At 33.8% G+C, this 524742-nt stretch overlaps 3 protein-coding genes across 3 annotated transcripts; 1 reads left to right on the top strand and 2 right to left on the bottom strand.

The window, feature by feature from the left end:
* Positions 1 to 139981: 139981 nt before the first annotated feature.
* On the bottom strand, positions 139982 to 457958 carry Zip48C (Zinc/iron regulated transporter-related protein 48C). Its single transcript, XM_085959740.1, has 8 exons — positions 457691 to 457958; positions 452085 to 452319; positions 446460 to 446692; positions 444833 to 445011; positions 239002 to 239100; positions 226454 to 226612; positions 140161 to 141379; positions 139982 to 140110 (listed from the first exon to the last, which is right to left on the bottom strand). Exons 1-7 carry the CDS (start codon positions 457796 to 457798, stop codon positions 141301 to 141303), a joined length of 1092 nt encoding a protein of 363 aa, XP_085815866.1. The 5' UTR covers positions 457799 to 457958; the 3' UTR covers positions 139982 to 140110; positions 140161 to 141300.
* A 7466-nt stretch (positions 457959 to 465424) lies between these two features.
* Positions 465425 to 478665, top strand: LOC147063278 (uncharacterized). The gene is made up of 3 exons (XM_085959516.1): positions 465425 to 465664; positions 468741 to 468915; positions 473146 to 478665. The coding sequence occupies exons 1-3, from the start codon at positions 465645 to 465647 to the stop codon at positions 473281 to 473283; spliced, it is 333 nt and encodes a 110-aa protein (XP_085815642.1). The 5' UTR covers positions 465425 to 465644; the 3' UTR covers positions 473284 to 478665.
* A 3615-nt stretch (positions 478666 to 482280) lies between these two features.
* On the bottom strand, positions 482281 to 495542 carry meng (serine/threonine-protein kinase meng-po). Its single transcript, XM_085959453.1, has 2 exons — positions 495101 to 495542; positions 482281 to 483753 (listed from the first exon to the last, which is right to left on the bottom strand). Exon 2 carries the CDS (start codon positions 483723 to 483725, stop codon positions 482430 to 482432), a length of 1296 nt encoding a protein of 431 aa, XP_085815579.1. The 5' UTR covers positions 483726 to 483753; positions 495101 to 495542; the 3' UTR covers positions 482281 to 482429.
* Positions 495543 to 524742: the final 29200 nt, after the last annotated feature.

Here is a 524742-nt window from a genome sequence, read left to right as displayed (position 1 = left end):
ATTAGTGAAAAGTTGAAGTATCGACAATGCTCCATCAGTAACGTAGAAATCTTCTCTACTGTATAAGACTATTAGTTCATTTTTAAGTTTAAATTTGTCAATAATGTCGTATAATGTGGTTACCGTATTAAAATCTGTAGTTGGAAAATTTGTATGATAATCCCGGAACTTTTCACTAAAAAACAATTTGGCTATTACTAAATGACCTTTATATTCGAAACGATCTTTCGCTTGGTTCACTATAATGTCGCATACTTCATTGCATATTACAGAATGAGGTAAATCATTGGGACGACGTTTTTTCGATGGTTGAATTTGTGACATATGATTATTTTGACGAATACATTGTATAGCACGCGTAAAGTGTTCAATGTCCATATTTATCTCCAACACGTCCTTTGACCTCGATTGAAGTTGTTTAAAAAGTATATCACAGTTTGGCATAATTTTGGCAAAGAAATCTAACCAATAGTTAAAATTGTCTTCGTTTAAATACCGTAACAACATTCCAGCTTGATTAATGGTATCGGCGTCCAAATTTTCAGATTCTAAAATGTGTTCCATGCACTCTTTTAACTGATCGCGATAAGTATGCACAACAGTAACTGTTCTTATATTGAAATTCCACCTCGTTGTTGGTGCTGCTGGTATTTTTCTATGAACTATTTCTCTCAAGATATCAGTTCGCTTCGCAGACCTCGAAAAAAAAATTGGAAACGCTCGTAAATTAGCAAAAAAGTTTCGGACTATGGTGTTAGCTGAAACACTTCTTTCCATTATCAAATTCAATTGATGTGCATAACAATGTATGAAGTGTGCGTGTGGATACGAAGCTTTTATCAAAGCCTGTACACCACCTAATCGGCCACTCATCACGGATGCGCCGTCATAACTCTGGCCAATTAGTTGTGCTTGTTTAATGTCGAGAACTTCTAGTTCTTTCAAAATTTCAGATGCAATACCTGCCGCAGTGTGGTTTTTCGGCGTCATAAATTTCCAGAATCGTTCATGTATCTGTCCGCGTAGTTCATACCTTATGACCAAAACAAGTTGTTCTGTAGTAGATATGTCCGTTGTTTCATCTGCTTGTATAGCTACAAACTTGCTTTGTGATATTTCATTTTTAATTTCGTTACGGCACACCTCTAGAATCGAATCTAAAATGTCATTTTGAATCGTTTTTGACGTACCCTTAAAAACACTATTGCTCTCCAAATGCTGTTTCATGGCTATGTCAATTTCCGAGACAAAGTCAATAAGCCCTCGGTAAACACCTGGATTATTTGAATCTGCAGATTCATCATGTCCTCTAAGAGCTAATTCAAATGCACCACAGAACTTCACACAGTCAATCAATCTGGATAAAATATAACGATTTTTGTCAACACGTTCGTTAAATTGTTTCACAGATAAACGGTACCCTGCATCCAATTGTGAACGTATATCTATTTCTCCCAAGACTGCAAGTTGCATTTCATTTAAAATATGTTTTTCTGAACCACTGTGTTTTTTGATTTTTACTGACAGGTGGACCAAGTCTTGAATCCCATGGACCGTCCAGTTAACATCTCCGCCGAACAACAGACACGGAAAACAAAATAGGGTATTAAGAATATTACATCCGCAAAGCCATTGTGTTTTTGAGTACATTTGCACATTAAATTTCCGATTAACAATCTTCGATTTCACTGTACACTTTTGAATTAAATTTATACATGGCAAAGGACGGCCTGCCACTTTAATATCAATTCGTTTGGAAAAATCGTGACGATTGTCCTTAATATATGCAACTGAATACACGGTACTCATTTCATTGTAAATACTATTAAATCTATATTATAAACCCAACTGTCGAACGATCAACCCATAGACTATATCAACCAAACTAACAGTCGTGAATATGATTATATTTTTGACACAATATGCATCGACATGAAGTTCGTCATTTCATTATAATAATTAGGCTTCCAACTGTACCTCGACGCGTCGCCTGAGTTATATGTAGGAATATTCATATTGGTTTGTGAGGTTTGTGTATAAAGTCCAAATGACTAGCTTATGTGTGTGTGCTTTCGGCCGGTGCACTGTACTTGAAATGAAAAGAATATGAAAAACATCGTTTCCAACGAAGACTCATGTAGTCTTATAGAACTTTGGTGATTTTGATTCTACAAGCTTTATTTATTTTGTCGCTGTGGTTGTCCGCTATAAATGTATGCGTGAAAAATGTGCGTAAATTCAAGGAACACTTCGAATAATGCTCCTGCATCGATGGAATTATTACGTGTGTATTGGTCGCGTCTCATCGACATTGTTTTTTCGACATTTGTGTGTATGGGTGGCTGAGGCGAAGTGTTGAAACGCTTGCGTCACCATTGTTCGAAAACGCGCGGAATTTAAAATGAGTGATTTCGCATAAGTTTTCGATATCGCATTTTTCTGAATACATGGGGGTTTTATATTACCTATATATTTTTATTTAATCTATGACGGGAGTGCACTGCACACTTTGCTCCTTTACTAGAGCCGTCCCTGCGTGCAACCTGTCGATTGTCACTTGAATGCCCTCGATTGAGTTGTCGAATAAGACAGCGTCATAAGCGTATTCCAGGTCGCATAGCTTCACCGTGGGGGTAACAGGTATGCCTCGGTCAAGTGGTATTGACTTCCGTAGTATGAAGTCAAAGAGGATGATGAAGAGAAACGGAGCAAGGACACAGCTCTGTCTGACTCCGGTCGTAACCACGGACCATTCCGTGACAGTGTCACATATTCTGACATAGCACTCGCTATTCTCGTGCAGGCATTTGATTATGGCAATGATCTTAGGAGGGATTCCGTGTGCTCCCAGTATCCTCCAGAGGGAGGAGCGGTGCGGACTTTCGAAGGCCTCCTCATAATCCACAAAGCAGCAGGTCAACGGACTGTTCAGCTCATGGCGCTGCTGGAGAAGACATCGAAGGTTGTGGATTTGGTCTGCACACGCTCGTCCAGGTAGAAACCCGGCCTGGTTTTTCCTGAGAACGTGCATTATTGGGTTATTGAGAATTGGTTTCTCCAACAGCGATTCGTTGCTGTGTTTTACATTGGAAAAAAACTAAACTCCTTGACATCAGATGCTGTATAACATAGGGGCGGCAGGCTATATGAAAGTATGGTGAAAAAGTATGGTGAGGCAGGCTGTTTTGCAATTTGCGGCAGAATTTCCACTTTAACATTATATTATATGGGTACGTTATAATGACCAAAGTAAATTCTCCGTGGTGCCCTGAATTTTTTTTATCAAGTCGCTGTTTCTCGTAAGTTGTCGGCTATTGTTGGCTTGCTTCATTCAGTTGTATGAGAAAGCCGATTCCTTGCCCCTCTTTTTATTTAATACCTATATGGGTATAACCATGTTTGATAATTGAAGACTTAGTTGTAATAATATGTATTTCTTTTTACTTTAAACAAATAAAAAGTTGGATAGACCATTCTCGGCGAAGTAGAGTTAAAACATCATAGGAGCAGGATAAGTCATACCTTTGTATAATCAGCATAATCAAATGAATCTAACCATTAAAACTATAGGTAATAATACTTGCTCACAGTGAAAGAATGGCAAAATTTCTCCATCTTCAATCGTAGGTCACGAATAAGAATCCCTTGTCCCTCAACATTAATTTAGATGTTGGTTTTATTTCAGTGTATGTTTGAAACCAGATCATGGACCAAAGCCGTAAGGTGGGTCAATAAGTTCTTAGAAAAGCCGACAGGTGGCGCGACTAGTACTGTAAGCGGTTTGTTTTCATGCAGCGGCACTACCGATTCAGTATGCTGCGAAGTTTCAATCAGATTGGTCGGGTTGTTGTGTGTTTCTCGTACATTAAAAAAAAAATTTGCTTGTTTACAAAAATGGAGAAAATTGAGTTTAGAGCTGTTATTAAACATTTTAATATAAAAGGGTTAACAGCAAAGGAAATAAAAAATGAGTTGGATTTAGTTCACGGCATATCTGCTCCTTCACTTGCAACTATTTATAACTGGTTAAATGAATTTAAACGTGGTCGTACATCAACAAAGGATGAACCACGCTCAGGACGTCCTGTAGAGGTGACTACACCAGAAATGATCAATAAAATCCACGATATGGTGTTAAGTGACCGAAGATTAAAGTTGAGTGAGATAATTGAGGTTACAGGGATCTCAAAAGGTAGCGTCATTTCTATTTTACATGACAAATTGGGCATGAAAAAAATTTCTGCAAGATGGGTGCCGCGTTTGCTCACAGTCGACAATAAACGCAATAGGGTGGTGGCCTCTAAAGCCCTGTTGTCGCTCATGCAACGCAATCCGGATGAATTTTTTCGTCGCTTTGTGACTGTAGATGAAACATGGATACACCACTATACTCCCGAGACGAAAGAACAGTCAAAGCAGTGGATTGCGAAAGGCGAACCATGTCCAAAGAAGGCGAAAACCGTAAAATCAGCTGGTAAGCTTATGGCTACTGTATTTTGGGATGCACGTGGAATTATTTTCGTTGACTATTTGGAAAAAGGAAAAACAATAACAGGGGATTATTATGCATCTTTATTGGACCAGCTAAAAAACAAAATTGAAGAAAAACGGCCTCATTTAAACAGGAAAAAAATCCTCTTTCATCAGGACAATGCCCGTGTTCACACATGTTTACGATCAATGGCTAAAATTGAAGAATTGAAGTTCGAATTGGTCGACCACCCACCGTATTCGCCAGATTTAGCCCCCAGTGACTTTTTCCTTTTCCCAAACTTAAAAAAATGGCTAAGTGGACAACGTTTTTTTTCAAATGAAGAAGTCATCGATCGGACAAATGCTTATTTTGAGGACCTTCCGAAAACTTATTTTTCTGACGGTTTAAAAAAAATTGAGAAACGTCTAACCAAGTGTATTGAGCTCCAAGGAGATTATGTTGAGAAATAAAAAAAAATACAAAAATAAAAACTGTTTTAATGCTTTTTTCTAAGGAATTATTGACCCACCCTCGTACCTACCCTTAATTATGAAAGGAAATGCTGTTCAATACTGTTAACTGAATACTGATTTGGGATCAAAAACAAAATCGTTCCAATGGAAAACCTTCTCTATTAAATGGTCTCCAAACAAGAAAGTGTTACGAAAGAAAAGTACACACTTTAAATTAGCCCCATTCGTAATGTGGATTAATGTGTAGCAATTTTTTAACTATTTTCACTAATTGCATCTATCAGAAAGTGCAAGCATTTCACTGAGACATTCAATTCCACACATTATTATTAGGTATATATTTTGTTTATACTCAATACATGAAGATAGTAAATCAATATATTAGTGTAAACTTAAAATAGCATAATAAAACGATACTCGTCGCGAATGGGAATATGAAACAGAAACAGGCTATACTAAAATGATTGGATGAAAGATGAATCGTTGAATGGCTTCTTAGTGTGGAATTGAAACCTAAGTATTATTGTTGTTTTAGGTAAGTTGACAGATACGGTAGAACGTGTCCAGGTTTCCAAAATATTTAGATGAACGTTTAGAAATATATCAAACAGGAATGGAAATGTGAAGATAAAGTTTGCGGCAATAGAAGCCGTCATATTATTTTAATTGAATATTAACTTGCAAAATATAAATATAATAACCATACAAAAACGTATCAAAAATGACACGGTAAAATTTAATAAGATTGCACATTGTTTTATATTTATAATAATATTATTAGTCAAACGGTTTGATCGAAAATGATTTTTTAATGTTATTTTTGTGATTTTTCAAGGGACAAGGACTGCTTGACGTTCGGGCTGCCACGGAGGCTGTCAGGAGCTTTAATGCGGGCCTGACAACAATGCATACATACACACCAACACAACGACCGAAATTTTCGCCCAATTTTTATGCGATAATTTTTTATCCAAATGAAAATGCCGCGATACCATCGGCGGGGGGTGAGCGCGGCGGGCGGGGGAAGGCGTAAAAGTGCGCGGAAAATCGCGGAAAATTCGCGAAAATGCCACCGCAAAATTGTGAGGTCGGCAGGCGATAGTACGCGCGCGCGTCGGCGAGCACATTTGAGAGTGTATTAGTTTAAACAAAATGGCGCGGGTGTTTCCCCTCTCGTCTCCAGCGTCTTGTTTCCCCGCGTCGACGGTCCGCGACGCCTTTTCCGACGCAGCCTCAGAGTTATTCAAGAAAATTAGGGCGTCTTCGCTTTTCCGCCAATAGAAAAGGTTTTCAGAAACCTTTCTCATTATTCTAAAAAAATAGTACCAACTTAGACCGCTGTTGTAGGTATTCTGTGAAACACGTGGATGGCTATTTCATAGCACATGGAAATAATTTTCAAAATAAAAGTATACTTAGGTAATATGTAGGTACTTTTATATAGGTATTTTACTTTCTTGTTTACAATATTAAAAGTTATGTAATGTTAAAAATCCGTACATCTGAATATTTTATAGTTCCTCAATTATTAACCTCTGTTCTTTCTAGGTTACGTTACTTACAGCCAGTGACGGCTCATGGATATTAGTATATCTGGGGTTGATGCGGTTGATTAAAAATAAAAATAAAGTTTATTTGGACTATATTTTACTATCAACATCAAAAATATTAAAATTAAACATTACTTGTGTTATTATTTCATTATAAAATTGATTATTCTGTCTTTTTTTCCTTGAAAAAAGATCTATCATCTTTTAGTTGCTCTCGACAGCCCCTCCTTCGCCCATTCGAGCATATTCCATCGAAAATGGTACTGCATAAAATCACATGATGTGTCAATTTCTGATATTAGTATCGCGGTGTATGATAATTATTGGATGTATCGGTGCGCGGGCGAGCTTAACACGCTTAAAATAATATTGATATTTTCATATAATATTATACATACATTTATGTATATTATAATATTACATTTTTCTCAATTTGCTTAGGGGTGCTGCAGTTCCGCAGTGCATATGGACGAGCCGCCACTGCTTACAGCGCTTGAAATATACAAGTTTGTGAACCGGAGCGCTAAATAATTTTCCGAAAATATTAAAGTGTGCGAGTTATTATGCTATAGGTATACATTAAATACCTACATAACTACCTTCGACGAATAAATGCAATAACAGTCTATAAACAGCTGATACGGACTACTACTAAATATATGTGTAGGTAACATTCCTCAACGCCGCAGGCGAGAAAAAAATATGTTTGACGACATATGTTGTCAAAAATTGTATTATTTTTCCTTACTTTATCTACTACATACCTATAAGCAGTACATGGTTTGTCTGCCCCCGGGGTGACGCCTCGTACTTATAAATGGTAGATATACAGTATCAGTCATGGCCCCCACATACTGAAGCGGGCCCCCAGGCTAGAATATTTGGCGGGGCCCCTCCTACCTATCGCTAAAGATAACGGTAGTGTGACGCTCGACAGTAGCGTTTTCCAAATGGTGTACGCGGTAAAATTAATGTTTCATAGTATATTTCAATATATCCATTTGAATTACTTATAACTTATGGAGTTCTGGATTAGGTATTGATACGCAATTGAAAATTGTATCGTACAACTCCATAAAACCCATAGCTTACGGGCCGCACAAAATTGTGTTTTTGCTAATTACTTTTCAAATGCAAATTAACACGTTAATTACAAAATTAATTAAAAGGGCCCGTAAGCATTGTAGTAAATTTATTATTTAATAAAATATTATTATTTAGTAAAATTAAAGTAAGTATTTAGTAGTAAAGCAAATTTGTGATGTGTGTTCATCTCACTTATCTGGTCGACTCGCCTCGCCGGGCCCCTCCTGAGCTCGGGCCCCCAGGCTAGAGCCCTGTCACCCCCCCCCCTTGTGGGGGCCATGGTATCAGTACATTACGGTACAGTAAATTAGTAATATAGGTACAATATCTACAGACATTGAAGATGTTATAAGGCAAATCCTGGAATTCCAAATTCAAATCCTATGGAATGGTATAAAACTATGGTTTAGAGTTTATTAGAACTTTGTATCAATACCTACACAACAAAACTTTATTATTGTTTGTAGAAATAGGTGTGCAGGACATGTTAGTTTCTTATTAATTTTTTTTAAATGTAAATTAATGTAACGATTGATATATTATAATAATCTCTTAACAGGAACGTCATTTAAAAATTTGCACGAGACGGAGCGGTAGTCTCGAGAATTTCACGAGCCGGAGCTGTGCTCGAGCGCTAGTTACTTAGGTAGGTACCTGCCGTACTAGAGTCAACATAATATAAGCTTATAAGGATTACAACTTGAGACTCTTGAGAGGGTTAAAGTATTTATTTAAAAAAAATCCATGTGGAAACTTTATTCGGTTTTGTCAGTAGGTATATAATTCTAGCAGACAGTATAATTACCTACCCCCTAAAAAGTGCTGGAATTACTTGATAGAATAATATGACACATTATAAAGATTCCGAGGATATCGACGTCTCACCCTCACGCAGCTTAGGAGAGAACGACACCTATTCAGCCCCAAGGTAATAATTCCCATTACATCTCTGATGGATTCCTTATAACACCAATGCAATACCTAACTGATGATAATATCTAGGTACTTATATATTGTCTACAAAATTCTTGAAAGTTTAAATTCAAAATCGGTGAATAACAAAAGTTTCGACAGTGTGTGACATGGACGGACATGACATCTCATAATGTTCAGATTAGATATAGAAATCGGGCGAAGAAGCGAATAGTCATGCAATGTCCTCGATAATATAATCTGATAATTTGGAACTTATTCAGTTTAAAAATAATCAAAGTACACTGAAGTACAGCCAATAACTCGTCAATTATTGTACCTATTACGAATATGTTAAAAAAGTTGATAAAACAAGTTTATATTATGACACACCTACGAGATGTACGGGGTGGAAGCTATGACCGCTAAGCAATCTTCAGTATCTCAGAAAGTAGGTAAATATGTTAGGTTTATAGGATATCATTCCATAGAGCAGGCATCTTTAAGTTCTAGGAGTCTGTGGTTTTGGATGAATATCCTCAATCAAAACTGGGAGTGATCCACCACACTCTCCCATTGTCATTCTTCAACATACAAATAAACCAAGAATAAATTACCTTTTACTATCATAAAGAAATACCTACTCAATTTCCTATCCGTTTTGACAATGAAACGTTTTTTCCGGCACGTATTGTACTCATCACCGGCGTCGCGGGTCGACCAGTTAAGTGAGATAAACATACAACAAATTTGGAAATAGGAAAAAAGTCGCTAATTTATTTTAAAGATTGGTCTGCTGTAATGAATGATTATCATGGTCTCCAGGATGTCTCTAAAATGATATGCACATATCCCACGGTTATACTGGAAGTGAATATACTTAGCTTCTAAGAGTATCGAAGAATACGTAAAACCATCAGAGAGTCTCCTCCCGGCGCCAGTTTCGAATAACAAAGATGGAAAACCTTCAATAAACTATACTAGACAATATGCACTTGGGATGTCATGGCGCGAATTAGTTATTTATGGCGTTCCAAAAGTAGGTACGTCAGCAAAAGGTATCCCATTATTATTTTTAGCAGGATAGATAAATTTGAATACTAATTATAGGATTCGCAACTGAACAAAGATCATCGAAATAGTGGAGAATATCGGATTGATTAATTGATGAGAATATGGGCAATACTCCAGATGACAGATGGATTAAAAGTTTATTGGAGGAAACCTTTTTAAGAGTATGGTCCACACGAAAGACGGGGGGCTACCTATGTATTTCTTGCTTTCTAAACGTTAATTAAAAACTTATTTAACTATATAGAGATATTTAAAAAATATTTTGTTTTAGGATATCTAGTACAAAAATTTCTTAGATACAATAATAAAACAACATAGTAGGTATCAATGGCACCGATCTAATTATAAAGTTTTTTCTTAGTGGGAAATGTAGGGTGCGTCTTTAATGTATGATTTCCCAGTGACCGGAATAAATGGATGTCAATACGATTCAGGCTAGGTAGATTTATTATCCGTGATATATGAAACATGACTCCTTCAATGGTTTTTCTGAGCCAATGATGACTCATTTTTATAGGTACTAGAAAATTCATTAAATAAAAAGAAGATTTTATGAATGAATTTCTCAGAAGATGACAATAAAATATACGTTCAAAGATTACATTTAACATCTATACAATATACCCAATTTGTAATAGTAATAACATTTTATCATATTTTAAAGCATTTCTATCTTAGTTAGTAAGAAATAATTAATAAGAATAAAGTCATTGCTGATTTATCAATAACACATATTTGCATAGTCATCAAAGGTCATATTATTATCATGTATATTATATTATATCAAATGGAAGCTGGTCATACTTGTAATCTATAAGTTTTAAGAAAAACTGTGATTCATATTAACATTTTTGGTGACTTATTCACTAAGTATTTATCTTATTTTTAAATGAATCAGTTTTCTTCTAAACGTCTTAATTTAGAACTAATTTCGATATTGACACAATCAGGAAATGTTTGACATACCTATCTACATTATGTACCAGACCATTAGCAACGTACCTATCTATTGAAAATTCTTAGAATATACAATGTACGTAGATAGCATAGCATAGCTACGTATGTACCATTTTTGCAAGGTAATTCACGGGGAAGTCAACATTAATGGGACATGGCCAGGGAACTCAGAGATAATGGGAACTGAAATACCTAACGGGTAAGGAGTAGCAGGTAACCGATCTCGAGTAAGGAAGAAACCGGGATAAATTTAAACACTTGTCAAGAATATGTCATACGTCGAATACTGACAACTGCTCTCGGTTTATGGATTGACGCTCATTTAATATTGGTGTATTACACACACTATTTCACGTGCATAAGGCCTGTTTCATTTTCATAGGACACTCATACATTCAAAACCCTGCATCAAAATGTAGTGTATTGAATTTGTGGTAGGTATAACATGCTACGGATGTGTCGAGTGCGGGGAAATATAGGATAAACTTAAACACGTGTTAAAGAATGTGTTATTTTCAATAGCTACGTCAGTATGGTAATAGTATGCATTAAAGTTTGTCACGTAAATATAACGTGGTGTAAAGTTTTTCTTATACTTGGATTAATAACGCCTGCCCATCATAATGTGCCTTGGCTTGGTTCGAAACTTTGGTCCATGGTGATGGCTTTTACATTTCTATTTATCAATATGTTCTGTGGTAAATCACCATTTCCACTTGATTTAGAATTTAGATGATAGACAGGTAAATATTTCCAATTAATATTATTATTACCTATCCAATAGGCACAGTTATTTGCGTGAGCGAACATTAACAATTACAAATTTAAGACGCTCACAGCATGAAGTGATAAATATAATGAATACTGCGAAGTAGGTAATGTTAGATGGTGAGAGATAAATATAAAATATATCAGTTATGAAAAAAATATACTTTCTATGCTTAAATTATTTAATTTTCAATAAAATGGACATACTCGAAATATCTTACAATTTCAAGGTTTTATTAATGATGCCATTTGATGTTGAATAATAATTGTTCCTTTTTTATAATCAAGTAAAATGGATATTTTTTTAATGTCACACAAAATTGAAAAACGAATTATTGTGAAATTAACCTGAAGCTGTGAAATTAAATTTCATTGAGGTAAAAAAAATCATTTTCACCAAAAATCAAAAGTTTTAAATTGAAATGAAAATTTGTACAAAAATAATATTCAAACGCCATCATCTAAGAAGAACCAGGTTTTTTGAGTTGTTTCCACAAAAAACTATTGAAGAATGTTAATCAGTCTATTCTCAAATTATCTATTGAAGTCAAATATGATTGATAAAATTCTTGCACGTTACTTGGCGTTCCTATATTATTATAACACCCCTAGTCGAAAACTATGACAATTCAGAAAATATAATTCTGAGATAATTGCATTCAAAGATGCAAACTCTCTGAACTGGGTAAATCCAAAATGTATGTACCTACCTACTAATAACTAAACCAATTTTCACTCTCAACGTGTGTCAGTATTTGTATATTTTAATCAAATAATAAAATTCATCTAGAATATTATGTATTTCAGTAGATATTCTCTTTGAGCTGTCAGTCAAAAATTAAATTCTTTTGAGTAATTTTGAGATTCATTCCTCAGGCACATTAGTATTATAAATTTAAACTTGTGACAGCCGTAGTAAATAATGATATTCTCAACCTTTTTTCATTATTAACACTAAATGTATTTTTTTGAATTGTCATAGTATGAAACGGGGAACTCGGAAATAATCTGTTTTGTGGTCTGAAACTAGGGGTACGGACTATAATATTATGTGTTGCATGTATAATAAATTAGTATAATACATTGATTTTGTGGTGTACCTATTGTTATTCTTTTCGCAAATTATAAACGTTTACCTCCTCTTTAAACTGATTCGGTTGAAGATAGCTATTGCCCTCAGAATTGGCATTATGTACCTACTATACTGGGCCCGTGAGCCCATACAGCTTATTTAGTAACATTCCTTAATAATAACATAATATTGCATATATATAGGTATGACAGGTAAATGTTTTACCTTGATCCATTAGATCAGTGCTTCTCAAACTTTTTCATACCATGGCCTTCTAAATCAGAAAAAATGAATCCAAGGCTTCCCCTCCCCAAAAATTTTAAGTCTTTATTGATCAACAGTACTTTATTTAAGGTTAATTATTATTAGAGGTACATTTTTATTAAAAATAATAGAACATTTCATTTACCTACTTAAAGCAAAAATTAAAAAAAAATAACTTCAAATTTATTACAGCTACAGCCTACAAAAACAATTTAATGAGAGAGGGGTGATTGCATATTTTTACACAATAAATCAATATCCGGTACAATGTTTGAAATGCTAATTCGCAGGGTTTGCTTCAGTCTCCAATGAAAGACACGACCTGTGTTTATTTTTTATTACCAGTAATGATGAAAATGCTATTTCGCACAGGTAGGTACGTTGTCGTAAAATGAATTATGATTAACAATGCTGCTTTTGAGATTGACGGATATTCATGCTGTCGCCTTATCCAAAATTCTGCAAGACTTCTTTCATTAAATTCGAATTCAAGGGAATTATCTGATCTAATGTCAACCAGTTCTACTTGAGCTGCTCACGTAATATGATCATATTTTAAGGATTTATCAAATGGTGTTCTTATGCAAGTGTACTTTTGGTATTCATTTATAATGAAAAATCGTTGTGATTCGACAATGTATATCACTTTTAATTGAAGTCGAGAGTGATATTTCATTGGTGGTAAGACACTCTCAATCAAGCATGAAAACATGTCAGTGCATCCTCGATTAATAACTTTTTACCACGAGGAAAGTTTTTTAGAAAGTTGAAGTTTGATATTCAGAATTAAAATGTTGATATCTTTTCTCTGAAGAGAAAGATTCAATTCATTTACTAATCCGCCAAATATGAAGCAAAACACATCCATTTTTCATCACTAAAGTGGGAAGAAAGATCTGATATTTTGTCATGAAGAAAGAGGCGAAGTTCATTACTAAGTTCTAAAATTCTTATCCATATCGGATAAAGTATTGTGATCTTGTAAAAATTCGACCTCGAGATTTTGACTGATTTGTATCAGGTATCGTCCAATAATCACAGTTTTCAAGTACAGAAATATTTCGCGGCTCCCTAGCAGGAGCTCCACGGCCCCAGTTTGAGAAGTACTGAATTAGATAATAGGTACCATTAGAATAGAAAGTTTACTAGTAGGACTTAATGTTGATTGGTTAACATATATCTTTTACATTAGGTAAGTAATAACTCTAACTTATGTTTTTTTTTTTAACGAAGCTGTTTAATATAATACACAATTGTACATATAGGTGAGTATATGAGGGTAGATGTCACGTTAAAAATTATTTATATTACAATGGGGTTAAGCTAAACTAGTCATTTGAAGGCGTCTCTCAAAAAAGTGTAGGTACGAGGGTGGGTCAATAATTCCTTAGAAAAAAGCATTAAAACAGTTTTTATTTTTGTATTTTTTTTTTATTTCTCAACATAATCTCCTTGGAGCTCAATACACTTGGTTAGACGTTTCTCATTTTTTTTAAACCGTCAGAAAAATAAGTTTTCGGAAGGTCCTCAAAATAAGCATTTGTCCGATCGATGACTTCTTCATTTGAAAAAAAACGTTGTCCACTTAGCCATTTTTTTAAGTTTGGGAAAAGGAAAAAGTCACTGGGGGCTAAATCTGGCGAATACGGTGGGTGGTCGACCAATTCGAACTTCAATTCTTCAATTTTAGCCATTGATCGTAAACATGTGTGAACACGGGCATTGTCCTGATGAAAGAGGATTTTTTTCCTGTTTAAATGAGGCCGTTTTTCTTCAATTTTGTTTTTTAGCTGGTCCAATAAAGATGCATAATAATCCCCTGTTATTGTTTTTCCTTTTTCCAAATAGTCAACGAAAATAATTCCACGTGCATCCCAAAATACAGTAGCCATAACCTTACCAGCTGATTTTACGGTTTTCGCCTTCTTTGGACATGGTTCGCCTTTCGCAATCCACTGCTTTGACTGTTCTTTCGTCTCGGGAGTATAGTGGTGTATCCATGTTTCATCTACAGTCACAAAGCGACGAAAAAATTCATCCGGATTGCGTTGCATGAGCGACAACAGGGCTTTAGAGGCCACCACCCTATTGCGTTTATTGTCGACTGTGAGCAAACGCGGCACCCATCTTGCAGAAACTTTTTTCATGCCCAATTTGTCATGTAAAATAGAAATGACGCTACCTTTTGAGATCCCTGTAACCTCAATTATCTCACTCAACTTTAATCTTCGGTCACTTAACACCATATCGTGGATTTTATTGATCATTTCTGGTGTAGTCACCTCTACAGGACGTCCTGAGCGTGGTTCATCCTTTGTTGATGTACGACCACGTTTAAATTCATTTAACCAGTTATAAATAGTTGCAAGTGAAGGAGCAGATATGCCGTGAACTAAATCCAACTCATTTTTTATTTCCTTTGCTGTTAACCCTTTTATATTAAAATGTTTAATAACAGCTCTAAACTCAATTTTCCATTTTTCCGCGCGCTAGTGATTTCTCTACGCTTACACCCTTAAAATGACGCCTCGTAGAGGCTCTACGCGGCGAGAGAAATTAATTTTGTCTGAACGTTGAACGTCTGAACTCTGTTACGTGTATAATTGTATCTCAATATTCTATCGTTAAGTAAGTAAGATTTTGCGTCATCGGGTAGGTAAGACATTTCGAAAATCTATTGATTTTTTTTATTAAGATTTATCTATTTGGAAAAACTGAAACACAAACAATAAAAATGCTGAAATGATGTTGTATTAACACACGGTTTTTACGGCGAATAGTTTTTAGCCAGATCCTTGCAGTAGATCAAATGCCTATTTATTAAAAAAAAACATTTTTTTTTATCAGCTGCGGGTTCAAACTCGTGGCCTACGGTTTCGTATTTATACAAAGACGGTCACCGCTCTACGCACTAGGCCAACGTGGGTCCGAAAAAAAACAACTGTTATAAAATGTGCATTCGTTGAATAAATTAATATTGTTTTTACATATTATTATTTTATTGTTATTTGTATGATTAAAATTCAGTATAGGTAATAATTTTTCTCGAACGCTATAGAAATGTTTACACTGTATAAAACATAATATATCTTGCTAGAAAATAAAAATGTGTGTTGCTTGATTTTTAAATATTTATATCGAATTGAGCTTTGATGCGGTCACAATACATACTTGACAGAGGTGTGTCATAAGAAAATTAATACTGTAAAGCAGTGATAGAGGTCATTTTTAAGCTAAGTGGTGTAATGCATAATATGAATAGTGTGATAATTTTAAAATTCTTGTACAATGTCGAACCGTAAATCTACATTTCAACTATTTCATATAGGTAGTTGCTATAGTTATACGCTGAGAATTTTCTGATATTCGATGAAATTTGGAACAAAAACATAATAATATGTATTATGAATCGTCGAAAAAATTCTAAAATTAAAACTTAATTATTATTTGTAAATTGAAAGACTTTAACTTTGTGAGAAATTCAAATAATTTTAGAACGAACTTAGTTAGAAGTTAGCCATGTCAGTAAATCGAAACAAGAAAGGTTTAAATAATAAATTAGGAATATATTATTAATATTATTAATTAGCTAGGTTGCTAAAATAAATGATTAGATTATTATTATATTATCTTCATCCTTTTATTGAGGAAGATCCTTTACAAATATATCGGCAAATTTGAAAGTGGCAAACGTATCGTGGCGAAAATTTACTTTAGATTAGACTAGCTTTCAACAGGCAAGATTTTCCAGCATATTTAATATTGAAATTGGGGAAGAATATTTCTTACTTTGCGTCTGTCATCTAATAATTTTAAGTGTTTTTTGTACACATGTTCAATAATAACGAACACGCAAATATTCGCTAAGCTATATTTTTAAAATACTTCATTGTTTTATTGATAAGTCATACGAAAAGCTTTTGCAAATTTTCACGAAATCGCGGCACGAGTTTCCTGAAGCCTGGTTATGTACCTATTAATTTCAATTCTTTGAAGGCTTTTAAAGAAAAGTTATTTTAAGATTTTTTAAATATAGATTCATCCTCAATTATGTTAAGATCACGTTGTTATCATAAACATGTCCCCGTGGCCGTGACCTACTAGTCCAGTCAATCTGTACTTTATGGTTGCAAAAGGTCGGGTAGAAGATTTTTTTTTATTATTTGTATATATGGTAATGAGTGACAAGAAAACGAATTTTGCCAATTCGGATGACTTCGGCACAACTTTTGGCGGGCAAAAAACCGCAAAATTTCGGGTGTTTTTTTGGTTTTTCGCTTATATCTCAAAAACGGTTGGTCGTAGAAAAATATTGTTTTACACAGAATTAAAGCTTATTACATTTCTTAAAAATATTTAAATAACACGTTTTTTTTCTATCTTTAACCGTTTATGAGATATTTGCTGTTGAAAACACGCGTTTTAGTAAAAATCAAACTTTAATGAGAAGAAATACTAATCTAAACTTAAGATCTTACAAATAAAGTATATTCATAGTTTTAGTAATGATTGCAAAACAAATGTTAATATGTACAGAATAATAATATTCACCAAACATCTTAATTTTTTAACCGTTTCTGTCGCTTTGGTGAGGTGGAGTAGGCAAAGGTTGTACGTCGTCAAAGTCTTGCAATGCAGCTCCCACGTCGGGATCATTATCCTACAAAACTATATATATATTCCATTAATTTGAAAAGAATGGTGAGATATTATATATATATTAATTTCATATCATCCATTACCTGTTCATTACTGGGAAGTTCTGCTTGAGTATAAAAGTCATCTTCCTCCAATCCAGAAATATCTGCTACATTTTCACAATTTACTCCACTGCACTTCTTGCAAATTGACGAACAGTTCATCCCTGATTTTCGACAGGTACATGCTTTACTGCACCCCTTCTTCCATGCACAAGAAAGTACTTTCAGTATCTTTTCAGGCGCTGGATCTTTAATGATCTCCACGGGTATTAGGCCATTACTGGTTCGCTGCCACCCACAATCTTCTGGTTTTTTAACATTGCCAAGCCAAGTTTGTATTTGGTAGTAGGATCTCAGCGAATGGTGTCGCACTGCGTCTCGAGTTGGTGGTAGTCTTGATAGATCAAATTTAATCTGTTTGGCCGATTTCATGAATAGCCGATAACGCAGTGTCCAGTGTTTCCTCAGGTCTACAGGCATCACTGTACAACCTCATAAGTACCTGTTCTCCTGCTACAGCTATTTCATCAGTGCTGGCATCTGGATTGTTGAATACTGTGACCACTTCCTTCAACTGAATATTCTTCTCCAAAATACCACACAATTTAATCTTTCCATGGCCAAATAGAGAGGATGTTGTATCACACCCACTGAACGCGTGTGTGAAAAGAATGGTACGTGCGTCATATTTAAACGATTTTTTCGAGAAGAACACATCTGGTTTACTTCCCTTTCCAGGTTTTCGAAAGAATAAGTTATCCAAGAATTGTCCTCTTGCCGACATCTGTACTAGAAGGTCAATATCTTCACCTATCATTACTACGCTTTTAAATTCATTTGCTTTTGAAATGGCAGTAGTTACAATTAAAACATCGGCATCCTCTTCTGCCTGGTTCACTTTTATGCCAACCCGTGAGAAATGTGTTTTAAGTAGTGTTATCAAGCGATTTTTATTACTTCCGTTGCTCAAAAAAAGTTCCTGGTCCACCTGATTGACAGTGTTTCCTAGAAACATAATTTCAGGGCATGGTTTTAAATTTATACGGCGTAACCTTTCTACAAACTTTGTCCCACTGGATGGATATCCGTCAAATACAACTTCAATTTGTAACTTATAATGTTTTGTCAAATAATCCGAATACATCTTCGCAATGTCATCATAGCATGAATTTCGGGGCCAAACTACTTTATGTAGGAGATGTCCTCCGTCAACCACAATAAACTGATTGTTAATGTTGGTGCTGTGAGTCTCAATGCTGGTGAAAGTAGAAATTAGAATGTGGCCCTTTCTACCACTCCCACTAACCCTCCCCCCACCCCCACGCACAATCTGGAACATTGCGCCCACTGACAATAAAGTTTAGTTTGTAAACCCAAACTAATTAACTAATTAAAAACCCCAAATATATTTTTTAATAGGTAACTAATCTTTTATTATTATATAAGTAGGTAGGTGCCCTAATAATTTCAATTCTTAACAATTTTAATATTACTGACCATATTTTGAATCAGAAAGATATTCTTAAACCAATAAAAGGTAATTATAGGATAATTTCAAATAACAATAACAAAATATTTAATATCAATAGCATATTAACTGAAAAAACCCAGCGAAATTAATGGACTTTATCTAACTAGTCACTCCATTACCTGTGGCCCAAATTCCATGAATGTAATAAACCCACCATTACCTACCCAACCTATTTATTAAATGTAAAAATAAAATAATAATATTGAAATATAAGGTAATGAACTTTGTTTTTCGTCTCCTGAACATTTCACATATTGTCGCTTTGGACAATAATAATCCTAGAGCGACGATATACTGTTTTTAACAGCAAGTATCTCATAAACCGTCAGAGATAGAAAAAATCTTACTAGATAAACATTTTAGGAAATCTAATAAGCTTTAATTTTGTATATAACAATATTTTTGCTACGACCAACCGTTTTTGAGATATAACTGAAAAACCAAAAAAATACCCGAAATTTTGCGGTTTTTTGCCCGCCAAAAGTTGTGCCGAAGTCATCCGAATTGGCAAAACTCGTTTTCATGTCATTCATTACCATATATACAAACAGAAAAAAAATCTTCTACCCGACCTTTTGCAACCATAACGTATTTTTCGGTCTAATTTGACTGGACTATACGCAACAGAAGACATATTTAATTATTTTGGTCAAAGCTTTCGAGTTTCATTGAATATTTAAGAAAGCAGCATATTATGGTAGTAGAGTAGATAAACGGATAAAAATTACACAAATTAATAACCAAATAATCATCATAAACAATTCATTCACTACAATAAATGGATAGAACTCAATGTCTTTTTATTTTTTGACGAATAATTAGTCTTCGAAATCGGTCTAGTCGACTAGACCGGAAAGTTTTTGATGCGAAACCGTTTGGAGAAATGCGAGATCCAAGGTTGAAGGGTTGTCCAGGACGCATGATAGAACAGAAACCCGGATTTGAAAAATATAGCGGAGGACATACTGAATTGGGAACGATCATTTGAAGAGGCCCGCACTAGGCTGTTGGGCCACGAGTGATATAATGTGATTTATGCACATCGTTTGTATTCAATAACTATTAAAAATAGTCTACAACGATACCAGGAGTCCCAATGGTTTTCTATCAGGAAAATATTACATATTAGGTAATTGAGTCGTCAAGTCACAAAACCCGCTTTGGCGACATTTTCTACTTTAAAAACAAATCATGAATAAGCGGATTTTTCAAAATTTCCAAAGCGGAATTTGCGACCCAACGACTCAATGTTCAAAAAGGGATTGGCATGCACATTTTTTAAGCAATGAAACCATATTACTTAATTATAAACTGCGTGTTATCTTGAAAGTCCAATATCTCTAGTTCATTCATTCATTCAGCAATTCCTCTAAATATGTATGTAGGACGTAGGTAATCATTACATCGTGTATATATGTTAAAATGTAATAAACGTTAATTTATGAAATTAACTAGTAAATTTACGAAACTATTAGCTTTTATTATGAATTATATGACTGGAAAATATGATACAATATTAGGAAAGTTCTATTAGTATTTTCACCATTTGGCGATTAGTTCAATTAGTTGATTTATAAGTTTTTAAGATAGGGTCTATCAAAGTTCACTCTATGTGCTTCCATCTACTTTTATTTTGCTACTTATTTTATTTATTTTCTTATTTTATTACTTATTCTCTGTTTTATTTTATACACTTATTTTATGTCATGTCGTGAACGCTTTGAATTTATAATTTGTTATGTTCATTATATGTAAAATAAATAGGTTTGATTCGATTTGACAAAAGGGAAATTTCCGAAGTTACGATAGGTACTCTTGTTTCAATTTAAAAAGTAATTTTTATAACTTTACCTATACCCACCCAGTCACTGATAAAAAATATCTATAGTATAAGATTTCAATACATTATAATAATATATTATATAATTTTGTTAAATATATAATTTATGTTTTTTATTATTATTTTATTATCAATATTTCGTAATGAGAACATGTAGCTTTGGACGCCTGATCTATGCGGAATATATAACTTACAGATAAGGTAGATTGAATTCAGAACCTACGTGAATAACAGAAAAAAAATAATTGATATTAACTAGTAAATACTTATACAAAATTTATTAAGATAAAACAGGAAACCACATTCTACCAGGATTATCCAATCGTGTGGTAGATACATTACTTAAATAAATATTGGGTTGACGGATATTTTTTTAATTCAATACAATAACTAGTCGTATCAACTCAATACAATTCATCAAATTTTAATGATCTATTCGTTTTCATGTGATATCAAATCCATCCACTTTACAAGATAATCTGAAGATTGTAAAAATGGAAAGCGTCTAGTCTAGCTTAGGGTAGATAGGAGATCGCAAATGAATGAACCACACATCAATTCATAAAACATAACATAACCAAAGCAGGTAGTAACAAGGTTCGTTGACCCGCCGCCGAATTTTCATTGAGTTCCGTATTGTGGCGGGCGGGCGAGGGCCATCGCGAACGGTGCGATCCGAAGCCCGCCGCGATCGATTCGCGCAGACGCGATGACGATAATTATTATTGCCAAACCAGAGGGGCCCCAGAATGCGATTCGCGAACCGACGAGAACTCACAGCGGCCAATATCTCATAGACTTTGTTTCGGTGTGTGGGTACATTGTGCGCAGCTGGCCTCTAAGGAGTGATCGCTGTAAAAACGACCAGAAAAACGCTGTCAATTTATCAAAAAAAAAAAAAAATATATAGATTTTGCATTCTTATAACGAATAAATTGCTGGGACGAGTTATTTATAATACCATCTACAAATTTAAAAAAAAAATACATAAGTGGGTAGTTAAAAGATAAAGTCCACTCACAGGGGGTGAGTAAGCCTTCGTTAGATTCTTGCAAACATGTTTTAATTATTTGTGTACATTTATTTTTGTAATATATAGCTAAATCAATATATATTTCGGTATAATATATCATAAGTATGCCATATTATCAATTGCTACGGGCGAAAATATAATACTGCCCTCTACGCCGGTGCTACGCCAAAACAAAATTGTTACTTATGTAGTACTAGGATTATTAGATATTACCTTTTTTGTATGTTCGCATTATAATACGAAGTCTCCAGAGAATATGATGTCCTGAGGATCAAGTGTGTACATTTGACATACAAGTAAAAAAATAACGGAAAGCATTTATAAGAAATTAAACAGAATTTTATAATATTTTAACTGCTTTAAAATATTATAGGTTATAACATCTACGCATTATATTCCTAACATTGACTTGCACTCTATAACGGCTGTAAGTATATAAAATATTATTATTTTCATAGCAACGTATCTAATGCGATTGATTGTTTTACTTGACTTATGGGGGCAAATGTACCGATTATACGAGTAGCATATGTGACTAATATTAGAATTACCCATATATAGGTATTCTATTTTCTGGTACTGTCATTTATAAGGCCATAATATCGGAAGAAAAATATCAATCCTTGCAAATATCGACATTTAAAAAAAACAATATTCATGACATAATATCATTTATAATATAATATTTATATAGGAATGGGTAATTTAAGGCTTAACATATTAATTACATACGTACATTAAAAAAAATAGGATTGGTCTAATTTGAACCCATTTCACGATACATTTCGTTATGTATTTAAAACAAAGGTACCGAAGTCACATATTTAAATACTTACTAATATGCAGTTCATTTTAATCCTCAGCGTTTTAACTTATTATTATTTTTACACACAATTACGTAAATAAAACAGGTTGATAGAGGAAGTTACTGGTATCATTAATATTTGGTTTAAAAACGAAACAAAAAAGTTTGTGAAAATTTAATATAAATTAAACGCACTAGTTTCACCGCTAATTTATTTGTGATCAGTTCTAAAACTGTCGGAATATACGTGCTTTTATCTATCAATTAATTTATCACTATTTATCACTCAATATTTATCAATCAAAGTGCAGAATTAGCCTACCATTTTAACTTGGGATTAAGGGCAATAACTGTGTTCAGTCAAATTGCTACGGATATTGATATATTCCACTTGCGTGAGGTGAGTTTACGTGGACGTTGTTTTATATATGATAAAATATGGTCTGCTTAGCTCATTCGGTGTATAGGCGAATGTTTATACAGTTATCGCAGTTGCATTGGCATTGGTTGCTAGAATTGAAACAGACATATTAGCAAATGCTACTAACACACCTATGTACCAGCCATGATGCTACTATTGAATGATTTAACTTGAACTCATGTAAATTCAGTCAAAGCACATTTGAGAGCATGGCGACCTCAATCTTGGGTAAGTGTTCCTGAGACATGCCCAGTCATAACAAAATATGCTTCACATCAAACGTAGGATCCCGTGATACGCCTGGTTAAGACCGAGTGTGGTGAAAATAATTTACCTATAAGTACTTCCATGTACTTTTTTACCCTTTATTTGTTTCTTTCTCATGTTGTGATCGCATTAAGTTTATAATTTGTTATGTTCACCATAACGATACCTACTCTAGTTATATAGGGAATACAACTCTAAATACCTCGTTCTAAGATAATATCGATTGAAAAAATTGCACAAATATCAATGTTAAAAGCCTTGATTTTTTAAATAAACTTGTTATTATTTTATTTAGTTCAAATGAACTTAGGAATGCAAAATGAAATTTTACAGTTTAACAAATAATTAACTCAGAAATTCCTGTTTATAATTGAATTAATGATTCATCCCAGAAAGGGTTATTCGATTTTTTGAAACGTTAAAGAGATTTTTGATTATTTTTTTTATTGAATTAAGTTTTTATTGAATTTTATATTATAAGATCTTTCTATATTGAATGATATTATTAACTCAAAACCTTAAAATTTAGAATTAATTCCCTATCTATAGAACTAGGTTATCGATAATATGTAAATAAATAAATTTAATTAGAATGATTTCGAAGAAAAAAAATGTAGCGCTCATTTAAAATGAAATCCATAAGAAAGTTTGGCGCGATTGACCGTCCAGAGCAGCCCAGCCTATGAGCAGAATTATATTTTTGCAAAATTTGACTACCTGCCAGAGGCCTCATAGTAGCTGCCGCCAGTTCCCCGTGCGCCCCACCGCCCCACCGCCCCTCCCCAAGCCCGAGCGGCGCTGAATCGCAAACTCAAGCGAATTTATTGTACTATTATAATATGCCAAACACGCCTCCGTGGCTCTGAGAGAGGAAAGCGTTGTCGTACACCCGCACTTAGCTAATACCACACTTAATACACAACAAAATATAAAAGAAACAAAGGAAAATGCGACAGTCTAGACTTAATAGATGCTACGTCTGCGAAATCTGAATTTAGTCATAATCTATCCGAATTTGGCCAAGCAGGAAGAAAAGCTTATACGTTTTTGAAAATAGAATGACATAACGTTACATACTACATTATTAAAAGACTGTCATATAATTTTTGAGTTACGATTTCAATAAAATTGCAATTACTCAGTGGCGCGTTTAGTGATGAAGACACCCGACGTAGGTAAAATAAAAAATAATGATTTTTATACAATAAAAAAATAACAATTTAACGTTATACGAAATCTACCTACAATAAAGGTAAGTAATGAGTATACAATATTCGCAATTTTTGATTTAATTTACTGTCTCTTAGCAACGCATGATTTGCCAATCATTTTTTTTCTATGAAATCTAAATTAATATTAAGATTTAAAAATGTAAACAATTTGATTTTGATATAATTTAATATTTTATTTATAACTGTTTGGAGGCCTCCTTCTAAATTTTCTGACGAATCGGTTGCGTCATTTGCATCACAGTAAACTGCGGCTGCTATTACTACATCTAAATATATCACCTTTCTGTGATTATTCGTTATTATTTTACAATAAAAAAGAAATTTATTGTTTATACTGTTTTAAATTAATCTACTCTTCGTTGAACATTGCCTGCTAAAAAGTTACATCTAACAGCAAGACCTTCATTTTTTTGCAAGAAAGGTAATTATGTAGTTAGTACCTATTAACTCTTTCTTCATACAATTTCATGGTACCTATGGATTGCAGCTGATAACTCCTCTAGCTTTCCCGTATGAGGATAATTTTAAAATTCATCAAAAATTTAGATATTCGAGGATCTGAATTTGATGATTATAATGAGCTTTAAATTCTGACTGTTTTTCTCTTCCAAATTTGCCTTGATTTGCATCATATGTGCATCCATGTCATCGGCATTGAGTTGAGTTTTTAATTTTGTGGGCAATTATTCTATTTTCTGTTGAGTTCAATAAATTGTCTAAATATGCTGAAATAAATTGAGATAAATCCGTCGGCTGCTCCATCAGGACATATCTAGTAATGTATGTCAAAAGTTCGTGTAATCCCCAAGGAAGTGAAACGAAATCATTGATTCCGTTCAACAACAATAATATGTTATATTGTGTTTATCTTTTGTACACAACAACGAAATGTATATAAATAAAAATAGTGCAAGACTAACATTTTTGCAATGTGCTATTATTGTACTAGGTTAGGCTTGGTTAGAAAAAGATAGAACAACAAAAACCTTAATTAAACTGTATGAAAATCATTATGTATGCAGGTAATATGCCTTTAATAAGTATGTATAAGAAAATACAGCTATGGTCAGTAGAGAACACTAGTGATAATCGAATATAGCATTGTATATTGAATATCTACATAATTTTACGTACCAAATCCGAAACAAACAAGAAAAAAAATATTTACACCGAATGAAGGCTTTAACCCATAATTAATATAGATTTTCCTATGATGTGATACAACGTATCCCTATTGTCACTAGTGACTAGTGAGTACCGTGTATTGATATTATATTCAGAAATTTTTTTTGACAAAGCTCTGATGGGATCAAAGTAAATGAATCCCTTCTCAATGACCTTGCTGATTGCAGACAGTCAGGAAGGTTTGTAAATACTAAATCTTTTGTAGGTAAGTGGTTTGTAAATGTAAGTAATTAATGTGGTCACGATTTGGGCATGAATATTATTAAATGCACCATTTTTGGAAAAGTTAACATTTATTTAGTTGCTTGTATAACTGGATCCGGAAATACACAATTATTGTGGACCAGTCATGGGATTACGCCCTAACAGAGGCAAATCAACACAGATGCTAAATAGGTACATTGGAGTACTATTGGAGAGACATTCTATTAAGACCATTAAGTATTCAATTATGTTGCACGATGGATGATAATTGAGACCATACCATTGAAGTAGAAAGCAGCGTATCTATTCTATACACAAGGCTGCTATCGGCTGCTATCGACGTTTAGTGCTAGTTATTGCTTATTCTTCGAATACAATACTGTAAACTGTTTGCAGAAAATAATTTGATTTAAAATGGTAACACATTAATTAATTTGAACGAAATATTCAATCGAAAATCGATATTTACTGCGAACTGGTTAGGTAGGTACTGCATTACTTTCGAAGATAAGCAATAACTAGCACTACCACCGTAACTCGCTATGCAGTGCCCCAGCCTGACTATAGTCGGCCATGGCTTGGGTAGGTATTCGAAAAACGCAAAATTATCAGTCAACGCAAAAAAAATATTTATTTTTCGTCTAAAATTCGTTTATTTAGAATTACTTATTGCGTACTTCATCACACCGTTTCACAAGCAGCGAATATTATCGTGCGATGAAAAGTCGCGCGGCCATTATTCGCTAACGTGTAGTTAAATGGAAAATAGTCGCACAGTGATATTCGCTACGTCACGGTAACAAATGATGCATACTACTTTAATTTTTATTGCATGCGTTTTAAATGAGATTCTATTTCGTTTTTGTGTTGCCTGGGGTAACACCTGGTTACCTATTGGGTTCAGAAACTAATAAGGCTTTTATATGTGGTGAATACCATGTGGTATATATTTATATTAAATCATTATAAATTATCAATAAATAAACGCTGAATATTTTAAAAATATCGCATTATAGTATTCGCTTTCAGAAATTACTAATTTAATTTGACACCATAGGTTTTCCCTCGGATATATAGCTTTGTAACATTCCACAGTGAGTTGTCTGAAAATGTTCTATCTATGCAATATGAGTAATTGAAATACTTGGTATTCGAATTTCTTCGACTCTGTCTGAAGATTTGTGAGCATACCGCAATTGGAAACTTCTTACAAAATGCCGTACCTACATTTCTGTAATATTATCGCCTCGTCTTCATAAAACTGCACTTATTTACAATCTTAAGTCATTCATTCAACAAAATACACAGAAATATATTATTAAAATAATGATAAAAAAAAATGTCTTTTGACCGATTTTAATATGAATTTGATATTTGCTTACAATAATAGAATGCACATTCCACAGTCTACGATAGAGTCGAATGCGATTAAAATAACTATAAAAACGCATTCTAGACTGCGTTATGCCGTTTTGCAATTTTAAAGCAAATAAGTAATTTTCGATTTCCCAAGCTTGTATTATGCTAGTCTGTACTATTTACCATCGTAACAATAGATTTTTAACACGTGTGATTCGATGTATTATTGTAATTGTGATTGACCAAATCAGAGCCGGTTTGATTTTATTAAACAAATAACATAATCTTCGATTTCAGACAATGTTCAGATCAGAGAAACCCGAAAACGTCAGTCGACCGTCACCCTTGCGAATACGAACAGGCATTCCATTCAAAAAGTTGCCTGTTTTTTTCAGGCCGAGAGAGCATTTCCCGCTTTCAGTCAATAAGTAAAAAAATCAATTTTATTGTCACATGAATGTGCTTTGTCAAATGTGTAATTAATTAATACCGAAATAAATGTGTTTGTTTGCAAATAAAGTGCCGGTTGTCAATCAACTACCCCTCGAATCGAGATTGTGTCCATTGTTGTCCATGTTCCTACCATTCCCAGTATCATAGTCCTGCAATCGAAAATGTTTCCGTCAAAGTCTTGAGACTTATTTTAAGTGCTGTACTTAGCAATTACAAATTATTGTCTCTTCAGAGACAGAAATTTTCCCTTCCCTTTCTACATTTGAAAGCGAATATTCAAAATACTAAAGCATATATAGTATTGGTGATATCCATACCTTTTCACGCGTATACCGTGACGTAAAAGTGAGAGGCGCTGTTCAAAATTGTACTGGGGGGTCCCAGGAAGAACTTCCCAAGATTGGCTGAAAGTGGCGTGCATCACAAGATTTCTAGTTGAGCTATCATTACTCCTTCCGTCGAGTCTAAAGGAAAAGAGACCTTCACAATGTAGAAACCAGCTCGCAATAGCCAATCGGTTCAACTGAAGTTTGGATAGAGTTTAGTAGCTCTTCTCTTTCAACATAGATATGGGAACACTCCTGGCCGATGCGGTATTGGTCAATGGTCTCAGATCATTAAATCAAAACAGAAAAATTTCCCTCTACAAGCTTACAAATTTATCAACCATGGTACATGTTCAAACACGCGCGTCAATATAATTTTACTCCCTACTTTAATTATAGTTTGTCAATTTATGGCTACGGCCGTATGTTGTAGCTTAACTACTAGGGAATGACAAAAGAAATGGCGTATTTCAAAAAAACACTACCTTATTCTTAGGTCAATAATTATTATAAAGCAATCATTATTCATAAGATGTTTATCACACTTGAATGGTCAAAGACATAGCTTATAATAAATATCTTTAGAATCATCTTCAAATGTGTTAATCTTGCCGATTTTTTGAATAATAAAATGCCTAATTCTTGTCAAATTTGGGATCACAGAGATTATCAATATAATTTTTTATCGTGAATATTTTTCAAAAATTATCTCATAATAAATTATACTAATGGTTTCATAAATGCGTTTAAAAATTAATAAACGTAAAAAATCTTAACACCACTGCACAGTTATGTACCGAAATATGACTATATTCTAAAACATTAGAGCGAGAGGTTTAAAAGAATACTATTTTATGTAACAAAAATACTTTATGCAGTCATCAAATGTTTAAAATAACTATAAAGGATAATAAGGCTTCAAAATTATATAAATAGATTATCTACAACCTTTAAGGAGTGTCCAGGATCATGGTTTGAAAATACAATAAAAACTCAATTTTGACCTTCGACGAGCATGTCCCCCCTTAAGATTTATTTTTTATGACAAGAAGTCTATTTTAGATTTCTTTCTCATAAACCGAACACATAACATGTCATTTTCAGCGCAATTTTGATGGGTTTTACTTAGCATAATCACTAATAATAAGTATATACTCGTACGTACAGTGATGTATGTTTTTGAATATAATTTTAAGGGGTTAGTAATGATGAGAAGTCACTGAGTTTTACATGCTCAAAATAACTTTTAAATCCAAAAAACAGATATTACTTACTGCTTTATATCGTACACATTTTGTGAATTACGTTTTTAAATTGAATGACCACCCCTTTGACAATTTTATGAATCCGATAGTGGTATGATAACAAGTATAACCATTATAGGAAAACATCTGTTGTAAAATATTTTTATACCTACGTGATTGATACCAAGTAAGCGATTAATCTCTTGATGGGTTGTGTGAATTAACTTAAAATCTCTGACTTTATCATATAGGTACGCGTGATGTTTTCCAACATTTGATAGGTATGAGAGAAATGGGCAGACGAAGAGTTAGTTATTGAATATTGGCGGGGTAAACGTAAACACTAACCAAATAAGGCATCTTCTTTGCACCGGCGAGTCGAAACACTTGGATAAACAGTCACCTGAAAAAAATAAAACGAATGCAATTCAGACTAATTTTATTGTTGTTAATTTGCATACTACGATATTTTTACAAAAAAGAACAATAGGTACTAATCGTATGTAAGTACACATAAGTTTTAAGCAGGGTTTGTAATCTCGAGATCTCAGAAACCCATGCGTTTTATCAATCTCAAAATCGTATGATTGAAAATGCTGAAATCCGGGACCGTCGGAATTATTTTTTTATATGATTCTTAAAAATAATGTTTTTGAGAACTGAAGAAGCACAATGGCTTAAAAATAAAGTTGTTTCTGTTAGTATTACGATATTTAAGTTATTTATGTCAGCAGCTATTACCTACGGTCTACGGTTACGGTAAGTTACAGTAGAGTAGACCGTTCCTATGATGGGTTTATAGCCTGAAACAGACAGCTGCAGAAATAACTAAAAAAATAAATTCTTTCAAAACTATTATAATGAAGTTCTACCACGAAAACGCTAATTCAGTAATTAATGAAGAAGTAGGTATAATTGAAAGACGTAATTAAAATAAAAATATACATTTTAGAAAAACACCATATTGTAAGTTTATAATAGAAAGCACTTCCAAGAAATACATACCTACTCCGTTAAGAGTCAAGAAGCTTTCGGGAAAGATTCGAAAGAAAATTCGTCATAAGAATAACGTCATAATAAAATAATACAAGAGTTATCTTTTTTCTATTACCATGAAAACGAACACTAGATTATTTTTGAATATTATTAATTCAAATATATCTAACAAAATTTGTTTATTGTTCATTTAATGGTATTGTACTACGAAGTAGTGGGATGTTTGCGACATGGCAAAAGAAAAACTTTGGAAAAACGTACGACGGGGATGTAAGAAAATGGTTGATCGAGGGTTTTCCGATGCTAATTAATATATGAGGAAGTATATTTTTAATAATAACGAAAAATACAGACAGCTAACAAGTATTATTTTGGAATCTGTAATTATTTGAAAATGGTTTGCTGATATTTGAAAGATAGATTCTGAAAGCGATATCTAGTGCTCAAAATGAAGATGAAATATAGAGTAGATACGCAACTTTACTATGAAATCTGAGAAACATTTGAGGAATCCAAGATAATCATATGGATAAAAATTCCCTGATTAATATTAGATGATTTTGATTATCTCCGACGGATGAGACTGGAATCAACCAGCCCGTAAAGTTTATATTATGAAACTGTTTTATAGGTTGTTAGGAGACCAGAGTTACAGAGATTGCATGGCGTAACTCAGAATGTGCAATTAATTGGACGGGATATCGGTTTGCATGAGGTTGTTTATAAAGATGGGGATGACAAATATTTCAATCAAAATAGTTATCACCGAAAGTTAAACGTTGTTGTACTACTATACGTCAGACCATGGCGTCATATGGGATATGCGAGTAATGCTTTTTTAGTAGATCCCTCGAATATGAGAATTTCTTGCCTTCAGCGCTGGCAATTAAAACTCACTCCAATATTTAGTGAACATGCAGATCAGCTGATTATCATTGCATTTGTCTCTTTAAAATAGTCAGTGATGTCCCGTGGGGGTACGCAGGTCATACGTTGCATAAAGACGGTGAATGTATGAACGAAATAGTACACATTTTGAGAGCAGTAACAACTATCCATTCGCTTAGTTAGAAACTATCGACATCTTAGTTCAAAAATTGAATTAAAGCATAATAATTACAAGATAAATATACCACGTTTTTAAATTTTCTGTTGAATCATATAAATTTGACAATTCTATGTATTAATAAATACTTGATTTTGTACTTGATAGAAATACTGAATAAATACCTATAGAATACTGAAATGTCATTTTGAAATTTCATATTGATGTCCATAGTAACGCACGTATATATTAATAATTTAATTGGTAGGATCCCCTTAGCAACAAATAATAGTGTTTTAATTTTTACGATTTTTTTCCGAAAAAATTACTTTCCATACAAAACAGAATTAACTGAAAATGAATTCAATTCTGCTTAAAAATGGCTAAAAGCATTAAAATGCATTGTACTCATGTTCTGATATATTTCAAAAGTTTCAAATGTTCTAGTCGGGAAGTTAGTTAAAAATCTTCAATCGTCAAGTACAAATCTTGGACAAACAATAAAAAATTTGTACTGGACAAACAAGAATACGAGCTAATAAAAACGTGGCAAAAAATCCTGACAACTTAACTTTAGTTGTTTCATAATACGTGTAAATTGTATTATAATAAATATTGTAATTTCAATTTATCACACAGGAAAATTGTTCACAATAATGTCTCCAAACTTGTCATTGCCACAGACTTTCACCTACTTAAAACCACAACTGTTTGAGAGTAGGTTTTACGGAAATGCTATAATTCTGAATAGATGATAACATGTGTAGTTTTGTTAATTTAAAGATTTTTGGTGTACGTAGGTATTTCTCGATTAAGGAAAGCCGAAAATAAATAATAAAATAGGTAAGTGGAGAGGCAGATACCTAACAAATTTGCTGACAATCTAAAAATTAAAGGAGACGGCCGCGCGACTTAAAAACCTCGGCCTATAGCGTCGTGGATCCCAGATTCGAATCCTGGGCCTGGCAAATATACATAATATTGTTTTTCAATTTGTGTTTGAGTAAGTAGCTAACATCCATTTTTCGTAAAAACAGAAATTTGTACGTACAAACATGAACTCTAAGGCCAAGAAGAAATAATGGGAACTGAAATACCTAACGGGTGTGGAGTAAACAGGCAACCGATCTCGAGTGTGGAAAAATATGGATAAACTTAAACACGTCTAAAGAATACGCTTGTCTTTCATTCTGACAAAAGCTCTCGGTTTATGCACAGACGCTTCTTGAATATTAGCATATTTGAAAGTTGCAACACACAATATTGCACTCTATAATGTATGGTTCACTTTCGTAGGACACTCACAGATTCAAAACCCTGCTTCAAACTGTAGTGTTCTTAACCGGTGCACCGCCAACTTGTTGCAAGCGCACTGCGAAAAAAATCATAAAAGCATAAAAATCCGCGAAATAGTGAAAACTAAAAAAGTCCTTCGCGAAATTATGAAAGCCGAAGAAAAATCTAATGTGATTTCGATTTTCGCGAATTGGAATTTATTGGAAGAAAAGATTGCATATTACTTTCCTTCCTTAAATATAAAAAAAATATGACTGGATACGAAATCCATTTGCTACGATTGATACATCGAGTTGTGAATTTTCGTACCACGAAGAAGAAGAATTATTGGTCACCTTGTCAACGGATCGTACATCTGAAATAACTATGGAGGAATTTTGTATTTCTGTCCCATACGAATATCCAGCTCTCTACATGAGGGCACTGAAAATCTTGTTACAGTTTTCAACATCATATTTGTGTGAACTCAGTTTCTCAACAATAACTGATATAAAAACTATAAAACGAGAAAGACTTAGGTACGAATTTAGATGAAGAACTGGGGGTAGCTATATCAAATTATTCGACCTAATATTTCTGAAATCTGCAAAATGCGTCAAGCTCGGGTATCACATTAATTGATTGTCACATCAAATAAATTCCATTTTGTTGACGGTAATTTTAGTTACAGTTTTTCCATATATGTAAATATCGTTTCTTTAATAATCCTTTTCTTTGATTGTTATGTTAATCTGTTTAATTTATAATAAAAGTTATGCCCGCGTATTTTTCTTTGTTTTCTGACCGTTTGATTTTGGTGCAACACAATTTTTTCTTATTATCGAAAGTGCATCGTGACTTCGAAAAGGTTAAGATCCACTGGTATAGCATATCTGAATTACGAATACATACATACAAAATATATCTAGTAACTACATGGTAACAATTATTTACATTAACATGCAGACAAAAAAGTTTGGGGGTGGCTATTTGAGACTGCATAAGGCCAGAACTTTACCTAGGGACGTCACTAATAGAAAATATATTCTTTCTAAAACCGGAGTTTATAATATAATAAAATCAATATATACCTAGGTATGTAGGTAGGTATGTATGTTGTTTCCAATCTCCGGAATAGAGAAGATCAATAAAAAAAACAAAAATACCAAAGACTGTTGGTTTTTGATAAAAAAGAAACTTAATTTTAGCAATAATTAATGAATATAAACAATATTCAAATGAATGGGTCCGAAATTATTATTCCTTATTTAAAATACTATTATTCCTGTATTGCTTGATAAATTTGGTCGTATTTTTGAATGAATTCTGTGATAAGGACGATTAACGCTATCACAAGTGAGCATATCCTGTCGAAAATGATTTCGAGGTGGGAACACACCAGCTATGAGCACTTTTAATTTTATTACAGCTACTTCCCACACATAACATTATAATTACAAGTTAAAACTCAATTTGATAGTGTATTTGGCGTAGGTATCTAGGTACCTACCTACATTCGATAATGATAATAATTAAAAACACTAAATTACATAAGACCCATGCGTATATGTAACGTATACGCAATGTAAATTAATGATAACTCAGCCCGTATCTGTAAACTTGTATGTATGCAGTTCGCCGTATATTAAAGACCGTCCAACCTCTTTGGGTCGTATAGTAATGACATAAAATTCATGTCTAAATAAAACACGATTCTTGTCGGTTTACACTTTACCGGATGAAAACAGCCGATAAACTAAATTATTAAATTTGTTAGGTTAGGTTAGGTTGGGTTTTCATTCTTGAATAATTCATGAATTTTGCTAAAATCAGCTATGAAAATTGAATTAATGTTCATATTGAATCTAATAAAATTGTAGACCATATAATAAACGGTTCATCTCTTTCCAATAAGAAAAACCTCACGGCGAACTGTGCCACGGTGAAATGTTTTACGTACAATTTACATGTAACCAACTCAGCTATTATTGTTAATATGTATTGATATATTGTGTGTTCCTAATAATATTAATTTAGTAATAAGGGAACATCAACTATTGTCTGTTCTCTCAAAGTTGCAGGCGATTTTATTTTATGCAGATGACGCAATCGATTCATCAGAGGATTTAAAAGGGGGCCTCGAAACAGTTCAAATTAGTAATACGATTATCAAACTATACAAACATCTTAAAAATATGAGTAGGTACCTATTTCTCACAAAATGTGTATAAAATATTACCCAAATCATAAAAAAATCCCTGCAACTAGCATCAACAGACCTATAATATCACCAGTCAAACAGATACGTAAGTGCACTCGAAAAATAAGCCACCGGTGTTATCACTGTCATCTTTAATATCAATGGGATGTGGAAGATGCACATTGTTATTTCTACTAGGTACGTTGGTGGTTGTAATTTATGGATTTTATTTTATTTTTTATCGTGGGAGGCCTCCAAATAAGTCAGTGCATCGAGGCTCTGAGTCCTTAAATACGCCACTACCATTGGTAATCTCAATCGGTGTTCAAATCAGTTCTGATATTGATATATTCCACTTGCGTGGGTATATGATAGGGTCTACTCTGCTTGGCTTACTTGGTGCACAGACATATTATACTTTTTTGTACGTGCCTATTTGCTCTTCATGTTATGTTCTTTTTTGTTTAAATATCGTTACAATTTTTAATAGTTGTTTAGGTACGAGTGTGTCATGGAGTGAACGTCTAAAATCGTCGAAAATTTCGTCATAGTTTCGTCATAAAATTTTGTCATAGCAGTGTATAAGAGATTTTTAAAGTGTTCACCCAGGCGCCCCGGGACACAGGTGACTATTCTATAATTTTAATTATTATAGGCAATCTTCGTTGAATTATGTACCTATCTGTATGTTCGCTGGTTTTTTTTTCTTCAAACGACAAAGAAAATTGATAAAGCGTACAGCTCTTCACTTATTGCAAACATTAAACTTTAGGCGGTAACTGTAATAAAAAATCAAATATCAACCAAAGCTCAATAAAAAAATAAAAGTGTCTTATCTAGTCTGTGTAGTGAAAAACACGCTAATCCATTCCACTAATTTATATATTTTTAAAGCATCATGAAATTTTTTAGGTACCCACACTAAGGTCGCTGTGAAATCAAATAGTTTGAAAAACACTGTACTAAAGTCTAATGATATTTAATCCCTTGTGCCCAGAATGGTGAGATGTATCAAATTTAATCGGTAAATTACCAATTTTATACCAAAGCGGAGCGATTTGGCTTCCATTTGTCAACGGTTTTTTTTTATAATGAGGAATGATTACTAGCCACTGTGTTAACACATCACTTTTTATTTAGTTAAATATAAAAGTAAGCAAGGTAATAGTTTTATGCATTGGTCCGTGGCGGTCAATTATTCGGATACGCGAGTAATCGGTTACTAGGCAAATCAGACTATAATTATTGTAAAATTAACACACAGCGACAAATGGGGGAACTGAAAAGCTAAATGCCACGTGTTTTTTTTTAATTCGCACTGTTAGTGAAACACATTGTAGTCGGCACGTAGGTTATGGTTATACGGTTGGCAATACTGCTCTGAAGAATATGACATTCGGTTTTTCAAATCTTTTTTCTTTTGTTTTAGTATAGTATTTGTTTTCTGTTCTGTTGACACTATTTTGACATATTAAAAGTATTCAAATATAATTTAAAAAACTATCTCAGCCTAATAAAAGCATATCATTTTAGTTTTTAAATCACAATACGTATAAATTATCGTTAGGCGAAATGCTAGTCGACGAAAATCATATTCGTTCACAATTATCTTCTATTATCAAATGGGTGAGATTGTTTTCAGTCATATTGTACACGCACTATCTACATGTGATGTTACCACCCGTATGTCGGTAGGGCGCGCCGTCAAGGAGACATTATTATAAACGAAATACTTACAAAACATAACAAACCCAATGACTTCAATTATTTCCAACGCCCGTGGAACGGTAACCTTTTTGCATAATTACAGTTATTCGAAAAAACGGGTATTTTGTTGTCAGTGTTGTTTTAAAAAATGTGCCAGCCTCACGCAGAATTAATTGTCCGGAACATCACCACATCACGTAATGGTTGGTAATTAATTCCTAAATGCCGTGTTTTTGTTTGTTGCTTCTGTAACGAAATTAACCCGGGTAAGTAAGTAAATTTAGTTCGTTTAACTACAATTAATGGCGCCAAAGAAAGTGTTGTGACTTGTAACAATGTCGTGCATACGTTTAAAAATAAATCAACTCGAGGGTTAATTTTAAGTGCAAGCAATATTTAAATCATGTATAAAATGGAAGGAAAACAAGGGACAGGAAAAACTTCGCCTTATTGGTGAATAGGTATACCTGTTTAATATAAATACCTTCGTAAAATTCAGAGATATGGCAGTCAAAATGTAGGTACCTAGTCGTATTAAATGCATACATATATGTATTTTTGTGTGAGTATTAAATACCTTAGTAATTTTAATAAAACAATTTTCCAAACAAAATATCACTTAGTTTTGTTCAAATCAAATTTAGTTTTTATATGCGTCGTTTCATTGAGTAGAGATTTGCACAACCTGACATTGAGATCAGGCCACACCGCCACATGTCATCATGTGGAGAAGCAATTCGCTGCTCTACGATAAATGTGATGGTACAAAGACCTAAATTTAAACGACACGGAATACACCTGCGAAGCGCCAAGAGCTCAAATGTGCCCTGGTATTGGAGAGGACGGAAGAGCTCAGTAAAATAATTGTAAAGGTAATAATAAAATTGTAAAATAAAAACTCGGTAAAACTATAAAGAATCTCATCAAGAAACTCCAGACTATCCAGAATATAAGTATTCCTCCGCATGATCACGTAGCCCCCCCCCCCCCTCTCTAAGTCAGAGGCTCAATCATCCACAGACACCTAGAAATAGAAACCATCGAAGAGCATATCTTACAACTAGCCACGAAATTCTACTCCTCCATGATAACATAATCGATCAAAAATCTAAATGATTGCGACGAAAACGTCACCACAGAGTAGATACAACAGACCTAGAGCAGTTTTTAAGAAAAAAACCCATAGCCTCCTCAACAAATAAAAAACTGTAGATCTAATAACAGATTTCTCTGATTACAGATTAAATTTGCGTGCAATAAGCCTATTCACCAATAAGGCGAAGAAACATCACAAAGAGAGAAGGCATTCGAGATGCGGCTATATAGACGTATCATCAAAATTTCTCTGATTAAGGGCGGACGTGCTCAGCGTGGGTCAAAATGGAGCTTTTTTCTATTTTCAAAGCCTGATCCTGGAGATTTCTTAAGCGTTGTAGATAATCTATTTATATAATTTTGAAGCCTTATTATCATTTATATTTATTTTAAACATTTTATGAATGCATAAAGTATTTTTATTACATAAAATAGTATTCTTTTAAACCTCTCGCCCTAATGTTTTAGAATATAGTCATATTTCAGTACATAAATGTGCAGTGGTGTTAAGATTTTTTACATTTATTAATCTTTAAACGCATTTATAAAACCATCAGTATAATTTATGTCGACATTATTATAGTGAAATATTTACGATAAAAAATTATATTGATAATCTCTGTGATCCCAAATTTGACAAGAATTAGGCTTTTTATTATTCAAAAAATGGGCAAGATACACATTTGAAGATAATTCTAAATATACTGATTATAAGCTATGTCTTTGACCATTCAAGTGTGATAAACATCTTACGAATAATGATTTCTTTATAATAATTATTGACCTAAGAATAAGGTAGTGTTTTTTTGAAATACGCCATTTCTTTTGGCATTCCCCAGTGGTTAAGCTACAACATACGGCCGTAGCCATAAATTGACAAACTATAATTGAAGTAGGGAGTAAAATGATGTTAACGCGCGTGTACCATTAAAAAAAACCAACAAGCAAAAATAGCCCTAGAAAAAAATTTAAAGAAAATACACGTTGTATCAAGAAAATGTTTACGTCTAGGAAACGAATTGGCAGACGCGTAGTCCTCATAAATAGTGCCTGATAAGCCATACACGAGGAAACAATTTTGATCCAGAAGATGAAGATCATGTAATTGATTGGTACAAATAACCACCAGGATCGGAAACTACTCCACGTGAGAATATGGGAAAACGTTTGAAACGCAGAAGTGACCTACTAGCTTTAAGAAAGTGAACTGCGAGCATCCCTTAAGAGCGTACATAAGTGAAACGGCTAATAATAATTTTCAACTGTATGTAGAATGAAATTACGGCCGCGTTGTCATTCGGAAAGCAATAGTCGAGGCGTCTGCATGTCGATTCATTTTGTCATGGCGTCGGATGAAAATATTCTTAAATCGTGTAAAGATGAATAAAAAACTTTACGTATGTACTTAAAAAAGAAAACATGTCAATTAATATACTATTATTATTACGAATATAATAATAAACATAACATAAAAAGGACGCATGTTGAACTTTTATGACAAATTATATTTTGTTCGGCTTCCGTCAATTGCACCTGCGACCAGCAATCCGCGCATCGCCTAGCCACGATCTTTTTAGTTAGACCATGCCTAAACTGAGGTATAGCCTTAAAGAAAGATAATCGGAAAATACATATTTATACTATATCTGACTCGGAATATTACCCGTTCTATACGGATGATTTACGTTTCCAACTATTTTTCCAACTCTTAATATATCACCAACGATGGCCGGACGGCTTAAGCGTCGGCCTATCGCGTCGTGGGTCTGGCAAGTACAATTATTATCGTTTTTCAATTTATGTAGGTATGAGTCAGAGTATGGACCTGATAGGTTGACATCCATTTTTCGTAAAAACAAAATCTGATAATACAAACCTCCACTCTGTGGAGGCCCATATGATCTTATTAGGATCGGACATGGTCGTAAAATAATATATCTGTAAATTATTATGAATATTGAATTTTCCAATTTCCTGGTTTCCGTGAAAGCATTTATTTCGCATTTTGTTATCGGTATGCATTATCAAGCGGAAATGTGTAGCTAATTTCTGCGTTCTGGCCTTCCCCGATTTAATCTTTAAAAGGATGTGCGACGTGTGTAGGAAGTCTCTTTATCATCACTAATTTCTAACATTCGTATAGTGTAATACTACGAGGTTTTCTTTTATAAGAAATTTCGCAACGAGAGAGCCATAATGAATATTTTATCAATACCCCTTGTTGTCGATTTTTCATACAATTTTCTACTCGTAAATTACTATCAAATTTACTTCAATTGGGATATACATATTCATATAAGTAAGTAGGTATATATAAATATATATAATGTGAAATATAGCCCATAGTATTAATTGCAGCGTATTGTTACTGCCTACAGGTGGTAAATATAAAATTAATAAATGTCAGTTTAGTGAGTTTAGTCTGACAAACATTTCAAAGATCCCTTATTTATAGGCTTACCATAAGTCCCCGTTCGAAGTCGCAACGGACTATAATATTATATGTGTCGCTACATTTCAAAATCAGCGAAGTCCACAATAGATAAGTAGTAGAACAACAGCTTTTTGTTTTCTCAAATACACAGTCAAAGGGGGAAAGATTATTTCGAGTATAGAATATTGTTGCTCGGTTTTAAATTTAGCACTCATCTATATCAACCCTCTGAGAATTGAAAGGAACAAAGTATTTGAATGTTGAATCTAAGTCGAGTTATTAACTATGTCTTCTGTCTACTACCCATGGATCGGATAATATTCTCCACCTTAAGTTTGATAATAATAATACGTATGGTTAAAAAAAACGCTATGACTTTGGTCCATTTTTGGATAGAAAAGTCTTTCATTTTTATTTGAAGAAAAGAAAAAAGATCTTCACACCTGAATCGGATAGGAAAAAACAGGTACACAAAATATGATAAATATACGTACTTACTAATAAAAATAAACGATACTACTCGAGAATCGCAGTGTTCACTCCGTACCTCCATCGTTTTTGGAGTTAAGGATTATAGTTTAATTTTAATAATAAAAATCAACCCTGTATCATAATATGGTCGTACTCTCCCAATAAAATGCGTATTTCTTGTCACACTTCGAAAATAAGCTAATTCCCGTACGAGTTCACACACTTGTCAGATTTAAGTGTGTGCATAACTAAATATATGCAGGTGGTTGTGACGCTTTATTTGCAGACGTTGTATGCCATAGTGTGATGTGGTTCACGAGACAGTGTTTCAATGTAGTGGTAGTGTTTCGCGAATGGTTACAATTTTTTGTATTGTGTCTACGTGAGTTTGTGTGCGTTCAAATAATACTAATGCATATTAATGTATTAATTGCGTTCTTTAAATTTTGTCTGGCGTGATTGACTACTTAATCTTGCACTTAATATAATGCATACCTAAATAAATGCATTTATACATAATCTAACCTAACTTGTCCCACGATAAATATAGCTTTATCTAGTTTAACATGTTTTAAAATTCTTACCACTATATGAAAGGATCGGGGAGTTTCGATTCCCATAAAAATGATGCTTGTGTAAACATTAGTGTTCTCGATATTTCTATACGGAATCGAGTCGTAGACCCTGAAGGCAAGGGAACGGAAGGCAATTGATGCCTTTTAGATGTGGTGTTGGCGACGAATGCTTCGTATTTCTTGGACGGAGCGCAGGACGAACCAGTCAATCATCCAGAGACTGAAGATAAAGGAACGGCTCTCGACAATATGTCTGAGAAGAATTCTGCAGTTTTTTGGACATATTATTATCAGGCGCGGACCGGACAACCTGGAGAGACTGGTAGTTTTGGGTGGCCTCCAGGGAAGGCGAAGCAGAGGAAGAGCATCTGCGCGCTGGAGCGACCAAGTGAAAGAGCTGACTGGGGGGGCACCATCCATTCTGCCCTGAGTGAAGCGGAAAATCGAGAAAGATGGAAAGTCTTGGTCGCTCAAAGGATGGCGAAATTCAAATGTGGTCACGATCCTCAGCCATGAGTGCACGACCAAGAAGAAGAAAATTCTTGCATCCCTTACAGGTGCGTATCGGTACTCTGAATATGCACAAAATAAAACCCCCCCTTTAGATATAAGGCCCCCCAAATTGAATTAAATCATAACATATTCAGCAAACATAATATATAGCCATTCACTAAATACCTATGTCATGGTTTCTAACTCATTTCATAAAAATCCACGAGAAAGCTTATACGATTCGTCACAGTAAGAGGCAAGCTTTTTAATTATCGATTTTATTCAAAAATGTATACACATAATATTTTGAATGTAGTATTCGTTGAAAAGGCTGAAAATATAACCCATTAGAAAAATTCAATGTGACTTGGGTGAGATTCGTACACTCGTATTTCGCTTATCGGGCTAGTGCTGTAACCAATTAAGCTACAGATTCGAATCGATATTCCACTCGGTCTAAGATTTTACTAATAGATAATAAACAGCTTTATTTCTCCCATACATTCCCAGAGAGCATTTTCTGACACAACAAAGAAGGGTGCCGAAATACTTATTTGATGTTATACAACCTTTTCCTTTATTGTACTATGTATTTAGTTTACAAATCATTACAAAATATTTATTAATTAAGTAAGTATACCTACATTAAAAAAAACGTTACATTAGAAATACTATAAGACAGTATTATATTGTCATTTGCTGTTTTTGAGTAAGTGTGAAGTTGCATTTTACTTCAAAATTTAAATACATAATATACACTTTTCTATAATATGACAACCAATTTGTGATGTAAATAAAATCCTCACAAGAAAATAGATCTTGATTTTTCTTGATATCATAACTATAGTCTTTCAATCCATCACCATGTAGGTATCCTACATAATAAAAATAACAATATCGCACCCTTGCCTGTACAAATTAATGTAACCCAATATTTTTTACTCAGTCCGCTTTCTTATCTATTATACCTATCTGGCTCATAAAAACACCACATTTTAAAAAGAGCTTAATACTATGAAACTAAGTATATTCATTAAAATGTCAAAGTTTTTAGTAAATCGTATCGATTAATATTTTATGAAGTAGTTTAATGTTCACTACGTTAAAGATTACATCGGTGATTCTCCAATACCTGATATGAGCATATTTTGGCGGTTTTGATTGATGTAAGTAACTACATGTTCGTTTGCTACGTACCTATGTGATGTGGCATATGTAGATAATGTTCAATATATTGTATTTGCTTATAAATTTAAAAACAACATGATAAAGTTCTTTATGGTCAGTCATTAAGTTGACAAATAATTGATGTTCAAAGTGTAGGTACCTAGTTTATACATATTAAGAAACCACTTTTACTTTAGAGTTTTATTGATCCCGTAGAAAATATAGTTATGTACACAGTGTATGAATTAAAGAAATTTACAGTAGAAAATTATTCTACCCTTTGATAATAAAAGGTAGGGTAAGGTTGCTATGATTGGACCACTTAACTTTGTGATGGTGTAACTCATCAAATATTATTGATAAAATAAAACAAATTGTTGATTTCAATGTATTATTTACTTTATTATGTATACACTTAGCATCAGTCCAATAAAATTAACCATTTTCGAGATTTAACAGGAAAACCAAATTATGGTTTGTTGCCGTCTTTGGACCTCATGCTCCTTGATTGGACCACTAGGTTTCCATCATTGGACTTTGAAAAAATAATAATAATTTACACACGTGGTCCAATCAAGGTGCTATATAATAATATTTTATAAAAATGAAACAAAAGTACATTTTAATAATAGTAGGTATCGTATATTATAATAGCATTAATAATACGTGTAGATAATTATTATTTATGTTTTGCATAAAGGACAAATATATATTTTTTACACCTTTACTAACGCAAGCGCAGTCTTCGTAGATCCAGGCTTGACACATTAGGCATTGTATCATATCCTCTACGGAACACTGGAGGCAGATTTTGTAAAACCATTTCTTAATATCTTTATTGCATTTTTGATTTGAAGTCTTTTTGACTTTTTCGCCTTTTGTTTCGGCGTCTTGACAATTGCTTGCTCCAAAGTCCTTTTATCTGGTGACGATGTCAATTCTGTTGTGCGTTGTGTTTTTCGACTTCTTTCTCGTAATTTTTGTACAATCTTTTTAGCGCCTGGAGATATATCACCTATGTGAAACTCAACACTGGTGCCTGGAGTTAGTTCTGGTGAACATATATTAGTTGGATCTTTACTAGACACCACAACTGGCTCCAACATAGCAACTATTTCTGTTGAATTAATATTATTGTGTACTGGCAGAATATGTGCCGTTTCTTCAACTGCCGATAGTTTTGAATTTGTAGATAAGGGATCTTCTTCATTCTGCGATGCTGGTGCAGGCAATACTGCAGGAACATTCTCCGATTCTTCATGGGCTGTCACAAATTCATAGTCAGCAAATACATCTTTATTCAGAGGGTAAATGCCTGTCTTCAGAAAGCCATTTGCAGCCGTACGGACAGAAGCAGCCCTAGAATAGGCTTTTCCAAAGGGCATAGATACCTACTTGAAATGTCGTCACACATCTCTCGGGGTTTTGACAAAGAAATTTTTTGGTTTCATCTATGTAATAACTACTCAGTGGCCTAAAAAATGACACATCAAGTGGCTGTAGTTTGTGGGATCTATGTGCAATATTGAACCAGGTGGTACTCCATCTTTCAATTCATCTTTTGCTCTCTTCCGTTTAAATATGATAAGCGGGGGAACGAATAGGCCAGCAGAATTGGCACAACATACAGCTGTCGTCATTGTGCCACGTTCTCCACTAGTAATTGCTCCAACTTGGTGCTTACCCTTCAATGCCAAAAAAATTCTAAGTTTTCTCTGCACGTTGGAGAGACCTGTTTCTTCTTTGCCTTTTTGATTGCTTCCATCTAGTCTTCGTTTCAGTGTCGCTTTAGGAACTCCAAACATTCGACTTGCCTCGTTCAAACCTACTTCTTTTTTCCTTAATACCTGTAATGCCAATGACATGCTGGGCTCATTCCAGGTATAGTAATTCCCTCTCTTCTCCATTATGGAATGCAAAAAGAATATAATGTGAAAAATGTTATAAAATCGTTCCCATGATTGGACCGGTCCAATGGTAGAGGTTACCCATGGTCCAATGATAGCAACTACGGGTGCTGTCACAAAAACAAGTTTCACAAAAAACCCAAAGTATTAGCGTAACAACCATTATCATAGTTGCAAATAGTAATAAATTACCCAATATAATTGATGTAAGTACAACCAAATATAGTTAATGGAATCATACTTACATTCGTTTTAGTTTTACTTGATTGTTATATTTTAAGCACGATGAACACACCAACGAACGTAACTCATTTACCATGTCCAAGACGAGACTGAAACAAGAGAGGCGCGGAAGAGGTATGGAAAGCTTGCTTTGTGAGGTCACTGATGGTTTCTAGCGTCTTTTATTTCTGATATACGTACGTGGTCCAATGAAAGCACTGGTCCAATGATCGCAACCTTCCCCTAATTTATTCGCCAAAGCTTACGATTAATTAAAATCACTACGATGTATCTTGTAAGGAGAATATAATATAATTACATGTTTACTATAGAATAATTAAAATTTGCAAATGACGTCGCGTGATTGTTGCATTTTACATATCATTATAACTCTGATATATGAGTAGAGATGAGCATGAAATATTATAACTAATTGAGTAAGTAATAAAAACTGCTAACTTCATGGTTATAATCATGGGATTTCTACATCCACTCAATTAATACATTTGATGCAGCAATACTTCCACGAGAGTTATCGTTGTTATATTACATTCAAAAACCTTTTATTTAATTATAATAATCACGAAAAAGAGCTTGACAACAGGTCTATATGATTCTTACTTTTTCTATTTCGTAGCACATTTATTTATGCTAGTTGTATATTGTAACAATTATTTACACTGACAGGAATGACTTTGACTACTTCGGATAACTTTACACCATTTTTGAATTGAGGTAATCACTGAATTTGTCCATTAGGTACAACATACCTCGATTTTCTATGTGACTACACATGTTTCCAGATTGCCTACATTAATACTTATAATAAAACTAAATAATTAATAATATATCAGTTGCCTAGCGCATTTAGCCTGTTGTTCATATAATATATAATAATTATTACACTTACAATTATTACACAGACATTGGTATACCTACTTGAATATCTTTCCGTAACAACGCAAACTTTTAAAAGGTTCCCAAAAGATTCAGCATTTAGTTGATGGTTATTTATGATAGTTTATCTTAAAATGAGTTCATCACTTGGTATTTACCACGTTTAAAGATTGTTAATTATGACATGTGAAGCTCGGGATATAAGTGAATCACGTGCCATAAAACAACCTTTATGTATGTGAATAAGTATTATGTCTTATATTTACGTAATAAACTAATATTTTTATTTTGTTTTCAGAATGTACCAAGTACGTATAATTGACGTACAGATTGCATCGAGCTTTGGTTTCCTCAACAGCTTTTAAGCACACCTATTCTAACCACTAATCCTGATAGATATCTACAACACGTAGATAGATATATTGTATACCTATACTGCTATACTTATAATCATTACTACGTCATAGAAACACAAGGAAAACTGGAGAATTGTAAGTATGAACTGTAGAGCTTTTGAATAAATTAATTTTTAACAGTGCTTATTTAATACCCGGATTTTTGTCTATTTTAGATTTTAAATAAGCACATTACATACAATGTAGTTAAATGTTTTTTTCTGGAATAATGTTATGTTGTTTAAATATAATATAATTAGTAATTACCTATTGATGAATTATGAATTGTTAGACAGTATACAAAATAAATATTGACTTCGTTTAATTAGTCATGTACGTATCACTGAGACATATCTCGTTAAGGTGGCTATATTAATCATATTGATGTAAAAGAAAGGTCTACGCCTACGCCGTAGATCCTCTACGTTTCCACTATATGCATCAACGTTGCGTGTTTGTCTCTACAGAACTACACTGACTTCAGACAATGATAGAATATTGTAATGAAATAGTATATTGATGTATTATAACTTAAAAAATATATGTACCTAGATACAATGTAGGTAATTGATTATCAACTATATTACATAATATACTGGTAGGTAATGGTTATTTTTCTGTGGTATAATCAAGAATACCAGAGATGTGTTAAAAAAAGATTAATACAGTCTATATTTAAGATAAATTGGATGATTACGTAGAAAATTATATTATGGCTAAGTAAATAACCGACAATTAAATTATTAAGAATTTCTTCTGTCTTCTTCAATCATTTAAAATATTTTAAAGATGTACAGTTCATTAGATTTGACACCGCGCTCTGTTTTCATAATATGATTAATATGTATGTACATTAGGAATTTATAGTAATTTCTGTTGATCGGAAAAATAAACTGAACCTATAACTAGAATTTAATACGTTTTTTCTTTGTAGGTATATTACATAATGGTAAGTTGAAATCCGCTATCTAATGCTGCAAGCCCTCGGTACTTGTTTTTTTATATACATTAGAAGTTTGTTTTGTTTTCACGTAGACAATATTGTACCTAGTTTTCTTTTACAGATTACCAAAACTGCTGTTAACTATATATTTTTAATAGTATGGTTCATTTGAATCAGCGGGGATGAATAATATTACAAGATGGTTAGATATTGAAGTATTATTAATGATATTATTTGATTGGTTAGTGTTAGCAGTAGTTTCATTATAACTACTAATATATAAAGTATAAGCAAATGTGTGTATTAGTACTTATTATACTAAGCAGTTGAATTATTCTAAAAAAAGGCAAAGAAAATGCTATAAGCTGCGGAATCTACTCAAAAGTTGTTGAATTCCAGTGCAAGTAGTATGAACGAGTTGAAAATCTTCAATGTGTTTGTAGGTTAGTATCATGTTAATTTGTTAACAATAGATGAGCTCTGAATCGATTGTAACATCTGATGATAATCAAAGCCTTCTAAGGATGAGCTAATAAATCGATCAATTTTGATATCGAAAATGTAAACATCTTTTGGTTGTAAAAAATACATTGGCAGTGCAAACCCCCTAATATAAGGTGGTAAAAACCTAATATATAATTATTACATAAATTTAATGAACATCCTTCATTAAAATAATAACGTTTTTCTTTATTCCAGTTGATATATACCTAATATAATATGTTCTTGCGTATATTACGTCAATACATTTTCCACTATAAGCTTTCAAATTTGCCAATCTGGTCCAAGTAAATTTTACCTGTGCTAGAACAAAAACTAACCTATATTGTACCTAAACACAGAAAGCTCTTTACCATTTATTAGCTTATTTTTCTGCTGCACTATTAATAAAATAATAAATATGAAAAGGTACCACTAATTCAATTCAATAACATTATTCCAAATTCTGAAGTTCACTCTATACTTACACAATTATTAAGGTTCTTGATATTGCTACTCCCTACGACAAATTTGATTTAAAATACATAATATGTAAGTATTAATATTTCATAATTGATTATTAGTAGATACTATTATCATATGAATTCTATAAATTTATATTAATATTATAAGATAATTATATAATATACTTATTATTATATATTTTACATCTAGGTATATGGTTAAGAGTTTGGATTGATTCTACAACCACTTCGAGGACTATGCAAGATTAAAATGACCGTCCCTAATAATTATTGGTCTCTGTAAATTTATAATCCATTAACATTTTAATCACCTGTGCCATAGACTAGTATTTTTCAAACTTCTTTGGCTTGTGGACCACTTTTGAGTCTAATAATTAAACACGTGTTAAAGAATAGGTATGTTGTTTTTAATATTTCCGTCTGTATCATAATATGCATTAAAGTTTGCTTCGTAAATAAAAGGCGCATTCAATATGTTTTTTGATGGACTTTGTATTTGTTGTGCTTAATGGCCTATAATTTAATTATAAACCAAAACAGCCGTGAAAGTCTCGGGCTATGGCAAATTAATCTGTTCTGTGGATGTAGACAGGTCTGGTATGGTAGATGCTTGCTCGATGGCATGCTATTTAATTTCTCGACGGTTGTGAGTATGGTTTTTGGTAAATAGTGGTTTGTCTAAGAGAAAATTTTTTTGATTTGTTAGTGAATTTTTAGTTTTATTTTAATGTTTGCGGCATGGCCTAATTGTTTATTTTGAATTACACTCAAAACATTGTGTTACATATTATTATTATGTAGAGAGAATTTAGAAATTATTGTTAAATGAAATGAAATTAAGACGTCCATATACGATGGCTCGGACTGACAAAAGAAGGAACATACGGGTTATTTCTATTAGTAATTTTACCAGACAAGAGGTACAATTGTAGAAAATAAGAAAATCGCCATACATCACTTCAAACTGGTGTTACACCAGAAGAAGATAGTTGACTTCTGTCAACCTTTGTCAGTAGTCGATATATTTTTTTAAAACGATATTTATAATTAAACAATACTTTATACGGGGTTACGTTAGAATCGCTAAATTAATATAAAGTTATATTATATTTTTTTTCTATTTTGTCCATGTATGTACGTAGAGGCGTAGAGGGTGTTGCTCTCTTTCAAGGGGTTGTCATCAGGATACATACACCATTACACAATTATCTGAACAAAAAAAGTAGATAATCTTTCCGGAAAACGTTATAGATAACTGACAAAAATTCTGTAAGAATCGCCCATATTGCAATGTAGGTAGAGTTTAGTTTAAAATAAAAATATAATAACCTATAGGTATCTACAGATTATTGCAGTTATTGATCATTATGATTGAATCGTATCATTCAGATGAAGTTAATCACTTTCACGATCAGATCAAAAATGACGTGTTGTTCGTGGAGCATTGCAAACAGTAAGAAACCTGGGTGCCCATGAACACCATCTATTTGATGTATGTATACCCTTCTATACCCCGAGGCGACTGTCTTCTATATTTACTACGGTGAAAGGGTCGAAAGCACCGTTTGGTGGTATATGTAAGCGCAGACGCTAATGTTCCAATTTTATTATATTCAATAGGCAGTATAGGCACATTATAATTTGATATAGATTACTATCAAATCACTGAAAATAATGCTTGATACTTACGAGTGCCTACTTGCTAACCTACTTTTGAATCATTCAGAATTTTATATAAATATATAAGTAATTACCTAAGATATTATTGCGGTTTCATCTGTCTTTCCCTTATATTCAGTTCGTTTTTATTTACGTAAGTACTTATTTAAAATATTTTATTTATACATATATTTGATCTCAATGCTATACAGCTATATCTCACGATGGACTGTGATACAACTAACTGCATATTATATCTATACCTACAATATTCTGAGCGATCGTCAATTGTTGGTATCGTGTAGGTCTAATTATAATTAATTGTGTAAAGAAAAATATTTAGGTAGGTATAGTAATCTAAAATTAGAATATTTGGTGTTTAAGTATAGAATGAATACTTACTTATAAGTTTATTTTGTTGAAATTTCTTAAAAGCAATTGAAACGCGGATAAAAATGATCATTGAACAAGCAAAACTCAGCTATTGTAATCGGTTGTATAATCGTCTAAATAGCTTTGCTTGTGTTAGTGAGGCTGAATATTTGCTCTGCGCGGGTGGGTGTCGACGAGCGAACGGCAGGGGGGGCCGAGGGGGCGAGGGGCCCACGCGGGGTGGCAGACTCATTCTCATTCTTGGTTCTCCACTACACTATTTCACCTTCCATTGAGATCCACCAACAGTTTGGTCACAACGAGACGTTGTCTGCAATGACTGCAAAAGTTTGGCTCGTTTCGAAGAAGAAAATTCGAGGCAACGTCAACAACCGTAATTATACTTTTCTAATAGAGAAATGAAAGATAATAGGTATATTTTTTTATTGAGTGTCATTTCTGTAAAAAAAAATTAATTCATCGTGTCTTACTGTCCAAAACATGTATTCATTTATTTTTTCAAATGAATCATTTTTACGCGCGGTATACTGAATCCCGCTAAAGTGTAACGTAAAAGTTGCGAATAATGAATGTCTCTCGAATATTGACGTTCCTAGGCAAAGTGTCGCCCTTAAGCAGTCTTACAATGCCATCCCCTTTCATTTTTAGTTTTCAAATTCATTAGGTACCTACTTACCAATGTTATTATATATTTTTCGGCTATATTACAACAGTGAGATAAAGTGAAATAAATCTTTTTTGAGACAAGTATGCAAATATGTTGGTGAAAGCTATCCCTACCTACATAATGAATCATTAAGATTTTAAAAAAAATTGTAACCCCCATTTAAAGGATGAATACCAATGTTGCATTTATTAAAAAATGACCTGTAACTTCAGAGAAAAAAATCGGTGTGTATACTTATGTACGCGCATTAGAAGTTATACTTCTTTGGCGTATCAAAAAAAAATAAGCCGTTACCTGAGTCTATTAATATTACAGTGGATTAGGTTGATGAAAACGTACGCGATTCATCTGTGTTTCATATAACACATGATAAATTTAATTTAATTATTGTATTTAACCAAAACTCATCTTTGCCATACAGCGGTTATAATCAATTCAGAAGTGCCCATGATGAATTAATAAAAAATCAAATTTTAATATATTTTTTGAATTATTTACCAACTCAACATCCACAAAATTTATTTATTTTTTGTATTGATATATAATTTTACTCATAAATAATACTTACATAAATATAGCCTCAAATCTTGATACGCAATCTTTATAATGAAAAATAAATATACACTCCAATATAAATAAAGGTTTATGAATATAAATTAACAGTGTAGAATGTTAGTCTCCAGAAATTTGTTTATATACATATTTATTATAGCACAATATTGGTTATGTTGACAACACGTCCTGTTTACTTGGTTGTATTGAACGACTAACTAAATGACACTATGCCCATGCACATGTACCCTTGAGACCGAAATGAATATAATTATAATAATAAATTGTGTTGCATCGGCGCGCGCCACTTTCGACACACGCCAAACGTGTTACATCGACCCGCGCAACTTCGTCATACGCCAAAAATACACTCTGATCTGTTTTCCCAAACGCGCCAAAAGAAGTATAACTTCAACAATATGACTGAAATAACCCTTAACAAATCTTACCATTATCAATTATCATATATTATAAGCCGGAGAAATCATAAAATAAACATACAGTCAACGATTTGATTTGTATGAAACAAACATTAAAGTTCAATTTTCTCGAAACTAGTATATTTGACTTATCCTACTGTTACTTTCAGGTAGCGACAGACAAATACATAAAAAATCTTTAAATTTAAGCATTTCCATAAAACCTACTTACTCTAAAAGAGTGTTGATTTCAGGTAGGTACGTGAAAATCTGTATCTCTGATAGGTTTGGAGGCACCTACGTGAAAAAATCCTGTGTGTTAAACAGCTATTGTAATATGTATTATAATTGGTATTAAATACAATAATCGACAGTTATGTTGTCAGGATTTTATATGCTTCCATTATTTCTTAAACTAAAATGTCGATAATTCCTAATATTAATAGAAAAATATTAGTTCGTTCGCCGCCCTTTATAATGTGCCCGACCCTATCCATGACCTACCCACGAGAAGTCACTGTTCTCAAACGACGACAACTCACGAAACGGACCACAAATATTTTTGAAATGTGGCGAATATCAAAATAATTAATATACTGTATTAACAATACATTGAATGCTTGTTTTTTATAATTAGTAGTACTTACGGCCTGCATTCGGGGACGAACTGTCAGTGTTTTCAAGGCAATTCTGTCATGTTCAGCCTACTGTCTGAGTGTCCGTCTACAACTCTACAGTCTACACGTCTGGCGAGTGGTGAGTGGTGACTGCGCAGTCAGTACTTTTTTGAGCATGCACCGCGTGCATACAATTCGGGGTGACGAACCTCTCTCGAATGAGGAAACCACACTTGGACTCCGAGGATGCCAGACGTTGCAAAACCGGTCCTTATTCTCACGCCTCGCCGAATGCATGGGTGGGATATAACTACGGACTAATGAAGATAGGTCATTTTGATCAACGGACTCTTTTGCCTCTACAGAATAATTTATTCCTACCCAAACTTCAGAATGTATTAATAACTTTTATCATTCATGTATCTAATACACATCATATTATTCCCCCACATACATAATAATATATATAATTCAAGTCTTATAACCGTGTACGGCATGAATATGTTGTAAGTCTTCTCTGGACAGCTAAGTAGGTATTTGTACGCTTGGCTTTATGTGGTTAAAACAGGAATGTTTTTAAATTGTAGTTTGCCGAGAATTTAAAAACGTTTTACTAAAATTTAAAAAACATCCAGAAACATATCTGATTTACCACATAAAGTCAAGTGTACAAATATCTTCACTGAGAATTTATGTTTTTAGACTTTCAACGGATAATACCTATTAGGTATGTTATACGTTCGTACGCCTCACATGCATAGAGCGGCGATTTTATTCGACGCAGATGACGCAATCGATTCGTCCGTAGATTTTAAAGGAGCCTCAAAACAGTTCAAAAATAATTAATTTCCATTGAAATCTTAAAAAGAACTTATTTCTCACAAATTGATTATAAAATATTACCAAGAGGCCATCAAAGGGGCCCACAATATAACCAATCAAATATAAAGGTACGTACTTGTAGGTACCTATCTCCACAAAAAATAACCACAATATTTGTATACTAAGTAGGTACCTATGTCATCACTGTCATCCGCAATAATAATTGGATATTTTTCGATAAAGTGTGTGTTTTATGATTTTTCTTTTATTTTTTTATTATATAGGTACATCAGTCTGTTCGTCCTTAAACCCGCCACTGCATGCGTGGGTCGTATATAACTAACCTCCACGAATTATCGAAGATGGGTCATTTTGATCAACGTAATCCAGGTTTGCCAACATAACGTTTTTCTTCCCAGATCTAGTATTTTTGAATACCTAGGCATATATTATCTGACTTATAAAAAATACGCATTTGGCGTTAAATATAGCATTTTTAACACTGCAAATGGCTTAAGAGTACGATCTTCTGATTATTTTAAACCAACATGCTGGCATTTATGTACCTACCTCATACCTTAATAAAATACAATAATTATATAAATATTACAATTATTTTTTAGTTGTACCTATCCAAGTAGGTAGTTCTATAATGTTTGTTCTCGTGAAAACAATGATCACACCCATGAATTAATATATTATGAATAAAAAAGTGCTAGTTTCTGGATATAGGTATTATTTGATTGTTAAGAAAATCTACCATTTTTTTCTATCGAATGGCATATTTTCTTACCCTGTCTAGTATATTTTCGTCAACGATAACTTTATTGGCAACACTGGACTGCATATTGATGCAGATCGTCGTGTTTTTTTTTTAAATCTATTCTTATCATAGAGAAACATAAAACAATGGAGTTGAAGTATGTACCGGCTTGGTATTAGGAATAATTAAAAATGAAGTCAGTTTAAATAATTACAAGATAAAAAGAATTTTTTATATACAATGTTTTTAAATTTTCTGTTGAATCATATAAACTTGACTTGACTAGCTTAAATGATCAAAAAAACTTGTACTTGATAGAAATAATACTGAATGTCATATTTATTTCCATAGTAACGCACGTATATATTAATAATTTAGTTGCTAGGACCCCAAACCCCTCCCCTAGCAACCAATAATGGTGTCGAAATAACTTTTCATACAAAACAGAATTAACTGAAAACGAAATCAATTCTACTTAAAGATGGCTAAAAGTATTAAAAAATGCATTGGCATCGTGTTCTGATATATTCTAAAAGTTTCAAATGTCTAGCTAGTCGGGAAGTTAGTTAAAAATCGATTGCAAGATTTGTACCGGACAAACAACCACCGGACAAATAATAATACGAGCTAAGAAAAACGTTGTAAAATAGAGCGCAGATTGTGCACCTATACCAAATTACCTAAGTCTAAGTCTTTTACAGTTTACACCACACTACATAATATAATAATAATTGTTTGTTGTCTAAGATTAATCCATGTCAAATAATAAATACTTATACCTACTCTTATACACAATTATGTACCTACCTACTTATTGTAAAGGGGACGTATTGGTCCACTCAATGTAGCTGTATAATGTTAGATAAACTTCAGGAACAATTAGTTGGCTACTTAGGTACCTACTATACTTTCATGTACATAAGTAAATCTCAATATGTTAAAAATTTTAGGTACCTATATAGGTAACATTTATTTCTAATAACAGATTTAAGCCCCAATTAAAATGAATTAAGTATTTAGTTATTTTCTGTTTTACGAATAAATATTGCGACAAGGCTAACTAACCATTGTCATATATGAAAAACAATCAAAAAATATAAGTAAGGTCCGGTATGTCATAGATATTTTGATAAATTTTAGTTGAAGGCCACTTTTAGCTTTCTCTGGTAATCTTATATAATATGATATACTTAGATTCTTACCGATGTAGGTATCTAGGTACCAATTTATTCAATGGATACTTTATTTTTTATTTACCTAACTACAAACTTATATAATATAATTTAAAAAAGGATTCCTTATTGACGTTGAGATGATGTTATGTCAACGGATTCTATTAAAATAAATAATAATTGCTAATCATTTTTTATATCATCGACTGACGGAAATTGCATTATATGCGCATAAGTTTTCTCAGTCATATAGGTAACTACTTAGGTATCTAACCTACCTAGGTACATAATATATGCATTATTTTTTTATTATTAGGTAAAATTGAAAATGTTGAGACTAGCCTAATAACAATTGACTTTTATGGATGTAAATAGGATACGATATCTCAAAAAGTATTAGAATGAACACGTTATATAAATATTTTAATACAGAAAGGGTTCACTTTTCGTCTGTATTCGGATGTACCTATTAATAATTATACGAAATAATTGAATCAGTTTGATCGGTTTGATGTCGTTCACAAGGGTGCTTTTACTCTGTCCAATAATCTGTTAAATGTTATAAATTACATTTTAACAAAAATACGTCGCTAATAAGCAACACAAAAATTGCGTTGCCTTTTTGAGTGAGGCTGAAACAAGGTTTAATTCTCGAGTGTGGAGAAATATGGAATAAACTTTAACTGGTGTTACAGAAAATGTTATCTATGTGTCATAATAAAGTTTATATTTTTTTTGTTTTATGACCATAATAACCATGACCGTTATGAACCAAATTTCGCATCAATTTTTTTTTTGCTTCCCAGTTCTATTTAGTAATCTGTTTGTGGTTGTTAGTTGTTAGTATCATACAACTTTAAGACTAGGCAGACAACACGTTGAACGTAATATGATTTCTAGAATTAAATTAATCAGTTGATACCTATATTTCTACAATGCCAAGTGAATAATATGATGTGTTCATACAAATACGCAAGAAAAAATAAAATATGCCTTGGCGTAAGTTTGTCGTTGGTGAAATATAAAAAAGATATCCTAATTTGGTGACGTTCTTTCAATATTATGCGATGTGACGTCGATATCAGCGACTCTCAAACTTATCAAAGAGTAGATACAATTAATAATAATAAAAAAACAACACATTACAAAACGGTGCTTTTTAAATTTTGGACAGGATGGACGGAAAAATTAAGTGCCTACTTAGATACAACATACCTGACACTATTTATACTAATTAATCTAGTCAATTAAATTATGTACAAATTACTCAGTAGGTACCTAATATTTACATACATATGTGGAATATAGTGGGAATAAGTATTTACCAATGTATTTTCGACATCATCACTACAAGTAAAAGTCACCGCATGCCGCGTATTGTAGGTAGGTAGATACCTATCAACATTGGTGAAAAGTAGTTGCTCTACTACTAGTTAAACATCTCCAAGGGACACAACATAGGTATAGAAAGGATACCTAATATTTATAAAAAGTATGCATTCCTAGAAACTAAATACCTAGGTAGGTACCTACCTAAGGTTTCACAATATTTTGTACTGTGATAAAAATTTTGATAAGGTGCGTTGTATTGTTGAAAATGTTACAATTTATATAAAAAAAAATAAAGTTTGAATGAAAAATTCGTTCCGAGCCGCATTTTCACAGTCATCTTTTTGATAATACATACACGGATAGCAAAGCGTGTGATGGTGTGCGCGCCCGCGATAAAGCAACACCACACACCAACACATTCGCGCGGGCGTAAGCAATAAACGGCGCACGCACACACTCAAGCTATTTGCACCACACACAGGCGAAAGAGGAAGCGCGCAAAAAATCGCGGCGCAATTCGCGGGCTATTTTGGCGGCCGCCACAGAGAAAATGTAATTTTCACAAAACCCATCAAAATTCTGTAAACTTTTAAAATCCCATCACATGCCTGATAAAATTATCTACAAAACTGTGTTTTTTTAATTTTGATATTGCCATTTTAAAGTACTAAAAAAAAATAATACGCATCAATTAAATGTCCCATGGCCAATGCGCAATAACAGAATTTTCAATTTTTAAACACATTCCAGACAAATATAGTGAACAAAATATATTTAGTAATATACCTCAATAATATTTAAATGATTTTAGAAAAAGTTTTCATTAAATTTCTGTTTTATTTAATACGAAATAAATCATTTTTTGGGATGAGAAATACTGACATCGGCATACGACTTGAGATGTATTTTTACAAAATATCCCTAAAATCAATTTTATAAAAAGATAAAGTTATTTTTTATATTTTTAAATATTCGACCATTAAATTATTCATCATTTAACGTTATAAAAAATAAATATTTTCAAGAAATTACTGCCCATAAAAAATATTTTTCCTACGTGTTTGGAGCCGAAAATCATTACAAATAGCTACTTCCTGCACTTCCTAAAAGTGCTAAGGGTGTGACGAATTCATAAAAAATCATAATAATTTTCTAGATATCTCTTTCCATAACAATGAACATAACTATGAATAATATAAATTATAAAGGTGTTTTGCCATGATTTGGTGTACGTGAGCCTTAGGTCTTTATTGATTTTTAATTACATAGATGTAAAAAATAGAGTAGGTACCTAGGTAAATACCTGAGTTTATTTATTTTGAACGGGAAGTGAAAAATTAAATTAGTTATGAGGAGGAGAATTAGTCAAAAAGACCGTCTTCACAATAAAAAAAGTTAAACAATATCCTATTATACCCTACATAGGTTATTAGGTACCTACATCCTAACAACCTATGGGTAGGATGCAATTTCAGCAGAATACCTACCAAATCCACAGGGAATATTAATATTATTTTTTCTATCTCATTTTAAAACACATATATTATTAGGTAGGTACCTACTTAGGTATCTCTTGCAAAATAGCACTGATTCTGGGTTGGTTTTGAATTAGGTAGTTATCTATCTAAGTTATGTTATCTGGATACCTTCCTAAACTTTAGCTATTAGGTAGTTTGTACCCACCTACATATTATTTGTTAGATTATCTTGTAGTTACAAAGTAACAGCTGACGAAATGGGTTGAAGAAGCTCTTCCTACTAGATGCAGCTTAAATATAAAGTAGGTAGGTACCTACTTAGGTAAGTGAAACTGAAAATGGAGTTATAGACCGTTTGTAGGATAAATAGATAGGTACAAATTATTGCGTATTATAGCAATCGTACCTAACTATTTTCCCCAGCAACTATCTGTCAAACATCAACAATCAATAAAAGTTTAGATTCGTTGACACTGTAAAACAGAATAATTTGTAGGTATGATGATGCACGGTGATGATAAGTTAACATGAGAAGCATGGTAGGTATCTAGATATCATGACCAAGATACATCTGTTGAGCAAAACCGTTGTTATTCAAACAAGTGTCCATGTTTTTGTACCTATTCCACCGAAGATGGAAAACATTTATGACGTACCTACAGATATTATATATATATATACCTACCTATATTGGTCTGGATTAGGCTTTAGAGATGAATCTTGGTTTCTAATTAAATATTAGGTAATTTAATGTTTTTTTTTTTAAATAATTACACAATGAATAAAAATAGCCTTATTTGTACCTATAATTAGGTAATTGTTATATTTCTATGTTGTTTTAAGTGCTTAATTTAAAGTTTGTTTTCGAAAAGATATCAAGAATCGAGATGAAAGCTTAGGTAGCCTCCTACTAAAAGACTTTAGTCAAGGAGGTAGGTACCTAAGTTGGGAGGTAGGTATGTAGGTCATGGCTCCACATCCTGAAGCGGGCCCACAGGCCACGATATTTGACGGGCCGCCAACCTATCGCTAAGGTTAAGGGCAGTGTAATGTTCTATAGTAGCGTTTCCCAAATGATATTCCGCGGAATTCCGTGTATTTTTTTAATGTGAAAGTGAAAATGAAGGGTAGGTATTCCTTGTATTTTTAGCGATTTTTGGAATTTTAAATAAATCAGCTTGAATAATTGTCAGCACTCGGCATCATATTATGAAGCAGTGATCGCGGCCCTTTTTTGTGATAGCCAAGTTACATGTGACCCTTCGCCATGTTGAATAAATAATCATTTTTATAAGTCAGGAAACACACTAAAATTAATTAACAAATTTACGATATGTTTATCTCACTTAACTGGTTGACCTGCTACGCCGGGCCCCTCCTAAGCCCGGGCCCCCAGGCTAGAGCCCTGTCAGACCCCTCTTTGTGGGGGCCATGATATAGGTACTAACAATACCTATTATAGTCCATAAGCTATGCAATTTTCATCATTATTGGTTGAGTAAATTTTGAGTTAGGTTGGCTTATAACCTTACAAATGGACAGACAGACATCATCATCATCACCATTAAGTAGCGGTCTAACAATCCAGTGCGAATCCTAACCCCCTTCAACAACATCCTCCATCTCCATTTATACTGGGCCAGGTGTTTGCAGCGGCCGCTCTAGCGTCCTTGTTGACATCGTCCAACCACCTGAGTCAGGGTCTTTGTTTGTCTGCGATCATCCGGTCTGGTATCCATGCGTTTGGACAATGTCCATTCTTGCCACATGGCCAATTTAACGAATTCGGAGACACATTCTTATTGGAAGAGGTTGTAGAAAACCAGGTTATATCGTAGGTGTGTTATGTAGATGCTTATATTCAAATAGATACTAAGTAAGTACCAATCAACAATTTCGTAAGTGAATTAGGTACACCTTATCACACTGACGATTGGCTAGACGGAATTATAATATTCTTTAATCCTTTTTGCAAATATTTGAAACATACTATAATAATAATATACCTACCTAGGAACTGGTAATATAAAATAATGAAGTTATTATGTAAGAAGATTTGCTCTAAATAATCGCCTAGTACGGAGTCTTCGCCACTGGTGTCTAGTCATATTGTCCGCGTATTAGGGGCGTTTTGGCACTGCTTGGTACGGGGCAACTTTTGCCTATTAACGTTATCTAACGATAACAGTGTAAACACACATTAATAAATTAACGATTAGGCACTCAATGTAGGACATGTGCGCAAACATTACGATGGGCGTATTTGTTTACTTTTACGAAGAGAATCCGATGCATTTTTGTTAGTAGGTAGGTATCTAGGTAATGTAGGTAGGTACCTATAACTGTGGCGAATACTGACTGTTGGGCTTAGCATTAGGTGAACGATTAGTAAACGAAAATAATAAAAACACACACTCAAGAGAGAGTCACTGTGTTATATACCAGTGGCGAAAGGTGTTATATACCAGTGTGAAAGGCCATAAATAGTAGGTACACACTAAACATTTTTCAGTTTTCATTGAAAGAAGACTAGGTAAGACGTATGTACAATTTACAGAAAATTCAATTAAACCCTGCGAAAATCAAGCCATAATAGATAATAGGTAGTCAGAAATACTGGTATATCTATAAAATATCTAAAATTATGCAATTAAATCATACATAACTTGGATATTTTATAGATAAAATAATATTTGTTATCTATTATAGTTTGGTTAGGCAGGGATTAATGAATTTGCATGAATGAACCAGCAATACCTATGTGTAATATTATGTAATACTACTACTACCTACTTATTAATCCAACGAAAACAAATAAGTATGGATGAAAAAGTGTGCACAATTTTGTCGTATCGCCCAAAGTATACAAAAACTATATTGGTTTGGTTTATGCAAGGTTTAATAATTAATTCGTAATTTACGTTTCTAGTCCTTAATACGTGACAACCACGCAGGGGTCCTCAGATTTTACAAAATGCTAAGGGTTCCGCCACCCAAAAATGTTGGGAATCATTGTGCTTAAGTGAGTAGTTAGAATTGTAGTTAGAATTTTTATACATACACATATGAAAATATGATGAAAATGCTTACTAAGGGTAGTAAATTATTAATACTTATTATTCAAATATATGTAGATACTAAAATCGTTTTGAACGTAATGCTAATTAATTTTCTCTATTACAATCTCTTTAGATTCAAGTTGAATTGAAACTTACTCAAAATATAAAATGTTTAACAAACAGTTTTTTTCAGGCAATGATTGAACTACATAGTTGCAGCGCTCGGAATGGAGCAGAACGCCCTGGACTCATAAAACCATTGCAGGTAGGTGTATATTGGTATATTAAATTATAGTTTAGGAAAGTGACCAGCCGCGATGTAACACATAATTTTTATAATCTATATTGCATTCGGGTTGCGGATTTGATTAAAATAAAATAAAAATATTTCCAATTTACTAAAAATCAGAGCTTTGAATAAAGTAGCATGTGTCTTATCTGTATCTATCTCAAAGGCTGTTTGAGACTTTCACGGTTGTTTGTCATCGTAATTGATTTTTGGGTTTTCACCGCATGGACTTCTTCCTTCTTTCCTTGACGTTTCGGGCTAGTTGCAGTGCAGTACGATTTCGTAGACTTATATTATTATATATTTTGATGTCACAAACAACTGATTCGGGCGAATGTGGTGATGAAAATGTTTTATAATGTACATTATGTAAAACTGAGATATTTTTGTATTACAGTTATTATATCGAATATTGTACATATTTTTTGAAAAAATATTGAGCGTTCCGGTTTGTAAAACTTTCTATTTCGAGCACTGCATAGTTGTACAGTTATAACGTGAGAAACTTGCGATACATCATTTAAAAATCTACTAATAAATTGTTGGGTCTGTAATCGTAACTAATAATTTTCTGAGCATTAGCACTACGTAATAAACCCCACACTTAGGAGAAATATGAATACAGAATATTTAAAAATATAAATGCTGGACTGGCCGTCTTTTCCATTCTTGCCTGCATCATTACATAGATTAGAACCTGCCTATTAAATTTCGTAACCTTCAACAATAAGCCATTTCCACATTAAACAATGTTTATATCAGCTAGCTCGCTACCTACAATTAAGTTAGCGGTAGCCACCCAAAGACCACGTGTAAATAATCCGTACTTACCACGTGTGTATAATTATTTTACCGCTCGAAAAAGATTAGCACGTGTGACTAGCTGGCGAGGTACTTCAAAAAGTTCACAGATGCTTTAAGAAGATTTTTTCTGGGTGTCTTTTTTTATAAATCTATATTCATACGCATAGGGGGGCTTAGGTACTCTCGCGATGTTTTTCTTGTATCCTCATAAGCTAAATCCGGGGGAATTTCCTCCGTATCAACGGTTTTCAAATGTTTTCCAATTAAATTGAACTAATCAATTTTACCAGTTGTGACAGATTTATTTATTTGCCTTGCTTATTCACATACGGCTTGTTTAAGTTGTGTCATATTTTGAGTAGGGCGTAAACTGTAAATTAATGCAGAGAACCCTAAATTATTCGCAGGCGGTACCTTCTACATTCTATACAAATCCCTGATGATAAAAGAGAACTTTAGTTTAGAGAGTTAGATCGGGGTAGAGAAAGAGAGTCGCAAACACGGCCTCTTTATTATAGAAATTAGATTAAGTTTATAGCTGTCGATCGGGCTAATCTTCAACCAGCAGCAAATAGGTATACTCCAAAATCTACAAACTGTATTTAGGATCGACCACTAGTAGAAAAGGCGGATGTGAAGCAGAAATAAGAAGGCGCCCTCAGATTGCGAACAATGTGACGACACGTCTCACTATATGAAAGGATCGAGGAATTTCAACTGCCACAAAAATTATGATTGTGCAAACATTAGTGTTATTTAGTTGTGTCCTAAAATATTACTAATATTGTATGTGCGTATCGTTTACGTGACAAACATTAATGTAGATACCTATAGGTACTATGCTACAGCAATAGCGAAGGGTGGAGGTAGGCTGTTAAAATACGTCATAAATAGTTCACATTAAACTTTGTTAGTCATACGTACTTATTTGTTTTTATTGAACTAAGACTAGGTTCCATTTACAGATGGTATTGGTTAGTTTTTAAAAATCAATTGAATCCTGCCTCAAAATTGTGCACATTTTTTCATTCAAACTTATTTGTTTTCATTGGATTAAGAATACATTAGTATTACCTACATAAATATACACAAATTGTAGGTTCACTTTTAAAAAATCATTAATCCCTGCCTATACCAAACTATAATAGATAAAACAATATTATTCTATCTATATGATATCAAAAGTTATATAAATTCTGTAAATTGTTGTCTTATTTTAATGAAAACAAATACGTATGACTGAGAAAGTTTAGTTTGCACCATTTATGGCAGATCTTAACACTCTTAACAGCCTACCTCCACCCTTCGCCACGGTGCTACAGTGATGTAAATATTGAAAATATCATATTCTTTAACACGTGTTTAAGAGTATCCCATATTTCTCCACACTCGATATTTAAACCTTGTTACTACTTACTGTACTACATCCAGAAGGTAATGTACTTCCCATTATTCACAAATCATCTGAAAAACAATAATGTCACCTCACGCGTACCGTACTGCATCGGCACCCGCATGACTCAGTAGTGAACGTTTTTTTTTATCATTTTCTACATGCCTACACATTTTCGACTCATGTTTTTGTGTCTAGCGGTTGGCACTCTGTATTTTCCATAAGAATGTTGTCTACTAACTATGGTCTGCAGGTTGGGTTTTATTCAAAATATTATCTATAGGTGCCTATAGGATAGGTAATATCGCAATTAATTTTAACGTACGCATACGTAGAAACTGTTAAATTAATTGAAATTAGCATGAATAATGAAGAATAATTCTAATTACTAGTGCATTAGAGCTGGCACTCTCCATCATTGAATTTACAGAGATGGTGATCGTTCAAAATATTTTGCAAAATGACGAAACTATAGACTAAATTTGTCGCCGTGACAGCGTGACAGTACGCGACGTGCATGATAATATAATCACACCTTAAGAGTTTCTCACTAGGATTTATTTTTACCACGTTTTTATTAGCTCGTATTCTTGTTTGTCCAGTACAAATTTTTTCTTGTTTGTCCAAGATTTGTATCGGACGATTGAAGATTTTAAACTAACTTCCCGACTAGCTAGACATTTGAAACTTGTAGAATATATCAGAACACGATGACTTTTAGCCATCTTTAAGCAGAATTGAATTGATTTTCAGTTAATTCTGTTTTGTATGGACAGTTATTTCGGAAAAAATCATAAAAAGCAAAACATTATTGGTTGCTAAGGGGGTCCTAGCAACTAAATTATTAATATATACGTGCGTTACTAAGGAAATCAATATGAAATGTCAAAATGACATTTCAGTACCTATTCTATATTTATTCAGTATTTCTATCAAGTACAAAAAAATGTATTTATTAATACATATAATTTATATGATTGAACAAGTTTATATGATTCAACAGAAAATATAAAATCGTGGTATATAAAAAGTTCTTTTTATCTTGTAATTATTTTAATTAAAGCCAGCGAGAAGATAAGTCAACGCTTTTATACTGTGGGATACACCACCTCGTACTCGTCGTTGAAATAAATAGTTATTAATTATTATGTACCCATTTAAAATAAATAGAAAATTTTTTAAATATAAATAAAATAAAAGAATGGTAGGTAGGTAGGTATATGACACGTCCGGGTAGGTATAAAATATACGAAAATGGGTAAGTATGTAGGTACATACTTAGGTATATTTTTAATGTGAAAAGTTTAAGATATTATGCTCGTTCGGTAGCTAAGTTGAAATCTGCTGGGGGGAGTCCCGAAATAGTCTCACGTGGAAAGAGGCGCTCTACTGACCCTCCGCATGTCCCTCTTCATACCTCGTGTCCTCACACTACAATTCTTCTTCCGGTGCCGAAAGCGCATGTGCATACAAAACATGTTTTTTTTATTCTCTTTTAAAATTCTTATACTGAAATGTATTACTGACATGCTGACGTCTGGAAATAAAAATGTAGCCAACCGAAATGCGATAACGCGGACTGGTTTCAGTTTTAAGTTTATTTTGATTTTGGGTATGTAGGTACCTATACACTATGCAGGTAGGTAGGTACATACCGGTCTTAGGCAGTCAAGAGGACCTCGTTCCAGCGCTTTAGTCCCCAATTTTCCCATGAATATGAACGTATAAATAAATCGTATATTTGCAGAAAGTGTGTAGGTAACTACAAAGAATGCAGTATTCGAGCACTTGGTGTAAACACTGAGTAAACTATCAATTGTAATTTACGATACCTTCCTTCGTTGGTAACGTAGCCGGAGCAGAATGCGTTTTTTACACATATCGATAACTTACTTGTTATGTTGGTTAGTGGAATCCATGTTTTAACTCCGTCTAATAATAAACACCCACATGCATAATATATAAGAATACCTACTTATATATACATATATAACGCCAGTCTGAATATTAACATAATTTGACTTTTTGAGAGCGAACGGACTGCTTCGGTCTCTTTTGACAACATATAAAATTACATCAACAGGGGTCATCTTGTTAAAAAAGCTACTTCCACTGTGCCTGGCCAAGTCTGTAAATATAACGCTGAAGAAAATGCTGTAACTTTTAGTATGCCATTGACATAGTCGTAGTGGTGTTTGTACATTTAGACAAAATGAAAAAAAAGTAGGTACTTTCAGGATTGCCGTTTCTTGGAATTGGCTTAAATTCCCTGAAGAACTATTCAATTTTACTACCAAGACTTACCTACTTATATATAGAAACAATTTACTACATAAGTATTATATATTATATTATGTACTTATACGGTATATTATATCTTCTTTTATTGCAAGCTTTAAATATTTAAAAGATTTAAATGTTATTTAGGTAGCAACCTAAAAAATAAACGAAGCCTGTAACCAACTGTTTAAAAGAATACTAGTTTACGGTTGACATCTTCATTAATTTGTACAACGAAATTATAACATTTCTACCCCACACGCAAAAGCTTACCCACGTGCTTTAAGCTCCAATGAATTGAGACAGTACAAGTAATGGTCCAACGCATATGCTATGGGTATCTAAATAAATAAAGGTATTCCAAAAAAGTCACGATTGTCACGTAAATGTATTCAAATTTATGGCTACCACCATGAGGGTATCAAAATGTTCTACGTTGATGGCTGTTGGCTATTTGTTTAAGAGGGAGTTGATAAAAAGACGTCCGCCATACACACGTACCTAGTACCTATTCGTAAGGCTTCGGCCAATAACGTGCCCTTGCTTGGTGCACACGGTGCCTTGCTTGTTGGCTACGTGCTAGGTGACATATCCTAGTGAACGAACGCACACTATTCTATCGCAATGGCCACACTGCACGCTTCGCGCCTCGCTACGTGATTATGAGTCACCTCGTGAGTCTCCCGGCGAACAAACGTGTTGGTTATTTTTATTGTGTCACCTAGTGATTTTGCCATTGTCTATGGATTTTTCAAGATGGCGGAAGTTTCTTCAGTATGACAAACGTCAAACACCGTATATTTTTACGTTATAAGGCGATAGCAGGTAACCGACTCGAGTAAGGAAGAATCCGGGTTAAACTTACACACGTGTCAAGAATACGTTTTACGTCGAATACTGAATACTGCTCTCGGTTTATGCATTTACGCTCATTTAATGTTCGTGTATTACACACACTATTGCACGTGCATAATGCGTGCTTCATTTTCGTAGGATGCTCACACATTCAAAATCCTGCATCAACATGCGGCGTATTGCGTATTGAATATAGCCTATCGGTATTCTATTTATTATCCTGTTCTCTGCATGGCATGAATGCGTCCAACAACTTCGAATTTTAGAATTTTAGAAATTTTTAAACTTAAATTCTCTGTGAGAAGTAGCTTTCTGGTTAGTTTTGAGAGCACTCCCAAATGTCAAATGATTTTGTACCTAAGCACGTAGCCTGCAATGTGGCAGTAGTGTTTTTAGTAGACAAGCATATCACCTAGCTCAGGACTAGCGAAGCACCTGCCTATGTGGCCGAAGCCTAAAGATTAGAAATGACCAGTAAACAACATTTAAAGAGTTTTGTTTTAATTTACTAGGGTTTACAATTCCGATCCAGCTTAATTTCTTGAACTCTTTCTAATTGCAATCCGATCGACACTAACAAAAATCTTATAAGATTTTTATTGTTGCATTATTTAGTTCTTAAAAGTTAAAAATATTCATTGTTAAAGCCAAAATAACGTTGTTTATCAACAAAGTATTCGTATTTTTGTAGATACGTTTTTCTTGCCAGCTAGCTTGCAAAAATGCATCTAGCTTATGGCGTTTTTATTAGCGTTTTTTGATGCCTTCACAAACTTTAAGTGTTCTGAAAATAAGCTAGCTCCTAGACATTTAATTTATATATTCAGATAGGCAAAAAGGGTAAGTATTGAAAATTTATTTTCACAAAATCTAGCGTTTTTTGCTGTCATATAGCTTTGTTTTCGTACCCGATCTGGCATGTTATTGTCAACGGCAGTCGGCAACACTGATAGTTATGGGAAAGCAAGGAAGAATAAAAAATCTTCAAATTTATTTTATTAACATGTACCTATAATTATTGAGATATTTCATATTGTGTACCCACCAATAAAGTCTTCAAATAATTCGGGTTATAATTTACTTGAGTACAAGCTGGTAGCCAGGCGGGAACAGCGGCAATTTTTATGGCCGATTTCGATCAAATTCATGAATTCAGGAATGATAACATAACCTCATCTAATCTACAAGAATCTTTACTTGTTACAGCTGTTAACAGCCATCAAACATAGGTCAAACGTGTTCGATATTTGGATTTAATACATATTGTAATATGATAAAATGAAGATTCACATACATATGTATTTCAAAAATGATAAAATTCGTCCTTTAAATTAGATTCTACGCAAACGAAAAAAAGCGAAACAAAATTTTTCTGCTCTTCAACTGGCTATGTATTTTTAATTCCATCACACGTGCACTAAGAGCACCCCTTGGCATCCCTGACAGGGGGTGAGTTTATTTTTAAACTTGGCAATACTTTCGTTGCTAAAGCGTTTAGCAATCTCTAAAGGTCAACAGCACGACAGTAACACTAATAGTATTTTCATCACAAAAATTTAAACCGGGGGGCCTAGTCACTTTTGTAGGTTTTGCAAAACGAACAAGATGTATAAAAGTGCATCATAATAAAGGTATCTACATATTTAATTAAACAAAGTTTTTTTTTTAATAATATTTTGCGAACCGTTTTTACTGTATTCTTAGTTAGTGTGGTATGCTAAGAATACATAGGATATCTACTAGCTTAGTATATTTTAGAATTGTGTATTCATCATAAAGAATAGTACCTACATATTTATGTATCTACACAGTATGATAACACGTCATAACATAATAATCTAGTTCATCTATCTATCATATAGATTAGTAAGTATACGTGAAATAAATGTTTGATAATATATCTACCTAACGTTAGGTGAATTACAGGTAGTTTACACTAGAATGAAAATGAAGCACATTACTATAAAAGTTTTCTTTCTTAAAATAATTATTATTAAATTTACGAGAAATATAAATAATCTATGTTAGGTAGGTACACAATATTTTCATTACAACATTACAAAATAGCTAGGTACGTAGGTACATACTAGAATTGTTTTATTTTTGCCATTTGTATGTACCTAGGTAGGTATATACCGTGTGCATAAAGCTTGAAGTGGCAAACCAGAGTCACAAAAAACTTTCGATTTGGAGCTTTATAAATGAGGGGTCTAGTTGCCAAGTCAGTTACTTACATAAACTTTAATTCTGAGGTAATCACAAAAGTCTACCTTTCATACTAAGGATGGTAAAGAGAATAAATCTACGTATTTACTTGTATTAATACATTAAAATAATTAGAAATGCAAATAGCGATATAGAAAACCCTCAAAAACGTAATTAAGTATTGGAAAAGCATACCTATTTTGTTATTCGTGAAATAATAATAAGTATAGTGATTAATATACAATGACGTCCCGTGTTAGTAGGCAAGTTATGCGTTGCACAATGGCGGCGAATGAAGGAACGAATATGTACACATATTATGTAGCAGTCATACCATGTCAGCATTACAGTGTTCATGTTTTGTTATCAAAACAAATCGAAGTTGCGATGGGCCGTTGTCAGCAGATTTCTCAATCATAACCTAGATCGCCAATGACTATTATGATTTATTAAATTGCAACCTAGATAAACAATGACTATTATAATGTACCTATTGAATATTCAATTGTATATATAGCAAAGGAAGATGATGGAAACAGTCATTCCTCACTCGTTACTCGTCACTCGATCATAACATCTTGGTACATCGCAGTCATGGTCAGTAATACCAGTACTCTCCGTCATAACTTCTTCCCTGTCATTTTAACCATTGTATTTTTTATTATTGTCTTAGTAAATATTTGATACTAAAAATAATTACAAGATAAAAAGAACTTTTTATATACGTTTTTAAATTTCCTGTTGAATCATATATACTTGACTTGACTAGCTTAAACGATCAAAAAAATTTGTATTTGATAGAAATAATACTGAAATGTCATTTTGACATTTCATATATAGATTACCATAGTAACGCACGTAGTTAGTTGCTAGGACCCCAGACCCCTAGCAACCAATAATAGTGGATTGGATTACGGATTTCTTCCGAAATAAATTTTCATGCAAAACAGAATTAACTGAAAATGAATTTGATTCTACTTGAGATGGCTAACAGTATTAAAAGAATGCATTGACATCGTGTTCTGATATATTCTAAAAGTTTCAAATGTCTAGCTAGTCGGGAAGTTAGTAAAAAATCGATTGCAAGATTTGTACTGGATAAACAACCACCGGACAAATAAGACTACGACGTAATAAAAACGTTGTAATGAAAGGAGACGGCAATTTTATTAATGAAAGAGCAGGATTTGGTAATTAATATTAAAATGGCACAAACTGAAAGAACGAGGTTAATAAAACTGCAGATGTTAAAAAATAGAAAAAGTGGAGATAATTGAATTTGCAACTAAAACCCCGAAATGAAAGATAATAATATTGTATAATATTATTTTTATTTAAATTCAGATAGGGCACGGAGATAGATTTTATGAGAAGGCAGTTTCTTTAATTTTACATGTCTTTTTTGATATCGATGTTTATTATCATGAGTAAGCAAAATTTTTAAGATATTATAATATTTTTTATTTCATATTCCAGCGTTCCTAAAACTTCTTAATCACCGAACACTTTTATTGTTATCTATCTATCTATCGTCAGGTAAGTCGAGCATAAAATCTTACATAAAATATTTGGTGGTACGATGCATTCATTCATTCTAAGAATTCTGCGTAATCAAGTTTAAATAATTTAATTTTAATTCAGTGTGTTAAACTATAGATATAGGTACTATCGTAAATCGTCCGGTGCTGGAATTTAGAACTAAGCTCACCACACAATAAAAAGTATTGAATGCTATATCAAATTTTAGCATGTGGCGCCCTCACTCAGCGGATAACTTATACTGGTAAGCAAGGCATTGCTTATACTTTTTTTTTATTTCGACGAATAATTCACAAGGTTTTAGAATGTAACATTCTTTATTGAACACAGGTACCTGTGAGAAATACATAACCAATAGAAAGAATCTTTTTGAAAAAGATTTGAACCCGCGCCCCAGGGATGTGTCTCATGACCGCTAAGCTATTTGTTTCCAATTTAATTGCGACGAAGTTAACTAATACTTTTCAAAAAGATTTTCCAACTGGTTATAGATATAGAGTTTTTTCCAACTGGTTATAGATATAGAGGTGTTTTCAAATTATGTCTGATAATGTCTTAAATTAGTATTACGTACAAGACAGTATGCGAAAGTGTTTTATGATTTTATAAATGACTAATTAAGTAACATCGCAAATAAGTAATGAAATTAAAAAATAAAATAACCCATGATTTATTTTCAAACAATGCTTCCGACGAGAAAATATAGATGTTCTTAAATCGTTATCAAGTTTTTCAACACTAAAAGTTTGTATTACTCCGCCAATTACCTAACTTAATGGTGCAGAAAATGATGACGTGTCAACATTAAAATGTTCAAGTTGTTGGTAGGAATCATTGTTTGGGAAGCCCTGTAATATGGACGCTTCACTTCTTACTATGTAGTGACTGAAAATGTAGACTAATTATAATATAACTTATACATGTAAATTACTTCATAAATTACTTTAAAGTTTACTGACGTCGAAAGCAACAATGAATAATTAATTAATAAAACAGTTGACACGCTTTGGTGAGCTGGGAGTTGGTAGCTAGCAACGCGGTAGCCACGTTGTTAAAACTTCAACTACTATAATAACTACGGTGACAACACTTCCTTTGTTATAAATAAATATCTCTTTATTACAAATATTGTTCTTCATATTTATTTTATCTGAATTCAGCTATCTTTTTATTTATTTTGTAATTGAAAGTACCATTAAATTTCAGTCTTAGAACCATTATTTCTTGAAATACAACGATGTTACCTAACCGATTTTTTTTTACGGTACATGTTCAAACACGCGCGTTAACATCATTTTACTCCCTACTTCAATTATAGTTTGTAAATTTATGGCTACGGGCATATGTTGTAGCTTATTAATTAGTATCTTTAAAATTATCTTCAAATGTGTTAATCTTGCCCATTTTTTGAATAATAAAATGCCTAATTCTTGTCAAATTTGGGATCACAGAGATAATCAATATAATTTTTATCGTAAATATTTCACTATAATAATGTCGACTTAAATTATACTGATGGTTTTATAAATGCGTTTAAAAATTAATAAATGTAAATAATCTTAACACCACTGCACATTTATGTACTGAAATATGACTATATTCTAAAGCATTGGAGCGAGAGGTCTAAAAGAATGCTATTTTATGTAATAAAAATACTTGCAGTAAATGCAGTCATCAAATGTTTAAAATAAATATAAAGGATAATAAGGCTTCAAAATTATATAAATAGATTATCTACAAAGTTTAAGGAATGTCCAGCATCATGCTATGAAAATAGAACAAAAGCTCCATTTTGACCTACGCTGAGCATGTCCCCCCTTAAGCATTCTTTATTTTTATTGCATAATTTGGATTACATAAAAAAAATATGCATTAGTAATATCCATCGAATGCTGGTCCGAGTAGGTATCTAGGTACATAAATCGGATTCCACCCTATGTGCTTTGCAAATTTAGCCACATTCACCATACCTAATCGTGGCAAAATTAATCGTTGACTATGCGGCCGAGATGAGATTTCCGATGTTGAAATGTTCTGGAATCCATATTTTCAAAACATTTCTTCTAATAAATAAGTATATAATGCGTTAAGAATTATGAACATACGTATATGAAATTCAAGGAAAGTAATTTTATTCAAGTTATACAACAGTTATCTGAAGCTGATATTGAATTAAGTATACAATTATTAATTATACCATGTATTTGCGTACATTATGGATGTTTCGAGTGCTACAGTAAAATAAGCTTTTTTTTTTACACAGAAAGCTAAACAAAGCTAATGTCTTCACATTAATCCACAACTTCGGTTACCTTAATTTAAAGAGAAATCTCTCATCTAACGCATCAATATTTTGATACATTTCCTGTGTTGATAAAGATAGGGGAAGCGCGGAACCATTAAGCCACAGAAGACATCCTCCTTGTTCTCTTAGCGTAAAACTAAAAATAGCCCCCCCTCGAATTCTCTCGTCGACAGCTACCCAAAACTTTTCGTTTTGCTGCCGGGAAGACCCCCTTCTGGACCCGGATATGAACAGTTTTTTACTGCAATATTAAATCGAGAAAAATAAAACATGATTATTTCCTGTAAGTTGGTAATATTTGTTTAAATTTATGTGGTGCTTTAATTTTTATGGCTAATAAAAAGTATAAAAACAGTTTTATGGCCATATAATCCTTAGAATGTATGAAAAACAGAATATGTATGTCTAGGCACACTCCCGATATATTTGTATTGTGAATTTAATTCAATTAATACTCAATTTACATTTGAATTAAGTACCGATGGCAATTGATTAGTTAATCTCATTTTTTTTCTTCTATAAAACATACATATTTTCCATTTTCTTATTACTCCCTGATTAGAAATATGACTCCTTTTAAATTATATAGCCACAGAATAGATTGATAATATAGAAACGCGAAAGCCAGTCGTCATAGGCCAAGGTATTTTTGGTTAATAATTTAATGAGAGGCAAGCCAATAAAGGCAAGAAATACAAAGCCCCTGGATGTCCTCAAATTATACCAATATTGATTGCGCGCTGCATTTACGTGTCAAACTTCAATGCATCTACGAGTGTACAACTTCAAACTATACGGGACCTATACAATCGATAGATACACTCTTAAGCTTAATTCGAACTAATGAGATTATAAAAGTTCAAAATATAAGAATAAAAGCTTCATCAGTAAATTAATCGTAATGTGATGGCAATTTGTAGATACCTACATAGTTTTAAATTGTAAATTTTACTATAAGAAAAATACTTAAATAACAATGGTAAACAATATTAAAATTAATGAGCTTTTAATAAATAATGTACATTAATGTTGACATGTTATTTGAATAGGTATATCACGTACCTATATGTTGTATAAATCGATGAAACACTGCTTGTAAATATCAAATAATAATAAATGAGAAAATCGCTACCTCTTATTGACGTCTGACTTGTTTTGGTTACTTATTTACTTATATACGTGATTATCATAAATATTTGAAATGAGAAGGTTCATTGTATGAGCCAATTGGTTATTCGTGTAACCTGTAACACTACGCAATACGTTTTTATAAGACACAACAAATACTTAATCCTAATATTATGTTAACCTTGCTAGTCTGCAATGTGAAATATATTATACCTCATTTAGTCATTTCTCTTGGTAAACTTTTTTCAATTTCATTGTGATAATATTGTAAAAGCTCCACCTTTCATATGATAAGAATTGTCTTCGAGATCATGATATTGATAGCTATTGAATGACATGATTGAGTTAGTACACCATACACGTCTTTAAAAGTAACCGATTCTAAGAAAAAATCGAATTATTAGGGACAGGTGTGGTCATCCTGAAACAAGTTAATATGTACCTATATCGGTGTAATCGGTGTAATGTAACTGACAACAGTTACGTCACGTGGGGGTATGTAGCGCATGTGTTATTTAGGGGTGGTAAATATCCATATATTTAAAAATATTGATTTCGCGGAAGAGTATGTGTATGTATTTTTGTGTGGAATTTTATCTGTTTAAGATTATAAAATATGTAGGTATGCGCCTAACAATTTTGCACATAATTTGAGACTAAAAACGAAAGGGGGTGACCTTCTAAGTCTGATAAAGGGTAGAACCTTGGTTGACTAGTAGGTAGTAAGTCACGGAATAAATAATCGAAATGTAGTGCTGATAATGCATGATAATATACGATTACATTTAACTTGAATATAAACATTCGTACAAAAGAAAATTTGCCAAAACCATCAGGCTGATTAACAAAATGCAAAATACTTGGTTGGACCAATTACGGTCGCCCACATCCCAATATTTTCTTCCTACCTATGATCCAAATTATTGTCGTAAGTCTAGGCGCTCAACGTAGTCACCGGCCATCCGTCGACCGTGATTGATAAAGTTAGTTATTCGTAGACAACGACCGGGTCTACCCTGCTACAGTGTGACCGTCGTCCAAGCAATAATTTCATTCGAGTCTCCTTACGAACTCAGTCAATTAGACCACATATCAAGTTATCAAGCCGTGTTACCGGCACAGGGTTTCTCGTCATGCATATTCATAACTTTAACAATGAGAGTGACACTCAACCATTCGCCTACTAGGACGTGAGGGCATGAGCTCATCAAACGAGTATCCTTTCGAGTATCATCATTAACCCCATATCCCCAGTGTACTGTGCGAGTGATGAATAGAAAACAGAACCATTTGCATACTAGTGCGTGAGTGCATGACCTGGGCCCTGCTCTAGCCGTAAAGCCAAACAACATCAAGGTTAGTGCCTGGATCGACGCCCGTTTAAACCACCCTCCCCCAGCATCCATACCCACAATCATCCCAAATAATTACAGTCCAACATAAAAAGCGCCGCCAATACTGAATATCAATTATTTCAAACATTTTCATCTAGGTATACTTTGTTGATGCGGTATTTAATATGCAATATTAAGGTATTTGAAACATGACAATTGAAAACAATGGAGCACTTATGGAAAAGATATACAAAGTTTTTGATATTAAATACATCTTAATTGAAGCAGGACTGCAAACAAAGATGGTCGCCACCCACAACACTTAATTCGTAAAAGGTAATCGCCTACTTACTTACCTACTCCAAACGCGAAATAAATGTATACAGAAAAATTATATTTATCGAAAGATATTTGTTTCAAAAGATTTTCATGATTATTGTGTACGAACACACGTACCATAAAATTTTCATCTTTAAACACAGGATGATACGATGCTTCGTTGTTTCGATTTTATATAGTTTAACAATGAGATGTAGTGGAAACATTTGCATCAGTGTTTATTTAAATCGTTCATGTTGCAAACTCGATAATTTCACGAAAGGTGTACTATTCACTATTTCGATTCTAAAATATAGTAATACTATTTGTTAGTATCAGTGGGGGGACATGCTCGTCGAAGGTCAAAATTGAGTTTTTATTGTATTTTCAAACCATGATCCTGGACACTCCTTAAACGTTGTAGATAATCTATTTATATAATTTTGAAGCCTTATTATCCTTTATAGTTATTTTAAACATTTGATGACTGCATAAAGTATTTTTGTTACATAAAATAGTATTCTTTTAAACCTCTCGCTCTAATGTTTTAGAATATAGTCATATTTCGGTACATAACTGTGCAGTGGTGTTAAGTTTTTTTACATTTATTAATTTTTAAACGCATTTATAAAACCATTAGTATAATTTATTACGAGATTATTTTTGTAAAATATTCACGATAAAAATTTATATTGATAATCTCTGTGATCCCAAATTTGACAAGAATTAGGCATTTTATTATTCAAAAAATCGGCAAGATTAACACATTTGAAGATAATTCTAAAGATACTTATTATAAGCTATGTTTTTGACCATTCAAGTGTGATAAACATCTTATGAATAATGATTGCTTTATAATAATTATTGACCTAAGAATAAGGTATTGTTTTTTTGAAATACGCCATTTCTTTTGTCGTTCCCCAGTGGTTAAGCTACAACATACGGCCGTAGCCATAAATTGACAAACTATAATTAAAGTAGGGAGTAAAATTATGTTAACGCGCGTGTTTGAACATGTACCTAATCGATTTATTTTTTATTTTTTTTTAAACGGTACATGTTCAAACACGCGCGTCAATATCATTTTACTCCCTACTTCAATTATAGTTTGTCAATTTATGGCTACGGCCGTATGTTGTAGCTTAACCACTGGGGAATGACAAAAGAAATGGCGTATTTCAAAAAAACACTACCTTATTCTTAGGTCAATAATTATTATAAAGCAATCATTATTCATAAGATGTTTATCACACTTGAATGGTCAAAGACATAGCTTATAATAAGTATCTTTAGAATCATCTTCAAATGTGTTAATCTTGCCGATTTTTTGAATAATAAAATGCCTAATTCTTGTGAAATTTGGGATCACAGAGATTATCAATATAAATTTTTATCGTGAATATTTTACAAAAATTATCTGATAATAAATTATACTAGTGGTTTTATAAATGCGTTTAAAAATTAATAAATGTAAAAAATCTTAACACCACTGCACAGTTATGTACCGAAATATGACTATATTCTAAAACATTAGAGCGAGAGGTTTAAAAGAATACTATTTTATGTAACAAAAATACTTTATGCAGTCATCAAATGTTTAAAATAACTATAAAGGATAATAAGGCTTCAAAATTATATAAATAGATTATCTACAACGTTTAAAGAGTGTCCAGGATCATGGTTTGAAAATACAATAAAAACTCAATTTTGACCTTCGACGAGCATGTCCCCCCTTAAAAATGTCGCTTTTTTCTCGGTCTCGGTCTCTCCCAGAGAAAAATTAAAGTATCTTATAATGAAAAATATAATTCGGTGTTGTTTGGTCATAACCTGTTAACTGGAAAATGTTGAATTTACAGGAGAGCAATTTTAAACTTTGAATTGCCCCTGTAAATGTCAGTTTATTTTTTTTTGTCTTACATTGAGAATATATTTTAAAATAAATAAATACATAAATGAAGGAGAATCATATGACAACAATTAGATTTTCAATAACTGGGAAAATAATGTCACTTAACAGTGATCAAAATATGATAAGGTGTTTGGTCATGTTTTGACAAAACTAACCGCTGTGTTTGTTCATCATATTATTACCATAGCGTTTCGAGCATTTTCAAATGAAATACAGATAGAGTAATGACCAAATGGAAGACAATACTCTAGTGACCCAATTTTTATTTTTTAACATAAAATGCCCAAACAACACTGCGATATTTATAATTGGATAAAGAGCACATAAATATATGTGTTCCACTAAGGTCCGTGACACAAAATTGGAAACTTAGATGGTAGTGCTAATTATTGCTTATATTATAATAATGCGGAACTATCACAAAAGAAACCAATCGATAAGGAGGCAGACTATGTAATGTGATAGAGCTCGCTAATCAAAAGAAGTGGCAATGAGTTGGACATGTCGCTCGACGACTGTACAGATGCCGTCATACATTGGTACCCAAGGGACACTAAAGAGCCACAAGGATGTCATAAAAAATAGACGAAATCATAAAGTTCGGTGGATGTACGTGGTAGCGAAGAACATGGAATTTAGAAGAGTGGAAGGAACTAGGTGAGGCTTTCTTTTATCCAGCAGTGGAACGACCCCGGCTGATGACATGTTGATGATGATATTCGTTGGAATAATATCAATACTAGATGACATAGATCAGTGGTTCCCAAAGTTGACTGGGCTCCGACCCATATAACAAAAATTTCTAATATTGGGACCCACCTCTTAGCTGTCTTAGAGAAAAGAGGGCATAAATATTGGTAATGCTCAGATTCTCTGGTGGCGAGTCGTGGAACTACTTAATGCTGTCTTATTTGTAATAATTGAAATAAAAAAAATATTTTTTATAAGTGTTACCAATATGGACTGTTGAAATAAGAAACACAACTTAAATAAAAAAAAAATATTACTTAAATACCTACACCTGCAAGGTTTTTTTTACAAAGTTATTTCAATGGGAAGGATGTATTTGTTTCTTATTTTTTTTCATTACAGTTTTAGCATCAACTTCAACTTTAGTTACTTTTAATCGCAGTGAGTTTGATAATATATGCAATTTATTTCGGTATTTAGTTTTAATGTTCCGACCTCACATAGATATGAGGTAGTAAAGAGGAGAAGGACTTGCATAGCTTCATCGAACAGGCAAGGATAATTATCAGCAACTGAGAGCCAGAATTTAGTTAACTCTTTACGATTGAAACTTTTTTGCAGTGACGTATATTCTGATAAATCAATGAGTTCTTCACTTGCTTTTGTTGACATACTAGTTGGTAAGTCGTCTTGAAATGGGTTACAAATCCAACGCAACGAATCAAACTTTTTCATCTCTTCCCCAAAATAGTCGTCAAAGTTATTTGGTAACAGTGATAAATGGCTGGAAATTTCAGACAGTAGGTACGTTCATCTTAGGCTGCACTTGGTTTTCAATAATAAAAGTTTCAAGTGTTTCAAAACAATCATACTTGCCATTCTCAATACAACTTTTCCACAACATAAGCTTTTTCCAGCTGCCATCTGTAGTGCATTGGCAATTCAAATTATTATTATTTTATCACAATATTTTCCGTAACTTAAGTTTGTTTCAATTTTTAGGACTTATAAATAGCTGAATGAAATATCAAATTTATCACTTCCTATTTTTTTTAATTCATGTATACAGTGGCGAGGGCCCACTCAATATTCGCTCGCGACCCACTGGTGGGTCGCGACCCATAGTTTGGGAAACCATAACATAGATTATTAGTACCTATTAATTGATGTCACAATATTTTTGCTACGTTCACAAAAAATACTACTTACTAAGTACTAAAAAAAATTTTTTTTTTTTAGTTAAGTATAATTAGTATACATGTCCCATGTCTGGGACATGTATTCCGGATACCGCCAAAGAGTGCGGCACTTCGTACCCTTGTGGTACAGCCTCAAGGGTTCCGTCGCCGTGGCCGGCTCTCCCTCACCCTGCAGCGATGCTACAAAAGCGACCTACGTGCTGCATGTCTGACATGGCGAGAGGCGCAGGAGTTGGCGATGGACCGAGGGAAGTGGCGCCAACTTGTGCTTGCCCTATGCCCCAATGTTGGGACGTGACAGGGTGAAAGAAGAAGATGAAGAATAATTAGTATGGTTTTACAATTCGGACATAGATTCTTTATGTTTAAAACGCAATTCAATAAAATAATAACATATCTATCTACTGATATGTTAACATACCTATTTTAGAAATGTATTTGAATTGAATATGTAAATCCTGAGTCACTTGTCACATTATGTACGGCCTATATGCTAAATCTGGAGTAAACAGGCGAGAAAAATATCGTCGCCCCAAAAGCAAAAGGGCACATGTGCAATTTTGACGGTTTTGAGTTATGAATGCAGTTTTATTCGTAATTTTTTTCTCTACATTATGGGCAAAACAGTATTTGTGAAGCAAAACCCATGAATTCACAATTGAGCAAAGAAAATAAAGGTTACTTGTGTATTTGTAAACTGATCTTCATTAATTGTATAGGAAAAAGGAAACATGTACACGATTTTAGGAACTATGTGCAATGTTTACAAAAATAATATAGGAAAAAGGTAACAAGTGTAATTATTTAATAGTGAGTAAGGGCCTTTGTACAAAAAAAATAGTTTCGTTGCAGAAAAAAGGCACTTGTGAAATTTGTGAAAAATTTAAAAACATGTTGGCAGCGGACAAAGAGGCCCAAATAAATATTTTGGAAGATCACAATAAGCGTAAAGTGGACGCTCGCAAATCAAAAGATGAAAATAAAGCTATTCATAAATGCATATAGGAAAAAGGTTACATGTGACTTAAAACCTCTTAAAAATAAAAAAATTGAAAAATTATAAAAAAAATAAAAATTGTATTTCAATTTTGTGTAATTAGGTCATATGTGTTCCAAATTTCATTTCAAAATATTAAGTAATAACCTCTCCACGATTTTTTTTCACTCCAAAAACACTCAAAATGCGTTTTTCTCAAAACTCAATTTATGCACAAGTGCCTTTTTGCTTTCGGGGCGACGATATATAACGTCCGAGTATACCTAAATGTTTTTTAATTATAGCTCTAAGAAGAGACAGTCGTTGGGCTAATCTAGTTATCCAGCATAACTAATTTAAGAAGTACAAAACGTCCGAAAGTTAGACTCGGAGGTCGGTGGATCGATGATATAAGTCTTTATGGAAGTATGCAGCTACGTAGGTAATGCACACGACCGAGAGGCATTCAGCAGTGGATTGATTCGTGCTGATGATAGGTAAGTAAAGCTTAAGTCATGGCAAAAATCCTCATTTACTGTATTCGTGGATGAATAATTAATTTCACTGAAACATCTAGTTTTTAATTTTAATACTATCGACTGAAGGCACTTGATGGAATTTGAATTTAAATCCATTAGAATCTAGTTTTTACCTCTGAGGTGAGGGTTGCGGAAGTTTTTTTGTGATTGTTTATTTGTTTACAGCTATATTCCCAATCACGAGATTTTTTTGTAGAAATTTTCTCAATTATGTTTTTTCATTTTTATTACAATAATATCAAAATCGATGCTTTTGATATCAGAGCAATTTTGGTAAAGTCTTGAGGGTTCAACCGATACCCAGTGACGTCCCTAGACAAGGCTAGGCTCCTTTGGCACATCAGAAAACAGACTGACTGACCTACTGACAGTAAGTAAATCAGTATGTGGAAAGTAATCTTAAAAATTAGTAAAATTCTCTATAAGTATATCCTTTATGTCACCAAAAGAAAGATCTTCACAATCTTTCAAAAACACAAATTGCTGTAGTATGGAAGGATTGATCTAACTGAAAATTATGTTCCCTGGCTGAAACGACACCTATATTCTTATCTTGCAATTATTTGGCGAATGCATTCACATACTCCCTAAAGATGTCAGTTATTAATTATTCAAGATGAACAACGCGTAAGAAATTGTGAACTTATTTATAAGGACATGTTTTTGATCCAACCATGAAAATTCTAAGTTCCACTGCATGTTTAACAACTACTGCTTATGGATCATACTCTGGCCAAAGCCGCAAAGTCATTAATTAACATGACCATGGTCTATCTAAATGTTAATCGAGTCTTTATTAACCCCCGAGATTTAAATTTTGACTCTACTTGGAGTAATCTACCCCGTTCCCCGCCCACTGTTTATGCCCACATATTTCGGTACATAACTGTGCAGTGGTGCTAAGATTTTTTACATTTATTAATTTTTAAACGCATTTATGAAACCAGTAGTATAATTTATTACCAGATAATTTTTGTAAAATATTCACGATAAAAAATTATATTGATAATCTCTGTGATCCCAAATTTGACAAGAATTAGGCATTTTATTATTCAAAAAATCGGCAAGATTAACACATTTGAAGATGATTCTAAAGATACTTATTATAAGCTATGTCTTTGACCATTCAAGTGTGATAAACATCTTATGAATAATGATTGCTTTATAATAATTATTGACCTAAGAATAAGGTAGTGTTTTTTTGAAATACGCCATTTCTTTTGTCATTCCCTAGTGGTTAAGCTACAACATACGGCCGTAGCCATAAATTGACAAACTACAATTAAAGTAGGGAGTAAAATTATGTTAACGCGCGTGTTTGAACATGTACCTAACCGAATTTTTTTAAAAATTTTTTTAAACGGTACATGTTCAAACACGCGCGTCAATATCATTTTACTCCCTACTTTAATTATAGTTTGTCAATCTATGGCTAGCTATTATATATTATTATATATATTATAGCTAGTATGTTGTAGCTTAACCACTGGGGAATGACAAAAGAAATGGCGTATTTCAAAAAAACACTACCTTATTCTTAGGTCAATAATTATTATAAAGCAATCATTATTCATAAGATGTTTATCACACTTGAATGGTCAAAGACATAGCTTATAATAAATATCTTTAGAATCATCTTCAAATGTGTTAATCTTGCCGATTTTTTGAATAATAAAATGCCTAATTCTTGTCAAATTTGGGATCACAGAGATTATCAATATAATTTTTTATCGTGAATATTTTACAAAAATTATCTGGTAATAAATTATACTACTGGTTTCATAAATGCGTTTAAAAATTAATAAATGTAAAAAATCTTAGCACCACTGCACAGTTATGTACCGAAATATGACTATATTCTAAAACATTAGAGCGAGAGGTTTAAAAGAATACTATTTTATGTAACAAAAATACTTTATGCAGTCATCAAATGTTTAAAATAACTATAAAGGATAATAAGGCTTCAAAATTATATAAATATATTATCTACAACGTTTAAGGAGTGTCCAGGATCATGGTTTGAAAATACAATAAAAACTCAATTTTGACCTACGACGAGCACGTGGGCCGTTAATGATTAATACGAAATTTCTATATATTTAGTACCAAGTAAAAGTAGCTTTACTACCAGAAAATATGATGTCAATTAATTTATTCTATAAATAGAGATAACTGAAACAATTTAATTTAGTTTAAAATGTCTTGATAAAGATATATATATAAGTATATACATATTTATGTATTGATTAGAAAAATATATTTGTGAAGGTGTACAAAAAATTGCCTTATCAAACGGTATTAGACAATGATTAAAAATTTGATAGATTTGGTGGAACACCAAACAGTATTACACATAGAACACACAAAATAGTATTTTCGTCGATATCTATTTCGGTTGACAATACACACGTGCGGAATGAAATGCAATTGTTATTTATTGATAAAATGGATACGAGTGGTAAAATAATTATTTTACCAAATATATCAATTAATATAAAATATGTTAATTGTGCAGAAAAATTGTTGCGGACCGAAGATTGATTCCTTCCAGATAAAATGCCTGTTATCCACAGGGTTGTCACACCATCAATCTAGATATATTTATATGTAACTTACTATTTGAGTAAAAATGAATCACTCAAGATATTCTACGTATTGACACTTCGATATTATATATCTACTTCATTATAAGCTACATTAAAATATTTTTGTTGGAGTTAAGTTAAAATTTATTTTCGGAAGCTTTTATTTTTCTTTATGTTGAAATGGCTTTATTCAATGTTACCATTGGAAAGATAGAATAGGTAACGTTAAAAATATTTACTATTTCATGAAGTTACTATTTTTAATTGGACTATGGGATTTATACACTATTAATACTTATTTCTTTTATGGGTTCCTGGTAAACTAGGTCAATTTAATTGATTTACTTTTGAAAAGAAAATTTCTTTGAAATTTATTTAATTATTATTCTTATCTTTAAATAATTTGCCTAGTATACATGAAGAGCCTAGTTTCAAAAGCCCCTAAAACGGTTTAAAAAAAAAATTGAGTTAGATATGTATTTAGATGGATATTTTTGTTATCTATATGATGGCCAAAGATTGAACTTTAAAAAACGCTAAAAACCGTCAATACGTATGATCAAAAATTGGGGTAAATTTCAAAACCAGCTAAAATGGTTGGGTGTGCTTTTTAAATACCCCCAAAAAAATAATTAAAACAAATTAAAAAATAAATACTTACATAAAGTTCACAGATTTAATAGATATGATTTTTTCTCATTTTTCTCAAAACTACCTAAAATCGTTTTTATCATTTTTCTCAGAACTACCTAAAATTGTTTTAGGGGCTTTTGAAACTAGCGCGTCACATGTAATATCTGTATTATTGTATATTCTTTACCAGAATGTCCCTTTGAAGCGAACGAAACTGGTCACGACTATTCAAATGAGTGAAGATTTTTTTATACTAGATATTGTATCAGTATAAAATGAAGAAAATTAATTTTTAATATGCTGTATTAGAGATAGGGTCCGTCCACATAACAGATTAATGAGATAGAAATCTAAAGCCAGTCGCTATAGAGTACAGACCGAGATTTTGTAGCCAGCTTTTGTTTATAGCTTAATGACGGTCAGCATGAAATACTAGAAATACAAAGTCTTCGTGATGAAATTCTGTGCCTCAAAGATGCTGATGGACTGAAATGTGTCTTAGCATCGGGGAGGATTGAAAACCTCGACTAAATTGGAGGGAGAATCTGTCCAATGGATTCTAACTTAAATAACAGCGAGTGGAAGTTAAAGCTTCACCTTACAAAATCTAATATATAAGATCAAACCAGCATGATGCAAACAAATGTCTTACTGTTTTGCAAATAATATTGGCTCCACGAAACATGTTACGAGATTTCTTTATCAGAAAAAACAATATCTAAAAAAGATGTGCATTCTTCATAGGTTTCATTAAGTTTTTAAAAAATCAATGAAACGATATAAAACATTTTGGAAATATCACTATTGCAATATTTTTATTGTTAAAAGGCAGCTTATAGCTTAAGATTTTGTCGCAAGGGAGCATATAAATATATATGTTTACTATTTGAAAAACTACACCAACCATATTATATATTTTTTAAAGTAAATTGTGAAGATTCCACAAAAAAAAACATTTTTTACTTTCGTTGAAATCACTTCCAGCATATGAAATGACTTTCATTAAGTAGTAAAATAGTTATCTGTTTTGTTATAATATCTGCAGAAGCATCATCGTAATGGTTGAGATGTCTTCATATACACATATAATTTTTCATTTTCTTATACGTACTATCTGTTTTTCTCTTTTAAGCAATTTTTAATAGCTCTCCCACTGCATTTACTGTTCGATTTAATTATGGTTTTTGTGTCAGCCTGTTATTGGGACCATTATTTAATATTTTATTTTATATCTCACACTAATCTCACCTAAATAAATAAATATAAATAAATATAAGTATATATATATATATATATAACTATCATTGTGTTGCAGAATGTAATATTTTTTTTTTTCATTTCATTTCATAAATTAATAAACATAAACGATATAAAAGTTTTAATGATAAATGTTTATTATTTAAAACTAATTTCGAAGGAAATTATTAGAGAATTGAAAATATTTTTTCAGACGTTCTATTTTAAAAATTAATGGCATTCATAAAGTAAATGTTAGTGTTGAGAATTACGTATTTGGGGTAAGATGCGACGGTTGGCAACCCTAAATCGCACATTGGAGCATCATGTCCATTCTTTAGTGTAGGTGCTTCATATAGCATAATATAACAGTACTCCTCGACTTGCCGGCTGCGTGTATGTGTGTTTTATATGCACATAAAACGGTGATGCTTCCAACCCTTCGTGGCCCCTTCGTGGCCCCTGCATAACCCGTTTAGAATTATGCCGTGCTATGTGCGAGGCTCACTTCGCAGTCGCATTATATTATACTCGGAGCGAATGGCGACTAACCACCGACGTGCTCGGATCGTGCGCCGGCTTGAAATCGCGAGCCGCAGAAAATGGCAGGGACACGCAGGCGGAAATCGGCGCGGGACGCTGCGGTGCTGGGCTGACAGTCGCCGCCGCGGAAAATGCTAACGGGGCATTTTGACGGTGGCCCTTTGGATCATGCGCCACTCTACGAAACTTACTCAAAGACAATAACTATTCGTAAGGGTGGTATTAATGGAAATTCATAAATAATAAATTCACCAATGTATAGGTACATTTAACTAAGTATTTAGTTTATAATCTAGTTCTAGGTAGTAGGTAGGTAATCTCCATAATATATATTTTTATTTGTTATAACCGAAGACGTGAGAATTAAAGGAACCTAAGTGGAAAGGTAACCAAGTCGAGTAAATCGGTTACTATTATAAAATGTATATACCCATTCTTTTCAACATTCTATAAATGAGGTCTGGTTCTTCAATGACAATTATATTATTCATATTCCAAGAAAACCGATAGATATTTATTTATGTTTTTTTAGTAGTAATTATAAGGGATACAAGTCAGGCCAAAAGATGTCATTTGGACACATTAGTATGAATATAATAACTCACCATTTAAAATACCATAGTTTGTAATCCAATGTTAGATACTTGTAATTTTGCATATGAAGCAGGAAAACGGTAATGGGTATCTATATGGTGATGTAAAAACTACCACTAAATCATTTTTAATGTTATAATATGACGTATCATTTCAATAAATCCTCAATCACTCAATTACTGACACTAATACAGATTAACTGAAACCTTAAATAGGAAAAGTTTTGAAATACTTAGTAAAATTGTATTTATATATTATTTTTCATTTAAATATAGTTGTATTTAAGGATTGCTATAAATAAATATTATTTAATATAACTACACATTGGCTCTGTAGATTCAGATTATAAATACTAATTGTAATATGTACATAGCTTTAAGTACATATTGACTGGTTTGTTAAAGTCACATAAATTCTTAATGTATTACTTAGTTATTTTGAATGGTTTTAGTTTAAATATTTAATATCCGGTAGCAAAGCTTTTAATTAAATATTTTGGTTATTATATTTTTAAAACACAGTCCGAACAATTTAAAATGGTACCTATATATAAAAAGATACATTTATGTAATAAACTTTTATTTAAAGATTTAGGTACCTGACATCAAACGTATCTATATAATAATAATAAAAAGCTCATTTTGTAAGTGTTATCGACAAAGAAAATTGGTTTAAGAAAACCCTTCCTTATTGGTACCTAATTACTTTCACAAAAAGTTAATATCGTAAGATTATTATTTAACGATTTGGATTAACCATTATATTAACTCTAATAATTACTTAAATACGTGATAATATGTTGTACAAGTTTCTCCCATCAGTAGCAAAGTTAAAATACATATTTTCATATTTCTTAGGAAATTATAATAACGTTGATGCCACGTTTTGACTAAGTACATATAGCTATGTCAAATACTTACGTTGAAAAGAACATTCTTTATCAATAGGTATTGGGTGAAACCTAACTATTTGAAAGTAAAGCTGAAAAAAGAGTATGTACTAAAACCAATGATTAAATTAACTGAAACTTATTTCACATTGCAAATTCATACGTAGCAACTTCAACTGTTATCGTCCGCATCCACCAACCACGCAAGCATTTGAAAACAATTGTTTATGATTCACTGAAATAATCAAGTGCATAAAATATAAAATGTAAAAATAATAATTGGCAAGATTAACCCTAGTTATGAATGAATGGTATCTTTATAATCAATTAATTGCAACATAGTTTCAACATTCATTTAGACGACGAAGCACGGTCGACTTGTACTGAAATCAAATCATTCATATTGTTATGTAAATGTAGTCTGTTTAAAGACAAACTGCATCAATCCACCGATTCCCTAAGCCGCATGATAATTATCATGTACACGTGGTTTGTCGAATGTGTAAATTAGTACCTAAATAAAGGTGTTTGGTCGCATTCCACGGTAAATGAAGTAGGTACCTATTATCAATTACCCAACCCTCGAATCGAAGTCATATCGAGTTTCCTGCCATTTACTGTCATAGAATAAACACTAATGTCACAATACATAGATATACATACAATGAAATACGTGGAGCAATCATTATTTAAAAAAAATGAAATGAATAAAGATCATAATATGATTTACTTTATGGAAACAATTACTGTCAAAGATAGCAGCTAAAGAATAGATTATAATACTTGTATATCTAATATTAATACTATCGAAGATACTTGATAGAATTTGAATTTAAATTTTAATGGATTTAAGTTTTCTACTATTCCATTTGAGTCGTTTTTTTGCGACCCGGGTTTCGCCTTTCGGCATCTTCGGGCACTATTCACTACTCACCAAAAGGCAAATATACACTGACAACGAATACAATAAAATTAACTCTAACTTATATAACAAATCACTACAATAAAGTAGGTAAAAACTTTATCACCTACTTATTACTACTTAGTCAAGAATCACAATAAAAAAAGTATATAACAAACAAATTATGAATAGTTGAATTGTTTGTAGAAAAACCCCTTACCTTTTCAATAATAATACACAATTTTTCTACGGTTATCAGATCAACTAGACTAAATCGTTGCGGAATTTGCATTAATTTCATAAGACATGATCTAGTTATAATATAGTTCAGGTTTTTTTTTGTAAGTTTTTTTGAGGATGTCAGTATTATTTGTTGAGATTTACTGGAATAATAATAAAACTATTATCATTGTCTCCGCGCACTGTTCCTTGTGTGTCGGGCAGACAAAGTTCGCATCCTATTCGCCCAGTTCCAGTTGCCGCATCTGTTCATTTAACATTATTATAAAGACGAATTAAGCTTAAGAGGTCCTGGGAAGGAGAAAAAGAGATGCTATAAATACACTTGTTAATATGCAAACGAGTCACTTGGTCATTAGTGTACTGAATTTGTGCTATAAAGGCTGTCTACTTAGGTACCCACTGTCAAAGATATTAAATCTGGGAGCGCATAGTTATATTGTAACAATTGTAACGACTTGGAATATTTAAACACATTTAGGTATATATTAATGAATAAGAATAATATAATATCATTTAATATAAGGTTGGAATATTTTGATTTAATAATTGAAGACACTACTTAGTGGATGAAGGTGTTATGTTACATTTTATGACAAAGTCTTTTTATTGCGTGGATGAAGGTGTTATGTACCCATCTTTCATATGGATATATCAAACATCTTAAAATAATGGTCTGGCATTACGGCAAGGGATGAAGGGATTATGTTACTTTATTTTTTTTAGTTTTAGTTTTATTTTGTTATTTTCTCTAGTGGATGTAGGTGTCATGTACACGTTTTTATAAATAAATTACACATTTGAAGATTTTAACAAAAACTATATCTGACGTTAGTAAAACTGTGTGATCCTTAGTTACCACTTGAATACATCACTAGTTAAATTATCCTCAACTGAAAAAAAATACATCAAAAAAACTTTGACCTCAATTTACTCAAAACTTTGATTTTGTAACATAACTCCTTCATCCACTTGTGTCTTCCATTATGTTAATTCAGAGCTCCCGAAAATGGCCAAAGACACGGTTACATGTAAATTGTACGTATTAAATTTCATCATAGCACGCACAGTTCGTCGTGAGTTTTCTTACGAGATGAAAAAATTTCGCGTTGTTCGTCAAGGATTTTCATAGCAAATTTTGGCAAAATTCGTGAATTTAAGAATGAAAACCTAACCTAACAAATAATCCAGTATAAAATCGGCTATTTTCAATTTTTTTAGCCCCTGGCTTCCTGTAAACCGTCAATAACCGTGTTTTATTTAGACATGGATTTTATCTCAGAACTATAATATGATCCAAAGAGGTTAGACGGATTTTAATATACGACCATATAAATTTCCGATACAACATTTCACGGTGATACGGCGAACTGCATACGTAGAAATTTCCGGACTCGCAAAGAAACAACCCTCATTATGCTTAACGATGGGTTAAATTAAAACTGTGTATCCATTTAAAATATATTAATACCTTTGATATATATCAGTTAGTACAGCGGTGGATTATAGTTGGTAATAGAATGAACATCGGTTAAAGTTATTTTGAGGAATCACATCTATTAATGTAGCGAGTTTATTTATTTAGTATAACATTTTAAATTGAATGTTTTTTTTTAAATATTCTTGATACAGTGCTAATTTTCTTTGAAACATTACCTAAGTAAGATACAGCATATAAATAAAAAAAAGATAATTTTGTTTCATTCATTTAGTTTGTTTTTATTGAATTAATTTGACATAGGTTTATCTTGTGTCAAGAAATTTCATTGATATGTTTTTTTTAAATCAACGCTGGTACATATAATAATTTTAATTATACAAAAAATACTAAAACAACAATGTAACTACCAAGATAACGGATTATACAAATACAATGAATTAAGTACAATTTATTTTACTGAACGCTATTTATTACGCAGAATAATGAATGGTGTGTTTAATTGTAAGAAAAAAACTAGTTTATTGAGAAAAAGTTGAAACTACAATATGCATGACTATGTTTTTATATAGTAAAGTCAATTAAAATAAATATTCAAGGTAAATTTAACGTCAAAAATGTCATAGAATCCGCTAAAACGGCTAATTGTTTAATTTCAACAGATGTTGCAGTAGGATTGAGATGAATGTATTGAATACATTGGGGATGCGGTGACATTCGTTATGTTGTGAATTGACCCAGGCCTTTGATGATAATAACACAAAACAAGAAAAAGCAGAAGATTAAAATAGTATTATTATTTATGACATTCATATTTTGTGAAATCTCTAGAAAACTCTACACATGCATATTCAGTAGTTTAAGTACGAGAGGGCAGCAATGATATTTTTATCATTACCAAAGAATAGTCAAGTGTTTCATTTTTCTTAATTAATAAAACATGCGTAAACCTTTCGTTATATTTTGTTTTACTCAATATGATAAATAATTATTTGCAATTCTCGTAGAAGCTTCAAGAAATCCTGATTGGCATTAACTATTTTACTGAGAAGAGTAAAGTTGTAATGTCTTCTCACAGTGTCTAAAACATGTTATGAGATTGAGTTAATTGGCTATGAATTATACAAAGTATTGTTGAAATAGATATTTTAATATTTTATCCAATATGTACATATCGTTGATAAGACTACTGCAAATGTCAAAATTGAAAATTAAATAATAATAAATTTTAAATGACCCCGTGACAGTTTCAACTTCCAAACAAATATATTATATGGGACAACCACAAGGAGGTTTTTCAAAGGCTATATTGCATTGACGGAAGGCGCTATAGTATAATATTAGAATATTTGGATATGGAGCCAAACCGAATAAACATCGTCTCGACAAATAGAAATTAAAATAAAAACAATTGTAATAATATTTAATCAGCTTGTTTCAGAACAGAGTGGTAAAAAAACCTCATGTTTAAAAAATATACAATTAATTAGGACCACTTTTATTGCTACGTACGAAACGTAGTACCCAATTACCCACTACGTGTATGTGAGAAACTGTGTTTACCTATCTACTGTGGGACACTGAGTGACTAAAGCACCCTTAGATTTTATATTTCCGAAATTTAGTGAAAGGTTCAAAAATTTTCCAAGAAGATAGAATAAATATAATAATTAACGAATTAGTCATAGATATTGTGAAATCGATATTGCTGTATGGTTCCAATAAATGAATCATAAAGGAGACGAAAGAAAGCTTTTGTAAGTATTTGAAAATTCAATCAGGCAGTTTTTAAAACATTAAGATGTGTGAAAAAAGAAAATGATGCAATAAATAGTCCTCAAATGTTCAAAAAGAAGTGTAAGTATGATGATGCCACATTGAAACTATATGTGCATCCTTATTAACTGTTAATGATGTCTCCTTTCAGACAGACAGAAAGCTCAATATTAACACTCCTGGAAAACGATTATCCAATAAAACTTGAATGTCGATTGTAGGTATGTAATTTTCCACAAATAACTACAATTTTATTAACAAAGTTAGAGAGAAAAGTAAGATATAAAAGTAAATTGAATTGATAAGTTTAATTTTTGGGTTGATCAGAAAAAAAGCTTTGAATGAGTGCTTTTTGGGGATAACTTAAAAGTTTTTCTGTGGCTTATTATGCCATAATAATAGGATATCTTGCGTGTAGTATCTAACCAACAAGTTTTGATTTTAATTGTAGACATTTAATTAATTTAACGAATGAAAATTATAAAAAAATATTAATTTTAATTATTAATAGATTAACTATGGCGAATATGGTAAATGATGTTTTATGTAACACTGTATTATATTTAGCATAATTCAATGGAAATAATACTCGTAAATAAAAGTTGACAGTTTCTAAAAACCAGTAATAATTAAATGTTCTGAAGATTGGTTACAAACAGCTGATAATATTAAATTTATAACATAAAGTTGTGTAAATAATACAAATTGGTTTGAAATTTAAGTAGGTACCTACATTATTTTAAATTAAAATATTTACAAAAACTATTCCCACATCGAATTGATAAACATCGGGAGTTATTGCTATCCATTCAATTGTAAAATGTTGTAAGCATCATAAGTAATCATAGGGGTAGAGAGTATAATGTTTTAATTTAAATTCACCCGTAAGCAATTAACGTAATATTGTGGTCCGAAACGGCCCTACCAAATTTAATAACATAATATCATTTTTGCTGGAAAGAACACAATGTTTGACTACGTACACGATTATCGTAATAACAATAATTTATAAAATGCTTTATTATATGATACAGAATGGGAAGCTTTATTGCCCAAATAATATAAAAGGGGGTTTCCGTTGTAAGTACTTACTTACAAGTAAAATTTTTGATTGTGTCAGAATTACTGTAGGGGAGATCTCGTCTAACTGGTTGTAGTTAACTTCTCGGCGTATTTATTAGACGACATTCAAATATTTTTTGAATTATCTTGTTATTATGTGAATACTCTTGTAAGCTGACTTCTACTTGTTAAGTGATTTTATGGTACCTACCAGTGGCGAAGGGTCACTTTTGGAAAGAGGTAGGCTGTGGAGATCTGATAAAAAGAGCACACTTGTAAGGTATACTTACGAGACACACTAGTAAATGACAACGACACACTAATTCAATGAAACTTCAAAAACTCATTGACGACATAAAAATGAGCGATGTGTTTAAATTACGAATTTTTCAAAACATGTAGGTATACCCATCAAAAATCATTAGATAAAATTTATTTTTATTTATAAAAACAATCTATACTTACTTACTTACGATTAAACGCCGTTGAAATTATTTTTTTAATTATCTAATTATTAATGATTTTGGACAAAGTGCGCAGGCGTGACAACATTATTATGCGCGAATGTTTTAGGCTCTGCGATAGGAGCTTACCTTATTTCGTACAAATCAGCAGACTTGCTGCGGTTACGAGACGTAAAGTCCATACGAAAAAAATCAGAATTATTTCACACATAATCGGAGATTTATTTACGTCGAGACATCGCGGCGTTTATTATTTATTTACGGCGCGCTGTGGTATATTTTTTAATACCTTTGCAGTTGTTTTGTAAACTGTGTAATACTGTAATACATTCCTACATATACGACATCTCTCGTTGGCAAAATAAATTATTTTTATATAACATAAAATAATGAAGTGATTAAGTATATAAATAGGTCAATATGCAATTAAAAAATAGGCTTTAAATAATCGCCTAGTATGGAGTCTTTGCCACTGGTACTTGCACACCTATTATAGAAAAGAATTAGTTCAATAGAATTTTTAAAATAAAATTACGTTGATGCTGTATTTTGGTAGGTAGTATTTATATTAAAATAAATACCTATATATATATCAGTATATTTCGGAGTTCTGATATGTTATTATTACATATATTGTTATCCCTGTAGATACTATCTCCTATCAATGAATTGTTACCATGAGAGCGATCTTCAACTATTTATCGTCTACTACCTAGAAAAAGTATTACATACTATAGATATTTTCTTTAATAATGAGGTGTAAAATGCTGAAGAATTGCAGTTATCTAATTTTGTAACTACCAAGAACTTCTCGCTCCTTTCCCATTAATTTGAGAACAACACCTGTAAGTCCAACGTAATTTGAGGATATTTCAATACTACAGCCAGTTACATTTCAAAGGCTTCAAAACTAACCGTCAAATTATTTTCATGTTTATTATTCTTATTAATAAAATTGTAATACATATAACATGCATAATTGATAAATATATAACCACTAGAAAAAATATTTTTGAAAAAAATACGACAAACAGCAGGAATCGATCCTGCCCCCCCTGAGATTCGCGCCCATGTGCCCTGACCACTAAGCTATTACGTGTCCTATTTAATTGCGACAAAGTTGTTTACTTAGTAATGTTTACAATACTCTCTGAAGCATTTTCTAAATTGCGTTACATTATCTAGGTTTAATAAAAGAATTTTAGATTCTTTAATCTTGTGAATTATTCATTTAAAAAAATAGTTTATGTAATACAGCTAGCAGATATCGTATTCATGTAAGCAAAAGGCAATATGTATCTACGTAATATCTAGCTATAGATTCATTATTCTTCTTCTTTATCGTAGGAATCACATAATTGAGGATCGTGATTATGAGATAGTTTTTTTCCACAGCTTGGCTCCATGCCTCTTCGTATGACGCAGGGCTTGTGTCAGTGGAAAATCCGTGACACTCTTTATGACTAATAAGGTCCTCAAAATCTCTTCATAATAGTCTTCGATCTACTGATTACCACGTTTTGTTCATATTTTATTTGATTGCAGTATGCAGTCTTATACCTACAAAATAATAAATGCAACTTATTAATTCCCATTAATGGATAAATTAAAGTTAAACGTACCAAGAAAATATAATACTTTAAGAACTTGGCTAATTGTATACTTTTAAGGAAATGGTTTTCTCCTAATACCGAAGAAAAAAATATAAAAGAAATTATGTAAACTTTTCTGTGGTAATAATTTCTTGGCCGGAGAGAAAAAATCATTTCAATTGTTTCGATTAAATTTTATCTTATTTTTTTCAGGTTATTTTAAATCAGAATCGAATATCTTCTTGTATAATTGTAGGTATATCATATCCGTATCCTGTCCTGTATCGTATCCTGATGTTTTATGATATTTTGAAAGGGCTTTTTTACAAATCGTGGCAAAAGGCCAGGTACAAGGCGATCTTACACAGTGATGTCCCTACACAAAATGCCGCCCCATTTTTTATACTTACAGTATTTTTTATCATCCTTTCATGACTCCAATATCTAAGAAATGTGTTGTATGGATACATTACTAACAAAATATAATATACCACTAAATCTAATTTAAATGCCATACTTCAATATACAATATTGCGTGTCCACAGTTTCAGATACATTTAAATATACTTACAACTGACAACTTTCAATACTTGCGATACTGGCAAAAATATTTGGATAAATTAATTAGGTCAGTATGTACCTACCTATAATTTACAAATAATTCGCAAATATGCACGTGTCATTGCTAATCATCAAGGATGTGACGTCCAAAGACAACGGAAGTAAACTAGACATCGCAAACCCGACAAAAAAAATCGGGTCTGTAAAACCTTTTATGTTAATTAATACATTTTGTTTCCAACCAGTGAGTTCAATCTTTTAATGGAAAGATATTCCCGTTATTACTAAGTTTAGATACCTATTTCTACAAAAACCTAATGATTGTCCTCGATTTGCCGCCCTTCGAGTAACTGCCGCCCCCAAGCGATGCTCAATCTGCCTACCCCCACGGGACGTCAATAATCTTACACTACCGAGGGAAAGTTTTACATCCTATATTTTTTTACTTCAGAAAACTCTGTACAGAGAGCAAATACATAACTAATAAAGTTAAAAGTAAAAATAAACAAGTCATAATATATTATACTAGCTGAGCCAGCTGTCGATGATGATAAGATGGATAGAAATATGTATAATACCACAAATTCGTTATACCAATAGTAGTAGAATCAGGTTGCGGAACTCTTCATCCAGCAGTGGATTGATCCTGGTTAATGATGATGATGATTATGATGACGATATGAATATGTAGATAAATAACATGAGAAATTCAATACTGTCAAGAATACAATCAACGTAGAGAGGCCTTCATCCAGCAGTGGATTTATTGAGGCTCGTGATAATAATGGCATTATATATAGATAGGTAGATAATAATATAATATCACTGATTTTGATAAATATAGCAATTCATGTGTAAGTAAGGAGTCGAATAAGGCTGAGGAGGCCTTCATCCAGCAGTGGATAGGTCAAGATTGATGATGATAGGGACGATAAAAATAGGTAGATATTATACAATATGACTCATTTTGATAACTATAACAATTCGTATTAATTTCTTTCATTGTTTGCAATGGCAACGTTGTTAGTTTAATATGACTATATTGTGATCTATGGAAATTAGTAGCCTAGGTAATTATTCAATAAAAAAAAGTGCGTAACAGCCACAAAGAAGTATTTAAAAAAATCAAATTTGGAATATCATGTTATCTATGAAATGGCGGACAGTGGCGCACGCTGCTGTCAAAAGATATTATACGTAGTGAATTGTATCAAGATTATGGTTTTTTCACCGGAAAAAAGTGCGCCAATGCCTACATTACGATATTTGAATAAAAATAATCGAATTCGTTTGTCAAATAAAGGATTAGAAGGTCTTAAGCGACGAAGACGTCATTCTGTGAGGCGTAAATAGTTAAATATGGCGATTGTATACGGTGTGTAAGAAAATATCGGATATAAACGTCACGTACATGTAAAATCATGGAAAATTTCTGAAATGTGTTCAATTCAATCGGTAGATGAATCGGTAGCGCACATTTTGAAGTGAAGATGTAAAAATAACAATAAAATGTCGCTTAAATGAGCTGTTAGTGCGTTTTCCAAAATCTCTTATGATAATAATATATAGGAGATAAATCGATAGTATTAGAAGCAATAATAATAAAGTTACATACAACATGTGAGTTTGTTACAATTGCTTCCAATAGCCTCAATTTTTAAAACTAAATTGTTTTTAGTACGAGAGTGATTATTTTTCAATTATAACGATAGTAATATGAAATTATCTCACTTAACGAATTGAATAAATGAAGAAAAACTTAGGTTTTTTCTTCGAAAATTATTTATTGTAAAATTGATCTTATTCGCCATTGCTGGTAATAAAATATTAATTGGTTCCTCACTCTTTTATGAACATCGCATATACGGCGATTTTAAAAACGTGAGTACTATTTTAGCACAAGTATTTCTTATTCAATAAATTTACAGGATTTAAGAATGAAGATTTGTAATACATAGTTAGGAATACTTCTGAAATAGACATACTACATTTTTATAACATTATTTATCTAATCAATTTTTTGCGGTGGCCGGTTGCCGGTGACGTATATTTACTTTACTCTATAGTCTATTCAGTGTCATATCAGCTGAAAATACCCAGCGACGCAGACGAAACCGAACACCATATTAAAAAAAAATATATTTAGATATGGAACAATGCGTCTAGATGTTTTGATTTTATTTCAGCCCTAGTTTTATGGTTTTATGTTTACATTATTGATTTGAATATAGTATGTGAAAATCGTACTTTATTGTGTTGTCGATTGTCGTTGTGTTTTCTCAAAGCCTATGTGATCATTTCACTTACCTATATTATTGTACAACTGTTTCACTACCCTACTATCATTGGGGCCCCATGGCCTGTTGTAGTGTTAAAAGTAATATTATAATATATTATGTAGGTACATCACATAGGCATTTATATACTTTCATAAATGTGTATGATTTCCTCCAAGCGCCAAGGCACATGGCAACGTAGACGGCGCTACGTCAACGCAGGTCATATTGGATTCCTAATGTATATACCTAATTGGAATCAAGCAAGACCATTCTAATTGGATGCATTGCCGTGTGTCTTGGCCCTAAGACGAAGCCAGTTATGATGGTTATTTGGATTTAAGTATTATAGCCGGATTGTCCACATGGGGGAGAAAATTCTTGGTATTTGTCATGTCGATCTACAAAGACAGAGATGGCGAGGAAGTGCTTCTACTAGGTCTAGATAAAATGATAAAATCAAGGTTGCCATGTGTTTGTCACTGACAGGCTTCGAGAAGTCACTAGGTATATAGGTATACTAGGTAATTAGGTATAGTTCTGTTATGAGGAATACAGCGGAAAACACATTTTGAAAATACCCGATATACTGGATTATTTGTTAGTTTGGGTTAGTTTAGGTTAGGTTGGGTTAGGTTAGTGTTACATTCCCAAATGGTCCCCATTTAGGGATGTCTCTGTGAATTTGGAGAGGCCCTAATCGGTACCAAGCCAACAAATAGTAAGGGTTGATTACGAAAATAAATAATAATAAAGCCGGCGATGCTGTAAATCCCGGCCGTTTAAAAATATCTGTAACATCGCCATTGTCGCCGTTTTCGATAACGCTTCTCGCTGGGAGCAAAAACATAAAATGGCGGACAATACGCGGCAGACGGCCATGCAGTAAACATTGTTAACTCGCGCTACGCATAAAATAAATTATAAAAAATGTAACCATTAGTATATATTAACGTAAATAAATCTCGTCGTTTCCACCGCAATTCCGGTGTGTTATTTGTCCACCTCCAAGTCCCGAATCCAGATGAATAATCATACACAAATAAAAGTGACAGCGTGTTTTCACTTTCGTAAATGGAGGAAGATGGCATTAGTTTAGGTTATGTTTGGTTAGGTTAACCTAATAAATAATTCAGTATATCGGCTATTTTCAAAATGTGTTTTCCGCTGTATTCCTCATAACCAAACTGTACCAATTACTACTATGAAAAAGAACGATATTAAAAATGATGGAGAAAACGGAGCAACAATTATTGATAAATATTTTAATAAATAATATAATATATAAGAAAGTCCAGTATCGATAAAAAAATAGATGTTTCGGTAGCGTTAACTCTTGTATATCGCCCCTACACGTGTTATCGTGAGATCTGTTCACGAAATAATCGTAAGTGCACGGTTAATAAATTTACGACGTATGTGCGCATGCGCATCCCCCGTGTCCGAGAGTTTATTATTCCCTTCTCGCTTGAATTATGTCCTATTTGGACATTTTTTATTTCAATTAGGCCATAGGTTTTATATTCCATATAATTTATCAGGCCCTTTACTGGCCATACATTCGAGGGCGATGATGACTCTCCTTTGTGTTTTAATTTATTATTAATGTCCCTCTCCGTAAAGCGATGCGTTTCTTTTCACGGAAATTCGGGAGCACTCGGTGCGAGAGAAATATTACTATACCACGTGTTTCGAGAGTTAATTAATTCGCCTTTCTTTGTATTTTATATTAGATATTAATTATTAATACAATATTTTTTAACACTCAATATAAAACAATCTAAGATTTTTGTTGTATTTAAAAGACAAAACTACAAATATATATTATATTAATCATTATAAAGTGTGTAGTAATAATAAATTATTCAAAAATGGCAACTTTAATGGCAACGTTACTATGGAAATCAATATGAAATGTCAAAATGACATTTCAGTATTCTATCAAGTACAAAAAAAAGTATTTATTAGTACCTACATATAATTGTCAAGTTTATATGCTTCAACAGGAAATTTAAAAACGTGGTATATAAAAAGTTCTTTTTATCTTCTAATTATTTTATGTTAAATAATGTTTTAAAAGATTCATCCTTTTGCAATTCTAAGAGTTATTCTTTATGCTGCAAGGCCATATCAGAAAGCAATTTCTAACAAATATGAATGATTTGTGCATTGCCCCCCTGTGGGTCGTCGGGTCCCACGTTGGGAAACGCTGTTAACCACAATATCGTTCCGAATTGAAATAAATAATAATAAAAAAACAGCGTCTTCTGTTCTACTATTGATGTGCGGAGTGACAGCGAAGCAGTAACCCGGTCATCTTTGCTTTGAAATTTACCATTATTTTACCTATTCACCATTAGGATTCAAATATTCTGATGTTTAATGCATCGACACAATTTTGGAGTAGGTCGCTTCTCATTTTGATACACTTAGTTGCTGGCTGCTTTGAATGTAACCTTCAAGCGAATTTCATTGTCATTATTATTTGTCTTCTAGTACGAATAAAGGAATGCTTCATGACTTAGCAAAGTATTTATTGAAGTCTTAGATGTCTTCGATAACTTCTTCATTGATCGAATACAACACTCCAATTTTAGGTAAATAATCAAAATTATTCAAAATTTTATCGACAATCATTCTTTTGGGACTCTTTCGCTCGGATATCTATAGCCTAAGTGTATTTGTGATTTAGAACTATTTGGCTTTCAATCAACGACGTCTGACTATTTCTATGATATAAAATAAAGCTTTTTTTATTTTCATTACGATTACGTAAAGGGCAGCGCTCGAAATGGAAAAATTTACGAACTGGAGCGTTCGATAATTTTACAAAAATATTAACATAGGTAGTTAAGGCGGCTCTCGTGGTGCAGTGGGTAAGGCGCTGGCCTTCCACCCGAGAGTTCTGGGTTCGTTTCCCGGTCATGACAAAAACATTTATGTGTTTTTCTCAAAGCCTGGGTGTTTGTGATTGTTCAAAATTACTAACAACCACCTAGTACGAAAAAGCAAGGACATGGTTATTAATAATTCTAAAAAAAAACATAGGTAGTTATCTAATTTTATGTGTTTTCCAAAAAAAAGTGTGTTTGATTTTTTGTTATACTTATGGCCTTTCTAGCTCAAACGGTCAAATTAATTCTTCCACGAGATGAAGCGATAATTTTGTAGATTTTATGAACGGAATGGCGCTTTAGTGCATTTCGAACCTTGGTATAGTGGCCAAATAACAGCGGTGGAGTGGTGAGGTGAGATGACGTACAGGTGGAGGCTTAGCCCCCACATCCTGAAGCGGGCTCCCAGGCTAGGATCTTTGGAGGGGGCCCCTACCTATCGCTAAGGATAGCGGCAGTGTGACGCTGTACAGTAGCGTTTTCCAAGTGGTGTACGCGGTAAAATTAGTGTGAATTATATACATATATATACGTATACCTACATATATTTTTGTATCCATTTGAATTATGTCGGATCGAGTTATATCGAGTTGTCGAGTATTGTATCGTACAACGTACAACCACATAATTTTCAGGAGACTTTTTATTACTATTAAAGCAAATTTGTGATGTGTGTTTATCCCACTTATCTTGTCACCAGGCTAGAGCCCTATCAGCCCCCCCCCCCCCCATGGGCGACCACCTAGCTCAAACAGTTATCAGTTTTATTTATTTGAAAAAAAACAAATCTAGTCGGCCTATTTCGTCATTCTGTATGTCTATCTAATTTTTATTCCCGTATTTCACACGGACGAAGTCGCAGGCTAGGGGCCTGGGGACCTGTGCTTACGGGGGGCGCGGCGTGAGAGATCGACCAGCCAAGTGAGATAAACACACATCACAAGCATGCACTAATAGTAAAAAAATGTCGAATGCTGCGCTGTTTCACTTCACGAATAGTAACATTTAATAATATGTGGTTTTGCCATACTTACAATTTTTGATTATTGTCTATATTTGACATGTCGATAATTGTGCATATCAACATAAAAGTGGGTGTATTAAAAATACAAAAAATCGCCAAAAATTCCCTTAATTTTACCTCGAACACCATTTGGAATATGCAACTGTAGACAGTCACATTGCCTTTAACTTTAGCGATAAGTAGGGGGCCCGCCAAAGATCCTAGCCTGGGGGCTCGTTTCGGGATGTGGGGGCCATGATCTAGGTTCATGCGGAGGAACGTCTTTTCTCACACCGTGCGCATGAAAAAGATGGGGTATATTGTTTTTAACTGACCGGCTGACTAGTTGTTTATTTTTTTGTGTAGAAGTACGTATCTGTTTGAGGCCCTTTTGATGTTACTTGTAGGGATTTTTTTATGTTTTGGGTTATATTTTATGATTTTATGGGTTATATAGAAATACGCACATATAAGATTTTTGCATAATTTAGTTATTATATAAAAGATTTAAATTATTTTAAGTTAAGGTACCCTTTTAAATCTTTAACAAATCGGTTGCGTTATCTGCGTCAAAGAAAATCGCCACTGATTCGACTTGTATTAAAATATAAAATACTTTAAACATATAAGTAGTATACTTAATTCATCTGATTATTTTAGAGGCTTAATAATTACCTAACTGGCGACTCTCGTGGTGCAGTGCGTAATGCGCTGACCTTCCATCCGGGAGCTCTGGGTTCGACCAGGTGAGGACATAATATATTTCTGATTTTCTCAAAGCCTAGGTGTTTGTGATTAGTCAAAATTACTAACAACCACCTTGTACGAAAAAGCAAGGACATGGTTATTAATAATTTAAAAAAAAATAATTATCTAACTTTATATATTATCCATTTTACTGTTATTATTAGTGACTTATTACATTGTATATTGCATATAAATTAACCGTAGATATGTAGTGGTATTGTTAGTTTATTTACCTTCGGATGTTAGGTATATTCCAAATTGTTTACCGCATGTAATTTCTGTTCTGGAGTAGCCGGCAGGGTTCCGCATCACTGTCCTGATAATAACTTAATATTTCCGATAACGCACCACTGCATTTCAAAAAGTGCATCGCCACAAGCGCACCAATTGTTTTTTGAAGATTACGAACATTACAGCACACTAAAGTTTACTGTTTTATTTAGTTTGTATCACGGAAACGTTTTAGGAATTCACGGGTTAAGCCGACCACGACCAAACCGGTAAACAAAATGTATTTGTATCACTTTTATGTCTTTAATTGCATTTTATATTACTTATATAGTTTCTAGTAATATTTTTTGTAATAGTAGTGAGAAAAGGTTTAATTTAATAAACTGATTTAATCAGTATAATATTATTATTAATTGGTTGCTTTGTATAAAAATGTATGTAGTCTTTTGTTTTTAACTGTTATTTCAAAGCAGTCAGTAGTTTTAGAGAGTATTATATAAATATTTGATTGACCACGTGGAATTGTCATCACATTATACGCACCACGATGAGGGCCGAGCGGTCAACCCAACCCAACTTTAAATTGTTTAAAAAATTGTTTTAATTTTTTCAGTACTAAATGTAAATAGCATTATTTTATATAGGTTCAACTGTAGTTGGTAGTAATCACAATTTTTTTTTTAAAGAAAATATTAAAAATAATATATTGTTTGAAAATGGTTGACGATCATACAATTTAAGTCATTTATTATTAGTTCGTGTATTGTTAAAACTTTTAAAAACTATTAAATGTAAAATAAAAATGTTTTCTATCATACAATTAAATTACTGACTGTGTATTTTATATTATTATTAAGTAGATACCCAATAGTGTATTGTGAGTGGTTTAGTGTCACATATTATCATTATTAAAAATAAAACAGTGGTGGCGTATTATTATCTAAAGTATTATAACAAAATTATGGGGTTTTTCTTAATTCACAGAAACACCGAACTCGCACGATTGTCCGTTACAAATGGAGAGAAAAATGGCACCCAAAGTGCATACAGCTCGAGTTATGTTGATTGCCGAGTTACTTATGACGTAATATCGTCGAAGTGCGCTGGATGCATTTTGTAGGCTGTTCGTCCGGCCGTCGGACCAATACTGCGCATGCGCCGGGCCAGTGCAACGCGATGCACAATTCGCCAGAATGGGACGAATGCACGGGGAGATGAGAGACGGCGACATCCCATTCATGAATAGAATGCGCTAGGCTAGCGTATTACACGGAACGTAATATCCACTCGACGACGGTGTGGATGTATTCGTGATTTCTTCTTGTGGTGTTGGTGTGTGGTTTGTTGGTGTTTGTGAGTGTGTTTACGCTATTTTCAGAGATGCATTCGGATGCAGTGACGGTACTGGGTGGGATACAATAATTGTCACAGATTGGTTGGGAAATAGAAAATAAATGTAGCCACGCTTGTCAGATATATTTACGGGAAATAAGAAGATAACCCAATATTACTGCTGATGAATAGGTACACTAAATCGATGGAATTTAAAAAGCTCAATTAGTTAGATATAATTAGTTTATAGATAAGCAATTAGATTGTATTATGTATTTTCCTAAACATTTATAAACGTAACATACGCTCAAAATATAAAACCTATCATCTTTGAAAATATCCGTTGTTGAGTATAATATGTTCCACAACAATTTATAATTTTACCCGTTTAACTAGACATTTTAAAATACTTCTATGTTTAAAACACAGACTTTGGTATAAATAACTGATAAATAAAAAATTGCGAGATAAATTATTTTATATTTTTCACAACAATCAATATTTATGTGTGATTGAATCCCATAGAAATATTTTTTTTAAATCATCTTATCAATAATTATTTTGAATAAATGTGCCCTAGCGGATGTAAGCGCTAACTAAACAACTTACGATTTCGGAATAAAAAGCCAGACAGTGATCGGCGCCACGAGACTGAAGTCATACAAAACAAATCTGGAAAATGGATCTAATTAATTCATAATATAGTTGAATCCAGGCGGCGCTGGTTATGGTTATATGGTTTTAAACCTTACTAAATAAAATAAAATGTCTAAATGCTGACGATAGATGACTCTCAATTGGATGGATTTTTTAGTATATTTATTTTTAAATTATTTACTTGAAGATCTATTTTTCTTAGAAGGTAGGCTTTAAATAATCGCCTACTATGGAGCCTTCGCCACTGGGATATATATAATACTTATATATATATAATACAAAAATAAAAACATAACATTACATGCTGTACTTACTTAGTTGGTTTACATAATTTATAAAACTATACACAAATATTATTTTCTGATAGGAACACATTAAATGCGTGTGTTATGTGTGTGTTACTTAGCATTCAAGGAAAATTCGTTTATACCCAAAAGTGTTACATTATTAAATATGGAGCTTTCTGTGCCGTACCGTGTCAAAATCGTTGGCGCGAGTTCCAGTTCAACGTAAGCCGGCTCTCACATCTAAACTCGCCTCGTCTGCGCCTCCTTCTAAGAACATCGTTCCGATGTTGCATATGAATACCAAACACATCTATCTAGCGACAGTCGCGCGTAACCTCTCGAAAGGTATATATATTTGGATGCGGCAAGCCGTTATAGGAATGACCGATTCGTACCTAGGTGTTTGTAAGCGTCCTGGCGTCTTCCACTCGCAACCCGAGACGCATGCGATTTGTTGATAGCAACACTAGATGTTTTTTTCAAACTAAAAAGTCGCATTCGACCAATCTTCGGAGCTCCATTTGGGTACGTGTGTTTTGTGAATAATGATGGCGTCAGATCGACGTATTCGACACGTTGCAGATGAGGCAAGTTTTCATGTGTGAGCCGGCTACGATTACTGTGTAACAAACTTTCAGGCTTATAGATCATCTTACACAGTTTGTATGATTTTTTTGAAAATTTTAAGTTTCATTTTCATATGTTTATATTCCATCTTTATATAAAAAGGGTCTGTCAGGATTTTGGGGGGGGGGGATCTTCACGTTACATTTAAAAATAATATATGGTTGTGCGATATTATATGACGAGATATGATAATTATTATTAAAATGATTACACGATAATTCTCGTGTAGAATTTTATTTTACAGTTATTTTAAGTGTATTTCCCAAATAATAAAAATAACCATTTTCATCCAATGTGGCGAGGGGTCGCATGCTACTTGGCCACCACAAAGCACAAAAGGAGTTTGCGATCACCATTAAGGAAACGCTGCTCTAGAGTCTAGAGTATCACACGATCTTAATATAATTTTCACGACAAACGGGAAATTGTGTATTTCTTTGTGTTGGTCAAAAACGAGTGCTATTTAATTCGTAACGTCGTATGCCCAAATTACATTGCCAGATTCTCAGCCCGACGATCTGCCACGATGAGCCCTGATCGTGAAAAATCACCATTGAGTCGTTCCTGGAGTCGTGACCGAATTGGAAAAATTCATATTTTTGCTTACGATTCACCCGACAATCACGTTGAAGATGACCGAGAACGTAGGAAAATATCCGAATTAACCTTGAGCTTCTGAGTGTGGCTGCACGTGGCGCGTCCTGTCTTGTATTTGACATAACAACACAAATTTGAGTTATCATAATGAAGGAAGACAACACAAAATACAATACAATACAAAAATAATATCATTGTAAATACAATCAGCCACTCGTTTGTTGTTTAAATGTCATCTCCAATACTTTTCATTAGCATTTAAAGTAACAACATTTAGGGAAGGAAAACTGTTTTGTGCTGCGTATATAATGAACTAATCAAATCAAGCGTTAAAACGACCGAGTTGGTAAGTAACTGAATAGTTCCGTGTAATTGCTATTTAAAGTTGACGATTGTTGAATCTGGTTGGGTCTGCGAGACTGCTAGTGTAGTTAGGCCATTAGTGTCCTCAGCCAAATAAAATACGTTTGTTTGTTATTTTGAAAAATACCAATGAGAGAGTGTGGTAGATCAGTGCTCCGTAACCTTTTCTCACCCACGGCACACTAAAGGTCTTCCCAGAATTCCGCGACACACCACATGTAAAACTATTTATACACCAAAACATAGAGTATGGACTCTAGGCCAGAATCTTAGGCGCCCCCCTACCTATCGCTTAGGTTAAAGACAGTGTGATACTTTAAAATAGCATTTTTCAAATGGTGTTCGAGGTAAAATTAATGGTATTGATTGTATGTTTAGCGATTTCTTGTATTTATTAATACATCCACTTGAATTATGGTTAGTTGTCGGTTAAGAATAATTATTTGCCGAGTATTGACATAATAATAAATTGTATCCTACAATCGTATGTTTAAAATATTAATGCCAGTGAAGTGAAACACCACCGCAGGCGACTTTTTTTGCTATTAGAGCAAATTTGTAATTTGTGTTTATCTCACTTATCTGCTTGACCTGCCACGCAGCCCCCCCTGAGCTTGGGCCCCCAGGCTAAAGCCCCCCACCTTGTGGAGGATATGCACCAAAATTACATTACATACTTATTTGATAAATAATTAAATATACATAACACATGACGAAGAACCAAATGTACATATTCCCATGTATTTGTATTATAATTAAAATAACTAATTAATATGATAACTAATTGCTTGTTTTCATTGGTGGTCTGGTAGGTCCTTTGGTACATTCGTAGACCTCCTTTTAATTTATCAGATCACGTCAATATATTTTCATTCTGACTTTGCATTGTTTTTATTAAGTTCATGCAGGTGCTCAAATGTATTACCAGCCATGTATGCAAATTTATTTGGCTATTAAGTAAGTATTGTTCATACCTATAATATACAAAATTATTTGTGTTATTTTAAGCAATGCTCCGCGGCACACCTAGCATCGTCTCGCGGTACACCGGTTGCGAAGCACTGTGGTAGATCACTAAGTTGCCTGCGAGAGTCAATATTTTAGCATAATAAAAGTATTTATGAAGTTATTTTTAAAACGCATTACGAGTCCTGAATCTTTGTGATTAAGTAGTTTTATGAAATTATCAAGTTAATTGATAGTGGATATTGTATAATATGTTCAATTATTTCACAATTAAATGAGAGGAAATCCCGTCTTCAGTTATAAAGAAGATGCACATCCGATGCGATAGCCCAGTCGGAGTGGTTGCTGCAGTGGACTGCCAACCATTAATCGCCAACCAGCAGTATTACTATATCATTACAAATAATTGTTTTTTTTTAACAAACAATACGTATATAAATACTAAAATGAGATTTAAGGATATACGATTATTTTAATTTTAAATAAGTACATAATTTTGAAAACCCTCGAAAAATATCCTACACAAATACTGGACCGAGAGGAATTTCAACTCACATCTTATTATTACATAGTATTTTATGGTTAAAATTATTATTAAAATTTAGTTTATTAAGTTTTCTATGTCATGAAGAGATTTTTGACCAATGAATAGTTTTAATAAAAAAATCGATTTTTATAAAACTATAAATGTGTAGTAGTTATAACTTGAAATCTTTTTTATATCAATTATCCTTTAACAAATTCACATTTTATAACATTTTTTTTAATTGTAAGTTTGTCTTTGACTTAAAATAAAAATCGGTGTGTGTACTTATATACGCGCGTTAGAAGTTATACTTCTTTGGCGTAACAAAACAAATTTTTGATAACCTAGATTCTTCGACTAGCTCTGGTGTGGTGATTTAGAATCAGGTTCACAAAATAAATGAAAGTGCTTTTTTGGTTCATAGAATTATCCAAATTATTTTTCTTATTGGTAGGAAGTTGAAATGGAGTGCCGCTGGTTTAAAATTATCTTGTTGCTTCATTCCGTATTTTTTAATATTATTTACTATTACTATTTTAATTATCTTGTTAAATTACATCTCATAATAAGGGCCGCTTATTAGAGGTCCGCTGGTTTAAAATTATTGTATTGCTTTATTCGGTAATTATTAATATTATTTAATATTACTATTTTAATTATCTTGTCAAATTACACACTCAGAAAAATGGTGGCTTATTGGAGCGCCGCTGGTTAAAATTAATTTATTGCTTCATTCCGTAATTATTAATATTATTTAATATTACTATTTTAATTATCTTGTTAAATTACACAGTAAGAAAAAGGCCTCTTACCTACTTGAGCACCACTGCTTTAAAATTATTTTACTGCTTCATTCTGTAATTATTATTATTACTCTTTTAATTATTTTGTTAAATTACACACTCAGAAAAAGGGCCGCTTATTGGAGCGTCGCTGATTGAAAATTATTTTATTGCTTCATTTCGTAATAATTAATATTATTTAATGTTACTATTTTAATTATCTTGTTACACACTCAGAAAAAGCGCCGCTTATTGGAGCGCCGCTGGCTTAAAATTATTTTATTAAGTACTTCATTCCGTAATTATTAATTAGGAAAGTTAACAGAAAAAATTTGAATCCGCAACACAAAGATAAATATTTCAAAGTATTACGCAACCCGAATGCAATATAAATTATAAATAATTACAAGATGAAAAGAACTTTTTATATACAACGTTTGTAAATTTTCTGTTGAATCATATTTGACTAGCTTAAACAATTTAAAAAAAATTGTACTTGATAGAAATAATACTGAAATGTCATTTTGACATTTCATATTGATTTCCATAATAACGCACGTATATATTAATAATTCAGTTGCTAAGATTCCAGACCCCTAGCAACCAATAATAGTAGATTGGATTACGGATTTCTCCCGAAATAACTTTTCATACAAAACAGAATTAACTGAAAATGAATTCAATTCTACTTAAAGTTGGCTAAAAGTATTAAAAAATGCATTGGCATCGTGTTCTGATACATTCTAAAAGTTTTAAATGTCTAGCTAGTCGGGAAGTTAGTTAAAAATCGATTGCAAGATTTGTAATGGATAAACAACCACCGGACAAATAAGAATACGACCTAATAAAAATGTTGGAAAATTTCGTGTTACATCGCGGCCGATCACACGCGAAAAATACACTCTGATCTGTTTTCCCAAACGCGCCAAAAGAAGTATAACTTCAAAAATTATTTTCTTTTTAATGTTTTCAGATACATTATCTACAATATAAAAAACGATATTTGTTTGTTTGTTCGTGTTTTATGCGCTGCCATACCGTTCATCCGATTGCGATAAAACTTTGTCAACTTATTGCTTGCACCATTTTGGTCAGTGGTTGTATGCACACCCGTGAAGGTTTCTGAATTAGAAAAATCATCACCTTCTTCTTCTTCTTCATTATATTTTCTTTTATTCGTATGGTTCCTATACCATTCAGTCGATTGCAACGAAACTTTCGTCATTTATTGTACGCACACCCGCAAAGGTTTCTAAATTAGAAAAACCATCTTCTTCTTCTTCTTCATTATATCTTCTTTTATTCGTATAGTTCTTATACCATACATCCGATTGCAATGAAATTTTGATCAAGTGTTGTGCTCACGCCCGCAAAGGTTTCTGAATTGGCACAACTATTTTCTTCTTCTTTTTCTTCTATTCGTATGAGTTCTTATACCATTCATCCGATTGCGATGAAATTTTGACCAGTTGTTGTGCGCACGCCCGCGAAGGTTTCTGAATTAGTACAATCATCTTCTTCTACTTATATTCGTATGCGTTCCTATACCGTTCATCCGATTGCGATGAAACTTTGGTGAGTTGTCGTGCGCATGGCCATGAAGGTTTCTGAATTAGAAAATCATCTTCTTCTTCTATTCATATGCGTTCCTATACCATTCATCCGATTGCGATTAAAATTTTGTCAGTTGTTGTGCACACACCTGCGAAGGTTTCTGAATTACTACAACCATCTTTTTCCTTTTCTATTCGTTTGCGTTCCTATACCATTCATCCGATTGCAATGAAACTTTGGTAAGTTGTCGTGCGCATGCCCACAAAGATTTCTGAATTAGAAAATCATCTTCTTCTATTCGTATGCGTTCCTATACCATTCATCCGATTGCGATGAAACTTTTGTCAGTTGTTGTGCGCACGCCCGCGTTTCTAAATTAGTATTATATGAAATACAAAGTTTATTAATTGTTTGTTCCATCCAATTTTGTTTTTTTTTTACAACATATTAATAACATTAATAACGTTTGCATATTTTGGATTCGATTTTAATTTAGTGTTCTTTTGTTTGACCTTTACTCCTATTTTTTTTTTCTTTATTTGGAAGCAATTGAGCTCTTCTCTGAATGGAAGGCTATTCTGCTTTACAATAGTTTACAAAAGTATACATACATTTTTTTAACGACAGGCATAAATAGTTACATTATTAATGATACAGAATGACATTTACGTTACATTTTTGGAGAAATTCATGTACAATTTTCATAACTGAACTATTTGGTTTTGCCAGGAACGAATTAATCGTAAAAGGAGGGTATAAACTGCATTTTCCCAACTTATTCAATAACACTTCTCTCTCCTGGTCATAGGAATCACATTGCCAGACAATGTGGTTAAGATCTTGAGTGGGATGTCCACACTGACACTGAGGGCTATCTACCACTTTAATTTTGTACAATGATTCGTTGAGACTGTAATGCCCTGTCCTGTTTCTAGCTATTGTCACTATTACATCTCGCTTTATTTTACAATGTTTACTAAACCAAGTTTTAGGAGATCTACTATAAAAGTTTTGATAGTAGTGTGTTCCCTTTTCTTTCCCAAGATTTTCTAAATATTTACCGTTATTTTCGCTCATTGTTTGTTTAAACTGGGCTTTAAAATCTGTGTATGGAATTCTTATATTTTCTGATGGGTATTGTACAGATTTTTTTGCCAATTGATCAGCAATTTCATTGCCATTAATTCCTTTATGTGCTGGAATCCAGTATATCTGTATATTTGTACCGTGTTCGTTACTATTGCTAAATTTGGAAATGTTGGTTCTAATATTAAGAATGTAGTCATTAGTTTTGTCATAGAATCAGACTTAAGGAGTCAGTGAAAATGTTCTTTACTCCTATTAGAATTATTTTCATATTGCCATATTGTATTACACAGATATTTTGATATTAAAAAAATAATTACCTTTTATTATTTTTTAAATATCTAAGATAAATATAACCACGAAGCGACCCTATGCGAAGCCGGGTACTTCAGCTAGTTATTAATAATTAATAGAGTATAAATTGAAAATGATCAAAAAATGTCTCAAATTGCAAGCTTCGTATTTGTTCGCTATGTGCCTCTAGTAGGTAGACGATTCGCCTTAAGCCGGCGCTCCATTAGCACGCAAGTCTGACGATTTACAGTCTTCGGACTTTATTTTCGCGTGGATCTGCGGACTTTTTAATCTTCAGACCTGGCTCGTTGGATTTCAAACATGTTTGATATGTTACCCTCCGAGTTGCGTAAGTAAGTAATTTTTTTAAACATTTTCATTGATTAATTTGTTAATTTAATCATTAGAAAATGAGAGATTTATCAATTATTTTTTTATTTGTATTTATGAAATTCATAAAAGAAAACGTAAAACTTGTGTTGTTTTCACTGCCATATTATTTTATGCAAGTTTACATATAAATAACACAAAATTATAGTATTATCGGAAGACATTATGATAATCGCAACTTTTGTCTTTTGACATTTCGACTTTTTTATTCGTTCGTTGATCAGTAGCAGAGCATAGACAAATCGGACGATTTATTGTCCTCGGACTTTTGGCTCGCCAATGGAGCGCTGCACATGTTACAAAAAATATGTTATTAATAATATTATGTAAATAGTTATTATCTATTTTCATAATTTTCAAAAACATTAGAAAGCAAAATTGGTAAGCATTGGTAATGATATAACGTCGATAGAAAATGTTTCGGATCGCTGAATCTTGGTATGAAACATCTGTGATAGATATTTAATTGAGGATCATAAAGGAATCGCTAAGAAACGAGGCAGGATGTGTGGTCGCTTCAACATTTATTTCAATGAGAAACTACTACACTAAGTAAATAGGTAGGTACCTACTGCGTTAGTTATTTTCATACAAAAGTATACTGTAATAACCAGGAAGTTAGAAGTGTAGGTACCTACCTACATGCAAGGGTTAATTTATTTAAAATCTATAAAATTTATACCGTGAGACGTTCTATTAAGACCCGGCGTGATGCGGGGCGGATGGTTTTGGGGTTCATTAAATGCAATGTCCCAGCCACATGAAGCACCTATTTCATTACCCTATCCGACACTTCCGTTAGTAACGCGGTTGTACTAGTGAACTCCTAACCCCCGTTTCAGACGGGACACCGGTGTCGCGCTCGTATATAATATAGTATGCCTTTGTATTATGTTAATGAACGCCCCAGAGCTGATGAGTCAACGCATAATTTCGCGTTATAAATTAGAACATAAAACTGGCTGCGGTAATAAAAACAAGTGTATCGGCGGCTTGAGAATGTAGCGGCCGACGGAAAAGTGTACCTGACAAGCGTTGACTCATTAGCTCTGGGGCGTTCATAAAAAACTAAATACATAGCGCGTCACTAAAAATGTTTACATCTCTAGGTGCATTGACCAGCCGCGCAGCCCTCGCTATGGGTGCCTGGTGAGCCTGAATGACGCGAGGAAACAGTTTTCACCAAAATAGCTCATGACCACGCTTGTAATTGATGGGTGCATAGAAATTTAAATTTTCCAGAATATCGGGATAGGAAACTATACCTACCACGTGAGAGCAGAGAAAAATTCTTTAAAAGCAGAAGTGGCATACGAGCTTCCAGAGAATGAAAGGCGAGCATGCCTTGAAGAATGCTAGTCGGAAAATGCTCGTTTGAGGAACTGGCAAAAGGAAAATAATATGTACCTATATACATTAAAATATATATGTATTCTTATATGTCGTGATCTTATGGCCTTGGTAAGATGCCAGTGATGTCCCGTGAGGGTAGGGAGGTCATGCGTTGTATAGAGGTGGCATATTATAAAGAAACGAATACATCTATCACAACTTTGAAAGCAGTAGCGATTGTCAATGAATCAGACAAAGTGGTTGCTTTATTAGAAAGTATCGATATCTTAGTTTAAAAAATAATCGAAAAATAAAAAATTCTGTTAACGCAACTGATGTTGTTTTGTAATGCTCGTTGTAATACAATGGTGGTATATCGCACACAAAAATACCTTGAGGGCACCTCTTAAGTTAAAACCTTCACGTACCTACCTACCTGTCAAGTTTGCATGGTTACATCCTGAAGCGGGCTCCCAGGCCTCAATGTTTCTGGTGTTCCCCAAATAGTATTCCGTGTTAAATTAACGGTATTATGTGTATATTTTAGCGATTTTTCGTATTTTTAAATAAATCGACATGAATTATTGAGTTGAGGCTTGGCCCTCACATCCTTTGGCAGGCCTCCTACCAGGCGCTACATTGGCGAACCAAAAGTCCGAGGACAATAAGCTACTGACCAACGGACGATCAATGAACGAGTAAAAAAGTCAAGCTGTCAAAAGTTGTGATTATCGTAATGTCTTCCGATTATCCCAAAATATTGTGTTATTTAGACGTAGATTTGCATAAAATAATATAGCAGTGAAAACAACAGATTTTTTGTTTTCTTTTGAGAATTTCATAAATTCAAATAAAAAAATAATTGATAAATCTCTGTTTTTCTAATATTATGTTAATTAAAAAATTGATCAATAAAAATGTTTAGAACAGTTACAGGTTTTTTTAGGTCTGAATTTACTTAGTGATTGACAGACGAATTCTGGCAACTCAGAGTGTAAATATCAAACATGTTTAAAATCCAATGAAGCTAGTCTGTATACTTAGAAGTCCGCAGATTTGGGGTCACTTCACGTGAAAAACAAAGTCGGAAGACTGTAAATCGTCTGACTTGGTTGCCATGGAGCACAGGCATACCTAACGTTAAGGGGGGACATGCTCAGCGTAGGTCAAAATGGAGCTTTTGTTCTATTTTCAAAGCATGATCCTGGATATACCTTAAACGTTGTAGATAATCTATTTATATAATTTTGAAGCCTTATTATCCTTTATATTTATTTTAAACATTATTTGATGACTGCAAAAATTATTTTTATTACATAAAATAGTGTTCTTTTAAACCTCTCGCTCTAATGTTTTAGAATATAGTCATATTTCAGTACATAAATGTGCAGTGGTGTTAAGATTTTTTACATTTATTAATTTTTATACGCATTTATAAAACCATCACTATAATTTATATCGACATTATTATAGTGAAACTAGCTGACCCGGCAAACGTTGTTCTGCCATATAAATTATTTCTAGTGAATATTTTGGTTGTTAAATAAAAAATAACGAATGTATCGTAAGTGTGTGGGGATGGGATATATGACAGAAAGAAAAATAGAGCTGTAGACGATGACCGCCGATAAAAACAAAAAAACATCAACCATTCATTTTCTCAATTCAAAATGAGTAATGATGTTCATAATGAATGAATTACCTGTGACAGGATCTCGTTGTTTAATGTTTATGCAATATCCGTCTTGTCCCTTACAGAAAATTCCTTCCGGATATTGGAGAGCGTCGTATGAACGGTGTGTGTCAGCGATGAACTCCAGATTATTGTTTCTTCTTCGAATCACGATTTCTCGCGTCGATGTGCGGTCGCCAACCATGATTCCAGCAATATCGTCAACAACAGGCGCATTGAATTGACGCACATGCTCTCCAGCTGGTGTTTTATCAGGATTGATGACAATAGCGTGATTGTCACTTTGCAATTCGTGCATGTGTGCTTTGAAGAATTTCAATAATTCATTGTGCTCATTCAACAGGGCGTCCAGTTTGCCGACGATGCGCCTGGCATTAGGCGAATTGAGGCTATTGTAGCCGCAACGTGCATCCACATGATTGATGTCCTCACCGCCCATGAAGTAGATTTGTAAAAAAATATGTGGTTCGTTTGACATTAGCAGCAATGAGCCTACTTTGTGGTATACTTGGCCTTTGATTTTGAACGTAGAATGGAATTGTTGACCATTTGCCGCAGTATTGTGAACTATTTCTGTTGCTCCGAACGAAGTCATTTGGAAGCATGAATTGAATGTGCGAATGGACCTCAGGAACAGGTTTGAATCTGGAACCGTGCCGATGAGCAAGCCGTTCAATGGTTCTGGTGGTATCTCAATTTCTGCTAGTTGCACTTTTCCTGATGCGCAACACATCCCAGCTGACTCATGTTTGAATTTGAGCGCATGACAATGGGGACATTCTTTGTCCATAGCACCAATCAGCACTTTCGGATGAGCGGAATATTCAATATCTGGCTCGTACTCGAATGCGAGACAAAGGAACGAAGCGGATGTAAATGTTCGATGTACTTGTTGGCGTTGTCGGCCATTTGCTCTGCGTGTGTTAACTACGAACCGGCGCGCTTGGCTCCGTTCCAATTGTCGTTGATGATTTCGTTCAGCTCGTGCCTCTTGTGATTGGGATGCACGCAATTGCGACATGCTTACACGCACGTTTTTGTTATCTTGTTGGATTTGTTCGTCTGTTCTTTCTGCTCTACTATTTCGCATGTTTGTTGCTTTATTCGTTCGACGGCCCAAATGGCCCCCTTGCGTCTTGCTGGCATTGTGCACTGTAATACACGCACATAAAAATAAATAAATTAAAATAAATCGTACAAAATTTTGCACGCACTGCGTTGTGATATGCCGAATGAAATGTCAAAATGACGCGACGCTTCTCTTGAATTCTTCTCGGACGTAGTGCCATCTGTCATTCAACAACATAAATAATTTCGTTCTGTTTGAAATACGAACGACGGTTAAATTTGTTCATACAAAAATAATAAAATCGCGATTAAAAAATGGAAGGGTGGGGGTAGGAGGGTGAAAATTTTGGGTTGAAGGAAATTTTTTATGCCAAATAATAAAAAAAATACAAAAAAAAATTGTCAAAAAAATAAAAGAAAATTTTTCTGGATAGAGATACCCTAATCATCTAGCGGTATGAAATATACTTGTTGACCTATTCTCATACCTAACAAATATACATTAAAAAAATCATAAAAATCGGTCGAGCCATTTCGGAGGAGTTCGACCACAAACATCGTAACACGAGATTTTTATATACTCGTATATAGAGATATTGAGCCTTTGGACATCTCTCGTGTTGAGGGTCCACGTCTCGCAGCCATACGTAAGCCGGGGTAGCACACATTGGTCGAACACCCTACGCTTAAGACACAATGGTAGGTCACTCTTGAAGATACTATTTAGAAGATATATTTTAGAAGATATCAAATCACGCAGGTAGAGGCTAGAATCAATAGATTTGGAAGAGCGGGATATCTAAGAAAGAAACACAACAATTATAATCGTCTGTCAAGTATGTATGCATAGTGGACCTCCGAAGTATGAAGCTGAAATTTTGCAGGAATGAATCTCCCCAACCTCATATCGAACAAAGATCCCAGCAATCCGAGTGGAGTCCTGATCATTTTGATGTTTATTTTGCTTAGCTCGACTTGTATGTTTAATGAATTGAAATATAAAAATGAATTTTAGGTTATCAACAGATATCCTACCTATGATTATAATGTTGAAACCCGGCCTGGGCAAACTTTTTGGATGAAGGGCCACATTAGTAATGTAAAATGAACGGCGGGCCGCAAGTTAAATACTAGTTTTAGATATAAATTATTTTTATTATCGTGGAAAAGTTATTTCAACATAAAAAAATAAATGATTCTCATTAGAGAAGATTAAGCCAACAATTTAAGTTTAATAAACTGTTTTATATTTTTCATCATTTTTTAAATTTCAGGTGTTAATTTTGTAGTTGAGATTCTTTTAATTGCTTGTAAATGTTCATCGGTGATGCTGTATCCTTAAAAGTTTTTATTGATATTCATAATTGAAAATGTTTGTTCACATTTTTATATAGGTCGATCCAAAAATAACCAAAATATTTCGAGTAGAATCTTTAAGTTGTTCGAATTCATGTCCGAATTAAGAGTGTTGTAAAATTTTTAGACTTCTTCCCGACCGTGTAATTCATACGTATTCAAATTTTATTTTTAAAAAGGCGTTAAAATGTAGAAAAAAAATACCTTTTTCATAAATATGATAAAAGCTTGCGGGTTCCACAGAAATATATGGTAGGCAGCATACGGCCCGCGGGCCGTAGTTTGCTTAAGGCCTCGACCAACAATCGATTAAAGCCAATAAATTAAAGAATCGAATCTCATATAAAAAATAATACAGCAATTTACATTGTGTTTGTTATTGAACTAGCATATAAATGGAAATTGGAGCAACCTGAGAGGAATGAAAATGTTTCTTGGACGCGAAAAAGAACCACATATCGACTGCTTAATCTGCAAACCAGCTAACTACACTTTTGACCAGAAATGAGATTTTGATGGTATTTTGTTATAAAGCATGTTTTTTTCTATGCTCAAACAAAATTTCAAACTCCTAAACCTATAAATAAATGCGTTATCATTCTTCACACAAAACATCCAACCGCGGGTGCCAAATTTCCAATATCGTACATGGAACATCTTCGCTCTTTATATTAATTTTCTTTATATATAAAAAGGAAACTAAAATAGTGTATTAATTCATAGTGCAGCTTATTTGTAAAAAAATAATTTACATGTGTATTTTTGGAATTGTTAAATTCCGCTCGATAGTTAAATTATTAAGTTTTTTCTCCTTCCCAATTTTCCCAAAAGGAGTTAGACGGTTTGCAGATTAAGCAGTCGATACGTCTGTATTGCTTTGATAAGATAATAAAAATACAAGACATTTCAAAAAAATAAATAAAGTAAGTAGGTACTCGATTGAGTGTGTAAAAATGTTGACCCCCAAATTATATCGATATATTATTATTACTATGAATAAACTACGCCATTTTCTCACAAACACTTCAAAATAATACAACATTATCATCAGTACCGCAGCATTGATAATCTTCTGCTTGTGTAAATATTTTTTATTTTTTTCGATTTAAATAGTACAACTACTATATTATATTATAGTATTGTATTAAAAGGTTACTCATGACGCCAGTCTATTCCACAAAATAATATGTTTATTCATCTTATCAGTAATCATAGAAAGAGTTTTTGTAGTACAATTGTGCGATATAACATGACTCCATGCAGGAATACTCAAAAGGTAGCCCGCGGGATACTGTCTGGTCCATCGAGCAGTAGGTACGCAGTGGTTCTATTAAGACGATACATCAGTGAAACGTCAAATAATTTTCAACTATAGGCGTGACGAAATTTTGGACTCGCTGGCATTCGGAGAACGAACGTCGAGGTGTGAATACGTCAATTTGTTTCGTGATGGCGACGGGGGTAGTTACCCATTTACTTAAAAAAAAACATGTCAATGAATATATTGTTATTGTTACTAATAGAACGATAAACAGAACATTAAATGGACGCATGTTGGATTTATGAGACATTATCGCGCATCGCCTAGCCACGATCTTTTCAGACCATGTCTCAACTGAGGTATAGCCTTAATGGACAGAACGGTGACAAAACATAACACCGATAAACATAACCATGACATTTCAGGAAAAACATTAAATATTGAAATTGTCGTATCTCTATATGTTGATAGATTTTTAATAACACAGGTTTAAAATTTTTCCCTGCATTTCTCTAATTGCTAGAATGTCTCAATTAAACGGAACTCAACTCGGTGTTGCCGGCAAGCTAGGTATATCTCGCCTTAAATGTTCAAAAGCTTGTGTGAATAAGTAAAACGAAATACCTCGTGGAGTTGTGCATGATTATCAAAATCAAGCAGATAAATTGAGGTTTTTACGCCGAATGCCCAACATGCAGTGATTATAATATTAAAAGTATTTTAAATAAATAAATACGACAAAAATGAATGTTTTGTTTTCCACTGGCTGTTCTGTTTTGTTCGGTTACCGTACCCAGCGAGGGTTACATTTAAATTGCACCTACGTAGTTTTGCAAATACAATGATTGCCATTAGCTACACTACAATATAAAACACATATTCACTGAAGGAAACTAGGAAGAATAATAAATGTGTCTAGGTACGTACTGTGACATGCGGGGAACTTATTATCAGTTCTGTGGTGACATGATTTCGATTCGAGGGGTATGTAATTGATATTAAGTAAGTACTTCATTTACGGTCGGATCCGATCAGTCACATCTATGTCGTACTAATTGACACATTCGACAAAGCACATTTATATCATAATTATACAACTAATTGAAAGAGGCTCCCTGGAAACAAGCTTGGAGAAGTTACACTTTGAACAAAATGCCTGGTCGTATTAGCATAGGCGAAGGACACTAATTTCTTCTCAGGTATTCGAATTCGGAAGCTTATATATGTCACTCGTTTTCGCCAGGGGACAGTGTATCTTGCTAAAAATGCACGAATGTGAAACTAAAATCAAACTGTAATCTAAAATCACGATTGCAATAAAACATCGGTATTCGGTTTACTCGTGTTACTAATATATTAATACAATACATAGTTACAATATGCAGGTACTTAAAAACCGCTCTTTGGCTCCGGATTATACGGAGAGGAATCGCAAGACAGTGGGGTGGATTTTTTTTGGTAGGGGCCAGGGGGTTGCTTCACAAGTAACACGTTTTTGGTGAACTGATTTATTGAGGCACAATACAAATTACAAATATGGGTATAGTAGGTATCTGTTTGATTACATAGTGCGTGTGCGGGAAAAAAGTATCTGGTGAAGAACGCGTCTCCTTCGTTCTACAGGAAGGCCGGAACTGAATTCAAACACTGTTCAGTTCAAATGAAGGTGACTAATAGACTCTGAGAATCGTTAACCGTGGTAACTACCGAAAGAATTCCGAATGATTTCAATGTCAAAAAGTAGACGAACAACGCGTCATTTGGATTCAAAGATATACCTACTGCCATCTGTTACTGTACAAAAGCTCACGGCTATCATGTATTCGGCGAACTGCATACGTACAAATTACCGAACACACGCAGAGAGAAGATTTTACTCCCTGGCTCCAACGAGGTGATTAAGGTTATATCTAAAACATGCTATCATCTGAGAACGTCGTATTAAGTCTCTTCTATTTAATTTACTTCCATTTTTTTTAAACGTACGTAATCAAATTTGATGATATTTTATCTTTAATAAGATTATAGGTGATGCAACAGGCTGGCGAAGACCCTAGACTTCTTCAGGTGTTGTCCCCATTCGGGTCTATCATCCAATCTGAGTTTCCGATTGCTCGCACATTCTGGGAAATGCCACTCAGCCACCACAACTTCGGTCTCTCACAGGTGTAAACTAATTTTGAGACCCATGGTTAAAGTAGCTGATAATAAAAAGATTAATCTTAAACACAGTACTAATCTGGAACACATAGAATATTATAATCACTTTACACTTTCAGAGGATCTTGAAGCTTGCGTCTTTCATTTTTTGAAGATAAAGAAAGCTCTACTGATAAAGTTTAACTGAAACAAATCACTGATAATATGGAGGTATCCTTAAGTTATAAATTATTTCAATGTAATGCCCCGGCTAAACGGCAGCGACTTGCCTATACGGTATAATAAAATACGGAACACTTTTATAGCGCTTTTCGGTTTGCGTGAGCTACAGTTTTCCCGTCCATACACACGGGCTTACCGATACAATCCGTTGCGCAGGTAAGCTTGCGGTAAAGCACGAGCGTGTAGCCGGCGCAGTAAACACATAACATATATGAGAGCTTTGAGAATATGTATATAACTTTAGAATTAACGAATAGATAAGAGACCGGGCCAAGAAGCCTCTCATCTGAGCTGAGAGTGAAAAGCCGACGTTGGATCTGGTTCGGTCACGTGCTACGGACTCCAGAAGAGAACTTCAACCTGGCTTGCCTATTCTTAAAACCAACTAGATTTAGGCATCCTAAATATTATCTACAAAATGCATGTGGCTGAGCTATGGAATGCTGGCATGACCTGGAACGACGCAAGAAGCCTGGCAAACGACAGCGATTCTTGGAAGCACGCTGTGGTGTCCACAATACCTATACTCCAATTACTGGGCGGACATGGTTAAAGCATGGCCCCCACAAGGGGGGGGGGGCTGACAGGGCTCTAGCCTGGGTGTCCGAGCTATAGAAATTTGTTTTAACAGTAAAAAAAAGTCACATGCGGCGTTATTATACTTCATGACCATTATTAACATTTTAAAGAATATGATTGTGGGATGTAATTTTTAATTAAGTGTCGATAAAAATAGAAAAAAAATCGCTAATACACTGAATAGGTATCCTTAATTTGACCTGAAACATAATTTGAAAAACGCTAATGTAGTATGCCACACTTCCTTTAACCATAGCGATAAGTAGGGGGCACGCCAACGATCCTAGCATGAGGGCCCGCTTCAGGATGTGGAGGCCATGGGTTAAGGTATGTTATAAACTTAGTTTAATATTTTACTTATTTATATAAATATTGACTTATTCGTAATCCCCAGAGTAAGAAATAAGACGTGTACCGGTGTATAAGTAAAGAATATTGCACGTAAAAGTTTTCCGACTACCTGTGTATTTTGTTATATTTCAGTTATACAAGTAAGTAAACGATTATTATTATGTATGTTGTGTAGCCCTGTTCTATTGTATGCATTTCCTGCTTCTTATCATTGAGTCGTCGCTTCTAACTGGTAATCATATTTGAACATAGATAATGAAATAGGTAAAAAGATAACTGAAGTTTTTTTGAAAAAATTCACATCGCGTGTTGTCGATTTGAACAAGGAACTTTTCCCATGTTATGTTATGAGTAATGAAAATAAATAACAGTAACCTATCTTGTTAGGCCATAATATCCCAGAATAATATGTATTTATTTAATTTTATTAAACTCACACTGATTATTTACTTCGCTACAGCCAAATTCTTTAAACAAATTGACTTTTTATAGTGTTTGTTAGAGTATCGAGTGCGATTGGACTTGTGCCCGTGTATGGCTGTCAGTGACATCACTAGGCAATGTGCCGACCAAGGAACACACGATTCATGGGAACTGGGTGTGGTATAAACAGGCTACGGTTGTCGAGTGTTGAAAAATATGGGATAAACTTAAACACGTGTTAAATAATAATATAACAGTTGTATGGTAATAATATGCGTTAATGTTTGTCACATAGATGTAACGGTATTAAATATTGAGATATATATTAGATAAGTATCAGAATTGATGAGTAAGAAGAAAAGTCAAAAAAATATTTAATTTTTATACTTATTTAGTTTTCATAAAATACCTACAACTATATTTTTTTAATTTTTCGAAATGATAATATAATAATGATAATGATACCTAAATATAAATGGGTATAACTTGAAATTCTTTTTATTTATATCAAATCGAGCTTCAATATTGGGACCATACCTAAATAAGATTTTTATAATTACATAAAAAGGATTTCAAGTTATAGGTACACATTTATATTTTTATAAAAATCGATGTTTTTTTAAAATAAATACAAAAATTATTAAAACTATGACTTACCTACACAAACGTCAAAACATAGAAAACTTAATAAACTTAATTTTAATAATAAATATGACTATAAAATATATGTAAGTACTTAATAATAAGATGGGGTCCTTTGACAAATTCACATTTTATAACATTTTTTACAATAATTGTAAGTTTATCTTTAACTTAATGTTTTCAGATATGTAGATCATTATTAATTAATACAGTTTAAATTGTAAATTATCGAAAATATGTCTCAAATTGCAAGCTTCGCATTTTTCCGCTAGGTGCCTCTGGTAGGTAGAGGTATCGCCTTAAATAAAATAAAACTCTTTTACTTTCACATCATTATATATATAACAATATTATTTAATCCATTAAACCTATGTATTTGCAAGTTTAAACGTACACAATATTAATAATAAATGTCTTAAGGGGGGACATGCTCAGCGTAGGTCAAAATGGAACTTTTATTGCATTTTCAAACCATGATGCTGGACATTCCTTAAACGTTGTAGATAATCTATTTATATAATTTTGAAGTCTTGTTATCCTTTATATTTATTTTAAACATTTGATGACTGCAAAAATTATTTTTATTACATAAAATAGTGTTCTTTTAAACCTCTCGCTCTAATGTTTTAGAATATAGTCATATTTCAGTACATGAATGTGCAGCGGTGTTAGGATTTTTTACATTTATTAATTTTTAAACGCATTTATAAAACCATTAGTATAATTTACGACGAGATAATTTTTGTAAAATATTCACGATAAAAAATTATATTGATAATCTCTGTGATCCCAAATTTGACAAGAATTAGGCATTTTATTATTCAAAAAATGGGCAAGATTAACACATTTGAAGATAATTCCAATGATAATAATTAGAAGCTATGTCTTTGAACATTCAACTGTGATAAACATCCTACGAATAATGATTGCTTTATAATAATTATTGACTTAAGTATAAGGTAGTGTTTTTTTGAAATACGCCATTTCTTTTGTTATTCCCCAGTGGTTAAGCTACAACATACGGCCGTATCCATAAATGGACAAACTAAAATTGAAGTAGGGAGTAAGATCATGTTAACGCGCGTGTTTGAACTTGTACCGTTTTAAAAAAAAATCGGTTAGGTACATGTTCAAACACGCGCGTTAACATGATAAGACAAGGGCTCTCATGTATAGTATGTTTGTATATTTATATAAAAGGGATAAAAACTTTTTTCTCTCCATTACCAGCAAACCACATACCTACACATAAAATTTCAAATCTGCACATTTAAAAATCAAGCTTACTCGCCCAGCAAACCACAGATGAAGGAGATAGAGGGCATAGCCCAGGTGCTCCAAACAAATGTAAAAAGCAATACACCAACGAACGAACGTATGGATTCTGTAGGTACTGGCGATGCAATTTAAGTTGCCGATGGTGGCCTCCTAAAGATAGATGTCTGTCTTAGGGACGTACGCATCCAAGTATGGTTCTGCATCGCGCTCATAGGCACAATCTCTATAAAATGGTGATGATGCACAAACCGTGGCCCAAAATAACATGTACCTATTTCATCACCAAAATTTTCATCAAATACGACAAAATTCTAACTTCCTATATAAGTACTAAGTTCTATCGTGCTAATACATATGTACGTAATGCAGAGTGGAGAGTAATAATTGGAGTAGGTAGTTGATATGTAGGTACATGTTAAATTAAAAATAATAAAATATATGTCTCGTCTATATAATATATCATTATTTTTCAACATTCTTTAGAGTACTTATACGTTTTATAACTTTGCATGTTTTTCCACTCTTTACTAAACCTACTGATACGGCTCTGTCTTATTACCTCGCATAAAATTAGATCGATCAAATGATATTTACCTGTATTCATATAATATGTAGTAATACATAAATATACAGATAATGTAAAAAAATATTTTTAGAACATATTACATCATTTTCATCCTAGAGTCGGAGTGCGAAGTTATGAAGCATAAATAATATACTCTACCCCCTGTGGTCCGTGAAAATTATAAAATAGATAAATTGGCTCTTATTCCAAATAGGTTGTGCACAACTGCTATAGAATAACGTTTTTTCAACATCTTTGGTCCATAATATTTGAATTTCTAATTTTAATAACTTATTGCAACAAAATAGAAATGCGTAAGTAAGTATAGAGGTAGATGATAAAAAATTCTAAATTCAAATAAGTATTTTATACTGTTGTTTACCCATCACATATTATATTTTAAAATTTAACTGTGGGAATGCGTTTCTTATGACCTAATATTATCTGTAGTTACTAAATTACTTCATTTTGCCGTTGATCGTTAATAGATACTTGTAGGTTTGTGCTGCGTTCCTACCCGTTACCAAACGATAATGGAGAAAATACAAATTAAGTTTTTAGTGAAATTCCACGATATTGTCGTCTTGTGGTCTAGAAAATGTTGTTTTTGTGTGTGTCGGACAACCGCCTAAATTCCACAGTGGCACTGCACGCGCCGAGCGGGATGAAAAGAATAGGAAAGAAAGAGACGAGAACATAGAAAGGGCGCCAGTGCAATGCACTCTATGCAACCAGTGACTGACAATCTTATGAACAAAACGGTACAAAATAATTAGACAAAAAAACTAATAATTAATAAAGTATATTTAGGCTGTAGAGTGTAGACCATACTATATCCCGAGCTCTCTCTCTTCAGTCGGTCACACTCAGCCTCTCTCTTGACATTATCCGCCCATCACTGGATGAGTATTCGTATGATGGGTAGAGTATAGGTGGGCATTGATTTATAAATTTTTGAAATAGAGTCTACGTAGTTCATTCGGTGTACTGCATTGTATCTAATTTATAATTTTTGTACCTATTTATATAAAGTAAATATCTACTGTTTAATAACCTAATACTGAATAATTTTCTTTTTTATACATAGGAACTGTTTAATACTATTTTTGGCATGACGTGAACGTCTTAAATTAATAATTTGTAAAGTTCACTATATTATATAAAATAAATAAAATTTGATTGATTGATTGATCTCATCTGGGGGTGGCCCAGGGGTTCCTTGATAAACTTTATGGGGAGCTCTAGATCCATCGTATTTAACAACGTGTCCGGCCCATCTGAGGCACCGTCAAGACAAGACATCGACTATATTGGGCTTAAATTGTTCAGAGCTCAGCATACGCACGGATGTGCCACATTTGCTTTCCTTTAAGCGGTCCAAGTATTCTTTGTATTTATTTTATTTTCTAATACTTGGATAGCATTCTCTTGTTTCTCCGTTAGGCTCCAGATTGCACTGTCACGTTGTAAACCCGGAATTTTGTATTTTTGACAATAGTTTAAACTCGAACTCTTCAGTGCGAAGAACGCTGTATTTCCACTCTTCGGTCTGAGTTCCATGTTCATCTCTTTCTTTTGGGAGACGTTGGATGGACGGCAAGTACCTACTTAAAAACTTGGTAACCGCAGCAGTAGCGGAAACATAAAATAAAAAAATCCCCGCTGAATTTGAAGTAATCCATTGATTGATTCACCTTAAATACCAACAGCATCGCATGTTTTATAAAATCACATGTTAAATACTGACAGCATACAGTATGTTTTTTGTTAATTGCGACAGCGACGATATAGCATAATATTATAAAGTATTCTTATATCCAAATTCAGATATTGTGATAAAAAAAACTACCCCCTTAGGTAATTGTTATAATGAGGGGTTGATGGATATTTTGCTATATGGGGAATTAATTCTTTTACAATTTAATATTTATGTGGAAGACCTTATATTATCAATAAATTGATTAGGAGCTTTTGATTTCATAACCTAGTTATATAACTGTACAAATGACTAAGTAGTTTTATCAAGTTAATTAACTAGTTTTGGTGAATCTGGTTAAGCTTTCTCACCCTTGTCTAAATCCTCGTACCTGTTAAAATTGACAAAAGCTTTCTCTCAAGATATTCTGCCTGTTGCATTCCATTCCCGAAGTTCTTATTAGTAAACTTTGGTTGTGAAACAAAAGAAAGCAAAGCAACTAAAGCGATTCGATGCAATGGTGTAAGTTTGGGAGGCTCTGTCCTACAGCATAGTTGACTATTAAGTGTTCACGTTGAACTGAAATACCATCTCATATTGACTAATGCACCTAAATGCAAGTTCAATTGTTAGCATCATCATAGTCTAACTAGGCATCACCAAAAGTAAACTGTGTAACATCTTTCATCAGATCTGCTTATTCAGTTATAATAATATTGCAAGAAGACTATAATTGAATGCAGATATTCGATATCAATACGTATTATAAAATGTAATTGTGTATGTAAAAAACCTTCAAAAAGGCTTTAGCTTCCTCTAAAAATACACACGTAAAAATAAATTTACATCTTTACGTGTAGGTAGAAAATTTATTAAAAACATTTAAATTGTGAAATATACAGAGTTGAGGTACTATTAACTTTAGGACGTTTGAAACCAGCCGCGGGATTGTACCCGCTGACCTACAGTTTACATAGACGACCGCCGGCTCCATCAATTCTGCAACCATGGGTGTTTAATATCACGATATTAATTACCTCATATAACTGCAAGCAATGGCCCCACAAGGGGGGGCTGACAGGGCCCTAGCCTGGGGGCACGGGCTCAGGAGGGGCCCGGCGAGGCGAGTCGACCTGATAAGTGAGATAAACACACATCACAAATTTTCTTCACTGGTAAACAAGTCGCATGCGGCGCTATTTTCCTTCAATACTATTATTATTTAAAATTATGTGGTTGTACGACACAATTTTTAATTGTGTGTCAATACTCGACAACTCAAACGGATGTACAAAAAAAACACTAAATACACACATTAATTTTACCACGTACACCATTTGGTACTGCAGAGCGTCATACTGCTTTTATCCCTAGCGTTAGGTAGGGGGGCCGTTTCAGAATGTGGGGTCATGAATGCAACATCCCAACTATTTAAGTATATGTAGGTATACGTACACCCACGTTGGCCGCTTGGCTTAAGCGTCGGTCTATAGCGCCGTGGGTCCCGGGTTCGAATCCTGCGTCTGGCAAGTACACATATCGTTTTTCAATTTGTGTATGCGTTAGAGTATGGACCTAATAGGTTGAGCAAGTGGCTGACATCCATTTCTCGTAAAAACAAAATCTGTTAATATACAAACCTCCACTCCGTGGAGGCCCGTATGATCCTATTAGGATCGGAAATAGTCGAAGAAGAAGAAGAAGAAGAAGAAGGTATACGTAGCCACGGACAGCAGAATACGTCCAAAGACATGAGTAACCTCGATCAAAATCTTTATTCAGAGTTTAATTTTAATCTGTATTGAATACAGTGACTAATGTGTATTGATTGCACTTTGTTGTGTTTGTACCATTAAATTTTACTGTAGACACGTTAGCAGACTATGACAACAATGCTGTCTGTAATGTAAGTGGAGTCTTCTTCAATCACATTCATCTGTTTATACGAAAAAATGGTTTTTATGACACAGGTGTAATTTGCAATCGCCCTTTTATTTTTCAAGTCCATTAGAAGTTAGTGAATAATTTAAAATAACATTTCTAAATCAGAATAAGGTAAGACATACAAAATCACAATAATTAAATTTATTTATTTTATTGTGTTATCTGTAATCTGAATTATTCATAGTGGAAATGCATTGTATTATTAATTTAAATAAAACGCAAATTTTATTGTAACTACTGATTCCACTTTTATTATAGGTATACCTTGACTTTAAAATGCCCCTCTGAGGCGGACGATACTAGTCCAGTTATATTTAATAAAATTGGAATCAGTACGTTGAAATTTGGGTTTTATTGAAATTAATAATAGGTAAGTATAGATAAATTAAAAATATATTTACATAATATCGCTCATGATAAAACAATACCTTGTATACCACACAACACAATGTTTACTTGAGATGAAAAAAAAACTCTATATTATAGTTAATACATCAAATTTCGTATTTTACAACGTTTTTCTTGGGTCGTATTCTTATTTGTCCGGTACAAATCTTGCAATCGATTTTAACTAACTTCCCGACTAGCTAGACATTTGAAACTTTTAGAATATATCAGAACACGAAGACAATGCATTATTTTAATACTTTTAGCCATCTTTAAGTAGAATTGAATTCATGTTCAGTTAATTCTGTTTTGTATGATAAGTTATTTCGGAAGAAATCCGTAATCCAATCCACTATTATTGGTTGCTAAGTGAGTGGTCCTAGCAAAAAAATTATTAATATATACGTGCGTTACTATGGAAATCAAAATGACATTTATTTTTTCTATATTATTTGTTTGTTTGTTTTTTATTAACTTCATATCAAGTACAAGTTTGAGCATAATAATTGAACAGAAAATTTAAAAACGTTGTAAGTATATAATTATAAAAAGTTCTCTTTATCTTGTAATTATTTTATTTCACTTCCTATGTATTTTAAATAGGTAACTAGTTGAGGTATTATTTTGTTGTACCTATCTACTTACACTATGCGACGTAATAAATAAATACATTTTGAGATCAAAATGCAGCTTCCCAAACTAAACATGCTCCACAGTTGCCTCCCGTTGCAAGAAATCCGGCTGCACCGCCGACAAAAATGCAGTTTTACAGTCGGATTCGTAATAGTACCTAGTCGTTATTCCGATCGAGCGCAGCACTTTGTACTCTCAGGAATGTTTGGTTAAACATTTCGAACGGGAATTTATTCAGAGCTGGCCGATCGCTCATTACTTCACTCACGAAATCTTTCGCTGTGGACGCCACTGTAGTTTTTAATAATTAATCTAGAAACATGATATATGAGTCGTCTAATTTCAAAAAGCGATAAGTCCGCATTTGGTCAAAATCGCGAAAAAAATACGCACGTATTCTTTGTATAATTTTACACAATATGTTCCTTCTTCTTGTTCCACGGTGCTACATCCCGGGTTGGGATTTGGCCTCCTCCACAACCGCTCTTCACTCACTTCTCCAGTTACCGTGTATTCCTATATGAAGCCAGTCCATTTCTACGGCGTCAGCTCATCTCCTTCTTGGACGGCCTCTGGGTCTCTTCCGTTGGGGTAGCCACTTCGTCATGATCCTTGGCGCTCTAGCTTCAGGCATTCTCTCCACATTTACACAATATGTATTGATCTATAAATTTCAAAACGCGACAAAACCCTACGAAAAAAAATATTCTAAGTCTCGATTTATTACAAAAAGCGCCAAGTCCGTGTTTCATATTATTTAAAGCTTGATTGATTTCGCGCGTGTTTAAGTCATCCAATAAGGGAACGTTCAATATTGGAAATGGCGTCTCCCATGCTGTAGCATCCGGTAAACTCATGACAGTGCCACGGAAATATGTGCCTTATGCAGGATAAATTAAAAAGTGAGGTTCAAGTAGCGCTACGTACAATTTTATTTTACCTATATTTATTACATTCAAGAGTTTATCGGCTGAAACAAATTGCCATTTGGTTCTAATTTCGACATAGAATACAACGGAAAAAATAATCTCATGTTAAAACAAATAATTGAAGCTTGACACATAAAAACGTTATTTCCCGCAAATATCGAATTGTGGACTTGTCGCTTTTTGTAATTAGACGCCTCATATTATGTATGTTAATTTTATTAATATCCCTACTCGACGGTAACTCCCTCATGGCTGAGGATTGTGAACAGAGAACTCATAAATAATGGGAACTGAAATACCTAACGGGTTTGGAGTAACAGGCAACCGATCTCGAGTGTGGAAGAATATGGGATACACTTAAAACACGTGTCAAGAATATGCTTGTCCTTCGTTCTGACAACTGCTCTCGGTTTATGCACTGACGCTCATTCAATATTGGTGTATTTGAAGGTGGCAACACACACTATTGATTGTCCATAATGTGTGTTTCATTTTCATAGGACACTCACACATTCAAAACCCTGCTCCAAAATGTAGTGTATTGGGGTATATATAGCCTAATAAAACGCACACTTAATTCCATTTACGAATTATTATTTTTTATTTATTTCCAGTACCAATTTATATAAATTACATTCATCCCAATATAATTATCAATAATATCTTTTTTTAAATTATTAAACATTTCATTATTAATAACATAATATAACCCCATCTGGCACTTTGTACTTAATAAAGAAAAAATATTAATAACTCTAACTACCTACTTACTCACTAGTGATGACAATTATTTTATGAATTAAAAAAGAGAACGCGATAATAATAATAATTATCAGGTATTAATTGACAGCTAAAGCATATTAACAATAATTCATAAGAGAAATTAACATGTTTTTTTTTTTTTTTTTTTTTTTAAATATTTATTAAAAAGATCATACTGTTATTTTAACTGGTAACGTTAAAAGCATGCGCACATGTACGACGAAACAGTCGTAGAACTGTCGCAGAGTTTTATGACGCTGTGTCGTTGTCGACCGGTAATCGATAATCGTAGTCGTCCTACGCGTTTTCATACATTCTAACAATAGACCATCAACGCAATCGACGAACAACACAAGTGTACGATTTGTCGTACATATAGACAGCATATAAATTTAATAATAATGGCAATACAATACTTTCGAATTTAGAATTAGGTACATTTATATTTTAGCTAAAAATGCAGTAAAATAAATTTGAGAATGTTTGGGTTATCACGTCCAGTCAAATTAGGGTATTACTTGGAAATAATTCACTTAGAAGGGAAATTGCGTACGTATAGTGCTGGTGCCTAATAAACATAAGAAAAATCAACAATCGTACATGCTGTACGCCGCCATCTTGAAAAAGAGAGGACAATTTATATGTTTTCACACTTTATCTCATCAACGACGGAAAGTATCGAAGATGCTTCAAATAAGAAAATTAAAAAATAATCTTAAATAAGATTTTCATTTATTATTTCCAGGTAAGGGGTTATTTTGACTGAAGTATTAGAAAAAATCGGAAAAATAAACCTCAACATTTAATTATTATTAAATTAAAAGAATTATTATAACAATATACTTACAGTCACAAGAATAAATTACATTTTTCTATTACAATAAGCCTGAAAAAAAGTGTACTTACACATTTTTAAGCTAGTGACTGTAAACAATTAGGACATACAAAAATAATTGCTTAGGTAGGAGAGTTTTTTAAAATTATAATTTAATCAATTAGGGAAAATTAAATAAAGTTATAAGATGAATTAAATAACTCGTCTATCTGGTCAACATGTAACTGTATGAATAACCTTTTAGGTTTATTATAATTTTCCTATTTTGACGATTTCAATTTTAGTTAGATAATATTAAATTTAAGTAGGGATTACTAAGGAATAAAAAAACCGAATCAAACAATAAGTCGAAAATAATCAAAACTTATTATCAGTCTTCTAAAAACGATTGCTTATAAAATATATTAAATTCATTTTTTTTTCTAAATATATAAGTATATATATATCTACCTTATTTTTTTAAAATTTGTTTCTAAACAGTTCAAATAAAGAGACATTAAGTTTATAGATACAGTCTCTTCTTTGACTTATTCGATATAACTTATTACATTATTGTGATATCAATTTTACATCTCACGTCAGTCATAAGATTTTCTAGTATATAGTCGTAATTAATCATATTAAGGGGTCAACATATGAAGTATTGGATCCATAAGAGAACCAATATTTCAACATCTTATACTTCGACCCCTAAGTAAGAATTAATACGAATATAATAAGTCTTTTTTTAGAAAATAATATGTTTAATAATTGTAACCATAATACATTAATTTTGTAATATATTTTACATATAATATATACATATGATTAAATTATATTATCAATATAAATCTTATTCTTGCAACACTCTCTCTAGTGAAAAATAACACTTAATTAAATATAAAATTAACATATTAATTATATTATCATTCTTTTTAGAATGTACTTACATAATATGTATTATTTATACCACAAAGTTAAAGGAATTCTTCTGAGTAAATTATACTAGTATACACGACATTACATACGTGTGTACATTACATATTATATTGAATGGCGTTCTGAAGAAAGGAGTCATCTCACAAGTTGTATCAAGATATCGCATTTTTGATATTATCGTGTTCAACGCTCATGGATAACGCAGCATCAAATTCTAACAAAAATATGATTGCGTTATACGGATTCGTACGACGAAATAGATTTTTTTTTTTAAATCATTTATTTAATTTAGTAAACAAAGTCTCTACAAACGATTCGCATCGACCGGATGAATATTATTTTATATTTTAATTTAAATAATTTTGCCATTAGGTACTACATTAGGAATGTTTATTTTGTAATGGATACAAAGATTTAAAAAAATTGTTTAAGGTTTAAGCTCGGAAAGTTACAAAATTCTAAAGATAACACCGTAAAAACCAAATGTTATTTTCATAGCAAAACAAAGTGTTTTTATTGTTTTGTAATGTTGTGTATATAATAATGTAATGCACAAAGGATTCAATTATACAAAAAAAATATTGACTGTAATATAATTTATGTGCTAAAATGAACAAATTAATTACGCAAACATTTTAAAGTACGATAACGTAGTCGGATGGGTTGGATTATTTCTGCATAACACCCGTCAGTTTGACAAAGCGTCGCCAAACTGATTCGAGGAACTTACAAAAATATACATGTAAATGCATAATATCTCTTGCCGATATTGTATATATATATATACATATATATATATATAATATAATATATTACAAAGTTACCAATTGTAGTAAATTGTACAGCATAAACGGTGAAAAACTATCATAAGTTTATTATGAGATCATTTTTATTCCGAATTATATTTTAAAATAACATCATGTTTAATGTCATTCAATAAACTTTATTGAATAAAGAGTGTTACATTTTCAAATCTTGTAAGTTATTCGTCGAATAAAAACAACAACTGACCATGTCCGATCCCAATATGGAGAATTGTATTAACACATTTTTGTTTTTACTAGAAATGGATGTTAGTTACTTATTCTAGCTCAACCTATTAGGTCCATATTCTGACTCCAAACGCAAATTGAAAAACAATATGTGTATTATATTAATAATATAAATACTATCGACTGAATGTACTTGATGGAATTTGAATTTAAATTCTAATGGATTCAAGCTCAGTACTATTCCATTAATAATATGCTATCGAGTGTATTGTTATTAATAAGATAGGTTTTTTACTGACACTTCAACTATTTATAATTTGTTTATTGTATTTTTTGTAACCTTTGGCTTGATAGGTAGGTAATGGAGTTTTTAGCTACTTTATTGTATTGATTTATTATATAAGCTAGAGTAAAGAGAGTTCGTTGTCAGTGTGTGTTTACCTTTGGTGAGTGTACACGACGCCTGAAGATGCCGAAAGGCGAAACCCGGGTCGCAAAAAAACGACTTAAATGGAATAGTACAGAGCTTGAATCCATTAGAATATGTGTATTTGTCAGACCCAGGATTCCAACCTTGGAACCACGATATCATAAGCCAATTCGTGAGCGTAAATAATTAGCAATTGCAAGTACGTAATACAATTAAAATTTGGAGACATCCTGACACCGGTTAGTCTTTAAGGTTATTGATACTTTGATTTAAAACACGAAAGTCGACTGCCAAAATTAACGCAATTTGTAAAGCGCTTAATAAATGTAAAAGCTAGTTCATTTTCTCGTGTTTAGACAGGACGGACGCAAAAGGTAAAAAACATTGACGCGAACCTGTGGGTGCGGTATTCTTTTCAAAAGATTTGATATATGTAGAAGGTATACATATTATAATATATGAAGTGTTTTCAAATTATGTACGTTCAAAAGAAAGTTTTTAACATACACAATTTAAAAGCACTTCTGAGAAATATATAACCACTAGAAAGCTTTTTTTTATATGTAGGGATATAATATAAATATAGTATTTTATACCTACTTAAACTTAATTTAAAAAAAATGAAAACCATCATTGGAAAAATAATGTACTATTATTACCTAACTATACCTACCTACCTACTATATACATTTTCAAGATATCCTCCCACCATTTTGTTAGATTTAAGAAATAAAAGATTAAAAAAAAAACTAAATCATTATTTTCGCTCCTACGCTTCTAAGCTAGGCTCCTTAACTGATCTTTCACGAGGAATTGTTGTTAGCCATTCGCCCAATACATGCGGGCCTTCCTTGTAATGGATAACATCATGCATTTTACATTACTTACTTATAATTTATAAAGAAAAATAAGAAACAGTAGGCACTGGCTGAGTTTGTTAATAGGGATAATGCCGAAGTTTGGACAATACCTCGAGGGAGCCTTATGAACCTTTAGTAGGTATGACATTTTTAAAGTGGTTGTTTTAATAGCACATCAAAAGTTGGCGAATTATTTATAGCCGCGTTTTGGTTATATACATATGCAATACTTACACGATGTTTGTGATTGTTCATTTAAATATTATAAATAATAATTATTATAGTTTGTGGTTTTTCTATGTGCAATAAATAATTGACGCGGGCTGTCCTTTCATATGCTAGATTTGTAATATGAGGTTTTGTGTCTTTTAATAGTTGAGTACCTTGGTATCAAAGTGGGACAAACGTCACCTCCCACTAAATTCATGTTTTAATTGATTATGGTAGTGCATTCACTTTTCAAAAAATCCACCAAAAGTATCAAAAACTGTAAAAGTTTTCATAGAGATTTTTGAGTTTAAAGATGGCATGTTATATGAAAAACGGACACTTTTCTCTCCGAGTCTCCTGTAAATGGCTTATGTCCCACTTTGATACTAAGCTACTCAATTATGATTCAGGTAAAACTTGTATAAAATTGTTCGTAAAATTTATTCGTAACAAAATATTTTTTCAGGGTTTATAGGGTAACTCACACAACGTGAGTGATCTAAGATCCTGTTGAAATGTTTGTAGCGACTGACAGATGTGGGCAATAATTGAATAAGAAAGTTTGTTTTTAATGAGTCTGCAAGTGATTTAAATGTTAGCAATGGGTTCCATTTTAAGCTTCACTTTATTAAATTAAGGCAGAGCTAAATAATTATTATTACTTAATCAATAGAATAGTGAAGCAATTTAACCTTTAATATCCGCAAAAGCGGTTTATTCTAGTGCGTAATAATTACAGAGGGTGGATTTGATCATTGCTGCGGTTTATATTCCTGACGTCACTCATAACAAACCTATTACACCGCTTTCTCTCACTCGGCACAGCTGATTACCTAAGATTATTAGGAGCCTAACAATTTTGATTTATATACTATTTGGGGTCTTGTTATCTTTTGTCTATCGTCTTTGGCACATCGATAAGATTATATTTAAATTGTACGTAAACCATTTCACCGCGGCACAATTTGCCGTGAGCTTTCTTATCGGAAAGAGATGACCGTATACTATATCCAATTTTATTAGATTCAATATGAACATTAATTTTGCTGATTTTGTCATAATTCATGAATTCATGAATTCAAGGATGAAAACCTAACCTAACCTAACAAATAATTCAGATAATCCAGTATATCGGCTATTTTCAAAATTTATTTGCTGCTGGCTTCCTGTAAAGTGTAAACCGACAAGAACCGTGTTTTATTTATAAGTACATGAATTTTATGTCAATACTATACGACCCAAAGAGGTTGGACGGTCGTTAATATACGGCCATATATTTCCGATACAACATTTCACGGTGAAGTGTGATACGGCGAACTGCATACGTACAAGTTTCCGGACACGCGTCGACAAGTATCGTCGCTAATTTGTATTTACGTAGTGTCATGGAAAGTAAGATAATTATTTCGTCATTTCTTGAGTCAGTAGCACAATTGGTAGATTTCCAGCATATCCATGCACTTAGGTCAAATTAACAAAAAAGCCACATTAGTGCCATTGGATTCATTGGGACGATAAGTTTTTTGCAATGATAGGTATATTCCTACAATTTATCGAACACGCGGCAGATTTCTCGAACTCAACTATTTGAATAGAAAAAAAACAGACGGAATTACAACAACGAAGAAATATTCTCGACAAGAGTCTGCGAATGGGTTTTAGTTTAAGGAATGTATTTATCAGTAAGTCCCAGTGGCGAAGGGTGGAGGTAGACTGGATCCGTCAAAAATAGTGGAGACTAAACTTTGTCAGTCATTCGCATTTATTTTCATTGAAATAAGACTACAATTTATCTCGATGGTGTTGGATAGTTTTTGAAATTCAATTAAACCCTGCGAAACCAAGCCATAATAATTAATACTCGTCTATCTATAAAATATCTAAAACTATGCAATTAAAATTAAATGATACATAACTTTGGATATTTTATAAAGATAAAAATATTTTTTTAATTCTTATAGGTTGGTGTAATATGTATTCTTAATTCAACGAAAACAAATAAGTAACACTAAAACAGTAAACACTGAAACTGTGTACAAAATTTTGTAATATCGCCCAAAGTATACAAAAATTATTATGGTTTAGTTTAGGCAGGGTTGATTAAATAATTGTACTCTTAGTTCGATAAAAACAAATACGTATGACTAACAAAGTATGCACTATTTATGGCTGATATTAACAGCCTACCTCCACCCTTCGCTAATGGTAGGTACATACCTATATCGAGTATGACTGGCAACGCAGCGAAATTATTACAACTAATATCCTATTCGCATCATAATGATAGTTAATAATGACCAATTGTACGACACGCATCTGAATTGTAATGTGCAATGTAATGTCATCCGCTTCTTTTGAGAGAGGACAATGCAATTGTAGACCGTTATCCAACAATCATAATAATAAAACATGGACATTATTATTATATTGCGGACGCATTCCTAACTACAGTGCATCCAATATGGAACTAGAACATTATTTAGTTATTGTTATTGGTTATTATACAATAAGTTAGCATTCGCAAAATAAAATGTAGATAATATCTTTATTGTCTTACAAATAAGTAATTAAGACTTATTCAGACAAATGCGTGATCTTATTATTTATATGGATTTTTTTTAGAATTATTAATAACCATGTCCATTCTTTTTCGTACAGAGTGGTTGTCAGTAATTTTAAACAATCACAAACAAGAAGGCTTTGAGAAAATAACATAAATATTGTGTCTTCACTAGGAATCGAACCCAGAACTCTCGAGTGGAAGGCCAACGCCTACCGAACTGCATCATGAGAGCCGCCAATAGGGATTTTGTTAAACTTAACTTAACTAAACAAAATTGTTTAATTTTTTTCCCATTTCACAGTTTTCTTTAAATACTTGAATGAATAAATCAAAATTACAATATTATTTATAATCGGTGCATTTGAAACGGTCGACTCGTTTTTTGCACCTTTTTACTCAAATTCATTGTTGAACACGTGTTGTATCTCAACATACACCACTGCAATGTGTTGAAAGTAGAAAAGGACACAAATCTTACAAAAACCAAATTCCACTTGGCAATCAATATATTATATTTACTACGTTTAAAAGATATTAATATAATGGACTTTACACACATCCACATACGCCACTGCATTACATATTACGATTGCAATTAAGGTTTTTTCGTATTATTGAATAATATGAATTATTACTGTACAGTGACGTGGCAAAAAAAGTTAACTTACTACAGCAAATGTTGATGTATAAGTGAGACGGTACCTTTATCTATATGAGTGGTACCTATTATTGATCAGAATGAAAATAAAACTTTGTAGTAGTGAATGTAAATTATACTAAAAAGCTCATTATTTCCCATTTACTACACTGATCACCGCCTAAAACTATGGTTTTCGAAAACAAATTAATCCTTATTTTAAATGCAATACTAATCACATAATGAATAATTACGATCTTTTAGATAATTGACGGAAGTTTTAAAAAAATAATTCATAGAAAAAAATCATTTACTTATAAATAAATTCATACAATATGTCATAATTGTTAATTTTATTTTATGTGGAACTCATTGTAGCTACTCAAATTAATAATACATTATTATTACTATTATAAACTAAATAATTTTTTCTACAAGTATAGATAATAAAAGCAGGGCTTCGAACCGGAACTGAACCGAAAACCGGAACCAAACCGCAAATAATAATCGGTTTTTCGATTCGGTACATGTTAAAACATGCGCGTTAACGTGACCTTACTCCCCACTTCAGTTGTCATGGCGCATCTCGACATAATTTTTAATATATTATTTTAAAAAGTTATGGCTATGGCCGTGCGCGGTGCAGAATTTTACTTATTTTTAATACAAATAAAAACACTTAAAAATAAATCACTCGCTGCTGAAGCGAAAACCGAAAACCGGAATCTAACCGATATATTTTTTTTACTTGAACCGCAACGAAAACAATAACGGTTCGAAGCCCTGAATAAAATTGATATCTATACTTATTGTATGAATTGCGACAAACCGAAACGTATTATAGATTTTTGGAGGAAATACACATACCACATTATTCATCGCAAAATGAGTTTGATAAATATACAGAAAACTAAAGAATTTTCAAATAAATCGTTCGAAATGTTTCTTTTATACTAAAATGCCAGATTCCACTTTTCAACATCAGGGCTGTAAAACAACTAAATTGTTCAAAACACTATAATATAAGTACCCACAAGTTTATCAAACTTATATTATATTAGGTACGACGTCACATCGATACAAATGTGTTTGCGTTTGCTTTTGTGGGATGGTTCTTTTCGGTATAACATCATCTAATTAATATGGCGACTTATTCTTTTACTTTGTGAATTATAATAATATAGATTGCCGCCAATCGATTATTTGGTGCCAGTGGCATGTAAGTAGGTATAGGAGTTTGCTATTGCGTTAAGGATAAGGAGGCGTGACCTTACGCCAGTCCATGGAGATTTTGAAAGAATCTTTCAGCATATTACTTCTTTGTAAATTGTACACTGATACCAACGTACTATGTACATAGTATATTCCATTGTAATGATATTTTTCAAACCTTTATGACAACCAAAAACAGAGCAGCAAAGATTTCTTTGTTTGATCGTAGTTACAGACAGAGATGTCAAAAAATTATAGATACCATTAGTTCAACATGGTACCGATAATACATTTTGATAGTTTTTAACTAACTACGAAAATAGCTGGTCACCTCTGATAGCTATTGATAGTTTTTAACTAACTACGAAAATAGCTGGTCACCTCTGATAGCTATAGAGATAACTCTGATTTGGTCATTGTTGGGAAAATGAAATTTAAACTTTACGTAATTAACATAAATTTAGGCTATAATTATTATTTAAAATATTGTGTTTGTCTAATTGGGAACAATAAAATAATGTTCAATTGTATGAACAAATATCGTAGATATACATATTAGTTTATTTATTAATTGCGTTTATGGTTTTAAAGTTATCTAATATTTGCAAACAGAAAATTAATACAGTTCCCATTAGCTTCTGACTTTGACTTTATCATCTTGTAGTCAAGGAAATGTAGAATCATATTCAATAGCTATCTCAAAAACAGTGAAAATCAAGTTATCTAGTTGTAATATTGAGGTGACGAGCTGCATTAATCCGTTGAAAAAATATCAATAAGTATTCAATAACATTGACATTATATTATTTAAATCAAATCAAACAGAATAATATTAACTTATAAGACATAAACAAATCTAAATAATCCAACACAGATAATTATTACCATGACACTATTGTAGTAACATAGTGAAAAAAGTTGCGAAAGAATCATTTTTTATAATAATTTGAGTAAAAAAATAATGTTATTTTACTAAAGCTTTCTGAGTAAGCATATTTTATTTGAAACGCCTACTGGCCACATAAGTTAAAAGTAATAATATATTTATGAATACTTGGAAATAATTATATAACAACCCACGTTCCAAGATTGCAAGAGATTGACAGTAGGTACTGCCAATAAAATTGTTATCAATGACTATCAATTCGGTACAATATACATTTACTTGTAGGTACGCCGCCAAGGTTAAGATGCATTGTGAGCTTTTATAAGCTCACAATGCTAATTATTGCGAAACATGATACATTTACATTTTACATCGTCAATACATAGTACACCAACAAAGCGTTTTGGTGGAATAAATAATTTATAAGATGTAAATGAATTTTCACAAAGAAAATTGGACGTGTTAGGTATCTACGTTAAAATCCCAATTTTATCTACAATTTAATCAAAATATTATTGTTGTTTTACACAGGCAGTCAAGGATAACAATGTGAAAGGCAATTATCGGCTGGGTGGGGTTGGTCTCTGGGTTATCGTCAGGTTCTGGTGTCAGGCGATTTCCTTGGCTCCAACCGATTATCCCAGGCCGACGTCCAAGCACATCATGACTACGAAGCCCACTATGCAGCCGAAAGTCGCCAATTTTCCGTTGCCACTGGAACAAAAGAGATAGTATATAAATTAAATATACATACATTTAAAGATTATTTTTTTAAACACCCATTACTGGACGACAATCTTTTTCCTGTCTATCCTTGCTCTGTAAAGGGATAGAGTCAGGGAACACAGAATTAATGGGAACTGAAATACCTAACGGGTATATATGGGATGAACTAAACACCTGTCAAGAATACGACATTCTAAGCTTGTTCTTCATTCTGACAACTGCTCTCGGTTTATGCACTGACGCCCTTTCAATATTTGTGTAATTGAATGTTGCAACACACACTATTACTGGACGACAATCTTTTTCCTGTCTATCTTTGCTCTCTAAAGGGATAGAGTCAGGGAACACAGAATTAATGGGAACTGAAATACCTAACGGGTATATATGGGATAAACTTAAACACCTGTCAAGACGTTCTAAGCTTGTTCTTCATTCTGACAACTGCTCTCGGTTTATGCACTGACGCCCATTCAATATGTGTGTAATTGAATGTTGCAACAGACACTATTGCACGTCTATAATGTGTGTTTCATGTTCGTAGGACACTGACACATTCAAAACCTTGCTTCAAAATGTAGAGTATTGAGCCTATCTGAATTCTATTTATTAATCTAATAGTGCTGAGCTCGAACTAGTGAATAGATTCTGTTGACCACCATGATAATTTTACCTAAACATGACCCCGATTAGTTTTTTATAAATTTCAAATCTTGTGGGAATTTGAATTAATAATTCAAAATACTAATAGATTAGAGTTGACACTCTCTATAATTGAATTTAGAGATGTTGTGATCGTTCAAAATATTCTGCAAAATGACGAAACCATAGACTATATAACCATACGTTTCAAATTTCCAATGCTATAATTGCAATATGTATAGATACATAGCAATGTAGCATACATTCGCCGTAAATGCTCGTATATCGGGATATTTGCCTGACTCTACTATGCATTGAATTTAGTGGAAAACACTGGAGTTGTAAGTAAGTAAGTAAGTAAGTGTGTAAGTTGGAATAAGTTAAGTTAATATTTAAAAAAAATATATGAAGCTTTATCTATAAATCCATAACGCAGTAAAATTAAATCAAATCGTGAAAGAAGAATAAGTAATAAATAGAATACGTAGCATTCATGTATTGATAATTATTATTTTGCACTTGGTACCTACCCACTTTTTTGTTAATGACATAAATTAATTGATTAATTATTATTGGCAGGAGAATTCTCGATATAACTGCCTTACAATTAATATTAAAGTAAAAGTACAATAAAGAGCGTGCAAGACGATAATAAGCTAAATTCAAAATATAATATTTAGATTTAAACACTGTCATAGATAATGAGAGTAAACAAACATATTGCGATTTACAAGAAGAGTCCGATTGGTCGAGCTGTTTTCATTCAGTCAGCGATAATTAAACAACAACTATTAAATAATTAATATCAATGAAAATGACTCGCTTAATATTATCTCAATTCAGCATGTAAACGACCATAAATTAATAAAATAATTGGTTTTATAGTTTGCCAATAACTCACGGCGTGTGGAATGAAGAACCAAGATTTTAGGTACCTAACCGACCGTGTTAAAGGACATACGGATACACGACACCGTGTTGACAGGAATATTATGTCAGTTTGTGTTTTAAACCTATCGGATTGACAAAGATGTCTGGAAGAGGTCAGGTGTCACATCGGGATATTACGTCACAGGACAGTGATACTACTAATTTAATTAGAAGAAGGTTACCATACTTAAAGAATTAAGAAGGGACATGCTCAGCGTAGGTCAAAATGGAGCTTTTATTCTATTTTCAAAGCATGATCCTGGACATTCCTTAAACGTTGTAGATAATCCATTTATATAATTTTGAAGTCTTATTATCCTTTATATATTTTATTTTAAACATTTGATGACTGCATACAGTATTTTTATTACATACAATAGTATTCTTTTAAACCTCTCGCTCTAATGTTTAAGAATATAGTCATATTTCAGTACATGCTGCAGTGGTGTTAAGATTTTTTACAATTATTATTAATTTTTAAACGCATTTATAAAACCATTAGTATAATTTATGTCGACATTATTGTAGTGAAATATTTACGACAACAAATTGTATTGATAATCTCTGTGATCCCAAATTTGACAAGAATTAGGCATTTTATTATTCAAAAAATGGGCAAGATTTGAAGATAATTCTAAAGATACTAATTATAAGCTATGTCTTTAACCATTTAAGTGTGATAAATATCCTACGAATAATGATTGCTTTATAATAGTTATTGACCTAAGAATAAGGTAGTGTTTTTTTGAAATAAGCCATTTCTTTTGGCATTCCCCAGTGGTTAAGCTACAACATACGGCCGTAGCCATAAATTGACAAACTATAATTGAAGTAGGGACCCCACAGGATTATAATATTATCAGTGATAGCATTGTGGAAAAGGCGTCCATTCACGATTTCATTCAATTTCACTTATAAACAAAAAATATTCTCTTGCACTTTACTCACAAGTTAGTTCCGAATAATATGTATTAATACCCTTCTAACAGCTTCTTCAAATGAGCTGGTGGGTTCAACAATGACGATTTTTGAAATTGGCATTGGGGCACACCACAGAACAGATAATAAATAGAATACCGATAGGCTATAATCAATCTTGAAGCAGATTTTGAATTTATGAGTGTCCTACGAAAATGAAGCACGCACTATGCACGTGCAATAGGGTGTGTAAGTTTAACCCGAATTCTTCCTTACTCGAGTCGGTTACCTGCTATCGCCTTACCCGTTATGTATTTCAGTTCCCATTATTTCTGAGTTCCCTGGGGCACACAAATAGTACCCACGTGTGTGTTATATTATTTAGATTATTAAAAACATAGAAAATGTAGTAGGTATTCAACAGTCCGCGCGAACATTATAGCAACTTAGAAAACACAATACTTATTACTTTTATAATATATAATTGAAATACTCATATGGGTGAGATCGGTAATCGCTGGACTGATAAAACAGGTGAGTGCCGTTCAACGGAGTACGTGAGACAAAAAATAAGCATAGACACACGAAGAGGTAACAAAGTCACTGTTTTTGAGTACTTTTGAGATATCTTAAGGACTGAAAGAGATATTTTATATACCAGAGGAAACCAAAAATATCAAAAGTGTTAATAAATATTAGTTTATATATATGTAGTTCCACCATTTAATTGTATGTACCTACACATTTTCTCATTGTTATTTTGATTGAATCCTTTATTATAATTATTTGTTTATCTATTTATTAATTCCTCATGTAATGTATTTATGTAATATATGATTTCTATATACAGTAATACCCCGACTTACACGAACATGGAGTTACGCGGTTATCGATTTTTTCGTTTGTCAAAGCACATGACAATTGTCGGCTTGACAGAATGTCTCAGCTCAATTGAAAAGGGCTTAAATTTTTTAGAAAAAATAAACTCCAACGAAGAACACCCCATTATAAAAAAATACAAAGCAAGGAATAAACTCTCTACGAATAAATTCTACGTCAGAAAAAGAAAGCATTGTGTCGAATTTGTTAGATTTTATGAAGCCATCGAAAGAACTTTTTTACGTAACTCAATAATTTTTTAAATATTTTGTACATATTAATATGTAACTATTAATATGAACTGAAATTTTATTAAATATTTTTCTTTTAAACTAGTGTTTTTGTTAGTCCTTGGTCCCAATTAAACAAAATTGATATGTATTTATATGCAAAGTTGTAACCCCGACTTACGCGAATTCGACTTAAGCGATTTTCGTTGGACGCACCATCGTGTAACTTCGTGGTATTACTGTATTTAAATATTGAAATATTATGCACTGAGTTCACTTTATTTTGAGTGGCTGTTCACTGCTTCACTGAGTCTTATTATTTAATTATACTGTATCACATAATATATTGTACTAGACTTGGACACGATAATTTGGTGACAGCAGCCGGACGGGTGGTCTCAGCATCAAAATTTTCCGCAGACGTCAGTATACCTATGTACCATTGCTATTTCAGTTTACAATGTTATCGTATTGTAAACGTTGGACTTAATTTGTGGGGTAGGATGAATTTCTATATCAGAACATTGACTCGATATGCCGATACATTTCTGTAACAACCGTAGGAATAAGTAGTAGTCATGATTTTAGATTATCATAAGTCATAACTTCTAAACTAAATTAAATAATTTATTATTTATTTCACAAAATAGAAAAAAACGTTATAATAAGTCAAAAAACTATATCATATAAAAACTAACATAACAAAGATTAAATCATTCCCCTAAAAGGTGCTTCTCGTATACCTAGTTACCTACTTATTCACGGTTGGTACGTATAGTATAGTGATAGTATACCCAATCGGTTTTAAATAAAAGTTTACATGAAATAATACGACAGACATCAGTCGCGTATAAACGTCATAGACACACCTGACACTTCGGTATACCTAGAACTTATGATTTCTCGACTTTTTTTCATTTCTCGAGATTCGAGATTTCTCGAAAACTTGAAATATTTGTTTTCTCAACAATTAGAAATTTTTAATTAACTATTTCTTTTATTCAACGAATAATTCACAAAATTTAAGAATGTACCATTCTAATTAATGAACAACGTTTTTGAAAAACACTTAAAAAACTTTTTTCAAAAAGATTTTTTCTATTGGTTATAATATATTTTCTCAGAAGTGTTTTGAAAAATTATGTAGGTATGTTCAATAATTAAAAAATTGTTTTAGATTTCGAGAGAAGTTTTTAGCTGTTCCGACCGATTTTTTTACCGAGATATTTAAGAAATTCCGTTCAGAATTAAATTCCGAGTTTTTTTCTTATGCCAGAACCATTTTTGTAGGCAAATATTTAAATTTAGGTTGCTGTCGGTAGCGTAGTCTAGTAACATTTTCTCGATATTTGAAAATATCGAGATTCGAGAATGCCTTTTATGATTATTTCTCGAGAATTTTCGATTGTAACCTCTCAAGGTACACAAAAAAGATTTTTACATTACAGCGAGAGAGAAAAAATCTCAACGTGCAACATACAGAAAACACGACTGAAATTATTTACTTACGTGGAAATCTATTTTTCCAAGTCCTGGAACAGAGAGCATTTCAACAAAATACCCTGTCAAACTCGAAAGGAACTGAATGGAGTAGGTTTCAAAAAGAAGACCCACAGCACCTTTGCTCATGAATCAAGACTCTGAGGACGATCTTTAGCAGTTTCCATTTATTCATCAATATTTTGGAACGCTATCATAAGAAGTGACGGCATAAAAACGAATTACAACGTTTTATTCCTTGTCCATTGATATTTAAGTAAATTTGAGATCACGCAAGCGCCTTGGGACACTTTAAAATTTTGTATATAATTATGTATAATAATGGAAGAGGTGGGGTAGACGTGAGGAGAAGGGGTTATTATCATAGCTGACCCTCCATGATAACCTCAGCTTCGCTATTTATGAATGGAAGAGCAGCGCACGCATGCTCCAAATGTTTGGTCTACTGATTTAATTAAAGACGTAATCTACCCACTTATCAGGAGCTAAAGTTCAGAACACAAAATTTCCAAAGATGAATGAAAAATTAATTAATTCACAATATTACGTTAAAACGAATTTTATTGTTGGTACATTGGGAGGGGTGTTATAATAAGTGTACCTAGGTCCGAGTAATGAATAACTTTACATTAGCGGAAACTCACGTTTAGTATTTTACACAAAGGGATTAAGCTTTGAAGATTAAAGATTTAAGTTGATTGAAGGAAAAAATATTTAATTATATATTACATAAGCTGTCTCGCTCTACGACGCACGTAAGTTTACATGCTAAATAGTTTGCGTCTTTGTCGCACGATCGCATAAATAAACCAGCAACGTTGCATTCCTCGCATACGCACTGTACTTAATCGCATCGTCAAGTATATGTATATATTTCACACACACGCTTCTTAACCCATTCGTTAATAAAACACACACACAATATACCGCCTTTATCGAAAAAGATACCTACCAATATATATTAGTATTCAAATCGACGCGGTATTTAACTTTGAATAATGTTACCCTATATTGTTTTGCTTATGATGATATCCATCGACAAAATGCTGATGGGTGGCACTGCCTTCTGTTTTTAAAAATAGTTTCAGTACGTTTCTTTTTAATCAAATTGGTAGAAAGTCTAAATTTCTTATATTTTCCCTATAAATTTGTTGGTTGTACATACAGTAATAAAATCGCATCCGGCGCCATTTTGTTTAGTATGTATATTAAACCTCAAGGCCCGAACAAAAACGATGCATAAGTGCGAGTGAGAAAGTATTTGGCACCCTTATAATCTCTGCGACACGCGCTAGAGTAAGATAAAAGGTTTACAGATGTGTGAGACGATTTGCTGTGGTGTCGCCGCCAAATATTAGTTTGTTGCATAGCTAAGCGTCGATAACCTGCGAGCGCGTGTTGCTAAAATTGATATTTATTGTGTTAAACATAAAGTCAGTGGTAAATTTTTTTGGTTAATTAAGTAGAAAAGATGGTTCTGTGTGTGGTATTAAAATGTGGTAACCGTACTGACACGCAAGAAGATGGTATTACGTTTCATAGGTAAGTTGGTCATGTTCGTGATAATTTATTTGTATATTATTATATATTTTAATAACAGTGCCCTAGTGTTTCTTTAAAATAACTTAAATTATGGATATCTTTACCAATGGTTGCATTTTTACCGCCTAAAAATACTATATAACGTACAAAAATATAAAACTATATTTTAATTCTGAGCGTCTAGTGCGAGCACTTTGGACGAGCACTAGCGAAATGGTCTATGGTCTCAAACATTTGTGTACGAATGCGTTCGCTCGCCCACAAACCAAACGCACGGCACGCAGCTTCATTTAGCAATGCAATGGGTGGCGTCTAGATGTATCTATAGTCTAAGTTAAACCTACATTAAAATGTGTTAAGAAAAACATTGTGTTAAATGATATTAAGATTTTTTTATTCAACGAATAATTCACAAGATTTAAGAATTTAACTTCTAATTATTGAACATACATAATTTTGTAAATACTAATGAGTATTATAATCAATATAATAAATCTTTTTTGAAACCCGAGAGATGCAGGTTCGATCCTGCTGGGTGTCTTACTTTTTTCAAAAAAAGATTTTTTCTATTGGTCATATAAATTATCTTCTTAGAAGTGTGAAAAATTATGTATGTTCATAAGAAAGTTTCAACAGCCAAGAATATTGAAACGCGTTACATTGATCCGAAATTGTTTCCGAATATTTACGTAGGTTCAGTAAATATGTCCATGTATTTTTTTACATCCAGACCCGGATGGAAAATATTGTTCTCAGTCTGAACTAGCCTTAAGTCTTCAAAGCTATTTCGATCGATGATAGATTGCAACGTCCTTTGATACCGTTTATTCATCGGCTATCTCCAGCGACCTACAGGATGTTACACAACCCTCAAATGGACCGAGACGAAACGATGTGCGCCGAAGTAAATAAGACAAGTATAAACATAATGAATCAATAATAGACAGTGACATGGTTTCGAAAATATCACCGCGTACGCAAATCGACATTATCTACTCGTCTGACGTTATTGGTGATACTTTATCTAGAAAACTGTCACATCTTTGAACTCCATACTTTGTTATGACACGAATTTCCGCAACGAATCAGAGAAAATGGCAACTACACTGGCCCGCCCGAAGAGACTCAGCCGCCTGGTTACATGTAAATTGTACGTAAAACATTTCACCGTGGCATAGTTTGCCGTGAGCTTCCTCACGGCATGACCTCAGAGATGACCGTATACTATACGGTCTCCAATTTTATTAGATTCAATATTAACATTAATTCAATTTTCATGGTTGATTTTGGCAAAACTCATGAATTCAAAAATGAAACCTAACGTAACCTAACCTCACCCAACCTAAAAAATAATCCAATATATCGGCTATTTTCAAAATTTGTTTGCTGCTGGCTTCCTGTAAAGTGTAAACCGACAAGAACCTTGTTTTATTTAGACATGAATTTTATGTCAGTACTATACGAGCCAAAGAGGCTGGACGGTCTTATACGGCTATATATTTCAGATACAACATTTCACGATGAAGTGTGATACGGCGAACTGCATACGTACTTTCCGGACATGCAGTCGCCTACGTGCGAAATCAAAGCCACCCCATGCATTTTTTTCAATTTAGATAGATACCTACGAATAAATAAGAACCAGTGGCGAAGACTCCATACTAAGCGATTATTTAAAGCATACCTGCTTGCTTGCTTAGGGTATGTGCTTCAAAATTTGGGGCGCCGGATGGTATTTACGAACCGATCCCCTTTATATGTAGTATCTATCTCTGGTGAAAGCTTGATTGTTGTTGGTGAGGCCCGGCCTCGGTGGCTTCGCGACCGAGCGAGGCCGGGTTGTTGATCTGGATGATTAGGTCTGGATGAAATTAAAAGCAAAACAAACTTTCTCGCAGGCGTCCGTCGATTTCTTCGTGCACCTTTCGTTGTTTTGGTTCGTCTTCTTAAGAAAAATATTTTTTAATTGCATATTAACATATTTATATAATCTTTTGATTATTTTATATTTTATAAAAATAATTTAATGTGCCAACATTTGTAGGTATATGTAGGAATGTGTTATACATATTACAAAATAATCTGCTAACCGATACCTTAGTTTGAAAAGGTTATAACTGACATTTTGATGTGAAAAGGTTCCATTAGCCATATTCTATCATATATTATGTTCATTTCAGAGTTGTTTTTTTTCTGAGTTGATATTGTCAAATATGGGAATTAGCAGTATGCCGGAGATATACATGTCTTTTTACATTGAAGATATGACCATTCCAAATTTCAAACGGTCATAGCTCAAAACATGGTCAAGTGCAATTAGAAACTTTTCAAAGTAAGGTAACGAAATGTTAAAAAAAATATACCACAGTGCGCCATCTGTCGTAAATAAATAAATGTCGGATTATTTCTCAAGGAATTGCGATATTTTTTCGTACGGACTTTACATCACGTAATTGTATCCGAATTGTATGAAATATCGTAGGCTCCTATCGCAGAACCTAAAACCTTCGCGCATAATATTGTTATTATCATGACTGCACTTTGTCCAAAATAATTAATAATTAGATAATTAAAAAATAATCTACGGCGTTTAGAAATTTTATCTAATGATTTTTATGTGTAGGTACTTATAAATGTTATGAAAAATACGTTATTTAAACTCATCGCTCAATTTTGTGTCGTCAGTGAGGTTTTGAAGTTTCATTGAATTAATGTGTACCTGTTCATGAGGAGTAGGTAATATCGTATTATCTTCTTATTTCTCGTAAGTATACCTGACAAGTGTGGTCTTTTCTCAGATCTCCACAGCCGACCTCTTTTTAAAAGTCACCCTTCGCCACTGATACTAAACCATCTCTGAAAAGATAGTTAAGATCAGCGGCGATTTTGTTTGATGCAGATGACCAATCGATTCGTCAGAAGACTTGTAAGGGGGGCATCTCGAAATAGATCAAACCAACCTTACTATCATTAAATTGTAGGTACCTACCAATATCGTAAAAAAGTGTATATTTTTCTTGAATTGATTAATTAAAGGTACCAAAGCATAACAAAACCCCTGTAATTAACAACAAAGGGGCCTTTAATATAACCACTACTTGTACACACAACTACTTATAATATTATGTACAAGCAATGTTATCTTCAATAATAACCACTTCTAGTTGCAACTGTGATTCATTGAATAACACACATTGGTATTTAACTATATTTTTATCTGGGGAGAGGGGGATGAAAATCAGCCGGTGTCTAGGACTAAAGCCTGTTAGTGGTTCAGTAGAATGTGACTAAACACTAATCAGCCGTTATTCGGGAAAAAAGTATTTAATTGACAACAAGTAAAACAAACACAATGAACTGCGTGCAAGACATGGCTTCATTAGCGGTAAAGTGTTTATTAACATTTATCTGACAGCCATCATAATAATTGCGTAATTTAACCAGACATCCAAACAGAGTTATTTGTGTAGTTTTTTAATTTCTGATAAAACAAAATTATTTTGAGATTATCTACGCCAACACGAAATACTATAGCATATTATAATATCAATTAAATAATATATACGGAAGATGAAGACGACGTAGGTATAGCCACGCATAAAGAACTATTAAATTGTTTAAAATATAATATTATATTCTGTTGTTTTTATACTTTTATCAATGCTTGTCAATTAAAAAGTTTTTAGTAATTATAGGGCAACTGGAATTTAAAAAATATCAACAATTTTGATCGAAGAAATCAACATTGCCCAGTTAATAGCAACTTTTGCACCTGTCATTTCATTTCAATAGATGGATGGCTTTCGTCGTTAGTTCGATTTGACGTAACGTGACATTCTATGCATATGAGCCTATGTAATTAAAAAATAAACAACATCGAAGTGTAATCAATTGTAGAAAAAATAATTACATACCGTGGACGCGATGTGGCGCTACATGAACTATTATTAACTACGTATTTGTTAAGCTACAGCTGCTAAAGAGTTATATGGCGATTCTTTCAACAAATCGATTGGATAGACATAATAAAACATGTTTAAAAACTACCGTCAAATTATAACATTTTTTGCCGGCTTCTAAATTCAACCGTCCCCTTCCAATGCATATTTCACACCTATGGACAATGCGGGCCTGCGCTCACAATGGATTTATCAGTTATCTACATATGCAACCGAATTAGGGCGCTTATCATAAAAGAAAATACGTAATTAAAAAAAAATACAGTTTGTCTGGAAATTTATAACTTACTAGTTTATATGAGATAGTTTAAAGACAATTGTACACGCAGAGATTGTCAACTATTCTGTCTTCAAAAAAATAATAGTTAAGTTTGGAATGTCAAATTATACCTAGATAATAATTAAAAATATCAAATTATTCGAAGAAGAAATATGAAAACAAATAATGCTGCACTTGAAACAATTTAAACACAAGATGGGTAGTTAATATCTTCAGAGCAGGAATACTGAGATTGACAGATGCATCGGATTTAGCAACCACAGTAATTTAGATCGTCCCAGAAGGAGATAGACGGTCGACGGACAACACCAAGAGGGTTGCAGAGAGGATGAGTGCAACCGACTGGAAAGAGAGATAGCTTGGCATAGTGATACTTGGAAGACGATGGTGCAATGGATCATATACTTGACTGGTCTGGATTGATAGTTACAGTAAGTTTGTTGCAAAAATGTGACTTCGTAATAATTACGCATGAGAAATAGAGTCAGATTGCAATTATTCATAATGTCTTATAATTCGTTTGACATGGCTTTTAAAAAAAACCTCTCAATATTTGATAACTAAACGTAAATACCTATTTGGTTACTTACTCCTCTCGGAAACATCTAGGACAGGGTTGGCAGAACATAGCACACATATAGCTTTATCGCTTTTTTCAATTACGCCATAAATTTCGGTCCACCAATTTCGAAACTGTCAAACTGCCAAAATTACTACTACAAGCTCCACCACTTTTTGTTTCTTATTTGATGCAGCCATTTTTTGTTGGTAGAAATGAAATTGTCTGTAAACGTATAAATGAGTTTGGTTCTTCAAGCACAAATTAACACCAGAATTGCTCCGATCAGATTAGACATTTTCTTGCTACAGTGGTCTCAAGTCATTGTAAATCGATAAAAATTAGAGGTTCGCGGCGCAGCATCCCCCGCCGCCCGATGACGTTAGCGCATTAATAATTTATGTGACGCATAAAGCCTAAGGAACGAACTTTGCAAATATATATTTATTTTAAACGTAATGCTTATTCTTGAAGAGTATTTGTGTGTTAATTTTTATACAATGCGATATATCGTTTATTATTATTATTATTACAGGTATGTTTTTCTCTTCAAACGCGTGCCATGCAAGATTATCAGTGGCATAGGTTCGCGACCACTGATCTAGGATCTTTTAAAAACAATATTTTGTTTTAATCATTCGATTAGACGTCTTATATAAGAAGTCCTGCGATTTTTTATGTGTTTCACTGAAATTTCTCCTAATTAAAGCAGTCCAAAAGAGAAAAAAAATGCTATTTTCTTCAGAATTTCTTTTGGTAAGCAAAAAAATTTGGAAAAAGAACGGTGACTACGCCGACTGGCGGTCAGTAGACATAACATTCGTCGGTTTTTTCTATTATGCTAAAATTACGCCACACATTAATAAGGACGGATTTGTCATGAGACATATTTATGTATGTACCTACAGCATAGAAAAAAAACATCGACGACACTTTCATCTGGCGATTTATGCCAAGTGACGTCACCGCAGTCTGTCCACCGAATTCCAGACACTTTTGTATTTATGAATCAATCCAGAAAAAAACTCCCCAGAAAAGAAAGAATAACCCCAGGATTAGATGAGTGGAGAATTATAATATTATTTTTCATGAAAAAAATTAGTATTTTGTTTTCAATCACTTATTTTGAATGTCACGACAGTGTGAGACGTATTATCAACATTCATTTATAAAAAAAATAATGGGTGGGGGTAGGTTACTGTTGTCCATCAAAATTTATGCGAATCCAACCTTTGTACCATATCAGTCATAGACGCCGTAGTGATTCTAATTTCACACGGAACTCCCTTATTGCGCGCTCTTGTTGTTTTTCCAACGTTGATCCATTTAATAATTCACCTGCTTCATTTAAACGCGCTATATTGAACATTTCGTACAATCGACACTCGACACTAATCGAAATGCAAATGCATGTCTTTTCTTTTTCACTGTTTTCTCTCACATTACTCATAAGTCATAAGTCATTATGTATATATATGTGTTTCGTTTATATCGTTTATCGATTACGATTCTGAAAAAAATACAACTTCCCACTTGTTTTGTAATTGAGACTCGGCAAACGAATCAAAATTATTAGGGGTGTTTTAAAAAATTTATTAATAGACGATTTTAAAAGTTTTGAATGGTTAGACATTCCCGTGATGTTATAATAAAACTATACCACAGAAACAACGATAATATAATTTATATTGATACTTTCCTCAAAAGATCCTGCAAAGAGGGCTGGGAATTCTTTCATGATAATTGAGAGGCATTTGGATACGTGCACAAATGGTACATAGTTGCATAAGAAAAAAACACAAAAATTAGCTTATATCAATAAGTACAGGAGTTTGTTTTATTAGCTAATATAATTTGGTGACAATTTACACCCGAAAGGCGTGCGATACTCTAACTTTGCTTTACTACTCGCTTTATTTTAAAATCAATAACCCGCGCCCACAGAACAGATAAATTCTGAATTCCTTGCCTGTGCCAGACTGTTGGAGCTGTCACTTTCTTGAAGTCGGAATCCCATAAACTTGACTTCGTATGACTGCAAGAGTAAAGTTGTACAAAACAATCACAAGAAAATGGCGCTCATTTTTCCAAAATTGCTTCCCATAAAATTTTAATTAGGTATTTTAATATATATGTAAGTTATGTGTCAAATTATATGTTTTGAGGGATGCTGAATCGAAAGTGGCTTTAAAACGTTGTTGGATGTCCATAGGGCGAGATATCGAACATGGCGATCAAAATGGCCGCCATAGTGTTTGTTATTCTTCTTCAGCTAACGTTTTTACTAAGCATTGAATGTTTTTTTATAAATGTTAAGTTAGGACAGTCCTATAAGTAAAAAAATAACTATAATAAAACGATTATACCACCCATAATTATTAATTTAATACTCGTGTTGCTATAGATAGAATTTACTTTATATGTAACTATTTCATAATTCGTGTTATTAGTAAGCAATTAAGTGCTTTGCAAAACTGAAACAAAAGTCTTAAATAATTACGAATTGTAAACAGAAATAAAGTAAATATAGTTCATGTTTTGAATATTTTCCCAGGGTAAAGCAAACTTGTATTAAGTACTGATTATCTATACAAACACAAGTACTAACAACGAAATACTTACAGTACCTACATATTATTATAAATGTTAGTAAAAAGGCGTCAATATTTTGTGCTAAAATTTTCCATTTAATTTTAATTCTTTATTGCAAAAATAGATAATCTGGCGATGGATTTCACGTCATGTTGTGTGGATTTTTAATCAGACCGTTCGAGTAGACTCACCGCAGTGACTCGAAACATTTTTTTCATGGAGGAAAATTTAAGAGGTTTTATGAAATCTTTGAGGAAATTCTATTTGAAAAATGTTTATGATTCATCCCTTTTAATATATTTAACGGTTTTTCAAAAAAACTATTTTGATAAATGTTTTCTTATATTAATGAAAATAAATTGAAAAAATTAAGTCTGTTTATTATCAGTAAATATTTTTTTATCGTACAGCAACTAACTACCTTTGGACAAAAATAGTGCAAAATCGATAAAGCAAATAAACTTTTTAGATATACAAATAAAGGTAATAAACAAGATAAGAAGAATCAATCCAACCTTCTTTCAAATTTACCGCAGCGAAACAATTTAGTTTGCTCAGAAAATTTTAACTGTCAAAATGTTTGATCGATTCAGGTGTTTATCATTTTATCGGAGGGCCATGTCATGTTTTAAGCGGCACGGAGTACCAGTTTGGAGACGTTATTTAAATCAATATTTAAACCATCCCACACAATGCGATCGAAATGAAATAATCAATATTATAAAATTATTATTTTTTATTCGGTATCGAATAAGCACGAGATTTAAAAATGCTAGATTATTATCAATAATGAAAATACACAGAACCTAGAGTTGGGTTTCGGGAATTCTCGAGAAATTTTCTAGATTTTCCATCCCGAATCTCGAGAATTGAAATTTTTAACATTTCGGGAAATCCCGGATCTCGAGACTCTTTTCTCGGGATTTCTTTATTATCAAATATTGATTGAAAAAAAAACGATTATCTATATGAAAAAAGTGGATAGAAAACACAAAACGTTCAAGGACTGATATATTGATTGATTTCTTGATATATTGATTTCCATTGTAACGCACGTATATATTAATAATTTAGTTTGCTAGGACCCCAGCAACAAATAATAGTGTCGAAATAACTTTTCATACAAAACAGAATTAACTGAAAATGAATTCAATTCTACTTAAATATGGCTAAAAGTATTAAAAAATGCATTGGCATCGTGTTCTGATATATTATAAAAGTTTCAAATGTCTAGCTAGTCGGGAAATTAGTTAAAAATCGATTGCAAGATTTTTACCGGACACAGAACCACCGGACAAATAAGAATACGAGCTAAGAAAAACGTTGTTAAATACCATAATTTTGAAAATCGGAAAAAGCTCTTGAATCTGATAAAAAAAGGAAAGAAAAGGACATAAAAAAGAGAGAAGCTCATATTTATATTTGAAATAGAAATAGATACTGCGATTATGATGGAAAAATACATTCGTTAATTAATACCGAAAAATCTCGCGAGTGGATAAAATTTGACGTTTTCGTAGATCTACGAGTATCCCAAGTTTACGATATTGGGATTAATTCAAATCCAAAACACGCGCCTGAAAAGTGTGTTCATGAATTGACCCAATTATATATTGCGTCCACACGGCGGTCCATCTTTTCCGAGAGTATTTTTAAAATCGCGGCGCACCGGAAGTCGAATTAAAAAATACGCATCTACCGGATCTATAAAAAATGTCTGAATGAATAGCGACACATGCACGGATGGAAATATCCGTTGACACATCAAACAAGTATGATTTCCAGACGGAAAACCGAAGGGAAATGTGTGGGGCACGTGTGGGAATGATCAAGACAACGTAATAAATATGGCCGCAAGGTAACGGATACAATGAACGTATCTACGTCACTCACATTGATGAATATTTTTTTGAAGTGATGTCACCGCACGGTTTGCTGAAGTTTGAGTAATATGTACGTATATCAACTAGATCTGGGAAATGTGAACAAGGGGCACTTTACGAGAGAACCATTTTTTCCAATTCCAAGTTTCAATTTTATTTTTTAAGTAGATATTCAATATTTTATTTTACATAATTGTGTTTGGTTGAAGGTAAAATTTTTATTGAGCTTGAGATTTACGAAATATTTGTTTTATGCAATATAATACGAGGGTGGGTCAATAAGTCCTTAGAAAAGCCGACAAGTGGCGCGACTAGTACTGTAAGCGGTTTGTTTTCATGCAGCGGCACTACCGATTCAGTATGCTGAGAAGTTTCAATCAGATTGGTCGGGTTGTTGTGTGTTTCTCGTACATTTAAAAAAAAAATTGCTTGTGGAAAATGGAAAAATGGAAAATGGAGAAAATTGAGTTTAGAGCTGTTATTAAACATTTTAATATAAAAGGGTTAACAGCAAAGGAAATAAAAAATGAGTTGGATTTAGTTTACTGCATATCTGATCCTTCACTTGCAACTATTTATAACTGGTTAAATGAATTTAAACGTGGTCGTACATCAACAAAGGATGAACCACGCTCAGGACGTCCTGTAGAGGTGACTACACCAGAAATGATCAATAAAATCCACGATATGGTATTAAGTGACCGAAGATTAAAGTTGAGTGAGATAATTGAGGTTACAGGGATCTCAAAAGGTAGCGTCATTTCTATTTTACATGACAAATTGGGCATGAAAAATATTTCTGCAAGATGGGTGCCGCGTTTGCTCACAGTCGACAATAAACGCAATAGGGTGGTGGCCTCTAAAGCCCTGTTGTCGCTCATGCAACGCAAACCGGATGAATTTTTTCGTCGCTTTGTGACTGTAGATGAAACATGGATACACCACTATACTCCCGAGATGAAAGAACAGTCAAAGCAGTGGATTGCGAAGACAAACCATGTCCAAAGAAGGCGAAAACCGTAAAATCAGCTGGTAAGGTTATGGCTACTGTATTTTGGGATGCACGTGAAATTATTTTCGTTGACTATTTGGAAAAAGGAAAAACAATAACAGGGGATTATTATGCATCTTTATTGGACCAGCTAAAAAACGAAATTGAAGAAAAACGGCCTCATTTAAACAGGAAAAAAATCCTCTTTCATCAGGACAATGCCCGTGTTCACACATGTTTACGATCAATGGCTAAAATTGAAGAATTGAAGTTCGAATTGGTCGACCACCCACCGTATTCGCCAGATTTAGCCCCCCAGTGACTTTTTCCTTTTCCCAAACTTAAAAAAATGGCTAAGTGGACAACGTTTTTTTTCAAATGAAGAAGTCATCGATCGGACAAATGCTTATTTTGAGGACCTTCCGAAAACTTATTTATCTGACGGTTTAAAAAAAATTGAGAAACGTCTAACCAAGTGTATTGAGCTCCAAGGAGATTATGTTGAGAAATAAAAAAAAAATACAAAAATAAAAACTGTTTTAATGCTTTTTTCTAAGGAATTATTGACCCACCCTCGTATCTACACCGTGGACACCAACACAATTGATTGTGATTTTATTAAAACATGCAACGAAGCATTTAAAAATAAATATTTTGTTTTCTTCAGTAGAAATTCGTATTATAGATGAAGTTGACTACTATAATAATAGACTTTTTAGGTTGGTTGAGCTTTTTTAGTGGACTGTAATTATTTTGTGGGAAGATGAGGAGGTCAGATCTAGGGGTGGGGGCGATGTAACAGAGTGCCAGACACTGACATTTGTGATGATGTATGATGGCTCCGTGGTCTGGTTTCAAATCTCACTCGCGCTGTATTGTTGCTTTGGGTCACCCAATTCGTACACTCACGCACCTTGTGTCAGTTTTACGGATTATACGTGAGGGTGTATGAATGATGATGATAGATTCTGAATGAGTCTGTATTTATTGAGTCAAACACTTAAGCGACGGAAAGCTATTAAAAGCCCGCTCACGCCCGCTATCGAGATGCAACTCAATGTTCTTTGTAACACCGTCTCTCATGACCCGTAATTGCTTATTGATTGTCTGGTGACAATAACACTGGGTTTTAGGAAGTGGGTGAGGAGACAAGGTGTGGAATGGGAACATAAATGGCCCAACCATAGGTGTTTGTAAAGCTTGTAACAGATACACACATTTTCGAGTAATATTTGCATATATTGACGTTATGAATATAGAATATAATAATTGCAGAAATACGGGACATTTACGTGACAATTTTTAAAATATAATGTTTGTGACTTTCACGGTTGTTTGTTAACGTAATACATTTTTGGGGTTTCACCGCGTGTTCTTCATTATTTACATATTATGCATTATTATATTTTTTTTAAATCTTTCAATCATATTCATATTATGTGATGCATCTTGTATTGAACCAAAATGCAGCGAAAGTAATGTCATCTCCTTCACGATACTTCGACAGAATGGATCTTACACTACTGGCAAAGAATATTTATCTGCGATTTGTTGTATTTGATTCTGGGACATTGTACGTCCCGAATATTATCCAGGACAGTCCCATTCAATGCAGGACGGTTGGTGTCTCAAATCGTAACCGAATATCGAAATTCACGGGATTTTAGGACTTTTCATAAAAGGATGGGACATAATACAAATATCAATATCACCATCATTGACATATTATACTAAATGAAATTCAAACCCAAGTGAACAAAAATAGGATTGAAGCCATATTTTGGTACATGAATGTCCACGGTTATGGCAGTTTTTAATTTAATTTATTTGTTATCTAACACTATATCGATAAAAAGTGAAATATTGTCGGTAAACTTCAGTTTGCAATTAAGTGGTAATTTTTGAGAAATTTTGCGTTCTATATTTTCCATGATATATTTATTTGACGATGGTTCAGTATATTATTATTACAACGTTTTTATTATGTCGTATTCTTATTTGTCCGGTGGTTGTTCATCCAGTACAAATCTTGCAATCGATGTTTAACTAATTTCCCGACTAGCTAGACATTTAAAACTTTTAGAATATATCAGAACACGATGCCAATGCATTCTTATAATACTTTTAGAAATCTTTAAGTAGAATTGAATTCATCTTCAGTTAATTCTGTTTTGTATGAAAAGTATTTCGGAAGAAATCCGTATTCCAATCCACTAGTATTGGTTGCTAGGGTCTGGGGTCCTGGCAACTAAATTATTAATATATACGTGCGTTACTATGGGAATCAAAATGACATTTCAGTATTCTATATTTGTTTGTTTTTATTTATTTCATATCAAGTACAAGTTTGAGCATATTGAGCACAATTATTCAACAGAAAATTTAAAAACGTTGTATATAAAAAGTTCTTTTTATCTTGTAATTATTATTTTATCTATGATCCATTCTTTATTATTCTCAATCCTACAATCACAACATAGTTGATTTGAATGTAATTTGACGGTTCAACTCGTAACATCAATGACTTTTAGGAAGGAAGCGAATGACCGAGTTCGTAATAATTTCAGTAAACTCTAGTTGCTGAAATATCTTCAATATTAGATCCGACACATTTCCAATAATTTTCTCATTGAACTGTTCTTAATGTATACGTGGAAACAGCGAGTACGTAAGTAACGCATTGTATTTATAAATCGTGATATTATTTGTATGAGTGAAAATGTTAATGTAAAAATGACAACACGAGAAAATGCCGGCGTCGAACAGAGTGGGCGTCGATGACAAACGGCGTCTGGGCGCCCCCTCCACGGACGCTTTTATTATGTATTTCAAACAGTCTAGCACCGTAGTGGAGAACCTATGGTTCAAGATCAGGGATGGTGACAATATTATTTAAATATGAAATCAATTGATATGTTGTTATTAAGAAAACTGATTTAAGTATAAATTTACATTTTTGTCATCAGCTTTGTAGGTACTTACACACTGCGATATATGGGGTTGGTTGTATGGAATTTGATTACGAAAACTTTTAATATTCATAGTGGTATATGTTCCACCTATGATACACCGTCACCAATTAATTAATGTCTAGAGATACACGACCGAGTATATTCAGGCCATGGCAATGAATTTCCAATTACGATGGTTGTTGCCTGTTGCAATAAGATTTCGATAGGATATTTCATTCGAAAGTATGAGCAATAACTAGTACTACCTATTGATGTTTAGAGAATCATGTCACGGCCTAGCTATAGTGGACCATGGATATAATATATTATGCGGTCTACTAGTTACAGAATGAGCCGTTGTCTCCCGATAACTTATGGAATATAATTGGAAGGATATAAGCTCTCGTAGATGTTGGACATAAGATTTTTTACAGTGGTAGAGATGAAGTTTTCACTGATATGTTCAGGAAACTTTTAATCTTAAATTATTTTAGTCGACTACAGTGTTGGAATATTATCAGTATGAATGACGGCAGCTGTGAAAAAAGAGTGAGCCTAATCTTACAATGTGTTATGGAAGTGAACAAAGGTACAGTTAATCTATAGTAATAATACATTTGGGGTGTCTGTCTATCCTTTTGTTTGATTATAACTCAATAACTAACTACTGGAAAGATATCGATGCAAGTTGCAAGGCTTATAAATTATATTCTTCAAACCAATTTCGACTGTCATCTATATTCTCGACATCTCAAATGAAATATCTCGAAAGTAAGTTATTTGAAAAAATATTAGGTGACGCGCGGGCGGAGAAGCGTGAGCCAAATAATCGAACAATTAATAACACGAATTTTTGGAATCAGTTTACTTTTTCTTTCCGTATGAAGCCGTGGGCTATCTTTAGTATTAGTAATGAATAAGTAACTGCAAGTTATTTTGCAATTCATATTATATATACAGAACTCGCTCTTCCTAAGAACTTTAGATATGAGGCTCGCGTGCAGGTTGACAATCGCTGTTTTGCGACATTCCTGGGTTGCAACTCTGGCACATTTCTCCCGCGTCATTCCCAGACGAGCGTCATCAGGAATCGGGGCACATTTCTTCACGTTTCCTCTCGGCGATGATATAATAACTATAATAGAACTTGTAAATCACGAGTGTGTTTTGTTCGACGATTCCAGACGCCGAAGCCGGAAGAGAAACTTTAGCAATACGCAAAGTAATCTTCTTCTTTATCCGCTGTCGAGCGAAGGTTAGAAGACTTTGTTTTAATCTTTGTCTTATTCATTACCTCTGACGTTAACGTTCACCTTTCAGAGCTTATATATATATATATATATATATATATACAAGTATAATATGTTTATTATACCAAGTTGGATCGTAACAATGGACGTCAGTCATCGTGGGCATATATATATAGGGGTCCCCCCCGTTCATCGCGACCCCAGCGAGTGCGGATTCGTTATATCGCGATCTTTTTTAAAAACTAGAAATTGTGGAAAGGGGAAATTATCCACCAAATTTAATTTTTAATGTGGATGCGACGGGACTCTATTGGAAACGAATGCCAACACGTACGTTTATGTCCATAGATGAGAAGACTGCTTCTGGATTTAAAGCATCTAAGGATGATCGTCTAACTCTTCTTCTCTCAACTCATTGAAGAAACTGACGTAGGTGATAGAGATGTTATGGGAGTTTGGTGGAAACAATTAAATATTATGAAAGCTATCAGAAACATTGACGAAGCATGGAATGAAGTCACTCAGTCGCGTATGCAGGGTGTTTGGAAAAGATTGTTCAGTGAAATTGTTGAAGTTCACTGCCATTATGAAAATGATATTCAAAATATCGTCGAAGAGATTAGTCTTATAGCCATATCCGGAGACATCGAAGGTGTTGATGTAGATGATTTCAAACTTTGTTTTAAAATCACATTGCGAACCATTAACTAATGAAATGCTGCAGGAAATGGACTGCCATACGTCCCTAAAAAATGACGTCTCCCAACCTGTTCCCGTGCGAAAGTTAAGTGTTAACACCATTGAAAAGGCCCTTTCTCTTCACAATCAATGTATGGAATTGTTAGAAGAGAACGCTGAAGATTACGTGCGAATGAGTGCTGTAAGACGTGGCTGCAATACATTACTTGACAGTATGTAATCGTAAATTTTGCACAATAAACGTAGAGAGACCAAACAAGGAAATCCCCCCCCGTTGATCGCGAAATTTCGCTTATCGCGACCATATCCAGAGCGTACCTTGTACTTAGGTCCAACCGTGAAGATATTCGCCAATGCCAATTTGTTTACGATGACGATCATCAATCTTGCCCTCTAATTATTAGATATAGTATCTCGTATTTGTTATGGCGAAATTTGTGGTCGAAATAAGCAATTTTAGTGCACTCGGTGTACAACTGATCACACAGGAATCTCGCACACTCTAATGCACGTTATTTACAAAGGGTCATGGAAAGGGGTGCCGGACGAAATCCCGAAGGCCGAAATCCCGAATGCTGAAATCCCGAATGGCCATAATCCCGAAAGCCGAAATCCCGAAATCCCGAACACCAATAATTGCGCAATTATTGCAAGAGGCAAAATCCATCTGCTTTACAAAATTGTTTCCTGCACAAAATTGCGCAATCTACAAAAACCCATTTTTCGCAAAAAATGGGTTTGTCTCTCTCGCAAAAAATTGCGCAATTCGAGATTGCGCAATCATTGATGTTTGTATTTTTTTATTTTTCGGGATTTCGGCCATTCGGGATTTCGGTATTCGGGATTTCGGCTTTCAGGATTTCGGCTTCCGGGATTTAGGCTTTCGGGATTTCAGCATTCGGGATTTCGGCCTTCGGGATCTCGGCCTTCGGGATTTCGAACCAAATCCCATGGAAAGTTCTTCCTGGGATGCTCCCAGCAAAACTTGCTTGGTGCTTTTATTAGATATCTCACGGTCTAAGACATAAAGGATGTGGAGATGTGGCGGGTGATTAAAGGAAAGCATGTAGCACTTGAAATTGCACGTCTACGCTGCTACGTTTTACATGACATTTCACTGTTGGTGACTATCTCGGTCAGGACACTCGAAGCATTATTTTGACTCTGTGAGTGTTAGATTCTTGTTTTTGAAAATACGTAATTTAAAAAAACCTCAGATATGTACATACTACATCATAAAACCTTGTTCCAAGATAATGGCGTTTGAATTTTTTGCAGTAATTGTCATTTTAATTTTAAAGTCTTGATTTCGTTCAAAGCGTATGATTTTTTATATTTAATTTAGTGGAATTCATCAACGCACAATGAAAATTGTAGAGTTTAGTAAGGAATTAACCAATAAATTTGATTATATAACGGAATTACTAATTAATCTCAGAAAGGGTTATTCGATTTTATGACACATTGAACATTGACTGACATTTTTGACTATTTTTTTGCTGAATTATAAAGAGAAGACTTTTTTACATCGAATGGCATTCTTAACTCAAAACCTTTAAATTTTGAGTTGTTCCCCTATTGAACTGTGGTACGTACATACTCAAAAACTGGCTCTGATTCGGGGACGTCGGGTTCGATCTCGGTGAGGTCAAAAATCATTTATGTGACTATCGTTCACTTCTATTACCTACTGCAATACTCTGTTTCACTACACTACAATTGTGCCGTTGGGTTGTTCAGTCCATGTTTCAATGCACAGAACAGATTAATAATATAGAAATGTAGAGCAGGGTAAGTACTTTATGATATTCAAGACATAAAATATACGTAAAACAAATCGCGACGACTGTCATCAAACATTGAATGCCGACCTATTAAAAATAACATCAATTTTTTTTAACCGTATACGGAAACTTGTACGTATGCAGTTCGCCGTATCACACTTCACCGTGAAATTTTGTATCGGAAATATATAGCCGTATATTAAAGACCGTCCAACCTCTTTGGGTCGTATAGTACTGACATATAATTCATGTCTAAATAAAACACGGTTCTTGGCGGTTTACACTTTACAGGAAGCCAGCAGCAAACAAATTCTGAAAATAACCGATATTCTGGATTATTTGTTAGGTTAGGTTAGGTTAGGTTTTCATTCTTGAATTCATGAATTTTGCCAAAATTAGCTATGGAAATTGAATTAATGTTCATATTGAATCTTAAAAAATTGGAGACCGTATAGTATACGGTCATCTCTTTCCGATAACAAAGCTCGCGGCGAACTGTGGCACGGTGAAATGTTTTACGTACAACTTACATGCAACCTTCTTTAACAGGTCATGTTAAAGTTTATTCCATATTCCACACTCGAGATCCGTAGCCTGTTATATGCCAGTTCCCATTGATTTTGTGTTCCCTGGTTCGACGCGAAGACTTACTCAAGCCTTCCATAAAATCGATGAGCTTGTGCGGCCAGGTTTCCACGATAGTCAATTACTTAATAAGTATCACAATATAATAAGCCAAATATAAATTCCTACGCGTCATTCACAACCTTGGAAAGTACTTTCGGGACCTATAAACCATCTCAATATTAAGCGGTAATTTCAAGAATCTTTCACGATTCCGAGACGGTCAAGCCAGGGAACTTAGAAACAATGGGAACTGAAATACCTAACGGGTAAGGAGAAGCAGGCAACCGATCTCGAGTAAGGAAGAATACGGGATAAATTTTAACACGTGTCAAGAATACGTCATACGTCGAATACTGACAATTGCTCTCGGTTTATGCATTGACGCTCTTTAATATTGGTGTATTACACATACTATTGCACGTATATAATGCGTGGTTCATTTTCGTAGGACACTCACACATTTACTGTATTAGTATATGGCATATCGGAATTATCATATTTATTATATGTTCTATGGTCAAAGCTGTCATAATACGGATATTGCCGAATAACATAATTTATATCTTAATTGTCGTATAATTACAACGTTTTTATTAGCTCGTATTCTTATTTGTCCGGTGGTTGTTTGTCCGGTACTAATCTTGCAATCGATTTTTAACTAACTTCCCGACTAACTAGATATTTGAAACTTTTAGAATATATCAGAACACGATGCCAATACATTATTTTAATTACCCATCGCCATAATCGATTAGCCTTCTTTAAGTAGAATTGAATTCATTTTCAGTTAATTCTGTTTTGTATGAAAAAATATTTCGGAAGAAATCCGTAATCCAATCCACTATTATTGGTTGCTATGGGTCTGGGTTCCTAGCAACTAAATTATTAATATATACGTGCGTTACTATGGAAATCAATATGGAATGTCAAAATAACATTTCAGTATTATTTCTATCAAGTACAAATTTTCGTTTAAGCTAGTCAAGTCAAGTTTATATGATTCAACAGAAAATTTACAAACGTTGTATATAAAAATTTCTTTTTATCTTGTAATTATTATACTTAAGTTGGTTTTTACGTACAATTTTACGCCAGTAAAATTTTATAACGTTTTTAAGAGCCAATAAACACCCGAAGTTGTTGAAGGAAAAAGTATGTACCTTCGATTAGGCATTGAATTAACCCCGCTGGAGAGACCAGAATTTTTACAGCGAAGCAGTCGCTCGACGCCTGTCCATTTCGCAATGCGAGGAGGCGACCCAATGCGTCGCGACGCTCGCCAAAGATTCCCAGACGAAATAATTATTTTCGACTTCTATTTCTGGGAGGACGCTTCCGTCTGTGGGTCGAGGGAAGTCACATCGCACCGTGGTGAGGGGGAAGAGACCCGGCACGGGGAAGAGGAGTGAGTTTGTCTGCGACAATTTTGTCAAATCGGCGACGTAATATTTCATAATATTGAAAATAGCTATTCTGCGAGTGCATAAATTTCTTTGTCAAACAGGTACAAAAAGATCAATGGTCCGTAATATCAGCAGTTTTATACAATATGTAAGAAAGTATGTATGTAAATACTCTCAGTAATTAGCCACCCCAAAAACCAGACAAGTGTCCAATTAGTGAAAGCGGCGGATTCTAATAGTGCATATATGCAAAATATGGTAAAAATTAAAACAGGTAGGTATTTCGTAAAAATACTTTTTTTGAGAATTTTGTAATAGCAAATTACGGTTTTATTTATAATCAAATCAAGTATTTACTAAATTATACATGTTTATAAACTAAGTTTATTAACTAAATATTAAACAGTAAATCACTTGACACAACCAGTTGTTCAGTGAGGCAGATATTATTGAATGGCTTAGGATTCCTATAATCAAAAGCTTCAGTTAATGTGTTCCGGTTGCATTGGAGCATGGCATAATTGTGATGCGGTCCTTGGGCACTTTCCTCCCACCAGGGAGTACCAACATTACTTTCTTCGCGATGAACGTACGTTTTATGAAGGAGGAGTTTCCAAATTAAACCCGTCTCATCTGCGTTGTATGTATACTTGTAGGCACGCGGCGGATTACTGAATTTGACAATCGAATACCGGCGTATTATAGAGCTTGATTTTGTGCTTTCAACTAGTAAAAATAACGGCGGATTATAGTAGTTGTAGGATAATCGAGCGGCGGATTACTGAGAGTAGGTACTGTATATGATAAAAAGTATGATATTTCTTCTACTTCTTCGTCGGGTCTTCATGAATAAGGATCGTGACCCAGGTGATTTGTACGTATCCCAAAGTTTTACCAGGTTGTCATCTTCTCTGCGGGATATAAGACTAAAAAACTGAAGAGTCACGTCGAGTGATTACGAAGGTACGCTTCACGTGGATGCCCCGTCCGAGACCTTTGTGACACAGCCGCATAGATTACGTCGCCGTGGCTGACCATACCTCACCCTGGCGCCATGCTACAGCAGCGATCTACGCACTACAGGTGTCACATGGCAGGAGGCGAGGGATATTCATCAGAATCCGCTATGGTATATTTTATGCAATTACAGAAATCTCATGATTACAAGATTACAACTGAATTCATGCAAAGAGAGAAAACGACATAGATACGAGGCGGAATAAATAATTACATATATTTTAAGTCAACCAGTAAATGCTTGAAAAAACTTATTGAATGAAAATAAACGATATGACACAGATGTTTGTATTATTATTTAACATTCAACACAACGGAGAATAAATAATTTCATTGATGAAAAAATAATTAATGAATTCAATAATATTGAACGATAAGTGTAGTTTTGGATTTCGTATCAGCGGGTTCAAAGTACAGAACAAAAACATGTTAAGGGCCCACGTACGTGTAAATGTAAAAAAATGTAATTTACGGGTTTCTTTGGGAGTTAAATCTGTACAATCTGTAGACTATATTGGAAAGATGTCATGACATCTCGTCTTCTACTGTCATATAAACTAACATTTTCTTGACCATGTAAAATATATTAATACCATAAAAGTGTTAAGTATCAATGTAAATATTTTATTTTAAAATTGAGAATAACGCCATATTTTGGTGACACGAGTACGACATCCGCTGGGTGATAGATAAACTATCGTTCTTTTTAAAACCGAAAGAGTGTCAAGACCGCGACCTGAGACAAAAAAATAGATTAAAAATAAATTATTATATATTGGGGTTTTTAAAGCAAACGGATAAATCATTTTAATATCAAAATATTGTTTTTGAGAAGTTATATATTATTTTAAATAATGGCGTGGCAAGGTGAATGTTTTGCCTAATAGAGGCGCCCTACTGATATAATAAGACAGTGGCGAGGGGTGGAGGTAGGCTGTTAACATTCGTCATAAATAGTGCATACCTACTTAACTTTGTCAGACATAGGTACTCATTTTGTTTTCATTGAACTCATAATACAATTTGCAGATGGTGCTGGTCAGTTTTTAAAATTTAATTAAACCCTTCCTGAACCAAGCCAATATTGAGGTCCGGTGATGAACAACTGGCCTGCAGCTAATTATTAGGATCGTTAGTGTCCGTTTCTGTCATCCGCGCTCACTTGTCTTTTATAGGTACATGCCGCTTCAGAATATTAAAGCAAATATTGGTTGGTTGCACTAATTCAAGAATGCCACAATTTTCAACCAACTGACTTTCCCTTAGGTATGCTTACATATTGCAGCTTAAAGTTTAGAAGGGATCTTTGTTTAGATACATAATTTTGACTTATAAGCGGCTTAAATGGAAACTCTGCCATTCTTGGTGGTATTGGCTTGTATGCCTCTGATAATTATCTTAGGAATCGAGGGCATCCGTTGTTTGTTCTCCCAAGGTGCAGAACTAATCTGCCATTAGTAATGTCAATTGGGAAAGCAATAACTACATTGATATATTCCACTTACGGGAGAGTGAATTTAAGTGGACGTTGTTTTATGAGTTTTTAAGATATATGGTCTATCAACCTAGTTCACTCTGTGTGCTTCCATCGTACTTTAATTTTTCATATTTTATTATTGTTTTATTTACTTACATTACCCTGTATTTTTTATTTGAAAAATTGTTAACACTTACTTGATGTCATGTCGTGAACGCTTTGAATTTAAGTATAATTTGTCATGTTAATTGAATGTAAAATAAATAAATTTAAATTTGAATTTCGAATGCCCATAGGAGTGGGGCCAACTCGTTGAGAAGATATATTTTTTTTCCATTCCTGTGGGGACTCATCCCTCCTCCCTTATGTGGGTGGTTTAATGTTAACACCTATCACAACGTGAAAGAGAATATTGGTTACACAAAATTAAGTACCTATATATTAGTCGAAAGAAACTACCATAATTTCTCTCGGGAATTCCAATTTGTGAAATACGTAACTGTTAGTAAATAATGATGACTATGTACCTACTGTTGTAAATAATGTCAAACATTCAATATAATGACAAAGAGAAACCTGCAACAAACCATGTTAGGAGTTAATAAAGTATATACGTAATATATTATATAGGTATCTTAGATTATTAATAACAATAAACTGCAAAAGGACTCTGATTGTTTTAGAAAGCACCTACCTTTAAGTAATAATAATATGCAACATCACAATGGCATATCAATCAATTATTACGATAGTATCATAGTCACGGTTAGTTTTAATATAGGTACGTACTATACACATATTATACATAATATGCAAGAACATTATCAGCTTTTATTGTGCAGGGTCATCAAAAAAAAAACTACCACAAATATATTAAATTTCTAATTGACTTAAGTTTTATAATATTTCATTTAAGTATTTTTTTACCTGTCTATTAGTGGCAGTCGCATTCATATAGGTATGGTTCACATATTATAAATATTTTACGATTAAAATAAACGTTAAATAACCATTCAGTATTGAGATATATGAACATATCTATCTTATCATTCATTCAAGTATAGATCTCCAGTAAGCGAGGCCCTGTGTAGCAAGCGTAGTGGACTAACACACCATTTGACTCAACTTTGAACTCGGGACATTCAGAACGAAAGTCTTATCTTTGACCAGCCCTATTACATGGGTAGGTAAGATACGAGGGTGGGTCAATAAGACCTTAGAAAAGCCGACAGGTGGCGCGACTAGTACTGCAAGCGGTTTGTTTTCATGCAGCGGCACTACCGATTCAGTATGCTGCGAAGTTTCAATCAGATTGGTCGGGTTGTTGTGTTTCTCGCACATTTAAAAAATAAATTTGCTTGTGGAAAATGGAAAATGGAGAAAATTGAGTTTAGAGTTGTTATTAAACATTTTAATATAAAAGGGTTAACAGCAAAGGAAATAAAAAATGAGTTGGATTTAGTTCACGGCATATCTGCTCCTTCACTTGCAACTATTTATAACTGGTTAAATGAATTTAAACGTGGTCGTACATCAACAAAGGATGAACCACGCTCAGGACGTCCTGTAGAGGTGACTACACCAGAAATGATCAATAAAATCCACGATATGGTGTTAAGTGACCGAAGATTAAAGTTGAGTGAGATAATTGAGGTTACAGGGATCTCAAAAGGTAGCGTCATTTCTATTTTACATGACAAATTGGGCATGAAAAATATTTCTGCAAGATGGGTGCCGCGTTTGCTCACAGTCGACAATAAACGCAGTAGGGTGGTGGCCTCTAAAGCCCTGTTGTCGCTCATGCAACGCAAACCGGATGAATTTTTTCGTCGCTTTGTGACTGTAGATGAAACATGGATACACCACTATACTCCCGAGACGAAAGAACAGTCAAAGCAGTGGATTGCGAAGGCAAACCATGTCCAAAGAAGGCGAAAACCAATTGAAGAAAAACGGCCTCATTTAAACAGGAAAAAAATCCTCTTTCATCAGGACAATGCCCGTGTTCACACATGTTTACGATCAATGGCTAAAATTGAAGAATTGAAGTTCGAATTGGTCGACCACCCACCGTATTCGCCAGATTTAGCCCCCAGTGACTTTTTCCTTTTCCCAAACTTAAAAAAATGGCTAAGTGGACAACGTTTTTTTCAAATGAAGAAGTCATCGATCGGACAAATGCTTATTTTGAGGACCTTCCGAAAACTTATTTTTCTGACGGTTTAAAAAAAATTAGAAACGTCTAACCAAGTGTACCAAGAGCTCCAAGGAAATTATGTTGAGAAATAAAAAAAAAATACAAAAATAAAACCTGTTTTAATGCTTTTTTCTAAGGAATTATTGACCCACCCTCGTAATACATTTAGTTTAGATAATTCTGAGTGGCGGAGGAGCGAAGCGGTACAAGTAACATCTAAGTAAAAAGTGAGTTAAGCGTGGTTTTCACATTGCCACAATTAGTGACCTATTTTTGTTTTGTTCATAAGACAAAATTATAGAAATACCACTTTTCAACAAACGGTTTTTGAAGTTTGATTAGCTGGTAACAAAGATATGTGAAGATATCTTTATATGTCATTGATTTTGATGCTAATATGGGTCCACTTTTTATATTTCTATGTATATATATTAGTTGTTGTGTATTTGCATACCATATTAACGTACCTAAATATTAATGGCTTGTTTTATTTCTTGTCGCCTAAAATACGATAACGGAAATGTGTTTTTTTTATACATCTTTACATAATATTACTGTGGAGAGAAGGATGATCAATGGTGGTGTGCGCTTTCCATGTAGTACAACACCATCAAAAGAGTGATAAGACTATTAATTAATTGATGGTTCAAGTAATCAGAACATCACATAATCGCTCAAGAAAGGGGAAGGAATCAAAACCTTCAATTTCAAAGATCGCTTTCATTAGACATGAGGGAAATGATAAAAAGAAATGTATTGATAATTGATTGAATAATATAGTGTTATCAAAGAATAATGAAAATAGTATTTAGTATTGAAATGAAATTCGCATATTCAAAATTGAGCTCAATTCATTGTCAGACATTCTCTTGTGAGTGCTTAACATTATGTGATTTTTAGAATTAGCTAAATTCAATATCAAATCGTTTAAAAAAAAAAACTACTAATTAAAGAAGGGAATATTTTGCGATAGTGTACAAATTCAGTCAGACTTTTTTCAAACACCGTTAAATCCATTTCAAACAATCGCGACATCGCAAAGATAGACGCCATCTTGGTGAATGCCATACATTATTAAGTTGATCAGAAAGACGACGTGTTTGCCTTCGCTGATAGCAAACATAAAAAAATAAGAATGAGGAATGAAAATAACGGATTTTCTCACTTTGTCAAAAAGTGGTTTTGACTAAATTTGAAAACGTCCCCCTGGATCCATTGTCATCTCAGCACTTCAATTATTGACCGATGATGTGCAGTGACATACACAAATCAATTTAAATTGGTCAAGTATTTAATTACAATATTATTCGCGTTTTTTCTTCAATAAATCGAATCCTACCGATCGAATGACTGCGTGTTATTTTTAACTGAATCAGATTTCCTTATGACTAATGTTAATTGATAACGCTCAAATGTTGAATCATTAACAACGCCTCAATCATTTGCATATATATCTAGAATACATAAGAAAAAAATACATATTATTATTATCAGTGATTATTATTGATTTTCGAAGAAAGTTGACTTAAGCTAATTTTTAAAAAATATAAAATACACCTATTAACACGTATATTTATTATTATACATTTATCGATACGAATTAAAATAATTTTTAATTTTTAGTATTGGTAAAACACGTCGTTTTAGACAGGTTTATATTAAAATGAGATAATTTTAATGTAGGTTAGGTACTATAGGTAAAAGCAACGAACGACTATAAATAAAAAAACCTACTCTACTGCTATATATTTACGAAATAAAATACAAGTTTATTTAATATGAAATAGGTATTCCTTCTTATCTTGCCATCGCCTATCTGTGGTTGACCACCATCAAGGTGATCTTCCCTTTATCGTATGCTCCCTAAACACTATTACGAATCATGGAGATTATTAATCCAAGAAATTCGAGTACCTATTCTTTCTTCTGTTACAAACACCACCGTTGATCTATACTTCGGTAATTTCAGAATGCTGTAATTTGTCCTCTCATAGTTTGGCCGGGTTGCTTCAGTAATCTAGTTTTTATGCTGCAGAGAACTTCTCGGTTCTCGGTATTCTCTCTCATCTGGAAATGGGACACTTCCTTAGCAAACTTAACCGAGACCTGAGACTGTGTATACCTAGTTCACTGTTATGTCATTTCATTTGTTTCTGACATAGCTATATCTGGAAATGTCACGGGGAGTTGAAACCTTCGAGATGTGGCTGTATAGACGTATACAGATATCCAGATGATTACTCGGCCTGACAAGATTGCGATAATGTTGACGTCCATCCAATTAATAGAAAATATAATTGATTCGATATCGAAAATATAATTTTATCGAATATAGAAGTTTGTGATTTAATAAACATTAATCCGAAGATGTATTATTGGTATTAAATAAGGCATAGTGTAATAAAAGGTGTGACATTGATACATGGGTTTAAGAATAAGCACTTTCGAATAGGTTTTCGGAAGCATTTTTTTCGAATTAACTCAATTTTTATTTTATTTTTCTTTTGTCAAATATACTTAATGCACATCATTAAGTATATTTGACAAAGATAATTCATGTCAAATATACTTAATGGTGTGGCACATTGGATCATTTAACGGGTATTGCCAAAAGCACAAATTATTACATTTCTAGAAAAGTTCCTATTGTGTTGTGTGATTTTTCTGCACTTTTTGTTGGTGCCATCTTCTATCGAAGGTTGGCGACTTAATTGTAGTACACCACGAGTGTTGCCATCTTTTTCAATGTTGACTATAGTACAAAGGTGTAAAAAAAATCGGTGTTTATACTTATGTACGCGCGTTAGAAGTTATACTTCTTTCACGTAACAAAACAAAAAAAAACTTGTGATAACCTAGATTCTTCGACTAGCTCTTAATTATCTTGTTAAATTACACACTCAAGAAAAAGGACCGCTTCTTGAAACGCCGTTGGTTTATTTTTATACACTTTAACTTATATTACTAATTAATTATTTATCGTTGTTTCTATTTTTAAAGTAACAACTGCCACTATGACGTTTAATAGTTTGTTTACGTAAGGAATTGCAAATGGCCGACAGTAATAAATTCGACAATAAAAAATCTGTATAATCGTCACGATTGGAGTATGATACTGTGGCGTAATGGTAGTGCGTACGGCTGATAACCAAACAATCGGTGGTTCGAATCCAATCGAGTGCGTTTATTTTTGTGTGAAAAAATATATTATGTGTTACATGTTACACGCCAAAAATACATCTGATCTGATTTTCCAAACGCGTTTAAAGAAGTAGGTATAACTTCAAAAATATAGTATTTTTGAAAAAAAACTACAGTACATGAACATTTTTCGTTTAGAATTCTTCAAAATTATAGTATTTTGACAAATTTTGCGTAATCAAAATTATAGTAGGTATTGTACTATAATTATAGTAAGGTTAGCAACACTGTGGTGACCACTCTATTCTGGGCCAGCCGTACCAGAAAGCCTTGAATATTGAGTCACTTACGGAAGTTGAGTAGATAAGAGAATTTCCTTCTCCTATACTACTTTTGCGACCCTCTCCCTACATCACACGCTGGAGTTAATAATAATTCTCATTGCGGAAAACATAACACTTAATGGTATTACTGAAGATTATCCATCTTAATGTCTTCATATACCTATTAAGTTATACTGGGAAGAAGTATGATGGTATGCTATTAATCCAGTTACAATCGGTAACTCCTCAAATTGGCCGTAAGAAATTAACGTATGAAGTAGGTATTGAAATGAGGTACATATTTAGTAGGCTGAATGCCTAATACTTACTACATTGTAAATAGTACAACATAATAAATGTCCCCACAGATGTTTTGATTTGGTCAGATAAGACATAAAATCAGATCGTATGTATGTAGGAGTGTCGGGTGATATCAGATGGCAGCGACATTCGAGATCCTGACCAAAACTAACCCGCTGTAGTGTTGTCGGCTGGTTCGGGATCAGTACTAACTTACGTTATATATATTCATTTTTGGTCAAAATTTTTCTTTTTCTACCGTTACGTTTTAGTTTTTCGATAAAATATGAGGCATATTCGTACGGTGTGACCGAGCGGTTAACGCGTCGGATTATAATATAGTGGAACCCAGTGTCGAATCCTGGAACTGGCAAATACACGTATCGATTTTCAATTTGTGTTTGGAGTCAGAGTATGGATCTAATAAGTTGAGCAAGTGGCGAACATCTATTTCTCGTAAAAACAAAAATCTGTTAATACAAACCTCCACTCTGTGGAGACCCATATTATGATCTTCTTAGGATTGGACATGGTTAAAAAAATGTGTGCGTTCTGCCTAGGAAGTAAAAATCAACTGACAAAATCTCTGTCTAGTTTGATTTGGTTAAGCTGACTATCGGGCCAGCTAAATTAAAGCGTCTGTAAGACCTGTAAATTTATAATATTGCATTGAAATTAGCATAATTAAATTAAAATACTTCCTATGAGTAGGTACCAAAGCTTGAAATATAACCGAAACCGAAGTATGGAACTCTGGCTCCTTACCAATTTTGAACCGGAATAGGAACCTTTGATTCCGTATCATAAAAACCCCGATCCGAAAGTGGAATCTTTAATAATATTATATTGATAATATGAATTCACCAAGGGTACTCGATGGAATTTAAATTTAAATTATAATGGATTTAAGGCGATACATCAGTGGAACGGCAAATAATTTTCAACTATAGGCGCGACGAAATTTTGGACTCGCTCACTACTCGCTGGCATTCTGAGAGAGAGCGTCGAGCTGGGCGCACGTCAATTTGTTTCGTGATGGCGACGGGCGTATTAATTCTTTAATCGTGTAAAGATGACTAAAAACGTTACCCATTTACTTTAAAAAGAAAATATGTCAATGAATATATTATTATTGTTACTAATAGAACAATAAACAGAACATTAAATGGATGCATGTTGGATTTATATGACAAATTATATTTCGTTTGGCATGCGTCATTTGCACCCGCGACCCGAAATCCGCGCATCGCCTAGCCACGATCTTGTTAGACCGTGCCTCAACTGAGGTATAGCCTTAAGTTTTGAACTATTTCATTTGAGTCGTCTCAAATAGAATAGTACAAAACTTAAATCCATTATAATATTATATTGTATTGTATTTATGTATTCGTCTATGCATGTAATATTGACGTTATTTCGATTAAATGTAATTTGACGTTCCATGCATGCTCCTCCTAGTACCTACTGTGTAGGAGTCTAGCTACAATAGTGTGAGTTACGAAACATGCCATCATACTGACAGATAAAGAATAATGACGAACCAAATAATATCGTATGTAGCCTAGGTACTTACAACTTTGTAGTAACAGTTCCGAGAGATGCTAAAGTTTATTTATGTTACTTCTGTTCAATTGATGACAAATATTAGTCAACAAATTTACCTAACATTCGTCACTAAATATTCATCACTAAGAAGACAAATTCGTCGTTGAAACTAGAAAAATGTGTAACTCCGTTTTAATCGAAAATTGACTTTTAATGCCAACTAGTGGTCATTGTTTAATATCTACCCGTATTGCAAATGATGCAATTTCAAAAAAATGTAACATTGTTAAATCATGGAAGATTTAGCTGCATAACCATTTATTTGTGTACGAAAACATAATGTTTTTTGTCTCTCCTGTAAAGTAGCGTTTTTGGAGTTACACAATTTTCTAGTTTCATCGACGTAATGCATGGCTAATTATCCTTTGCATTGCTTGAAAATTGAATCTCACCGGGCTCACTCATACAGGGTCGATTGGTCGAATTAATTTATTTGAACAGAAGGAAATTGTAGGATGTGCAAAAAATGTAACGTCTTACTTATTTTTAATTAAATTATATTTTATTTAAGATTCTTGATAGATTGGTGAGATCTTGGCACCATGCATAAATTAAAATACGAATTGTTAATATCATTTAAAAATCCGTATCAAGGAAATAGTCAAACCGCTTATCAACACCGCATTTTTTTTCACTGACAATGTAGGTAATTTTCAGAACTTGGCAACCCAAATTCAGCATCAAATCGCTTAAAAACGTAGTATGGGACTAATTTACAATCAGTGTCAAATCCATTTCAGCCAAGCACGTCATCGTAAAGGCAGACGTCATTTTGCTAAATATCCATACATTATGAATGTGATCAATCAAAGAGACGATGTGTTTGTTTTGTTGCTAGTAAAAACTAACCTTTTAGGAAGTAGGAGTCAAAATATCAGATTTTCTCACCTTGTCAAAAAGTATTTCAAAACTGATAAAAAAATCCGGCAGGTTAAAATCCAGTCCACAAAATGATTTTTTATAGTGTGTATTTTGTAGGTATATGATGGCATGAGATGTTTTCAAATTATGTATGTTCAATATTTAAAAAATACTTAAATTTTGATGTTAATACAGAATGTATTAATACGTATGAATCGCAATTGCAAGTTAAAGTTTTATATTAGTTATTGCAATACACAATCCCCTGAAGTCAATATTAAAGTAACTATCCGATAATAAATTGATTAGTTAGCAATAAGATCTATAAAACATGTTCTTGGATTTGCAATACTGCAAGCACGTGACGAGTCAATATCGCAAGGCGCCTGGCGTCGCAATTAGCGATGTACAATTTACTCGATATATTTAATAACCGGATATTCGAAAAGTTTTAAATTAAAATCCCATTATCCGTTTGATACGGATAGGAATATTTAGAAAAAAACTTTTTCCACGTTTACATTTTAAATCACTTAAATCATTGTTTTTCTCTTGGTCTACAAGAAAATATCTTAAAAGCATGAAGAAACGAATAGTTGTGTATTGAACGATATTTTCAAAGACCTGATTATAAATGGCGCTCTTACACACTCTCACACTTATATTTAAAATAAATAACCATTATCTTTTAAAAATACTTACGCGACAAATGGTTTCAGCTGTTTTCGAATTTTGTCTGAATGATATAATATGAAGAATATAACTATTTAAGTGAAAACATCAGTAAAGTTTAAAAAACGTTGAAGAAAGGGCACGGGAAAATAAATCAAACAAAATTTGAATCCTTTGAAAGAGAGATATATAATATATTTATTTGGTTCCATGACAAAACAATGACAAAACAAAACATAACAAAACAGAACAAGACAAAACAAGACAATAATTATTATTTGAAACATCATAATGATGAAATATTTACCGAAACACATTCTGAATTATATAAACTTTAAAAGTTATTTGTGATTCAGGGACGATTGAATGATTTACTCTCAAGTGTATAGGTAGTACGTTCCCACTGACTACAGTTATGCAAAAACCATTATTGTTCATGATTACAAAATATAATAATATGTATTAGATATTTAAAGTGATTAATAATAAATTTAGTTAAGTACCTAATATATTTTATCGTTGATATGCGTCTTTGTTGAGATAACGAATTGGCGGATTGTAGATATGGGTACATTTAAAATGCGCATTGAAGTGGTTTTGCTAGCAGTTGGCAATGATATTTTTTTTGGCAAAGGTATGTTCACTTCGTCTACAGATATCCATAACGCTTTTCAATAAATTTTACTATTCGGATGAACCGAATAATCGAAAATCAATCTAGTCACCCGATTACTAGTTAGCAGTTATCCGGTTATTCGGTAATCAGTTTGTCATACAAAAGCACAACCAACAAGTTGCATGTTGCAAATTATCACGTGCCGTGATAGGTAATGCATATTATTATGATTATTACGCAACTGAATGAGAATGCATTACAACTCCTGTAGATACAGACATATAGCTGCAACCTGCATTATACAGCTGGTTTCAACTATAGATGCCTGCTAAGCATAGATTCATTTGTCATTTCACTTTTCGAGATACTATATTTATGTTATTTTCATAATTAGTATTGAAAGAAAAAGTATGTATGGAAACAATGTATGTACGGACCCGTCAATGACACGGTTGGGGTGGGGTCCGATCCGCATATTATATAGTTAATCGAATTGGGTCGCCTTAGACGACTGGGCCATGCACACAGGATGGACGAGTCACGGATTACAAAGAAACTGACATTTGGGAAACCGGTAGGCAAACGAAGACCTGACAGACCTCCTACAAAATTGATGGATAATGTCGGATTAGATTCAATGACCTTATGCGTTTTAAACTGGAGGGAAGTAGCTTGGGATAGATTTGGATGGAGGCAGATGCTGGAGGAGACCATAACCCATATGGGGTTTTAGCGCTAGGAAGAAGAAGATGAAAAAAGTTTGATATATGAAAATGCTGTATCACCATAACAAGCTCTTGAGATATTTTTAGGTCATCTCTTAGGCCGGTATTAGACTATAATAGGATATTTTATCAAATGTTTTATTTATTATGATTTCTTTTATAAAACACGATAATGCATAATATTACACTGCGTAAAATATTTTATAAAAGTTAAGTAGGTATAAAAAATAATAATGGATGTTTGTTGGCATGTACGTCTATGTTTTCAGTCGTTTGTTCCTATTTGTGTATAATCTGGATGGCGATTATTATATATAGGATTTCATGTTTTTCGTGTTCTACAATAAATAATTTTGTTGGTTAATTTCTTGCCGTCTTCCATTTTTAAGTGAGTAATAAGTTGTCAAAAGAATAGTGACCCAGAGTTGCCAAGTTTACGGACATTTCAATACCTACAACCTACATCTACATCTACTGATATTAAAGGTCACATTTGTGTGATTTTTTAAAAGATACTTTTTAAGTAGGTTGGTTTGACTCCCAAATGAATAACTAAGAATTTGGTGCGTGAATGAAATGAACCCTGGTTTTATTATCTCCACCCAAATAGATATTAATTTAATTATTACAGATAAGTTTACAGATTATAATTTCGATGGGCGAAATCACGATTATGCGTTCTGATGGATTTACGAGATCGATCGGGCGAAGTGAACGACAACCTTACGGTTAAATCTTTGATAACTGACCGACGATGTTGCTTTCTTCTACTGAGTGTTTTATACAGATTCGATACAATAGAAAAATGCTGCCATCACTACTTGAATATTTTGATAATCATGCTTATTAGGTTTATTGTGTAATGCCTGATTCTTTTTGTAAATTATAAATAATTGATTTTAATTTGAACAATTATGCAGTTTTTAATAATTGAGCAAGATTGATTTTATCCTAATAACTTTTGTGCATATCATAGCTAACTTAAATAGCATTATTTATTAATTTGCGATATTATTGATTAATTGAATTATTGAATTATTTTTGCTAAATTAGCTTTCTGTTGAAATTTGATTGACTGGCATAAATCGCTTGTTTTGCAATTTTAACAATATTATGTAGCAAGATACATCGTAATTATAAATTAATGGTTTCCTGCCAAGTCATGATGGATGGTAGGGTATTGACCCTACACACTATTTACCATAGGTACATTAAAAACCAGATCTAAAATCTTTTATGCAAGACATATTTTTATAAATTAATATAGACTATAAAAGATTTTATAAAATATTTCACGTAACAGATATATTTTTGTCACAGATCTTTGATTGTCTAATACCGGCTTAATGCATTGTTCACTGTTCAGACAAAGAATACAATATAATATTCTTTGTGAGTTTACTGCCAAAAGTTGGTAAGTATCGAAAACATGTTATGGAGTAATTGCAATTTTAAGTTTGACATGCCCTCTAAAATCAGGCATGCTGCTTATTTCCTTGTGCTCTGTTCTACATATCGGATGACCATGATTTTTTTTCTAGTATACGTATTTATATATAGACACATAATCCGTCGTTAACTCTAAATACATAAATTATCAACTTACCAACTTTTGGAAGCTACTAATGGATTACTACCAACGCCTCGAAGTTTTACAGGGGTTTTCCGGTTCCAAAATAAATACCTACGCGGTTCTCGGGTTTCAAGGTTCTGTTCCGGTTGCATTTCCAGCTCTGGTGTTACTCGTAATACCATTGTCGGAATCTTACGTGAAACGGTATCTAGCCAATAATTCACGTGGCAGTGATCCAGGCGGTAATTTAATGATACTACATTGATTGGAAATTATGCAAGAATGTTGCGAATATGAGTCATCGCTATGTGCTTCATATATTAATTCTATTGGCGCAATGAACATCGTTAATTTGATATATTGCCAACGATCAGGATGCTTTTTTTACAATGGCTACTGTGTATAATGGCGCAGAGTGCCTGAGGTAAACGATGACCTAAGTCCTATACGAAAATGTCTAAATGTGAACTGTATAAAATCATAATATTCTATCCAAATAACTAATCAAAGTGTAGGATTTGTGATTTGTTGATAATCTAAAAAGTGGCCATGAATATTTTAATAATTTATTTAAAAATCACATTTAATAACACACACACAAATTACTTGTTCTGCAATAAAAATATCAATTTATATTAAAAAAAAAAGCAGATCAAAGCAGGGACCGGTCATAGTGAGTGCGAGGCCTGTTAGTATATTATTTTCTTATTCAAAGATGACGGGAGTTGATGATCAGTGTGAATACATAATTTACTTAGATACTTGAAAATACTTTTCAAAAAAATATTCTTAGATATAATATCTACTAGTGGCGAAGGGTGAAGGCAGGCTGTTAATATTCCACACAAATAGTGCACACTAAACTTAGACGTTCATACTTAATTGTTTTCATTGAAAATTTCACTAAAAATAGAATATGCAGACGGTGCAGGTTAGTTTTCAAAATCCAATTAAGCCCCGCCTAATCCAAACTATAATAGTCAGGGTATGCTATGGGTGATCCAACAAAAATAGTGCACACTTTTTCAATCATACTTATATTTGATTTCGTTGAATCAAGAATACATAATATTACAGATGGTGTTGGTTAGTAGTTTAAAATTCATTAAGCTCTGCCTAAACCAAACCATAATCGATAAAAAATATTTCTATCGATAAAATATCTAAAATTATATTTAATTATATTTAATGGCATAATTTTAAATATTTTATAGATAGAAGAATATTTTTTATCGATTATTTACTATGGCTTGGATAAGGCAGGGATTAATTGAATTTTAAAAACTAAAAAACATTATCTACACATTGTAATCTTAGTTCAATGAAAACTACTACGTTTGATTGACAAAGTTTAGTGTGCTTATATCGGATCTTAAAACCTACTTCCACCCTTTGCCACTGATTTCTAATTATATTATACCGGAAATATTGATAATATAACAAAACTTATGCCGTGCTACTCGTAGTGTTTGAATTTCTCTTACATTAAGGGTTCATGTTTCACATGCATGCATGAGCACTGGTAGCACTTACGCTTCACACACACTGGAAGGTCACCTTTGAAGATATTCCATGCCAGTTCGGTTATGCGAGTAAAATTGATATTTGTTGTCCGAGATATACGTAGTTGTTGACCCGTTTGATTTGAGTGCCATTGCTGAGGATTGCGTTAAGTTCAGCAAGTATTACTAGCTACTGCATCCTATTATGGAGGTCTCTTAGGTTTTTCGCAGATAATGTTGTCTTCAAAACACAGGTAACTGAAGTATTCGCTGTTACAATATACAAATATAATATATGACAACTAGTATCATTTCTTCGATATTTTAAGTAAAATTAAACATTACATGTGTAAAATTCATAACACTCAGCATTAAATAAGTGGCACACTTTAATATGTATATTTTGCTTTGACAACTAAGCAATACAAAACAATAGAGCGATAATATTCGTCAGCATTTCCTCATTCATAGCTTGATCAGTAGGGTCAATGTGCGACAATATATCTTGTAATATACGTACTGCATTTGTATAAATTTGAAGGACAATGCATGAACCCTCACTCACTCATCGAGTCCGCCACGAGTCCTTCACTCGACGTACTTAACCACCACTCCAATCGAATCATGTCTCTCAGTTCATTAATATCATCAACACAAACAGATCTCGATCACATCTCCTACCAGTGTAACTCTCTGCACTCTGCATCAAGACAATAAACATCGACACCGCTGCCTCAATCCACTTACCTGCCTCCACATCATCCACTGCCAGTGGTGACCCCGACGTGATCCGCTCCGACCTTCACCATCGCCATCGAGAAATATTTGGAGACTGTTATTTGTTGCATTTTAGTGAAACATCCTCTTAATGCAGATTTATTCAATTTATAATGCATTAAAGATTACAATGTATTCGTCACAGATGCTAATTTTGTTAACATGATATCAGTTTCGCAGAACGCAGTCTAATATCATTCAGTTAAAGATTTAGCGTGGGCTTTACGCCGTACAAAATACCATAGGCAAAGTGACAGGACAGGTAAGTATGCTACCAATTAATTTTCGCGGAAAACCTGTTACCTGGCGCATTCTAAACCAGTGTCCATTGATAATACAGAAGCGTGAATCATTCGGATGGATTGCAGCATTTTTCGACGAATACCATTCAGAAAAATAAACTTAAACTATAGATATATAAATCACTTATTATCCTACTTAGCCGAAAGATCAATCTATCAAGTCTCATAGACATCCTTGAGAATTTCGCAGAAAATCTGCGAGCATTTATAATGGAGCCTATGAATTTGGTAAGTACCTACCTATATATTTCTTAAACGTTTGACATTTTCAAAGTGATGCAATTATTGTCAAGCTCAAATTACACCGGTAGACTCAAAGCCGATCGTGTGTCGCCTCGATCGCCCTTGCGATTTGTCATACTGAATCGTTCCATGACACTATCATAATATGCAAGGTGGTTTGATTTCACCCCCATATGTTGTTGTGATCGCCTTGAATTTATAATTTGTAAAGTCAACTAAATATACAAAATAAATGTTTCAATTTGGCAGACACCGATTGAGACACCCATGCATGCAAAAATCGTACAGAATCCACTGTCAGTTTTGACTATACTGCACAATAATGTTATAAACCTCGAAACCAATGCGCCGTCACCTCATTCTTTGCATAGCGCCTAGGTTGAAAAATGAAGAGGCTCAATTGCCTTACGAAATGTCAATAGCTATGAACGCGTCAAACCTACGCGAAGTTAGCTAAAAACGCATCTTACATCCTACAAATGGCGAATACTGTTCATCGGACGACTGTAAACGATGGATCCATGAAAAGTATTATTACATAGTACACTGAACTCCGTTTTTACACGGTTTTTACACGATTTCGAAATAACACGGTGCAAAGCCATCAACTCAGAATGCATATTGGAGACCAATTGGGCCAGAATGTGTTAAAACATAGTGAATAATATTTGTTACCTTTGATTTTTTAAAGGATTTTAGTGTATACTTTTTTACACGTTTTTTTAACACGGTATCGCGTGGAACGTATCTACCGTGTAAATGGGGAGTTCAGTGTATACATAGAGCGATGCGTGAGAAATTCGTACAGGGAACCGATCGATTGTTAACTTTTCTGAATTGTTTTTTGATTTTTTTTATAATTTCTTCAAGTTATTTTCATACATTTTTGAGTTACGATTACAGCACAATAATTTGGATACTATAACTCGTTACAAATTACTATCTGCTTTATAGATGTCGCTAGTTTATTGTGTTGTATAATCTCAATAGATTATTAGGATATAACAATAAATCTATTCGCACTATTTTTGGTAATTATGTTATCCTATGCTTAAAGAATCCTCGTAAATGTTTTTTTTCATTATAAGGCAAATGTTAAAAAACTTGGCGATGATCTACGGAACTACAACTTTTGATTATATTAATGAACTGAGAGATTTGTTTCGAGTGGAATAATGGTTGACTATGTCTAGTGAAGGACTCGTGACAATAGTAGTGCGTCTCGTGACGGACTCTATGAGTGAGTGAGGATTCATGCATTGCCCTTCCAATTTATACAAATGCAGTCCACACATTACAAGAGATATTGTCGCAATTAACAAATCGTAACATACCCTACTGATCTAGTTATGATTGAGGAAATGCTGACAATTATTATTGCTCTATTGTTTTGTTTTGACAACAAAATATACATATTAAAGTGTGTCACTCATTTTGCTCAGTGGTATGATTACTACAGTATTATTTAATAAAAATAATTTTCCTTTTAATCTGACGTTATCCGTTCATTTCCTTAAATTTTGTATGCGTGGGAAGTATCTATCCAATAAAAATAATTTATTTAATGCTGTGCTTAAGGCTATACCTCAGTTGAGGCATGTTCTAAAAAGACGCATGCCAAACGAAATATAATTTGTCATATAAATCCAAAATGCGTGCATTAATGTTCTGTTTATTGTTCTATTAGTAACAATAATAATATATTCATTCACATGTTTTCTTTTTCAAGTAAATGGGTAACGTTTTTTAGTCATTTTACACGATTTAAGAATTTATACCCCCGTCGCCACCACGCAACAAATTGACGTGTTCACAGCTCGACTTTCGCTCTCCGATTGCCAGCGAGTCCAAAATTTCGTCGCACCTATAGTTGAAAATTATTTGCCGTTTCACTGAAGTACCGTCTTAAGTGAATACACGGATGTATTGAGCATATCAATATACGACGTATTCGAAAGAGAATGCCTCATTGGTGTTAAAAAACGCATTGGGAAGTTTGATTTATAAACATCAACGTGAAATGGGTCAAAATAATTTACGTATGGTCAGTAAAGTTTTCTTAGGCTCTAACTCAATATGTTAGTGCTCGGCCGTAGTGATTTGGCAGGCGCGGCGCGGCGGCGTCTTGCGAAACTCAAACGTATAACCGTATGTATTATGCCCCAAAAAAGACACTGTCTACGAACATTTCACACACGGTTATACGTTTGAGTTTCGCAAGACGCCGCCGCGCGACCACTACGTTCTTGCACTTAGTTGTATGGTCGTTAAGGATTATTATGAAATCTCTTCGTGCCACGTTTATGTGTTTTATACTAACGAAATTGTTATTTTTTCCGACCCTTTTCTATGAAATTATGATAATATCATGACGTTTATTATTTTCCAATAATCCTACATTTTTTCTACAAGAAATGTTGGCTTAATATAGTGTGGGTATCACACGTCATGACAATCTTACTTCCCGTTGTGAAATTCCTATACATGACTACATATAATGATATGCAAAAGAGAGGTCAAATTATTTACGTCGGTTCAGATAAACAATTGATTATTTTGTGACATTTCTCAGATAGCTGAATGACCTTTACGCCAAAAATTAAACCCTTATATTGAACAAATCAGTTCATTCAGAATATTATGTACATAGAATGTTGTATTAGGCGCTGTTTTAATACAAAATATCATTAAGTATATACAAATACTAAGCCCGGTCGCACATTTAAAATCGTCACGACTAGGATATGGTCATAAATCAAAATCAGGCGCACTGTTGCAACTGTCTTCCGAGCGCAGAAGCGAGGATATGTACGAACACGAGCCCCTCCATCTCGTGTGTAGCAACAATACCCACACCCACAATCTGGGATACAATATACGGGTGGCGAAGGGGGTGGAGGTGGGCTGTTAAGATCCGCCATAAATAGTGCACCCTAAACTTTGTCAGTAATACGTATTTGTTTTCATTGAAATAATACTACAATTTACAGGCGATGTTGGTTAGTTTTTAAAATTCAATTAAACCCTGCGAAAACCAAGCAATTATAGATAATAGTCAAAAAATACTCGTCTATCTATAAAATATCTAAAATTATGCAATTAAGTCATAGATAACTTTGAATATTTTATAGATAGAATAATATTTTGTATCTATTACATTATGGTTTAGGCAGGGCTAAATGAATTAAAAAAAATGAACCAACAATATGTGTAATGATAATAATATGTATTCTTAATCCAACGAAAACAAGTAAGTATGAATGGAAAAGTGTGCACAATTTTGTCCTATCGGCCAAAGTATACTAAAACTATTATGGTTTGGTTTAGGCAGGGTTTAATTAATTTTTAAAAACTAACCAATACCATCTGTAAATTGTAGTACAGGTTCAATAAAAACAAATACGTATTACTGACAAAGTTTAGGGTGCACTATTTATGGCGGATCTTAGCAGCGTACCTCCACCCTTCGCTACTGCAATACACCTACGGCAGGAAAACACGAATGATTTCACAAATGAGTCGCCTAGAGTCATAACTCACATTTTGCAATTTGTCATTTTTAGTCAAATATACCAAGTGATTCTAAAGGCATTAATCTATACAAAGAAAAATAGTTGGCTTTCAAAAGTCACTTTAAACCAAAGTTGATTGTTGGTGTCATAACTCACATTTTTCAATGAATAATGTCAGTTTTTCCATCGAGGCCTTTCTAACCAATCAGGGAGCTCTATTTATCATAGTGTGCTGTGTGTTTGCAGTCTTAAGACTATGCAATATAGTAAAAAAAAATGTAAATCGACTCACTCACTCAGTAATATTCAAAGGAGTTCAATACTTTTCTTTTAATTACAAATAACAGTGCTCTGGTGGTGGAAACTCAATTTTTGGAATTGAGTTATGTTATGAGTGTTATGACTCTAGGCCAGTACTCCATAACCGGTGTGCCGCGAGACGATGCTAAGTGTGCCGCGGAGCATTGCTTCAAAAAAAAAAAAACACAAATATTTTTTTATTAAACACAATGTTTACTAAATAGCCAAATTTGCGTACATGGCTGGTAATAAATATATTTGAGCACCTGCATGAACTTAAAACAATGCAAGGTCAGAATGAAAATATATTGACGTGATCTGATAAATTAGAAAGATTTAAGACAAGGATCTCTACAAATGTACCAAAGGACCAATGAAAACAAGCAATTAATTTTGGATCCTCTAAAAAACATTTAACTTTGCTTCGAAAGAAATTTCATCATTACTTTCATACAATCAATACGATTGGATTCGAAACCCTTTTGCAACCAATGCCAAAAATTCTATAGAACTATAGAGGTATTTTCTGGATTTCGGTTATTAAAGAATACCCTCGTATTTCTAACAAAGCTACCAAACTAAGTAAGGCTAAAAACTTGTACGATCATTGAAACAAGCTATTTATTGATAATACCAATACGTGGGAATAATAATGTACATTTGGTTCTTCGTCGTGTGTTATGTTTATTTAATTATTTATCAAATAAGTACGTATGTAATGTAATTTTGGTGCCCTGGGGTGCCAAGCTCAGGGGGAGGTGGCGTGGCAGGTCAAGCAGATAAGTGAGGTAAACACAAATTACAAATTTGTCTAATTGCAAAAAAACATACGATTGTGTGATACAATTTATTATTATTGTGTCAATACTCGACAAATAATTATTGTTCACCGACAACTAACCGTAGTTCAAGTGGATGAATTTATAAATACAAAAAATCGCTAAACACAGAATCAATGCGATTTATTTTACTTCGAACATCATTTGAAAAACGCTATTTTAAAGTATCACACTGTCTTTAACCATAGCGATAGGTAGGGGGGCGCCGAAGTTTCTGGCCTGGGGTTCATGTTTTGGTGTATACATTGTTTTACGTGTGGTGTGCCGCGGAATTTTGGGAAGACCTTTTGTGTGTCGTGGGTGAGAAAAGGTTGCGGAGCACTGCTCTAGGCAACTCAAATGTTATAGACTTAATTTAAAGGAAAGCTAATTTACTTATTTAAAAAAATTAACGGTTTATAGTAGATATGTACCTACTCTATTACTTAATATATAGGTAATAAAAGTTGTGTTAAATTATAATATATATATATATATATATATATATATATATATATATATATATATATATACTAGCTGATCCGGCAAACGTTGTTCTGCCATATAAATTATTTCTAGTGAATATTTTGGTTGTTAAATAAAAAATAACGAATGTATCGTAAGTGTGTGGGGATGGGATATATGACAGAAAGAGGAATAGAGCGCTGTAGACGATGACCGCTGATAAAAACAAAAAAACATCAACCATTCATTTTCTCAATTCAAAATGAGTAATGATGTTCATAATGAATGAATTACCTGTGACAGGATCTCATTGTTTAATGTTTATGCAATATCCGTCTTGTCCCTTCCAGAAAATTAGCGGATATTGGAGAGCGTCGTATGAACGGTGTGTGTCAGCGATGAACTCCAGATTATTGTTTCTTCTTCGAATCACGATTTCTCGCGTCGATGTGCGGTCGCCAACCATGATTCCAGCAATGTCGTCAACAACAGGCGCATTGAATCGAAGCACGTGCTCTCCAGCTGGTTTTTTTTATCAGGATTGATGACAATAGCGTGATTGTCACTTTGCAATTCGTGCATGTGTGCTTTGAAGAATTTCAATAATTCATTGTGCTCATTCAACAGGGCGTCCAGTTCGCCGACGATGCACCTGGCATTAGGCGAATTGAGGCTATTGTAGCCGCAACGTGCATCCACATGATTGATGTCCTCACCGCCCATGAAGTAGATTTGTAAAAATTTATGTGGTTCGTTTGGCATTGGCAGCAATGAGCCTACTTTGTGGTATACTTGGCCTTTGATTTTGAACGTAGAATGGAATTGTTGACCATTTGCCGCAGTATTGTGAACTATTCATGTTGCTCCGAACGAAGTCTTTTGGAAGCATGAATTGAATGTGCGAATGGACTTCGTGAACAGGTTTGAATCTGGAACCGTGCCGATGAGCAAGCCGTTCAATGGTTCTGGTGGTATCTCAATTTCTGGTAGTTGCACTTTTCCTGATGCGCAACACATCCCGGCTGACTCATGTTTAATTTGAGCACATGACAATGGGGACATTCTTTGTCCATAGCACCAATCAGTACTTTCGGATGAGCGGAATATTCAATATCTGGCTCGTACTCGAATGCGAGACGAAGGAACGAAGCGGATGTAAATGTTCGATGTACTTGTTGGCGTTGTCAGTCATTTGCTCTGCGTGTGTTAACTACGAACCGGCGCGCTTGGCTCCGTTCCAATTGTCGTTGTTGATTTCGTTCAGCTCGTGCCTCTTGTGATTGGGATGCACGCAATTGCGACATGCTTACACGCACGTTTTTGTTATCTTGTTGGATTTGTTCGTCTGTTCTTTCTGCTCTACTATTTCGCATGTTTGTTGCTTTATTCGTTCGACGGCCCAAATGGCCCCCTTTGCGTCTTGATGGCATTGTGCACTGTAATACACGCACATAAAAATAGATAAATTAAAATAAATCGTACAAAATTTTGCACGCACTGCGTTGTGATATGCCGAATGAAATGTCAAAATGACGCGACGCTTCTCTTGAATTCTTCTCGGACGTAGCGCCATCTGTCATTCAACAACATAAATAATTTCGTTCTGTTTGAAATATGAACGACGGTTAAATTTTGTTCATACAAAAATAATAAAATCATGATTAAAAAATGGGAGGGTGGGGGTAGGAGGGTGAAAATTTGGGATTATATGTATTTTTTGATGCAAAATAATAAAAAAAATACAAAAAGAAATTTTCAAAAAAATAGAAGAAAAAAATTTCTGGATAGAGATACCCTAATCACTTAGCGGTATGAAATATACTTGTTGACCTATTCTCATACCTAACAAATATACATAAAAAAAATCATAAAAATCGGTCGAGCCATTTCGGAGGAGTTCGACCACAAACATCGTGACACGAGATTTTTATATATTATATAGAGATAATATAGGTAATTGATATATTATTAGATATTTGCAGGGCATTTAAGGGGGGACATGCTCGTCGAAGGTCAAAATTGAGTTTTTATTGTATTTTCAAACCATGATCCTGGACACTCCTTAAACGCTGTAGATAATCTATTTATATAATTTTGAAGCCTTATTATCCTTTATAGTTATTTTAAACATTTGATGACTGCATGAAGTATTTTTGTTACATAAAATAGTATTCTTTTAAACCTCTCGCTCTAATGTTTTAGAATATAGTCATATTTCGGTACAGAACTGTGCAGTGGTGTTAAGATTTTTTACATTTATTAATTTTTAAACGCATTTATAAAATCATTAGTATAATTTATTACGAGATAATTTTTGTAAAATATTCACGATAAAAAATTATTTTGATAATCTCTGTGATCCCAAATTTGACAAGAATTAGGCATTTTTTTATTCAAAAAATCGGCAAGATTAACACATTTGAAGATGATTCTAAAGATAATTATTATAAGCTATGTCTTTGACCATTCAAGTGTGATAAAAATCTTATGAATAATGATTGCTTTATAATAATTATTGACCTAAGAATAAGGTAGTGTTTTTTTGAAATACGCCATTTCTTTTGTCATTCCCTAGTGGTTAAGCTACAACATACGGCCGTAGCCATAAAATGACAAACTATAATTAAAGTAGGGAGTAAAATTATGTTAACGCGCGTGTTTGAACATGTACCTAACCAAATTTTTTTTTATTTTTTTTTTTAAACGGTACATGTTCAAACACGCGCGTCAATATCATTTTACTCCCTACTTCAATTATAGTTTGTCAATTTATGGCTACGGCCATTTGTTGTAGCTTAACCACTGGGGAATGACAAAAGAAATGGCGTATTTCAAAAAAACACTACCTTATTCTTAGGTCAATAATTATTATAAAGCAATCATTATTCATAAGATGTTTATCACACTTGAATGGTCAAAGATATAGCTTATAATAAATATCTTTAGAATCATCTTGAAATGTGTTAATCTTGCCGATTTTTTGAATAATAAAATGCCTAATTCTTGTCAAATTTGGGATCACAGAGATTATCAATATAATTTTGTATCGTGAATATTTTACAAAAATAATCTCGTAATAAATTATGCTAATGGTTTTATAAATGCGTTTAAAAATTAATAAATGTAAAAAATCTTAACACCACTGCACAGTTATGTACCGAAATATGACTATATTCTAAAACATTAGAGCGAGAGGTTTAAAAGAATACTATTTTATGTAACAAAAATACTTCATGCAGTCATCAAATGTTTAAAATAACTATAAAGGATAATAAGGCTTCAAAATTATATAAATAGATCATGTACAACGTTTAAGGAGTGTCCAGGATCATGGTTTGAATATACAATAAAAACTCAATTTTGACCTTCGACGAGCATGTCCCCCCTTAAAGAAGAATAATAATATGTTAAATGGATGAATTTAAACGTTCTTCTATCAATGTTTCACGTGATTGTGAAACAGTTTAAGGTAGATACATTAATAAGCGAAGTCAAATCACTCATGGGATCATTTCCATGGAACTATTTTGATTCATTTCCCGACTGTTGATATGCAAATTGTCCGTTTATTTGTTCAATATGCCAAATAACATACTCATAAATTGAATCTATACAGAGTTTTCTTGGAACCATATTATTATTATGCTATCTTGACTTGTCGACAAATACTGAAAAGTGAGAAATTATTAATCTAAAAAAGTTAGGTATGTAGATTTAGTTGCATTTCGTAGAAAGAGTAAGTAAGAAAAATTACGAATTCCAATGCAGTCAATTAATTACAATAAAAAATAAGAGCTGACATATTTAATTGAGTTAGAATTTACTTTAAATAATTAATTAAATATTATCAATTTGATGTTGCCACTGTGTTGCTATGGTAAATAGGTAAATGACAAACACCATAATGCTTCAAACACCATAATGCTAAAGGATTCAGTGTACCTACCTACTAAGTGGTAATTCATTTTTTTTTGAAATTAATATTATAAGTACCTATACATAACAATAATTTTGTATCAATTCTATGGACCAGAGTGTTGGGCATTACCAATAAAGATGAGAAAGAGTCGGCCATATTTAAAAAAAAAAAAATATTACGATCCATGCCCTTGCATTTCCGTACAAGATGGATATGACATAGAGATAATTGTATACAGTTGATTACGTATTTGCGATAGATTAAAATAGGTAAGTACTTAAGTATTTAAATTTTTGCTAGGTTTGAATTTTGTGTGAAGAATAAAAGGAAGACATTGAGAAAATCTTAGGGCGATTGGATCGATAGGGCCTAATCGAACATCGCGCAGTAGACGTAATGTCAAACGTAATAACAAAAAATAATTTAAAATACAAGAAAAAGGTTGATTGTAAAATTTAATCATGCATTTGGTAATACGGCATTTTAAACGAGAGGCCCTTGTCAAGTGCCGTCTACTCTACTCTTTGCCACTGGCAAAATGTCATTGGTACAGCTTGGGAAAATTACATATGCAAAAATACGCATTTGATAATACTTTAATTCGCGGAGATTTCCTTGCATGTGGCCTATTTTATAATAATTTTAATTAATGCATTGTCATCAACAGTCAGCGCGAAAGATTTCTTCGGAAATGCAGTGACGTAGTAGTTGAAACAAACAATAAGTATAGTGCTTTAAAAATAACAACACAATAAATTATTTTTTCAATCCGACAGCTAATAATTAGATAATGGAGTGAGTGACGCAGATGCACATGGAGATTGTGCCATGTGATACGAGGTGACGTATCTCGCGACGATAACAAGCTTTTGATGCATCGTACCGCGTGACATTGTACTTCTTAAATTAAATGGTATTACAGGCCGAGGGTCCTCAACCTTTTTCTACAAGCGATATAGATAATGCTTAACAACAATCACAGTGATACACACAAGTGCAAGCCATTCACAGCAAGTGTCATAAGATTTTCCTAGGACGCTCCCAACATAACTTCGCTACCAACGTCCATTACGCCCAGGGAACGCGAATATAAGGGAAGTGAGATACTTTCTGGAATTAGCTGTAAGAAGGTAAGATTATCGAATGTGGTAAACTTAACACGTGTTAGAGAATGTGGTATTTTCAATATCTACGTCTGTATCATAATATGAATGAAAGTTTGTCACGTAAACGAAACGCGCATTTCAGATTGGTAATATTTGAGGATGTTCAGCGGATTTTTTATTTCTTGCGTTTTATGACTGAATTAGGAATTTATATTTTATAATCTGTCCTATGGTTATGGCGCAACACCATTAAAGTAGTTTGCGTGCCAAAGTCCTTAAGACGGTACTTCAGTGAAACGGCAAATAATTTTCAACTATAGGTGCGACGAAATTTCGGACTGGCTGTGAACACGTCAATTTGTTTTGTGATGGCGGCGGGGGAATTAATTCTTAAATCGTGTAAAGATGACTAAAAAACGTTACCCATTTACTCGAAAAAGAAAACATGTCAATGAATATATTATTATGATTAGTAATAGAACAATAAACATAACATTAAATGGACGCATGTTGACTTTTATGACAAATTATGTTTTGTTCTCCACGCGTCATTTGCACAATCTTCGCGTCGCGTAGTCACGGTCGTTTTAGACCGTGCCCCAGCTGTATAGCCTTAAAAAACGCGGCGTATCCATAAGGACATTTATAAAAATAGTTAATTGAATTGGAAAAATAACGTTGGTAGTATGGTTGCGTTTATATGATGGAATTATGTGTTTGAAACCTGCATACAATACAAGTTATGTGCCTAAAAATATATTTAACAATAATTAATATTGTAGGACAAATTTTGATAAAAATAATTTTTGATTCGCAATTCTTTTCACACACGGTTGACTCACGATTTACCCAGTTAATAATTCATAATATTAATGAAAATGAAAAAAAAACCAATGCTATTATCATATAATTAACTCACACAACTCCACTGTACTGCGCCGATATGAAGTGAGACAATAGTAAAAATAATATAATAATAGTGGACCGACCACTCAACCCTTCTAAATAGGAGAAAAAAGAATGAAAATGCATTAAAACCAGGGCTTTTTTGTAATGTAACGCGGTGGAACGGCGTTCCGGTACCTTTTTTCATGGTATTTTTAACGTTTCAAAAGCAATTGGACGAAACAATGTTCGCGCTTACATAGTGCAAGTTAATTTTCCTGAATCATCTCATATGAAAAGACAAAGGTATCTGAAAAACTATCGCGTTTGATATATGCATTGAATTCTATTACCATTTCTTCAAGGGAATGTGAACGCGAATTTTCGCAAATGAATCTAATTATTACCCCAATACGCGCTTCGTTGAAGACCAAAACAGTTTCGGGACCTTTGTTCATCAAATTCATCGGACCACCTTTGACACTTTTTGGTCCTTCAAAATACGTTGATCGGTGGTTACTCAGTGGAAGACATTCGGCCATAAACTCTTATACTAATCGGAAACCGAAAAGGAATCAAGACGATTTGCCAGACGAAAATTGGACTGAACTTTGGAAATCACCATGGCCCCCACAAAGGGTGGATGACAGGCCTCTAGCTTGGGGAATTGACCAGATAAGTGAGATAAACTCACATTACAAATTTGCTCTAATCGTAAAAAAAAACTGCCTGCGGCGCTAATTTCCTTCAAACATATTAACATTTCAAAATATATGGTTGTGTAATTGCATTTTTTGATTAATGTTTGTTGATACACTGAATGCCCTTAATTTTACCTCGAACACCATTTGAAAAACGCTAATATAGAATGACACACTGCCTTTAACGTTAGTGATAGGTAGAGGCCTGCCAAAGATCCTGGACTGGGGGCCCACTTCGGGATGTGGGGGCCATGTAAATCACTATATACTTTTATGCAAATATATGATGTTTTTACAATTTTATTTTTTTAAACTTTAGTTGTTTATTTGTATACCTATATGTATTTGTTTGTTTATTTTTTTTATGCCCTCCTTGGCATAGGAAAAGTTGCTTTAAATGATATTTGATTAAGTATAATTTTCTTTAGCAGGTAAGAAGTTTGGCAAGAAATTAGTTCCGGCACCTTTGTTTTTTTTTTTTAAAGCCCTGATTAAAACAATGTATTATTACTAGCATTCACTGCGGTAACTTTAATCATTCGAAAAACGAAGATTATGGAAAAGTTTCGAACCCCCAATTGTCATTAATATTATTTCGCCTCCTGCTAAAACGACCCCGTTAATTAGATAGAAAACTTCCTAAATTTACTATCATATTCTGCAGTATATAAGTGTGCCTTATACGTGAATAGTTAATACGCTGGATGCATACGGCTATACCGCTATATTATGGTAAGTAATAAAAAAATGATCTTTAACATAAACAATTACGGTTTAATATGATTGAAAAATCTTTCGCAGCACCAGATGCAATGAGTCATTCAATTACATAAAACTATTGAGATGACTCACCGAATGATTCAAATGAGTCATTTATGATTCAATCAAACAACCGAATGAATATTAATCAATGAACTAAAGTGAATAATAATATGTATATTATTTCTTTAGATCATGACCAGTTTCGTTACCATATAAAAATTAAATTAAAAATGAAAGTTTTATCAAAATTAATAAAGTATTGAAGATATCCAATACGAACAACCGAAAATGTACCGAAACAAATTTTTAAAACCTACCCACCTAGTTTTTACAAAAAAAAATGTAAAATAAAAAAATATTTTTTTCTTAAAGTGGAGATCGCAAGGGTTGTACGCGTGCGTCTCGTTTGATGAATGAAAAAGTTGAGATGTTATTTTACGTGATGAAGTATTGGTGCCCACACCCACACACGGGGAAAATAAAAAAAATACACACCCAATGTTTGTATTAATCCATTCAACATTCGTCTGCATCCTGCTTCTCCGTTTTACATACAATGCGATAAATATTTCTTTTAATGAGAGAATATCTCTCACGCACACTATAACATACAACACACACAAAGGCATTAAAAGATTTACAAGCCTTTGCGAAATAATAAAGAAAATGTATAAATTTACATTTAAACATTTTCTTGTACAGCGTTGCGATTTTTTGTTAATCCAGTCGCTAGCCTACTATTGGTTTGTGACACAGACCAATTCAAATAACTTCAATAATTAGCGGGAAACGAGCATTACATGTACACATGCTTACCACATGCGATTGCGTTTGGTTTAGAATCAAACTTTCTGTTGGGATGTTATAATATTCAGCTATTTATCTTATTAATAGTGATTTTACATGGCACTTATACACCGTAATGCTTTATTTCACGTTTTTGTTATGTTCCATATCCACAAAATGCACAATGTTTTTCGTTTTTGTGGATATGGAACAAATTATGGATATGGAACAAACCAAGATAATATTTTTTCCTATTTTTGTATTACAACGTGCGTAATATTTCATTGTTACTGTGTTTTCATCAATAATAATAAATACATTATAGGTCATTATATTTATTATTTAATGCGATAAGAAAAATTGTTACAATAAAACATTAAAATAATCTTGGTAGGTAAGTAATTATTGAAAAAGGACATAATAGAAATTTCTAATAATAATACAATATCATCGAAAAAAATAAGAAATATAAAGGGAAATAAGGCAATTTAACGAATTATACAAAGGTTTTTAGAAAAAAAATTCTCATTAATTATTGCTTACAGTGCAAATAATGCTTTGAAAAAATCCTTATCATTTTGTGACTTAATGTTAACGATTTTCTTGTTTCCTGTAGGAACATACTTTTTTAAAATAGGAATTTGAGGTAAAATATTGCAATTACTATTTTGTATACGAAGTGGAACCCATTTTTTTCTAGAGCTACTGGAAGGGGTAATTATATTACGACGAATCAAATTAATTTCAATGAAGTGATCATTGAAATCCTTTCGCCATTTCACATTGGACAGAAGAGATCGTTTTTCGTATTGTAAATGCTTTAATTTTGTGATTTGAATATTGGTAAAATCATAAGAGGCTGCAATGACTTGGTAGTCGAAAAAATCAGCCTCCAACATCAGCTGTAAAACTTAAAAAAAACATTTTTTTCCTATGAAATTTTCAATATATCTAAGTACCTACCGAATCAATGAAAATGGAGAATAAACCTCCCAATTTCTTAGGAAACGTTTAATTACGCTATGAGCAGTATCTAACTTTTGTAATGTTCCATGCCCAGGTTCAGAAAACTTTTGTTCAATTACGTTTTTACGGAATTTTTTTTTTGAGGTACCTACCTACACATTTATCCGATCACAAAATTATATACTTAATTTATGGTTGGAATGTCACGAATGATCTGTGTCAGTATTTTGATCAATGCACTTGCCAAAACATTTCCAGATCTGCCATTTAGGAATTCGTGCCAAATACAATAATTGTATACAGTTTTATTTATATTGCAATAAGCTGTAAAATTAAAGACATTCAAAAAAATTTGATACGTTTGCCTTTGGAAGAGAAAAAAACATTTTCTAAATCAAATGTTATCAGAAATTCTAGAGGAGATGGAGAAAAATCCATTATTTACTTTAAAACTTATATTTATAATAATACAATACAAATCACAAACAAATTAAAGCCAGTTAAACATTATGCATGACCTAACTAAATGTAACTATGACTAAATAAACTGACGAATTTGCGTATTGTTTTGTTCTTTGTCCACATTCTTCCAGGTAAAATGCGCAATGCCATTGGTCGAAAAGGATATGGAACAAACCAATACAACTTATAATATAGCGTAGCGAATTATTAGTATTGGTTTGTTCTATATCCGGATATGGAACAAACCAATCCAATCTTTTGTGTTATTTTTATGGATTTGGAACAAAAATATACTTACAACTAGTTTATTTCAATATTTTTTGGTCTTTTTTCACTGGATATGTAACATAACAATACTCAATGATCGTTTTACGTAAAAAAGTTTTTTTTGATAAAAGTGGTCTGTGTCACAAACCAATACTAAGCTAGCGCAGTGGAGAAGATATCCGCCAATTTATTATATTGATAATATTGTCACATAACTAAGTAGACAAGTACTTTTATTACACTTTAGTTCTTGACCAGAATCATCAGTTCTCGACGATGAAGCGCTTGACGTGTCAAGCTCTAGATTCAGCCCGAGAGTGCGACATTCCACACCCTTGTGGCACAGCTTCACGAGCCTTCCTCACCCTGCAGCGATGGTACAAAAGCGATCTAAGCGCTGCAGGTTTCACATGGCTATATTCGCGGAGACGTGATGTTGAACCGAAGTAAATGGCACGACCTTGTGCTTTTGTGCTTGCTATAATATGCTCCGATGGAATGTGATAGTGTGAAGTAGGCAAGTAAGATACTATTTGAAATAATCAAATAGGTACTTATTATTTTTTTCTATTTATACATAAACAGGTATAAATGCAATCTTCAATCATATTCCTGGACTAAATGCAGCTAGTCCACATGTTATATAATATTAAAACAGTAAAAGGATAATATAGAGTTGCACTTGAGCATTTGAGTAGAACGCCCGTGTCGAATAGAAAGTAAAAATGTTGTTACCAGAATTTAATATAAATAAGTGAAATCTGAAAGAAAGATTATTAGGTGAAAACAGACAGCCGAGATTTACAGTGTATATTATATTATTTAGTGCATACATACTGCACAAATTAATATATTATTAATATTAACAGTGAGCAAGAGTGAAATAAAGATTTATTTTTTAAATTATTGTTGCACGGGAGCAATTAGTGTGCCAAACGTGATGAAGCGAGGGATTGTCCACACTGTTATTTGTTCACACTGTTACGCGATTTCAAAGTCCGCGTGAAAGGCAAAAATATTAAAATGGATAACACTACTGTGGACGTGAATGAAACCAAAAAAACGAAGAAGAAAAGAAACAATGATGAAGAGGAAGTGATTGGAGAAAAAGAAGAAGAATGGCAGACTGTGACCTCTGGAAAAAAACCCAGAAGAGACTCTGGGGACGCTTCAAAGAGAAACGAAAACATCGTCATGATAGCGACGGGAAATAAAATACCATTAAAGTTGAAAATAGCGCAGATGCTCCATAAGGCAGGAGTTAAAGTACAGAAAATTTACAACAAAAATTTAAAGATGTACATCCAAGTAGAAGACGAAAAAGAAGCAGATAAAGTGAAACAAGCTGGGGAACTCAAAGATCTCGGTTTTGTGATTAAAGAGAGTGACTCCTGCTCTTATGGAGTAATAAGAAAAGTCGACATTGATATGGATCTCCAAGAACTGCAAATGGAAATCAAAAGTGATGCAAAAGTAACCAACCTTAAAAGGTTGACAAGAAAAAGTGACACAGGAAAGCTTACGAAGACCTCGTCAGTCAGTATTAAATTTGGGGAGAAAATATTGCCGAGAACAATTCACATTTATGGCGTCTCGTTTGCTGTAGAACCGTATGTATTCAGGGTAATGCAATGCTACAAATGCTGGCGATATGGGCACATTGCGAACAATTGCCGCAGTAAAGTAGAAACGTGCCCCAAGTGCGGTGAAAACCACAAAACTTGCGAAAAAAAATGAGGAAATTACGTGCATTAATTGCAAAGGTAACCACGCGGCAAACAGCCAAAAATGCCCAAAGTGGCAAGAAGAAAAGAATTGCAAAGAAGCAATGATAAAAATGAACATACCTTTCAAGGAAGCAAAAAAAATATGTTAAGTAACAGCTATGCTGACATATTAAAACAAAAAAAAATCGTGGGAAGAGATGAAAGTGAAATAATTCAAAAAATAAAGGAAAACAAAAAGAAAGAAGAAGAGGTGGTGGGAGAAGCTCAACAATAACAGCAACAGGTAGTAGCGTAAAGCCTACAAAAAATAAGAAAAACTCAAAGGGGAAGACAAAGGTTAATGCGATGGGAGAAATTATGAAAGTCTTGCTGAAAGGGGGAGACTGGCAGCAGATCATTAAACAACTAATAATTAAAGCAGTGGACTGGGTATGCAAAAACTTCAAATAAGGAAATTTAGGAGAAATTCTAGGGGAGGTTCTGCAACAAAATGGATAATAAAAACAAATTAGGATTTTACAATGGAATGCCAGAAGTATGAAGCAAAAAAAAAATGATATTGAACTTTACTCAATAAGACAAAAAATAGCAATAGCATTAATCTCAGAGACTTGGCTGAGGTCTGAATTAGACGGATTAGGGGATGGATACGGAGGAGAGCGATTCTGGTGCATAAAACACTGGCGTCTAAAGATGAAAGAAAGAAAGACGGAAGAGCTAAGCAAAATAATTATAAAGCTATTTAACAGAATAGGAGTGTCCCTTCTAGAAGAGAAGAGGCGATATGACAGCGAGTCGCAGTCAAAGCCTCGGTAAAATCACAAAAAAAAGGATAATATAGCTTATATTTTGTTTCTCCACTAGGTGGTAAGACCGACTAAGGATGTACGAATAAATATCTAAATTATTTTTAATTACATCTATAATACAGGAACGTACCTCATAAAAGTACTATCTCCACAAAATTAGCGATGGCCGAGGCCCGAGCGGCTAACGCGTTGTGGGTCCCAGGTTCAAATCCTAGGTCTGTCGAATGCGCATATTGGTTGTCAATGAGTGTCTGGAGTCAGAGTATGACCTTAATAGGTAGGTAAGTCTGTTAATACAAACCTCCACTCCGTGGAGGACTGGAGGTCTTCTATGGTCTTCTTAGGATCGTATATGGTCTAAAAAATATTATATGAAGTCAACTAAGAGTGGCGTATTCTAAAACCTTCAAATAAATCTTTTTCACGCATTGCAAAATGTAACCACTACAATATTTATAATAATATGCACGTATAATTTAATCAATGACTATTTTACGCTGAGTAATACGAATGAAAGAAACGTTATTTTTTTTGTTTTGTTTATCTGTTGATTTGCAGAAGACCCATGTGTATTTCCGGCTTCATTTTTGGAAAATGTAAAATTATAATATATAAAATGGTTGTGACTTGTGGTAGATAGTTTTTCTTCTTAGTATATCACTACATTTTTTGCAAGTCGAGCATGCATTCGAAGTGCTGAAACCCGAGACAGTACGGAGTATAATTATTATTAAATAACAATAGTCGAGTCAGAGCTTATTGTTTGTCGAGAAAATATGTACGTTACTGAGGTCAAGCAATGCGACGCCTAGTTAGAGCTTATAAAAAGCTCGCGACGTGACCACAAACAGCCGGGAGCGCCGTAAAAAGTTCACGTTACGATTATCACTTCTTTATGAGCTATGCTTTCTTCGCGTTTGGCTTTGTCACATCGTTAGGGATAGGGTTGCTAGATATACTAAGTACATAATAAGTAAGTAAATTCGAGGTTTGACCGTTATGCTGTCAAAAGGTTCGGTTTTACTGAATAAATCGAATGGAGGCCTGGTGTCGGTTAAAAAAGTTAATATAAGTACTTATTTGTAGGTATATAATGGAAATTTAATTTTAATTCAAAACTAGAAAAACATAGTTTTTTAGATAATATGCTTATTGATATTCAGAATACGCAAGCACGAGCAAAAATTGCTTGAATGTGAACTGACTAATTTTTAAAATCGAATCATGGAATTTTATTATGAACCAGGAATGTTTTGATATGTAATAGTAATATTTATACAAAATAAAAACAGTTTTATATTTGTCAATTATTAGAGAATGAGGTATTTATTCGTTGCTAAAGGATATTTATGCTTCCATCCCCCTTTGGATACGGGTATATGCCTGCACTATAGATAGATAATATAGGATGGTGACAATGGAAAAAAATAGTTGCTGAATGAGGCTGTAAAAAATAAATTATAGTAATAACATAACTAATTAGTCATTTTAATAAAATCATTTAATATTTTGAATTCGTGCTCTTCGATGTAATATTTTATTTTTCAAATAAAAATAAATGTTGTATAGGTTTAATAAATATTTTCCGCCATTTCGCCTGATGTTAATTATCCTTATCCCGGTGGGGTGACTAACCACCAACCCCTTGAGGATTATGGTCATATGTAGTACCTATATATTAAAAAAAATATATTTATCTAACTACATAAGGATATATGGAATAGATTTTGCCTACTGCCAATACTAGTGATTACTTTCTGAAGAGTGATTGATATTATATGATTTTCAGATTAAAAATCAAAACAAAAATCTACTAAATATAGGACTAATTTCAAACAAACACGTCATCGTAATGGCACACGTAATTTTGCTAAATGCCATATATTACTACTACGAGTTTGTTTTATTGGTATAAGTATAAGACATAAACTTTTTAGGAAGGAGTTAAAAACATCGCATTTTCTCATCAAATTTGAAAATTGCCTTTTGATATAGCCTAACTAGCTAACGTGGGTCAACTATCTGCCAGTGGCGAATACTCCATACTAGGCGATTATTTAAAGCCTACCTTCTTAAGATAAATAATTTTATTTTCATGTTGACGTATTTATATAATCACAAATAATAATATATTCAATATGCCCAAAGACATCTATCGTATAATTGTCATAATTTTACGATCTTTTCCCATATTTCAATAAGCGCCATCTTTGGCATCTCTCGAAAGTTTAAAAAAATAAAACACACCGCGTTTCGCTTCACATATTGTATAGGATTATTTTCCCGTGAACCGACGGGTTTTTCAATATGAAGTTTTTTTCTCATTATTTCAAAATGTCTGGCGTCCCGCATACAAATGTACAAGCTGTTTCGTTAGCGCTTACGTCACTAGAGCACATTTATTCAAAATAATTAATAAGAAGATAATTTAAAAAATAATATCTATGGGATTCAATCACATAAATATATATTGATTGTTGTTAAAAAAATAAAATAATTTATCTCGTGATTTTTATTTATTTATTAATTCACTCATTAGACAATTCAGATATCTGATATTGTACCTACCTAAGACTGTGTTTTAAATATAGAAGTATTTTAAAATGTCTAGTTTTACGGGTTAAATTTAAAATTGTTATGGAACATAATATATATATACAACAACGGATATTTTCATAGATGATAGGTAATATATTTTGAGCGTATGTTACGTTTATATTATTGCTTATTTTTATGAAATAATTATAACAAACCAATTAAGCTTTTGAAATTTCTTCGTTTTAGCGTACCTATTCATCAGTAGTAATATTGGGTTATCTTCTTATTTCCCGCAAATATATCTGACAAGCATGGTTACTCTCACAGCCTACCTCTTTCAAAAAGTCACCCTTCGCCACTGCTATCTGCACTATACTATGTTGAAGTATTCTAGAAACATAGAACGCAAACAGCATGTCGCTATTTTTTGTTTTTATTAAAAAATAATATGACTCTTGCTGCTAACGTTCTGAAGTATTTTTTTAATACTTACCTATTCAACCATACTAAAAAAATATTGTGGAATGGTATTATAAGTTTTAACACAAAACTTTCCTATTACTCCCTCTAGAAAAGTTTGGGGCAGTTTTAGAATCATATCTATTCGGAAAAATAATAATAAAAAAATAAAAATAAACTTGAAACCACATCCATGGTAATTCTTTCCAAAACTGTTCATAAGTTTAAGCGAATGGGTCGAGTGCTGATATCCAAGCAGATATTTTGCTAACAAACGGGCGCATCTAAGGTATTCAGCCACTTTGGTGGCAGCCCTGGCGAGTTTGCGAATAATTCTCGGAAGACTTTCGCGAGGTATGCTAGGAATGCGGCGTCAGGTGTGAGGTCGACAACCATCCACAGCTTTACTATTAGTGATGTGACCGAGCACTCACTAGACAACGGGACAACAATGGAAGATGATAAATTCCTATGCAGTGTGGATCATAAACTTCACTAAACTCACGGTTAATTTTGTTATCGATATCTGCCTATAAGTAAACGGCACTACAATTTAATGACACTTATTCAAGAATTCGCGTCAGAAATAATTATGTATATACTTACCAGATACCTAATGTTGGAGGGAATCGAGGCTCGAGAAGAAAAATATAGAGGCGGTGTATTAAGTGCATTCAGGTACCTACTGGTATTATTTGCTTATGTGTATAAACTGTGACTATAAAACCGTAATATGTGACACGTAAGAAGAGCGGATCTTTGGTATGTTACTATTGTTGGAATATTCTTTGCGAAACCAAGCCATAATAAATAATAGCCAAAAATACTCGTCTATAAAATATCTAAAATGATGCAATTAAATCATACATAACCATGGATATTTTATGTGCAATATGTAGGTACGTAATATTAATCTAACGAAAACAAATAAGTATGAATGAAACTGCATGAAAATGAAATGCACAATTGTATATATATGTATACCAAAACTATTATGGTTCAGTTCACAGGCAGGGTTTAATTGATTTTTAAAATATAACCAACACGATCTGTAAATTGTAGTCTTTTCTTTCTTTAGTTCAATAAAAACAAATACGAATGACTAACAAAGCTTAATGTGCACTATGTATGGCGGATAATAACAGCCTACGTCCATCCTTCGCTACTGACGTATACTATTGTAAGATTGTTTATTAAAAAAAAGGAAACACCTCCGGTTTTAATATTTATTCAGACTTCACAGAGATTGATCAACTGTAAAAGAGAATATGGAAATAGATTAACAAGATAAGATGACTCGCTCGACCCAATGAGCAGACGAACTTGCCAAATGATTAGTTCACTTCAGATGTGTATCGCATTACTAGATAACCACACTTAGAACAAAAAACGGATCTCAATAGTGTAAGGTGCGTAGTCTCAAAATAGAGGACCTGTATGATCAAAAGGGTCAGAGCTAATCAGACTAAACTGAAGCTGAGAGATTGTGAGTGAAGATTACGAAGTGAACTTTGGGTTCAATTCTACTCCGTCTGCATAACGCTTGCGACTTCCAGGCAAGAGGGCAGTGCTTCTCTTTTTGGAGTCATAGTGTCACCGACAGGTTTTTCTGCCCCTGAGGGGGGCGCTCCCATAAGGAGTAGTGCTCCCCAGCCGCTCGGTCTGACCCTGGTAGTCAATGTGCCACCGATGGAATGATGACGACCCTTGGCAAGGCTGAACAAAATATTTCATATGTTAAGTCCCGCAGTTTGCTCTGACAGGTCCCACGGCTTCTCAGAGTGGACTGTGGATGGTTAAGTCGGTCACAGACCATGTAAATATAGGTAATAAGGTAAAGGGTTATAAGATTAAAATGTTAATTAAATATACGTCTAGGTAAGGGGGTAATTAAATTAAATTAGATATAAAATATGATTTGGATGTAAGATAAATAGGTAATATAAATTGTAATATAATAGGTAAATGTAAAAAAAATATGTAATGCAAAGGATAACGAAGTAATAAAGGGGGACTATAGATGGGCGTTAATGGTATATAGTAATTAAGGAATTAATGTAATTTAAGTAATATTAATATTAATCATATTATGTACATCGATATCACTATATGTTTGGTTGATAGACTGACATCCGTCAACCTTATATAAATGTGTAGCATATGGCGGTATCGGTTTTGAATTGGTAAGAAATACGACCACCCCTAACAGATAAAAAGGCAAGATTATTAAATCCAAAGGCAGTCTGTTTTGTGGGTTCCGGGCGAGGCCTTGTTGCCTCGGGACCCTTACGATCTCGTCTGCATAACTAATTAGAAATAATTAAGTTAATGTTAAATAATTAGTTAATAATAATCAAGTTAATTTTTAAATAATAATATTCGAATTAATTTTTAATTAATCAGTAATAAATGTGGTTATTTTTGTGACTTCGGATATTAGTTGACTCTTGTTTATTGAGTCTTCGAACTGTGAACTTCGAATATTAATTGATTTGACTTTTCTTTTTTCTTACTAATTGTGGTGTATGGATAATAACAATAAATCGAGTTTCTTTTAATTATTATAAACTTTGGGACTTTCGATACCAATGTGAATGATACTTTTGGACTATAATCCTTGATGAAGGAATGCCATAAGGCCAAACATATTCTAATAACAATAAAATACGAGTTCTGAAGATTTCATCTGGTGTTTAATTGACTTTGTGCCCCGTGACTTCTTGGTTACTCCACGTCCATGAGGTTCCTGCCTGTTCCTCCACATTAATGAACCTCCACTTCCAAGTGCCTGAGCTAGTCAGGAAGTCGGAGGCCTTCAATAGCCACTACAATATCCTTTTTACGTAATTACTTAGCATATTATGTACGGCAAAATTATATATGTATTTTATATCATTTAAACATATATTTCTTTAATGGTGTAAACGTGTAGGTGGAAAGTCATTGTAGGTATTATTTAAAATAAAACACAATAGGTAGGTAAAAACATATCACGTCACCGTAAAGTACGATATATTTGATAGAAAACAAGACATACTTAACGCACTCAATAGACTTAATGTAAACGCAGTGGAGCAATAGCAACCATAAGAATAATCACATCACCCGGCATAATTACACTATGTAGTACTTAGTCCACATAGTTCATCTGCTGCTGCAATAGGACATTGTCAACCGATACAAAATATACAACATTACAGACTTAGCTGTAAGTATAAAGAATAACAATTCAACAGACTGACTTTTAATGTTTCTGGAAAAAACAATATATTTGCAAAAATTAAGTTTAACTCAAATATGTTTTTATATAATATACACAACACATCGTTAAGTAAGTCCCAGTTTGATGTAAATACTATTTTTGTATGGAGGAAAGAAACAATAACCAGTAAAGTTTAAAGACAACTTGAATGAAAATTAGAGGTCCCAGATGTCATTTTGTGCTTCAATTTCAAACCTTACCAGATGGAGAATTATCTGTATAAAATTGGAGTAATCACCATTGTTGGGTTACCTAATAAATTAATGAATAAATACATAAAATGAGTTCATGCAATAGGACAGGAAATAACATGCGGCCGCCTCAGTTTTCCACCTGATTCACCATAATCTTGCTGCCTACATTATGCGAATATTCATAATATTAGCCAATCACTTTCGACTCAGTTACGCGACAAATGTCACTTCATTCAGAGGAAATATATTGTTTGTGTCGTTTGTTTTCGAATATTTTCACAAACAATGCAGCATATTTTTGTTTCTTGGGATTTATAATATTGGTTCAGTATCATGTTATTGGCTGACTGGCTGACGATGACTGAGAGCGAGTCCTACACGAGATACACAAACTGGTATACTTGTATGATAAAATCAGTTGTGCTCCAAGCTTGGTTTAACTATTAATTTCTCTCATTTCAAAATATATTAATAAAAGTATCATTTTTCGAATCATAAAGCACGGTCTTCGCATTACACGTAGACAGCTATACACATCATCATCATCATCAACGTTAATAACGGCATTCGAAGAATAAATAAAATCGCGATCAGTGCCACGTTATTACTATGGCGGGAAGCTGACGGAATTCGCTGCCTCATTTAAATTCTGAGGCAATTGCAGGATTTCGAATTCCACGACTAGGTGTGACTAGAATATGAATAAAAGAACTTAGAAATTATTATATTATTACTTATGTCAGGTGGCGCCTACATACAATTTTCTACCGCTTCTTCAAGCGTATATACATACCAGTAGCGAAGGGTGAAGGTAGGCTGTTAAGAGCCGCCATAAATCAAACGTATTTGTTTTTATTGAGAACTAAGACTATAATTTACAGGTGGTGGTTAGTTTTTAAAAATCAATTAAACCCTGCCTAAACCAAACCATAATAGGTTTGATAAACTTTGGGCGATAAGACAAAATTTTGCACACTTTTTCATTCATACTTATTTGTTTTCATTGGAGAATACATCTTACACATATTCGTAATTCATTGCCCTGCTTAAACCAAAGATAAAAAATATTATACTATATATCACATATCTATATAGGTATATATATATATATATATGTAATTAAATATATTATTTAATTACATAATTTTAGATATTTTGTAGATGAGTATTTTTTGACTATTATTTATTATGACTTGGTTTCGCAGGGCTTAATTGAATTTTAAAAACTAACCATCACCGTCTGTAAATTGTCTTATTTCAATGAAAACAAATACGTATGACTGACAAAGATTAGTGTGTACTATTTATGGCCGATCTTAATAGTCCACCTCCACCCTTCGCCACTGATACATACATTATTCGATATTTTTATAAGCCTTTCGTCGGTTTTGTTATCAAACAGCCTTCACTTGTGTCCTATACCAGACATGTCCAACTTCAAGAATGAAGGCTGTGATCTACTATCTAGTAGAAAAGCTGGCAGTGGTCTACTACACCCTGCCATTGTCATTCTTCAACTCGAACAAAAGTATTATTAAGTAATATAATGCGTTTATTCAAGTTGAAATTAAATATTATTTAACTGAGGACATTTAAACGAAACACAAACGAAGCACTCATTACCAACTAAACTAATATAATATGTAATATAAGTGGAACAATCACATATACCAAGACTTTAGATAAATATGTTGTAACCTCATCGGGAATCGAACCCAGAGCCCAGATTAAAGGCCAGCGCCTTACGCACTCGACTACGACGGAAGGAAGGAAGACTTCTACAACACCGGAAGTCGAGAGGAAGGTTTACTGCATGGAGGAAATGCGCGGTGGCCTGTATCGGCGGCGGTCCTCGTTTTAGTTTGTTCGGCGCAGCACTTTTTTATATACTTACGTAAGATCCAATCACCCAGACCTCCAACCTGGCCTCGGTCGGTCGCGAACCCGCCGAAGCCAGGTCCTCCCTGTTTCATAATCATGCTTCACTCCAGATAGTAACTTCATATAAAGGGGATAGACGTCAAATATCGTCTAGGCGGCCCAAAAGAGTAAGCACATTATCCTAAGTAAGTAAGTACTGGACTACGAAGGCTGACTCCTTGCTGTGATTACACTCATTGTCACTATTATTCCACTATGCAAAGAGTCTACTCAACTGTGTTACGTTAAGAAAAATCGACGCTTCGGTTTATATTGCATGGATTCTCTCATTGCTTCATTCCTGCGGCAGCCTTAACTCAAAATCAAACTCAATCACCAGCATGTAGTCAAAACTGTCTAAATAATTACGTAGGTACTTAGAAATTTTTACACTTTCATAGTTTTAAGTTTTCGTATTACTATACTGCCCAGATACAATGAGTAGATTTAACTCACCATAAAATATGAAAATAATTAATTTGCTTTAACCAAAAATATAAAATAAAATAATAAAAATTAAGACTATAGACTGAGGGTAGGTACTACAGTGGAGTATGTATCTACAAATTCTATGCATATGCTAATGTCTTCTTACGATATTTGAATGTATTAATTTGGTAAATGTATAAACGGCAAAGTAACTAACAATATTTGGTGTCAGTTGTACATTTGTCATTGGTGAGGGTCCATAGTGGCTGAAGATGCCGAAAGGCAAAACCCGAGTCACAAAAAGTACAAAAACTTTGAGCAATTACAATATAAGATAAGGGGTTGGGTTGCAGATTTCATCGTTCGGATCTTAAAATTTGATGATTATGATGAAATCCAACCATCTTTGAAAATATAAGAAAATTGTAAATCAATTAATAAATAATATTTTAAGTCATTGCAAACATTTTTATTTCAATATCTACATTTATAATGCTTTTTTATTTAATGTAAATGTTGAACGAAAAAAAACAGAATTCAATAAAAATAACACACCCCCATATTGCATTAGATTGATAATGATATAATTATCAAAGAAACAACGCTAATCTATGGAAACGATTATAAAATTGCGACGGGTTAGTCGAATGCTTCCCAAACAGTTTGTACTGGGCTTGGTACTGGTTAGTAAAAAAAATATTCAAAATTATGTATGTTCAATAATTAGAATGATACATTCTTAAATCTTGTGAATTATTCGTTGAATAAAAGAATTAGTTAATTATAAATTATTAGCAAGTTCAAGTAAGTTACACCATAAAAAATATTGGAGAAATCCACGACGTCGGTTAGTAATTGAAGTAATAGGTATCTACTTTGATTTAATAAAGAAAAACCGATTGCCAAAGTAGCTTGATTTAGAAGAACGCTGATGAATGGGTATTAAAAATGCCAATAGTCAAAATTTGTCGCAATTAGTACGTCACCTTGTAGCATATAGGTAATGCACGGACGGAGCGTAAACCCAGGAGATGCAGGGTTCGATTCCCTGCCGGGGTGGCTTACTTTTTTTTCAAAAAGATTTTTTCTATTGGTTATAATATATTTTCTCAGAAAGTGTTTCCCAAAATTATGCATGTTCAATAATTAGAATGGTACATTCTTAAATCTTGTGAATTATTCGTTGAATAAAAGAAATAGCTAATTATAAATGTTATTATTTTGGTGTCTCGTAAATCTTAATTAGTTTAAAAGTATGTCGCTATCTATATGTTTTGTTTTAACTATACCTTTTTTTAATTTTAATCTAAGATTGTTATCGCATTTAATTCCCTTTTGTAAAATAAGTGTTTTTAAAAACTTGTTTATTTGATTTAATGTTTCTGTTCTCTTTTTCATTCCCCCTGTTGATTTTTTAGGCACCACAGTTTGAAAAGCTCATCTCGTCGAAGGGAGGAAGTATTAACGGTTTTGTCTGCTAATACTTCCTTTCATTTTTATTCGCATTATTTCCCACACATGTTTTATAACATAAAGCTACAATCCCACTGTGGATAAAAATTAAATTAAATTCTACAGAGCGAAAATAGTTTACTTTTATGATAGGTAAGTAAACGCTCAGTATTTCAAAAATATGTTATACCTACTTACATATTTCTTAAAAACAGCATAGTAAGTTAATAATAATGGGGAAAAAATCTTACTACCATCAATTCTACCATTATGACTAGATCATCGTTAACGGCCCACATGCTCAGCGTAGGTCGAAATGGAGCTTTTATGAAATTTTCTGAACCTAACCCCGGACATTCCTTAAACGTTGTAGATAATCAATTTATATAATTTTAAAGCCTTATTATCCTTTATATTTATTTTAAACATTTGATGACTATATAAAGTATTTTTATTACATAAAATAGTATTCTTTTAAACCTCTCGCTCTAATGTTTTAGAATATAGTCATATTTCGGTACATCCATGTGCAGTGGTGTTAATATTTTTTAGATTTACTAATTTTTAAACGGATTTACAAAACCATTAGTAAAATTAATGTAAACATTATATAGAGACATATTTACGATAAAAAATTATATTTAATAATCTTTGTGATCCCAAATTTGAGAAAAATTAGGCATTTTATTATTAAAAAATTGGCACGATTAACACATTTGAAGATAATTCTAAAGATACTGATTATAAGCTATGTTTTTGACCATTCAAATGTGATAGACAGCCTGCGAATAATGTTTGCTTTATAATAATTATTAACCTAAGAATAAGGCAGTATTTTTTTGAAATACGCCATTTCTATTGGCATTTCCCAGTGGTTAAGCTACAACATACAGCCGTAGCCATAAATTGACAAACTATAACTGAAGTGGGGAGTAAGATCATGTTAACGCGCATGTTTGAATATGTACTATTTTTAAGTTTTTTTTTCGGCTAGGTACTTGTACAATCATGTTCATGGACGTACTGAAATATTACTATATTCTAAAACATTAGATCCAGAGGTTTAAAAGAATACTATTTTATATAATAAAAATACTTTATATAGTCATGAAATATTTAAAATAAATATAAAGGATAATAAGGCTTAAAAATTATATAAATTGATTATCTACAACGTTTAAGGAATGTCCGGGGTTATGTTCTGAAAATTTCATAAAAGCTCCATTTTGACCTACGCTGAGCATGTGGGCCGTTAACGATGATCTAGTCATAATGGTAGAATTGATGGTAGTAAGATTTTTTCCCCATTATTATTAATCATTCAAGACATAATCATTATTTTTATATTTTATAATGCAGTTATATTGTAGAGTATTCGAATTCATTTAATCAGTTAATACAACCTCCATATCCTCTTAGATCGAACGTGGTGATAATATAATGTAGTGTAATAAAGTAGAAAGAATAATGCGTGCCCCCCCCCCCCCCCCCTCTTCATGAGGTCGGTTGATCGGGAGTAGGGATTCCAATCCCGGGATCCTGAGCTATTTTCGATAGCTCTGAATCCCGGTATTGATAAACATAATCCCGAAGTTTTCGGGATTGATTTTTTTATCAATTTTTATGGAAAATAAAATGAAAACGAAAATATAACAGAAAAAATACTTTTAATAACAAATAATTACATTAGAAATAAACTGAGTTTGAATGAAGTTTGATTTATACCCATGTGTAAGTTGCCGATTCATTTTATTTTTTCACATAAATTAATAAAAATGAGAAAAATTGGAAAAAATAATGCTTCGCACTATCAACAAAGTAATTTCACTATGATCTCATACGTATTACGGCAGTTTCATATTTGGCTGACTAATTAGATTTATGAAGCGGAAAGGCCATAAGTACACCATGATTAGCTTTACTATTTTAAATCTCTCTAACCCATTCATTAAGTCTTTACTATCAGAAACAGCAATCTCATATTAAATTCACATTATTATTTACTACATTAAACTTATGTATTTCAAAGATTGAAAGTGTTCAATACCTATTAACAATAAATGTCTTAAATAGTATAAATTAAACTAGATTTATTTTTGATTAATTTTATCAATGTTATTTGTAAATATAAAATTTTTATATTAACAATGGAAAAAATGCCAATCCCGGGATTGCCAAATTATAATCCCGAAATCCCGGGATCAGAATTTTGGCTCGGGGTTGGATTCCCTAATCGGGAGTTAACTGTGATTTGTCATCAAGCGTTTTTTTAAAAATGTATAAATTTTATTCCACCTACCAGAATATTGAATACGAGTATCTAGATATGGTTATTCTAGATATAATCCTATCAGATACCGTGAATGTCTCAAGCATTGCTATCAGATAAGTGAACGTTTCCCATGGAAATCTTAAGATATTAAGGCTAAGTTGTAGGTACCTCTGACAAACAGTTTAGAAAAAGAATTCAACACGATAACAAACCGCTATATTTATTACGAAATATTTCTAGTCTATTTAATTACAGGTCTAAATACAAACGGTTCTTTTCCAATGCATTTTTCCGAGAATTTGCCCAATTAGGGATTGTACCTACGGAATCACCTGGTATTATTAAATTTCATCGTTTGTTTAAATCAAGTCGTCGGTATTACAATCATGAGGAACATTTACAATAAAGGGCTGATCAGTATCGAAGAACATTATCTGATCTTGTCTAATGAAGCGTGAATACGGATTGATAGTTTGTTCTAATGGCGTCATTACAAATTTAATGATACTGTTTTAATACAATTTTCACGTGTACCTATTTACAAATAATTCGCCTTGTTATATACATAATCGTTCGCTTTGGGATTTCTTCATTTAAAATACATGTACTTACATAATTTTGAAAACACTTCTGAGAACATTAATATTACCAATAGAAAAAAATCTTTTTTGAAAAACATGCATGTTTTAGGTTTCGCGCCCACGCACATATACCACTATGCTAAAGGCGCCATACTTAATTGCGACAAATTTTAACTAATGGCTCTTTATACTCTCTGAAACGCTTTCCAAATTGAGCTACTGTTGGCGATCGGGTTTTGTATTTTAAATCAAAGTAGGTATTACTTTAATTACTAACTGACGTCACGGATCACTTCAAGATTTTTTGTTGTAACTTACTTGAACTTGCTAATAACTGTTAACTAACTATTTTTATAATCCAACGAATAATTCAGAAGATTTAAGAATGTAACATTCTAATTATTGAACATACCTACATATTTTTTAAAACACTTCTGAGAAAATAGTACTGACATACGCAATTTGAAAACACCTCATGCGTATACCTACTAGAAAAAATCTTTTTAAAAAAGACGACATCGGGGGGAGTTGCACCCGAATTCGAGCCACTCGCGTCCTACCTAATTACAACGAAATTAGCTAGTATACATTCGTCTGGAAATGCTTAATTTTAATCTTAATAAATAGCGTTAATTTTGACAATCGGCTTTTGTGATTTGAATTAAGGTACCAATAATACTTAATTACCTACTTTGATTAATATGCGACGTCAGGATCTCTCTACATTTTAGTTTTAACGTACTTGTACTTGATAATAATTACATTAGCTAGGTCATCTTTAGATATTATTCAACGAATACCTAATTCACAAATTTTGAGAACGTAATGTTACAAAAACGATGTGAACTAGTTTAGAACGACTTGTAAACTAATATATTGTTATATCTATTTAAACAACCATTTGTATTAAAAACATTATTATACTAATTAATAACATATCTTTAAAGACAATCCAAATTCCTTAACCTCTCAGAATATACCTGAGTATCTACCGAATATAATGGTATTAACTAATATCTTTGAATGAAAGACATGGTAGAAATAAAATACGTAATTATTATTGCCAGCAGAGCCAGCTGTCTCGCTAAAACCTGAAGCAAGCTTGGCATCCTAAACACACAGTGGTGGATTTTAAGATTATGAAAGATATATAATTAAATATTGATAATCATTGACTTGTGGTGCCTGATTACTTTCTGTAGTAAACTATTTAGGATGACGCTAGAGTTTCATTTCTTTGGGACAGATATTTGGCTGATTTGTACATAAAATAATGTGAAAAATACAGTACCTAGTTTATTTTCAATAGCGGCTATGCAGACAAAGAATAAGAAGGTACACCATGTAATGATGCAGTACCTACTTGACGCGACGCGTAAAAAAAATTGTACGGCGCGACGGTATCTCGAAACGAATTGACAATTAATATTATAATCATCCATTGATAGTCAAGTTTTCGTCAAAATATAACAAAAGATGTTAATGTCTCCAGGTATCGTCAGGGTTAATAGCAGTGGCGAAGGCTCCATAGAAGGCGATTATTTGAAGCCTACTTCTAAGAAAAATACATGGAAAGTATTTAAATTTAAATAAATAAAAAAAATGTGCGGGTACCAATCTACCGTCAGAATAATTAATTAATATTTAAAAAAAAATTAAATGAGAGCCAGCCATCTATCATCAGAATTTAGAATAAATAAAAAATAAGTGTCAAAGCAGCGCCTCTAGTGAGCATTGAAATATCGATTATTTCGTAATGATTTTCGCGTGATTTTTGTATGAACTTTTTTATCATAATTTCAAGATACAAGATACGTACATACAAATCTGTAAGCTATTGACCCGAAGCCCGATTGTTTTAAATATATAAGTATTTTAAAATGTCTAATTTAAGGGTTAAATTATAAATTGTTATGGAGCAGATACACAACAATGGATTTTTTCAAAGATGACAATATATTTTAAGCGTATACGTTTACCAATGTTTAGAAAAATACATAATTTAAGCTCATTGCTTAATTTTTGTGTCATATTCATCAGTAGTAATATCGTATTCTCCTGTAAGTAGGTATATCTGACAAGTGTGCTGTCTCCACAGCCAACCTCTTTCCAAAAGTCATCCTTCGCCACTGGTTAATAGTAATACATATACCCTGTCGCCATAAGAGTCGGATATAGTAAAATTTAGATAAGCTATGTATATTAAGTAAATTAATTCCTAACGAATTTTTTTATTGTATCAGCTACAACTGTTACTCGTCAGAGTTTCGCAGACGCGCCGGCCCGTCATCCCAGTTGGCGAAATCCAGTTTGCTTTTACACAATATGAAAATTAACAATGCAATGAGCGCCAGATGCTCAGCCATTCTATCCGTATTTCTTATTGTTATTAACAAATCAAGTTTCATTTATGCGCCTGTCTGGAGACTATGATCGGACAGAGGTCGGCAATACGCGGCGTCCGGCCCAGCAGTGGTGCGCGAGCGAGTGGGTGTTCATTGAAGTCAATGCCCCCACCAAACTACACTCGGTCTTAAACGGGCAATTAACGTGACCCTATGTTTGGATGGTTTGGTAGCATCAGTATTTTTTATGGCTGGGAATGTCTCTGCGATCTATTCTATACGCAAGGCTATTTTCAGCGGCTATCGAGGGTAGTTATAGTATAGTTATGTATTTAGGCTGTTAATTTTTACAATAAGTGAACCGTTTGAACTACCACTAACTTTAATAACTTTTCTAAATGCAACAAACCTGCCTTTGTTGGGCTGAAGATGGGCCCAATAGCTGGTTGAACCGACTTGAGAGGCTATTCCCTTTTCTTAGACATTTTAGGACATTCCCGGAGGATGTAATATGTAATGTATTTCTCCGTCACATGGGTATAGACTGTATAGAGTGTGCGTGTCGTTGTTCGGTAAAAAAAATACATTTTCCGTAGTTATCTACAGAATTTTTGATGCTTTCGATTATGTTGGGTTTCCCAAACTTCTCGTAGACTTCATGGTTGTGACGGATGTGCCACACTACATCTTCATTCTGGCTCCAAACACGATCGTATTACGTCACGACTATCAGAAGACTATTTTCCAAATTTCCAAAGTATTGATTGAGACATTCGCGGTTATAATAATTATGTTAACATTTTTGATATTTACGGTCTAGAGAGAAATAGTTACATGTAAATTGTTGAGCATCGCACGCGACAGTAATTTCCAAGTTATTAGATTCGATAAGAACATTTATTTGATATGTACGACTTGATACTTACGAGCACTTACTAGAATTGTATATAAATCACACGACATGATCGTGTTTCCAATTTATTTACATAACTATTTTCTACTGTCTTTCCGTTGTATTCTGTTGGTTTTTATTATATGGCCAACATATTTGTTATAAATCCATTTCTCCAATTCTACGTTAGAATTTTTATCTCGATTTGCGGCGTGGCGTCTCTTCACTTAAATTGTTCGGCAGTTTAGTTATTAGCCTGTGTTACTTATTACAAATTGTATTTTTGCTTCTACGTACTCATCTTTCCCATGGGCACTCTTAACTTAAAGTCATGTAGATTCAGTCAACGAACATTTGAGTGCATTGCGATCTCAGTCTCGGGTAACTGCTTCTGCAACATTCACAGTCATAAAAAGTGATGTTTCACACCCAAACGTAGGGTCCCGTGATACGCCTAATTAAGAGCGGGTGTGGTTTGGTGGGGTCATTTTGACTTTAATGTCCCGATTGAAAATCGAGAATTTTTCTGCAGGTTCATTTCCACTTTCTTTGCTGTATTTATAATTTTTGGAGGCCTCTAAAATGTACACATATGGCGAGGATTTGTCGAATCTTCGAGAATCTCATAAAGACTTTCTCGAGAATTATCGACCATAACCTCTAATTATGGACAATAGCGGTAAAATGATTTAACTTCAAGGGTAACTGAGCACATACATAGGCATTTATTTACCTTTACCAACATTAACAATGCAAACAAAATGAATGTTTTGTATTGAAAATGAGATAAGATCCGCGACATCCGTTATTGTTTAGCGGTATAGGTCTCACGCACACGTGTGTTATTTAAACGGTGTGAATATTTTAGATACCTATCATACCACATCAAACATTACACACTCCGTATTATTATTATTAGTGTGAATACAATTATACAAGTATTTAATCATTTAAAACCACCTTAGATATTACTTATACCAAATAATAAAAATCTTTTTAAAATACGACGCCCGACTGGACCCGAACCCGTATCCATTAGATACGCGCTAATGTGATTTACCAATTGAGCCATGTGCGTCCAATCTTATTACAACGAAGTAGTTTTTACATCTTTAAGTGCTTAACAAATTGCATTAATTTTGGCTATTGACTTTTGACCACAAATTACTTCATATTTTACCTCCGTTTAGGCCATTTCAACGACTTTTTTGGTGCAGATAAATGGCCGCGGATTGTTTTTGATAAATTTAGTCTAACACAGGTGCATAGAACAAAGAAAACTCCTCATCTCTGACGACGACGTATTTACGATAAGTAAAAATTAAATATCGACTCAATGAGCTTGTTTCCGCCATGTTATCGTTTTACTTCTCAGTTCCAGAATTAAGGGGACTTAATTATAAGGACAGTTTTTGAAAAATTGTTTTCTATTAACATCTTTAATACCATCAGGCCTCCGCTAGCTTCTTCCTCGATATTCGCTGCCGCATACATCCACTGAAATTGATAAGCTCGTCGATCGAGCGGGTATTAATTAGGTTGTACGTATTGCCGATTATTACGAATTAAGGGGGGACATGCTCGTCGATGGTCAAAATTGAGTTTTTATTGTATTTTCAAACCATGATCCTGGACACTCCTTAAACGTTGTAGATAATCTATTTATATAATTTTGAAGCCTTATTATCCTTTATAGTTATTTTAAATATTTGATGACTGCATAAAGTATTTTTGTTACATAAAATAGTATTATTTTAAACCTCTCGCTCTAATGTTTTAGAATATAGTCATATTTCGGTACATAACTGTGCAGTGGTGTTAAGATTTTTTACATTTATTAATTTTTAAACGCATTTATAAAACTATTAGCATAATTTATTACGAGATAATTTTTGTAAAATATTCACGATAAAAAATTATATTGATAATCTCTGTGATCCCAAATTTGACAAGAATTAGGCATTTTATTATTCAAAAAATCGGCAAGATTTACGCATTTGAAGATGATTCTAAAGATATTTATTATAAGCTATGTCTTTGACCATTCAAGTGTGATAAACATCTTATGAATAATGATTGCTTTATAATAATTATTGACCTAAGAATAAGGTAGTGTTTTTTTGAAATACGCCATTTCTTTTGTCATTTCCCAGTGGTTAAGCTACAACATACGGCCGTAGCCATAAATTGACAAACTATAATTGAAGTAGGGAGTAAAATGATATTAACGCGCGTGTTAACATAATTTTACTCCCTACTTTAATTATAGTTTGTCAATTTATGGCTACGGCCGCATGTTGTAGCTTAACCACTAGGGAATGACAAAAGAAATGGCGTATTTCAAAAAAACACTACCTTATTCTTAGGTCAATAATTATTATAAAGCAATCATTATTCATAAGATGTTTATCACAATTGAATGGTCAAAGACATAGCTTACAATAAGTATCTTTAGAATCATCTTCAAATGTGTTAATCTTGCCGATTTTTTGAATAATAAAACGCCTAATTCTTGTCAAATTTGGGATCACAGAGATTATTAATATAATTTTTTATCGTGAATATTTTACAAAAATTATCTCGTAATAAATTATGCTAATGGTTTTATAAATGCGTTTAAAAATTAATAAATGTAAAAAATCTTAACACCACTGCACAGTTATGTACCGAAATATGACTATATTCTAAAACATTAGAGCGAGAGGTTTAAAAGAATACTATTTTATGTAACAAAAATACTTCATGCAGTCATCAAATGTTTAAAATAACTATAAAGGATAATAAGGCTTCAAAAGTATATAAATAGATCATCTACAACGTTTAAGGAGTGTCCAGGATCATGGTTTGAATATACAATAAAAACTCAATTTTGACCATCGACGAGCATGTACCCCCTTAAGAGAAGTATCATTAATTTATACAGTAGGTATGTTATTTCTTTTCGAACACTGTCACAAAAGTACTCAAAGTCACTGCAGTAAAATACTGTCGTAACTAAGATATGACACCAAAAGCTATATAAAAAAAAACAAAAACCAACATGTTTTAATAAAATACTGTTTTAACATGTCTTTTCTATAAAAATATATCATTCTCAGTAATTATTATACAGTCAGACTCTACTTGTATTTACAGAAAAATTTTGAAAAATTTTAAACTTCAAATGGTTCCCAAGCAAAATGGCATTTTTCAACGTTTACAGTATTTTACTGGGGTGCGATTTGTAAGCTTAACGTTTTATAATTGAAGACACAAGTGGATGAAAGAGTTATGTTACAAAATCAAAGTTTTGAGTAAATTGAGGTCAAAGTTTTTTTGATGTATTTTTTCAGTTGAGGATAATTTAACTAGTGATGTATTCAAGTGGTAACTAAGGATCACACAATTTTACCAACGTTAGAAATAGTTTGTTAAAATCTTCAAATGTGTAATTTATTTATAAAAATGTGTATATGACACCTTCATCCACTAAAGAAAATAACAAAATATAACTAAAACTTAAAAAAATAAAGTAACATAGTCCCTTCATCCCTTGCCGTAATGCCAGACCAATGAACATTTTAAGATGTTTGATACATCCATTTATGAAATATGGGTACATAACACCTTCATCCACGCAATAAAAAGACTTTGTCATAAAATGTAACATAACACCTTCATCCACTTGTGTCTTCAATTGTAATGCAAATTGTTGCCGATTTACTTTGAAAATATGCCGATAGGTGGCACGTCAATTAGATAATAAATCGACTGCCGATTACAGGAGACAACGAATGCACGAGTATTGGTTAGTCAACACCAGTGATTCCCTCTCTAACATTCCTTGCTCTGATTGTCCCATTTTCTATAAACTGAAGGAATCCTGCCTGGCCTACAAATATTAAAATCCGAATGGGAAATTTATAATAAATATATATAGGTACGCCGACATCTAATATGCTACAACATTTTTAGTGTCAAAACAAAAATACTGTATTATTAAATTTTTGAGTGATTCAAAAACGCACTTAACAATAAATATTATAATGATCAATAATTTGTGTGTTGTAATTATACATAATTAATTATATTATGTTAATACCCACGGTGGCCGCGCGGCTTAAGCGTTGGACTGTCACGCCGTGGGTCCCGGGTTCGAATCCTGGGTCTGGCAAGTACACATATTGTTTTACAATTTGTATGTGAGTCTATGGAGGGTGAGGGTATAGACCTAATAGGTTGAGTAAGTGGCTGACATCCATTTCTCGTAAAAAACAAAATCTGTTAATACAAACCTCTACTCTGTGGAGGCCCATATGATCCTATTAGAATCGGACATGGTCAAAAAAAAAATATAATGTTATCGTGTAAATTTTAAACGTTTGACAGAAATGAATTGAACAGTGCGTAGTAGGTGATGACTGATGACGTTCATTACTGACAACTGACATCGTCGATTTTCATTTCAAGCTGACTAATGAGTTAGTTAAAAGTTGTTACTAATGAAATACAAACTACTGTTACAGATATACCATCATAAATCTTCCGGTGATCTAATTTAGAACTAAGCTCATCATCACAGTATAAAAAGTATTAAATGACATGTCAAATGTTAGTATGTGGCGCCCTCACTCAGTGGACAACTTATTAAGGAATTTATTCTCTAAAAAATCGCCTAGTAAGGAGTCCTCAACACTGATTTCAAATATCTCCACTTATAAGGCGTGGTATTTATGGCATTCTTAACTATATTCTGTATTCATATTTCTAATGATCAGTAAATCAAATAATCAGAAATATGCACCGGATGTCGTATAAGATAAGTGCTTGTTCAGAACACTCATAAATCAACATAACCAAAAAGGAAATATGATTAACGTCATATAATCGAGTCTTGTGGTATCAAAGGCGGAATTATCCCATATATTATTTGTGGGATAGTTCGATATTTGTTACCAGACACGACTCCGTTTATCCGTGTTTAAAGTTAACGTCAGCAATATAGCGTATTGTGTTTTTGGAAATTACTACGTACGATTCCAACGGGTCCACGTATATCCGGCCATGACACGTGCATAGCGGATTTAATTAAACACATTACTACGAAAGCAGTCATTAATATGTACATATCGCCATGTTTGGCGCGGAGCAGTGACGTCGGCCACAGTGCAGTGCTCGCGGTGCGGAGGGGGGAGGGGCACGAGATGAAAAGCACCGAAATCGGAGTGGTGTGAAAGAAAGTCGGAAAAGTGGGTCAGATTCCGTGCGCATTCCGCTCTCGCATTCCGACCTCCCCGCCCGCGGCCTTTTTTATTTCACTTCTCGCCGACCTGCCCCCCCACTCCATATAACCGTGGCCTTCTGCCGCCCGCCTATGGAGACGATGGCAATGTTATTATAGGAAGCCTCATGTTATTTTGACAACAGTTCAGATACGATGAAACAAAATAATTTCTTTCACAGCACGGAGAAAACTGAAGATGAAACAAAATAGCTAAATCCTAATGAGCAGAATATTAGTCTGTTTAAGTTTGCCATGTTAATTCTCGGTTATTTTTTGTTTTTCACACAGGTAATGATTTTTTAGTACTGAAAAAAAACTATCATTATTTTACATTTAGTAAAAAAAAATTAGGAAGCTTAACCAGGTAAAAGTTCAAGTTACATTACTTCACCAGATTCAACTTCCCAAGGCCTTCACAGAGCGGAAGTAGTTTTTTTTTTACGAGAAATGGATGTTAGCCACATGCTTAGCCTTTCAGATTCATACTCTAGCTAGGTATTAACACACACTGAGAAATAATATATTTGCCAGACCCGAAATTCGATATTATAAACCGACGCGTTACCGCTTGGCAAAAAGTTTAATAATTGTCGTGTACATAATAATATATTCTTTCCTGAAATTCCGGATATCAAAGTTGATGATCGACGATGTGACCTTGGGATAGTCTATTAATAGCGTCACTATTATTATGACGAAATGAAATAATGACGCAGTTATTTCAGATAAAAGCCATGCGTTCAATTCCCGGAATGGCGACGTATGGTCACCAGTGACGTCATTCGTGTTTGAACATGTTCGAATTATGTACTGGACAGTATTCACTTTGGCATACAATGGACGATCGAATAGAACAGTGTGTTAACATCAAATTTGGTGGGGATATCTAAAAAAGCACTACCAAAACGTTTGATTGACATATTGAAAGTGGCGTATGGTGAAGATAATATGAAAAAAACTAGTTGCATAAGGCATTAACTTCAGAAGTGGACAGCCAACACAACAATGGCTAACGTTAATTAATAAATAATATCAGAGTGCGAATGAAATGAGATTGGTAGTTGAAGAATAATTGCCGATTAATCGAGAAAAAGTTGGGCTAATAATATGATAACTTAACTGAATAATTCGCCAATTCACAGTGCGTGCACTTTTTGGCCCAAAAAGCGATTACAAATTTAACCAACCCCTTTATTCATTTAACATACCTCCTTCCAAGATTAAAAGCTGCGCTGGAGGTTTTTCAGTACAACTAATATCAAAGAAAATGAGCTTTAGTTCTGCTTTCAAAAATGGAAACGCCGTCTAAGTCAGTGTATATATATTTTAATATAATTATGCACAAGGGGAGTAGGTAGCGACTTTGAAGGCGACAATAGTCGTTAGTAGGAAGTTCTACACGTATTTTAAAGGAGCATTCCGAGATTATTTAGAATTTCCTGTGAATAAGTGAATGTTTGATTTTTATATAGGGCAATATTATTTCCTTATTATTTATGAACTTCTCTACCGATACATTAAAGTATTATCTAACATTATTGGAGCCTGAAAGCTCATTTGTAGGTACGGTATTTGTGTGGTATTATAGTTGTTACAATAACCTAAACAAGAGCGAGATAGACAGTTTTGACAGTTTAGAGCAGACGGTTAAGGCTACACTTCAGTTGAGGCATGGTCTAAAAAGATCGTGGCTAGCCGATGCGCGGATTGTGCAAATGACGCGTGCCGAACGAAATATAATTTGTCATAAAAATCCAACATGCGTCCATTTAATGTTATGTTTATTGTTATATTCCTAATAATAATAGTATATTCATGGACTTGTTTTCCTTTTTAAGTACATACGTAGAGTTTTTTAGACATATTTACACGATTTAAGAATATTATCATCCGACGCCATGACAAAACAAATCGACGTGCGGACACCTCAACTATCTGTCTCCGATCGGCGACTAGTGAGAAATTTCGTCGAACCTACTGTTGAAAATTATTTGCCGTTTCACTCTCTTAACTTATTGTAAGAATTAGCCGCCTCAATACATAAATATGACAATCCACCTTGTGTATAGAATATACGCACTGGAATCAATATCGTATTAAAATAAAGTGCGCACAGCCGCACAATCGGCCATTTCTGTCTCTGTCTACACTGTCATTGCTCGCTTATCGCTGGTCACCGCGTTTGACGTTTGTTCATACAATCAACACAATAAAAATGGCAGACGAGAGACTTCTCCTTAAGGCCATGCATTAGTTGAGGCACGGTCTAAAAAGATCGTTGCTAGGCGATGTGCGGATTGCGGGTCGCGGGTGAAAATGACGCATGTCAAACGAAATATTATTTCTCATATAAATCCAACATACGTCCATTTTATGTTCTGTTTATTATTCTATTAGTATCAATAATAATATATTCATTGACATGTTTGCTTTTTAAAGTAAATGGGTAAAGTTTTTAGTCATCTTTACACGATTTTAGAATTAATTGGCCCGTCGCCATCACCCAGCAAAGTGACGTGCGTCCGACTCCACGTTCTCTCAAGGAATGCGAAGCAAGTACAAATTTTCGTCGCGCGTACAGTTGAACATTATTTGGCGTTTCACTGATGCGTCACCTTAAATGTCTCCGGTATCAATACATAATAATCGCTGTTTCCGCGTCTGATGACATATTTGCGCAATGGCGTCGTCTAGCCAGAGTATATTTTGACGTTTTGGGAGATTACGCGCGAATGCGGCGAATGTCGATGTCGCTAGAGATGTGCGAGGTTGTATCATGCAACACTGACCGGCGGAAGTTTTGATTTATGGCCGTCAAGCACACAAGGCGAGTTGTGATGTGCGAGCCGGCTTATGTGGCAGAAAAAGATGCCGTATTTAGTCTGCAGAATCTTCGTGTCAAACAGTGGTGTGGTCGCGAAAAGGTGTCTCATTCCCATCCATAGCAAAGAATTCAAAGGATTCGTATTTCCATGTCGACGTATTTTTATTGGATTGAAATATTACATAATATGTTGACAAACCTGGTGTTGGCTTCCGGAATAATGTCATCGGTCACGACGTAGATCATGGCTCCCGCGGCGAAGGCGAGGGCGTACGGTAGGACGGGCTGAGCTGCCGCTACGGCCACTGCACCGAGAACCCCAAAAACTGGCTCCACCATACCACTGAGCTGGCCGAACCTGGTGGATAATAAACATTACAAGATAAATTAATTAAATCCATTGTTCTGAGGTTAAGTTCCATACACCCTTTAAAAAACCTTCCGAAAAAATATAAGAGATAATCATTGTAGACTTAACATGAAATTGATACAGACAGTGGCTGGCAGAAGCTTAAACGAAAACTAACAACAGCTGGTGATATGAAGAAGGCCAATTGCGATAGGTACACGAAGCACAAAATAAGGCTCTTTGAGCTTGGACTTGCAAGCCGTCCGACATGTCCATGCGGAGGGGAAATACAGGATGCCAACCACATCCTATGGGAGTGTCTGAGTATGTGCTCCTAACGGGAGGAAATGCTCAGGTGAAACGTAATACCATCTTCTTGCTTATCAGTACGGCTACCACATTTTAATACAGCACACAGAACCATCTTTTCTACTTAATTAATAAAAATAGTTACCACTGACTTTATGTTTTACATAAAAAATATCAATTATAGCGATACGCGCTCGCAGGTTATCGACGCTTAGTTAAGCAACAAACTAAGATTTGCTACTAAGGCCAATTATCTTGCTTTTTGCGGCGTCTTACTGCGGGTGTGAAGATCTCTCCACATAAATTTTGGTGTCCAACGTAACTTCATTTTCTTTTTAGTAATTTCCATGTGGTTTTTCACTCCCCGGCACTTTGCATTAGAGTAAACTCAGTAAACTCAGCCAGAGCTCATTCTGAGCGTAGCAAGTCTTGGGCATTTTCTCCCAGGACTCTCCCAGTCCAATTGATTCAGATGCTTCACATCACCAATTGAAGGGTCCTGTTATACTCTCGATTAAGACCGAGGGTGGTGCGGAGCGGGTTTGGTGGAGGGCCTATAACTTCAATGTTGTGAAGACCTGGGATCACTTGCTGAGTAGAATAAAATTGTTCTACAGTACCATAAAAAATTATGAAAGTGATAGGGCATGCGATAGCCGTGTCAGTAAAATCGTAAGTATTTAGTTGGCCGTATCACAGTTCACCGTGAGATGTATCGGAAACCGATGGCCGTATTGCATTAAGATCATATACATGTCTAAATAAAATACTTAAAAATATGTAATAAAAACCACCGGAATATAAAGAAAAAACAAAAGAAAAAATATATGTAAATAAATTATAGATACAATACTTATACTTATATGACGTACGACTCAAATGTAGATTGGCAAGTAGGTGCTCGTAAGTAGCATCGAGTCGTATCTATCAAACACCCGATTATATTGTTATTGAATCTAATAAAAATGCAACTGCCTGCAATGCAGTATTTTTTAAATCTCAATGCTATACGGCCATCTCTTTCCGGTACGGCGAAATTTAATACGTACAATTAATTATTTACATGTAACCTACAATAGCAGCCATTAAAAGTGAGAATATATTACTTTTTGAAGACAGCCGGAAAAACTTATGCCACAGCCTGTCCGCACGAAGGGAATGTCACAGAAGTCTGGAAAAATTCCCGAGAATTATGATGAAACGTGCTATAAATTAATTTATAATAAATATTTATTAGCATGATCTATCTATAATTAACATATCAGGAGCACTCGGAATAAAATTTCAGCGATTAAGTAGTATGTTTCAGAATTCATATTAAGTCCTGAGGACAGCTTCGGTGTTCGAGCTATCTATAATAATATTGTGTATCCAACTACTTGCCTCCAAGTACATACTTGCCCTATACCGGATAGTAGAGGTCGTAGGACGGCCTTGCGGATACAACAAACACCAACACAATAAATGAACTTTTAAGAACCAACGATGGTAAAGCTTCGTAGAAGTAGTGAGGAGATAGTCGATTTTGATCCACAACTTTTTGGATATGAAGTAATAAATTAGTGGCAATCAACCTTTCTTGACCGATAGCCGCTAGAAAGAAACCGGATTTTTGAAAACTGTATATTTACATTCTGAAGGCAATTTCAGTTTGGTGCAAGTGCCACTTTTCTATGCAAAAAATGCAGACGTAGTATGAAAATTAGTGTTTTTTTTTGCAACCATTTTCAAACGTTTAGACTCCGCCTTTATATATGAAGGTTTTTTTCAACATCTTTAATCAGATCTGTGTATATTTTCCCTGTAAAATGCTGAATAGCACTAGTAAGGCTGTACCCACTGCGGCTCTCGTGGTGCAGTGGGTAAGGCGCTGGCCTTCCACCCGAGAGTTCTGGGTTCGATTCCCGGTCATGACAAAAAACATTTACGTGTTTTTCTCAAAGCCTGGGTGTTTGTGATTATTCAAAATTACTAACAACCACCTTGTACGAAAAAGCAAGGACATGGTTATTAATAATTCTAAAAAAAAAAAAAAGGCTCTACCCACGCGTGGTGGAAGACAATCACTTTACCATCCCTATACTGAATAGTGAATTCTAGCCGACAAAAAATACCACTCTCATTGTCGAGAATTGTTTATTTATTTATAATGTGCACTAAAGACTCCTTACAAGGTAATAAATATTATTTATTTATTTACTTATTTATTTATTTTATTACCACGTTCGATCCTAAGAAGATTATTCCATTCCTTCCTTCATCTACCGCCCTCTTAGAATGTCCTGCCCTAAGCAATACACGACATGCCTACCGGCATGGTATATTACCGATAGTAGGACTAGTAAACAATACTCAGCACGTACGGTGGTACCTACCAGTAGTAGGCATTAGAGAAGAAGGCAGAGATTGACTAAACATAGGGAAGTGAAGATGTTTCCTGGAGGTGACCAAGATACACAACAGTGGATTGAAGTAACGACAATAATTATTAGGTACTTTGCAGTGGCGTGAGGTCCATAGATGTTGTAGCTGAGGAGCACCCCCAGAAATATTCGATACATTACTATCAATAATAGTAACATATTGCCACTAGATATTTAAAGATATATGTAACTTGCATAAGTACCAACAATGAAATGGCGTAAAAGCCGATATAGTTATCGTTTCGAAAACAATACTTTGTAAAATCTAATTCAGTAAATTATCTTCGACAATGCTTATAACTCTCTCCAAAAAATATTTATTTTATAAATTATTTGTTTTTTCACCATTCCATATTCCCAATAGTCGATAATGCAGAGATTTATCATATGACAACTCTCTCCGATGTTCCACTAGTTGGTGAGGTGACCAGCAATCTCTGAAGGTAAGATATGTAACATAGAAAGATAAGAAGAAAGGAAAACTATAAACATACCACACAAGTATGAAGTTAAGTAGTTTTGACAGAACACATGACGTAGTTAGAGTGACGCCGAGCAAGAAAAAACTATACAATAGGCTTCATGTAAGAACAGATGTGTCGTTCGTGCGCATTACAAGAAATCGCAACCTGCGCAGGTTCAGGGTTCGAAGAAAAACGACCGTATTTTGAAATCGTATAAGGGATGGGACCCCGCCAAGCCCGCGAGCTGCAGGTTGACAATATCCGCTATACATAGATACCCACACAATCTTATAATCACCATCACGATTACGCAAGCCGAGTCCGCTTCGTGCGGCGTCGGAATGCGGTCGGCGATCTTCCAAAAATGAGATCTGCCGCGGATTAGTACTCCAAGGGCTTATCCACATGCCTATATAACTATTTACTAGATAGCAGTGTTTTGTGTATACAAATACATAAAATAGTCAAGCTGCGGCCCGCGGGCACGGGTAATTGAAATTTATTTATTTACATGGAGCGGACGTTACAGATAAAACATCCACAGCATAAAATAAAAAAATATAAAGAAAATATTATACAAAAATAATTATAAGTACTTACAATTAATTAATCAAAAACTACCTAGTAAACAGTACTTACCTAGTTAACAATAAAAATGGCACACCGACAAAACCGCCCAGAAATTGCCGCCAAATCAATTCCGCCCGTACCAGTGCTCGTCAATACCGCCCGGACAAATCCGCCTAGACAAAACCGCCCGCAAAAAATTAAAAAAAAAAACATAAAACAAGTGCTTTTTTGGTATTTCGAATTGCGTATCGATAGAAAATAACATACTTACGATAATCAGTAATTACTTAAAATCATCAGCTTTTAACACTTAGAACTAAAAACAAAAAAAAAAATGTCGATAATACGTGTTCAATCCGATGAAGCTGCATAGCTGATACCTGAGTTCCCTAATGGAATACCTACAATACCTACTATTTTTTATGCCTTTATTTTTATATAAGTATCTTTATTCGTATGTTTTATATATTAATTTGTGTATCTAAAATATAATATTATGTAAAAATAAAAATTGTCTCATTTCTAAATTATTTTGGCGGAAATGTCCGGGCGGTTTTGGTTCGGGCGGTTTTGCCGGGACTCCCACATGAACACGGACTCTTATTGTGAGACAAATCTGAAAATTCATATGAAAGCAGGCAAGATTACGCGATGTGATCGAGGTCGCTAAGCAGATGAAATGGCGAGTGGACAATAATTGTTGGACAAATACCGTCATACAGTGGTACACAAGGGGCACTAAGCGACCGAAGGAATGTCCTAAAATTCGCTGGATAGACGAAATAAGATGTCGATACTATTTTATAAATAACTGACAGTATCGTCTGGTTTTTGAAAAACCGTCACTGCCCTCACAAGTTGTAACATTTGTATTCGTTCCCCCACTATCCGCCTTTATGCAACGCGTGACCTGCCTACCCCCATGTGACGTCACTGGGTTACTATAAAATAAAGTGTATGTAATTTTAAATTTTAATGACAATATATTATTAGAACGTTAGGTACTTAAGTGTAATTTTTTAAACTATAGTTTCGGTTCAAACTTTAAACTGTTAAGGGGGGACATGCTCGTCGAAGGTCAAAATTGAGTTTTTATTGTATTTTCAAACCATGATCCTGGACACTCCTTAAACGTTGTAGATAATCTATTTATATAATTTTGAAGCCTTATTATCCTTTATAGTTATTTTAAACATTTGATGACTGCATGAAGTATTTTTGTTACATAAAATAGTATTCTTTTAAACCTCTCGCTCTAATGTTTTAGAATATAGTCATATTTCGGTACAGAACTGTGCAGTGGTGTTAAGATTTTTTACATTTACTAATTTTTAAACGCATTTATAAAACCATTAGTATAATTTATTACGAGATAATTTTTGTAAAATATTCACGATAAAAAATTATTTTGATAATCTCTGTGATCCCAAATTTGACAAGAATTAGGCATTTTATTATTCAAAAAATCGGCAAGATTAACACATTTGAAGATGATTCTAAAGATACTTATTATAAGCTATGTCTTTGACCATTCAAGTGTGATAAAAATCTTATGAATAATGATTGCTTTATAATAATTATTGACCTAAGAATAAGGTAGTGTTTTTTTGAAATACGCCATTTCTTTTGTCATTCCCTAGTAGTTAAGCTACAACATACGGCCGTAGCCATAAAATGACAAACTATAATTAAAGTAGGGAGTAAAATGATGTTAACGCGCGTGTTTGAACATGTACCTAACCGATTTATTTTTTATTTTTTTTTTAAACGGTACATGTTCAAACACGCGCGTCAATATCATTTTACTCCCTACTTCAATTATAGTTTTTCAATTTATGGCTACGGCCGTATGTTGTAGCTTAACCACTGGGGAATGACAAAAGAAATGGCGTATTTCAAAAAAACACTACCTTATTCTTAGGTCAATAATTATTATAAAGCAATCATTATTCATAAGATGTTTATCACACTTGAATGGTCAAAGACATAGCTTATAATAAATATCTTTACAATTATCTTGAAATGTGTTAATCTTGCCGATTTTTTGAATAATAAAATGCCTAATTCTTGTCAAATTCGGGATCACAGAGATTATCAATATAATTTTTTATCGTGAATATTTTACAAAAATTATCTCGTAATAAATTATGCTAATGGTTTTTCAAATGCGTTTAAAAATTAATAAATGTAAAAAATCTTAACACCACTGCACAGTTATGTACCGAAATATGACTATATTCTAAAACATTAGAGCGAGAGGTTTAAAAGAATACTATTTTATGTAACAAAAATACTTTATGCAGTCATCAAATGTTTAAAATAACTATAAAGGATAATAAGGCTTCAAAATTATATAAATAGATTATCTACAACGTTTAAGGAGTGTCCAGGATCATGGTTTGAAAATACAATAAAAACTCAATTTTGACCTTCGACGAGCATGTCCCCCCTTAAGGGTAATACTAGGGAAGAGCTTTACATACCACTGATGGGTATCTAAAAATAGAAGAAATCGATTGCCACACTCTAATCGATTTTATCCGACCTATACGCGTGCCCGTGTAAACACTTGTAAAGGTATGACGTAAATCTTTAATCAAATGTTATTTTAATCTACGTATTGCCCTCCAATACTCGCCTAGGCCACGCAGCCGCGCTACCATTCAACGCCCTGATAAGCCTTATATATTATAATAGATGAGATTGATCTAACGTTTCATATATACTGTATCCTGTATCTCGAAAAAAACTATGATTCTATTTAGGTATTCAGTTTCATGATATAAGTACCTAAATTAGTATACACTGGCGCCATGGCACGGTAAAAACGGCTTGCAGTTGTTGTGGTAAGTATTATTTTGCTAGAATTGAATTGAAACTAGTAATGGGACAGAGTCACTTAAATTTTGAACATAAATCTTCAGGTCAATTACATTTCGTGTCTCGTTCTTACTGATTAGGTCATTCGAGTTACGAATAATAAAAAATCTTTTTGACCGCAGTACTCTCTGTACCCTCCGACTCGCTCCTGTCTTTGCGTCGTTCACGAAATACTCTATGACTCGCTCCTACCTTCATTGGCTGAATGGAAACTTTATTTGAATCAGTCATGACGCATGTTTCACGGGTAGCCTCTGAGTCTAACTCAAATGTCTCATGACTGTCGTACACGAACGACACGTATACATATAATTGAAACAGACGTTGCAGCAAACAATTCCAATACACCCACGAATCACCAATAGTGCCACTGTAGAATGATTTACGTGGGTACCTAAATATATATATATATTTTACCGAGGCTTCGACTGCGACTCGCTGTCATATCGCCTCTTCTCGTTTAGAAGAGGATCCGCCGATCAGGCCCTAAATCCAATTCTGTTAAAGAACTTTACAATTATGCCAAGTTCTTCCGTCCTACCCACCGCCAGGTCACCTTTCAATTCGTCGACATTCTTAAAGATACCCGCAATTCGCAGCTGTACTCTGTGTCGTTCATATTTAGGGCATTATACTGCTATATGTACAATGTCCTTCAAAACATCACATTCGTCGCAGAGTTACGAATTACTTTTACCCATTGTGTGTCATGTTCTTAGCCTCAGTATCAACTTAAGCTCAGTTCTCTTCAAAGGAGATTCTACAAACCAGGACACCGAAAGTGGGGATGGTAAAATGGAATAACTCCATTTCCCCTTTTCTAGGGATGCCCTGAGGTGAAAATCTATCCACATGCTTTGGAATATTTTCTTTATGGCCTCATTCCAGTCCAGGTATTCCGGTACCCACTAATATGGCATCCCTGATTGGCCAGCTTCCTTTGCCAGATCATCCGCCCTACAAAAGGTTGCTATCTGTAGTTGGTATTTATCCTAATGGTACATGACGTTATGGTTATCAACGATTCTTTCAAAATCTTCTTGACAGAGGACATTTTCCTTTCTTAAAACATATGTGATTAGGAAATTAATGACGAGATTTAAACAAAAAACAGGGAAATAAGCAAAAATACATTGATATAGATGGCAATTATTTTGTATAATTCCATTTATATGCACAATTTTGTTTTTGTAAGTCGACAGATACTTCGGTTGGCACATACTTATAAAGATTTTCTTAGTCAGACCTGATTTTGAAAGTAAAATATTCAATTGGCTGCTTGGTAAAAATATAACCCTTTATTTGTTGCACAAGAAAATCTGATGTCTATTATTTTACCCAGAAACTATATAGGTACTAAATTATCAATCAAGAACGTGTGAAATTACATCTATGTTTTTACTAGTAATTCACATTATGAGCGTGCCGTATAGTCAAAAAATTGGACAACATGTCATACTAATCCTCCACGATTGAATATTCTGACAGAGATTGCATTTTCGCATTCCAACTTAGGGCATTCGAAGGAAGGAAAAAACTGGGCACCCTGATATCCAACCTTCCACGAGAGGAACGTTTAAAAAAAGAAAATAATTTCTAGCAATGTAGCTCTATGATGAAGTATTGAAACAGAATGGAAAGAATTTTTGCAGGAGTGGTAGACCAAAAGTCTCACGCAGTTGAATACCTCACAAATGAACGATAAACTGTTGAAAATATTATAATTTTACATTTAATAACCGTGTCAAAAATAATAATTGTATTCACGGATAGAGGAGGTTGCCTTTTTGTCTGTACTATCATTCGCAAAGCGATTGCAAACAATAGGCGATAAAATGAAATGTTTTTATGTCAGCTATCATACTTATTGGATGCAGTGGTGCAACCGGGAGATGGGATGGGGGCAGTAATGCATATACACATTTTAATATTAATGTTTTCGTACCACTAATTCTACTAATACTAAGTAAATTCTAACTAAGTCATATACCTATTAACCAAAATCGCAATAAACGTGTGAAATTGTGCAAAAAGATATGCTCAGGCTTTATTACTCTAAAGATGGCGCTGACCTAACCTAATCGATATTTCAGGATTTTGATGTAACACTAGGTATATTTTTAATCTGTAAGAAAAGCTCTCAAAGCAGAACCTAAACGGATCCCATGAAGTACCTATTAGGCTATGCGAATAATCTGGTCGTGCTCGGGAAAAAAGAAGCACATTATACGAAACAGTTTCACTCCTCTAGAGTCTAGACTCTAGAGTGCTAGAGGATGCGGCGAAGTGAATATATTTAATGGTTACTATTGAGAAAACCAAGTACTTAAGAGTGGCGAGGAAGACACCCATGAAATATTTGATGGGTAACTGGACATTCGAAAGCACCGTTATGTTAACCAACATCTTCCAAAAGATCGAGATGAACCGCAAACTCGCCAGCAGATTGAAGAATGGAAATGCAGCTTTCTTCGCACCGAAAAGTCTATTCAAATCGAAGATACTTTAAATATAACGTGACCATGAAACCAATCGCTCTGTGTGGGTGTGAAACCGGGGCTTAACGGAGAAACAAGAGAAGGTTTTGGAAAGAAAACAAAATTCTCCCAAGAATACTTGAACCAGTTGAAAAAAAAACTCACCATTCAGCTCTACCAACAATTTAAGCCCAATATAGTAAATATATTGAGGGCGCGAAGACTATCGAGCTCTACATAAAGATTATGAAGGACCCGCTGGGCCGCCTTCAGATGAGATGGGCGGATAAAGTCAAGAGGGATAGAGCTCGGGATAGATACCTGGATGACAGTCGTGCATTCAGCCGTCGAACTGAACCTGTAGCGCCAGGTTAAGTAGGTATCCAAAAACATACTATATTTGTTTGAAATATGTGTATAATCATTATAATGTACTTATTTATTTTGACAGCTGCCATTTACGTCCCAGCGTTGGCTGATGATAAAAATGCGAAAGAACCAGAATAGTGGTAGAGAAGAAGAAGCAGGGAGCTGAAATTTGGCAGGAATGTACCTCTCAACCTACTTATTGAGTAACACAACGATGCGAGTGTCGCGAGGTCTTTAATGGGGCGGTTCAGGACCTTAGAACCTTATATAAAAATAATTTAATTAGCAAAATAAACATATCTATTACATGACATTTAAAAAATGTTGCTTTCTTGACCTATCATACTGTTACTGTAGTCTTTTGCTTTACAAGTTATTTGAACTTATCAGTGCTTTCAAAATGTCAAAGTTAAATTTTACACCGACGGGGATGTAGGAGGTATTTGACCAAATATTAAAAAATAAAATAAAATTGGAAAATAACGTGATCCCACCCCATTTTCCCATTGGTTACGCCATTGTTTTGATAATAATTATTTTCCCATATAATCTGAGCACGATTATTGCTATCGCGGATAGTGTTTGACAGTTGGCTTCTTCTAACGTTGTGAAGCGGTATGGGGACAGGCGCTGCGACATACCATGAGACAGGGGGCCTCGCCTTATTCACACGGCCGCGGAGCGCACGCGATCCTCGGTTGGCGTTCCCACTCGAATTAGCATAGTAGAATTTTACCTTTCGTCACATTTATTACACGTTTAATTCATTTTTATGATCTCCACTTTGATATTAAAAGACGAAATCACAATATATATATTTTAATATAATGCGTGTAATACGCCTACGATACCCGAACAGGTAGTGTGTCGGACTCTAGTGTCGTGGGTCCCGGGTTCGTATCCTGGGTCTGACAAAAATCACATGCTGTTTTTCATTGATAGATTGAGCAAATGGCTATCATCCATTTATCGTAAAAACAAAAATATGTTAGTACAACCTCCACTTTGTGGAGGTCCATGTGATGTGATTTTCTCCGGATTGGACATGGTTAAAAATGTGTCTTAGTAAAATACGCATCTTTTAAGAATTTTGTATACTTTGATAATTGTATGATTGATTGGAACTGTTTCGAGGCCCTCTCTTTAATCGTATGATGAAACAATTGTGCCATTTGCGTAATAGTTTAACGCATTTTAATAGGTACATGCTTAGTTATGACGGATTGCTTACTAGAGATAGCAATCGCGAAGTGAATCCGAGATATCGGATTAAAATTTTAGTTGATGTAAATTTTGCACTTTGCTTCACCTTTTGGCATCGTCATGTAAAAGCAAAATCCTTAGATTGTATTATGAATAAAAATCGTTTCCAATTATTGTTAATTGATTGTTCGGCACTATTGTGTAGTTATATTATACCATTATAACTAGGTAGTATCGGAACACGTGTGCATATGTACACCTTTTATATTACGTAAGGGGCCCATTTTTTTACTACCCCAGACGCCGAAACACTTAAATATTGAAAATTCCCACCCCCATCACTCAATTTTGACGTGGAATTATATCACATTACTTTTCCTACAACACGTTACCTCCCTTTCTACTCCACATCGCACAGTATTGGTACTACACAAACTCAATTAATATGGTCGATACCCATACTTGAAAAAGCTCACCAGATGAGTGAAACACGTGTCGTGGAAATAATATATATGATTCGAATACCAAGTGATAACACAATTTATAAATGATTAATAATATTAATATTAGCGACCGAATGTACCTACTTGATGGAATTTAAATTCTAATGGATTTAAGTTTTGTAGTATACATTTATTATAAATTGTATTGTTTGTATTAAATTTGTATATTTGTATTTATTTACTTTATATTTTATACAAGCTTTCAACTTTCATAGTTTTTTTTAAATTATTTAGTTATTTTGTGCGGTATTTTTACATCAAAAGATTAAAAATAGAAATTTTAAATTATAAAATAGATATTAAACGCAGGGAGACTAAAGAGAGAGGGAATATGGAAATAAAATTGATAGAATATAATATCAACTATTTAATCAGCTTAATATATAAAATGCAGTAGCTTCGTTGGCTCACATACCTACAGTTGGGTTTCGGGAATTTCCCGACTGGAATTCTCGAGAAATTTCCGAGATTTTCCATCCTGAATCTCGAGAATCGAAATTTTTAACATTTCGGGAAATCCCGGATCTCGAGAATCTTTTTTGGGATTCGGGATTTCTTTATTATCAAATATTAATTGAAAAAACGATTATCTATATGAAAAAAGTGGACAGAAAACACAAAACGTTCAAGGACTGGTCGGGGCATTTAACACAATTATGCCAACGTTGACTCAAAATGAGCGCAATTTTTGCAACATCAGGGTTTCTGTCATCTGTGTTTTTTGAAATTCTATTTGGATTAGTAAAGTTTTGAATTATTTTTGTTTTCTTACTTCTATTTTGTTCGTCTTCTTACAGAAATAAAAAAAAAATCATATTTTTTTGGAATATGTCTGTTTTTACACTGATTTTAGGATTTTTACAGGTTTTTTTTCAATTTCCCGATTTCTCGAGAATTCTTTTCTAGAAATCCTGAATCTCGAGAATTCAAAATATCATCATTTCGGGAAATCCCGAATCTCGAATCGAAGATTGAGATTTTCTCGGGATACACATACCTACATATATTTTAAAAATCCGTACCAAGTTCTAAGTTCCATGCGTTCGGTCGATGATTTCAAAAAAAAAAAAATAGTTTTCAATTGCAAAAGTGGAATCACCGAATTGAAATTCACTGCCCTTTTAATGGAAATTATGCTCAATTGCAATTTAAAAATCTCCAGATTGTAAGATAACTTATCGATAGTGTTTGAAAACTTACCAAAAGCTCTTCCATACTGAAAATCCCGCTGCGTGTAGGGGTAAACTTACAGCAAGGCCTTCAGGAAAATTCTGAATGCCAATCCCAATCGCCAGATTTCTGTAAAAAAAAATATATGCTTTTAGTAAAGTTTGCTAATAAACGATCAGGAATCGTCTCGAACGCATCTGTACGTGAAGAATGTTTTGAGATGCATACGCGATGGAATACAAAGAAACATGCACATTTGTAGCAGAAAATTAAAAATGTTCTACTGATTTCATAGGTATGTTTGTTTATTGTATTAACAGTGAAAGTAACATGTAGAATATTTACAAACAATTCAGATTGTAATACTTTACATAGTAATAAAGTTTTCACGATCTTTCAATGTATTACTTTGGTATAGGTACCTATAGTCTGTGTCAGTTGTGGTTTTGCAATTGGTGAGCGTGTGTATTGCCCGAAGATGACAAACAGCGAAACCTAGAGATTTTTTGTTTATAATTTGGAAAACTTTTATAAAATATTTTGAATGTGTCATAATATCGAATAGCCAACCCTTTCTGGATTTAATAATTCTATACGGAAATATCTGAACTGATTTATACTTATTTAATTGTAATATTTTATTGAGCGTTGCTAAATTTCATTAGGCTAAATTAAAAAAAGCACATTTGACCCACCCCAACAAATCAATGTTTTAATAGTAATATATTTTTTAGGTTGTCAACGCGTGTTTTTTCTCCTTCTTTTCTCGACGTTTCTGGCTCGTTGCATGCAGTGACAACCCCAAAAATTTATTACGCTATCAAACAATCGTGATAGTCTAAAAAATTACAAATATTTAAAAATTAAGATCATTATCTTAAAACAATATTTTTGAATTGATTCTGTATTGAACAATTGTACAGATACCCATTGTCATTTTAAATGCTTTCAAAATAATATAGGCGGATGGATATCAAGCTGGGAACATAACATTAATGTGAAATGGTTTATTCTACAGGGTGGGGGTTATAACAGAGTGCGGATCTCTAAGATCTCGAAGGGTATGTTATTTTCAATAGTTATGAATGTATCATAATATACATTAATGATTAAAGTTTGTCACGTAAACAAAACGCGCATTCAATATTTAAGGACAGTAGGCGCTTTTTATGTTCGTTGAGTTTTATAGCTTAAAGGTTCTAACGTAATAAAGCGAAAATTTCTTATTAATTTGTCCTAAGTAATGGCAAAACACTGTAACTGTAATGTTTAAATTTCGTGTCAGAATTTTCACAAGCAGGTTTAATTGTGCAAACAAATGATCGAACCGACAGATAAGACGATCGAGAAGGTTCCATAGAAAAATCTAGGCGCCAGCAATTACCACGAGGGGTGACCATAAATGGTGATCGAGCGGCGGTTCACAGTGGAGAAGAGACCGCGATTGCCCACGCCACTAAATTGTGTTTAACACCTTTTTTCTGATGCCCATAATCAGAGTGTATTCAGATTGCGTGACGGGACGAAGTGACAGACGGTCACTTGTTTTTTTTCGTACTAACCTTATTCACTTGGGCTCATATATAATATATCATATTATATTTATTTACATCTGTGTTAAAACCGTCAATTGCTTTTTCACATATTTTCCGTGTATCCAAATCAGTGCTCAGTGCAACCATGAATCCGCGTGAATTCGCAAAAGCTTTAGAAAAAATACAAATTAATTAAAATAGAGTAAAAATAATAGGTTTAAGGGGGGACATGCTCGTCGAAGGTCAAAATTGAGTTTTTATTGTATTTTCAAACCATGATCCTGGACACTCCTTAAACGTTGTAGATGATCTATTTAAATAATTTCGAAGCCTTATTATCCTTTATAGTTATTTTAAACATTTGATGACTGCATGAAGTATTTTTGTTACATAAAATAGTATTCTTTTAAACCTCTCGCTCTAATGTTTTAGAATATAGTCATATTTCGGTACATAACTGTGCAGTGGTGTTAAAATTTTTTACATTTATTAATTTTTAAACGCATTTTTAAAACCATTAGCATAATTTATTACGAGATAATTTTTGTAAAATATTCACGATAAAAAATTATATTGATAATCTCTGTGATCCCAAATTTGACAAGAATTAGGCATTTTATTATTCAAAAAATCGGCAAGATTAACACATTTGAAGATGATTCTAAAGTTATTTATTAAAGGCTATGTTTTTGACCATTCAATTGTGATAACATAAACATAAACATTATTCTTATTAATATAATATGCCCTAAGTCATACCAAAGCATCAAGTATTTCGTCATTTAATCTGGATCTAATTTTGGTACCCAGGCAGCCTGTGATTTTTTGTCGATTCGTCATATTTTCAAATTTCAATTGTTATTTTTTTAAAGGAGAGATAATAAAACGTTTTTATTAATGACAAGTGCATTAAAAATCATGGTGGAATCACTTTGTTAAAAGTCCGAAGCATAGTTTTTTCCAATTTTTCTCATTTTTATAAATTTATGTGAAAAAATAAGATGAATTGGCAAGACATGAGTGATAAATCAAAATTCATTTAAACTCAGTTTATTTCTAATGTAGTTATATGTTATTATATATATCGTGTCGCCGAGTTGCCGTGTGCCCTTCTTAGAATTTTGGGTTCGCTAAAATTCGACTACAATGACGACTTATACGATTGTGCGATATCGGATTGAGCCGGCATTTAGTTTAGCCTCGTGGTCCAGTGCGTAAGTTACTCGGATATCACCCGGGGGCTCCGGGTTCGGTTCCCGGCAAGGTCATAACATATTATGTATGTGGTTTTCTCAAAGCCTGAGTGTTCATGTGATCGTTTCACTTATATTACTACGCTACTGTCATCGGGCATCATAGCCTGTTGTAATATTAAAAATATTATATACCTATGAATATATATTATATGCACCTATATATTTTATAATTCTGCAGGGCTCGAAATGGACCGGAGCGCACCGTGAAATCGGTAAAGTTATCGCTCCGTCTCGTGGAAAAAAAATTGACCGTCCGAGCTAGATAGGCTACATAATAGGAAATCTAACACAATTATTTTTATGAAACACACATAAAATTTGATAACTATGTAAATATCTTTAGAAAACCGTCGAGGGCTCCGGTTCGTTAACTTTTCCATTTCGAGCGCTGTAATTCTTACAGTTAACCCAATTTAGGCAGCCACATAAAATATGTGGAATAAAATTTTAATATAATGAGTTTTTAAATGTTATATAACGCCTAGTTATAAGTCAGTTACGGCCTAATTCCTGATGGAGGATCAATATAGTGGATATTAGTACAACGAACGTATAGTTGCTGCTTTAAAACTTTGCACTCCGGCTATATGATGACAATGATGTAATATATTCTAAAAATATATTTTTTTACATATTATTTATTCATTACTAAATATATTAATATAAGTGAATATCATTTGATCTAATTTTATACGAGGTAATCAGGCAAAGAGGTGTATCAGCAGCGGCGGCTTCTCTAATACCATGCATGTGCGCTGCACTCCTTTTTCCTAAACATCACTTAATGTGCATCAATGCTATTCATAAGTCATCACTCGTTTATCGCAATTTAATCCAAGTAAATTTGTGGCAAAAGCATGTACCCACTGAACAGTCATCCAAATCGAGCGCTCGTGTGAGCGCCCTAATATCGATATTAGTTTGCCATTCATATTACATTGTGTAATAACAGTTCAACCCGACACGTGAAAGACATAAACAAGTCATATTTACTCAAAATTTTATCGCTGCTTCGGACGCAGCACAGCGTTCACAAAATTCGATACAAAAAAAAAAACAGTATACCATGTTCTTTTACCAAGTGAGTGAATTATTGTAACATGATGTCATATTTTTAACGTCTGAGTTTTATTGTATTTTGTAGACGAGGCGAGTAAGAGACTGACGCGTTGTCGAGTCGAAAAATACGTACCTACCTATTCAAAACAATCGATAGTTATATATATATATTTTTTTTTTTTTTTTTAAATATTATTTTCTTGAAATATTATTTACCTCCAATAAAATTCAGTATGATTTCTATCATTGCCATCTATAATCGGGTTTAAATGTTTTGTCACGTTACCTATTTCGATAATTTTGTTCAAAAAAATAAATTTTGAATAAAAGATTCAAAATAATACATATAATTATTGTTTAATCAGTGAAGTGTATGTGTTTTAAAATGATGTCGGTAAACGTAGACTTTATCAAAAATAATAAGAATTCTTTCGAAGAAAGAGTCAGAATAAAAAAAGGATGGTCCTATGACATCTGTGGAAAGTGTAAGGTGTTTTTCAATCCTTTAAAGAATTAAATCGTCTTTAAGAAATACCATGAATCAGGACAGACTTAACTGTCTATCTGTGTTAAGCATCGATAAAAAACTTTTACAAACAGTTTCAGACTTTAATGACAAGTGATTGAGGTGTTTGCTAAACAGAAACAACGCCGAATTGATATTATTTTTAAATGAGGTAAGAAAATTTTTAGTGCACCGCAAATGAAACCAATTTTGGAAACCACCGGCCGCCACTGTGTATCAGTGTAGTAAAAAGTGCAAAAATGTGCAAAATTACAAAACGTATAGGTACTCTACAAACGGTGAAATGACGGCGACATATTATGGGTTGCCCTGTAATAACAATCAGAGCGTTTTGTTTGTTCGCGTTGAAAAATTGAAAATGTAAAGTTGATGAAATAGTTCCTAATGAAATTATATAATATTATGTAGATTGACTATATAGCTGGACATATAGTTTTATGTAATATATATTTCACCAAGAATTGACAGTTAGAATTATTAAATTGAACTGAGATACTGGTTTTGTACATCCGAAGTTGTGCCATCATCCATCACCGCGTTAAGTAGATTCTTAGTTTTGGTGCGCGTAACAGATTCAAGAAAAATGTCCCACGGTCAATATTCAATCGAGATTCCACCTGGCAATAAAATCTGACCGCAAGCGTATTATCAAATCATAAACATCAAAAGACGTCAAGACATAGATCTATATGCCGGGCGCTGTCGGCGAACCGAAAACAGCCAATGGTTGTAATCTGCGATATATAAATAATTATCGATCGATTTGGCAATGTTTACAGAATAATTTAAAATCGGGGCATTTATAGCGACGTCAGACCAGGTCGAGAAAAAATAAAATCGGCGGGCCCTTTGACCGGAAACCTTTTTGAAAATATGTAGGGTCTTCCAATTATGAATAATTATTATGCACGTTCTGAATTTCGAAACGCCAATGAAAATAAATACAAACAATATCAATACTACAACTATCAACTACAAATATTCCCATCGTCATAGCAAGAAAATAACGTTATGAAACTGTGATAGGTTTATATTCAATGTATATTTACAAGAACAATTATTATTTGACACATCGTATGATTTCATTCATTCATACATTTCGGTCGGCGGGGGATGTCTATTGTCTACATAGGCAGTCAACATTTTTATACCATAAATATAAATGGCGTGCGGTGTTTTTTGAGGTTGGGCATTCGCTTCAAGAGAATAGAGGTATTTTTGTAGTAAAAGTGTCATATTTTTCATCATTTTCAAAAAACAAATGAATGTAGTATCTAATTAAATTATACGTTCACGACGTTCTTAATATAATTTTAATAACAAAGGTAAAAGACCGACTAAATAGCAAAGTGTCACACCACACTACATGTGCTCCCCTAGGGGGCAGTAAGTACCCAGCAATTATAATAACATAAAATTTATTTATTGACTTTATAAAAACTTATATTATCATATTATGAATATATTGGAATGCGTGATGCAAACGCCACATCTAAGCACCGCACTCTACTGATAAATATACCACAATAGCGTGAGGTTTGATAGTTTTGGCACGAGACGAGACAAGGACGAAGTGGCGCTGAGCGAGAGAAAGCGATGCAATATTGTCGGTATGAATACATTCAACGATAGCAATGGTAACAATATTCACATTAGCCTTGACTAATATCCACACACGCACAGGATATCGTATCTGCGCACATAAATGTTTAAATAATTATACAGTAATTCATATGTTTCAAGGTACTGAAGGAAATTAAATTAAAAAATTAGTTGTCTTCGAGCGCAAAATACTCCGCAAAATCTTTGGACCCACATTGGAAAATAGGAACTACAGAATAAAAATGAACCACGAGTTGGATGAGCTGATTGAACAGCAAACAATCATAAGATACTGTAAGTCCCAAAGACTACGATGGGCGGGACATGTGGAGAGAATGCCTGAAGTTAGAGCGCCAAGGACCATGACGAAGTGGCTACCGCAACGGAAGAGACCCAGAGGCCGTCCAAGAAGGAGATGGGCTGACGCTGTAGAAGTAGACTGGCTTCATATAGGAAGACCCGGTAACTGGAGAAGTGTGGCGAGAGACCGGAGTGAGTGGAGAGCGGTAGTGAAGGAGGCCAAATCCCACCATGGGATGTAGCGCCGCGGAAGAAGAAGACTGAAGGAATATTCATTGACATGTTTATCGAACGTCCCTTACCCTACTTGATTACCCGAATTCCAGAACCATTTTATTCCACTAAATTTGTTGACCTTGAAATGGCGGAATTAAAAATGCAGTAAATATGGAGTTCAGATATTAATTTTAACAACATTTTAAACTGAAATCTATGTTTTTTAATAACATTAAGAAAATTGCGGGTTTCTCTAGTAACTATGACAATTAATATTTAAACCTTAAGTATATTTGGCGGTGATGGTGTTGTGAATGAGAGACTGGTTGGAGGTAGCTCGAGTGAATTGAGGAGAATTTATTTACTGGATAAACAAAAACAATGACTGTTACGACAGTTATTATTACAAGCTATTATTGAAGTATGTCACATTTACAGAATGTTCTGATCATAGATGAAGTGCTACACGATAATTGGGTAGTTCGCTGACTATAGCGTTGCTGCAATCCCGTAGTGTTTGCTGACACAGCCTGCGGTTGTTGACCCCCCTATATTCCCTTCATAATTATGACCAAATTACATTCATTGACTACTATATATTTTAGACAGCAAATACAAAATACTTGTGATCATCACTATTGTTGTATTGTAATACTCATTCCCGTTGTAATACATAATTTGTAATGGCGGTTTATTGCACAGGCAAAGTTTCACAACCGTACCTAAAACTTTCACTGTTTTAAAGTAGATTTCGTGGAAAACCCCTAGTTTTCATTAGATGGTGTGTAAGCAAATTTAAAGATTTTTTTGTGTATTTGTCTGTTTAAGATTGCCGAAAATAAATAATATAATTGGTAAGTAGGTAAGTGAATAACGAATTTGCAAAGAATTTGAAACACTAAAAAAATATATGGACATAATTTAAAGTCTGATTAAGGGCGGTATTTTGCCTACGGACGCCACTGGGCATAACAGCCTGTAAACATAGCACATTCAGTCAAGCGATTTAGCCGGTATGCAATCGGGCCCTGTGGCATAAATTTGTATACAGCGTCTGTCTGATATTTCTCATCAAACATAACTGTTATTTTATTGCTCCATACAATTATGTAAATGTTGCCATTCAATTGTAATCATGCAAATTCAATAATGACAAAGTATACAAAAATTTGTTTACGGTTGTTCGCATTTCTCATTAGTTCGCCGTACGATATGTGCCTACGTTGTCAAATTCATCACCATTCAGAGATAATCTATCTGTCCCTAATTCATACACTGCCAAATGAAAGCTTAACAATAAAAGAATTTTGATTATATAAAGTGGGATTCATGCAAACATTTAACAGGCATTTCAGAACATTTTTTTTTTAACTGAAGTTGTAACTAAAGTTAAATTTCTCCGTGTAGGCTACGGTCTTTTATTTTCGATTTTATAATAATAATATGACGTTAAAAAATCTTTTAATAAAGTTGTAACAGATCCAAGATGTTTTCATCTCTCAGTGCGGCATTGGCAAATATATCTCAGAGTAAGAGTGTGATATTCATCATTGAAATCAAAGTGGTGGTTTACTGTGACGTTTTTCTTTGATAAGTATTTGTATTTACGATTTATAATATGGCAGAAAAAATTGTATAAAAAATTGTAACAAATGCAAGGCGATTATAATATTTTGTCAAATATAAGCAGGTATTTCAAAAGTAGGTACAAGTGTGGTATTGCTATTATAAAAAATAATGTGGCATGTGAAATAATTAATTGACACTAATTTAATCGTAAGCTTCAGTAACTTTCTTCAACTTCAGTACAATCTGTCAACATTCAATTTTACTAATTTAACAACACTAAAATCGATCTGAAATCGCAATCAAATGGTGTTGTGTAAAGTTTATAGTATAATTTCTTCTTCTCTCTTCTTGGTCGTTCCCTCACGCTGAGTATTGTGACAATCCTGAAATTTAGTTATCGTCTGAACGACCAGGCCTTTCCATCCCTCATGGTTATCTGCATCTCTTATGGCAGAGTGAAGGCTGCCCCCAACAAACGTCTACATTTGGTCGCTATAGTGTAGCGATGCTCTTCCACTGCTTTTTTACACATTTTCATTTGCGGGCACCATACTAATTTGTATGAAACATATTAATTAGAGACTGTTCTTAACTACACAGTCTCCCAATCTTATTAGAGTAGACACCAGTGGCAAAGGGTGGAGGTAGGCTGTTATGATCAGCCATAAATAGTTCACACTAAACTCTACTTTGTCAGTCATACGTATTTGTTTTCATTAAAAAATAAGACTACAATTTACAGATGGTGTTGGTAAGGTTATAAATTCAATCAAACCCTGCGAAACCAAGCCATAATAGATAATAGTCAAAAAATACTTTATTTAATTAATTATGCTAATTATGCAATTAAATCATACATAACTTTGAATATTTTATAGATAGAATAATATTTTTATATATTATAGTTTGGTTTAGGCAGGGCTAAATGAATTTAAAAAAAATGAACCAACAATATGTGTAATATGTATTATTAATCTAACGATAACACATAAGTATGGATGAAAAAGTGTGCACAATTTTGTCGTATCGCCCAAAATACAAAAACTATTCGATTTGGTTTTGGCAGGGTTTCATTGATTTTTAAAAACTAACCAATAACATCTGTAAATTGTAGTCTCAGTTCAATAAAAACAAATACGTATGACTAACAAAGTTTTATGTGCAGTATTTATGGCGGATCTTAACAGCCTACCTCCACCCTTCGCTACTGGTAGACACACCTACCTATCGTCTATTATTCTATTTATATTATTCTATTTATATTACTATTATTATCGTCTACCTTATTCTTAGGTCAATAATTATTATATAGCAATTATTATTCGTAGGACGTTTATCATACTTGAATGGTCAAATACATAGCTTATAATTAGTATCTTTAGAATTATCTTCAAATGTGTTAATCTTGCCGATTTTTTGAATAATAAAATGCCTAATTCTTGTCAAATTTGGGATCACAGAGATTATCAATATAATTTTTTATCGTAAATATTTTACTAAAATTATCTCGTCATAAATTATACTAATGGTTTTATAAATGCGTTTAAAAATTAATAAATGTAAAAAATCTTAACACCACTGCACAGGTATGTACCGAAATATTACTATATTCTAAAACATTAGAACGAGAGGTTTAAAAGAATACTATTTTATGTAATAAAAATACTTTATGCAGTCATCAAATGTTTAAAATAAATATAAAGGATAATCAGGCTTCATATATAAATAGATTATCTACAACGTTTAAGGTATGTCCAGGATCATGCTTTGAAAATAGAACAAAAGCTCTATTTTGACCACCGCTGAGCATGTCCCCCCTTAAGTGGATACTGCAAAATGCATTCAGCATAGGTTGGTTATAAGCAAAGATATACTACTAGATGAGGAGTTCCCATACAAGTGTCATTTTAAAAATGTACCACAAAAGAAGATATTACGAATATCGTCTTATAATATTTCCTTGTAGATATAATACGTTAAGACCGTTAACATGGATTCCCGAATTTCACCCGTATTGCCCTGGCTGTAAAACTAAATTTGCGTTCTTGGAATAGTGACCCTAAGGGTGCTGCAACTCAAAGCTTGCAAGCTACCAAAAATTCATGTCAGAGCCGACAGAGCAAGTCGTCATGCGCTGACTATTAGTTGGAGTAAGATGCAAGCTAGATCGGGCTTACTCATGATTATTGCCAGGTCGTTTTCGAGACAAATATTAAGTGAGCTTATATCGAGTTAAGTCCGCTGATGTTTAAACAGTAAGTTTTAACACTGGTCGAGTCGCTGAAAATCGGGCGTCATTTTAAGAAGGATATGATTCATCCAGTAGTATATCAATGGTTATAAGTTGGGAGCGGATTTATATGCAACAAAAAACATGATTATATGCATGCACTTAAAATCAATAAAATATGCACTAAAACCGAAGAAATGTGCAGTTAGTTATTTTTTGTGGAAAAAAATTGTAAATACCCACTTTACCCAATATTACAGACAAAAAATCGAATAACTAGTTAATAATTTTTCAACAAAATATGATAACAGAACAAAAAACACAAACAATGAATATAAAGTTAATCAATTACAATTTTCAAAATACTTTTTTCACAAGTACAAATAATTGAATAATAAATGCAATGTAAACCAAACATAACTTTAAAAACAAAAACGATACACTTAACTATTCCTAAATAGTATTTTCTGTTTTTTGCCCGAAAAAATTCAATATCTCTGGCATTAAATTTTTCCGCATCGGTATCTGTCAGTATTTTGTTGATCGGGCAAACTTTAAATAAAAGTGTCTAAAAACGTCTCAAATATGCATTTATATGCACAATAAAATTTCATTTTTGGATTCTGTGTCTTTCAAAACAGATTTCTGTGCAACTCTCATAGCTGTGCATACACCCTCACAAAACATGCACTAGCATATAAATCCGGGCCCTAGTTATAAGTATATCTCGTTGAAGAAATCGCCAATCGGTCCATTAAATTATCGATTAGAATATAGCAGTCGACACGCTTTTCTGTATAATATGTAACTGCATATTTCGCCAATATATTATGAGAAAAATAATACGGAATGCCACAAATCTAGCTGTAGGTACTAGCAATGCATAAGGAATTTCTTGTGTATGATATTCTAGCGACAGATAACATACTGACACGTAGGTAGCTCTATGTGGGTTAAGTCAAACTATTCAGACAGAATGTCTATCTGGTACAAACTTTGAATGTTATGAGTTATGACCAGTGACGTCCCTAGACAAAATGCCGCCCCATTTTTATACAGTATTTTTTATCATTCTTTCACGACTCCAATATCGGGTCTAGGACGATTTGGCACCGCGAACTGGCCTCCGGCGATTGGCCTCCGGTAATTGGCCGCCGGTACAATCGGACGCCGACCCAATTCGACGCCGACCCAATTGGCCTCCTGGCGCGATTCACGATTGCGCAATTATTGGTGTTTGTATTTTACATTTTTTTATATTTCCACAAAAAATGGGTTCTTGTTTCTCTTGCACAAATTGCGCAATTATTGATGTTTGTATTTTTTTTATTTTTCGGGATTTCGGCCATTCGGGATTTCGGCCATTCGGGATTTCAGCATTCGGGATTTCGGCCTTCGGGATTTCGTCCGGCACCCAGTACCTAAGTAGTTTATCAATCAAACTACTGAAACATTTATACATAGCAGATAACTTACTTAATATTTTGTTTGTAATTTCATACTATCTTAAAATACGCACTTATGCATAATAATATACATGTTTAAGCTTTATTATAATACTAAGTCGATAAAACGCTGAAATATAATGTTATTTTCATTCTAACATCTAACATTATTTTTAATATTTGTTGTAAATATAAATAAGTACCCATGTATAGACAATAAATTAATTGATTATGCACATCTTTAAGTTTTAGCGAGGGAAGAATTATTTTCTTTTAATAAACATCATAAGGCATAATAATTATTCTCAATCTATATTAAAAATGTGTCAAGCGCGAAATGTATAAGGTACAACTACTGAGAAGATAGAAGCATATTAAACTGACTTGCTTATTTACTCCAACAAATCGTAACGTACGTCTATTCCTTTGCGCATTTAATTCAACTGTGCGGCGTCCAATCCTCCCGGAGGCCAATTGGGTCGGCGTCGAATTGGGTCGGCGTCCAATTGGGCCGGCGTCCGATTGTACCGGCGGCCAATTACCGGAGGCCAATCGGCAAAGGCCAGTTCGCGGTGCCAAATCGTCCCATTCCCCCAATATCTAAGAAATGTGTTGTATGTATGGATACATTACTAAGAAAATATATACCACTACATCTTATTTAAATGCCATACTTCAATAGACAATATTGTGTGTTCATGGTTTCAGATACATTTAAATATACCTACACCTGACAACTTTCAAAACTCGCGAATGTCTGGAAAAAAACATTTGGATAAATTAATTAGGTCAGTGTGTACCTACTTATAATTCAAATATATAGTCATCAATGGTGTGACGTCCAAGGACAACGGAAGTAAACTAGACATCGCGAACCCAACAAAAAAATTCAGGCCTGTTAAACCTTTTATGTTAATTAATATATTTTGATCCAACCAGTGACCTCAATCTTTTAATGGAAAGATATTTCCGTTATTACTGAGTTTAGATAGGTACCTATTTCTATATACCTACACCTAATGATTGTCCTCGATTTGCCGCCCTTCAAGTAAATGCCGCCTCCAAACGTCGCTCAATCTGCCTACCCCCACGGGACGTCACTGGTTATGACGTTATAGTTAACGATTTTGGTAGTGAAATATTGGCACGTTTTATATAGTGGGGTTGGTGCTAAAAGTCGGTATGTCGATATGTTGGGTATTTTGAGTTAATGGTCAGCCATGTGTACTTAAGTACATAATATATGCCTAAAATGGACCTGATCCCACCACGCTAAGGCAATTTTTCAGTACCTAAGTCATATTTCATGTGGTTTTCGTGAGATTTCAATTGGATTTGACCGGAAGAGAGGAATAGAGACAGGTGGAATTAGGTGGCCTCCAGGGAAGGCGAAGCAGAGGAAGAGCGACCAAGTGAAGGAGCTGACTGGGCACTATTCATTCTGCCCTGAGTGAAGCGGAAGATTGAGAAGGATGGAAAGTCTTAGTCGTTCAAAGGATGTCAAAATTAAAAAGTGGTCACGATCCTCAGCCATGAGGGTACGACCAAGAAGAAGAAGAAGTCATATTATTGATAAAAGTTTGAAAAGTCGACACTTACAAATATCTTTAGGTTCAAAATGTTGAAACATAAAAAATAGTTGTCTGTACAGCAAAGGGTTTGTAAAATCAATAAATTACATACGGTATTCTTATAGGCGACTCGGTGTCAAAATATAGTATTTTGATTAAAAAAACGTTATGCCAAAAGTTTGTAATTATACTTACAATTTTGTTGTTATATAATAAAAACCTATTTTCCAATGTATTTTGCAATCTACGTGAAACATAAATTACTATTTCCATTATATTAAATAAAACGGTTAATCTAACTTTTCTAAATTGACTACACTGACAACGGAACCAATATAGGGGGTACAGTGATACGACCGCGTTACAAACACTCGTGTTCGTGAGCGGACACGGCAGTCCTCGGTGAATGGAGTAATCATGAAGACACTTCACGTGGTTGGGACATGTGTTCCGGATGGCCTACCGTGGGCTTTGATCTGTATTCACATTGGGGCTTTAGGAAGTGAATGACCGACGCACTGAATGATTTTGAGCCCCCCCACGATAAAAATATATAAAAACTCCCAAAAATCTATTTTAACTTTCAATGTATCTCTTTCCTAGAAACACATTCTTTAACTAGTTTAACTAAACATGATTATTATTGATAATTATATTAGTGGTTATGTCTTTTTAAGATTTTTGTATAATTTTGTAATTATTGAATGACTGAATGGAACTCTTTCGAATCGATTGCGTCATTTGCGTCAAAGGAAATCGTCACTGTAGTAAAAAAGTAGTCGATTTTAGATATAAACTAATTTTGCATCCAACTAATTATTCTAATAATTGCCTACAATTTTATTGATTACATCATTTTTCTTCTATTAGATTAGAATATAGATATAGAAACTGTTTCACTAGTCGAATCCACACAGTTGAAAATCCAGACAGTCCTCGAACCACACAAACCATCGCAGGAAACCATCCATCATTGATTAATGAATGGTAAAGGACTTGGGAGATTCGCACGTGACTTGAGACTCCTACCGAGACATTGCATTCATTCAAGTGAGCCGAATGCATTCATTACATCAGACGCCTTCGCTTATCACGGATTAGTCTTCCGGCCTGATAGTTAACTCGAATCAGACGTTCGAATCACCCTCGTAGAGTCATTGGTAATAATAATGCTAATGAATCGTCATTCGGATGATTTGAATCGGATAATCCTAAACATTCTGTTAAAAAATTTGCACATGTTCGAATTATAATTTTATTGGACTATTACCGATAGTTAATTGTGAAGCGATAATGAATGCAGCAACCCTAGTAATTACATGATTCATTCACAACACAATTTGAGACTATATTTGTTGTGTACCTAAATGTTTTATGTGTAATTTTGTGTGTTGAATAAAAAAAACAATCGATTAAATAATGTTAAAGATGTATGGGTGATATCTATCTATATATAATATTACCTTCAGGCTATACCTACTTCAGCTGATGCATGGTCTAAAAAGATCGTGACTAGGCGATGCGCGGATAGTGCAAATGACGCGAGCCGAACGAAATATAATAATTTGTCATAAAAATTTAACATGCGTCCTTTTAATGTTATGTTTATTATTATATTCGTAATAATAATAATAGTATATTATTTTTCAAGTACGTGCAGAACGTTTTTTAGTCATCTTTACACGATTTAAGAATATATTCCTCCGACGCCATCACAAAACAAATTGACGTGCTCACACCTCGACTATCAGTCTCCGATTGGCGACGACTGCGAAATTTCGTTCCACATACTGTTGAAAATTATTTGCCGTTTCACTTATGTGTGCTCTTAAACAGTTGTCTAAATGCATCTGTAACGCATGAGAGAAAACATATTTTGTAAATATGTATGAGACAGCGATCACTGCTAACCTTTTAATTACCACATTTAAATAACACGTTAATTATATATAATGGCCAATTACTCCAAACGCGCCAGTCGCGGTGTTAGCACTAAATGAGTTCCCATTCGCTGCGGACCAGTTATTACAACATTTAAATAACACGTTAATTATATATAATGGGCAATTACTCCAAACGCGCCAGTCGCGGTGTTAGCACTAAATGAGTTCCCATTCACTTCGGACCAGTTATTACCACATTTAAATAACACGTTAATTATATATAATGGCCAATTACTCCAAACGCGCCAGTCACGGTGTTAGCACTAAATAAGTTCCCATTCAGTGCGGATCAGTTAATTACCACATTTAATTAACATGCTAATAGTATCTAATGGCAACGCACCAGTTGCGTTGAACGCACGGTATGGGTTAAGGGAGAAAACATATTAAAATGTGTATGATGAGAAAACACACAGGTAAACGTAAACACAAATAAAAGAATCGTTTATTTTAACCGGGTCGTGAAAGATATGAAACTCTCATAATAGGAGCATAATAGTTTGACAGATGCTCATTTATGTGCATATACTGCATGCTATATTATAGGAAAATATTAAACGACATTGCAAGATTGCATTGATAGATTGACGGAAATATATAAATAGGTACGTATGGTGCCTGGTAGTTAGTGGTGATGGTTAATCAAAATATTTTTTGTTGCAGAGCTAAGCCACATTCAAGAACGTTGACATGTGGCATTGCCACCCGGTACTTACGATACTACAGTATTATAATATCAAGTACGCATATTTTTGATTCGATTTAAATTTACTTTTCTTTTGTTAGGCGTTTACTTCTGTTTGAATTATTTTTATTTATGGCATATTGAATGCCTAGGGCACGGTTGGCGAACCATTTTACGTACGCGTGCCAAAATTTCCCAAATATTATTTTTTGACTGACGTGCCGAGCAGTTTTTCGAGTATTTAGTTCGAGCAAGAAAACAATGAAAAAAATAGTTATAAGACTTCTATTTAAAAAGTTATAAGTAATTGAACTATTGAGTATTACTATAATACCTACCTAGTTTGGTTCTTTACGCACAAATTGACGCCAAAATTGCTCGGATCAGATAAGGCATCCTCTCTGCAACGCGACTGCCCCCGCCGCCTGATAAGGTCAGTGCTATAATATTATTGTGTGTGACGCATAAAATCTAAGGACCGATATATGCAATTTAAATTAATGATAATGGTTATTCTTGAAGAGTACTATCTGCCTGTTATTTTTTATACCATGCATGTATACATGAATTTTGTCGTTTCCGTTTGTACATCGATTGATAAATATTATTGGTAAAAATATTATTCAAAACCGAAGAAAATACGCATTTTAATGTTATATAATATCTACTTATATAATATTTAGATATTTGTAAAACTTTTTTTGTAGAAAAACATATTTTTAAATTTTTTTTTTTCTCTTCAACATTTCAAAACATTCGCGTGACATGCAAAATCATCTTGCATGCCACTTGTGGCACGCGTGCCATAGGTTCGCCATCCCTGGCCTAGGGACTAGATACATTTATTTTGATATTGAAATTTTTATTAAGTACGCTAAATGTATACTTATGTATGTTCAATCAAATACTGTTAGATTCGTTCAAAGTCTTTTTAACATAGCATTTTAGATACGTTAACTTTTATCAACAATTTAATTTTTTAGTGTGTCATATTATATTCAACTCGTTTTGTGAGGGGGGGAGTGGTAAAATATATCCCGTAAACGAAATAGTTATAAAAAGGTACGAGTACCTATATCAGTGGTTATGATCTCGCGATCCGAGATCCGCCTCGGCACTTAGGTATTCCTATAATAAATTATTGCGATGTCATCATTTAGCAGCTTTATTTCTGCGAAAACTTCACAGACAAGGGATTTCCCGAATCAGAATTCATTGTTTCAAATGTAGTCAACAAACAATTTTCAATAAGTTACCGTGGTAGGTAGGTACGTATCAATAAAATAAATTATATTTATATGTAAAATGAATTATAGTAATAGGACATATTAGTGCCTACTACGGATATACGGAGAAACATAGTGCACTTAACAAAGTGTTCGAAATATCAACTGTCAATTCATGGTAGAACTCCATTGTATTGTTGTTTTAATTTAATAAAACGGATTTTTTTCGTAGTACTTATTCCACTTTTAATCAATAGATTAGGACAGGTTTCGTCTGCCTCAGAGGGACATTTTCAATTGAATACATTTTTTTAAAAACAATATTTATCAAACAAAATCCAAAGCGACGGACATAATATAACAATAGGTACATAAATTATCCGTCCAATAATACCTTCCCAATAACAAATTAATTTAAAATTAATGAGATGGGATATTAATATTTCATACTATACCTATCAGGGGCATTAAACAAATTATTTTATATATAATATATATATTTATATAGGTACGTATTACAATTTGGTGAATATTAAAATTCATATTTACGTTTAGCTACTGCTAGATAATCAAAAATAAATTTGCCAGACCCAGGATTCGAACCTTGAACCTAAGACATTATAAGCGTGCCAAAAAATATAATACCTAATTATGTATTATCAGATTGGAAGGAAATATAGCGCAGTTATCATATCTGGCATACTCCTATATAAAAAAACAATGCCAATTTAATTTTACCAATGATTGTTAACAGAATGGTTATGGGTTAAAACTAGTGAGAGCAACATAATATGTAGGTACCTTTTGACTGATTTTACATAACTATTAAATTAATATGTTTTGTGTTTTTACAATGTAAAAAATCTGCGACTATTTTTAAATCTTATCGTTGTCTTATTGTATAATATAAATACGCGCATGTCCAATTAATTATTTTATCTGTCTCTGTGGGTTTAGTGGTCAACATTGGTTTATGTCAAATGCATACATACGGTGCATGCGCGTTCAACACATGGCGTAGGGCAGCTTTCTTATAATGAAAAATATAATCTCTATTACTTATGGTCGTTCTTGGACATCAAAAAAGCATAAACATTCTTGTAAATTGGGAGGAATGCTTAGCACAGTTTAGAAAGTGGCTATTATGCGGCTGCATTCTGATCCGAGAGGCGAACGGAGAACATCCGTATCATCGACCCGGTACGCAAACAAACTCTCCTCTCGCGTGGCTCAAATGTCACCTCGCTCGTCAGACAAATCACTTTGTACGCGAAACACATGTACATTAGGGGTGGGACACATGAAATGAGAATCGATACTTACTGTTATCGATATTATCGATATTGAATACCAGTTTTCAGATGCTCTGTCATGAAAAAACAGATGATATTATCATATTACAAAACGTTTAACGGCACTGTACTACATCAAATGAAGATATCAGGGTGCCACGACAGTACGATTGTAGTATTAGACAGTTTAAATGGTAAAATTACGTAACATGTTTTGTAACTTGGCGACGTGCTTTATCCCTTCATCATAATGCTCCCTCCTTGTATACCCAGGAAGCCGAGAGCCTTTGTGTGTTTAATGTAGAAGTGAATGATCATTTTTTCCTTGCTCTGTGGTTTGGACTTAATAGATAAATAATATTTAGCTCAATACTTTTTGTATATTTTTATTACGCCATGTTATTGAATAAACGAAAGCAGCGCTGCCAATACCGTGTTTTCAATTTATAATAGCCCGTGCGTCCAAAAATTATACCAACTTCCTTGGCAAAGAAGTACCATCACTCCGTCCTATTCCTCCCTCTTTCGGAGTACTGGGTGTATGAGGTAACAATACAAAAGTATTATTGAATTGGTAGTTTTAACAATACAATAATAGGTGTAAATCGAAAAATGTGTTAGTGTGGAAATACTCGATAGTCATTTTAGTTAGAGTTGACAACAGGGATGAAACCGCATTATCATGCATAAGATTACATACATGTGACACCCCGGAAGTCCGGGTAGGGAGGGGAGTCGGGGCCGCACAGCCCGATCCGACCTCCGCACTCAACTCTCCGGTCGACCTGACGTTAATGACGCCCTCAGTAGCGCGCCGTCGGTCGATACGTGTGAGTCACACGACAAGCTTCCACCCTTCGACTAGCTCAGTGATGTAAATTGTTCAGGGCGGTCAATCGAAGCTGGGTTTTGGGTTGGTAGAGCACGTTCAGTGTAAGGTAGTCTTGACAGTTGGGTAAATATATGATGTCGGGATGATAAAAGTGATGAACGCACCAATTAATCGACGCAAAGGTCAACGGTTTTTATTATTAATTATGGTTCACAAAAAGTTACATACACAACACAACACACAGGACACAACTATTAAGTTTTACACAGTTTATAAAGTTACAGGCACATTCGAGATTAAAGGTTGGTCTTAAGTTTGCAGAATATTAATTAAATTTTCACGAGTAGGTTCATTTATATTTTTATTCGCAGTGATCACACGGCTACACTATTATTTATGGAAGAGTTATCTAAGTTAATTTCTCGATTTTTAAATTATCTAGACACCTCTGGGCGCCTTGTGTCGCCAGCAAATCGCGATTCGCGTCACTTAACCGCTACAAGAAGTCGGTACGTAGTAAACACGTGTTGACTAACCGGATCGATTCCTGCCGATACAGAAATCGTTTTAAAAAGTAGATAAACAGCAACAAATTATATTCTTCGCGAAGTCGATTTTAAGCGGGACACGAAGTCCATCACGGATCAAAAGGCTTCGGCTTACTGCCTGGCAGCTCGCACCACTGGCTATGTCCCCTTTTCAGCCTTATCGCTGTCCCTCTCGATCTACCCCTGAACGCTCACCCCCTCTCTGTCATTCTCGCCCGTGGCAGAATGCTTGGCCTTTACTTGGGTTTTACCTTAAGGGTCGTCCAAGTTACCTTTTTGCCAGGTAGTCGAGCGATTTCGGAGGAATCGAGCCCAAAAGAAACAACATTAGGTATGGTTTTTGAAATATTCGTATTACGACTATAAATATTAATCCTGCGTGACCAACCTTTATCTCGCCCATCTGGTAATTTGAACATTTTTAGTTAATAAATACAGAGCATTTTATTCATCGAGCGGCGATAGATGGACATTTGGCTTGGCGGACTATAAGAAACATGAATGTGGCATCCATATCTTCGCTCGTACTTTACCCTAAAGGGGTCCTCCATACACGTAGAAACGTGGTGGTATCACATGTACAAGTTACTGTCAACGAGTTGTTTTTGTTAATTGTATCTTCACATCCCAGGCGAGTAAATACTCGTATAAGTGTATATTATATAGGTATTTTTATTCTATGACAAAACCTGGCCTACTTACAAACTATTTGATTTTTTAGACAAGTAAAAATAAAACGGTATTTTCATTATAAGTAAATACGGGCATTTATAAATATACGTGCCCACAGTAGACAAAATTTGTTTCTAGTAGTTCTTCACTCAATAAATGGTCGTGTTATGGATCCAAAGCATGAATTTTATAAGATGGCAAAACTTGATGTCCATTTCTTTGGCAAATTGAATTATATCCCTCGGACTCGTCTCAGTAAGATCTACAAGGTCATGATATCGAAATATGGTATGTTTATGTCTAATAAGTTGGGAGAAAAAGCTGTGTCAATATGCCCATTTTTTAATGAATATCGAAGCTCTTTTGAACAACTTAGCGAAATCAATATAAATGTCAAAATGACATTTCAGTATTATTTCTATCAAGTACAAATTTTTTTGATCGTTTAAGCTAGTCAAGTCAAGTGTATATTATTCAACAGAAAATTTAAAAACGTTGTAAATAAAAAGTTCTTTTATCTTGTAATTATTTTAATATTGATTAAAAACTAGACGCTTTTTAGTAATAATATGCTACAAAATATACACAATAATATATTATAGGTATTCTCAAAATAATGTAAAATAATCAAAACAAAATAATATAATAATAACCTAACCTAACCTAACCTAAATAAAACTGCACAAAGAATGTTATCAACATCAACACACTGAAAGTATTGATTCCGAATATTAACGACTGGCAACCCCTACTAAATTGTACACATTTGAATTTCAATACATCTCGCAGATAATTGTAATTATGCACACCGTTAAACTAAAAAAAAATGCACGAACTCATGACTGACATATTGTCACCTGGGTAGGTCTCCATTGTTTGTCGCTTACTGATTTCGCGCAGGTTTTTCCTATGTATGCAAACACATCGGCTGTTATGATAACATCACGAATTGGCCATTATTTCAAATTCATATAAGTCATCGATATTAATTCCACAGCCTATGGCGGGTCCTGGCCTACTCAAGTAGCCAGACACCAGCCTCAGTAGCAGTGGCGAAGGATGGAGGTAGGTTGGATTCGACATAAAATAGTGCACACAAAATGTTATCCGTCTTACTCATTTGTTTTCATTGAAATAAGAATATAGTTTGCAGATGGTGATCATTTTTTTTAAATTCAATTAAACCCTGCCTAAACCAAACCATAATAGTTAGGTATGCCATGGGCGATCCGACAAAATTAGTGCACACTTTTTCAGTCATACTTATTTGTTTTTGTTGAATTAAGAATATAAGTATTACGGTGATGGTTAGTATTTTTTAAATTAATTAAGCCCTAAACCATAATCGCTAAAAAATATTCTTCTATCTATAAAATATCTAAAATTATGTATGGTTTAATGGGATAGTTTTAAATATTTTATAGATTAAACGATTTTTTTTTACTATTATCTACTATGGCTTGGATTAAGCAGGTTTTAATTGAATTAAAAAAAAAACTAACAAAACACTATCTACACATAGTAGTCTTAGTTTAATGAAACCAAATACGTTTGACTGACAAAGATTAATATGCACTATCTGTGTGGGATTTTAACAATCCACCTGCACCCTTCGCTAATGCTCTCTCTACATAATATACAGTCTATGGAAACTATTTCAATACCAACGGGCCCATCCATAACTTTCGAAAGCCTCAGACACAAACATACCTATTACAAAAATTCGAGATTTTTTTGACCGAGTGGGATTCGAATACATGGCTCTATCTTTCCAAGCGAGAGCTCTAACCATTAAGTTACCGATTCAATTACTAATCCTGATGATATTATATCTAATAACTACGTATATTTGAGGTGTTTTCAGTTAACTTACGTCAATAAATCGACCATTTTGGTAATTTAAATCAACGCACATCTTTTCATTTCATACATATTGTGTTTTAAATCCCACTCGGTCCAAAAATCTCGAAGACTTTTAATAGACCTACCTATGCAGATACATTTCTGAGGTTTTAAAAAATATATATTTTCAATAAAGATTCTTACATCTAGTGAATTATTGATTGAAGAAAAGGATAGTTACGTTAAGTATATAAGTAGTAAAATTTGTATTACTGCAAGTCTACCGAATAAATAATACAAGTATGTATTTTAAAAAACGCCCACAATGGCCTAGCAGTTACGCGTCAGGCTTATAATGTTGTGAATCCCGGATCTGGAAAATGTACATGTTGAATTTTAATGTGTGTTTGGACCCAGAGTATGGTTTTACCTAATAGGTTGAGCAAGCGACTAACATCCATGTAAAAATAAAAATGAATCTGTTAACACAAGCTTCACTCACGGTGGAGGGCCCCCCATGATCCTCTTAGGATCGGATATGGTTTAAAAAAATCATTTTTATAAAATTAGCATAAGTATATTTAGTAATTTCCGTTATAATAGACAAGCGTTAATAGCGTCAAAAAGGTATTTCTAATCGATTAATGAATTTATATCTTTGTTTCAAAATGCACATTTATTTAGGGTAAGTTGATAGAACAAAGAAAGATTAGGTGTCCATAAAAATCACAAGGCTATAAATATTATATATATATAAAATTAAAGTATTATAATGAGTCAATAAGGACGTGCTATACATATAATGCACGCAATGTTTGATCTCGTCCGCCGATCGGTTATAGTGGGTTAAACATTATACCAGGGTTTCCCAAACTATGTTCCGCCGAACCTGAATAGGTGTTCCGCGACCGTTTGGAAAGGTTTTTCACATTTAAAGATCTTCTACTAAGTAGAAGTAAAATAAGTAAAACTAAAATAATTAAAGAATCTACTTCATATTGAAAGGCGAGTGATGATCAATCTCCACTGATGTTTATGACGTCAAGTATCAAGATAGGTCATGGCTCCCAAAAGTGGAGGGGGGCTAACAGACCTCGAGCCTGGGTGCCTGGGTTTACGGGGGGCCCGGCGTGAGAGATCGACCAGCAAAGTGATATAAACACACATCACAAACATGCACCAATAGTAAAAAAATGTCTTACATAAGCTTACTAACATTTAATAATATGTGGTTTTACCATACTTACAATTTTTGATTATTGTCGATATTTGACATGTCCATAATTGTACATACCAACATAAAAGTGGGTGTATTAAAAATACAAAAAATCGCTAAAAATACCGTTAAATTTACCTCGAACACCATTTGGAATATGCAACTATAGATCGTCACATTGCCTTTAACCTTAGCGGTAAGTAGGGGGCCCACGAAAGATTCTAGCCTGGGGGCCCGCTTCGGGATGTGGGGGCCATGATCTAGGTACAGACGGAGGACCATCTTTTCTCACACCGTGCGCATGAAAAAGATGGGGTATATAGTTTTTAACTGACCGGCTGACAAGTCTTGTCAGTTTAACGACAGTTGCCAAAAAAAAAACCAAACGGTTAGCTGCGCTGATAAATAACACACAAAATAAACTATGTGTTCCGTTAAAATTTCCAGGTTTGCGAAGTGTTCCATTGCAGAAAAGGTTTGGGAAACCCTGCATTATACTATGCTGAAAGATTAGACTCCAATGAACCCGCAATGTTCTAATCTAATCCAACCGTAGCAATTCGTACAGTTTCTCGAACTAATTCTAAATCAGTAAAATATTTGCATGGAAGTACCTCGTTTATTTAATGTTCCTACAAGCATTAAGATTAGTGTAAGCATCTGCCGAAAATATAAAATTCAAAAATTAAATATACATAATTATGAATATCCTAAGAAATATATTCCAAAATATTCCGGGAAAAAAACTTGCACCGAATTTGATTTTAATCTGCATCCATCGCGGTCTAATTAAGAGCTTTATCGTCGATAATAATATTATCATCAAGGACACAACATTACTATGAACTGGCTGACCTCACCGGATGTGTTAAAACAGGGTACAGATCTCGATGACTTAACTGTATTCGGTGTCAGTGTGTATTTTCACCGAAAGGCGAAACTCGGGTAGCAAAAAACGACTCAAATGGAGTAGTGCAAAACTTACATCCATTAGAATTAAAATTAAAATTATATAAAGTACACTCGGTCGATAGTCTTATTAAAGTGAACAAATCGATCCAAATCGTTATTAAATGCGTGGAATAAATATTATAAATTATGTTTTGTTAATTAATACTTTATGTATTTATATAAGAGAAATTGTGTTCGGGTCTTGTGGTGTAATATGGCCATTGGCCAGTGATACATGAGGAAGTAGCACGCGCACAAGACTGTTTGCGAAAATAGTCCTTCAAAATCGGTTTTTTTCTCGAGTCATTATTAATTCGCGATCGAGTGTATTGCGCTGCAGATATTACGCGGCATATCTGATACTGGCCCGCACACGTTTCGCATTGCTTCCGCGTGCGATGACATACAGGTCGGCGGAAAATCGACGCCCTGTTTTGGAAAATCGGCGTCTGGGAAAACAGCGCGACGCCACGACGTCTCTGATCGCATTTAGAAAGTTATTAAATATGCAGACTCATTTTAATTCCGATTGAGCTTTTCTTTCGTTTATACATTTTTTCTATCTAGGGAAACAAAGAAAGTTACGATCTATTAACTGATTTTAAAAATACACGAATTTTAATATTTTTACTATTTTAATTATTGCAGCTTTGTATAGTATATCTATAAGTTTTATAAAAACTAAAGATGTCTGGGCCATTTTTGCAAATTAGGTCATGCGGATTGATAAAACCGCGACAAAGCACACATAATGGAGGGATCCTTTTGTCGTTTCACATATTTTACAGTGGGACAGGCCATATCTCTAGGAAGGAAAGCATCCAACCATTTGGACTAGACTAGAAGAAAAAAGGATAATCGGAGATCTAGACTGTATTGTATAGTAACATGTTACCCGAGGTTACGGAAGTTGATGGTGCTTGATATGGGAATGAAAACGTTTCTTGGAGACGACCAATATCCTCATTGGATTGTTGTTCCAGTGATGATGAGATTGATATAAGTACATTATAATTTTATTAATATAAAACTATGAATTATGTGTGAAATGCATTATTTATTCAATGATAAATTCAAATTATGTTAAATGTATCCGAAAGCATTCAAATTGTACTTTTACATAGTTTTTTTATGTCTATTAATTATGGGTTGTGATTGAGGTTCAATAATTTATGAAAATCCTATATTTCAAAACATCGAGATTTTTATTTTTCTTTTCTTTTCTTAAAAATATCCAAAAAAATGTACTCGAGAATTCTCAAGAAAACACAAGCTCTAATTAGACTCAATTTTTAGCCACTTTAAATTAAAATATCAAGAATAGACTGACTGTATTTTATATTTAAATTTTATTGACACACGTTGGTGATTTCTAGAATATGTTAGTTCGCTTCCTTTCGTCTCGCAACTGATTTTAAAGATCTTACCGATCAAAAAGTATGCAGAGTTATGGATACAATGCCTCTATAAATTGGAAGTTGGTCTCCTTTTGGACAAGTCCACTAAATTAAACCGCCTTGTTAACTTGACATTGATTAACTAAGTGAATTTGCCGATTAGCAATCACAGCGCGCGTCTTCCGGCTGGGTATGTATATAGACAGCTTGCAGCACCAGAAAAAAAAACAAAATAAAAAAACCGACAGTTTATAATCGCCGAAAGGTTAACGTATGCACACATACATGCACACACCTGCACGCAGGGACAGCTATTCGATACAGGCTAAGTGGACACCGGCTCTGGTGCGGCAAGAACCATGGAGCGCCATCGTGTCAAAGTTATAGGTACCTTTCATCTTTATAACAGTCATTTTCTAATTAATGAAAGTGAGCACAGCAAACATGTAATCTCTAAAACACTACAATTTAACGCATACAATATGAGCAATAATAATTTATATCTATCTATTGTAATCCAAAAGTGGAATAATTCTACGGTAATGGCTACATGATAATTATCATCATTGATTCAATATATAATGAGAATTTTAGCCACTTTCAAAAGCTAAACATTTTTATAATGTATTCAATTATATAATAGAAATTATTGTCATCCATTCACTAAACCAATGAAGTTCATGTTAAGGATTCAAACACAACATTCAAAAGTGCAACTTAATTTTTTTTCAACATTTTGAGAGTTTACTGTTTAATTACGAATACTGCAACCTAAAACACTAACAATTATAAGTATATTGTTCGTTTGTATTGTTTACAAATCCTACTACTCGTATTAATAGATACACTATAATTTTATAATCTAGATTCTCAATTGATGTTACTCTCAGTTTTGGTGTTAAGCGTCATATAACTAGGGTGCGTTTATTATAACTCCATAACTAACATTAAATTGAATAAAAATATGATTAAAAAAATATATATATTTAACAGAAATAAGGGTTCCATGACAAAACACAACAGTGACAAAACAGAACATGACAAAACAGAACAAGACAAAACAGAACAGTGACAAAACAGAACAGCCAGGGGAAAAATGAAACATTAATTTATGTGGATTCTATTTATGAATATATAGAAGGTATTTGAAAAAATATTGTTTCAATCCAATACATAATAATATATTCATTTCGTAATCGATTCCAATCTTTAAAATTTGATTCTCACGAGACAAAACAGGACGCACGACACATGTGCACATGCTAGCAATGGGAATATGAAAGCGTAGGTATCCATATTTTTTTATGAATCTGCTCACAGTAGTTAGATACAATTGATTAGTTAGTGGCTAGCACTGAGTTAACAGGGCGCTGAAATGTCTTGAGACAGCCCTGCACCAACGTCATGACATACAGGTTAATAAATAAATAAATAAATAAATACAAGAGAGACAGAGTGGCGAGGTGGTGTGTGGTAGAAAAAAAAATCGAATAATACATAGGTATATAATATATATATATATATTGTATACATAAATAATATATGTATATGCGAGAAGAAAGCGGCGTCGGCACTGGCAGACAGCGAGGCTCCGTCGGGGTGACGGTGATTTGCAAGCGAGCCGAGACAGCTAGGCGAGATCATATATATATTATATGGAGGCCGAATCACATATATCTACATATATATGAGAATTGAATCTTGTTGAATGAATTGCAATACGCGATAGATTCATTTTTAAGCATAATTATTTTTTGTATTTGGAGCGGACAATGTGAGAGACACAGGTCGTTAAAATGTTATCATCATCATCGGATCTATAATACGATGTGGATTATGATTGTTAGCCGTTTGCTCTACCTATTATGTCCATGATCTGGATCCAAACACAGGTTGAATTCATATGATTTTAACTGCTGCAGGATTCTAGCCAACACGGTGTGTATAAAGAAGAGGACACTTCGCCACAATACGCACATCAAAAAATGTTATTACTCACTTAAAATTAATCGCATCACAATTGGATTGCGTTTTGCATTGCGGACTGTATTTCGCAGTTTGTATATTATAATGTATTTACTAAGTAGAAGTAGTAGGGCAGTAACACATCTCTATATAAACAGTGAGTGGCAACCACCTATGATTGTGGTTAGTCGTTGTGTCTTGCGCGAGCTAAAGTTGATACTTAACGCAATTTATTTGCAAGTTGGTACTGTACAACGTTCTTCAAGAAAGAATCGGAAAGGATTGCGGACACCAATGTAGATCCTATCGTATTCCTGAATTGATCAAGTGATCAATTAATTGTGCGGGTATTTTTTTTTTTAAATCTTTTCCATTTAAACTGGCAATCATGAGCTGTATCTCCAACACATCGCCTCCAAAACTCACTTGGTTAACTAACTGAAGAAAAATCATCTTTGACATTAGATTCATGCAATTGAAATATGGACCATAAATTTAGCTAATAGAAAATGGATCGATGACTTTAAGATATTATGTGGTATGCTAAGGATGTCCTGTACTGCCAGGCGTACCAATAAATCCATCCTTGAAGAACTAATATTATAACAAGGTAAAGCAAATATCATTTTCCATTATGTTGCAATCGATCGTTCCTACAAAAGTTTTTTTTTTTAATAATTTAACAAGTTATCAGAAAAACCATGGGCTAATCTATAACCATCTATGTATGTGTATTTGTGACTGGCCTTCAGGCGATTTGGTCGCAAGGCCGCCAGATATTCTGCGGACGACGGGGGCAAGTCTTTTGGTGAAACGGTCATAATATATTTTTTGATTTCAATAGATATATACCTGTCCGCTTTTTATGCGTGGAATATTTACATATTTTACAGGCGGGAGGAGTGTGGGGAAGGCGAGGTGCGTGGTTGGCCATTTATGTATTTTTTCTCTCTCATCTTAATCAATCGGCTGGCGATTCTGAGAAACGGTCCTATCGAAATCGAAATCGCACGAGAAATCGCCGGAGTCTTCCACATGCGACGATTGACCCCGTCGTACCCAACCCTATCCAAATAAAACACAATATGCAAACAATCAAATACCAACATTGATGATATAATTGGATGCATTATTCGAAAAGTAAAAGGACTCTCATAGGGAATGGGACAACTGGACGCCAGGACAATTGGACGCCGCACTGTCGTAGACACGTATACAGAACGTAGACGAGGAATTTTAATCAATTTCTATCTACTACTTAGTTGTTTTAATTCATTTTACTCTTAACATAGTGTTTTTTTTTTATTGCGGATTGAGAATTATTAGAATTTACTTAAGGGGGGACATGCTCGTCGTAGGTCAAAATTAAGTTTTTATTGTATTTTCAAACCATGATCCTGGACACTCCTTAAACGTTGTAGATAATCTATTTATATAATTTTGAAGCCTTATTATCCCTCATATTTATTTTAAACATTTGATGACTGCATAAAGTATTTTTGTTACATAAAATAGTATTCTTTTAAACCTCTCGCTCTAATGTTTTAGAATATAGTCATATTTCGGTACATAACTGTGCAGTGGTGTTAAGATTTTTTAAATTTATTAATTTTTAAACGCATTTATAAAACGATTAGTATAATTTATGACGAGATAATTTTTGTAAAATATTCACGATAAAAAATTATATTGATAATCTCTGTGATCCTAAATTTGACAAGAATAAGGCATTTTATTATTCAAAAATCGGCAAGATTAACACATTTGAAGATAATTCTAAAGATACTCATTATAAGCTATATTGTTGTCCATTCAAGTGTGATAAACATCCTACGAATAATGATTGCTTTATAATAATTATTGACCTAAGAATAAGGTAGTGTTTTTTTGAAATACGCCATTTCTTTTGGCATTCCCCAGTGGTTAAGCTACAACATACGGCCGTAGCCATAAATTGACAAACTATAATTAAAGAAGGGAGTAAAATTATGTTAACGCGCGTGTTTGAACATGTACCTAACAGATTTTTTTAAATTTTTTTTTAAACGGTACATGTTCAAACACGCGCGTTAATATCATTTTACTCCCTACTTTAATTTAAGTTTGTCAATTTATGACTACGGCCGTATGTTGTAGTTTAACCGCTGGGAAATGACAAAAGAAATGGTGTATTTCTAAAAAACACTACCTTATTCTTAGGTCAATAATTATTATAAAACAATCATTATTCATAAGATGTTTATCACGCTTGAATGGTCAAAGACATAGCTTATAATTAGTATCTTTAGAATCATCTTCAAATGTGTTAATCTTGCCGATTTTTTGAATAATAAAATGCCTAATTCTTGTCAAATTTGGGATCACAGAGATTATCAATATAATTTTTTATCGTGAATATTTTACAAAAATTATCTCGTCATAAATTATACTAATGGTTTTATAAATGCGTTTAAAAATTAATAAATGTAAAAAATCCTAACACCACTGCACAGTTATGTACCGAAATATGACTATATTCTAAAACATTAGAGCGAGAGGTTTAAAAGAATACTATTTTATGTAACAAAAATACTTTATGCAGTCATCAAATGTTTAAAATAAATATGAGGGATAATAAGGCTTCAAAATTATATAAATAGATTATCTACAACGTTTAAGGAGTGTCCAGGATCATGGTTTGAAAATACAATAAAAACTCAATTTTGACCTATGACGAGCATGTGGGCCGTTAAGGCTTTATATAAAATAAAAAAACTCTTTTTTCGTTGGAACTTAAACATATGCACGATTTAATCATTATTTACGTCTGCATATTTAAATTCTTCCCAACTATGAAATCATAATATGATTATTTAAATATAAATATTATTTTCTTTTATTTTGTTAACTGTCAATTCATGGTGGAACTGCATTGTATTGTTGTTTTTATTTAATAAAACGCAATTTTTTTTTATAGTACTTATTCCACTTTAATTAATAAAGTGGAATAAGTACTATAAAAAAAATAAAAAAAAATAAAAAAATTGCGTTTTATTAAATAAAAACAACAATAAATATTATTATTAAATATATTTTTAAAAGTACCTATAAGTACCTAACGTCTATTTATTTCCGAATTGCGTGGCGTCCAGTTGTTCCGGCGCCAAATCGTAGGTACTAGACCCCTCTGATAGGTAAGAATTATTAGTATTCCAGGGTCCAAACATTCAAAATTGAATGTTTCGCAAACAAATATACAAATACAGATTAACATACCTAACATGTAGTACAAAAAATAACTGAATATTTCAAACCTGCGTTAGTTTTAATATAATAAAATTAAATGCCGTCTACGGTTGACCGACAAATATTTTTGTAAACATATAAATGACAGTATCAGTAGGTTTATTCTATACAAAATGCGGCTATCGGAAGTTATCGACGGTAGTTTATCATATTTATGTATTGAGGTATTATAATTGTTATAATATGTTAGTCGCCCTGTGTATAGAATATACCCACATAAATCAAAATATTGATCCACTGAAAATAGTTTTCGCAAAAAACTAGTAACTTATTAAATTATTTGCTATGATAAATCGACGCTGGATGATTCAATACAAAATTGTACTTAAACGCTTTTCTGTCTTAGATTAATAATTATTTCGACTGTTGCCTGGTGAATATTGATAAAACATACTACGAAGTTTTTTTTTTTTTTCGACCATGTCCGATCCTGATAAGATCATATGGGCCTCCACAGAGTGGAGGTTTGTATTGACGGATTTTGTTTTTTTACGAGAAATGGATGTCAGCCACTTGCTCAACCTATTAGGTCCATACCCTGACACACACAAATTGAAAAACAATATGTGTACTTGCCAGACCCAGGATTTGAACCTGGGACTAGTAGCTGTAGTTTGCTGCTACTGCTTATAGAGCTGACTGTTTATAGAGACATTTAAACGAGTCAACGAGAAACAGAATTTGGCAGTTCATCTTTAGAAGTTGATGCAGAATTATTTATTACAATGCGATGGATTCATTCATGATGTCACTTACTCCAAAAGTAACAAGTATCTATTATTTATCGCTTCGTCTACGTGATGTATATTCTCGGTCATTCCCTAATAACTGAAGAACATGACCATTCTAAAATACGGTTATTTTTTGGACGAGCAATGATCTCCACCCCTCTCAGTCATCTGCTTCTCAAGTGCGAAGTTACGAGTACTCCCAGTGAGCTCCCTCACTCGGTCACTCTAGCACATTGACGCACTTCCTCTAATCCACCATAACTGAAGGCAACACAAAACCACCAGCTTCTATAATAGAAACGATATGCCCTTAGAAACATTTTATTCACCAGTTTCTGGATGACTGACCGGTTCAAAAATTTGGGGAAAATATATTGTAGTAGGTACTTAAGTAAGTACCTACTGTCACTGTCATGATGAGGAATCGATAAGGCGCTTTTATATTATTGAATTATTGATTAGGACGATGATTTGACCTAAATATTCCCGATTAATTTCTGTAAATTTTAAAATGTTGTTTTGCCACAGATTCGAGAGAAAACCAACAGGCATCAGTTACATGTAAATTGTACGTAAAACATTTCACCGTGGCACAGACACCGTGAAATTTCTTATCGGAAAGCGATGACCGTATACTATATTACGGTCTCCAATTTTATTAGATTCATTATGAACAATTAATTCAATTTTCATAGCTGATTTTGCCAAAATTCATGAATTCAAAAATGAAAACCTAACCTATCGTAACGTAACCCAACCTAACAAATAATCCAGTATAGCGGTTATTTTCAAAATTTGATTGCTGCTGGCTTCCTGTAATGTGTAAACCGACAAGAGCCGTGTTTTATTAAGAGATGAATTTTATGTCAGTACGATGCGACCCAAAGAGGTTGGATGGTCTTTAATATACGGCCATATATTTCCGATACATTTCACGGAGAAGTATGATACGGGGAACTGCGTACGTATATGTTTCCGGACACGATCGCAATGAGCTCGCAAATACTTGCCTGATTTTATTTAGACTATATTTTACCACGCTGAAATGAACTATGTACAATTTATATTGTTTGGAGGCTAGGAGGAATATCCAATCCCCCCCCGTCTGTAATTAACTTAAATTTATAAATTTATACGTTTGTCATTTTACCAAAATGTACTATCGTCGATTAAAGGTAATCCTCTGACGTCGAAAGGTTACACTGTGTAATCCAAATAGATTTATAACGATTAAGAGTGATAATCTCTAAAAGTAAATCGTAAAAATTGATCAATATAATTTGGCAGAGTGGTTATGAGTAAAACGTCATGAATTTATTGTGCAGGTGCAAAGGTGTTGATCGGTGAGTGTTGAACGTTAAAAGAAGACAAAAACCCAATGCGGCAGACAGGCTAGCTTGTTCGCATTTTTGCAACTAACTTGTATACGCAAATTAACGTATGTACGTACATACATATGATTACCGAAGCCTAGAGGTACCTACCTATATTATGGGTGGCCTACGAAATGGATACCACTTTAAAATTTATGAAAGATTTTTAAAAGGAAAAAAGATTAACTTCTGGCTACAATATTAATACTATCATTTAATCATAATGTAAGGTTAATTCATACATTTAGCATTTATTTGGTTGAATCAAATTATGCAAAAGTTTTAATTATATTAATTGAAGCTAAACTCATTAAAAATACCGAATACATAATATCAATATAAAACTATTTTTTATAGAATACCAATGTGTGAGACTAAAAGGCTAAAATTAAGTATCCCGATAGTGAAATCATACAAAACAAAATAAATAAATTAGAATTTTAACTCAATTTTCATTATCTATGGATAATCGATAATATTAGTGTGCAATTAGCTTATTTGATGGCACCATAAAGGTTGATTTGTTTTTTATTAACTATATAATGTTTGTGGACGTATTAAATAGGTTAAATTTATAATTGTATGTATTATCATGTTTCTTTAATATTTACACATGCTGTCTTTTCTACTTTCTTGTTATATTAGTTGTTATTTGTAATTAAGATATTTTTATATATTTGTATTTATTATGTATTATGGCGCATTGGCCTATCACTGTAATGCCGTAATACTCTTTTTCTAAATAAATAAATAAATTAAATTGTAAGTATTACATTTATAGAATTTATTTCCGTGTGGGAGATTTAAGGTTTTATAAAATAACATAAATATTACCTAGTAAATATTGCTACATTCATAACAATAACAAATATACAAAAAATGAAATTCGGTGATAAACGGAAAAAAATGTCATTCGTATTGTTCCCCATTTCAAAATCGCCATAGCGAGAAAGATTGTACACGCGTAATTCTATTTATTTTAAAAATTCCTGCCACGCGGCACAAATGTCAAAATAAGTACGGGACAAAAATCAACCGCGATGAACGAGGGTTACGTGATCATATACCGATTGCAGCATGAAATATGTTTTCTAAGGTCTCACAATCACGGGTTGTGGTCACAGATCGTCAGCAGATACCTATAATAGACGCAAGGGAAAATCGTAATATATCCTGAAACAGTCGTGAGAGACGCAGAATACCATAAACAATAAAATTAGGAACAAATCAAACGAATTAATAATGAAGTCAATAAAATATTTAATTAAAACAAACACAGCGAATTTGATCCAATATTAACCTTGTTCATACTACATTTACATGTTTGATTTCCTGCTGCATTGCATCAACACTGATATCGTATTAGTACATAACAACACCATGAAAGTCATGCAAATCTTTTGTTCAATATGACAAGAATGACAGAAATTCAATAAATTAATAAGGTCTACCCAAAGTCTTTGGATTATAAATAGAAGAAGCCTTTATACGTTATTAATTATGTGATGACATTTGAAATTATTTAGTAAATGCATCTAGTTGGTAAACTCCACTATAATATTAACATCGCTCAGTTGCCATTCTGATTTTCTTATTTACACAAAATGGCTGCCGTTTATTAGTCCATTGTGATTACTTACTTAAGCGGTGTTATAAACGGTTTTACACACATTTTACAGGATTTTTCAGCTAAATAATGAAGCGTTAGTATTAGTTGCTTATCTACGTCAGATGGATTGTCTTTTTATACGCCTTTCAAAATGGTAAATAAATGTCATAGTAGTAGTGTGAAGTTCTCTGCAAATTAACCTGCAATGCGAAGTAATTTGTATTTAATTTAATCAGTTGATCAGTGGTCCCTTTTTGCTTTAGTTTCGTACAATTTAGACTCTATCTCTATAGAAGGTTTTTCTCAATATCTTTGTGTACCTATACGTACCCAACGAAAAACATAGAGTTAAACTAGTGTAGCATTAACACGGTAATATAAACCTATTATACAGTAAGTTGTATAAAAACTCCACTTCCACTATTTTTAATGATTTTAGCAGACTTGAATTTTGAAAATAAAATAAAATAATGAAAACTGCAGAATAAAATTATTAATCGAAATCAACGCTAATTGAGACGTATTTTGATTTATGTTGTACGTACTGGATTTAAGGTCATCATGGAGATCATTGGTACTACACCGAAACACCCCCCCCCCCCCCACCCACATATTGGCAGGTAAGTATTCCCGGATACAAATTTAAGGCCTGAGATTAGGAAAGTAGTATTTTATCAATTCCGAGATTAGATAAAAAATAGATGAGCTAATTTTTTTTTATGATTTAAAAATATGTTTTTTCTAATCCCCGTAATAACGCCAAAGACAGAAGATGTATGGTCCATTCTAAAATATCCGTATACTTTGGCGGAAATATTAAAAATAATATTTTACTAATTCCAAAAGTGGGATAACAGGGATTTAGGTAAATGTTTTCAATCCTGGGATTTCAGAATTAGGATCGCCATCCCCAACACTTAAATAAGTAGGTATAATAATTCTAATAATAATATTTTGTCTGTACTACTTTCTTTTCGTAGTAGTACCTACTTTCGTTCATCACATTTTAATTTTTAATTACATTATTCATTTTTCCCTTACAACAGCATTGGAAATTTATGAAAGTAAATACGTTACGTGTACTTTATTCCAATGTAGTGATTTCAAACCAGTTTACGTGAGTCCCGGAGTTCCACGAGAATATGCAAAAGCTTGCAAACAGTATGATTATACAAATAAAACATATATGAACACTTACACTTGCAACATTAATTAAACTCTAAATATAAACAGGAAATACACGTTCTTGTAATATTTTATTGGAAAACCTGAGTTTATTATTAATTATGTAGTGGTTATACTAACATATGTGACAGATAATTTCGAACATCCTTAGAAGCAAGCCTACCTACATAATTATTAGACATATATCATAAAATCATCTTTAACCGAGTATGATTCTAACGCATGGCGACAGAGAGCTTCACAAATATAGCCCAAGAGTTTCCTAAGTGTTTCTGGTGTTCTGTGTTGTATTATGAATGTAGAGAAAAGGGAAGCTGGCCAATCAGGGATGCTATATATCAGTGGATACCATAAAATCTGGACAGGAATGAGGTCATAAAGAAAATGTGCCAAAGCATGTGGATAGATTTTCACCATAGGGCATCCCTAGAAAAATGGAAATGGAGTAAGTCCATTCTACCATTCACACGGTTGGTGCCCTGGTTTATAGTCTTCTTTGGAAGAGATATGAGCTCAAGCTGATACTGAGGCTAAGAACAGGTCATACAATGGGTAAAAGATTTGATGTCGTTGTGGGAAGAAGCCATTCGCAGCTCTGCGATGAATGTGATGTTTTGGAAGACATTGTACATATAGCAGTACAATGCCCAAAATATGAACGACACACAGTACAGCAGCAAATTGTGGATATCTTTGAGAATATCGATGAATTGAAAGGTGCCCTGGTGGTGTGTAAGAAGGAAGAGCTTACTTAGCAAAATTGTAAAGTTCTTTAACAGAATTCGAGTGAGGACGTGATCGGCGGATCCCCTTCTAGAAGAGAAGAGGAGATATGACAGCGAGTCGCAGTCGAAACCTCGGTAAAATCATGAAAAAGCGTTACCCAAATATTTATTGATTGAAAACATATTATTATGGACATAACAAATTATTAATCCAAAACTATCGACCAACACTCGGAAACAGTTCTGACATAAAAGAGTATGTATAGAACCATCCAGGTAATTAACATGTGTATATAAATTCACCCAAAACACCGTAATTGGAAACCGTACAACGTGGCATCAGGAAAAAATGGTTTAAGATCGGAAGTAACCAACGAGCTCCAAAAGAATGAAAAGTGAGCCTCGATGAAAGACTGTAGGAAAATAGCCATTTGAATACCGAAAGAAAAATAGTCATAAATTATTAGCAAGTGCACCTACGTTAAGACTAAAATTTGGAGAGATCCGCCCGTCGGTTAGGAATTTCGCCGTAATTAATGCACGTTGGAAGGAATCCAATGGACGATGGTCTGAGTCTTGCCCGGTGTCACATTTTTTTAAAGACTTTTTCTAATATGCATATTGAGGAGGTGTTATATTTATGTTAAAATGAAGACATCAAAGAAATTTCTTCCGGACGTTCCTAGGAACAAAAAATGTTGGTAAACACTTATCCAAATGTAATGCCAAAACTAACTCCGCGGCACGGTTAGGTTATATATTATATTATAATATGTTTGTTAATATATTATGCGAACAGGTTTCGATGAAAAATGCCAAGAATGTCCGGTGTAGCGCTATGCACTCCGCAGCTATACATAACACGAGGCAGGTTTATCGATGAGCTCCGATTCATCAAAGAAACCGATAATTTATTTGTTCAACAGCATTTGCATTTCGTTTTTTTAACACCACTAACGGGAACAAACCCAATTTCAAATTAGCATACTAAATGTTGCCTGCGTATTCGAGGTATTTATACTACATGCATATTGTAAAGATGATAGCGAAAAGTAGGTACATTCTCCAAAGTATAAGAAAAAAATATGTAAATGCTTTTTAATTATTATGAACTTGTGAACATGCCTTATGTAACATAAAATAAAGATATGTAGGTATGTCCTCCAATAAACTTGGTACATAATCTCGTCATCATTTTTTTACCACTACAAAAGAAAATGTCTTGCGTATGTAAAAGCATTATTTCTATAGTTAGTAACTAACAGTGGCGGATCGTACATATGCACTGCGGTACTGCAGCACCCTCAAGCAAATTGAGACAAATGTAATATTATAATATACATGAATTTATGTATATTGTATGAAAGTATCAATAATATTAAGCGTGTAATCAGCTCGCCCGCGCATCGATACATCCAATGTCCAATAATATTATCATACAGCGCGGTAGTTACTTGATTTTGCACAGTACCGATTTCGATAGAATATTCTCGAGTGGGCGACGGAGTGGCGGACTGTCCGTTTTCAGTATTTCTCCGTTTCTGCGTCGCGCATGAGCACGCGCGCAAGTGCGAGGAAATAAATATAGCTATAATGATTTATTAACATTGTTAAAAATTATTTCTGCAAGCAATTTATGCAAAGTTTTTTTATTTTAATTATTAATATAATTAATTATTTATATTTAATTTTGATGTTAATAGTAAAATATAATCCAAATAAACATTTATTTTTAATCAACCGCAGCACCCCCAAATATCTTATCCACGAGCCGCCACTGGTAACACTAATCCAGCCATCTAAACAGCCAGCATGTTTTCTAAAACCTTACTAAAAACTCTTTTTCGTGTTGAAATGAATGAATGACAAAATGCTCCCCATTATTTTAAGAAACCACTATAATATATTATTATAATATACACGTATAATTTAATTAATAATTATAGTCTCAGTGCGTAATGCGAAAATGGTAGCAACGCTATTTTCATTGGTTTTGTTCATCTGTTAACGACTTCAAAATAACGTGTTATAAATTGGAACTACCCAATAATTCCATCCAAAACAACCCGCCCCGCATGACATTCGGTCTTAATCAAGCATATCACGAGGTTCTACGTTTGATGTAAAGCATCAGCAGGCATTTACGCCTGGAAATATCTCAGTAGCAGATGCCCAATGCTGAGGACACCATGCACTCACGTGTACTTTGACTGAGTTTACTGAGACTTAGATTTAGAAAAAAAAATTAACTCAGGAGAAATCCCGTGTGCATTTCAGGCTTTGATATATGAAAATCAGTGAGCGCTCCGGGACTTTTTAATTTATCACTAGGTACACCACTGTACTCATTAAATAAGAAATTATTTGATGAAAATGAAAAATTATATTTAAAATAAAACTCAACCTATGCCTAACAATTTTGTATGTCGTGATTAGAAGGATGCGTATGTAGATAAACAGTCAATATTTGATAATATAACGTATTTTTAAGTTTCATTGTTTTTTTTTATAAATACGTGGTGAATAGGTATGACGAATAGGAACAGTTAAAGAAAAAAAAGATTCAAAGTGTTACGATTGCCAAAATACTACTGTTTGTAATGCAATATGTCATATTAAATAAATGTTTTATATTAAAATTTTCAGTTTTTCCTTTCTATTTTATAGGGTGTTCGTATTCACCCGTTTCGCTGGTAAATAGGAACAGACCATTTTGGAAAATATCGATAGCGAGTGAATAATGAGCGTTCCCATTCACCATACTATACTGCTGAATTGAAAGCACAATTTTTGGCATGCGAATTAAGTTTTTCAGTCATCTAGCATAAGATTTAAATTAAATATGAAATCTGAAAACGTTCATATTCATCTCGTTTTACTGTAGTTAGTGTAGTTACTTATTATAAATAGTTAACAAGCACAAAACAGGTATTTACTTACATAAGTATGTAACTAATTATTATTTTAAGAAGTGAAATGCAATGGCCCTTCAAAGTTTTTTTTTATATTTACAAACAATACGAGAGAAATTTAAAAAAAAATCTTACGTGCGTATGTTTTTGTGTAAAAAGAAAATAGAATAACTATCCTTCTGGCACTGGCCCACGAATTAAATAAATATTAAAAAGATAAACACGTAGCAGTGGAGAATGCACCATTAAATCAACAAAAAGGGAATGTTGTAATTATTATTGAAGTGAAAGGCGCGCCGATTGATAAGGCCTGCGTGGACATAGTGCATATTTTCGACCGACATATTATTATCACTGATGGAATGTGTGTTTAGTGCAGCGGCAACCAACTTTTATAACAAATGAGCCAATAGTGACAAAGTGAAGACTTAATCATAAATACGAGCATTCTAAGGTAAACAGCTTCTGTTAACGGTTATTTATGTAGGTATCGACCAATCATTTAATTAGGGTATACAGGTAATATTATTTATTTTATAAATTGGTACAATACTTGTGGACGTTTTACGGTGGCCAGTGGCGGGTTTAGGGATGTGGAAGTGCAACGCACTGCCTGGTTTTTAGGCCCCTCACAATAAAAAATATAATAAAAACCATAAATTATAATATATATTTTTTTTATTTAATTTAATTTATCAGATGTTCGAGTGGTTACACAACGTTTTATTATAGTGGTTATAATATTATAATACAGCATGCTCAATTTGTGACAAATAAGCATCTTTTTATGATTTTGGTATATATAATTAAATAATTGTATGACTAATTTGAAGTTTCGAGGCCCCCTTTTTAATCTTCTGACGAATTGTTTGCTTCATCTGCATCGTCGTTGTCGATTTGGAACTACGGCATAGCAGTTTGTCTCACTATAACACGGCACTAAATTTGTAATTTGACGCCTTTTAACTATTTGCTGTGGATGGGTTATAATTCTAGACAATTGTACGCATGAGAATGGCGGGATCAGTGTGCAACCAAATGGATGTTGCCGCTATATTTCGCGAGGAACTGTGTAGGTTGTTTAACAAGTACGTACTATCTGTGGTCATGTATGGCTGTAGGATGTGACGTTTGTCAAAAATTAGTGTCATGGAATTAAATTGTTGAGAATCGTAGTCTCCATCGGACCTCAGCGTGGTACGAAGGTACCACGAACGCTTGGGTATAATGACATGAATGGTATAATGACAAATTGGCGGCGGCTCTCTTGGTGCAGTGCGTAAGGCGCTTGCTTTCCACCCGTGAGTCTTGGATTCGATTCCAGGTCAGGACATAATATTTATGTGTTTTTCTCAAAGCCTGGGTGTTTGTGATTGTTCAAAATTACTAACAACCACCTTGTACGAAAAATCAAGGACATGGTTATTAATAATCCTAAAAAAATGACAAACTGACGCTTATGACACAGCCCCACGCTTCCTACATCGTGATCGACCATCCCTCACAATCTAGCATTGATGAAGATCTGCGGGTTTTCCGTCTATTACCCGTGTAGCTAGAAACTTGAAATTCGGTACACCGGTGCTGAAAATTGGGGGCAGTCCAGTACTTCAAACATATGTTCCCTTACAGAAAAAAACTAACTAGAATTTAATATAAATGCCACAACTTTACGTCATATTTACTCAATACTTATGCAATAAGTAAAGAAAAGTCCTCACCTGTGACGGTGACGTATTTACAATCTGAATCTTAATATACCTTATTTAGACTTAACATAGTATCAAATCAATGTAGCTTGTAAAGTAAAAACTGCGTATGGCTCGCGGGCCGCAGCTTTATTTCGCCGATTTGGTATTTCCTGTCGCAAGATTTACAGAATTGGTGTCACTACCGATAGTATATCTATCTATATATAACTTCACGTATATATATATGGTATATATAGTATACTATATAATGCGGACAGGTGTTCTACTGAGGAATGCATAACATTCTCGATGGAATGCGGTCTCTTCTTCTCTCGATTCTATTCATTTGAATATTATTTGTAATTATTATTACATTACCTTGCATATAAACTGACGGATACGTCTGCACTGAGGAAGTGAGCTCCGGTCAAGTTGCGACCGTCGCATGACACTATCAAAATATCACGACAAGCCTTAATGAAAACCTTTCAAATATTATATCGATTACTATCAAATTATTTTTAATGTATAAATGAAATAAAATATGTATGCCTGTGTATCGAATTTGAAATCTCTAGATAGGTACTAGGTATACGGGAAATATGCGATAAAACCGTTGGCAGTTTAAAATTAGTAAAACAAACAACAACGGTGAGACACTTGAGTAGGTAGGTACAGGTAAGGTCAAATCATAGAGATGCTAGGTGAATGAAAATCAAATTACAGCATTCGCCAGGGAAATAAAATGATTACCTATTATAGTAATCTAAGAAAGTGAGGAATTATCATTATACTTTTTTTTTCAAAAAAAATCATATATTATATAATAAAATTATATATATGTTCTTACCTACACTTTTTAAATTGAAGTTGAATTGATTTTTAAATGATGTTTGACTGGCGACTTCGGATATATCATAGGAAGATAACGGTTTGCCAATCTTAGTTTTCATTGGCATTTGTATCCGAATTTCGCATGTAGATATCTACATGATGTTTTCCGCACCCCCTATACCACACCATGTCAAGGCTGTTGTACAAATGATTCACAGAAAATTCACACCTTCACGTCGTATTATAAAGACGCGTCCATACTATGGTGGCTATATAATGTTTCAAATTTTATGTGATGAAAAATTATACCTACGTAAAAAACGGCAATTAATGTCTTTGAGTCTCACTTCAAGTGTGGGAATATGTGGAATGAAGTCAAGTAAATGGCCACGTGAAAACGGATCGCTACACACGTGTATTGATATGATATGATATGATATGATTGGAATTTGGCTATTGCAAAACAGCAGACACGAGAATTTGTTTACCAAACGAAAAAAGATATTATGTAGACATGCATTCACTTCGAATGTTTACAAAAAACTATAATAAACAAAACAAATGAAAATCTTTAAATAAACAACAATGGCATCATTACTTTGGACTATTTTAAATTAGGGAAATATCAACTCAGTTTTTGAGAAATGTGCATCTTTTTTCAATTTTCGGAGGCCCTCTTTTAAATTTTCTTTCGAATCAATTGCGTCATGTTGCGTTAGAGAAATGCGCCTCTGGTCCTCAGTTGATTTTGATATTATATATTTTTGAATGTATTTTAACTTATTCTAAAACCGTAACAACCGATTCAACTTTTTATCATTAAGGTTGACGAAAAAATCTTATTTTTTAAAGTAAATGAGTCGCGGTATGAGATCAGTGATAATGTTTTAAAAACTACGGTATTTGTAAATTTCGTACAGTTTCGTTATTTTTATAATATTGAGTGCGCTGTCTCGTATAATTTTTTTTTTGCTTACAAAAGGTTTGAGGATAGCCTGAAGGGTGTGTTTACGTGTTGTAATTACTACGTTTTTACTTCAATTTACGTAATTCACCTAGACATAGTATTTTTTTAACACAAAAGTTTTTGTGATTTAACAAGCCTAAGCGGAATTACAGGCAACACTACTTCGTTAGAGATGAAGATTATAATTTTTGATCGTCTTAAAAAGGGAGGTTCAGCATTTTTTGATATTTTTCGTTTAAATGAAGAACTATTCAACAATTTTAATATAGGTACAGCTGTTATGGGTATGGCATAATTTTAAACATTTTATAGATAAACAACTGTTTTTTGATAGTAGTATTCCCTAACTTGTCATTCCAGGAAAGATCAACGGTAAGCGTAGCAGAGGACGGCACCGCATTTCGTGGCTTAAGAACCTCCGTGATTGGTACGAGTGCAGCTCCACCGAACTGTTCCGGGTAGCAGACGACAAAGCTACGATCGCCTTGATGATGGCCGACCTCCGCTAGGGGATGGCACAATAAGAAGAATATATTATGGCTTGGTTACGCAGGGTTTAATTGAATTTCAGAAACTAACCAACACTATCTGCATATTGTAGTCTAAGTTCAATGAAAACAAATACGTATGACTGACAAACTTTAGTGTGCACTATGTATGTCGGATCTTGACGGCCTATTTTGTTTAGTATTATTGTTGTCTTTTTAATTAATGAATACAGGCAGGCGACTACCATTCAGTGTTGCCATGTCTACTGAAATTTCAGTAGATCTACTGATATTTTTTGCCAATATACTGAATTTTTGATTTTTTTTCGAAATTCAAGAAATCTACTGATATTTGTGTTTCTCCATAATTGTAAGTTTACTGATGATTATTTTAATAATAAACTTGAAATGATTTACGCACGATCTTTTTTAATGTGTTACACTTCTAAATTGACGAAGAAAGCATTGTAACTCTACCCAAGAGCGCCATTTTACCCATTAATATCATAATTGTTTACAATAAATTAATATTATTAGTTATTTTTATCCTTATTAGTCTTAAATTATATCTAATATACTACATTTTCCAAAATCTACTGATATTTTATGAAATCTACTGAATTTTTTGTCAAAATCTACTGAAATTTTAAATTTTGACTTGGCAACACTGCTACCATTATTCATTATAGAAGCAACCGTCAAACTGACAGGATTGTTATAGCGAATATATCACTGGTTTCGTCGGATAGGGATGACGATTATCGGAATGACATGAAACAAAACTTGAACGCCGTTGACACAATATAATACATAGGCATTTGTTGTCAATTTTGAAATATATTTCTGTTAAAATGTGCGGTTTTTACACGTACAGACATTTTTTCGATGTTTGCACTTTTTTCGATACGCGAAAGGAAAGGTATTGACTTTGTTCTTAGAATAAGTAAATTTCCCACCAAATAGCTTGATTTCGTACCCCGTCTGGCATGTTTTTGTCAATGACAGTTGACAACAATGCTAAGAAGCATTTTTTTAATAGTTGTTACAGTACTGCGGCCTGTTGCAATATGTAGTTCCGCCACTGAGTCTGACGAGAACGGATGAAAATACTTTGAACGATTACGCGGCCTCAAGCCTCGGGTCAAATATTATTAAGGTGACGATTATCTGCATAGCTGCAGCCATTGGTAATCAACGGACTGCGATGAATGAAGAAACCGATGACTCGTTAAGCAAACCTACATTATACATTATTAATTATTACAATGTCGAAGGCCGGCCAGCGTAATCCATAAATTCCAGCGTCCACCGATATTCGTGCGACAATATACAATAAGAACGATTGTGTTATTTGTTTGTTTGTGTACATTTTTGCAATCAGCTGTGGAATGTCACCTGGCCGGTGCTCGCCGGCATTGCCCAAATGGATCGGTTTATTAGTGACACACGAGACATTTATTTGTAACGAAACATTTACAGCTAAATATACACGACTTAACGACGTCTTTACTCCAAAAATGAGATAATACCTGCCGTTCACCATCATCATCGGCCAGAATTTAACCACTGATGGATGAAGGTCTCTCCAAGCTGATTCCACTTTTATCGGTCCTGTGCGTTGCGTTGCCACGTACTTCCGAAGAACTTTATCTTTTCATCGATCCAGCGGCCTCTAGGTCTACCTTGCGGACGTTTTGTACCTCTTGGATGCCACTGGATGACTAAATTTGTTCAAGGATTGTCCCTTCTTCGAGCTACGTGCTAGCCCATTTCCATTTGAGGTTTTTTGCGAACTCTATTACATCGCAAACCCATGCCTGTCTCCTTATCCACTCATTCCTATTTTTGTCACTTCGCGTTATGCCCAGTATTCACCTCTCCATAGCACGTTGTGCTACTAAGTTTCTGGATCTCTCTTTTACTTATGGTCCATGTTTCACACGCACACACTGGTTGAAAACTTTGCGCTTTAGGCACAGTGGGAGGTTACTTTTGAAAAATTTATTCAGGCGGCCAAAAGCACTCCAGCCTGGTTTTATTTTGCGAACAATTTCATCAAATATACATCCATCTATAGACACTTGTTGTCCCAGATAGATGTAGTTTTTCACCTGTTCGAGCTGAATGCCATTGATGAGGATCTCTTTTTGGCTCGCAAAGCAGTTGAACATGACTTTCGTCTTTGTTACATTTATGCAATCTGCTTTGGAGGTCTTCTGAGTCTTGCGAAAAACTATTTGAATTTGAATCCCTTTGTCATTCCAGTCAAGTTGCCTGATCGCAGGCGTTCGATTCCATCTGCCGTTAATATTCATTAAATACTTTTGAGATTTAAAAAAAAACATTACCGTAGCATACCAGAAGAATTAGATCCACTATCTATTTTACTGTGGTATCAAAATTAAACCAATCATGCACATCATCTGAGGACACTTTGGCACCACTTTGATAGGCGACTCTCGTAAGTTACGCCACGCCATACGACAGAATTGGATGTGGCGGATGGTGGAAATAAAGCATCGTGTGGAAGACCTAAACAAAAACGAACCATAAGTGCGAGTGAGAAAGCATTCCGCACGCTTATATCTCCGCAATATGCGTTAGAGTAAGATAGAATTTCTATGGCTGAATTAAATATGTTATGTACACGACGCCGGTAAATATTGCTTTAGATGACCACAGTCATTTAAAAACTGCGAGCAGGTGTTGCTGAAATTTATTGTTTTTGTGTTAAATATAAAGTTACTGGTAATTATTTTTAGTTAATTAAAAATATGGTTAACAATGTTGTGTTAAAATTTGGCAGCCGTACTGAGAAGCAACATGATGGTATAACGTTTCTTAGTTAAGTTAATACTAATAAAATTGAGGTGTTACTGTGCGTTATACGCAAGAAACACGAGTTCATTTTTCCGAACAATACCCACTCTCTTTATATTATTACTCTGAGATTGTGTGGTATTCTGGAAAATTCAATTTCAATTTATTTATTTTTAACATATTGTGGACATTACAAATTATAAGTTTACGACGTTCAAAACATGACATTTAGAAACAAAGAAATATAAAACAGTATTATATAAAAAAAGAGATAGATCAGTATAGAGATAGATAGTATGTTATTAAGCACAAAAAGATAACAGCACTGCTTCCCGTAAATAATTGACAACTATTTGTCGTACAATTGTAGACAGTTGACGTGGCGTAACACACTTTCAACCTAAGTCCTAAAATATGTGCAAAACTATTCGGTGTTAAAACCAGAATTTAAAATATTGAAGTCAAATGGATGATGAAGTGATCAAATGTATACATAGGTATTATAGTATGCTTCGTGTCTGAAAACTTGTACGAACAGTTCGGCGTATCACACTTCACCGTGAAATGTTGTATCGGAAATACATGGCCGTATATTAAAACCGTCTAGCCTCCTTGTGTCGTATAGTACTGACATAAAATTCATGTCTCAATAAAACACGGTACTTGTCAGTTTACACTTTACAGGAAGCCAGCAGCAAACAAATTTTTAAAATAGCCAATATACTGGATTATTTGTTGGGTTAGGTTAGGTTGGGTTTTCATTCTTGAATACATGAATTTTGCCAAAATCAGCTATGAAAATTGAATTAATGTTCATAATAAAATTGGAGACCGTAGGTATAGTATACGGTTATCTCTTTCCAATAAGAAAGCTCACGGCGAACTGTGCCACGATGAGATGTTTTACGTACAATTTATATGTAACCAGTATGCTTATGATGCGTCTTCAATAACACAGTTCAAAGGCTTATTAAGTAATTAATTTATTAATTAATAAAGTCCTTGCGTTTTTTGTATGGTCATCGCTATAAACATATACTTGACTTATATCTGAACTTTCCGAGCGAACTTTGACCCATTTTGAAATGGCACTATTGCATTAAGCCTCGTGCATTTGCAATATTACAATTTTCTTGAATGAAAATTTATGTCTTAGGTAAAGTGATCAATTACCCAACCGGTTAAATAAATACCGACAGATTGCATTCCTCAGTGCATACCCGAAGACACATTATTTACCTGCTCTGTCAACCAACTATGTGTACAGATAGGTGTTTGAGAGAATAAATAATAATTTAATTACCAATTGATTGGAATGTCTCACAGAGCAAACAATTTTCGCAATACGCTCTGGCGCCGATAATTCATTAATCAATTTCGCAATGATGCGTCACAGAGCATCTACACAATGCGTGTTTTTATTGCCATTACTAAAATAATTGTACAAACAATTCATATTTTTTAATCAGACGAATACTTAACCGGTTGAAAGAAAACTAGATAGCGCAACTAAAATTCAAATTAAATAAAAATATTTTTTCAAAATACTGTACCGCATAAGACGGCTATCACATCTAAACTCGCCTCGTCTTCCGCACAGCCATAAATAATCAAACCTTCCAATATCGTCGATCCTGTGTTGCTAATGAAGATCGCGCAGATTTACCTAGCGACAGTCGCACGTAACATACGAAACGTATAGATATTTGGATGCGGCCATCGGCGAGCTGGTATAGGAATGACCAATTCGTATGTGTTTGTAAGAATCCTGGCATCTACGACTCGCAGCCCGAGAAGCATGCAATTTGACGATTGCGACGGTAGATGTTTTTTTTTCAAACTAAAAAGTCGCAGTCGACCAATCTGCGGAGCTCCATTTGCGAACGTGTGTTTTATGAATAACGATGACGTCACATCGATGTATTCGAAACGTTGCAGGGAAGACGAGTTTTGATGTGAGAGCCGGCTAATGTCCTTTACGCACTGTCGACCAGTCTTAGGCAACCATGGTTACCAGCATCCAGAAAATAAGCAAACAAAGACGAGATACGAGACAGAGGTTAGAAGATGAGAGATATTGAAAGCATTGAGGACGTCAATCACAGGCCAGGATAAGAATATGAGACCGTGCACCACGCCAGCAGAAAAAATATTGGTAAGGAACTTTGGGTTAAGTTAATTGATGGTTGCTCGTGTAGTAAGGAACGCGTGATAAGAAACATGCTATCCCATTGGTTGACCTCAACTCGGTCGCCGACAATTTTCGAAAATCCTGATAGCAGCTTAATAATTTCAATTAAGTAATTAGTAACAAAATGTGTTTAGTGTAAAAATAACAGATTTAATATCATTGGAGAATTAAATGATAAATACATCCGAACAGAGTTGCGTTGATGCAAATTTTATAACGTAGGTAGATATTTTCATTGCTACCTGTACAGTAGAATATGCATTTGCAATTTCTACGGCGGAATACCTGCAAATGATACCGCAGTTATACCTACATATAGGAATGCATTTAGTAACAAATAATATAATATTTTACAATAATGGTTAGTTTTATTGGGTAATATCGAACGTTCAATTAAAATAAATGACGTGCTGAGTATTGAAGTAGTACAAGCGCTTCGGTAATCAAACTGAGGAAATCGACTTGAAAGCTAAATATGGGATTATAAATTCTACATAACTGTTTTAAACATTCTGTAAATTAAGTATTGTTCTCAAACAAACCAATACTACTGGGTAGTAGGTACTATAAGATAATATATTGATTCTTTATGTTTATTAGTGTTTTTTTGGGTAGGTTTATTGTATATATTAAATAATAATATTATATAAACTTTAGGTTTTTAGATCATGGAAGATAATCCAATGTTGGGAATTCTTCCTTCTTCTTCTTCTTTCGACCATGTCCGATCCTAATAGGATCATATGGGCCTCCACAGAGTAGAGGTTTGTATTTACAGATTTTGTTTTTTTACGAGAAATGGATGTCAGCCACTTGCTCAACCTATTAGGTCCATACCCTGACACCCACAAATTGAAAAACAATATGTGTACTTGCCAGACCCAGGATTCGAACCTGGGACCCACGGTGTTATAGTCCAAAACGCTTAGGCCGCACGGCCACCGTGTTAGGAATAACTAAGGATAATTCTATTTACTGGCACTTGTACTCCTTTAATATACAGCTCCTCATCAATAGTGATGAAATAAAGGTAAATCATAAAATATGGTAGATATGTTATTGAAATAGTAATAAGACTAATAAGCCAATAAGTACGCATGCATTTGAGGTGATGGAATAATAGCAGTGGTTATTAACCTGGTTTACAGGTGCATTCACTTATTGTTTCAAATGTATTCCAATGAGCAACAGAGAAATAAACATGTATTATTTTATTCTAAAGAATGAAACTAGAAGGATGATTAAATTTATGATTACACATGGGTACGATATACTGCATTTACTACATTTAACGATAATTAACTCCATATCCCAGAGCAAGAACAAGTGAGTTGGCTAAAGTCATAACTCACATACTTATTAAAAAAATCGAGTTTTGAAAGAATCGCAAAAAAGAGAAAGATAAGTATTCATCTCCCTTGAATATTAATGAGTCGATTTACATTATTTAAAAAAAAATACATATAATACTCCTAAGGCTGCAGACACACAGCATACTATGAGAAATAGAGCTCCCTGATTGGTTAGAAAAGCCTTGATGACAGAACTCACATTATTGACTGAAAAATGTGAGTTATGACACCAACAGTTAACTTTGTCAACGATTTTCACATGGTTTAAAGTGACTTTTGATCGCCAACTATTTTTCTTTACATCATTTTTACGTCTTTAGAATCATTTGGTATATTTAACTAAAAAATAGCAAAATTGCAAGTGAGTGTTATGGACTCAAGTATAGAGGAGAATCGGTAGCGACCATATCCTATGCGTTTTAATACTATTGCCAATAGTAGGTAGGTATAACATATATTATTATCCGGACTAATTAGGAACAAAAAACTCCAGAATCCAGATAATAAATTCGGACAGTAATATAATGACAATATTGTGATAGTTAACAAAAATAATTTGGAATATTTTAGACGTAAATTGCGGGAAATAAAAACGTAAAACAGGGAATTAAAAAGTACGTACTAAAATGATACTACACACAAACAGCGGGAAAATTTGAATTATGGGAATGTAAAATCGAGGTACCATTGTATTTAACCCATTTTCATCACAATATAGCTCACTAGACATGTCAAAAAGTATCTATACCAAAGTGATTTTGGTCCGATACGATACTCCTTCTGTCTCATGCGAAATTTATAAAAAAATAACGTTACCTTATTATTTTGATAACAAAAGCACCGGTATTTCTTCCAATACCTTTCTTTCGATACGATATCAGTACCGGTTTATGGCTATACTTTTACTTACGATTTGCCATCCCTATACATAGATAAATGAAGCAAATATTATTAGTAAATAAGACGTTAGATACGGTCTATTAAAATATTGATATGGAAGGAAACGCCTGTCCTAATAATTCAACCTCTTTAGATAACACTGATGCAATCGAAGCTAGTTCAATTTCCGGTGACTATTAATTTTTATAAGTACTATAAATAAATAATATTTCGTGCATCAAAATAAGTGCATTGGTCGAGTGCTGAAATGGAATTCGAAAGATTCCGTGTTATCGGTCAATAACTTCGTTGGAGGAATGCAAACGGTAATAGGTAGGTATTATTAATAGTCTTCTATTATAATATGCAATTATTTCAATGAAAACATACAATTGTTTATAATTTAAAGAGATTCGTGATTTTATTAATAGGTAGGTATCTACTTTTACAACAAAAATCTCTTCTAACCACAGCCACCGGTGGAAACAGACGCACTTCTTTGAGATTTCACATAATGTTATAAATAAGATTGTTGGAAACCACCTTATCATCATCATCATCGGCAGTACAATCAATCCATTAAATTCGCGGATTAAACCGAAACTGACTTCTAACTGGCAGCTGACATAATTTTTGTAAATTTGATTTGTAGGTTTATTTGGGTTTTGTGTCAGTACAAATTTGATTAGTTTTTGTTGCCTACTCAATTGAATGTTAGCGTTCCAAAATTCTGAGAAGATCACACAGCACCTCAGCTAGAGACGGCTTCAGGTAAAAGTGAAATCGGGAGAGGGTAATGATTAGATTATATTATTATGTTCTCACTAACCGCCTACCAGAGAGTCGGGGAGGACTCGCTCGGCTCTTATTCTATTGTATTACGATGTAATCGTCCATTTTAAATAAATATCTATTTGTCGCAGATCGCCCTAGCATTAACAGTGGGTCTTGGCCACAACTAAGAAACATCTCCACTCCCCTGTGTCTAGCGCAATCTCTCTCGGCCGACAATTACAAAGCGATGGATACGTTTATATGACTACGATAAGCTGAACACGTTTAGTGGAAGAATCCAGTTATTCAGGGGTATCCAGATTGTAGACTGAAATAATGTGAAAAATATGTAGAAACTTAGAGAAACATCTTCAGGATGATTTTACCCAGCTTCCAAAGCATCCAATGATGATGAATATTGTTGCATACAGTACAGCATTCTAAATAATGTCTTGATTCCGGACCAGCACATAGAATGGGGCCAAGTGTAATACAGCGCTTATATGTGTTGGTCCATCGGTATACCGCGATCGGCGTGGTGTGCGTGAGGACGTGTTTCGGCGTGTTGGTAGAGGGCAGAGGCATGCAGCTCTCGGTAGTCAATCGGAGGTACCGCATCCGCCGCGGACCGGCATTCCTGTCGGCAGGCCAGCCCAACTGGGGGTCGCGGCACCAGTAGATCCACTTCCGATTTGGAACAGGAAATCTTCGAAATATATATTTAGTTAACCACATGCTAAATAATTTTTCATAACGACATGTCATTTCCTTTGAACATAATTATATAGCCGAGAAAGTAGAATTATTTATTAAATAGATACAAATAAAATTGGAACCTGTGTCAGAAGCTTTGAATGTTAAAATTGACCTAGAGTTTATTGTATAACATTTTAAACATTTTACTGTTAATTCAGCTATTGTACTTCTTCCTTCGGACCGAACATTGTTCATTATGAAGGACACACTTAAGGCACGAGTGGAAGTATCTGATATCTTTAAAAGAATACTCCACAACATATATTCGAAATGAAGATATTATGTTAGAATTATTGAAAAGTAAAATTATACGAATAGGTTAGGTATATGTTTAGCATTAAAATGTAGTTTAAGAAGTTCTCTCGAATAATACGTAGATATTGAGATATTTCGTAGTTTTAATATACGTACATTATATTATTTATATCGAATCTAGTTGTGTGTGGTATGGTCTTTAATATTGACGCTCGATTCATGAACTTGGGCTCCGCTTGGACTAGGGTCCGATTTCAATAAACTCTCTCAGTCTACTCACCGATAAACACAGTAATGGGGTTTCCTAAAGATATCGACGGCTAATAGAGTTAATTATTTATCTCCCCCAGAGGCAACTTGTTTGATTCACCCACAAATTAAATGTGTTTGAAAGTATCATTGCTGTATATATTAACTTGTGGCTTTAAAAAGCAGCTGAAATAAATAAAATAGTACATTATGACTAGGGATTCCAATCCCGAAACTTTCGGGATTGATTTTTTTATCAATTTTTATGGAAAATAAAATAAAAACCAAAATATAACAGAAAAATACTATTAATAACATATAACTACATTAGAAATAAACTGAGTTTGAATGAAGTTTGATTTATTACCCACGTGTAAGTTGCCAAGTCATTTTATTTTTTGACACAAATCAATAAAAATGAGAAAGATAGAACAAACAATGCTTCGCACTTTTAATAAAGTAATTCCACCATGATCTCATACGTTTTACGGCAGTTTCATATTTGCTGACTAATTAGTTTTATGAAGCGGAAAGGCCATACACCATGATTTACTTTACTATTTTAAATCTCGCTAACTCATTCAGAAATAGAATAAATAAATCAAGAAACATTTAGTTAGACGTTTCAGCCATTTATACCTACGCTGTCTTCTTTTTGTAGAAAGTAAACCATTGAGCACTACCAGAAAATGCTATTCTGAGATTACTTCGGGCATATTATTCAGAATAATGTTTATTTTACTTAAATCTATAATTTTTTTCAACACAATATGCAATTTTTCATTTTAATAGAAATTGTACATTTGTTATCTTTTCATAAACTGTTTTTCTTTCACATTATTATTTATATTACAATATTATTTAATCCATTAAACCTATGTACATATTTCCAAGATTGAACGTACACAATATTAACAATAAATGTCTTATACTAGATTTATTTTTGACCGAGTTTATCAATGTTATTTGCATATATAAAAATTTAATATTAACTATGGAAAAAATGGCAATCCCGGGATTGTCAAATTATAATTCCGGGATCAAAATTTTGGCTCGGGATTGGATTCCCTAGTTATGACACTTTTATTACAAATAAAAGTTTTGGCCATTTCTCATTTCTCTACGCTTTATTATAATATCAAGAAAATATACGTAGTATTTAAATTTAAGTAACACATGTTTATTGGATCAGGCGCCCGTAAGTTGATGTCTCCTGCAAAATGCTGGGAAAGCGGGCCGATAACCCTCTCTCTCCCCCCTTCCACAGCCTCCCCCGCCACGTCTTGCCCCCACCCCTGTCGGCTTAATCGAACGCTCATGAATGAAACTGCAGCCGCGGCCGGAGTGCACCTGATCCGCTATATCAGTGCTCGACAACAGTCGTTGTTTGGAAGATTTGTAAATGTTTAAAAATATCGAGAGTTAAAAATAGTTATAGAACGTAAAAAATAAACTGCTATTAACTATCTGTGTGGTTCGTTCTAATATGACCGTCGAACATTGCAAAATGTATGCTGTCTCGGGTGGGCTATTCATAACAGCTGATTATTTTGTCATTTATAAATACATTAAACGATAATTTAGAGATAACTCTAATGCTTATTAGCTTATGGCTTATTGTATACAGACCCATGGAATAAATTTCCCGGTCTTACATAAAAAATTGTTTCGTCTGGATTATGGTCATAAATAAAAACGGAGCAATGTTGCAATTCTTTTCCGTACGCACATGCTAGAGCTAGACCATGCCGGGAAACTGACGTCACAAGGCTAGCCGACACGAATGAAAACTCAGCTCTGCACATGCGCCAATGCGATATTTCGCTATTCTACCTGGGCCCCATGTCGAGTGAAATTTGTACACGCGATTGTATTTACCAAAGATGTCGTACCGCCGCTATGTGCGGCAGTATAGTAAGTATTGTAAATGACAACAAAATCACATCGACTAATTTGACGTGTTGCAGAGGAGACGAGTTTCTATGTGCGACTGGGCATATAGTTTTTAGAAAATAACTCAACATGATATAATGGCAGATAAGATGAACCGGATTTGAATGAAGTAAATGTGTTGCATAATATTCTATGGTATGATATGCAAACCCAGAATTAACGTTTCGGATTTACTGTTTAGATTGATGCATTAAAGATGCAGTGCTGGCGGAGGATGCACCACATTCCATGAATGGACAGGCGTACAAAAGTCTATATATTGGAAGATCTTCGCATCAAAGAATATCTCTCGGTCAACTGCGGGAGACGCATTCTTCAATTCTTCGGTCAAGTGGCAAGAAGAGATTCGAGCAGCAGATAAAAGTGATCCATGTGGTGTCAAAGGGACGAAGTTGCGAAAAAGCGCGCCTTCCAGATGGAGCGATAACATCAAAAAGTGACAGAGTCAACAAAAACTGAAGCAACAAGATCAGCACAGAATCGCTCCAGACGGAAGGAGATTGTTGGCAACGAGCAAACCGTTGGATCATTTTGAGTATTGTTTATTTATGTAAGATTTTACAGCACAGAAACACATATATTCACGTAAGTCGTAAACAATGTTTACTAACCTGTTTGAAAGTAAAGTTAACAGTATAAATTAATACGGTTTCCATGTAGTGGGTTTGAATAGTCCTAGACTGCTTGAGAATGATGATCACACCTTTTTATACCAGTTTACTAGTCTTACAACTGAAATAGTTATCGATTAATAAATCGACCTGTAGAATTTTATATAATTTATATTATCATTCAATACTGTTACAATACAATACAAGTAACTGGTACTAACTAAACTAAATTAATTAATATGGACTTTAGTCTGAGATATTCATTTCGTCAACAGCAATAGCTAAAAGTTTATAAACTTAGTCTCATCTGGTACTATTATATCACAACGACAAAGTATTTATATTCTAGCGTCTTTAACTAGCACATATATTATTTTCATAAACAATTTATTTACGCAGCTCTGTGTTCAATGGTTTGAGTGAACTGCAATAAAGCGCGGCTCTTTTAAAAATCTTACGCGACAGGGGCCAATGAAATTGGAATGCAAGTAACTTCAAGAAGTAATAAAACTGCTCTAACTATATTATATTTCTTATTGTGATTATACCCGCCATATTATGACAATAAAAGTTTGCAGAGTAATTTTCACCGCCATGAATACGGGAACATAATTTATTTATTTGAATAAATATAATCATCAACGGAAATAAAACTGGTACCTACGGTAGATTTTTCGACCCACTGAGTCGCAACCCCATTCTGATAGGCAGGATGCGCACTATCACAAGTTATAATATAATGAATGAAAAATCATTTCTAATTGGCCTTCACACGCGGTAGGCGAGGTGGTAATGCGTATAAGATTAAAAAAACATTTATAGGTAGTATAATACATACGGAAGCCAACTATCGGAAGTCGTAAAACATTATGCAAATCAAAATAGGAAAATATGATATGAAATTAAAAAAGGCACTAATCGACAATTTGCACTCCAACGGTATAAGTCTTTTTAACAAACTTTTATACTAGGTTGTCATCAATTCGCTAAATCCAGTGAGTTAATCCCCATTGGTATGCACCCGAGCGCATTTACGACGGCGATTTGAAGAAATAATTATTCTAGACAATCTTAATTCAATGCGCTGATGCACGATCACAATTACAGATTCGTATGTTATTCTTCAGACAACAATATCGACTGTAGACAAAAAAGGAGTTAACCATCAGTTTTATCAAAATAGGTTATTTGGAAAATAACATTGAACACAAGGATGTTGGCTGCAAATGTCGAATTAGTATCGAAATTCAGCTTATTATCTATTTTTAAAATAAAGAAGTAAAAGTAGTGGAAAAAAAGACTAAGATTTATTAGATAGTGGAAGAAGAGACTAGGAGAATAGAAGACTAAGAAGAAAAGAATTGATTTTTTCTTAATTATCTCAATAATAAATATCAGATTGGGAACATAAAACACCAAAATAATTATCGTTATGCACTTAAGGTTTAACTTAGACCGAAAACCGTACCGACAAGTTTTTGTGCCTATTATAAAATTTTATTTGTGTGTGGTAAGTCCTTTAAAAGTTAAATATAAACAGCTCCTCCCTCATCGCTACGGTGAATTTTAGTTTTTTTCCTTTATTTTAGGTGGGGCAGTTTCTTTTTAATAATGTATCGCTTTTTTATCCACATTTTTCCATTACAAGAAAATCTGAATGTTCGTTGATTTTTTGTTTCGTTGATCGTTGATTTTTTTCGTGCAGATAGAGACACGGGGGAAAGATTACTAGAACTTCATAATCAGACACGAACACTTTTAACCAGTAGCTTGAAATAGGTTTAAAAATGAATCCTCCAAAGATCTAAACAAAAAAAGATTAAAAAAGATCTAAACACACAAAAAGACAACATCTAGCGCAGTTACAAAGATTCAAAATTATTAATTGATTAATAAAATAACATTATTGTAACGAAGCGGATTAAATTTATGTAGAAACAGAGTAAAATCGTAGTGTACCATATGCATATTTTATATAAATGTTACGAAATTATTTAATCCATCTTGGCCACATAGCAAGGCGATTGTCTGCAATATGGATGGCACTCAAATTAGAGTTCTCATTATCAAACATCCATCATCAGGTATATGACTCCGAGGCTATAACAAGGCGCTATCACGTAATAACAGGCACTGCATCCCTGACGTCGTGTTCTCGCAAATATCGTAAATTTTACAAGCTGTCTGTACCTACAAATGTATTATTAATTCGACATTACTCTCAGAAAAGCCGCTCACTTTACGACAGACATTTCTTTTCCATTTTATTGCCTGTCGACTGATCCGGTTGGGTAATAACAATAAAATTGTAGAAATAAAGATTATAACAGGAAACCGAGTTTTAAAACTATAGTTAAATAAAAAAAACATACTTACTTAATTAATACCTAATATTTTGTGGAACTATGACACAAGTCGGAAGTTATTGGGATATTATCAAAATCAGTGTCTGCACCTATAAATCCTTATGCCTCTAATAAATGGAATGGAAATAATCATATCTCGTTCCTCAAGATTTCGAGAGTCTTGTTACTCATCAAATTATGTGTGAAATGTTCGAGAACATGAGAATTTTAACAACAAAATAGACATCTCACCTGGTATGTAATATTTACGAATTAAATAACTGTTCACAAGTAAATTTAAGATGTATGTCACAGTTTAAAACTGATGTTTAACAACTGAAACATTCTTTAAAAAAATACATATTATAATTGTCTTGGATGAAATGATTATAAACAAAGCTATTTCACTCAATTTCATTTAGATTCAGAGGGAAGATTATAAATTGACATTTCCTTAGATCTAAAAAGGTCTCATATTTTCTTTGTGGGGGATTTTTCTTTCTTTCGGTAAGGCAAAAGAGTGTAAAGGTAGATTGAAAAGTTAGCTAATTTTTTATACGCTACAATTCAAAAAGTAAAATCACTGCTGGCAAGTATCAATCTTACTTCTCGACTCATATACACCTTCGCATTTGCTGCAGCAATGGAAAACAATTAGTTCCGTGACGTCATAAAGCATTTTTATCTGAAGAAGTTATAGGTCGCGCCGATTAAAGCCAAGTTGAATGAAGTTCACAGCGACTCACCTGCACCTCTGCAATCACAGGGCTGTAGATAGTATATTTTAATAAGGCTATATTATGCGTAATTAGATAGTTTGAAATGAAAATGGCCAAATTTGGCGTACAAAAACGATATCTTCTACCACTGGCAATAACAAAAATGCATGGATCGGTTTTAAATCCACTATATTCCCCGGACTTACCTCTGTGACACTTTTTTTTTCTTCAGATAACCAAATATCTGACTCCTGACCATCACACCAGTCAATTTGTGACTGGACACGGTGGGTGCGCTGGCAAGCTCTTTGAGCTTGGGACTTGTAAGCCGTCCGACATGTCCATGCGGAGGGGAAATTCAGGATGCCAACCACATCCTCTGGGAATGTTTTAGAATGTGCTCCGAACGGGATGAGTTGCTCAGGTCGATCCAACCAGCTGTTGGGCCCATCGGGTCGCCCGACTTAGTTGCTACTAAAGCCAATTATCTTGCATTAAAAAAAAATTGCGTCGTCTTACTGCGGGCGTGAAGATCTCTTCACATAATTTTTGCTGTCCGTATGATTAGCTTCATTATTTTTGTTATATTATATACACTAGAATCATTTTTATTTTTATAATTTCCCTGTGCTCTTCTCTCCCCGGCACATTAGAAAGTAATTTTAAACTCAGTCAGAGCTCACTTTGAGCGTAGCAACATTAGTCCTGGGTATCTTCTCCTAGGGCATTCCCGGCCTAAAACTGAACTAGATGCTACAAATCGCCAATGTAGGGCCATGTGATACGCTCGATTAAGACCGGGTGTGGTGCGTGGCGGGTTTTGGTTTGGAGGGATTAACTTCAATGTGACACTTTTTCCAATTAACGAATCTAAAAATTTGGCTTGGTGAGAAGAAATTTTCGTCAACTTATAAATAACGGAATTAAAAAAAGAAAAAATCGTTTGATCTGTCCTAGTGTGGAACCACAAAAGGAGACAATGTTGAAAAATAAAATAGTTTTCCTTGCCTATTTACCAAACTTTTCAAACTACCGTCGTACAGCGAACTTAATATGACACATAACTAAGCACCAATATGTCATCTTCACAATGATTATATTATATTATATAATGTCTTTATACTCATGTCTGATAGTGTATATTGTATTCAGAATATTTGATTAAATGCATATTACATTATAAATAGCATTATTGAGTTATTAATCATATGCTTCGCATAATCTCACATTTTATCATGAGTAAGCAGCAGTGCCTATTTTTTGAAAAGTGCAATCTCCGGCCTTGCATTTTCGATGAATGAATAATGCACTAAGATGATGCGATGCGTTCACTTTGGATTATGAAGGATAGAATTTGCATAATCATTACTTTACCGAGATACGATCAATAATATTGTAGCACGTTTGAATATATTCAAGAATGGCCCAAGCGTAAACGCGAAGCGGCGGGTCGTTCAGTTTACAACGGACTCGGTCGGATTCAGCCACTTGATATCACTCCCATGGGTACTTTTTGGTAGAAAAAAAGCCGTTTCACACGGGACACCTGTGTGGCGCCACCGGCGTGGCGAGATTCCGCAACATAACGAATGAGCGGGATGAGACGGGGACACACGAGTGTCGTGTTCATTTATATGTAAATGCGGAATCTCGCCACGCCTGTGGCGCCAGACAGGTGTCCCGTGTGAAACGGGTCTAAGTCTCAGTACACTCAAACAACTTCAGTCTTGGGTATCTGCTCCTGAGACATTCACATGCATAAAAATACTGCTGATGCATTACGCCAAACGTAGAGCCCCGTGATAAGTTCGATTAATACCGAGTGTGGTGCGGGGCGGTTGGCTGTTGCATTTTCGTGAGGCCAAAGATCTTTTTCAAGATTCTACGCTTAAATACATGTAACTTCTGGGAATCATTGACTGCAAATCTTTACGTCTATGTAGGTACCTACGATGAAATATTTTATTAAGGCCATGCATTAGTTGAGGCACGGTCTAAAAAGATCGTTGCTAGGCGATGCGCGGACTGCGGGTCGCGGGTGCAAATGACACCTGTCAAACGAAATATTATTTTTCATATAAATCCAACATACGTTCATTTTATGTTCTGTTTATTGTTCTATTACTAACAATAATAATATATTCATTGACATGTTTTCTTTTTAAAGTAAATGGGTAACGTTTTTAGTCATCTTTACACGATTTTAGAATTAATTGACCCGTCGCCATCACGCAGCAAAGTGACGTGCTTACGACTCGAGATTCTCTCAGTGAATGGCAGCGAGTCCAAAATTTCGTCGCGCCTACAGTTGGAAATTATTTGGCGTTTCACTGATGCGTCACCTTAAGTCGATCACTGCTTTCCATGTGTACAATGCAGGGTTGGATTTAAACTTGAAAGAGCCCTGGGCACTATTAAAAATCGGGGGAAGAAGACAGTGGACACTTTGTTACATGACAATTATTATTTTACCTCGAAAAATTTATTGATATTGACAAGCGGTCAAACGAGCATTCCAAACAAAATGACATGCATCGTGTAATCCGACTGTCGTCCGCGTCTCCTGAATGACGTCGCGTGTGATGGGGAACCGGTTCTGAGCCCGACGCGGTATGCCGGGCGGATTCTGGCACCGTCCATCCTAATCTGAGCGCGGTCGCATATTATGTCGGCCGGCGACTGGCCGACATGGCACCGCGCGGGGGGTCCGCGGCGGCGCGCTTTCAGACACCTCGTTGCCGTAACTCATCTTGTCTAATCTGCATCTCTGGTCTCTTGTAGACTCCTCACGTCATGACAGCGCGTGTAGTTTCACCCAAAACTTATTGCTACTTGCAGCTGAAGTGTGGCTGTATCAAACTAATATCGAATGTTTTCTGGCAGTAGGGGTTAAGTCACAGAACATCAAATGAATACAATGTAAACGGTCGGTTGGGTGTGGTCAAGCTATTTGCAGTATGACTACAATATGCCACGAGGCCTGAAACAGTGTCAATAAATTAGTTCATCAAAACATTGTTCATCCGGAAGCAACTCTCTCCCCAAACAAAAACATTCCACTCCTCTCTCCTGCGATTCCTCCACACAACTCTTGACACAACGCTGGCTGTGACACATAATTATTGTGGTTGTGCATCTCTTGTCTACGTCTACAATAATCGCAAAGAATCGTTTCGATTCGCAGGCGTATTGGCATAGCTTACTAATGGGTTATCAAATAAGAGATAGTTATATATATTTTTTCAAGTTGCTCTAAAGCAATATTTCGGTGCACCAAATGGTCATTCGTTATTGTGTAACAGTATTTTATACGCCGTCAAATGCAAATCTTTACTAAGTATTACATGTATAATACCATAATAATGTCCAAGTTCTCAAGAACGATGAGTAATTAATTGTTCTGGATTTTCATCTACATTTTGATTCACAACATCGATATTTTCAGCAGCACGTTTACGTTTTTGACGGGTTGGATACTTAACATCAAAAACATTACCATTTGACCATTGCCTCTGTAGGGCGATTATTTTGACCATAAATTTCTCGTAATGTCCGAAATATACGCTGTACAACTGTCTGTCTTTCCATGATGATTTTCCAAACAATATTGAACACAAATGTAAATTTCATTTTGATGGGAATCAGCAAAAAAATGGCTGCTATGTTTTAAAAATAGTATTAGTTTGATAACCCTTTACGATGCTTCTTTCAACCCTCGCAAACTGAACTACACCTGCGAATGGTTTTTGGGGAGATGAGCCGAAAATACGATGTTTTTTTGCGATAGATGCCAAAATGGCGTCAATTCATTGTGGATCAACGATCAATCGTTAGCCACCGTTTCCCACGATAAACAATTCTCTAATTGTCGCGTGCGGGGATTTGTTATGAATGAACAGTTATGCAATTTGCGAAAATAGCTCTGTTAAATCAGCGGCTGAATTGCATAACCTTGCATTTAATGGAAACATCGATTACGCAGATGCATAATAAATAACAGTGAGATTAAATGCCTCGCTAACCATGAGATACGTACTGGCGAAGACTTGCGAACCACGATATACGATTAGCGCCACAAATAATGCAAATCGATTAATTCATTCGTATTTCAATCAAGAACAACGAGAGATAAATAGATGTCTATATTATGATTTCACTAGTGACAGGCCAATTCTATGAAATTATTCTACAGCAGTCCTAGCGATTAAAAAGCTATGAAAAAGACTAGCGTCATCTAGTAACAATGTAAATGACATTTCATGTATTATAATATACATAATATATACTGTGTGTATTGTGAGAGAGAGAGACAGGGAGGTAGACGCGTTTGTATTATGTGGGTATACATACCCATTATTTACTTGATTTCGGGTTTATGTCCCAGATTTTTATTGATTTTATTTTTGATTTTTTAATAACAATTTCATTGACGTATACAGGCGGACCTCGACTTACGAACGTTCGACTTTCGCACAATTCGCTATTTCGCACATTTCAAAAACGTCGCGCTGGCCGTGGGGTTAAGATATCCCCTTCTCGCTCGCTCACAAGCAAGTGCATTTCTTGCGTCACTTGCATCCTGCTCACACCCGTCACTTTGCTTGTGAGCTAGCTAGGATAGGTTTAGTCTTGCGCAGGAGCGCGTGCAGGCGTTGTCGTGTTGTGCGTTTTGCGTTTTGCTAATTTTCTTCATTTGAAATATTTCACCCTAAAAATTTATAAACATGAGTGAGAAACGAAAAAACTGCAGTGTTGATACGAACAAAAAGAAATCAAGGACATATAAACTTCACATGACGTTCTGATTGCGGTGAATCTTTTGCTTCAATCGGACGTTCGTATGATACAAATAGGTCTACTACGATATGTTCAATTTTGAAAAATAAAAATGAACTTAAGGAATACGTTCAAAATTGTGGAAATATATTATCTTTAAAGGTTGTTTCCAAAAGACACGGCATAGTTATGGATGGAATGGAAAAATATTTGTCATCATGGATCGACGACCAACATCAAAAAGATGTCCCTCTGAATATTTCAATTATTCAAGCGAAGGCTCTTAGTTTGTACGAAGATTGGAAGGCTAGAAAAAGAAGATTCTAACACGATTTTTCAAGCAAGTAACGGTTGGTTTATATTAAATTCACTGGAGAATCGGCTGATGCGGATAAAGATGCTGCAAAAGAATTTATTTCCTCACTATCCAAAATTATTGAAGATGGAGAATATTCCTCTAGCCAAATATTTAATGTAGATGACACAGGTTTATTTTGGAAAAAATGCCTAGTCGTACATTCTTATCTAAGGAAGAATCAGTTGCCCCTGGGCATAAACCATCTAAAAACCGATTGACATTGCTTCTTGGTGGAAACTTGGCTGGTGATTTAAAATTGATGCCAATGTTAATTTATCAACCAGAAAATCCCAGAGCATTGAAAGGGAAGGATAAAGAATTGCTTCCAGTAATCAAATAAAAAAGCCTGGGTTTACTGCGTTAATATTAAAAGATTGGTTCACTTTACATTTCGTGCTAGCAGTTAAGCAATATTGTAAAGTTAATGATTTACCATTTAAAATAAGAAAAAGAAGAGTGGCAAACAGTTAACTCTTGATAACTTTTTAATGGAAACACCCGCATACCCCACTTAAACATGTCTCTTAAACATCTTATATTTACTTGATAAATACATATTTCAAAATACACACAATTTAATTTTTTTTTACTTCCCTCTACTTTCGAACATTCAACATTCGCACATCTTTTCAGGAACCAATTATGTGCGAAAGTCGAGGTCCTCCTGTATCTATCTTGTGCAGTGACGCCAACTGCCAAATATGCCAGTTAAGGTAGGACATTAAGCTAGATGGCAGAAAAATACGTTATAAATTTGAACATTGTTTTGCGGGAACAAAATATAGGTATTAAAGGATATTAATTGTTTCGCAACCAATGAATAGCGTCATACAACCAAAACATAATAACGTAAGAAATATGAAATTTAGTCTTTACTTACATAATATCGCATGTTACATTTTAATTTATTAGTAAGACAAAATATGTATCTACAAGAGGTTAGCATGGTGAGTTTTAAGCAAATTGGTGTAATATTCTAGCTTTTTTTGATACATTTTAAGCTGTTCGCGGTGTCGAAAAACTCTAGATTTAACGCCAGATGCGTATTATGCAAGCTAGACATAATATAACTGGCAAGAAAATAGAAAACTAGCAACGCTGATATTGTAGGTAGAGTTGGGTATTTCCTGAGAAAATCTCAATCTCGAGATTCGGGATTTCCCGAAATGTTGAAATTTTGAATTCTCGAGAAATCTCGAGATATCGGGAAATTTAAAAAACAACATGTAAAAATCCTAAAATCAGTGTAAAAACAGACAAATTCCTAAAAAAATATGATTTTTTTATTTATGTAAGAAGACAAACAAATAGACGTAGAAAAACCAAAATAATTCAAAACATTAATTATTAAAATAGAATTTCAAAAAACACGGATTGTCAATCTCTTCGTCTGACAATCGCGTTCGCTTTTGAGACACAAAATTCCCTGATGTTGAAAAATTGCGCTCATTTTGAGTCGACGTTGGCTTAATTGTGTTAAATGCCCCGATCAGTCTTTGGACGTTTTGTGTTTCCTGTTCACTTTTTTCATATAGAAAAATTCTTTTTTCAATTAATATTTGATATTAAAGATATCCCGAATCCCGAGAAAAGATTCTCGAGATCTGGGATTTCCCAAAATGTTAAAAATTTCAATTCTAGAAATTCGGGATGGAAAATCTCGAAAATTTCTCGAGAATTCCCGTCGGGAAATTCCCGAAACCCAACTCTAGGCGTAAGTGGTGCAACATTTTACTCGCCCTAGGCTTCGATTTTTGAAGTACCTACCTAAGTATTTAAGTAGAGAAGAGTAGGTATTGAGCAATGGCGAAGCTTAAGAAGAAGCGAAATTCCCGAAACCCAACTCTAATTGTAGGTAGGTACATATTATTAAGTAGCGTGAATTCACAAATACGATCATCGTAATATTACTACAAGTCTGTATTGTTAGAAATCTTTTCCTCCTCCTATAGAGATAGACGGTCTTCATCAAAGTTATGAGGTAATATTACCTGAGTAGGTACCTATATGCCTCCGGAGTATTTTAACGAGAAGGTAATACAACGTATGATGATATGATAAATAATAATTAAATCTCTAAGCTACGGATCAGAATAAATAATAATCAAGTAATAGGGGCATAATTTATATTTGGGTATATTTTTAATGATATCTAATTTTGTCCGACTGTAGTAATTAGTGTCATAATATAAATATTTCAATAACTCCTTCACTTCATTAGCATAGTCAGAATTCTGATGACTTTCTTCATATTATAAATTATAATTAGGAACTTCGTGTAATAATTGTCTATTTTTACCATCAGCTTAATGTCATACACTGCCATACAGTGTTTCCAATTCCCGTTGATAAAAATATGCTAGACGGGATGAAGAAACATGCTACTTGCAGGAAAATGCCAGATTTTCGGGAAATAAAATCAAACATCTATGTATGTGTACTCGTTGACGACGAACAAAAACATTTAATATACGAATAAATCAGGGCTGTTCGCATCCCTATTATGTTTAAATGTTCGGTTCCAGTAGAAAAAAAAATCATGGGTTCGGTTTCGGTTAAAAACCATTTTAACGTATTATTTTTTGCAATAACAATAACCACAATGTTAAGGGGTTCTCAGGGTTCCATGTTTAGTTCCCGTTGAATTTCCATCTCTCGTTTTAATTTACGTGAAAACGAATAGATGTTAGCTAATCGCAATGTCAACAAATGCTACATTTAAAATGTAACATGGAGACTGCGATTTTGGCAAGTGAGGTCAACTAAAAATTCTAGATCTAGCAGGAAGCCGCTAGCGTGGCAACGATGGACATGCCTACTGCAAGAAATCAATAGGTAAATCTAATCATAAAAAAACGACATTAATATATAATTATTAAAATCAGTAATTCATCACTTAGGCAAAGTTGTGAGGTTCGGACATATAAATTCTAAAATATCTTTAATATTTTTTTAAGTATCGATTAGTCGGATATTTACAGATACATTACCCGGATACGCACGGTTTAAAAAAATCTTAAACCGTGCCTAATTAAAAAATTGGATATAAACTACTAAGATATTTCATTAATAATCTGTTCGGGAGCTTTTTTGTGGGGAACGCGTAATGTATAGTTATAGCGGAACAACGTACCGAAATAATATTATGCAAGTGAAATTTAATTTCTAGCATTTAATTTTTTGAATTTCAATTCTAGCTTTTAATTTTTAGCATGGTACCATGGTGGCCTCTACAATATCTGTATGCATCTCAAAAACATGGTGGATTTTTAATTATTTACTAGCTACACGAACAACTCCATACAAGAGCAAATGTGGTGTGGTGTGAGATTTGCTATTTGCAAATGAAAAATAAAATTGGTAACGTGGAAATTTCAAGTTCCGTTTTAGCATGCCCACTAATTCACAAGCATTTTTGTTAGACGGGAAATCTTGGGAGACGCTGAACACGGTTGCCCGCTGAGGGGATCCAACCGAGCGGAGATGTTTGCCAGGGTCCGTCCACACATGGGCCCGATTGGCCACGCCGACTTGATATTTAATATCGAAATAAAATATTTACTGACATCGCAACAAAATAACCATATTTTTGAGGTTTGAGATTTAAAAAAAAAATCATTTCAAAAGGTCAAACATTCAAATAATTAGATAACGATCATTGGCTGATGGACATGGCTTTTTTTACTGATATTTGTGAACAATTTATTTAATATTGAACTTCAGGGAAAAAATAAAGATATAGCAGAAAAATTTAGTTCTATAAATGCCTTCAAAGCGAAAATACAGTTCTGGATAAGTAAATATTTTTCCGAAAAATTCTCTTGTACATTTTCCAAGAATGAAAAAAATGATTGTCGAAAATATTTTTAACGTATCATTATTTATTACTCATCTTAAGACGCTGTTACAGCAATTTGAAAAGAGATTCCAGCAATTTTCCATTAACGAACCGATGGCTACATTTATTTGAAATCCTTTCAATACAGACATAGACATTACTAAAAATGCTAAGACACACCAAAAATTGAAGAAGTAATTTTAGATATTCAAAGCGATATTACCTTAAAAAGTCGAACGATTTTAAGAATGTTTTGGACGAATTTTTAGAAATCCGATGTACGCCCGCTACTATTGTCCTAAATCTCAAATGCGCCCGCTACCGCAAAAGGTTAAAAACCCCTGCTGTAGGGTAATTAAAAATTAATGAAATATGTGGGCACTTGGAAAATCTACAAGCAGGTCCACAAAACCGTTATAAGACGCATATTGACATATGGATCGGAATGCTGGACTCTATCAAAATGAACTATGATCCCCATAGCGTACCAACTTCCTAAAGTCACTCTTCTCGACTGCTTCATATAAGGTACCTATATCTAATCGAAATTAGTATTGCAGGACAAGCAGACAATTTGTCATAATACACAACAGGTTACGTCAGCGATTTCCAAACTGGGAGGCGCGAAAAGTTTAAAACAATTAATGTAGCCACAGGTTTGCAGTTTGCAAATGCATAGTTTATAAAACGGCCGCTAGTTATAAACTACATAAAAAAACAGTCCTATAAAGGTTGTTTGCAAACCTGTCTGAAAATATAGAGACTCATTTTATAATATCTCAGTTCAATACCATTGTGAAGCGCGCTGGCTATCTCGTGAAAAATTAAATAAAAGGGTCAAATCATAATGTTGGAATTTGAGGAAAATTTGTTTAGGAACGATAATTTTGTTGTTAAACTTTCTATTCGGTTGAAATTTGAAAAAAAATGAGTGAATAAATCAATGCAAGGACCACTAATGCATTCACTGATTTAAAAAGACAAAGTGAAGGCATTCATAAAAAATTGGAGCTTTGGAAAAAATAAATTCGCCATGTTTCCACTTTTAAATGATTTCTGCGCCAGATATATTGAAGCAAACAAAAATCTATTTACTGAGTTCTTGGATAGTTCGCTAATGCACTTTTCAGATTATTTCATTAATAGTAAAAAAAGTCGCCTGCGACACTGCTTTGTTTCAGGGCTCTTAAATATTTTAAATATGTGGTTGTGCGTTGCGATTTTATGTAATACCTATATGATGATTGATATACTTAAATGATAACCCCCGTGTATAAATTAGGAAACACTACATTAGAGCACCATAGTGCCCTTAACCTCAGCGATAGGTAGGTGGGCCCGGCAAAGATCCTGGCCCGGGGGCCCGCTTCAGGATGTGGGGCCCATGATAGAATCCATTTGTCAATGAACGACGATAAATTTGGCTTGATTACTATTGAAGAGTCAAGAGTAAGAGGAACGAATGGGTTAGGAAGCAGACAAGAGTACGCGATGTAATAGACGTTGCCAAACAGCTGAAATGGAGATGGGCGGGGCACATTGCTCGCCGAAAGGACGGCCGCTGGACAAATGCCGTCATCCAGTGGTACCCAAGGGGTACGAAACGGCCACAGGGTCGCCCTAAAAGCCGCTGGATTGACGAACTGGTAAAGTTCGGCGGAAATACGTGGCAGCGAACGACACAGGACCGAGAGAGTTGGAGAAAGCTTGGGGAGGCCTTCATCCAGCAGTGGATTGACCCCGGCTGATGATGATGATGACTATTGAAATTGATTGTGCTTATAAACAAGCACATTCATCGCATGAAAAACAAATTAATTAAAAAATGAATACAAAATAAGTATCTACTTGTTTATTTTTTTTTCATTTTTATATTAGTACATTGTTGACCACTTAAAAAGGTGTCTGTATTATTTATTAAAATAAAGGGGGGGGAGGCGCCAAGATTAGATTTTTTAAAGGGAGGCGTAGTAACGTAAAGTTTGGAAACCACTGGGTTACGTTAAAATAAAAAAAATCTACCCATATCGTTACTGAAATCAGTGCTGGGCCAAGTTATTATATACCTTGAAAGAGTGAAATAAATAAGTGAGTATCTGCACAGAGGCAGTAGCGCCTCTCGTTTTCACCCCTCCTCTTTTCCTCATCCCCTTGCATGCGGAATACTTGCGCAGTGACTCACCTGGGACTAGTGCGCAAGTACCTTTACACTTTACAATGCATTGCCGTGAACTTATCAACTTTGCGGTAAGTACTTACTCTGTATCTACAGTCCGACATCTTCTGACTTGTGCACTTACTATACGATTTTAATTCGTTAATTCACTCGTAAGCCAGCAGAATGTAGAAGACAACATTAAAATACGTAAAGATACAAAACCATACACTCAATCATGTTTGTTTGAAAAGTTCAGGTAGGTACTGGTGAAACCTTTATTTTTTTTGAAATACACCATTTCTGTTATTAAACCTCTCTATCTAATGTTTTAGAATATAGTCATATTTCGGTACATCCAGTGGTGTTAAGATTTTTTAGTTTTATTAATTTTTAAACGCATTTACAAAACTATTAGTAAAATTAATGTTAACATTATATAGTGGAATATTTACTATAAAAAAATATACTTTATAATCTCTGTCATCCCAAATATGACAAGAATTAGGCATTTTATTATTCAAAAAATGGGCACGTTTAACACATTTGAAGGCATTTCTAAAGATACTGATTATAAGTTATGTCTTTGACCATTCAAATGTGATAAACATCCTACGAATAATGATTGTTTTATAATAATTATTGACCTAAGAATAAGGTAGTATTTTTTTTGAAATACACCATTTCTGTTGGCATTTCCCAGTGGTTAAGCTACAACATACGGCCGTAGCCATTGACAAACGATAAATAGATTATCTACAACATTTAAGGAATGTTCAGGCTAATGCTTTGAAAATACCATAAATCTCCATTTTGACCTACGTTGGGGATGTGGGCCGTTAAGAAAAAGTAAAGGGTGGGAAGTTTAAAAGCTGAGCCCGGTACCACCGCTACCAGGGTATATTTCACATTTTTAGAGAGCGATAAATACATACAATTCACAATGTTTACATATTAACCTTATAAATAAAAAATATATTTTTATTTCGTTCATTGTAAAACAACCAGAATTTAATTAGTCCAAATAATTTGATATTGAGCAGGGCCAGCAATTTTTACAAATATACTAACTTTAAATAGTCGTGAAAAAGTGCCCATTATTTATGTTTTTCGATTTTTAGAAGCAGTATAGTAAAACTATACTTATTACATATATTTTTATCACATATCTTCATTTTGACAAAAATCTAAGTTACATTAATACATTGTATGAGGGAATTGTAGTCATTAGATCGTAATGAACTTTGGTGACATCGTTGATGGAATCGATAATTCTAGCCGAACGCCCCGATTTTCCTCATGCCCTTTTACTATCTAGCTCCTCAATAATTTCCATTTCAGTTAAAATGAAACCTGATTCCAAAACCCATCTCGCTTTCATTAGCTTGGTGAATGACAGACAGTCCTCTAGGATCGTTAAACTTTAGAAGCCTTCGCATTCACGGCAAATAATACAGATTTAATTCTAACGTAAAGCATGATATATGTACCTACATTGCATATGTTCGCAGCATGTGTCCTTGACAGTGGCGAAGAGTGACTTTTGGAAAGAGGTAGGCTGTGGAGATCTGATAAAAAGAGCACACTTGTCAGGTATACTTACGAGAATAGTACGATATTTACTACTAATGAATAGGTACACACTAGTAAATGACGACACACTAATGACTAAGTCAATGAAACTTCAAAAACTCATTGACGACATAAAAATGAGCGATGTGTTTAAATTACGTATTTTTCAAAACATGAATAACCAGCAAAAATCATTAGATAAAATTTATTTTTATTTATAAAAACAATCTATACTTACTTATTTATTAATATTCCATTATTTTTTTTAATTATCTAATTATTAGTGATTTTGGACAAAGTGCGCAGTCGTGACAACATTATTATGCGCGAATGTTTTAGGCTCTGCGATAGGAGCTTACCTTATTTCGTACAAATCAGCAGAGTTGCTGCGGTTACGAGACATACGAAAAAAAATCAGAATTATTTCACACATAATCGGAGATTTATTTATGTCGAGACGTCGCGGCGTTTATTATTTATTTACGGCGCGCTGTGATATATTTTTTAATACCTTTGCAGTTGTTTTGTAAACTGTGTAATACTGTAAGTAATACATTCCTACATATACGACATCTCCCGTTGGCAAAATAAATTATTTTTATATTACATAATATAATGAAGTGATTAAGTATATAAATATGTCAATATGCAATTAAAAAATGTTTTTCTTAAGAAGGTAGGCTTTAAATAATCGCCTAGTATGGAGTCTTCGCCACTGGTCCTTGAAGTCCAGCATGTTTTTGTGGGGGAGTTGGCCGTATGGGGCTTCTACTATCGGGTCTATTACAAAATGATACTTTCTTACCTCAGGTGCCTGCTACTCACGATGCTAAATGGCCAGGTATAGAGATATAGTAAGACCAGTAATATATCACTTTATTCAACATTTCCAGAAAAAGAGTATGTTAGTGATTTGGTGCGGTCACTATTTGGTGAGCACTACCATCCGAAATGGTAATTTTAAGTCCCGTTTACATGGTTCACTTTTGACGACCATCGCGGAGGAATCATCCGCAGTGACCCCCGTGTAAACGCACATTCGTCAACGAATCATCGCTACGCATGCGCACTGCGGACGTGAGTACTGTCATAATATTTACATAGGTACGTAAACTGTCATTTTGAATAATTTAAAACAAACTGGTTAAATAGATGTTCCTGCATCCTCCGTCTTGCAAAATCACTAGGTGACGATAAAATTAACCAACACGTTTGTTCGCTGGGAGACTCACTAGGTGACTAATAACCACGTGGCATGGCGCGAAGCGTGCAGTGTGGCCATTGCGATAGTATAGTGTGCGTCCGTTCGCTAGGATATGTCACCTAGCACGTAGCCACCAAGCCAGGCACCTACCTATGTGGCCTTAGCCTAAACGTCCAATGACGAATTTAGGCGCGAGACAAGTGAGATGTGTTTACCTCAGCTTCTCAAACTCAAAGGTGGCCTACGTGAAAAGTATAAAAATTGTAATATAATTCCACATAGCAGAATATCCCAACGGTCTAGTTACGCCTGCCATTCTTTAATATCTAAGTACACTTGGAGTACAGTAACTAGCATTGCAATGCGATCTGTAAATACCTGCACACTCTGAGTTGTCGCCTGAATGTACTTGCGGAACAACGATCCAAACAACTAGAATAATATTCCTCTAATAATTTGTGACATCATAGTATCTCGAGTAAATTTTAAAGAAGCCTTTCAAAACCTACCTGTGAGATTGACCTTACGTATACTATAACCATTATTTTCGGAAATGTCGTAATTATTTATTTTTTGTCAATATTGAAATGAGTTTCTGGGAAAATGTGGTGTGATTATTTTTGCACTTTTTTTCGATAGGAAAAAAGGTAGTACTTATTAAAATTTTATTTTCACAAAATCTAGCGTTTTTTCCTGCCAAATAGTTTATTTTCGTACACCGTATGGCATGTTTTTGTCAATGACAGTTAACAATACTGATTCTCATTCGCTAAAATTTAGCTGAATGATGTCGTAAGCGTCAACCGTCCTATAAATATTAAAAATGTATGAAATAGCTACCACCACACAACGTTGAGAAAACTAAAAAGCGAGACGTTTACCACCATTCAGGCATTCAATATAGATGTGGCCCGGTGTAAATTTTATTTATTATTTCTCTATTCTTTACTCATCATTTTACCTACGTCCAACACTCTTCGCCATTACAAAATACACTTTGGTTATTTAAATATTATGCACAATTTATTAGATACCCACCAGATACATAGATATCCTAGCACATGTGTTGCGTGGAGAGATGCAACTTGATTCCTCCGGAGCCACTTTCCCACACTTCTCTAATTGCTGCGCTGCTGCATCGACGACCGGCCTCGTGATTGACGAATAAAATCAAAACACTTTACGCAATCGCATTCCTCGAACATCATCAATACACAATAATCAAAATAAAGTTTTAAATACATGTCACGTGCCGCGGCCCGACAGTTTCTGACAACTGTCAATAAAATATCGAAAAAATATTAATTTGATAAGTTGTTAATTACACTATTTTTTATTCAACAAGACTCAAGAATATGACATTCATTATTGAAGATCCTGAAAGTTGTATTAAAAGATTTCTTTTTCGAGAAATGAACATTCATTCCACTTTGTCAACCAATTGGAAACCCAAATGTGAATTTGTCCGACCTGGGATTCGACCCCGGGACATTACAAGTCTATTAGTAATCAATATATTATAAGGAATTAATTTATTAGTTAAGAAATTAGTTTTGTTGAATTTAAAGTTTTCTTATTTATTATGCAAGTGAGTTAAGTGAACGTAAAACGTAAAACAGGAGTTGCTACGAGGGTGGGTCAATAAGTCCTTAGAAAAGCCGACAGGTGGCGCGACTAGTACTGTAAGCGGTTTGTTTTCATGCAGCGGCACTACCGATTCAGTATGCTGCGAAGTTTCAATCAGATTGGTCGGGTTGTTGTGTGTTTCTCGTACATTTAAAAAAAAAATTTGCTTGTGGAAAATGGAAAAATGGAAAATGGAGAAAATTGAGTTTAGAGCTGTTATTAAACATTTTAATATAAAAGGGTTAACAGCAAAGGAAATAAAAAATGAGTTGGATTTAGTTCACGGCATATCTGCTCCTTCACTTGCAACTATTTATTACTGGTTAAATGAATTTAAACGTGGTCGTACATCAACAAAGGATGAACCACGCTCAGGACGTCCTGTAGAGGTGACTACACCAGAAATGATCAATAAAATCCACGATATGGTGTTAAGTGACCGAAGATTAAAGTTGAGTGAGATAATTGAGGTTACAGGGATCTCAAAAGGTAGCGTCATTTCTATTTTACATGACAAATTGGGCATGAAAAAAATTTCTGCAAGATGGGTGCCGCGTTTGCTCACAGTCGACAATAAACGCAATAGGGTGGTGGCCTCTAAAGCCCTGCTGTCGCTCATGCAACGCAATCCGGATGAATTTTTTCGTCGCTTTGTGACTGTAGATGAAACATGGATACACCACTATACTCCCGAGACGAAAGAACAGTCAAAGCAGTGGATTGCGAAAGGCGAACCATGTCCAAAGAAGGCGAAAACCGTAAAATCAGCTGGTAAGGTTATGGCTACTGTATTTTGGGATGCACGTGGAATTATTTTCGTTGACTATTTGGAAAAAGGAAAAACAATAACAGGGGATTATTATGCATCTTTATTGGACCAGCTAAAAAACAAAATTGAAGAAAAACGGCCTCATTTAAACAGGAAAAAAATCCTCTTTCATCAGGACAATGCCCGTGTTCACACATGTTTACGATCAATGGCTAAAATTGAAGAATTGAAGTTCGAATTGGTCGACCACCCACCGTATTCGCCAGATTTAGCCCCCAGTGACTTTTTCCTTTTCCCAGACTTAAAAAAATGGCTAAGTGGACAACGTTTTTTTTTCAAATGAAGAAGTCATCGATCGGACAAATGCTTATTTTGAGGACCTTCCGAAAACTTATTTTTCTGACGGTTTAAAAAAAATTGAGAAACGTCTAACCAAGTGTATTGAGCTCCAAGGAGATTATGTTGAGAAATAAAAAAAAATACAAAAATAAAAACTGTTTTAATGCTTTTTTCTAAGGAATTATTGACCCACCCTCGTATTATATTACACGAAATAGTGTTGGTCACGTGAATAACGAAAACCATGTTGCTGTTATTTGTCGGAAACGAACGAGAACTTGTACCTACCTAAACTGGGTGTAAAAAAGAGACGAAAGCAATTAGTCACAATTAATTTCCAAGTGATTATGTGAAAATGTATTGATATTTAGCATCCGTCGATTCGTTTTTTTTTACTAAATATATTATAATAATCATTTTCTGATTTTGCTGTTGCGAAATTTTCGGTACTGTTCTGTTGAAATATCAAAACATGTGCTTAAGGGTCCACATGCCCAACGTAGGTCAAAATTCAGGTTTTATGGTATTTTCAGAGCATAAGGCCTACCGCGCATGGACGATTACATTACCGGCCGGTAGCATTCGGACAATCGTTGGTTAGCTCGCGCATGATCCAAATTATTATCGGCCAGTATGTTTGAGCCCGCATGGCGTGATATAGATCGGAGGCAATGCGCGCGCACTGAAGATATGTGTCCGCACCGAAAAATGGCGGACGCAATATAAGAAACGTCAAAATGGATTTTGTAGAGCTTATATTATATAATATATAGAGGTTTTGTATAGATTATCAAACTGTTTTAAAATGTGGGTGTATATATTTTAATTTATGAAGAAAGAAACTGAAAAAATTGGACTGGTACGCGCATGCAAAGCCAATAGGTACGCATCGATGAACTGTCAAGTCAAATGTGGATCTCATAACGGTTCGATGTATGCGTGCGCCCTATACGACCGCGTCACTTGTGCGTGCATGTATGAGTGCACTCTCGGCCGGCCATGACTTGTCATGCGCGGGCTCTCATTTAAAAACATTGCCAATGGGACCCCGGCCGGTTCAAATCGGTGTAAAATGTTGTGTCTGAACACAGATTTTCAATTCGACCGTTCGCTCTCGATCGTCCATGTGCGGGGTTGCATTGCAATACGATGGTTACAACTCCTCGATTGTTGACCGTACGATAGTAAATCGTTCATGCGCGGTAGGCCTAACCCTGGACATGCCTTAAACGTTGTAGATAATCTATTTATATAATTTTGAAGCCTTATTATCCTTAATATTTATTTTAAACATTTGATGACTGCATAAGTATTTTTATTACATAAAATAGTATTCTTTTAAACCTATCGATCTAATGTTTAGAATATAGTCATATTTCAGTACTCAGTACAGTACAGTGTTAAGATTTTTTAGGTTTATTAATTTTTAAACGTATTAACAAAATCATTAGTAAAATTAATGTTAACATTATATAGTGAAATATTTACTATAAAAAAATATATTTTATAATCTCTGTGATCCCAAATATGACAAGAATTAGGCATTTTATTATTCAAAAAATGGGCACGATTAACACATTTGAAGACAATTCTAAAGATACAGATTATAAACTATGTCTTTGACCATTCAACTGTGATAAATATCCTACGAATAATGATTGTTTTATAATAATTATTAACCTAAGAATAAGGTAGTATTTTTTTTTTGAAATACACATTTTCTGTTGGCATTTCCCAATGGTTAAGCTACAACATACGACCGTAGCCATAAATTGACAAACGATAAACAGATTATCTACAACGTTTAAGGAATGTTCAGGCTAATGCTTTGAAAATACTATAAAGCTCCATTTTGATCTACGTTGGGCATGTGGGCCGTTAAGAAAAAGTAAAGGGTGGGAAGTTTAAAAGATGAGCCCGGCACCACCGCTACCAGGGTATATTTCACATTTTTAGAGAGTGATAAATACATACAATTCCAACAAAACACCTTTAAATCTACATAAGAAAGTACTTATTAAAAGTGAAATTATTCTCTTTTCGGCATATTATGAAGGCGGTATGAGGCGGTCTTCGTCCTCCATTACCAATATAGGATTCTGTAATTGTTCGTAATTTCAATATTTAATTTGATATTACGCCCAACTACTAAGTTGAGTTTTATTCTGGTTGTTTATTGTTTTGATAGTTGTATGTCTATTGCGGACAAACACACTATGTAAGGAACGATTATTCAATTGACAGATTATTTGTGAACCGCTTGATTGAAAGGTTTGATATCGACTACTCATTATATCTAATACAATATAATATGATAAGTTCGAGTGATGAGTATTTCATTATTGACTGAGATCGTTAGTTCTACTTTATGTCGATATATGTTACTATAATTCAAACATAGGGAAACAATATACAAAGTAATTTCATATTATCCGTCGCTAAGATTTTTGGGTTATTATTATATTAATTAACATAGCCTCAATCTTATTAATTTATTGAATTTGTAATATTGAATTAATAACTGGCTAGTATGTATGTAGTTATAACATACTAGACAGTAAGGCAACTTATACCGTAAAATAATTTAAAGGTAGGTACTCCATTATATTTTTTATGCGTTCCGATTTTAATGATTATCAGAATCAATTCTTTTCTATGGTATGGAAGTATGGACGCTAAACCAAGAGATGTCACGGAGACTTAAAGCTTTTGAGATGTGGCTGTATAGACGCATCCTCAAAATTCCTTGGACTGACCGGGTGACAAATGTTGAAGTTCTCAATTGAATGGGGAAGGACCGAGAAGTTATACGTAGTATCAAAACCAGGTAACTACAGTACCTCGGCCAAATTATGAGAGGACAAAATTACAGCGTTCCCCAACTTGTCATTCAAGGAAAGATCAACGGTAAGCGTAGCAAAGGACGGCACCGCATTTCGTGGATTAAGAACCTCCGTGATGGGTACGAGTGCAGCTCCACTGAACTGTTCCGGGTAGCAAACGACAAAGATAAGATCGCCTGATGGTGGCCGACCTCCGCTAGGGGATGGCACATAAGAAGAAGAAAAACAAATAGTTTCATTTTATTATAACAGAATGTATAAATTATAATAAATGATAATCGCTGGGAAATATCGATTTAATTGAAAGTTGTATGATATACGTGAGTCACCAATTAACATTTGGAAAAGTGATAAAAACCATATAAATCGGCCCCAAAAAAGCTTTTCAAAACTTTTTAATTAAAACATATTAAACGCGTTTCTTAATTTTTTTAAATTTTCGATAAATAATAAGGTAGGTACTTATAGTTAGTTGGACGTTTTTATGCGAGAACAAGTGTTTTCAATAAAAAACGTGAAAGTATTTTATAAATATCTTAATTAAGAGTAATTATGTACTAATTAATTATCGTGAGACGTATTAATTCACATGATTGTTTATCACTGCTTACAAAGTATTGCAAAAGTTAACGTTGAAACAATCCTAGAATGTTTATAAAACCAATGTCTCTATCATGATTATCATAACAATTAAATAGTCATCTAAAACTGTAGAACACACAGTCGAAACATATTCACAGATGGTTACTTGAAGATACCTCGCGAAAAAATCTTTTGTATAGAATTTCATACACATATAATTATAATTTATTACGGATTAGTTGAAGGTGTGTTGCCATTAGGGATTGTAGTACCGGTTATTCTGAAAACCGGAAGCCCGCATTTACCGCATCGATGCCGATATACCGATTTTAAAAATCTAAAATATCAGTTTTTCTGTGTTAAAAAAGAGAGAAATTAAATATATGCCTATCTCAAATGATTTGTGCAGACAAGTTGATGACGCCGTTTTAGGATACCGTGAAACATTGTTTTTAACGAATACCGGTATTGATAGTTGATAACGATAATCAATATATAATATCAAACCGGTATTTATATTTTCATTCGGTATTGTATTCGTTTACTTAGTGGTGGTAATTCATGATACTTTATTTATACAATGAATTTATCACGTGGACGCGGCATTCAATACATATAAACAATATTTCGCGCCCTCGCAACTAAACTGCCACAATCCAAAAAACGTCAAACAGAGAAAATCAGCTTTGAAGTTTTTACCTTTCGCATTTTTGTACTGTGTTTTTAAAAATCTTAAATTAAGTTTTGACTTGAATTTGATGACTTAGAGATATGAAAGAAGGTACATATACTATGAACGATAGACAATGAAAGTTAGTAATTAACTCAAAACACGTAAATTTGGTCTTGTGGCCGTTTAGTTGCGAGGGTTCGATTTTACGGCACTTATCCAGTATGATTGACTAGCAAAATTTATGTTTGGTTTTATGTAATATCACAATTATTATAAATATTGATATTGAATGGGGTAGAATGAGATTGATTTAAGAAGATGGGAATTTTTAATGGGAGACTCGAGATGAGTGGAAAAGGGAAAATTGCAAATTTTTTTCTTTTCTTTTAAACACCAAAACATGTCATGATGTCCAACGATAGAAGTATAGCAGTAGCAGTAAAACAATCACAAACACAATTGACAAAAAATATAGGAAGAAAACTAACATTTTGATATCCATAATTGATAAATCTCATCATCATCACCTCTCTTGTCTGTGTTAACGTTTAGAGCAGTGGTTTCCAAACTTTATGTTACTACAACTCCCTTTAAAAAAAAATCTAATGTTGGCAGGGGAAAAAGGAAAATTGCAATTTTTTTTCGTTTCTTTTAAACACCAAAACATGTCATGATGTTCAACGATAGAAGTATAGCAGTAGCAGTAAAACAATCACAAACACAATTGATAAAAAATATAGGAAGAAAACTAACATTTTGATATCCATAATTGATAAATCTCATCATCATCACCTCTCTTGTCTGTGTTAACGTTTAGAGCAGTGGTTTTCAAACTTTATGTTACTACGACTCCCTTTAAAAAAAAATCTAATGTTGGCAGTGGAAAAAGGAAAATTGCAAATTTTTTTCTTTTCTTTTAAACACCAAAACATGTGATGATGTCCAACGATAGAAGTATAGCAGTAGCAGTAAAACAATCACAAACACAATTGACAAAAAATATAGGAAGAAAACTAACATTTCGATATCCATAATTGATAAATCTCATCATCATCACCTCTCTTGTCTGTGTTAACGTTTAGAGCAGTGGTTTCCAAACTTTATGTTACTACAACTCCCTTTTAAAAAAAATCTAATGTTGGCGCCTCATCTAGCGCAGAAATTTAAAAGTGGAAACATGGAGAACTTATTTTTTTTGTAATTTTGATTTCCAAAGCTCCAGTATTTTATGAATGCCTTCACTTTGTTTTTTTAAATAAGTGAATGCATTAGTGGTCCTTGAGTTGATTTAATCACTCATTTTTTTTAATTCCAACCAAATAGACATGTTTAACAACAAAATTATCGTTCCTAAACAAATTTGCCTCAAATTTCAACATTATGATTTGACCCTTTTATTTTATTTTTCACGCGATAGCTAGCGCGCTTCACAATAGTATATAAGTGGGGTATTATAAAATTAGTCTGCATATTCTCAGACAGGTTTGCAAACAATCTTTTGTAGGACTGTTTTTATATGTAGTTTATAACTAGCGGCCGTTATATAAACTATGCATTTGCAAACTGCAACAAACATTTGCAGCCTGCGGCTACATTAATTGTGTTAAACTTTTCGCGCCTCCCTTTGCAACACTACGCGCCTCCCAGTTTGGAAATCGCTGGTTTGGAGAGAGATCGACAGTTTTGACAATTTAGACGGATAAATTATTATTATAACAATTATAATATTTCAATATATAAATACGATAAGCTACTCTCGATAGCTGCTGATAGCAGCCTTATGTATAGAATAGATGTGCACGTCATATATACACGTGTCGTTAAAATAAAAGTTAACACAGCCAAGAGAACTGCTGTTAAAACATAGCACTTTTTGACAGTTCAGACCATGGTCCCCACATCCTGAAGCGGGCCCCCATGCCAGGATCTTTGGCGGGCCCACCTACCTTATCACTAAGGTTAAGGGCAGTGTGATGCTCTATATCAGTGTTTCCTAAATTCTACACGGCAATTATCATTTAAGTACATCGATCATCATATTACATCAAATTGCATCGCACAACCACATATTTAAGATATTTAAAAGTCCTGTAGTAAAGTAACGCCGCAGGCGACTTTTTTAACTATTAGAGTGAATTTGCGATGTGTGTTAATCTCCACGCCGGGCCCCTCCTTTGCCCGGGTCCTTAGGCTACAGCCCTGCCAGTCCCCCCCTTGTGGGGGCCACGGTTCAGACGGTTAACTTATTGTAACAATTAACCACCGCAATACATAAATATGATAAACTACCCTCGATAGCCGCATTGTGAATATTACAATAGACCCAATAGAGATGTATTGAAACACAACTCACGATACGAGTGTCGTATTGAAAGTATGGAAACAAATGTCTCAATACGGGACGTCCCGTCAACAACAATTCGGAAAACGTTCTTTGATGGCTATATGGCGCTAAGGAGTGCCATCTTTTTTAAAATAAATTTCCTGTGACGACTACTTTCACTTCCTGTCCGCTTTTTGCTCAAAGCAATCCATTAAAAGTAACTATTGCACTCGCATGGTCACAGTATAAAATACAATAATATTGTACCTACTAGTATTCTGAACGAAGGTTATAAAATATAGACCTCTATGCCAGGTTATATTAAATTTACGAGTACTAGGGTGTGGAGGCCACGGATAATATGATCCTTCCGCACAGAAAACGGTATCGGAAGCTAAATAACATTTTTTTTTTAAATATTGTTGTATCATTTGTCATTTAACACATTTTACACTAATTATTAAGGAGAGCACCTCAGTCACCTGCGCTTTGCAGATGATATTGTTGTACTCTCACAGGACCCGAAAGTCCTCCAAGGTAGAATGCAAGAACTCACGGATGTCAGTCAAACGGTCGGTCTAAAGATAAATGTCTCAAAGACAAAAGTGATGAGTAACTGTTTTTCGGATTCTGCGATTATCTGTATTTCTGGCACCCAACTCGAGCAAGTCAGCAGCTACGTCTATTTCGGACAGCAGGTGTCCATAGACGGAAGCATGCACGATGAAATTGCTCGAAGAACAAAGCTGGGATGGAGTGCTTTCGGACGTCTGAATAGTGTCTTCAAGAGTGACCTACCATTATGTCTTAAGCGTAGGGTGTTCAACCAATGTGTGCTACCCGTGCTCACATATGGCTGCGAGACGTGGACCCTCAACACGAGAGATGTCCAAAGGCTAAGAGTCACACAGCGAGGCATGGAGAGGTGCATGTTGGGCATCACGCGAAAGGACCGCAAGAGAAACGAATGGGTTAGGAAGCAGACAAGAGTACGCGATGTAATAGACGTTGCCAAACAGCTGAAATGGAGATGGGCGGGGCACATTGCTCGCCGAAAGGACGGCCGCTGGACAAATGCCGTCATCCAATGGTACCCAAGGGGTACGAAACGGCCACAGGGTCGCCCTAAAAGCCGCTGGGTTGATGAACTGGTAAAGTTCGGCGGAAATACGTGGCAGCGAACGACACTGGACCGAGAGAGTTGGAGAAAGCTTGGGGAGGCCTTCATCCAGAAGTGGATTGACCCCGGCTGATGATGATTAAGGCTATACTTCAGCTGAGGCATGGTCTAAAAAGATCGTGACTAGGCGATGCGCGGATTGTGCAAATGACGCGAGCCAAACGAAATATAATTTGTCATAAAAATTCAACATGCGTCCTTTTAATGTTATATTTATTATTATATTCGTAATAATAATAGTATATTAATTGACATGTTTTCTTTTTCAAGTATGTGTGGAACGTTTTTTAATCATCTTTACACGATTTAAGAATATATTCCTCCGACGCCATCACAAAACAAATTGACGTGCTCACACCTCGACTGCCAGTCTCCGATTGGCGACGACTGCGAAATTTCGTTCCACATACTGTTGAAAATTATTTGCCGTTTCACTTATGCACGCTCTTAATTGCGTTGGCAGTTACTCAGTATAATCCATTTTACAAAATTAATATAAAACTGTACCTAAATATACCTCGGCCACACGCTGGTAGGACAAAAGTACAGCATTCCCCTAATTGTCACTCAAGAAAAATCAATATTAAACGTAGCAGATGTTTATGGCTTAAGAACCTTGGTTGGTACGAGTAAAGCTCCGCCGAGCTGTTCCGGGTAGCAGGTGATAATCCAAAGATCTCTATAATAATGGCCGACTTTCATTAGGGAATGGCGCAATAAGAAGGAGAATATAAAACACATTAAATTCTACGGGTTCGTTTATTTGGCGGTAGATATTTTACACTTATCTATCTTATCTATACACCCACGATGGCCGCGTGGTTTAAGCGCTGGCCTCTCGTGTCGAGGGTCCCAGGTTCGAATCCTGGGTCTGGAAAGTACACATATTGTTTTTCAATTTGTGTATGAATCAGAGTAAGGACCTAATAGGTTGAGCAAATGGCTGACATCCATTTCTCGTAAAAATAAAAATCTGTTAATACAAACCTCCACTCTGTGGAGGCCCACATGATCCTATTAGGATCGGACATGGTTGAAAGAAAAGAAAATATTGTGGTTGTCAAAGCATTATCATGATTATTATCTTCACACGATACGTGCACAGTGTACACTATAAACGAAATACATGCCGTATACAAGAATAAAAAATTACGTGTTGAATACGAAATGATACAATTTATTTACTTGTATTAACAATATTAAAATATGTATATACGAGTATTATAAAATTACCATCAACTAAAACGTAAAGTTTCGATGTTTAGTTGATAAAACTGGTGCATTAACATTTCAATTTAAATAGGAAGATATTGGAAAAGTGTTTTACTTATTGAAGGAAGCCATGGAGATATAATAATTATAATATGCTGGTATTACGAAATGAGTTAGGAGAGGGCGTCGTCGAGCATTCGTTCGACGACGGCTGATGTAAATGGTATTTATGTATATCTTACCTTCATTCTTCAATTGACGTATGTGGAGATATGATCATAATAAGCCCGGAAATTTAACAGCATAGCATTTACCTGTGAATAAAACAAAAAAAACATTTTTTATTGAATTTGGAATAAAAAAAAAGGTTTTTTCTAACACTTATGTGTGTTTAAAATTATATATTGTGATGCAAGTAGGGCGGTATAAAAATCAAAGATGTTGAGGAAAACCTGCCCGTATATAGTTAGAGCCTAAAGTATGAAAGTGATAGCAAAAAGGGATCTTTGGGAATACTGCACTAATGTTCATATAAACATGTTCACATTGGTGTTTTTTTTCATTAAAAAATGACACCTATGTCAACCTGGAACATATTTCAACGATATTTAGAGGAGAAGGCTCCACCTTAAAGAAGATTCAATATATTCGATAATAATAATAATATTAACGATTTCATGATACAATGGCCTAAATTCTGCCACATATTTAAGGAATTTCAACAAATGAAATGAGAAAATATGTGTTTTAACAATAGGTAGATAGATACTTACATAATGTCGTAGATGTAAAGAATATGCACGTATCTCTTTAATTTTTTAAAGAAATATATTAACTTTACAATGTTTACATTATTTCGTTCGTTGTAAAACAACCAGAATTTAATTAGTCGAAATAATTTGATATTGAGCAGGGCCAGTAATTTTTACAAATAGACTAACTTTAAATAGTCGTGAAAAAGTGCCCATTATTTATGTTTTTCGATTTTTAGAAGCAGTATAGTAAAACTATACTTATTAAATATATTTTTATCACATATCTTCATTTTGACAAAAATCTAAGTTACATTAATACATTGTATGAGGGAAGTGTAGTCATTAGATCTTAATGAACTTTGGTGATATCGTTGATGGATTCGATAATTCCAGCCAAACGCCCCGATTTTCCTCATGCCCTTTTACTATCTGGCTCCTCAATTAATTCCATTTCAGTTAAAATGGCTATGGTATACACCGATAGTATTGTGAAGAAGTCTACGCTATACCGGATGCATTCGTCGATAAAAATAGAAAGCAACAATAAAAGCGCGATGCGACTTCGGCCCGAGACAGGGATGTTCAAATGCACACCGTGCAATTTTTACTAAATATATTTACACAATGCAACAATCATGTACCGGTTCAGGGACAATAGTTTTCAATGCACGGAATCGTGCATGGCAATACGTAGGTAATTATGATTTTTTTTTAAATATGTCAAGTATGTAAGTATGCACATATTAATATTTTTTTTGAAAGAGGTAAATAAGTAGGTACCTAATTATGTTTGTGAAAAGTACTACCATCGCCTGCCGGAGGTCGGCTACTGTCAGAGAAATCTTTGCTCTACAATCTGCTACTGGGAACAGTTCGGTGGAGCTGCACTCCCAATTACGGAAGTTCTTAAGCCACAAAATGCGGTGTCGTCTTTTGCTACGATTACCATTGTATTTTTTTTGTGTAATACGTTAGAGAATGCTGTACTTTTGGCTACTCATTTGGCCTAGGCCCTAGGTAGTATGCTGATTTTAATGCGACACAGAACTTTTCGGTTCTCTCCCATTCCTCATTTTGATAGTTAAAGAGTTTTGTAGTTTGTGTTATGTCATTTATGATTGATATTGTAGAAATAAACAATAGAAATATTGAATTATGCGTTTTTTTAGGTTGTCCCGTTTTTGCTCTTATATCCCGATTTTTTTCACGTGGTAAAAATCCCGATTTTGTAAAATAATTATCTGGCAACGCTGATGCCGACCTTAAGACGGTTTCTCTCTCGAGACTCGTTGAAATAGCTTTGATAAGATTCGTGCAATGACATTATTAATGGACAACGCACTCAATACAGTAGCTAGCAAGTAAATTTGCGCATAGCGACATTTGCACATGCATAGGTAGACGTCACGCAATTTACATTATGCGATATCACGCATCGTGAATTTATATTAATATGACCTTTATTGTAATGGCGTTAGAACAGTGTTTCTAGTGTCAATGTTCATTTGAGCGAACCCGTTTCAACCGAACCATTCGACAGACCCGACAAAAAGCATCGGGAATTTGTAGCAATATCACCTTTATTGTAATGGCGTTAGAACAGATTATGCCATTTGGCAGACCCGACAAAAAAGTGAGTGTCATTTTTTTCCAGATGCTTCGTCTATATATTAATGTCGTTGGATTCGTGTTTCAAGCATTTCATATTAAGTATGGGTCGCAAAACTTGGGTTGAATACGCAGGCAAGAAAGGTAGATGCCTCACAAACAATGCTAATGATTCAAAGCGCAGATAGAGAAGAAGAAAGACCACAGGAAACGAAGTTGTGCATTTTGTTTTCTACTCGGCCCGTAATTACCGGGATCAATGGTATTAATAGTTCTCGTAATTATTGACGTGACAATAGGCGAGGAAGTGATGCTATTATCACGTCATAAATAAGACACACTCGTCAGGTTAGCGCACTCATTGAAGGGAATTATGCAAAAGGGGAACGGACACATTATATAAACATACAAAAATAATTAGGAACCTACATTAGTGTTTCTAAATATGTGAAAATCGTCTCAAAATGGGTGGGGGTAACCCTTTGAGACATTATTTCTATCGGCGTACCCTGTTTCGGACGAAAGTAATTGATTATAATTGGGTAATAAGTAATAACTAATGTGTAACACGTATAATTCGGATATAATTTACTCATGTAAATCCAAATGTTGTACCTATAACCCGAATAATCTAAAGAACGATCATTTGAAAACATCTTATGCATACGTATATGTACGTAATTGCATACATACTAGAAAACATCTTTTTGTAGAAAAAATACGACACCTCGCGCCAGTGTGCCTCTCTAATTAAGCTATTGGCATCCTGCTCAATTACGACGATTTTAACTAGTACTTAGTTGTTACACGAAATGATTATCGACTTGCGTTATAATGTTGGTTATGGAATCCAGCGGATACAGGTTCAAGTCCCGTCGGGTATCGTATTTCTTTCTACAAAAAGATTTTGTCTAGTGTGTAGGTATATTATATGCGTGTATTATATTGTATTATATAGGTATATTATATGTGTGTAGGTATATTAACTAACTTCCCGATAGCTAGACATTTGAAACTTTTAGAATATATCAGAAAACGATGCCAATGCATTTTTTTAATACTTTTAGCCATCTTCAAGTAGAATTGAATTCATTTTCAGTTAATTCTGTTAATATGTATAATTCTGAAAAGTTATTTCGACACCATTATTGGTTGCTAGGGGTCTGGGGTCCTAGCAACGAAATTATTAATATATACGTGCGTTACTATGGAAATTAATATGACATTTCAGTATTATTTCTATCAAGTACATTTTTTTTTTTGATCGTTTAAGCTAGTCAACTCAAGTTTATATGATTCAACAGAATATTTAATAACGTTGTATATAAAAAGTTCTTTTTATCTTGTAATTATTTAGACATATATTTTTAATGTCGTTTACTTACTTCCGACACGATAAATTCAATAGGGTACTTACCTATCGATTCTGAAATTATTCTGATTATCGAAAATGAAAGAAAAATCCGAAGACACGCTGCGAGAGAGAGTGTAAGTACTTAATGTGTGTAACTCTTGAAAAATTACGTCCAAAACTAAAGTTAATAGCTTTTCCGCAGAAAATAAATATGCTACGGCCTGCGATTTTATTATACAGGTGCAGTATTACGGAATATAGCGGAAGTCGGGGACATAGATTTATACCTGAAAGTGCGGGGGTCCTTAAGCGTCGATGACATTGAGCTACTTTACAAGCTACAACCCGGCGAATTTACAATCTGCTTATAAACTCGCCCCGTGTCATCATCGAACTAGCTAACAAGCAGATTGTAAACAATCTACCGAGAAAAGTTGAAAGCCGGGCTACTTTACTCGCTACTCGCATGGCGTGTGGGCCGATCTGCGTCTGCGTAGTCGAGCGATAGTGGCGAACCTGCCGGTAAAAAAATGAACAACTCGATACGTCCTGTCAAATTGTACCAAAAATAACGGTTTCAACTCGCTAGCTTGTTGGCTCCTGAGCGAGTGGAAAGTTTTGTGTGTCATCATCACAATCGCACTAGCTGACTCGCCCGCTTTTAAGCTCGCCGACTAGCAGCTTGTAAAGTATCTCAATGTCATCGACGCTTTAGTTACCCGATCACCGTAATGACTTCCGTAGCCAAATACGACTACAGTGGATTTTTCGTTACATTTGTGGCATGATTCATTTTTGATAACCACCTATTTTCAAAAAAAAAAAAATACCGGCATTTTAGATTTCTAAAACCGGTACCTATTTCAGTATTGATTAATACCGGGATACCGGTATTGCAATCCGTAGGCCATAGTTGGTAACCAAGTTTACTTTGTTAGTAGGTACATAGTTATTTGTGCACACTTATCCAGAATCTCATACTAATAATTACATAATTATGCATGTAAGTACTAAGTAGTTAAATACACATTACGTGCAACAAAATAGTAATGACATTCTTGCAACAATGTTGCAAGTTTGCTTTGAGAATAATTCATCATATTATTATGCGAATGCAAGACGGACATAATATACTACTTAATGACAAATGTCTTCGAGACGTATCGCCATCAAGGCATCACTTCCACGTTCATCTGCATCCTGTTCCTTCTTGCTAATCTTTCAAGATTATCTTCCGAGACATCGTGCGAGTATTTACATTAAAAAAAAAAAAAAAACAGTTGAATTTATCGCGGGGACAAGTTTGCCAACTGTCAGAATCAGTGGCTTTGATATTAATATAAGGGTCATAGTAATGCCTAATATCAGTGGAGAAGGGTGACCTTTAGAAAGAGGTAGGCTGTGGAGATCTGAGAAAAAGAGTACATTCACTTGTCAGGTATACTTAGGAAGACGATAATACGATATTACTACTAATTCAATGAAATTTCAAAAACTCACTGAACAGAAATATGGTAAGCTGTGCGATTAGAGCCTGCCATTTTTCATACATTTCGATAGACGGACTGAGGTTACGTGACGTAAAGTCCATACAAAAAAATATCACAATTCCTTGACAATTAATCTGACATTTAGACAAACGGCGCGCTGTTGTATATTTTTTAAACCTTTGCAGATTGTTTTGTAATCTGTATAATACATTCCTACATAAACGACATCTGTCGTTGTCAAATTAAATTATTTTTATAGAATATAAAATATTCATGTGATTATATAAAAATATGTCAATATGCATTTAAAAAATATTTTTCTTAAGAAGGTAGGCTTTAAATAATCGCCTAGTGTGGAGTCTTAATACTGACTAGTGTGGAGTCTTAATACGAGACTGCCTAATATAACAGATAGCCGATACGAAACTGTCAATTTTGCTAGGTATTGCTGATACTTTGATTGCAAATAAATGGTTAACTGTCCGTATAAAGTGATAAATGTGGCATATTAAAATAAATGGTAATAATTTGACCGAAATATGCAATCGAAAATCTTCATGTATTGTGAACAGTGTACACTGTACAGGATTGCATTCGAAAATAGTTGGTCAATAATTAGCACCAACACCGTATTTCGCAATTCAGTACCACGGCCTAAATATAGTCGGTCTATAATTTACGCGCACGCGATTAAAAATGCGAAATAATATGGTACTTACCTTACAAGGAATAGCAGGAAACTCTCGATATTATTTAAGTTCGAGGGATATGTAATTGATAATAGGTACTTCGTTATTAATGGAAACATAAATTTCCTTTCATACTTATTTACATTAAAGTACATTTGCATGATAATTATATTATTGAATTGATTGTTAACTTATTGGCGGTGCTTGTGATTACAACGCGCCCTCTCGGCCCGAAATCCAATGAGCCGGGGAAGTTTAATTTTTAATGGAGTCTTGTTCTCGTTACAAAGGGCGAAGGAAAACTTCTGAGATCTGATAACAACTAATCTTCAGTGGTATTTTGAATGTTATTCATTGTCCTGTTAACAAACAAAAATCAAACTGGCTCTGCTTTGGTAAATAATTAATCATGATTAGACAATAATTACAATACATCCATTTAGATCTTAGGCCAGTTTCAGACGGGACACCGGTGTCGCGCTCGTATATAATAAGGAGGCCTTTGTATTCGAATAAAGGGGCCTTTCTATTATGTTTATGAACGCCCAGAGCTAATGAGTCAACGCATAATTTCGCGTTATAAATTAGAACATAAAAATACTGGCTGCGGTAATAAAAACGAGTGTGTCGGCGGCCTGAGAATGTAGCGGCCGACGAAAAAGTGTACCGGAAACGCGTTGACTCATCAGCTCTGGGCGTTCATAAACATAATACAAAGGCCCATTTATTCGAATACAAAGGCTTCCTATAGTATATCGAGCGCGACACTGGTGTCCCGTCTGAAACGGGCCTTACGATATATTATTTTATTACGATGGTAACACTAGTTGTCTGTCCACGAAATAGTAGACCCATATGACAATGAGCAGACTAGCTAACGAAGGACCATTAATTATTATTGTTCATCGCATGGAGCGTCATTATAACGCGTTAAATACCTACATACTCAATGTATTTTATAGAATCTTGAGTAATATTTAATAAATAAAGCGAGGTTTACATGTGTCATAGATTGCGTTTATGGTCGCAGTTTCGACTCCTGTAAAAAGGAGTTCATTGTTCGTCACAAGAATTTCGCAAAAATATTAAATTACAAACGAGTGAAAAAAAAAACAACAGGCAAATACGTGAGACGGTATTATTGCAGTTATGCACTGAAATGTTTTCAGCTGCATAAGGAATTGAAATGCACTACGAGAGTTTATGTAATATTATTATTCGAAGACTGTATGATGTTATGTTCCCGTGAGAGTATGAAATTTGATACAGGAGGACCTCGACTTTCGCACATAATTGGTTCCTGAAAAGGTGTGCGAATGTTGAATGTTCGAAAGTAGAGGGAAGTAAAAAAAAAATGAAATTGTGTGTATTTTGAAATATTTATTTATCAAGTAAATATAAGATGTTTAAGAGACATGTTTAAGTGGGGTATGCGGGTGTTTCTTCTTCTTCTTCTTATTTTAAATAAAATATTTTAAATGGTAAATCATTAACTTTACAATATTGCTTAACTGCTGGCACGAAATGTAAAGTGAACCAATCTTTTAATATTAACGCAGTAAACCAAGGCTTTTTTTATTTGATTACTGGAAGCAATTCTTTATCCTTTCCTTTCAATGCTCTGGGATTTTCTGGTTGATAAATTAACATTGGCATCAATTTTAAATCACCAGCCAAGTTTCCACCAAGAAGCAATGTCAATCGGTTTTTAGAAGGTTTATGCCCAGGGGCAACTGATTCTTCATTAGATAAGAATGTACGACTAGGCATTTTTTCCAAAATAAACCTGTGTCATCTACATTAAATATTTGGCTAGAGGAATATTCTCTTTCTTCAATAATTTTGGATAATGAGGAAATAAATTCTTTTGCAGCATCTTTATCCGCATCAGCCGATTCTCCAGTGAATTTAATATAAACCAACCGTTACTTGCTTGAAAAATCGTGTTAGAAGCTTCTTTTTCTAGCCTTCCAATCTTTGTGCAAACTAAGAGCCTTCGCTTGAATAATTGAAATATTCAGAGGGATATCTTTTTGATGTTGGTCGTCGATCCATGATGACTGAATTTATCGGTGAAGGTTTCAGATTAATATCAAGATTGGAAAAAAGTTGGATTTTTTTGATGAAGATTGTATGGGGACCTCATGTTTGGACCACTAGAAGAAACAAATTCAGTGAAGTTAAAACGAACAATATATAATCTGTGTAAGTTTCACTAGACAGACAGACGTTATAATTTTATTAAATATTATAGATAATAGTTAATATCTACATATAAATTCTAGCCTAACCTAGGTTCCTACTTGTATTATATTTTAGTGGGATTTGTTTGTAGGGGTGACCAGTGAATCATTTTTAATATCTGTTTACATATTTTATTTGATTATAGTGTATAATGTTTATTTGGATCGAGTGTGCGTGGTTATGTAATTGTGTGTTGTCCACAGCGGACTGACTTGAGCCAGGATGCCATTTAAATAAATTTTTGTCAGCCTTATCCTAGTGGTGGTTGATAATAAATGCGAAAGAATTAAAAGAAGACATATGTAGGTATTCTTGTGAAACTGCGTAGAGCTTGTCCAGATGACGCGTGTATCGCGGGTGCAAGTGGGTAGCTAAATGAGGTCACCTGTACCTCGACCGCGCGCGAGAAGTAAGACGCGGCGATTACACGTGGACCACTCAATGAGGTCACATGTACATGGAGTACGCGCGAGTCAAATCGCGCCATCTGGACAAGGCCTTACAGCCGGATGCTGCATTTTCGCATATCAAACCGAATAGCATCAGCCATTGCATAGATTTTTGGGCTAAAATTCACAAAGGATATTATGATGCCCAAAGGCGTGATCACGTGATATGATTCCAGCGCCATTCGGGTCGCGTTTGTTTTAGTGGTCGCTTTAAATTTATATCAAATGGATCGCGCGAGCCCCGAATAGACCATCACTACTTTTAAGCAGACATATAGGTACTATATTGCTAGATACTTTCCATATGTCTGCGAAATGATGAATGGGGAAAAGGAAACTGTGACGTCACATACTCCTCTGTGAATACATAATAAAATAACGTATGCATGCGTACTGCAATACTAAGTTACGCACAGTAAACACCGTTCCACTAAATGATTCCAGTCATTCATTTTTGACCATTTAGAATCATTATAGATGAGTCAATAAATAAAAATATAAAGCCTTTCATAATGATTTTTAATATGAAATAAAATGCTACTTTTTGTGTGATAAAATAAAATACTTAGTTTTTATATAGTTGATATGAATATTTTATTATTAACTACCAACGGAATCATTCCGTGAAACGAAATGTAACGACGATAGTGAGTATTGTTTTAATAATATGCACATGCGACGTGTAGCAAACAGTAAACGCATTTCGGGAAGTGATTCGAGAAGCATAATAAAATAACACGCGATGGCCGCATACAAAAGGTTAATTTCGGTCAGTGACGTGCGTACAGAGTATGACGAGAGGGTGTAGTAAAAAAACATAATTAAAAACTAATGCAATCAAAGTTGCGATCGAAACTCGCACAAGATCTTTGGCCCTGTCTATACGGATAGCATTTGGCGAGCGATGTCGCTACAATCATACAGAGCTCTATAATCTCTTTACGGGCTCTGATATCGTCAGATTTATCGAAACCTACCGGAAAATCAAGTACAACAATGAGCTAACTCAAGGGCTGGATGGTTTATAGCAGGCATGTCCAATGCGGAGATCTTGATCGATCGCATTGTAGGCCCATAGGAATTGAGTCGCGAAAATGTAAAAGAGTGTACATTCAGTTACGACATAGGTAATATGGTAATAAATATAATTCAATTGAGATTGTGAAGAGCAAGTATTTACCTTTTCTATTTTACCACGTTTTTATTAGCTCATATTCTTGTTTGTCCAAGATTTGTATTGGACTATTGAAGATTTTTAACTAACTTCCCGACTAGACATTTGAAACTTTTAGAATTTATTAGAACACGACGACAATGCATTCTTTTAATACTTTTAGCCATCTTTAAGCAGAATTGAATTCATTTTCAGTTGATTCTGTTTTGTATGGAAAGTTATTTCGGAAAAAAATCGTAAAAAGTAAAACACTATTATTGGTTGCTAAGGGGGTCCTAGCAACTAAATTATTAATATATTCGTGCGTTACTGTGGAAATCAATATGAAATGTCAAAATGACATTTCAGTATTCTATATTTATTCAGTATTTCTATCAAGTACAAAAAAAAGTATTTATTAATACATAGAATTGTCAAGTTTATATAATTCAACAGAAAATTAAAAACGTGGTATATAAAAAGTTGTTTTTATCTGGTAATTATAACCATTTCTGGCGTGGTCGCCTTATTTGGTCGACCACTGCGATGTTCGTCTTGGCAGCTCGTCCGAGCTCGTTTAAACTCAGCCACCCAATATGTTACTATTGTAAACAAAGGAGCAGACACCCCCACAGTAGAATCTAGCGCCGCTTTGATATTGGTTGGACTGAAGCCTTTCAAATGAAAGTATTGTATCACATAACTATGAACAATTTTTTCATTGTTTACAAATTCACTGAGAGCGTTCAATGTTGATGGCTGACAAATAATTACTGAACAACGTAGCGTCGTCAAACTTCAAACTTAGGCTTTATAAGGTTGGTACTTTCTATCATGGTCATTATTTTCAAACAACAACTGCTATCTATACGTCGGGTCGGGTACTTCTGGGACTACCGGTAGGTATACTATACATCAAAGACCAGACAAGTATATTCAGCTTTTGATACATTACCGATTGAGTTAATATGGTTTTACTGTTGAAAAAAGATAACTTTATAATTTAAAAAAAAAAAAAATGTTTATAATAAATACAGTTGCATTGACGTTTGTAAATAGTTTTTCCTCTACGCAAAATCTACTGAAATATGCGATATTGAACATGGCTCGGTGAAGGGTTACAAATGCCTCAAAAGAGTCAGTCTCGACTTAGCCGCAGATTACGGTGTCCATGAAGGCCGCTAATTACCATCAACAGGTTGTGTATGCCGTGCTACGGATTGTTTGAATGATCAAGTAAGTTGTAAAAAGACGAAAGTGGAAGAAGAATAAAAATATCCTCTGGATTTATTAATATTATCTGTTAGTTTTTATATTGGTATTATTGTAAATAAATAATATATCGACGCCCCTGGACAATTGCGTTGCAATAAGTCAAAATAAATATGACAGCAGGAAAATGTGAAGCGATAGCCAAATTTGACTTGTCGGTAGTTAACAAGGTACATATTTACTACGTACGATAATTACATTGTCACCGACGGTGAAATACCTCGTATGTGACAGAGGGAAAATGGACGAAACGTAAACTATGCAACTCATAAAATTTCGAAGAAAAAATTAGTCACTGCATAATATCGAGTGCTCATTCTTCTTTTATTCTTTGATTAAGTCTGCTCCTCAGTTGGAACATATGGACACTACGTGTCTCCTCCAAGAATCCGTCTCGCTCTCCAGTATTTTTGCATCTTCACAAGTCAGTAGCGAAGGGTGGAGGTAGGCTGTTAAGATCCGCCATAAATAGTGCACATTAAGCTTTTTGCTTAAGCAATTTGTTAGTAATACATATTTGTTTTTGAAGTTATACTTCTTTTGGCGCGTTTGGAAAAATAGATCAGAGTGTATTTTTGGCGTGTGACGAAGTTGCGCGCGCCGATAAAACACATAAATTTATTATTATGATTATATTCATTTCGGTCTCAAGGGTACATGCGCATGCACATAGTGACATTTAGTTAGTCGTTCAATACAACCATGTAAAGAGCACGTGTTGTAAACATAACCAATAATATGTCATAATAAATATATATGTTTATAAACAAATTTCTGGAGACTAACATTCGACACTGTTAATTTATATTCATACAACTTTATTTATATTCGAGTGTATATTTATTTTTCATTGTAAAGATTTGAGGCTATATTTATGTAAGTGTTATTTATGAGTAAAATTATATATCAATAAATAAATAAATTTTGTGAATGTTGACTTAGTGAATAATTCAAAAAATATAGTAAAATTTGATTTTTCATTAATTCATCATGGGAACTTCTGAATCGATTATAACCGCTGTATGGCAAAGATGAGTTTTGGTCCAATACAATAATTAAGTTACAATTATCATGTGCTACACGAGACACAGATGAATAGCGTACGTTTTCATCAACCTAATACGCTGTAATATTAATAGACTCAGGTAACGGCTTATTTTGTTTTGTTACGCCAAAAAATATGACTTATAACGAGCGATGTACGCGCGTTAGAAGTCATACTTGTAGTCTAACACCGATTTTTATTGAACTAAGACTACAATTTACAGATGGTATTGGTTGGTTTTTAAAAATTAATTAAACCATGTCTAAACCAAACCAAAATTGTTTTGGTATACTTTGGGCGATACTACAAAATTGTGCACACTCATTCATACTAATTTGTTTTCGTTGGATTAAGAATACATATTACACATTAGTTAATTTTTTTTAAATTCATTAAGCCCTGCCTAAACCAAACTATAATAGACAAAAAATATTATTCTACCTATAAAATATCCAAAGCTATGTATGATTTAATTGCATAATTTTAGATATTTTATAGTTAGACGAGTATTTTTTTTACGATTATTCATTGTGGCTTGGTCCCGCAGGGTTTAATTGAATTTCAAAAACTAACCAACGCCATCTATAAATTATTGTAGTCTTAATTCAATGAAAACAAATACATATGACTGACAAAGTGTAGTGTGCACTATTTATGGCGGATCTTAACGGCATACCTCCACTCTTCGCCACTATCACAAATCATGCCAACAGCATGTAGCCCCACCGTATACACCCGTCGATGGTATATTGAGGGCTTTTAGGACGCCGGATTCCGGCTTGCTTCAAGAATAGGCAGGCAATGTTGATATTCTTTAGAAGTATCCGTAGCACGTGGGCGAATCGTTGGACTTCTTCTTCACTCTCAATGCTATGAGAGGTTACGTGGTCTGCTCTCTTATCTCATTGTGACTCCTAAAATTATGCAAATCACACCTAATATCTGCCGTAAGCTTCTAGTTTCAAAGATCTGTATACCGTTGCTCTGAGCTTTCGTATGGTACTTACACCTCACTATCATAACCCAGTAACGTCAAAATGCAAGCATCGAATGGACGTGATTTGGTTTTAATCAACGACAGGGTAGGTAGTGCACATATTATGATTCGATGTCCAGTTTTTACTGAATTTGAGTTATTATACACAAACCGGTCATTTTATGTAGGTATATATCATAAATCTACTACTATATTATAGCATATGCTATAAAAACATTGTACGTCTAAATAGGGTAGGTATTTATTCATATAATATGTAATTATAAAACCACTGATGGCTGTAACAAGAAAAAAATGTCTTCAAAACGCAAGCTTTATAGTGGAACAACTTAATCTTGTTGTCTAATTGCGCAGATTGCGTTTTCTTCTACTGCGCAAAAATAACGTAGGGTAAATTTAATTATTGTTACCGGTACCCTCGCTCGGCGTCGCTCATTTCTGTCAAAAGTATCCAACGCCAGGCTTATATGGTATGTTAATAGTTTGGAGAAACGCAAAAAATGTAGCATTTGTACAGCATATTTTCCGTATAATTAATTTCATATTATGAATCAAAGTATAATTCTCTTGAAAGATTCGAGGTCTAAATATTTTTTATTTTTTACGTTTTTAATAGGTCGTATTCTTATTTGTCCGGTGGTTGTTTATCCAGTACAAGTCTTGCAATCGATTTTTAACGAACTTCCCGACTAGCTAGACATTTGAAACTTTTGGAATATATCAGAACACGGTGCCAATGCATTTTTTAATACTTTTAGCCATCTTTAAGTAGAATTGAATTCATGTTCAGTTAATTCTGTTTTGTATGAAAAATTATTTCGGAAGAAATCCGTAATCCAATCTACTATTATTGGTTGCTAGGGGTCCGGGGTCCTAGCAACTAAATTATTAATATATACGTGCGTTACTATGGAAATCAAAATGAATGTCAAAATGACATTTCAGTATTATTTCTATCAAATACAAATTTTTTTGATCGTTTAAGCTAGTCAAGTCAAGTTTATGTGATTCAACAGAAAATTTAAAAACGTATATAAAAAGTTCTTTTTATCTTAATATTTATTTCAATAAATATCTTAATAATTATTTTAGAAATATCCCCGAGTTATCAATTAATATAAAGTATAAGACAGTGGTCAAAGTGCTACGCTCAGTCAAATTCAACACGCCGCTTCTTAACATGTTCAGTAGCGAATCTCGCGGACGTTGTTGGGAATCACTGATGTAATGTAAATATAACAACACTACTATACAAATTGTGAGTTACGCAGTATTTCAATGCTGAATGTGATACAACGCGTATGGCATTTGGACCTTTTTGGTAAGGTATGGCACATGGCAGTGACTTATTTATCTAGTCACTGGTGTGACATCACTTCTCGCCGTCATATACGTAGAAGAGTAGGCACTAGCTGGCTAGAGTAATCGTCGCCATTCATGTTATTAAGGCACTTCCGTTTGGTATGAAATAATTGACGGCTATGAATGAATGAAATACCTATGTTCCATGAGCGACGCATTTGTTCTGCTAAAAACTGCGGAACATCACTACCACTAAAATACAACACATCGGTATTTCATTCAATATATCTACAGAACAGCGTTTCCCAATTAAATGTAGTCAAGGAACCGTAATATTTTGTTATGGACATCTATAATCAAGCCCCTAATATTTGTAACGTAGAACAAGCATTAAAAAGAACGTTACATTTTGCCTCTAGTTTTTCTTCAACTTTTCTCATTTGCAAAGTGGATAATTGAAATGCACGAACAAGTTAAAATATCGGACAAGTTCATGCACTTGTGCGCACAGCGCGTGTAACCAAGTTACTACTTAGTACTTCATTTACGTTAGTACTACGATGTAATAATATGCAGTATTTCAAGCGATTTTTAAGTGCCACGTGGCTACAAACAAATTTCTTTAGGTTGTTCAGAGATTTTATGGGATTTTTTAATACCTACATTATATTATTAATATTAATTAAGCAATAAGCGTGCATATTTATTTAGGTCAACCAACATGATCAGTAACAGAGGATAAATAATTATAATATAGAAAAAAATGTGATCCCAAAATATAAGAGAATCTGCATAGAGAAAATCAGTTGGATAGTAGGTAGGTACATAATAATTATCTAAAGTGATTCTTTAGTGGGTAGATTTTTGAGCTATGTATTCCTCATCACGCTTGAGGTACTGCATATTGGGGTCACAATCACGTCGGGGTCACCAAATGACGGGATGCTTTGGTGATTAGACTCCAGAGTCAAAAATCCCTCTTTATGATGCATGTACCTACTGTATGTTGAATTATGTAGGTAGGTGGTCGTCAAACGGCTACGGGATACAATCAGGGTTATATAGTTATTCTGTAAGGGAAGGATGAAATGGTTAATTGGATTAATTGTTGTTTACAAACGGAAGTAGGGATTAAAATTTAGGACTGATACACTAAGAAATTAATATTGGGTTTTAATTTATTTACGTCCTGTCTGATGGCTTGGCCTTCTGATGGAAAGTGATAAATGTCTGATCAAGCTGACATTTTGCAATTAGCTAATGCGTTTTTGTGTTCTATTTATGCTGTTGAAATTCACACTATGCAAGTGGTGACAAGATCTTTAAGATCTATAATAAGTCTTATGACAGGTGTCGCCAAATATCCACGCAGTCTGAAGTAAAGAGTCTCATTTTTTTTCGGGAAGCATGGTTGTATGACGAGATGTCATATTAATATTATGGCACCGATGCGTCATAATAATAATGCATCACTCACGTGCAAAGCAGGAATCGAACAATTATTAATTGACGAATGGACGAAGGTGTCATTGAACACCGAAATTTGGAATTGAAAACACACCGCACATATTAAATTTTGATTTCATTCATAACTCATAACGTCATAACATAATCATCATTCAAAATGCTGTTACTGTAAAATAATATACTACCAGGGAGCGGCAAAGGCTCACTAGTCATTAGTCACTACAGTCATTCATTACTAAACTATTAAATACAATGAAAAATGATTTTTATTAAGAGCATTTAACAAAATATACAAGTAAAATAAATATTATAAGCTTAATATTTAAAATGTTATGTTGCTCTTTCGGTGGATCATTCTAAAGTTTAGTTAACTTATATTTGGAAAACATATTGGAATGGTCCATTCGTATTTGGAAATTTGTCTATTCAATTTAAATGTAAAATAATTGTAACGGTTATCCATTTAATTCGTATCATGATTGGTTTACTTAGCGGACTAAGGCGGGTAGCTTCTAGGAACACCTGACAGTTAATGTCCACATCTGAACCGTACCTGGTAGCTGGTACTGGTCCGACAATGTTTTATATAAGTATGCGGAATTTCACGATTATTGATAGTGTGGAGGAATTAAACGATGCATGTAGGGATCACTATAGTATCTATTAGAACTGACTGTCTGCCTTTTAATTTCATGTCACATATCGTAACAGGTATAGGTGGGCGGAATACATGTCTCTTAGACGGGGTGGGGTGACTGCTGGATGAATGCGACAATCCAGTGGTACCTATCCGAGGAATATAACACCAATCCAAGATACTCTGGATTGTCGAATTATTAAGCTGGTAGTGAATAATACACCGAGAATAGCGGAGAGAGCTTTGTGAGGCTTTCATTTAGCAGTGTATTGAAACAGGTCAATGATGACGAAAGTAATATAGTATTGTCCTGTGAACCGAGTGACTAACCAATGTCTTAACCAGAGAACACAAAAATAAGGGAGGTATGTTACCTTCTAGATGTGCTGTGAGAAGGTACGATTATTGACTGTGAATAAATATGTATTACGCCAAGTCTGTATAATAATATGCATTAAAGTTTGTTACATAAAGAAAACGCGCATTCAATATTATTTGTAATATCTGAAGACACTCTGCGGGCATTGTATTTTGTGAATTTATGGTCTGGCCGTCACTACGTTATAAACCAAAATTGCCATCAGTCTTCTTAGATTTTTTGAAGAGATTTCTTATTATTATGTTCTGTAGTTTCAAAGCACTTTTTGTTTAGTGGGGGCCTTGTAGTGGTGTTGATTTCGTATCATTATAGTCAGCGCTGTTAACTGTCGTTGACAAAAACATGCCAGACGGGTACGACCAAAGCTATTTGGAAGGAAAAAACGCTAGATTTTGTCAAAATAAAATTGCAAGTCAATTTACTCATTCTACCAAGAACGAAGTCAATACCTTTCCTTTCGCATATCGAAAAAAAGTGCAAACATCGAAAAAATGTAGAAAAACCGCACAATTTAACAGAAATATATTTCAAAATTGACAACAAATGCCTATATTGTGTCAACAGCGTTCAAGTTTCGTTTCATGTAATTTCGATAATCGTCAAACTGATGTCACATACCTAAGCACACATTAAATTATATGACACCATTTCACTATAAGGCCACGAATGCTCATATTGTTTCAGCATTAAATTATGTTGTTTTATTTCTCACGCTACTAAAATAGGTACCGACTTATCTGCATTAAGTAGGTATCTATCTGATTTCATGCTAAATATCTAGCGTATTTTCAGCACGTTTAAAGCAGAGGCATAGAGGCTAGTAAAAACGCCACAAGCTAGATGCGTTTTTAGCAAGCTAGTAGATGCTAATTGAAAAATACTAGATCTGGCAAGAAAAATGCTAAATTGACAACGCTGATAATAGTTCTTTTTTCATGCAGCTTGCTGCGGACCAACAAAGTTCTCAATGCTATCTTTCTTGTGTAATTCATGAAATCAATCTCACTCGCGTACCCCAGAATCTCGTGTCCGGAGTCCGTGTACGTACGCAGTTCGCCGTATCACACTTCACCGTGAAATGTTGTATCAGAAATATATGGCCGTATATTAAAGAAAGACCTCAAACCTTTTTCGGTCGTATAATATTGACATAAAATTCATGTCTAAATAAAACACGATTCTTGTCGGTTTACACTTTACAAGTTTACAGGAAGCCAGCAGCAAACAAATTTTGAAAATATCCAATATACTGGATTATTTGTTAGGTTAGGTTAGGTTTTCATTCTTGAATTCATGAATTTTGCCAAAATAATCTATGAAAATTGAATTAATGTTCGTATTGAATCTAATTAAATTGAGGACCGTATAGTATACAGCAGGGAACTCAGAAATAATGGAAAGAGAAATACCTAACGGGTAAGGAGTAGCAGATAACCGATCTCGAGTAAGGAAGAATCCGGGATAAACTTAAACATGTGTCAAGAATACGTCATACGTCGAATACTGACAACGACTCTCGGTTTATGCATTAACGCTCATTGAATATTGGTTTATTACACACACTATTTATTACACGTGCATAATGCGTGTTTCATTTTCGTAGGACACTCACACATTCAAAACCCTGCATCAAAATGTTGTGTATTGAATATAGTTATATATATAGTTATATTGTCTGTTCTGTGGTATACAGTCATCTCTTTCCGATAAGAAAGTTCACGGCAAACTATGCTACGGTGAAATGTTTTACGTACAATTTACATGTAACCCCAGAATATACCTATACAGACTTTGTGTGAACGGTCGCTCATAGGGTAATTTAATTTCGAGTCTAATTTATAATGTGCATAATTTGTTTAAAATAAATACATAAATTGGGTTGAAAACAGAGAAAACCGTGCTGATGAAACAGCAGCTTTATATTATTTTGAGCGTATGTAAAAAACATAAAATACAGAAACAAAATAAACATTTACGCCATTCGTCAAAAAATAAAACGTAATTTTCCGCTCAGTAAGTAAGTACCAACTATAGGCATATTTCTTATCTCCAGTTGTATGAGTGAATGCACATGCAGGCAGGTAGGTGTTCACAAACCCCGAGGGTCCACATTCCTACACGCGTCTTGCCAGGGACTCCCCCTCGCCCCCGCCCTTACCGCCGCTGCCCTCCCGCGAGACCAAAGCCACCTCCGGTAAAGTGGAAGACGAAGCCTCCGAGGTTCGATTGATATTTTGAAACTTAACTGTTACGTGGACCAACTTGGCACCTAGTCTTTTGAGATTGGAAAACCGTTTAGCTATCTACCCGTTTGAAAATATAATAAGTAGGTATTTACTTAGGTAAAGATAATAATAATTATGTTCGTCTGGAATATTTGTGTATGTACGAGTATAGCATGTTAAAAATCTTTAATTAAATTCATATTAATTTATTTGAATCAGCGAAGATTACGATAAAACATGATGATACTATACGTACATTTATATAAAACTATAAATATACAAGATGATAGACATTGCTACAAAATCATATAAAAGAAAAGAAGTACACAGAGAAAATTAATTAGACCATATTCTAAGATATTAATTGATATTTACATTATTTACTAGGTAGAATTCCATTATAAAGATCAAAACTTGATAATGGTGTGATAACCGAAATAGGTATCGACTAATAATACATATATTATGTTTAATTTATATTATGATTTTTATCCACGTCCACCTAAATTTGCTCTCACGCGAGTGGAATGTATGAATGCAAAATACAGTGTATCTATGGCATGGCCCCCATATCCCGAAGGAGACCTTCAGGTTAGGATCTTTGGCGGCCCCCCCTACATATCGCTAAGGTTAAAGGCAGTGTGACGATCTACAGTTGCATATTATTGCAAATGGTGTTCGAGATAAAATTAAGAGTATTTTTAGCGATTTTTCGTATTTTTAATACACCCACTGTTATGTTGTTATGCACAATTATTATGAACTCGTCGAATATCGACAATAATGAAAAGTTGCATCGCACAACCAAATATTATTAAATGTTAGTATGTTTGAAGTGAAACAGCGCCGCAGGTGACATTTTTTACTATTAGTGATATTTTGTGATGTGTGTTTATCTCACTTGGCTGGTCGATCTGCCACGCCAGGCCCCCTTTAAGCCTGGGCTTCCAGGCTAGAGCCCTGTCAGCCTCCCCCCCCTTGTGGAGGCCATGATCTATGGTGAACAAGATTGTCGTTATCTATAATAAGATTACCTACATTGTGAGTTGAAAATTTACGTTTTATATTTTTCAAAATTAGTTCTCAAGTACAAAAATATATACAGTGAACCTATAACCCTGGATACGAGTACGCAAAATACGTCGTCATAGGTAGAATTGGATATTTCCCGAGAAAATCTCAATCTCGAGATTCGGGATTTCCCGAAATGATGAAATTTTGAATTCTCGAGATTCGGGATTTCCAGAAAAGAATTCTCGAGATATCGAGAAATTTAAAAAAAAATCTGTAAAAATCCTAAAATCAGTGTAAAACAGACAAATACCAAAAATAAATATATTTAATTTACGAAGAGAAACATAATAGAAGTAGGAAAACAGAAATAATTCAAAACATTACTTAAAATATAATTTCAAAAAACACAGAATGTCCATCGCTGTGTCTGACAATCGCGTAGGCTTTTGAGACACAAAATTCGCTGATGTTACGAAAATTGCGCTCATTTTGAGTGGACGATGGCTTAATAATTGTTTTAAATGCCCCCCCCCCCCATCAGTCTTTGAACGTTTTGTATTTTCTGTCCACTTTTTTCATATAGAACATCGTTTTAACAATTAATATTTGATAATAAAGAAATCCCGAATCCCGAGAAAAGATTCTCGAGATCTGAGATTTCCCGAAATGTTAAAAATTTCAATTCTCGAGAATTCCCCTCTCTCAACTCTAGTCATAGGTGAGGACTTTTATTTGCCAAGTCAAGTTCATTTTAAGTCAAGCCATTTTTGACAAAAATCAGAAGTAGAACGGTTACAGTTAAATGGTAATTAAATTAAATTCCGCAAATTAGTGGTTTTGAAGATATGGTAATTAAATTAAATTCCGCAAATTAGTGGTTTTGAAGATAGATCCTTTAGAAATTAGTTGATCATTTACTAAATGTTGCTGTTTACGTATTTTACATTTTATAAATTCACAGCCACAGTAATTATGATTTTCAAACTAATACCTTGTAATTATAAATATTTCGGTAACAGTATTCACGTAATTATTTGAAACACTTGTAAAATCCCATTATAAAACACTATATTAAAAAATAATTTAATAGTTTTTTGATTAGGAAAGAATTGACATTGCGATAAGTACTAATATTTTAACTATGTACCACAAAAAATATATTTCGTGATAAATACAGATTCTAAACAGAGTCAATCGTAAACTCCAATAGAAAGTTATTAAGACTATATTTTACTACCAGTATAATAATGTTAAGTAAACATTAAAATAAATTAAATGTTTAAAGCACGCTTGAAATTTTAAAAGTGCTATAACTATAGACATCTCGTTATGTTATTAATATTTTTTATGTGATCATGAAATATTAATATCTAGACTGAGAAAAGAAAGCATAATGTGATGGACATCGTTCCTATAAAAACTACAGGTTGTCCATTATTATTAAATCGATGGAAAGCCCATCCAAGGATGTACAGAAAACTTCGAGATACTTATATGCATGTTAATAATTAGGAATTTTAGGAATATAAAAATATGGCCGAAAGTCCTCCTATAAAGTTGGTACCTAATCACATCGTATTTTTTTTACCACTGCCAGGGAAAATTTATAGCGTACTATGTAAAAAGTATTATTTCCACAACAATAAATGATTAATTAATTATGTCGTACAAATGACCAGAATTTCTTCTAAAATCTTCCAATCAGTCATTTTCATTCTTTGAAAAATGTACCCCGTTATTACAGGGAATCAAAACTTGGATATTTTAATTCATTACTTACTATTTTTTCAGTGCGAAATGCGAATGACAGAAACGTTATTTTCTTTTATTTTGTTCATCTGTCATTGACTTCAAAATAATGTTTTTCGTAGAAGACCTGTGTGTATTTCATGCTTCATTTTTTGAAACATTTTATAATATAAAAAAGATAGTATTTTTTGTATGATTTATGTTCTTGAATTTAGTACTTTTATAATCATTGTAGAGTTTGTATTTTTTGTATATTGGCCAATCAGTGCTATTATGTAATACTGTTTTCTGAATAAATAAAAATATACATATATAATTCTCAGTGCGGCCCTGTGATGGCAGTGCAGCGGCGTCTACTGCAAAGCCGAGCCGACAATGGAGAAAGACTAAACAAAACGCTCAAGTAGACTGTTAGGAAGGCAGCATGGCCCGCCGGAGCCTCCTTGGACCCCATCAGATTTATTGACCAAACACAGCCTACATCATTTTGGGTAAATACTTTCACATTCCACGACGGCGAGTACATATTGGCCACTGCATACGGCATGCATTCAACCAAGTGAGTACATCGACTTTCCAACAGAGTAACTCACATATTTAAGTATGTACAAAAATATTTTGAAAGGTGATATATTCATTTGGTTGATTAGGACAGTGCTTCCATACCCTTTTTATATCACGGCACACTTTACAGAATATAAATTTTTAGCGGCAATGTAAACGCCTATTATTGTCAGCGTATAGTTATTTTACGTATTATACATGAATAAATATCATTTGTGACCCTTTGTAATAAATGTAAATAATTACAAGATAAAAAAAAAACTTTTTATATGCAACGTTTTTAAATTTTCTGTTGAATTATTATGCTCAATATGCTCAAACTTGTACTTGATATGAAGTAAATAAAAAACAAACAAACAAACAACTATAGAATACTGAAATGTCATTATGATTTACATAGTAACGCACGTATATATTAATAATTTAGTTGCTAGGACCACCCACTTAGCAACCAATAATAGTGGATTGGATTACGGATTTCTTCCGAAATAACTCTTCATACAAAACATAATTAACTAAAAATGAATTCAATTCTACTTAAAGATACCAGCTAAAAGTAAGAATGCATAGGCATCGTGTTCTGATATATTCTAAAAGTTTCAAATGTCTAGCTAGTCGGGAAGTTAGTTAAAAATCGATTGCAAGATTTGTACCGGACAAACAACCACCGGACAAATAAGAATACGAGCTAATAAAAACGTTGTAAAATCATATAATCGTATGAAAATTGCATGGCGACCTCCATTAAACAAAATTATTAATTTAAAGTGATAGGTAATCAACTACATATTCTTATTTTATTGAGATATTTGAGCGTGTATATAACACGTCATTTATTTGTATAATGTTTGAGACTTTTTTGAGGGTTGGTTTCTTTTTTATCGTAATGGATTGTTGGGTTTTCACCGCGTGTACTTATTCCTTCTTTCCTCGACGTTTCCTACACTGCACTTCATCATAACATAATATATCTCTTGATAATGGCCTCTGCAACGAGCCCGAAACACCGAGGAAAGAAGGAAGAAGTACACTCGGTGGAAACCCAACTATCTATTATATTTATTTGTGCCTGGAAGAGCTTGGAAGAGCTCATAATTCATGTACAACGAATTACAAAAGATTGAAACTCTTGAACGTGACCATCGACGATAAAGATTACTAAAAGAAATATGTAGTGACAATGACAACTGATTGGTGTGACAAATGGCGTATACAAATCAATCCTTCCAAAAGCACAGCTTGCATCTTTTCCAAACGATTAAACAGAAAACACTCTCTAAACGTTAAAAAACTTGTCATGAACGCACACCCCATCCCATGGGATAAATCCGTCAAATATTTAGGCCTCACCATCGACAAAAGACTCACTTTTTTCCCACACACTAATATCAAAAAACGCCAAGCCAAGGTAATAAACGCACGACTTCAACCCATGATGGGTAACAAAAGTAGACTGTCTACGCGAGCAAAACTTCTGCTATACACCGCAATCACTAGACCCATAATGACATACGCTTGCCCCATCTGGGCCTATTCAAACCCGAATCACTTGAAAACTCTACAGATAATACAAAACAATACACTGCGTAGAATTACAAACGCACCCTGGTTCGTGCGCAATTCTACGCTACACAGAGATCTCAAATTAGAATCCATCCACGACCACGTCATGAAATTATCAGAAAAGTTTTACAAATCCATGACAGGCCACCCTAACCCGACCATTCTAAATTTAACAACCGATAAAAGCGACACAGATGACGTCTTTAGGAGACCGAGGGCGATCCTGGACGACAAACCACCATAGTTCCCCTACCATCCTAACCACAGACTCCCACAGCCCGAGCGACCAAACCTCTGTTCGAAACGATGTTCGACCCCTCCCAGAGGATAATAAAAAGATGAAAGGCAACCTTCCGCCCGTCGCTATTGCGCGGACGGAGGGAACTTTCCTCCCCTGACTTTTAGGGGGATATAAAGTATAAAAGATCAAATACTGCTCGGGTGATTCAATCGAGCATCGGTGGAGAAAAGAAAAAATCACTGAATCTGCAATTAAGCCAAAGCTTACATATCAAATGAATCCAGAGATGAAGGAGATAGGGGGCCCAGCCCCGGAGCTCCACTTTAATGTAAAAAGCTATACACAAATAATAAATAATAATAATAATGACAACTGGTAGAATAATGTTTATCACATTTTATCTGTTCGTTAGACTAAAATTGATCCTTTAAACAGAATTCAGACAAATGACTATGTCTGAATTGGACTTCTTCAAAACTAGTAGCAAAATTTTAACGTAAAACCATATTGCGACACGTCAGTTGGGAAGGTCTAGTTTAGAAAATACAAAATATAATAATGTATATGGAACATTCAAGTACCTACTGACGATAATAATATTATTGATGGAGAAAATAGCAACATAACAAAAGGTTTGGCTATAAAAAGAGGGGGCCCTTATAAAATATTATATGGGGTGGTGGGGAGTGGAGAATTAGGTACTATAATACCGCTTATACCAAGATTCAAAACTCTCCACCTTCATAAAACTCCAGAGGCTAAACTAGGCAGGTCATGTCCAGCACATGCCTGATTCACGGATACCGAAGAAGATCCTCGAAAGAAACCCAGGGGGGAAAGGCCAGTGGGAAAGCCACGCACACAATGGGGTGGCAACATTACAAAAGATGCCAACCAGCTGCTAAAAATCATGAACTGGAAAAGACGTGCAGAGGACCGTTCCGGCTGGAAGATGGCGGTGGAGGAGGCCAGGGCTTGACTTGAGCTGTAGCGCCATCGAAGGAGAAGAAGGTAGTAAGAGCAAAATTAATATGTTGTATGTTAGCATATTGGAAATGAAATGTGGTGGCTTGTTTATAGGAGCCATCTTTGTTTTGATGTGAATGACATACGCATTAGATATTATTTATGATTGTTCATCTAAATATCTTGGCAATATATGCAGTGTATGTAATGTTAAATTCGTAAACTTGTAAAAATAATATGCACAGTAAATAAGAATAGATTTAAATACACGTTACATAAAATTACATAAGATAAATGAGAAATATTACGAAAATAATATATAACTAATAAATAAGTAATTTTATATATAATATGTTCTTGATACATTATGTAAACAAAACGACAATGTAATACAGACAGTAGGATACAATAAGTTCCAGATAGATTCTGTACCACAAAAAGTTTATAAATTGCTAGATTGCTAAATTGCTGTTGAATATGTCAATAGAATAAGTATACGAAGGAGGCGATTTTGATTAAATTAAATCGTTTTTTCACAAAGAATATTCTTGGAATATTGTATACACGTATAATTAGATTTCATGTTTCGATTAATTTACATAAATACCTAGCTGTAAAAATGTATTTTGAGTCTGTTGAAAAGGTTCGATTTCGTTAAGTATTAAATTGTGTAGATATATTTTTTTAATTTTAATTAATATAATGTCATGCCATCGAAAATTGATAGGAAAAACCATTGAAGATATTACAATAAGGATAATAGATTCTCGGGATAGAGTAAGTAATAGGTACAGGGCATTTAAGATTAATGAAACTTACCATAAAACATATTATATTTTAGGTTATACATGTAGGTACTGTCTAACGTACATAGATATAATATTACGTAGTTCATTAAATTTATTATTTGGCAACTTGGTTGACATGATAAGAACTTTGGATATGTACCTACTACACGGTCAATGCTGCAGGGTTAACTTGGCGCTTATGCGTAGCACGTGGCGATATACTGATGAAATGGAGCGATCTTGTACTTTCCCTACGCTTCGAGGTTATTTAATAGTTTGGGTTGAAGTAGTAGTTTAATAGTAAGTACATAATTAGAGAGATCAAACGATGAAAGCCTGTAAAAAATATAAAAAAACAATGCCTGAGAGTATGGAAAGTCGTTAATTTACACATGAATATTTCAGTGTTCAAATGGAAAAACCTGAGATATGTAGGTATTTTGTTAATTATGCAGGATAGCTATTTTAAATTGAGAGATTTTTTTGAATCTTTCAGGTGAATATTATGCCTTTTGATAAAACTATGTACTAATTATTGTGTATTTCAAAAGTTTCCAAATTTTAGAGATACCATGTTCCTAATTATAAGGTGAGATTAAATAACATGACATATGAGGTAATTGGATAATAAAATACTTAAAAAATGAATGCATAATGTTTTATGAATGCATATTATTATATATTATATACAAATTCAATTTGTGTGTGAGTCAGGGTATGGACCTAATATCCTAATAGGTTGAGCAAATGGCTGACATCCATTTCTCGTAAAAACATCATCTGTTAATACAAACCTCTACTCTGTGGAGGCCCATATGATTATATTAGGATCGGACATGGTCGGAAAAAATACAATAACTTGATGTTAACAAACAAAATATCAATATTAGAAAGCAAAACCGTAGGTACCTATACCTACAACTAGATATTATGTTTTGCATATAAATTTTTCCGAATCTTAAATAAGTAAAGATTCCATAATAAGATATTCCATGAATCAACTTCTGATTACGTTTAAAAAACAAAATTTGAAGATGTAATAAAATGCCAATGTTCATGACTGCCAGTACTAGGGGTCGTAAAAGATATTGGTTTTGTCATCATATTGATCTGAACGCGAGAAATTTGAATATATTGATAGGTATGTCAATTTCGTAAAAATATCGAGGTACTGATGTCATAACTAAACAGTTAAAAAATGGTTAATGATGTTAATAGTTTCCAACAATAAATACCTTAACTGTATTTTTTTAATAGTTGGTGTAGTCATGTAGGTACTCAGTGAGTAAGAGGCATCGCTTTCTATAAGTAAAGTACTTAAGCGGAGATAGATAATTTAACTTTGTAGCTTAGTTATGGCCTGATAACCGAAATAACTATCGACTAATAAATCAACCCGTAGAATTTATTATAATTTATAGTTTCATTTTATAACGTAGAATTCTAACAAATAAACGTTGACTCAATCAATAAATATTATTGCCGTTTCGTTTTTTTTTTGACGAGGCATAAACTTAACACAAAATAAAATATTATATGATGGTTAAACGAGTAACCGACTACCCGGTTAATAATATAATATTATGTAACTTGACATGTAGACAACATGTCACAGGTACTACTACATAAAATAAGAAATCAAAAAGAAAGGTTAATATAAATATATAAGATTCGCAGAGCCAATTCTGATAGCAAAGGCCCGTGGATTTCGCGTGGCGGCTACGCGGTGGTAAAGTCGAGGAATGCGGTCGCCTCAGGTCTCGAGCGGCCGGCCGGTTGCCCTACTATGGAATTTACTCCCATTCTTTAGTAGACTTCTTATATCGAAGATTATTGGGAAGTTTAAGCAAATAATTTTAGAAAAATAAACGTATCCTTAGACACTTCTTCTTAATGTGCCATCCCCTAGCGGAGGTCGGCCACCATCAAGGCGATCTTAGCTTTGTCGTCTGTTACCCGGAACAGTTCAGTGGAGCTGCACTCGTACCAATCACGGAGGTTCTTAAGCCACGAAATGCGGCGCCGTCCTCTGCTACGCTTACCATTGATTTTTCACTACTGTGCTTTTGTCCTCTCATACTGTGGCCTAGGTACTATAGTTTCCTGGTTTTGATACTACGTAGAACTTCTCGCTCTTTCCCCATTCGATTGAGAACTTCAACATTTGTCACCCGGTCAGTCCAAGGAATTTTTAGGATGCGTCTATACAGCCACATCTCGAAAGCTTCCAGCTTAGACACTGGGAGTGTTATATTTATCGAATTGCACGATTGAGATTGTATTAAACCAGGGGGGGGGGCAAACTTTTTGGCTGGAGGGCCAAATTCAAGAATTCAAAATGAGCGGAAAAGTAAAATACCATTTTTAGATGTACACTATTTATTTTCACGAAAAATAAACATTACAAAAAATAAATGAGAAGAATGAAACTTGTACATTTTTTAACATTTTTTTTAAATTCAGGTGTTAACTACAAGTTGATATTCTCAAAACTGCTTGCACATGGACATCGGATACATTTGATCATAAAGAATTTATATTCAGGTTCATGATCGAAAATGTTTGTTCACATATATAGGTTGATCCAGAAATAACGAACATTTTTCTTGCATAATCTTTACGTTGGTCGAATTTGTCTGAATTAAGGGCATTGCAAAATTTGAAGCAATTCTCTTAAATCAGTGTCACACTGCAGATCAATAATCTCAAGTTGTAGCTCTGTCGGTACACTATCAATATCTATTGAAAATGGTTCGCGTAATATTACTAAACAAATTTTAATCTATTGTTAATATTTTTCAAAAAAAATATAAAAAACCTATTCGTCATCAGAAGTACAATTAATGATATCGGGCCGCACAAAAATACCCGGCAAGCCACATGCGGCCCGCGGGCCGCAGTTTGCCCCCCCTGTATTAAACTAATTATTTATTGAAGGATTTGAAATGTACAAGAGTGCACCGGGACAGAGGCGTAATATTTCAACTCCACAATTGTTAGTAGGTAATGACATAATGTAGTAAAAATAGCAATTTTTGGTTGGGATTTATTTACGACTAAATTAACATTTTTCACTTCGTTTTTGTCTCAAAATATGTATCCAGATATTTCTGCAATTATTTTTCCATGTGGCAAGTTTGAAGATGCTCTAATCGGCAGGACACTCTTAATGGTGACCCCTACTCGATCGTACGTTTAAGCGAAAGAGAATATGGGTCCCTTGATCTACTCATACTGGAATTATTCTAAAGTGATTGAAAACGATTCGTAGTTGTATTGGTATTCTTGCTATAATTGAAACAGAGTGTTACAAACAATACCAATAGGTACAACTGCGAACTGTTGCTTCCACTTAGGATGATTCTAGAATACTTTTAACCATACAAACGACGGAAAGCAGGGTTCGTAGGAGACACAATGAGAGAAGAAACATGTCTGTTTAGTTTTAAACTCTGCGAATGAATATACTATACAATATTTGCTAATATAGTATGCATAATAATATTGAACACGCATAACTTGTTACTACTCGTAGATGTTGTGATCGAAAAAACTCATCTCGAGAATTAATCAGGAATATTTAGCCAAAAGGTCTTGACATTTATTTTGAACGGATTTTTGGGTAAAAGTGTTTCATTATGAACGAAATTTTTGTTAAATTTCTGAAGAAATAAAAAAAAACAATCTCGAATTACCTATCGAAAAAAATATTCTTCATATCAAGAATTCTCGAAGCTCGAGGCATGAAAAAAGTCACTAAAGCACATGCTCTACTTGGAACAGTCTCAGACAGCTGGATGCAACGAGAGGGCAGATAATCTCATGTTCCACAGATGCCTCGGTACCATATTCGCAGTTTGAAGGATCATCGTAGTATACCTACCCACTTTTCATACTGTTTTTAGTTCTGTGGCGTGGCGCCTCTATAGAGTGATTTGTTGACCAATCTTACGAGGGAGACTGTTAAGGTTATACCTCAGTTGAGGCATGGTCTAAAAAGATCGTGGCTGGCGATGCGCGGATTGCGGGTCGCGGGTGCAAATGACGCATGCCGAACGAAATATAATTTGTCATATAAATCCAACATGCGTCCATGTAATGTTCTATTAGTAACAATAATAATATATTCATTGACATGTTTTCTTTTTCAAGTAAATGGGTAACGTTTTTAGTCATCTTTACACGATTTAAGAATTAATTAATACCCCCGTCGCCATCACGAAACAAATTGACGTATTGACACCTCGACATTCGCTCTCCGAATGCTAGTGAGTCCAAAATTTCGTCGCGCCTATAGTTGAAAATTATTTGCGTTTCACTGATGTATCGTCTTAAAAAAGAAAAATTGTTATGAAAATCCTTAATGAAGGACGAATAAGAGTGTAATGTACATCATATTCTGAATGGTATATATTTATTTTATATGATTCAAGTACGAGAGAAAGTAATTATTTTTGAAGGCTTCGACGGAAAGGCCAGCAGGCAGCGGGAGGGCACTGCGCCCCTGGGCACGGGAGGTAAAAGCGGAGGTATCGAATTCCTCCGCTGTGCGAGGTGGCAGCCCCCCGCGCCCTCCCTGCACTCGCTCTCACTCCGCCGGAGCGGCATTCTGCGGACTGTTCCTGGAAAAGGTGCCCGACTCGCCCCAAAACAAACACAATATGCCGTCGGCGGTGGACAGACACGAATCAGGCGGATTCTACTGCCCAGTGCCCAAACCTAACGAGGCGACATGTAATTTTCACAATGATGGGATTCAGGGCCAGATTTACGAATGAAAGGGCCCTGGGCTAATTCATATTATGGGCCCTCAGAAATAAAATAAAACGGATGTAAGTATTCTATTCTTTTACAAAAAGACTTGCAGATATTTTACGACTTTCAACCACGAAAGTTTTGGCTGACTTATGCAAAATTAAAATATCATAATATCTGAATGCAACGATGAATTCTGATATACAAATTTGTGCATATTAAACATTTCCAATGTTTGCAATAATTGCATGTAGTATAATAATAGTGGATGCCGGACGAAATCCCGAAGGCCGAAATCCCGAATGCTGAAATCCCGAATGGCCAAAATCCCAAAGGCCTAAATCCCGAAAGCTGAAATCCCGAATACCGAAATCACGAACGCTGAAATCCCGAATGGCCGGAATCCCGAATCCCGAATCCCGAAAAATAAGAAAATACGCAAAAATAATACAAAACAATACAAAATAATACAATACAAAAAAATACGTTGTAAATTGTTGTAAATAATTGCGCAATTTTACAAGAAAGACAAAACCCATGTTTTGTGGAAATATAAAAAAATAAAAAATACAAACACCAATAATTGCGCTCGTAAATCCTCCTGCAAAAAAATTGCGCAATCTGCAAAACCCATTTTCCATAAAATGTCTCTTATAAAAATTGCGCAATTGTTGATGTTTATATTTTTTAATTTTTGGTTTTTTATATTTCCAGAAAAAATGGGCTTTTGCCTCTTTTGTAAAAATTGCGCAAATCAAGATTGCGCAAATCAAGATTGCGCAATTATTGGTGTTTGTATTTTATTTTTCGGGATTTCGGCCTTTGGGATTCCGGTCATTCGGGATTTCGGTATTCGGAATTTCGGCTTTCGGGATTTCGGCTTTCGGGGTTTCGGCTTTCGGGATTTAGGCTTTCAGGATTTCGGCCATTCGAGATTTCGGTATTCGGAATTTCGGCTTTCGGGATTTCGGCTTTCGGGGTTTCGGCTTTTGAGATTTAGGCTTTCGGGATTTCAGCCTTCGGGATTCCGGCCTTCGGGATTTCGACCCAAACCCAATAATAGTATGTATATTTTATTGAAAGTAACTAGCTACATACTAAAAATCGAGGTTTTGGACCGTGCAGATAGATGCATTGCGCTGGGACGACAACTTTGTTTAAGGCTATACCTCAGTTGAGGCACGGTCTAAAAAGATCGTGGCTAGGCGATGTGCGGATTGCGGGTCGCGGGTGCAAGTGACGCATGCCAAACGAAATATAATTTGTCATATAAATCCAAAATGCGTCCATTAATGTTCTGTTTATTGTTCTATTAGTAACAATAATATTATATTCACTCACATGTTTTCTTTTTAAAGTAAATGGGTAACGTTTTTAGTCATCTTTACACGATTTAAGAATTAATACCTCCGTCGCCATCACGAAACTAATTGACGTGTTCCCAGCTCGACGTTGTCAGCGAGTCCAAAATTTCGTCGAGCCTATAGTTGAAAATTATTTGCCGTTTCACTGATGTATCACCTTAATAAATGTTTTATAATTTTATTTTTCGGACCAGACCAGGCCGTTTTTTATTTTTTTGGAAATTTAGCTTTTCAAAAAAAATGATCGGCGTTATATGGCGAAAGAGAAAATATGTCATCTAGTCTCGACATAAAAGAAACGAAAACAAGAATCCTTCACACTTTAGTGAACTCCATTTACAACCATGGTTTTGTGAAGTTCTCTCTGGGACGCTCCCAGCATAACTATAATGAACGTATATCGTCAAGGTATGCCTAAAAGGGTGTGAAGACCTAGTGGCGGGTGTTTCGTTTCAAAACTTTGACGGTTTTCTACTGTTCTTAGGATGGGGTATGGGAAAACCTGGAACCTGGAACGATGCAAGAACACTCGCTATCGACACGGACTCTTGGAGACGCAGCGTGGTGTTCATATGCTCCAACTATGGGGCGGATATAGCCAAATAACAGGAAGAAGAAAAACATATTATTATTATTTTTTATTTTTCTGACTCGTGATGTCTTTGAGATGTGAGCATGTACTTTACATAAGTGTAGAAGAAAGTTCGCCATCCCTGTATTGGTTAGTCTATTCGAGAGATTGTCTACATTTCCAAGAGGAAGTAATTTATTTGAGAATATCATGTAAATTTTGGACAAAAACACCCTAAAGCCAGCCAAGTTGATACATGATTAAATAATAATCATTTCGTGTGATCTTTTCTTTGTATAGGTAAGTATGTATTTAAATAATTTGCACTTAGATGGAAGTAAAGGATACATATGTGAAAGATTACAAGAGTCTGATTAGTGATTAGAAAGGACGATTATTATTTTACCGACTGTTATTACAAGCAGGTAGTAAAACTTGATTGAACTGCCGCTCGATTAAGTTCGAAGGGAAGGTTCGTTGGACTAATGCGGTTTTGAATTCGCGAGGCGGCGTCTTAGTTTCTTCTCGTCCCTATTATGTCTCAGCGAGATGCAAGCGCGAATTCCGGAGCTAGCTCAGAGTGGAATTTACGCTTGGACCTTTCATAATATAACAGAGGTGTACTTTTTCAGGCCACGTTTTAGAGCACAGAATCCCAACCTTTTTAGCGCGATCAAGTAACTTGCAAACCCCCGCCATATTGAGTGGATTATTAATCCTCACATTTGCTTTCACGTTGTCTATGTTTACATGTTAATTCACAATCATCGCATACTCTTTTAAATTATTTTTTTTAAATCAATCATCGTATTTTTGTTCACTTAAGTAGTCCCCGTTTCTTTACTGTCAAACGTCATACTAGTATAAATACGAGTACATTATGTGAATGCACAATCATCACATAATATTCTTTCTCGTTGCTCTTTTCCATTTGTGTTAACAATCATCGCATTTTTATTCACTTTACCAGTACCTGTTTCTTTATTGTTAAGCATGTGGTGACTGAAAAGCACTTGATTCAATACTACTTCTATTGATTAAACATTCAATTTGGTTTCAATTTACCGGCATATATTTCAATACTGTTAAATATTACAACTTGTCTAGTCTCTTGTAGACTATTTTAGTCTTTTGTACTGGTAACTGACAGTTTTTGTTAGTATTATTATATTATAGTACCTATATTATTTTTATATTAAAAGTGTTAGTTCCCACATTCAGCAAAATTCTTGCTCAACTAGGTCAGTGGTCGGCAAACTCATTAGTCAAAAGAGCCAAATATCAACAAAATAGCAATTGAGATTTCTTTTGAGAGCCAAATTTTTAAAACTTAAAATGCCGCCCCTGGGGAGCGGCAAAATGTCAGCCCATTTTTTTATACAGTATTTTGTATCATCCGTGCACGATGTCGTTTCTCGTCACCATGGATGTCGAAAGCCAACGGAAGTAAACTAGGCATCGCGAACTCGACAAAAAAATTACAATCCAGTTAAATCTTTTATGTAAATTAATACATTTTGTTTCCAACCAATGACCTGTATTTTTTATTAGAAAGATATCTTCGTTATTACTAAGTTTAGGTAGCTATTTCTATATTTACAAAATGATTCTTCTCGATTTGCCACCCTTCGAATAACTGCCACTCCCAAGTGACGCTCAATCTGCCTACCCCCACCGGACGTCACTGAGTACACGGTACATGGTACACTGTTTATTAACTTTATAAATCTTAATTAAAGTTTAAAGTCTTAATTAAACTATAGGTAGGTACACTGAATAAAACTTGATATCAGACTTAATAATGATCTTATTTGTTGTTAAAGATTAAATTGTTAGTAAGATATCTATAAAAATAAATTATGACAATAACTGACATACACTCAATGTAAACAATGGCCTTGCATCTCCTTGGAAAGTTTTAGTAAGTCAGGATTGTAGGTTGTAGATTTTAATTTTAGGCACGATTCCAGGTTCTCATCAATAAGACGACTTCTGAATTTACTCTTGATAAGGTTCATGCTTGAAAAAGATTGTTCGCATGAATATGTAGAATCGAAAAAGGAAAGAACAGCAAACGCTAGTTTTTTCAACTGATCAAAACTGTCAGGTATACTATTCCAGGTGTTAAAAATCATCATATCTTCCTTCTCCAGTGGGTCTATTACCTATCGAACACTAACTTGATAAATAGTATCAAACTTAGGGTAGGTTTGTATCAAAATATTAGCACTTATTGTAACAATTACACGGAGCTGGTTGTTATTGTTGCAATAAGTGCGATATTTTAACAGCAGCAAGATAGGTGCTGGTAAAATATAGCACTTATTGCAACAATAAAAACCAACTTCGTGTAATTGTTACAATAAGTGCTAATATTTTGATACAAACCTACCCTAAGTTTGATAATATTTATCACTTTATCACTTTAGCGGTCGATACGCATAGAATAGACCCACAGGTCTTTCAAAGCAGACCACTTGTGCTGTGAACTAAGTTCAGATGTGTTTTTCTCCAATATTTCCATATCCGCATAAAGACGTTCAAATTTAGAGCTCCATAAATCTTTGTTTTTTAAATCCAGCAATTGCATTTTAAAGTTGGGAAAGCAAAGGGGGGACATGCTCGTCGAAGGTCAAAATTGAGTTTTTATTGTATTTTCAAACCATGATCCTGGACACTCCTTAAACGTTATAGATAATCTATTTATATAATTTTGAAGCCTTATTATTCTTTATAGTTATTTTAAACATTTGATGACTGCATAAAGTATTTTTGTTACATAAAATAGTATTCTTTTAAACCTCTCGCTCTAATGTTTTAGAATATAGTCATATTTCGGTACATAACTGTGCAGTGCCAATTAAAAATTAATTGGCACTGCACAGTTATGTTGCCAATTAATTAAAACCATTAGTATAATTTATTACGAGATAATTTTTGTAAAATATTCACGATAAAAAATTATATTGATAATCTCTGTGATCCCAAATTTGACAAGAATTAGGCATTTTATTATTCAAAAAATCGGCAAGATTAACACATTTGAAGATGATTCTAAAGATACTTATTATAATCTATGTCTTTGACCATTCAAGTGTGATAAACATCTTATGAATAATGATTGCTTTATAATAATTATTGACCTAAGAATAAGGTAGTGTTTTTTTGAAATACGCCATTTCTTTTGTCATTCCCCAGTGGTTAAGCTACAACATACGGCCGTAGCCATAAATTGACAAACTATAATTGAAGTAGGGAGTAAAATGATATTGACGCGCGTATTTGAACATGTAGCTAGTAGAACAAGGCTTCAAAATTAAATAAATAGATTATCTACAACGTTTAAGGAGTGTCCAGGATCATGGTTTGAAAATACAATAAAAACTCATTTTTCACCTACGACGAGCACGTGGGCCGTTAAAGGGAGATAAAATTAATTCTGTTACAGTAGCATTAAGAGGTTTTTTAACAAAGGCTAATGTCGCTTTGCTGATTCTGAATTCCTGAAACCTGTTGAGAAAAGCTTTCCTCATATTTAAAATTGTCGTTTTGAAATAGCAAATGTCAATATCAGAATTACTTTCTTGGCGATGTTTCAGCAGGCTTGGAAAGTGAATCAAAGTTTCTCTTTCAAAATCTTGAGCAAAAAGGAATAAGTAATTTGTTTTCGAATGAAATAACTTCTTCTAACATCGAAAAAATTGTGTTTCCTTTCCCCCGTAGTTTACGATTAAGCTGATTTAGATGAGACGTAACGTCTACCATGAAATAATTTTTTTGAATCCACTGATCGTCCGTTAGTTCTGGATAGTGAATACCCTTCTCAAAGAGAAATGTTTTAATTTCTGTTATTATTCCTTATGGAAGCGAAACGTTTCCTCTTGACAACCAACGTACCTTATTATGCAACAGAAGATCTGCGTACTCACTTTCCATTTCAACTAAAAATTCTTTAAACGGTCGATGATAAAGAGCTTTAGCTATAATGAAGTTGATAATCTTAATCACGAATTCCATAACTTTGCAAATTTCTTTTAGAAATGTCTGCGCACAAAGCGCTTCTTGATGAACGATGCAATGGTAAGCAAGTATCTCGTGATTATTTTTTTCTTTCATAATAACAACAAACCCTTTTTATGCCGGTCATACTTTTCGCCCCGTCTGTTGAAATTGACACAATCTTATCGGGTGGAATATGATGTTTTTCCATGCACTCAATTACAGCATTTGCAATATCCTCTCCACGTGTTTGACCTTAGAGTGGCAATAATCCTAAAAGCTCTTCTTTAGGACCTGTAGATGAAATAAATCGTACAAAAAGTGAAACTTGCGCTGTATCATTTATGTCGCAAGACTCGTCAACTGCTATTGATAAAGTTGAAACCAATTTAAAATCTTCGGCTTGCTGGTTGGTTATATCTGAAGACATTTTGGCTATTCTATCTTTGACTGTTTTAGAAGACAATGGTAACTCTTTAATTTTTTTAGAATATCTGCTTTGTTATTAAAATCCCGAAATAACTTTTCGGATGCATGTATAAAACAGCTTTTTATGTATTCGCCGTCTGTGTATGGTCTTCCTCTCTTAGCAATCTCTTGACTTACCACAAAACTTGCAATATTAACATTGTTGGGCGATTGTATCCAGTGATTAAATACATAACTTAATTTTTCTTGACTCTTCTGAAGTTCCGCGACTGCTTTCTTCCTTGCATCACCGACAGGATATTTAGTGCTAAATGACACGTGTTTAGTTGTAAAGTGTCTCTCCAAATTTGACTTCTTGTTATGCGCCAATTTTTCCTGACAAATAAGACAGGTCAGAAGTCCATTTATGTTATGAATAAACGCAAAAGTCTCGGTCCATTCAACTTTAAATTTACGGCTTTCTTCATCCGTTTTTCTTTGCTTCTTCTTTGTAGCCATGTCAAATAGGGCAAAAGTCACCAACACAAAATAATTATAATTTTTAAATTAATTACAAAAATACCTGTAGGATTTGCAGTTTGGTGGAAAAAATAGGTAACTTTATGCTCTGAGTAGGAACTTTTCCTCTGCCACGTACCCGTCACCCGACTGATCGACACCCCGCGTCCGCACGTGGTCATTTGTCTCGAGAGCCACACTCAAGGGGCCAAAGAGCCACATGTGGCTCGCGAGCCGCGGTTTGCCGACCACTGAACTAGGTTAATCGAATTTCATACAAATTAATATACATGCATTTTACATAAAATGAAGTTCATATCCGAGATGAGATGCGTGGAAAAGCCGCGGGTGAATTCCACATCCATATCGAATCATTTTGATATTGAAAGTAACTATCATTCTCTGAAGGTAGTAAATGACTTGTTATCTAATTATTGGTGGCGTGCATGAATTGATTAACGAGATTCCACCGTCTCTATCTACACCTGGCGAAACCACTACCAAGGCAATTGACTAGGAAGAATCAGCTGTGGAAGGCCCTGTTGAGCTTGACCTAACCTATTTTGAATTGAAATAGGTATGGGATCACAAATAATACTGAAAAAAACTAGGTTCATACCTAATTGGTAATTTCATATATTTTTAATATTTATATATGAGGTGCTCTGCCATGTCTCATATTTGGTATGAACAGATATAAAATATTATATTTGTTAAGTATGTTTAACTTTTAACCATACCGACATAGTATATATAGTTGTACTGGACATGAATAATAAATAATCAAGAAACATCATATTCTATAATGCTTTTATAGATTATGAAAGTGAAGCTGACAAAAGTAATTAAGACTAATTATTAAAATAGCTGTAAATCATGTCACATTGCGAAATTATTTGTAGCAAAATTATTCTCAAATAGAGTCTGAGATTAACTGAAATAAAGACTCAAAAGTATTTGTTAAAGAATCGAAAATAACAGTATGTACGTAAGTAAGTAACCAAGGCAAGACGTCAACTGCAGGCTGTATTTTTTTTATTTGCAAAAAAAATATTCAATGCTGGCATTCAACAATATTAGATTTATATTATAAGTTTCATTTATTATCTATTATAGTAATTATAGTTCAACCTATCGGGCCTAAATATACTTCGTAAAATCTAAATAATCATTAATGCTGAATTTACTTCAAAGTTTATTCCACCAATATAGCGTGAACTTTAGTAGAGGGAGTATTACTTATACATTTTCAATAGCACACCGCATTTGCTGACATTACTGGAAAACAATTCGTGTGACAGAATTGTCATTCCTTTTTTTTGTGAATTGGTGCATTGAAACATGGCGGAAATATTTTATAACCACCATATTTATATTCGGCAGTTAACGTTATAGTAATATATACAATTTTGGTGGCTTTCTTCTGAAATATTATACATGATTATAATTATATAAGTATACTTGATTACCTTTCTACTTACAATAATTGACGGGGCCTGTCGTCTAGTTGCCTAGTTTCAACAGCCCCCAAAACGGTTTTTGAAAATTTTTGAGTTAGATAATAATATGTATTTAAATGGATATTTTTGTTACCTATCTGATGGTCAAAGATTGAACTTGAAAAAATGCCAAAAACGGTCAATAAGTATGATCAAAAATTAGGGTAAATTTCAAAACATGCTAAAATGGTTGGGTGTGCTTTTCAAATACCCCTAAAATGGAAAGCCAAAATACTCTTTAGAATGTAACGAATTAAAAAATAAATACAAAGTTCACAGATTTAATAGATATGATTTTTTCTCAAAACTACTTAAAATCGTTTTTCTCAGAACTACCTCAAATCGTTTTAGGGGATTTTGAAACTAGGCGCTTCATATTTAGATTATTTAAATGTTTTGATCCGGTACAAGTGAAGAATGGAAAAAGATCATTAATAAAAAAAAAACATTTATTCGTAACAAATGAAAGCATCAGGGATATTCTTATACTTATATATTATAGAGGTTTTGTTTATTAGAGAAGGTTTTCTCCGTGTTTGGTTCCACTACTGTTGCGAATAATATGTCACAGCTCATTGAACTTGGCATGCGACAATACTGAACTCCATCTTGGGTCATATTTTGTACGAGCTACATTACCATAATTGACAGGACTGTCTTCTCTTAACAAATCTCCAATGGACGCATCCAGTGTTAAAATGTATGCAAGTATGCACTAAAGATCTCCCTACCTAAGGATGCCGGTCATTCTGGGTGACGTTGTTGAATCAAATAAAATCAGTATTTTCGATACTTATCAGTTATCTAGCCTCTTTCGAATAGTTCGTCTAATAACATGTTCAATATCTTTGTTCAGACTTTCAATCATTAGAGTAAATTCAAGTTTTGTTGTGTACTGAACTTATCTTTTATATTTTTATTTTAGGTCACGATGTGTTTTCAAATGACAATTTGCACTTCTTCTGTCAATATAATATACCTAGGTATTGTTTTATTTTATTATAATTTTACTGTCTTTTTTACTAATATCATTTTATGAAGTTATGTTGGTATGTCATTCTCTTGTACCTTCAACTTTATAAATGGTATACTATATTCTATTGCCTAATCCTGATTCAGTGAATAAATGAAAATTGTACACAAACTGGTCACTGGTCGCTGCTCGCTAGTTTTTTCGAATATTTAATATAATGTTCTGACAGGTTATTACATTTCGCCGTAGCACAGTTTGCCGTGAGCTTTCTTATCGGAAAGAAATGACCGAATACTACACGGTCATCTCTATAGCGCCGATTAAAAAAATACGCATTGTTTGTAAAGCATTGCAGACAATAATGTTTCAATTTTATTAGTTCCTAAACTAACTTAAACTAACAAATAATACACTATATCGGTAATTTTCAAAATTTGTTTGCCGCTGGCATCCTGTAAACCGACAAGAACCGTGTTTTATTTAGACATGGATTTTATGTCAGTACTATACGACCCAAAGAGCTTGGACGGTTTTTAATATACGACCATGTATTTTCTATACAACATTTCACGGTGAAGTGTGATACAGCAAACTGCATACGTAAAAATTTGCGGATACGGTTCTGACACCTATCCATACTCGTCTACATAATTATGTTTCTCAATGCGAATGGAAAACATTGTTCTTGTGAAGATGTTCTGGGTCTGAAATAGGCTTATGGTGCATGCGCCGTTCAAAATAAACAGACGCTGTGACGTTAGCATATTTATTATAGTTTTTTCAACTTAAAATTCATATATCTGGGTTTAATCTCCATGGAAAAAAGTCTCGTTCAAAGTGATCGTTATATCTATAGCTACCTTTATACGGCGCTGCTGTCCTTAGAAGGCTTAGAGGCTGCTGTATCCGTGATTATATGTATCTTTCAAATTATTGTCTTATCAGTACGAGTTATGTATATACATTTAATGTAATATCAGCTCAACATTATATTGTATATATCGATAAAACTTTCAATTGAAAGTTTGAAATTGAATCATAATTTTGAGAAAAAAAAATGCAGCAATTTGCAATTTTCGAACTGAGGGTTTATAAGGGAACACAGCTAAAAAAGATAAGGCATCATAATGACACCAAAATCTTTCTCAAAAAGTTTAAAAAGATTCAAGTTTAGACACCAAACATACTCCGAATAAGCGTGCGATTGATGCCACCAAACTGAGAAAACAGGCTGGAAATATGCAGTAAAACAATTGGCAGATAAAAGCTAATCATCGACAATAGTAGACATGAGAAGTGGATCGAGTCTGGCTGGTAACTAAATTAGAATGAGTTTATGTACCACTTACGGAATCACTAAGTAAATCGTACTCGATTTACATGTTTAGGGCATGGCGCCAGCTAACAAATAATAGAAACGGTTCGCTGAAGAGCTTTTAAACACAACACAGCAAAAATACAACAGTAATGTACCGAAATTGGACGTAAAAATGTCAGAAAGTAGTGTTGATTTCTCTGGACACCGCCGATTAATAACACCGGTGTCCATGGGCCAAAATTGCCTGTTTTTTGGTTTATGAATCGTACCATCTTTACGTCGAGGTAAAGCATGTGTATTTAATACAGTTTGAAAAAAACTGATAAATCTAGATTAGAATAGCCGACAAGTCAATAAATATGATAGCTATCGACATATTTTCCAATATTAATTTCCGATTTAAGGAATAATTTAACTGTGAATTTTAATACATTTTCAGCATTTCATTTGTTTAGTAGGTCAACCAAACGAATGTTCCTATATTAGAGGGCAGGCACCTATGTCCTATAGTACTTTTGATATAAGCATAATATAATATAGTGGAGTCCCGATTTTCCATGCCTGGGGTTCACGTTTTCCCGCTATTCAGATGTTGTTTCTGTGCTCCCGTTTCATTTTAGTATATTTAATTCCCAGTTTTACGTTTTTATTTCCCGCAATTTACAACTGAAACAGTACCTACTGACAATATTTTAATTGTTTTAATTTAAAAATACATTTCACCGTCGGACTTTCTTCGGCAAACCTATAATATACCTTGGATTTGCAGGTAGATTTCTTTTTTGAGTATGCATATATCCCGTGTCCGGAAATTTGTACGTGTGCAGTTCGCCGTATCACACTTCACCGATAAATGTTGTATCGGAAATATATGGTCGTACCCTCCAACCTATGTGGGTCATATAGTACTGAGATAAAATTCATGTTTAAATAAAACACGGTTCTTGTCGGTTTACAGGAAGCCAGTGACATACAAATTTAGAAAATAGCCGATATACTGGATTATTTGTTAGGTTAGGTTAATACTAAAGCTCACGGCGAACAGTGCTACGGTGAAATGTAATACGTACAATTTACATGTAACCCATATATCCACCTAGTGTGCTTCGGAGAAAAAAAATATTATAAAATGGTGAAACATCGTATCTATATTTTTCTTCGGCAAACCTAAAAAAAGTCTAGACTTCTCTTGTAGTAATTTTTATTTGCCATTTACACACGATAGTTGAGATGTTTTTCTCAATTTTTAGCAAATAATGCATTTCTTGGAAAATAAATTATTTTTCACCCTGTCTGGTAGGGGAAGGGAGGGAGACATGATCCCCTGGGAGACTTGTTCACCCACCAAGAACTCGTTATTGTGTAAAAAACTTCTTTCAATATTGTACTATATTTTAATTGGTAGTGTCGGCAACACTGCTCATACTCTGATAATGCGCAATAAAATAATGACGAGACAATAAAACTTAATTAAAATAAAACATATTAATTATGCAAAACGTTGAGGGCACCTGTTGGTGGCGCTAGTGCTGTCTGTCTGCTATTTCGCATGGAGCGTGACGTTCGCGGAGGGGGTGAGACTGAAATATAACTAGCGAGACGCACCAGACCGTGACGCAGGTCGCAGACGCGGTCGCATCGATTCGCAAATCGCCAGTCGCAAGGACTTCGGCGCATCCCAACACTGATTTGTTAAATGTTTTTTTATTTATTCCTAAGTAGACAAAATTTATATTTCTAATTTTTCATCTTATTATCTCAATTGGTGTAAAGATAGATTATAATTATTTATATTCGAGAGAGACTTTTCTAGGTATTCCTATTCTGTTGATATATGCCGCAGAGAAGATGACAACCTGTATAAATTCTAAATATTTAGTCAACACAAACATGTACCCTCCAAGCCAACCCACCCCATACCACACTCGGTCTAATTCGAGCATACCACGAGGCTTCTGGGTTTGATGTGAAGCATTAGCAATTGTTTTCTGAGTTTACCGAGGTAAATTTAACAAAAAAATTGTAAAAGGAATTTAATTCTAAATATTAAACAAAGCCAAATTAATATGGAAGTACAAAAACCATGTAAAGAGATTTTCACGCCCGCAGTACCTATGACGCCGCAATTTTTTAAATTCAAGAAAATTGGGCTTAACTCGATGGGCGCAATAGCTGGTTGGACCAACTTGAGCATATCTTCCCAGCACATTCTCGGACATTCTGAGGATGTGATTTGCATCCTGTAGTTCTCCGCCTTCGGACATGTTGGTCGGGTGACAATTCTAAGCTGAAAGAGCTTGTCAGTGAATCCACCATGGCCTGACAAAAACTGACTGTTGTAGTGGCCAGGAGTCAATTTGGTTATCTCCAATCGCCATCAGAATACCAGGATTGGAAAGCAACCACGTAAACAACGTAGAACTTTTTAGTAACAAACAGTATTGTTCGAAGTCCTCAAAAATCAGTGAACAGAATACAAGAGGATTGGGTTCACAAAAAATGTAACTACAACCCGAGAGCTAAAATGGGTTATCCGAACAGTGAATTTTTGCTCAGTCGCGACATGTGAACAAAATATTTATTTTTATACTTATATTATATTTTTTTAGATTTCTGACAACTATTGACAAATTATATACTAAACCACAACTCTTCCTCCACAGCCCTGCCGCCATCAATGGTTATGATAAGAATACTGATGGGTTCCATTTATAATAATCGAATGTCTTTGATTCATACCTACCCATCCCTATTATTCGCATGTAGATAACTCAAAACTAGTGCGATACGATAGTCTTCACGGATGAACTGTCCTCTCCCTAATGAAAAAAAATATGTTGTCCACCGACCCGCAGCAATTCGACGCCCTCCGGTTTTTTAATATCATTTTTTTTATTATCATTTATTTATTATGCTCATAACGAATCGCGACCGTTAAACTTAATAATCAACATTGACGGATGCAATTTGTCTGCCTTGTCATCGGCAATTTATTTTATTTTCAATTTATTATATCCCCATTCTAAATCAACAACTCAATTTACCTCCGAAGCTATATTTTATATCGGTTGTTTTTTATTACATAACATTATGCAACGTAATCACATGAGGGACGCGGTGGCCAACCTTTGATTATTAGTCTGAATCACTAAATTATCCAGGTTATTTCACCGGGATAGTAAAATATTTTGATACTTTATTTTGAATAAAAAACATTTGTCTGAATATTTACTTAATAATCTGAAGAAGAAAAACTCGTAGGTACGTTTGGGGATGAATGAGGTGTGTGAAGATTAAGTCGTTGTTGCTTGAATTTTGTGAGGGCAGAGTTTATTTATCCTTACAAGAATAAATACATTCGATAATAAAGATGACAGCGTGACGTCATAATCGCGGGTACGGGTTTACTGGTGAGATCGATGTGATCGGAAGATTGATTATATCAATGAACTGAGAGACTGGACTCGAGCGGAATGACGGCTGACTATGTCGAGTGATCGGATTTTTGACGACAGTAGTGCGTCGCGTGACGGAATCGATGAGTGAGCGAGGATTTATGGATTGCCCTTCTTAGTTATACAAAAGCAATCCATATATTACAAGAGACATTGTCGCAATTAACAAATAATAACTGACCCCACTGATCTAGTTATGGTTGAGGAAATGGTGACGATCGTTTTCGCTCTATTGTTTTATTTTGACAACAAAACATACATAAAGTGTGTGACCCATCTAATGCTGAGTGGTATGATTCCTACTTGTGGATGTGTATACAACCGATGAGTGTGATTGTTGAGTTAGTATTCATTGTGGAAAAGGCAAAAGGTTGAGGTTACGCGGGTTTTGTTCATGAATTTTCAATGCTAGTAGTACCTACTATTATAATTACACCTTAAAGGGCTTAAAATGTGAAAATCTGCAGGTATCATATCCCTTAAAGAAATTTGGGAGCTAAACTAAAACATGGGAATCGAAACGACAATTTACCGAATATATTGTATTACGTCATTCGGCGAGTGGACAACCGTTGGTTAAATGCCGTCATACAGTGGTACCCAAGGTGCACTTAACGCCCACAGCAACGCCCTAAAACCCCCTGGATAGACGAGCTCATAAAGTTCGGTGGATGTACGTGGCAGCAAAGAACCAGGGACCGAGAAGAGTGGAGAGAGATAGGGGAGGCCTTCATCAAGCAGTGGATCGACCCCGGCTGATTAGATGAAAATGAAATAAAATACATAATGCACATGTTAATTTTAAAAAGTCCTATAAGTGCTATAACATTAGTATACCAATATATGACTATTCTTAATTTTAAAACGACGACGTATGCGATAATACTATCGTAATATGGTATATGTGAGCATGAAAACGATTTTTAGGGTGAGAAGACAGGGCATCATTATGACATAATATAAGTACTTACGGTTTATAATATCGTGGGTCATATATTCAAATCCTTGGTCTGGCAAATACACATGTTGTTTTTCAATGTGTGAGTATGGACTTTATAAGTGGTTAACATTCATTTCTCGTAAAAACAAAAATCAATACAAAATCTCCACTCTGTGGATCGGACATCGTCCAAAAAAATAAAAAAAATAAGATTGTTTAGACATACTCGTAGCTCACATAGATAATCAGTACATATTCTTAATTTTCTACCACGTGCGGCATATGCCCTTAAAATACTTATCTATTCCTGGGCGCATGCGGCTATGTACAAAAGCCTACTGTATCTAGGCCGCGGCACTGTGAATTTAGATTGTAGTGCCAGCATCTTGAGATTGCTTACTTCAAATGCAATATGGCAAACTGTTTGTTGAAAATAATGATTATTACCACATTGAAAAGCATTGGTACGTTCATTAATATGAAAGAAAAATGCATAGAAATTCTGCATCTACTGCGAATATGACGTCATTTCATGGGATTCTAAGTTAACACTGTTACTACTACTACTAAGTTAACACAGCACTACTGTTGTAAATCGCAATTCAGTGCTTCAGCCTCTTTTCCATGCACCTACATATTGATTGACTTAAAATGTAGTTAACTTGTTGAAAATAGTATGATCTTTATAATATAAATTATTATAATCTATTATTTTCATTAATTTGACTATAATATTTTATAAGATGATATTCTGTTGGGGTATGTATTATTTTATTCTACATACGTTATTGATAATCCTTCAATTACACAGAACATCATTTTAATTATTTTATCATTTATTTATTATATTGTATCATCAGTTTATTTAAATTTATGCAAGGCGATAATATACGTGATATTATAAAAGATATTTTTCTTTGTCATAAAAAAGATTAATACTTGTCTTGTAGACTAGTCGTATGACAGATAGGTACGCGACGCTGGCTTTAGATACCTTTCTACATTGAACATTGATACAATGTAATACATTTGCGATGTGGCGCGAACGCGGGTCGTTTGATTATTTATTCTATTCGAGGGTAATTGTTCGTTCACCCTCTTGCATAAGAATTGCTTCATTAACACTTAGCACGTAATGAGTCTGATAAATTAATTAATATACAAAAAAGGCCCAGACGGGACATTCTCTGGCTGCTAGTCACGCCACTGTCTAGAGCCCTCGACGGTACAGCTTTGTGGCTACGTGGTTGTAGAGTATGCATGCAACGCTGCCTTAGTTTTTTAGTCCATTATCAAGACTGAGTACAAAAATAAATGATATATCTGTGTTTAATGTTATCCACTAGTAACGAAATGTCACAATTTCATAATATGGGTTTTAAACCATTATTTTCTGTCTAATATATCTAAAATAAACGTAGTTTGTTGTCGTTATTTTTGTACAAGGACAACAGCTATTCATTAATTAGAATTACTTCTTCGATTGCAATAATTTAATTAAAAAAAAGAACTTTTTATAAACGTTTTTAAATTTTCTGTTGAATCATATAAACTTGATTTGACTAGCTTAAACGATCAAAAAAAAATTGTACTTGATAGAACTAATACTGAAATGTCATTTTGACATTTCATGTTGATTTCCATAGTAACGCACGTATATATTAATAATTTAGTTGCTAGGACCCCAGACCCCTAGCAACCAATAATAGTGGATTGGATTACGGATTTCCGAAATAACAAGAATTAACGGAAAATGAATTCAATTCTACTTAAAGATGGCTAAAAGTATTAAAAAATGCATTGGCATCGTGTTCTGATATATTCTAAAAGTTTCAAATGTCTAGATAGCCGGAAAATTAGTTAAAAAATCGATTGTAAGATTTGTATTGGATAAACAACCACCGGACAAATAAGAATACGACCTAATAAAAACATTGTAAAAATGCTATCGACCTAACTACTTGATGTAAGTAATTAAATTTAAATTATAATTGATTTAAGTTTGGAATAATTTATTATATAAGCGTAGTATATTAATCATTACATACATTGTATTAATATAATTATATAAGCGAGAATTAACTGTATTCGTTGTCAGTGTGCATTTGCTATTGGTGGTATTAGATATCGAAAGGTGAAACCCGGGTCGCAAAAAAATACTCAGATGGAATAAGTAAAGTAGTACAAATCAATTATAATTGTATTTTGTTGTAATTTTCAATTCAATGTACAATCAAACGCATGAAAAAATATGACTCGAAGTGTAGGGTAGGTAGACTTATTTGGCACAATTCCCGTAAAAAATACTCATGTAACTTAAACATGTAAACAAAACATTTTTGAAAATCTTTTCTCTCTTTTAAGATTTTGACATTTGATATTTCATTTAAAAACAAATTTTGACAATTTTGTACTATCCAAGAAGGAAGAAAGATACAATGAAGGTCTCCACTACTTCTTTGTATCCCTACAAGTATGTTATGTTTAGCTGTCTTTTATGTTCGGTGAACATAAACAGTTTATTTATGATCCTATATGTTCAAGGGCTCGTATAACGTGTAACGACCACAAAAGAACCCAATGAACGAGAAAGCACGCAAGGAAGATTTCGCATAGTAATAAATGTCGTCAAACCATTTTTAACAGTTAATATTTATACAATCTTCTATCTCAGAGACCAAAAATTGCGGTATTTTATAATTAACGAGTTTCTTAAAAGACTAAAAAATTAAAAAGGTACATGAAATATGTAGGTGGTACTTATAATTATATCGTGCAGCCATATATTTTAAATATATATTAATTCATTTTAAACTTTTGTTACTTTAAATGGAAAACATTTGAAAGAAAAGTGTGTGAAAATAATTTTAGTAGTTAAGGGGGGAAATGTGTTAATCGGCAAGATTAACACATTTGAAGATAATTCTAAAGATACTCATTAAAAGCTATGTCTTTGACCATTCAAGTGTGATAAACATCCTACGAATAATGATTGCTTTATAATAATTATTGACCTAAGAATAAGGTAGTGTTTTTTTGAAATACGCCATTTCTTTTGGCATTCCCCAGTGGTTAAGCTACAACATACGGCCGTAGCCATAAATTGACAAACTATAATTAAAGTAGGGAGTAAAATGATGTTAACGCGCGTGTTTACACAAAAATACTTTATGCAGTCATCAAATGTTTAAAATAACTATAAAGGATAATAAGGCTTCAAAATTAAATAAATAGATTATCTACAACGTTTAAGGAGTGTCCAGGATCATGGTTTGAAAATACAATAAAAACTCAATTTTGACCTACGACGAGCATGTGGGCCGTTAAGAGTAATTAACGATCTCTAGAAACCACTCGTGCTCTATGTGCATTATAATTTTTTAATTTAATTTCCTTTATTTACCTGCATAGGTCATCCCTAAATCAGTTGTTTGCCATTTATGTCCTAGCAATAAAAATAATTTTACGGATATGTGTGGTTTTGGCTCCCAATGCTTCATTTCTCTACGCGGCGATAGACATCGTAAAATGTTTGAACGTCATAGAAAGGAATTTGTACCACTTTCGAATCGGGCCCAGCTAGTCCATTCCGAATTCGGAGAATTCATTTTTCTAGTAATTTACATGTCTCTCACAAATTATTTATGTTGTGAATGTGTATGTAGAAGTGGAATGGTGTCGGCATGGCCTGCGCATTCTTCAAACTCGTAGCGAAATAGCGACATCAACTAAGTCCTCAGACACAGCCTTACTGGAAGAATATTAATTAATAGAGAATTCAGAGCCCCCTCTTTCTATACAATATTTATATGGAGGTTTATAAGTAACAAATTAAAAAGAACCAGAATGCATTGACGTAGTTAGTGACAGTTTAACAAAATATGGTATAAACGTTTCCAAAATAGACATTGATGAAAAACCGCCTTCCATGTAGTGTAGATTGTAGATATACAGCTTAGGTATTATAGGTAGGTAGTGTTACAATCGTAATAATACATCGGTAAAACGTGTGAACGACTTTGATTTTTTATTTGAAATTCGCGCCGTTTTAACAGACTTTTCGAATTGACATACCTGAGAAGAGAGAGATTCAGTGTTGTACTTCGCTATTCCTATCAAGAACAAGATTCCATTCAATATGTAGCTTTACCACGCTTGTTTTTTTGGGCTGAGAGACCGAGTTGTAATCTCGAGCTCCGCCAATAAGTTAACAATCAATTCAATAACCATGTATAATTATTATATAAATGTGCTTTAATGTAAAATAGTATCAAAATAAATTTGTCTGGTTCTGACTACTTGTATGGAAGTATGGTAAGCAGGAGTGTGCTTGGTGTCTAAGGTATTACTCTAATGCATCAGTACCTACATTCTACCTATAAAATATATTTTACAAATCGGTCTTAAATAACCTAATATAGATATACATTATTATTGAACATACATAATTTTGAAAAACAAGGCCAATAGTTAAAATTTGTCGCAATTAGTACGTCACCTTGTAGCATAGAGGTAATGCACGGACGGGGCGTAAACCCAGGAGATGCAGGGTTCGATCCCTGCCGGGGTGGCTTATTTTTTCAAAAAGATTTTTTGTATTGGTTATAATATATTTTCTCAGAAAGTGTTTTTCAAAATTATGTATGTTCAATAATTAGAATGGTACATACATTCTTAAATCTTGTGAATTATTCGTTGAATAAAAGAAATAGTTAATTACATTATTATTGTTTGACTTGACAATGGTTCTGCAGTGAAAAGCTGTTCTGATTATTGAAATTAAGGCATACATCAACTCTATTACTTTATCTTTCTCCAGTGGCGCACCCAGGATTTAATATTGGGGGGGGGCCCAAGGAGGAAAATGTAAATTAGTCCCATAGGCTCTTTTTCTTTTTCACAGCCTAATATCTCGTTGTCTATTGCACTCGGTGTACCTACACCATGGTCCCCACATCCTGAAACGGGCCCTCAGACTAGGATATTTGGCGGGCCCCCTATCTACCGCTAAGATTAAAGGCAGTGTGAAACACTACATTAACGTTTTTCAAATTGTGTTTTAGTTCAAATTAAGGGTACTACACCACTCCGGAATTCGGGTGGACATCGAGAATTTTTTGATAGTTCTATTAGGGATTGGGTTTCTAAAAAAACCTGACATTAGTGTTTCGAAATTTTTGTGTTAGAAATTAAAATCTAAGAAATTGTTCTAAAAAGGGTGCTGGAGAATTACAAATCATTTTTTTGCCAGTGTTTTTATTTGTCTAAGCCCAAAGGTTTATTGGCTTTCTTTCAATTTCAATGTTTTTAAGGGGGGGCAAGGCCCCTTGCCCCCCCCCCCATGGGTGCGCCACTGTCTTTCTCTATGATCTAACTTGAAGCTGTTTAATTGTTGAGACAGTAAAGTTCTGCGTACGTACGTGGCAATGCAGTGCACACTGAACATGTCTGCGAGGTATAGAATTAGCTTCGGTAGGATTTCATTCAGTAGTGGATTGGTCCAGGTTGATTTATATATATTTATTAAGATTATGTGCGGGTAAACATTATATTTATTTAATCGTACATTATAGACTCTCAACTGTGTATATTATATATGAATTTACTTGTGACTAAACACAAAACACAATCATCGGATGTTTTCTAACCTAATTTAAACAATTTCTTTTCATCTCTAATATTATATATAAGGCTAGAGAATTTGACGGTATTTCCATAAGCTGCCTGTTGGGTTATTTTGTCGAGTTCGTCTGCAGTCTGCGCTTTGATTGTGTGGGTTAACAGTTAACCGCATCTCGTCGATAGCATTCTTCCTCTTCTTCTTCTTCTTGGACGGTCTTTGATCTCTTCCGGCGCATCTTTTAACTGTCGGCCAGCCATAACTCCCGCCGTATCGTGCGAGGAGCATCTCCACAGTTATCTAATATTATTTTTAATACATTATTTCGTATGGATGTTGAGTTAAATTATAGTTATATTCTTAGACTATAGATACATCTAGACGCCACCCATTGCATTGCTAAATGAAGCTGTGTGCCGTGCGTTTGGTTCGTGGGCGAGCGAACGCATTCGTATACAAATGTTCGAGACCATAGACCATTTCGCTAGTGCTCAGAATTAAAATATATTTTTCTATTTTTTTTACGTTATATAGTATTTTTAATCGGTCAAAATGCAACCATTAGGTAAAAATATCAATAATCTAAGTTATTTTAAGGAAAGACGGTCACTTGATATTAAAATATATAATAATATACAAATAAATTATCACTAACATGTATCAACTTACCTATGAAACGTAATACCATCTTCTTGCTTATCAATACGGCTACCACATTTTAATACAGCACACATAACCATCTTTTCTACTTAATTAACTAAAAAAATTTACCACTGACTTTATGTTTAACACAAAAAATATCAATTTTTGGAACACGCGCTCGCAGGTTATCGACGCTTAGTTAAGCAAAAAACTAAGATTTGGCGGCTACGCCGACAACAAAATCTTCTACACATCCGTAAACCTTTTATCTTACTCTAGCGCGTGTCGCAGAGATTTTAAAGGAGCCGAATACTTTCTCAGTCGCACTTATGCATCGTTTTTGGTTATATTCCATAATATACCTACTAAATAAGCTGGTTGGCAGAATAATGACAATTTCTTCAAATTAAAAAAAAAACATAACTTTAAAACATTGTTTTCACGAGAATATTTTTTCACAAAAAAAATATTATGTTTCTGTTCAACTAATAAATATACCTGAGTCATACACTAGAAAATAATGTAGATACGAAACATGGTACTAGCTTCAAAATATCGCACGTTATTTTTATTCAATTGTTAAGACATACGGTACAAAATATCAGCATGTTGGTTTTCAAACAAATCTGATATTATAAGATCGAAAAACGCTAGATACATATTTTGCAAGCCAGATGCTTATTCAAAAATGCTAGTAGGTACTGCTAGAACTTCGAATAGTTGGTTACACTTCATACCTATAATGAAAGCAGATGCGCTTATCGACACCTTAGAGATAAGTAAAGATGAGGTGTGGAGAATCACAACATGTAAAGAAGAATTGTACCACATGCACCAGGATTCAAAACTTCCGACGGTAAGCTGGTTAAGTCATCTCAAGAGCATGTTAAAGTCACGCATACAAAAAACGGTCGTCGTTAGGAACCCAGAAGAAAGGCGACCATTCGGGAGGACAGGGTGAAATCTACGCCAGAGTTATTCGCAACGTAAATACTGGATAGGACCCGCAGGTGACGACAGAAGGAGGAATGCGCTGGAGAAAATCAGGCTCAAGGTCAGCAAATTGACAAATTATTGACAAAGTACGAGTGTGATGTTTACTACAAATGCGAAATGACTTGCAGCTAATCTAATTATTTCAGATTCACTTAGGATATCAAAATATAATAGCAATTTATTATTATGCGGTTTGATTGTAAATCTGTACGACACTTTCATAATAATCCTTAGCTGCTAAATTAAGAGGGCGAATGGGTACTTTGGTGAAATAATATTTATTTAACGGCCCACATGCTCAGCGTACGTCAAAATGGAGCTTTTATGCTATTTTCAAAGCATGATCCTGGACATTCATTAAACGTTGTAGATAATCTATTCGTCGTTTGTCAATTTATGGGCTACGGCCGTATGTTGTACCTTAACCACTGGGAAATGCCAACAGAAATGGTGTATTAAAAAAAAACACTACCTTATTCTTAGGTCAATAATTATTATAAAGCAAACATTATTCGTAGAATGTTTATCACATGTGAATGGTCAAAGACATAGCTTATAATCAGTATCTTTAAAAGTATCTTTACATGTGTAAATCTTGCCCATTTTTTAATAACAAAATGCCTAATTCTTGTCAAATTTGGGATCACAGAGATTATCAATATAATTTTTTATTGTAAATATTTCACTATAATAATGTCGACATAAATTTTACCAATGGTTTTATAAATGCTTTTAAAAATTAATAAATATAAAAATCTTAACACCACTTCACATGGACGTACTGAAATATGACTATATTCTAAAACATTAGAGCGAGCGGTTTAAAAGAATACTATTTTATGCAATAAAAATACTTTATGCAGTCATCAAATGTTTAAAATAAATATAAAGGATAATATGGATTCAAAATTATGTAAATAGATTATCTACAACGTTTAAGGAATGTCCAGGATCATGCTTTGAAAATAGCATAAAAGCTCCATTTTGACGTACGCTGAGCATGTCCTCCCTTAAGAGGTTTGATTGTTTAGAGTCAGTGGCCCAAAGTGCATCACCAACTAAATAATTACATGACAAAGTTAAAATATTTTAACTAAACAACGCAATAAAATTTAAATTAATAAAATTAAATTAAATTCTGGTAATTGCTGTCATGTAAATGTATAATTTGCCCTTTTGGATAAGCAAACTCGAATATTAATTAACCGACAGTTAAGAGATTAACTCTTCGAAAGCCCCTCTCGATGCATCTGTTAAATTCGGCCCCGTTTTGGTAATAACACCCCGCGACCCGTGCGCGGTTGGTGCGCAGCAACTCAAAGATTGATATAGCCAATCATTTTTTATGATTCACATCAAGGCCCGCGCCTATTCACGCTTAACCCGACGATAATTTATTGTGAGGGGAGAAAGAAAGGAAGGTGGCGTTACAGGCAAATCACGTGGCGCCTCCACATACATATTCTTGCATGTACAATGACCATGGGTACTGACACCTCTGTTTATGACAGGCAACAGTATGTAAGAATCCAGCCACTCTCACTCGTGGAGTCAATTCGCGTCGCATTTGGGATACGATGCGTATTCCAGATGCACAGAGTTCGTTCACCTAATTATTTAGTATGCGGCATCAAGAAGCGTTTTTCATCCATATTTTTCTCATACACACGCGTTGTACAAGGGGAGGAATAATATTTAGACACGTTCTAAACACTTCCAATACTTCGACCTGCACACGCGTTGTGCAAACAAAATATTATAAACCAAAGTTAAAATTTTACTGTGTCAATAAATAAATCAGTTTACCATAATCGGTGTTCACACTGACCATACTAAAAACATTCCACACACTCTCCTACCGTGATTCCACCTCGTAATCGCCCGGAGCCACGAAGGCGGTTTATTAGAATTAATTGATTTGTGCTGAACGGCGATGTAGTGCTAGAAAGTCCCGGGTTGTTTTAAAATGTGGAGAACGAAGTTAGCCACGTGGTCAGTGTATCAACGTACGATGGTTCTGAATGATCAAATTGGGTAGATGCGCTTGAAGGAACAGAGACTATTTTTCCCATAATCACTTCAGAAGTATATGAATAGGATATAAGTATTTAAATTTTCGATGTGTTTCCCAAGTTAAAACTAGCAAATACACAGCTTTTATATAAAAATGATTCATTCGCATGCGTAGATTATAATTATATAAAGTTAGTTTAAAAAAATCATTATTGTAAACTAAACGAGGAAGATGGTGCTGCAGCATATAACGTGGCACCTGCAGAATTTTATATCACGAGTATAGATATACATAATTAATTAGTATACCTGCAGTTTTTTTCGCCCCGCCAAGAATGAGAAGGGTCACTTTATATGCTCAAGTCTTGCGATTCACCTTGAATGGTGTGAGGTCATATTCAACCCCTGTTATTAAATTACACATAAAAAATATGTATACACAATAATTTATATTGCCTACTTTATGAGAAAGACTATTTAATGTTTATATATAATGGTTTAAAAGTATCCAGAGGATCATGAGCTTTATAATATACCGCATCTAATTTAAACCAAAATGGAAAGTTGATATTTTATTGAAAAAAAATCCGATTAATACGGGACCGTTGACAGCCCTAGTTACAGACAGGTATATCGACTATCAAAATGTATTGCCAATTTTATGAGTAGGACTTTGAAAATGTCACAGATCCAGTTAATTCTTAATATATTACCCTTGCACAGTGGCATGACATCAATAATGTGATAATTATTGTTATTCTACCTTTTTAACATACTTGTGGTCGGGCCGAAGGTGCCAGTTTGCGGCTCTTAAGTGCCGAGGTGGTGACACCACCTGTCTCTTTATTTCTTTGCTTAAAGCGTTTCATCCTGACCGAAGATTTAATTTTTTTTTTAAATATTATTAAATATTAAATGGTCAGACGATAATCAAGGTTGGCACTCAAACGACTATTGCACATTGACCGGTCAATATTATTACCAACGGTTTTAATAAAAAAAAAAAGAGCAAATTACCATTTTCGCTCCAAAGTATATGATTATATTAATAGACTTTCTACGATGATTGGTTGATAGCCACTAGCCCAAGTAATTGTCTCTTTACTATAGTTCAGGCACAGATAATGTTAAGAGCGAGTACGGTCACAAATATTCTCAGCTTTTTTACAGAATCTATGCACTCACGATGTATTGGTCAGTGTCGGTTTTTAAATATTTGTCGTGGGTTCGAATGGCGCGTCTGATGAATTCACACATTTTTGAATGTATTTGTATATTCTAAAATGACTTGCAACCATTATTGTGATACTAATGGTGATACTGTGATACTCTGGAGTCCGCCATTTCCGCCGAATACGCCCCCCACAAGAGCTTCCATCGCCTTTTTGCAACACGTGGAAAATCAACGAAGATAATGCAATATTTAACTTTAATTATCTGAAAAAGTAAACCGACGACATCCATGCTTTTTACATTGCTATTTAGAACCCGTTTATAACGGAAACTATTAGTGACGGTTTCAGAAAGATAGCGCCAAATAACAAAAAACGAGGACAATTAATTTATTTATCATTAGAGTTATTGGTTTCAATTTAACAACAGAAGTACAAATTAATGTATAAGATATCATTGCCTACAATTTAATTTAATTTTAATTGAACAAAAGTTGCATTATTTTATTTACATGTAAAAGTTTCAGCCCTGAATAATCAATATGATACCTACAGCTACTTTGCGGCTTGACAGTTAACTTAACGACCGCTGTTAATTGATTGCTCTTCTTACGTCGTAAATTCTAAATATTTAATGATTTTTCCTGTTTAATGATTTTTTTTGCAACAGATAAATTTAAAAAAAAACTACTTGATTTTCTATATACATAAAATATATGTTAATTTCTAGAATATTGTTTTGGTATTAAATAAACCCATCGTCATGTCCGTATTAATATTATATTATGTATTTATTTACATTAAAATGAAATGGATAATAATAATATTAGACTAAAACTTGTCAGTAGATTCCAATAAACCAATACAATAATGATTTGCATTTTTTGTTTCAAAAGTTCTATATCCAAATACGTAAGTTATCCGAGCTTTGCAAAAAATATTGTCTTTGCGTAGGACCCGGAAGACTTTCAGAACAGGATGCACGAGCTTTCAAATGAAAGCTGCAAAGTATGTTAAAAGATACATTTCCAAAGATAAAAGTAATGATAAAATGCTTTGCCGAACTAAAAGAGTTTTAATCATCTATCTATGGCACTCAAGTCTAGTGGGTCCACAACTACGCCAATCGCAGACAACAAAAATGTCAATTGACGGTGATTTATAATTTATATATGACGAGATTTCTCGCAGAATCAAACTGATATGGAACGCATTTGGGCGTTTGAATATTATTTTTAAAGTGATCTCCCATTGGCTCTTAAGCGTAAAGTCTTCAACCAATGTAATGTGTCAATATTCACGTAGTGCGAAACATTAATGCAAGAGAATAAAATAAACGAGTAACATAAAGTGACATGGAAATGTGCTTATTGGGCATAACGCGGAAAGACCACAAATAAATCTATGAGTAAGGAATAAGACAAGAGTACATACGCGATGTGATAAAGATCGCCAAGCGCCTGGAGCGCTCGCCAGTGGACAACCGCTGGATAAATACCGTCATACAGTGGTAGGTACCTGAGATCTACTAATGAGTAATCGACCACAGAGACGCCCTAAAACCCATTGGAACTCATAAAATTCACCGAATGTACATGGCAGCGCAGATCTAGGGACCGGGAAGAGTGGAAGGAGCTAGGTGAAGTCTTCATCCAACAGTAGATCGATTCCGACTGATGATGATGATTTCATTATATTAACCATAAGACTTACAATTAAGATATATTTTCCATCCACCTCCGGAAAGGCAGTCTCCCACTATGAATGAAGTTTGGAAAAAAGTTTCAATTTTTCTTGTTTCTACGCTTAAAAATTGTTTTGCAAAGAAAGCTGTTCCAGACATGAACAGGGTAGAACAAATGACAGAACATTGTATTTTGTTCCGGTTTGAAGCAATAATTTTTGTAATTAGTAATTACCAAAAAGTAGTGATCGCCCGTGAATATTAATGATTGACATATCAATTTGCATTATTTTTTTATTATAATATTAAGTGCCCACATGCTCAGCGTAAAAGCTCCATTATGACCTACGCCAAGCATGTGGGCTGTTAATATACATAAAACTCTTTCTGCCTGCTTCCTGAGATGTGAAATTCGCATTGTGAAAAGACAGTAGGAGAAATACTGATTCCCGATTGCTTGGAAAGAACTTAGTGTCAGGACAGAATTCACCAAATTGTGATTGATATATGGAAATGATTTTTAAATGGTTTCAAATGATTTTTTTTAAATATACATAGATCACTTGGAATTATTCATTAATTCAAAAATGAGTAAATGAGAGTAATGTACCGTCGCCATTTTTTTTAAGAAAATTCCGCTATAGGTATTATTCCGAAATTCCGCCCAAAATGAAATATTTGAGGAGTTGCGTCCAGAACGAAATTCAAGAGCTTTTATAGGTCGTCCGTCAAGAAAAATCCTGGATATTTAAGGGATTTTATCCAGATTGACAGCCGAGAGCTTTTTTATATAATTTTAATATTTGTAATATACACGTATTCTCCACAAAATACGAAACAGCAATAGGTAATAATTGATTGTTTAATGTGTGTGTAATATCTGGATTAATGAATTTTTGTTCTGGTCAACAGATATACAACTGTAAAGGACTAAATTTATTATGAAATTGCCGTTCGCTTGGTTGCTCCTTTACACGGTGCCTAAATATTTACGTTATTCCTGTGCAATATACAATCTTCCAGACATTGACGATCACTCCGGTAAGCCGCGACGCCATGGCCCGGGGTTATAAAATAAGCTTTTCTTCTCACCTTCGACAGGCACAATTCTCACCGATGTGCGTACGGGGATTCCCAAATAATTCAGAGGTGTCCCACAAATAAATCTTCCCGATTTATTACACGCTCATTATTCATGCTGTCAACATTTCGATGGGAGAGCACCTAGCCGCCGGTAATGAATGGGGAAGGTAGGTGTAGTACATAGAAGAATGCGGTGTGAAAAAAACTCTCACTCGATTGACTTAGTGGGTTTACATGGCAATCGATTTGAATGTCCGAAGCACCTATTAGTACACGTGAAAACTGGCCAGTACACTCGGCTTACAAGTCGCATGACAACTTCATATTTTCGTGTCCGGACAATTGCGTGCGTGTAGACTAGACTAACACCTCGTTTACACGTGCATGTATTTACTGTTGAGAGTAAGAAAATGTATGGGTAAACATGTATTATCCTGCAATTGGCAAGATTGGATGCATGAATCAAAATAAATTTGAAAGCTTCTGAATTTTCATACGACAGTAGGCTTTTTTCGATCTGCGCCTGCGAGGTAGAACGATAGTGGCGAACCTGCCGGCAAAAAAACAAACTACGAACGAATTTTCAGGTTGACCGATTTTCGCTACCTATCAAATAATACGAAATAGTACCGTAAAATGCGTCTTGCTCACTCTTAAAGAATGTATTAGAGAGACAGTCAGCACTTTTACGTGTAAAAAGTTATAACACGATAGTTTAAAATACGCACTATTGCCACCAATCCATGCACATGTACAGGCGCTATAATATAGGTTACTAGTGACAAAATTTATTAACAATTGAAAACCAATATTTTTTTTTAAACTACATATCCTATCCAGACGTGTAGGTACACAAGAGGGGGGATGGGATATCGAACTTCAACCCCCCCCTCCCAGGAATGAAAAAAGAATAATTACCCGGGTGATTTGGCTCAAGGGGTTGACCCACTCCTCTCGGGATTCTACGATACGCAAGGTCTGTGTCAGTGGAAGGGACCTGTGGCACTCGTGAATAGGTGCAACAATCTGGGGCAACTGTTATTCAGAAGCAACATGTTTAAAGCATAAAACAGCGCTAACGACATAAGCGGACGTTCGAACCTAATAATTCGGAGTGTCTGGGTATGGGGAATGTACCCGGGAAATTTCGGGTGTCCACTGTTGAAGCGATAAGAAGTTTTAGAGTAGATGTTAAATGTACCCCCATACAATTTTTCTGTGTGCGCGCTTGATTAGAAGGTACATTTATGAAGGCAATTTTATTCCTCAGATGCTGCATCCGTTGTTAATACAATGAGTATAATAAGTAAAATAATAACAATAATACTTATTGGTTGGGCCATTTATGTTTCCATTCCACTCCTTATCTCTTCACCCAACTCCTAATCCCCATTGTTATTGTCACCAGACAATCAATAAGCAATTACGGGTCATGAGAGACGGTGTTACAAAGGACATGGAGTTGCATCTCGATAGCGGGCTTCTAATAGCTTTCCGCCGCTTAAGTGATACAGACTCATTCATAATCTATCATCATCATTCATACACCCTCAAATATAATCCATAAAACTGTGTCACAAAGTGCGTTAGTGTACGAACCGGGTGACCCAAAACAACAATGTCGCGCGAGTGACAGTTGAAACCAGACCACGGAGCCATCAAACATTATCACTAAGGTCAGTGTTTGGCATTCTGTTTCATCACCCCCACCCCTAGATCTGACCTCCTCATCTTCCCTTAAAATAATTACAGTCTACTTAAAAAGCTCAACCACTTATAGTTAAATAGAGTTTGCGCCTTAGGTAAGCAATAACGTTAATTTAAAAACAAATTGATCAGGCCAGCAAATGAGAAATTTACGATGTTGGGTGACTTTTCAAGGAATTTGTATTTCATTACTTCTAAATCATGGGTGACCAACCTTTTCAGCAGCCGGGCCAGATTCTAAAAATGAGATTTCCTACCGGGCCCCACAACCGATTTTTTTATTATACAAAACAAAAAAGAAATATATATTATATATTAATAAAATAAAACAAAAATGAGAATCAAACATATTTATTAGATTAGACTTTTTTTAAATAATAAGAATTAAACAAAATAGGTTATATAAAAATAATAAATTTTAGTGATAAGTTTGATTTTGTGTGGCAGAACAAAGTGCATCAATATCGATATTGGGTGAGGTTGTTCCTACACGCAAACAGTTTTCCAAATGCACATCAGTGATTCGTGTTCTCACTCGGGATTTGATATGCTTCATCCGACTAAAAAGCTGTTCATACGTGTAAGTGTTTCCAAATAGCGAAGTCATTATTAGAGTATGTTTGTAAAATGCAGGATATTTCTCCTTGTCCAAATATGTTTGGACTCTTTCAAACCAGCCTGATGGAATTTCTCCTTTAACTGTTCATCGCAACATATTTCACAATGTTCCATTTGTAAATTTCCCGGTCATAAATTCACGTCTACGGAGAATGGCATTGCAAATGCAGCAAAAACCACACCGTGCTTTTTAAAATCTTGAGCCAATATCGAATCTCAATTTGCGAAATTAGCACATCTAGCGGCAGCATTTCATATTATTTTTATTTTCTCACTGCTCTACGGGCCACAAGTTGACACCCAGCGGGCCGCATCTGTCCCGCGGGCCGCAGGTTGGCCACCCATGTTCGAAATCGAGCTTTTGAATTTTCCTCGGAAGCTTCCGATAATGTTTCGTGATTGTCGTATTTTATTAGTGTGTTTAATATACATACACGCATTCTAATGAGTAATGTATTTACACATATGTTTTATAGTTGTACGCAACTACTTTACGTCATTAAATATCTTCGTTTAATCTCAATGTAGGTATATACAAAAGATTGTCATCGCTGTATGTAAATGTTTAAACTCAAGACAAAGTGCAGTGCTACTGTACTACTGTGTAGATATTATATCGATGCAATACGAAACATGCAGTATAAAACAATTGTATGATAAAATAATATATTCTTAAGTATTTCAAGTAACCAAAACATAAAAATATGTGCTTTCTATAAAATGTCGCCACATCACACCACAAGAAAAACAATAGAAGTTTAGAAAGAGTTATTCTTGGTCATTTAAATGTCATGTTTCAGAGACATGTAGCCCACCAAGATCATGCGATTTACTAGCCCCATATAGCTTTCTATGGAGTTAATCGAAAGGCAGAATTTATAGTTACATGGAAATTGTACGTAAAACATTTCACCGTAGCACAGTTCGCCGTGAGCTTTCTTATCGGAAAGAGATGAACAAATTATACTAAATGGTCTCCAATTTTATTTGATTCAATATGAAGATTAATCAATTTTCATAGCTGATTTTGGCAAAATTCATGAATTCATGAATAGATGAATTCAAATTCTAACCTAACCTAACCTAACCTAACCTAACCTAACCTAACAAATCCAGTTATTTTAAAAATTTGTTTGCTGCTGGCTTTCTGTAAAGCCGTGTAAACCGACAAGGACCGTGTTTTATTTAGACAAGAATTGTATGTCAGTGCTATACGACTCAAAGAGGTTGGACAGTCTTTAATATACGGCCATATATTTCCGATACAACATTTCACGGTGAAGTGTTATACAGCGAACTGCATACGTACAAGTTTCCGGACACGACAATTTGTGTGAACATGCCACGGATATTGGACTGGACACTGGATTATACACGACATCTGTAAAGAAATCTAATTTATGGACCAAAATGGTTAAGGCACTGACGGAAAATGCCATAAAAGGCTCAACTTTGCACAGTCGAAATTCACGAGAGAAAAATGTGAGAATTAAGTAGATACATAAACATATTTTAAAAAAATCCAGTGCTTTTTTAAATTATTTGAGGCTAATCAGACGAAGATATTTGTTTTGGTGACGAGTATAATAACACGACCTCCCTAACTAACAGCAGCGACATATCCAGGATACAGCAGATCATCGAACCATACGCTTGGAGCAACTAGCAACGAGCAACAACTTCAAAGAAATTTAACTGTACTACAGCAGCGTATGCGAATTCATCGAAGTGCACGGATCTACCTTCAGGCATGTGATGGTTTTACTGAAGTTCAACAGAACATATTCCGTACCATCAGAATTAATAAATATATTTTCTCTGTTGACTTATGATGACAAATTTTATTCAGTTATTTGCCCAGCTTAGACCTAAGAATTTTTCATCTAACAAAAAGGCGCGTGGAGTGGGAAAACTTAATTGTTTATTTTTTGTATTTACTATATTGGTTTTATGCTATTTGATGTTCAATATAATTAGTCTTACTGGTAAACAATACAAGTTTAATTTGGCTATTGGAAAAGTTCTACAATTGCATACAGTTTAAAGACTGAAAAATAAGAATATGCGAGAATTGGCCAGTGCAATGCGAGCTAGTGGCGGCAGGTTATATGAAAGTATGGTGAAGCAGGCAAGTGTGGTGAAAAAGTATGGTGAGGCAGGCTGGTAATCAATTTGCGGCAAAGTTTACACGTTAACATTATATTATAAGGGTACTTTATAATGGCCAAAGTAAATCCTCCATAATGCCCTGCATTTTTTTTTATCGCGTCGCTATTTCTCGTAAGTTGTCGTCAATTGTTGGCCTGCTTCATTCAGTTGTATGAGAAAGCCGATTTCTGGCTCTTTATTTATTTAATACCTCTATGAATGCGAGGGTGCGAGTTGCTTCTTCATAAGAAACCATGACACGTCTGAAAAAAATGCGATAATTGATTCTTACGCAATTATTGACCCCAATATAGGCACCCGTCGGTGTAATACTTCTAGAATATTTCCAATCACAATGACAGTAAAGCCAAAAAATATTAGTGACACCACGCAATGTGCAAATAAGTGGGAGTGATATTAAAAAGTATGTTTTTATAGAAGTGTCTGGTCTACCGTAAGCGTGTTTGACTGACTCAACGACAAGTGTGATGATGATGAAGCCTTTTATGGAGACAGTCGTTCAATAGAGATTATTAATATGCAGTTATATGTGTAGTTGGATGCACAATATTCGTGTCAAACGTAGGTACAATAAATACAAACACATATTGAACACATTTGAACCGCACTACATGTATTATAATGTATCTGGATTATAATGTATTATTATAACCATTCTCGTATGTGCAATGATAGATAAATATATTATCTGACTCAATAGCAGAAAGGTAAATAAACTGTTTATTTATAGTGACCGTTTGTGATAATGGCGACATCTTATAAAACACACGAGATTCGAAGAGTCAATAAACACTAACAAACCATAGAATTGAATTAAGAAATAAACAATAGATGTCACAATCTGTCGGTATAGCAGTATTCTACAATACCTACTTATCGCTTACAGTGTTTACACCTTACAAATCCATTCTCTAACAATATAAAATTAAATCTTCTGTAACCAAATAAAAACAGTACAGATTACATATAAATAAAACTAATTTAAATTTCCTTTCTAAACTAAGCATGTTACAACAAATCCAAACATAAACATGGGGCTGTCATTTTCAGCTATTTTACTTTATAATCTAAAGTTATTAGTTCATAATATTACAGGAATACCAACCCAGGATCGACTGGTAACACATTTGAGAGACAGTAGACGAATTAAAATTATATCCAAGATCTCTTCAAAATTAAATCATCGAAGGAGTTAGTAGAATAATTATATCGGCATATAAAAGATACTAAGGTTTACAGAAACAATTTAGATCTTGACTTATCTTAAACAAAATCAAAAACTTTCACTAGACCCGTAATAATTATACACTGATAATGAATGCATTAGAAGACACAGAATACAATATTCATTGAAAGGGAAAGATTTAAGTTTTTTTGGATATGTGTGTAAAGATACAAATGATGCGATGGAAATCAAATCATCAAAGGTGTGTATTGTACAATGAAACGGATAAAGTGAAGCAACGAAAGACACAGAAGAGTTACTTCCTCAAGGAATAATATGGAAGGTCAGGAAACCTAAACTGGGATGGTTAGATTGTAGACAACGCAATTCTTAGGACTAAGGCAGTGGAAAGAGATTACAGCAGACATAGGTACAGAACTGGAGATATTTTCTGAACGGAGTCAAGACTAAACCAGTTGATTTTATTTACGGTGGCAATATTCGCATAAATACTAACAATGGAAAATAAGTATGATGTTGAATGTTGAATATGTATAGAAATACTTACCCTTTAAACTTGTTATAAAGAAATGATCCTCCTATTGACGAAAACGGATGAATGGCTTACCTGAAAAGAAAAAAAGAAAAAACGAATTAAAACACATTTCAATTGATCATTTTTTTAATTTTTAACCATTTTTGGTTAAAATGACCAATTACACTGAATTTTCAATAAATTTATTTAAGCATCTACGTAAATACAAAAAATTACAAGGAACACCATCTCCTTTTATAAAAAAATAGCCTAAATGAAAAAAGGGACCGCTAGGATCACTCATTATCATTTATTATTATTACATATGGATATACAAACTCCAAACACGGTCCAGGAGATGTACCTATATATAGTCTAAGGTCCAGGATTCTCTTTATTTTTTGCATACAGATGTGGTCTTCATCAGGGATTGAGTTCAAAGAGGTGAGAGAAATTGCTGAAAACAGTGATAACCAATTCCTATAAGGATATGTTAATTAACGTTTACACTGATATGACCATTTCATTCTAATTCTTGGAGAGGAAATAGTGATTTAACCACTTTTAAAATTAACTTTAGTGGGAACATGATTTATTATACCCATACCAGTGTTGATTTAATTTAAAAATACCTATGCATCGTTATTTTAAATAGCTACTGAAGATTCACCGTTAGTTAATCTTATTTTTAAATTTAGAATATTATTGACGCGTTGCCCTATTTTGAGGCCCCGAAATCATTTACGTAGATACCGACTTAGGTCTTTTCAGTTTAGCAATTTTCTTGTATGCAGAGACTAGAGAGGTACGTTATAATGTGATAAAAAATATACAATTCTCGTATTAAATATATATGTATCTTGATTGTTATTACGAGGTAAGGTTAACACCGATTTAAACGTAAAAGTTGTAATGCAATGTTATGTAAGGTGGCCAACAATCGGAGCGGCCGACACCGCCATGTTGGCGTGACGTCATGCCGCAAGCCAGACGGGGTCACTGACCTCTAACACAACTAGTGGTGGGCCAGTGCCGATACACTTTTCGGTACGGAGTATTTGTTAGTATTTGCTAGATTGACTTTTCGCAAAGACAGGACTATTCATAGAAGTATAGAACATTGAATAAGTGTAATAAATACAGTTTACATTTATAGAGTTATTAGGAATATTATACAAGCGGAGGGAGTACTTAGCTTATGAGTTAAACAACAGTTGATAAATAAGAAAATCATTAGGTTTAGTTTAGATTAGAAGACACATTTTGAAAATAGCCGATAAACTGGATTATTTGTTAGTTTGGGTTAGTTTAGTTTAGGTTAGGTTAGGTTAGGTTTGGTTAGGTTTAGGTTAACCTAACAAATAATCCAGTTTATCGGCCATTTTCAAAATGTGTTTTCCGCTGTATTCCTGATAACCGAACAGTACCAAAACAATCAAATATAAACTATGTCTGTTATGTGAATCTTTTGGTTTCTTCGTGTGCATCGACAGATGGGTTATTTCTCCCCCCCCCCATATCAGATTAAAATCAACAATATGTCAGTGATGCTCAATACCTATCTTCAATGTGACTAAGTATAAAATATTCAACTTGATGATAAGCTTGTATTAATTATTAAAAAGTAATAATTCAATTTGGTGTATCGTATTCTTTTATAGAAAACTTACACTGAGTTAGACCAATGTTGCATTTTTACTTAAAACAAGTAGGTACTTGTATCCAGAAGCATACGGGTTTTCAAAAAATTGTCATCAAACTTTGGCAAATGGGATCTCCTGACCAATATGACAGAAGTATAAACATTGTTTCTATCGTCAAAATGGTTTTAACGATTCAATTGCTAAATTGAAGGTGACATTACATGACGGAAAAAGAAAAATATTCAACGACAACCAGAGTCAGAAATGGAACCGGAACGGAACTCCGAGAACCCTTTCATTATTTTGAAACCGGAACCCTCGATTGGGAAATCTTCAGAAGCTCCAACCGGAACTGCAGCTGCTTAAGTTTAGTGTCAGAGTTCCAGGTAGACAAATAAATATGTCCTTTTAAAGAACCGGAACTGAACGCCATTCGTTAATTCCACTAAAAACGAAAACAAAACTAAATTATTTATAAAGATTGGAGGTTTGATACAACCATGAAGCAACCGACACGTAAACATTGTATGTTAACTTTTCGGTTAAATTAGATTTAAGAAAGCAAACATTCTTTATTGCCCATTTACAATTTGCAACAATATAAGAAACAAAAATATTAGAAAAACATTTGTGCCGAATGTGACCTTTTTATCCATATTTATCGAATTTCGTGCGATGAGCTTTACCGATACATTACTTGTCACGCGGAAGTTTCTAGCGACCATATTTTGTAATTTTAGTATAGGATAAAAAATTGATGTCATTTAGATTTGATAGTTTTCACTAATAGTAAAGGAGTATCAAATAACCATTTTAATATATAGGTCATTCCAATTTTATTTTATTATTGTAATAATATTTAGTTTGTACCTATTGGATACATTGTCGATACTTTTAGGGGCCTTCACATCACTAATCGCGGCCTAAATAATTTATATAAGCGATCAAAGAAGCATCTGGATTGGAAAATCACGCAAAATCTATTTTCAATGATTAGGTAGTAGGTAGGTACCTCTATTGATGAACAACGAAAGTTGATGCATATTTTAAGATGTACCTACTGAATACAACTGCAGGAAGGAAACAAGTGATATTTTATTGGCAGCGGTCTCGTCAGCAGGGCTTAATACACTTATAAGATTAAGTACAGGTATAATTATTATTCGTTATAACACTACAGCAGGCCAAGAGGCCGAATGACGATAGTGTATTTAGTAATATAAGTGATACAATTACAAACACCCAAGTTTTGAGAAGATCACAAATATATTGTGATATCACCGGAAATCGAGCCCGGATCTCCCGCATGAAAAGCCAGCGCCTTACGCACTGCACATCATGGCCTATAGCAAAACGGTGGCTGCAGATAGATTATTTACCTGTGCAAGTCTTGGATCATGTGGTATGCAAAAGGCATTTGACAACCCCGCTAAAGTCCTGCACCCGATTAGAATCTCCAATTGGATATTTTAATCGGATATGTAGGTAGGTACAGACCTACAAACTTATCTAAAGAATGGATGGGGGAGCCATTGTCGAAAACTACCCAATCAAGACTCGCAACTGGGAAGAATTTGGCATTCGAATGACGTTTTCAAAATGGCGTCTATATGGTAGTACGTAGTTCCATTTTTGACCGTTCTATAGATACGTTTGTAGGACTGTAGGTACGTATTAAAATATGCTGCAGTACCTTAACACAGTCATGACGCTGTGTTAAAAACATCACGTTAACTTCCCGGGATAATTAACTGTCTGAATACGACATTTATCATATTTATCACTATTTTATTGATGTTGGAGTTAAGTCATATGTTAGAATAGCGCCCTGCTGGTATACGGATGAATCCCACTCCACAAACTGCCTCACATCAGCCAACAGACCAGAAAGTATTGCGGTTGCGAATATGCCACAAAGTGACATCTGCCGATATGAGGGCTTGACACAGTCCTCAGCGAGGCCCGTTTTCTTCTTTATTAACTGATAAATTGCCTGCTGAAGCCGTGGTTAAATGGAAGACTCAGGCATATCAAATAAAATTACCCGAGGCTGCTTTCTTCCTGCGATTTATGAGTTTCCTCAAAAATACCCAAGGTACCAATGAGGTGGCTAGCCTCGTCTTCACAGCGGAGGTGGACAATAATGTCTATCTGTATCTAACATTCCTTATTGGTGTGATATGTAGGTACCCCCAGAGTGATAAGTATATGGTTTACTTCATGAGGACATTAGTGGTATCTGAGCTTTGAACCTGCCACTTTGGGGCGCATGCATGTTCGAGTCCCGGTCAGTATAAATATTTTTTTTTTTAATATGCATGTTTCTGAGGCATTCCAAATTATGTATGATAAAGGTTTAAGTGGGCAACATGGCCACACTGCGAAATTCGAAGAAAATCATAATAGGTAGTTTGATTTTTTCCGCGGCGCGCTGAATAATAACGAAAGCTCGAATATCGCTCGGTCATTTCCGGTCACATCTGTTCGGAATGCGCCACTCGTTAAAAAGAGGTTGCAAAACGTAATACAATATGGTATTATTATTATTATAATGTAAGCGGTAAAAGAAATAACCAAATCAAATAACGTTAAAATCGAAGCCCTGTGATTGTATCCGATACAGTAGTATCGGCAGTCACTGAATGTTCGCCTCAATCGTCAAACTTTTTTAAAGAAAGCTTTCGCCACAACATTGGAATTAAAAACTATTCCGAAAGTTCTACATCTATTATATAATTATCACGGTTATAGAACAAGACTAACTAAAGTGTACCTTCTTTAAATTTCCAGTTAACATTACTTTTTTGTTTCGTTGTTAGAAAGTGTAGTGTTAATTAAAACAATACACATTGATTCTTACGAAATTAAACAATTTTAAAATGGTTCGGAAAAGATTTGTCCATTTAGATTTAGACGAAGCTTTCAGGTGATAACCAGTTCAAAATGTCAATGAAAATTACGACGACCAAATGCACCATCATCGGCCTGAATCCATCCACTGGTGGATGAAGGCCTCTTCAAGCTGCTTCGCATTGCGTTGCCACGTACTTCCGCAGAACCTTATCATTTCATCGATCCAGCGGCCTCTAGGTCTACCTTGCGGACGTTTTGTACTTCTTGGACACCACTCGATGACTATATTTGTCCAACGATTGTCTCTTCTTCGAGCTATGTGTCCAGCCCATCTCCATTTAAGGCTTTTAATAAACTCTATTACATCGCAAACCCTTGTCTGCTTCTTTATCCACTCATTCCTCTTTTTGGCCTTTCGCGTTACGCCCAGCATGGACCTCTCCATACCACGTTGTGCTACTCTAAGTTTCTGGATCTCTCTTTTACTTAGGGTCCATGTTTCACACGCATATGTGATCACGGGAAGCACACACTGGTTGAACACTTTGCGCTTTAGGCACAGTGGAAGGTCACTTTTGAAACCTAAATCTTGAGTCACTTACATGGCATTAAGCAACGCTTAACCTTACGCCGTACATCGTACGCTACGTATTTATTATTTTTGTTGGATCACTTAGCTAAGCTAAATCAACGGCGATATCTCTGTATTTGGCCATAACGTAAAGCTTACGCGATCACCACTACGGTGAAATTATACAGACTATTTTTATATAACTTTCCTTCGATCTGAGGTTATCATTTCATTTACCGAATTCATTGGAAATGGGGAACGTCTAAGAGCGCGTTGCAGAACAATACTTTAAGAGGCCGATTTCGACGACCTAAGTTCAGTGAGAAAAACATATATTAATGATATTAGAATACCTAAGTGGAAGAGAGAAAGAACATGCGAAGGGTTTTTCTTGTTATAACGGCTGCTTAACGTCGACAACTCTGCATTACTCTCTACTAAGATAATAACCCGGTGTCGATTCACTGTTGGTCTGTTGGATGAATACCTCGCATAACTTCCTGAGGTCGTATCAGTCCTTAGCTATTGTATACAAAATTTTATTTAGATATAGATGACGTGAAATTTTTAAGCGATGAAGTAAGCGATGCATGATAGTAACTACTTATAGCTGGACCATGACAGGTTATATAAAGACATGTTTAGTCCATGCCATTCCACGAAGAGATCGATAGTTGATTGGTCAAGACGGTGACCCAACCCCTGTTGCAGAAAGTTGCAAATGTTCGACGCAGCGACGCTGTGTGCGTGAATGTATCATACAAACACAATGATAAGGTAAGAATGCCTGATAATGAGAATTAATACCCGATCAACGGTGTCGAGTTGCCAACCACTGAGATATGCAGACTGGGAAGTATGTGATGAATTCAGTGTTGCCAACCGTTATATAATTATAGTACAATACTATAATTGTTGTTTTTAATAAATAAAAACAACAATACAATGCAGTTCCACCATGCATTGACAGTTAACAAAATAAAAGAAAATACTATAATTATTTTGATTCAGCAAGAATTTAAAAAAAAACTAAGTATGTTTAATTATAATTTACACTAAATATGCCAAAAAGACTATAATTTTGAAAGATTAAAGATGAAAAATAATCTATGTACTATATTTCTTTTGAAATTGTACACCTTTGAACTATATGCATAGAAAAAGGTGGCAATACTGGTGACGGCTGACCGATAGTGGCCCTCGCGAAACTAGCGGCTGGTTTACGGAATGAGCGAGGGAAGGCTGACGGAGGGAAGAGGGGGGAGGCGATGCCACCGGAGTAGTTGGGCTCGCACCTTACAAGAATCATTCGTCGACCAAATATAATAAAAATATTGGGTAGGTGAGAGGCAGGCTTTATTCTAAGCTTTTTCCTAATGCACAAAATACTAGTTTCAACTAGTAACGTGAGAAACAGTTGGGCTGTTGTTTGCAATGCAAATTATCCTCAACAGGTGTACACTGTTATACCTATAAGACCACCGCACTACAGTGATTATAAAATTATCCCTCTATCAATTACTGGAAAGAAGAAGGAGATAACGATTAGTCACCACAATGAGAGGATAAATTTATAGGATTTACTGTAGGGCTTAAAGGGCTATAACACATGCTTTGCACAATTTAAGGGTTGACACAATTAAGTCAAGTCAAAATTGCACATTTCCATGAAATCCTAAAGGATGAGAGCCCATTTTATTCTACATCCTTTCCAAACGTTCGAATTTCTTTGAGAAATATTCTCAGTAGGTATCCCGCCATAAGCCAAAGCAAGGCCATAATAATTACTGTTGCATAATTTATGTATCTAACACCTTTGGCGAAATTCAATGAAGTTCACTTTCACTAATTTGAAATGGCTTTTGATGGAATATTAAGCGACAAAACAAAAAAGGGTTGACACCCTTTCATCGACGATTCGGGCTCGTTGCACAGGCCATTTTCAAGAGATAATATCATATTTAAGTGTACTGTTGAGTGTATGAATGCGATCGCCGCTATAAGTGTTTCAAAAAGGGATCTATTTAGCTGAGAGTAATAGTGTACTGTGCAGTGGCAAAGGGTGACTTTTGGAAAGAGGTAGGCTGTGGAGATCTGATAAAAAAGAACACACTTGTCAGATATACTTACGAGAAATAAGAAGATAATACAATATTACTACAAATGAATAATTTAATGAAACTTCAAAAACTCAATAACAACATAAAATTAAGCGATCAGTTTAAATTACGTATTTTTTCAAAACATTTATACACATAAAAATCATTAGATAAAAGTTCTATTTATTTAAAAAAAATAGTCTATATTTATTAATATATTTTTAAATTATCTAATTATTAATTATTTAGTTTTAGGCTCTGCGATCGGAGCTTACCTTAATTCATACAATTCGATAGACTCGGCGGGGCTACGAGACGTAAAGTCCATATGAAAAAAATTGAGAATTATTTGAAACATAATCCGACCTTTATTTACGTCAAGACAGATGGCGCGTTGTGGTATATTTTTTTAAATCTTTGCAGATTGTTTTGTAATTATCTGTGTAATACATTCCTATACATACGGCATCTCTCGTTGGCAAGATAAATTATTTTATAGAGTATATAATCAAGTAAATATATAAATAAATCAATATACAATTAAAAAATATTTTTCTTTAGAAGGTAGGCTTCAAATAATCGCCTGGTATGGAGTCTTCGCCACTGGTACTGTATCAGTTACGATGACCAGAAAAACTGCAATTTACAGAGAAGTGTAGTATTTATAGTCTTCTATGGTTTCCCTACTAAAATCGTTGTAGCAAGTTATAGTTTGTCATAACTCACATAACGTATTATGCAAATGTAGAGTACATTCACCACTCCTAGTAGCTTATATGAAAATCAGTAGGTAGACCAGGGGGCAGTGGCTAGGGATGGAGGTAGGCTGTTGAGATTCGACATAAATAGTGCGCACTACACAGTGCCAGTTATACTTATTTGTTTCACTCTTTTAATGTTTAGACTTAATACCTCTATGGTTTAGACCATGGGTGGCCAAACCTCGGCCCGCGGGCCACATGCGGCCCACTAGGTGTCAACTTGTGGCCCGTGGAGCAGTGAGAAAATAAAAATAATAATAAATCAAATGCTACCACTAGATGTGCTAATTTCGCAAATTGGGATCAAATATTGGCTCAAAATTTTAAAAAGCACCGTGTGTTTTTGCTGCATTTGCAACTCCATTCTTCGTAGACGTGAATTTATTACCGGGAAATTTACAAATGGAACATTGTGATATATGTTGCGATGAACAGTTGAAGGAGAAATTCCATCAGGTTGGTTTGGAAGAGTTTTACAAAACATATTTGAACAAAGAGAAATATCCTGCATTTTACAAACATGCTCTTCGCTATTTGGAAACACTTACACGTGTGAATAGCTTTTTAGTCGGATGAAGCATATCAAATCCCGAGTGAGAACACGAATCACTGATGTGCATTTGGAAAACTGTTTGCATGTAGAAACAACCTCACTCGATATCGATATTGATGCACTTAGTTCTGCCACACAAAATCAAACTTCTCACTAAAATTTCTTATTTTTATATTATTTTTTTTATTTTTTATTAAGTAAGGTCAGTCGGGGCAAGATCGGCATACAAATTGAAAAGTGTGACTTTAAATTAATTTTACGGAATTAGTAATTGATATTTTTTAAATATTTTAGATTTGTTGAATAAAACATACTATTTAATAAAAGTAGTGTTTGTTACAAAAGTATCGTATGGCTTAAATGGCATTATTTTGACAAAAAACGTAAAAATTACCCTTATTACGATCTTACCCCTTCACCAGGGGAAGATCGGCATACAAATTGAAGAGTGTGACTTTAAATTAATTTTACGGAATTAGTAATTGATATTTTTTATATATTTTAGATTTGTTGAATAAAACATACTATTTAATAAAAGTAGTGTTTGTTACAAAAGTATCGTATGGCTTAAATGGCATTATTTTGACAAAAAACGTAAAAATGACCCTTATTACGATCTTACCCCTTCACCAGGGGTTAGTTCGTCAGGAAGAATTATTTTCACTATAACACGCTTGAGAACCACACGGGTTTAGATCGTCAAAATATGGTGATTGGTAGAGAAAAGTATTATACCAAAAGTATAAATACATGGAATAAAATATCATTTATGATCATAATTCGCAACCATGGAGTTACTTCGGCATATTGAATGTATGCCGATGTAACCCCATCACAAATGTTTAGGCATAGTAAACGGATCTAGTATTAAAAGATTGTTTAAAATATAATGTTTATTATTCTCAACAACGTAGAAAATTAATTAAGAAAGCAAAGTGCATACATATAAAAATATTATTTTCGATAAATGAATAAGTAAATGGAAATTTTATTGAATATTGAATTGTTGAAGATTAAAATTAAACATAATTTCACCTCCTTAAAATTAAGGGTTGCGGAAGAGTACAAATTATGTCTTCATTGAGAACATTAGAAATGTCGTCAATAACTGGAAATATAAAAACTTTTTGCTTTTTCGAGACCATATTTTTTAATAAAATCTTCCTCCTGGTAAACCCACGGGTTTGTCTTCTTTATTGAAACTCAACATTTTACCAACAAAGTGTTTGATGGTCTTTTTGGTTTCAAACTTGACTAAAATCCAGTCTTCAATATTTTTTTTCTCTTGAGGAACATTTACAACTTGTACTACAATTGCATCATCTATTTCTAAAGGGTCATTAAAATTCTCTTCATCAGTGTCTGGCAACAAGTCAGATATATTTCCAGTATCAGATGATGTTGAAGTGAAGTATTCGTCATCTTCAGAGCTTGACGTTGAATATAGTTTTTTCGCTTGGCAAAGGCTGTAAACGAATCACTCTTTGGGGGTCTAGGACGATTTGGCACCGCGAACTGGCCTCCGCCGATTGGCCTCCGGTAATTGGCCGCCGGTACAATCGGACGCCAACCCAATTGGACGCCGACCCAATTGACCTCCGGAAGGATTGGACGCCGCACAGTTGAATTAAATGCGCAAAGGAATAGACGTACGTTACGATTTGTTGGAGTAAATAAGCAAGTCAGTTTAATATGCTTCTATCTTCTCAGTAGTTGTACCTTATACATTTCGCGCTTGACACATTTTTAATATAGATTGAGAATAATTATTATGCCTTATGATGTTTATTAAAAGAAAATAATTCTTCCCTCGCTAAAACTTAAAGATGTGCATAATCAATTAATTTATTGTCTACTTATTTATATTTACAACAAATATTAAAAATAATGTTAGATGTTAGAATGAAAATTACAATATATTTCAGCGTTTTATCGACTTAATATTATAATAAAGCTTAAACATGTAAGTATATTATTATGCATAAATGCGTATTTTAAGATAGTATGAAATTACAAACAAAATATTAAGTAAGTTATCTGCCAAGTATAAATGTTTCAGTAGTTTCATACTATCTTAAAATACGCATTTATGCATAATAATATACTTATATGTTTAAGCTTTATTATAATATTAAGTCGATAAAACGCTGAAATATAATGTAATTTTCATTCTAACGTCTAACATTATTTTTAATATTTGTTGTAAATATAAATAAGTAGCCATGTATAGACAATAAATTAATTGATTATGCACATCTTTAAGTTTTAGCGAGGGAAGAATTATTTTCTTTTAATAAACATCATAAGGCATAATAATTATTCTCAATCTATATTAAAAATGTGTCAAGCGCGAAATGTATAAGGTACAACTACTGAGAAGATAGAAGCATATTAAACTGACTTGCTTATTTACTCCAACAAATCGTAACGTACGTCTATTCCTTTGCGCATTTAATTCAACTGTGCGGCGTCCAATCCTCCCGGAGGCCAATTGGGTCGGCGTCGAATTGGGTCGGCGTCCAATTGGGCCGGCGTCCGATTGTACCGGCGGCCAATTACCGGAGGCCAATCGGCAAAGGCCAGTTCGCGAAGCCAAATCGTCCCATTCCCCTCTTTGGAATGCCATTTTTAAATAGAGTTTTTATTTTATTTATTTGAACATAATGCCCAACTAACTCCATAACTTCCTTCCTCGATAATCTAAAACCATTTCGCTCCATTACGTGTAGATTTTCTGCCAAATTCCGTTCTAGATCAAGGGATAAAGCAGTTGGTTTGCCCATCGATGAGGATTAATGCTCATGTGTTCCATTGACGTGGTCCATGAGTGTCATTCGTGGAATTTTAAATAGTTTAGATGCTTGATATCCACTCATTCTTTTTGATAACACTTCATCAACAGCATGATTCAATTGCTATTTTGTGTAAGACGTGGCTCTGTTAGACTTTCTTTTGTAGGTTTGAGGCATTATCACGGCTTTTTATATGTAACAAACCAGTCATTGTTATTAGGTTTTTAAAACTGAGTTTTTATTGGTAAAAATAAATATATTTCATCTAAGTAGGTATACTCGTACGAACTAACCCCATTTAAAAAAAAATACGGGTATAGATCGTCATACATGTGACGAACTTATCTGCTGTTAACCAAGCTAGTGGGGTTAGTCCGTTAGCAGTCAAAAATAATTCAAGGCAGATGTAAAAATAAAAAATTAAAGCTAAAATAGAAAGCGGTATAGGTAAATTAGGTACATACCAAAAATCAGTTGATTTGGGCATGGGATTATCGAAATATTTTACGATTTGACGATCTAACCCCATTTACAATATACAAGCTGAATCACGACAAAACTTCTCTCCTCTGCCACGTAAGCTAGACTGAAGCTAACTTCATTGCAAATGTGGAGGACGTTGAGTATGAATGTTGGTAACACGGATACGAAGCGGCACTCACCCACATCGCTGTAATAAGAAAATAAAGGCACTGGACGAACTAGACCCGTTGACGATCTTGCCCCGACGTATAGGTAAATCGTTTTACAGTGGCACCATGGGTACGGCAAATGCGGCTTGCAGTTGTAGTGGTATTGTTTGCTAGCATTGAATCAGGCATTGTCGCAAGCAATTCAATACACGCGCGAATTGCCTATGGTACCACTGTAGAATGATTTACTTATACCTTATTTTAAAAAAAGTCCAATCTAATAATATGTTTGATTCTCATATATGTTTTATTTTATTAATATATATTTCTTTTTTGTTTTGTATAATAAAAAAATCGGTTGTGCGGCCCGGAAGGAAATCTCATTTTTAGAATCTGGCCCGGCTGCAGAAAAGGTTGGCCACCCATGGTTTAGACTCAACTATCTTTGAGTGGGACGTGATTTCGCAAAATTTGAATAAAAACAGACCTATCTTCATTGACAAGAACAAAAAGTTTGTGATAGAAGTAGGTATTTTCAATGAAAAAGAAAACAAATATAGATAATAACTTTAATTAATTATTGATTTTAATCGCTCACTTACGACCCAGTATGGTAAGTCATCGAGTTACGAGATAGATTTTCGTGAATGTCGAATAAAACTTAAAATCATGCATTTTTTTTAAATAATATCTGTTAGTTTCAAAGCATAGGTGAAAATAAAATGGACCTACTGTCACCACCTCGGACTTCGGGTCTTATACCTGGAGTACCTTTTATGGGTGTAGCGTGGCCTGAACACGCCCTTTGCCTCGTAGTCAAATAAACTGCACCGAGCCGCACCCGTGATCACCCAGAGGGACGTTTCTTTCCAGAAATAAGTCCCACGGCCCGTGTCTTTGAGACTGAGGACACGGTTCATGGAAGACCAGGTGTGAATAAGTAAGAAAGTATGCGAGACGACGAATGCAATTGGGCTTCGCCACTTAACCAGTATAAAAAGTGACCAACTGTCGCTAACAATAATGTATAAAACATGTCAGTAGAATGTATAGAAAAAAAACCGCCAATAAATTGAAATACCATGTATAAAGAATGAATGGGAAAAATAAATTGTATTGTGACTGAGATGGAGGAATTTTAGATAGTGCAAGGAGAAGAAAAAGAGTTGTTAGAAAATAATTAAATAATGTTGAATATCTGCTGGCAACAATGCCATAATTTTGACCGTTGGAGATATTGCAACGTCGCCTTGAAAAAAAACCGTTGAAAGCGGAAGACAAGATGGCGGCAGTGTTCGGAAAACAGCCAAACAAGAAACGCACAAATCTTGTCCTCCGTAAAACAAATTATAAAAAAACGTAACAATTATATAACATCCACTTAAATATACCCTGCCGTTTATAAAACAAATTCCGGTGTATTACTTTGTCCACCCCAAATCCTAAAAACCATACTAAAGATAAAAGTGACAGTTTACTAATTACTAACCAAAAAATTTGATACCCACCTTCAAAAACAACTGAAACTGAGCTATCAACATGATAAGCCACCACACTTCAGGTCTAACTCAGTTTCAGTTGTTTTTGAAGGTGGGTATCATAATTTTTGGTTAGTAATTAGTAAACTCTCACTTTTATCTTTAGTATGGTTTTTAGGATTTGGGGTGGACAAAGTAATACACCGGAATTTGTTTTATAAACGGCAGGGTATATTTAAGTGGATGTTATATAATTGTTACGTTTTTTTATAATTTGTTTTACGGAGGACAAGATTTGTGCGTTTCTTGTTTGGCTGTTTTCCGAACACTGCCGCCATCTTGTCTTCCGCTTTCAACGGTTTTTTTTCAAGGCGACGTTGCAATATCTCTAACGGTCAAAATTATGGCATTGTTGCCAGCAGATATTCAACATTATTTAATTATTTTCTAACAACTCTTTTTCTTCTCCTTGCACTATCTAACATTCCTCCCTCTCAGTCACAATACAAGTTATTTTTCCCATTCATTCTTTATACATGGTATTACAATTTATTGGCGGTTTTTTTCTATATATTCTACTGACATGTATCATACATTATTGTTAGCGACAGTTGGTCACTTTTTATACTGGTTAAGTGGCGAAGCCCAATTGCATTCGTCGTCTCGCATACTTTCTTACTTATTCACACCTGGTCTTCCATGAACCGTGTCCTCAGTCTCAAAGACACGGGCCGTGGGACTTATTTCTGGAAAGAAACGTCCCTCTGGGTGATCAAGGGTGCGGCTCGGTGCAGTTTATTTGACTACGAGGCAAAGGGCGTGTTCAGGCCACTCTACACCCATAAAAGGTACTCCAGGTATAAGACCCGAAGTCCGAGGTGGTGACACTACGTATGGGTATACATTTAAGAAAACATTATTGATTGATGAAGTTGTTTGATTTTGCAATCCCCAGCAGCATTTCTACCAAGTTAAAGGGTTAGCCTTACTTTCTTAAAACGTGGCATAGATTTTTATGGTTGGGATATATATTATGACCGATTCGGCATTTTTTCCAATATAGCCCAGTTTCGTCCACATTCAAAAATTTTGGAAGGCAAACCTTATTTTTTATGTTTTCTGCCAGACTCCCATGACTATGACTGAATTTCATGAAAATTACATAGAACTTTCTGTTAATAAAAATATATTTTTATAATGGTAAAATTGATTGATTGGTTTTATACTACCAATAAAAAGTATCAACAATCAAATTGTGGAACCATAATTGGACATAGTTATGCAGAAAGTAGCCAGTCCACAAAAAATAAAAAAATGAGATATGATATAGATCAGATGCGAGAAGGTTTTCTCTATGTTCTGCTGAAAATAGCCAAGCCGCAAAAAATATTCTTGAAATAAAATACTATTTACAATTTGACATTTTACATACATTTTTAATAATCATGTTTTTACTAAAGTGCCATTATCTCAGCTCGAAATTATTGTGGACTGGCTACATTCTGCATAACTACATTCAATTAATATTCAATGTTACGATTTCACTACTTAATTTGAGGTGCAATTCTATAGAATGGATCGGTATTATCCTATATCAACTAATTTAGTAGGTACGATATTAACTTAACACATATAAACAGGTTTAAATACAGTGCTTAACAGGTGTTTTCCTACGTAGCATTTAATTACTTTTGATTGCAACTTACAAGCGCAGGATATCCTCAGATATGCCAGTTTATATTGGCTATAAGTACTTTCCGGATGACACTACATCATAACCTCTAGGAGTATTAAAACTTTATCCCCGGCGATACAGGGAAAACTTATTAAATGTCTACATTTTGTAAGCCGGCTTTAAACGCATTCTTGTCTCAGTTGATTAAAGTTTCCCACCATTGAATCATTTTCAGAAAATAATATAATATTTATTGACATAGGTAATATACTTATATAACAAAAATAGAAAACATGTCTGCCCGTTGTGCAAGTTATTTTTTAATAAAATATGCAACCGATTTGAACATGAATATTCTTCTAATGAGATTTCAATTTCAATTTCAATTCAATTTATTTATTTTTACATATTGTGGACGTTACAAATTATAAGTTTAAGACGTTCACAACATGACATAAAAAAGAGATAGATAATATGTTATTAAACAAATATGTACATACAAAAATATTAATTATATAGGTACATGGAAATACACCGGATGAGTTAAGCAGACCCTATTTTAAAAATTTATAAAATAACGTCCACCTATACTCATCCTCACGTAGGTGGAATATATCAACACCCGAAGCAATTTCGTTGAACATAGTTATCGCCCTCCCAATTGGCATTACCAGTGGCAGGTTGGTTCTGCACCTTGGGAGAATAAACAACTGATGATCTCTATTTCTAAGATAGTTATCAGGGACACACAGGTCAACACTGCCCAGAATGGCAGAGTTCTCATTTATACCTCGTATAAGTCGAAAAAAATACATAGCTGAATAAAAATTTCTTCTAAATTGCAAACTACAGTATGTAAGCATGCCTGAGAGAAAGTCAGTTGGATAAAGCCACGGATAGTATCCGTACAACCTCAAATAAAGGAGTCTCAAGAATTTCTTCTGAACCCTCTCCACCATAAGGCCATACTTCAACTGATGCGGTGCCCAAACAATAGACCCACTCTCAAGTCTGCTTCGAACTAAAGAATTAAATAAAAGTTTTAATACCGTAACATCCGAAAAGACCCGGGAAGTACGCATGACGAAGCCCAACATTTTAAGCGCCTTGTTACAAATGGTAACTATATGGCTAATAAATGTCAGTTTACTCTCAAACGTAATGCCAAGATTCCTTACAGATGATATTCGTGACAGAACTCTGCCATGCATCGAGTATTGGAAAAACAACACTTTTGAGGCTCTGGTAAACGACAGAAGATTGCATTTATCAATATTGAATTCTAGTTTGTTACGCCTGCCCCAATCTAATATATTATCTATATCAAGTTGGAGCTGACGACAATCGTCCAAGGTGACAACTTCCAAAAAGAGTTTCAAGTCATCAGCGAACAACAAAAACATAGCATTTTTTATTACCAATGCTGTCATTTATAAAAATCGTGAACAGCAACGGCCCTAAGTTTGAGCCCTGAGGGACACCAGAAAATGTGTTAAAGGTCTGTGACTGATAAAGGCCGTACGATACGTATTGTTGACGGTTCCTAAAATAACTTCCGAATAGCTTCAAAAATCGATCAGACAATCCAATAAGTTGGAGTTTTTCCATCAGGACATCATGATCGACTTTGTCAAATGCTTTCGAGAAGTCATTGTAAGAACAGTCAACCTGGTGACCTCTATCCAGGGCCGATGACACATAATTGGTAAATACCATCAGGTTAGTTTCCGTTGATCGGCCTGCTCTAAATCCATGCTGTTCATTTATTATAAATGACTCAATTTTTGGAGAAATCATGTTGTGCATGATCATCTCAAGAACTTTTGCTGGTGCAGAGAGAACAGCTACCGGCCTGTAATTTTCCACTGATGACTCTGTACCACTCTTATGGATTGGAGTAACCTTCGACATCTTCCACGTTTCCGGAAAGATACCTGTCTTCATTGTAAGATTATAAATATATGCAAGTGGGCCTTTGACAAAATCAACACACCCCTTTAAAAAAAATGTAGGGACGTTATAAGGTTCCAAAGAGTGAGTATTTTTTAGTTTTTTAATAAATTTTAACACATCACTCTCATCAACTGGAAAAATATCAATGGACTGGGCACCGCATGATGGCTGTCTTGACGCAGAGGCAACATCCAAATAAGGAATACTACTTGCGTAAACAGACCTGAAGTGACCAGCAAATGCTTCTGCCACTCCATGTCCGGTCACCTTTTCGCCTTTCCAACTCATCGAATCGGCATACCCGCCATCCCTTCTTAATGATTTAATATAATCCCAAAACGATTTGGGATTTTCACGAATGCAATCTTCTACCGATTCCATATATGTTCGATAGGCCATTCGAACAGCTTGCCTCACTCTCAAGCGATAAAGGCTAAACATTTCATAGTCGCGTTGACCATGCTCAGCCTTCCAAGCTTTGTGATAGCAATGCTTGATCTGAATATCCCCAATAATCTCTCGAGAAACGAGAAGAGATGTGAAATATTATAACAGTGATTCCAAACCAGGGTTCCGCAAGCGAAACAAATCTGGTAACAAATGTAAAAAGGTTACCCATTTTTAATCAATGAAGTATTTTTAAGTTAAAAGTAAATAATTACAAGATAAAAAGAACTTTTTATATACAACGTTTTTAAATATTCTGTTGAATCATATAAACTTGACTTGACTAGCTTAAACGATCAAAAAAAATTGTAGTTGATAGAAATAGTGAATAATGAAATGTCATTTCATATTGATTTCCATAGTAACGCACGTATATATTATTTAATAATTTAGATGCTAGGACCCCCTAGCAACCAATAATGGTATCGAAATAACTTTTCATACAAAACAGAATTCACTGTTAATGAATTCAATTCTACTTAAAGATGGCTAAAAGTATTAAAAAATACATTGGCATCGTGTTCTGATATATTCTAAAAGTTTCAAATGTCTAGCTAGTCGGGAAGTTAGTTAAAAATCGATTGCAAGATTTGTACCGGACAAACAACTACCGGACAAATAAGAATACGACCTAAGAAAAATGTTGTAATAATAATAAAATAGAGAATTCCTGCTGTCAGTAATGAAGGTCACCGCCTACTACGCATCGTTCGTTTTATTTCTGTCGAAGCGTTTAAAATTTACACGATAAAGTTATAGTTACAGCACATAAATGATTTATAACTATACCATTTATTTTGTATGTTTATTGGCCTGCCTAATAGGTATGGAGAAAAATAATGCCAAAATAACTATTCCATTAAAATATTCGGGCGCACTTGGTGCTAAAAATCTTATAAAACAGTAAAAGATGGCGTTTTTGTATACCTAAGCGTGAAAAACGGCTGGTACGCATCACTTTGCCTCGATATATCATTCAAAAATGTCCCAAGCGTTCCGCCTAGCAAAAAAGGTTGGGAATCACTGCAGTGATTAGAAGACCTGAATTCTCTCACTTCTTTATAATCCATTAGTTATAAGCAGGAGTGAGAGTATGTCGATTGTTTGGGGCCTGCATCAGTTGAAGTACAGCCTTTTGGTGGAGACTGGAGAGGTTTCAGAAGCAATATACTGGCTGTATGAGTACTTACAAACAGTGGACATATGTATAGTGCCCCCCCCCCCCCCACATGACAGGTCAGCGCCTTGCGCACTGTACTACGAGGACTTACGAATTTTTTGTGATCCTCAGTCATAATATAATATGTCGATTCCTTTACTAGCCTAAGTGTACAATAATAATATAACATAAGATTCAAATACTGAAGTGAAATTTATTTAACATTCCACTACGCCACTGTACAAAAACAATAACTTAAAAAATCCATTGTGACGATTTATGAAATCGATAAATTTAACATAAATATTTTTTTATTATTTTCTTTTCGGATTACGAAAGTCGTAAGGGACGACTTAGGTCTTAGGTCCTACGAGAGAGGAGCAATAAGTCAGACTAAAGTGAGCGTTTAATGAATGTCGGGGTGGATTATTAAACTATTTACGCGCCGGCCGGCCTGACAGACCGTGAGATCGAACCCGCGACTATGCACAGCGACGGGGTTCTTGTAGTTAACGGTTGCTTAGGGCAGCGGTCACTAAACTTTTGTTTCCAAACTAATAATTAATAGCCCCTTTGGACTTTCCGATTTGGTTGACCCAACATATAGGTAGCATGCTTTAGTATTTATCAAATGACGAGGCGGTTTCAATACCAAATTAAACTCTTTTCACGTCAAACAAAGTTAGAAACAGAAAAGCCAGTCGTTATATTACCAGTTTTGTCAATTTTCCTTTATGATTATGGATATGATCAGATGATAGAACGCAAGGTGTCAATTCCTACATCACGCTAAATGTCCTCAAATATTATCAATATTGACTTTAATGCATATTATGATACATACCTACACAATTATTAAAAATAACGTAATCTTTGACATGTGCATAAGTTAATTCCTCCTTTCTCCACACTCCACACAAGATAATTGTACCTTATTACAGAGACACACAGAAGGTAACCCACTTCTCTTATTTGATATTACCTAACTCAGTGTGTAACCCAAGAAATACAAAGTCTCCGGGATGTCCTCAAATACTATCAATATCATTATCACGCATTTTTCCATACACTCGACAATTGTACCTTCTTACAACCACACTCAGAAGGTAACCCGCTTACCTAATTTTTATGTCCCCTATATCCTTCTTTGTCGCTTGCAAATCCAATTGATGTGGTCAAATTGGGAATGCCGATCTTGTCTAATCAGATAAAAATATCCGAAACTTCAAAAACTTTTCGACCGCTTGTTGAGATATCGGTTACCTTCCAAGCCCTTCCCTTCTATTTATAATCCGTAACAGTACCTACCGAACACAGGTCAAATAGTTAATTGTAGGTAGATACTTTTGCATATATTCAACAGGTTATTTTGCTTATAAAAGTGCAACATTGGTCATTCTCAACTCTTCAACTTCAACATTCTCCAGAGTGATCACAACATCAATGGCTAGCCAGAAGGAATCGCGTGTTGCTTCCAGACGGTCCGATTTAATCAATTGATTCTAGCTTACTGCACAAAACGTATGCATTCATTTACTTCCCATGTTTATTGGGGAATATGGCATTACGCTACGACGGCATTAGCTATTAACATAAAACATAGTAGAACTGCGATAACATCGAGGAATTGAAATATGTCCTAGCATTGGGGGTACGGGAATGGAAGAGCTAGTCAAAATTGTAAAGTTCCAGGGTAGGGAGGGTCTTAACACAAGATATACACTCAGAGAAGAAGAGCCAATATGACAGCAGATTGCAGTCAAAGCATCAGTAAAACTATAAAAAAAAGATTGACAGTAGGCAAAATTAGTTATCAACTAATCTATTAGTACAAAAAAAGTTTTATTAATTATTTTTGTGTATGACTACCAAAGTTGTTAACCACTGCATTAATGTATTAACCTTTTGGGCGCAGTGCAGTTAAATAATCTTAGTATATTTTCCTCTTTCCTCTCATGTCTTCAATATATTTATGACAATAGTGTTATATTATCGTATTTTACGATCGTCCGGACGTAGGAAATTATTGAATATTAATAGTCATATTACCTGGGGATCGAAATGGCTGGGTGGATTAATCAACAGGTACAGGATATGCAGTAGATATAGGTAAATCAGTATACAGTTTGCTACGATGTCTGTTTCAATAATGTTGGTAATCATTATCAATACAACTGCGAATCGCTTTTGCCGTACCAATGGTGCCAATGTAGAGTGATTTACCTATCCGGACTTGTGGGTGCGCCCTCTTCCCGAATACTATCTCCATTATCGAACTATCCATGGTAGTTCCACCACGATTACTACATCATACGATTTGTGGTTGCGTCTAGCCGTCACGATGAGCGGCGGGTATCCTATAAGCTTATTTTAGAACGCGTCCAGAAGAAATTTCTTCGATGTCTTTATTTTAAGACATTTAACTATTTTCCTTTCAATAATTCGTCCAATGATTATTTTCCGACTGCCTTTCTACAAGGCGTGCCTACTTTTCACTCTCTCGAATCTCGTCGGTCTCTTCTGCTCTTGAAACACTTTTGCCTGTTATCGCGAGGGATGGTTTCCAATCCTGGTGTCCTAATAAATTTGAATTTACATGCGCCTGCCAATTACCTACGTGGTCGCAGCCATGATTTATTCTGGATCGGAACCGTCTCCTCGTGTCAAGCCTATCAGGCACCATTAGCGAGGGGTGCAAGATTAGTAAATGCGCTCCCTAAAGACATAGACATTTTCAGTGATGTACTTTGCATTTTGTTTTTGAAACTTTATTTTTCTGTGTAAAATTGTCTTTTGTTTTCAAAATTTTATTTTTCTGTATTAAATTGTACTTAAGTATGTTTTGATTTAATTTGTTTTTCTGTTATTATTATTATTATATTATATATTCTCTTCTTCTCTCTTGTGAGGGTAATATTTGTTATAATGTAAATCTCATGTTGTGTACGTCTTGAGTTTAGATTTGTTATGTCCATAATGTTTTGTATTCTTAAATAAATAAATAATAGGTACTTAAGTTGGATGCGTTATTGAGAGCCCCCTAGCGCCTTAGCCCTACAAATCCTCCTATATAGATTTACCAAGCTCAACAATGACGACGATGTTGGTGGATTCGAGAATTTAACATTTTATTGCACGTCCATCAAGGTCCTTCAGCAAAAATAATTCACATTATGGACATATAAAAATATGTGTTGAGCTCTAATAAAAATTCATAATGGCGGACTAGAGTAAATAATAATGATTTTAAGTTTATAGGTCCGACGTATGAGTAAACAGTCGCTTACAAGAAAAGGTTTGAATAATATGAAATGGAGCGGTGCATTTCAAAACATTCGGCCAAACAGTGTTTTACCTAATAATATATTATATTGTATTATAGTAAGAATACAGGCGAACATTTACATGACATTTGCATGACAACGGATTGATCCTATGTTGGTGCACATCACTATTAACCTCCCTCTCGCATTCTTAACTTAATACTTCTCGCCGCACACGCGTTGTGTAAACAAAATATTATCCGTAACTTATAATCTGTCAACAAATTAATTTTACCAAACAATGTTCATCCCTCCCCATACCCCCTCCACAAAACATTCCACTCCGCTCCCGCGATTCCATACGGTACATGTCCGGAGTAAGAGGACGATTTTTTTAATACCTATCTAATTACCGGGAAATTTAACATTATATCGTCTCTGTTCTGGCAGAACACACTAACTGGAGAATACTAGTTTTGAGTAATTTGACTTTGAAATTGTTAAAATGTTTGAAATGGTCTATCATGCGAGTTTATTAAGTAATCGTAAAAAGGATGACTTTAAAATAAGAATTTAAAATAAGAATAAGAATATTATTTATTAAGAACGTTTCCAGATGTTAAAGTTTGAAATAAGGAACATTTTGGTATAACTAACTCAATATGTCATTTTTTCGAATTACTGTCTTCTGCCAGAACAGTGACGATATTATAGTATTTAAATATTAATTATTTATTGAAAACTTACAATAAAGGAGAAAACGGAGAAAATATACAACATAATAATTCGGTCGTTCTTTTCTACAAGGAAAAGCTGACACAATAACGTTAAACAATATTTCTCTTTTCAGGGATCAATAATCGCCAGGAAATCACAATATTAACAGAAATTGCATACTAAAACAATCTCTTTTTAAATATACATTATTTATTGTATAGAAAATACTGGAATAATCATTAGTTATGGGCAAAATACAGACAGTGAATTTGAACGCATTTTATAACTTTGAAGTATGTAATTATTAATTTATACTTGCAGATAACTTTACACCCGCTATGTGAAAATTACAGAAAATCCACTTTTGTATCCGCGAATCGCGGGTTCGAATCCTGTGTCTGACTAATTCATGTTGTTTGGTTCCGGAGCATTGATCAAATAGATTAGGCAATTTAACTATTTCTCATGAAAAATCTGTTAAGAAACGCCTGAAGACGACCACGAACAACATGGGATTGTATAATATATTTGCTTTAAAAATTAACCCGTTTTATTTTAATTTAAATTTATAAATTTAAGTTTTCTTATTTAGGGATGCTTAGTTAAGATACTGTGTGTTTTTTCTGTAGCGATTTACCGGTAATCCGTTACCGGTAAATTCCCGGTAGTTAAGGTGCATAATGAGGGCCAGACGAACCGAAAGGCTCGCCCTACTTTTGTGTGTATTAAGTAAATTTATCAATGAAATTCCTCTGCCAACAGTTGAACGGCCGCGGACGGCCGGTCACCACACTCGCACGGTTACCAACACAGACGCACCTCGGCGACACGACTTACATCAGGGTTGGCGGAGTGATGCTGTTCTATTAATTAATTGTATCGGAAATGGACCCCCTTGGTGAAACGCGAAAAACAATGATTTCGTCGTCTAGGTACGTGGACATTGTTTGATTTGTGACGCCTACAATATAATTTAAACGTCGGTATTTTTTTTAAACATATGCAGTTATAACAGTGGCGAAAGGTGACTATGAAAGGTAGGTACACTGTAGTATATAACCGAAAAAGGTCCTAGAACAGCAACAGGACTTGGATTTCAATTTTTGTTAATTTCTCCTGATGGATTTTAAGAACATTTTTTGTATTAAGACAATACTTCAGTGAAACGGCAAATAATTTTCAACTATAGGCGCGACGAAATTTTGGACTCGCTGGCAATCGGAGACCGAACGTCGAGGTGTGAATACGTCAATTTGTTTCGTGATGGCGACGGGGATATTAATTCTTAAATCGTGTAAAGATGACTAAAAACGTTACCCATTTACTTGAAAAAGAAAACATATCAATGAATATATTATTATTGTTACTAATAGAACAAAAAACAGAACATTAAATGGACGCATGTTGGATTTATATGAAAAATTATATTTCGTTCGGCATGCGTCATTTGCAACCGCGACCCGCAATCCGCGCATCGCCTAGCCACATTCTTTTTAGACCATGCCTCAACTGAGGTATAGCCTTAAGTGAGCCTGTGTAATTAATGCAGAACGTAGTAAAAACATATTACACCATGTTCAACACGATAACTCATTTTTGTCCAAATTGTGGACTGGATGCTTTCTGTATAACTAACTACACTCAATTCTTCCTCTAAATTATTGCAAGAACCCTAAAATATATCTAAACTTTAGTACACACGGCATTCAACACGAATTTTTGAACCTGAAAATGTCTGAACCTGAACTGGATTAACATGCGATTCGCGCGCTATGAATAGTGTGGATTCTGTGCGAGCATATTTAAGTGATATTCATGGTGAATGCTTCCAAACATGTCGCATGGGCCAACAGAAGTTGTTGCATCGACGGCACATTAGGTTACATGTTGTTTTGTGAATGCCAACAAAGTCACATCGACGAAGTCAACGTATCTGCGTATTGTGTCGAGTTTGTATGTACGACCCACCTTAATCTGCCGTCTATTTCCAAGTAATTTCTTTAAATTAAATTTGATTAAATGTGCCGTAAAATGTCAATCTAAACTCTAAAGATAATAATACTTATCTTATCTTGTGTTGCCAACCCTACCCTTCCAAGATGCATTGCACAGATTCCTTTCCTCCACACAAAGGCAGGCTGGCGCTCGGTACATAGTGCCACCACACCAGATAACAATACTACAGCGTGATCCCTTTGTCCCTTGTCATAAACCATAAAACGATTTACCGTTATTTTATTACAAAATTACATTATTACTATTCAGCGGTGAGAATTTATTCTTGCCATTATAATCATGTTGCTAAAACGGTACCTGTTTATGAATAGTGATGTACATCACGGGTCTGTATTAACGGGCTCGCGAGGACCGATTGATAATCCCACGACGCTAATGTAATCACAAATGAATAACAATTGCCACAATCGTATATTATAGTAAATTTACACATATAATTAACAAACTCTTCGTCTTCATCTTCGTAATAAAATTTGAATAATGATTCTAAAAATATATATGTTATTAGGAGAGTCTTATATGCGATTCATGAAATAAACAGAAAAATGTACTGTTAAATTGCATTCAATTGGCTGCAAGCTCGATTTATTAAAAATACTAAGGAAAGGATACATTTCAAACGATATAATTCAACATTATTTGTCGTGAAACAATGTGGTCAATATTCTTTTCAAGAGATTTCGCGTTTACTTAATATTTAATAGTAATAGGTAATTTAAAAAGTGTGATTATAGAAATAATTTTTTCTTCAGATCGTGAGTTATTTTTTTTTTGAAATTATGTCAAATGTTATAAACGATCCCTTTCCGACAATACCTACACATTATCTTATTTTCTACACTCACCATAGCCACCATAATACTGTAGCACACCCTCATTGAGACTACCCGAGCAACACCGAGCGCGAGAGTGAAGTAAGCATGCACAGTCCCCCTCGTGTACCAAATAGTATACAGGGAAAGTCTCACCGAGCGGCTCGGCGAAACGTCTCGACGAGAGTATGATGTGGCCAGGCATACAAATATAATATAATATATTCTATAATACAACCATCATTTTAATACTACCACATACTGTGAGGCCTAATGACAGCAATGATGTGAAATATAGTGTAGTACATAATATAAGTGAAACAATCACAAATACCACGAGTTGATAAAATCACGTCAATGTATTGTAGATACCAGTGGCGAAGGCTCCATACTAAGCGATTATTTAAAGCTTACCTTCTATTTTCAAGTATTTAATTTAAATAAATAAATATCTATATTGTCTAGTACTAGGTTATAATAAAAATATTGATTGTCATCTATCGTCGTTATTTATAAGTAGATCGTTTAATTTAGTCAAGTTTCGAATCAAAAATAAATGACGGAACGTCACAACGTGAGTGCTATTTTTAGAATTATGTCGACAATAATCCAAGCCGAATTTTCTACCGCAATTCAGTTGCCAACTTCATGCATGTCTGCGTTTTTGTTCCCGACTTAGAAGCGTAAACAGGACAAGCTTATGCGCTATGTTGATTTGCTTATTGTCTATGATTATCTTTTAAAGCAAATAATAAATAATAAGGATGATTAAAAAAAAATAACTATTGTGTTCGATCACATATAATTTATAAATTGTTATTAAGGGGGGACATGCTCGTCGAAGGTCAAAATTGAGTTTTTATTGTATTTTCAAACCATGATCCTGGACACTCCTTAAACGTTGTAGATAATCTATTTAAATAATTTTGAAGCCTTATTATCCTTTATAGTTATTTTAAACATTTGATGACTGCATGAAGTATTTTTGTTACATAAAATAGTATTCTTTTAAACCTCTCGCTCTAATGTTTTAGAATATGGTCATATTTCGGTACAGAACTGTGCAGTGGTGTTAAGATTTTTTACATTTATTAATTTTTAAACGCATTTATAAAACCATTAGCATAATTTATTACGAGATAATTTTTGTAAAATATTCACGATAAAAAATTATATTGATAATCTCTGTGATCCCAAATTTGACAAGAATTAGGCATTTTATTATTCAAAAAATCGGCAAGATTAACACATTTGAAGATGATTCTAAAGATATTTATTATAAGCTATGTCTTTGACCATTCAAGTGTGATAAAAATCTTATGAATAATGATTGCTTTATAATAATTATTGACCTAAGAATAAGGTAGTGTTTTTTTGAAATACGCCATTTCTTTTGTCATTCCCTAGTAGTTAAGCTACAACATACGGCCGTAGCCATAAAATGACAAACTATAATTAAAGTAGGAAGTAAAATTATGTTAACGCGCGTGTATGAACATGTACCTAACCGATTTTTTTTACTTTTTTTTTAAACAGTACATGTTCAAACACGCGCGTCAATATCATTTTACTCCCTACTTCAATTATAGTGTGTCAATTTATGGCTACGGCCGTATGTTGTAGCTTAACCACTGGGGAATGACAAAAGAAATGGCGTATTTCAAAAAAACACTACCTTATTCTTAGGTCAATAATTATTATAAAGCAATCATTATTCATAAGATGTTTATCACACTTGAATGGTCAAAGACATAGCTTATAATAAATATCTTTAGAATCATCTTGAAATGTGTTAATCTTGCCGATTTTTTGAATAATAAAATGCCTAATTCTTGTCAAATTTGGGATCACAGAGATTATCAATATAATTTTTTATCGTGAATATTTTACAAAAATTATCTCGTAATAAATTATGCTAATGGTTTTATAAATGCGTTTAAAAATTAATAAATGTAAAAAATCTTAACACCACTGCACAGTTATGTACCGAAATATGACTATATTCTAAAACATTAGAGCGAGAGGTTTAAAAGAATACTATTTTATGTAACAAAAATACTTTATGCAGTCATCAAATGTTTAAAATAACTATAAAGGATAATAAGGCTTCAAAATTATATAAAGAGATTATCTACAACGTTTAAGGAGTGTCCAGGATCATGGTTTGAAAATACAATAAAAACTCAATTTTGACCTTCGACGAGCATGTCCCCCCTTAAAAATAAATATTGTATTAATTCGCGATTATTATTTAGGTTACTTCAGTCATAGACAAACATAACATGCTATTCATATTTCATGTCATTTTGACATTTCAAAGCGGTGATAAAGGTTTATTTTATAATACAAAATTCAGCGTGTTACTGTGTTTTGAATGTGGATAAATTATCTAATATTGTACCGAAATCATTCGCCAGTGCTTTAAATATATAAGTATTTATTAAATTGTGTAGTGTTCCTATAGTGTAGTGTTCATTTAGATTTGAATACAGCAAAAAAACTTATATTAGACATTTTCACAACAATTTATATGATAAATATTTGTTTGTAACTGGCAGTTATACATTAAAAAAACTTTTTTGTTGGCGATGCGTATTGTTTGGTGAAGAAAAGTATGCGTGGAATTCTACTGCCATAAGTGATTTAAATAATTTGACAAATTCAGCGGTGAAACCTATGACCAGTGTGTCGTTGTCATTAGTGTGCACCTATTCATCTTAGTAATTTCGTAAGTATTATCTTCTTATTTCCCGTAAGTTACCTGACAAGTGTGCTCTTTTTCACTGATCTCCACAGCTTACCTCTTTCCAAAAGTCACCTTTCGCCACTGGTAGGTACATGGAAGCCAATCTCTTACGTACTGGCCTTCGAGGGCCGGCATACAATATTGATAGTAATAATTATGTTTTACGACACGTATTTCGACTTGTCGTAAAACAATAATTTATATACGGCGTAAATACCAATACAGTGATAACACATTTTATAAATGGTTAAATGACCCTAGGTGCCAGTGCGGAAGTGAGATTGAAGACATTAATCACGCTGTTTAGCAATGTCCCCTGTATGATGCCCAGAGACAGAGGTTTATTGAGGATCCAAGTAAACAAAAGTACCAATTACCACTAGATCTTTTGATGTTTTTGGCTCAGCCAAATATCAAGGCGTTCCAGTGTGTCAATTGTTTCTGAGGGAGTGTGGCCTTCAGGTGTAAATTGTATTTTTTTTTGTGAATTGAAATTGTAATACTACATTAACGTAAAGCTAAATAAGTCTCAGATGAGGCTTAGTAGCTTAATAATAAAAAAGGTTAAATTATTGTTTTGTAACAACATGGATATTATTACTTACTTAATATATTAATAAGTTTGCGGATCTGAGAACGCGTGAAATTGTCCGGACACACTCTGACATACGTTGATAAAACAATGGGATGTACGATTTGATAATACTTGGTAGGTATTATGCCTGGTCCACACCGGCAACAAGTCGCGCGACAACTCGTTAAATTTTACGATAATTATCATAATTGCTTAAGAAATTTTACGATAATTATCATGCTTATCGTAAAATTTAACGAGTTGTCGCGCGACTTGTTTTCGGTGTGGACCCGGCATTAGGTACTCGACTAAACGCATGAATTAATTTATAATTTTATTTATTATTCTTTATAATTTATTATTGAAATTAATCAATTTACATTGCCTTTCTAATTCTTTGGAAGTGGTAGATAATTTATAACGGGGGACATCACTACACATGAGTGCTATTATGTGGCTTTATAATAGAAAGATGCAATGGGAAATTTACGTCTTTTAGTGAGTATTTTCAGAATTGAAGAAATTATTCATAGATTTATTATGCGCATATAATAATTATGCAGAAACGCTTTAAACCTTACCTTGTATAGACATTATTTGAAGTAGAAACTTTCAGAATAAATCGAATCAATAACTAAAGAAAAAAATCTAGAATTATATGACATTTTGAATATTTAAAATAACATTATCAATTGAATTTTGGTTAATATAATATACCATGTATGTAGGTATAGCATGGTCCCTACAAGAAGGGGCCAGATGAATGAAATAAACACACATCACAAATTTTCTCTAATACGAAAAAGTCACCTGCGGCGCTATTTCGGTTCAATGATTGTACGATGCAATTTTTGATTGTTTTGTGTTGATACTTGACAAATCCATAATTCATATTATAGAATGTAGATGTATTAAAAAACCGCTAAAAATACACTGAATACCCTTAATTTTACCTCGAACACTATTTGGAAAACGCTAATGTTGAGTGTCACTGTATTTAACCTTAGCGGTAGGTAGGGGAGGGGCGCCAAAGATCCTGACCTGAGGGTCTGCATCCGGATGTGGGAGCCATGATGTATAGAAACCAGTGGCGTGCGGACGATAGATGATATGGATGAGAAGCATCCCTAGAAATAATCTATAAAGTGCTTGGTGAACCTATGGCATGCGTGCCAGAGGTGGCACGTACATAAATAATTAAGCTGACACGAGAACGATTTACAATTTTTTTTTATGTAAGTATAGTATTTCCGGACTCTTCATTTATATTTCATCTTTCCGTACACACATCTATTTTTAAGCTGGCTACACTGCCAATGACATGGCTATGTAGCCAACAAATTTTGTTATCATTGGAGGTTATGTTTTTTATTGGTTACAATAATTATTGGATCCAGCTGATATTTGCCGTAGCAAGTAGTGTCAGTGAAAACAAGTGCTTGCATTTTATTTACTTTAATTAATCCTATTTAACATGGCTAGTAAAAATAAAAATAAATATATACTCATTAGAAACAAGCAGCCGAGACTTTCAAAGTTGGTGGGCTGAGGAGTATGGTATGATTAAAGAAGGCAATAAAGCAGTATGTATTTTGTATTCTGGGACAGTTGTATGCAGAACCTCGTCAGTAAAGCGATATTATGAAGTAAGGTAAACCATAAATCACCCATAGAGAAAATCAAGGAGGAACAAAAAGAATTTATTAATCCGGCATTTATAAATAAATAAATCGATCAATAAACCTAATGAAAGTTATCGGCAATCATTCAACTGTTTCAGCTGCTTGTTATATTGCCTGAAACATAATCGCTAAAAATTGTAAACCATTCAGTGATGGAGAATATATGAACGAAGCGTGGTTAAAGTTAAAATGCTCCCACGATCTCTTTGAAAATTTTCAAAACAAGCAAAAATTATTTAAAGAATAAAAGATATGCGGCTAGAAACACGTAAAACTCAATTGTAAATTTTAATATTTTGCAATAGAATTCTTAGTAACTTGTATTTTAATTTTCAAGAAACCAATAGATAAAGGTGGAGACAAAAGAATGTGATGTGATAGAGGTCGCTCAGCATGTGAACAACGTGTGAACAATGCAGGCATCTGATATACCCTTAAAACCCGCTGGGTTGACGAACTCACCAATTTCGACGGATGTAGATAGTAACGAAGAACTAGGGACCGAACGTAGTGGAAGGAACTAGGGGAGGCCTTTATCTAGCAGTGGGTCGACACCGACTGATGGTGATGCATATGAATAAAAAACTGACATTAAACATTGACAGTTTAAACCATGAATTGGGGTCAGAATTTAATGTATTTACGACCTAGTTGCTAGTCGCGACAGAATACGATAGATTTTGCACAAAAATCTTAAGACCTAACAAATTAGGCCAGAAGGTATTGATTTTTGGCTTACGCTTCTTAGGGCGAATACACAACACTGTATATCGAAGCAGACTGCAGTGCGCCAACGCAGGTCTTACTTGATTCAAAATGTATCCAGTTGGAATCAAATGTAATAGAATCAGCCAATTTGCTGCAAATTGAAGCGCCGTGTGCCTTAGCACATAATAATGAAGCTGCTTCCTTAGATTATAGAAAAATATAGATGGAGCTATTGCATGTGTTTGTCCTTCAAAACATGACGAACTTTTTCATGCACTTGCCTCGCCCCCTTCACGCTTCCTCCGCGACCCTTTCCTGGGTTATTCGAAAATATGTGTGACAGTGTGCGTGTCGTAGTGTTGCCAGATATCGAATATTTATTCCAATGTTATAATTTTACAAGCGATGTTTTTATAAATTATATTATGGCAACACTGGCGTGTTGGCTATGCACTTGGTAAAACATTGCTCACTAAAATCGACTCATGCGGAGGGCTTGGCTGCTTCAATACATTTGATCAACGTTGCAGCGCCACTACGTTTTCTGTTAGAATGCCAGTGTGTAAGTGGCCATACATGCCACGTAGCGGTGCCGTCGAGTAGCGCTGCTAAAACGTTCGTGTGTAAGAGGTCTTACTGTTACGGTGTTTATTTCGCATGTGAAGAGAAAATTGACAACTTCGTCGTCAGTGCCACAGACCGTCACATTATGATGAGTGACACATTGAGGAACACAAAACGAGATGCACACCAAAGGAACACCGTGTATAGGCAAGTTACAAGAAGTAACAGTTACACCAACACACCGACGCAGGGGCTCCGTGCAAGTGTATTAAAAAACTCATTCATATATTTTTTAAGTAGGTTCTGTGCCACGCAACTCTTTCTATCAGTGTAAGTAAAAAAAGGGAGAACTAACCGAGGTGTCGCGGCTTTAATGTGGCCGTTATTTTTTAAATATGTTAGATATAAGTGAGCAATATAATATATGTATAATATTCATATTATTAATCTGCAATACGTTTCATTTGCTCAGTGTTATACCTATCAGGTAGGGCTGCGACCATTTGGAACACTGCTGGACAGACTTTGAATCCTCTCTTGTTGAATATGTGAGTTTGAGATTGTACCTACTATAAAAACGTGAAATGCGCTTCTCGAACAAAATATGATGTCGGTGTCGATCGATACCTTTGATCTGACACCACACTGATAGCATGTGTCAATACCTATTTACAATTGCATTGGGTGGGTCTAAAAAAAATGTCGACTTTTAGATTTTTATTTTGGGTGGGCCAAAAATAGGTATTTCAGACACGTTCTCTTTAGATAAGACATTCCTATTTTATTCTGTCTTCTAGCAGCCTTGATACGAGGGTGGGTCAATAATTCCTTAGAAAAAAGCATTAAAACAGTTTTTATTTTTGTATTTTTTTTTTATTTCTCAACATAATCTCCTTGGAGCTCAATACACTTGGTTAGACGTTTCTCAATTTTTTTTAAACCGTCAGAAAAATAAGTTTTCGGAAGGTCCTCAAAATAAGCATTTTTCCGATCGATGACTTTTTCATTTGAAAAAAAACGTTGTCCACTTAGCCATTTTTTTAAGTTTGGGAAAAGGAAAAAGTCACTGGGGGCTAAATCTGGCGAATACGGTGGGTGGTCGACCAATTCGAACTTCAATTCTTCAATTTTAGCCATTGATCGTAAACATGTGTGAACACGGGCATTGTCCTGATGAAAGAGGATTTTTTTCCTGTTTAAATGAGGCCGTTTTTCTTCAATTTTGTTTTTTAGCTGGTCCAATAAAGATGCATAATAATCCCCTGTTATTTTTTTTCCTTTTTCCAAATAGTCAACGAAAATAATTTCACGTGCATCCCAAAATACAGTAGCCATAACCTTACCAGCTGATTTTACGGTTTTCGCCTTCTTTGGACATGGTTTGCCTTCGCAATCCACTGCTTTGACTGTTCTTTCGTCTCGGGAGTATAGTGGTGTATCCATGTTTCATCTACAGTCACAAAGCGACGAAAAAATTCATCCGGATTGCGTTGCATGAGCGACAACAGGCTTTAGAGGCCACCAACCTATTGCGTTTATTGTCGACTGTGAGCAAACGCGGCACTCATCTTGCAGAAATATTTTTCATGCCCAATTTGTCATGTAAAATAGAAATGACGCTACCTTTTGAGATCCCTGTAACCTCAATTATCTCACTCAACTTTAATCTTCGGTCACTTAACACCATATCGTGGATTTTATTGATCATTTCTGGTGTAGTCACCTCTACAGGACGTCCTGAGCGTGATTCATCCTTTGTTGATGTACGACCACGTTTAAATTCATTTAACCAGTTATAAATAGTTGCAAGTGAAGGAGCAGATATGCCGTGAACTGAATCCAACTCATTTTTTATTTCCTTTGCTGTTAACCCTTTTATATTAAAATGTTTAATAACAGCTCTAAACTCAATTTTCTCCATTTTTGTAAACAAGCAAATTTTTTTTTAAATGTACGAAAATAAAAAACAACAACCCGACCAATCTGATTGAAACTTCGCAGCATACTGAATCGGTAGTGCCGCTGCATGAAAACAAACCACTTACAGTACTAGTCGCGCCACCTGTCGGCTTTTCTAAGGACTTATTGACCCACCCTCGTACCTACATAATATATTAATTAAAAAGTGAAATTTGTAATTTTCTCATCTCGTTAAATAATTAATCATCATCAACCTGAATCTATCCACTGTTGGATGAAGGCCTCACCAAGCATAATCCACTTCTCTCGGTCATGTGCGTTGCGTTGCCACGTATTTCCGCAGAGCTTGACCATTTCATCGATACAGCGGCCTCTAGGCCTACCTTACGGACGTTTATTACCTCTTGTGAAGCACTGGATAACTAGATATGTCCAACGATTGTTCCTACTTCGAGCTATGTATCCAGCCTATTTCCATTTGAGGTTTTTAGCGAACTCTATTACATCGCAAATTGTCTGTTTCCTTATCCACTCATGCCTCTTTTTGTCCTTTGCGTTATGCCCACCATGTTGTGCTACTCTAAGTTTCTGGATCTCTCTTTTACTTAGGGTCCATGTTTCACACATGCGTGTAAATACAAAAAAAAAAAATTGTTAGGCACCAGATATGTACACTCGAAATCGAAGAAAAAATCGCCTTTTCGCAGCGAAACTGTATAGCTATTTTAAGAAATGGTATATTGGTATCAAAAATATTGAGTGCCCCTGGAGCAAAGTGATAACACATTTAGGTGTACAATGTTTAGTGCAGCGATTTCCAAACTGGGAGGCGCGAAAAGTTTAACACAATTATTAATGTTGCCACAGGTTTGCAGTTTGCAAATGCATATTTTATAAAACTGCCGATAGTTATAAACTACACAAAAAACAGTCCTATAAAAAGTTGTTTGCAAATCTGTCTGAAAATATGGGACTCCTTTTATAATACCTCACTTCTATACTATTGTGAAGCGCGCTGGCTATCTCGTAAAAATGAAATAAAAGGGTCAACTCATAATGTTGAAGCTTGAGGCAAATTTGCTTAGGAACGATAATTTTGTTGTTAAACTTGTCTATTTGGTTGAAATTTAAAAAAAAATGAGTAAATAAATCAATGCAATAATGCATTCACTGATTTAAAAAGACAAAGTGTAGGCATTCATAAAAAATTGGAGCTTTGGAAATCAAAATAACAAAAAAATAAGTTAGTCATGTTTCCACTTTTAAATGATTTCTACGCCAGATATATTGAATCAAACAAAAATCTATTTGCTGAGTTCTTAGTTAGTTTGCTAAGGCTTCAATTACATTGAGCTTCTTTACGAGCTGTTTGTTGGCGAATTTATAATCTGCCTGTAAAGTCGCCCAGTGTAATTATCGAACATGTTAGCTTGTTCGATGATTACACTGGGCGACTTTACAGGCAGATTATAAATTCGCCAACAAACAGCTCGTAAATAAGCTCAATGTAATTGACGCTTAATGCACTTTTCACATTATTTTATTAATAGTAAAAAAAAGTCGCCCGCAGCGCTGCTTTGTTTCAGGACTGTTAAATATTTTAAATATATGGTTGTGCGTTTCAATTTGATGTGATACTTATATGATGATTGATATACCCACTTAAATGATAACTGCCGTGTACAATTTAGGAAACACTACATTAGAGCACCACACTGCCCTTAACCTCAGCGATAGGTAAGTGGACCCGCCAAAGATCCTGGCCTGGCTGGGATATATAATATTGAAATTGATTGTGCTAATAAACAAGCATATTCGTCACATGAAAAACGAATTAATTTAAAAATTAGTATACATAATATAAATGGTAAAACCTTATTTATTTTTATAATTTTGTTCATTTTTGTATTAGTACATGGTTGACTATTTAAAAAGGTGTCTGTATTAATGGAATAAAGGTGGCGGGGAGGAGCCAAGATTAGATTTTTTTAAAAGGGAGGCGTAGTAACATAAAGTTTGGAAACCTCTGGTTCAGTGCAAGTAGTCACCGACCGCATTTATTTGGCCGCGCTCTGAATGGTAAACAGTACTGTCCGCGCTGCCGAGAAGTTTTGGTCGGCCGGCAGTGCAAGTTCCCTTTGAAAATCCAACAACATTCCTCTGGAACATGTTTTTAATTGGTTTGAAAGAAATTGCTATTACTGACGAGATAACTCGCCCGTCACATATTTTTGAAGAAAAAAATAAACACATGTTTTCATTTTATTTTTTTACAACTAAATAAACAATACCAAAGTGTTTGTAAACAAAAAAAAAACGCAGATAACATCTCTGTTGCATGCGTACGGATAGCGTGTTATGTTTGGGGACAAACAGTGACGTCCCCAGGCAATGAACCGCCATTAAGATTATACCATGTCCGGAGATTATTACGTAGGCAGTGATCTGTTGTATCGGATATAGATGCCCGTATAGTATTGAGATCAAATGAACGTCTAAAAAATACGAAAATAAAAACCACCATTATACCAACAAGGGAAAGACAGGAAAATTGGTAGGTAAATAAATTTGAAATGCAATCATATCGTAGTTATATATTTATATAAAATTCTGGTAGGTTCTTGTAAGTTTTAAGTTATAGTTAAGCAAAAATATTAAATTAATGTTCTTATTGAATCTAATAAAATTAGAACGCGTTATTGTTTGATCTCAGTGCTATACGGCTATCCATGGCCCCCACATCCTGAAGCGGGCCCTCAGACTAGGATCGTTGTCAGGCCCCAATACCTATCACTACGGTTAAAGGCAGTGTGACGGTCTAAACCGGCTCTCACATCTAAACTCGCCTCGTCTGCCGCACAGCCATAAATCAAACCTTCCAAGAACGGCGATCTGGTGTTGCATATGAAGACCGCGCAGATCTACCTAGCGACAGTCATACGTAACCTTCGAAACGTATAGATATTTTGATGCGGCGATCAGCGAGCCGGTATTATCTTATCTTATCCGACCATGTCCGATCCTGATAGGATCATATGGGCCTCCACAGAGTGGGGGTTTGTATTGACAGATTTTGTTTTTTACGAGAAATGGATGTTAGCCACTTGCTCAACCTATTAGGTCCATACCCTGACAAACACAAATTGAAAAACAATATGTGTACTTGCCAGACCCAGGATTCGAACCTGGGAGCCACGGCTTTATAGTCCAACGCTTAAGCTGTGCGGCCACCGTGGAGGTATAGGAATGATCAATTCGTAGGTGTTTGTATGCGACCTGGCGTCTTTGACTCGGAGCCCGAGAAGCATGCAACTTGTCGATTGCAACAACAGTTGTTTGGCAACGTGTGTTTTGTGAATAACGATGACGTAACATCGACGTATTCGACACGTTGCAGGCGGGCGAGATTTGTTGTGAGAGCCGGCAGTAGCGTTTTCCAAATGGTGTTTGATGTTAAATTAAGCGTACTCAGTGTATTTTAGCGATTTTTTATGTTTATAAATACATCCATATGAATAATTATGGACTAGTATCCACACAATTATCAAAATTGCATCACACAACCACTATCTACTCTCGAAGTAAAATATCGTCGCGGGCGACTTTTTTTTAAAACTTTTAGTGCAAAATTGTGATGTATGTTTATCTCGCTTATATGGTCGACCCGTCACGCCGGGCCCTTGGAATGGGGCCCTGTCACCCCCCCCCCCCCCCCCAACTACATCTTTCCGGTAAGACATTTCACAGTGAACTGTGCTACTGGTTACATGTAAATTGTAAGTAAAACATTTCACCGTGGCACAGTTCGCCGTGAGCTTTCTATCGACAAGAGATGACCGTATACTATACGGTCTCCAATTTTATTAGATCCAATATAAACATTAATTCAATTTTCATAGCTGATTTTGGCAAGATTCAGGAATTATTCAAGAATGAAAATGTAACCCATGGCCCCCACAAGGGGGGGGGCTGACAGAGCTCTAGCCTAGGGGCCCGGGCTCAGGGGGGGCCCGGCGTGGCGGGTCAATCACATATTTAAGATAAACAGACATCACAAATTTGCTCTAATAGTAGGTAAAAAAAGTCGCCTGCGGCACTATTTCACGAGGGAGAGTTTTACATTTAAATAATGAGGTCGTTGGATGCATTTTGATTGTTTTGTGTTGATACTTGACAACTACATAATTCAAGTAGATGTATTAAAACTACAAAAATCACTAAAAATAAACCGAAGGCCCTTACTTTTACTTTTTTACTTTTAATTTTGAAAATGCTTCTGTTGTGCGTCACACATTAAACTTAGCGAAAGGTAGGGGGGGGGGGGGGGGGCGCCAAAGATCTTGTCCGGGGGGGGCGTTTTAGGTTCAAATTTAGAGCTCCATAATTCTTTATCCATAAGCTTTATCTATAATGGAGTTCATAATCTTAATCACCAATTCCATAACTTTGCAAATGTCTGCGCACAAAGCTCTTCTTGACGAATGATGCAATGGTAAGGAAGTATCTTGTGATTTTTTTTTCATTCAAAATAGCAACAACCCTTTTTCTTACGCCGGTTATACTTAACGCGCCATCTGTTGAAATTGACACAATTTTATCGAGTGGAATATGATGTTTTTCCATACACTCAATTACAGCATTTTGCAATATCCTCTCCACGTATTTGATATTTGAGTGGCAATAATCCTACAAGTTCTTCTTTAGAACCTGTAGATGAAATAAATCGTACAAAACGTGAAACTTGTACTGTATCATTTATGTCACAAGCAGTAGCGGCTGGCCTTAGAGGTCAAATAGTCAATGACCTCCCAAAAATAAATATCTTACAATCTATATACATTATACAATGTCAATTATCTCCTATATATTATTATCTTACGCCTTTTCCCGTTTTGGCGAGCGATTGTAACGTGACGCACACTAATGTATATGCACATGTATCTAACCACCATAAACACACACGTATCTCAACTCTCGCAGTCATTCGCTGCTCGGTCAGTTTCATGAATGCCGAGATTCATATTTTTTAATAATATTTCTTTCTCTCTCATTTGTCATATGTGAGACAGAAAGAAAGCACAAAACACGCCTTTTTTTTCATATTGTTTTATCGCTTGCATACACTAAATTTTGGTCATTGCTGAAAACGAGATGGCTATACTATTTTCAATATGTAAAATGAAACAGAATGATATAAAACATCTAAACAAATATTTCAAGAGTTTTGTTCTGTGGTACAAGGTCTCATTTAAGCGGTAAACCTTTTTATTCTTATTTGTTATCGCTTATTATTTCAAACTGACCATTGTTGTCTGAAAGTTTCATATGTTATTAATTGTAGTTCAGTTTAAATCCAACCTTTGAGTAAAACCCATCGACTGCATTTTCTGTATTTAAACCATTGTATACAAGTTACCGATTAAAATGTAATCTGCTACCTATATTAATCATAAAGTTACCTTCTAATAAGATCAGTGGAAATATAAAAAGTGTTTATATATAAATTATCCCGCCATTCCATAACACTAGGTATTATAATGGAGTTTTTATTAAAATATGTTTGATTGTTTTAATCGTATGTACTTAAATAGTATTAAGTACAACAGTTATTAGGTGTATAAATGTACACACAACGTTTGGTTTTTGACCTAATTTACAAAAAATTATAACGTGTTGGGTGCAATTTCGGTTAACGATGAGTTGACAACGTGAAAAATGGAAACTTTTTTAAGGGTAAGTAACCTACCTATAACAATTTCTAGCACTTCTTCTATAATGTATAAAAAGCTAATTTGGAATACGTCTTTTAAGTATACAACGAAAAGGCAAATTAAAATAATATATTCAAAATTGACCTACTCCGTTTTCAGGCTTAAAGCCGCTAATGGTCACAAGACTCGTTAACTGCTATTGATAAAGCTGAAACCAATTTAAGATCTTCGGCTTGCTGGTTGGTTATATTCGAACACATTTTGACTGTTTTAGCGCGAACGTTGTCATTTGTGGCAGAGCCACACCCAAGCGGCCAAAGAGCCACATGTGGCTCGCGAGCCGCGGTTTGCCGACCACTGATCTAACCTAACCTAACAAATAATCCAATACTTCGGCCATTGTTGAAATTTGTTTGTTGCTGGCTTCCTGTAAAGTGTAAAAGAACCGTGTTTTATTTAGACATGAATTTTATCTTAGTACTATACGACCCAAAGAGGTTGGGCTGTCTTTAATATAGACCATACATTTCCGATACAACATTTTTCATACAAGTTTCCGGACACGGTGCTACTATCTGAATTAATAAACAGACTAGCTCAGCAAATTCTCATACCTATGTATTTGTGTAAATTAAGTTAGACATAATAATCGTTTAGTACTGAGCCTTTGCAACTGGATTATGCCTGTCTAAAATTTATTGCAGGTTTATATTGTCGAAAGAGAGGTGAGAGTGACGGAGGGCATTCAGAGGGAAAGAGGGAGATGTAGATAGGCTGTGAATGCATCCTTCCTGCCCGCACAGCCTGGGCGACCACATTCCATTCCAACATTTCACTCCCCTCCTACAAGAAACCTCCCCCTCTCTACTTTACTCGGTCCAAAGTTGTAACGAACCTTTGGCATGCCAGAAACTTGGGAGATAATAATTAAGGTGACATCCACATTATTTTTTTTATTCAATGGATAGTAGGGGCAAGTTGTGTTCCTCTGGACGATTGTTCCTCTGGACAGTGGTGTTTTCTCGTAAACGGGTAATCATATTTTTCTTCTTTCAACACATTCGAATGCCCATTTTTATACCAGGCAAAACTGTCCTGACGTTTAGTCTCATATCTCAAAGTGAAAGACAATCATAGTGTTTGTCTTTTTTTCGATGAAAAAGTAAGTATTTTTGTTTATTATCAAGTGACCTTTTAATTGTAAAGACGCCTTGTATATGGTACTATTTAATGTCACATTTTAGTGTATTGTTTTAGAATGCTTTAGAGCTAATTATCTCATTGATAACTTAACCCCAAAAAGTATTACATTTAAATCCGTTAAAAATTGCCATGTCATGTTCCTCTGGACAAATATTTGATTGTTCCTCTGGACATGTCCAGAGGAACAATGCATCATATTTTTATGAACAAAGTAACTTAATCTCTACCCAGTTCATATTAAAGTGTCGCACAGCAAACTTAGAAAGACAAGGGATCACCTCGTGCATCATTACTTACTGACAATCTGTCGTAAGCAATTTTAAGTAACAGGTAACGCTCCTCTCAACGATGCTATTTTTACAGAAGATGATTTTTTATCAGCATACGTTAAAGATCCTCCGCAAAATCTTGAACCAATTATAATAAACCAACAGGAGGACGGCTCTATTTCAGTCATGGAAACAAAGAATTCTGAGACAATCGAAGTTGCTCAGATGCCAACTGAGCTGGTGCACGAGACATTTTTTTCTTACCTCGAGTTGCAATAAAATGGTGTATACAAGCAAATTGCCTGGAATAGTTAGTCCTTACCTAAAAGCACCCCCAAAGAAAATCGTCCGTGGAAGTAAACCAGGAAAATCCCGGATCAATATCGGTGTGTTAGTCAATACTAACACACCAGAGAAAAATGCATTAATATCAGTGATATTGAAAAGAAACATAAAATAGGAATCTAAAAACAAAATTGTACGGGATATAGGTATTAAGCCAAAACTTAAACTGAAAAAAGGGATACAATTATTGATTCTGTCGATCTCGGTATCAGCCAAATGCCACAAAAAATGCATCGAGAGATCTTAAGTAATGAGTTAATGGTTACTTGTAGCATTTGTAAAAGGTTGGGTACTGAACCTAGCGTAACTAGTAAAATGTGATTGATATATGCCAGTAATACGTTCACAGGTCATGTATTGCTAAGAATCATAGATAAAACATACCAGGGAGTGACGTGAAGGTTTTTTTGTGTATGAAAAGTGTTATATTTGAAATAATGAATCGGATAAATCTGTTAGTAGTGAGTATCTAATAATAATTGCAGATGTACTTACAAAGAGATAAAATTTGACTATTTTTGTCTCATTAAATAGTACTTATACTTATGTATAACAAAAATGTATTATTTTTATTTTCAATTTAAATAAAAATATTTTGAGTAATAAATATCGTTTTATATATAGGTTATTCCCAAGTTAAAAATGATTGATTTTGTGCTGTCCATAGGAACAACACTGTCCAGAAGAACATGACCCTATGTCCAGAGGAACATACATGGGCATGTTCCTCTGGACAATTTAGAGGTTTTTATAAAAATGTCTATATCTCGCTTATTGAAAAACATTCACTAAAACAAAAAATAAAAAGTGATTCATCATTTATCTGAGCTTGAAATAATTTAATCTTGTTTTCTATTTTTTTTATAGTTTTTGAGAAAAAAATCAGGAAAGCTTAAAACTGGAGATTGTCCAGAGGAACACAACTTGCCCCTAATTTAAATATTGTATAGTAATTTTAGAGTAAGTTATAGTGAAATAAAAAAACAGCATTACGAGAGCACTTTTTGGGAAGCAAACATTGTGAACCAAAAACATACTTACATCATATGATTATTTTGATAGATATACCTTTTCAAATTTTCATTTGTTAATCAATTGTTTTTTCAGAGCGTTGGAGCGGAGCTCGGAGCAATAGCACGGAGCAGTGAAGCAATGGGGTCTTACTCCGAGCAGGAGCGAAGTCGGAGCACCGAAAATTTGTAGTGCTCCACTGCTACGGATGTTTTTTTATTATTAAATTTAAATTAAACATGACAAAAATAAGGCACACAATCGCTCACAACACGGAAAGAGCCATAGGATAATAATAGTATTAGATTATTATGTATCTACAGAATGTTAAAAAGAAATATATTTTACGTTTTTTTTACAACGTTTTTCTTAGCTTGTATTCTTATTTGTCCGGTGGTTGTTTGTCCGGTACAAATCTTGCAATCGATTTTTAACTAACTTCCCGACTAGCTAGACATTTGAAACTTTTAGAACATATCAGAACACGATGCCAATGCATTTTTTCAATACTTTTAGCCATCTTTAAGTAGAATTGATTTCATTTTCAGTTAATTCTGTTTTGTATGAAAAGTTATTTAGGAATAAATCTGTAAAAAGTAAAACTATTATTGGTTGCTAAGTGGGTCCTAGCAACTAAATTATTAATATTAATATATACGTGCGTTACTATGGAAATCAATATGACATTCCAGTATTATTTCTATCAAGTACAAATTGTTTTGATCGTTTAAGCTAGTCAAGTCAAGTTTATATGATTCAACAGAAAATTTAAAAACGTTGTAGGTATATAAAAAGTTCTTTTTATCTTGTAATTATTTTATTGTAAGTCAAACTGTGATAATTTTTATTATTAAAATTTAGTTTACTAAGTTTTTTTTAACGTACAAAAAGATAAATAATAATTCATAGTTTTAAGGTTTTCTAAATTTATAAAAAAAGTACTTATATAACATGAAATCCTTTCTATCTATATCAAATCTAATTTCGGTATGATAATATAGGTCCCTACCTATCGATGTCTGTACATCACGTCGCATCGCTTGCATGCCAGTGCTCCAACCCTAGCGTAATATTTCAATTTTAATTACCCGGCACTTCGAAGAATTCTAGGAGACACTATTTATAGTTTTTATTACTAGGGATGGAAATGCCAGACGGAATCTTCCAATCACGGGATTTGGACAAGTGAGATTTTAAGATTACCTACCTACATGTGTTGTACAATTCATATTTTATATGATAGAAAATTGACCGAATGGCAATTGGACGAAGTGGTAATTTGTACGAATTTAAAAAAAATACATTTCCATCACAATTACAATGATGTACTTAAATTATGGTGGGTATTGTCTTACCTTATAGACAACTAATTTTATACGACTTCTGATAAAGAAATCACATCAAAATTTAAGAGTTGGAAACCTTACAATAATTTAGACACGTAATAATTTGATAAAATAGTATTTCCTTTGTCTTGAATCAATGGCTATATCATAGATTTCATACAAATTTAAGGGAAAAAACTATTACAAATAATTAATTATTTGATTAATGGAAATGTTGCTTGGTCAATAAATGCATGCGGCAGTTTATTTATTTTTTCAGTCGATTATGTCCGGGTAAAATTGGTTATGCAGTGACATCTAGTATACGATAAATTTAGTCACATACCTTGCCATCTGTGTTTGAGTAGTCAAACTATAAGTGCGTAAAATGTGTGAATATTCTATAATTAAAATTCAAAGCTATAAATATACAGGATTATCACATACCTACACGAAAAATATAATTAAAAATTATTTTTATGTACTTATTTAATTTTATTATTTGGTTTTAATTTTGGACCAAGAGATGTCACCGGCATGTCACAAAATAAAAATATAATATTATAATAATAAAATAATGTCATTTTATTATTATACAACAAAGACCTCTCTGCTCTCTGTCATAGACGACAACCACAAAACGTTGCGTCAAGTAGCAGGAAGTCGCATTTCAGATGTTCATTACAGAGATGGTTTGGATATAGGATATTGATCCGGCGGAGAAGTTGCATACAGTAAAGAGTACAGTACAGTGGGGAGTTTATTTCCCGCAGGTCGTGTTATATTAGTCGTGTGGTAGTTGTGTGTGACAACTTTATATTAAATTAAGAGAATATAAATATGATTTTTTTAACACTACAACTCTAATGAAACATGACGCATCCGATTCGTAAGAAAACTGCACATTGACTGCTGACTTGATAATTACTTTTTAATTATCACATTTAAATAGCATGCTAATTATATCGAATGGCCATCTAATCGTTACGCGCTAGGCGTGTCTTTAGCGTCCAATGTATTAATATATTGAAATTTGAAAACAAATGTATATTTCTCACAAACTGAGTGGAAAATAGTAGTGTCCAATCCAAAGCAAAACAAAATCCCTGCATATGGATTCAGAGGATTAAGTTTTACTCTGTATTATTTAAGCCATCTAAAAGATACCAGCTTCCAAATTGCGACGTGTGGTGATGCCTGATGAACTTTTACAAAAGTTACAAAAATGCCATTTTTTATTATATCGATAAAATTATTTTTGTTTTACTTTCTTTGCTATTTTCTCTTGTATATTGTCATATAAAGAATATAAATAAAATCAATTAAAATATCACGATACGCAAATAAGATTGTGAAATGACCAAAACAAACGGGAGGCGGTATTTGGCGACTTTGCCTTACCTATAAATATTAAGCAATGAACAGAGATAATGAAAATAAAAAATTGTTTGAATGCATTGATTTATTTGGAAAATTAAAATTAAATTGTACTTTTTTTTTATCGTAGGGGGCCTCAAAATCAGTCAATGCGACGGGTCTCTACTTCACTAAATGCACCACTGACAACAGGCCATGAAGGCTAATGACAGCGGTGTAAGCAAACAGTAGTAAGAACCGAAACGACAGTAGCGAAGGGTGGAGGTAGGCTGTTAGGATCCGTCATAAATAGTGCACATTATACTTTCTTTGTCATTCGTTTTTGTTTTTATTGAACTAAGACTACAATTTACAGATGGTGTTGGTTAGTTTTTAAAAATCAATTAAACCTGCCTAACCAAACGATAATAGTTTTGGTATACTATTATTAAATTATTTTTTAATTATTAATTATTTAGTTTTAGGCTCTGCGATCGGAGCTTACCTTAGTTCATACAATTCGATAGACTGGGCAGGGCTACGTGACGTAAAGTCCATAAGAAAAAAAATTGAGAATTATTATAATCCGACCTTTATTTACGTCAAGACAGATGGCGCGCTGTGATATATTTTTTAAAACCTTTGCAGATTGTTTTGTGCGTAATACATTCCTACACATAATATGTGTAGCCATATTATTGCATTTCTCGTTGGCAAAATAAATTATATTATAGAATATATAATCAAGTGATTATATAAATAAGTCAATATGCAATTAAAAAATATTTTTCGTAAGAAGGTAGGCTTCAAATTATCGCCTAGTATGGAGTTTTCGCCACTGGTATTTAGTAATGTAGTTATGTATTTAATTGCATAATTTTAGATATTTTATAGATAGACGAGAATTTTCTGACTATTATTTATTATAGCTTGGTTTTCGCAGGGTTTAATTGAATTTTAAAAACTAACCAACACGATCTATAAATTGTAGTCTTATTTCAATGAAAACAAATACGTATGACAGACAAAGTTTAGTTTTCACTATTTATGGCGAATCTTAATAGCCTACCTCCACCCTTCGCCACTGCGAAACGATCACATAAACACCCAGGTTATGTGAAAATTAAACAGATATATCAGAATCAAAACCCAGAGCCCCAGGGTGAGAGCCTAGTGCCTTACGTACTGGACCATGAGGGCCAACCCCATAGATATGACATAGATCCGTAATTATAACTTTTGTTTTTATGGTATATTACACATGAAATACTTAGAATTATCTAATGAGCAGGTATGCATTGCATTTTATACAATAGATGTTCTGGTATGTATCATAAAAATAGGTAAATATTAATATTATATATATATTAATAATTAATAATAGCCATTCCCACAACCCTGAAATGAATATTCTGGATACAAACATATAATGTATTCAAGAACAATATGCAGATTTGTATTGTATAATACGAACCCGTGATCCACTGATACACAGTGGGCGGGCGTTGAGCATAATAAGGAAATGAAAACGAATAATTTGTCTATTTTACATGTGACAGCAGACTGTCAATTTAATCTATGTTCATTTATAGTATGATATCGTTGACGGAAAAAATGCTAATACACTTGTAATCCTATTATCTTATCTGTCAACAAATTAAGTGTTAAGTGTACATAACGCACACATTATTGCAATTTGTTGCATCAAGATGTTTTCAATTACATGCTAAATAGGCACTTCATAAAGTTTATTGCGTTCACCATTATTATTGTGTTTCCCAAACTGTGGCATGCGTATCTCTAATGGTGGGAATGATTTGAAAGGATATGTGGTTGAATTATTTTAGACTTAATTCGATTAAATTATAAGTATTGTTAAGGCTGTCAGACGATCCAATAAACAATGATTTCCGAGGTAAAGGACTAGGTTCGATAGATATGTAATCTGCCACTCCCAAGTAAGCGGCAAATGATTTTATTTAATCGTTACCCCCTCCTGCTCATCATAATATGGGTTTCCTTTTGACCCGAAGTTGCCGCTGGCAGAGGTGCCGAGTGGCCTCAAATTTTTGGTGACCTAACATTCAACTGAGCAAGTATTTGGTTATAATTTATTATTCTCAAAACTAATTTGAACATACAAAAACATCAGTGGCGAAGACTCCATACTAGGCGATTGTTTAAAGCCTACCTTCTTACGAAAAATAATTTTTATTTTCATGTTGACGTATTTATATAATCACAAATAATAATATATTCAATATGCCCAAAGACATCTATCGTATAATTGTCATAATTTTTCGATCTTTTCCCATATTTCAATAAGCACCATCTATGGCATCTCTCGAAAGTTTAAAAAAATAAAACACACCGCGTCTCGCTTCACATATCGTCGGTGTTTTGTAAAAAGGGCGAATCAACCAAAATGCTACTTTACAGGAGGAGGATTTTTAACTTTTGACATTTATTTGTTTTTTACCTGTAGATGATTATAAATATCTAACAAGTTTATAATAAAGCTTAGAAAGAATACTGTCATTATAATAGGTATTATTATATAATATTTTAAAAGGCCTAATATGTCACATTTGCTTTTTATTTCGTAATTTTAATTAATTTAATTTTAGTTGATTATCGTTTTTAAGTACTTTCCTGTGGAGATAAAAATTCGCCGTTTTTACACAACAAAGCTAGTGGGGTACATATTGTATTTTCATTAAAAACTCGATTTCGCCAAAATGGTTGATTCGCCCTTTTTACAAAACACCGACGATATTGTATATGATTATTTTCGCGTGAATTGATGGGTTTTTCAATATAAAGTTTTTTTCTCATTATTTCAAAATGTCTGGCGTCCCGCATACAAATGTACAAGCTATTTCGTTAGCGCTTACGTCGCGAGAGCACATTTATTCAAAATAATTAATAAGAAGATAATTTATAAAATAATTTCTATGGGATTCAATCACATAAATATGACATGTATGGATTGTTGTTAAAAATATAAAATAATTTATTTCGTGATTTTTATTTATTTATTAGTTCACTCATTAGACAATTTACATATCTGATATTGTACCTACCTAAGTCTGTGTTTTAAATATAGAAGTATTTTAAAATGTCTAGTTTTACGGGTTAAATTATAAATTGTTATGGAACATAATATATACACAACATCGGATATTTTCGAAGATGATAGGTAATATATTTTGAGCGTATGTTACGTTTATAAATGTTTAGGAAAATACATAAGTAATTCAAGCTAATTGCTTATTTTTATAAACTAATTATAACAAACCAATTAAGCTTTTGAAATTTCTTCGTTTTAGCGTACCTATTCATCAGTAGTAATATTGGGTTATCTTCTTATTTCCCGTAAATATATATGGTTACTCCCACAGCCTACCTCTTTCAAAAAGTCACCCTTCGCCACTGAAAAACATAAACCGCAAAATAAATCTTAAAAATATTATTACTAAATTTAAGCTAGTACTAGACTAATAGAAGCTGATTAAAGCCTGATCCCTGAAGGGGGTCAATTTAGTGGATGTTAGTATTGTTTATTCGAGGCAGCGTTCAATGGCCAAACAGCCTTTAATCCTCTAGGACTCATGATTGTATCACTCTTTAAATATCATGGCTCTTAGTCGTAGATCTAAAGGGGAAAATATTTGATATACCAGTGATTTGTGCAGTGTTGCCAGTTATACTATAATTTTGGTCGCATATTATGTAATAATATAGTAAGTACATGTTATTATAGTATGCCAAAGATATTATAATTTTTAAATTTTCAATAGTAGGTAGGTAAAAACATAAGACAAAAGTCACCCGAGTCTGCTAAGAACATAAAAAAGATGCATAATTTATTTTCAAAGTCAAGTGGGTATGCCGGTAAAATGAATGTCTCTTAACGGCCCACATGACTGTACACATTTTTACCCACTGCTGCTCGTGAAAAATTGGAAATGGATAAATTGGCCCTTATTTCAAATAGGTTGTGCACCACTTGACTGTTGAGACAATAGCATGTTGCAAGTTTGGGAAACACATTAAGAAAATAGAGAAACCGAATCAAAGAATACAATGCCTGTGCGGTTTGAATAAAAATAGCATTTTGTAAAAGTTCTTAGCAGCTGTGGCTAGATTAGGAATGAAACTGCTCAATCTCACTGCTTTTATCAGTGTGGTTAATTTAATTTTGAGACCTTAACCTAAGTCTAAGATTGCATATGGTCCGTTGTCATGTTCTCTTTTCTATGGTATGGAGGTATAGACACTAAACCAAGAAATGTAACTGAAAGTTGAGACTTTTGAGATGTAGCTGTATAGACGCATTATTCTCAAAATTCCTTGGATGACTGGGTGACAGATGTTGACGTTCTCAATCGAATTGGAAAGGACCGAGAAGTTCTGCGTATTTTCAAAACCAGAAAACTACTATACCTCAGGAAGGTTATGAGAGGACGAAAGTACAACATTCCCCAATTTGTAATCCAAGGAAAGATCAACAGTAAGCGTAGCAGAGGATGACTGCATTTAGTGGCTTAAGGCTATACCTCAGTTGAGGCATGGTCTAAAAACATCATGGCTAGGCGATGCGCAGATTGCGGGTCGCGGGTGCAAATGATGCATGCCGACTGAAATATAATTTGTCATATAAATTCAACATGCGTCCATTTAATGTTCTGTTTATTGTTCTATTAGTAGCAATAATAATATATTCATTGACATGTTTTCTTTTTCAAGTAAATGGGTAACATTTTTAGTCATTTTTACACGATTTAAGAATTAATACCCCCGTCACCACCACTAAACAAATTGACGTATTCACACCTCGACGTTCGTTCTCCGAATGCCAGCGAGTCCAAAATTTTGTCGCGCCTATAGTTGAAAATTATTTGCCGTTTCACTGATGTATCGTCTCAAGAACTTCATATAAAGCTGTTTTACGTCTATCCTTGTCTATACTAACCTTCGAGAATAGATGTTTGCAGCGGATACTGGGTGTGCGATGGTATAACTTTAGGAGTAAAGAGATAATAGACCAGATCACGCAGCATCTCATCACATTGAGAGTGAAGAATGACGTTTAAACAACGAGAAGATAATTTCAACCTGGCCTGTCTGATCTTCAAGTCAACCAAATTCTGGCGACCTGGAAGACCACTAAATACAATTCACAGAGTGAACACAGCAGAGCTACGGGATACTGGTATGATCTGGGAAGACGCAAGACTGACTGACTTCTTGGAGGTTCTACAACTGAGGAACGGACATGGATTATGAAGAAGAAGAACATTTGATAAATAAACGCAAATTTGATAAAATATTTAGATACATACAACGAGATGAGATAATATAAACTTTTACTAGACTACAATTTATTATTATATGGTTATCAGTGTCAATAAATTTATTATTTACCTACTCAATCAAAGTTAATATAGGGCAAAAGTGTCATTACAAAGTGACACTTGCAATGAGATACCAATGGCATTTTGCATAAATGCAATTTAAATATATGCTAAGCACTCTAAAATGATTACATATAATAAATTGTTTTGTATGTATACCTATTAGTTGCGCACACAAGGGGGGGAGGGTTTCAGATCTTTTGATGAATGGAATATTACTTCTTTTTCGTCAAGACTTCGTCATTGGATTTTGGCTGTTAAACAGCCTTCTCAACAATCCGCAAGGCCTGTGTTAGTGGAACTCATGAATTGGTGCAACCATCTTAAGCATCCAATTTATCCTTGTAATATTCTGATGCAGAAAGCGTGGTTGATGCAACTGGACATTCTAATCTAATATCGATTCTAATAATTAAGATAGTGAGGCCACACACATTTTAAAAACACAAGAGGTTGCGACAGGTCCCAAGAACTCGTAGATGAGCATTCGTAGTTATAGCTGCAGGAATTTACCCGGACAATCCAAAATAAGAGAAAGATTTCCTCATGCACACTATGTACACTGTTATGCACATCAACTAAATTTAATAATCCAAAAAAGTGTAACAAAACACAAGCCAGTGCAGAATTTTTTTGCCAATCTACAAGCGTTTTCCAAATTTTTTTCACGGTCCCCGAAACGAGTAAAATTTCTATCTGAGATCGTGGAGAAAAAAATTCCATCAGACTCCCACAAACGAGGTGGAATTTTAACATTAAAACTGTTGACACCGTTTACATATATGAATACGTGTATTAAATAAGGCTCTAAGTACCAAAAAGTAATATTGCCTGTAGATACAAAATACCGAGTCATTGCAGTAAAATTTCATGAAGCAGACCTTTTGAAAAATGTAGTTTTACAGTGTGAAGCAATCACGGCAGCTTCTATAATTTTAGGTATTAAGAACTCGCAAGTGTCAACACACCATCGTCAGCTATTTTATATTGAATGCCGTTGACCACTGCAGTGCTACTTACACCATTATAAATAAAACACGCCAACGGACTTACAATGTCGACAGGTTTAATTATTTTGCTGTATTTTTTTGACTTGCTTGAGGCACTTAGACTATAGTTGAAGTTATTGGCGTTGGTATGTAGAACATTTTTCCACTTATATTGTACATGTATTCATATTACGAACCACTTAAGGAGTGTATGGAAGCAATATTAAACAGTGAAAATGATAGCAATACAATAAATCAAGCAGATATGCTTCTGTGTTATCTCACAGATGAACATTTTATGTTTTGGCCATCATTTTTTCGCCGGATAAAGCCTCATTGTGACATTTTATTTCAACAATTGCAATCTCGAAACTTGGAATCCGTATTGATAAAATGTTTTATTTGTGATTTTTAAGTGTCTGTTAATAATGTTAAAAGTTCCCTTGAAAGTTTATCCGAGCCTCCCAGTAAATGTAAAAGAATAAAATTTAACAATATAGAAATGTGTGAAGAGGTGTGTGATTTAATATTAGTCCAAATGAAAGATAGGATTGAATATAATAAACATTTGCTAGCGGCGAAACTTTTTTAATGTGAACATTTTGTATGATACAGGATTAATTTTCCTGAGAATGATTTTAAAATGACCCTGGAATCATACGATTTTTTGGATAAATTTAAACTTAAACACGAACTATCAGTTATTACAATAGGGAGGATTTTAAAAACGCGGATGGTGCTATAGCTATTCTACAATTGTTTTATAATAATAATTTAATGACATCATATTCCCAATGTACTAAACTTTTAAAAATCATTTGTACAATTCCGATGACATCTGTGGAAAGTGAAAGGTGTTTTTCAACCCTTAAAAGAATTAAATCGTTTTTAAGAAATACCATGAACCAGGACAGACTTAATTGTCTATCTGTGATAAGCATCGAGTAAAAACTTTTACAATCAGTTCCAGACTTTAATGAGAAAGTGATTGAGGTGTTCGCTAAGCAGAAACAACGCCGAATTGATCTTTTTTTTTAAATAAGGTAAGAAAGTTTTTAGTGCACCCCCTATGAAAGCAATTTTGGAAACCACCGGCCGCCACTGGATGTGAATAATAAAAAATGTTCAGGATCTTCAAATATTCTTTGGAAAGTCAAATAAACTGTAATGAATTGTCGTGTGTTACCACTGTTGATGACCGAGTATTCATTATTATTACTATCATATTATACGCATCGCTTACCTATGTCCAAAAGCAGTCTTCCAGATACTTACATCAGTCTTTCAAGTATTTGTCTTCAGTTAAAAACACGATAACATCAAACACGTTTTAATAGGTTTTCAAAATACATCCTTATCATCTCCTTATCAGTGATACACAATCGAGTTTCTGTGTTGTTCTGTCAGGTTGCACAAAAGTTTTCAAAAAACTTGAACCCATTATGGTAGATAATGAAATAAAATTTGGTTAGAAGCCACATTACAGTTATTATTAATTTAATTAGTGAGAGTTTTTCTTAGTGTGAGTGAGGGGAATTTTCATAGCACAATGAGATGCAGAAATAAAAAATTAAGGAATTCATTGTCAATAATGAATGTCACCGCGTGCCATAGACAAATACTTACAAAGAATCCTGGTTTTATTTGACATTTTAACATACGCATACATATATTTAAAACACTGATGAATGACTTAGGTAGGTACAATAATAGATAATTTTATCCACATTCAGAAAACACAATACACTGAATATGAAATATTACATGAAACACAAAGAAAATAGATGGCATTTCTTATAATTCAATTAAACACTGTAAAATATAAATCATGAGATAAAATTCATTTTTATTTTTTAAAACAATCTATATTTATACGTGATTGAATGCCGTAGAATTTTTTTTTTAAAATTAAGTACTTATTTAATATTTATCTCGTCAAAACAAAATCTGTTAATACAAATCCCTATTCTGTGGAGGCCCATATGATCTTATTAGAATCATGGTTGGTAAATACAATTAAATCAGAATTCCTACACGTCTTTGTTAGCAAGTAATGTACACAATTTGTATACAGTATGACGTCTGTATGTGAATCCTAAATACAATAGTGGAAGACAGGTGGCCCTGTTGCCATATACTTCATGTCTTTAGTCTATTTTTCTTAGAATGAAACTGTTGTACATTTTTATTAATTTTTTTTTATTTCAGGTGTTAATTTTGTAGTTGATATTCTCAAAACTGCTTGTAAATGGGCATGTGAAAATGTGAAAATGTAAATATCAAATAATCTCAAGTTGTAGCTCTGTCGGTACACTATCAATATCTATTGAAAATGGATCGTGTACTATTGCTAAACAAACAATATGTTTTTTTAAAAATTATAAAAAAGTTATTCGTAATCAGAAATACAATTAATGATGGCAGGCCGCAAAAAAATACCCGGCGGGCCGCAGTTTGCCCCCCTCTGATATAGTATATTTCATAGAGTGATATATTTTTAATATAATCTCGTGATTGAAGGTTGATTGCAGCGGAGAGTTAAATCATGTTATCAGTTATTATTTGTGTTGACTTAAGCACTTCCAATATTTACTAACTCGCTTAAAAAATTAAGCTGCCGGCCAAACTCTAAGCATTATTATATTATATTACATATCAAGTCAGACGCCAGACTTGAGGTGATAGGATATAGTAATCTAGCCATATTTACAATGAAAATGCACAAATTGTGTAATAGTTCAAAACGGCAGATACAATTTAGTATTTCCAGAGATTCAGAGTTTACATTATGATAATTAATTATAAAATGAGTTAATCACTTATCCCAGGATATACCCACTATCTTGATCCCGGGATCCCGAGCTATTTTCGATACCTATGAATCCCGGGATCGATAAACATAATCCCGAAACTCTCGGGATTGATTTTTTTAATCAATTTTTATGGAAAATAAAATAAAAAACGAAAATATAACAGAAAAAATACTTTTAATAACAAATAACTACATTAGAAACAAACTGAATTTGAATGAAGTTTGATTTATACCCATGTGTAAGTTGCCGATTCATTTTATTTTTTCACATAAATTAATAAAAATGAGAAAGATTGGAAAAAACAATGCTTCGCACTATTAACAAAGTAATTCCACCATTATCTCACACGTTTTACGGCAGTTTCATATTTGGCTGATTAATTAGATTTATGAAGCGGAAAGGCCATAAGTACACCATGATTTGCTTTACTATTTTATATTTCGCTAACCCATTCATTAAGTCTTTACTATCAGAAACAGCAATCTCATATTAAATTCACATTATTATTTATATTACAATATTATTTACTCCATTAAACTTATGTATTTCCAAGATTGAACGTATACAATATTAACAATAAATGTCTTAAATAGTATAAATTATACTAGATTTATTTTTGACCGATTTTATCAATGTTATTTGTAAATATAAAAATTTTATATTAACAATAGAAAAAAATGTCATCACGGGATTGTCAAATTGTAATCCCGAAATCCCGGGATCGGAATTTTGGCTCGGGATTGGATTCCCTACTTGGCATCATATAGATGGCCAAAGTATGTGGAAAAGAAAAATTACATCAAGCTGTATATATTTAATAGCCAGAATTCCACAGAGGGAGGTTTTAAGACGAGCCAATAAACCAAGCGCAGAAAAACCGCATACTTCAGCCATATTTTCCACAATAAGATTTTATGCTAATTAATAATGCAGGGAAAGGAAGATTCTCTTGGCTACGCAAACTGCGTAAGTGGCTCAATGTCCAAGGCGTTAGGGATTTGATACGACTGGCCCAGGATAGAGGGTGTACTGCAATTTGGTCATCAACCTTCGAAATAAGACTGCACAAAAAATCCTCAATAATACAAGTTTTATTCTTTTGTAATTAGCAGATATATAGATGTGGAAAAATTAACTGTACTTGATTTGTAATAAGGATCAATTTGCAAACTGTGTTAATCTGTGTACATTATTTTTTTTCTCCCCAACGCGCACGCGCCTACAGCCAATGTTTATTGTATAAATAATATTGCATTTACTTAAAACTGAACTCTAACTGCATTGTAATAAGGGAGATTCTAATAGATTTTTTTCCAATGTCTATAACATTTTCAGGAAAGGGAACCCATGTCTTATGTGGAATTGCGTATTTCTTACATACATATATCAATGCTTGGTATTCACGACATATAAAGATTGCTTTACGACGCATGTTTCGCTCGCATGGTGATTTTATCAAGTACGAGAACCAAAATTTACATTTGAGTCTAATGTCATCAATAATAAGGGTGGGAATTAATCGCACATCACGTTAATCAAAATTCACACCGACATTTATAAAATAGTTTTCACATCAACCAAATATCACCCACGATCGCCGCGCAGCTTAGTGAAAACAGTCTATTTTATTGTGCAAATATCACATGGTCACACGGGCTTCCTTATCGTTAATTTGAAAACGACTTTCACATAAACTGATAAAGGAAATAAAAATATCAATGATGGTAGCTTCCCATTTAAAACCCTAATGAAATCATTATTACAACTTACGCTTTTTATATTTTCAAACATAATTCTTGTATTATTAATTCTTGGTGCAATCAACGCGTTAGATATGATTGCCATATAAGATAAGCTGTTAGCTAAATTCGCATAGATTTGTAGCATACACAATGTCAGGCAGTTCGTAAGGCAATCAAGGCCGTTTATTGGTTGGCCTATTGGTACTAGACGGTATGCAGCCAATGAGGTATCAGCTGATTAGTAAGGAGTGGTTGGCGATGTGAGAAGCCAGTGCATTGAGTATTGGACTAAAAGGGCTGCCACCAGTGACTACAAGAGGCGCCATGAAGGACTAATATTAGAATCTCAACTCTGTGGATCCCCATATGCTCCATCGAGCAACGAACATAGTAATTGACTTCACTTGTGTGGAATTTAAAATTTAATACTATTTGAAATAAAGTTAATACTTATTGAAACCTGTTTGTAAATAAATAAGAAAATGGCAGCCTGCTATTGATGTCTTGATTGCTATTTGGAGTTTTGATAATAAATAATTATAGTTCATTGTATAAACTATTTTTGTTAGTTCTGTGACACTAATGCAAGTGTTTTAATCACAGTGCAGCCCTGGCCAATAAATTTCGCGTAAACATTACTACAAATAAACATGAAAGGCAAAATGACTTTAATCTAATTTAATTATTAGCTTTAGTAACTGTTTTTCAGTTTCACTTTCAGATTATATAAAAGTTTTTCTTCGACATCGTTGGTAAGTAGGTTTATATAATTTTAAAATATCGTCACTGACAGCAGATAATTTATTATAAATTTCAAATTTCAACATTCACACGGTGATGAAATGAAAAGGAGGAAGAAGAAGAGAGATCTAACCTGGCGCTTGTGAAAGTGGCGGCAGAGGAGGTGCCGACTGCCCCGAAGCCCACGCCCACAGCCAATCCCTCGGGTATATTGTGCACCGTGATGGCCACCACCAACAGCATGATGCGCTTCCACTGTGACTGTCGCTGCTCCATGGCTTGCTGGGCACTATTAGTTAAGTCTTCAAAAGTCTGAAACATTTAAGCAAATCAACATTACAGTGCGAAATCTTTACGGTGATAGGCGGCGGCTTGGAGAACTACATTCTCTCCTCTCGCGTTTCAGTACTTACAATACTTCGAAATCGAAAACCATAGACAAGATACAACGTGAGCGCCGCCGCCAGATCTCACATTAAAGATTTCGCAGTCTAGCAATTCATATCCAATACTATTACATTATATTATATTTGTCTTGATTATCTATCTGTCTATAACGCATAAGCTGTCTCTTTATGATGTATGTATGCATCTTTTTTGCGCGATCACATAAATAGAACACCCACGTTGTATTCTCCTCATGCGCGCTGCACTTAATCGGTTAGTTATGCATATTCATTTCGCTCACATGCATTGGCATTCAAATCTACGTGTTCTGTTATATTGCTTTGCTTATGATATACAAATAGTATTGTTGTTAACTTAATTGTATTATTGAGTGCATTGACAAGAATGTTGACAGGTGACACTGCCACCTAGTAATTTAAAGCTAGATTATATTATGATAACTAAGAAATTTGGACAAATAATGTCTATTGAATTTTTTGAATTACAATAAAATACTTGATGGTCATTCCTGACATTTTTAGTATGGTTGAATTAGTAATTATAGAAACGTTAATTTTCTCTATATGGGCAGCACTGAATACATTATTTGTAAACAAAATGCAATTGGTGGTTGTCGATGCTCTTGCTTTGGTTATTCGCGTATTGTTATTTGCGTTTTATCACCCAATGAAAAAAAAAATTAGGCTTGTAACACTAATGCAAGGTGATTTTACTTCACTGCGTCTTTGGGAAATAAATTTTCATGTTAATTTTGCTACAAATAAATCTAACGTATAATTTTACATTTTCCAAACTTATTTTGAAGTCAAGCGATGACATGACATATGAAAATAGGATTCATTAGTTGTCTTTTGCATTACGCACTAAAGAAATAGTTATTAATGAAATTATATATATTGTGGTGATAGTCAATATCATATTATACAGAAATAAATTCGCTCAGAAGTAATTTTTTTTTCAATTAATTTCTAAAAATAAATTGTAAAATTGTTAATTTCACTCAATTGATTATAATTGATTTAGTGAGCTTAGCATCAAAGAATGTTTCTCGACCAACTGCAAGATACGCATTCACTAATTTTTTGGACACCTAACACATAGTAAGAATATACCTGAGCAGCCTAGAAAGAAATGATCTCAGGTGGCACGAAGTACAGAGGATGCGACGACGTGCGCTTTCCAGATGAATCATTAAGAAAGTGATTTATTAATAACGACTAAAGCAACAAGATCTGCGCAGGATTGCTCTAGATCAGTGTCTCCCAAACTGTGTCGTGAGAAATTCCTAACAGAAAGAGAATTAATATAAGCTTCAGTGTCAGAATAAATGAATGAAACTATGTTTCTATTACCTGTACATTCTCGGCTCCCGAGTGCCTGTTGGACTGGCCGACTCTTCGTCTATTGAAGGAATTGTTGGTTCCAGAATGCTGGTTGTTGATACAATCGCTAAAGCTACCGAGAGCATCCCCGGCTGTCTCCACAGTCACCACGCTCATGGGAATGTTACCCGAGCTTCGTCTTGTGTCCAAACAGTCCTCGTCAATTTTATTTTTCGATCTCGTTTTACTGGATTTGGTCATAGCTGTAAACAAATATACTATTTAATTAAATTCATATTATAAATTAATAGATCTAACTACCAATATGTATTTCTGGCAGTGAATTTGGATATAAATTAATTCCGTTGAGATTCAGCATTGGTTGTGGAGAAACAACAATTTGGAGCCTGAATATGCCGAAAGGCATAACTTGTACAACAGAATACAAAATCTTTCGTTATAGATATAATAGTACCAAGTAAAGTTTATTGGCTCCCCACCACATTTAACGCTACATGAGACATCAGTGTCTTCTCGTAAAGTCACTTTTCAGAACAGAAATAAATAGGACGATTAATGATTGTTAACAATTAATTAACAACCTGTATATCTATTCCAACTATCTAACACTATAATAACATTGTGTTATGTATTCAAAGTGCAGGACGGTTATCAAAATTTCAAGGTAACACTCGTAAAACTAAAATATTCAGTTATTACAGTACAATTTGGCTAGAGCAGTTCTGTGCATGCGCATATCAAAGTGAGGTTTAGCCAACTAAAAAAATATGGCACAAGCGTAATTCTCCAGATATAACCAGTGCACTTAAATAATCAGCTATTGAAATGCCGCCATTTTGTTTAAGTCATTGAAAATTAATGAAGTTGAATTAGACAGATTTCAAAACGAGACAATGATACTAATGATGGTTCGTGGCCAAAGATGCCAGTTAATACCAGCGACCGCGGGCACCTGGACCACCGTTATATGTATATATATGGTACCTCCACGTTTCTAGGTGTATGGAGGACCCCTTTAGGGTAAAGTACGAGCGAAGCTATGGATGCCACATTCATGTTTCTTATAGTCAGCTAAGCCAAATGTCCATCTATCGCCGCTCGATGAATAAAATGCTCTGTATTTATTAACTAAAAATGTTCAAATTACCAGATGGGCGAGATAAAGGTTGGTCACGCAGGATTAATATTTATAGTCGTAATTCGAATATTTCAAAAACCATACCTAATGTTGTTTCTTTTGGGCTCGATTAATCCGAAATCGCTCGACTACCTGGCAAAAAGGTGACTTGGACGACCCTTAGGTTAAACCCAAGTAAAGGCCAAGCATTCCGCCACGGGCGAGAATGACAGAGAGGGGGTGAGCGTTCAGGGGTAGATCGAGAGGGACAGCGATAAGGCTGAAAAGGGGACATAGCCAGTGGTGCGAGCTGCAAGGTGAGTAAACCGAAGCCTTTTGATCCGTGATGGACTTTGTGTCCCGCTTAAAATCGACTTCGCGAAGAATATAATTTGTTGCTGTTTACCGACTTTTTTAAAACGATTTCTGTATCGACAGGAATCGATCCGGTTAGTCAACACGTGTTTACTACGTACCGACTTCTTGTAGCGGTTAAGTGACGCGAATCGCGATTTGCTGGCGACACAAGGCGCCCAGAGGCGTCTAGATAATTTAAAAATCGATAAATTAACTTAGATAACTCTTCTATAAATAATAGTGTAGCCGTGCGATCACTGCGAATAAAAATATAAATGAACCTACTCGTAAGAATTTAATTAATATTCTGAACACTTTAGACCGACCTTTAATCTCGAATGTGCCTGTAACTTTATAAACTGTGCGTGCGAATGTGCCTGTAACTTTGTGTTGTGTATGTAACTTTTTGTGAACCATAATTAATAATAAAAACCGTTGACCTTTGCGTCGATTAATTGGTGCGTTCATCACTTTTATCATCCCGGCATCCTATACTTAACCCAACTGTCAAGACCTAACCTTACACTGAACGTGCTCTACCAACCCAAAACCCAGCTTCGATTGACCGCCCTGAACAATTTACATCACTGAGCTAGTCGAAGGGTGGAAGCTGGTCGTGTGACTCACAGGTATCGACCGATGGCGCGCTGCCGAGGGCGTCATTAATGTCAGGCCGACCGGAGAGTTGAGCGCGGAGGTCGGATCGGGCTGTGCGGCCCCGACTCCCCTCCCTACCCGGACTTCCGGGGTGTCATATATATATATATATTATGATAGCATATTTATTGCGATTTTTAACAATTTCCAAGTTAAAAGTTACATAGATGCGCAGGTTAGCATAAAAATTAATGTTTTGTGTAAGAGATCCAGATTTCAATCTGATCAGTGACGATAGGTTTCTGGGAGATGACACTTCGTAATGACAACACAGTATCCGAATGAAAGTGGCTGGAACAATATTCAACTCAATGCGAAATGGCTGCGACTCATAGTTGTGGTCAGTTAATACTAAATGCCGTCCGTTCAACATCTGTTCATTTCAACAAAGTTGATCAACTTGCAAATTGAATTGAATTAATCAACTTTGAATCATCATTTGAATTGACAATGCATCAAGCAACACTTTATTTCGATTTTACTGCATTTAGTTGGATGCGATGTGTCACAAGAGTGCCTTTGTATTGGTTTCTGAATTAAGAATGACGTCTTCATCCAGAAAAGTTTTCAAATGGGCAGACGAAATGATAACTAATTCACTTGACATCGTGGTGATTAAGACTGTCGGTTCATAATACCATAATAATTGATAAAAAAATATTCTTCCATGTCTGGTTTAATGGTATAATTTTAGACGAATGAATATTTTGTTGACTATTATCTACTATGGCTTGGATTAGGCAGGGTTTAATTGAATTTTAAAAACTAACAAAGACTATCTACACATTGTAGACTTAGTTCAATGAAAACAAATACGTTTGTCTGACAAAGTTTAGTATGCACTATTTATGTTGGATCTTAAGAGCCTGTCTCCACCCTTCGCAGTTGCCATGCAGTGTCACATGCTACGAATGCCTCAACAAGAAAATTCAAGAGGATGTTGCACCCATCAACCATTATTAAGAAGATTATCTTAATTATATTATGATGATTCTTTTTATTGATAAATTGAGTTGCAGTTCATGTATGTACATATTTTTAAGTGAATTATGTTGTATCAATTTCAATGGAGTCAACAAGAATAATAAATTATTTGTCTCTGTCTGTCTAATAATCGTGGGCCGTGTCTGCATGCTCCCTTCACATAAATTCTGATTATTCATCATCATGACAGTTGAAAATAATATATTGGGCTAAGTGAATTAAAATAAATGTTCACCTTTACTTGCATTTTCTACATCTTTACTGGAAAAATATCAAGTATAAGTAAATAATTATTTTTATTAATTCGAGGGATACATTTTGGCATAAGAAACGTTGGGCTCCCTTCAAAGTTATATGGGGATATCCATATTTATTAATCAAGTCCTTGTTCACAGTCTCAAGCTAGAGTTTACGTTTACATGATACCTATTTTCATTTTAATCTATAATTATTATTGTCAAGGCTTGAGAAGCTCGCTCAATATTACTGACACTAACAAAAAATTACAATCAAATTGCATTAATTATGTTTTAAATTTGAAGACACACTTGAAATTTCAATTGCAATAATGACTTGACATATTTTTTCGTTTATTCTACGTAGCTATAGATAATTCAACACAAACATCAAATTAGAAGCTTTTTTTATAATATGTATCGTTTACAAAATTTTAATGCTGATATAAATAAAACTGACAACCAAGCAATTTAACCAATAATGAAATATGAGAATGGTTTTTATAGCTATATAATTATAGATTAACAATATTTTTATAGAGGCTTTATGGGGAAATAATTCCTATTAATTAAATACAAATGTTGCATGTTAAAGAGACCGTTAAAATATAATAAGTATACAAATGACATTATATTGTGATAGCGATACTGCCAAATATAATATAGCATTATGTGTGTAAGTCAATATAATTATTATCGGTACAAGTCGGTTTACGGGAAGCCAGGCGGGAACTGCGCTAATTTTCATAACCGATTTTAGCAAAATTCATGAATTCAAGAATGAAAACCTAACCTAACCAATAATCCAGTATATCGGCTATTTTAGAAATTTGTTTGCCGCTGGCTTCCCTTAAACTTAAACCGACAAGAACCTTATTATCTCCTGATTTTCATTATAAACCAAAGAATTTAATACCTAGTATACTCTTTTTAAAATACTAATGAAACAATTACAATTTCCTTGATAGAGCCATGTTGTGTGGTTTTAACTTACATCTTGAAAGTTTTAAGGACAATGTTTGAATTGAATAGAATTTAACTCATAAATAATAATATAGTACTAATTTCACATAGATTAATAATTATCAAAACCGCTCTCATCCGCTTCAATGGATAATAATAATAGAAGGTTTACAGAATATACTTATTATTAAAATATATTATATATTAATAAAATCTTAAAAATTTACAATGCATGTGTTGAGGAAAGAAAAAAAAATAATGATTATTTTATATTATGGTCATAAAGTGTTGATTTCTAAGGTGAAAAAAGACAAAGCATATTTTGTATGTCTCTATGGTCTACACTCTACAGGTTGTTCAGATTTAGATTCCAAAAAAGCCTCAAACTCTTAATTTTCAACTGTTATATGGGGTCTGCACTCTTAACAAATGAGTATAAATAAATATGGTAATTTTATTACAGACTATATTATTATTAATAATAACAGCATTATTTATAAAGGGAGGATAAACAATTAGAAGTGTTTGAAGTTAGTTAAAATAAAACCAACGGTCAAAATTTTAGTTTTCAGTCACACAAAAAAAGATATTTCATTTACTTCCTTCATCGATTGTATGTGAATTTCTTTGAAGAATAAATTTTCCATCAATCACTGTAACCAATAAACAAACGTATATGTCCTATAGAAATAAGGTTAGTGTTTACTTAACAGAGTTTCATTATAAATGCTCAGGCATGTAATTAATAGAATTTTATAAAATAAATATGATATAAGCATCTACTGAGATATTAATTTGCAGTTTCACAATCTTGTAGGAACAATAGTTATAATCAATCTGTGCTTATATAACCAATTAAGAGTAACAGAATACACACACCAGTCAATATATTCTCAGTTTACTCTAATCATTATGTTTACCTCGTGAATTTATCAGAATCAGTAACTACTTTGTAAAATAATTTTCTGACATACTGAAAGGAATACAAATATTTATCTGACTTCAAGCTCACTGGGGAAAACATGAATCCTATATTTTTAGTTATTCGGTGATTATTGTTTGATTGTAACCGTTTACTATGTAATGACTTCATTCATAATTTGTTTATTTTTTTCAATTGTCAATAATTGAAATCTTACCACTATATATTAATATTTAAGACTTATTTTACATTTGGTGAGATTAAGGAGTTCTAGTCTGGATACTGTGCTTCATTTTAGTTTTTATACAGTCCAACCATAGTTTAGATTGCTTCAATATAAGATGAATAAATAATAAGGGCCCCCAAGTCAGTACAAACGAATGAGTAATTGTACAAACCTATCATCATGTTTGGAGAATTTATTCCGAGATAATCCAAGAAAATATCTGTCCCATATACAAAAGCAGCACCGAGCAGAAATCCTAAAGCGACGGGCACAAAGGCCCACTGGCCGGTTTCACCGTAAAGTCCAGATTCTTCAGACAACGTAATCGCCGGTGACAACAGAGACCAGTAAGACGCAGCTATCATTACGCCGGCTGCAAATCCTAAAGAAGTATCCAATAGTTTTCTCTGTAACAAAAAAAACAAATCAATTATCGTTGAATGTGAGTTTTAGACACTCTTAGTAAACATTCCTACACTCCTGTCTATCCCAAGCCTCAGGCATACCGCGTCTCTTTCTACATAGTTTAGTTTAGTTTGGATCTATTGAAATTGAGCCACTCGAGTAGTTGTGTTTCAATAAACCATTTTAATAGTCCCTTGAATAGTAATAATTATTTGTAACTAGTAAATTATTTTGCATACTTATGAGAATTTAATTGGGCATGTCTAATAGGGTTGCTAGGTATATAAAATTCAAAGTTCCCATTATTTTTACATAAATACTAAGAAGCCAGTGAAATCACTATTAATAAAAATGTATTCTTAGTAAAGTAATAAATGTATTTTAAACTAAATAAAATACTTATATTGGGGTTGCTGTCAAAAGTTGGTAAGTCGATAATTTAGGTATTTAGAGTTAACAACGGCTTATGTGTTTATATATAAATAAAAATACTAGAAAAAAATTCAAGGCCATCCTATATATAGAACATGCACATAAATCACAAAGAAATAATTAGCATTATGTTTGATTTAATAGGTCAGGGATGGCGAACCTTTTGATGTACACGTGCCAAAATTTCCCAAATATAATTTTTCGACTGTCTGACGTGCCGAGCAGTTTTTATGGAGAAAAAAAAATGGAAAAGTACCTAGTTTTTACGAATTCTATTAAAAAGTTTAAAAATTACAATTGGGTTCTTTTAACGTCTTTCTAGCAGAAGACGTATCTTCTATTCTTTGAATATTTTTTTCTTTGCTTTCAAAATTTTCAAAGAGATCGTGGGAGCATTCCACTTTTCGTTCATATATTTCCCATAACTGAACGGTTTTCTATTTTCACTATAAGCCAGAATTATTACTACTAGCTCCATCAAGTTACTGTTTCTTATTTGGTACCAACAGACATTTTTGTGGGTAGCAATGATTTTTTTTGTTACTGTAATACTTAGCTTATTGATACCAGAATTACTTCGATCAGATGAGGCATTCTCTCGCTACAGTGTTCTCAAGCATTGTAAATCGATTAAAATCAGAGGTTTTCAGTGCGACTTCCTCCTCCGCCTGATGAGGTCAGTGCGATAATATTATGTGTGATTCATGAAGCCTAAGAACCGACCGATGCAGATATATATTTACATCAAACGTAATGCTTATTCTTAACGAGTATTTGCCTGCTATTTTTTATACAGTGCGATCTGGCATTCATGCATGGGTTTTGTTGTTTCCGTCTGCGTATCGATTGGTAAATATTACCTACTGGTTATATATATTTTTAAATACATATTAAATATACCTACTTATAGGTATATTTATTAAATTTGTAAAACTTTTTTGAAATTATTATTTTTTCTCTTCAAAATAAAATATTCGCGTGCCATGCAAAATCATCTCACGTGCCACTGGTGGCACGCGTGCCATAGGTTCGCCATCCCTGTAATAGGTCATGTCAAACTTTCAAATTGCAATTATTCCATAACAATATGATTTTGAGACTTCCCAACTTTTGGCAGAAAAACTATATATTACAAATGCAACTATGGAATTCAATGAAGCAGAAAGATTATTTACTGCAACTCTCAGCAACAAAATAAATAATGCAATGTTTGTGATTTATGTAAAAATTTATCATAATAATTGATAGGGTGTAAAAATTATAAATTAACATACTTCCTACTTACTCATGTAAGAAATTGAATTTTATGTTTCGCGCGTACAAATTATAAATTTTAATTACCTAAATTCTACTACGACAATATATTTTCTGTTTATCAAAATGACTTAATTAATGACATTATTTTTTTCGAAAATTTTTGGTAATCATACAGTAATCCAGGGCTTGAAATGGCCTGGTGCGCCGTTCCGGGTCGTAAAATTGGCAACATTGTCGTTCTGTCTCTTGTAAAAAATTATTTTACCATTTGAGCTAGAAGGGCTATCAATGTTCCTTCTAAGGTGTGCGCGCACACCTACCAAAATGTGTCCGCACACATGTTGGAACGTTAATGGCCATATAATCATCTAACAAATAATTAAACATTATTTATAAAACAGATAAAATTTAATAACCATGTTAATATTTTCAGAAAATTAACGAGCGCTCCAGTTCGTAAAATTTTCCATTTCGAGTGCTGCAGTAATCCATATCATCCATATCATATAATCAGGGAACTCAGAAATAATGGCAACTGAAATACGTAATGGGTGTGGAGAAGCAGGCAACCGATCTGAAGTGCGGAAGAATACGGGATAAACTTAAACACGTGTCAAGAATATGTGATACGTTGAATACTGACAACTGCTCTCGGTTTATGCACTGACGCTCATTTAATATTGGTGTATTGAAGGTTGCAGCATACACTATTGCATGTCTATAATGCGTGGTTCATTTGCATAGGACACTCAAAATATGCTGTATTGGTATATAGCCTATAGGACAGGGTTGGCGAAATATTATTTTTTGACTGACGTGCATGCACTAACAGAACATAGCACACATAATATAGCTTTATAGCTTTATCGCTTTTATTCAATTACGCCATACATATCGGTCCACCAATTATGAATCTACCAGAATTACTATCTTCACCAAGTGTTTGGTTCTTATTTCATGCAGTCATTTTTTATGGGTAGAAATGAAATTGTTTGTTAATGTATCAATTAGTAATTGGTTCTTTACACACAAATTGACAGTTGCTCAGATCGGATGAGACATTCTCTCGCGACAGTGGTCTCAAGCATTGTAAATCAATCAAAATTAGAGGCTCGCGGCACGGCACCCCCCGCCGCCTGATGAGGTTAGTTAGATAATATTATATGTGACGCATAAAGCCTAAGGACCGACCTATACAATTTTATATTTACATTAACTCTTATTCTTGAAGAGTATTTACCTGCTATTTTTCATACAATTCGATCTGTCATATTATATCATTATTATATGTATTTTTTTTTCTTCAAACGCGTGCCATGCCAAATCATCTCGCGTGCCATAGGTTCGCCACCACTGCTATAGGAATTATATTTGTTCTGTGCATATAATCCATTTCATTTTCATTTGACAACACACCAACAAGACAAAGAAAGAAATGGAAAAATTATATATTTCAAACAATTAAATTGACAAATAATTGACAAAACAAGATGAAGGTTTGTTTTTTTTTGTTGGCCCTTTTCAGTTGTCTCTTTTACAATACAAAGTACTTTACATTTAACCCTTTGGCTGCTACGATGTTGTGCAAAATCCGGTCGAAGATTGCTACCAATAATTGTCGATAAATTAAAGTATTGTATTATTTTTAGACACCTTACCACTCTAATTGATTCTGCGAAATCGGAATATTATGAAAACACGTTTTGTAATTAGTTTATCGTTTTGAATAGATAATTAGGCTATTAGATATCCCCCACTTCGTCTGCCTTTAAAATTAATTGAAATTCTCTTTCTCGCTCTATCATACTGACGACCACATGTGCGAGCGAAACGAACTATCGAGTTTTTATTTTTAACAGCTATTGGAAACAATCCCACACGAGGGATAATACAAAATAGTGGAATTAGGAAATTACCCGGCCGAAAAGAAAAAGTTTGCATTGTTTGCAGTAGGAAAAATGGTGGGCCCGTTAAAAGATCGCGTACAATATGCTTGAGTTGTGAAAAAGGTCTTCATGGTGTTTGCTTATCGGAACATTTAAAATATTGCAAATGATTTTTATTTCATTATTTTTTTTTATAAATGAAATTGTTTTTATATAGTATAAATCCACTTTAATTCAATAGAAAATCTACGATCCCTTCAGGGAGTCACGATCTGTGTATTTTACTTTAGTAAATTAGAAATAAGTAAGTTAGTATTAATTAAGTTAGTATAATCTTTAGTATTTTTAGGGAAACACTGTTCTAAAATACTTTTCCCACTTTTTCAAATGTATAATATTAAATAAAAAATTGTCATTCCACCCAGAATTTGACTGTAAACAAATAAAAAACGAAATTTGTTTATATTGTAAACTGAAATTTGTATTTGAAATTAATGCTTTTATTATAAAAATGCTGATGCGATGAAAAAAAAATACAATATTTATCAGTTCTAACCCTACCCAGTCACAAAACATATGTAAATCAAGTTATATTACACAACAATAAAACTAAATATATCAAAAATGTTTCATACCGCTGAAGCAGTAGTATGTTCCAAAATTAACCTAACATTTCAGGCATCAAATGCAAAACGACGATCGTTGTGGCCAATATCAAAAACAACGATATATCGTTGCGTAGCATTCTAAGGGTTAATGATTGTTTCTGTTTATAAAATATTTTATTTAGGCATCATTATAAAAAAACAATAATTACGTAATGCTTGTTGATCTATGATCAAAAAACCTACACTAAATTAGTTTGCAGGTTATCAATATGAAAATTAATCACCCTGATTCTTGAAAATATATTTTAAGGAAACCTAAGTTCAATGACTAATAGGTACAATAAAATACCATGCTCGTCCCTAAATGTAGCATATTATGGACCTGCATACAGTGGATATTATAACAGACTCTTCACGAAGAATGGCCATTAGCTATTCGCTCAACCAATTGGGTCACATGCTCTGGATCAAACAGACATGTGACTTTTTCTTGATGTGGAAATCGAACCCTCACCCACATCTTTAGAGACAGCCACTCTAGTGATATTCCACGGCGGAATCTTATAAAACTGGCTTTCTTACGATGGAAAACTATATTTTTAAACATGATTTATAGGTAAAGATACAGTACTCCATATCTTTTTGTGGATAAGGTGTTTGTAAACAACAACCTAACACAACCTACGTATTTTTGGGTTACAGTAGGTTGTGTTAAGCTTTGGTTTGGTCTCGACCATAAAAACGATCCGGAGTACTTACTGTATTTTTATCAATGTGTACTATCATACCAAGGTCTACTTCTACTACTACAGTAATTATTTATATGTATCCCCAATGCGTATTTCCTATCTCATGAATTAATTATTATGTATTGCAGGCCTAAACTTCATGCAAAAACAAATTGACAGTATTTTTGTCAGTATCGACACAATCGATACAAGGGATATATTGGCTAATTTCTGTCAAGCATCACGTAACTACATTGAAAAAATATTTTTTATGCCGATTTTTGTTTGGCAACTTAATAAATCACCTGTAACTTCGGACACTTGCACAACATAAACAACGTTTCTTTACGTACGCGCCAAAGCTTGTGAAACAACAATTAATCAAGAATTAAGACACGATTGAAGGACAGGTTGCAATTAATTCTTTATTGGAATATGATAATTACTTAATTGTGTATTTACCTGGGTTCCTCTGATGACGACGACAAGTGCTGCACCGACAGCAGTCATTCCCCATGTAAACAAAGTTCCCAGAAGGGCTTGTGTGACAGCCCCGTACCCTTCCAACATGATTTAGCTCCACGTTACACTTTTTCACAAAATTGTGTAAATAATTAACTTGTATTTTAATTCAAATTACGTTTAAAATCAGCGCGATAAATCTCATTAAACAACACGAAACTTCCGCAAGTACACCACTTATTAGTCCGCAATGATCGAATCGAATGTCAAAACTTGGGTGCTGCCATTTTATAAATTTGACATTTGAACTTCTCAATAGAAAATAAAAATTAAAAAATACAAAAATTATTTATGGTATCCCAAAAGGTTTTTGTAACATTTTGAAAATATTCGCAATGTTGTTATTAAGGTTTTATTTTTTGCAACCAGTAATCTACACAAATGGGTCGAGTAAAATATGTGAAATATTATTATAGCATTAACGGCAACACCCGCACCATGCTGCTCTTGAAATTTTGAAAATGAGATAGCGATCATAGATATTAAACGTAAATAGCGATTTATGTGTGTGAATGCTATAAAAATAATATGAGTGTTGTAAAAAAAATTTAAACCATAATACCTAATAATAAAATATGAAAAATTAAGGTCCATTTACCTGGATCACGCAATGTTAAAACTCCAACTTTTTTGGGTGCGTTTGTTTGTGCATCGTTAGTACACGTTTGTGCACGATTTTTTTTTTCGTTTGTAAAACTATAATAACCGAAAAATTCCAATTTCAAATTGGGTGTGCCAGCTAAACGTTGGGTCACCCAATATTGTTTTTTGAGTGCGTTCGTTTGTATATCGCTACTGCACATTCGTGCACGCGTTTTTTTCGTTTGTGCACGCACATTAAGGCCTACCGCGCATGGACGATTACATAACCGGCCGGTAGCATTCGGACAATCGTTGGTTTGCTCGCGCATGATCCAAATTATTACTGGCCAGTATGTTTGAGCGCGTATGGCGTGATATAGATTGGAGCCAATGCGCGCGCACTGAAGATATGCGTCCGCACCGAAAAATGGCGGACGCAATATAAGAAACGTCAAAATGGATTTTGTAGAGCTTATATTATATAATATATAGAGGTTTTGTGTAGATTATCAAACTGTTTTAAAATGTGGGTGTATATAATATTAATTTATGAAGAAAGAAACTGAAAAAATGGGACTGGTACGCGCATGCAAAGCCAATAGGTATGTACGCATCGATGAACTGTCAAGTCAAATGTGGATCTCATAACGGTTCGATGTATGCAATGACATTTATATGGACGAATCATGTGGAAAATAAAATGACACTCACTTTATGTCGGGTCTGCCGGATGGCGAAATTCATATTTTAATATCGGTATCCTTCGCTCAAATGAACATTCCGCTTGCAAGCGGTCTGGCGACACCGCTGGGTCTGCCCATACAAAATATCGATGCAATTCAATGACAGAACAATTTGACAGAAATGGCCGAACATTTTCTGATGATTTCTCCGTTCCTATAAGGGCTCAACGCACAAATGGTGATTTATAAATTTGGTCCGTATTGTAATGACAGTAAGGTATATATTCGTTCAATTTTTCAAATATGGTAGTACTGTTTGCACCGTACTTCAGCTAATTGATTTGCATGAACGGACTGGTAATATTATTTTCAATTTATTATATCGACTGTGGAAAGGCAAAAGGAGTTAATCCACACTAATCAAATTTTACAGGAGGCACAAAAAACGTTTTGATAATGATTTTGGGCCAAAGTCTAAATATAAAATAGACAAAAACTTGAAGTGCATGATGATTAATAATTTGGTGTTTTTTTCCCCCAATCTATAATTAAATAACGAAGTTATTGAAGAAAAACTAATAAAAATGAGGGTTAAGTCATTTTACCTGACTAAAAATTAGGTAGGTATTAACATATTTGGAGTTAGACACATACATTTTACATGCGATTTATGTTATTTCTATAATATATGAACATAAAACAGTGCATAATAATGATATTAGTCTATTACAATGATATTAATCGTAAATTAAAGCGAATTGAAAACAATTTCAATTGAGAAGTGTTTTTGACACATGACATAACCTATAAATCGCATGGCGGTGTTTTAAGTGAATTAGCAAATATTGTATTACTTTTCTCAGATATTATGAAATCATCAAATCAATTAATCGATAATCGACAATTAAAACACAATATAAGTCGTAACAGGCCGTTTCATACCGATATAGATAGAATTTACAATGGCTCTTCTCGTGTGTGATATAAAAACTTCTAGATGTAATTTTAAACACTAACAGTACTTGTCGGGATTATTTGTTGCGTCCATATTAACACCACACATTTCAAGAATCATTTTGCTTCGTTCTGTTACCATTTTCACTCAATGCTTTAACTTTAAATGATTTTTTATGAAAAGACTGTCGAAATCCGTGTTAACTGTCAAACGACCGACCGAGAAATGTATGTGGCTTAAGTCTTCCTTCTGGTTCATAACTTACCTGTTCGGCCGGCAGAGTTAAGTAAAACTACCATTTTTTTCATACATTTGCAACGTAAGATGCATAACGCCTTTTTCCTTTCCGTAAAAGATTACTTGAATGACTAATAATGTCATTGATGTGGAATAAATCCTTTTACCTGGACGCAAATTTCAAACGCCCTTCTTTTTTAAAAATTAAAAGCTAAAATTTGATAATAATTTGGCATTTTGCAGCTTACATCCTTTAGACAGAACGTGTATTTAGTTGTGTGCAATGCTATTTTTCAATAAAACCTATTTTGCAAAAAGTGAGGGTTAAATCCTTTTGCCTTTCCACAGTCGATATGTAATTAAACATATTTTTTGACATCGTTTGTTTAATTTAAAATACTTTTTGTCGCGAAATCGATAAATGTATTGTGAAGTATATATTTTTATAATTGAATCGCTACAAATTAAAAAGTGAAATAATGAAGAAGGGAGAATAGTAGTATTATGTCAATGGATTTAGCGGTTTTATTGTCATTATTATCTCTCATTAAATTTTAGAGTTCCTCGCAAAGCAGAAAGGCGATTACATTGGACATATATACTTAGAGTATTAAGATGCGATCCATGTTGGACACCATCGGATGAATGTGTAATATGTTCTGATCATTTTGATAGAAAACATTTCATCACGACAAGGAATGGACTTCGTCGATTAACAAAAGATAATAATCTCATATCATGTGCTCCATTTACTTTTTATGAATATTTCTATTTACTTTCTGTTGTTTTCTCTGTTTGCTTGCTCTCTGAATTATTAAAACATGCACCTGTAATATAACGTTAATCGTGTATTTTTTATAACTTCATTCTTGATTTTATTGTCATTTCTTGTTGTGATTCTATAATATTTAAATAAATAGTAATAGAATTGGTATCATTTTCATGCTGAAATAATATTTTCTCCAATAAACTGATACTGGTTTTGTCATTAAAACATTTTCAACGGATCAATTTTCAGTTTCAAAATATTCTTATTAAACGCCGCTTCAAATTATACCAAATTATTATATTGCAATTCAATAACCATCATAATATGTTATTGTTTAATCTCAAACATCTTAAGCAAAGCAATATGATCAAAACGTGAAAATCTAATTACATATTCGTTGATATTTATTTGTACACTGTATGGTTTGTTAGCGCCGTAGCAAAGAATATTTTGTTTAGACAAACAACTTTTCTCAAAACTACGTAATATTCGTATTTCTTCCATAATTTGCCGCCCCTCATAATGTGGCGCCCCTAAGCAACGTTTGGTCTGCTTATCGTGTATTTTTTATAACTTGTTTCTTGATATTTTTTTGTTTTGATTGTTTATGTCATAATAATTAAATTAACAATACCATTGTTATCATTACCATGATTTTATAATATACGGGTATCGTTGTTATAACATTTTCCACGGATCAACTTTCAGTTGAAAATGTCGTAATGATGAAACTGGTATCGCCTGTTTGAAAATAAATGTACGAAGATACATAAGTCAAACATACAATAATAATATATTTTTATAACATGTTTTTATCTCGAATAAATGGCGTTCAATAAAAATTTAATTGTGTTTGACTATTTTTTTTTTGTTATATTTATCTACCTCCGTTCTCTTGTATTATTATCATAGGTACCTACTTTCTTCTGTATTCATACTTCGAAACTGTGTTATTAATTGATAAAAGGCATGTATTTATTATACACACAACAAAAAGAATAATAATATAAATAACGAGTTACAAAAATATTTAAAGTTATTAATTAAGGGCAGAATTCCCAGTTTGCGTCTGGAATCGTTTCGCTGAATGCCTGGAAGCGTTTCGCTGAATCTCCGGAAGACGTAAGTAACCCGAGAATTCTAACGCGATGACATTAATACGCCGTTACAATAAAGGCTATATTACTCTAAATTCTCGAAGCTTGATATCGTATAATGGAAATGCAACGTCATATGATCACGTGATGTCTACCTATACATCTGTGAATAAGTTTCGTGCACTATTTCTCGAGCTCGCCGATATGAAATGAGTTGTCCATTTAATACGTCATTGGATGTATGCGTGCGCTCCATACGACCGCGTCACTTGTGCGTGCATGTATGAGTGCACTCTCGGCCGGCCATGACTGGTCATGCGCGGGCTCTCATTTAAAAGCATTGCCAATGGGACCCCGGCCGGTTCGAATCGGTGTAAAATTTTGTGTCTGAACACAGATTTTCAATTCGGCCGTTCGCTCGATCGTCCATGCGCGGGGTTGCATTGCAATACGATGGTTACAACTCCTCGATTGTTGACCGTACGATAGTAAATCGTTCATGAGCGGTAGGCCTAAGGGAGTTATTCGAATTTCAATTTGGGTGACCCAGCTAAATGCTGGATACTTGTGTCACTAAACTTAAATTGTAAACACTTGTGCGTCGGTAGTAAACGTTAGTGCATGATTCTTTTTTGCCTTTTGACCTATATTGAGCGCGCTATTTGATTTTTAAGTTTGTATGCGAAACCTGCTGCGTGGGTTTAAATTTTTTTTTAGTGAAATCTCTTGTCGCATAGGTAGTGCGTGATTCTGCATACTTTTTTAATTTTTTTTCTCATATAGTGCGTGAGATATTTGATGAACGTTAACTAGAACCACCCAATAAACTTTTTAAACTTTTTATAAGATCATCAATTCTTCTATTATTGGCTTAAGTTTATGCACGTCCTTTTTTTGTTTTCGAGATTATAATTTTTACCTCTAATATTAAGCTAGAAATTTGATTTTGAGTGGCTGTCAAGTTTTAACATGAAATATTTTTTTCCACATTTCTTAAATGCATACCTTCATTTTATTGCATGTTTTTTCATGTTGTTATTTTTCCAAATTTCGAAATATTGTTTTTCCATTAAAATTACGCGAAAAATTCGCAATTTTGTATTTTCACTAAGTAGGTACCCCGTCAAAATATCCTGAAAAAAACAACCGCATCCGTATGGATGGTCCTGTCAAAAGAGTCTCGTAAGAAAGCCAACCCGGCTGTAATGCTTCCTTCCTACCTCTTTTCTATATGTGTACCAATCTAACATATTCGTGCTTTAATTTTTCAAGCACCTGTTTGTATTTTTATAGATGTGTCGTCAAAATATCCTTGCGAAGCTCTTCACAACAGTCAAAGTGTCTCAAAAAACAATTTTCACCACTCCAATGTCACATATTATAACATTTGTAAAATTTATTTGAAAAAATGATGTCTTTCACTGTATCGTTAGATCTCCTGCGTGCATAAATGTTTCGTTTGTACATTAATTTATGACGAGTAAGCTGATATTCAATGCTAGTTAAACTTAAAAATCTCAATTTTACTACGTTCAATACCTAGACAACCAATAAACAAATTTATGAGTACTTATTATTCATTTTATCGTTTCAAATGACTGCCTATAAATAAAATTAATTTAATATTGTTTTTCGGCCGGCAATATTATAGTCTATGAATGCCCGTTGTAAGTTGTCTTTGTCTACGTAGTTACCAGCTAACGTCAAAATCATCGGCAGTTGTCACCGCCAAAAATAATAAAAATATTTCATTTTTATTTTGTAGTCAAAAGTGGAACTGGATATCCTATTTAATACAAATTATTTATCCATATATTTACTACATCCCTGTTGAAGCAACTAAAGTTGATAATTGCCCTAGAATTTTCCCAGCACCTAGGCACATACTTTGAAGCGATAAAATGAATAATAAGTACTCATAATTTTGTTTATTGGTTGTCTTGATATTGAACGTGGTAAAATTGAAATTTTTTAAGTTTAACTAACGTTGAATATCAGCTTGCTCGTCATAAATTAATGTACAATCGACACATTTATGCACGCAGGAGATCTAACGATACAGTGAAAGATATCAATTTTTAAAATAAATGTTATACTATGTCATATAGGAGTGGTGAGAGTTGTTTTTTGAGACAGCTTTGACTGTTGTGAAGAGCTTCGCAAAGGATATTTTGACGACACATCTATGAAAATACATACAGGTGCTTGACAAATTGAAGCACGAATATGTTAGATTGGTACACAAATATGGAAAGAGGTTGGAAGGAAGCATTACAGCCGGGTTGGCTTTATTACGAAACTCTTTTGACTGGACCTTCCTAACGGATGCGGTTGTTTTTGTTCGGGATATTTTGACGGGGTACTTAGTGAAAATAGAAAAATGCGAATTTTTCACGTAATTCCAATAGAAAAGCAATAAAACTTACATGAAAAATCATGCCATTAAATTACTCAAAGGTATGCATTTAAATAATATGGAAAAAATGTTTGGTAATAAAACTTGACAGCCATTCTAAATCAAATTTCTAGCTTAATATAGGAGATAAAAATAAAAAAAAATCGTATTAAAAGTTTAAATAATTATACCTACATAATCGTATGTATCTAACAGAAAAATTTTAAAGCAAATTTATTGGTTCAAGTATCAAGTCACTAAATTTAAAATAATAATATCTCCCATGATAATATATTCTCGAAAACAAAAAAAGGCACGTGCACAAACGTAAGCCAAAAATAGACAAATTGATGACCTAATAAAAAGTTAAAAAAGTTTCTTGGGTTGTTACTAAAAAAAGGTCAAATTTCAACATTGGGTGACCCAACGTTTAGCTGGAACACCCAATTTGAAATTGGAATTTTTTGGTTATTAGAGGTGCACAAAAGCAAAAAAATCGTGCACTAATGTGCATTAACGATGCACAAATGAACGCATCCAAAAAATGTTGGAGTTTTAACATTGGGTGATCCAGGTAAATGAACCACGTTTCATCAATCTTTTTGGGTTTCGTCAGTTTATTCACAAATTTCAATATTTTAAGTATTGTCTCTACTCTCGTAATATTTTTATGGCATAATAATAATGCGATTTTTTACACAAAAAAATACAATCTTAATACCTACCTAGGTAGGTACCTCTTTATAGGATAAAAATTTTTACCTACCTACTTTATTGTAAAGGATTATTTACTTCATTTTTAATAATTTATGTATTATATTGCATTAATATTATTTCCGTCTTGAGTTATTATTTTATTTTCAAATAAAAATAAATATTCACTTTCTCTTATTCTTCCTAACGCATGTTCAATGTTGCATCTCATTATCAGTATCACCAATCACCATCACAGCTGTGACAGCAGTCTCGTACTCGTTTGTCGTGTGGCGTCTTCTAATAACACCATAACAAAGGGATATCTAAATGAGATTTTGTGATACTCATATAACTATTTGACTGATATGAATCTCGTCCTTTAATTTAACAGCTACTGATAAATCTGTTAAAGCTCTCAATCACCAAATTATCAAAGATTTCATTGCTTTTAGCAAATAAACAAATTCGTTTGTAGTTAAAATGGATAGAAATAATATGAGGTGAGTTTACTATTTTGTGTTTCTTTAACTGTTTACATTGCGAGCCTGGCAATCTGTTTTACATTGTTCGGATCAATTTGAGCTGGAATTTATTTTTGGTTGCGGGTTAGTGGCATAAAAGTTGACGGAAATCATAATTTCTTACGATTTCAGTATTTTGAAACATTCGTGAGATATCTATGCTAAATATTTCTAGATAGATGCATTCAATAAAAATTTGGCAGATTTTTTCTCTTTCAAACAAAGTGTATTCACCATTTTAATTCCCTTGAATATATTCTGTAATTTTTTATCCATCGATATAATATGTACCCACTTACCTTATTAAATAGATAATAATTTAAGTGAATGATTAGAACTATAAAATTAAACTAGCAGTAACTCACAAATATTTATTCTTTAAAAAACAATGCAATGCATCACTGAAGAATCATTTGCCGATAGTCCAGGAAGTATTTTGATGAGTTATACAGATTTTATAACTGGCATCTCCTAAGCCCTTATACGCCAGTGGCGAAGGGTAGAGGTAGGCTGTTAAGATCCGACATAAATAGTGCACACTAAACTTTGTCAGTCAAAATATTTGTTTTCATTGAACTGAGACTATAGTGCTGGTTAGTTTTTAAAATTCTATTAAACCCTGCACAAAATCAAACCATAATAGTTTAGGTATGCTATGGGCTATCCCACAAAAATAGTGTACACTTTTTCAGTCATACTAATTTGTTTTCGTTGAATTAAGATTACATATTACAGATGTTGGTTAGTTTTTAAAATTCATTGTGCCCTGCCCAAGCCAAATCATAATCGATAAAAAATATTCTTCTGTCTATAAAATATCTAAAATTAAGCATGACATAATTTTAGATATTTTATATATAAATGAATATTTAATTACTAACTGGTGTCACGATTACTCCAAATTTTAGTTATAACGTACTTGCACTTGCAAAGTTCTATAATATTTCTCTGAGGTGTTTTCAAATTATTTATGTTCAATATAGAATGTTCGATTTTCAAATCTTGCTAATTATTCGTTGAATAAAAAAAATAGTTTTTTGATTTGATTCTCAACCAAGAAAGCCACTGTTGATAGTCTGTAGAATATTATTCTAGCCGATGGCGTGTGGAAGACTCCATGTTTTAATCAGAAGTGCATCAAAAGTGTCATCATGATATCTTTCAGTGAAAGAATTACTAGAAGTCATAAAAACATGTTAAGGTTAGAATAGAGATCAGAGTCGGTTGGAATGGACTCGAATATTGCCTTTTCAGTATTCAGTTATCACCCCTATGTTTTATGTAACAACCTGTATTTAACCTGCTTAGCTAAAGCTCCTAGTTTAAACTTTAACCTGCTTTGGGCAAATACTAAAGCTTTTTGGGGTAAGAACAGTAGATTTTTTGCTAGCATTTAGCAGGTATATTTTTACACTAGTAAAGTAGATTGAAAACATAAAGCTACTCTCTGTAAGAGACCCTACCACTCAAGAGGCTCCTTTTTAATTGACTGGAAGAGAAAAAGATCATCGGGAGACTACTATGGCGGAGGAGGGTGTTTGCGGCAGACAGAGGGTAGTGGAGAGGTTTCTTGGAGGTGGCCAAGACATAAACTGGGTTGTAGTGGCGAAGGGTGGAGGTAGGCTGTTAAGATCTGACATAAATAGTGCACACTAAACTTTGTCAGTCAATCGTATTTGTTTTTATTGAACTACGACTGCATTGTGTAAATAGTGTTTGTTCATTTTTTAAATTCAACTAAACCTTGCCTAACCCAAGCCATAGTAGATAATAGTCAGAAAGTATTCATTTATCCATAAAATATCTAAAATTATGCCATTAGCTATAATACATAATTTTAGATATTTTATAGATAAAAGAATATTTTTTATCGAATATGGTTTGGTTTAATGAATTTTAATAAACTAACCAATATCATCTTTAATGTAATAGATTCATGGGTTTCCACCGTGTCTACTTCTTCCTTCTTTCCTCAACGTTTCAGGCTCATTGCAGAGGCCATTTATCGAGAGATTCATGAGATATATCTCTTGTTAATGGCCTCTGCAACTAACCCGAAACGTTGAGGAAAGAAGGAAGAAGTAGACCCGGTGGAAAACCAAAAATAAATTATCTTAAAAAAACAACCGTAAAAGTCTCAAACATTATACCATCTGTAATTCTTTATTCAATGAAGACAAATAAGTATGCACTATTTTTGTCGGATCGCCCATACCATACCTAAACTAGTATGGTTTGGTTTAGACACGGTTTAATTGAATTTTAAAAGCCAACCAGCACCATCTGCAAATTGTATTCTTAGTTCAATGAAAACAAATAAGTATGACTGACAAAGTTTAGTGTGCACTATTTATGTTGAATCTTAACAGCCTACATCCACCCCTCGCCACTGCTTGGTTTTAGTGTTGATGCTGAATGATGGTAGATTAAGTGTACTTAATTAATATGAGGCGTCTAATTACAAAAAGCGATAAGTCCATAATTCAATATTTTCGGGAAACAACGTTTTTATGTTTCAAGCTTCAATTATTTGTTTTAACGTGAGATTATTTTTTCCGTTGTATTCTATGTCGAAATTTGAACCAAATGGCAATTTGTTTCAGCCGATAAACTCTTAAATGTAATAAATATAGGCAAAATAAAATTGGACGTAGCGCTACTTGTACCTCACTTAATTTATTGCGCATAAGGCACATATTTCCGTGGCACTGTCATGAGTTTACCAGATGCTACAGCATGGGAGACGCCCTTTTCAATATAGAACGTTCCCTTATTGGTTGACTTAAACACGCGCGAAATCAACCAAGCTTTAAATAATATGACGGACTTGGCGCTTTTTGTAATAAATCGAGACTTCAAATATTTTTTTTCGTAGGGTTATGTCGCGTTTTGGTATTTATAGATCAATACATATTGTGTAAAATTATATAAAGAATACGTGCATATTTTTTTCTCGATTTTGACAAAATGTGGACTTATCGCTTTTTGGAATTAGACGCCTCATATATTGGTAGAATGGAACTGCTTTTAACAATCCTGCTTCTTGTTATTTTAGGCATTCGTACTCAAGCAATGGCGGATCCCGGCAGAGTCATCACATGAACAGTTTGAATGGGAAGAGTCGCCCGAGTGGGGGGCTGAACCGACTCAGTCCGCCCGCCGAGCTTCCAACCAATCACATTAATCCACACAATGATTTAATCAATTATATTTATGAATCATGGGATAAGGTGACGCTTCAATTATATCAATACTCCTATCTTAATGTCTTACTAAACCAATGTGTTAGGCCTTCTGCAAATTACTAACAAATAATTCTAATCGTGGCTATTTATTATCGGTTGCGTGGAGATGTATCACTTCTAATGTACCTAACTTTATTTTGGAGCAATATATTGATGTTTTTTTGTATTACTTATTGACAGAATCAAAATCCAAATAATAAAAATTGCATCAGTTTGTGACCACATACTGTAAAACATTGACCATGACCATTTGACCATGTCCGATCGATTTGTGGGAGCTTGTATTAACAGATTTTTGTTTTTACAAGAAATGGATGTTAGCCACTTACTCAACCTATTAGGTTCATACTCTGACCCCAAGCACACATTGAAAAACAATATGTGTATTCACTAGACCCAGGACTCGAACATGACATTATAAGCCGATGTGTTAGCCGCTCGGCAATTGTGGGCATTTTTTAAATCATATTAATATCATGACCTATTTTCCAAGTTTAGATTAATTCAAATAATTGAATTTTACAACAGACCAAGCAGACCCTATTTTAAGAATTTACTAGCTGACCCGGCAAACGTTGTTCTGCCATCTAAATTATTTCTAGTAAATATTTTGGTTGTTAAATAAAAAATAACGAATGTATTGTAAGTGTGTGGGGATGAGATCTATGACAGAAAGAGGAATGGAGCACTGTAGACGATGACCGCCGATAACATATTCATTGTTTGATCTCTTAAAAGTTAAATTTAAAGTGAAAAAAAAATATAAATTTTTTATCCTAAAGTAGGAAAATGAAATAAAGAAAATCAATATTAATTTTGAAGAGCAATTGAGTGTATAATATTTTTGTCAGTCCGTCTTTAGCCAACACGAATAAGCTCGATGGTGTGCCCACGCGAGAACATGCCACTTACAATTGTTTAGTTTGTCGTTGTTTTTTATATCTTTGAGTGTTCTGTTCAACGCCTCAAGAGAATGTTTGTGTGCCATAGTGCATTCATCCCAGATGATAATTTTGCATTGTTTCAGCACTGTGGCCATGGACGATTGTTTTTTTTATGTTGCACATTGCGTCTGGGTTATTATGAATATTCAGTGGCAGCTTAAATGCTGAATGAGCTGTTCTGCCTCCATCCAATAAAGTTGCTGCAATGCCAGATGATGCAACAGCCAATGCAATGCACTTATTTGATCGTATTTTGGCGAGAATTAGCGAAATGAGAAATGTTTTGCCAGTTCCACCTGGTGCATCCAAAAAAAAGAATCCACCTTGTCCCACCAAAACTGCCAGCATAATGCGGTCGTAAATGATTTTTTGTTCATGAGTCAGTAGTGGGACATTGCGAGTAACAATCGCTGCCATTTCTGCAGTATCGTACTGCAGTTCACGATTCATTTCGGTGTCCATTAAATCAGAAGTACTTCGATTTGGCGAACTCATACCGAAATGACTGAGTGGTAAATTGGCAATGACAACGCAAAGATCCTCGATAGTAATCAATGCTTCATTGTACATAGCGTCACTGAATGTAATCGTTAGATCGTTGCACCGCGTACGAATTCGATGCAATATATCGTCAGTCATTGAATCTTTGTGCTAATCCCACAACGTGTCTGCTCGTCCCGGGAAACATGTAGTCAACACTATAGCGAATAGTAGACGAATTTGTGTTGCTGTACAGCCCAATGCTGCTTCAGCAAGCATATCGACCCAGTGATTGTCGTCTTCGAGCAAGCCGAGTGCAAAGCATGCATTTTTATATGTTGGATACTGTTGCCTTCCGCACGCAACTTCTGTTGATTGTGTCGTAGGAATTGCAGTCGTTCGCTCTCTACCTTCGCGTACATGTCGACCATGAATTGTTGGCACAGCTCACGACATCGCAGAATGACGTTGTCCTGACCACGTCGAATCATCATACGATACGCATAAAAATCCATCGAGCTCACTTTCTTGTTTGTTTCGGCTCCTGTAACAACATAGGTATTCAAAAATATTAATTCATTCATAAATATTAATTCAAAATGAATAATGATGTTTATAATGAATGAATTACCTGTGGCGGGATCTCGTTGTTTAATGTTTATGCAATATCCGTCTTGTCCCTTCCAGAAAATTAGCGGATATTGGAGAGCGTCGTATGAACGGTGTGTGTCAGCGATAAACTCCAGATTATTGTTTCTTCTTCGAATCACGATTTCTCGCGGCGATGTGCGGTCGCCAACCATGATTCCAGCAACGTCGTCAACAACAGGCGCATTGAATCGACGCAAGTGCTCTCCAGCTGGTGTTTCAGGATTGATGACAATAGCGTGGTTGTCACTTTGCAATTCGTGCATATATGATTTGAAGAATTTCAATAATTCGTTGTGCTCATTCAATAGGGTGTCCAGTTCGCCGACGATGCGCCTAGCATTAGGCGAATTGAGGTTATTGTAGCCGCAACGTGCATCCACGCGATTGATGTCCTCACCGCCCGTGAAGTAAATTAGTAAAAATTTATGTGGTTCGTTTGGCATTGGCAGCAATGAGCCTACTTTGTGGTACACTTGGCCTTTGATTTTGAACGTTGAATGGAATTGTTGACCATTTGCCGCAGTATTGTGAACTATTTCTGTAGCTCCGAACGAAGTCATTTGGAAGCATGAATTGAATGTGCGAATGGATTTCAGGAACAGATTTGAATCTGGATCCGTGCCGATGAGCAAGCCGTTCAATGGTTCTGGTGGTGTCTCAATTTCTGGTAGTTGCACTTTTCCTGATGCGCAACACATCCCGGCTGACTCATGTTTGAATTTTAGCGCATTACAATGGGGACATTCTTTGTCCATAGCACCAATCAGCACTTTCGGATGAGCGGAATATTTAATATCTGGCTCGTATTCGAATGCAAGACGAAGGAACGAAGCGGATAATGCTCGATGTACTTGTTGACGTTGTCGGTCATTTGCTCTGCGTGTGTTAACTGCAAACCGGCGCGCTTGTCTCCGTTTCAATTGTTGTTGTTGATTTTGTTCAGCTCGTGCCTCTTGTGATTGAGATTCACGCAATCGCGACATGCTCACACGCACATTTTCGTTATCTTGTTGGATTTGTTCGTCTGTGATTTTTGCTCTAATGTTTCGCATGTTTGTTGCTTTATTCGTTTGACGGCTCAAATAGGCCCCCTTGCGTCTTGCTGGCATTGTACACTGTAACACAACACACACACAAATAGATAAATTAAAATAAATCGTACAACATTTTGCACACACTGCCTTGTGATATGCCGAATGAAAATGTCAAAATAACGCGACGCTTCTCGTGAATTCTTCTCGGACGTAGCGCCATCTGTCATTCAACAACATAAATAATTTCGTTCTGTTTGAAATACGAACGACAGTTCATTTGTTCATACAAAAATACTAAAATCGCGATTAAAAAATGGGAGGGTGGAAGTAGGAGGGTGAAAATTTTGGGTTATAAGTATTTTTTGATGCCAAATAAAAAAAAATACAAAAAAAAAATTGTCAAAAAAATAAAAGAAATTTTTTTCTGGATAGAGATACCTGAATCACCTAGCGGTATGAAATATACTTGTTGACCTATTCTTATACCTAAAAAATATACATAAAAAAAATCATAAAAATCGGTCGAGCTTTAAAGAAATTTTTTTCTGGATAGAGATACCCGAATCACCTAGCGGTATGAAATATACTTGTTGACCTATTCTCATACCTAACAATTATACATAAAAAAATTCATAAAAATTGGTCTAGCGGTTTCGGAGGAGTTCGACCACAAACATCGTGACACGAGATTTTTATATATATAGAGATAAAACAATGCCCACCTATTATAATACTCATTCTCACGCAGGTGGAATATGTCAATATCCCAAGTGATTTGGTTGAACAGAGTTATTGCCCTCCAAATTGACATTACCAATGGCAGGCTAGTTCTGCACCTTGGGAGAACCAACAACTGATAAGTTGGAAAAAATACATGGCCAAATATAAATATCGTCTAGTGTTTAAGCTACAGTATGTAACCATACCTAAGAGTAAGCCAGTTGTCATAGTTCAATGAAAACAAATAAGTATGACTGACAATGTTACATATGCACTATTTATGTCGAATCTAAACAGACGATCTCCACCTTTTTTACCACCATTCTTTGCATTCCCTCCAGTTATAGTCCAAGCTGTTGATATTCATGATGTAATGATGTTTTCAGATAAATCGAGAGGTGGAGAATGGAGGCAGAATGGATATCTATTACAAAAGTTCCAGGCAGCTTCCTCACTTTGACTTGGATAGCTGGTGGGAACAGCGTCGTCTCCAGCCTGTCAAACGTAATTCGTATAACTCATAGTTCCACCGTTTGATTCCTACTCGTAACCAATTTTATTTATATCAACTGAAACATTCTGTTTTATCTCACTCAGTTATGTCCGTATGATATAATTATTATATTATTGTATACATTAAGATATACTAGTCCGGTTTAAAATTGAGTTGTGAAATTTCCTCTCTCTCTATCGGATAGAATTTTTTGTTAATCTCTTCTCTTTGAAATAATTATTTTTCACCACATTTTATACGATAAAAATAAATAATTCAATTCAAATGTTTGACAATACTGCCAGGTCTTATTTTTAGGGCCTCGTATTATTCAGTATTCGTAAGTCTTAATAATTAATTAATGAAGAATGAAACTTACTGCATTATCATTTTAGATAAGAATTAAGGATGTTATGATTAGATTGTCTTATTGTATGCTTTTTTTTTCGTTTTAAAAATATCATTTAAATGATTGTATTTTATTTACCACTCATGACATTGTATTATATTTTTTTTATTATTTAGAAATGTATTAAGTATATTTTATTTTTAATTGCACATTCCTGTGGATTAAATTCATTCATGTTTACACGGCATATGCTCTGGTCATTTTTAAATTTGTCATTCCAATAAATTGTAGTAATTTAAAAAGCCAGTACAAAAAAATGTAATAAAGCTACATTGAGTAGGTACTCTGTATAGAAACTATTGTTGAATCAACATGCAATTTAATAATATGTATCAGTCATATGAACAATAGTTTCTCTATTGGATTTATTGTCTTTTACAACATTATTGATCAAAGTTATTGATTGATCTACCTAATTTCATAAGTCCATATATCACTACAGACGGCCCTCGACTTTTGCACGTAATTGATCCCTGAAAATGTGTACGAATATTGAATGTACCCATTGATATACTACTAGATGAGCAGTTCCCATACAAGTGTCATTTTAAAAGTGTACCACAAAAGATATTATGAATATCGTCTTATAATATTTCCTTGTAGGTATAATGCGTTAAGACCGATAACATGGATTCCCGAATTTCACCCGTATTGCCCTGGCTGTAAAACTAAATTTGCGTTCTTGGAATAGTGAACCTAAGGGTGGCTGCAACGCAAAGCAGACAGAGCAAGTCGCCATGCGCTGACTATTAGTTAGAGTAAGATGCAAGCTAGATCGGGCTTACCCAGTAAGTTTTAACAAAGGCCGACTCGCTGAAAATCGGGGGTCATTTTAAGAAGCATATGATTCATCCAGTAGTATATCAATGAATGTACCTATGAAAGTAGAGCAATGTAAAAAAAAAACATAAAGTGTACTTTAAATTATTTATTTATCAATGGGTATACTGCACTTCCAAGTAACTGACTGACACACTTTCGAGATAAATGACATACTTAATGTGTTTTTTTCAAATTTTAGTACTGAGAATTAATAAAAAACGGTGATATTTTTTATTAGTAGGATATTAAAATATAAACAAAGTAATAATAAACAAGCAGTAACTGTAATAAATAGGTGCAATGACTGCCTTTTTGCTAAGAAATGTGTATCATTTTAGCATATGTCCATTTATGTTAGGTATTTTAGTGATAATACTGATTTTAAAGTGAACAGAGTTATAGCTTTCAAAATTACCTAACAGATGGCATTCATAACTCAATTTCACAAATTTTGCGAGTTACTGCCCTTCCTTGGAAAAGCAGTATAATACAGTTAACGAGGCGTATTAGCAATCAGGTGTTTTCTTTATAAACTTGTCAAAAGTTGAATACCTTAACTACCCTTTTTTTTCTTTTCTTGATACAGAGTTCTATAGCATGCTGTGTCTTTATCAATTGTGACCGCATGGAAGCGCACAGTTTTTGCATTATCAACAAAAATCTAAATTTTAAGAAATTTACGAAATAGCGAATTGTACGAAAATCGAACGTATGAAAGTCGAGGGCCACCTGTATTCCCTGTTACAAGGTTATAATGTTGTGAAAATACTCGGTATGGCTTTTATATAATGTAGGATTGTATATAACATATGTGGAAATGTCAAATAGAGTGGCAATACAATAGAAACCCCGGTTTAACATTTTTGAAAGGACTGACAAAATAACATAAGTACCTATATGAATGAAAATTAGTAAAAAAGAAATTAATTATTTTATTCAAAATCATACAAATTTGTCGTATTCTTTTACCTTTTCGAGAACGTTCCTTTTCTCTTGAAGTGTCAATGTTTTTCTCTGCTGAGACGTTTGAATGGGCTTAAACAAAAAAAAAATACAACATGACAAAGTTATACACATAATCGTGTTGTGTAACCTTGGTCTTGGGCACTGTAGACATGGTGTCTATAAAGAGAATACGCACATGCGCCTAGAATTTTTAATGATATCATGCATTGAATTGAATTTGTTCAAATAAATTGGATTTTTAATTCTAATTGAATTTTGAATATTTATAATGTAAATTGGGGGAATTAAATGTACTAATATAAAACTTCTTCTTCGATGGCGCTACAGCTCAAGTCGAGCCCTGGCCTCCTCCACCACTGTCCTCCAGCCGGAACGGTCCTCTGCACGTCTTTTCTAGTTCATGATTTTTAGCAGCTAGTTGGCATCTTTTGTAATGTTGTCACCCCTGGGTTTCCTTCGAGGATCTTCTTCGGTATCCGTGACTCAGAAATACGGTGGACAGGGCCTGCCCAGTTTAGCCTCTGGAGTTTTATGAAGGTGGAGAGTTTTGAATCTTGGTATAAGCGGTATAGTTCCGTGTTGTACCTAATTCTCCACTCCCCATCATCATTCATGGGTCCGTATATCCGCCTCAGGATCTTTCTCTCAAAGCAATCCACCATTTCAGCTGCTTTCACATTTAGCGTCAATGACTCGAACCTGTATGCAACGACCGTGCGTATGACGGTTTTATAGAGCCAGGTCTTAGTTTTTCTGTGGACATTTCTGGATTTGAATATGGGCAGCAATGAGAAGTACGATTTATTTTGCAGCATTAAAATCGGGGTTTCACTGTATATGATGATATATTGTCACATAAAGTATAACACCACATATCTCACTTTGGCAATATTTTATAAGAGACAAAAATATTAAATGTACTATTTTTTTCTCAAAAAAATTGTACGCTTTTCTGTGTGGACATGTCATAATATGAAAAATGTGCTGATATACTTTAAGTGACAATATGACTGGTGCTTGACTACAAAATATAAAAATGGTACATACAACCTTTGTAATATTCAAGCAGTGTTTACCACCTGATGAAAAATTTGTTGTGAATCTTTTACATTTTAAAATTAGATGTCTTGGTTATGTTTAATATGAAAACTGTATTTATTGTAGTGTCAGTTAATTTATTCCGGTTTTTAGGTTTCACAGTTAAACTGTTCATTTTTATTTTCATGACAATTAACAAAGCGAGCCAATATTTTATGATATTTACGAGGTTTTAATGATAATATTAAATTGTTTTTATATTCGCAAGAGTCAATATGTATGAATTATCTTTTTTACCGAAAGCCTTTTATACTTCGATAGTCGTTGTGATTGGTGATAATATTTAACTCATTGTGTAATCATAGCGGACCCATTAGGTGTGGAATAAGCATTCGCATTTTCTAATGGATAATAATGTAGATTAAAAAAAATCAGCATATTAAATATAACAGTATAACAATCACCTTTTAACATTCCTACTTCAGATAAATAATATTCATTTTTACTTTAATTTCTTTTTGATTTTATTCATTGTGATTTCTTGTTGTATAGAGAAATACTTTTTTTTAAGTAAAAGGGTTATCTTTTACTTTATTTACTATAACTATAGTTGTTTGGAATAACAAAATGTCTATTTTAATATGACATAATATGAAATGTTGCTGTCAAATATTACAATGGTGTATTTTATTATTCCAATCATCATATTTTTTTTATCAAATACAAACATACCTTGAAAATAAAGTTCAAATCTTGTAATATGATTTTAATTTCCATATTCCTTCCGCTCCACCTGAATTTATTTTGTTTACTAACCGTCTTGGAGACAATCAATCTCAATTTGGCGACACTGATTGGTTGCACCAAATGGTATGTAATAATCAGTGGCGAGGGAGGGGTACAGGCAGGCTGTTGAGATTCGACATAAATAGTGCACACTAAACTTTGTCAGTCATACTGATTTGCAGGGCTTTTTTTTAAAAACAAAGGTGTCGGAACTCACTTCTTGTCAAACTTCTTACCCACTAATGAAAATTATATTCAAATATCATTTAAAGCAACTTTTCATATACCACGAAGCGCATAAAAAAACCGTGAAAAAAGGTGCCGGAACGCCGTTCCACCGCGTTACATGACAAAAAAAGCCCTGCTTATTTGTATTCATTGAACTAATAATACAAATTTGCAGCTGGTGCCGGTTAGTTATTTTAATTCAACTAAACCCTGCCTTAACCAAAACATAATAGTTTAGATTGGTACCGGTAGTCCCAGAAGTACCCGACCTGACTTATAGATAGCAGTTGTTGTTTGAAAATAATGACCATGATAGAAAGTACCAACCTTATAAAGCCTAAGTTTGAAGTTTGACGACGCTACGTTCAGTAATTATTTGTCAGCCATCAACAGTGAACGCTCTCAGTGAATTTGTAAACATGGAAAAAATTGGTCATAGTTATGTGATACAAAACTTTCATTTGAAAAGCTTCAGTCCAACCAATATCAAAGCTACGCTAGATTCTACTCTGGGGGTGTCTGCTCCTTTGTTTACAACTGTAACATATTGGGTGGCTGAGTTTAAACGAGCTCAGACAAGCTGCCAAGACGAACATCGCAGTGGACGACCAAATGAGGTGACCACGCCAGAAATGGTGACGAAAATCCACAAAATGGTATTGGATGAGCGTCGACTGAAATTGCGCGAGCTAGCAGACATGGTAGGCATTTCAAAAAGTGCTGTACATCACATATTGACTGAAAATTTGGACATGAGAAAGCTGTGCGCAAGGTGGGTGCCGCAATTACTCACAATGAAACAACAACAGCATCGTGAGAATGTTTCAATCGAGTGTTTGGCGAATTTTCACAACAATATAGCAGAGTTTTTACGTCTATTCATAACCATGGATGAAACATGGGTCCATCATTTCACACCTGAGACGAAGGAACAGTCGAAACAATTGACTGGAAGGGGAGAATCGGCTCCAAAGAAGGCGAAGACAGTTCCATCTGCAGGCAAGGTCATGGTGTCAGTTTTTTGGGATGCGCGTGGGGTAATTTTCATTGATTATCTTCAGAAAGGAAAATCAGTCAACGTATTATGTAAACTTATTGCAGCGTTTGAGTGATGAAATCAAGAAAAAACAACCGCATTTGGCGAAAAAGAATGTTTCGTTTCATCAGGACAATTCATCAGTTCACACATCCGTCATCGCGACCAAAATCAATGAGTTAAAGTTAGAATTGCTTCCTCACGCACCTTATTCGCCAGATTTAGCCCCCTCGGATGGATTATTTTCTGTTTCTAAACTTGAAAAAATGGCTCGGTGGTAAAAGATTTGCCAACAGTGAAGAGGTGGAGTCTGCGATAGATGGCTATTTTGAGGAGCTCGACGATTCTCACTATAAACAGGGTATCGAAGCTATTGAACATCGCTGGGAAAAGTGTATCGACCTAAAAGAAGACTACGTAGAGATAAATATTTTTTCCCAAATTTTTTGTCTTTTCTTTGTTAAGTCGGGTACTTCTGGGACTACTCTTGTATGCAATAGGCGATCTGACAATAATAGTGCACACTTATAAAGCCATACTTATTTACAAACGAATATTTTTTGAGTATTACCTTATTATATAATGAAAGATGTAGCTGTGATTCCATGATGCAGCTTATATTGTAGTAGTCCAGTGCGTAATGTGCTGGCCTTTCATTCGGGGGGCCCCCGGTTTGATTCTCGCTGAGGTCACAATATTATATTTATGTGATTTTCTTAAAACCTGGGTGTTTGTGATTGTTTCTCTTCTATTACTAAATACACTACTTTTTATCCAAATCTATTATCTGGAATTCCTTTTGATCATCAGTTTCGTGTGACTATAAGAAAAATGTCCAATTCAAAATATATAATCTGTAAAAAAGGTAAATTTTTCAAAAATTGCTTTTAACCGGATGTATGTCATGGGCACATTTACGCACTTTACACTCATGGTACCAGCCCGAATCAATATTTTAAATATTTTTATATATTGTACACATACTGCCATCTGGTATACAAGATTATTCAAAAAAAGATATTATGTTTATATTAAGGTTTTATATTTTTTATCATAGATAATATACGTAATTTATGATTTTTTGTTGTATCACTTATCTTTGGGAATAGATGCAAACAGCCCATATGGACAAAAAAAGTATTAATATTACAAAATATCTTTCTTAAATGAAACATGTCACCTTTATTTTCAGAATTTCTTCTCTTACGCCCCAAGAAAATATTTTTTCCCAATGAAAGTAAGTATCAACACACTACAGTTTGTCATCTCTCACTCTGGCATCCAGTTCTTAGAGTTCGCTGTGCCTTACATTAAATACACTGCCACCTATTCTCAGAAGGCATAAAGTTAATAGTGAAGTTATCGGTTTGAATCTCTAATGATTAATTCAGTTACTTGATGTAGGTACCTATGTAGTCATTTTTTTTCTGACTATTTCATCTTCATATTCGTGGATAACAAAAATAGCAGGTTCTCTGAATAAATACTGGGGCTTGTTATTGAAGCTGTGCAACCCAGATGCCTCTTTTTATATTGAAATATTAATGTACATGGAACATACAAATAAAATACATTGAATTGTGCTTTCCAGAGAGAAGATAATGTCCATAGACAAGTGATATAAAGTATATTATTGCAGAACCAGGTTTGATATGTTCAGTATTGTTTTTGTTAATAGGTTAAAAATAAATGTTGAATATGGAAAGCCCACAATATACTGAAAACCATCGTGTTCTTGAGATAATAATATTCAATCCAAGCTTATTTTCATATAAGGCATTCTTACTAAAATACAATTTCAACAAGATCCTTCAAGCTGAGGAAAATGGTGTTGCCTGTACTAACTTCTGGAGCAACACCTTTTGAAGATCCAACATGACAAAGAAGAATGAATAAATTATTATTTGCCTTCGCAATGAGATGAAAAATTGCTCTTTGAACTAATTTAATAGAGGGAATGATACAATTCTTTTGTCTTTCAAAATTTGATAGTGATTTCAACAATTTTTTGTATGTTTGAATTCGTACCTGTTGCTGTGATGCTTTAGGTATTTGCCATGTTTATGTGATTATCCGTCTTAATAATGATGATTTAAACCTTATTTTAGGCTTGTTATATTAATACAATGCAATATTATCTCAGTGTTACCCTGGAAAATAAAGTTCAGTGCACAGAATTGAATATTGCTACAAATGACACAGCTAATTCTGTGTGCGAAAGGAAAAGGACGATAAGTCTTAGACTTAAAAAATGAAATGAATTTGCCAAAGGAACCATAATATAGAAAAGAGATAATTCCACACAGAAATTTTAGAGCCTCCATACAAAGTGGTTCAAATTCAATTTTCTATTGGTTTATCTAAAAAGTATGATTTTAGACTTATCGCCCTTTTCCTTTTGCATTAAGAATTTAACCATAAGTTTTGTAAACTTGTTTCAGCTTCGTTTTCATATATGTAGGATTCATAGAAGAATGTTTTTTAAAGAGTTAATTTATTGTTTCTTTGTGGATTGATCTCTTGCTCAATGCAACATAATTGTCATTTGAACAGAATGGGCTCTTTAAATCCCTTCATTAATGTTATTATCTTTGGGATAGGACAGGTTTTTTTAGTAAAACAATAAATTAGTTAAATATTTTTTTTACTAGACAAGTATAAAACATCTTATACATAAATAAATACTGTTAACATTGATAAAAAAATCCGAAACTACGTTTAAATACTAACAATAATTATTAAACTATGGATTCGTATTGCAATGCTATTTCATAAAATAACAAGAACATCATAATAAGGTACATTTTCTGATCCCGATCTCACAGAGATCACATCATACAACAAAATAAAATTAAAAATACCGACTACTTAACCTATCATTGACCAAAAAATACAAATTTATTCTATCATTGACGAGTAGGTATGATATTACATTATAATTACTTCTTAATAAATTACACGTTACATAAAATTGATGTTTGGAACGACTGTGTAATTATATTATTTAACAAACTGTTATAAGGATCTCTTTGAATGAATGCCATCTATGAGAGTACAATATAGTTTGTAGTTTTTTCATGCACCATGTTATATTATTGTTTTGCTAGTCTACAATGATAATATATATTAATATACTGCTACACCAAAAATGTAGGATATAAATGCTATTATAATTTAAAATTGAGATATTTCATTAAATCTACATATATTTTAAACATTCACTCACATATTATATCTTTTTTTGACATGTCAGTGATTTAGTTCAACAAAGCAATGACTTACTAACAAATACGATAAACCTGTTTATAGTACCTCCTGATCCGTTGCCATCTAAGTCAGATGACTTATAGCAATACTGGTCTAATTAAAAAACCTTCACACCGAAACAAAATGGTAGCCAGACTAGGCCACCGTAGAGCAAGGATGATAACCTTTTCTACACGTAATGCGCATGCATCGGTCATGTTTTATCCACGACTATAACAAGGAGGTACCATTATTTGCTAAAACTGTTATTTATGTGAAATTTCAGTTATTGCAGTTTTGAACTAAGACAGCAAAATAATCATGATGTACCATGATATTATTAATTAATTTAAAGGTATCTAGTCAAATGATGACAATATGACCACCCTTAAAAAATAGTTGTTAACAATAGGTATTATATTATTTTAAATATAAAATAATTTAATATCTCTAACCATAGGTCCCCTTTACTATTTAACATCTATTATCTACTTAATAATTATTTTATTGATACTTTTAATTAATTTAGTGATGGAATCTGACACAATATTCCTTTTAAATATTACTATAAAGTCTCTTGTACATATATTAAAATTAATTGGAGTAAGTAGGTATATGAGGAGAAATTTATTTTAGTATTATTTCTCTAAATCCCTTCCACGTGTTCTGCATTAACGTCACAAGACAAAACCCATTCCCAGACTCTTTGAGAAATGGCTTTTTGATCTATCGTCGTTTCAAGTCCGTAATTGTTCATGAGTTTATTTAATTTATTTTTATTATTTTCTTGAGAGTTTCGACTCCCGTCAGGGTTTCGTATGTATAGTTTGAGGGAATCCTTCCGTTCCTGGACCAGGGTGCTCGTACTGACAATCTGCGAACACGAGCTCGACATCTGTATCTTGTATTCGATCCACGTATCTTTCATGTATTTCAAGACCTCAGTAACGGGCGCTCGACTGTCTGGCTTGTGTTCAAAGATTCTTCTGAACATTCGGAGTAATCTTGGAGAAAATTTCTTAAACGGCGATGGGATTTTTGTAGTTTTTCTTCTCTGGTATCTGCAGAATGACGCGTAATTCGGATCTTGGATGCCGTCAGCCATTTGCCATGGCGGGCAACCTGTCAAACATACGAATAGAATTACTCCGAATTGCCAGCTATCACTTGAAGTCTTACAGATGTATCTCTCATTTTTAATTGTTTCGTAAATTTCTGGCGGCAAAAACGGCAGCCAATTGCATCTGAGCTTTGAAACCATAGTTCCTTCTTTTCTCGTGGCGCCAAAATCGCACAGTTTAATTTTGGAATAGTCCGCCGAAAAAACTAATACATTTTCCAGCTTGAGATCTCTGTGTACCAACTCCTTAGAATGCATGAAGTCCAGAGCACTCGATAATTGATTGCCTATGAGCTTGCATGCGGCCTCGGATAGCCCGCCCACCCTGACGTGCCCGGCCAAGTCGCCGAGCGGCGTGTATTCCTGCGCGAACACGAAGCAGTTGTCGCACTTGAAAGATACGTTGTAACTGTCAACTATATTCGGGTGCGGGCTTAGGTGGTACGAGTAATGGAACTCTCTGTAGAAATCCTTGACTGAGGATAACTCTGCGTAAACCGCTTTTAAAACGACAGTTGAGTCTGTGTTCTTATGGTTTCCTAGAAGTATCCTGGCGTAACATCCTTCTGCTAGGACTTTCTGGATATCGTAGACATCGTCCATTTCAATGTCAGCCAGTTGAACATCTTGGATTCGATGTATGTTGTTGACAGTTCCGCTGGAAATGGAGTGGCAGAGCTGGTAGCCCGTGCAACTGTCCTTCCTCTCTGGTTCTTTTTTCTCGGACAGCTTCATGTCGATGGTGTGCTGCTGCTTCAGCTTGGTGTACGTGGGTTTTTGTCCTTCACCGAAGACGTAACCGGTAAACAGGAGTGTTCTCATGGAACGAGGAGCCTGCGATCGGCTCCAACTGCAAATAAAAGAGAAACAATATTTAGTTTTATGGTATTATAAACATACAACATTGGTGTAATAATTATCAGGTTTGGGCGGTCACACTTGAAAAAAATAAATAGTGAGTTCAAAATAGTAGGTAGGTACCTACTCTCGTGATTATGTGTTATTGTTTTGTTCAGACTCAATTTACTTTATTGGAAGTGAATACTTATGAACTTATGATTAATATTAATCGTTGGTGTATTTAATTTGTGATAATCTGTGGGTCTATTCTATAAATACTTATCGACCGCTAAAGTGATAAAGACATGATAAACATTATCAAAGTTAGGGTAGGTTTGTATCAAAGTATTCTTATATTTTAACAGCACCTCTGTTAGCTGTGATAAAATTTAGAGTGAGATACACAGTTTTGACTGTTTAGACGGTTAACTTATTGTAACAATTATAATACCTCAATACAAATATGTATGTAATAAATACTATCACTTAAGCGGTCGATAGTCGCCTTGTTTATTATTTTTTAGGCCTGGCTTATAAGCCCGTTAGTCTCACTGTAAATTCGGGTCTATTGGTAATTAATCACTAATCTAATTGCTGTCAAATTCTAAATGTCGTAGCTGAAGAGTGATTATTCGAACAACTAGTTGTGAAATGGCGGGAATTATTTCAGTTCATGCTCAATAACACGTAAAATACGTCTTCGTCTTATTTATAATTCGAAATGAGTTGTTTCCGAAAATAACGCGCGGTGCTAGTAAAATCATTTAATAGCCTCTGGCAAACAGGTACCATGTTTTTCCAGAGCAAGTAAACACACATACTTATGTTAGGTGTTTGCTTTTAATTCAATGCGAATGAAATTTGCATTAACTTTAGCTATGGCCCTTGAAAATTGTAGCAGTAAAGATGTGAGCCAAGCTAGAGATAAACCATTTGAAGATTGAATGAAGAAAAGTGTTTTAAGTTTTAAGGGAATGGCTAAAATCTATGTTAGGTAGGTATATTCAATTGATTTCATCGTAGGTTCATTGCGGAATCAGCGAAACAGTTGAAACATTTTATAAAATCTCGGGGAATACCTACGGATACGTCTTACACAATATTGTCTATAACGAATGACCAGTAAAAACAAACTTAATTAAAAAGAAAACAGTACCGCAATAAATCAAAAATGTGCTGTCATTTTATCGTATACAGTATAACGTCTCAAGTAAAACAGTAAAACTTTCGCTACTTTTAGTAATTATAATGCGATATCTGACAAACTTAAATTTCAAAGTGTATAAAAATAGCTTACGATAAACCCTTTTCAAGTTAAACCTTTATCGTAAGTTTTGCGAACTCTCACGGATTTTGCGGAGCCTTCCTTGTTGCTTGTAAATCAATGGTTTAGACACGAGACAAATCAATAAACTCTTAATAAGTAGATTTTTTAATATAATATAAGCCGTCTGCAAGACCTATCGAGACATACTGGCGACCGCCAGCTGGCTCTGCTAGTATAATATTAATACTATTGATTGCTTTATAGAAAATTAATTTAAAACATTCTATAGGAATTCTTATAATATAGTAGTAGACTTTTATCAATTAAAATATATATCTATTGTGGGCATTAAAATACAGTTTTCGGTTAACCTTATTTTTAGTATGTATATTACCATCGCCATTTATTATAATTGTGATCGAAATCAAGTATGTAAATGACAGTGGCGAGGGGTGGAGGTAGGGTGTTAAGATCCGACATAAATAGTGCACATTAAACTTTGTTAGCCATACGTATTTGTTTTTATTGAACTAAGACTACAATTTACAGATGTTTTCGGTTAGTTTTTTTTAAATCAATTAAACCCTGCCAAAACCAAACCATAATAGTTTTGGTATATTTTGGGCGATCCGACCAAATTGTGCACACTTTTTCATTCATACTGATTTGTTTTCGATGAATAAGAAATACATATTACACATGCTGTTGGTTATTTTCTTTTAATTCTTTAAACCCTACCTAAACCAAACTATAATAGATAAAAAATATTATTCTATCTATAAAATATCCAAAATTATGTATGAATTAATGGCATTATTTTAGATATTTTACAGATAGACGAGTATTGTTTGACTATTATCTATTAGGGTTTAGTTTTCGCATGGTTTAATTGAATTTTATAAACTAACCAACACCATCTGAAAACAAATACGTATGACTGACAAACTATTTATAGTGGATTTTATCAGCCTACCTACATCCTTCGCCACTTCTATATACTAGGTAAATATATATATTTTAATGTATACCTACATATTATACATTGCATGAATTAATTATCTACAATTATTGAAGTTTTATGAGTACTAATGAAATACACGGTTTATTTGTTAGTCAATTAGTAAAGACTGGTAAATGGTGCTATATTTTAACTATTTGGTTTCCGAAGTTGAAATGTTTAAAATTAGAAAGAGCCCCGACATTCAAAACATTGATAAATAATATCAATTTGGCTGTGATCCTTACCAGATAAACATGTTTCCCAACTGCAATTGAGCGTGCCAAGATAATTATTTTTTCGAAAATCCAATTAAACCGGACAAATAGTACCAACAGTGTGAATTATTTACGCGAAGTTCTCCAGCGGTATTGCTGTAATATAAATATTTTGCCGATGTGAGAAGAAACGTATGTATGAACGCCCACTTGGAGAAAAAAATAAAACTGTTGATTACGGCACCCGACTTGCTGCCTACACGATATTATTTTGTTAAGATTTTTCTCTAACCCGCTCTTGAGTTTGCTGGAGTGAGAGAAATTCTCTCCGTTTGTGTATATTTTGGATCAATTTGGACAGCGGAGAGATGCTTAGCAAAATGAAAAAGGCAAACGAAAACGGAAAAAATTTCACATGAGACCCCTTCAGTAACAGTCAGGCTGCGGCACGGAAAGTTTAAGGTTCAAATACATTATGATTCACGTCGCGTACTGTCGCATGCTGTCACGGTGACAACATATTTGAATGCTGTATTTCGAAAACCTTACAAGTCACAATTATTGTGTTTTAGTCAAAATAGTGAAAACAATCTCTTCCATTTCTTATAAAAATAAATAGTTTGTATGTAAAATAAATATTATATTTTAACTGTCTTCAAAACTTGTCTTCAAAAAACTACAAAGAAAGCTGCCTTACATTCGTGTATTTAGGTAATATGAAGATTTTTGCAACTTATGCCACTTTTTTTAAAAATGTGACATGTAACGTTTTCATTCTAAATGAATGTGTCTATGATTTAGTTATTCCGCAGAATATTTTTATGATCTATATCTCTATACATTCAATGATGGAGAGTGCTGACTCTAATGCATTAGTTTTATAAATTATTATTCATTATTCATGCTAATTTCAATTAATTTTAACAGTTTCTACGTGTGCGTACGTTAAAATTCCTTGCGATATTGCATCTTGCATACATAGATAATATTTTGAACAAAACCCAACCTGCAGACTAAAGGTAATAATTTAATAGAAAATCGACAGAAAAAATCACTAAAAACAAAGAACACGCGATTTTGACATGAGTCGAAAATGTGTAGGCATGTGGAAAATGATAAAAAACGTTCATTTAGTGATCAGCGTGACGATGCAGCGCGGTACGTTTGAGGTGACCTCATTGTTGTTCTGGTAATTTTGCTAACTGACAGTATTCGTTTAATGGTTCAAAATGTGCTACGGGATGGGAGCATCAGTCTGATAACGTTTTAAACACCAAGAAATACGATATTACACACTTTTTCGCGGCAGCTTACTGTGACGTCACGTGATAGTCAGCGACATGCACCATAATCTAATTCGCGTTTAAAAATAATTATATTTACCCTACTGTGCAGTAGAAGAAATCGCAATCTGCGCAATTATAAGGTTAAGTTACACACTTTTTTTCCCCGTAGCGGCAGCTTACTATGAAAGCACATAACGTGATTAGGGAATCCAATCCCGGGATCCCGGGATCCCGAGCTATTTTCGATACCTATGAATCCCGGGATTGATAAACATAATCCCGGGATTTCGGGATTGATTTTTTTATCAATTTTTATGGAAAATATAACAGAAAAAATACTTTTAATTCAAAATACTACATTAGAAATAAACTGAGTTTGAATGAAGTTTGATGTGTAGGTTGCCGATTCATTTTATTTTTTCACATAGGTTATTAAAAATGAGAAAGATTGGTAAAAAAACAATGCTTCGCACTTTTAACAAAGTAATTCCACCATGATATCATACGTTTTACGGCAGTTTCATATTTGGCTGACTAATTAGATTTATGAAGCGGAAAGGCCATAAGTACGCCATGATTATTTGCTTTACTATTTTAAATCTCGCTGATCTATTCATTATGTCTTTACTATCAGAAATAGCAATCTCATATTAAATTCACATTATTATTTATATTACAATATTATTTACTCCATTAAACTTGTGTATTTCCAAGATTTAACGTATACAATATTAACAATAAATGTCTTAAATAGTATAAATTATACTAGATTCATTTTTGACCGATTTTATCAATGTTATTTGTAAATATAAAAATTTTATATTAACAATGGAAAAAAATCCCAATCCCGGGATTGTCAAATTGTAATCCCGAAATCCCGGGATCAGAATTTTAGCTCGGGATTGGATTCCCTAAACGTGATCATAATAATATATTTTAACGTTTAGTGACGAAAGTAGTGCACTAATTATTATATTTTATAGTTATTGCGCACATGTACCCAGTTCGAATGCAATGCGGTAAACAGTTTACGGTAAATAAACATTTTCGATGGAATATTTCGTTCATGTTGATTTAGCTGTTATGAAATACGTATTTACCGCATTGTTACATTACAATGTTACAATCATGAGGCTTAAAATATGTAGTTATTTTTTAAAGTATAATTATTATTTCTGTATCTACCTAAATACTTTTGTTTCCTAGTAAACAGGTACCTAAAATTGAGATTTTATAAAACTGATTTAAAATACTTTTTTAATGTTAAGTGTTCATGATCGATTTTTATTAAATTATGTGGAATATATTGTAACTAATTTAATTTGTGTTTTATTTTAATTATTCTAGCATTTTGATGAAAAAATGTTATCAAAGCAATTGTAGCGTGGGTGCTATTATCACGAAGACTCATTTAATATTAGTGTCCAATTCCTTTTTATCTAGCACTTGGGTGATATTCATTCATTTTTTTTGACTTTCTATACGCCTGTCATTTCGTTGACGATCGTCATATTTTGACCAACTTTAGATGACGTATTTATTCTGCCTACAGATTTTTTATTATTTTAAATACTTATTGCTAATTGCTGTACAAAACGGAATTATTGCAGATTATTTTAAAAAGTGTTTTTATTATTTTAAGAATATAACGGTACATATGGAGGGGTTACATTTAATTACATTGCACTAAAAGCTCAGAAACTTAGATAGTCTGGAAACATAGAAGTACTTCAAATGCGTCAATAAACTTTAAGCTCAATAACCCGAAGAGTTAAGTTTACTGATTTATTTCAAAATCGTATAATATAAACAGTAAACATCAATATTGCGATGGTAACATTGTTATAACAATAAAGTTAAATGTATTTAAATAAATTATTTACTAATTGAAAAAGTTTCTAGATAAATTAATTGAAAATCGTCTGTCTTACTACAATGCTTTTAGTATGGCCGCTCATTCGGAAATATTAACATTTTATCAACATTTCCTTCTGCCGAAAGTCGAAAGAAGAAACCTTTTAACAATCCAATTATTACTTGCTTTTGATTAAAGGGAGTTTGTTGCCATTTATAATTAGGCGCGTACCTATTTGATGAAACAATTGTCTTTTATTTAACTTTTTGGTCTTATTTAAACTTTAGCTACTCGACTGTACATAATTTTGTAGCCTAAGAGAAAGATGTTCAATGCCTACAATACAGCAGTATTATTATTTCTATTTTATAATACAGTACCAGAGTTTTATAGTGCTCAGTAGAAAGATATTATCGTGGGGTGGTTTTGTGTCGTATAATATTATAGTGCACGATGGGGTAGTGGATATAAAGTTAACAGCTTGTTTTATGGACTCGAATGTAACGATATTAAATTCAATGTCAGAACTCAAAGGTAATACATAATAAATGATGTATTGATCCTGGTGACGAAAATTATCTATTGGATTGAGGTAAAAGATTAGAAAATGAAATGAATAAGAAAGTCACTGTGGACAGCAACACCAAGTGATGCACGAAAATTTATTCGAGCTTATACCTACGGCCTAACTTATTTAAATCTAAATCTTCCACACGTCTTCAAAGCACGGAGAAATTAGTTATAGCGTATGTTGTACACGTGCAAGGATTTACTGGCGCCAATAGTGTATATTTTAAACTGCGATAATAACTATTTACACGTAAAAGTCGCCAATCTCATTACTTTAGCGTTAGCAAGATGCGATGTTGTCATTGTATGGTGTTATTTGACAGATTGTGAAAATTAGTAAACGTCAAAAATATTTAACTCGTGTAGTTCGTATTATTTACGGTAGATTCGCCACTATCGTTATACAGCGCATGCGAGCTCCAACTATTGCGTAAAAATTCACAGAGCTTTTGAAGTTTTTTGATCCATGCATACAATCTTGCAACTTGCACGATAATGCATGTTTATACGTGCATTTTCTTGTTATGGCCGTGATAATACGACGAACTGTCAGCAGTAAATTCATGCACGTGTAAGCCGGGTATTAGACTAATCTGACCAATGATTTAATACGAATTTTAGAAGTTACTAATCTATCGCATTTTAATGTAAATATTTTTTCTATATTTGAATACGTACCTACTGGCGTTTTAGCAGCGCAACTATTAAATAAATAATAATTATTTGGTCGGTATCTAGTTTTCCCTAACGATTTATCCTCGTACGAGTACCTTGAGCTAAATGATAACAATCGTTAATAATTTTCCATAGCAGCAATTTGTGTACGTACTATATCGATTTTGATTCTAATTTGGCTGTGCCTCCTTCTCGTTTATTCTATTTATGTTTACCTCACCCCCTAAGCCTGTGCCGCCCTTGTAGACACCCAGCCGACGGTAGACAACTCGTCCCCGACTATTATTTCAAAGGTGTTTTCTGAGCAATATAATATTAATTGTTACTAATTATCAACGAATGCGCGTGGCAAATGTCCATTCTATATTTGAATATTATTAAGAAATTTCGACTGACTGAAATTTTGTCATTATTTAATTTCAACACTGACTGATGGATAGAGACTCTAACCCTAGAGAATTTAAATTACTTACAAAAAATATTAAAAAATGAACATTACAATATTGACACCAATTCGCTACAATAAAATTAGTGGGGGGTTTAGGAAAATCGATGCCCGACAACTGAATAAAAAAATTAAATAAAACCATAATTTACTTCCTTTAACGAAAAATAATTAAGCATTATTCAGGATGACACATTATAATAATACTATTGGTTTATTTTTTGTGTATAAGTACGTTTCTGTTTGAGTGAATACGCTTTGGGTAACCTTTTAAACCCATTTGTTTATTAAATATTTATGTATAATTTAATAATTATATGACTGGTTTTAACTGTTTCGAGGCCCCCTTTTTTCTGGCGAATTGATTGCGTCATCTGCGTCAAAGAAAATCGCCACTGAATTTTTGATTTTGAACGACATGTCCAATATTGAAGAAACGGTTACAAATTTAATATTAATTGAATGCCATAGAGTCCACAAACTTTTATGATATAAAAACTCTATCAGTCTTCTGTTATAATATTATCATCTTGGATTTTACCCAATTATTTAAAAAGTAATTCCATACTCCAATTCTTTAGAATTAACATTTAATCAATATGTAAATTTAATAATGCTTGTCAAATTGTATCAAAAACACTTGACAATCCTGTAAATATTTAAGATTATGAATTATTTTAAATCGAAATAAATATTATCTGACTTTTCATTCTTTGCTGTGAATTGTTTGTCTCGTTCAGTATACAAGCTTATGTTTGCCTTCCATTTTAGACGGTATTTTCCCTTCTGTCCCTGCGCCCCGCGGACCTACCCCCTAGCACCCAGAGCCTGTCTTCCACTTTGATTCGATGTGTTATTTTTAGAACATAGTTGACAGCGAGCTTTTGTATCGATTCGGGCCCCATTTGGAAAATTTTCGTAGCGTTTAGCCGTAAATCACTTCAAAGGGGAATTTTCCACTCGGGGCGGGAAAACCAACAGAACAATTTGATTAATTCCCTTCCCTTTAGGAGTTTTGTTACCTGTGTAACACGTTTAATGGGGTCGGTTTATTTGGTTTGGAAACTATTTCAGGGAGTTTGAAACCAAAGACGGATTTATCTCGGTTTATTTACTCGTTGATAAAGTTCATGAATTGAGTTGTATCCCATATATCATAATATGTGAGATACAGTGGCGTGCGGTGACTTTCAAACTAAACCGTGCTGTGAAGCAGAAAACACAAACAGATTTTAACAATATTTTTTTATTCGATTTATGAATTTTACAACGTTTTTATCAGCTCGTATTCTTGTTTGTCCAGTGGTTGTTTGTTTAATACAAATCTTGCAATCGATTTTTACCTAACTTCCCGACCAGCTAGACATTTGAAACTTTTAGAATATGTCAGAACACGATGCTAATGCATTCTTTTAATACTTTTAGCCATCTATAAGCAGAATTGAATTAATTTTCAGTTAATTCTGCTTTGTATGGAAAGTTATTTCAGAAAAATCCGTAAAAAGTAAAAGACTATTATTGGTCCTAGCAACTAAATTATTATTATATACGTGCGTTACTATTGAAATCAAAATGAAATGTCAAAATGACATTTCAGTATTCTATATCTGTTTGTTTGTTTTTTTTTGTTTTTTATTTACTTCATAATATCAAGTACAAGTTTGAGCATATTGAGCATAATAATTCAACAGAAAATTTAAAAACGTATATAAAAATTTCTTTTTATCTTGTAATTATTTCCTATTAGTCTCAATAGCACCCGTAGCAAAATGTAGATAAACAAAAATAACTGTATATATTATTATGGGGTTAATTACGTTTTATTATCGGTGTCTTGGTGCATGAAATAAACAAACTTTAATTTACAAATGACCAAGTAATCTGAAAAATAACCTCTCTAGAAATTCATCATATTTCCTTGATAAAATCTGGTAAATTATGTTTAAAAAACTCGTACCTCTCTTCTTACACGTTCTTCAAATAAAGTAGAAGTAGCCTGCTGTGCAATTCGTTTTACTTGTTATCAATATTTAAAAAACTGCCTTTGCCTTTTTTTAGGTAGGTAAGATACCTGTATAAAATATTATTTTTTACTCTCCAACATTGTTGAGGCATCATCAAGAAATAGATGCACGCCAATACCTTCTTCATAATTAGTATGCTTTCGATGAAAAACCAGTTGGTAACCTTTGGTATATAATAATATGATATATTTATCAATACGCTTATATGTAATATGTGAGAGTATCAGTCACCTCCTCTATTAAAAAAAATACTTACACATTCTATTCGATAATATTATGTAGTTTATTGGTTATAATAGCTTACTGTCTCTAATAAAATCGATGAAAACTCATACGTAAATTAATTGCAAAGACAGTAACTTCCTTTAGGTATATGATTTCTTAACAGTTACAAGTGTTTGGGTTCTTTATAATTATATATTATTGCATTTTCAGTTATTTAATAATATTTTTATAATAATACCTAGTAGACATGGGGTGCGAGTTTTCGCAAATATTTTTGGATAAAAAATATGCAGATAAAACCATGTTTTCAATTAATCTCATTTAATTACGTGGTTAATACGATAAACAATCTTAGTAAAAGTATATCGATTATGCTAAGAAAAAAGAACGTTAGTGAGAATTTTCAACTTTAGTGCAATTTTGGTAGTATATTTTTTATTGCCTTCTATATCAATAGTAAGTTGTAACTTTGCCATAGAATAACTCATGCTGACGCACTTTTGGGGTGCTGAAGATGACACTCTAAATAAATCGCCCTTTTCATAATAAAGTCGCTAACACATTTTCAGCACAGCATCTTTGATTTTTAATTAAAAACAGAATATCTTCAGATACATAGTAATGAGTGCACGGTTGAAAATACTACTTACATAAAAAGCTTCCACAATCGTTATAAAAAAATATTCTCGCTATTCTAAACTAGTATAGTGAAGTTCCATGAAATAAATGAAGCTTTTTTCTTAAGTTTATAATTTAAATCCGTATTCTGCAAGAATATCTTTTACTAAATTAAGTTTTGTGTAATCAACACGTTTTAAACGCTGAATTTCCCACTTAACCCTGAACGCTTTCAGCTAAATTGCTTTGGATTAGCCAAGTAAAGCCTCATAAGATTCAAATCGTCGGCCTCTAAATCGCCTAAAAGATTAAATGCGAAGCAGGCATTCTGTAGCCGTCTGGGGAAAAAGTACGCCTGCGCCGGGTCTGGAACAAAATTAAAGGCGACCTATGACCTTATCCTCTGTGGAGGATTTTTGAAACGCTGAAATTAATTCTATTTAACATATAGAAAGATGCGAGACATTTTATAATAATATTATTCATGGAATATTTTATCTAACATTTAAATAATGCTGATGAAAGAATGGGTATGTTATGAATCTAAATATAGACTTCATAAAAGCTCATCTAGGTTGTATGGTAATATATTGATTTAAACTGCTTTAAAGTTTCAAGACACAAATATTGATTATTGATTCAAATAGAAGGTTTTTTCCGTTCGTTAAATTTCAGAGGACATTATTCATATTTTTTTTATATTTGATAGAATTATTGTATTTCAGGCAAACCGTATTCAAGTAAAATAGAAAAATATAATTAAAAACCAACAAAATCATTTATAGTCAGAAAAAAAATCCGGAAAATAAAATAATCATTATTTAAAAAATACCATTTGGAGTAATTATATCAATATTATAACAATTAAAATCTGACTGATATTTAAATAGTAGTGTATAAACTTTACTCTTAAATAAGTACTAAAGCGATTTAATGCTTCAGTAATTATAACATAAAATCATTTACAAGAAAGACATAAATTTATAAATAAATATTATTGTATTTCAGTTTAGTAGATTTTGAGTAAAAATGAATTGCTACCATAATTTGATAATGATTGAGTGAATTTTCAATCGAGTTTTATAGATGATTATAATTATTATTGTTTTCGTAATTTGACAGTTTGATAATTAAACATTTTAAAGATGCAGTGATAAAATAAGCTGTTGGTACTTACATTTAACGGTTTAAATTAATATATCCGGCCGTAGGGTTCCTGGCATCTACCACAGGACACTGCCACCGTTTAACTGAAAGGATTAAAGTCTGCCAAGTTTTATTTTCACTCGGGAAGATTTTCCGCGTGCATTTCCCAACTGAAATCGGTCACTGATGCACAAACGACAAATCTTTCAGTCATATATTGTAATTACACTGCAAATGTCTTGTTGTATTTCAATAGTCAATTATTCACAAACAATAAACAAAGTCTTTCTTTAATTTAATAAATTGTGACACTTTTGATACAAGAAAGCTATCCCCGAACACTTGATAATAAATTATAGTGAGCTTTTCTGCGGTAGTGTTCTTTGATGCGTTTTGTTTATAAGCTTAAAGCATGCGCCAGTCCCTTAGTAATATGTTTGACGTCGGGTCTCTGCGAGCGTCGGCTTTTTACTGACTGGCACCGCGACGCCTGGACACTTTTATATGAGTTCCGTTTGACGTCATAGCGTCTCGCCCACCCTCCCCGCGCTTCGGCGAGTTTTCTCTCCTGTACCGATGACACATGCACAAAATTCACTTCTTCCCTTTGGATTAACGTTTGCATCACGTTGTTGTTACGGTATTCACGTGACGTAGGGTCAAGTGGTAAATTGTTAAATAACTATGTGGACAATATAAATGACGTATTGTTTTGTGGGAAGGCTAAGAAAGGTCACGTGAAAATACTGTAGGCTCTAACTAAAGCAATGCTTTATTGTGGGAAAACATTGTTTTTTTGTTAAACGTAGCATTGTCATTGATTATTACAATATAACAGAAAAATAATATTGCGATGAAAAACATTGGCCATTATTTTTTTACGTACCGACAGAAATAATAAAATAAATATAATATTTTATGTAATTATATTGTACTTACAATGCTTATGGGCGCTTTTAATTAATTTTGTAATTAACGTGTGAATTTGCATTTGATAAGTAATTAGCAAAAACACAATTTTGTGCGGCCCGTAAGCTATGGGTTAAAATTATTCGAAATTCATTGCAAAAATAAAAATATATTACAACCAAAAATCTAAACGCAAAGCGAGTGAGTGAGGCTAAGATAGTGCTTATCATTAGATTGGGGATATTGTGTCAAAAAGCCAATAGTAAATGACTATAAAACCATAGATATTCAATAATATATTATAATATAATGCATAGAATTTAACAATTTGTTTACGGGCCGCACAAAATTGTGTTTTTGCTAATTACTTTTCAAATGCAAATTAACACGTTAATTACAAAATTAATTAAAAGGGCCCGTAAGCATTAAAATAATAACAATATCATGACTAATGTCATTATCACAATAAAATAAAATAAAATAATATAGTCAATACTTAAATTAAATACTTATTTGTAATATTTCAATAATTACGATTGGGATCGGCTTGGTCAAGAATCGTTGTTAGCTAATAATAAGTAGTATAGATATAAAAAAATAAAGCAATCCTAAAATTACTATGTGGTAATTGGTCAAATTATGAAACGTAAAATTGTTTATTTCCAGATAGATAATAACATATAGAGTTTCATTATTTTTATGAGTTTTTTCATTTTGTCTATTCTTGGTGTAATGGAAGAATTTATAATTTCAAAGTTTTCTTATAAAAAACTCAGTTTTAGATTATCATAATATTGTTATTTATTTATTTTTATTTATTTATTTACAAAAAGAGTGTTACGGCATTACAGCGATGTGCCAATGTGCCATGTGGCCAAATACAAAATTATAAAAATATCTTAATTACAAATAACAACTATTATAACAAGAAAGTAGAAAAGACTGCATGTGTTTATGTAAATATTAAAGAAACATGATAATACATACAATTATAAATTTAACCTATTTAACACGTCCACAAACATTGTATAGTTAATAAAAAATAAATCAACCTTTATGGTGCCATCAAATAATCATCATCATCATCGGCACTACAACCCAATGTGGGTCTTGGCCGCCTCCAGGAAATGTGTCCACTCCCCTCTGTCTGCCGCAAGCTCCCTCCACTGCCTCAGTCTCAGGGATGCTGTGTCTCTTTCTATACAGTCCAGCCACCGCACACTCAGTTTTACACGTATCATAAATTTGCCAAAGTCGACAGATATAATGATAAGTATATATAAAAATAAATAACAGAATTTCATTTGTTAATTTTTATACAATTTAAATATGAATAGTTGTTGACTGTGGGTCTATTCTATACACAAGGCGGCTATCGATGGTATTTTATGACAAATGACATTTCAGTATTATTTCAATCAAATACAAATTTTTTTGATCGTTTAAGCTAGTCAAGTCAAGTTTATATGATTCAACAGAAAATTTAAAAACGTTGTATGTAAAAAGTTCTTTTTATCTTGTAATTATTTAGTATTTTTTCATAAAATAATTTCTGCCGACGTTTGGAATACTGATAATTAATTACATTCTACCTAAATAATGTTTTTTTTTTCCAAAATTACTCTCAAATCCTTTTAACGTGGTATCATTGATATAACAAAAAAATCATTACCATTAAAAAGCCATAAACAACAATCGGCTCCCAAATCAGAAGTAGGAAATCATAATTTTATTTCTTCGTCATAAATCTGATTTATTGGTTCTGAAGTATGTCATAAAATATTACCATCACCTTCTGGGATTCATAGAAATCATATTATGGGACTCTATATTTACGGTTGTCGATATGGATTTGAGGAAAAAACTTATTCTATTGAATTATTTTCTTTTTATGGGTTACTGCCCTGCCGAGATTTATACTTCGCTGACCACATCAATACGAATCGAAGCGAATAGTAGTACTTTTTCATAGAGAATATTATCTTATTCACTGAATATCTAATTTACCAAAAATCTTTGTAGTTTTATCTCAGTTGGTTTCCGTGTGATTATAAGAAATTACGTGTATTATAGGCACGGCTATGCACATTTTATTTTAAATTTACGTGATGTTAAAATATGCTTGCAGTTTTGAGATGTATTAAATAGTCACAAGATAAAAATAACTTTTTATATACCACGTTTTTAAATTTTCTGTTGAATCATAATACAGACTTGAAATTATATGTAGGTATTAATAATTTAGGCAATTGTCAACAAATCATTTTTTTGCTATTTTGCAACAAACAAACAACAATATAGAATACTGAAATGTAATTTTGATTTCCATAGTAACGCACGTATATATTAATAATTTAGTTGCTAGGACCACCTCCTTAGCAACCAATAATAGTGGATCGGATTACGGATTTCTTCCGAAATAACTTTTCATACAAAACAGAATTAACTGAAAATGAATTCAATTCTACTTAAAGATGGCTAAAAGTATTAAAAGAATGCATTGTGTTCTGATATATTCTAAAATTTTCAAATGTCTAGCTAGTCGAGAAGTTAGTTAAAAATCGATTGCAAGATTTGTACTGGATAAACAACCACCGGACAACCAAGAATACGAGCTAAGAAAAACGTGGTAAAAATAAATAAACAATCTTTATGAAGAAATCAAAACGTCAGAAAATAGAATGATATAAAAGTGCGAATAGCCATTGGTCATTGAATTAATTAATTGGTAGGATTATGATCACATAACATGGTGAATAATTTCAACCCTTCGTAAATTCGCCGTCTTCATATATTGGTACACAGAGGGAGTGTTGACCTGACGTAGTATTATTACGAAAATGTAGTATTTTTTATTTAATATAATAAAATAATCCAATATCATCACAAGCACTTGTGTAGGTAGCGAGTTTCAAGTCTTTGAAAATCAGTGGCGAGAGGTGGAGGTACGCTGTTAAGATTCGACGTAAATAGTGTACACTAAACTTTGTCAGTCATACTTATTTGTTTTCCTTGAACTAAGACTAATATTTTCAGATGTTGCGGGGTAGTTTTTAAAATTTAATGAAGCCCTAAATAAACCAAACTATAATAATTTAGGTATGCTATGGGCGATCCGACAAAAATATTGCACACTTTATCGGTCATACTTATTTTAATTAGACATGGTATTGGTTATTTAAAAAAAATACATATTAAGCCCTCCCTAAACCAAACCATAATCGATAAAAAATATTCTTCCATCTATAAAATATCTAAAATAATTACATATGGTTTAATGGCGTAGTTTTGGATATTTTATAGATACATAAACGAATATTTTTTTTACTATTATCTACATAGGTTGCCGTTTATATTTCGGGAATTGGCAACACTGGTGTTGCTAGGTGCAATTTGACTTCTGTATTTTGAAGTTTGATATTTTTGACGGCAAAAGTACTCAGAACGTTTTAACAAACAGACGCTTTTTATTTTTTTTAAATTCATTTGAAAAATTTATCTCGGCCAAAAATGGAATTAACTCGTGAAAAATTTCGTGCGATTATTTTTCACAACTTTCGACGTGGATTATCGTGGGAACAGTACATTACTAAACTTAGTGCTTTATATGGTGATGAAGCACCATCAAAAACTACGGTATATCGTTGGTTCAGCGAATGTATCGTGGTCGTCGTTTGCTCACAGACAAGCCGCGTGAAGGTCGTCCAAAATCGGTTGTTTCTCCAGAAAACATCGGTGCTGTGCGTGAACTGACAATGCAAGATCATCATGTGATATACTGTGAGATTGAGGCATTTCTGGGCATTAGTAACACTAGCGTGTATATGATCTTGCATGAACATTTAGACGTGAAGAAGCTATGTTCGCGATCGATCCCGCATAATTTGACAATCGCACAAAAAAGGCGCGTGTCGATTAATGCAATGAAATGCTCAAAAAAATACGATCGAAGTGCTTCAAAAAACGTTTATAAGATTTTTACAGATGACAAATCTTGGATCTATATGTATGAGCCCGAAAGTATACAGCAGTCAACCGTATGGGTCTTCCAAAATGAGTTTAAACCAACAAAAGTTGCTCGAGCTCAAGCACTTCGAAGGAAATGGTCGCCGGTTTTTTTCGGAAAAACGGACCATGTCACAACTGTGCCTTTAGAAAATCGTAGAACAGTCAATTTTGAATGGTACAGAACCATTTATTTGCCAAAAGTTTTTGGTGAAATAAGGAAAAGCAACCGTCGGCGTCAAATCATCCTTCATCAAGACAATGCGAACTCTCACACATCGGTTTAAACAAGCGCCTATTTGAGTACTCAAAACATCAAATTGATGGGTCATCCGCCGTACAGCTCCGATTTGGCACCAAACGATTTCTTTTTATTCCCGACAGTTAAAGATAAATTGCGTGGTCAACGATTTTCTACACCAGAAGAGGCGGTTGATGCATTCAAAACCATATTTTGGAGTTATCTTCTGCAAAGTGGCAGAAATGCTTTTCAGATTAGTTCAAACGCATGAAAAAGTGTATAAATTAGCGTGGAGAATATTTAAAAAAACAATAAAACTATTTTCATTGATAAAAAAATCGTTTTTGTTTGTTGTTCCCGAAATATAAACGGCTACCCTCGTACTATGGCTTGAATTAGGTAGGGCTTAATTGAATTGAAAAAAAAATAACAAACACTATATTATAATAATATTATAATCTTAGTTTAAAGAAAACAAAATATGTGTTTAACTGACAAAGTTTAGTATACACTTTTTATGTCAGATATTACCAACCTACCTCCACCCTTCGCCACTGATATATATTATAAAAAGTGTGGGAATGGGAGAATTGATGTTTTTAGTTAACCTATATTAGCTTCACCTGCGCTAAATTATGTAGACACGCATATATATAATTTAGCGCAGGTGAAGCTGATATTCGGTAAGTAAAATCATCCATCTCTCTTCAAACGAAAAATTGTTAATACAACCTCCACTCTTTGGAGGCCCATATTATGATCCTCTTAGAATCTAACATGATGATGTAATGTAATATGAGAAATCTATTAATATTAAATGAGGTTGTTAGTTTCAAAGTCGGTAACCTCTATAATCCGCCGTTTTGAGATAATCGCAAAAACCGTAAAACACGTCGATTAGGAGATAAAATATAACATTTTCATTTTGAGAACATATTAGTGAATAATTGAATAAAGCGAACACATAAATAAAATGTCATTTACGTAATAATTAAAAATGATTAAAATAACTCAACAGGTATGTCAGTAGTAGTATAAAAAATGGCTTCTAATGTAGGTATATAAACGAAATTTTAAATTTATTAACCTCCTGTTTGATTATATTTGACTATCAAAATTAATTGGATTAGATATTTTATGAATATAGTCGGATGGCCCAGGAGAATAATCGCATACGTCGAATTTTAAGATTTTCTTTATTGTATTATTTTATATTTTTCAAAAAAAAATAATGTTGCATAAATCAATGACCCATTTTGAAATGATAATTATTACAAAATAGGGCAAGATGTCTTTAACAACTTGTCACGAAACTGCGTCCTTCAAAATATGCGATATTGACATATGCGATTGTTCCTCCGGCCATCGATTGCATAGGATGGAAAAGTGCTTATAGAATCAAAATTAAGAAATAAATATTATAAAAAGTTTACCGACTTTAGAACTTTAATAATAACATATAAGGCGTAAAACCCACTTAACGCAGCAAGAGGGGCTCTCGCGCAAAATTTCACAAGTGGCGCGTAAATCAACGAAAATACAACGTAATCAAATATGCCAGCGCACACTGGATTTGTCGACGCATTATGCCCGCCTGCCCCATGAGTCATCGTTTTTTGGCTTCTCGGCGATACGAATTAACGAAAATACAACGTAGTCCATTCATTGAAAATGGCGAGCAAAATCACGCTCCTCGTAGCGTCGTCGATGCGACAGGCGAGAAGCCATTATTTAAGAACAGCGAACTTTTTGTTTAGTTATTGCGTGTCCGATTTTAATTAATTACAAGCCCCGAGAAATTTAATAATATTTTTATTGCTTTGTTATGAGAGACGCTGATAATAATAATTATTTTGTGCTGCTTGAGCCCCTTATTACATAGGTGAAGGGTAATGCGCGGGTGGGAGGGGGCCTACTCAGCAGTGAGCGCACCGAGCGCTTTCTTGGTGGGCTTTATGCCTAAGCGTGAAGTTCAATAGCTTTGACAGAAGGTATGACGTACTTTGAGCTACGCCAAGCGATAGAAAACAATGCAACAGGGCTTATGTAAGTCGGAAATAATAACGTTAACAATAATTACATTGACCGTCTTTAATTAGTGCGCAGTAGAAGAAATCGTAATCTATGGAATTTTAAGGTTAAGTTGTCCCACTATAATAGTTTCATGTTATGTTATTGTCAAAATATCTAAATGATCACTGAGTGAAAAAATTGGTGTTGAATGACCAAACATCGAAATCATTGTTTGTGCACAACACATTTTTAATTAATTGAATAGATTCCTTACTAGAAAGTAAATTGTATTGTAATAACAACATTTAGGCTTTTACTTTTCAAAAAGGACATCGTAAAATTTTGTACGTTTACATTGTTTAATCTTTTCCGTTTCTAATCAATAGGTAAGTTTAATATTTATCGGAGGCCTTTTCATTATTGAAATTAGACAAAACCATTATAGATATATTATTACAATAATAGGTACGTACTACCTATTGCTAATGTAATATGTAAATATTATAATAGATACTGAAATTTATTACCGACTTTATTTATATTTCAATCTCCCTGACATTAAAGTAGGTACGTATTTAATAAGAAACATAATGTTCATATATATGTAACCATAGACGTTCAAGAAACCTTTCTCTAGTCAGATTGTAACGGGATTCTTGATAATGTGAGTATCCAATTTTTTTAGATTCAATATGAACATTAATTCAATTTTCATAGCTGATTTTGGCAAAATTCATGAATTCAAGAATGATAACCTAACCTAACAAATAATCCAGTATATCGGCTATTTTCGAAATTTGTTTGCTGCTGGCTTCCTGTAAAATGTAAACCGACAAGAACCGTGTTTTATTTAGACATGAATTTTATGTCAGTACTATACAACCCTAAGAGGTTTAATATCGTCGCCCCAAAATCAAAAGGGTACTTGTGCATACATTGAGTTTTAAGAAAAACGCATTTAAAATGTTTTTGAAGTGAAAAAAAACGTTATTACCTAATATTATATACCGAGAGGTTATTACTTAATATTTTGAAATGAAATTTGGAACACATGTGACCTAATTACTCAAAATTGAAATGCAATTTTTTTTTTTTATAATTTGTCAATTTTTGAATTTTAAGAGGTTTTGAGTCACATGTTACCCTTTTCCTATATGCATTTATGAATAGCTTTATCTTCATCTTTTGATTTGCGAGCGTCCACTTTACGCTTATTGTGATCTTCCAAAATATTTATTTGGGCCTCTTTGTCCGCTGCCAACATGTTTTTAAATTTTTCACAAATTTCACAAGTGCCCTTTTTCTGCAACGAAATAATTTTTTTTGTACAAAGGCCCTTACTCGCTTTTAAATAATTCTCTGGCTATTTGGCAGAAGCAGATATGTTCGATTTTTGGTGTTTTGAGGTTTAAATGCAGATTTGTTCTTTTATGTGTATATTTTTATTTGCCAAAATCAGATATGGTTTATCTCTTCTACTGACTTCATAATCAATGAAACAAGTTTCAGATATGTTAAAAATTAAGCAAGTCATATTTGCCAAAACAAGATATGGTACTATATCTGGTACCATATCTGCTTCTGGCAAATAATAAGTATTTAATGTAATCAATGTATTTACTATTTGCCAAAACAAGATATGGTTACCGTTTTGGTAGGTATTATATGGATTTTGGAACATTCTTTTCATTTATTCAGTAAAATTTTGCAAGAAGATGTTTCAGAATGTTTTTGGCGTATCCTGAAATAAAATTGATGGCGCAAATGCGACAAAACACAGCTCGGAAACAGGAAACATAGACGGTGACCAAAGAGGACGTCACGAACCATACAATAAAAATAACATTGAAAAAAAATTAAGTATTTAATCATATTAACAGGTTTTCGAAATACCAATGTCGCTACTCCCGAAGCAATACATACAAGCTTTATTTATATTCGCAACTTAATATTGCAAAAATGTAAGATCTGTATAAAAACAACCAGACTTCTCGACAGAAAAAACCTTTTACATATTCTAAATATTCTTCAATTTTTCGTGAACTAGCCTACAAATTTAAAAGTCCTAGTATAGACACTTTAACGTATGTGATAATCAGATTAAGTGTGCAAACGATTTAAAAAGGAAAGCTGAACTTGATGAAAAAACAAACACTTGGCTAAGGCTGATGAATCATATAAGAAGAAAGAACATAACAAATTTTATCTAAAACTAGTCAGTTCACTTGAAGGCTAGTTTTTGATTTGCAACCATACCTGCCCACGCCCTCCCGGAATATCAACATAGTGTACTTACCTACTATAAAAGGCAAGGATTTATAATTTTTAATTAGAGATTGTAAAACAGATACCGCAAGCTGTTACATGTGGCACGAAGGGATTGCTGGTTGGGGATCTGATCAAATAGCATTGTGCTTCGTACAACATTTGCAGAATCTTTCAGAAACAGTAACTAATTAGTACCTAGCCTATTCAGACTCCTGTCCAAGGCAAAACAAAAACATAAACTTTTCTTCAGCATTGTCTTATTTTGTCAGTTCAACACAATGCATTCTATAGACCACAATTTTTTTGAAGTGGGACACACCAGAATGGAATATGACACGGATCATGCCTGCATCGAAAAAGCTAAAAAATCTATTAAAATTAACATTAACATCCCACAAGACTGGTACCAATTTGTACGAACTGTACCAGGCAAAAAATCCGTTTAATGCGGTATAAATGTCAGCAGAAACTTTTCTCTCTTATTCGGAGTTACTGAAAACTACTTTCATTAAGAAGTCAAAGTGTGTTGAAGGGCAACTGATCAATTGGCACAGTATAAAGTGGCTACGGTATGAAAACTACTCGGTGATATAAAATTCAAATACTCTCAGAATGATGAAGAACCCTTCAGAACAATGAAGTTATTAAGGAATTCTAGAGGGCGTCCACATATTCCTTGAATACCGAGGACTCATATGGCACCTGCCCGAATAAATCCTCAAAAGAAGAAGGACTTCTGAGCATGATGTATTTGATAGATCCCGTGTATCATACTTTCTATAATTCACTTGAAACCATTGATATACTACTGGATGAATCATATGCTTCTTAAAATGACGCCCGATTTTCAGCGAGTCGGCCTTTGTTAAAACTTACTGACTAAGCCAGGTCTAGCTTGCATCTTACTCTAACTAATAGTCAGCGCATGACGACTTGCTCTGTCTGTTTTGCGTTGCAGCCACCCTTAGGTTCACTATTCCAAGAACGCAAATTTAGTTTTACAGCCAGGGCAATACGGGTGAAATTCGGGAATCCATGTTAACGGTCTTAACGCATTATACCTACAAGGAAATATTATAAGACGATATTCGTTTGTGGTACATTTCTAAAATGACTCTTGTATGGGAACTGCTCATCTAGTAGTATATCAATGCTTGAAACCCAATCTTCTCTACCCAATAGTGGTGATGCTGAAACCAGTGAAGACGATTATGCATGAATAACATGGATATTGTTATTTTTAAGCCACCCATAATAATGTATAATAATATGCCTAACCTAGATATGTGTGAGATATGGTACATTATTTTTAAAATTGAATTTGCCAAAACCTGATAATGTTCTTTAATGTGATTTTTAAGGAAAACTGTGCTATTTAAATAAAAATGCTTACAATTGATTAAAACTCAGATAATTTCTTAATAATATGACATTAACTTTCCGTCATAATTAATTACACAGTACTTATCACCAGGCACACAACATTCAAATTGCTCCCCTGAAAAATAGGTAAAACGAACATATCTGCTTCTGCCAAATAGCCACAGAATTACACTTGTTACCCTTTTCCTGTATTATTTTTGTAAACATTGCACATAGTTCCTAAAATCGTGTACATGTTACCTTTTTCCTATACATTAAATGAAGATCAGTTTACAAATACACAAGTAACCTTTATTTTCTTGACACGAAACCGTGACGGGGTTGAAGTAAGTAGGAAGTAACTAAAAGCAAAATAATACATTTTGTAAGTGCCTAATTATTTCTTTTTGACCCATATATTATTACTCATGTATTTTTCCTCCAACGTCATAACCTAATTATTATCATGCTGACATCTGGTAAATAGAAAACATCTTTTTGGCCGAATGTAATAAAAATTTCCTGCAACTGTGACGCCAAAGAAGTTCTCATACAAAATATACTCTAAAATAAATATTTTTTCCCTGTACGACTTAAATCATCTTTTAGAATACACTTGCGTCAATCAAATAACAATAGTTTTAAATTACTGTCCACATTTTCAAAAATATTTTTTTAATTATACAGTATTCATGAATGACATCTAAAATCATTAAATATTCGGTTTTAAATTTCATAGCAGCTTAAATTTTATAAAAACGATAGATGTATAAGGTAGGTACTCTTTCTATAATTTTAATACCTGCTGTCAAAATGGATAAAAGAATTCTAATAATATATTGTTTAGTATAATATTCTACATTGATAAATAATAAAATTTCAAGATACCTTCCTATTATTTTGTAGAATGCAACGTATAAAAGCAGATATTTTTTGTTCATTACCTAATATAATATATTAGGACATCTATAATTTAGGAACATGTCTCATGTAAGATAACAGAAAAAGATTGTCTGCAGTACCCCAATAAAGTTGGTAAGTACCTGATCCCATTTGTTTACTATTGCAAAGAGAAATGTCTTACGTGTGTAAAAGTATTACATATGTCCATAATAATTATAAATAATTAATGAAGTCATCCAAATACTCTTCAAAAACCTACCCAAAAATATTTTTTATGCTTTGCAAAATGTACTTATATCTATTATACTGCTGGACGAAGGCCTACCCTAGCTCTTTCCACTCTTCTCGGTCCCCTGTTCCTTGCTGCCACGTACATCCACCGAACTTTATGAGTTCGTTTATCTAGAGTGTTTTAGGGTGTACCTGTGGGCGTTTAGTGCCCCTTGGGTACCACTGTATGACGGCTACTCGCCGAGCGACATGTCCAGTCCATTGAAATTTCATCTTGTCTACTTATCAGTTGGTTTCTTTTGTGATCTTTATGCGTCATGCTCAACAATGCGCCTTTCCATGCCATGTGTGCTACTCGTAATTTTTGGATTTCTTTTATATTGAGAGTCTGTGTTTCACATGCATACCTGAACGCTGGCAGCACACATTGGTTGAACACTTTACGCTTAAGACAAAATGGGAGGTAACGTTTGAAGATACAATTCAGACGCCATTACCATACTATGCACGCATAATTTAATTAATACGTAACTATTTTCTAGTGCATATTGCGAATGACAGTAAACAATGATCATTAAATATAACTTTAAAATAATATTTTTTAAACTAGAATAGAAAACCACTGCATATTTTAGTCTTCAAAATTTGATAAATAATGTAGAATTATATAATATAATAATAATATAGTATATAATATACATAAGTCTTGATTCATCCGTGAAACCAAATATATTCAAACTCGAACGTAATTACACAGTTAAATTAAATTAGAGTGCTATATATAATAATAATAGCTAGATAATTGATATTATTGTCTTCAGTATATTGATCTGTACTAAAAATAGCTTGGGTATATTTAGAACACTCAATTTATAGAGTAATTAATACGTTTTATAATGTATTATCTAAAATTCAGATATGAGTTCGTTTGCTATCTGAAATCTCGGAAAATCATAACACATGTCGTTACAGAAACGACTTCTGGGTATTTCAGTTAACTCTTCGTAAATAAATAAATTTGGCGCCTCGCAGATCAGTTTCAACAGAAGTGTGTTAAAAATATTATTTTTCATACTTATATTGTTTTTTTTCTCACGCATATTAAATTTAAGACGAATTGGCGACGGATGATTTTTTGCTAGACACCAATTAATCATTTTTACAAAGCATTACGTCAAGACGTATAATATTTCTTACTAAACGTCGGCCTTCCAATATGAATGTCTCTTGCTTGAAATAATAAGACTTGGACTTATTATTATTAGGGTAGGGTGTACCTAATTAGTTTTTCCTCTGAGTGTCGTTGACATCAATCTGAAGTGATATGTGACATCTGTCGATGCAGTTCCACATAAAGCGCCGGCTAGACGCTCATGCTTTACCTCTCGAGAGCTTTCCTGCGCAAATTGTTTTGTATAGGGTGCTTCCTTTGTGTAAAACTTCTCATTGTGTAAAATATGGCTAAAGTATACTTACAGTCTTTATGCAGTTGATAGTGAGTATAAGCTCGGTCGTTTATATTACAACATCGACTGGAATATGGCCGGCAATCTTGCAAATGTCTTCTGCGCACACAGACGGGATAATTCCGGGACAGCCATATCACGCGGCTAGCTGAAACGATTGAAAAAGCAGTATATGCACATGTACCGATGCAACATTTTATTATTCTACTTGCGGTCCATGTTGAGTGAAATTTGTTACATGCGACAAGCAGAGGTTTTTTATAGCAAAAATGTCGCACTGACGCTATGTGCGGCAGTATACTAAGTTACATGTGTTTTGTGAATGACAACAGAATCATATAGACAAAATCGCAGTGACGTCACTAGTCAAAATGCCGCCCCTAGGCAGTGCCAAAATGCCGCCAATTTTTTTATTATTATACAGTAGGTAGGTACTTTATCATCAATTCATGACTCCAATATCTAAGAAATCTATTGTATGGATACATTACTAACAATATATCTTGCAATAAATCTAATTTAAATGCCATATCTGCTTCAATAGACAATATTGCGTGTCTACGGTTTCAGACAGGTACATTTAAAAATACACTTGACAACTTCCAAAACTCGCGAGTGACTGACAAACATATTTGGATACATTTTAAATTAGGTATGCACTTGTCATTGCTGTTCACCAAGAACGTGATGGCCAAGGACAACGGAAGTAAACTAGACATCGCGAACCCGACAAATAATCCTGTTAAAACTTTTATAGTACCTAATTAATACATTTTGTTTCCAACCAGTGAGCTGCTCGCCCCAAGCGACACTCAATCTGCCTACCCCCACGGGACGTCACTGCAAAATCGACATGTGTGACTGGGCAAAGATCACCTGGCATATCGGGCTAAATCCTCATCGAACGCTAATACAACCGCATCTCGAAAGCTTCCAGTCTTCTGATAGTTGTCCGAGCTTTAGCTCCGTAGTAATATAGCGTATGATCACCAAATCGATAAATTTGAAAAGAATATTCTTGGTGTCAATATGTTATGAAGACTGAAGGAATTTTCTTTAAAGTCATGGCTTATACCGGGACATAGTGCGATGATAATAATATATTTAAAATTCTGTATCTACTCAGTAGTATCTATTTATGATTTAACCAGGTTATGTAAAAATAAGTATTTTTACTTAATATTTACCAAGAACTAAACCGGAATACAAAAATTCTTAATGCATTTTTTTGCAGGACAGGAAACCTTCCGTCGCTTATTTTTATTGAACTAAATGCAAGCAGCATGATATGTAAGTAAAGTGCTTTTTTCTGTCACTAAAATCCATTAAGCACAGGATATATTTTGGTTTTGTCAAAATTATTTTTAATTTTTAAGCCGCTCTTTTTTGAGTATTCGATGCGTTCTGATTAAATTTGTAAAAACTCAGTTATACCCGGTGAATATTGAAAAATTGTTCCAGAATATTAAATGAGAATAATATTTTTTCTTTAGTTTGCAATTTTTTTTTTTTACTAAAATAATTTATTAAATAATAATATCGTGTTGCGATAATACTCGTAAAACTACCTACTGAAACATGTGAGGCTTTTTTATAATTAATTATAAGTAAAGTTGATTGATGAATTAAAAAAATAATTATTTTTATTTTTAGGTACCTAGATAAGTATTGTTTAATTAAAACTCTATTAAATATAAATTATCAGAGTTATTTTTAAGTTCTGTCACTAGATGACTATTGTGCAACAATTTAACTTTGAAAATGCGCAGATAGCGATTTCTTCTACTGCGCACGAATTGCGAAGAGTAAATTTAATTATTGTTTCCGTTATTATAGTATATTATACTACTGCTCACAGAACAGATAATAAATAGAATACCGATAGGCTATATTCAATACGCCGCATCTTATCTTATCTTATTATTTCTGAGTTCCCTGCTACTGCTTTTACATGAAGCATATTACATCGTTTTCTCTCGCTCAGCGTCGCTCAAAACTATCGAACTTGACGATTGTGTGGTATGCTTATAGTACTTACAGTGATGAGCAACACGTAGCTCGCGGCCCGCATACGGCTTGTTTTCTACGACCCAGCTAAGATTTTTTGAATCATAATATTATGTAACAGGGTTGGCGAACCTTTTTATGTACGCGTGCCAAAATTTCTCAAATATTATTTTTCAACTCTCTGACATGCCGAGCATTTTGAACGAGGAAAAAATAGTTTTTAAAAATCCTATTAAAAAAAATGATGATGTTCTATATACCACTCACAGAACATAGCAAACATATTATAACTTTATCACTTTTTTCAATTACGCCATACATTTAGGTCCACCAATTTTGAAACTGTCTGCCAGAATTACTACTACTAGCTTTACCAAGTTTTTGTTTCTTGTTTGGTGCAGTCATTTTTGTGGGTAGAAATGGAATTGTTTGTTAATGTATTAATTAGTTTGGTTCTTATCGCACAAATTGACATGAGAATTGCTCCGATCAGATGAAGCATTCTCTCGCTACAGTGGTCTCAAGCATTGTAGGTATATCGGTCAAAATTAGAGGTTCGCGGCGCGGCACCCCCCGCCACCTGATGTGGTTAGAGTGATAATATTATATGTGATGCATAAACTCTAAAGACCGACCTATCTAATTATATATTTAAATTAAACCTAATGCTTATTCTTGAAAAGTATTTGCCTGGTATTTTTATACAATGCGATCTGTCATTTATTATTATTATAGGTATTTTTTTCTCTTCAAACGCGTGCCATGCAAAATCATCTCACGTGCCACCAGTGTCACGCGTGCTATAGGTTTGCCACCCCTGTTATATAATGTCGAATAATGAAGATTTAATTTTTTTATCTCTTTGGATAATTTGGCGAAAAATATTGTAAATTTCTAAAGAATTCTCAGTAACTACAAATAAAATTATTATTAAACGGTAAAAAATCTTATAATGAATTAAAATAAATTGCGTCTGAATTCATTTTTTCGCAAATCATTGGTTCTGGTAGACCAAAACAATTAGTCAGTGAGTCAGTTGCAAAGTTTTCTTGTTTCCACTGAAGTATCTATATATGTGAAAAAAAGATAGGCGGTTGCGCCGATTGTGGTAGCCGTCATCCTTAGTCCCCATCTACTCAAATCCCCTTATTTATTATTGTCACAAGACCAGACGATGAGCAATTACGGGTCATAATAGACCGTGACTGCAGTATACATGAAGTTACTTCAAAACCGCTGTCGCGCGTGAGTCAGCCCAAGACAACTATTGTGCGTGTTAGCTTGTTACCGCTAAACCACAATTTATTCATTAATTCAATTAGTATACCGACTGATTCAGAAGTTGTTCGTGAGCCACGTCCGGGTTAGCTTAATATAGTGTGATCGTCGTCCCAGCGATACTTCTGAATAACTGCCAAGCCGTGATACCGGCTCTCATCATTCATATAAACAATCATCATCATTCATCAACCTCATATATCATCCATAAACAGTGTACTGTTAAGGGCCGCGCACCGGGTAATCCAAACAAATAATACCGCGCGAGTGATATTGCAACCAGACCACGGAGCCATCATCAACATCATAAAAGGTCAGTGTATGGCATCCTGTTAAATCGTCCTCCCCTCTATATCCACCATTACCTTCAAATTATACAGTCCACTGCTAAAAACGCCACCAATAGGTTATACGATACCTACAACGTTATAAAACAGTTCACTGTTTATGTGTTGTATATTATTTCGACTTTATTTTGTGTTCTAGAAGTCGCGTTGAAAACAAATTTAGTTATGAATATGGAAAAATTGTGAAACAAAACACAATAACGCGTTTTTTCTATTAAGCTTTTCTTTGATAAATTATTACTTAATTTTTCCACTGACACGTTATTCAACGTTTCACATGGAACATTTGAAGCAAATGCGTTCGAAGAAATGTCATCACTACAATAAAAAAAAAGATGTTAAATTGTCTCAGTTATTTTGTATGTCTAATAAATAGTGAGACAGTGTGGCCAACTCATTTCCAGTGAATTTGTCTGGGATAGATAAATATATCCCAATGTTTCAGCACTACTTTTACTGATGAATACATTATTTAATATAAGTGGAGAAACTTTATACTTAAAAATAGTATTTAACATTTATCGTGACTTCGCTAAACGAAGAGATTCCTAACGGTGACATTTTTTTAACGTGTTCGATACATACGAGTACCTAGTGAAGGTTTGTGTTAACAGATTGTTTTCTCTTTACGAGAAATGGATGTTAGCCACTTCGTCAGCTGAATGCAGAACTATTCTAACTTATCGTCTCTATGGATTGGTTTGTCGAATATCCGTTTTTGTCGAAATCCACCTTTTAATGCAAAATGATTTTTTGTATCTAAATGGACGAGAACCATCCTTTTCTTTAAATTGCTTTGTAATGAAAACGGCATTCATATGCTGTAAAAACAACAATTGAAATACATTCATGTTTTTAAATATAGGATAATCAAATTAGTTTTTCGTCTCCTGAACATTTGACATTTGATTTATTCGACAAACCAATCCTACAGCGACGTTATAGCGCCTGTACACGTGCATGGATTTACTGGCAGCAATAGTGACTATTTTAAACTATATATATATAAAGCGCACAGTAGATTAATTATGACAATCTAAAGCTAGTATTTAATATTAACATAATTATGTGGCCTAAACCTTAATATTATTACGACATTTAGTTTCCGTTTCTGTCATCTGCGCCACGCTGTCGTATCATTTAAGCAGAGCGCGTGGCAATAATGCAATAATACAATTTATTTTTATATTATGCAATTAAGCAATATTAGACCTTAGACCCACGATCGTCGAGCGGCTACGCGTCAGCTTTATAATGTCGTGGGTCCCAGGCTCGAACCGCGGTCTGGCAAAAATTAAATGTTGTTTTTCGCTGTATGCTTGGACCTAGAGTATGGACCTAATAGATTAAGCAAGTGAAAAATATCCATTTCTCTTAACAAAACTCTGTTAATAATCAAGACACATCTTCGTGAGGCGGCCCAGATCCACATAGGATTGTAGAGCCAATTAAAATAATTACAAGATAAAAAGAACTTTTTATATACAACGTTTTTAAATTTTCTGTTGAATCATATTTTGACTTAAAAATTAAAAAGCATTAAACTTGACTTGACTAGCTTAAACGATCAAAAAAATTTGTACTTGATAGAAATAATACTGAAATGTCATTTTGACATGTAATATTGATTTCTATAGTAACGCACGTATATATTAATAATTTAGTTGCTAGGACCCCAGACCCTAGCAACGAATAATGGTGTCGAAATAATTTTTCATACAAAACAGAATTAACTGAAAATGAATTCAATTCTACTTAAAGATGGCTAAAAGTATTAAAAATGTATTGGCATTGTATTTTGATATATTCTAAAATATTCAAATGTCTAGCTAGTCAGGAAGTTAGTTAAAAATCGAATGCAAGATTTGTACCGGACAAAGAACCACCGGACAAAAAAGAATACAAGCTAAGAAAAACGTTGTAATAATAAAAATCAAGCAATATTCCATTCATTTATTTGTATTTCTGACGGGGGGGGGGGGGGTTGTGTGAGTTTCTGATTCCAACTGTATGTAATGAAGTTACAACTTAAGAAATAACGACATCTGTAAATAGTATGAAATTGTTTGTGTGCAATCGTAAAACAGTGCACGCGTACAAATCCACGAAGACATAAAAAAAATATGTAGAATTCAGCCGTTATTTTTTAATTACCTAATCAACATTCAGAAAATTATTACACTGATTGGATTTTATTCGAAGAATTCCAATGATCAATACGTAAAACTTACCTAACGCAAAAAAAGAATCAATCGTTACAATGACTGAAAATTTATGTGCTATTTGAAGAATGGGTGTTATTACTTAGATGAAATTCGAAATAGAGAGGTGTAATTATAAATAAACGTTTATTTTACCAACAATAGCTCTTGTCGTAATATTGATTCTCAGTAGGAATTCAAAACACGTTCATTTTGTAAATTGTTTAAATCTTTACCTACATAATACGTATTAAAAAAAAACTAAAGCTCAAAAACCTTGACGAAAAATTGTGGATGGACCAAGTTCTGTAGAAGAATGTAATATTAATTATGGATAAATCAATTCAATTTATGTTTGTTTGCAATAAAAAGAATATAAAAAAATAATAACAAGATAAAAAGAACTTTTTATGTACAACGTTTTTAATTTTTTTGTGGAATCATATAAACTTGGCTTGACTAGCTTTAACGATAAAAAAAAATGTATTTGATAGAAATAATACTGAAATGTCATTTTGACATTTCATATTGATTTCCATAGTAACGCACGTATATTTTTAAATAATTTAATTGCTAGGACCCCAGACCCCTACCAACCAATAATAGTGGATTAGATTACGGATTTCTTCCAAAATAACTTTTCATACAAAACAGAATTAACTGAAAATGAATTCAATTCTACTTAAAGATGGCTAAAAGCAGTGGCGCACCCAGGATTTATTATTGGGGGGGGGCCGAAGGAGGAGACTGGAAATTAGTCCCATATGCTCTTTTTCTTCTTCATATAAATATTTTTACATAATTTCACAATACACGGCGATATATTTGTACAGTTTCTCCTAGTTTTTATTAAATTGGAGGCATAGTGGCGGTAACCGTTGAGCGTGTCATCAGCGATTGGCGGATTGGAAGTGAACAGCGACCATGCTGGACATGTGTACCTAGTATGCTTAAACATTACTTAAATAATATCGACTGTGCTACCTGCTTGGTCTAGAGCAGTGTTTCCCAAAGTGTGGTACGCATACCCCCTGGGGTACGGGAAGAGTTTGGTGGGGGTACGCGCTGCACCTGGTTATGGCTACGCCTGGTGCAACAAGCATTAATACAACATCCATGCTAGAAGGTTTATCGCATGCGGAAGAAGAGCAATTGTTGGAATTATTAGCTTCAGACGCATTCTTGCAAAATAAATATAAGGAGTGTACTTAAACATCATTTAGGTTGCAAATGCAACATGTGTATCCAGTTTTAACAGAGAAATTCCTGAAATACATTGCCTTTTTCAACTTCATATCTATGTGAAGTTGCTTTTTCAGCATTTGTAGATATTAAGTAAAAAAAAGGAACAGCCTTTGGGTGTGGAACCGCATCTCAGATTAAAATTAATAACCAGGGAACCAAATTATGATGATCTGTCGTTTCAACATAAATAATTTCATCCTTCTCATGGTTTATAATGAATGTTATTTTTTATAATATAACTTTTATTTATATTTTATTATGAATGAATTTTATTTTTCGTTTATTATTATTTTGTTTATGTTCTACAAAAGGAATATATTTTGATTGTTATTAAAGTACTTATATGCATTTTTCTTTGACGAGGAGTACTCAGTGTTACGAAAATTATAGAAGGGGTACACAGATGTCGAAAGTTTGGGGAGCACTGGTCTAGAGAGCTACAATATTTATGCCGAATTCCACCGGAAAAAATATTCTTTTGATTTACACCACCACCGTAGTGGGTGTAGTCGTTTTTTTCGCCGAATGTTTATCGCAGATTTTTGGTTTTTTAATATTGAGGTTTCAACATATTAATTGAAAATGGACAAAAAAAGTATTATTGCTTTTAAATTATACACAACCTACTCAATACAACACAGCCTAATATCTCATTAATCGGTCTTTTGTCTATTGCACTCGGTGTACCTACACCATGGCTCCGACATCCTGAAACGGGCCCTCAGGCTAGAGCAGTAGTCGAAAAACTGCGGCTCTTTGGCCCCTTGAGTGCGACTCTGCCACAGATGCTCTCTGCCATATTTGACATGGCTACAAAGAAGAAGCAAAGAAAATGGAAGAAGATAACCGTAAATGTAATGTTGAATAGACCGAGACTTCGCGTTTATTTAAAACTTAAATGGCTTACCGACCTTTATTTATGTGTCGGGAAAAATTAGCGCATTCAAATTTAGAGAGATACTACAACTAAAAACTCGTAATTTTGCGCTAAATATTCTGTCGATGATGCAAGGAAGAAAGCAGCTGAGGAGAAGCGTCAAGAAAAATAAAGTTCTGTATTTAATTAGGTCCTGAATAAAATCTTTCAACAATGTTAATATTGCAAATTTTGTGGTTAGTAAAAAGATTACCAAGAAAGTAAAATGAGAAATCGATTTATTGATGAGAACCTGGAATCGTGCTTAAAATTAAATCAACAACATACGAACCTGACTTACCCAAACTTTACAAGGAGATGCAAGGCCATTATTCACATTGAGTTTGTCAGTCATTGTCATGATTCAATTTTATGGATACCTGACTTACAATTTAATTTTTATTAATAAATAAGATCATTATTACGTATGATATTCAGTTTTATTCAGTGTACCTACCTATAATTTAATTAGGACTTAAAACTTTAACTAAAGTTTATTAAGTAAATTAGCAGTGTACCTACATACTACCTACGCATATAATTTCAGTTTAAGAAATTTGGCTCTCAAAAGAAATCTCAATCGTTGTACTGTTGATATTTGGCTCTATTGACTAATGAGTTTGCCGACCACTGGGCTAGGGTATTTGACGGGCCCCCTATCCACCACTTAGATTAAAAACAGTGTGAAACACTACATTAACGTTTTTCAAATTGTGTTTTAGTTCAAATTGAAGGTACTTATACAGTGAATTATTGGCGATTTTCAATACATCTACTTTAATAATGGAGCTGTCGAGTATCGACACATAATAATCTGAAAATATATTGGACAATTATATAATTTAAAATGTTCATAGCCTTGACGTGTAATAGCGCCGCAGGCGACTTTTTTTACTTTTAAAGATAATTTATGATGTGTGTTTATCTCACTTATCTGGTCAATCCGACACGCTGGCCCCCCACAGCCCGGGCCCCCAGGCTAGAGCCCTATCAACCCTCCCCAGCCATCACCTATACCACTCCAGAATTCGGGTGGATACCGAGAATTTCATTAGGGAACAGGTTTCTAAAAAAACCTGACATCAGTGTTTCGAAATTTTTCTGTTAGAAAGTAAAATCTAAGAAATTTTGCTAAAAAGGGTGCTGGAGAATTACAAATCATTTTTTGTCGTGTTGTTTGTCTAAGCCCAAGGTATAGTTTATTGGCTTTCGATTTCAATGTGTAAAATCATTCTGATGATTTTCATATTTTGGGGGGGGCCAAGGCCCCCTGCCCCCCCCCCTGGGTGCGCTACTGGCTAAAAGTATTAAAAAAGTGCACTGTCATTGTGTTCCGATATGTTATAAAAGTTTCAAATGGCTAGCTAGTCGGGAAGTTAGTTAAAAATCGATTGCAAGATTTGTACCGGACAAACAACCACCGGAAAAATAAGAAAACGACCGAATAAAAACGTTGTAATAATAATAAGATGGGATGCTTTAACGAATTCACATTTAAAATTGTAAGTGTATAATCTTTGATTTTAATTTTTTTTTTTAAATATTTTCAAATCCAACGTAAGATCAACGAATCCAAATTATCAGCTCCGTATTAATCGGCTACGTGCCTCTGGTAGATGGCGGATTCACCTTAAGCAACCTGTGCACTAATTACACCCATGACTCGGCAAATTTTAGTTTTAAGTACATACTTTATATTCTTTATACTTAACTACATTAACTTTCATTATTCTCGTGATCGTTGCTACAAGACCGATCTACATCCTGCATGTTTGGCCATCGCCCTATCTTATATTTTTTGTCCTATGCTCCGATTCTGACCAGTTAATTAGTATCTCGTAGTTAGTATATTATATAAGCAGTAAGAAGATGCCAAAAATGAAACAATGGTCACTGAAACCAAGCTATATGACAATATATAAATTATGTGTATGCATTATATTAATTAAATTTAAATACAATATAATATTAATAGTATATACATAATCAAAATTATTTAGTAACGATCAGAATTCCTTTTTCTCTCTCAAATTGATATTGATAACATATTATATACCTATAATACAATACCTTATTTTTATCAGTATTGACAATGTTGATTTGAAAAGGCGAATCTCGTCTTTATCACTATTAATTATTATTACATTATGTATTTACGTACCTATAAATATATAATAAATTAGGTTGTGTTATATTTTACTTACTATTATAATGTAATGAACGCAAATTGGCAGTAAACACCATTAATGTGATTACCTATAATAATATTCGTCTAGTATGCTAATTTCAAAATATCTGATGATAATAATGTCTTTATGGTGGATTAAAAAATTGTAAAATTAACAACAAAAAGTCCTTTGATATTTTACGATATTCAGCCAAATTTTAGATTATGTTAATTTGTAAAATCTGAAGTGGGTAACAAAGGACTTTTGTAATTACTTGCTTTATGAAATAATTTGACCCAGGTTCCTTTTGAAAAAAAACAACACAAGTTATTTAACCTTTAATAATTCGCACCCCCAGTAAGATACTGTCGTAAGTCTGAAATCGGCGTTGTCGAGTTATGGATGTGGTTGAATTCGTATTTTTTTTTGCTATTTTAATAAAATACTGTCGTATCTCAAACTCAAATATTGTCAGAGAGAAAGCACTTAATACAGTACATTACTTTCCGAAAACTGTTAAATCGATAATAAAAGAGTGTTGTAACTAAGTTACGACAGTATTTTACAAGAAGCTTTCTAAAAAACTAAAACAATATTTTTCAAAAAAATACTGTTGTAACTCTGTTACTTCAGGAAGATCTTGAGATACAGCGTAATTTTCTCACTAGTTGCATGGATATTATTGTTCCAAAGTATTCAAACAAAAAAACTGGAACCAGCAGAGGCAACAATGTTTGTTATCAACTTCAATTAAATGGAAGTAAAATACAAGAAGTATGCAAAAAATACTTTATCAACACATTTGGGGTGAGTGAAAAGTACTGCTGCGTGGAAAACAATGAATCTCTTTTCCGAAACGCCAATTCCAGAACAAAGAGGTCACCATGGCAATCACAAAAAATTGACGATGATTTAAAAAATGATAGAAGAGTTCACATTAAGTCTTTCGCAGTGATCGAGTAACATTATTTGCATGCACAGACGTCTAGATTGTATTTAGATGGTAAATTAACAATTGCTGAAATGTATCGGTTATACAAAACACAATAAGCTGACAGCAATATGCCATTCGGAAAAGAACACTATTATACGCATCCATATTTAATGACGAATTTAATATTGGCTTCTTTAAGCCTAAAAAAGATTTGTGCGTTGAATGCGACCTATACAATAATTCTTCACCAGAAGAAAAAAAACAACTTCAAGAAAAGTATGGGACACATCAACCTGGAAAAAAAGAGGCAAGGGATGAAAAGACTAAAGACGTAGCAGAGTCCCGAACTAATGGCTAAAATAGCGTCATTAATGTAGCTGTATATGATTTGCAGGTTGTTTTACCGCTTCCTTGCGGAAATGTGTCAACTTTCTATTATAAACGAAAGTTGGCAATGTACAATCTTACAGTCTATAATATCACTGAAAATATTGCAAACTGATACATGTGGGATGAGAGTCAAGCTGCATGAGGATCCAATGAAATTGGTAGCTGTGTACTCGATTACATGGCATGTGAAAAATATCACCACATTGAGCATTTTATTTTTTACAGAGACAATTGTGCCGGGTAGAGTAAAAATAAATACATTGCTGCAATGTATTTATATGCCATCAGAAATTCACAAACAAATAAAACGATCTCTCATAAGTTTTTGGGCACCGGGCATATCCAAAATGAAGGCGATATTGTCCATTCTACAATTGAGCAGCAGAAGACTAGGGCTCTAAAAAGAGGAACAATATTTGTGCCCAGCCAAATGATTACCATTGTACAAACAAGTAAGAAAACAGGACAACCATACATTGTTAAACCCATGACGACAAATAATTTTCACAACATGAAAAAACTAGCAGATGAAATCGGTAAAAATTACAACACGGATGAAAATGGAGAAAAAATTTTGTGGTAGAAGATTAAAGTTATAAGTAAAAGTAGACAGAGACTATCTATAGGGGAAGGGAGGGAGACATGATCCCCTGGGAGACTTGTTCACCCACCAAGAACTCGTTATTGTGTGAAAAATATCTTTCAATATTGGTAACACTGGCTGCCCGCCATATACCATAGACGTCAGAGTATAATCAGAGCTGTCGAAATCAATGGAGTAAAGAACACGTCTGATCGAACTCTTTTTGACAATTTAGACAAGTTTTTACTAAATCTTTGGACTTCAATATCTGCTTTTTGCATAACGGTGTGTGATTGCTGTATTTATTCAGTCGATATGTATATATTTAAGATTTATTTGCTGTTAGTAGTTGTTTTAATTTCGTTTGTAGTGACCGTTTTAAATAACTAATTTTGATTTTACTAGTATTGGGGACACTTGATCCCGTTTACTATGGGACATTTGATCCCTAGGGATCACATCTCCCATAGTTAGTTTTTATAGACTATTGAGGCAGAATATATGGCCAGGGAACATAAAGGGGACAAAGAAAATAGAATGGAAATCAGAAAAGCAAAAATAAGTTTAAAAACTAAGAAAAATTTGAAACAAATTCAAAATTCTTCGAGTTCATTGGAAGATGATGTGCCCGTTCCTCCATCGCCTGATTCTCTTTACAACCTAAGTGACGAGTCTTCAAAGCTGATTTTTTAACAGAGTGCGAATAAGACGGCGATGATAACTTTGAGCTTACGGCAGATGATTGGATAATTAATTGTCAACTTTATTTCACACAAAAAGAAGCTACATCGTTCGTTGCGTTGGGCAGATTCAGCAACAGACAGCAAACAGATTTAAAGTGAAATTTGCCAGAAAACGTGACCACAAGACATTTAAATGGCCTGCAGTCGAAGACATAAGTGATGTAGCGAGATATCAGATTGCAAAGAATCTACTTAAACCAATTTTTAAGTCTATGGGCAAGCGAATTCATTTTTCCGCAAGTCTCTTCGCAATTTTAGTGTTGAATGATGTGCCTTGATTTAATTATTAAGAGCATAAATTATTATGTAGAGTTTAAGGTCAATAAAATATTATCTTTTGATAATTAGAGGTATTATTTACGATTATGACTATCATACATATGTGGGATCCCCCCTAATCAAATCTCCCATATGTAGTGGTCAAGTCACCCTCATTGGGGGTGACTTGATCACTTTTCCCTTACCTGACAATTTGTTAAATATATATTTTTTAAATCAGTTATCCACATTTTGTGATTTATAAAAGAATACCTAGATACATTTTGCAACTAATAGGTTATAAAGAGTTACTACAATCACAGTAGGAGAAAAGTTATAACAACAAATATAAAACGGGGATCAAGTCTCCATCCCATCCCCTACATTATTTTTTTCAAAACCAGTTATCATGAAGAATGTAGTAAATTGAATGTTCGTCAACGGAAAATAGGTAAACCATTGCCAATGGATGGTCTCAATTTGGGTCTAGGAGATTTGGCACCGCGAACTGGCCTCCGGCGATTGGCCTCCGGTATTTGGCCGCCGGTACAATCGGACGCCGGCCCAATTGGACGCCGACCCAATTCGACGCCGACCCAATTCGACGCCGACTCAATTGGCCTCCGGGAGGATTGGACGCCGCACAGTTGAATTAAATGCGCAAAAGAATAGACGTACGTTACGATTTGTTGGAGTAAATAAGCAAGTCAGTTTAATATGCTTCTATCTTCTCAGTAGTTGTACCTTATATATTTCGCGCTTGACACATTTTAAATATAGATTGAGAATAATTATTATGCCTTATGATGTTTATTAAAAGAAAATAATTCTTCCCTCGTTAAAACTTAAAGATGTGCATAATCAATTAATTTATTGTCTATACATGGGTACTTATTTATATTTACAACAAATATTAAAAATAATCTTAGATGTTAGAATGAAAATAACATTATATTTCAGCGTTTTATCGACTTAATATTATAATAAAGCTTAAACATGTATATTATTATGCATAAATGCGTATTTTAAGATAGTATGAAATTACAAACAAAATATTAAGTAAGTTATCTGCTAAATATAAATGTTTCAGTATTTGATTAATAAACTACTTAGGTACTGGGTGCCGGACGAAATCCCGTAGGCCGAAATCCCGAAAGCCGAAATCCCGAATACCGAAATCCCGAACGCTGAAATCCCGAATGGCCGGAATCCCGATGGCCGAAATCCCGAAAAATAAAAAAAATACAAACATCAATAATTGCGCAATTTTTGCAAGAGACACAAAAACCCATTTTTTGTGGAAATATAAAAAAAATGTAAAATACACACATCAATAATTGCGCAATCGTAAAAGCGCAATTTTTGCAAGAGACACAAAATCCATTCGTTCTACAAAATGGTCTCTCCTGAAAAAAATTGCGCAATCGGAAAAACCAATTTTCCATTATTCCATCAATTATTATTATTTTTTTTTTTTTTTTTTTTTCTAGATGCCTTTATGGATACCTCGCATTTACTATCGAGGTTTCTTAAGGACTTTGGCACGCAAACTACTCTACTTGATGCTAGTCAAATGAAAATTGTGCCGGCTGAGAGAATATGCCTTATTGAAAACTGTTCTTCTACCCGCATCGGGTATTGCTGATTTGAATTCGGCCAGGGCCTATGATACCGCCTTGATGTTTGTATTTTTTTTATTTTTCGGGATTTCGGCCTTCGGGATTCCAGCCATTCGGGATTTCAGCGTTCGGGATTTCGGTATTCGGGATTTCGGCTTTCGGGGTTTCGGCCATTCGGGATTTCGGCCATTCAGGATTTCAGCATTCGGGATTTCGGCCTTCGGGATTTTGGCCTTCGGGATATCGTCCGGCACCCAGTACCTAAGTAGTTTATCAATCAAACTACTGAAACATTTATACTTAGCAGATAACTTACCTAATATTTTGTTTGTAATTTCATAATATCTTAAAATACGCATTTATGCATAATAATATACATGTTTAAGCTTTATTATAATATTAAGTCGATAAAACGCTGAACTATAATGTTATTTTCATTCTAACTTCTAACATTATTTTTAATATTTGTTGTAAATAGAAATAAGTACCCATATATAGACAATAAATTAATTGATTATGCACATCTTTAAGTTTTAGCGAGGGAAGATTTTTTTTTTTTAATAAACATCATAAGGCATAATAATTATTCTCAATCTATATTAAAAATGTGTCAAGCGCGAAATGTATAAGGTACAACTACTGAGAAGATAGAAGCATATTAAACTGACTTGCTTATTTACTCCAACAAATCGTAGCGTACGTCTATTCCTTTGCGCATTTAATTCAACTGTGCGGCGTCCAATCCTCCCGGAGGCCAATTGGGTCGGCGTCGAATTGGGTCGGCGTCCAATTGGGCTGGCGTCCGATTGTACCGGTGGCCAATTACCGGAAGCTAATCGCCGGAGGCCAGTTCGCGGTGCCAAATCGTCTCATTCCCTCTCAATTTATCCAAAGCATATCAAGAGCGGCCAAAAATAACGACAATTAAAAAGAAGGATTTACTTTCTCTCTGTACTGCTAAACATCGTAAATTTTATTATGATTTTTTTGCTTCTCTTCCAAGTGATGTTTAAAAATTAAAAATCGTACCTAGAATTTTTATTTGGCCATTAAATAAAATAATTAAGTATTTTTTTGTTGTTTTGAACTAATAATTGTATTGTTCTTGTTTTTTTCAATAAATCTTTAAAGATTGTAGGTACCATAACTTAATATTTTGAAAACCTTCCTTTACAGTGCCCAAAAAAATAGTTGAAATTATTAGAGTGATGGTAGGGAAATTTATATAGAAAGTATTGAGTTGATTCAAATTTTACCATGAAATTTTCAAATATCCTAATAAAATATTGTCGTAACTCAGAAATATTCAAATATCTTTATTTGTATATGTTTTAGAGAAAAATGATGACTACAGGTGACAATAGATCATGTTTTTCCATAAAAATGAGTAATAATTTTTACATTCAGAGTTTTCCTGTATTTACAAAGAATATTTGAAACTTCAAATGGCTCTCCTGCAAAATGCCATTTTTTGGATTACTACAGTATTTTACTGGGGGTGCGAATTGTATTATGTATTTTATAACAACAAATCTCTAATAATATGCTTAGGTTTTAGTTATTTTAATTATTTAATTAATCATTAG

The sequence above is a fragment of the Rhyacophila brunnea genome, unplaced genomic scaffold (genome assembly GCF_057557595.1).
Source record: "Rhyacophila brunnea isolate RB1 unplaced genomic scaffold, BYU_Rbru_1.0 scaffold_9, whole genome shotgun sequence".
In the NCBI taxonomy this organism is placed as follows: Eukaryota; Metazoa; Arthropoda; class Insecta; order Trichoptera; family Rhyacophilidae; genus Rhyacophila; species Rhyacophila brunnea.
Note: the sequence above shows the minus strand (reverse complement) of the source record. Positions and strands in the feature narration are given on the sequence as shown.

Coding starts and splice junctions, on each gene's coding strand:
- Zip48C (XM_085959740.1), bottom strand. CDS start 457,798: ATGTTGGAAGGGTACGGGGCTGTCACACAAGCCCTTCTGGGAACTTTG. Junction 452,320..457,690: donor TCGTCATCAGAGGAACCCAG/GTAAATACACAA, acceptor TTTTTGTTACAG/AGAAAACTATTGGATACTTC. Junction 226,613..239,001: donor TCAGTATGGAAGAGCTTTTG/GTAAGTTTTCAA, acceptor ATTATCCACCAG/GTTCGGCCAGCTCAGTGGTA.
- meng (XM_085959453.1), bottom strand. CDS start 483,725: ATGAGAACACTCCTGTTTACCGGTTACGTCTTCGGTGAAGGACAAAAA.
- LOC147063278 (XM_085959516.1), top strand. CDS start 465,645: ATGGATAGAAATAATATGAG. Junction 465,665..468,740: donor ATGGATAGAAATAATATGAG/GTGAGTTTACTA, acceptor TTGTTATTTTAG/GCATTCGTACTCAAGCAATG. Junction 468,916..473,145: donor TTTATGAATCATGGGATAAG/GTGACGCTTCAA, acceptor TGATGTTTTCAG/ATAAATCGAGAGGTGGAGAA.